Consider the following 576716-nt stretch of genomic DNA (forward strand, 5'->3'; position numbering starts at 1 on the left):
GCTCTGAGCTGCTTCTCTTTCCTTCACTCCCCCTCCTGAGATCTTCCTTCCTTACTCGACAGAGGAGGAACAGCTTTGGGGATGAAATAAACTTAAAATGAAGTCTGACTCTGTCCCTTACATGGGTAACTTCTCCCCACTTGTGTCTCTATGTGCCTCTCTCTGTATTTTCCTACCCTGACTCAGAGGTTTGTCTATTTTCACCAGAAGACAGCCTCCCACATGCCATGACCCTGTTCCTAAGGTCACTTTCTGGTTTGTGTTAGAACCTAGAGTGGTTGTGTTTGGAGGCTGGGTCCCAAGACAAGCTCACCAGAGTCTGAGGTTCAATGTGGTCATAATAGAACCTGACCCCCAAGGCTGAGAGTGTTGGTATGTGAATCAACACTCCAATTCCAACTTGCTAAGGCAGGACCATGGCTGAGGTTTTATAGAGAGATGGTGAATATCCTACCAGGGAGGTGCAGGAAAAGTGTATTTTTGGAGTGGGGTGGGGGGATCTTCAAACAAGAAGGCATAAGTCTCTGCTGCTCAGTTTCAGGCAATGTGGCAACTAAGGGAAGCTTATGAAGTGAGAGCCCTTCCCAGGGCACACTGACTCTCATCATCAAGGTAGCTGCTGGCTGTCTACGTGAAGGCCAACCTGGCTGCCCACAGTAGCCTGAAGTAAGTCAGATACTCTGGAGGACAGGTGCTACACTAGCAAGGTGGAGATGTCATTGGCCAGGAGGGAAACCATAAGGAGGAGCCTTTCTTTTTACAGTGGGAATGCATGTCCCATTTCCCCAGCTGCTTGCTGCCTGGAATGGCATCCCAAGCTTTGGCCCCAGGCACCAGGCATTGGAGCTGAGAATTCAGCTTGGAATGGCTTGGCATCCAGTCAGTATGCACATCTGGGACATGCAGCTGGACTCAGAACTTTGCAGTGGACTCTGGCACTTGGCAGAGTTTTGGGACTGTTAGCAGTGACTGAGCTTGGAGAGGTTACAGCCCATCTTCCCTCAGAAGGAGCATCTTGCTCATCAACACCTGCAGCCCAAGGCAGAGAAGGAGCCTCTGCTCCACTCAGGCAAAGAGAGTGACGTCATGTTTAAGTTTGATGAATGAGCACATTGCAGCAGGTCCAGAAGTCTGTCAGCTATGGGATGGTGTTTTCCATCCAGAGGACAGCAGTGAATGACAGGATGTGATTAGGGATTCACAGAACAAACTGGCAGCCTGTGGCCTCTTCGTGGCACACACAGTTCACCCAGGCTACAAAGCAAGGCAGGCAGAGGAAGCCATGCCCACCCTCTCTCCCACCGTCATACTTCCTTAGTGTGTCTGACTCTTGAACAAGAGCAACAGCCATTTGTTGAATATTTATTATGTGCCAAGAATTCTACATACATAGGCTCACTTAACCTTTGCAAGAACCCAATGATGTATGATTCTTACTCAAGTTTGAAGCAAAGGAAACGAGACTCAGAGATTTTAAATATCTTGGCCTTGGAGAAACAGCTAGGAAGTGGCCAGATGAGATTCTGTGTTGTTTCTATCTGACTTCAAAGTCCATTATGCCTCATGGCTTTGTCATGCCACTTTCCACCTGGCTTCCCAAGAGCTTTGATAAGGCTTACATCTGTAGTCGTAGCATCTAACTGCCCAGATTATCTAGGATACTGTGTGACCGCTGTAATGAAGACCCAAGATGAGAGTAGCTTATACAAATTAGAAATGTAATTTTTCTCAGCCTGAACAAAAGCAATCCAAGACTGTTGTGGTAGCTCCACAATGCCAGGAAGGCACTACAGCCCCCGCTCACCCACATGGTCCAATGTGGTTCTTGATGTCTTCTTCCAACTGGAAGGATGAAGAAAAGTGGGGCAAGACAAGGCACACCCCTAAAACGGCTTGGTCATAGACTCACAAATAGCAATAAGGAAAGCATGAAAATTAGCCTTTTTTCTGAACATTTATATGGATGACTAAAGTCTAGTGCCAAAGAAGCAAAGAAGAGGGCAAGAATGGATATTGGGGCACAACTCTCCATCTTTGCTATATATTTTAATGGCTAATCTAAATTTCAGAAGGAAAAACAACTGTGATATCTCTAATATAAAGGCATCTGGGACTTCCTGGAGGGAACTGATCAAGGATAATAGGAATCTGAGGTACAAGCAGGCCATATTCCTGGAGAGAGAGATAAACGGGAAAGGAAGAGAGATATCTGTAAAGACACCAGTGATTCACAGACAACTGGATAGAACTGGTCACATGACTCTAATTGGACTGCAATGGTGGCTGGAAAGTATAGCAGAGCTCGTGGATTTGGGATGAGCATCAGTTGTCTCTGCTATGGAGATTTCACATAAAAACTAGAATTCCCAACTTTTCTTGGAAAATCAGATGTAGCAAACTCAGCTCAACTCTACTGGGCAAGATCCACAGGAGCTCCTCAACTGCCTCCTTTAGTCAGAGAAATTGGTTTACAGTGTGTCTTATTTACCATTTAACATCCCACCTTTGGGGCCCAATAGTGTCAGAATACAGTTTTGAATGATTTCAGAAGGCTTGTTCTAAGTTGTTCATGACAAGCCAAGGCAATCCATTTAATAACCAGAGCTAGATTCATTTCTCCCTAATGCATTGTCTTACATTTTCCTCAGTGACTCTCTACACTTCCTCACACTTTGCCTGTGAGAACAACCTTTTTGTATTCCTGTGGGTTGATATTTTGTCACTCAAAGATTGTGGGAAACATGTAGTGTGGGCTTTGTCAACAAGTATATATAAGAAATATTATTCTGTACATTTTAATGAAAACTTTATGAATGGCCATGCCTCCTCTTTTAATTCTATTCATGGAAGGTGTATAGAATTAGCAACCTAAAGACCCAGGTTGAAGTATTGATCCTATGACTTGTTAGCTGTCTGACCATGGATGCATCTGTTAGCCTCTTGGAACCCTCACAAAACATTCAGTACAAAGGTGGCCATGGGAATTCCCTGGCGGTCCAGTGGTTAGGACTTGGCGATTTCACTGCCGTGACCCAGGTTCAACCCCTGGTCGGGGAACTGAGATACCGAAAGTTGCACAGTGCAGCCAAAAACAAAAATCAAAACAAAACAATAAAAGGTGGCCATGAGGATTAAGTGAGGTAAAGTTTGTGAAGGCATTGTAAACTGCAACACCAAGAACACCAATTCAGTTTCCAATCCAGTTAACTTTCAAGTTTCGTTGTTTTCCATTTCTTTTAAATTTTCGATGATGCATTCTCCTCTACATTTTACTTTATTTTATTTTACTTAAGAAAAAGAAGGCAAGAGCTGAAGCACAGCTCTAGATATCTAGAAGAGACAAGAAAAATGTTCTCCTTTTACAGTCAAAGAAACTGACCAACAAGTAGGCTTATCAAAGAGCCAAGGCAGAATAAAAGTTGAAAGGTTGTGGCAAAATTGAATGAAAGACCAAATACAGCTGGTTCTCATTATTTGCAGATTCTATATTTGCAAATTTGCCTACTGGTTAACATTTATCTGTAATTCTAGAATCAATACTCCTGGAGCTTTTGTAGTCATTTGCAGACATGAGCAGAACAGTGAAAAACATGAATCACCCAACAACGCACTTTCCTAGCTGAGTTTGAAAAAGGTGACACTGCCTTCTTGTTTCAGGTCTCATACTGTAAACATATGTCTTTTTGCAGTTTTTTTTTCCCATTTTTGTGCTTCTTGTTGATGTTTTCACTCTCTAAAATGGCTCCCAAACAGTGTTGTCTAACACAAGATGTGTGTGATGTGCCTTATGGAGAAAGAACGTGTGTTAGATAACTTCATTCAGGCATGAGTTATGTTGCTGCTGACCATAAGTTCAATGTTAATAAATCACACACACACACACACAGTATATACACACACACACACACATATATATGGTATATATATATACTGTATATACACACACACACACACACACATTGTAAGTTACTTTAAATAGATAGAAAAACATAAAACAAGATCATGTATTGATCAGTTGATCAAAATGTTGTGACCATAGGCTTGCAGGAACTTAACTTTATGTTTCCCTTAGAAGTAATCGTTCAGTATTAGCTAATTTGTATGTTTTAGGTGACTTCATAGAAAGTAATAACTGTGAATAATACAAATCAACTGTACATTGCCAGTGCAAACCCTTCATCATAATTCAAAAGTTTTAACAAGATTTCTTTCATTTCAAGCCCCCTTCAAGTATAGTGATGGAACCAATGAAAAGCTCTGTGTCTTGGTGGGCATTCTTGACATGCCACTGACATTATCAGCTAATTTTGGAAATATGTGGCCTAGCCACGATCACTTCTGTCTCCATGTGAGCTGTGGCATCATTCTAAATTCAAGATTTAGGTCCTAGAGCCAGAACCAAATGTATTTCATTCATTTTGACTTCATAATCAAAGTAAGCTAAAAGCTGAATGATTGGTGGGTTAGGTTAATGGGACAATAAGTTATGGAACATTTAGATTCCTTATTTCCTTTTGAAATAGTTATGTAAGTCATCTTTTTGCCTTTCTTCTCTCCTTGGCTTCATTCTTTCCCTTTCTTTCTTCTTTCTTTTCTCCTCTGGATTTTAATCCCTTTTACTTTCTTACGCCCCCCTCTTTCTCCTTCTCTCCCTCATTTCTCTTTTCCGATGTTGTTACAATTTTCTTGTGTACACAGCACAAAGCAAAACAGAGACTTGATAATTACTCATTTAATTTTATGACTACAGAGAACCAGCCTATCAAATCCACTCTGAGAACTCTCAAAATGCAAAGATCAAAAGGCAACTTGAAAGAAGCTGCGTTTTGAGATAACTTTTAAAAATCCCAATTTGTTTTTCTCATAGCTCAGGGCAAAGGAAAGAAAAATAACAGAAATACATTTTAAAGAAATCCCTTAGAGTTGAACTGTATTTCTAGGTAACTTAGATCACAAAAGTGACTTTTAAAAATCGAATTAGCCGTTGACTGCATTGAGCAAAGCCTGGAAATAAATGGAGAAACCAATTCACTTGGAGATTTAGTTAGGAATTAAGTAAATTTGGAGCTTTGACTGCCCTTCATAAAATATCCACATGGTTTGCATATTTCACATTTTAATAACTAGCCTGGCTTTGTTAAAAATGTGTGAGCATTGGAGATAACAAGCTTGATCTTGTTTAGATCTCTTGGGGTATTCTCTCTTTTCTCCCTTAGATGCATAAGTTTCGGTCCTGATCCATCATCCCAAGATAAGAGCTGGAGAGCTTTTAGTTGCAGAGTAGCCATTTAGTGCATCTGAAGGAAGTCTCAGTGTGGCTTCCCCGTTCGCCTGGAGTCACATTAACGATGCAAGGGAGCACATAATGCACTTTACCCTGATGTTTCATTACTTCAGGCACTAAACCATTGTCAGATCCACCATCAATATCTTATTAAATTCATCATTATGTCCTTGACATTATTTTAATAGCACTGGCAACTGCATGATAGATACAAATAAATCACAGCCTGAATTTTCTTTCATGTGACTTCCTGACTCAATCCACCACTCACTTTCTCTTTAGCTATAAAAATCCTTAGGCAAGACTTCCCTGGTGGCGCAGTGGTTAAGAATCTGCCTGCCAATGCAGGGGACACAGGTTCCAGCCCTGGTCCGGGAAGATCCCACATGTCATGGAACAACTAAGCCTGTGTGCCATAACTACTGAGCCTGCGCTCTAGAGCCCGTGTGCCACAATTACTGTGCCTGCGTGCCACAACTACTGGAGCCCACATGCCTAGAGCCCGTGCTCTGCAACAAGAGAAGCCACCGCAATGAGAAGCCTGTGCACCGCAATGAAGAGTAACCCCCGCTTGCCGCAGCTAGACAAAGCCCATATGCATCAACGAAGACCCAACACAGCCAAAAATAAATAAAGAAAGAAATTTTTTAAAAAATGCTTAGGCAACCAGTCACTTTTTCAGTTGGTAAGAGCACTAAGATGGAGCTTTTTGTAGCTGCTTTCTGAAGCATTTGCTTTAACATTGCAGATTTATCCATGGAGCCAAACCCTTGAACATAAAAGACAAGGGTTTTGTCTTTGATTGTTTGAGTGACTCTGGTCTACTGAGAACTTGGCCACAGCCCTCTCCAATATCAGGTACCTGGGAAACACCTGTTCTCATGATTCATCTACATAGGTAAAACATGGATTGAAATGCTTTCTTCAATCCTTGCTAGATGGGAGCAGCATTACTATTTTGAGCTTAGCCAGCAGTCTGGATTTCTCTATTTCACAAGCTTGAATAAATCGAACATCTCATTTTGAAAGTTCTCTGCCCTTTTCTTTCTTTTTCTTTTTTTTTTTTTCTTAGCAACATATGAGCTTTTACACCATTTACTGATGCAAATTGCAGATATTTTTTTAGAACTATGCTGTGGCTAGCTTCTTTAGGCTATAAATACTCCAGCTTGACTATGTTAGAGACAGATGATTTATGAATTTCGTGGAAAACCAGGGTAAGATCTCTATTAGATAAGATTATGGCCAAGGGAACACAAGTCGCCAAATCATGCTTCTTGAGGACTCGCCCTTCCATGGATTATGCCTGAGAAGCAGATGTAACCACAGGTGATAAACTGCAAACGCAAGATAAAGTAGCATTATTTTTAGCTCACCCTTGTCCTCATGGAGAACTTGAGCGAGGTCTACTGGGTTACAGGAAAGCAAATTTTCCTTCTACAAGTTAAACCCAAGTTGCTCAAATTTGAGCATGCATCAGAATCTCCTAGAAGCCTGGTTAAAATGCAGATCACTGGATCCCATCCCCAGAGTTTCTGATGTAGTAAGTCTGCGGTGGGGCCTGAGAATTTGCATTTCTCATTTTGAGACCCACTGAGTTAGGTTTTCATCACCTCAAGATAAAGCAAAACACAGGTTCTGACTGGCCTATAGCCCCTTCAAGTCCACACCCACATTTTTGATCTTACCCTGTGATGTCAGGAAAAACCCCCGAGTTTCTGGCACTGAGCTGGCCCCAGCCCAGTACCCGGGGCATCGCATTGCATTTTAGTAGCTCCAGGCCTGCCTGATGGATGAGAGAGACTCACTACTGGGCCCCATAGGTAGAAGAGGAGAAAGAAGACCTTGCCACTCCCTCATCCACTGTTCCCCATCAACTTTGAGAAGCTCTGCCCTTCACACATGGCCCACTCATCTGTATGACGGGAGCTGACCAGTAAGCTCAGTCCCCCTCCTTGCACATCCAACATCAAGGAGGGCATGCAGAGAAGGGCCCACACTAGTTTTAGAAAAAGAAATTGTGTCCTCATTTCCTCCTCCACTAGTAAGTTTCCTCTGATAAACCACAGACAGTGATAACTCCTGTGTATCTCTTGCCCACTGGTTTGAGGGATATTCTTTGCATGTGTGCCTCTATCTCAACAGCAGAGCACACAATTATGTTTGAAAACAGACTCCAATTCTAAATGTGTTTGTGGAAAATATCCTTAAGAGTAATCCTATAAGGAGTATTTTTGTAAATTATGTCTTTTCTCCTTAAATCATCCATTTTATATATTTTTACTCTCAAGGGTACAGTCTGCTGTGACATGTAAATTTGCACTTATCTGCCTGTTGCTTATTTTGTTGTTAACGTTTTATTGTGGAAAATTTCAAACGTGCTTTTGTTTTTTAAAAGAATATTCCTTGCTTTAAAAAAATGTTTTTCCCGACTTTTCTGTTGTTTCAACTTTCTCTGGTGTGGAGGGAAAATACAAAACTTTCTTCAAAATTTACTTTAAAGACAGTATACTTCCGGTCACATAGTATTTTCTTATGAGCCTTTGGTGTTAGGAGAAACTATGCTTTACTTGAGGAAATGGTATCCTTTTATTGGGCAAATAATGTGAATCTTGCTCTGATGGTGTTTCCCTTTACTTTAGCTAGAGGTCTTTTAGAGTCGATTTGCAATCAACTTCTAGCATTTGTACAGAACCTTTGGACACTCATTTCTGAATGTTAAAGTGGCCTTTAATTTCTTCCCCATGTCTCTTTTAAAATTCTATTTTACTTATAACATTTTGGTAAACTCTTTTTGATCATCTTTGAAAAAGGAGATAGGGTAAAAACAAACTCATTTTTCATAAAAAGGCATTATCTTCCTGCCCTTAAAATACAGCCTGTAGTGGAATCTGTGTGCTAGACAGGAAAAGCATTTGATCTCATTGAGAGAAATCTGTACCCAGCAGCAAAATGACAAACACCTCACAGGAACATCAGTGGTCATCAGGAGAATGAGTTCTTGTGGCCAGTCTAGATGCCTTTTTGCATCTGTTACCCTCATGTGGAGTTCACTTACTTTACTGAGTTCCAGTGAATGAAATGGCCTTTCAAGTCTGCTTCCTTCCAACCTGCAATAGGCTTTGATTCCATCAAGTTCTACTATTTCAGGTTGTAGAAATGTTATATATTAAGGTAAAAAAAAACCTGGACAAGATGATTTATGATATATAAAGAGGTGATACAAATCCATACAAAAAAGACCAACAACTCAGAAAAATGACATTGGATCAAACGAGCAACTCACAGAACTAAAAAATGAGCACACACATATGAGAAAAGTCTGGGCAATCTCGTTCATAACAGAGAACAAGCAAATTATGTAACCAATAAAAGAGTGGCTTTGGCCAACTAGATTGGCACTATTTTAGGAAAAGTAGGAAAGAGTGTGGGAAATGAATACTCTTAATCACTGTTGATGGGATTATTAATTGTCCTAGACTGAGGGCAAGTTACAAAGAATTATCCAAAATTTAAATGCAGAGACTATACCAGGAATTCTTCTTTAAGGGACTTATCCTACACAAATATTGGCACATGTGTGCAGAGACATGCAAATGCATGTCATCGTCATATTAATGATAATATTGAAAAAGGGATAATTAAACTATCCATCAATAAGGGAATGATTAAATAATCATTATATGGATGTATTCATACAATGGCAGCCTGTGCAGCAGTTTAATGAGCTTGATAGCTCTCTGTGTGCCAGCATGGAAATACTCTTCAAAACATATGGTTCAAAGGATGAAACTAAGATGCAGAACAATATGAAAAGAGTATGAGTCCACATATGTAGCAAACTACTGCAGACAATATGTTTTTGTGTATGTGTCTATAAGAATGCAAATACATAGAGAAAGGACTTTTTAAAAAATAGCCCTCTGGTTAGGGGAGTGGAATGGAGATGGGGATGGCGAGAAGGAGAGTAAAGAAGGGCTTTTATTTTTTTATCCTATATCATTTTACATGGTTTGAACTTTTTCATGTTTGCATCCCTATATTGTGTAATTAATTACCTCAAAAAACCTTTAAAATAATGAGAAAAATAAAGATAAGAGGACTAAATAGATACATATTCAAATATAATCTGGGTAATGGAATTATGGACAGTTTTTAGTTTTTTTGAGCTGTTGTTTCCAAATTTTTACAATGAGTATATACTGTTTTGTAAGCGGACAAAAACAAACAAAAACTTTTTCAGCGTGATACATTTTACTCCTTCCTTTCTAAATACATAGAAAAGGGATATGACAAACCACTGTATTTTAACCACTATGATTTTCTTTCCCATCCTTTCAATCACTCTTATCATTAGAGGGCGGCTTCTGTTTCCTTCCATTCCTGTACTTTAATACTTTCTGACAGAGATTTCTGGTTCAGATTCTCTGTGTCTACTCCCAAACGCTAGGAATAAGTTTCAGCCCTGATGGTGTCTTATTCCCAGAAATGTCCATCAACTTCGCCTTCCTCCAGGGGGTTGTTAAGGGAAGGATGCTGAACATTTTTTCTAATTTGTCCTTTTCATGGGTACAGCATTATGCAACCTAGAGTCTCCATTTCTTGTGGATTTACCTGGATACCTGGACATTTCCTTTTTAAAGGAAACATGTTTTCTTCCAGCTGTGCCCTCATGGGAAACCCCCATCTCCATTTGGTCTGGAGCTTTCACAAGCTGAATTCCTGCCAGTCTCCCTTGGGTCAGCTCAGAGTCACGCTTTCTCCTGAATGTGCCATATGGACTACTTGTGGATGATTTCCCACGGCCTGCTCACCTTTTATCATAAGCGCGTCAAGGCATCCATGTGCGGCACATGTTTTTGAGAAGTAAAAAGAATTTCATGGAAATAGATCCATGAAGGGACTTCCCTTCCCCCAGCCACCTTGCTTTTCCCCTCAATGGTATCTCTTCTGTATACAAATTATCTCCTTAGGGCAGACTTCTCAATCTGTAACACACATGCTAATGGCCTGGGGATCCTGTTAAAATGCAGATTCTCATTCATTAAATCTGGGTTGGGACCCAAGACTTTGCATTCCCACCAAGCTCCCAGGGGATGGTGATTTTGCTGATCCATAGGCTGCACTTAGAGTGGTAAGGTTCTAAGGGACATTAGCAGCAGTTAGTCCCATCAAAGCCATGTAAGGGTGACATGGGACTTGTTTAATTGCAAAAAGGAAACTGTCCACACAATGGTGATAGAGAATCAAAGGTATGATTGAACTTATGGACATAGGTTTCATTTAGATTTATCTTCTTAAGCATAAACCAAAAGGCCCACAGTTTTATAGAGGGACTTGGCTATGAAACCATGAATCCCAGAATCTCAGGAATGGAAAAGCAGCCTAGAAGGTGTGTACTGAGCTCTCAAAGACAAAACATTTATTCCATTTCATTTTTGATACATTTAAAATTTATTTCAGGTTATCAAATGGAATATGGAGTAATTAAAACACAGTGTGGTTATTTGAACATTTCTTTATACTGAAGTATTTGTTTTAAAATTTTCTGTATACCGAACATTATTTATACTGTTTTTGAGTATATTATTTTATACAGTTTTCTTAGTAGTTTATCTATGTGCTATACTATATACATGTACCTTACATGCATTTAACCACTCCAAGTGAAATATAGAAACCTTGTTTCCATTTACTTCTCTTTACTATCTCTCTCTCTCTCTCTCTCTCTCTCTCTCTCTCTCTCTCTCTCTCTCTCGTTACAAAATACAAATAACATAAAATTTGCCATTGGTGATATTTAGTACATTCACAGTATTGTGCAACCATAACCACTGCCTAGTTGTAATATTGCACATTCTAATCACCTTCAAAGGAAACCATGGACCCATAAGTAATTACTCTCCATTCCTTCTCTCCCTAGTCCCAGGCAACCACTAATCTACTTTCCATTTCTATGGATTTGCTTGTTCTATCTAGAACAAGCAAGTTTTATATGAGTGGAATCATAACATGTGGCCTTTATATCTGGTTTCTTTCATGCATCATAATGTTATCAAATTTCATTCATGTAGTAAGATGTGTCAGTACACCATTCATTCTTATGGCTGAGTTATATTCGAGATCAACGGGTATATGAATGGGAAGCTTCTACAGTATTGTCATTATACATTTGTGTTCATTCAGGTCTGTGGCTAGAGTGAAGTAAATGAACCAAGTGAGGTAATTATCTTGAGCCCTAAATTGTAAAAGCTGCTGAAAAACTTAGTAGTCATGATAACTAGTAAGGCAATCTTTTAAAAATCAAAATTAATGCAAAAAGTACATGATAAACAAAATATCAAAATTTTAAATAAAGACAGGATCAGTATTACTGATGTTTCCTTTTGACTTTGGCTGCAATGCGGCTTGGCACCTCACCATTATTGGCACTATATTTAAAAGGTTGATATTTTGTTAGTCCTACATTTTTATACTGATTTTGATAAAATATTATACTAGGACATTATTTGTTTTGATTCCTGAGTTTTTGGTGTCAACTTAAATTGGGCGCTGGAGGAGAGAGTATCCTGCCTCAGTCACTTCACCTTAATCCTCCCTGTTGTCCATTTATTCCTTCAAACTAGCTTGCTCTCATATTTGCTAATAAAATAAGACAGTTTACTAGCAGAATGGAACAAAGAACAAGATGATTTCCAAAGTTAAATAAAATTGAGTTAAAAATTTAGTGAAAGGCTTGAAATATGAAGTCTGGACAATCTTCAGGAAGATAAATCCAAAGACAATGACATAAAAATATGAGAGAAAAAATGTAAATTTAGAGAATCAGACCTGAAAAATATCTAACATCAGACTGTTAGGAATTATAGAAGTTAAAACACACACACACACACACACACACACACACACACACACACACACACACACACACAGGAGGCATTTATTAACTAAGTCATACCAGAAAAATTCTATGACCTCAAAGATACATGTCTCCTTGTTAGAAAGGCCCAATGAATGATAAAAGATTCAAACTCAGGAACATCATTGTGAAAATTCAGAACAACAAGGATAAAGACATATCGAGGAAAAAAAAACAATGGAAAAACAAATTGCCGACAAAGGAATGAGTATCAGAATGACATCAGGCTCTTGACAGAACACTTTAAGCACAGCATGGGCAGATACTCTGCTGCCTGGTCTGCCTCATTGTGAATGATGGCATTATGTCTGAAAATAAAAATACAATAATAGTAAGTGACATTTGTAGATAAATCTGAACCAGGTGGTCCCCAATCACAATGCAATCAAGAGTCTGAAAAACCCAGAGCAGGTCGAAGGTGAGCAGCAGTCCTTAAAATGGTCTGTCCTCTTGTCCCTTTGGCACGTGCAGAATCACACCACAATATACGTTCCACAGGACCTGGGACCTGCTTTATCTGTTCACTGAAGTATCTGTGGCATCTAAAATATGGTGTGGCATAAACAAACCCTCTGTAAAAACTTACTGAACAAATAAAGAAATGGATCTTTGAGGCTCGTCGCTTATCATCTTATGAGGAAGGCAGATACCATGTAAAAAAAAGTACATAGGTAAGCTGGGAACAAGAAACCCCTGATGTGGCATGAATGAGAACTGGCAAGGAGTACAGAGGCCTCCCATCTTTTCAGGTGCATATTGAGAATTTGGATGTTCCCCTTTGGCCTACTTCATGGTACACACTTAGTTTTAATTAATAATGGAGACTTTAATGAAACATTTGAAAGCACAGAGATGTTTAATAATAACACAAAAACACTTGCTATTAGAAGGCTTCATTTCTAATGCATGCCCACTTATTACCTTTAGGTTTGCTTTTATGTTTTCCAACAGTTTAAAATATGTGTTTCCTAGAGAAGTAGGCACATCTATTTTCAGGGTTTGAAGAAAACATATTTTTGGTGTTAATATAGTTTCGGTCTCATTTGGTGGTTTACTTTTTTTCCTGGTATTTATTTTTTCTCGTTATTTCTAATCCCTGTAATGAAGTTAATCTCCTCCTTCACTTGTATATGACCAAGACAATATTATGAACCTTGGAAGATCTCAACTAAATACTTTTTAATTAACTCACTACCACTTCCATCCCTGGTTTCATTTAGACCAAAAAAAAAAAAAAAAAAAAAAATGTCCTCCTGTCTCTAGCAGATGCCTTGAGGCACCTGACAGCGCACTGTTGTGAAAGACTTCAGCAGACTTGCCAAGCAGACTGAAGGCGCCTTCCTTTAACCTTAAAGAAATGTCCCAATTTTAAAACTACTTCCAGAAATATATGTCCACTACCCCAGGGGAAGAGGGAGCACAGCGAAGCCATATCATGTTTCTGCTTAAATTCTTGTTAATCTGATTTTCAGTTATTTTTTAAAGTTTTCCTCTGGTAAATGTACCAAATAAGGGCATGTGATTCACTTCAGGGACCAAGGCAGCTCTGCATTAGAAACAGGCCAATCCTGTGAGTGATTAGAAAGTTTCCTAGAGGACCATTCCATGCAAATTGAACTTAGTACAAGATCTGACTTCAAAGGGCAAAACTGATGGTTAAGTGGAGAAAAATTACTCCCTTATGATTAAAAAGAAAATGGTATATTTTGTGCAGACTGGAAGCATCATTCTGATGCAAAAACTTTCCTCTCCTCTCTCCTGTTCTGTTTGCCTTCTGTGAGGAAGCAGCAGAAGAGAGAGAGAAACTAATCACATGCTTAGAATTTCCTCTCCCTGGGAAAGCTCTGGGCCAGTGCTACTTTGAGGACTGGCTGCCAGTCCTCACACTGTTGGTTGCTGTTAACAAGACAGATAACTTGCAAGGGAATGTAAATCCATTACATCATTAAGCAGACTTTTGGGTCCAGTTGAAATTCACAAGGTGACTTTCTTGATGAAGGAAGCAGTGTCTTGATTCACATTCTGGGGTAAACTTGTCTCTGTTGGACTGACAATTTGGGTAGCACTGGGTTGTCCATGGTGTAAAGAAAACTCCTGAACTGACTCCTGAAGAAGCCACTGAACTAGTTCTGGTTGCAAGTAACAGGAATACACTCAAGCCAGCCCAAGAAAAGAATTTATTTTAGAGATACAAACATGGAACCTCATAGAAATCCAAGAGCTGAGATCATAGAGCTGAAACTCCCAGAAGCTAGTGCCAGAGGCCAGCTCCAGAACAAAAGTTCTCTAACAGGAGCAGCAGCAAAAAGTGTGGACCCACATACTTATGCTGTTCAATTAACAGGTTTTGAAGATATTTCACTCCCATGCTTTTACTTACAGTTTCCACTCCCTCCTGACTGGGTATCTCTTAGTATCTAGCACTTAATGAATCTAATTCAATTTGAGGTCACTCTTCTCTCAGTGAATTCTATTAATGGTAAAGGAAACTGGAGTTATGAAACCTCTGCATGGGGTTTCTAGAAAATACTGGGGCTTAAGCAATGTATTTGAAAAAGCCTTTTCTTTCCATCGGCAGTGATATAAAAAAGTTTTTGATGAAGGTGTAGATCATAATGCCAGTTGCCATAGATAAGGAAAGGGTGAATAAGAAACAGAGCTTAAAATAAAACAGTTTAAAACAGACCAAAATCAGTTGTCTGAGGAACGGATCTACATTGCAGATGTGCTTTATTTGACCTACATATTGCTTTCATACACACACACACACACACACACACACACACACACACACACACATATATATATATATATACACATATATGTATATTTAAAATTTTACCCATGTGTATTAACCCATATTGTATTGCGTTAACTCATTTGTATTAGGTTTTTCTGTAGCTGCTGCAACAAATTGCCACAAACTTGATTCTTACAGTTCTGGAGGCTGGAAGTCCAAAATCAATTTCACTGGGCTGAAATCAAGATGTAGGCAGGACCATGCTCCCTCTAGAGGCGTTAGCTGAAGATATGTTCGTTGAATGTTCCAGCTTCTGGTGGCTGCCAGCATTCCTTGACCTGTGGCTTCATCATCTTAGCACTCACATTGCCTTCTCCTCTTCTGTGTGAAATCACCCTCTCTTCCCTCTCATAAAGACACTCATGATGGCATTTAGGGCCCAACTACATAATCCAGGATAATCTCCCATCCCAAGATCCTTAACTTAATCACATTTGCAAAGACCCCTTTTCCATATAAGGTAGTATTCACAGGTCCCAGGGATATCTTGGGGGTTGTATTCAGACTACCGCACCCTATGAAATTATTATTTGACAGTTTCTGATCTGTAAATGTAACTTTCATATAATAAAAAGTACTGGTTGCCAGAAAATAAATCAGGTTTAATATAAAATACAGATCTCTGTCTTTTCTTGAAAAATGAGAAGATCAGGATAAGCTGGGGCCAAATCCTCAATAACAACACAGCTGGATATCAGCAGCATCTGTCCCTGTGTAAGACTTGCTTGTGATCTCCAGCTCACTGTCGCACCCATTTACGGTACTTACTTGGACCCTGAATTGATTTAAGTTTGTAACCTCTGACATTTGCAACATTCACAAATGCACACCTCTACCACAAAGCACCAGGATACACTCATGGAGAAGGTCTGATTGAGGTGGTTCTAAGGGGTAAGTCAGGCAGAATTTAGGGTAGCATGGAGGTAAGCTCATTCTAAGTAAGTGAGCGGAGCTTGGAAGTTGGAAAAGTATTAAGTCCTAAGCCACCTTATGGCACCCAGATATTTCTTCCTACAACCTTGAAAGCAAGACTGCTCTTACATAATGTGGCTGAACCTGCCTGGAAGGGAAGCTAAGAGAGTCTGAAAAATCCCACTGTGATCTGCACCCCATTGACCCTGTATCAGAATCTTGTGGCAGCTGGCCTTCTACAAGGTCCTGGAAGAGTACATTTGTTCCTATGGCAACTTGCAGACACAAATGATAACGCAGAAACAAAATGAGATCCAGTGATATTCAATGATGATGAAAAAGAAGTATACAGTTTTGATTACTTTTATCACAGTTCCTAAAATTCTTTGTGAGGAGGTGATTTTAGTTTTTTTCTTTTTTTTGGGCACTTATATGATAATGATGTCAAACTGTTATTTTTTCGGAATTATGAATTATACCTATCTTAAAAATCTGTGGAAGACTAAATGTATTTCATCATGAAGAGGTAATATACTTAAAAAATATATATTGGGTCAATCACTAAAAAGTGAGTTTAGCTGAGGTCAGGTTGACGTTTTTGCCATTTTTTATTGAATTAAAGGGAGGAAGTGGGAACAGAGATGTGTGGTTGTTCCCCCAGGTGAACTGGTGTCTTTGAGAAAAGGAGAAATGTGTGACTCCCTTCTTTCTTTCTCATTTTTCCTTCTTTTCCTTCCTGCTATGCTTTTTTTGTTCTCATGCATGAAACAAGTCTATTCCATGATTTGGGTGGAATAGAAGAGGGGCAATTTTGATGTTTTGAATTAAATTATGATTAGGGTGTGGGTTGTCCCTGATGAGACAAGGTAAATATCTCCAGTCAGAATCCTGGGCAAGAAACTGCAAGTAAGGTCCTGGCTGTAATTTAGTTAACTGTTTTTTCCTTGAGAATAATAATATGGGTGTTAAGAGTCAAATTTCTAGGTTCTTCTCTGGGGAAGAGTAAGTGGAGTTCACCAAAGTCTTGAGCATGAAAACATGTAGTTTTGTCTCTACCTTCTACTCCATCCACATCTTTAGTTAGTATATTTTAATTTTTTATTCATTAATTTGACCAATGTTTCATGAGTATCTAGGCATGGTTGGCACTGTAGAAGGTGATGGGCATATTTCAGTGAAAAGAATAGACAAAAATCTCTGAAACTTGCAGGTTACATTCTAGTGGGAAGAGCAGATATAAGAATAAACCCAATAAATAAGGAATGATTTCATGCATTAGAAGATGAAAAGATGCCTTGGGGACTAAAAGGATGATAAGGAGCTAGGATGCTAGGGGATGAGTTGCAGTTTTAAATGGGAAGGCAAGATGGACCTCATAGGTAACATTTATGCAAAGACTTGAAGGAGGGAAGGGAGTGAGCCTTGTGTTTATCAGGAGAAAAAAGAAGAGTGAATCATGCAGAGAGACAAGCCAGTACAAAGGCCCTGAGTTGGGAGCACACCTGGTGTTTTCCAGGAGCAGTGAGGAGGCTGGTGGGTCTGGAGTGAAGGGCTGGATTGAGAAAATAATAGGAAACAAGGTGAAAGAGAGACTTTTGTAGGCTGTAAAGGGATTTTATTTTTACTTCAGTAAGATGGAATAATATGGGAAGATTTTGATCAGGGGAGTATTATGATCTGATTTGTCTTTAACAGGCTCACTCTGGCTGTTGTCTAATCTGGGGATTAGATTATAGCTAGTTCAGAGTGGTAGAGGAAAAATCAGAGAAAGAGTCACACAAGAGAAGAGAGTGTCTGCCCAGTGGTAGGCGTGGAGGGAGACATGTTTTTGAAGGAAGGGTAAAAAAAATGCCACAAACCTCTTACACTAATTAGAACCAAGAACATCAATATGTAATTGTGTCCTAATTTAAGTTAATGTAATAAGGTTTCAGGGGAAGGGCTATGGCATAGAACTACAATAAAACTCTACACCATCCGTAAAATATAGTAAAATGAGCAAAACATTTATTTTAAAGAATGGGAAAATAGAAGCATAGCACTGAAATTGCATAGCTCCCATGCAGTGACCTCATAATTTATAGAGTCTCTACCTTGATGTTCTACATGACACTATTTCTCATCCCCTCCAAAATAAATAAAATATACAGTGCCATATGCATTAGTAAATTTGACTGAAAATTCTGTGTGAAAAAAGAAAGAATATTTATATCACATACAATGATCCTAAGAGAAATTTCTTGACACTTTTGTTCTTTGCTATTGATTATTCTCCAAATCCAAGTCTCTTCGTCATCATTCTCTGTACATCCACCAACTTCTGTAAAACATCCCCTTTACTGTCCAAAGGAGTTAAGCTCTGGCTCTCAACTTAAATCCCCCAATCAAAACAAAAACTAGTTGGCTCTCCCCTCACTCCTCAGATGCAGCAACAATCTATCTTATTGTTATTCAAACATGACTCCAAGTTCTAATCCTATATTCCAAGCAGTCTATGAAAATATTAACCCAACAAATATAGGTCTTTTCTAGGATTGGGGATGCTGCTGCCAAGAAATATAATTTTTCTACACTTTGTTACAAAAGGAAGTTTGCAATTTTTGTATCAAAGCAATAAAATATCAAACTTTGTAAAGTTTCTTCCAGAAATAGAGAAATACAGGAGTACATAAATAGGCACACACCTAGTGGTTTCCTGAAACCAGTTCATAGTGGCTCATGAGAGCCATTCGCGTATGCTCTTCCCAACTTCCAAATTCAGTAACATCATGTTGCAGCTGAAATCAGCCATGATGGTGGTATTTACACCACAGGAATGAAAATACTGAAAATCAGGTTTTTTCCCCTATAGAATCAATTTACCACATACCACTGCATATGGCACTTATTGGAAGAGATGGCAGAAAAAAATTTATAAAAACCTCACTTTTATTCTCCATCTTGAAAGAAAGAAAATTAAGAAGTCTAAATAAAAAGTCTGCATAGAGAGAGAGCTTCAAGATGGCAGAAGAGTAAGACGTGGAGATCACCTTCTTCCCCACAAATACATCAGAAATACATATACATGTGGAACAACTCCTACAGAACACCTACTGAACGTGGACAGAAGACCTCAGACCTCCCAAAAGGCAAGAAACTCCACCATGTACCTGGGTAGGGCAAAAGAAAAAAGAAAAAAACAGAGACAAAAGAATAGGGACCAGACCTGCACCAGTGGGAGGGAGCTGTGAGGAGGAAATTTTCCACACACTAGAAGCCCCTTCATGGGCAGAGACTGTGGGTGGTGGAGAGCGAAGCTTCGGAGCCACGGAGGGGAGCGCAGCCACAAGGGTGTGGAGGGCAAAGAGGAGAGATTCCCGCACAGAGGATCGGTGCCGACCAGCACTCACCAGCCCGAGAGAGTTGTCTGCTCACACGCTGGGGAGGGCGGGGATTGGGAGTTAAGGATCGGGCTTTGGTCGGATCACAGGGAGAGGACTGGGGTTGGCTGCATGAACACAGCCTGAAGGGGTTAGTGCACCACGGTTAGCTGGGAGGGAGTCTATGAAAAAGACTAGTAAGACAGGAACACAAACCCATCCATCAGCAAAGAGGCTGCCTAAAATCATAAGGCCACAGAAACCCCAAAACAAACCACCAGATGTGGACCTGCCCACCAGAAAGACAACATCCTCATTGACCAGAACACAGGCACTACTCCCCTCCACCAGGAAGCATACACAACCCACTGAACCAGCCTTAGCCACTGGGGACAGACACCAAAAACAACAGAAACTAGGAACCTGCAGCCTGCAAAAAGGAGACCCCAAACACAGTAAGTTAAAAAAATAAGAAAACAGAGAAACACACAGCAGATGAAGGAGCAAGGCAAAAACCCACTAGACTTAACAAATGAAGAAGAAATAGGCAGTCTACTTGAGAAAGAATTCAGAATAATGATAATAAAGATGATCCAACATCTTTGAAATAGAATGCAGAAAATATAGGAAACATTTAACAAGGACCTAGAAGAACGAAAGAGCAAACAAACAGTGATGAACAACACAATAAATGAAATTAAAAATTCTCTAGAAGGGATCAGTAGCAGAATAATTGAGGCAGAAGAACGAATAAGTGACCTGGAAGATAAAATAGTGGAAATATCTACTGCAGAGCAGAATAAAGAAAAAAGAATGAAAAGAATTGAGCACAGTCTCAGAGATCTCTGGGACAACATTAAATGCATGAACATTCGAATTATAGGGGTCCCAGAAGAGGAAGAGAAAAAGAAAGGGCCTGAGAAAATATTTGAAGAGTCTTGTTCCTGATCTTGGTGGAAATGGTTTCAGCTTTTCTCCATTGAGGATGATGTTGGCTGTGGGTTTCTCATATATGCCCTTTATTATGTTGAGGTAAGTTCCCTCTATGCCTACTTTCTGGAGGATTTTTATCATAAATGGGTGTTGAACTTTGTCAAAAGCTTTCTCTGCATCTATTGAGATGATCATATGGTTTTTCTCCTTCAATTTGTTAATATGGTATATCACGTTGATTTATTTGCATATATTGAAGAATCCTTGCATTCCTGGAATAAACCCCACTTGATCACAGTGTATGATCCTTCTAATGTGTTGTTGGATTCTGTTTGCTAGTATTTTTTGTTGAGGATTTTTGCATCCATATTCATCAGTGATATTGGTCTGTAATTTTCTTTTTTTGTAGTATCTTTGTCTGGTTTTGGTATCAGGATGATGGTGAATGAGTAGAATGAGTTTGGGAGTGTTCCTCCCTCTGCTATATTTTTAGAAGAGCTTGAGAAGGATAGATGTTGGCTCTTCTCCAATTATTTGATAGAATTCACCTGTGAAGCCATCTGGTCCTCGGACTTTGTTTGTTGGAAGATTTTTAACCACAGTTTCAATTTCATTACTTGTGATTGGTCTGTTCATATTTTCTATTTCTTCCTGGTTCACTCTTGGAAGGTTATACATTTCTAACGGTTTGTCCATTTCTCCTATGTTTTCCATTTTGTTGGCATAGAGTTGCTTGTAGTAGTCTCTTAAGATGCTTTGTATTTCTGCGTTGTCAGTTGTAACTTCTCCTTTTTCTTTCTAATTTTATTGATTTGAATCCTCTCCCTCTTTTTCTTGATGAGTCTGGCTGAAGGTTTATCAATTTTGTTTATCTTCTCAATGAACCAGCTTTTAGTTTTATTGATCTTTGCTATTGTTTTCTTTGTTTCTTTTTCATTTATTTCTGCTGTGATCTTTATGATTTCTTTCCTTCTACTAACTTGGGGTTTTGTTTGTTTTCTTTCTCTAGTTCCTTTAGGTGTAAGGTTAGGTTGTTTATTTGAGATTTTTCTTGTTTCTTGAGGTAGGCTTGTATTGCTATAACTTTCCCTCTTAGAACTGCTTTTGCTGCATCCCATAGGTTTTGGATCATTGTGTTTTTGTTGTCATTTGTTTCTGGGTATTTTTAAATTTCCTCTTTGATTTCTTCAGTGTTCTCTGGGTTATTTAGGAACGTATTGTTTAGCCTCCATGTGTTTGTGTTTTTTCCTTTTTTTCCCTGTAATTTATTTCTGATCTCATAGTTTTGTGGTCAGAAAATATGCTTAATAGAATTTCCTTTTTCTTAAATTTACTGAGGCTTCATTTGTGACCCAAGATGTGATGTATCCTGGAGAATGCTCTGTTTGCACTTGAGAAGAAAATGTAATCTGCTCTTTTCACGTGGAATGTCCTATAAATATGAATTAAATCTCTCAGGTCTATTGTGTCATTTAAAGCTTGTGTTTCCTTATTAATTTTCGGTCTGGATGACCTGTCCATTGGTGTAAGTGAGGTGTTAAAGTCTCCCACTATTATTGTGTTACTGTCGATTTCCTCTTTTATAGCTGTTAGCAGTTGCCTTATGTATTGAGGTGTTCCTATGTTGGGTGCATATATATTTATAATTGTTATATCTTCTTCTTGGATTGATCCCTCGATCATTGTGTAGTGTCCTTCATTGTCTCTTGTAACATTCTTTATTTTAAAGTCTATTTTATCTGATATGAGTATTACTACTCCAGCTTTCTATATATTTCCACTTGCATAGAATATCATTTTTATTCCAGCAAGCCTGTGTCTTTTGGTTGGAGCATTTAATCCATTCACGTTTAAGGTAATTATCGATATGTATGTTCCTATGACCATTTTCTTAATTGTTCTGGGTTTGTTTTTGTAGGTCCTTATCTTCTTTTGTGTTTTCCACTCAGAGAAGTTCCTTTAGCATTAGTTTTAGAGCTTGTTTCGTTGTGCTGAACTCTCTTAGCTTTTGCTTGACTGTAAGGCTTTTGATTTCTCCTTTGAATCTGAATGAGATCCTTGCCAGGTAGAGTATTCTTTGTTGTACTTTGTTCCGTTTCATCACTTTGAATATATCTGGCCTCTCCCTTCTGGCCTGTAGAGTTTCTGCTGAGAAATCAGCTGTTAACCTTATGGGAGTTCCCTTGTATGTTATTTGTCATTTTTCCCTTGTTGCTTTGAACAATTTTGCTTTGTCTTTAATTTTTGTCAATTTGATTACTATGTGTCTCGGTGGGTTTCTACTTGGATTTCTCCTGCCTGGATCTCTATGTGCCTCCTGGACTTGAGTAGCTACTTCCTTTCCCATATTAGGAAAGTTGTCATCTATAATCTCTTCAAATATTTTCTCGGGTGCTTTGTCTCTCTCTTCTCCTTCTGGGACCCCTATCATGCAAATGTTGGTGCATTTACTGTTGTCCCAGAGGTCTCTTAGGCTGTCTTAATTTCTTTTCATTCTTTTTTCTTTATTGTGTTCCATGGCAGTGAATTCCACCATTCTGTCTTCCAGGTCACTTATCCGTTCTTCTGCCTCAGTTATTCTGCTATTGATTCCTTCTAGTGTATTTTTCATTTCAGTTATTGTATTGTTCATCTCTGTTTGTTCTTTAGTTATTTTCGGTGTTTGTTCTTTAATTCTTCTAGGTCTTTGTTAAACATTTCTTGCATCTTCCCAATCTTTGCCTCCATTTTTTTCCCGAGGTCCTGGATCATCTTCACTCTCATTATTCTGAATTCATTTTCTGAAAGGTTGCCTATCTCCACTTCATTTAGTTGTTTTTTGGGGTTTTATCTTGTTCCTTCACCTGGTACATAGTTCTCTGACTTTTCATTTTGTCTATCTTTCTGTGAATGTGGTTTTCATTCCACAGCCTGCAGGATTGTAGTTCTTGTGGCTTCTGCTGTCTGTTCTCTGGTGGATGAGGCTATCTAAGAAGCTTGTGGAAGTTTCCTGATGGGGTGGACTCACGGTGGGTAGAGCTGGGTGTTGCTCTGGTGGGCAGAGCTCAGTAAAACTTTAATCCACTTGTCTGCTCACAGGTGGGGCTGAGCTCCCTCCCTGTTGTTTGTTTGGTCTGAGGCAACCCAGCACTGGAGCCTACAGGCCTTTTGGTGGGGTTAATGGCAGATTCCAGGAGGGCTTACACCAAGGAGTACTTCCCAGTACTTCTGCTGCCAGTGTCCTTGTCCCCGTGGTGAGCCACAGCTTTCCCCCAGCCTCTTCAGGAGACCCTCCAACACTAGAAGGTAGGTCTGGTTCAGTCTCCTATGGGGTCACTGCTCCTTCCCCCTGGGTCCTGATGCACATACTACTTTGTGTGTGCCCTCCAAGAGTGGTGTCCCTGTTTCCCTTTGCCCTGTCAAAGTCTTGCAGTCAAATCCCACTAACCTTTAAAGTCTGCTTCTCTGGGAATTCCTCCTCCCATTGCCAGACCCCCAGGTTGGGAACACTGATGTGGGACTCAGAACCTTCATGCCAGTGGGTGGACTTCTGTGGTATAATTGTTCTCCAGTTTGTGAGTCACCCACCTAGCAGTTATGGGATTTGATTTTATTGTGATTGTGCCCCTCATACCATCTCATTGTGGCTTCTCCTTTTTCTTTGGATGTGGGGTCTCTTTTTTGGTGAGTTCCAGTGTTTTCTTTTCAATGACTGTTCAGCAGTTAGTTGTGATTCTTATGCTCTCGCAAGAGGGAGTCAGGATTTCCTTCTTTTTTAATGTTGAATAATATTGTTCTGTATGGATATACCACATTTGTTTATTCATTCCTCCATGACAACTTGAATTTCTTCCACATTTTGGTTATTGTGAACAAATGCTACCATACACCTGGGTGTACAAATATCTCCTTTGAGTTCTTGCTTTCCATTCCTTTGGGTACCTACCCAGCAGTGGAATTGCTGGGCATATGGTGATTCTATCTTTAATGTTTTGAGGAACCACCTTATTGTTTTCCATAGAGGCTGCACCCATTTTCCATGGGATATTTTATATTAAGCTTTTAAATGAAAATGAAACAAGACAGAAGCTAAGTTCAGTTGTAGGAAAACAAAGAAAATTAAATTTGTTTTCCACACCTGTGTTTGTTAACTGAAGAAATGTATACCTGCTGTGCTCATCTGAATTAAGAATTCTGCTTTCTGCCTCCAAGGTTTGAATTCAGTAACTTCCCCCTTATTTTTTCTCATCTGCAGAGTGCCAAAAAAAGATGATTTGCATGGATTTTTCCTTTGCAACTTGTGTCTCAGCATTATGGAAACACAGCCTTTCCTTGCCTTCTCGTGGGTGAAGTTGGCTGCAGCTCTGACTGCGGACATTGCTTTCTCTTCTAGCTCTCCACCTCTTCCTTGACATCTTTGTTGGGTTGGTTCCTGCTGACCAACCTCCTTTACACTTTGTTGTTCCTTGGTTTCTGTTCCTATTTTCTTTTCTACTTCTGTGATCATGCCTCTTCCTCCTCCTGTTTCTGAGATGTCACATTGTAGCCTGCAGTGCTCAGAGAACCCTAGGAAAGAAGAGTGGAGGCCAGGAGTCAGAAGCCTCTTGACATTGATGCAGCTCTCAGTGGCCAAGTACACGGTGTGGCAGAGAGAGTGGAAAAAGCCAGGGCTGAGATGATTTGGAGGTTCCTCCTTGGGCAACTTGTCAGGGAAGTTGACACCACCTGTGAGGGAATGCATGAGGAAGATAAGGACTTCAGTTTTATACACATTAGGTTGAGCTGCCTGCAAGACATCCAGGTGGCATACACTGCTGTCCTATCTCTCACATCTCCCCCCATTCCAATCCTCTGCCAGTGCCCTGATCACTGCTCACCTGGGCCAGCTGAACAGCCTGAACAGGCCAGCTGAACAGGCCTCTCTGTCTCCTGGTTTCTACTTCCTGTCCCAAACTCTCCTGTGCTGCTGGGTTAATCATCTCAGTGCGAGACCACAATTGTATGCCACACTATCCTACTCACACAAGGCACAGTGTATATTACCATACAATCATATCCCATATGTCATCACATGCTGCCTGTCACACAGTACACACTGCCACACAACATATCACACACTGTCATCATATATTGTGTGTCACATAGTACACACTACTACAAGTCATATCACATGCTATCACATATCATGTCACAAGATACAAACCATCACACAATCAAATTCTGTCCTCTCCTACAACACACTTCACATAGCACACACAAATATACAATTACATCACGTGTTACTGTGTTTGTCACACAGCACACACTATCACATAATCGTACCACATGTAAAAACTGCAACCCATCAACAGCCTTAAAAGTCATTGCCTATCCTTCTATATTAAATGTAAATTTCCTACACATGTTAGAATGTTTTTGGTTTCAAGGCATAAGTCCTGACTTAACATGTTTTAAGCGACGAGGATACTTAATATTTTTTACTCCAGTCAGGCAAATGATATTAACTCTGGGTTAGAGAAGAGGAAATGGAGACACAGAATTGTTAAGTAATTTGCCCAGCACCAAACAGTTAATAAATGTCAGAGTCAAACCTTTTAACTCCATCCTCTGTCTCCAAAGCTCCTGGTCTATTCTCTCTCTATACTACCTGATATGAGTTGGCGTTTGCATTCTCCATTCCTTATTCTAAGATGTTAGGTTGAGGGAGATCTTGCCGAATGTCAACATTTTTTTCAATTTTAAGCCAGTGAATCAAAAAGTCTTAATTTTTAAGAGTATCTGCTCTGTCCCAGCACAGTGGGTAACATTGAAAATTACATGGCCCAGTCCTTCCCCTGAAGGAGCGTCCAACCTGGTAGGAGAAAGATGGCATAAAAGTACAGATAATCTTTAGAGATTAATAAAGTGGGGGCTTCCCTGGTGGCGCTGTGCTTGAGAGTCCGCCTGCAAATGCAGGGGACGCGGGTTCGTGCCCCGGTCCGGGAAGATCCCACATGCCGCGGAGCGGCTGGCCCCGTGAGCCATGGACGCTAAACCTGCGCGTCCGGAGCCTGTGCTCCACAATGGGAGAGGCCACAACAGTGAGAGGCCCGCGTACCGCAAAAAAAAAAAAAAAAAAAAAGTCTTCTATTGCTATTCTAATTTGGGTCTGAACATTACATTGGTCATTCTTAAATCTCCTTTAATCCAGAACCTCTCCTCTCTACAGTCCATCTTTCCTTCTCCATAATACTTTCTTGCTGACGAGACCAGGCCAGTTGTCCTACAAACTGTCCATCTTCTACATTTGCTTATTACCATGTTCAGAAATTAAAGTACCTGCTACAAAATCACCAGTCCTGTTTTGTAAAAATACATTTTAGATGTATGTATTGTATACAGTTGGAGTGAGGGGGCAGAATGGGAGTATGGAATGGGGATAAAAAGGAAGAAATGAGGCTTCCCTGGTGGCTCAGTTGTTGGGAGTCTGCCTGCTGATGCAGGGGACGCGGGTTCGTGCCCCGGTCCGGGAAGATCCCACATGGCGTGGAGCGGCTGGGCCCATTAGCCATGGCCACTGAGCCTGTGTGTCTGGAGCCTGTGCTCTGCAATGGGAGAAGTCACAACAGTGAGAGGCCCACGTACCGAAAAAAAAAAAAAAAAAAAAAAAAAAAAAAAAAAAAAAGGTAACAGATAAAATGGAATAGTCTAATACTTCCTCTGGCACCAGGGGAGTCTACATAGACTCAGTGACACAATGTCCAGCAGGTGGGCAGAGACTGATAATGGAGAACCCAGTGGCTAATCACACATGGGTGGATTTGCTTGGTGTTCTCAATTGCAGGAACTTGGGGAACATCAGTGAAATCTCACAGCAGGGAGCAGACCCCTGCTCTGTTTCAATGCACAGAACTGTTGCCCCAAAAACAAGGTAAAGGTGTGAGAAAATGAGTGGGAAGTGTCGCAGGCTACAGAAACTGAAAATTGGGAAAGACCCAAAGGGAAGTCAACTTGACTGTGAATGTCTGGAAGAGGGGTCAGCACTCTATGGCCTAATGGGCCAATCTCACCCACTACCTATTTTTATAAATAAAGTTATATTGAAACACAGCTACCCCATTCATTTGTCTATTGTCTATGTCTGCTTTCATGCTGTAACAACAGAGCTGAGTTGTTGAAACAGCAATCATATGGCCTGCAGAGTCTAAAATATTTACTACCTGGCTCTTTCACAGGAAAAAAAAAAATTGCCTACCCCTGCTTTAGAATGAGTTCTGAGAGCAGACAGTTTTTTCCATCTTGTCTACATCTCTATTTTCAGCATCTACAAGAGTGCCTGGCACATCTTAGGTGTTCAATCAGATTTGTTAAATGAATGAATGAGCAAATAAAGCCCTGAATGTTAGGAATCTCTTACATCCTAAGCTCCTTTCTTGAAAGAGGAGGACTGGTCATGGGGACTAGGATGGGGTCCTAGTGGGGTCCCTCTCAGCTGTGGAGAGAGCAAGGTTTACAAAGAACATACCAGAACCTGAAGATCATCCTGTAGACAAAAGGAGGTTCTCAGATGCTCCTAACTTCTTTACCAGCAGAAACATCCACTGTGTATCTATTTCTGGAAATTAAGCCTACTTTTAAATCTGCAGAATTAGCTAAGCACCCTGATAGTTTTCACTAATGAATTCTAATGGTTAATTATGTTTAGTTTCTTAATGGTTTTCTCCCTTCATCAGGTCCCTTTGTGCTGGCTCTGCTCAGAGGGTACAAAATGATACCTACTGATTGTATTTCTTCAACAAAGAAAGCTTTGAATTCACTGCAGTTTTCTTTTCCTTTCCTTATTGATCTTCCTTGTTTTCACTGTTAATTATGAGCTGACAGGAAAAAAATAATACAAGAATGGCAACCAGTGGAAACTATACTAATAACCTATATAGGAATATAGGAAAAGAATCTGAAAAAACATATACATATATATATTCAATTCTCTCTCTCTCTCTCTCTCTCTCTCTCTATATATATATATATATATATATATATATATACACACACACACATATGTATATATATATATATATATATACTCTTTTTCAGATATATATATATGTATATATATAGAGAGAGAGAGAGAGAGAGAAAGAACTGAATCACTTTACTGTACACTTGAAAGTAACACAACATTGTAAGTCAACTATACTTCAATTAAAAAAATACAGGAATTGCAATCAGCTAGTCATGTTCAGTTTTCAGTTTTTAAGTGCCTGCAGCTGAATTTTCAGACCTTGGGCTTGCATGAAACTTGGTGTTAAGTGATCATCCCTCCTCCCCAACCACCAAAGTTTCTAAAGAAGTAAAATAAAGGCCTCATTCTTAGGATCAAAACTTGACAATGATATCATATCCTACCTAAGGCACAAAAACTGCTAAGCAAGAGGCACCCTACTCTCAAGCCTCCCAGCTGAGCATGTAGCAAAGGGCTTCATTGGCCATTTCCTTCAAGTTTTCTTTCTTGAGGGAGACTGGAGATTATGCCATGATTGACAAATCTCCAAACCCCATAAGTGTGGTCTCCTCTTGTCTTAGTCTGTTCAGATTGTTATAACAAGAATACCATTTACTAGGTGACTTAAACAACAGAAATTTATTTCTTACAGTTCTGAGGCTGGGAAGTCCAAGATCAAGGTGTCAGCAGATTTGGTGACTAGTGAAGACCCACTTCCTAGTTTGCAGGTGGCCATCTTCTCACTGTGTTCTCACATGACGAAGAGAGAGATCATCTCTCTGGTATCTCTTATAAGGGCACTAATTCTATTCATGAAGGCTCCATCCTCATGACCTAATTGCCTCCCAAAGGCCCCACCTCCAAAAACCATCACACTTCAACATATGAATTTGGGGGGCGAGCACAAACATTCCGTCTATAGCACCTACACCATTAAAACACTAACATTAGGAAATGATACACATGCTTTCCTGGCTTTTCTGTCACTCTCACTGGTTTACATCTTCTGAGGTTTTCCATGAGAAGTTACAGGTTGTTGGTTCCAATCATCATATAGCCACTCTCCTCACTTCTGCACTCAATATGCACTGTTTATACAGTTTGCCGTGTGGATAATGAGGCATCACACCAGAAACTGCACCCAGTATTTGCAACCACTCAAGTCAGAAGTATTTATTGAGTATGTTCTATGCATGTGACATTCATTTGGATATGTGCTGGAGATATAAGGATGAATAAAACAAGATGAGGACGCATCTTGAGAAAAAGTATAAGGGAAGATAAAGCTCAGAGGCACCCATATAGTTACTATTCAACGGGTACTTGATTAAAATCCCAGGATCATCCTTAAGTCCAACCAAGTAGGAATGTGATTGAAACATAAAACTTAGGTTCACTTACAAATACCACTCAAATGTCCCAATCCTCCCAGGTTAGGTTGGTGGGTCCTGTTGATAAGGCAGTTAAAGTTGCCTTTAGCAATCCTCCTCAGAAAATACAGGTGAGAGATCTTTGTTCTCAGCACTTTTTTTTATCTGCATAGGACTCTGGAGACACATCAGTTTCTGGACTGTATGGATATTTTTCAGGATTAATGCTGAATTGGAAAAGACTAGTGATTGATTTGGAGTGAGTATTTAGAATTTTTCAATGTCAAACTTGTAACTTTCCCTGTAATTTTCCTGTAATCTATTTTTGAAGTGAATTTAGAATTGGTTTTGAAAATAATGGATGCATACTAAAACCATGCTAGTGTAGGTTTTTCAGATTTAATAGAACTCTGGAAAAATGATGAATATTATATGCAAATTCCAAACATAAAACGTACTCCCAAGTCATCCCCTAATGGTATTCACTGTGCAGGAGAATGTAGCTTTGGATGGGTATGTTTTGGTCATAATCAGAAATTTTTCATTTTTTTTTTTTTTTTTTTTTTTTTTTTTCCGGTACGCGGGCCTCTCACTGCTCTGGCCTCTCCCGTTGCGGAGCACAGGCTCCGGAAGCACAGGCTCAGTGGTCATGGCTCACGGGCCCAGCCGCTCCGTGGCATGTGGGATCTTCCCGGACCGGGACACGAACCCGTGTCCCCTGCATCGGCAGGCAGACTCTCAACCACTGCGCCACCAGGGAAGCCCAGAAATTTTTCATTTTTAAAATAGTATTATGAGACCATATCTTCTATTAATAAAAATTTCAATCTTTCCCTGCTTCTCCTTACTGAATTTCCCTCCTTAGGTACCTTGTCTAAAAAAGCTATCCTTCAGCTTATCCTGCCTTTTCTCACCTCTTCGACAGCTTTCTCTGATGAATCACCACCTCCAAGCAGGAGAGCACAGCAGTGCTTTTAAACATGAGAAATCTAACTGATGAATCTGCAGTTCACTATGAAAAAAACCTGAATGTGCAAGAATATTTTTTTAATTTGGAGCTTGATGCAAATGACTGGTCTTTGTGGAGTTCAATGTAAAAGCTAGGATGCTGCTGGGGAGAGCAGAGTGGGCTACTTGCACTGGTCTCCTGGGCACAAAGAACAACTGGTCACAGAGACACAGGGATAGGACTGAAGGCAGAAGATGCTCATTGTATGATTTTAAAATTGTATCCTGCCAAGAAAAATTATCCACAACATAGAAATAAGGCAAAAGGATAACTATGCATCCTTTAGTGTCTTGGTGAAGCATTGCCTAACAAACCTGCTAAAAAGACAGCTAACTCTCTAGGGGAATGTAACTTGGTTTGCACAACTGATTAAGCTCCAGACATTTACAATTCTATGAAACTGATAAGGTGTGCTGAATTTCTTTACTGGTTCTGAGACGGGACAGCCAAAGATGATACTTTCATGGCTCTATGGCATACTCACCAGTGAGCATCTACTTTACTAATCTTATGTTGGCATTCCTGGATTTCCCATTGATCATAAACATCCCAAGTTTTCATATTCTCCTTTTTTTAAAATTGGAGTATAGTTGCTTTACAATGGTGTTTTAGTTTCTGCTCTATAACAAAGTGAAACAGCTCTACATATACATACATCCCCATATCTCCTCCCTCTGTCATCTCGCTCCCTCCCACACTCCCTATCCCACCCCTCAAGGTGGTCACAAAACACCAAGTTGATCTCCCTGTGCTATGGGGCTGCTTCCCACTAGCTATCTATTTTACATCTGGTAGTGTATATATGTCCATGCCACTCTCTCACATTGACGCAGCTTACCCTTCCCCCACCCCATGTCCTCAAATTCATTCTCTAGTAGGTCTGTGTCTTTATTCCTGTCCTGCTCCTAGGTTCTTCATGACCTTTTTTTTTTTTTTTCCTTTTTAAGATTCCATATATATGTGTTAACATATGGTATTTGTTTTTCTCTTTCTGACTTCACTCTGTATGACAGACTCTAGGTCCATCAACCTCACTACAAATAATTCAGTTTCATTTATTTTTATGGCTGAGTAATATTCCATTGTATATATGTGCCACATCTTCTTTATCCATCCATCTATCAATAGACACTTAGGTTGCTTCAATGTCCTGGCTATTGTAAATAGAGCTGCAATGAACATTTTGGTACATGACTCTTTTTGAATTATGGTTTCTCAGGGTATATGCCCAGTAGTGGGATTGCTGGGTCATATGGTAGTTCTATTTGTAGTTTTTTAAGGAACCTCCAGTGTTCTCCATAGTGGCTGTATCAATTTACATTCCCACAAACAGTACAATAGTGTTCCCTTTTCTCCACACACTCTCCAGCATTTATTGTTTCTAGATTTTTTGATGATGGACATTCTGACTGGTGGGAGATGATATCTCGTAGTTTTCATTTGCATTTCTCTAATGATTAATGATGTTGAGCAGTCTTTCATGTGTTTGTTGGCAATCTGTACATCTTCTTTGGAGAAATGTCTATTTAGGTTTTCTGTCCATTTTTGGATGGGGTGGTTTGTTTTTTTGTTATTGAGCTTCATGAGTTGCTTATAAATTTTGGAGATTAATCCTTTGTCAGTTGCTTCATTTGCAAATATTTTCTCCCATTCTGAGGGTTGTCTTTTCATCTTGTTTATGGTTTCCTTTGTTGTGCAAAAGCTTTTAAGTTTCATTAGGTCCCATTTGTTTATTTTTGTTTTTATTTCCATTTCTCTAGGAGGTGGGTCAAAAGGATCTTGCTGTGATTTATGTCATAGAGTGTTCTCCCTACGTTTTCCTCTAAGAGTTTGATAGTGTCTGGCCTTACATTTAGGTCTTTAATCCATTTTGAGTTTATTTTTGTGTATGGTGTTAGGGAGTGTTCTAACTTCATTCTTTTACATGTAGCTGTTCAGTTTTCCCAGCATCACTTATTGAAGAAGCTGTCTTTTCTCCATTGTATATTCTTGCCTCCTTTATCAAAAGTTAGGTAACCATATGTGTGTGGGTTTATCTCTGGGCTTTCTATCCTGTTCCATTGATCTATATTTCTGTTTTTTGTGCAAGTACCATACTGTCTTGATTACTGTAGTTTTGTGGTATAGCCTGAAGTCAGGGAGCCTGATTCCCCCACCTCCGTTTTTCTTTCTCAAGATTTCTTTGGCTATACGGGGTCTCTTGTGTTCTCATACAAATTGTGAAACTTTTTGTTCTAGTTCTGTGAAAAATGCCAATGGTATTTTGATAGGGATGCTCTGAATCTGTAGATGGCTTTGGGTAGTATAGTCATTTTCACAATGTTGATTCTTCCAATCCAAACACATGATTTATATCTCCAACTATTTGTATCATCTTTAATTTCTTTCATTGGTGTCTTATACTTTTCTGTATACACGTCTTTTGTCTCCTTAGGTAGGTTTATTCCTAAGTATTTTATTCTTTTTGTTGCAGTGGTAAATGGGAGTATTTCCTTAATTTCACTTTCAGAACAAAAGGGAGAAAAAGAAAGAAAGAAAGAAAAGAGTTATTATGATAAAATAGAAAAAATAATTATTAAAAATTTTTAAAAAATAAATTAAAAAGAAAGAAAGAAGAGAGCAATGAAACTAAAAAAACAAATCCAGCAATGATAACAAGCACTAAAAACTATACTGAAAAAAAAAAAACCCAAAAACAAAAGGACAGACAGAACCCAGGTCAAATGGTAAAAGCAAAGCTATACAGATAAAATCACACACAGAAGCATACACATACACACTCACAAAAAGAGAAAAAGGAAAAAAATATATAAACGTTGTTTCGAAAGTCCACCGCCTCAATTTGGGATGATTCATTGTCTATTCAGGTTTTCCACAGATGCAGGGTACATCAAGTTGATTGTGGAGATTTAATCCACTGCTCCTGAGGCTTCTGGGAGAGATTTCCCTTTCTCTTCTTTGTTCGCACAGCTCCTGTGGTTCAGCTTTAGATTTGGTCCCGTCTCTGCATGTAGGTCGTCTGAGGGCGTGTGTTCTTTGCTCAGATAGGACGGGGTTAAAGGAGCAGCTGGTTCGGGGGCTCTGGTTCACTCAGGCTAGGGGGAGGGAGGGGTATGGATGCGGGGCGAGCCTGCGGCAGCAGAGGCCAGCGTGACGCTGCACCGGCCCGAGGCGCACCGTGCGTTTTTCCGGGGAAGCTGTCCCTGGATCCCGGGACCCTGGCAGTGGCGGGCTGCACAGGCTCCTGGGAGGGGAGGTGTGGATAGTGACCTGTGCTCCCACACAGGATTCTTGGTGGCAGCAGCAGCCTTAGCATCTCATGCCCGTCTCTGGCGTCCACGCCAATAGCCGCGGCTCTCGCCCGTCTCTGGAGCTCCTTTAAGTGGAGCTCTTAATCCCCTCTCCTCGCGCACCAGGAAACAAAGAGGCAAGAAAAAGTCTCTTGCCTCTTTGGCAGGTCCAGACTTTTTCCCAGACTCCCTCCCGGCTAACCATGGTGCACTAGCCCCTTCAGGCTGTGTTCACGCCGCCAACCCCAGGCCTCTCCCTGGGATCCGACCTCCGAAGCCCAAGACTCAGGAAGCCCAAGACTCAGCTCCCAGCCCCCGCCCGTCCCGGCGGGTGAGCAGACAAGCCTCTCGGGCTGGTGAGTGCTGGTTGGCACCGATCCTCTGTGCGGGAATCTCTCCGCTTTGCCTTCCGCACCCTGTTGCTGCGCTCTCCTCCGTGGCTCCGAAGCTTCCCCCCTCCGCCACCCGCAGTCTCCGCCCGCGAAGGGGCTTCCTAGTGTGTGGAAACCTTTCCTCCTTCACAGCTCCCTCTCACTGGTGCAGGTCCAGTCCCTATTCTCTTGTCTCTGTTTTTTCTTTTGCCCTACCCAGGTACGTGGGGAGTTTCTTGCCTTTTGCGAGGTCTGAGTTCTTCTGCCAGCGTTTAGTAGGTTGTTCCACATGTAGATGTATTGGTGGGGAGAAAGGTGATCTCCACATCTTAATCTTCTGCCATCTTGAAGCTCCTCCCATATTCTCCTTTGGAACTGGTGTTGTCATCCTTCTGTTTCTCCATTAATGAGTAAAATAATATATTGTGAAAACTTTGGCACATGTTCCCTATATATTGTGCAGAATTGTTTTTAAGTTTTTTGGAAACTATATTTTCACACCTTTTAACAATCCACAATGCCTATACTGAACTATGACCTAGTACTGTTTATAAATCTGTCAATCCCCTTGAGAATAGCTTGGTCATATGCTATTATGTGTTTGTTAAGAGCATTAAATTCTTTAATGTACGTTTAAATTATGGCAAAATTCTTGTATCTCTGTTTTGGTATTTATTTTTGATATATCAGGAGTTTCAAAAAATGAAAGAGGCCTCACTTGACTTCTGAGAAGTCCTGGTTGATCATCACCTTCTAAAATGTGCTACAAAAATGTGAGAAAGTCTCTCCTTGTTGCTAAACTGTCAATGGAATTTTAAAGACTTATTGAACATCAAGAAACATTAACACATACTCCTCTTTTCTTCCTGAAATAGGAACTTAAAGATGTCCCGAGGGGAAGGAAACCTTTCCCCCTTTCCCTTTGATTTTTTTTTTTTACGTCTCCTTCACAGTCTGGGTACCATTAACACTTGACAACAAAGTCACAGGCCAGAAACATGATCTTCCTCAGAGGAATTCTAGAGAAAATTACTTTTTAAAAATGGCCAGTTACAGCCATGGTATTTTGGGAACCTGAGGAGAACAGAGATTAGAGACTGCCTTCTAGGGCTGCCTGGATAATGCTGATCTGTGTGCTCTTGGAAGGAGCCCCCTGGATCTGTGCAGTGCATCACCTATAGTACAGCAGCTCTGGATGGAGGGCTCAGGAGAATCACAAATTTAGCATGTCAAAAGCTGAACTCACGATGTGCTCTTTCTCGCCTTCCCCATCTTAGTCAAGAGTCAAATTTTCTGATGACAAACCTTGGAGTCAATTTTAAAATATCTTTCTCTTCTGATGGAACCCAACCAAGTCCCACTATTCAACCACCAAAATATCTCTTGAATTCATCCACGTATCCCATGGCCATTGCCTCCAGCTAATGTGAGACAACATTATTTCTCCCCTGAATGACTGCCATAGATTCCTAACTCACATACTCAAATGGATCTTTACCTTCCTCCAGTTTTGGTAAATACAAGTAGATAACAGTTCATCAGCTCACTGCTCCCTTAGATTGAAGCCAACCTGTGTCATGGCCTACAAGGCCCCCGATGACTTGCACCCACATATCTTTCCAAGCTCATCCTATTCTCCCCTTTATGCTCTCTTCTCCATCTGCACTGGCCTTCCTTCAGTTCTCAACTATGTCAGGCCCCCATACTGCCCCAGGATCTTTTTACATGCTGTACCCCTGCTAAGAACACTCTCTTCTCTCCTTATCCCCTTAGAGGTGACTTCCTGACCCTTAGGTAGTTGAGACCTTGTTACAACTTCTCACATTATTCCATCTAGGAATACACTGTGTTAGGTTTCTTTTACAATAAAACTTCATTAAATTTGCCTCAAGTCACTGGGAAACTCCCATAAAGCCCCTGCACTGGGAAAAATGGAGAGATGATTGGTTTTTTTTGCATGTGAAGGGGGACATCTATAAAGAAATAATGTGTTAAGCAAGTAATAGTCCAAACAAGGGACATGTTTGACTGGCTTTAAGGAACAAATATTTGAAGACCCATAGTATTTGCATTATTTATGTTAACAAGTTCTTCTAAAATATCTATCATTCATATAAAATGCTCAAAATATTGCCATACCTTGAATTATATATACTGCTTTCCTTTATATCTACTCTCTCATTTAAAAAAAATTTAACCATTTTTATCCATTTTCTATTGAAGTATAATTAATTTTTTTAAACATCTTTATTGGAGTGTAATTGCTTTACAATTGTGTGTTAGTTTCTGCTTTATAACAAAGTGAATCAGTTATACATATACATATGTTCCTATATCTCTTCCCTCTTGTGTCTCCCTCCCTCCCACCCTCGCTATCCCACCCCTCTAGGTGGTCATAAAGCACGAGCGAATCTCCTTGTGCTATGAGGCTGCTTCCCACTAGCTATCTATTTTACATTTGGTAGTATACATATGTCCATGCCACCCTCTCACTTTGTCACAGCTTACACTTCCCCTTCCCCATATCCTCAAGTCCACTCTCTACTAGGTCTGTGGCTTTATTCCCGTCTTACCCCTAGGTTCTTCATGACATTTTTTTTTCTTTTTCTTAGATTTCATATATATGTGTTAGCATATGGTATTTGTTTTTCTTTCTGACTTACTTCACTCTGTATGACAGACTCTAGGTCCATCCACCTCACTACAAATAACTCAATTTCGTTTCTTTTTATGGCTGAGTAATATTCCATTGTACATATGTGCCACACCTTTTTTTTAACATCTTTATTGGAGTATAATTGCTTTACAATGGTGTGTTAGTTTCTGCTTTACAACAAAGTGAATCAGTTATACATATACATGTTTCCATATCTCTTCCCTCTTGCATCTCCCTCCATCCCATCCTCCCTCTCCCACCCCTCTAGGTGGTCACAAAGCACTGAGCTGATCTCCCTGTGCCATGCAGCTGCTTCCCACTAGCTATCTACCCTATGTTTGGTAGTGTATATATGTCCATGCCACTCTCTCACTTCATCACAGCTTATGCTTCCCCCTCCCCATATCCTCAAGTCCATGCTCTAGTAAGTCTGTGTTTTATTCCTGTCATACCCCTAGTCTCTTCATGACAATGTTTTTTCTTAGATTCCATATATATGTGTTAGCATATGGTATTTGTTTTTCTCCTTCTGACTTACTTCACTCTGTATGACAGACTCCAGGTCCATCCACCTCACTACAAATAACTCAGTTTCATTTCTTTTTATGGCTGAATAATATTCCATTGTATATATGTGACACATCTTTATCCATTCATCTGTTGATGGACACTTAGGTTGCTTCCATGTCCTGGCTATTGTAAATAGAGCTGCAACGAACATTGTGGTACATGACTCTTTTTGAATTAAGGTTTTCTCAGGGTATATGCACAGTATTGGGATTGCTGGGTCGCATGATAGTTCTATTTGTAGTTTTTTAAGGAACCTCCATACTGTTCTCCATAGTGGCTGTATCAATTTACATTCCCACCAACAGTGCAATAGTGTTCCCTTTTCTCCACACTCTCTCCAGCATTTATTGTTTCTAGATTTTTTGATGATGGCCATTCTGACTGGTGGGAGATGATATCTCATTGTAGTTTTGATTTGCATTTCTCTAGTGATTAATGATGTTGAGCAGTCTTTCATGTGTTTGTTGGAAAAATGTATATCTTCTTTGGAGAAATGTCTATTTAGGTCTTCTGCCCATTTTTGGATTGGGTTGCTTGTTTTTTGTTATTGAGCTGCATGAGTTGCTTATAAATTTTGGAGATTAATCCTTTGTCAGTTGCTTCATTTGCAACTATTTTCTCCCATTCTGAGGGTTGTCTTTTGGTATCGTTTATGGTATCCTTTGCTGTGCAAAAGCTTTTAAGTTTCATTAGGTCCCATTTGTTTATTTTTGTTTTTATTTCCATTTCTCTAGGAGGTGGGTCAAAAAGGATCTTGCTGTGATTTATGTTTTCCTCTAAGAGTTTGATAGTGTCTGGCCTTACATTTAGGTCATTAACCCATTTTGAGTTTATTTTTATGTATGGTGTTAGGGAGTCTTCTAATTTCATACTTTTACATGTACCTGTCCAGATTTCCCAGCAGCACTTATTGAAGAGGCTGTCTTTTCCCCACTGTATATTCTTGCCACCTTTATCAAAGATAAGTTGACCTTATGTGTGTGGGTTTATCTCTGGGCTTTCTATCCTGTTCCATTGATCTATATTTCTGTTTTTGTGCCACTACTGTACGGTCTTGATTACTGTAGCTTTGTAGTATAGTCTGAAGTCAAGGAGCCTGATTCCTCCTGTTCCATTTTTCGTTCTCAAGATTGCTTTTGCTATTCGGGGTCTTTTGTGCTTCCATACAAATTGTGAAAATTTTTGTTCTACTTCTGTGAAAAGTACCAGTGGTAGTTTCATGGGGATTGCATTAAATCTGTAGATAGCTTTGGTTAGTAGAGTCATTTTCACAATGCTGATTCTTCCAATCCAAGAACACGGTATATCTCTCCATCTATTTGTATCATCTTTAATTACATTCATCAGTGTCTTATAATTTTCTGCATACAGGTCTTTTGTCTCCTTAGGTAGGTTTATTCCTAGGTATTTTATTCTTTTTCTTGCAATGGTAAATGGGAGTGTTTTCTTAATTTCACTTTCAGATTTTTCATCATTAGGGTATAGGAAGGCCAGAGATTTCTGTGCATTAATTTTGTGTCCTGATACTTTACCAAATTCATTGATTAGCTCTAGTAGTTTTCTGGTAGCATCTTTAGGATTCTCTATGTATAGTATCATGTCATCTGCAAAGAGTGACAGCTTTACTTCTTCTTTTCTGATTTTGATTCCTTTTATTTCTTTTTCTTCTCTGATTGCTGTAGCTGGAACTTCCAAAACTATGTTGAATAAGAGTGGTGAGAGTGGGCAACCTTGTCTTGTTCCTGATCTGTTTTTCTGTCTTCTCATTTTGCTTCTCTTACTGTGTTTGGGATCTCCTTTTTGTAGCCTGCAGGTTCGTAGTTCCCGTTGTTTTGGGTGTCTGTCCCTAGTGGCTAATGTTTGTTCAGTGGGTTGTGCAGGCTTCCTGGTGGAGGGGACTACTGCCTGTGTTCTAGTGGATGAGGCTGGATCTTGTCTTTCTGGTGGGAAGGTCCACATCTGGTGGTGTCTTTTGGGGTGTCTGTTGCCTTATTATGATTTTAGGCAGCCTCTCTGCTAATGGATGGGGCTGTGTTCCTGTCTTGCTAGTTATTTGGCATAGAGTGTCCAGCACTGTAGCTTGCTGGTCATTGAGTGAAACTGGGTCTTGGTGTTGAGATGGAGATCTCTGGGAGGCTTTTGCCATTTGATATTACGTGTAGTTCGGAGGTCACTTGTGGAGCAGTGTCCTGAAGTTGGTTCTCCCACCTCAGAGGTATAGCACTGACGCCTGGCTGGAGCACCAAGAGCCTGTGCTCCACACAGCTCAGAATAAAAGGGAGAAAAAATAGGAAGAAAGAAAGAGGATAAAATCAAATAAAATAGGATAACATAAAATAAAATTATTAAAATAAAAAATTATTATTATGAAAAAAAGTTTTTTAAAGAAAAAAAAAAACAGAATCCTAAGACAAATGGTGAAAGCAAAGCTACACAGACAAAATCTCACACAGAAGCATACACATACACACTCACAAAAAGAGGAAAAGGGGAAAAAATAATATATCTTACTCCCAAAGTCCACCTCCTCAATTTGGGATGATTCATTATCTATTCAGGTATTCCACAGATGCAGGGTACATCAAGTTGATGGTGGAGATTTAATCCGCTGCTTCTGAGGCTGCTGGGAGAAATTTCCGTTTCTCTTCTTTGTTCGCACAGTTCCCAGGGTTCAGCTTTGGATCTGGCTCCGCATCTGCGTGTAGGTCGTCTGAGGGCGTCTGTTCTTTGCTCAGACAGGACAGGATTAAAGGAGCAGCTGATGCAGGGACTGTGGCTCACTCAGGCTGTGGGGGAGGGAGGGGTTCGGCTGCGGGGCGAGCCTGCAGGGGCAGGGGCAGGTGTGATGTTGCACCAGCCTGAGGCACACCGTGCGTTCTCCCGGGGACGTTGTCCCTGGGTCACAGGACCCTGGCAGTGGCGGGCTGCACAGGCTCCCAGGAGGGGCGGTGTGGATAGTGACCTGTGCTTTCACACAGGCTTCTTGGTGGCGGCAGCAGCAGCCTTAGCACCTCATGCCCGTCTCTGGAGCTCCTTTATGCGGCGTGCTTACTCCCTTCTCCTCGCGCACCAGGAAAGAAAGAGGCAGGAAAAAGTCTCTTGTCTCTTCGGCAGGTCCAGACTTTTTCCCAGACTCCCTCCCGGCTAGCCGTGGTGCACTAGCCCCCTTCATGCTATGTTCGCACCGCCAACCCCAGTCCTCTCCCTGCGATCCGACTGAAGCCCGAGCCTCAGCTCCCAGCCCCTGCCCGCCCTGGCGGGTGAGCAGAAAAGCCTCTCGGGTTGGTGAGTGCCGGTCGGCACCCATTCTCTGCGGGGATCTCTCCGCTTTGCCCTCCGCACCCTGTGGCTGCGCTCTCCTCCGTGGCTCCGGAGCTTCCCGCCTCCGCCACCCGCAGTCTCCGCCCACGAAGGGGCTTCTAGTGTGTGGAAACCTTTCCTCCTTCACAGCTCCCTCCCACTGGTGTGGGTCCCGTCCCTATTCTTTCGTCTCTGTTTTTTCTTTTTTCTTTTGCCCTACCCAGGTACATGGGGAGTTTCTTGCCTTTTCGGAGGTCTGAGGTCTTCTGCTAGCGTTCAGTAGGTGTTCTATAGGAGCAGTTCCACGTGTGGATGTATTTCTGATGTATCTGTGGGGAGGAAAGTGATCTCCGCATCTTACTCTTCCACCATCTTCTCCGGATTCTGAAGTATAATTAATTTATAATGCTGTGTTAGTTTCAGGAGTATAGCAAAAAGATTTTTTATATATGTATATATATAATCTTTTTCAGATTCTTTTCCATTATAGGTTATTACAAGATATTGATTGTAATTCCCTGTGCTATACAGTAGGTCATTGTTGTTTATCTATTTTATATATAGTAGTGTGTATCAATTAATCCCAAACTCCTAATTTACCTCTCATTTTTACATAAATAAATGTATCTCTAAAGAAAACTTCATATCCTCAGATAGATGGAAAATAAGACTAAATCCATAAATAAAAACTACCAGTAGGGCTTCCTTGGTGGCGCAGTGGTTGAGAGTCCGCCTGCTGATGCAGGAGACACGGGTTCGTGCCCCGGTCCGGGAAGATCCCACATGCCGTGGAGCGGCTGGGCCCGTGAGCCATGGCCGCTGAGCCTGCGCGTCTGGAGCCTGTGCTCTGCAACAGGAGAGGCCACAACAGTGAGAGGCCCACGTACCACAAAAATTAAAAAAAAAAAAAAAAAAAAAAAAACTACCAGTAAATATTAATTCAAAGGAAATAGCACAAATTATCAACTTCTTTCTAGATATTGCCTGCTGAAGGCTCCCTGCGTGTCACTTATTTTCTCTCTCTCTCTCTCTTTTCAAAAGGAGACTGGCAAGGGTTAAAAAGTGATGACAAATCAGTCCTGCATTGAGCCTTTCTCCTTTGGGGAATCAGAATTGTATGAAGGGATTTGTAAGTGAAATAATTTTTGCTATGCAATTTTATATTAGCTAATACATTATTCCTTTATAACCCCCAATAATATTTTATACCATGAGTGGTATGTGTCCCTCACCCATGAGGGAAATGAGTCTCACTCATTTATTCACTCAAAATCTCTCTATAAGGAGTATCATCGTCTTCTTGTAAATATTTTATATCTAGTGAATTTCCCAACTTGAATGTAACAAAACTTCATTACTTTAAAATACTGCTAAATTCAGATTCTTACTACTTTGCAGTGACCCTCTGAGACTTCTCCTCACCTTCAAATCAGACCATATTCATTCTGTGTTTCCATATAAGCAACGTGAAATCACTGGGATGATTGCAATAATCACCAAAATCTTGAGCGATTTCCTCCTGCTGGAAGCCTCTCTCATTCACCTTAAAGGAACCCAGGGCCCCTCCTACAAGTGACGTCAGATTTCCTTTGCACCACCTGCTGCAAATGATGAAAGTGAGGGGAACTAGTTAAACGCTCCTCCTCCCCATCCTCCTTCTAAGATGGTGTCTGGTGAGGTTATCACAAGGGGTTCTGACTGATGAAAGGACAATGGGCCATAGTGGCCCATCCAGAAGTTTGATGGGATGGAGTAACCGCTTGAGCTAAAGCTGACCCATAGGGTGGCCCATCCAAGTGCTGTCCTTCTCCACTGAGCTCTGGGAGAGGAGCTTTGTCCCACTTATTACTACACACAAGCTTTGTCTCTGCTCAAGTCCTTGCTCAAAGGGAAGCTCCACAAGGACAGGGATTTTGGTCTGTTTGGCTCATTTCTGCCTCCATTGCATCTACTAAGAGCTGTATCAGGCATATAATTGGTGCAAGAGAATCATTTCTTGAATAAATGCATGAATATAATTGGTTCTTCTTGTCCTGCTGACTCTGAGCTATATTGTTACCACTGAGGCCCCGACCTTGGTGGTCTCTCTCTCCACTCCCAGGCATGTGTCAGGACTCAGGCCTCTCAGAATCTCCTGTCACCTTGGGGGACCACACAGAATTTTCCATCTTCCTGCAAACTTGGGCCCAGAACCATGTACAAAACAGGATGCTGGAGAGTGTATCCTCTGAGTCCCTTCTGTAGCTCAGAGAAAAATTCAAAAGAGTAAAGTGATGATGCAGCATCCCTTGCTTGAAAATTTAGGAAAAGTTTTCTCTCTTGCCAAAGACTACTGTCTTTCTGCAGATTCAGAGATCCTATTTCTTTTTTCATTTTTATTGGAGTATAATTGCTTTACAATGTTGTGTTAGTTTCTGCTGTGCAACAAAGTGAATCAGCTATACATATACATATATCCCCATATCCCCTCCCTCTTGAGCCTCCCTCCCACCCACCCTATCCCACTCCTCTAGGTCGTCACAAAGCATCGAGCTGATCTCCCTGTACTATGTGGCTGCTTCCCACTAGCTATCTATTTTGTATTTGGTAGTGTATATATGTCAATGCTACTCTCTCACTTCGTCCAAACTTCCCCTTCCCCCTCGTGTCCTCAAGCCCATTCTTCACATTTGCATCTCTATTCCTGCCCTGCCACTAGGTTCATCAGTACCATTTTCTTAGATTCCATATATATGGGTTAGCATATGATATTTGTTTTTCTCTTTCTGACTTACTTCACTCTGTATGACAGACTATAGGTCCATCAACCTCATTATAAATAACTCAATTTTGATCCTTTTTATGGCTGAGTAATATTCCATTGCATACATGTGCCATATCTTCTTAATCCATTCATCTGTCGATGGACACTTAGGTTGCTTCCATGTCCTGGCTATTGTAAATAGTGCTGCAATGAACATTGTGGTACATGAATCTTTTTGAGTTATGGTTTTCTCAGGGTATATGCCCAGTAGTGGGATTGTTGGGTCGTATGGTAGTTCTATTTGTAGTTTTTTAAGGAACCTCCATACTGTTCTCCATAGTGGCTGTATCAATTTACATTCCCACCAACAGTGCAAGAGTGTTCCCTTTTCTCCACACCCTCTCCAGCATTTATTGTTTCTAGATTTTTTGATGATGGCCATTCTGACCAGTGTGAGATGATATCGCATTGTAGTTTTCATTTGCATTTCTCTAATGATTAATGATGTTGAGTAGTCCTTCATGTGTTTGTTGGCAATCTGTATATCTTCTTTGGAGAAATGTCTATTTAAGACTTCTGCCCATTGTTGTATTGGGTTGTTTGCTTTTTTGATATTGAGCTGCATGAGCTGCTTGTAAATTTTGGAGATTAATCCTTTGCCAGTTGCTTCATTTGCAAATATCTTCTCCCCTTCTGAGGGTTGCTTTTTCTTCTTGTTTATGGTTTCCTTTGCTGTGCAAAAAATTTTAAGTGTAATTAGGTCCCCTTTGTTTATTTTTGTTTTTATTTTCATTTCCCTAGGAGGTGGGTCAAAAAGGATCTTGCTGTGATTTATGTCATAGAGTGTTCTCCCTATGTTTTCCTCTAAGAGTTTTATAGTGTCTGGCCTTACATTTAGGTCTTCAATCCATTTTGAGTTTATTTTTGTGTATGGTGTTAGGGAGTGTTCTAATTTCATACTTTTACATGTAGCTGTCCAGTTTTCCCAGCACCACTTATTGAAGAGGCTGTCTTTTCTCCACTGTATATCCTTCCCTCCTTTATCAAAGATAAGGTGACCATAGGTGCATGGGTTTATCTCTGGGCTTTCTATCCTGTTCCATTGATCTATATTTCTGTTTTTGTGCCAGTATCAAACTCTCTTGATTACTGTAGCTTTGTAGTATAGTCTGAAGTCAGGGAGCCTGATTTCTCCAGCTCCATTTCTTTTTCTTCTCAAGATTGCATTAGGTATTCAGGGTTTTTTGTGTTTCCATGCAAATTGTAAAATTTCTTGTTCTAGTTCTGTAAAAAATGCCATTGGTAATTTGACAGGGATTGAATTGAATCTGTAAATTGCTTTGGGTAGTATAGTCATTTCACAATGTTGATTCTTCCAATCCAAGAACATGGTATATCTCTCCATATGTTTATATCGTCTTTGATTTCTTTCATCAGTGTCTTACAGTTTTCTGCATACAGGTGTTTTGCCTCCTTAGCTAGGTTTATTCCTAGATATTCTATTCTTTTTGTTGTAGTGGTAAATTGGAGTGTTTCCTTAATTTCTCTTTCTGATCTTTCATCATTAGTGTATAGGAATACAAGAGATTTCTGTGCATTAATTTTGTATCCTGCTGCTGTACCAAATTCATTGATTAGCTCTAGTAGTTTTCTGGTGGCGTCTTTAGGTTTTTCTATGTATAATATCATGTCATCTACAAACAGTGACAATTTTACTTTTTCTTTTCCAATATGTATTCCTTTTATTTCTTTTTCTTCTCTGATTGCAGTGGCTAAAACTTCCAAAACTATTTTGAATAATAGTGGTGAGAGGGGGCACCCTTGTCTTGTTCCTCATCTTAGAGGAAATGCTTTGTTTTCACCATTGAGATTGATGTTTGCTGTGGGTTTGTCACATACAGCTTTTATTATGTCAAGGTAGGTTCCCTCTATGCCTACTTTCTGGATAGTTTTTATCATAAACAGGCGTTGAATTTTGTCAAAAGTTTTTTCTGCATCTATTGAGATGATCATGTGGTTTTTGTCCTTCAGTTTGTTAATATGGTGTATCACATTGATTGATTTGCATATATTGAGGAGTCCTTGCATTCCTGGGATAAACCCACTTGATCATGGTGTATGATCATTTTAATGTGCTGTTAGATCCTATTTGCTAGTATTTTGTTGAGAATTTTTGCATCTATGTTCATCAGTGATATTGGTCTGTAATTTTCTTTTCTTGTGACATCTTTGTCTGGTTTTGGTATCAGGGTGATGGTGGCCTCGTAGAATGAGTTTTGGAGTGTTCCTCCCTCTGGTATATTTTGGAAGAGTTTGAGAAAGATAGGTGTCAGCTCTTCTCTAACCGATAGAATTCACCTGTGAATCCATCTCTCCCTGGGCTTTTGTCTATTGGAAGATTTTTAATCACAGTTTTAATTTCAGTGCTTGTGGGGGGTATTCATATTTTCTATTTCTTCCTGATCCAGTCATGGAAGGTTGTACTTTTCTAAGAATTTGTCCATTTCTTACATGTTGTCCATTTTATTGCTAGATAGTTGCTTATAGTAGTCTCTCATGATTCTTTGTATTTCTGCAGTGTCAGTTGTTACTTCTCCTTTTTCACTTCTAATTCTGTTGATTTGAGCCTTTCCCCTTTTTTTCCTGATGAGTCTGGCTAGTGGTTTATCAATTTTGTTTATCTTGTCAAAGAACCAGCTTTGAGTTTTATTGATCTTTGCTATTGTTTCCTTCATTTCTTTTTCATTTATTTCTGATGTGGTCTTTATGATTTCTTTCCTTCTGCTAACTTTGGGGTTTTTTTGTTGTTGTTGCTCTTCTTCTTTCTTTAATTCCTTTAGGTGTAAGATTAGGTTGTTTATTTGAGATTTTTCTTATTTCTTGAGGTAGGATTGTATTGCTATAAAGTTCCCTCCTAGAACTGCTTTTGCTTCATCCCATAGGTTTTGGGTCATCGTGTTTTCATTGTCATTTGTTTCTAGGTATTTTTTGATTTCTTCATTGATTTTTTTCAGTGAAGAGGTCCTATTTTTATATGTCAGAAGGAGAACAGGGACCTGGCTCTTCCTGTTGTAGAACTCTTCCTCTTGTAGGAAACGTAATTCTCCCCAAGGCAAAGATATGTCTCCAGTGGAAAAGGAGATTGGCTGTGTTTAAGGCAATGCAAGAAAGAAAGACATGTTTCCAAGTGAATTAGCCAACAACTTCTGTATCTATGGGTACATAATTTTCACAAATACAGAGAAAGTTTTGACAGAATACTGCTTTATAAACACTGGTTCCTGGAGTGGGGGGAGTGGCATGGGCTTAGCATAGGGAGATGTTATTGGCACCTTATTGTTAAGCACATCTTTATGTTTGAATGGCTGCAATGAAAATTTTTACTTTCAAAATCAAAACCTTGATAAGCTGTAAAGATATTACAAGAGTAAAAGTAAGCTGCTTGCATCTTCTTCAGAGTTTTATATGTCTGTATGTTTATGTGTTTACTCTCAAGCAGTACTGAGGTCCCTTGGGTGCATGAAGATCACTGGGGAACTGAAAAGCTCAGAGTCCTGGGCCCCACCCCAGACTAACAGATTTAGGGTGATCTTCATGCACAGTGGGCACTGAGACCCACCCTCCAGTGTGAATGGCAATGATAGGGATGTTCTGGGGTCAACTTGCAAGAGTCCCCAAGGAGTCTTCTGGGAAGACTTTTGAGGCACACAACTTTGGAACATGGGCTAGAGAGCTGGAGTGATTACAACACATTTCTGTCACTCCGTGTGCTCTGCAGCCCAGCTGGAGGAGTAGGCAATGACAAGTGAGCCATTTTATCAGAATCTCAGTAAGATCTTAATATTTCAAGTCCCCAGCAACACCAGCACCAGAAGCTTCAGTAATGAAAGGAAATAGGGACAGTGACTTTGAAACCGTAAACACACAGGTTTGGGATGGCTTATGACAGCAAAGACTGACAAGAACAGACCCTGTAGGAAATCAGGTCAGAAATGAGTGACTTGGGCATGGGTACCCTTGGTGTGGGCATCAGCATGTGGGCACCACAGCCTCTGGTGCATACCAGGGACAGGAAGCCTGGGAACGCTAACCTGCAGCTAGAAGAACTGGTCCATGGAGAACTGGTCCACTGGTCCATGTGAGGCCCTGCCTGGGAAGTTTCCAGAAGTATCTGTCAGGAATTTGAGGTGGTCACTAAGCTAGAAAAATACTGTTTGTCTCATCTTTAGCCTGATTCAGTCTTGGGTTCCCCTCTGAAAAAAAATTGCACAAAGAGCCAGTCGCCCTTCACAAGGGCAAGCTGAGTGTCAGGAAGGCTTCACTAAGGAGGTGAAAGGAAGTGTGCTACCAGGGGGGCCCACACGATGCAGGGTTTGGGTGGAGATTGTTTTGTCTCTGTCACAACCCACGGTTCCCAGTGTTATCAAGGAATCTTCAACAGGCCTGTTTTCTTGGACTTCACCCATTAGCCTGCAGGTCTGTACGCCTCTTGGTGAGGTAAAGAATCTCTGGTTAGTGTGTTGTCCAAGAATGTATGCTGTGGTTTCTTCTGAGTAGAATTTCCAGTTACCAGCTTGCACTAACAAGAAAAGAATTTGCCACCAGCTCTGCCCCAAACGTGAGGTTCAAAGCCCCAAATACTTGTGAAAGAAATCTGGTGTCTCTTCTATCTTGATTTTTGTTCTCTCTCTCTCTTTTTTCTCCAATGTCACTGTTTGGTCCTTAGTCTTTTTCTTATTTGTGAAGGGCCATTTCCCTCAGGCTCTACATCTTCTGTCAGCAAGGCCCAGGCCAAATTATGGGGTTCATGTGGTAGGTTCTTTTTTGGTGAAAAACAAGTGAAGTAAATGTGATTATGCTCAGAAGACCAAAGAATCATTCCACTGTTTCATTTTTGTGGTCTTATGTTTCAACCCCTCTGAAGGAAAATTCAGAGTTAAAGGGAAAAATTCAAAGATATCAACTTACCTTTACCTCTGCTTCTGCACATTCAGTGACCATTACAGCTAGAAAGAAACCAGAGCACCATTTGCCAAGACATATGTTTAAAATATAGATGTATTTCAATAAAATTTAAGTATATTTAAAACATGTAAACTATGTATTTTTGAGGTGTATGCTAAAGTGAATAGATAATAAGCAGGTTGTGAAAACAAGTCTATTTTACATGTTCTACTAAAGAAATAGTTTTAGTGAGATGATGATGTAATAATGCTCTTCACAAAACTTTTAAGAATTTACAATAAGTATTAATCTATCACACACACACACAAGAAATAAAGTCTGAAAATAGGACCTAAGATCAGAGTTGTATGACAAGCATCTCCTTTCATTCCTTTTTATGCTTCTTTGAGACTCTTTGTATAACCTCAGTTAAGGCTCTTTGTGGACATGAAACACCATCCAAATGGCGCTCTGGTCCACCACCTCAGCCATGCTACCAGGGAGTCTAGCCTTGCTCTGCCACTGGGGGTCAGTTTTGTGCATATGGCAATGTCCAGAAGACAAGACTGCTTTTCACTCAGCTTGCTTTCCCTTCTTGGAGTGGCGTGGGTGTTGCTGGACCATAAGTACTGCCCACGGCACAAGAGGTCCTACCTTCCTCATCCTGGTTTCCTGCCTGTAGAGCCCAGTGGGCCTCACTCAAGCTGCTCGGAGATTCTGCCTCATTTTCCCTTACACCATACATGCTCTTCTCCTCAAGAATCTATACGAAACAGTAAATGGAAGCAAGATACATAAACTTACCCTGACATAGAAACATGGTACAATCGGCATGGGTCTCTGGCCTAAAAAAGGGGTAGGGGGAATAGGGAGATGTGAATTTAACCTAAGGTTGAAAAACAACTTCCAGCACTCCCCACCTACAGCTTCATCGGATCCGGGCCTTGTGGTTCTTGGAGGCAAAGGCATGGTGTTGTTTTACAGCTTGGAGGAATGTTTGTGGGTTGACAAGTAGACCCAATAACTGCATTCTACCCAAGAAATTTTCTTTTTTTTTTTTTTTTTTTTTTTTTTTTGCGGTATGCGGGCCTCTCACTGTTGTGGCCTCTCCCGTTGCGGAGCACAGGCTCCGGACGCACAGGCTCAGCGGCCATGGCTCACGGGCTTAGTTGCTCCGCGGCATGTGGGATCTTCCCGGACCAGGGCACGAACCCGTGTCTCCTGCATCGGCAGGCGGATTCTCAACCACTGCGCCACCAGGGAAGCCCGTACCCAAGAAATTTTCTTGAGGAAAATTCTAATAGAAATGAATCTCTTCCAGAGAAGTTTTCCGAGGAAACTTCAATATGGGCATCAATCTACTTGGGAATAGCTTAAGAGGAAGAAATTGAAAAGAGATGAAGAGAGAGACCAAGTCCCAAAAATAGAGGGATTTTTTAACAAGAGTGTGAAGAGAGATAGGCAAGATGAGGTCAGCTGAGACTTGGCCTTGGGCTGAATGCTCACTGGTTAGGGGAGGGCATAGGAGTGTGAAGCCAGGCGGGAGATGGTGCCTTGTTCTGTGGTACAGTGACAGGTCATAGCCATGACAGAGCAACAGGTACATCATTCATGGATTAGGGGAGTGAGCTGAGAAAGTCCTCAAGGTACAGGAGAAGATTGGTTCAATAGGGAAACCCCTAACTTTTTCCATCAGGGAACAAGTTACTCTGTGTCTCTAGGGTACAACATGGAACAAAATGATGTACATTAAAAACTTTGGGTTAAAAAACTAGAAAGGCGTTAGAACATAGAAAGGAGGAACAGACACTAATACCCCTAAATGAACCCCTAAATTCATCACTGATGCTGATGAATTTATCATCAGTAAAGAAGCAAACTGAACTTTCTGGATCTGCTTTGAATCTTAATGGGAGGGAGAATGTAAAAAGAGTGGAAATTCATTGTACAGTATACATGAATATTGATGCAAGATAAGTAGCATGGCATTGATATGAGGTTCCTTTTGGGGGCCATTTTGTCTTGTTTTTTATATGTGAAGTAATACCCACGGAGGCTTCATTTGTCCATTCATAAACTTGTTGCCACCATGCTGCTATCTCCATGGAACCCTAAATCTTTAACTATGATCTCCTACCTGGAGAGTTCCAAGGATGTAAATCTTTAAAATTCCCTAGGACTCTGGATGTCTCTGTAGTGAAACCCAGATTTGCCATCTTTGGTCCTAGTTTTCTGAAGACAAGAGTGAAAATGTGAGCAAGCTCAGACGACCTTTCCTGTGAATGGCCCGTGATTTTTCTAAGGCAGGAAACAAAAGCCTCAGAGAAACTGCTTCAACAGCTCTTGGAGAACATCCTGTCTGCCTGGACTCAAGAGCGCTTTCTCTGCACCTTCTCTGCGTGACTCACCTGTGGTGTATCTGAAGTTTCTGATGATGGCCTGCTCACACATATGTTCAGTTTCCTGCCTACAGGAAGGAAAAGGGAGCAGGATCCAATGTCATCAGAAAGAGCAGTGTAACTACTATATATAAAGTAGATAACCAACAAGGATAATCCTGTGTACAGCACAGGGAACTATAGCCAATATTTTGTAATAACCTATAAGGGAAAAGAATCTGAAAAAAATATATGTACATATTTGTATAACTGAATCACTTTGCTGTACACCTGAAATTACCACAACATTGTGAATCAACTATACTTCAAATAAATAAATAAATACAAATTAAAAAGAGCAGCATAAAACCTTTGTCCCAGGACCTGGAAATCTAGATTGTCATCCCATCCCTGCCACCACCGTTTGCCGGCTCACCCTTAGGCAAATCACTTCACTTCTCAGGGCCTAAAGTTTCTTATCTTTAGAATGGAGAGATGGGGCTAGTGCCGTAGGATTCCTTCAGCTTTTACATGATAAGATCCTGTTAGACATGCATTTTTATTTTTTAAGATATATGAATAGAACACACATCTAATACCTTTGTGTCCACCTCCTTTCTGAAACACCAAAAATCACCAATACTCCTCTGTGTCAAATTCCCTTAGACTGTCTTCTCTGATTTCAACCCCCTTCCCCCACCTCAGAGGGAATGCTATTCTGAATATAGTGTTTACTATTCCTTGCATTTCTTTATACTTTATATACGTTTATGCTCCTAAGCAATCTATGGTACTATTATGCATCTTTTAAACTCTATGTGTATTAATTTTCTTAGTTGTAAAATATCATCTTTAGAATATACAGAATATTTGTATTGATTCTCCAGCTGCTCAGCATTTAGGTTGTTTTCCATTGTTTGCTATTACAAACATCCATATTTTGATATATGTAGCCTTGTATACACTTCTTAGGGTATATACCTAGGTGTGGGATTGCTGGTCTCAAGGGGCGTGCATGTTCAACTTTAGTAAACTACTTTTCCAAATTGTCCTCTAAAGTAGTTGTGTCAATTTACATCCCCACCAACAGGATATTAGAGTATGCGAATCTAGAAAGTGAGGTCCTGCTAGGGTTTCTCCTGATAAGGCAATGTGATCTTCCCTTCATAGGAGGTGAAGCATTTTGTCTAGTTCATAGGTGACAGTGATGGGAAATGGAAAAGAATTAACATGATTCATTTATTCCACAAATATTCTTGAGCATCTACTACATACCTGAGAAGTGCTGGGGATCAAGAGAGTCTTGTTCTCATGGAGCTAACCACGCATGCATTTATTAAATATCTCTTTTGTGCAGGGAGTTTATGTCCTATTTTTCTCATTTAATTGTTGCCATAGCCATTTGAAGTAAACACTGCCAACTCCATTTTCCAAATGAAGAAACTGAGGCACAGAAAAGCACACAGCTAAGAGATGGAGATGGATCAGAACCCTGATGTGACTGCAAATGTCCCGTCCATTCGCCTATTTGCTCCATCCCGGCTTGTTGTCTGAATGCCTCTGCCCAGGCAGAGAAAGCCCGTCTGTGTGCTTGGCTCATGCTGGGATCCAGGGTGGATGAACTGCAAAGCAGAGTGCCTACCTTTCAGACTCAGATTCCTAGAAATCCCTGAGAAGGAAACTGGTCTCTCGAGTTCTCATATCTGAAAATATTTATAAACTCTTGGGAAGAGTTCTTATGTCTTCTCCCCTGCTTTCTTTCTGTATCTTTTGGGAGAACTCATGGTTGAGTATGGATGTTGGGTTATGGTCTCTGAGAAACAATAGACACTCGTACCCCATAGAGATATGAAACTGTGCAGGTGCTGAATAATATCGAGTTCTAAAGAGCTGCAGTGTTAAGGGCTTTCCTCCCTCCCACAACATCTTGAAAGTATTTTCTCTGTGTCAACTACATATTCTAATCCTAAAAGAGATATCTTGATATTTGGAATATACAATGTACCTTTTTCTCTCAACAAGGTGTACAATTAATTCCTTATGTTCTCGAATAAAATGGTGAAGCAGAGAGGGTCTCCAGGATCCCCAGAGATTCCAGGCACACAATAAGAATGTTTATCTTTGCATTTTCAGAAGCAATCACTGCACACCTCTGCCTGCAGGAGAATGAGTAGCTGGGATTTCTTTCAATTGTTTTCCCAAAGAGAGAGTAAATGAAGTCATCAAGCCATCTGGCTGACCTTCGGTAGTCATTTACTATATTCATTTATCATATCTATGAGTAAACTGTAATAATAAGAAAAGAGCTAGCCACAGGAATAATAATCCTGGGAAAAGTTTAAGCGTTAAAAGGTTAACATTTATGAAAGGAGGAAGTGTGAAAAGGGAATATAGCTTCCTCATACCTCGTGCTTGCCTCAGTCCGCTTGTGTTTACCCATCTCTCCTGCAGTCCTGGCTCTTAGTTTGACTCCTCATGTTGACAGGTGGTTTTCATACCTCCCCACTCTGGGGGAAGGGGTAAAGAGGGAATCAAATTCCTGGGGAGTTCCCCCTCTCTCTAAAATCAGAGGCTGAGTATCTTCCCTGAATCACAGCATTTTAGACAGATAGCCTGGAATTCAAACTACTGCCAGGTTCCTAAATCTCTATCCCTCCCTCTCAACTGCCCATCATGGAGACCTAACTGGTTAATTAAAACCAAATATCTTCCTCAAATTAGAACAGACACACAAAACCAACACAAGAGTTCATGGGAACTGGGGCCAATTTTTGCCGTAGAAGTGAGATAGAGTAAAATCACTCCTTCCCAGTGTCTCCCCATTTCCTCTGAAGATGTACATGCAGTGTCCATATCTTCAAAGGACACCTTATTTGTAGGCTATCGGGTAAGAAATGACCTGTCATCAGCTGGTGCCACAGTAACTTTGGAGATGAATATGCATGCAGGAGGGACACCTCAGAGTCTGCATTCTGTATACCATCATCTGGCTACAACAGGTTCAGGGAACAAATTCCAACTCCCCACCTTCTCTTGGGGAGCCATCTTAATTGTCTGATCCCTTTGGATTGTCTTAGAGGATGCTTTTAAAACAGATTTTAAGAATCCTAATCGAGCTGTTAATTTTGGTCTGACGCTTCCTTTCCCGAATGGCCCTTAGCATATGGAATTTGGGAGGGGACTTTTTACTTTTGATTACTATACATATTAAGTTTTATAGCTGCCCAAATTTCTCCTTTCTTAGAGTGTGGGAAGAAATTAGGACTGTAGTTGGGGTAGACATTTTAAGGCACAAAGCTTCTCTGGGCCATTCAAAACATAGAAGAGACTACCTAATTCACCTCTACACAAAGCTGACCCTAGTTCTGCAGTTTTGCAGGATAATAGGCTGTTTTCCCCAGATGTCCAGAATATTCCAGGATGTCAAGTAAGAGTTGCACGTATTTTTTTCATACTGTATCTGATTTCTACATATAAAGGAAAAAGGAAGAAAATTAATTAATTAATTACTCTGATGGATAGATTCTGTGATATATTCTGTGATAAAGTGCCCCTTTAATGAAAGAATTTTTGCCCCAGCTCTGGGTGTGCTTTCAGCAGATAGCCTTCCATAGTACTTTCAGGTCTCCTTCACCTGGAGAGAGCCCAAATGCCCAAAGTTGCACCTCTTTCTGTGGAACACAGCATGCTCATGGGGCAAAAGAGTTGGGTGGCTAACAAGGGTACTAATCAATTTGTACCATTACCATATCAAGGATGGATGATAAGAAGTGACATACCATTACATTTGCCATAATCTATTGGTTAAAGCACATCACAGGTTCTGCCCACGTTACAGGATAAGAATATAGGAACACCCCAGCATCTTTCTCCCACATTGGGTGATCTAAAAGGTGGCCAGCTTAAAGTACCCCAAATAGGAAAGGGGTATGTGGAAGGTCCACAGTGCAGTGCAAACAGCATGGCTCTCTGGGCCATAGGGCCTGAGATACCCTATGGTATTAGAGGAAAAGTGCTGAGAAGAAAGGCCACGTGGAGTTTATTAATACTTTGGGTGTCATAGTTTCATGTAACACAATAAATTATAATACTTTATTACTGTGATATCTTGATTGATCATGTGATTTTTCTGGCTCACTTTTCTACAAATTCATCAAAACTTAGCAACCTCATTTTCAGTGATATAATTGAAAGCAGTGTCAGTTGCTCTTGGAAAGTGTAAGATCAAAAATAATTTTTAATTTTTAGAAGGATCTTTCTGCTGATGCAATCATTACTGGTGTTGGTAAGAGTATATTACAGTCTGTGATAACATTGGGACAAATTTCTGATAAATTATTTCAAAATAAGATTTCAGTACTTCTAGAGCATGATTCTAAATCCTTTTCTAAAAAGATTTAACTCTTTATACAAATCATTTTTGTTTAAGTCTGAGTTTAATTTTAAACATAAATTTATACAACGACATTTTAATGCTTCCTCTGAAATTTCGTGGAGCTTGTGCAAGAAAGTAAAAGTGGCTTTGTGATTTGTATACAATTCAAAATGTCTGTTATGTCATCTATCGCTGGATCTTCAATGACAAGAAAACATTGCTTTTCAGATTGCCTTTCTTGTTAGCCACTGGTTCATTGGAAAGTTCCTATGAAACTACAGCTCTTTTCCATTGGAAGCAACAATTTGAAATTTGATTTCTATTTCCAGATGTATGGATCTTTGCTTTCTAATCTTGCAACAGATTTCAAAACCAGAGATTCTAAACTCTCTGAAGAATTCTAGCAATTCCCTGATATGCATTATGTCCTTGTTTATGTTTTCTAAAGGGTTCTGGTTCCAATATCGATATGTGTGTATGGAAGTAGAGGGCAGTTCCCCCACATATCCAAGCAATTCTCAGACACCAGCTGGGTGTCCCACAATTCAACTCAATTCTGACACTATCTATCCAGAAATAGTGTCAGATTCCACAGGTTAAGGGTTCAGTCCTACAAGACCGCTCCCCCTCCTCTTGACACACACACACACACACACACACACACACACACACACACACACACACACACACAAACTTCAGATACCAAGTCCAGGTCATCACCTGTGCCTCTGACCCACTGGCTATAGATCAGAGGTACCAATGACCCCCTCCTTGGTTTTGGTTAATTTGCTAGAGCAGCTCATCTAACTCAGAGAAACCTTTTACTTACTGGATCACTGGTTTATTATAAAAGGATATAACTCAGGAACAGTCAGATAGAAGAGATGCATAGGTCTAGGTACGGGGAAAGGGCACTGAGCTTCCATGCCCTCTCCAGGTAAGCCACTCTCCCCAAATCTCCAGGTGTTCACCAACCAAGAAGCTCTCCAAACCCCATCCTTTTGGGGCTTTATGGAGACTTCATTACATAGGCATGATTAATTAAACCATTGGCCATTGACAATTGATTGAACTTCTAGCCCCTCTCTCCTCCAGGGAGGTCAGGAGAGACTGACAGTTTCAACTTTCTAATCATAGGATTGGTTCTCCTGGCAACTAGCTGCTTTCCAAAAGTCACCTCATTAACATAACAAAAGACACCTTTGTAGCTCTCAGCACTTAGGAAATTCCAAGGGTTTTAGGAGCTCTGTGCCAGAAATGAGAATGAAGACCAAATATGTATTTCTTATTATAATTCACAGTACCACGCTTTCCTTTTGTAATAATTCAATGAAGTGTTTGCTGGCTGAGCACGGGTAGTTCCTATCTTGGTCCTCAGGCTGAAGAGTTAATATTGGTGCAGATGCCACAGGGACAGGCTCCAGGGATGGATGGGAAGGCTGGCCTCTCACCACAGGTCCCAGCATTAAACTCGTGAGGTTTCTCCCCTTTCTTCCAGGGCAGTGGCTGCCACCACTGCTGCTTCTGTTGCTGCTGCTACCATCCCAGTCCAGAATACCTCTGGGGTCTTCAGGGCCCTGACCTGGCCCAAGTATGCTTGTGTGCACCAGGTAGCCAGGCCGACTGCTTGGCATGCATGCTGAACACTGCCCACTGTGCCTGTGGATCTGAGCCCAGGTGTGTGTGCGCTGTTCCCTGGTTATCTTCCCTGCACACACTCATGCCCTGCTTTTCCATTGGACTTCACCAACAAGGCATAAGTTCAAAGATAAAATCATTACGAATTTCAAGATGGTATCCACAGAGCATTAAACCAAGCATGCAGCCCCTTAGGAAAGTAGAGTCCTGTGCGACTACACTGGTTACACGACCATGTCCTGCTGGCAGAACTTGCTCAAAAAGTGAGTGTCACTGGATGTCTTCCATGCTGCTGGCTGCAAAACTGTCATAGAAGCAAGCAGGGAAGAAGACACAGAACCAAGAAAAGTAGTGCCTTCTCTTTTCCATATCCCACCAGGGTCCCTCTGGTGCTTTCTGCTAACAAAGCTTAATACCATGCCAGGTGGCAATGAGAAAATAGGGTCCAGCTCCAGCATCACAATGCAAGATAGAGAATGGATTTAGAGGAAAAAAGAATTGACCTAAGTCACTTTGGAAAAGAGTGGAGTTTGGAAGGCTAAAGGCAAAAAGAACTGCACGTAAGCATTGAGTTCTAGTTGATAGTTTGGTTTCATGAGGGTTTGGGTTAACAATTCTGAAACCATTATGCATGTATACTTGGGTTGAGCATTTAAGTAGACGGTGGGAGCCAGGTTTTCACCTGGCTGAAGTGGGAGGTTATGAATAAGCAAAGGAATGAGGCTAGAATGTTCCATGTGGTAATAGATTAGAGATGGGGACATCAGTATCAACCCATGTTTGGCTCAGTATAGATTTACCTGGTTACATATAGAAGTATTTATACATACGAATGTATACACTGGTAGTATGCAACAAGTATACCTAGAACCCAGATCTGGGTTTCTGATACTGTTCTCCAATAAAAGGAACCAGGGCTAATTGAAGAAATGGCTTATACTAGGACTGAGGCAGGAAATATACAAAATGAGCCTGGAGTATCCATGGTGCCAAAAAATAAGAAAATACTAAAAAACAAAAACAAAACAGAAAAATACACAGTAACGGGGAATCCCACAGTAAAGCAAAGGAATCCAGATGCCAACTAAAAGAGTTCCAAATGGCCAGAGCTGAAATGATTTGACCAATAAAATAAATAATGGAGGGCTTCCCTGGTGGCGCAGTGGTTGGGCGTCCGCCTGCCGATGCAGGAGACACGGGTTCGTGCCCTGGTCCGGGAGGATCCCACGTGCCGTGGAGCGGCTGGGCCTGTGAGCCATGGCCGCTGAGCCTGCGCGTCCGCAGCCTGTGCTCCGCAATGGGAGGGGCCACAATAGTGAGAGGCCCACATACCGCAAAAAAATAAATAAATAAATAAATAATGGAGTATTGAATTATTGCTCGAAGTACAAAATAAATTTCTATGAGTCCATAGTGATATAAATAAATGATTAAATAAATTAATAAGTGGGAGAAAATAGACAAATCTTCCATGCCAAAGAATTCTGAATAATTAATGTAGCTTCTCCTCCACCCTCAAAGTGGTACAACATGGAAAAAGAAAAAAAAAAAACACGGTAACTTTACAATGGAGACACAGACAAACATCATCACAATCCAGATGACCAGAGTTAGCATTAACACTGACAGGTCCTACTAATAGCAGGTACTCTCAAATGATGTGATCTGAATGGCCCATGTTCTGTGACCTTCTTGCCCAAAGCATATTACTCCATGATAAAAACCTCAGACAAATCCCAACTGAGGAATATTCTATATGATAACTGACCTCAAAACTGTCAAAATCAACAAACACAAAGAACATCCAAGAAACTGTCATAACCAAGAGAAGCCTGAGGAGATTTGACTACTAAATGTAATATGGATTCCTAGATGGGATCCTGGGACAGAAAAGAACACTAGGGAAAAACTGGGGAAATCTGAATGAAGAATGGACTTTAGTTAATAATAATGTATCAATATTGTTTCCTTAATTGTGACAAATGTACTATACAAATGTAGGATGTTAGTAATAGGGAGAACTGGGTGAGGGGTATATAGGAATTCTCCGTATTATCTTCACAATTATTCTGTAAAACTAAAACTGCTCTAAAATAACAGTTTATTTTAAAAAGAATAGATTTGAAGCCGAGAGACTGACACTTGATAAGCGCACAACATGTTAAGTCCTTCAGAGAGTGTTCACCCCTGAAAGAGGCGCTAAACCACCAAATAGACTAAATGCTTTGGTCCACTAACTTCAGCCAGCCTCTGCCATCAGCCATCACAGTAAAGGCACAAAGGCGCATGGATGAAATGGATGCAAGGGCCAGGGATGAAAGCCCCGCATGGGTCATCAGCATGTACTCCAACATACCAAGGCTGATCTAGCTATGCTATGTCTGTTGCTGAATGTCCAACCTACCCGTCACAGGGGCCAATGATGAACCTTGATATTGGCACCGTCTCTCAACAAGGCAAAATGGCTGCTTGGTGTCAAGTTGTCAAGTCAACTACATTGGACCTCTTTCACATTCTCAATGCTTCCTTTTCTTCTTGTCCACAAGTATTCGTCCCAAGAGCACTCATTAATAAACATCTTACATGCTGATCTCCAGCCAGGCAGCTGCATCCCAAGGAACCTAACCTGTGACAAGTGTCCACTCAGTGTCAAGATCTATGCTGGGTGACTTACATTTGTCATCTCCACTATTCTTCACAACACCCTGTGAGATGTTTTGAATGGTGGCTACCTTTAAGAGTTTGGGCAGGGAGCCTCAGAGGTTAATGAACTTGCCCGGGGTTCTATCACTTTTAGGTCAAGAGCCACTCCAAAGGCCATGTCTGGGAAGTCTACCATGGTAGCTACACCTATTGTAAGAAAAAAGAAAAGGACATTAACGATCATTTCCTCTCATAGACCAGACATTTTGCTAGACCCTTGTACCTACACAACATTCAATTTCACAGCAACCCAATTAAAGTAGAGAGTGTTGTCCCCATTTTAAACATCGATAAAGCCAAGGTTAAGGGACTTTCACTAGATAAGAGGCAAAGTTGGTTGTGGAACCCAAGCCTGTTTGGTTCTAAAGGTGGCACATTCTTCTCTAGGTCAAGCTGCTTACTCTAAGATGGAAAGCCACCCAGAGAGAGCACGAGAGACTGGAAACCCTGAAACACTTATTTACCTAGAAACAGCCCAAACTATGCAGTATTCATTGACTTATCAACCATAAAGAAGTGTATCTTCTTTCTCAGACTGAGCTTTAGACATTTTTCCAAAGGGGTCTCCCACCAGCCTTCTAAACCCTGTGGTTACCTATAATAAGGTACTCACATAATTTTTGATCCTAAGCATGATACTTGAGAGTATCAGGGGACAATAGGAGAAAAACATACGGCCATGGGAAAACAGAAAATAATGCCCCCCCTACTACTGGGCAGAAAAAAATGTTCTATGTTTCTTATGTGTCATTCTTAGTTCATACTTAGTGCCTCAAATCAAATCACACGATAAGTTGAGTTTTAGGAGAGAGTGCTTCAGAGTGACTCACTGAATGGCCCTGCCTTTAGTGCATTGTTTTCCCTTGCAAATTCAACCACAATCCTGGCCTCTTAATCACACGGCCACTCGAGTTCCATTCTGATATAAACACTGTACATTTCCGACTTGTGGCATTGTTTTCCTTTAATTAAATGAAGGGGGGGAGGTGTAGTTATTTTCAACTCTCTGCACAGATTACTACCCAGTAGAAACAGAATCATGTATTGTAAGTAGTACTTATTCTATTTATTGTGCCGTCTATTGATGTGTGTTGGACTTGTTCTATTTTGGAGGCACTGCCATGGTAACTGGGCTCCTGACAAAGGCCTGTGTCAGAGCCGAACTTGAACATGCAGAACTTCAGATAAGTGGTGAAATAAAGAATCAACCTCAGCAGGCTCAAAAATAACAATTTGGAGGATTGTGTTTTGCTCCTGGGTGTTTTTAATCCATAAAGTTGGGAAGTTCTGAGAGGCAGATCATGGGATTTACTGGACATCCCACTGGTCCTGAGAGAAAGGGTGGAAGAAAGACTATTTTCATAGTCTCTTAGCCCCCCATCACTATCTGTGGCTCTGCCTTTGGGTCAGGCTCACAGCTTTAGACAGAAAGTACAAGCTGGTGTTCAGCCTTCAGAGAGCCAGGGTGGCTTTAGAAGATTGGCCTTGACTCCACAGCCCTGAGATGTGGCCCTGGCTCTGCCCTTAACTAGCTCAGGGGCTTCCCCAAACTAGGATTTTGTTCCCACCTATGCACTTGGATGCCCTTGGAAGACTCGGGAGCTCTAATGTCAGGTTCCTCCTGAATCTGGTGCAGGGGGAGATGGGGAGGAATCTGCCTGATTCTTCCTTCTCTGTAGAACCAGAAGATTTCAGTGTTCCTGCGGGGAGTGGACACCTAAACCATGCTGACTTTCTACAGCCCAGGTCTGTAGGGACTAAGGACACCCAAAGGAAGTCCACATGAACAAAACTCCTTTCCCTGGAGGATTTTCCTTTGGATTTTGCATAGAAATAGCAGTTTTGTCACTTTCCCGCAATTTCTCACTCGGGAGAGCCACTGAAAAATACAAGCAGTGACCAGGTCCAGATCTTCCTTCCCCATCTCTCCCCCATACTCCTTCCTTTTCTTAGAACCCCTCAGCCTATCAGCTCAGGCTCTGTTTAGCTCCTGAGTCAGGCCCAGGAGTAGAAAGGAGCTCATGTGCCTAGGGTTGGCTATGGGCCACTCCATAGAACTCATCCTGGGGTTCAAAGCTAGTGTGAGAATTGTCTTTCTTCTCCTTTTCCACTAGTTTTAGTCACTGCTCATGGTTTCATGAGCTAAATTATTCAGGCTTGAGTTCAATCTAGAAGCAAGATGATCACCATCTTTCAGGAGCCTGCTCAGAAGGACTGAAAGTAGATGCCTGACAAGTCTCTCTCTGGGAAGCCATGGGTCCCAGAGGGAGGGCTAATGGAAAGGGTACCATCTGTGCAAATTTCCTAACCCCAGGGAGAGCGAATCAGGACACAGACAGGCAAAGGAGGGAAAATGGAAGGGTTTCCCTATTTATTAGAGAAACAGCCTCTTACTTGGCTGACATAAAATTTGTAAGATTATAGGGCTTCCCTGGTGGCGCAGTGGTTGAGAATCCGCCTGCCGATGCAGGAGACGCGGGTTCGTGCCCTGGTCCAGGAAGATCCCACATGCCGGGGAGCAACTAAGCCCGTGAGCCATGGCCGCCGGGCCTGCGCGTCCGGAGCCTGTGCTCCGCAGTGGGGGAGGCCACAACAGTGAGAGGCCCGCATAGCATACCGCAAAAAAAAAAAAAAAAAAAAAATTTGTAAGATTATCTAGGAATCCCAGCTTCTCACGTTAGCCATCATTTCCTACTCCAACATTTGAGAGGTGGTTGTACACTTAGCACTGAAGGGTAGGCTTAGGGCCCCATCCTGTTCTTTCACTCAGTGCTCCTGCAACAAGGCCCTCGGTGTCCCGCCTCCTGATCCTTGGTGACCCCTGCCCCCCAAAGCATCTCAGTCCTTGGCGCTCCCATTGGCCCTCCCTTATCCCCAAGCTTTAACCAGAAGGCTGGATCCTCTCGAGGGTTTCCATGATTGAGAAGCCCTTGGGCCAGAACTAACAGAGGTGCACCTGGATTTAGAGCAGACCCATCTCTCCTCAACACTCTCTCCCTTTGAGTTTTCTTTTATTGATAATGGAAATGCCACATTGATCTCGATCCTACCTCTATTTCTCCTCCCCCAAACATCCCTCTCCCATAAACAACAGAAACAACTGTTTTTCCACTCCATAATCTTCTCTCTTGGGATCCTGGGTATTTCCAGTTAGGGGAGTCGGCTATCATGCTAGCTCCCACCTTCATCCCTCATTTAATCAATCCTTCCTCCAGTTTGTCAAATGTTTCCTTTGCTATTGGGGAGGGTGGAGCAGAGTTGGGGATCCTGGAGGCATTGGGACAAAAAGTGTGGAAATCCTTTTAGATTAAAAAGCAAACTAACTAAGATGTCCAGTGATGGTAATCTTTTGACTTTTCCTACAGGGCAGAGTTCACAATTGGGGGGAAAGAAAAAGAGAAAGGAGTGTTGATTATCCACATCTGGGGTGAATATATGTAAAGGTGAGAGAGGGCAGGGAGGAAGTAGGGGACTGGAGAAGTTCCTAATAAACCATTGGAAGAAGACCAAGCTAGGGCTTTGTATTTGTAGGGGTGACAGAACACTTCCAGCCTGTTAGGGCTTGAGATGTTAATTATAGAAACTGTGGCTATCAGCAGAGATCTAAAAGAATAACTTAAGTGCCTAAAATCCCCCCAAGAATACAGAACCCGTTTTAGAAATGGCCTTCAAAGACAACAAAAGCCAAATGCGCAAATGCCTTCTACGCAGGGTGGTGCTGGGCAACCAGATCGCTTTCCAGCCTCCCCCCAAACACTGTTGCTAGGAAACCGAAGGGCTATACTTCCATCATCTCCATACTTGCTGGGAGATTGAGTAATTGGTCTCTGGATGTGCGTGTGCTGCTTCCCAAAATATCTCTTTAAAAAGACGTGAGAAGGATGCGGAGCCAGTCGGTAGGATGGCGAAGGGCGGACTGTGTTCTCAGAGGGCAGCGGGTTCCCAAAGGCAGGACTGAAGGGGAGTGGGGGGAGGGGAGGACCCACGTTGGGGATAGAAATGGGGAGCTGTTTACAGGTTTCCCAGATTCTTTCCTATCATCAGTTTTCTTATTTAGGACTGATCTCCTAAGCGGAATCTGGAAATCGGTAGAGACAACTAAAATCTGGAGAGTAATGTGGTTTGCTTTTCATTCTTACTATTGACACAGCAAGGCTAGGAGAAATATTTTATTTTGTAGATACTTAAAATATAAATGAACAACCTTTATAGTGCTTGATTATAGTTGTTGAACCTCATTTGTGGGGCGAGGGGTAGGGGGGGAAGTAAGAAATAGGCATGCTGTGGACACACACCCATGCATACATGCACATGGGCCACTGTGATGAAAATGCCTGTTTCACCTGCAGGGAGCCGAAGAAATAGAACATTATGCCCACAGCTGAGGGTCTCTGGAGGTTAGGAAACCCAGTGATGAGACTTAGCACTGCTCCTAACAGCTACATGACCGTTTGTGACCCTTCTGTGCCTCGGTTTCCTTATCTGTAACCCGACAGGGTTGAGCTAGTCCATCCCCAAAGTACACTCCAAATCTCCACCTTTACTGGAGTCTACATCTAGTCCCACCTTCTCCCCAGAGCCAGGGGACAATGTCATATCATTTCTTTGTGGAGGTTTTCAATTCTTTCCTATTTATCAGATTGATTTCTGCATCTTTTATTTTTTCCAATATCTATTCAAATTACTTGCTGTTGGAAGTCCTGAGGAGTAGATTTGCAAGTGAAGTAACTTACTTAAAAGTTACTTTAAGTAACTTTTAAATTTTATTATTTTCCGTTTTGTTACACTTTTCATACAATACATAATGTGTTCAAAAATCCACTCTTAATAGTATCACTTTTTTTTTTTTTTTAACCAAAGGAAAGGGATGGAAGGAGGCAGGGGGTTCAGGATATATTGACACTATATCCTGATCTTATAAATAAGAACTAAGAATCTGGAGAGTTTTCCTTAAACTCACTGGCTGTATGATTAAGTGTTCTAAAATTCTATCCAGAATTAGGAAACTCACTTTCTAGTTCTGACTCTATCTTCAACTTCTGGGGCCATGACCAGACCCTTCTCTGTAAAATGAGGAAAAAGCCCGTGCTCCAATCCTCATAGGAATGTTAGGAAACAAAATGCCATAATATATGTAAATGCACTTTGGAACGTAGAAAGGGTGCACAGAATGTTCTGCATTCTTTTCACTGTGTGCCTGGGAAATTTATTCATTTATTCAGCAGGCATTTTCTGAGATGCTGCTGCCACCAGGCCCTTGTTAGGTATTGATTCACAAGGCACAAACCCATGGTCAGTGTCTTCCATTGTCTGTCCTGGCCCACAGTTCTGGGGAGAGGGACCTTCGATTACTACAGATAACTGAATTCTCAACAACTGCACCGTCTGAGTACTAGACCTTCTCCCAGGCTGAACCTTTGCCCAGTATGAAAAATGCTCTTAAATCACTCCCACGAGTGTCTGTCTTACTGTGTTCTCAAACACTCCCAGTGACACAAACCTCAGACACTTTATTTCCTGTGTTAATGAGGGCCAGTGCCTAATCATTGTACAAGCAGATGTTCCTCAGCAAAAACAAATAAAATTAAGCCTGTCTTTAGGTTAGCAAACACCTCCCACCTTGGGCTGAGCAGGCAATTAAGCAATGCTTTTCACCTTTTTTTTTCTCATCAGAGACGACAAAGCTCTCTGTCCCCTGGAACATCCAAGCCCCCTCATTTTCCTTGTTTTTGAAAGCATCCTGGAGATTTTGGATGGACCTCAGATATAAGGGCTGTGAGGACCATTTGTCTTGACATCACTGATAACTTATTTTATCAGTGGAGAGGAGGAGACAAACCTTACTTTTAATCTTTCTGATCCCGTTAAAAGTTAATTCCTCCTTGTTGTGCAAAAAATGAGCTGAAGCCTGGAGGACAAGGGAGGGAAAATGGGACTTGTGGGCTGGACATTAGCTTTACCAGACAGAGCTGGGTTCCTTCTTTTGTCCTGGGTAGTTGGCAAATGTTCCAGAGTTTTCTGTAGGGGGATGGACACGGGAGGGAGAGCACAAGGAAGTCGTAAAGGGATGCCAAGTAATAATGAATAAGAGTTATTCTGTGTACTCCCAGGAGCTCTGAGCCCATGAGAGGCAGATGTCGTTTCAGCACCAGGAAGCGCTTGCTGAGGAAGCTTTGTAAAATGCAAAATGGCCTGGCAGTGGGGGGAGGCTGGGGGCAGGGGGAGGAGGTCTTCAAATAAACTCCCTTTCACTAGGAATGGACCCCCTGGCAAGGGTGTCCACACGATTGCCCTCTGTGGCCCCTCCAGCCCTGTGAATCTGTGATGGTGTAGGAGCTCCAGGAGAACCATTCTGATCTATAATCAGCTCTCTACCCTAAAGCCAGAAAGGCCACTGATGGTCTCCAGAAAGTTTTGTCCCCAAACTAAGAAAGCATTAAATAACTTTGCAAAGTGCTGTTTAAAGTCCACTCTAGAAAAGTCCCCGGGTCCAGCTGAATTGAACAAAAATAACTGTCATCCTAAAGATGCCACAATTCTTTTTATGCTGTTTCATTTGGCCTCATTGCCTGATTTCCAGCAAGCATGGAAGGAGGTCCTCTCTGAGGGACCCTTAATCTCTTACTTCTGAAGATATGGATTCTATTTGAAAGGGAAATGGCTTAGTTGTCCAACTGAAAATAAAAACCTAGCCATTTTAATTTTCACTCATGGTAGCCTTCCTTGCCTCTTCTGGAGGCTTGTCTGGGATCCCCAAACTAAGTCAAGAAGAAAAATCACTCTCCTTTCATGTGGGAACATTTGAAGTCATTTACACTAATAACTAACTTTATGGTTTCAAAACATGGATTAGCTCACCTGAGGCTGGAGAAAAAGCCCATATTAGATAGTTTGTAAATAAGACAAATTATCATTTATATTTATATTTCAATAGTTCTAAGGCTTAGGAAGGTTAAAATGACTTGCCTAGGGTCACACCACCTATTTCTAAGCATCAGTCTACTGTAACTACCTGCCTAGTTTCCTGACCTCTTATCTCAAGCTCCTTAACATTTGTTCATTCATTCATTCATTCATTCATTCCTCTGTTCACTCATTTGAAAATGATTGAGCACCACCTATGTGTCAAGAGTCATCCTAGACAGTGAACCAAAGATACTGAAATCTCTGCCTGTGTAAAATTTACATTCTAATTGTAGGAAACGGCCAACAAAAATTTTAATAAATAAAAATAATAATATTGTCACACAAACAAGGGTAAATGGCCAGATACCGCATATAGCACACCTGCTGGCATGTCATGATTTGGGGGAAGACTCTTGGGGACAGAAACAGTAGCTCATAGCTGTGTTCCCCGTTGCCCACCACTCTCTGCGATTGCACAAGACAATCCTGTAGGACCGAATTTAGGCTCCTGAAGAGGTATCCTGACCCTGGGGCTGTGGGACTTTTAAGTTGCATGATTAAGAGGTACTGGCCCCTCTCCTGTAGTGATCTCGTGCTAGTATTTAATAGCAATATGGCAGAACTTGAACTCCAATGTATCCGGCCAGCTCAGTTTTCATGGTCACAGGCTGGGTCCAAGACTTGTGGTTGCTCTGCTTGTTATAGCAAGCTAGCTGCAGGATGCTCTCCATCAGACTACATGGTTGGAGAACTACCATGTTCTTCTGCCATAATGGGGAGCTGGAGCCCCAACCTTTCAGTTGATCAGGACTGATTGATTGATTGACTGATTGATTGCTTTCAATACTGGGCCATAATGGGTTTCCATGGAGCTTGGTAGAAAACTTATTTTCTGAGAGAACTTGTAGTTCACTACTTAACTCCTTGGATACTGATGATTTGCTTTTTAAATCTATCTAGTGCTCCATCTAGCATTCTTGAAAGTGCTAGGCCCTTTTCGTTCTGGCCCATTCTCTGCTGAGTCAAGTCCTAGAGGTAGCACCAGGTGTTTCTATTTGGATGGTTGAAGTTCTGGGGCTGAGCCTTATCATCCTCTAGAACAATAATTCTCTACCTTAGCTACACATTAGAAACATCTAGAGGATTTGCACACACACACACACACACACACACACACACACACACACACACACACACACACACACACACACGCCAGCCTATGTCTTGTCCAACGCAGACTAATAGAAACAGGGTGAGGCTTTGGCTTCTACATTTTTCAAAGTTCTCCAAGTGCTTCTGATCCACAGCAAGAACTGCTCTTGCCAGAAAAATAGGACTATGTGAAGAGAATCCTCATCTAAATGCAGGAAGAAAGCATTGAGATTTCCAGGGAAGATGGAAGACGGAACAAGTACACAAGGCTTCCATCTTGTTCACATACACATGCTTGGTGAAATATAACAAAATGGAAAAAGAAACAGAAAAATATCCAGAAGCCAAAGGAAACTAAAAGCCACATTAAGGCTTCATGACTCATGTTGAGAGTAGATAGTCATCATACCTAGTGGATCAAGTGTGAGGGGGTGGTGGCCCTTGGGGGGAGGCTGCAGTGTGTCGGAGGACATCTGTCCTAGAGGTAAGGCTCTCAGCTCTGGCACCAGAGCCACTGGATTGTGATGGATAGTAAATGCGAAGCCCTTCTCGTATTTCCTGGGAATCAATGAACCTTGAGATCCAAAGGATACCCTAGGAAGGGGAGTCACACCCGGTAATGTCTGAGATTGGTTTTGCCCCTGCAGAGTCAAATATGGACTTGAGTCAAATATGGCCTGATTTAAAGGAAATGAAGAAAGCGGCATTTCCCACGCACAGGCTGGTATCTACAAATCCATACATACCTGCTACAGGAGAAGAGGCTGTAGTTGTCCATAGGGAGGTTGTTATAGCATCTGTGTCACTTTAAAATCAGTGTATACAATGTGATGTGTATGTACAAATATGGCCTATACACTAGAAGTGATTAGATATCATGACGTATCTAGTGATACACAGATGTACTATAGATGACATATGCAGTGCCCATGTGAGAAGTGACTTTAGTAGTTAATTGGTATTTAAAATAATGTTATCAATATCACATGGTTTGCTAATTAGGATAAGGGACATAGATTTTTGTATGTATGTGAAGTGACTGATCCTGAAGAGTAAATATTTATTAGAACTATTGTACAAGTGTCATCATTCCTGCATGAAGGAGGCAGAAGAATCTGGCAAAGCCCAGCTCTCTAATGCCAGGAATGCAGCTCTCAGTGACCAGAGCTCCCTGGGTCTTCCGTTGTCCCTCCCTGTCACCTGAACAGAGGCCAGGCTGGTCCTGGCATTAGTACATCTTTGCATCTGTGACTTCCATGCAAGGTCAGGCAAGGGAAGTTTCTTGGCCTACATTGCAGGCTTGTAATAAATCATTGCTTGTTGGATGAATTTGGTCTGAACCTGGCAATCCTTGTAAAGCACCACCTGTAGATGGCAGGTAGGATGGGATGTTTAGCTCTCATATAGCTCTAACCATGGGAGTCTACTGAAGTTCCTGACATTCGGTAAATACAGATTCGCAGAGAGATAGTCGCATATCACTGAAAGCCTCAGAACCCGCTGCTAAGCAGCTGCTTCCACTGTAGGCTCACCCTCCCCGAGGCTTATGAGTGGTAGGAAGAGGGAAAAGCAGCACTGGGTCTAGGAAAGCACCAAAGACCTTGCCAGAAACTCTCTAGTCTCTTGGAACCTTGAATCTTGGCATTAGCTCCCACTGATAAGCCCATTCCTACAGGGCTGGGATGTTGAATTGTTTTTACCAGTCTCCGAGGGGCCTGGAGCCCAGACTCTCAACACCATGCCACGTGGTGAGCCCAAACCCCAGCTGCAGGCTTCTGGGGGCCAGCCAGGTGCCTCCATTTCTGCCTATTGCCTGGAGTGCAACCCCCTGAGTTCCTCCTTTGTTTTCAGGATTAAATGACTACCTTTCTGGCAAGTAGTAAACACTACATTTGCTGGTCAATTTCTTTTGACCTAACTTTTTGGCAAGTTCCTTAACTCTCAGTGCCTCAGTTTTCTCATCTGTAAACTGGGGATAATAATAGTACCTACCTCCCAGTGTTGATGTAAGAGCTGGGTGAGTTAACATACTGTAGAGGTTTAAATGGTGGCCTTCAAAAAGATATGTCCACGTAGTAATCTCTGGAACCCGGGAACGCGACCTGATAAGGCAAAAGAGTGAGGAAGAGCTTTTCCTGGATTATCGCCGGTGGGCCTTCAATGCAACCACACGTATCCTTACAAGACACACACACAGAGGAGAGGACACAGGAAGAAGAGGAGAAGGCAATGTGGCTGCCGAGGCAGAGATCTGAGTGATGCGGCCACAAGCCAAGGAACATCTGGAGACCCCAGAGGCTGGAACAGGTGAAGAACAGATTCTCCCTGAGGGTCTCCAGAGGGAGTGCGGCCCCGCCGACACCTCAGTTTCAGACTTCTGGCCTTCAGAACTGTGAGAGAACACATTTCTGTTGTTTTAAGCCACTCAGTGTGTGGTAATTTGTTACAGCAAAAACACAACATACATAACACCCTGGCATGCAGTAAGCATTTGTTCGATTAATCAATTTGTTCTAAAGGTAAGGATGCCTGTTTGAATGAGGTTGTTAATCACAATACCTCAGAAGTGTTGTGCGTAGCCAAGCAATCAGGCATCCTCGAGGGGGAACTAAAAGAGTGTATCTGAGGGAGAAAGTGAGACAGGGTCTACAAAACAGCAGGCAGGGCTCTGGAAAACTTGACTTCAGGTTTGGAATTTAACTGATTACTGATGATAAACATACAAATAACAAGAATATAAAAGCATTGTCTGGTAAAGGTATGGATCTTTAATAATCCAAACAATCCACTGGCCAAGGCATCAGTGGTTGAACTTTTGTTCTTTAATCCTGTTTCTTTGAGTGGGATACACACTTCAATCCCACAGCAACAACACGTGTCCGTACTTGGATTTTTAGACGAGTTGTTTTTCCCCCTTACACAGCTTTGAATTCCCCAAGTCTCTGCTGAGTTTAACTGGGCTGTATTTTTTTAACTCAAGGAAAATATACCTGAGCCAGTAAGAGGGGTTTTCGTGGGCAAAGTTCCTGTGGAGTTTGATTTGAGGACAGTCTGCTGGCAAACTCTACATTCCTGAAGCCTCCATCAGGTATGCTGCCCAGAAGACTTCTGTGCCTCTCAGAGGAGATGGAGGGGAAACGGTCCAACAGTGGGAAACACCACTGTGACTCTGAGAGATACAAATGTGGGTGGACTGCTCTGATGGCCAGGAAGAGACAGGCTGCCCGATCCCTGTGAAACCACCATTCTTTTGTCTTCCTTCACCTTTTAGGAAACACTGGTTAACAGAGAGACCGAGAGGATGTGGCATTTTCTATTTGGCTACTTCTGCTTCTGGGTCATGATGATTCTCAAAGCTGCCCCAACCCTAGGCCACAATTCACAATATTTCTTTTTTTTTCTTTTTTTTTTTTTTTTGCGGTACGCGGGCCTCTCACTGTTGTGGCCTCTCCCTTTGCGGAGCACAGGCTCCGGACACGCAGGCCCAGCGGCCATGGCTCACGGGCCCAGCCGCTCCGCGGCATGTGGGATCCTCCCGGACCGGGGCACGAACTCTTGTCCCCTGCATAGGCAGGCGGGCCCTCAACCCCTGCGCCACCAGGGAAGCCCCACAACATTTCTTTTATGGTAGGTTTCTTAGGTCTGATCTGTTAGAAATCCTGGTGATTTTGTCTGCTCACCCTGTGCTGTCTCACATGGTAGTCATGAGCCCCGTATGGCTATTTAAATGTAAACTAATTGAAATTAAATCACATTTAAAATTCATCTGTTAGTCCCACTGGCCGCAGGTCAAGTGCCTACTGGCCGTATTGGACAGTGCAGATAAAACATTTCTATCATTGTAGAAAGTTCTACTGGACAGTGATGTTCTAGTTATCCAAGATAGAAGGTGAAAATGTCAGGTTATGGAGGGATCAGCCAGGGAACTTGTACTCTTGTCGCTTCAACTGATGAACACGGCAGTCACCTGCAGTGACCTTATCTAAAGTACATACATACGGACAGACAGACAAAGAGCACACCATGCTTTGTGAAAATTCTAGTAATCATCATGTCACTTTTAGTGTCTCTTTTAGAGGATGTTATTTATTTTAAGACATCATTTTTATTAGTACACTGTAGTACAAGAGACTTTCCATGTCAGGTTGAGAGAAGCTGGTCACATGATTTACAAACAAAACTTTTTTTTTTTTTTTTAAACACTGATATTCTGGTGTCACTTTGAAATCAGCCAAGATGCAGTGGGTCTTAATAAAGCAATGGACCTCCAAACAGATTGCAAAACAAGAACCAGTAAGTATCAGCACAGAGACGTCACATTAAAAGGAAAATAAAGCAAATGAAAAGGGAGTTTCAAATACCAGGTCACAATTAAAGGGGCAATATATCTTCAGAGAGGTATCGAAATGTGTGTGTGGATACGGCCTGGATATATACAAACATCTCTCCATGTACAGAAGCAAATGAAGAGACTGTCCACACCTCTAGGCAGATTTGTTAGTAATGGATAATGATTAATTAATGCAGGGAGCAATATTTCACCATAATTTGGTCATTTATCAAGGGATTATATATTCAAAATCCACATTTAATTCAAAGACCTTGTATTTAAACATTTCCAGTGTTTTTTGTTTTTGTTTTTTTCTTACATTTTTAAAGCAATAGGAAGATATACAACTTGCAAAATGTAGGCCTTTACATTTCATTTTCTCCAAATTTTTTTCCCAGTTCAAACCTGTGGCAATTAGCAGCTTTAGTTATGGTTGCTCCAGCATGTTGGACATTCGGCTGACCTTCACTCAGGATCATTTTCGTTAATGTACAGACCAAAGATATAAAACAAACACAGACCTGGCCTAGAATGCATAGACTAAAAAAAATGACATCCCATGTTTTCCCATTGTGTCTCCTGAGACGTATGTTAAGATGGCAGAAGAGTTGCTTGGTTGCTCTTGTGAAATTCACAGTGTTTTGCCTGCAACACATATACACATATATATATATTTTTTGCTTCGCTTTGTGTCTGTGATGAATGGAGCAAAGAAATATATATATAAATAAATAAATACATAAATAAAGGGAAAAGAAAAAAAAGGAAATAAATACACAAATTAAGGATATTCGAGAACCTTTGACTTATAGCAGCAGTGGTTCATTCCAGCCCTGACAAACAAGAAAATACCCCTTCATATGCTGTCATATTTTGCTACAAATCCCTCCCACCACAAATTCTTTAGAATATCATTTGCCGTCTCAACCTTGGAGTCTCAGCATCCCACCATTACGAATTGTGAAGAAACTGCTTTAACTGCTCACTTAGCCATCTGAGTAGTTGGGTCACTGGCCATCCCCCTCGTGAGATTTTCTGTAGCAGTGTTATGGGGCCAAACCGAAGCTCATCATTGGAAACAAAAGTCCTCAAATGCGAAAAAAAGAAAAGAAAGAGCAAGGGAATTGAGACTATGTGTGTCTGCAGTCATTTATTTAATTAGATACACAATTTAATGTTATTGGCATTATAGAAGGTCCAATTTACAAAAGGGTAAGTTTTAAAAAAAGAAGTCTATTCCTGACCAGGGCATCCTGTTGTCATGGCTCTTTGCAAAGGCCAGCATTTTACACTGCTGCCTCCTGCATTCCGCTAGGATGTGGGAATTCCTAAGAGTCACTCGCCTCGCAGTGGAGTCTTGGATTCTCACCTTTGGCCTTCAAGACACTGGGCTCCCAACACTCCAGTTCTCTTCTGGAATGCTTGGACTCTGAACACAAGTGTAAAGGGGTCACACTGGGACAGGTGAGCATAATACAAATAAATGTGCCAAAGGATTTTTAAAAAATCAGTTTTCCTTTTCTGGACCTTTACATAAGGAGCTATATTTCCGGCTGCAATTTTCCTTTGCAGGGAGCCAGAGGAAGGACTCAATGTAGTGGGATGGTTTTGATTTAGTTGTTTTGGGAAGCACATTATCCTAAATATGTCTTCCACCCATGCAGTATTGCAGAGAGTCGAAAAGTGTGATGGGGTCCTACCCACATGGAGAAAGGAAGCACGAACAGCAACATGACATTTAAAAAGTTTTGGTTATTTAGCAGATTTTAAGCAAATTATTCATACTGCACCCTACTTATAATTATCTCTATTACTGTGTGCCTATACATTTATACATAAGCTCACAAACACACTATGCATGTGTGTTTGTCTATGTATAAATCAAGTATTTATAACACACATATAAATACATGGAAATACCACAGGGAGCGCTGATGTGAACACATAACATGAATTCTGATATAGTCTCTTACAGCATAGTTCAAAATGTCTTCTAAATAAGCCTGATTATGACATTGGTTCATTGTACAAGGATTTCGCTGAAGCTATGAGCATGATTATATGTCATGAGATCTCAGCTGCTTGCATCTCACGTATTTCATTTTGCTCTTCTAACTTCATATCCTGCTTCATGAATCGGTTAGCGTGCTTTCTCTCCTGGACTGCTTGTGTATATATTAGGGTCTCTGGCAGACCAAATCGTGAACTTCAGAGTCAGAGTACTTAGATGAAGTCCCAGAGGTGCCTGGAGAGTACTAGCATGCCATTTAACTTCTCCAACTCTCAATTTCCTCACCTCTAAAAAATGGGAATCATTTGCCAACATATGTGAAAAGTGTTTGGAAAACTATTTAACAATGTATAAATGGAAGCAACTGTCAGGATGAGTTCAGGCTAGAGAATTAGGTTTGTCACCACTCCCGTCGTAGTTTTTCACAAATCTGATAGCAGGCCCTATTCTGTGATCTTTACACTGCAGAACGAGGATGCCCCTTTTCTAAAAATTACAAGAGCATAACAAGAGGGGATTGCGGAGGAACAGCGACGGAGACTTGAAGATAGTCTGTGGTTCATTCGGTTATTTTAAAAGCAATCTGGGATTCTTTCAATGCGAGACGTCTCTGTGATCAGTACATACTCTTGAGACAACAGAGGGAAAAATGAATAATAATCAGCAATATAAATAACTATAAAACTTTGCACTTGCATAGAACCTTTCATTTCAAGACCTTGAGGGACTTGTCAGAAGGTAAAGAGAAATTTTTTTTTTTTCTTTTTTCCTTCAGAGGAAAACACAACACTGCAAGGGGAAGGGAATGCTCCCATCCTCTCATCTGCTTTAAACAAATCCTTGCTCTAAAACTGCACAGGCCTCCTTGCATTTGATCCCTTAGAGTATTACCTCCTTTGCTCTCTGTTAAAATAAAACAAGTAACTTGCAGCTTCTTCCCCCAGAGCAGCTGGCCAGTCGCACAGAATAACAAACCTGTGTAGGTTTTCAGGTCATCACTGATGGAATCTAGAAAAGTTTGGTACAAATCTGCCTCTTCTTACTGCTTCACAGGGTGCCACAGTGTTTTAACAGTACCATGGGCCCTTAATAGGATATATACGTGCAGGTATATATCATGGAGATATGGCTTTCGTTATATTATTATGTGTGTTCTGGAGGGATTTTGGTCACCAACAAAGAGAACAATTCAACTCCCATGTCTCATAGGCAGCGCAGAACCTGAAAGGACTCTGGGAACCCCCTTCACTTGACAGCAGATGCTACTGGATTTCCTTTTGTTCTCTGTTAATGGACACTTTTGATTTTTTGAGAACTGGCTTTCAACGTCTAGAATGGAAAATAAGGTGCTTCAGTAACTAAGGGCACAAGCAAAACTTAAACAGAGCAATTGCACCTTCAGAAACAAATATGAAATAAAATGACCTAAGTTGAATTCAAATCACTCCCTTTCAATCTGGCTCGTGTTATAAAGATGTCGAGTTAGCAAAATTCCCCTCACAGAGGGTAGCAAGTTTTCTTGAGGAACAGAAAAATGTTTCTTCCTTGGTATAACTGATCACCCAGATAACTGTAAATTTCTATTTAAATTTACAACCTCTTTTCGCAAAACCCATGGCTATGCCCAGAAGCACACCTCCAAAGCTTGGCCTGGGCACAGTGTCCCATGGGTATGCTGTGCCTAAGTTTTTATTTTTACTTTCTTTTAAAATGCAGTGAAAAAAACAAAACAGCATATTGACAATGGAGTACATTTAGAATGAGACCACTCTCCCAACCAGAGCCCAGAGCAAGGTCTTGGCCTGTGTACACTGAACATCAATGCCTGTGATACCCCCAGGGTGGGTGAGGTCTCCTGTCCCTTGGGGGTTGATTTTGCCCTTCCCACAGGGCCACAGTGGGTGCAACATGGTTGAGGATAGCCAGGTTTCAGGGTCCATATTTGTTAAAACCCATCGCCACCATACGACCCAGAGACATTTACACTCAGCTGATGAATTCCATTAGCTTCCCCTAATTATATAAGTTATACCTTTTATGGATCTGCTCTACATATCTGGGGCACGACGTCTGGAGTGGTAGTTTCTGCACACAGATATTTTTATCGACAAAGACCATGCACAATTTTGCTTGCACAGTTAAAAGGACGGGTGGGGTGGAGGCTAGGGGTTGGAAGGAAGTGCTATCTGAAAAGTTCAATGTAAGAGAAACTTGCCTCCAAATTTAGAGCTTGTCCTATCTTTTCCAAGTCCTTGGCTTTCCCATCTGACCCTGAAATGATCGCTGGACAAGAATCCACCTACTTTCAACTGAACTTGACACAGGCTCAGTGGATAACACTTGGAAAAACAAACCAGTGCCATCACCGTGGCCTACAAAGACAAGACTGTCGGAACGTGTGATGTGCCATCTTGCCTCCCGGAAGCCATCTTTTCTCTGTACTACACTCTAGTGTTTCCGGTGATGGGAAAAGAATAGTCCATGGCACAGAGTTCAACAGTCTTTTTACTCCTCAGAAATGTCCTCGGGGGAAGGTGCCGAATACATTCTTCCCAGCTCACAGTCGCTGGGTTTTCTTAAGTTGGGACTGACGCCAGCCGGTCGCAATGGTTGTCTTTGTTCTTCCCATTCTGCGGTTTATAATAAATCTTCTTTCTCTCTGGTTTTAATCTCCCATAGATAAAGGCTTCCCAGATTGAACACAAGTTTTCCTTTTTCATACACAGGCTTAAGCCATCCCAAACAATAAGAACAGTAATAATAATAATAAATAAATAGAAGTGAATCCATAGAAACTCTCGATGTCTGTACAGCAGAAGTGACAAAGTTTAAGTCAAATATTTGTTTTCCCTTTTTTTCATCCACATCAAAGGCAGGAATACAACAAGGCATTGTTAGTTGTGGTGGGCAAACCGGAGTGTCTGCTGATATAACAAATTAGGTTTGTTAAGGCCTTTGTCTATGCAGAGTTAATAGTAATGCAGAAGCCAGATTGATTAAAAAAGAAAGGGTGAGGATTGTGAAGCAGGGAAGACAAAAAGTAAAGGAAAGAAAAACCAACAAAAAAAACCTAGGGAATAAACCAAGGGAGATGGAAAGAGAGAAAGAGATAATACCAAAAAGAAGTCCATACTGTGTCTACGGATGGAGAAGTACACATTGCTTCCCTCGGAAAGCTTCTCGGTGTCTTTGTAGTTAATACTGTCAGAGCGAAGAACAGCAGATTGATGGCATCCAGCGGCAGTTAAAAGACGTTCATCCTCTCGGCCCAACTGAGGAGGTGCTTTGGGAAGGATCGGTCTGGGGGAAAGGGCCCTAGCCTAGTATATCCAGGTAGACCGGAGATGCCTTGGCCAAGTTCTGAAGGAGGGTGTGGATGCCCTTGATGTTCTTCCTCATGTGGGGCTCTCGCTGCCAGCACCCCAGCATCAGCTCATAGACTTCCTGGGGGCACGTTCGAGGTCGCTGCAAGACTCGGCCTTGAGTGATGCATTCTATCACCTGGACAGGACAGAGAGCAAAGATAGAGTCAGACCAGAGGAAAAACAATGTGGATACGATAAATGTCAGTACAAAAAGAGGGCTGCTTTAAAGAAGTGTTTACTTTTTTTCAGAGGCAAGAGAGTGACTGTTCTAGGTTGGTATATCATGGTTAATTTGATGGGTTTATATTCATTTTTCAAGCCACACTGATTTCACCAAACTGGCGAAGAAATAATTCATCTATATGGAATGGTCCCAAAGCACACCCTGGAATTCCAATGTTTTACTGGCCTGAGATGGGACCAGGGTCACTTTTGTGTCAGGGCACTGACTGGCCAGGGAACCCCAGGGTACAGAAATGAGCAGTCATTTTGGATAATGGAATTGGATAAAAGACAGACGTGGGCCTGAAGAAGTGAGGTGCTTGACCAAGAAGTGATGCCTCAAATACAGACATATTTGCAAACAGATTAGAAAAGGAAAATAAAATGCTTGAGTTTTTCACTAGAAGTAAATGTTCCAGTGAAATATGCAAAAAGGAGAGAAGCTTGAAACCTGATTGGAATAATACCAGAAAGCTAGCTGGACTCTCAGGGTACTGGAATGCCACATCTGCTATCAATTTACTAGATGAACAGCACGAAATGACTCCTGGGTCCCAATGCCAGAGAATCACAGGCGCATCAGCAAATGCTGTGCTTTTCTCTTTCTAGAACTTTTAAATTTGGAGAGTGACTATACTTTGGCCATGAAATTTAGGTACATGGCAGGCCGTTTGGGAGGTGCTTCTCCCAACAAAGCCACATGAGAGTGTGTCCTGACTTCCAGCCCGGGGATGCCTCTCTGTGTCAGCTCTCTAGGGGTCTTGGTGCCACCCGCCACTCACCTCATTGTTCGACAGCTGGTACCAGGGCTGTTTGCCATACGTGAAGATCTCCCACAACACGACCCCCAGGCTCCAGACGTCGCTTTCGGTGGTGAACTTCCTGTACATGATGCTCTCTGGAGGCATCCAGCGAATGGGCAGCATTGTGTGGCCACCGACCTGGCGGAAAAGGGGTAAACAAGGTGGCATCAGTTCCCACCATCAGGAGAAAAGGTCTGGAAGGGAGATGTGGGGAACATTTTTTCCCTTTCCTTTATTTGTATTTATTAATTTTAATTGTTTATAAAAATAAGGGAAAGACGATTGGTTTATAATCTCAAGCAACAGAGATAGAGGGCAAAGAGTGGTCAAAGGATTTTTCTCACATTTTTGCAATTCTCTCTTTCTCAAAACTAGACAGGAGCAGAGATGGTGATTGGGTGGATATTCATCCGGTATAAAACACAGACACACCTACTTTCTGGTATGAGGGTGACTTGATATTGTAATTAACAAGATAACTTTGGTCAGGATAACAAGTAGAGAGTTTTGCATCCAAAATGACCCACTGAGTGACTCTGCTTCCTTAGCAAGGCCGGAGCTTCCTTCCACTTTAAAGTGTCAGGAGAGTGCACTGAGCTGCCTTGAACATGCTTACCACAACCCAGCAATAGGCAGGGCATAAATGATTATTCACATTTTCCAGAAGGGGCAACTGAGTTTCAGGTTGCTATGGACACAAAGAAGTCCAGTCTTTGGACTTTCATCTACTACAGGAAACTTCAACTGAGCTTATTTACAAAAGTAAATAAGTAGGAGGAGCTTCAAGAAGGCAGAAGAGTAAGACACGGAGATCACCTTCCTCCCCACAAATACATCAGAAATACATCTACATGTGGAACAACTCCTACAGAACACCTACTGAATGCTGGTAGAAGACCTCAGACCTCCCAAAAGGCAAGAAACTCCCCACGTACCTGGGGAGGGCAAAAGATAAAAGAAAAAACAGAGACAAAACAATAGCGACGGGACCTGCACCAGTGGGAGGGAGCTGTGAAGGAGGAAAGGTTTCCACACACTAGAAGCCCCTTCGCGGGCAGAGACTGCGGGTGGCGGAGGGGGGAAGCTTAGGAGCCACGGAAGAGAGTGCAGCAACAGGGGTGCGGAGGGCAAAGTGGAGAGACTCCCGCAGAGGATCGGTGCCGACCAGCACTCACCAGCCCGAGAGGCTTGTCTGCTCACCCGCTGGGACGGGCAGGGGCTGGGAGCTGAGGCTCCGGCTTCGGTCGGAACCCAGGGAGAGGACTGGGGTCGGCTGCGTGAACACAGCCTGAAAGGGCTAGAGCGCCACAGCTAGCCGGGAGGGAGTCCGGGAAAAGTCTGGAGCTGCCGAACAGGCAAGAGACTTTTTCTTGCCTCTTTGGTTCCAGGTGCGCGAGGAGAGGGGATTAAGCGCACCGCATAAAGGAGCTCCAGAGACAGGCGCGAGCCGCGGCTATCACCGTGGACCCCAGACACGGGCATGAGACGCTAAGGCTGCTCCTGCAGCCACCAAGAAGCCTGTGTGCGAGCACAGGTCACTATCCACACCACCCCTCCTGGGAGCCTGTGCAGCCCGCCACTGCCAGGGTCCCATGATCCGGGGACAACATTCCAGGGAGAACGCACGGAGTGCCTCAGGCTGGTGCAAAGTCACGCCGGCCTTTGCCGCCTCAACCTCACCCCGCATGCGTACCCCTCCCTCCCCCCTGCCTGAGTGAGCCAGAGCCCCCGAATCAGCTGCTCCTTTAACCCCGTCCTGTCTGAGTGAAAAGCAGATGCCCTCAGGCGACCTACACGCAGAGGCAGGGCCAAATCCAAAGCTGAACCCTGGGAGCTGTGCGAACAAAGAAGAGAAAGGGAAATCTCTCCCAGCAGCCTTGGGAGCAGCTGATTAACTCTCCACAATCAACCTCATGTACCCTGCATCTGTGGAATACCTGAAGAGAAAACAAATGATCCCAAATTGAGGGGGTGGACTGTGGGAGCAATGATATATATATATATTTTCCCTTTTTCTCTTTTTGTGAGTGTGTATGCGTATGGTTCTCTGTGTGATTTTGTCTGTATAGCTTTGCTTTTCCCATTTGTCCTAGGGTTCTGTGTATCCATTTTATTTGGTTTTTTTTTTTGGTTTTTAGTGAAGTTTTCAGCTCTTGTTATCGTTTTCAGCACTTGTTATCATTGGTGGATTTGTTTTTTGGTTTGGCTGTTCTTTCTTTCTTTTTTTAAAAATTACTTAAAAATTTGCTTTTAATAATTATTATTTGTTTTTTATTTTAATAACTTTTAAATTTTATTTTATTTTATTTTACCTTTTCTTTCTTTCTTTCTTCATTCCTCCCTTTTATTCTAAGCCATGGGGAGGACAGGCTCTTGGTGCTCCAGCCAGGCATCAGGGCTATGCCTCTGAGGTGGGAGAGCCAAGTTCAGGACATTGGTCCACCAGAGACCTCCCAGCTCCATGTAATATCAAAGGGTGAAAATCTCCCAGAGATCTCCATCTCAAAGCCAAGAAGCAGCTCCACTCAACGACCAGCAAGCTACAGTGCTGGACACCCTATGTGAAAAAACTAGCAAGACAGAAACACAACTCCACCCTTTAGCAGAGAGGCTGCCTAAACTCATAATAAGGTCACAGACACCCCAAAACACACCAGCAGACGTGGACCTGCCCAGCAGATAGAAAAGATCCAGCCTCATCCACCAGAACACAGGCACCAGTCCCCTCCACCAGGAAGCCTACACAACCCACTGAACCAACCTTAGCCACTGGGGGCAGACACCAAAAACAACAGGAACTATGAACCTGCAGCCTGCAAAAAGGGCACCCCAAACCCAGTAAGTTAAGCAAAATGAGAAGACAAAAAAAGATGAAGGAGCAAGATAAAAACCCACCAGACGTAAAAAATGAAGAAGAAATAGGCAGTCTACCTGAAAAAGAATTCAGAATAATGATAGTAAAGATGATTGAAAATCTTGGAAATAGAATGAACAAAATACAAGAAAGGTTTAACAAGAACCTAGAAGAACTAAAGAGCAAACAAACAATCATGAACAACACAATAAATGAAATTAAAAATTCTCTAGAAGGGATCAATAGCAGAATAACTGAGGCAGATGAATGGATGAGTGACCTGGAAGATAAAATAGTGGAAATAACTACTGCAGAGCAGAATAAAGAAAAAGAATCAAAAGAATTGAGGACAGTCTCAGAGACTTTGGGGACAATATTAAATGCACCAACATTTCAATTATAGGGGTCTGAGAAGAAGAAGAGAAAAAGCAAGGGACTGAGAAAATATTTGAAGGGATATAGTTGAAAACTTCCCTAGTATGGGAAAGGAAATAGTTAATCAAGTCCAGGAATCACAGAGAGTCCCATACAGGATAAATCCAAGGAGAAACACGCCAAGACACATATTAATCAAAGTATCAAAAATTAAATACAAACAAAAAATATTAAAAGCAGCAAGGGAAAACCAACAAATAACATACAAAGGAATCCCCATAAGGTTGGCAGCTGATCTTTCAGCAGAAACTGTGCAAGCCAGAAGGGAGTGGCAGGACATATTTAGAGTGATGAAGCGAAAAACCTACAACCAAGATTACTCTGCCCAGCAAGGATCTCATTCAGATTTGACGGAGAAATTAAAACTTTTACAGACAAATAAAAGCTAAGAGAATTCAGCACCACCAAACCAGCTTTACAAAAAATGCTAAAGGAACTCCTCTAGGCAGGAAACACAAGAGAAGGATAAGACATACAATAACAAACCGAAAACAATTAAGAAAATGGTAATAGGAACATACATATCCATAATTACCTTAAATGGAAATGGATTAAATGCTCCAAGCAAAAGACAGAGACTGGCTGAATGGATACAAAACAAGACCCGTATATATACTGTCTACAAGAGACCCACTTCAGACCTAGGGACACATACAGCCAGAGTGAGGAGATGGAAAAAGATATTCCATGCAAATGGAAATCAAAAGAAAGTTGGAATATCAATTCTCATATCAGGCAAAATGACTTTAAAATAAAGACTATTACAAGAGACAAAGAAGGACACTACATAGTGATCAAGGGATCAAACCAAGAAGAGGATATAACAATTGTAAATATCTCTGCACCCAACATAGGAGCACCTCAATACATAAGGCAAATACTAACAGCCATAAATGGGGAAATCAACAGTAACACAATCATAGTTGGGGACTTTAACACCCCACTTTCACCAATGGACAGATCATCCAAAATGAAAATAAATAAGGAAACACAAGCTTTAAATGATACATTAAACAAGATGGACTTAATTGATATTTATAGGACATTCCATCCAAAAACAACAGAATACACATTTTCCTCAAGTGCTCATGGAACATTCTCCAGGATAGATCATATCTTGGGTCACAAATAAAGCCTTGGTAAATTTAAGAAAATTGAAATCATATCAAGTATCTTTTCCAACCACAATGCTATGAGACTAGATATCAATTACAGAAAAAGATCTGTAAAAAATACAGACACATGGAGGCTAAACAATACACTACTTAATAACCAAGAGATCACTGAAGAAATCAAAAAGGAAATCAGAAAATACCTACAAACAAATGACAATGAAATCATGATGACCCAAAACCTATGGGATGCAGCAAAAGCACTTTGAAGAGGGAAGTTTATAGCAATACAATCCTACCTTAAGAAACAGGAAACATCTCAAATGAACAACCTAACCTTGCAGCTAAAGCAATTAGAGAAAGAAGAACAAAAGAACCCCAAAGTTAGCAGAAGGAAAGAAATCATAAAGATCAGATCAGAAATACATGAAAAAGAAATGAAGGTAATGATAGCAAAGATCAATAAAACTAAAAGCTGGTTCTTTGAGTAGATAAACAAGTTGATAAACCATTAGCCAGACTCATCAAGAAAAAAAGGGAGAAGACTCAAATCAATAGATTTATAAATGAAAAAGGAGAAGTAATAACTGACACTGCAGAAATACAGGATCATGAGAGATTACTACAAGCAACTCTATGCCAATAAAATGCACAAGCTGGAAGAAATGGACAAATTCTTAGAAATGAACAACCGCTGAGGCTGAACCAGGAAGAAATAGAAAATACGAACAGACCAATCACAAGCACTGAAATTGAAACTGTGATTTAAAATCTTCCAACAGACAAAAGCCCAGGACCAGGTGGCTCCACAGGTGAATTCTATCAAACATTTAGATAGAGCTAACACCTATCCTTCTCAAACTCTTCCAATATATAGCAGAGGGAGGAACACTCCCAAACTCATTCTATGAGGCCACCATCACCCTGATACCAAAACCAGACAAGGATGTCACAAAGAACGAAAACTACAGGCCACTATCACTGATGAACATAGATGCAAAAATCCTCAACATAATACTAGCAAACAGAATCCAACAGCACATTAAAAGGATCATACAACATGATCAAGTGGGGTTTATTCCAGGAATACAAGGATTCTTCAGTATACGCAAATCAATCAATGTGATACTCCATATTAACAAAATTGAAGGAGAAAAACCATATGATCATCTCAATAGATGCAGAGAAAGATTTTGACAAAATTCAACACCCATTTATGATAAAACCCTGCAGAGGGTAGGCATAGAGGGAACTTTCCTCAACATAATAAAGGCCATGTATGACAAACCCACAGCCAACATCGTCCTCAATGGTGAAAAACTGAAACCATTTCCACTAAGATCAGGAACAAGACAAGGTTGTCCACTCTCTCCACTCTTATTCAACATAGTTTTGGAAGTTCCAGCCACAGCAATCAGAGAAGAAAAAGAAATAAAAGGAATCCAAATTGGAAAAGAAGAAGTAAAGCTGTCACTCTTTGCAGATGACATGATACTATACAGAGAATCCTAACGATGCTACCAGAAAACTACTAGAGATAATCAATGAATTTGGTAAAGTAGCAGAACACAAAATTAATGCACAGAAATCTCTGGCATTCCTATACCCTAATGATGAAAAATCTGAAAGTGAAATTAAGAAAACACTCCCATTTACCATTGCAAGAAAAAGAATAAAATACCTAGGAATAAACCTACCTAAGGAGATAAAAGACCTGTATGCAGAAAATTATAAGACACTGATGAAAGAAATTAAAGATGATACAAATAGATGGAGAGATATACCCTGTTCTTGGATTGGAAGAATCAACATTGTGAAAATGACTCTAACTACCCAAAGCAATCTACAGACTTAATGCAATCCCTATCAAACTACCAATGGCATTTTTCACAGAACTAGAACAAAAAATTTCACAATTTGTATGGAAACACAAAAGATCCCGAATAGCCGAAGCAACCTTGAGAACGAAAAGTGGAGCTGGAGGAATCAGGCTCCCTGACTTCAGATTATACTACAAAGCTACAGTAATCAAGACAGTACAGTAGTGGCACAAAAACAGAAATATAGATCAATGGAACAGGATAGAAAGCCCAGAGAGAAACCCACACACATATGGACACGTTATCTTTGATAAAGGAGGCAAGAATATACAGTGGAGAAAAGACAGCCTCTTCAATAAGTGGTGCTTGGAAAACTGGACAGCTACATGTAAAAGTAAGAAATTAGCACACTCACTAACACCATACACAAAAATAAACTCAAAATGGATTAAAGGTCTAAATGTAACACCAGACACTATAAAACTCTTAGAGGAAAACATAGGCAGAACACTCTATGACATAAATCACAGCAAGATCCTTTTTGACCCACCTCCTAGGGGAATGAAAATAAAAACAAAAATAAACAAATGGGGCCTAATTACACTTAAAAGTGTTTGCACAGCAAAGGAAACCATAAACAAGAAGAAAAAACAACCCTCAGAAGGGGAGAAGATATTTGCAAATGAAGCAACTGGCAAAGGATTAATCTCCAAAATTTACAAGCAGCTCATGCAGCTCAATATCAAAAAAAACCAAACAACCCAAACCAACAATGGGCAGAAGTCTTAAATAGACATTTCTCCAAAGAAGATATACAGATTGCCAACAAACACATGAAAGAATGCTCAACATCATTAATCATTAGAGAAATGCAAATCAAAACTACAATGCGATATAATCTCACACCAGTCAGAATGGCCATCGTCAAAAAAATCTACAAACAATAAATGCTGGAGAGGGCATGGAGAAAAGGGAACCCTGTTGCACTGTTGGTGGGAATGTAATTTGATACAATTACTATGGAGAACAATATGGAGGTTCCTTAAAAAACTAAAAATAGAACTACCATACGACCCAGCAATCCAAATACTGGACATATACCCTGAGAAAACCATAACTCAAAAAGAGTCATGTTCCACAATGTTCATTGCGGCAGTATTTACAATAGCCAGGACGTGGAAGCAACCTAAGTGTCCATTGACAGATGAATGGATAAAGAAGATGTGGCACTCATATACAATGGAATATTACTCAGCCATAAAAAGAAACGAAATTGAGTTATTCTTAGTGAGGTGGATGGACCTAGAATCTGTCATACAGAGTGAAGTACGTCAGAAAGAGAAAAACAAATACCATATGTTAACACATATATATGGAATCTAAAAAAAAAACAAAAAAGATCATGAAGAACCTAGGGCAAGACGGGAATAACGACACAGACCTACTAGAGAACGGACTTGAGGACACGGGGAAGGGGAAGTGTAAGCTGGGACAAAGTGAGAGAGTTGTAGTGTATATATGGACATATATACACTACCAAATGTAAAATAGATAGCTAGTGGGAAGCAGTCGCATAGCACAGGGAGATCAGCTCGGTGCTTTGTGACCAGCTAGAAGGGTCGGATAGGGAGGGTGGGAGGGAGGGAGATGCAAGAGGGAAGAGATATGGGAACATATGTATATGAATAACTGATTCACTTTGTTATGAAGCAGAAGCTAACACACCATTTTAAAGCAATTATACTCCAATTAAAATGTTTTTTAAAAAGTTAATAAGTAAGTATGTTTTTTGAAAAGCCCCTTTTAGTAAAAACACCAAGGCTGAGGCATTAGATAGCAACAGCATTAGCACAGGCAAAGAAAACTTTGAGCAAAGAGACTTTTTTATGATTTCCTACTTTCTGTAGAAAAACTAAGTATATTCCATATACAGGTTTGTAGTCCATCAAGGCTGTCTGATTTTTAAACCAAGATAAGATTTCTGCACAGTAGCCCAATGGGTGGCAGGTCCTACTTTTCACACTGGTGAACCCCAGCACTACCTGCCCAAATGCCATGCTGATACCAGGGCAGTGGCTGAGCTCACAGGACAGTAGGAATTAGATTTCCCTAACAACTCCCACCCCCTGAACTCTGAGACCAATGCCACACAGAGTTTCTGCCTGATTATAATTCTCAATATCCATTTCTGACTCACTAAGGGAAGGAAATGGACTAACAGTGCCTGAAAAATGCTGCTCAACTCTGTAGCCCAAGGAGTGGAGAGTGTCAGAGGTGTCTAATTTGCTTGGTGATTTCAAATGATGCTCTTAGCATCAAAGAAAGCATGCATGATTTTTCCCCATTCTTCTCTGTACGAGGAATCCAAGTCTGACAAGTCGAGACATGACTTGCTGGCTCAGGGTTAAGGCGCCCCTGTATTTTTACTGTTCAGCTTTGAATACACCAAAAGTTCATGTGCTAAGTGCAAGCTTGTTGCCTTCTATCAGCTTTCAATTTCCTCACTTTCTCCTCATTCCGCAGGGACAGGTAGTCACTGTTCAAGGAGCACAGATTTCCCTCATGGAGCTGCCTAGACATGACAATACTCACCACCAGGGTCGATATCCAAAACAACCTGTGCCACACAGGCACTCACCAGAAAGGTTGCTGGTGTTCATATCGGCACAGCCAAATGGGCGTGTTTCTGGCTGATGGCTATCTGCCCGGATCTGCAATCCTGAAACCCCATGTACCCAGGACTTTGGGAAAGGAAATCTGCCAACACACAAGAGTTTCCTACGTTTTCAGATACTTACAAACACAAAGGATACCAAGGTGGAATGGTCCCCCGGGTGATGGCAGCCTATACCCCAGCACCAAGGAGAGGCCTTGTGGCAGTGCAGGGAGCTATATGTGCAGAGTTATGGGGAGTGAGAGGTCTCTGCCCAGGTTTTTAGTGAAAAAGACATAATTCTTTCTTGAATGGGAATAGTGAAACAATTGAAGTTGACATACTGAAAGTCGAATTAGAAAAATATTGAAATTAGACCATACATCCAATGTACAGTTGGTCTGTGGTAGTAAAGGGAAGACTGGGATATTATGGACCAATGTGGTGTTCTTTTGGATACCTGACCCTCAAAGTATTAAGAGCTAGCTTGCCACATGTGTTCCTAGTTCAGATGTGTCAAATATACTATAACCTGTAACCCTCTTCATTTCTTGGAGATTCATAATGCACAGAATTCCCTTGAAGTGTCTCAGGAGTGTGGCAGAAAGAACAGATTTAACTTTGTTTAACTTAGTGACTTCAACTGATTTGGCTGTGTGTTTGTGGGGGGGGAGGGAGAGAGATGGAGAGCCACTCACATACATTCCTAGAAACAGACAGTAAATATCCCACTTTGGGACATGTTAACCTATGGAGACGCCAGGCTTTCCATATTCTTTTTGTGTTCCCAGCTGTGGTGCAGAGGACAACACTCAATTCATGACTTTAGAAGGGGGCTAAAAGATACAAATTTCCAGTTGTAAAATAAATAAGTCCTGAGGATATAAGGTACAGCAAAGTGACTATAGTTAATAATACTGTATTGCATATTTGAAAGTAAATCCTAAAAGTTTTCATTACAACAACAAAAAATTGTAACTATGTGAGGAGACAGATGTTAACTAGACTTACGGCTGTGATCATTTTGCAATATATACAGATATCAAATCCTTATGTTGTACACCTGAAACAAATATAATGTTATATATCAAGTATACCTCAATTAAAAAACAAACAAAACTCTGGGCTCCAGAGTTAATTTCACTACTTGCCTAACCTCTCTGTGTCTTAATTTTTCCAACTATAAAATGTGGGTAACAATATATGCCTCCCAGGGTTAACTCAAGCAGACAATATTTGTGAAAGCCCTTTATGAATTGTAATTCACTAAATGCTTTCTAGGTGTTGCTTTCTTTCTCTGTAGCCTTTATTATCTAGCCTTTATTTTCTCAATGGGAAGCAGCCATGGGGACATTAAGAAGAGTCAACACTACAACTCTCCCACACTCCTCACTCTGCAAGGACAAGTACTCTGGGGCCCCTCTGATTACACCTACTCTTCCGGATTCTCTGTCCTGTTCTCTGGCCAAAGAAGAGGCTCCGGTGTCCTTTAAAGGAGGGGAAAAAAAAGATTCAAATTTTGATTTACATGTTTTCCCATCTGATCATTTATTTTATGCTTGCAGTCTCTTTGGGACAGATTTTGCACTCTAATTCTTTCAAGAATCCCCTCTGGGATTTCACACATGCCATGATAAATAATGATTTCCTTGTTCTGATGTCAAATGGGTGAGTGGTGGGAGCATCTAATAAAAGTTCAGACTGGGTTCACAAGTTTTCTAAACCCGTTTAGAACATTTCTGAATATTTCTTTTGCAGCCCTTTCTCAGGATTTTGGAGCATGTCACAAAAGTGGGCCCAAAAAATAAAAATGGAAAAAAGAGCCACCATGGTTACAAATTACTGTCACATTCCAGTCACAGTCACTGGATGGTTTTTAGAACTCACAAAATCACATACTGTGCAGTGACAAACACAATGAGATATTTGTCTTGCATGTGCAACTTGGCCATTGGTCCTCACACTCTTGCTTAAATATTTGTGAGATGGAATGTGATCCCAAGTATGACAATGGGAGTCAGAACTGTTGCTTTGACTGCCAGATACTCAGTGGTGCCAGGAGAGACCTTTCAGTGATTGACTTGGGTCAGGAATGTGCTCTTCACTAAACGCACCAGAATAAGCTGATGCAACATGGGAAATCCACTTAGCTGGGGAGTTGACTTGGACTTGCAGTTTTTATTTTCCTCAACCCACGAGCCTGGGGTTTTAGCTCTGTATTTAACCACTTGCCACCACCTTCCCACAATAATCATCTGTCAACACAGAGCAGTTGATCTTTACAAAGAACTTCTACTAAATGATCTCACTTGAGCCCAATAATTACCCCCTTGAGAAGACATCAGCTTGCCTTCACGTTATAAGTAATGCCCCCCAAATTCAGAGAGTTTAAGTAGCTTATCTAAAGACACACACACATAACCCCTCCCCACAGGATATCTTGTACTCACTCTGATGGGTCGCTCTGTGTTTCTGGCTTCTGCATTCTCCAATTCATGCCCTATATTCAGCCAGCAAACTTAGTTGTGGCTCCTCACCCAGGCCAAACCTACTCATGCCTCTTGGAAAGTTTGATCTCTCTTTTTTCTACCTACTCTGGAAGGTCTCCTAAAGGCAAGTTCAAGTTCCATCACTTCAAGGAACGTACCCTCCCTGCTATAGCTCAGCAATGTTTCTAAGCACCCCTTAGTACGGCTCTGGTAACACTGCAGGCATTCTCTATTTTTGCTAGCGGATCACATGCCTCAAGAGGAAGGATGCTGAGCAGTTATGGCTGGCAAGGCATGGAGGGGGTTTGTTGGTAAGCAGACCATGTCTTCAAGTTTCTTCTGACTATTGAGATTTGGGGAGGAATTCTCAAGGTGTTCCTTCCAAGAGATCAGTGTTCACTACCTTCCCATCCACCACCAATAACTTCTCTAAACTCTTCACAGAACCAACCTTAGATTAAATGGATGGAAACTGGCTCACCTAATTGATGCTACAAATAAGAACCATTCAATGAAATTCAAAACTTCTTAATAAAATGCAATCCAAAATACTGGCATTCCCATGGAGTATAAAAAAATCTCTAAGCTTTGTGTGAAATCCCATTCATTCCTCAGTTTATCATCTGTACAGTAGATGGGAGAGTCTATGGTGCAGACCTGGTACTATTCGACCTGGGAATGAAGTTTAGGAAGACGTCATAATGAATAACATGAGAGAATATTGTTCTATAAGATAGCATCTCATATCCTCTGAGGCTAGAGAGGAAGGACAGAGACTAAAGAAGAAAACGAAACCATGAAAAAGGAAAGACTGAATGGCCATCAGGGCTGCTAATCACCGTGACTTGCTTAAATCAGTGAAATTAATCACAACAATGTCGGGAGCCAGTGGCCAAAAAGAAATTCCATGGTGCCTAAAATAAATCAAGTTATGGAAAATAATGGATTCTGTTTTTAAAACATCTGCAAAAAGAACTGTTTGTTTAGCTCTTACTGTTTATTTCCATGACACTTCATAATTTTGATGGTGACATGTACAGGACGATCTGGTTTAAAAAAAAAAAAACCAACCACCTGTTCTAGGAAAAATACCTAGGCCTGAGCATCCTTTAAATCTACTTGTTTGAAAGGTGTTAAGACAATAAATCCTGGAAAGAATACTAAAAGGCCCTTGGTAAAACTGTCTTGTGTCAGAAATGCTGTATAGCACAGGGCGCTCAGCTCGGTGCTCTGCAATGACCTAAATGGGTGGGGTGGGATGGGAGGGAAGTCCAAGAGGGAGGGGATATATGTATACATCTAGCCGATTCACTTTGTTGTACAGCGGAAACTAACACAACATTGTAAAGCATCTATACTCTAACAACAACAAAAAAAGAAATTGATGATTTTATTATTTTTAAATCAAATTGGGAACATCTAATCAGTTCAACTACAATATTTATTTCTTACCCAAGAAATACTCTTTGGGTACATTCTCTTTGGTCACTAGGTCGTAAATGGTGACTATTTCCCCATGGCTTAACAAACAACATGATTTATTTTTCCACCCTGGAAAACTAGAATTTAGGAAGGTCAAGGAACTGGCTGAGCAAGTGGAGATATGAATTGGTGACCAGCAGTATTGAAGACAGAGCTCTTTCCCACTATTATTCATGCTGGGACCCTATGTTCTTACTTAATTTTTACAAATATACGAAGCATTTTTATCCCTGGTACAAGTTTATGAGGAATGCACAACCCATTTTCCAGGGGCCTTGGTTGATTAGAGAGGAGGTAACAAGCATCCACCCTCCTCCTTGCTCCCTCATCGTCTTCTCTTCTCTTTCAGCATCCATCCCTCTCAGTGTGGGCCCTCCCAGTCCATTCCTGATTCTCTTTCTTTGAATCTCCTCTCAAATCTCACTTGTCCAGTCCCATTTCAAATTCCAACGTTGCCTTTTGTCTTGCCCAATTCTTTTATCTCCCCAGAGGATCATGCTTGTCTTCTCCACAACTCATTCCCCATCCATGGGGATGCCTCATCTTCCTTCTGTGTCTATGAGAGGCCCGGTGGCAGGCTGGAGCCCTTCTACAGACCCAAAGCAAACGCCTAGCTGGCTTTGCAAACACTGGTGATTTAAAGGTGAGTAAAGCTAATCTGGGACCTTCTATACTTAAGTAGCAAAGAGCAGTGATGCCTGGGAGGCACTTTCAGCTTGTGGTCTTTACTCAGTGAGTGAGTGATAACTTGTTTGGAAGCCAAATGTTTTACTTCCTTAGAAACGTGCAGGCCAAAGGGCAAGCCCCAGTAAGAGATGATTAGCTGTCAGAGGCTTTTGGCCACATTAAATACTGAAGAGGCTCATAGACCTTCTTGTCGCACCCTGCACCCGCTTCCTTTGTTTCAACAGTTTCTCCTGATCTCTTCCTTAAAAATTCATGATAGCTGTAAACTTTAAGAAATAACTGCACATTATTTACTTATTTATTATGTGTTGCATCTGTAATATGAAGTTTAAAAAAAGGAGAAACAATTTGTGCAAAATCTTCTCCTTGGAGAACCTGGGACCATTGTGGTCAGACTGTGGGTGTTTTATGACCACATCCAGGAAGATCAGGGTTCTCCTATTACAAAGAGTGATGGGGTGCTTCCATGGCATGTGGCTATGGAACCAGGGGATAATTCATGGGAAGTGATTCAGCTCTTCCTGCCTTGCCTAGAAGTCCTGAATGAATGGAACTCAGTGAAGGCAGTCATGAATGAATGGTGTCAGGAGGAGTGCTGGGGATAGCCTGGTTGCCCCTCTCTCTTACAGCGGGAAATGTTTATCGCTATACCTGAAGTTGCCGTTACTTGCAACCTGGAAAATCTTCCTTTATCTTTTACCATTACCAATCTGGTCACAGATACAAGGGTTGTGACTTACTAGCTACAAGCCAAGGGTTTCTGAATTAGTCACGAGAGGGTATGCTGGACCTTATTGCTAATAATATTTTGTGAATATTTTTTTCATTGAGAATTGATTTTGTCTTTATTCTACCATGAAATAATAATATAAACAGTGAAAAATAATAATAATACCTTATGTTTGTACACGTGTTTTACTTTTCCATAGCATTTCCGCATCCATTCATTCTATAATAATGGTATCTACCTCAGAATATGGTTGTGAAGGTTAAATGAGTTAATATTAGAAAAGCTCTGTGGTGCCATCCTGTGATGCCATTTGTATGACATTCTTGAAAAGGCAAACTATAGGTCTAGAAAACGTATGGTTGTCAGGGCCTGGGAATTGGGGGTGGGGGCTTGTCTTACAGAGGCATGAGGGAATTTGGGGGGAGGTGATGACAATGTTCTAAGTCTTGATCGTGGTGGCAGTTAAATGACTGTGTCTGCCAAAACTCAGAACAGTACACTAAAAAAGGTGAATTTTACTATATGTAATAAAGCTCTTAGAATAACACCTGGTACATAATAAAAGTGTAAAATATATTAGCTGTTGTTGTTATGCTAAGTATTTGATTCTCCAGTAATCCTCTGGGGTAAGTCAGGCATGTTCTTTTATCTCAGTTTAAGAGATGAGGAATCCCCAGGCCCAGAAACAATGTGACCTACCCACGACCACACAGCTTAGACATGGTAGCGTCTACACCGGGACCCATATCTCCAAACCAAATGCATTCTGCCTCAAGTCTGACATGGAGTCAGACTCAGGGCTAGGAAAGTTTCTCTGCATTCGTTTGCTCAGTCTGCCATAACAAAATACCATAGACTGGGCGGCTAAAACAAGAAATTTATTTTCTCACAGTTCTAGAGGCTAGAAATCCAAGATCAAGGTTCCAGACAGTTCAGTGTCTGGTGAGAGCTCTCTTCCTGGCTTATAGATAGATGACTGTGTGTAGCTTGTGTGTGTGCAGAGAGTGCGTGAACTTCTGATGTCTCCTTTTACAAGGACACTAATCCTATTGGATGGGGGCTCCACCCTATGACCTCACTTAACCTTAATTACTTCCTCAGAGACCCCATTTTTAAATGCAGCCACACTGGGGGTTAGGGTTAGATCTGAGTTTTGGGGGAACACAAACATTCAGGCCACAACACTCTCCTTGTCAATGCTTCCCCTTCTGATTCTAGCACACTCCAAGGAGGGGCAAGAACAGCTTCAAATACTAGGAGCTGTGCAATTCTGGTCCATAATGCAGATCTGTAGTTCGCTCTCAGCATTTTTATGGCCCCAAGTTAAGGCTCAACGCCACTGCTCTTTTCCCTTCTTGGGTTACTCTTGACAGTTTCCCTGTTATCAACTGATTCCAGAGCTTGGCAGGTGCTGTTGTTCCACAGCAGCCCCCAGATTCAGCTTATTTCCATGGCAAACCATAGGGCAATCTTAGACCTCACCCTGTACCCCCACTCCACCCCAACTGCCCTGGAGGTAGCTAAGGGAGAGGGAGCAGACCCTGGAACTCCCCGGTCATGTATAGATAAAGGCAGAAGGGCTTCCTGGACTCCATGTCACCTCAAGTGACATCCCTCATGGGCCCTATTGTCCCCTGCTTGTGCACTATATATACTTTCAGGAGCCAAGAGCCCCAGTCTTAGAAGTGATTATAGTTTCACCTTATTTCACATTTGCTCTAATCAGAAGCAAAAAGTCTTCTCTCAGTACAGCTTAAAACTGCAATCACACCCATGTTTAAGAATCACATTGAGACCTAGAAACGAGGATTCTTCATTTTAACAATACAGTGAAATTAAACAGTGACAACATCCCCCTTCCTCTGACTGCATCCCCCCTCCTCGCCCCACTAAGTCTTATCCATTTTAATGGGGAGTTTTCCAAGTGGCTCAATGGGAGGATGAAGTCTTTGGAAAGAACGAAGACAGCGTGCAGGCTGCCATGTGGTCACCGTACTGCTACATCACTCAGCAATGGGAACTTGTACATTCCAACGATCCACATCTCATCAAGCTGTCATTATTTTAATGTTCAGTATTACTGAGCTTTTTATGGCCTCCTGAGCATTATGATTTTTAACGCAGGAGATCATCTGACTCTTTAGTACTTGAGACCAAAGCATCGCATCCTTTTATAGTGAAAAGCCAACAGAGACTGACACGTGATGAGCAAAGACAACCAGGAAAGCAGGAGCTGTATAGATTCATGTCATTGCCTATGTTAAGGTGATCACATTACGTTGGTTTAGTACCAAAATTCCAATGTGAAATTGTTTCTATGGAAATAACTCAGAAAAGCTGGTATTCCAGCTAGCTTTAAGTAAAGGAAGAAATCAGTGATTTGCCAACAGAGTAGGGGAAAAAAGCTTCCCTGTACTAGAAACAGCACTCTCCATACCAGCTGTAATTACCTTGATTCTTGCTGCTCTCAAGGCATCATGTCTAGTATGTGGACAGATCAGGTTTCTGGTTGGACAGCGCATATCTGTGCCACCATTAAGCCCGGCTTGTTAGTTAACACTGAGGACCTGCCAGAATGCAATTCCACAATTAACCTGAGATGAGAACTTAATACGCCAGAGCCAGTTAAAAATGAATAAGTTGTCTTTCTTCCCAGTTCATTCTGATACAGAAACTGATGTCTGTGTCCTTGTGAGTGTAACATTAATGGGAAAGTTGCTTTCTTCAGGGAGTTCTGAATGCCTACCTGGCATCATTATGGTCCTTCTGTTATGTCTGTGATACATGGAATGCATAGAGATTGTGACCTTGGTTATAAAAGACACTGTGATTTCATATGATGATTGTGAGAGCTAAGAAATCACATAATACAAGTAACTCTCAATTACTGAGCTCTTACGCTGTGTGAGATGTTGTGTGCTAAAGACATCACTTACAACTTAAAACTCCTTTTTTCATACCTCTCCTCACATCATTACAGATAAAATATACCCATAGAAAGTGCACATATTATAAGAGGCAGTTATTTTGTGATTGTGAAACTGGAACTCATTTTCTGACCAGCAGGTTTCCTCTGCAGGGCGGACAGAAAAGAGTTAATCACAGTGGCTGCTCAGTGTTACGGGAAACCAGTGTGCCGGCACTGGGGGCCTCTCAAACCATTCCACCAAAGCACCCACAACTGCAGAAAGACGTAAAAGACCGGGGGAGTGGGGAGGAATTGCGACCATGTCTATAAGCCTAGACCACGGTGCTTATGGCAGGCGTGGAATTTCTTTAAAGTCCTGTATTTCATCTTTAACATCTGATATAATTGTGGCATTTGATTCCACAGTGTGATATGAAAAGTCATGATTTTTCCCCAAATCACTTATTAAAAGTGATGCTTGAGAAACTTAGGCCATGTTGATTTTGTGGCTTCATGAGTCTCTGGTCTGGACACACCAACTTGTGTCCAAAGGCTACCCAGATTCCTATTTGAGACGCGCTGGTGGCAGAAAATAAAAGGGGTTTGGAGTCAACAGACCTGGTTTCCTATTCTAGCTCGGCCACTTACTAAGTGAGTGTAAATAAATTACTTCATATCTTAGTGTCTTTCATTGTATATAAATAGGAATAAAACCTTATAAGCCTAAATCAAGCCTATATCCTTCCTCAACAGGCTAAGTTCTAGAAATGGTGGTAAACAGCCCAATGGCCAGAACTAAGCAGAAAGAAATATTCAGGCAATCGCCTTGGGATAAAGCAACAAGCCTGGACCAGGATCCTGCACAGTCCTGAGGGGCCCTTTTCCCACTGTGGTCCATGTAGATGCTCCCTCCTTTTGCCCAACATGGTGTCCTGCATCAGAAGCCCGGGGGTCTACTCTGGTGCTTACCAGACTCTCCGTGTGACTTCGGCAATGTCATTACCTCCCTCTAAGCCATACATTTTTCATGTATAGAATGGACACCATGTCATTATCTGTGAGGCTCAAGTGAGGTAGCTGAGATAAAGTATGGCTTACATGGTAACATCCAATCCATGTGGCTTTATGTTAGTACATTTCAACCCATTTGCATTTAGTGCTACGTGCACTGTGGGGAAACAACGTTGGATGAGGTTAAATCCTTGCCCTCGGGAGCTTGTTCTATAACCATAACGCAAGGTGGGGAATTGATGCCATAGTGGAAATGTGACCAACGGCTGGGACTCATGATACTGGCACAGTTTGGCCCATTCCTTAATCTAGTGATGCTTTCAGCCCCCTTCCACTAAGAAGCTGATGTCAGGATGCCTGAACGTTTGCCACCATGTCCAGAGGGTCACAGGAAGGGAGACTCTTGGGAAAGAGGTGGAGAGAAAGTTGTCAAAGAAGATCAAGGTCCTGATTCCCCACTGAAGTTCCCTGAGAAGGAGTTGGCCACACTGCCCCAAAGAGGCTGCGATGGCTGGGGTGTGCTTAGCTTTCTGGCTCATGTTCAACATCCAGATACCACGTACTGCAGGCACAACCAAGAACTTTACACATGCTATCCCACTGAGCTGCAATGAACCACAAGCTAAGCCAATGCAGGGATGCAGAGGACACAACAGTTAGGGATCCCTGTCAGCTTCATGGGACAGAGACAGTGGCTTAACCACGGAGCAGGGGAAGGGGTCCCTTTTCTCCCTTACTAGAAGTCCTGAAGCATGCAGTCAAGGGCTGGTGGGACTCTAAGAAGTCCTTCTGAGGACATCCTTCAAAAGACAGCTCTGTTTACTTCTTTCCATCCTTATTTTGATTTCCCTGTTGGGTCGTTTCCCTCCCTCGGCCACTGTGACAGCCTCCTAACTGGTCTATCATTTCCCTTCTCACCTTTTTCCAAACCACTGTCCTTACAATAGCAAGAGCAATTGTCTTAAAATAATTAATTGTATCAAATCTTTTGTTTTTCTGCTATAAACTCTCCAATGACTTCCCATTGCCTTTAGGATAAAATTAGAAGTCACTGGAATGGCTGATAGCACCCTGGTTGATCTCAGAGCTTCCTTCCGCAGTCTCCTCTTTCCCCATTTCCTTGCGGTAACCTATCCGTCCAGGTCTTAAATGTCCTTAGCGCTTTCTCACCGCTGGTTCTTCACACATGCAGCTCCTCAATTTTTACCGGGTTAACTTCTACTTGTCTACTAGAAATAAACTTCAATATCATATGCTTAGCCATCAAAAGCAAGTTAGACTCTCAGGTAGCACTATTTACCTTCCCCTCACAGCACCAATCAGTAGCAATGATGTGCTTATTTGTGTGGTTACATGCTGGCTCTCTTCCTCTGCCTCTGACTACAAACTCCATGAAGGAAGCACTAGCCAGTGCTTGGAGGCCCAACAGATATCTGTCAAATAAAACAGTTGCATCTGGCTGCCCAGGAGCATGGTCTTGGTGGATAGACAATACATTATAAAATAAATACATTAGAAGAAGAAGGGGCTAAAGCCCCAAAGGCAGCTTCTCGTCAGCCTTCCTCGGGGCTGTCAGCACACAGCCCTTGGAGCCGGGATGGGTGCCGGGGGGGATAAGGAAAAGATGGACAGTAGCCAATTTGCTTTAGAGAGCAACACCCGTTTCTAATTTAAACTGTAAATAAGGAATGGAAACAGACATGTGCTGTACACAGACTAATGACCATATGGGATCAGTTACCAAGAAAAGCCATGGAAGCTGAAGATTACTGAGCTGAGGTGACACCTTGGAGGAGGAGAGGGTGAGGGCACGGGGAGGGCGGAGTCAGAGACGAAAGGCTGGGCGTCCTGTCCTGGGGGTTCCCGTCCCTTTGCTCGTCCTGTCCTGTGGTGCCTCCAGTTGGCCGTCCCGACGTCCTCTGATGAAGCCATTCCCACTTACAGCGCCCCCGTGTGGTCTCATCGGAACCTCCCCAAGGGAGGGGCTTGAGGGCTGTGGGGAGGGGGTTGGTGCGCAGGCGCGTGGAGGGCGGAGAGGGCGGAGAGGGCGGTCCTGAAGACGCCTTGGAGGGCACCGCTGATGCTTAGTCTCCATGGCTGGAGACGTAAAGGGGGCAGATAGAGATTCACGAGAGGAGGTGTGAAGCCCCCAAACCTCCACTCAGCATCACCCCTGCCTCCTGTATCAGCTACCCTGTGACTCTCACCTCCACTATAGCTCCACAGCCTTAAATCCTGAACAGAGTGCTCGGAGTGGCCAAAGTCTGGAGAAGTTCAGCTAAAAGCCAAACCCCCAACTTCAAAGGACTATCCGTTGCCACCTCAGCAGATGATATTTTTAAAAGCTGTTACAACATGTTTTGAATTCTCAAACCCTCATTGCACAGGGTAAAGATTGATCTTTTTCAGCACAGAGTTGACAATCATTTGTTTGTTTTGGTATCATTCACTCATTCCGCAAAAACTTACTGAGCTACCTGGGCTGGGTGCTGAGCAACGTCGTGGGCACTGGGGTGTGGACGTGCGTCCTCTCCATGTTCTCATGGAGCTCTCATTTTAGTGAGAGGCGCAGACCACACATCAGTAAACAGATATCTGTGCTTGATAATGCCAGGAGGTGAGAAATTCTGTGAGGAAAAGGAGGTAAACAGATGGAAAGGTGAGAGGGGCAGCGATAGTTTAGATGGGTAGGTCAGCACAGGCTTTTCTAAGCAGGTGAAATCTAAGCAGAGATCTGAATAAAGTGGAAGAACAAGACATGCAAACATCAGGAAGAAGGGCATTTCAGGCATTGCAGTCGGCAGGTGCACAGGCCCTGAGGCAGGAATAATCCTGATGTGTTTGGACAGTAAGGGGACCAGTGTGGCTGCAGTGACTGTAGCAAGGTGGTGACAGGTAAGACAGGGCGTGCAATGTTACTGGGGCCATCATTGGTGGGATTTTATGTAATGGTACAGCTGCACTGGGTGTGTGTGTGTCTATCACTGTGTATCTGTATCTATATGTATGTCTTAAGTTCGATATCTAAATAATATGCTGTGTCCGGATAGTATTTGAAGGCAAGCCACTTAATATTGTTTGAAAGCAAACACATCATCTATGACCTAACCATTATTACCATTTTCTAAGTAGAGAAACTATGACATAGAAAACCAAGGCCACAGTCAGAATCAGGGTCTGAGGTGACAATGCAAGACCCCAAATCCACGAGTCTTGCCTCTTTCTCTTTGATATTTGCCCCTTATTTTGTACCACTTCCCCAAATCCACCTGGTGCATGACCAGCCATGCAAGCCAGCTAAAGCAATTATCAGCCACATTCTCTGAGTCCTGTTCAGGAGGAAATCCCTTCTTCCCTGATCCAGACAAGTCAACAATGACATCATTGCATGCAGCAATAACCAGTGCTTAATTTTTGTACGAAGTGATGGATTTAAGAAACAAAGTGAGACTGCATGGGTCCCCCACCCTTTCTTTCAGTGGAACGAGGAATGAGCAGGAAAGGGGCCCTATTACTTCTAGTCCCTTAAGTAGCACAGATGCATTCCTGAGTTTCTCAGAACGATGAGTTATAGCCCCCTGGGTGTTTAGCTTTAGGATTTATGCTAATGTCCCAGCATACGTCTCTCTGTCAGCAGAGAAGTAGGAAGCTCCCTCCACATTACCTTGTTTTTCCTGATTATTCCCCCAGTATTCCAACAGTTATACGATCACATCACTGCTGAGGTCACCCTTTGACTCCTAAAACACTTTGAGTTTCCTTTGAGGAAGAAAGCTGCCCTTGTGTTAGCCCAGGGGAGAAGAGAAAAGATTCCATAGCCTTGGAGTCCTTAATGCTGGTCTGTTAGTGTCCTTTGTGTATCTTCCTTCCTGCCTCTCAACCCCTTAGTCAAACCCTATGGCATTATTTTTTCCCTGCAAATTCCCTCCTAAGGTCACTATCCCTGGCAATAATATTTTGTTTATACCAAATCATCCATTTAGGTACAGATCATCGGCATTTAGGATACTATATTTACTGGTTAATATTTACTCGACTTCATTTATGGAAATAGCTTGCATGAAACACATAAAGGTCTTCAAGCACTACCATCTACTCTGTGAACACAGACTCTGGCATAACAATTCTCTTCAGCCCTGAATTTGTCTTCAGAGATGAAGACAATAACACTCCAGAGAAGGGCAAGGTTTATACAGAACAAACAAGCGACTGCAAATTAACTGAACACTGTAGGAAAAGGCAGAAATGATTCCCAACTTAAGAACAATGAGCTTTAAAACAATCTGTCCCCATTTCCAACGGTGGTGTGTCTTCTGCTTACCTAAAGTTTAAATGTCCTCACATTTCTTCCCCCTTTTGAATCCCTGTCCAACCCTCCATCTTCCCTTTCCCCCTAAATAGCACCACTATACCCACCGACCACCACTATTTTTGTTCAAAGCTACACACCTAGGAGTCACCACTGATTCTCCCTCATCTGCCATATCCAAGTCATCATCAGGTTCTTTCAGCTCAACCTGCAGAGCATGCCCTGAATGTGCCCACTTTCTCATTTCCACTGTTACTGCTTAATCCAAGCCATCATGTGCATGTACCCGGACTGTTGCAGTAGTCTCCTCCAAGCTCTTCTAGCCCTACCCTCCAAGTGCTGTCCCAGCTCGGAGGGCAACTGACCCGAGTTCCTCTTATTCTAGCCTGGCCTGATGTTGAGAGCATCCTTTGAAGACAACCTTACCCTGCTCCCAGAAACTCCTTCCTGGTCTTGGTGCCTGCCACCTCTGCCCCATAGGAATGACTCACTGAATGACCTCTCGCTTCGCCCTGGGGTCATATTTTAACCTTTGCCCATCACCATAACCAGATTTGAATAAAACTGAATCCTGGAGCAGTCAAATGATAAAAAGTATATGCTCAGATGGTTAGTTCTTTAAGGGCTGTACTTAGTAAAACTTTTGAAGGTAGGAATGTTTATTTTTTGAGGAATTTTTGAAAGGCTTTTTAACCATTTGCTAAACACGTTAATGGTCACTTCATCGCCTCTCTAAATTAAATCACTAAAGTTGTACCATTATTTTAAAGTGGGAAAAGTAGTTACCCCTGGAGGGAAAAATTAGGTTCAGCAGAAAAGGAACCCAAAGTGATCTTTATAAAGTAGAACACCTTGGAGACACAACGGCAACTAATAGCATCTGGGAAGCCCCACACACCCACACATCTGAGGCTCACACCAGCCGTGAACCGCAAGCCTCACGGGTCAGGCTCTTAACGATCTCCGCTAATGGAAACTCAGCCAATCAGAACTGGTCTCATTCTGAGAGTTATCCTCTTGGGGACTCCAGAAATTAGGACCAGGCTTTCTTTGCATTTATATCACCCACAGTCCTGGTCAGGAAAACTAGGAGCTGGGCAATGGGGGGATAGGAGTTTATTCAGCTGGAGGGAAGCAGGCTAAGGTGTAACCAAACGTCATCTTCAAGTGAGGAAGCAGGATCATCAGGCGAATAACGCCTGCCTGCTCATCTCCAAGGGCAGGTCAAGTAAAGGTGAGGGTGGACTTAGCATGAGCATCTCATGTTTGACATAGTCAACTTTTTGACATGGATACCAATAGGTCATTAACTGCTTGAATGCTCGGATGAGGGCAGCTGTGAAGTCCCCCTCTGATGTCCTGTATTGAGATACTCAGTGGGGCTTTCCCAGGTGTCCCCTGATTTAAAAATTCCAGCCTTTAGCTGAAGGAGAAGGAGCTCTGGGTACCCCATATTCTAGAGAAAGTCTCTTTTTATCAGTCAGGGTCCAGCATCTGAAAGCTGGACCAGACTCCTGCCCCATAATAGAAAAAGCCCTTCAGTAACCACCCCCGACCCTAGATTCCCCCCCATCTCTCAGTCTGTGTGGGGAGAGAACTGGGGAGGGGAGTGAGCAAGGGTAATGGGGCCACTGGTCTGGGAGCCACTGGTGGAATGTTCCTGAACAGAGGTCATTTCCTTCCCTTCTCCTTCTCTCTGCACCAGCCCATCCTCAACCTGAAATCCAGTAGAAGACTTCAAGAGAATTCCTCATGAAGACTGGGGTGCCTTAAGAAGGGGAGACTGGGACCTGATTTTGCATTTGGACTTCTGTGTAGGTGACAGACAGTGCGCCCTGTGAAGGAAAAGGGAAGAGGATGAAGAAAGATGGGGGAACTGACCATGCGTGGCAGAAGAGCCTGCTCTCCCATCGTTTGGAAGAACAGAAGTGTGTGAGATTCTCATGAATGACTGAACACTGTTTGAGCCTTCTGTACCTGCAGAGAAACAGTAATGAAAAAGAAGATCACAGCTGAGAATAAAGAGATGTTTGCTGTTTATCCTCAGGCCCTCCTCCCAGCTCCTAACCTTATGGGAACTAGAGACAGAAGATGAAAAGGGAGATGTCCAACCAGTGATGCCAGAGGGGAAGATTTGCATCTGATAGAAGAATGAAATTGTAAACAGGATATGACTGGTTTCATAACTGAAAGTGAACAAAAAATCTTAGAATCTATCCAAGATGCTCTTAAGTGGTAGGAAATATTGACTTCAAAGTGCCACAATGCATACCATTCCACACCTACTAGACTGATGAAAATCTAAAACACTGACAACACCAAATGCTGATGAGGATGTGGAGCAATAGGAACTCTCATTCATTGCTAGTGGGAATGGAAACTTCAGCTATTTGGGAAGACAGTTTGGGAGCTTCTGATAAAACTAACATATTCTTGTCACATAATCCAACCATTATGCTTCTTGATATTTACCTCAAATTAGTTGAAAACTTATGTCCACACAAAAATCTGCACATGGATGTTAACAGCAGCTTTATTCATAATTACGCGAACTTGGAAGAAACCAAGATGTCCTTCAGTAGGTGAATGGATAAACGGTAGTATATCCAGAATGGAATACTATGCAGCACTAAAAAGTAATAAGCTATCAAGCCATGAAAAGACAGGAATCTTAAACGCACACTACTAAGTGAAAGAAGCCAATCTGAAAAGGTTACAGGGTGTATGATTTCAACCACGGGACATTCTGGAAAAGGCAAAACTATAGACACAGTAAAGAGATCAGTAGCTGACAGGGGATAGCAGGAGGGAGGGTTGAATAGGTGGAACACAGAGGATATATAGGTCAGTAAAACTATTCTGTATGATACTATAATGGTGGCTACATGTCAGTATAAATTCATCAAAACCCATAGAATGTACAGCACCAAGTGTGAACTGTTATTGAAACTATGGACTTTGGGTGATAATGATGTGTCAGTTAGGTTCATGATTGTAACAAATGTACACTCTGGTGGGAGAGCTGATAGTAGAGGCGGCTGTGCATGTGTGGGGTTAGGGGGTGTATGGGAACTCTACTTTCTGCTCAATTGTCTATAAACCTAAAACTACTCTAAAAAAGAAAGCCTTTTTTTTTTTTTTTTAAAAAAAAAAAGATCAGGTCCAAATTTGTTATAGTGACGAGGCTGTGGCAGTGACTGAGGGAGGCTCTGTTGCTCACTTAGCACCCATGCCATCTACAATTTGTGGAGAAGAGGTTGCCAGCCTGCCTGGTTCTCACTGTGATCTGCTGTCGTTCACTGGGCTGTGAAGGCTGCCCCACAGGAACTGAGAACCCAAGCAGTGAACACAGAAGTGTGGCTGGAGGAAAGCAACAGACAGCACAGCAGGGTGGAGGCTGGCATGGAGCCATCCACCTGCCCAGCCCCGGGGCAGAAGTCGGTGTGGCTGGAAGTCCACCCTCAACAGGAAGCAGGAAGCTGAGATGCTCAGGAATTTCTGAAATGAGCATGCAATGAGGGTTGGGGAAAGAGGCCACGAGAATTTGGGGCAGGACTATTCTTACCAAGATGAAATTAAGTTTCCTGTGGAAGGTACACACTGTTTCCCCCACATATGACTTGGAGCAAAAAACACTTTTTTGTTTAATTTTGAGGACTTGATAGCTAAACTTGCTAAAGACAATTACAAGGATGTTGGCCATAACAGTAGAGCAATGAGGCTGAGCTGGCGTAAAATAAAGATGAGGAAGAACTGAAGGATATTAGTGAGAAGCATCTTTAATTGTAATGATTTGTGCCTTAACGGCCTAATATGTTGTTAGTGCCATAGTGAAAGATACTAGAATATGATTTTCGTCATGATAGTTCTCTTTTAAGGATCTTGGAGTCTTAACAGACAGTAAAAAATGAGCTTTCATAGCTTACTGATCAGGAGGAGTCTCAACTGAGAACAGTGAATGTCTTATGACTGTTCTTAAAAGCTTCGACTGGCTTGGGCAGACATAAAAGGGAAAACTTCCATATCGGGTGACCGAAGGGTGTTCAGTGGGAGAGGGATAAGACAAATGGCTAGGGCTTCCCTGGTGGCGCAGTGGTTAAGAATCCACCTGCCAATGCAGGGGACATGGGTTCCAGTCCTGGTCCGGGAAGATCCCACATGCCGTGGAGCAGCTAAGTCCGTGTGCCACAACTACTGAGCCTGCATGCCTAGAGCCTGTGCTCCGCAACAAGAGAAGCCACCGCAATGAGAAGCCCGCGCAGCGCGATGAAGAGTAGCCCCCGCTCACTGCAACTAGAGAAAGCCAGCACACAGCAACGAAGACACAACGCAGCCAAAAATAATAAATAAATAAAATAAATAAATTTATATTTAAAAAAAGACAAATGGCTAAAATGACCTGGCTGGGTATTCATAGGAATAAGTGACATATGAATAAGTGACCAAGTTCTCTTATGTGAACCAAAGCGGGGAGGGTGTCCCAGGAGGCACTCGAGAAAAATTGTTCAAAAAATGGACCAAGAACCCCCAAGGACAGAGGACGACAGGGAAGAGTTTCCCTGGCTGAGAGAAAGGAAAAGCTGCTCCGGGGGTTCAGAAAAAGAGACTGACAAACCTCAACTATAGATGAGGGTCCATTTGGGGCAAACTTTCACACCCTGGGGCTTCACTAAAATGAAGATCTGAGTCTGGATTGCGGAACTGCATCAGGGGTGACACTGTATCATGTATAAGAGAGGTCCTTCCTGTAGCAAATTCCTTTTCTTTCCTGGATGAATCCACCTTGTATCAAATGCTAAGAAATGAAAATGGTAGCAGGAAGGAGAGTTTCTCCATGAAGCAGAGCCTGAGGCTAAGGCTTATCTGCTCCTACTTTCTCAGGGAGTTCAATGCCAGGGAAGCAAGAGTGAGGGGTAAGGAGAGTGAGGTAAGGAAGGAGGCAGAGGCGGTAGGAAGAGTTAGGGAGCTCGCCCCTATGTGGGTTCCATGTGACTGACTGCTTGCCCACGGGCTTCTGGGAGGCTACAGGGAATACTGGGTCTCAAGAGAGTCTGAGTGAAGGGAAGATCAGGTAATAATTTATCTACAGGCTCCTGTCTCCTATTGCTCAAAAGTTCCAACACTGGGTCTTGACCTTCCTGCACTTCCATGTTGAGCTTGCATTGGCATCAGAGTGAGTCCAACAGAGTTTGATATCTCAGCATCAATAGAGAGACACCCGGCCATGAGGTGAGAGGTACGTAATGTGGGCAAGAGGCAGGGTGCTGTGCAGTCCACTGGGGAACCTGCACAGAGCTTGTCATCGCAACAGGAGCTGGAGCAGAACAAAGTGGTCAATGGTCCCAAAGACAGGCAAAGCCAAGAGGATCTGAAGCAGTGCATGAGGGGTATCTGCTACCGGAAGGGTGCTGGGCAATAAGACCCCACTATCTCTTTCCTCTGCCATTCCACCATGGCTGGACCCAGCCAGGTTTACAGATCCATCATTGCTTAAGCAGCCTCAGCTTACCCCAACCCCTTCCTAAATTTTCTTTGCTGAATACAAAATCTGCCTCCATGTCAGGCTGACTTGGCAACCCTCCCACCTTATGCCTGGATTCATTCTTGTTCTCCTGCCTCAAGGGGTGACAAGTGTCTGTGCTGGTCACCACATACTCCCAGCTCCCAGCTCAAAGCTCGCAGTGCTGGAGTTTTTCCAGGCAGGCTCTTTCCTGGTACAGGGATTCGGCTTGATCTCATTCTAGTTAACACTCTGGTAACCTTACCTGTCCCTCAGGCTCCCAGGGATACCTGGATCTGTGCCTCTAAACACAAGCTCAGTGACTATCCCTGTCCCCCAAGACAGATTCCTTAAAACCAGTTCCGGCTTGACAGATCTTTGAGGTATCTGTGCATAAGACTCCTCATTTCTGGGCCCATCTGTTTCGAGGGACACTCAGCTTCTTCTTGACCCCTAGCCTCGACTGGAAACTGATTTTAATCTCAGACACAAACTTTGCCCCTGGGCTAATTCACTACCACTTGTTGGACCTGCTCATCATCATTGTGTTCAGATCTAAATCCCAGCAGCTGCCTGGCCCTACACCTGCCCTGTCTGGCTGCCACGTCATCTCTGTGAATTCTACACTGTGGTGACAACAGCTAATCTGGAGGTGATGGAGACTTCATCCTTAGTTGCCTTCTGGCACAGTTCTGGGTAAAAAGGTACACATGCTCACCTCCACGGCCGGGTAGAGACAGGGATGCAGACACATGTTACTTATCACGTGGCTTAATGTGGACAAAGCCCCAGGTGATTCTGCATGTGGATGAAACTGTGTTCACCAGCCTGGAAACAGCCATGGAGAGGAAGAAGGTCAACTGGGAGAGCACAAGAAAATCAGCCTCTTCCCAGAGCACGTGCTGTGATGCAGCACATACCGGAGGTAAGGGGCAGGCTGTTATCTATCTCTCCATCTCTTTCTCTCTCCATCTCTCTGTACTTCTTCTTCCTCTGACTTTCTTTTAATTTTATTTTTCATGTAATACCACGATACAGATGGCAGATCTGGTACTTAAAGGCCTGCCCAAGGCTAGCAGCTTCCCGGCTGCAGACCTAGAATAAAGCCCTAGCTCTCTGACTCTGAATCCAGGGCCCACTATCCTCCACTGCATGGTAGAGGGTAATGGGCATGCTGTCCTGGGACACCAATCTGTGTCCTCTCCTGGGAACCACACAGGGAGGGCAGACTCTGAGGCCCCAATGTAGGATCTCTCTCCTCCAGTAAGATGTGATCAGGAGACAGGCAAAGCAAGAAATAGCTCCATTTTTCCACCTGCAAAGCGGAGCTTTAAATGACTTGCCTCTGGGCATCTGTGCTCTGTCCACTAGCTCAGAGTCACCTGGGGCAGAATCACTGTCTTGCTCTAGCTTGTCCCTCTGACAAGACGCCTTAAAGCTTCTTTGGTAAGCTTGGTGGAGTAAGAAACCATGAGGGAGGTCATGGTCTTATCACAGCTATGACTTTCATGCTGAGTACTTAATCACTCACATTACTGGGAAGGGGGTTACATCTTTAGAAATACTTTTTCCCAAGGTTAATATTTCATGCTAAATCTATTCACTCTTTTGACATTTTATGACCTGTGCACAGCAGTCTCATATGTCCACAATAGTGTTTAAATTGAAAGAGTATGATGATCACTTCACAATATAAAAAATACTCTTTGTTAAGTCAATTTTAAGCATCTTGTTATATTTGAGACTTGCATCAAATCAGATATCTTCCTTTTAAAGCTCTGCCTCGTGTATTTTCCTAGGACTGTTGACAATATTGAAAGGCTAAGAAGAGAATGCTGACTTCTCTGGGCATCTCAGGTCTCCGTGTGTTTCTTGTCCCCTCTTAAAGGCTAATGACCTTTAGACAAATGAATGTGATCTACTGAGTTAAAAACTTTATGAGTCTTTAATTGTTAGCTTAAATTTGGACCTGATCTCGAGTTTCTGTTTAGTTGGCTAGATACAGGTGGTATGTTCCAGTGCTGGAAACATCACCAATGCCCATTCCAGGCCATATGCTGGTTCTTTACATACGCTCATTTATTTAATTCTTGCAACAGCCCAGCAAGCTAGGCATTATGATGTCCAATTCTCAGAAGAAGAAACAGGGGCTCAGAGAGGCTAAACGATTTGCCCAAGTGTGTGAAAGAATCACTCCAGCAGTGCCTTGACTTCCAGGCCAAATCTAATTTGCTGGAATTCTCATGGTGCCTTGGATTCAGTTCAGAACCTACAGAAGTCATACCTGTTCTTTGCTTGGGCATCTGGGATGCGTTGGGCCCTGATGGGGCAGAGTGAGACTCAAGAGTCCACCCCAATGCAAAAAAAAAAAAAAAAAAAAAAAAAAAAAAAAAAAAAAACGCCAGGGATAAGGAGTGATCTTTCCTTAAATTCTACCAACTTTGTAATTTTTCAGGGTAGAGGCGGAGAACAGCAACAATATGTAGTCATCCTTGGACACGCAGTCCAGTGCAGTGTGATTCTTTCTGAAGCCCAGCAGGCTTTCTACAGCAGTTCCTGCTGACAGGGGGCCAGGGGCTGCCTGTATCTCAGCAGGAATCTGTGGACTACATTCCCCTTAGGGAAGGCTCTGCAAGGAAAAAAAACATATAAAATTTCCAAGACTTTTCTGTTTCTAAGGACTCACATGGAGTTTATCATTCACTTTGCTATTTTTAAAATGGTCTAAGGCTACGTCTAAGCCCTGAACACAGTGTCGCCTTTTCTCAGAGACAATCCCTCCCCCCACCCCCCACCCCCAGTTGGAGCATGTTGTATGCATTGCAACTGGGCTCTCTGTACATCCGTCCTTCTGCACGTTAGTGATTCATCTGGGTCTAATTTAGGCCCCAACACACACCGGGCAGGAACTCTTCAATCCCATGTTCTCTTCAATGTTCAGCAGATTTTGTTCACTCAACAAATGTTAAATGCCAGTAATAACTAACACTTTTCTCTCTCTAAATAAAGCACTATTTTGAGACAGCATATGCATGACCATTCTGATTTAATCTTTTATTTAGAGAACAGGAAAAAAAAAAAGCCACACACAGATTTGTCAGCAATGCTTGAGTTTCAAAGTCTGAAACTGGGTCATGGTAACAGGATGGAGGATATGGGATGCTGAAGAGTCTGGAAGCACTGAAATTCTCTGGGGATGGGAATAATAAAAAGTGTCTTCTGCAAGACATCTTGAAGGAGACAGGGTGGGAGAATGCAAAGAGCACTGGATGGGGACTTGCTGCTGAGCCAGGGCAGAATTAGCTGGCAGCTTCATCTTTGTGGGACTCGGGGGTCAAATTGGATGATACCTGAGAAAGGTCTGCTCATTCACTTAAATTAGTCGTTCGTTGAGCACATATTTATTCAGTGTCTACTTTGTATTCAATATGGGGAAAATATTGGTGAACATGGTCCTCCCCCTAACAGAACTTAGAGATATTCATCCAATAATCTCAAAATAGGTGTGAAATTCAAGTGTAATACATGTTGTAGAGGAGAGGTACATGATACATAAAAATAGGAGAGAGAGTCAAAATATCTAGTGAGCACGGACTAAAGATAACCTACATAAAGCTTGGTGTCTGAAGGTTCCATGCTGTTTCCGGAGACAAGTCTCCAGTGGCTGAAGGAAGTAGACTTGGGGTGGTGGCTATTTACTCACTTGGGCAGAAATATTTCAGATTTTGCCACCAGCGCTCTGGCTGAACACTGGCATTGTCCAATAGCTTCTAAGAGAAGGATTTGCTTTGGGCTGGAAGACTGGTAAGAGGCTTCATATGGGGGTGACATTTGGGCCAAGACATGAAGAATAGGCAAGAACTAACTAGGGGAAGAGAGGAGGAAAATTATTCTAGGCATAGTGAGTGGAGCATGTTCCAAAGCCCTTTGGCAGAAGGGAACAAAACTTGTTTGAGGAGCTTAAAAAAGTCCAGAAGGGCAAGAGTGCAGAAAGCAATATGGGAGCCGAATAGGGGATGAGGCAGCAGATTTGCATAAGATCCAGGACTTGTAGGATCTTGAAGGTCAGTGAAAGGATTTCATTTTTTTTCTTCAGAGCAATGGGAAGTCATTCAAGATTTTAAGCTGAGAAGGGCGTGGCCAGATTTGCATTTTACACAGAACACTTTAAGCTACTGTGTAGAACAGGGATGGCACCAGGGGCAGCCGAAAGGCTGCTGTGGTCATCCAGGGGAGAGGTTGGTGGCTCAGACTAGGATACTGGTGATAAGGGTGGAAGAAGAATATAGTTTCTTGTTTGCTAACTTGGTAGATGACAGCCGTCCACTGAGCTAGGAAACACTCAAGTAGGCCTGGGACCATGCTGGAGTTGGGTGCCAGAGAGAGGCTGTTGGAAGGGAAGGGGCTGCTCATGTTGCAGTGGGGGGGCCACTACAGTATCCAAGGGGAAACCTGGGTTCAGGGAAGTAGTCTGGACTGGAGGTGTGCATTTGTGAGTCATCTTGGCAGCAGGGGTCACTGATGGCCAGATGGTGCAGGAGAAGCCTAGGGAAGAGCAGTGGGTCAAGGAGGGGACTTGAGAAACTCCAAAAGTTAATGGCTGGCCCTCTAGCTAAGAAAGAGGAACTAGAGTGGACAGGGAAAAATAAAGTGGTCCAGTATCAAGGAAGCCAAGGAGAGAAACAATTCCAAGAGGGCATGGATGACAATTGTCAAATGGGATGAGGATGAAAAGGCTCATTGGCTTGAGCTCCCGAGAGATTTCACTGAAGATTTAGTGCGAGCTACTATCATTTCTTTTCACTTTTCACTTTGAACTAATTAAAGACTCACAAATAATTGCCAGTATAGTGCAGAGAGGTCCCCTGAACCATCATCCAGCTCCACAGATGTAACATCTCACACAGCTACAACATCAAAACTAGGAAACTGACATTGGCACAATACAATGAATTCAACCACAGACCTTAATCGTATTACAGTAAGAGCTGCTCTGATGGAACAATGAGGCCAGTAGTGAGGCAGGGAGTAAAAGGAGGGAAGACAGACATGGTACAGAGTATGTATCAATTGTATTCCACTCTGTTCTAAGCATGAGGCCAGACCCTGGGCACGGTGTGGAGCCCTGCGGAAACCTTGACATCCTTCACACTCACAGGATCTGGACAAGGAGTCAGGGGAAGAGGAAGCTGAGGGTAAAAATCTACCTGTGGCAGTGGGTGCCAGCGTCAGAGGCCACAGCAGGTCAGGGATCAGGGGCACTAGTGGTGAGCCATTGAGAACAGGCTCTGAACCCCGGCAGTGGTTGGAGAAAGTACATATACAGAGACAGAAGTATCAAGGCTCTTCCTTTAGGACGGATTTTCTGGGGATTTTGTCAACCCGATGCCTCTCAGATTTTAGAGACTTTTAAGAGCAGGGGACCTTTCTGCAGTGGAGCCCCAAACATTTTACATCTCTTACGTTTTCTACTTGAATTTTAGAGGGTAATTTAGCTAGTGGGTAGGAGTAACACATTTCTAACAAGCCCACCTTATAGATGAATGCACTGAACCCCAAGACACAGGGGAACTCATGTAGCCCAACCACATAGCAAGGGCCTTCCTAGATCTTGGAATTCAGACTTGATGACATTTCCATTCCATTGCCATAGAGGTCCCTTCTTCTCTGCTTTGCCCTGGATCTCAAGAAACAGATTCTACTGAGCTGTATAAGTAGTCATTGCCTCCTACGAAAGTTTGACGATTTTTCTTTTCTCTAATACCACCCAAGTTGGCTACCCCCAGGTATCAAATAGCCAACAGTATCATAGGACATGTTTTATATTTGTCTATTGTTATGGCTGATGGATGACCAACAACCAGAAAAATAATTAAGCATATGAAACCGTGAGGATAGATATTACTGTTGTACCTCATTCCAACTCCTACCCCACTGGGCTCATTCCGTGAAGCTGTGTTCTCAAAATGGAAGGAGGCAAAGAAGAGGAAGTCAAAGGAAGAGACACAGGTGGAATGTGGCAGCAAGACCTGGATCCCCATGGGACTGGGGCTGCAGTCAGCCTCATTTAGACAGGTGTGTTGGGAGGTTCCCCTCGCCTGCCTCATTCCATCTCAGCTGCTGGGACTTAAAGAGTGCTGGCTGCTGTGTGAGAGAAGCTGTAACAGGAGGTTCTGGTCCTGCATATTAATTGGCCCATTTAAATGACTTTTCATCCCCTCCCTGCAACTGCAACAATCCCCTCTTCCGAAATCGCCTGCTCCTAGCGGAGGAGGCTGCTACCATGGCAACCAAGCCTTCCGATGCTGAGAAAACTCACCATAGAGATGTGGGGAGAAAAATTCCACTGTTGGATTTCCAAAGAAGAAGGGCTCAAAGGGGAGGGAGGAGAACAAAGATTTGGGAGAGGATGTGACTGGAGTCAGGGAGCTTTCCCGGCTGAGGGCTGTGGGTGCACTATACAAACGTGCGTCCAGACACATAAACCCACAGAGATAAGAGCAGAGGGGGCCTGGCTCTCTGAGACACCATCTACATATGTTTATGTTCACATCACCTCACCCACAGGGTGCCCAGTACAGAAGAGTGAAGACAGGAACACGTCTGCAGTGGCCTGTCTCCTTAATAAAATGCTCCCTCCATCCTCTGTAAAATACAGAGAACTTCGAATGTGCTCTGATTAAAATGTGGACTTTGTCACTGAGAGCTTTTGTTATTGTTTTTGCTCTACTAGAAAATCAAATTTGAAACATATTTGAAATTATATCTTCTTTGAAAAGAGAGGAAATATATTCTACATGACGTGTGTATTGTTTGCTTGGTGCATTTGTTTGGAGGCAGCCTGGTGCCACCCACCGTGACCCAAGACTTTGTGATGTTGCAGTGGGGAAAGACGTCAGGCCAACAGCATCTGGAGCCTCTTAAATTGGATAAAAAAGCAACAGACAGGGGTGTTTGGTGATCCCCTCTAATTCTGGGGTCCCCCTTAGCATTGTCTGAAGCTCTATCCTTCCTGAAATACTTTAACTCATTCCCCTCTGTTCCTTCAAGCTCCCCTTCAGATCCCTTTTCTTCCTGTTTCTAAAGCAAGGCAGTGCCTTTTGCGTCATGAGCCCATGGCATCATTTCTGAAACACCCCAGTGTTCAGAAGTTGGTGCACATAATGTCAAAAGGGGTGTTTAGTTCTCAAAACCAAAGCAAACACACACACAAATGTTCTCTCCAGGACCAACGTGGGAGAGAGTTTCTAAAGGCCGACCACAAGCTGATTGTGTTTCTGACAGTCCCCTTCTCTCAAAGGAACGGGCAAATTCCCCCACGCCTTTCTATGTGCCTGACAACTCCCAGAACCGAGCCAGGGCTGGGAGCTCACTTCAGATCCAAGCCAGAAAAGCCTGAGAGCAGGAGATGGCCTGCGCTTGGAGAATGCAGCACTGGAAACCACACAAAAACAGGAAGCACTTGTTTTTCAGATGGAACAGAGAAAAGCTTTCTTTGGTTGTGTAAGATACACAACAATGTCACATTTACCTTTGTTCCTCTGATGTCATTTTTGACACAAAGACTTTGTGACATGCTTGACTCCCAAGCCCTGGCTTTCAATGTGACATTTGATAAATCTTTCATTCATTTCTTTTCAACAGATACTTATTGAACAAACTCTGCTATATGCCAGAAACACAAAGACAAATATCCGCCTGGCCTCCCTTTAGAGAGTAGTGGAGATGATAGTAATCTCTTACATTTGCAGACTACTTCTAGTTTCCAAAGCACTTCACACACATCATCTAATTTAATTCTGGGGACCAGCCTGCCTGGCAGAGCGTAGATAAAGCCTGGGCTGCCTGAGCAAGGAATGAGAGGCAGAAAACCCTTGACAAAAGATGCCACCAGGGTTGGCGGGTGTTATCCTTGATATTAGCAACTCACTTTGCACCTAGGAAATTTAGGTGCTAAAAGTACATGTTCTCTGGGTACCGAAGTGCAAGACTGAGTATGCAGAGCCTCTCGGGAGATTAAGTATGTTAGCCTTCAAAGAAATCTTTGAAAGTGAGGACACTTTATTCAGAAAGAAAATTGGCTTTACTCCCAAAGAAGACTGCAAAGAAGATATTTTCAAAGAGCTGGTTTAATGAGGTAGAAAGAATACTGAACAAGGAGTTGGGAGGTTGATGGCCTGGTCCTACTCTGTGGCTTTTGGCAAATGAGGAAATTGGGCCAGATTATTTCTAAACTGTAGGTCAAAAATTCTGCATGATTGTCTAGACAGGTTTGCCATTTTAAATGTTGTTTAGCAGTTTCTGAAAAAGGTTTGAACAAATGCAGTTTTAGAAATTATGCAATTATTGTTACTTATATGTGTATTTATATAATTGCCAAGACTGGTCCAATGTCAAGGGCTAAATAGCATTTTCTAGGTCTTATTTTGAGGTCTCCTGTCACACGTACTATAGGAAGGATAAGGATGGGAAGCATAATGTCTGGAACAAAATAGACAGTCCATCAATATTTGCTTCATAAACACATGAAGACACAGATGAATGAATGAATAAATGAGGGACACATGACCCTAGGGAGCAAAGAACAGAATTTTGTCCTGACAACAACCTGGAGAATGCAAAAGGATATGGTTCTGAGAAGTGTATCAAAGTATCTTGCGCCAAAAACAAAAGCCATGTAACCAGGAAACAAAATAGTGCCTTGCAGGGAAGTGGGGTGGGTGGGTACATGTGTACAAGAAGTTTTAGTTTTGCTCCTCTAGTCCTACTATTGTTTCCTCAAGGTTAGTTTGGTGATTTATTGTTAAATAGCTGAGTTGCTTGTGTTCTCTGATGCTAGATATTTGCATTTGGAAAATGCAACCAGCCCCAAGCCAACACAATTCTGTGCAGATCCAAGCATCAGATTTAAGTCCAGAGTCCCAGCTTAGAACAAAGATATTTGTCATTTGATGTCACCTCCTGCCATCAGATAAGTCACTCATGGTCCCTTCTGCTCCTTGGCATTTTGGCTTGTGGGTTGTCACATTGACAGTGCCCCCAAGCTTATGTCCACCCTGTCTGCTGTGTAAGTGCACCCTGAAGGACTTGACACCTCTAGACTGTGTCTCCCGGGGAAATGTGCTCATTCTTCTGGATCTTGTCAACTCCCTTCAAAATATAGCACAGGCTTCTTAGTATCGCTCTATGAACCCCACCCAACACATGAGAGTATCTAGCATTTACTTTTTCTGATAAAACTATTTACGGGATTATCATTTTATGCATAAACTTTGTCCTTCCAATAACATTAAAACGTGTAGAGTGGAAAATGTATTTGGTGCATATCTGTGTCCCCAGAGTGCCCAGTAGGTGTTAAATAAGCATTTGTTGATTGATGGTGATGACAAACTGAAATTTTCATGGCGTAATCACAGTTTGGGCATACAAAAATGGACCTGGGCGGTCATTGAGCATCTGGTCTCAGACACGTCTCTGCATCCCTGAAAACTTGGACTTTCTTTGAGCTGTACCAGGTCCAAGGACATCACCAGCCATATTCAGAACAACACCTGCAAGCTGCAACCTTACAGTCTCAAGGTCTCCCTTTATAATAATGCAATCATTTTGGGCCCCAACCAATCCTTACTTAACAAGCACCATAACTTCTTGCCAGCTCCAATTATAATTCTTAATAAACAGCTCATATAACTAACTATAACTTTGATGTGTTTGCCATTTTGTTTTTTTGATGTGTTTTTTCTTTGATGTGTTTCCCATTTGGTAGTCTAGTGGAACATAATTCAAGTGCTTCTTAAATCTTGTGTCTCCTGGGCTGTAGTCCTAACAAACCCAAATGAACACCTTTTTATTTCAACCAGGTCTCTGCCTCTAAAATTTGGTTCACAATGGATACTAAATACATCATGGTATGTATAATAAATACATTAAGGAAGTAACTGCAGCATTTTAAAAGTGTCAAATTAGAAATTTACAACTTTTAAGCATAGGCAAATATAGAGCATTAATTATATGTGGACCAGAATTGTAAAAAAAAAAATTTTTAAGTATAATAAAAGTTCAGAAGTTCCATCATTAAAATTCTTATTGTAAAAATAAATTAAAATTTGTATTTTCTGCATCATAAGTATACTTTAGTAGTGGTAAGTTTAACAATGAAGAAGAAATTATATACTGGGCATATACCCTGAGAAAACCATAATTCAAACAGAGTCATGTACCACAATGTTCATTGCAGCTCCATTTACAATAGCCAGGACATGGAAGCAACCTAAGTGTCCATCAACGGATGAATGGATAAAGAAGATGTGGCACATATATACAATGGAATACTACTCAGCCATAAAAAGAATTGAAATTGAGTTATTTGTAGTGAGGTGGAGGGACCTAGAGTCTGTCATACAGAGTGAAGTAAGTCAGAAAGAGAAAAACAAACACCAAATGCTAACAGATATATATGGAATCTAAGAAAAAACTGGTTATGAAAAACCTAGGGGGGCTTCCCTGGTGGTGCAGTGGTTGAGAGTCTGCCTGCCCAGGGGTTCGTGCGGCGGAGCGGCTGGGCCCGTGTGCCACGGCCTCTGAGCCTGAGCATCCGGAGCCTGTGCTCCACAACGGGAGAGGCCACGGCAGTGAGAGGCCCGCGTACCGCAAAAAAAAAAAAAAAAAAAAAAAAAAAAAATCACCTTTCTGGACTGAAACACAGTGAGTACAAAAGTGGGTGCCCAATTATGGGCACAAGTCTCTCTCTCCCCCCTCACTCTATCTCTTTTGCTCCTTCTCTTCAATAATTTATTAAATCGTTTCAGCAGATCTAAAGGAATGAAGTCTACCAACAAATGAGATGCATAAATGACCATGAAACTTGTTACTATTGTAAGCGGAAGAAGTTTTGAGGGTGGCAAAACTTTCACCACCCTTTCAGTGGTGACTGGAGCATTTCTTTTAAGGAATTACTGTCAGTCAGTCTGAATCGGGGAGGGCTTGAGAACTTTATCATTTGGCTTAAGGGCTGTTTGTCCAAGGATAGTCATCTCTGGCCTTCAAATAGCAGCCAGATAAGAACTGTAATTTAACCTATTCATGCCTTACTGTCCAGCAGCCACCTTTTCAACTCGGGGGGTGGTTCTACAAAGAACACAGAGCGCATCTCTGTGTAATTAAAGTTCCAGCTGCATGGATCTGCTCACTAGAAATTCAGAGTCCCGGAGACCTGTGTCTCAGAGGCTTCCCCTGTCCCCTCCCACATTCTCTCTTGTTTCCTCCATTTTCCCTCCCTTTCTGGCTTTATAATTCATCTCTGAAACTGTGGCAGAAAAACTGCAAAGAAACTAATAGTCTCACTTCCTAACTAAACTGGGTGCTCCTTGAAGGCATGTCTTATTTATCTTAACACAGAGCCTTAATACATGTTGGGAGAATTACTGGAAGTTGCCTTTGCCCATGATGATGCTGGCAAAAACAATACTAGCATTCAAATGAATCATGCATCTTAAAATTTTCAACCCTATCTCAAATTGTGCTTAACCCATTCAAGGAGGGTACATTTTATTCTTCAAGAAGATACCACAATAATATTTATCCATATTTGTACCAAACAATGAACATAAATATTAATTCGCTGGTAGGTATCTCTCTTAACAAGTCAATCACATACTGAAGGGGCAGGCTACTAGCACTTAGCTTTTTGGCAGAGGGATAGTTCATTAAGATCTCTGGCTGTGGAGGGAACACTCTGCAGGTTCAAATCCTGGCTTTCAACCTTTGTTGACGGTGTGGATGTAGGCCGAGTTTCTTTACCTTTACAGCAGGGCCCAGGATACTCATGGAGTTGTTGGCTGAATTTATGAGTAGCACCTATAAAGTGCTCAGAGAGGTTTGTCCTTAGTAAGGCTCAATAAACTTTAGTCATCAGCCAGCTGATCATAGTACTAATCTTTCAAGCAGAGATACAAATGATGGGGTTTCAGAAAGGGCAACCTCACTTTGTTTCCATCATGGGAAAGGGACATGAAAATAACATCAAGAGATTGATTCATACCTGATAACTAGTTCCTATGTGCCTGATTTGTCTAAGTAAAAATAAATTGTAAAAATATATTGACAAAGGGCATGGCTGTTTCTACAAACAACCTTGCAAGGACAGATAAGAGATTTTTTTATCTCTTTTTCCTAAAAAGACACAGTCTTATACTGGTAGCTTAGTCAAAGGCATTTCTATGATAGGAGAACAAAGTCATGCTCACAGCCCATAATAATAGCAGCAACTCTACTGTCCTACTGGTTAACATACTGATACTGTTTCAAGGGTTCATAACGTATGTTCCTTCATGTGATCACCATCTGCCAAAGATACAGGAGGGAGAGATTCAAAGCGAAACAGAGAAGGTTAAGAAGCTTTACTTTGGCAATACAATGAATTGGTGGCAACAGTGAGACTGGAACCTAGGTACCTTGACTCTCAACACCAAGCTCTTTTTAGTTTACCACGAAATACTCCCTTCTGAACTACAGTTAATTTCTAAAAATTCGAGTACATGCAGTAAACATTTTGTCATACCATGTAGTGGTGGGTCTCAGCAAAAAAGCCTAGACAAGCAGCATCTGCTTTACCTGAGAACTTGATAGCTGTGTAAATTCTTGAGGCCATCCTAGATCTCCCGAATCAGAAACTCTGGGGGTGGGGCCCACAGTCTATTTTACCAAGGCCTCTGTGTGATTCCCATGCGCACAAAAGTTTGAGAGCCACTCTCCTAGAATAAGGAGGCTAGTAACAACTAAATTATCTCATTTAATCTTTACAATAGCTCCAAGATATGTAATATCATCATCACAATCTTAGATAGAGGAAACCAAGGCTCTAAAAGAATAGTCAATCTTTCTAACATCATGTGATCAATGAGAGAAAACTGAAGCTCACACCTATGTCTGCCTGACTCCAGAAGTCCAGCTCCTACACCCACTGCCTCATTGCCTCTCAACAAGTATAATTGTCAGAAAGAATTTTACTAGAAAGTATTCAAATCTGTTTATCTATAATTTCTATCCAAACAAGGCTCTTCTTTCTCTTCACAAAAGACCTTCCCATTTAAAATGATGGCTATCATGTCCCCCTACTCCCATCATATAACTTAGGGGATGAAGTATTAAAATAATCAGTTTGACAGTGGAGATCTGAGCTTTTCTACAAAATGATCATACAAATACCCAATTCCAGTGGGATCCAGGCTCATATAGCCTAGGTCACATTTTATACTACTCCAAATTTGGAATTGAAGAACACTTTTGATTGCTGAGTTCCTCAAACGATTGGCACTTATTTTCTAAGGGAATAAAAATGTAATTGACTTCCATTTCCATAACTAGAACTAGCTCAAGGATGCAAAGAGAGTTGTTTATAGTCAGGCAAAGACTTAAAATAATAGTGAAGGCCTGAGTTAGCAGAGGAAGCCCCCGGTGGAAGTCTTGAAATACTTTTCAGAGAACAGCAGGTGCTCTGTGGCTATGTCCTGGAATCTGTTGTTGCTGATCTCAGGACAGGGCCTGTGCTTAAGTGGTTGCATATTTCATTTAATGTTGCTTCTCTCCATCAGTCTTACCTTGGGGTCATTAAGTTTTCAGGGAGCCATGGGAACAGAACTGATTATAAACTTAAAGGACAGCAATTTGGTATTAAGGTGCTGTCAAAGGGCAAAAGGGTAGTAATTTTTAAGACTAGAATTGGGAACACTTAAGGGGTCTTTTTTCTCCTTAGCTCATGCATCTGCAAAATGACCTCACTACCAAGAACTGATTCAGAAGGGTCAGAATAATAGTAAATGCCCTTTCCCACCTCCCTATCCTTGCTTTACCCAACAAAAGTTGGATGGGGAAAGAATGAGACAGAAGAAAGAATCCACCACAGCTCTGAGAAAGAAAATCTATACAATCTCCTTAACTGCATGTTGCCCATCCCCTTTGATAAATAATCATACATCATTATATTTTGTTTACAAATCTTTGTGAAATGGAGATTAACTGAGCATATGTGCTATCTTTGAAATTATTTTTAAGTCAAAGCATATAAATTGCTTCCTTTAAACCTAATGGTCATATGAATATCAAACCGTAGCTATGCCACGTACTGGAGATGTGTTACCCTACATTTTTATATTCCGTGGCATGTGCACGAAAGTGTAATTTTATCATTAGCACATTGGTTTGTAGGTAAGAGGTAAAATAGGTAGAGAGCTTGGGACAAAGAGAATAGGTGGATCTGCGAAAAGCACAGGATTTTTGTGAGGACAGTGTTAGCATGTAAAGGGAGAGGCACTTGGCTACCACATGGATTTAGAGTAGATGCCTCCTTTAATATAATTTAAGGTTAAGGTCCTGCTGAGAAAGAATCCTGATCAGTTGCGCTTTCCTAGTCCTCAGTCAGTAAGAGCCACCCAGGGAAACTGTGTCCCTCCTCGCAGTGTGGCCGTGGGTGGGTTTTCCTAAAAGCCACCTTGGCTAAAGGCCACCAAACTCTGCTCCTTTTCCTAAACCTCTAATACTGACATCTAATATTAAAATTTTGTACCATGGAGGTGTATAATTCATAATTCAATCCAATCAAAAGGAAAAGTGTTATTGCATGGAAGCACTAAGAAAGTGCAAAACATTCTCAAGTACATTAAGAATGTATATTAAGAAGGTACATTTACATTTGCATTAATACAAATGTTTACCCAATAACAAAGGGACTGGATAGGAACTCAGAAATTAAATCTCTTGGTTAGTTATGCCACATGATGCCAATCCATCAACTGGGTTGTTACTCCCCTTGTCCACTGAGTTAGCTGATTCCTTGACTAAGCCAATTTAATTCTGGCTGCATAGATTCCTCTTCAGGCTAATCAATAAAAATCCAGAAACTATCATTTTAAAGGTTAAACTGCTAAATGATTCGAAACACAGGCATTTCAAAACGATTTCTCTCATCAAAACTCTTTCCTTTTTATCCTGAGGACATAATGACTGAAGTGAAATGCTATTTTTTAAAAAATACAATTCTTCCACTTATGGAGAAAAATGATATTGGAGTATCATGCTTCCTCAACTGACTTAAGAAAACAATGAAAAAATCAACAAGTTCCAATGATTATACAACTTGAACTATAGGTTAGATAAACTATGTTTTGTTTCCAAAATAAAATGGAAAACAATGGATTAGGAAAAATATTTGCTTAATTACATATAGATGAGTAATTACATACACACACATGCACACACACACTCACATCCCACATATTTTAAGGAATTACTCAGTTAAAAAAAATTAAGACCTCAATGTGTAAAAAGCACATAGGCAGAAAATCTTCATAAGAAAAAACAAGAATGGGTTACAAAAATTGGGGAGTGATTGATTTAGTCATTTGTCCTTTCCAGCTCCTTTGGAAAGATCTTCTCTGCCTGTGAAGGCATCATCTAAATTCATGTAAAAACCTGGCATGGGTATCTGAAGAATTTATTTCAGACTACTTGCTCTCTCACAGTTTGACCCACTAACTCTTGCTTCTATCGTCCCAGTTTCTTCATTACATCTACTCTAAGGTACATGTTCAGCATTACATGCTTTGATGTCTCATCTTGGACACAGTACCCAAGCGAGACCTGGCATGCCCTCCTTCAGATTCACATTCAGCCTCTGCCCTTGTATTGGGATGGTGTGGGAGGGACCTCCTTGGCTGTTGACCTCCTGCCTTGCCCCAGAGGAACTCATCAACAGTCAGAGGGACAGAAATCATGCATCCATAATCAAAGGAATCCAGATTCACACCCAGGGAACAGTGTTTTATTTAAGAATTTGCCAAACTTTTCATTTAATCACCAATCATCTCAGGCTTGGATGCAATTGAAACACCCAGGGATTGATGGTCAGCAACATTTATATCGTGGTGAATCCTGTGCAGATGTTTTTAAAACGGGATGACAATACAGATCAAGAGTCATAATGATGTTCATATTCTGTGAGCCTATGAGTCCACTACTGGAGCTTATCCTATGTAAATCATTCAAAAGAAGAAAAATGTCCTACATGCAATCATGCACTTTGCACAGTTATTTAAAATAGTAAGAAAAGGAAAAATCTGGAAATCCAACAACAGGGAACAATTAGGCTAATTATGGTAACTCAACTTGATGGAATATTACTTAGTCATCAAAAATGATCATTATACAGTGATCATTCACTGTAACAAGAAAAATGTCTATCATAAAAGACTATGCACATGGGGGTTTCCCTGGTGGCACAGTGGTTGAGAGTCCGCCTGCTGATGCAGGAGACGTGGGTTCGTGCCCCAGTCCGGGAAGATCCCACATGCCACGGAGCAGCTAGGCCCATGAGCCATGGCCGCTGAGCCTGTGCATCCGGAGCCTCCACAACGGGAGAGGCCACAACAGTGAGATGCCCACATACAGAAAAAAAAAAAAAAAAAAAGACTATGCACAAAAACTAAATAAGAATTCTAAGTTCAACATGATTACAACTACATAATGTGTGTATACATACACAGTGTATATGCTACAGATACCCATTAATCATAAATTCTGTATTTGCAGATTCGCCTACTCCCTAATATGTATTTGTAATCAATAGTCACAGTGCTTTCCTAGTTATTCACAGCCATGTTCAGGTCAGTGAAAATTTGAGGTCATCTGCACATTCCCAGTTAAGTTGGAACAAGGTAACACTATGCCTTCTTGTTTTGGCTCTGACACTGTAAATAAGCACCTTTTTCATGGTCTATTTTCATGGCCATTTTTTTTGCATTTTTATGTATTTTGCTGGTGAATTCACTGTTTAAAATGGCCTACGAGGGTAATGCTGAAGGGCTGTCTAGTATTCCTAAGGGCAAGAAGGACGTGATGTACCTTACAGAAAAAAATATGTGTGCAGGATAAGCTGCATTCAAGCATGAGTTATACAGTTGGCCATGAGTTCAGTATTAATAGATCAAAAATATATATTAAAGAAAGTGTCTTAAAACAGAAACACACATAAAACAAGGCTATGTATTGATCAGTTGACAAAAATATCACTACCAGAGATTCACAAGAACCTAACCGTGTATTTCCCCTAGGAGCAATGGTTCAGTATTTACTAACTCAGTGTTTGTAGAACACAACTACCGCTAATAAGAACTGACTGTATATACATACCTAGACATATATACATATATACCTAGGTGTAGATACATATATACACACACAATATAAGAGATTAGTGTGTACAAATACACATATATGTAATTATGTGAGTTTAGAAATGGTTTAGCTTTCCTCTTAAAATTTTAAAAATGTTTTTATAACATGGCTTTTACCATGAAAACCTTTAAAATGGACAAAAGCCAAAGAACCCCTGCTAATAACAGAGCTCTCTAGTCATATGTATAGGTCTCTTAGAATCAGTGCCTTACAACCTCCATCAAACGGAGCAGGTTGGCCAGCATGTGTCCTTCATGCTGGTTTCCTGGACACATCACCTGATCTTGCAATGTTTAAGTTGGCTCTACTAAGAGGTAAGAATAATATCGGGCCTTGTGTGAATGTATACATTAAAATCTTGCAGTAAGTTTCCCAGGGAGATATTCTGATTATCTTAGGCCTCTATCATTGTGGTCTTCAGAGTATCTATTCTAAATTGTTCCTTGGTAACAATTGACAGAGTTTTCTCTTCCAAAATTTATAAGTTGAAACCCTAACCAGAAATGAGATGGTATTAAGAGGTGGGACCTTTGGGAGGTAGTTAGAATTAGATGCAGCCATTAGGCCCTCATGATGGGATTAATGCCCTTATAATAAGAGGAGGTGACAAGGAACCTCTCTTTCTCTCTCTTTTTCTTTTGCTTCCTCTCTGTGTTCACATGTCAAGGAAGGCCATGTGAGGACATAACCCGGAAGAAGGCCCACACCAACAAGCTGACCATGCTGGCACCCTGACCTTCAGACTGTGAGATATAAATTTCTGTTGTTTAAGCCATCTGGTCTATGGCATTTTGTTATGGCATGCCGAGCTGACTCATGCACTTGGGTTCAGAGGACAGAGCGTTGGGTGTGGAATCATCACAGGCTGGCTACATCCTTCTACCAAAAGTCACAGCTCCTGTCAGATGGCCCTCTTCAGGTGCTCCCCTTCTTGGATTCACTCCTTCCCCTTGTTACTTCAGACCAACAGGTGATGGGGTCCAACACTATCCCTGTGGTTTCCCTAAATTGCTAAAAAGATTATTTTTATAAAAATATAATTCCAAACATTATCTCTCTGACAAAGAGACTGAGACCCAAGAACTAATTAACTGGTAACAATGTCACATCCTCAAATGGGGTCACCATGGGACAGCGGCTGTTGCATGGCCTATACCGCTTGGCTTGTGATGACAATGCCAATGTGATGGTAAGAAACGAAACCTTCTCTGATCTGCCTAGAGCAAAATTATTCATATTACATTTTTCTTCCCATAGTCTATGAGCCAGACTGTCCATACTCTCTGGTTCCATTTTTATTTTTGCCATGTCTTTTCCCCCATCTTGGTTCCATTCACTGAAAAGTCTCCATTGTTCTAGGGGTCAGGAAACACAGGCAGGGTGGGTGCTTGTTGAGAACTGATTGCCTAGCAACCCATCTTTCTTATTCCAAGGACAGAGGCTATTTGCATTTTGGGAAAGAAGGAAAAATGCTCCCCTTCTCATGAGTCCTGGGGTACGACTGTCTTGCTGACCACTCCTCACAGGAACCTTCCTTCCTCTGAGAACTCCCCCTGGGTGGCCTGTCTCTGCCTGCTGCCACTGTGTGTACTCCCCAGGGTTGCCGAGGGCAATGAGTGCCTTCTGGCAGCGCCAAGCTGCAGCCCCAGGCAGGCAGCACCAGGACAGGGCTCAGAACATCCTGAACTCATTCAAGTGGACATTGCTTTCCCACACTACTCTTTCCTTTTGTAGCTTTCTTTCCTGGAAACCTGCCACACCAAGGGGATGTCTAGGCCTGCTGTTCTTAACCTCCAAACTGCTGGTGACGTCCTTGAACTTGCTTAGGGAAAGCTGCAGCCATCAGGGACAGGGAAAGCGGAGGAGCTATAACCCTCACTCAGAAGCACTTAGCCGACCTACAGGAGGTGGGAACCAAGAGAAGAAAAAAGACTGTTCTTCCCATCATTTGAGAAACTGAACTGGGTTTATGTATGGAAAAATCACTATTCCAAACCAGAGACCTCCTGCCAAAAACATCTCATTATCTGTCCTGCTCAGTCTCCATGCTGAAGGAATAAAGAACGGTCCTCTTATAAGTGATGTGTGAAGAATGATGAGATTGGAGCCCTCCTTCTTTTATGCCTTAAAGAGAGAAAGAAAACTCTTGGGCTATCTGGCTTCAAGTTGGGCAAGACCTTTAATCTTCTGAAGCTCTGAATTGCCATCTATAAAACTGAGATCTGTAAGAATTACACTGACAACTGTTGACAATGTTTAATTTATTTGAACAGAGCCAAGTAGCACAAGGCCTGTACCCTGGGGTGTACTATTTAATGAAAACCATCTCATGACTGTGTTTAGGTTGGTTCCTCTGCCTCTCTAAGATATTCGTCTTGAGGAGAGGCCCTGGTTTTCCACAGATAATGTTGATCTACAACATGACAGCAGATACAGCTGCCGATAAGATGTTATCAGGTTTTATAGACCTTTCCATTCCTCTGCCATTTTATGTATTTCCTTGTATACATACAATCCAAGACAAAGAAACCTGCATAAAGCTAATAAATAAACACTTCTTTAACTACTATAGGGATACTCCTCCAAGGGAGAAAAGACAGAAGACGATAATACCACCTAATCCTCTTATCTGTTAGGCCAGGAGATAAATGCATCCCCAAGAAAATTCTGAAAGATTCATGGAAGTTGGTCTATGAGAAGAGAACAAAGAAACACATTTTAAAAAATATCACTAACCAAAATTTTACCTCTTGTGGAAGGACATAAGTGTGGCTTTGTTTTTGTTATTTTTGCCAGATTTGTAAATTCTCTAAAAACTGATCTTAAGTATTCTCTGTGCAGAAAATATTTAATTCAGTGGAATTGGGAATTGAGCTTAGAATTTTAAGGCTAGAAGGACTATAGATGTCATCTGACCTAAGCACTGCCCTCATTTCACAATTGAGGCCCATACACTGAAGCCCAAGGAGGTTTGGGTTTGCCCAGATGACAGGCAAATCATATGGGTGGTACTTAATGCACAGAAATCATTACTTATGACACTTTGGGTTCATGTAACCACAGGCAGGTGACTTTATTAATAATGGGAGTACTATGCTTGCTAGCAGGTCAACTTTGTTTCTCACTTGAAAGGGTTTTGAGGTATAGGCGTTTGGAAATGAGGAACCTAGAATGTTATGCAAGGGGCTGAAATAGGCTGCCATATTTCTATTCATTTCTCATTCATTTCAGTGGGAGTATTTAAGGACACACTGGGTGTTCTACCACTGAATGGGCAAGTAGAGAATATGGTTATAGCCAAGTGTGTCCTTGGGTGAATGTTCTCTCTACTGCAAAGTTGGTGAGTTTTGCTGAGAGTCTAGAGAATAGTGAAGCAGTCATCTGGTAAAAAGTTTAATCAAACATTCTCTGGGTTTCTCTGATCTGCTTGCTATTTTCTCTCTTTTCTCTTTAACTACTGCCACTTCATTATTCACAGCTTCAAAGCTGTGAACATTCTCCTCTCTGTGACATGGAGAAACTGTTGGGCATGGTCCCTAAACCATTTAAATAATTATGTCATAAGTATAATGAGATACTAAGCCTCAGACTTTTTAGAATAGTCCATGCACATATAATCAATGCCTTGAAAGCTCAGATGAAGTTTGGCAAGTTTGAAAGAAGTAAGGAGAGGGCTTACTGGAGAGTGTTGGGTGAATTGGAACCACAGTTGATTCTGGAAGCAGAGTGTTTCATTAATTTCTCCCTGTACATAGAAGACCTATATCTGGTTGTATCCTTTTTGTTTGGGCTAAAATAATTTACATAAAATAAATTACGTAAATATGGTAGCTGATTTTGATTGTCAGGATGAAAACCTTGAAATCTCTGAGTGATAAATGGCTTTAAAAGTTATCTACCTCACATACAATCTTAAAACAGAATCCACCAAACTAAGTCAAATAAAAATGCATCATATCAGTCTGAATTTATTTATAAAATTTCACCTTGGTAACATTTATGTATTATAAATCAAACCACAGAAACACATTAAAAGTTTGTTGTTGCCCAGTGTACTAAAACTGTATATGCAACCCATCTGAGAATGTTGGTTTCCATTAGTTTTTATTAATGGTTATAATGCACTTAGTAATAATAGTTATATTAATGGTTATAGTGCACATAAGCAGATGACATTTAAATAAACTGTTTATAGAACTAATCACTGAAACCCCTCCACAAAAATCCCTGTGTTCCACAGAACACAATTTACAAAACACTGAGCCCTTCCTACAGCATCATGGAAGATGGAAAGCCTATGCTTGGACACTTCCCTCCAGTGACAAGAAACTAATCTCTTGTCAAGGCAAACCCGGTCACAGTTCTCACTCACAGCCTCTTTACATGGTGCCAAATCTTCTTCCTGAAACTTTTACCCAGCAGTCCAAGTTCTGGCCTCTAGAACTACTGTCCTCATCTGTGGGGCAGAAGACAGATACTCCATCTACATCTAGGTCTTCCTTTCTCTCATTCCAACGTTCCCCATTTCCTCAACTATCCCTCCTATGGCATGGTCCTAGACCTCTTGATCACCCTCCTCTGAGTGTCCTCTTGCTTGTTAGAGCAAGAAATATACACCCTAGAAATATAGATGGCTTAAAATTACATCAAACTCAGCATGTACCAACTGAGTTCTTGCTGTCTGCCAGCCTATTCGAAAACCAGGACAGAGAATAGCACCACTGTCTGTCCAGCTATGCAGGTCAGAAATTTATTTCACATCCTTGACTTCCTGTGCTTTGTACTTTCCACACCCAATCCACCACTAAGTCCTGCTATTTTGCCTTCTAAATAGTTTATAAGCCTCTTCACTTGGCTTTGCCTCCACTGTCATCACCTGTGACTGCCATACACCATCGTGTCTTTCCTGAACTTCTGTAAGAACCTCTTAGCCCATTTGCCTACAGCTGCTCTGGCTCTCCAGAGTTGCACCATCCCACACCTTACTTAAAATTCTTAGAAGCATCTCACTGTTTGATGACAATGAAAAATCCTTAGCATGGCTGACAACGTCCTATGTGATGTAATTCCTTTCTGCTTCTCCAACTGAATTTTGTACCTCATGCTCTGTCCTTAGCACACTGGCCATCTTTTGTTTCCTTCACTCTGCTCTGCTTCTTCTGCCACACGGCCTTCCTCCCTGTTGTTTTCTCTAAGTGGAGGGTACTTTTCTCCTCTTTCAGCCTAGTAACCCAACCTGCAGGATGAAGCTCAAAGATTCCTACCTCAGTCTTCCCAAAGTTCCTATACCAGGTCAGATCCCTTGTTACAGATTCTTACAGCCCTCAGGACATCTGCTTCCTGACACTTATCACAGCTCTTATTTACATATGTTTATCTGACTAATGCCTGGCTCCTCAGCTGGATCATTAGCTCCACTAGGCTGAGATTTGCTGATTTTTGCTCACGTTTTTCCTCTTGGTGCACATAAGGTGCTCCAAAGTATTTGTTGAGTGAATTAACTGTGCAATTCCTATTTTAATATTCTCTGGTTCCATCAAGGAAATTGACCTTACATCTAGAAAAAATGGCACAAATATTATCAAGAGCAATTTGAAACCCCAAGGAGATGAATAAATGGAGAGCTCAAAGTTGTTGTTGTTTTTTGTTTTTTTAAAAATAAATTTAACTATTCTTTTTTTTTTTTTGGCTGTGTTGGGTCTTCATTGCTGTGCATGGGCTTTCTCTAGTTGAGGCAAGCAGTGGCTACTCTTCATGCGGTGCATGGGTTTCTCATTGTCATGGCTTCTCTTGTTTCAGAACACAGGCTCTAGAGCTCAGGCTCAGTGGTTGTGGTGCACAGGCTTAGTTGCTCCGCGGCATGTGGGATCTTCCTGGGCCAGGAATTGAACCCGTGTCCCCTGCATTGGCAGGTGGATTCTTTTTTTTTTTTTTTTTTGCGGTACGCAGGCCTCTCATTGTTGGGGCCTCTCCCATTGCGGAGCACAGGCGCCGGATGCACAGGCTCAGCGGCCATGGCTCACGGGACTAACCGCTCCGTGGCATGTGGGATCTTCCCGGAATGGGGCACGAACCCGTGTCCCCTACATCTCAAAACATCATTTATGCTCATCGCTTTGAAATTACAGTGGTTATTAGACCTGCCACCAGATCTCATTATTGAATGTTTTAACAAAAACACTTGCATTATTATATCACATTTTAAACACGTAAATGTACTGCAATGTAACTGTGTTCCTTTTTAGCCCCGTGTACTTTATTTTATGCATTTACAGACTTATTTGGGGAAGGAGTCCCTAGGCTTCATCAGATTGCTAAAGGGCAGAGGCCATCCTACGTTGTCTAAGTCAAGTTTGTGTTGCAGTGTGTGTAGTTTAGGCCATGACGATTTCCCTTTTATGACATGTGTTTCATGCTGAAGCAAATAGTTATGACTCATCATGGCTGCCAAAGGTAAGCAAGTGATAGTTCTGGACCAACCACAAAGAGACAAAGGAAGCATGTCACACAGAATATTAAAACATGCTTCCTGTGGTAGCAGCTAAAGTTGTCTTTAAGGATATAGTAGAAGAAATACAGAGTAAAAATCAACAGGCAGAAAGGATCAGGGAAGTCCTCTGACATTCTCAAAGACCTCATACACATCACTCTAGCCTGGGAGGGTTGCCCAACAGTGTATAAAGAGTGGCTGTAAAACACTCGTGGGATGTATGTCATAAATCCAGGAGGCAAGAATTGAAGGAAAGAGTGATGGCCAGTGTATGTGCCCCAAAGACAACACCCTGAGACTATTCCATAAAGATGTGAGACTATGCCCACATTCTTAGGAACCCATCCCAGTTTCAGGGATGTTTATCTAAGAGAGCACTCCTCCAAACAAGGGAGGCGGAGCCCAACATATGCCACAGGATTCCACGTTGTCCCTGTTCACTGACAACAACAAGAACTTACATACGTATTCTCTACACCTTCTATGGTGGCTTCATGACAGTGCTAAGTAGCAGGCAGAACAGACTTCTTCACCATTTCACTAAGGTGGAAAGTAAGGTCAGAGAAGTGAAGTGAGTTGCTCAAAGCTGCACACTGCATACATACTGCAGGTGAGAATGGAGCCAGGTCTGTTGGTTCCATGTTCCTTGGCTTAGTAACCAGATTTGGCATCTGGAAATAATCCAGATTCCCTCCTTGAGAAGTCAGACTGGCTATAACTGAAGCCCTGTAGGTTGTGTGTGGAGCCCTATGTCAAGGACACAGGGCAAAAACTCCAGAATTAACTGAGCCCCCATAGCAACTGTTGTCAGGGGCTCTCCTAATCTAAACCAGACAGCCCCCTGACTCCATATTAGGTAAGCTAATCACCATGTAGTAACCTTGTAGCATCCTGACCAATCACCTAATGCCATCCTGCCGGCAGGAATTTTCTTTGTCTTGAGGCTATAAAAGTTGGCTACTAGCCCACAGAGCATGTCGGCTCTCCCTGGTCTATCAGGAAGTTGGCCCGCTGTATTTGCAGCGCCCCTCACTAACTCTGCTCTTCGTTCTCAATAACCTCACTCTTTTCTAAAATACTTTGTGTTTGGAAATTCTTCTTCCAAACCGCGCTTGGACCACGACATTGTGGTTCTGAAATTTAAAGTATCCCTTTTTCTCCTGCAGCCAATAAAGCTTTAGGACATGGTCCTACACAGTGAGCCAGTGTCCTAGGTGGACCTGTTATGACCACTAAGGGCAGAACTCTGAGAATTCACCAGGCAACCTGTCCCTCCCTCCCAGAGAGAAGACTGGGGCAGCTGTGGTTGTGCTGAAGGCACCAGGGAGGTTCAGGGTGGGAAGAACACGGTTTTTTCCTTCCAGAACAGGGGTTCAAATGTCAGATCTGCCACCTGGATGAGCTATGGCATCTCAGGAAACTGACTTCACCTCTCTGAATATTACTCTCTTCATCTGTATGTTAAAGATGGTTGAGAAGGTTATATGTCAAGCTGAGGTATTAAAGAAGGCCAGTAAATGTTAGTCTTCCTTACAAGACCCAACATCAACCCTCTAACACATTAACAGGAGTCTTTTAAGGTCACAGTTGTTTCCTACAATGAAGCCTAATGAGTTTTCCAGAAGAAATTCACTACTTGCCTTAAAAGAGCTGGGAAGCATGCAAATACCTGAGGTAGCTACACACATACACACACACACACACACACACACACACACACACACACACACACACGCACACAAATGCTGATATTGTATTTAACTCCCTGTGCAGCTTCACCTTGGAGTAAATTTTCCCTCTGTGCCCTGAAAATTGGGGCATCAATCCCTCTATACCCTCGCAAAAGGTTTCTGTGTTCAAACGAGTTCTGAGGCATGAGCCTCAAACCCTCCTCACCCTCCACGGCCGTATCCCCGTCATCAGCAACATGTGAATGAACCAAATTATCTCCAGGGCTGAGGGTGTGGGCCACATCGCCGGGCTCTGCCGTCAAAGAAGCTCAGCGTCATGTTCCACCCCCTTAGGAGATGGCTGATGCTGTCATAGGGCTGTGAGGGAGGAAGCCAGCCTGGAAATGCCATGTAGGGAAGAAACTGTTCCATTTCAGTGTGAGAATTCTAAAATAGCTGCTAATAAAAAGCCTTCATACTGTGACACTTCAATACAGACACCCACAAGGATACCTTGACAAGCTGTTTGACTCCTCACAAGTCTTTTCTTGCTTCTCCTGCACAGGGCCCAAACCATCGCCCACACGGCTATACAACCATGCAGTGACGGAGAAGGCCAGCAGGGGTCTGCCTAGTCTGCAGGGCCAGCCGGGAAGCCCGGCTTCCTTCCTGGAGGGAGCCATCGCTGATCTGATGTTGGCTTGTCCAGGCACCTGTCACAGCAGTTTGAACCTGCTGCTTATTCTGTCTCTCTCTCTCTATCCTACTGTTGTCTTTGACAATACTTACCCAGACAATGAGTCAAGTTTACCTCCTAGGATGAGAGGGGAGAGTATCAAATAATATTTCATTTACCAAGTCAGAAATGCCATGGTTCAATGAATCTAGGCTCTGAAGATAAGGAGAGTAGGATATGACTGTATGATAGTGATTAAAATCCAAAGACTTTTTCCCCACTGGAAGTCCTAAAAATCCATTAATTACTATAGCACTATCTCCATCAGGAAAACAATGGGTCACGTTTGAAAGAATTTTTAACAGCACCTATTCTATTTTTGAAGCTTGATAATTAAGATCTTTTATAAAGTTACTATATGAATCTTAGCATAGATGAGAAAATATAGCTATTTTCTATAAATGCTGCTGAGCAGGACCCATACGATTCTTGTACCTGGCTGTCCATCAGACTCACCTAAGAAGCTTGTTAAAAATATAAATCCCTGATTCTCATCTTCTGTGATGCTGGATCAGTATATCTAAGATGAGGTCTAGTAATCAATATTTTGAAGAAAGCACTTTGAGCTATTCAGAGGTATGGTCAAGCTTGGGAGCCTATATAGTGGAGAGCATGATAGTACCAGGCAAGGTAACTCTGCTATGCTTCCATTAGCATGAAGAGAATTTGAGAAGTTGTCTCACAGTTGGCTATCATAAAGCAACTTTATGTTTGAAAATTCTCTTAGTGGAGTCCAATTTGGAATTCGTTTTTATCTGGTCAGTAGAATTTTTCAGGTTTTATGCTTGTACTAAGTTCTCATGACCACAAATGGAATGACCACCAAGAGAAGCTGCTGCAACTTTGCAGAGGGATCAATCCTGAAGATATTTTGTTTGTTTGTTTGTTTTAAATTTTATTTATTTTTTGGCTGCATTGGATCTTTGTTGCTGTGCACGGGCTTTCTCTAGTTGTGGTGAGCAGGGGCTACTCTTTGTTGCAGTGTGCGGGCTTCTCATTGGGGTGGCTTCTCTTGTTTCAGAGCATGGGCTCTAGGCACACGGGCTTCAGTAGTTATGGCACATGGGCTCAGTAATTGTGGCTTGCGGGCTTAGTTGCTCCACGGCATATGGGATCTTCCTGGGCCAGGGATCTAACCCATGTCCCCTGCATTGGCAGGCGGATTCTTAACCACTGTGCCACCAGGGATGTCCAATCCTGAATTTTTTAATCTCTTTGTATGTACACAGCATTAGGTGAGGTTGTCGTAACAATCTTTTGTAGTTTTATAATATTTTTCAAATCTGGACAAATAGACCAAACAGGAATGTGAACTAACTGCTTGAGGGCAGAATTCTAAGAAAGTTTTATGGAGAGTTGAGAGATGGAGTCATATCATACTTGCACTTGGAGCTATTTCCATCCTGAAGACCCACTATAGTGGATAACATCTTTACTTTCAAAGACTTCCAGGGGGAATGGTATATAATCTTTCTCAGACCTTCCTTTTAGGCAATTATCATTATCACTAAGAACCTAGAAAGTGCTCAGCACTGTGTGAGGCATTGTGGAGGTCAAGGTTAGAAGATGCACATTTTGCCCAAGAAGCACTTGTAATCAGGTCACCTAGTCTTGATTACAACTTCAGTTATCTGCAATAGTCTTTAAGTTCAATAACACCTTCATCTGCTATTCTTCCTTTAAGACCCAGGTCAAATCTTATTTCTTCCAGAGAATTTTCCAGATTTCATCCCACATGCCAATAAAAATCAATTGATCTCTACGCTTCACAACTTGTATCATACTGCCTAGCATCAGAGTGATTCACTATGTTTCTTCTCCCCAAGAGATTTGTGGTTTTCTTTAGGGAACAGAACATGTCTCATTCAGAATCTACATATTGAAGAAGTATGGCTAAAAATTATATATGCAGTACCATCTTGGACTAATTCAGTCATTTATCCATCCAAGTTGCTCTGTCTCTGACCACAGGACAATGACTGTGGGAAAATGTAAAAAGTGTGGAGCATTATTAATATTCTGCCCACACATACGTTTCCAAAACCTTCTTGAACCAGTTCACATTTTGAGCCTGGGGAATCTCTCAGAGGTAACAGGGAAGCTTAGATAATTTCCTTTTGCTCAATACTCACTGAAGATGGAGACAATCTACTGTCTTACTAAAGTAATAATCTTGTGTAGGCAGGAAAACTTTGATCGTAGAAGAAGTATTATGTAAATGTAAGTTATTTAATTAAAAAGAAAAAAAATCCTTCACAGGAAGTAGATGTTCTAAAGACGTGGGAGAACTTGTTTTCTTTACTGCAGTTTGTAAGTGGTTCACTGATAGATTTTTTTAATGACATATTAATCATGAGAACTGGCGACTGTCTTCTACCTTTAGGCAAGGTGGAGTAACAGGGAAAAAATATACCTTCTTATCTGAAACAACCAAAAACTGGCTTAAATATATGTATATGAAACAATTATTTTCAAGACACTAGTTAACAGTTAATGAGGGATAACGATTCTTGAGAGATGAGAAACAAACATAGTGAGTTCTATGGTTACCAAGCTTAATTCATTGAAAGAGACAGAGGGCTCCAAGTGGAGCCCAGCATGCTCCCTGGATTAAGGAGACGGAGCAGAGAGCCTGGAAAGATCAAGGTGACTAGAATGGAAAAGACAGAATATCAAAGACGAGAGAGCTCCACACAGAGAAAACTCTGAAGATTTATAGAGTGTGCCCCTCACGTATTCAGCTGAGTATTGATCACTGCACATATGTGAGGACACTGTCAATGGCTGGGGAAAACTGCCCAAAAGGATCAGTGCCCAGTGCTCACACAGGACCAGTAATACTGTCAGTTCCCGATAAAGCAGAGTGAAAACCTCATGATTCATGGAGAATTAGGTAGAGTACCTAGTAGATCTTGCCTCAGTAGTGGGGAATTATTAGCTCTAAAGTAGGCACTGGTCTGATACTGCCTAATAAATCTTAACAGCAACACACAAAGGGATCAAATAGCTTCAAGGCAATATAACCACATTCCAGAACAAAGCTCAAAAATATTTTTAGGAAGGCAAAATATCTAGCATCCAACAAGATAAAATTCACAATGTCTGGCATCCAATCTAAAGTTACCAGGCATACAAAGTAGCAGGAAAATACGATCCATGATGAGGAGAAAAATCAATCAATGGAAATTGATCCAGGACTGATACACATGATGGAACTATAGACAAATATACTGAAAACATTTATTATAAATGCATTCCACATGTTTAAAAAGTTAACTAGAAGACTGGAAAGTATAAGAAAAGCCCATATTGAACTTGTAGGAATGAAAACTTGAATATGTGAGATGAAAAATATATCGGATAGGAATAATGGAAAATTAGACAATGCAGAAGAGAAAAAGTTATGGAAGATGAAGACAAAGTAATAGAAACTATCCAAAATGAAACACAAAGAAAAGAGAATCAGAAAATATGAAAAGAGCTCCGAGGGCAATGAGACAATTTAAAGTAGTTTAATAAAAGTGAAATTGGAGTCCCTAGCAGGTAAGTAGGGAGAACAGAAGAAATATTTGAACAAATAATGGTCAGAAAATTTCAAATTGATGAAAACTAATAGCCCACAAATCCAAGAAAGCCAATGAACCCAAGAGAAAATCTTAAAAGCGGCTTGAGACAAAAGAAGCATTACATACAGAGGAGTAAAAAATCTCCTACTGAAAAATGCCAGTACTTTTGGTTTTTTTTTAGCACTGATTATGTGCCACTTCAATTTATTGTCCTCAACAAGCTTTAAAGGCAGGAGCTCATTGAGAATAAAGAAACAGAGACCATGATGGCACATCACGTGAGTATGGCATGGTTTTCTTTGCTCTTCCCAAACCCATTCACTTTCAGTTCCTTTTTACCTATAGTAGAACAATAGTTTGTCTAAGTCTTCAGAAAGCCACTGATCTCTGCAAGTGTATTCAGTCCTTAGTCTTGGCCCATGTGTGGTCAGTGAAGTATAAGAAGGAGTCTTTGCAGAGGAGATGTTCTGGCAAAGATTTACTTCCTGATGAAAGGAAGGCATGCAGGTAGAAACTATCTTTTCTCTGCAGCCATCTTGCCCCCTTCCTCCTCCAATTGCATTTTTAACATGTTTGGAGTTGCTGCACCCACCTTACAGCCATGAGGAAAAGACCAAGAAAATGTCAAGTGCCAAAAAATTGCTCTGACATTGAAAAGCTTCTGAACCAATCAGAAACTGCCCACCTGTGAACTTCTTGTCATGCAAACAAAGGCAACTCCCTATCTGCTTAGGCCATTGCTAGTAGCTAAATGCTAAATTCATTCCTAATGGATAGAATCATAAAGTTAGAAGAGAGAAATTGGAGATTCAAACCTTTGCCTTTAGGACCCCAGTCTGATGCTCGTCCCTCTATACACCAGCAAACTCTTTGTTGCCAGCTTCCTTTTTTAAGGAGCTCCGGTCTCAGTGATGCAAAGATATGGAATGTCACAGACATGAGACAGCTGAGGCCTGACTGCTTCAAAAATAGGTAAAAATGGGAGAAAGTACCTGCTGAGGATACCTCTCAATGCTCTGAGGAATTAGAATCCTTCTGGCCCATCCAAGTCAATGGGCTATGGCCTACCTTCCTTCCCAGCATACCTGAAAGCACACTTAATTTCTGTATGTAGTACTTCCATGTACAAAGTGGATGGGCTTTTGATTTCAAGAAGAAGAGACTCCGAAGACTGAAAAAACAAGAGGATTTATGCCATCTCCCGCTAATAGACTTTACTAGTTAGGAAATGGATGGAACTAGGCCGCTGGACAAAGGATCTCCAGGCCAGCTCTTTTGTGCAGGCTTTGGCCACTTTCCATAGGCCACAAGTCCCAGTAATAGATTAAAGGCTCTGAGGTGTTCTGTAGAAAGGAAATTATTCTTACCTTAGTGACCATGGATCTCTTACTGGTGAACAGCCTCTGATAGCTCATGGCTCCAGTTTGAGAGAGGCTGCTCTAGGCCAATCAAATATGTACAGCAGTGGAGATGTGGGGATCTGTTGGGCGGATCTATTTTCATAAGCTGCCAGAATGCAATCTGACACGTCACTTTCTGGCATAAAAACTCTCAGTGGCTTCCCACTGACAAAAGAACCAAGTCCAAAGTCTTTGGCATGGCAAACAGGCCCCCATGAAATCTGATAATAGCCTAAATAGCCTACTTTTTTAGCCTCAGAGGCATGCAAAGGAGTCCCATTCCCTGGTCACACATCACAATGTTTACATTGCCATCTCTTTTCCTATGCTACCTCCTATGCCAAGAATGCCACCCCTCCCCTCCTGGCCCATAGCCTTCTTGCTTCTAGAACAATTTTGGGTTCATATCTTAAATACCAGCTCAGATGTCATGTCTCTGTGGACTCTACTCTGGTTTCCCAGTGTAGGCTAGTGGCTTTCTCTTTAGGGTTCCTGGTACATATTTCTATTACAGCATTCATCACATTATCACATGTCTAAAAACTCCTCCTTTATTATTTAGTACAGTATCTAACACATAGCAGCTGCTTCATTAATGTGTGTTGAATGAATGAATGAATATTCACCCACCCTGTTGCAACTCCAAAGCATATGTGAAAGGTTCATAGGGAGGCTTGAATACAAATTAAGCCAATTTAGAATCTTGAAACAATTTATGCCAATCAACCTTTATATAGAATTAGTCTGAACTCAGTGTTCTGATTTCTCTCCAACAGACAGGTTCCTCTGAACTGTGCTCTAACTGTTGTACAAGGCATAAATTGAAGATGATTTCAAAGAATAAACAAACTCTTACATTTCTGGGGCCACTTTAATCAAAAGAACCCAACCAGAAAGGTCTATAATTGTTCATGTGAAAGTTAAGAGTCATTGTGTGAGTATCTATTAAGGAGGAAAATAAGGAAATGGTATCTGCAAAAGAGAGTTAATGACATAGAGGCATTCTTCTTTCAGGAAGGGATTGTGTTGCCTCTTAAAATGAATGTCATGCCTGGCTTTATGGGTTCTAGGCAAAGTATATCAGAGGAAGTTTTTCTACTGTGGTATTAATGTAAATAAGTTTAAGCTCTGAGCTTTCTACTGAAAATAAATTGACTGAGATAAGGATGTCCCTATATCTCTGGTTTTACTTCCTGAAGATAGCACTCCTAGACTCAGAGACAGGCTATCTGCAAATCTGAGTATCTTCTGTATTCATCAACAGGGCTAAAAAGATATGCTCATCAAGGCTTTTCCTTACGTGTGTCCTGTTCAGCATACATAGTATGTGCCCTGCACTCTTACAGTTTGCACAGATACAAAGATATATTAGACTTGTCCTCTCCCTGCTCTCCTATCAATGAGAAGACATGCACATGAACAGGTTTCCATGATGCAGCATGCTCTATGCTGTAATGCTTATTTATATGAAGTATTGAGGGATCACAGATTTGTGAGCCATTACTCTGCATGGAGAAAGTCAGGGAGGAGGTGGAACTGGAATTGGTAGATGCCTTGCTGCTCCTTATAGTGGGAACAACCTGGGCATTTTACGCAACACACTAAAAACATCTGTGGAATGAGCTGAGATCTATCTATCTATCTATCTATCTATCTATCTATCTATCTATCCATCCATCCATCTGTCCATCTACCTACCTATATAGAAATGTTCACATTACATACAAATATTTCTTTTAAAATAAACACATTTTTTCAAAGGCCAAGGTATGAAAGTTAATCCTTGATTATTTCCTATGTGCTTGTCCAGTTCTTAAATTACCTAAGCCTTCTTCTCTCCTCTATGGTTCAGGACTTTATTTTCCAGTTTATTATCCTCCAGGGTGGGCAGATTAAGGGACAAGGTACTGAAGTTCAAAACAGTTCTTTTCCTACTCGTTATATCAGCTTATTTTAAGAAAAACCATCGTCTTTTCTCTCTGCTGTTCATAAACTGTATTGAGCACTTGAAGATGATTTCTAGACTCGTTGTTTATATCATTTTAACACTTTAGGATTCTGACCATGGCCTTGCTTAGCCAAGCTATATTCATTTGCTTCTTTTAATCTCCACCATTAATCAATTTGACAATTCTGCATCCTTCTCTTTTCTTCTTAAGTGAAAGATGGATTAAAGGATAGGATTTCTTACCCCCTGCCACCGTAAAACTAAAGCCCAAAGGGGTATAAGACTTAAAAGTGAGGATTTCAGATGTTTGGAGCTCTCTACTCACCAACAGTCACATTCATTTTAAATGCATGTTGAAGCCAAATTGTGGAAAATACCAAAGTGCACATTATAAAAAATTCAGTGGATACACTGTGGCATAGTAATGACCAAGTAGAGTGAGATACTAGGTCTCTGACAGAAATCTGGTTCAGATGCTTCCTAAATGCCAGGCTTTGCCAGTGGAGGGAAGGAATAAAAATGAAATGAAAGACTGGTACTGCAGAGCTGCTAATTAAAATAATTCAGAGAACATAAATGCTAGAGTAATTTTGGACCTGCCATATCAGGCTGGTTTCAATGCAAATGTAGTGTTCCGATTTCTTCCTTCTTTGGGAAGATATAATTAGTTCAGCTGCAACAGGGTGGAAGCCTCAAGGCAGCCGTTTCCTGGTGCTGCCAGCTCCCCCATGATGAGAAACAGCTGCCATCTGCCCCTCCTGCCATGGATCACACAGAGCTGGGGCCACCCTGCAAGGCTGCTCACAAGCCACCATGAGCAGAGGCTCAGGCTGCCAGTGGGACTGGTTCTTGCTTAAAGATAAGGGACATGTTACTCCTTAATAATCCAGTTGACTCTAGGCCCAATCACCATCCTTCCATATAAGATAGCCTTGGTGAACTCAAAAATCCTCCTCCATTACTGTGGCAGGAAGGATACTTAACACTGGTGATGACAGCCCATATTGGCCACAGCAGCTCCCCACCTTGGAGTGTGCAGGCTTTTGGAGACGCTAGGAACAAAACAATGAAGAAAATGTGCCCACAAATGAGAAACAGGAGATGTAAGGAGAACACATTCTCCAGCTGCCGTGGCAGAGAAGATGAAGAGACACTATGACGGGGACAGGCTCAATGCTAAGCTTATGGATGATCCAACAGGTGGGTAACTCAAGTGAAAGCAAGAGTATACTGGGGAATAGCCACTGCATGATGTACTCAACTCACCTGCAGAAACAGAGCACCAGCTTCTACTTGTCGATTTGACAGACTCAAGAGAATGGACTCTACTGACCGACTTTTGATATTTAAATAAGCAATAATATTCTACAAATGAGTTCTATGACAATAAATGCTTTCATGGACCCAAAACGTGTTACCACCATTTTGAAATTTTAGAGAAGGCAAAATAGAATGCATAATTTCTTAGTTTTCCTAAGCTACCATCAAATTGTCAGGTTCTTACACCCATCATCCACTTTCCTACTGGCTCCCACCCAGGCCCACCTATCATAGAGGCCAACAAAAGGCTGTTTTTTTCTCCTCCTCCTCAATGGGAACAACAAACAACCAAGCAAACATACAAACTCTGCAGCTGCCACTGAGTAATGACCATGGTGGGGGAATTACATCAATGTGGCAACTGAAGAACATTTCTTAATGACTGGGATAGTTCCATGAAGAACATTTAATAAATAAAGGAACTGGGAATCATTATTTCCTCCAATCAATTCAGAAGGAAATACTTCAGGAAAATGTCACTTAAGTGGAGGATTTTCTTTTCAACAAATCAGAATATATGGTGGATGACAAATGACAGTGTTTTTATAGTGCATAAATGACCAAGGCTAATTTCTCATGTCTATAACGATGGTCACTGTTTTGTTAGTAATTTTTAGGCTTTTTTATTGAGATACAATTCATGTACCATAATATTTACCCTTTAAAGTATACGTGCAATGGTTTTAAGTATATTTACACATATACTAAACAGTCATCACACTATACAATTCTAGAACATTTTCATCACCCCAAAAAGAAACTCCATATCCAGTCACTCCTCATTCCCCATTGCCCCTCAGCTCCTGGCAACCACTAATATATTTTCTGTCTGTATGGATTTGCCTATTCTGGACATTCCATATAAATGGAAGCATGTAGTATGTGATCTTTTGTGCTTGGCTTTCTGCACTCACCATAGTGTTTTCAAGCTTCATCCACATTGTAGCATGAATAAGTACTTCATTCCTTTTAATTAATGAACAATAGCCCATCATATGGATGACCACATTTTATCTGTTCAACAGTTAATGGACACTGAAATTGTTTCCACCTTTGAACTATAATGAATAATGCTGCTATTTCGTTTGTGTACAAGTTTGTGTGCGTGTGAACATATGATTTCAATTCTCTTGGGTATATACCTAGGGGTAGAATTACTGGGTTATATGGTGACTCTGTGTTGAACATTTTGAAGAACTGCCAAACAATTTCCAAAACAGCTGCATCATTTTACATTCCCGCCAGCACTTTATGAGGGTTCCAATTTCTCCACATCCCCGTTAACACTTCTTATTGTCTGTTTTGCCAAGTGGATGTGAAGTGGTACCTCACTGTGGTTTTGATTTACATTCCCCTAATGACTAATGATGTTGAGCATCATTTTATGTACTTATTGGCCATTTGTACATTTTCTTTGGGGACACCAAAAGAAACTTAAATCCTTTGCCTATTTTTTAATTGGGTAATTTATCTTCATTTAATTGAGCTTTTCAGTCTTTTTCCTCTGAATTATTTTTCTAGAGATTGTAGAAAAGGACACTGAGTTCTACCTAGTTCAGTCCCGGTTTTGAGAATGAAGCATAACTTTATCGATTTGGATAACGATAAGGTTGAAAAGATTTATCAAGCACTTATTTTGTGCCAGGCACTCTGAAACCTTTATTAACTTACTGAGAAAGGGAGAGCTATTGTTTGGGCCACGTGTTTCTTCCTTGGATGCTCATCAAGATCAGCAAAGATTTCTTAAGGAAGAACTCATGTGTTCCTTCGTCTCCTGAGACCGGGAAACACCCCTATCCCCCCTTCCTGCCAAGGAAGCAGAGCTAACAGAGAAGATGCCTCCATTGGCAGGTAACCTCCCGCCATGTTTTAGCTATCTGGAATAAACTAGTCAGTCATTGCTAGACTCAGGACAGGTGCTCTGCAGCTCTGTTTCGAACACCTGAAGTTAAGACTGCCCATGTTTCCTGCAAATACACCCAAGAAAATCCTTTACAATTTGGTCTCCATCCTTTCTTGCTATATAAAACGTGGACAATGCTCATCAAGGTGACAAAGGAAGAAACCCCACAAATCAACCTATAGAAGAATACGCAGCAAGGTAATGGATTTATTGTCTTAGACTAATTGTAGGAAAATCAGCTCAATTAAAGGGCAGAGGCACTGGAGGTGAGGGAGGCTGCAGGAAGGAGTATAGGAGACAAACTGAGAAGGCTCCTCCTCAAACATAAATCATAAAGGGCAGAGCAAAGGCGAGAACAGGCATTTTGTTCACCAGCCCTAACCTAGTATGAAAGTTAGTGGAGTTCTAAGTTTTATCCTCTTAGGTAATATATTTCTAGAACATGTATTTCTTTTTCTTCCTACATCCCTCTCCCTTTAAAAATCAAGAAGAACAACAAGAACACAAAATTGGTGGTTTGAGGTGGTAGAACACAACCCAAATCTTCAATATCATGACTTCCCAGTTTCCAGAAATAACCCTTTTCTTTCATACCCAAGTTCTGAGATGTCAGTTAACAAATCTAACATGCCAAGGATGCCAACTCCAGGTAATCAGTGGATTTGAATTATTGTCTATAACTCTAGATGTTAGTGTTTCAAATGGTGGAACCCCAGGCAGACTCGGTAGGACAGAACCTCTTACCAAGATGGCCACCAGCCAATCCACTTTCAGCCAAGATGGTTCTGAGTGGGAACTTCCAGGGTCTTAGCGTACTTTCATTTAGGTGAACAAGTTCACCTTAGATCAAGCCTCAAACAAAGACTCCTGGCATAGTTTCACAGAATCAAATCCAAACCTCAAAATCCTTTAACCTCATGACGTCCTGGAATTTTTCCAAGGTTTCCCCTGGCAGAACTCTCATGTTGAGAACTTTCCTCTTGGAGATCTCACACACAGCTCTGGAGAGCCATGGAAAGAGCAGGATGGTGTTGTGGACTCAGCTGTGTTTCCCCCAAATTTATATGTAGAAGGCTTAGCCCCTAGAATCCCAGAACACAGCTGCATTTGGAGATAGGGCCTTTAAGGAGGTGATTAAGCTAAAATGAGGCCGTTAGGGTGGGCTCTAATCCAGTCTGACTGGCGTCCTTATAAGCAGAGGAAATTTAGACACAGAGAGAGACCCCAGGGATGCCCGTGCATAGAGAAAAGACCAAGTGAGGGTGTACATAGTGAGAAGGCACCGTCTGTAAGCCGAGGAGAGAAGCCTTAGAAGAAACCAATGCTGCCATCACCTTGATCTTGGACTTCTAGCCTCTAGAACTGTGAGAAAATCAATTTCTGTTGTGTAAGCCACTTAGTCTGTGGTATTTTGTTGTGGCAGCCCTAGCAAACTAATACAACGAGGGGCCCCCAGGGAAGGATGGCCCTGGGGTCTCTTCTTCGGTACAGGCACTCACCCTGTAGTAGTCAGTGCTGTACACGTCCCGGGACATGCCGAAGTCCCCAATCTTCACCAAGAGGTTCTCGCCCACCAGGCAGTTCCGGGTGGCCAGGTCTCGGTGCACGAAGTGCTGGGACGCCAGGTAGACCATGCCCGCAGCGATCTGCTGGGCGATGTGAAGCATCTGCGACTGCGTCAGCTCCGTCGGCGGGTTGCCCTCGGCCATCAGCACGGCGTCAGGTCCGTGCGCCCTGGGGAGAAGAGAGAAGGCCTTGCTGGAGCCTCAGCTCTTTGCCTTGAGGGGTACTTGCCCCACATCAGCTGCTGGTGCGGAAAGATCCTGCGTGACTTAGCAAAAGAGGAGGGAAGGATGCTCCACCCACAGTTTTATCTCTAAAGCCTCCAGAGCCCCTATGCTTTATTTCCCAGAAAGTCTAGCATTTCCAAGGCTATGTGGGTCTGAACAGTGCCCCCCTCGACACACAGACAAGTTCACATTTTAGGGTTCTGGAACTATGCTGGGGTCAGGCACTGGCTAGATCCCAAGACCCTGAAAAGCAGTGGGTAGACGAAGCAAAAAACAAGCAAACAAAAATACCCAAATCAAAATAAAACACTGGGGGAAGAGTTTGGCTCTCCTGGAATGAGGGGTCACTGCACCCCAGCAGGAGCCCCAACTCTGTCCTCCCAGCCACATGCTGCAGCAGAGGGCCCTCACCCCCTCCAGAGTGCAGATCTGCTCTCCCCTACTCCACCTTCTCTGTGGCCCAACATGGCTTCAAACTGCCCATGTTATCCCCAAGCCCAACTCAGCAGAATCCCAGGGCATCCTCATCCCGGACATTCATTCCCAGTGAAAAATACCATCTCCTTTGGCCCACCCCTACCCCTGACCTCCAGCTCAACACATGTCCTGGGCACCACATAGGAGAGCCTTTTGAATCACAATACATTTATTCTTTTACTGGGGCAATTCTTATTCCCCACACTACGGCAGGGGACAGGGGGGAGCGGTGAAGCATGGTGTCTTATACCTTCTTTATCTTCTGTCTTACACACCCAGCCTTTTCCCAGCTATGTGACAACTTAAGGCATCTTACCACTGGCATGTGCTTCAGGGAGGGGAGGGTCCCAGTCTTAGGAAGCTATCATGAACCGCTCCCACCCCCCTTTCCGAATTCCCCACCCCGGAACCCTGCTGAGCCGACTGGAGTCACTGCCCCTGATGGCCTGAGGGGTGCTGCAGGGCAAGGAGTAAAGGTGTCTTTTGCTGCTGGACCTGCCAGGGCAGGAGTCAAAGGGCTTCTGTCTCCCAAAGGGAAACAAGGGAGAAGATCTCCTTCAGGACAGTTGGAAGCACTTAAAACAAACATAGAGGATTCTAAATTTTAGAATTTAAAGTGGGTGACCCCACCTGTGGAGGTCCAGAGCTATATGAGTATTTGAAAATAAGAGAGCCAGAATGACCCAAGAACATCCAGCTCGTTTTGCCCCTCCTCCAACCCACCAGCCCCATAGCCCCTCCCATCATGGCTCCACCCACAGTGGTTTCCAAAACACGCTGTCACCAGATCATTCATTCTTGCATTTTCAGAGAACAAGCACTGGACAAGGAGGTGAGGAGTTTCCCAGTCCTCGCGGTGTCCAGCCCCATGATCTGGAGAATACTTTTAACTTGTCCAGTCTGTAATTTCCCTATTAGGCAAAAATCCATAGGGTTATTATGTTGGGTGATCATTTAGGTTCCTTTTATCTCTGAATATCTGGATTTAGCCATTGCTGTTTTTGTACAAGGCAAGTCTTGACACATTTATTTCACCTCCATTCAAACTACAGCCCCGACTGCCAATGGTCACATGGAGGAGAATACGGGAAAAACTTCGGGCTCTCTCCAGCTCAGAATCTCCCTCTGGAGTAAGAAGTCTTACAGTGCAGCGGCCAAGGCGCTGGGTTATCAGAACTGAATGTGATCTCCTTCTAACATGCTAGCTGTGAGCTCAGGTAGGCTACAGAACATCTCTGGGCCTGTTTCCTCATTCTGTAAAGTGGGAATACTGACTACACCTTCCTAATAATATTACACTGACAGGGGATACTTGAGACTCTGCTTGTATGGTGCTTTGTAGACTTTCATTGGAAAGCTGGAGAGAAAGGCTTTGCAAACAAAGTTTTCTTTAAAAAAAGAAATGGATGGTGATACGAAAACACAGGTTATCATCTGTGCATTTCTTTTTGTGGTTGGCCTGTGATGGGGCTCTCAGGGTTGGCCCCGCCCACCTCACTAAAGGTCACTCAAGCCCAACCCTTCCTAGCACTGAAGGGGCAGGGGAAAGTGACAGTGTTATCACTCATCGTAGGAGAAACCAGGAAAAGGACCTAGGGATGCACATAAATTATGGGAAATCCTGAAACACCCAGAGAATATAGGCCAGGATGAAATCTTTATAGAGTTAGTTCAAAGAGTAAAATAAGTTGTTGATTTTTCACAGCCTTATTTCAGCTCCAGAAATCTAGACTCCTCTAAGAATCTGTCTGTTGCAAAGACTCCAGGAAAGAGGAAAAGTTAGAGGCCAAGCACAAAAGGCCACCTCTGTGCAAAGCCCCCATCTGCCAGCTTTCCACTCTGCAGCACCAGAAAGCTGGCGCCCTTCAGGGCCCTCTGCACTCCACCTCCTTTCCTGTGGGTTGGGGCAGGCTCCTGCATTTTTAACCAGCCATTTCTCCTGCTTGGTTCTGGGTATTTGAACAAGGCTCATTTTAATAGAAGAAGCCTTTGAGTGCTTTGCTTGAGCAGAAAATCCTGCTGTAAAAACAGGCCAGGCAAATCTTCTAAACAGGTTCTTAAGAGGAGGATAAACAATGCTGCTTTGCTTCACTTTGCTTCACTCCACAGGTTACCCCTCAGCTCTTGGAAATAAAAACATATTTCACCTCTTCCAGGAGAACAAGCCTTAAGAGGGGAAAGCATCACCGGTGCCCTGGCTTGGAGAGCAGGTAGTAGCTTCAGCGGGATTCCAACGAGGGAGGCTGCCCCCCTTGCCTTGTTCGGCCTGTTGCCTCCCAATGGGGGTGACGGCAGCACTTAGCCACATTCCTCTGGCTCCAGAATTCTACAGAACACTGCTTTCCTTCTGTTTTTTTAATGGCCACTTCAAGAGGAAGTACTGACACGGTTAAGACTATGGGTTTTGCAGCCCTGGCTATGAGGTGAATCTCAACTCTGTCACTCACTAGCTGCTTGACTCACTTTCTTCAACTGTAATATGGAAATGATGGTAATAATAGTTTACTATGTTGATACACGTAAAACATTTACAATGCTTAGAAAGGTCAATAAATAAATAGCTTTTTTTTTTTTTTTTTTTGGCCTTGCCACGCAGCTTGAGGGATCTTCTTAGTTCCCCGACCAGGGATCAAACCTGGCCCCAGCAGTGAAAGCGCTGAGTCCTAACTATTGGACCACCAGGGAATTCCCAATAAATAGCTGTTATTGCTTGAAGAAAAAAAAAAAGCTGTCTCTATCTTCCCCTCATTGGAAGGGAATTCAGGAGAATTCTAAGGGGAAAAATTGTCATCTCCTTAAAAGCAAGGACAATGTTTGACTGCTCATCTCCCAGCCAACCTAGCATAGGGCCTGGAGATGTTGGTCCTCAATGCATGGCTTTGGGATGAATAAAAATGGTGGGAGGATAAATGTAGACATCTGTCTTTATAGGGCAGTTCCAATGACACTTGGGGACACATTCATGGCAGTGTAAGGACTGGGTTCCCTTCCAGAAAGAGAGGACAGACTGTAGTTCACAGCATATCCTTGGACCTGAGAACCTGATTCTTGCTATGGAAAACCTCTTGTTCCCGGAGTTCAGCAGATTCTGAAATGGAGCAGAGGAGGTTTTCAACAGCTGCATGCCCTGTGCAAGCTGCCAAGGGAGAATTAGGTGCCTGCTCCTTCTGGAAGGCGGGAAGGAGAGCAAGGGATGGAACTGACAGGGAAAGAATCAACACACACACACACACACACACACACACACACACACACACACACACACACACAGAGTCTGAGCTCACAGAGGCATTTAATTGCATCCAGGTGAGCACATCTGAATTTATTATGCTACAGTTTTTGGAAAGTACCATTTTAAATTAGGGACATATCCTAAAACATGGGAACAAAGGAAATTAGCTCTATAAGCAGCAGACCTCGACCAAATTCAGCTTCTTTTCTTCCTTTCACATTAGATATGTCAAGATAATGTGCAAAAGCTCTCATCATCCTCTCTCCTATCACCTGTGCACGTGTATTCACAAGGCTAGGGATGGTCAAAATGATCCAGACTGTACAAACCATGGGATGACACTTCTAAACACAGCAGTACTCTCTCACCCTTCCACTGTTCTCTCGGCAATTGACTTATTCCTTAAACTGTACAGTTCCTGAACCTTCCAGGGGCTGCATGAAGCTACTGGTGCCGATTTCTGTGGGAAGCTCTCTTCAATGCCCGTAGAAACTAGAGGAGGACAGAGCAGTCTAGGTGCTGCTGTAACGCAAAAGGCGTCACTTCCCCGGGATTATGGACGTCTCAGCCAAAATAAGGAGGAAAATGTATCAAAGAACGGTTGTGGGGACAACATCTATTGATTACCTGCCATCACAAGAGTCCTGACACTAGGCCTTGAAATGGGTGTTATCACACCCCTTTCACAGGTGAGGAAACTGAGGCCAGTGAGGAACATCTTTCTTATTTCTCCTAAATTATACTAATCTTTCAAAGATTAGTTATATTTTAAAGAAAACAGTATGCTAGAGACAGATGTGCTTTTAGAGGATCTAACTCAGACCCACCTGAGAGTTCAGGTGGCCGAGGTGGTGTGGCTGGGGACCCACCCAAGGGACCCAAGCAGCTGATGCTGAATAGGAGGGAGAACGCGGGTCTCCCAGCCCTCAGTACTGGGACCTCTTACTCTTTCCATTGTTTGAGATCGTAAATGTTCAGCTTCCATTGTGCCTCAGCTTAATACAAATGAAAGCATCGCTTGTTTTTCTTCACCAAGGAGGGTCTGGATCAGCACATTTCTTCTCTCGCCTGGTAGATACAGGATGAGAACACTAACTATGGGATCCAGAATATTGACCACCAGCTTCCTCTGTCTCTCTCATCAAACTCAGCTCTCCTTTTGATTTCTCTCAGCTGGTGTATGAGTAGAAATCATTACTAGCAGAATTCAATCTTCTGCTTGTTGAAAACTTCCTACTTGCTCCTATGCTACGAGCTTTCTATTTATTCTAATTCAGCCCTCACGCCTACCCTGCTGGCTCAATATTATCATCAGAACAGCTAAGAGACTTGCCCAAGGTCATTCAGCTAATAAATGCCAGAGCTGAGATTCAACTCCAGCTGAACATGCTGCCCGGATCATTACTATCTCCTCGAGAGACACTGCCCTGCAACCCTTTTACTTTGCACGTTGTCCTCACTGTTTCAAAGCAGCGTCGCCCATCCGCGCACCCCACCCCCGGTTATGCACATTCTAAACTGTCTCTCACTTGCTCTATCCTGCGGCCCCTCGCTGGCCCCCGCACCCATCACCCCAAGGAAGGGACTTCCTGAGAACCCACTGCTGAACCAAAACCCAATTAGGCCAATGCTAGAAATCCAAGTTACAACGCTATTTAACAACCCAACGACTCCCTTTTATTCTCAACATTTTCCCTTTCCTCGCTTTGCTGCCTTCCAGTTTTCCCCTCTGGTCACAAAACCCCTCATGTTGAAGCTGACCATCTTTTTCTGACCTCCGGAACTCAATAAGGGCCCCAATCCTCAGTCTTCAATGGTCCTGTCCAATGTCGTTTTACCTCCTTCCTCCTAGATGTTTTGCTCTTTCGATTCTGTTCTTTTCACTCGATGCTCTGACCGACTGACTTCCTGGTTCTTCTTTCTGTCCTCAGAGTAAAGTCCAAATGCTCACCTTTCCAGCTGTGACTCCTCCTACCCCCTTTTCTACCTCCCCTTGCCCTGGTTTCTTGTGTTGTCTGGCATCTCCAGACTCTTCACTCTCACCAGACCAGACCTTTCCCTGTGACACCTGGGTGCCTGAACTCTTGCTGTTTCCAAATAACATTCCTCCCTTATCCACCTGGCAAACTCCTACAGAGCCTAAGGACCATCTCAAATGCACATGGCATGTACCATTTAATGAACCAATGCTCAATAAACACAGGAGAAAGGGAGTGGAATCATTAGTATAACATTATGTAGAGTTTGTTGATTCAGGAAAAGGAGCAATGCAGTGGCCTCAGGTTCTTTCTCTGTAGTAGATGTCACCAGGACAGGCTGTTCCAGAGAAGGGTCCAAGGGCCCCTTGGTCCTTCCCAGGAAGCCCCATTTCCTCACCCCCAGGCTGTCCGGAGCCCATGGCCCCTGGTGCCCCCCATACCTGAGGAACTTGTTGAGGTCCCCGTGCTTCATGTACTCAAAGACCATGATGAGCGGGTCACCCTCCACGCAGACGCCATAGAACTTGACGATGTGTTCGTGCTGGAGGTTGGTCAGCAGCTCGGCCTCGCGGTGGAAGTCCTTGCGTGCATTGTCACTGGCATCCTTCAGCGTCTGGGGACCAGGGGCAGAGAGGACAAAACCAACACAGCTTAGACTGAGGGCATGAGAGGGAAGCTGCATTGAGAGGAATTCCTTTAGGGGGCTTTGAGGTTCCTGGATGGGAAGGACATTCATCTCATGTATCACCCAAAAGATTGAAAAACTAGCCTAATTCCTGAGGAAATAATGTTTGTATGAATAACTGAGGAAAAGTTCCTTCTGGGTACGCAAAGGTTTAATTTATGAAGGATTTACATAGATGTTCTTTCATTAAGTGACAGACATGAACTTTTTACAAGATATTGAATATAGTTCCCTGTGCTTTACAGTAGGTCCTTGTTTATCTGTTTTATATATAGTAGTGTGTATCTGTATCTGTTAAACCCAAGTTCCCAATTTATCCATTCCCCCCCACTCCTTTCCCGTTTGGTAACCATAAGTTTGTTTTCTATGTCTGTGAGTCTATTTCTGTTTTGCAAATAAGTTCATTTGTATCATTTTTTAGATTCCACGAATATTTTTCTTTCTCTGTCTGACTTCACTTAGTATGATAATCTCTAGATCCATCCATAGTGCTGCAAATGGCATTATTTCATCCTTTTAAAGGGCTAAGTAATATTCCATTGTACATATGTACCACATCTTCTTTACTCATTCATCTGCCAATGGACATTTAGGTTGCTTCCATGCCTTGGTTATTGTAAATAGTGCTGCTGTGAACACTGGGGTGCATGTATCTTTTAGAATTAGAGTTTTCTGCTTTTCCAGATATATGCCTAGGAGTGGGATTGCAGGATCATATGGTAAATCTGTTTTTAGTTTTTTAAGGAACCTCCATACTGTTCTCCATAGTGGCTGTACCAGTTTACATTCCCACCAACAATGTGACGGGTTCCCTTTTCTCCACATCCTCTCCAGCATTTATTATTTGTAGACTTTTTGATGATGGGCATTCTGACTGGTACAAGGTGCAGACATTAACTTTTTATCACCTTCATCCTTTTTAACCCTGGTCCCAATTACTACCTCGGACATCTCTCCCATTTGGGGGCTGGTTGTACTTTCTAGGCTGCTCTGCACACCACACCTCTGCTCATATAACCTTTGTAAAGCTTTATATTATGGAAATATTCAGTACAGAGATCATAATGACCCCTCATGTACCCATCTTCCAGCTTCAACAATGATAACTTTGCCAGTCTTTATTATGTAAGTTCTCCGAAAAGCCTTCCCCACCTTGTACCCACACACACTGCTGGCTCAGGAAATAGCCTTGCAGTGAGCTCAAGAAGGTCAGTCATGCTGCCACAAAGACAATGTCCAGGAGCATGCCAGCTGGCCTCTGGTGCCTCTAGTTCTCTGCTCACCCACCACGGTGTCACAGCAGGGCACAGCTGGCATTTGTTGGTGCCACGCACACATGCTGAGTTCCTGTCCTGTGTCAGTCACTGACCAGAGCTGCGGTGGCATCAAGAAGACAATGACCCAAACAGGGGCCTCAGACATTGATGAGCAAATAGAGTGATAAATCACAATGATAATTCAAGCTCCAAACACAATGCCTGAATGAACTGGCTCCCCTGCATCTCTGTACAACTTGATCTCTTGACATGCCTGTCTTGAAACTTATGCTTCCACCTTATGAAATGTCTGCAGCTGCCCAAGTGACACGGGCCATGCCCCCCTGCCCCTGCCCGTGTTCATCCCTCTACCTGGGATGCTGACTTGGTCAGGGTCACTGGTGTTGGAGGTTGAATAATGTCCCGCCCCAAAGGTATCCGCATCCTAATCCCTGTAACTTATGAATATGTTACCTTACATGGCAAAAGGGACTTTTTTATAAATTTATTTATTTTTTGGCTGCGTTGGGTCTTTGTTGCTGCACACGGGCTTTCTCCAGTTGTGGAGAGCATGGGCTACTCTTCTTTGCAGTGTGCGGGCTTCTCACTGCAGTGGCTTCTGTTGTGGAGCGTGGGCTATAGGCACGCAGGCTTCAGTAGTTGTGGAGCGTGGGCTTCAGTAGTTGTGGCTCACAGGTTCTAGAGCTCAGGATCAGTAGTTGTGGTGCACGGGCTTAATTGCTCCTCGGCATGTGGGATCTTCCCGGACCAGGGCTCGAACCCGCGTCCCCTGCATTGGCAGGAGGATTCTTAACCACTGCTCCACCAGGGAGCAAAAGGGGCTTTGCAGATATAAGGATCTTGATGTGGGGAAATGAGACTGGATTATTCGAGTGGGCCCCAGTGTCATCGTAAACAAGGGTCCTTATAAGAGACTGGCAGGAGAGGCAAGAGAGAGAAGCTATTAGGATAGAAGCAGAGGCCAGAGAGGAGAGAAGATGCTGTGCTGCTGGTTTTGAAGAAGGAAGAAGAGGCCATGAGCCAAGGAATGTGGGCAATTCTAAACGCTGGAAAAGGCAAGAAAACAAATTCTACCCTAGACCCTCCAGAAGGAGCCAGGATATCTTGACTTTAACTAAGTAAACTGATTTCAGACTTCTGCCTCCAGAACTGTGAGAGAAATAATTTGTGTTGTTTAGGCCACTGAGTTTGTAGTAGTTTGTTACAGTAGCCATAAGAACTAATACACCTGGCTAATACCTAACAGTCCTCCAAGACTGGGCTTGGCCATCACCTTTCTGAGAAACATTCGCTGACCCCCTCATCATTGTCACATCCCCGCAGCCTGGCCTCCCAGGCTAGGTTGGATGACCCTTCTAGGTACACCTCGTACCCACCTCTATCATATTGCCAGTCAGAGTACATTCTCACTGCATGTTTATTTGCTTATCTCTGGTGTATATGGTGAGCTTCTTGACCCAGGGACTGTGCCTTCCACCTCTGCGCTGCCGGCATTGGGCATGGCGCCAGGCACATGGCAGATATTCAAGATTTATTTGTGCAATGAGCCAGGGTTTAAACCTGGACCTTTTGAAGAGAAGCTAGAACTCCTCCCCTTTGGGTACCATAGTGTGAGGATCTGCCTTTGGCTGAAAGGAGAACACAGACTTTGGCTCTGCTCTGGACCTCTCTGAACTCTGGTTTTCTCTCCTGTAGGGTGGGGGTAACAATATCATCTACTTCACAGGGTCCCTGGAAGGATTGGATGAGATAGACTAAGTTGAGATGCCTCCCAGGCTCCCTGGTACAGATAGATATTTGGGAGATTTGAATTTGAAACTCCAACCAAGTTGCATTTAATTTGCTCACGCTAGGATCCAAGAAGGCCAAAAGGTGCATGGATAAGGCGGTCCAAGGCATGAAAGTGCCCCCTGAGTCTGCCACTGGTTCCCTCCTGAAATCCCTTGAAGCCTGCAGAGTTTTCTCAGAGATCCAGTCTTTTTATGCAGGGGCTTCTCTGAGTCACTGAGATAGCTTATTTCTATGGCCTTGGTCCATCTTTAACAGTGTGTTGGAGAAGGCAAATGAAACTTTCAGGTCATTATTACAAAACATGAACAAATTCTGCATGTAAATTTTCTTCTCAAGTTTCAGCTAGGTAGTGTTGATTCAAGAATGCTAAGTTGTGTGCGTGTGTGTGTGTGTGTGTGTGTGTGTGTGTGTGTGAGAGTGTGTGTTAGAGAAAGAAGTGGGGGGATGTCAGACAGTGGGGTAGAGTGGGAAAGAAGATAGGATTTTCACTGGGGAGGCACCAAACTGAAAGACTTAACAAGCATTTCATATTTCCATTTCCTCAAAGCAAAATCCTATGGGAAGAGACTCCACTCTTAGTGCAATGTTAAAAACTGTGCTTCAGTAACATTTTTGAATTTAAGAGAGGAGATTTCACTATTCATGGGACAAATGCATTTCACAAACCTGGCCTCATCCTATGTGCCCATCCATTTTTACATGTCAAGTTCTTTTTCTAAATTATAATCCAATTCTATTTTAAGAGATTCAGAAAATATGGCGGTAACGAGTTGGGCAAAATCATCTTCTGAATTTGGCACTCGAAGGACAGAATTTTTCTAAGTGTGGAACCATAGCCAGACAGCAATCAGAAGCTGGAAAAATCCTGCTATCAACCCTATTTATAGAATTCATCTCTGTTTTAGCACCATGGCTGATTGTGTCCCTTGGCAATGGACATGAGGCGGCAGCTTCCCTCACTGACAACTCCCTCCACTGAAGTTTCATTTTGACAGGCATATTTGCCCCATCACTGAGCATTGCTATTTTCTTATTCCTAGTGTCTGCTTTGTAGCTTCATTTCTTCTTATTCCTGGTGAATCGCCTGACACTCTAAAGATGCCATCCTTTCTGAAGACATTCTCAAGGGAGAGGTCTTATCCTGAGCTGCAGCGAGTTGCTGCCTGGAGTACACACTGAGTCAGAGTTGGAAGAGTGGATTAGCATGACATAAAGTCGGGCACAGAACTGAGAAACTAGTGAAAGTAAAATAGAAGTAAGAAAATAAAAACAAAAGGAAGCTTAACATTCGTATGAAATGCTTCTGCAGAATAGTAAGGCTAATGCGAAGCTGGTACGGGAGGCAAGAACACTTATTTGAAATCATTGGTGTGATTGGATATTGTGAGCCATGACAAATGATTGTGCATTTCAAAGTATAGGTGGTTTAGGAGGCACAAGGTAACACGAAGATTGTGTCCTTTTTTTTTTTTTTTTTTTTTTTTTTTTTTTTTGCGGTATGCGGGCCTCTCACTGCTGTGGCCTCTCCCGTTGCGGAGCACAGGCTCCGGACGCACAGGCTCAGCGGCCATGGCTCACGGGCCTAGTCGCTCCGCGGCATGTGGGATCCTCCCGGACCAGGGCACGAACCCGTGTCCCCTGCATCGGCAGGCGGACTCCCAACCACTGCGCCACCAGGGAAGCCCATGTGTCCTTTTTAATATACTGATGTCATATTATTCTCCTATACTTTTTAGAGAGCATAGAAACAGAGTTAAGGTGAAAGAGGAAAAAAAAGAAGAGATTATTATGCCAAAACCTCACAATGCCCAATGCACACCACTGTGCTTAAAGCAGAGAGGGAAATGAGTAAGCCCTCCTACGAGGCAACCAAGATGCATAAGAATGTTTGTCAACATGCCTAAGCTCTTCTGGGTCAAGATCTGTTGCTAATGGAGACTGTTTACTCTTCTGATATCTTCTAGACCTGCACTGTCCAATATGGTAGCCAATAGCCACATGTGGTTGGTGATCATCTGAAATACGGTCCAAACTGAGATGTGTGTAAAATACAGATTTCAGATTCTGAAAACGTGGTATGCATGAAATACCTCATTAATATTTTTAGATTAATAGTATATTGAAATGATATTTTAGAGAGGTTGAATTAAATAAAACACATCAATACAATGAGTTTCACCTGTTTCTTTTTACTTTTTAACGTGTAGACTAGGAAATTTTAAGACAGAAATGTGGCTTGCTTTTGTGGTCCACGTCATACTTCTATTGGACAGACCTGTTCTATAAAAGTCACCTTAGTAAGCTATTAATGGGTCAACCTACTTCTTGGGAATGTTGGAAAACAATGCTAAACTGAAATAGAGTTAAGGCAGACACCGTCCTTATAAGGTCCTTACAGGCAATGATTATTCAAGTATTTAGGGTAAGCCATAGTCACAAGGCTATGTGATTCTTCTAACTTACAGGGTCTTCTCTAAAGAAAAGTAGAGGAAGCTTCTAACCAATACTTACAAAAGTGAACTTTTGAGGAGTATATTGTAATAAATTCAGAGATAGAAAGAGCTTGATAGAAGTAAAATCTTAGAAACTAGGAAGAGTGTAGTAGCTGTCTCCCTAACATTCCTACAAATGTAAAAGCTAATTAGATGACTGTATAAAAACAGTAATGATCACACACACACTCAGATAGTGCTCGCTGTACTTAGAAACCAACACTCTGTGTAACTTTGCAGTTACATATGATTGACTGCAAAGGCCAGCCAATCATATATAACTGGCCTTTGCAAGGACTTTAATTATATACCAAGTGCCAGCATCAAATACAAGACTCATAGCCAGGATGTTGACTGCTGCCATGTTTATTTTCATAATGGTGCTCTCATGGTTCCAAATCTAACAGGCCAACCATCCAATGGGAAACATGAGGTTAATTTCTAATTCATACACTTTAAAATACTTGCAATAATTTGGGGGATAAAATTGATGGTTTGTGCATGTATATTACATCAAGTTGCATATTACAAATGCTAAATCTTTGAAAGATGGGAAACTAATTCATAGCAACTGTCATATTAGAGAAATATTGACTCAAAAGAGTGAATCAGAAGTTGGCCTCCGACATGGACAACTGCAAGATATTTACAGACTTTAGCTATGCTAGCATACAATTGACTGAGACAATTCCACTAGATAGAAAGGAGCTGGTAGATCACGGTAGACCATGACTCGATTATGAGTTCTGCCGTCATGTTAAAGTCAATTAAAAGGCAGCCCATCTATCACAATGCACATGTTCTAGAGATACAGAGGAGTGAAATGAATACCCCAGCTATGTTTGGTATCAGATGAGACCTCATTAGAGTGAAATGCACTGCTTGTTTTCAGCATTTCTGAAAAGATGTGGATAAATTGGAGAAAAGCCAGAAAAAAAGGGTTAACAGGACAAATTAACAAGACAAAAAACAGATGTCCCATCAAAGGTTAAAAGTTGAAGTTACCGGGAAAGGAACATTGATGGAGAAACTTAATGATGGGGGCCCGCTGTGACAAGTACAAGAGGGATTCTGACATGGAAAATGTTACTGTCCATCCTACAACACATGTGGGTGTGCACGTACACACACACACACACAAGCACATGCACTCACACATGCGCCAGGGAAGAATGCACTTCCACTAAAGGACATAGAAATCTATTAAGCAATGCCCGGACCATAAAGATGATTAAGCCTTTTAACAAGCCACTGTTAAAAGTTCTACCATTTCTGTTCCCAGAAACTTGTAAAGATGGAATTGATAGTACTTTCTGCAACATTATATTCTGTTAAGGAATACAATCAATTTTTTTAGGGCAACACTGACAAATGTTCTCTGAAATACACTAGCCTTGTCATCACCAATTTCTATTTTGTGGGAACAGGGATTTCACAAACCAATTTAAGTGGAGGAATGGAGGGGGCCATGGGGGGAGGGAGGAATGGCTGAAAGACTTCACAGTTAGTCAAGATATGAGGACTGATGTGACAACTATCAGTAGAAAATAAAAAGAAGGAAGGAAGGAAGGAAGGGAGGGAGGGAGGGAGGGAGGGAGGGGGGAGGGGGAAGGAAAGAAGGAGGGAGGGACAGAGGAAGGAAGGAAGTAAGGAGGGAGGGAGGGAAGGGGGAAGGGAGGAACAAAGGAAGGAAGGGAGGGAGGGATGGAGGGAGGGGGGAAGGGAGGAAGGAAGAAAGGAAGGGAGGGAGGAAGGAAGGAAGGAAGGAAGGGAGGGAGGGAGGGGGGAAGGGAGGAAGGAAGGAAGGAAGGAAGGGAGGAAGGGAGGCAGGGAGGGAGGGAGGGGGGAATGAAGGAGGGAAGGAAGGAGAGGAGAAAGAAAATAGCCATCTGTCTTGAAAATAAACTTGCCTGGGGAAAGCACTTGAACCAATGAACTCTGGACTCTCTTTCTCGTTTACACATCGTTTCCCTGCCCCAGAACTGAAGGATAAGCCGTCTTTTTCGAGCTCTTCTACTGCCCTTACACATATTCTGAGACAACTGGCTCTAGTTGCTTCTGGCCCATAAGTGGCCTCGCCTGTGTCACATGACCACCTTGGATGCTTGGACCTCTGGCAGGTGCCTGGCAGGAACACTGAGTGGAGTAACTGGTTGCATGGTATTTCCTTCTTAAGGAATCTGAAGGTGAGTAACAGAGACCGTGGGAGCAGCAGTGGGCAGGAGGCAGCAGCCCGCTGCTAGGGAAGAGCAGAGGGGAGAGACAGCTGCGCCATCTCAGCAGGGAAGCCTGGAGGAGAGTCCTAGTGCCTCCTGCCAGGATAACAAAGGGACCGTCCTAAGGGCCAGCTCAGATCCTGGTGAGCTTCTGGATCCCAGCTGTTTCATTCACAGTGAGGCCCAGTGGTCCTGCAGGTCCTATCTGAGTCATTCATCTTTCAGTTTTTCCTGTCAGATCTCTTTCCCCTGTCTTTTTGTTTAGCATCTCTAATATTCTTTCAGAGAACCAATGCCTCCTTACATTTGGTCCATGTGTGTGGTTAGAGCTGACCTCATCTTCCATTTGCAAGGATATGCATGTGACCCAGGCCTAGATAATCAGAACACTCTATTCCCTTGGCTGGAGGGACTGTTGAAACAACTCAAGACAAGCCAATACGAGTTGGCCCTTCGACTTTTGCATAATTGTTGTGAAAGAAGAGCTCTCTTGGGTTGCAAGGATGGTGGCATCTAAGCCCAGAGCCACTGCTGATGACTCTTTAGCATAGTGTGGGGGAGAAACTGCCAGAGAATACAGTCAGCAGAGAAGAAAACAGAGCCAGGAGATGGAGAGAGAGAGAGAGAGAGAGAGAGAATTGCTGATGCCCTGGATCTTTCAGTGCCTGAAGCTAGAGCACCAGCAGCAAGGTCTTCCAGTAGCTTGGGCAAATACATTCCCTTTTCTACTTAAACCAGCTTGAGTTGGGTTTTCAATGAATATTATACTGCTCTTATTATCAAAGCTGATTCAGGTATTTTGCTTGTATCCTCCTGAGGCCAAAGGACTCATCCGGAATCATTTTCCTTACTTCCACCTATTCCCTTGAATTACATTTCTACCCAGGAAAACATGAAAATCTCTCTCGTCATTACACACAAATAAGCACAACTACACACTCTTTTGTATTACTTGATAAGTGGTATTATGTTGAATTTCCTCAGTTTGGTTTATTAGGGCATGTGTAGAATTCAGTACGTGAAAACGTGGTGCACAGTGGGCATGGGGCTGGTGAGGAGGTCGGAGTTTTAGTCCTAGGTCTGACATTAAGTGATCTCGTTCAAGCCATGTAATTTTGGATAGGTCATTTATCTTCTCTGGACCTCGTTGGCAAAATGTATGAGTTAAGCTAAAGAATTTCAATAATAGCTCTATATATCTGCACAGTGATTCAATCATTTCTAAACTGATTTCTCATTAGATTATATCATATATATATATATCATGAAATTATTTCTTACCTAGAAATGCCAACTGCCAATTATTTACTTTTTCAAAAGGTTATTATTTCAACAGCCCATCCATCCATCCATCCATCCATTCAACAAGCATTTATTGCCTGTTACTACATGTTAGGCAATGTGCTAAAAGGCATGGTTCCTACCCCCAAGAATATGCCACTCTAATGGAGAAGATAGACACTCATGTCATTGATTAAACATACCCACGAATACATGTATAATTAACAACCTTGACATATGCTGTAAAGGACAAGTACAGATGCCTTAATACATGGAACTGGGAGTTCTGACCTAGACGGGGGAGCAGCAAGGGGAAGTCTCCTTGAAGGAGTAACTCTAGCTGAGAGCTGATGGGTGAGTGGGAGCTGTGTGGCCCCGAGGCTGCGTTGGGGCCCTCCAGGCACGGGCATGGCCACAGCGTGTTGGATGCTACTTTGGGCTGGCTCACGGTAACGTGCCACTGGGTGTATCAGTCAACTCTGCCAAAACTCTTGCATCATTTCCTCTGTTGTTGACAAGCAAATATTCAGAAACATGAAAAACAAAAAGCCTTCATTAGATGCTAAAGAAAGTGCCTGCTGAACTCAGATGTCACCATTTCGCATCTCGCCAAGTCTTCCTGTGCAGAATCTCTGACTCGCTTTAACTTACACCTTGAGGAAGCCACTCAACTTCTCTGGGTCTTGGATTTGCCATTTATAAAACATGGGACTTGGATTATAGATTATAGATATGATTCCTAAGGCCTCTCTTGTGTTCCACATTTTCTGTTTCTAGAAGTACACCTGAGTTAGTGGAGAGGGGGAAGAGAGGCCATGAATTCTACAAAGCCCACTTGTGGCTGTATTTAAAAAATGAAAATTAGCGCACATCCACAGCACAAGGCAACGTTGTAGGAATTGTAGCTATTGAAATGCAGGTTGGATGGAGCCAAAGTTAGTTAAGGCATCCACAGATGATGCAGGGAAATGGTGATGCAGTGTTTCCTTGGCAACTGAGTTACTTAAAGGTAAAGGAACTCATTTTGATCCAAGACCAGTTTCTCTGCTTCTCATATCCTCTCTGTGCGTTCTTCAGTTGTCATTCAGTGGAAAGGGACAAATCCATTTCACTACAAAGCAAAGGTCATCCAAAACATCAAGAAAAGGGCAATCCGGCTGGATCCAAACAAGCAGATACTCTAATGGGAGAGGCCTGCTCAGCCTCCCATACACCCTTGAGGGGCTCGCGCATGCCTTAGGATCGCTCCCACTTTAAACTGGCTTCTGTGGATCCCTCAAACCTTAAGTCATTTGGGGCAAGCAATGCCAGAATTTACAGGAACCTGACATCTGTTAGTCTGAATGCAAAACCTTGGATTTTGAACCAGTCGTTTCCTTCTAGAGAAGGAAAAAGGACAATAGCTGCTATTTCTTAGCATGTATAATCAATGCTGCAGGGGTTGCTAGGCAACAGGCAGGAAGACCGTCAAACATCCCTGGGTGCCTCCAATGGAGGAGAAGCAGCCCTGGCAGCCATTCCTCAGAGGTGAAGGGCTATGCAGACCCTGGAGGCCACATTCAGTTTGTCTCATTCCTTTAAAAACATCCCTTTATTGTGGTCAGGACGGAACCATAGACATTTTCCTCCCAGGCTTATTTGATAGTCTTTGAATACACTTTCAATTGGCCCACACGCCTAAAAATGAGAAGATCAGGCTGGTGAGAGGCAGCTCTATGAAAGGTTCATGTGTTTTTCTGACCCAGTTCATCCCGGAGCCCATGAAAAATCAGACTTGTTTCTTCCGTGGCCGTAGCCTCTGGATCCCAGAAAGTTAAAATGGGCCTCCTCTCTGAAGCTTGAAATCATTCTGGCCAATGTAAGCAAAGCCTCTGATTTCAACAAAACTTCACATTCAAGGTCATCAAGATGAGATTTCTTAGCTGTGTGACCTTGAAGTTGAAATGAAATTTTAAGCTGTACATATTTTGTTCTCTCTACTTGAGATAAAGGGACAAATCTGCTTGGTTTTGTTTTTGTTTTGTTTTTCAGCAGTGTTGATTAAAGAGCAAACGCTCATCACGGGTCGTTAATTTATAAACATTTATTTGGCAAAGCCAGGAGGTTTATGGGGACTAGGGCCTGGGTCAGAGTCAGGGGTGGGATTAGGCCTATGACTGGGATTTAAACCAGAAAGAAGCCTCACCAGCAGTAGTGATGGGAAGCATGCTGTGGACAAAACAACTGGCTACACATTGCTGATGCTGGCTGATCCTTCATCATTACGAGTCCAAGCCCTGAAATCCTGTTTTAGCACTAGTTCGGAAGGCAATGTAACGTGTGAGCTGAGGGCGCCGTGGAGTTAGTCTCCTTAAGGACGCTGCAAGAAGTACAGCGGGGCAGGAGCAAGATATTAGGAGTGATACGGAAATGAAAGGCAATAGCCACTGAGAAATTCTGTGAGTCTATCTCTTTATCAGGCTGAGGTCTTTCAGCTATTCCTACACTGTCCTCTAGGTTTCCCTAATCTCCCAGGATTTTTTCACACTCAGAGATTTCACTTTGTGACCCCATTAAGTGAATTTCTGAAGGCCTGACTTAGCTCCCTGGATGGCCTCCAAATATCAGTGGGAAACATGGCCCCAGGGCCTTCAGTCTCCTTGCCTATGACACATGCTAGACTTGGCTTATATGTTCCCGAAGTGTCTTCCAGTTCTAACCTTCCATCAGGCTATGAATCTACATAAACAGAGGCACCTTTCAGTCCCATTTTTCCAAAGGGGGGAAAAAGATAGCAGCAGAAGAAAGCAAAGACTGCAGATATAACACTGCCAAATGTTCTGAACATTTTGTGCTTTAAAAAATAACAAGCTTTTTGAGTAAATGAAAGAAAAGAGGAAGCAATTACAGCAGCAAGAATTAAACATCCTCAGCAACCCCTCAGGATTCTCACTTTACACCAGTAACCCCACTTAACCTCGCATCTCTCTAGCATCTCCCTTCCCCTCTTCTCTCCTCTGTCTCACTCCCCTCCTCCATTTACCTATCTTAGAGATGATGTTTATTTGATAGATATTACATTGCTCATCCCTAGAAAGGTCTGTCCTTTATTCACGCCAGAGTGTAGCATTTTAGGAGCCTTTGCTGAGAGTCTAAGAGTATCCGTGCCACTCCGCTTGGTTACTTTTGATGACAAGGAAAGCAAATACACAGTGTTTCATCCGGATGAACTTTAACAGAAACCGTGTTTAGTCCGCAGGTTGGGGAAGTTCAAGAATCATTTTATTTGTCTCCTCTGTTACCCATTACACATATATTATTTTAAGGCTACGTACAACAGTAATGGAATACATGTCTCATTTTTTAAAAGTTGTCCTGGTTATAATGAGTAAATAAATGTCATTTATACAAATATTCTGTGTTTGGCCAAACAAACAAACAAATAAAAACCCAAACTCAATCATGTTAGGCCAAGAAGTTACATTTTGTTACATTAGCCACGTCCGTATTCATTCGGCATTTAATTCATTTTATAAACATATGCCTCTTTTAAGTGTTTTACATATATTATACCTTGGTGAGTTGGTTTTTTTGTAATGTTGACAATGCATGTGTAAAAGATATGCTGAAGTCTTTTGTGCTATTTATGTTGATTCTTGTGATTTAGAGAGCTCAGTGGAAACTTTAGCCCTTTCAATAATGTTTATCTTATTGAAGAACAGGTCTCCTTTTTTGAGTTTATGAAGAAATGGCTATGATAAAGGACTTTCGGACTTCTGTATTTCAGTAAAATCTTGTGTCTCCTAGAGAGGTGGGATCTACCAGAGATGTCACCCACCCCAGATGGAATCATGCCTAGGGCCTTGGAGACATTTGGGAGGGACAAAGTAAGTATAACAGCAGTTCTCAGCAGAACTGAGGCTGAGATGGGAAGTGAAGGCCACAGTCTCCCTTCCAGAACCTTCGAACAGGAGACAAACTCCCGCTGAGCTTGGACAAGCACCGAGCAACCTGAGGAGACAGCAGAGTCTCCAAGACTCAGCCGGTTGGATTCTCTTTGACCTCACTGACCTCTATCCAGAATTTAGTTACCATGGACTGGGAAGAGTAGCTCAGAGCTGTTCACAGCCTGTAGACTGGAAGGTTGTCCCTGAGCAGAACCTCTGACAGTTGGATGTGCCCCAAATATCCTTCCCACTGTCCATACCTTTAAAGGAATTTGAACACATCCACCATAGCAGATGTAATTTGCTCCTGAATTGGCCACTACAATAACATAAAATAAAGCAACACCTCCACACCTGGGTGTGACCACGGATAATGAGACGTTCTGGAGTGTTCGCTTACCTTCACTGCCACCAAGATCTTGTCCTGCTCAGGACAGAGGTTATAGCATTCAGCTAGGAAAACTTTTCCAAAGGCTCCTTCGCCTAGCTCCCTTTTCAGAACAATGTTATGTCGCTTGATGTGCTGAACAACTGTAAAACAAAGACAGAATGGACATTGGAACAGAGGCATGTGGAGCTGCAGGCAGAGGATGGGGAGTCAGTGGCTGCATCCTGAGCTTGCAGGCCCCCGGTTCTCTCCTCTGCACGAGGATAACCAGACGGGAAGCTCAGTGTCCATCCGCAAGGTCCACCCCAAAGGGTTGGAAGGTGGTGGCATTGGCTTGCTCTCCAGAGTGGAATTATTGTTGCTGATAGAACGAAAGGAACCACCGAGCCGTTGGCTGCAGAATGTCATTAATGAGCTTTAGAGACTAGGAAAGGGGAGAAATGAGAGGGAATGGATATTAATGGCAGGCCTCTCACAAGCCAGATGTTTTCCATGTATTTGCCAGTTATGTGTCTAGTGGGAAAGGCAGAGAGCTAGCCAGGAAGCCTTAAGTCTTCGTTAAGCCCCCTCAGACTCCTGAGGGAGAGAGGCTCAGAGGAAACAAAGGGAAAATGCAAGATCTGTGCATTGCTGATTAACACTGCGTCCTCACCTCACTTTTCGCCTCCTGCTGAGGTAGGCTCCATGGTTAAGCCGTAGTGACTCCTTTTGTTTAGAACAGAAATGTCTAGAAAAGGCTGACTTCCTTAGCTCCTTTCTAAGATTGTGTCCAATCTTGGCTCTCCAAAGCTAAGAGGAGACAAGAATAGAAGCATCTGGGGAAGGGAGAATATTCTTCCCTCTCATCCAGAGCAGAGCTGGCCCATATCACTCATCCATGCGCCTTACTGGGGAAAGAGGCAGGAGGTGGTCCAGGGTCCGTTAGAGCCCAATAGTGCAAGGTAGGAGGGGAGTGAGTGATTCTCAGGACAGAGCCAGTGGAGAAGCCCAAAAAGAGACTGTGCAGAGGACAGAGCTGCAGTGTGAGCTTGGGCCTCTTCACCCAGCACATCAAGTGTTGGATCCCTTAGACCAGGGTTTCCACCAGGTCAATGGCACCATGCTTTTCTGGACAACTCACCCCTGAATGGCAGAATTTAAAAGGACTGTGATTCCCTCTAGAGTTTGGAATGTGCAGCCGACAATATTCTCTCATTTGACTCTCACCACACTGGGAATCATTCCTTCCTACATTTTATACTTGGAGAAACTAAGTCTGCGAGAAATTCAATGATGCGTAGCATGGGAATGGAGGCGTTGGCATTTGAACTTAGGTTTGTCTGAATCCAGAGTCCATGATTTTTCTCTGACACCACAAAATTCCTTTCCAATTGTAAATTGTGTTAAGCATAACACGAGAAATAGAAATATATAATAGGCTAAAAAGTAAAAATAGTCTTCCAGCTTCCTCTCTGCTTAGTTCACTCTTCAAAGGCCAGTTCAAACTCTCAAAAGTTCAAAAGTTCAAAAGGAAATACAAGGCATATCTCGGTGGTTTTAATGATAATAAAGTGCATAGCCATGAACCAACCATTCCATTGTAAGAAACAGAATATCACTAGTACTTTTAAAGCACCACTGTGTTCTTTCTTGATTGTACCCACTTCCTACTCACCTCCCAGGGGTAACCACTATCCTGTATCTTGTGTTAATCGTTTGCCTTATTGGTTTGCTACAAATGACGTATCCCAAACCAGAGATTGTTGGGCTTTGCCTGTTTTGAACTTATATAAATGGAATCATTCTATAAGCATCCTTCCATGTCTTACATCTGTCACTCAACAATGTCCTTGAGATTGAATTACATTGTGTGTGTAGTAGCAATTCTTTTGCCTTTACTACTTTATAATATTCTGTGGAAGGACTGTAACACCATTTATTTATCCATTCTATGTTGAATGATATACAGTTTCTTTTTAAATACAGCTTGATATAAAATGCAACTGGTGATTAAGGTTCTGTTTTAATAGGATTTTTCCCCTTATAATTCATGTGGTTTGGAGCTACGGCTGCTTCCATGGGTCTCTGGGAACTCAGGGTGATAAAAATCAAAAGGTCTTTTGTAAGCAACATTATTAATGAATCTAAGAATGTATATTAATTTCTCATGCTCCAATAGCAATGACTAAATTTAAGAGGGGAGAAATGTGGTCATTAGGAAGAGTGTCCATATGAAGAGATGAATGTAATTCTTGCAGAGAATTAGCTCCCCTATTTAAATCTAATATTTAACTCCATGGTTGTCACATGTTCATTGGGAATTAAATTGCCACATGATTTACTTTACACTCCAACCAGATCAAGGCAAGTATTTAACTTTTTTATTTTTGCATTTGATTTATACTTTTCCTCCCTCCCTCCCTCCCTCCCTCCTTTCTTTCCTTCCTCCCTCCCTCCTTTCTTTCTCTCTCTCTTTCTTTCTTTTCTTTGTTTCTTTCTCCCTTTCCTTTCCTTCCTCCCTCCCTCCCTCCCTCTCTCTCTTTCTCTCTTTCTTTCTTTCTTTCATTCCAAGCAGTAAAATAAAGTTGGTAGCAAATAAGTTCATAAAGCTATGGATAAAGCCACAACTTGACCATCTTCTGAGCTAAAATTGATGAGACCAGTTTTCCCATGTTGACCTTTAGGCAGTAAATGCATCTTTTCTTTAAGAAATGGGCTATTTTGCATTAATTTGTTTTGCTACGTTTGAGATATAATAGATTACAAGAATGCTGGCCTTTTGCCAATGTACTCCCTCTAAATAGAATGAATTTCTCTTTTCTAATACTGGAAGCCACCAAAGGGCATAGGTAACAATTTTGTGTTTGTATTTGCATTCCTGCCAGGGTCTCACAGCTGGTGCTATCCAATCATTTGTTGAAAAATGTGCCGAATGATAATAAAAACAACAGACAAATACTGTTTAGTTATATTATTTCAGTATGTAGGCAATAAAGCAGCCCAATTCTCCAAGATATCAGGAGTAGGGAGAGCAACTAGTCTGAAGCTATTACATCCTTGAGCTAAGAATTTCTTCCCATTCTCTTCCAGGAGAGCGTAGGGACTTATCCCAACCTGCCTCAATCAAGCGAAGTCCCTGGTACCCTCTCGGGGCATCCCTCTTTATCCAGCCTCAAACCCCCAAATTGCTCATAAGTGCCCAAGACTGAGCCAAGGCTAACGTCTTCACCTTCCTCATAACCCCTTCCATCGGTCCCTCTGGGCTCGCTCCCCTGTCATCCACAAGCTCCCTGTATCCTCAATCTATCCTTAAACTTCCCTTTACCTCCTTAACTCAAATAAAACCTTGGCTATGTCTGAGGAAACTCATGCCTTCCCCCTGCAGCCCTCTCAAATGAAAGCCATCCCCACTCCTCACCCTCGTACTTCAAGGCCTGTGTGCCTGATGTCTGACCGTTACCCACCCCACTCCTGCTAGAGTCCCAGCCAGCTGAAAGCATCTATCTTAGGGAACCATCAGCCTGACCATGTCAGCCCCCTCACTCTGACATCTTGGCTACTCCTCTCACCCACTGAGCTCCTGGCTCAAGCTTTTCCTCTCCATCCTCCAGATGCCATCATTCTCAGGGCCCGAGGCACAGAGGGCTGAAGTAGCTTGCCCAAGCTGTACAAACACTCGGCTGCCATTTGTCTTGTGTCTTTCAATAGTGTGGCTGAGAGGCAAGGCATTGGGAAGTTTGGTTTGGCTGTTTGCATGGCATTTAGCTGACTTTTTCTGGAAGCAAGACTTCCTTTTTTTAAATTTTATTTTATTATTATTTTGGGAGGGTGGGTAGGGCTCACCATGTGGCCTGCAGGATCTCAGTTCCTTGACCAGGGATCAAACCTGTGCCCCAGTGCAGTGGAAGTGTGGAGTCCTAACCACTGGACCACTAGGGAAGTTCCAAGACTTTCTTAATGAAGGAAGCAATGCACTGGTTCTTATTCTAGACAGTCTCACTGTGGACAAGCACTTTGAATAACACTGTCTTAAAGGGTCCTAGGAACCCTGGGTTCATTTTATGCAAAATATCCTCAGTGAAGTGAGTCTAAAGGTTCCATGATAAAGAACCTATCAGGTAAGCAAGTTAAAATTTTTACACGCTTCATTTCTCTGATGTCAGTCAATTCTCTGCTTTTAACTTTGGAGACCACAGTAAAAAAACCTCAAACCCAACATGAATAACTAATAAAAAAATAAATGAAAGCCCAGACTCTACTATAAATGGCTCCTTAGTTTTGGAGGAAAACTCAAAACAATAATTGATTTTTTTAAAAGAAGTTTTATAAAAAATGTGTCTCTTTGAAATTCACCTTGCCAAAAAAAAAAAAAAAGGAGTATCTTGAAGAGGTGTAGGTGTTGTAGGAGCTATACCAACAAACTCACATGGTCTACAGACTGATCTCTGAACGTTCATATAGTCAAAACAAAGGGTGTGATTAGATTATTGTGCAAATAAATCTACTCTGTGGAATTGGGGAGAAATTGATGACCAGCAATAATAATCATGATGAGGGGCTAAAAACTGTCTGATGTCTTTATCACTAACGGAATTTTCCAGAGTGGAAATTTGGTGCCCTTAGTCATTTGCTTCCTAAGTACCAGAACTGACTAGATTTCTGGTTTTGTATTAGTATCACATTACAGCCACTGAAAAATGCATTTTGTCACAAAGTAGCTTCAGTAGTTTATGGAGATGCTTGCAGTTTCATATGGTTTAAATCAAATTCCTGCTATCAATATCTCCCAGAAGTAAATATTCTATATTTACACACAGGCTATAGTATCAACCCATCTCTATATTCATTATTAATAAATCTAAAACTAACAAAACAAATAAATAAATACAACTCTACCCACTTAAGGTTGAAATCAGAAATATATCCTCCCATTTCCTCAGTAATGGGGTTTCATAGAGATCCTTGGCCTCCTGGATGCCTCCTGCTCAGCACCTGGACATTTGAGACATTTATTGAGTCTCTAATATATGTCAAGTACTAAGTGACCTGCAGTTAAAAGGAAAGATATTTTAAAGTTGTGAGTAGGATGGTAAAAAGTAATATACCCCAGAAGATAATGTTCTGTATTAGGAGCAATCTTTCTGTTGCCCTACAGACCTAAATGTAGGGCCTGCCTCAATAGTTCCAGTGCAAAGGACCAGAGGCTATGATGGGAACAGAAGCTAAAGATCATTGAGGCTGACTCCCTCATGTTTGACAGTCAGCCAGTGAGTCTCAGAGAGGTGAAGCAACTTCCCCAGGACCACACAGCTAGAAGGAGACCAAGCTAGAACTCAGATTCCCTGACTCTCAGAAGAATGACCTTGCACTCTGTAATACAAATCCCTATTTGAGAGTGCAAGCAGTGAGCATTCCCTGACAGTAAAGTGATAACAGGTATTTCATTTAGTTAATTATCTCTTCAACTAGAAATACTTGAAACATTGACGTTTATCATCTGAAATGGATCAAGTATCTCATAATGAAGAATTTCATTAGAAAATGGCCAATAAACATAAAATATGAGTGCGAAAAGCAGGATGTCAAAACTATGAAAAATGCTTGAGCTTGATTTTAAATGCAATTAACAAAAATTATTTACTAAATATCTTAATGTCTATTTCATAGGGAGCATATTGAAATAGGTTAAATCATCCACCTTGTAAAAATAAATTTGTATGAAAGATGGGAACTATGTTTTTTTATTTCATCTATATTTTTGTTAAGATATAAATTGGGACTAAAGTGAAAATAAATGCAATTAAGACCAGAGAGATAACCACACCAGGACAAGAGAAAGCCAAATATTCATAAACAATATTAATGATGAAATAAAACATAATAATACTGAGCCATTCTTAAGCACTTTTCAGCAAAAAATCTCAATGTGCATTACCATCGATTAATTTTTATATCCCTCTGAATGAGGTCAATAGTCACATTTATTTTACATATTACACCTCAGTTAATTGACTACCTTGTGAGCAAGCCACTTATCCTTTTCCAAGTGCAATTTCCAATGAAATGAGGAAATATGGAGGGAAGAGAGGAGCCCTAACATGTGCTGATTGCTCTTATGGGCCTGAAAATGTGCTGAGAGGTTTACAAGCAATATCAATCTTCACAGCTATCCAGTAGGGTATCCTTATTTCCATTTGCAGATTAAAGTAAAAAGAAGAGGATCATATGAGCTAAATAAGTCACCCAAGTTTGTACAATTGGTAACAGGCAAAGTTTAAATGATTTCCACTACAACACTCTACCTTTCCTTGGCCTTCTTACAACAGACAAAGTGTAAGAGAAAGTGAGCTTGACTTTGCCCACCTAGGGAGTCATGGGTCTACTTTTATCAACTTAGTTCAACAAACCTTTATTAAATAGCTACTATAGCCTGGGCATTTTTCTGTGGCCTAGTAAAAAGGATGCACAAAATAATCCCTGTTCTCAAGGAACTCACAACATAAAAGGGCAGAAAAACACATGCTTATACCTATCATAACTTTTACTTGTATCTCTGCTTCATTCACAAAAGATTTCAGGTACTTTATGTGATCATGCAAGAGAAAGCAAAACTTAAACAAGAACTGAAGTCAGAGAAAATGGAAAAGAAGGGTAAAACAAGATGTTAAGTAGAAATGCAAACACGTAGATTCTAAGATTCCTCATGCTTATTAAAATTAAGTCATAAATTGATTCTGAGTTTCCTGGCAGAAGAAGGCAGGAGGAAATGAAATAATTTATAAAATTTTGACTACCCAAAAGTAAGAACACAGATATGTCTTAGGGTAAGTAAGATTCTTCACAGCATTTAGTTTTGAAAGGAATTTATGGAATGGATTTTACACAGGAGATCAATGTCCTTAACAATGTCTGTAAAGTAAATAGTGAGTTTCCTAAGAATATTTCTCATGGCAGAGCTCAATGAGAAATAAACGTATGACACAAAAGCCACCCTCAGTCAAATGTGCACAGTGCTTATCATCGTAATGGCATAAAAAGCAATGCCTATGGACTTACTCAAGAATGCTTTGGGCACTCTCTCCTGCAAGAGCACTGGAATCATAACTAACTGCTGAACAATCATGGACAGAAAGACACTGGAATTCACCAAAAAAGATACCCCACATCCAAAGACAAAGAAGCCACAATGAGGCAGTAGGAGGGGCACAATCACAATAAAATCAAATCCCATAACTACTGGGTGGGTGACTCACAAAGTGGAGAACACTTATACCACAGAAGTCCACCCACTGGAGTGAAGGTTATGAGCACCACATCAAGCTTCCCAAACTGGGGGTCTGGCAACGGGAGGAGGAATTCCTAGAGAATCAGACTTTGAGGTCTAGTGGGATTTGATTGCAGGACTTCGACAGGACTGGGGGAAACAGAGACTCCACTCTTGGAGGGCACACACAAAGTAGTGTGTGCTTCGGGACCCAGGGGAAGGAGCAGTGACCCCATAGGAGACTGAACCAGACCTACCTGCTAGGGTTGGAGGGTCTCCTGCAGAGGTGTGGGGTGGCTGTGTCTCACCATGAGGACAACGACACTGGCAGCAGAAGTTCTGGGAAGTACTGCTTGGCGTGAGCCCTCCCAGAGTCCACCGTTAGCCACACCAAAGAGCACAGGTACACTCCAGTGTTGGGTTGCCTCAGGCCAAAAAACCAACAGGGAAGAAGCCCAGCCCCACACATCAGCAGACAAGCGGATTAAAGTTTTACTCAGCTCTGCCCAACAGAGCAACAACCAGCTCTACCCACCACCAGTCCTTCCCATCACGAAACTTGCACAAGCCTCTTAGATAGGCTCATCCATCAGAGGTCAGACAGCAGAAGCAAGAAGAACTACAATCCTGCAGTCTGTGGAACAAAAACCACATTCACAGAAAGATAGACAAGATGAAAGGCAGAGGGCTATGTACCAGATGAAGGAACAAGATAAAACCCCAGAAAAACAACTAAATGAAGTGGAGATAGGCAACCTTCCAGAAAAAGAATTCAGAATAATTATAGTGAGGATGATCCAGGACCTCAGAGAAGGAATGGAGGTAAAGATCGAGAAGATGCAAGAAATGTTTAACAAGACCTAAAAGAGTTAAAGAATAAACACCTAGAAGAATTAAAGTACAAACAAACAGAGATGAACAATACAATAACTGAAATGAAAAATACACTAGAAGGAATCAATAGTATAATAACTGAGGCAGAAGAACGGATAAGTGACCTGGAAGACAGAAGAGTGGAATTCACTGCCACGGAAAAGAATAGAGGAAAAAAGAATGAAAAGAAATGAAGACAGCCTAAGAGACCTCTGGGACAACATTAAATGCAACAACATTTGCATTATAGGAGTCCCAGAGGAGAAGAGAGAAAGGACACAAGAAAATATTTGAAGAGATTATAGTCTAAAACTTCCCTAACATGGGAAAGGAAATAGCAACCCATGTCCAGGGAGCACAGAGTCCCAGACAGGATAAACCCAAGGAGAAACATGCTGAGACACACAGTAATCAAATTGACAAAAATTAAAGACAAAGAAAAGTTATTGAAAGTAGCAAGGGAAAAGCAACAAATAACATAGAAGGGAACTCCCGTAAGGTTAATAGCTGATTTCTCAGCAGAAACTCTACAAGCCAGAAGGGAGTAGCATGACATATTTAAACTGATGAAAGGGAAGAAGGTACAACCAAGATTACTCTATCTGGCAAGGATCTCATTCAGATTTGATGGAGAAATCAAAAGCTTTACAGACAAGCAAAAGCTAAGAGAATTCAGCACCACCAAACCAGCTCTACAACAAATGCTAAAGGAACTTCTCTAAGTGGGAAACACAAAAGAAGAAAAGGACTTACAAAACCAAACCCATAACAATTAAGAGAATGGTAATAGGTATATTGATAATTACCTTAAATGTGAATGGATTAAATGCTCCAACAAAAAGACACAGGCTCACTGAAGGGATACAAAAACAAGACCCATATATATGCTGTCTACAAGAGACCCACTTCAGACCTAGGGGCACATACAGACTGAAAGTGAGGGGATGGAGAAAGATATTCCATGCAAATGGAAATTTTTAAAAAGCTGGAGTAGCAATACTCATATCAGATAACCTAGAATTTAAAATAAAGAATGTTACAGGAGACAAGGAAGGACACTACATAATGATCAAGGGATCAATCCAAGAAGAAGATATAAAAATTATAAATATATATGCACCAAAGATAGGAACAACTCAATACATAAGGCAACTGCTAATAGCTATAAAAGAGGAAATTGACAGTAACACAATAATACTGGGAGACTTTAACACCTCACTTAAACCAATGGACAGATCATCCAAAATAATAGTGGGGGACTTTAACACCTCACACCAAAGGAAAGATCATCCAAACAGAAAATTAATTAGGAAACACAAGCTTTAAATGACACAATAGACAAGATAGATTTAATTGATATTTATAGGACATTCCATCCAAAAACAGCAGATTACACTTTCTTCTCAAGTGCACATGGAACATTCTCTAGGATAGATCACATCTTGGATCATAAATCAAGACTCAGTAATTTAAGAAAATTGAAATCACATCAAGCATCTTTTCTGACCACAACGCTATGAGATTAGAAATAAATTACAGGGAAAAAACCGTAAAAAACACAAACACATGGAGGCTAAACAATACATTACTAAATAACCAAGAGATCACTGGAGAAATTAAAGAGGAAATCAAAAATTACTTAGAGACAAATGACAACGAAAACACAATGATCTAAAACGTATGGGATGCAGCAAAAGCAGTTCTATGCAGGAAGTTTAGAGCAATACAAGCCTATCTCAAGAAACAAGAAGCATCTCAAATAAACAATCTAAACTTACATCCAAAAGAACGAGAGAAAGAAGAACAAGCAAAACCCAAAGTTAGTAGAAGGAAAGAAATCATAAAGATCACAGCAGAAATAAATGAAAAAGAAACAAAGAAAACAATAGCAAAGATCAATAAAACTAAAAGATGGTTCTTTGAGAAGATAAACAAAATTGATAAACCTTTAGCCAGACTCAACAAGAAAAAGCAGGAAAGGACTCAAGTCAATAAAATTAGAAATGAAAAAGGAGAAGTTACAAAAGACACTGCAGAAATACAAACCATCCTAACAGACTACTACAAGTAACTCTATGCCAATAAAATGGACAACCTGGTAGAAATGGACAAATTCTTAGAAAGCTATAACATTCCAAGACTGAACTGGGAGGAAATAGAAAATATGAACAGACCAATCACAAGTAATGAAATTGAAACTGTGATTAAAAATCCTCCAACAAACAAAAGTCCAGGACCAGATGGCTTCAAGGGGAATTCTATCAAACATTTAGAGAAGAGCCAACACCCATCCTTCTCAAACTCTTCCAAGAAATTGCAGAGGAAGGAACACTCCTAAACTCATTCTACGAGGCCACCATCACTCTGATACCAAAACCAGACAAAAATACTACAAAAAAAGAAAATTACAGACCAATATCACTGATGAATATAGATGCAAAAATCCTCAACAAAATACTAGCAAACAGAATCCAACAACACATTAAAAGGATCATACACCATGATCAAGTGGGATTTATTCCAGAGATGCAAGGATTCTTCAATATGTGCAAATCAATCAATGTGATACACCATATTAACAAACTGAAGAATAAAAACCATATGAGCATCTCAATAGATGCAGAAAAAGCTTTTGATGAAATTCAACACCCATTTATGATAAAAACTCTCCAGAAAGTGGGCATAGAGGGAACCTACCTCAATATAATAAAGGCCATATATGAAAAAGCCATAGCAAACATCATTCTCAATGGTGAAAAACTGAAAGCATTTCCTCTAACATCAGGAACAAAACAAAGATGTCCACTCTTGACACTATCATTCAACATAGTTTTGGAAGTCCTAGCCACAGCAATAAGAGCAGAAAAAGAAATAAAAGGAATTCATATTGGAGAAAAAGAAGTAAAGCTGTCACTGTTTGCAGATGACATGATACTATACATAGAGAATCCTAAAGATACCACCAGAAAACTACAAAAGCTAATCAATGAATTTTGTAAAGTTGCAGGATACAAAATTAATGCACAGAAATCTCTTGCATTCCCATACACTAATGATGAAAATCAGAAAGAGAAATTAAGGAAACACTCCCATTTACCCTTGCAACAAAAAGAATAAAATACCTAGGAATAAACCTACCTAGGGAGACAAAAGACTTGTATGCAGAAAACTATAAGACACTGATGAAAGAAATTAAGGATGGTACAAACAGATGGAGAGATATACCATGTTCTTGGATTGGAAGAATCAACATTGTGAAAATGACTCTACTACCCAAAGCAATCTATAGATTCAATGCAATGACTATCAAATTACCATTGGCATTTTTTAACAAAAGATCTTAAAATTTGTATGGAGACACAAAAGACCCCGAAGAGCCAAAGCGGTCTTGAGGGAAGAAAATGGAGCTGGAGGAATCAGACTCCCTGACTTCAGACTATACTACAAAGCTACAGTAATCAAGACAATACAGTACTGGCACCAAAACAGAAATATAAACCAATGGAACAGGATAGAAAGCCCAGAGATAAACCCACACACCTATGGTCAACTAATCTATGACAAAGGAGGCAAGGATATACAATGGAGAAAAGAGTCTCTCTTCAATAAGTGGTGCTGGGAAAACTGGACAGCTATATATAAAAGAATGAAATTAGAACACTCCTTAACACCATACACAAAAATAAACTCAAAATGGATTAGAGACCTAAATGTAAGATTGGACACTGTAAAACTCTTAGAGGAAAACATAGGAAGAACCCTCTTTGACATAAATCACAGCAAGATCTTTTTTGATCCAGCTCCTAGAGTAATGGAAATTTTTAAAAAATCAAGAAATGGGACCTAATGAAAACTTCAAAGCTTTTGCACAGCAAAGGAAATCATAAACAAGATGAAAAGACAACCCTCATAATTAGAGAATATATTTGCAAATGAATCAGCAGACAAAGGATTAATCTCCAAAATACATAAACAGCTCATGCAGCTCAATATTAAAAAAAACAAACAACCCAATCCAAAAATGGGCAGAAGACCTAAATAGACATTTCTCCAAAGAAGACATATGGATGGCCAAGAAGCACATGAAAAGCTGCTCAACATCACTAATTATTAGAGAAATGCAAATGAAAACTACCATGAGGTATCACCTCACACCAGTTAGAATGGGCATCATCAGAAAATCTACAAACAACAAATGCTGGAGAGGGTGTGGAGAAAAGGGTACCCTCTTGCACTGTTGGTGGGAATGTAAATTGATACAGCCACTATGGAGAACAGTATGGAGGTTCCTTAAAAAACTAAAAACAGAACTACCATATGACCCAGCAATCCCACTACTGGGCATATACCCAGAGAAAACCATAATTCAAAAAGTCACATGCACCCCGGTGTTCATTGCAGCACTATTTACAACAGCCAGGTCATGGAAGCAACCTAAATGCCCATCGACAGATGAATGGATAAAGATGTGGTACATATATACAATGGAATATTACTCAGCCATAAAAGGAACGCAATTGGGTCACCTGTAGAGACATGGATGGATCTAGAGACTGTCATACAGAGTGAAGTAAGTCAGAAAGAGAAAAACAAATATCGTGTATTAATGCATATATGTGAAACCTAGAAAAATGGTACAGAGGAACTGGTTTGCAAGGCAGAAATAGAGACACAGATGTAGAGAACAAACATATGGACATCAAGGGGGGAAAGTGGCAGGGGTGTGTGTGTGTGATGAATTGGGAGATTGGGATTGACATATATGCACTAATATATATAAAATGGATAACTAATAAGAACGAGCTGTATAAAAAAGTAAATAAAATAAAATGCAAAAATTAAAAAGAAAAAAAAGAATGCTTTGGGGATGAGGTTAAAGAATAGATGTAATTTCCCATACCCACTACTGGGTCTAGAACATGTTAGGCAATCAATAGTATTTTATGAATAAATAATAACATAAACATGAAAAAATAGATGAGTGGTTGAACAAGAGAAGAGAATGGTGGGAAGGAGGGCATTTAAAGTGGGGGAAGAGAAAAAGCAAGGATGAAGAGGAGGAAAAGTCCAGATTATCATACCAAATGTAGTTAGTCAGACAGAGAAAGACAAATATCATATGATATCACTTATATGTGGAATCCAAAAAATATTATACAAATGAACTTATTTACAAAACAGAAACGGACTCACAGGCACAGAAAACAAAGGAGAATAGGGGGATGGGGGGAGGGAGAAATTAGGAGTTTGGGGTTAACATATACACATTACTATATATAAAATAGATAAACAACAAGGACCTACTGTACAGCACAGGGAACCATATTCAATACCCTGTAATAACCTATAATGGAAAAGAATCTGAAAAAGAATATATATATGTATATAACTGAATCACTTTGCTGTACACCTGAAACTCACACAACATTGTAAATCAACTATACTTCAATAAAAATTTTTTAAAAAGAAACTGTGATTTATACTGTTTTTTCCTAAAGAGAAAAAACAGGCAATATGCAGTAAAAGGAGGACAAGGTTGGATCATAGAGGGCCCTGAACACCTCACTAAGTACTTTAAACAATCTCAGGCACTAGTAAGTATGGACTGAGACAAATGCTTCACTGCTATTTGCCTTCATTTCATTATCTTTAAATGAAGGAGTTTGGACTAAACACCATTTCAGATATGCTCTAGCACACACACAGTTCCATAACAGGTGAGCCCGTAGCTTTGTTCTGTATGTAAGTCTTATGTAGAAGACTTCTGAGCATGGAAGAAAAGTGACGAGGACAAATTAGATTATTCTGGCAGTGATCAAACCGGAGGCAGAGAAGCCAGTTCTGATATAACTTAGACCTTGCTCTCACAGAGGCCTGTGCTGAGCAGAGAGTGGCCTCCAGCAGTCACTCATCCATCTTTCCTCTCCAGCCCCTTGCCCATAGAATGCACACAGCTCAAGGTGACAGACTCCAGGGAAGCTGAGGTCAAGCCCGTGACCCTGAAGGGAATAGAGGATGTCACCAAGGACTCATCCTGATGTTTTCAGGGAAAGGCAGAGAACAAGGAGCAATAGAACAAGACCAAAATGGACAAATAAGAGAGGCAGGAGAAAGGGCCAGGGATGAGCATCAGGAGAGCAGAAAGCAGACTTCTGGGGGCAGAGGACATGGCACCGGGCCACTGAAAGAGGAAGTGGACTTTCAGGGATTCCCAAGGGGCCCAGTAGGAACCTTTGGACTAAACCTTGCATTGGGTCCAGTGAGGGACAAGATAAGACTCTTGCAAGGTGACTTTGCATTGCTGGAGGGCCACCAGGTACTTACTTGGATGCCCCATACAACAATCCAACAGCAGCAAAGGACCTCTTCCTCTTAAACCAAATGTTAATACCCTATGTTGAATGAGAACAGAGCAGCTATGGAGGGAAAGGCAGGATTGGGCTTAATCTAACCTGAACATCACATTAGATAAAAGACGAGTTATTTGAAGTTAAAATTCCCAAAACTTCTTGTAGAAAACAGTCAGGGAGGGGGAAAGCCCCAGAAATCTTTCAAGCTGTTAGACTGAAGGGAACACCACACTTCAAAATACACATACGGCACATCCTTCGCTTTGACAGCCCCTAACAGACAAAATTATATCTGTTCTACACACTGGCATGTGGTAGAATTGGATTGATTTGCCCTGACAGCCCTCCCTGCTGGAACAATACTTGTCAGTCAGCCCTGGCAATGTTTGTATTTTCAAGAATAATTATGCAGAGTGATTGTACAAGATCCTGGCAGGTGGGCCAGACAGGCTTAGCTGTCTACCTCTCCGACCCTGTGTCTCTGAGCCCGAGGATGGAAAACACCCCTTTAATGTCCTGCTTCCCCCCTCCCAAGCTGTGTACATCAACCTCCATTTGAGAGTTCTATGCTGATGTCTGTTTTATCATTTGGGATCCTCCACTCCCATGCCCTCCAAACAGAAACCTTCCTTCCTTCAATAATTTCAATTGGTAGCCACTATGTTTTCCTAATTGACTTCTTCAAGTCAGCTGGCCTTAACCAACGTACATCTGAATGAATGCTCCATTGTGAAAGAAATGTTTTGTCTTTGGTGGAGATAATTCACATCACACACACACACACACACACACACACACACACACACACACACACGCACACACACCAGTGTGCATTCAGCAGCTTTCCTAGCCTGTGTCTTAATTGTGAATAGTTTATCCAAGCATAAATATATTGAGTCTCTTTTCCGTGTCCACACTCTAGTGAGGGTAAGAGAAATGCAGATATAATGAAAATGGGATCAGAATGCAATAAACAATAATGAGAGGGGCCAGCCAAGTGCTCTGTAAGTGGGGCCATTCAGGAAAGGCTCTGTGGAGTCATTGAGCCAATTCTAGAAAAGCAAGTTAGAGTCTTTATGAAGAAAGCTCTGAACATAAGAGAATGGGGAAGTGCTTAGCCTAAGAAGCAGTAGGGAGCCAGTGGGCACTTCATGAGGTCCGGAGTTCTGTGCCAGCTTCCCAGGCTGCCTCACGTGGCTGTAGACTCTGCCCCAATTCCACAGAAAGGCAATGCTCAGTAGAGCTCACAACCAATGATATGTGGTGAATGAAAGAGACAGGATCACAGACAAGATTTTTGGTTGCATCCCAAGGGTTTTCCATCTCTGGATGGCTTTCTGTCCAATTGATATGTTAAGCAAAGTACTATGCTATTTCCTCTTCAACATGATTATTTGAGAACTCATATTTTCAAAGGTACGACTAATGTTTGTTTTCCTTAAAGGATTTTGCAATACTTTCATCATCTTTCAATCCAACATACCATTTTTTTCCTTTTCATTTCACCATTTAAGCACCTATGTGTAAAGAATTGTGTTTGATGCTGTGGAAGGTTCAAGGGTGAATAAGGGCAACAGGAAGCCAGTGTTCATTAATTACACATCTGCTGCGTAAGAGGTATCATGTCAAGCACTGTACATACAATCTTTTATTCAGACATCCTTCTGCACCTAAGAAGAGACATCACTGACTCCATTTGGGAAATGGAATAAGTAAGTCTTGGAGATGTTAAGTAATTTGCCCAAAACCACACAGCTGGAAAGTGGCCACGGCAAGCTAGAACTGGCTTCAAAACCAAGCAGTCTCTCACAGTAGAACACAAATCTTTCCCCTAAAGGAACTGTAGTCTAACAGGGGGATGAGACACAAAGTACACAAATAACAGTTGTAAAAAACAGAATGTAAAACCCACATGACAGATGTTAGAAATACAGGGTTGAGTGTGTTCAGAAGAAAAAAATTCTTTGAATATAGGGTTTGGAGTTGGAGGGTGTGCCATTTGAATTTTCCCTTGTAAGTTGAGCAGGGCTTCAAATGTTGGTTGGAAAAGAAGGGTATTGTTGAATGTAATGAATTATGACATTTTCAAATTGTCAAAATGTCACTGACTTGATCACGTACTGGACCTTCATGTTAAGACATACCTGCATTAAAGCCCAAAATCTGAAACCTATTTAGGTTGAACCAAATGAAATTTCCATTTGTGCAGGCCCAAATGAGACATATACCAGCTATTTCATGTGGCTTAACATTAAGTTGTATCTTTACAAACAGAAACTCTGAATGTTAGAAAATGCATATCTTTTAATGTTCAAAAAAACATAAAGGAAAGCAATACATGAACATGGTAACAAACCAAGAGCCTTAAGATAGAAAGAAGTTGTACCCTTCCATACTCCTCCCTGTCCTTGGTCCTACTCTCCTGGGCAACCAACACAATACAATTTAGATTTTGGTTTTCAAGTGGTGAGCTCCATAACTGTAATTAATATGGTATACCTCTTGTTCCTGTTTTCCCAATTTAAGACACTTATTGATTCTCCACTATATAAGAGGAGGATTTTGCTTGCACTGTCTCCCACCTGCACCCAATAATTGGGTGCCGTACTAGTTTTTAGTTCTTCCATTGATTATCTATTATACTATACCTCTATTTCAGCCAGTATCCTGACACTCTTCTGTATATGATGAGCATATTAGCACCCCTATCTTCCCTCTACCCCACTCACATATTGGGGTATATTCTTTGAACTTGACCTTTACTACAACTGTGTCAATATTATTGTTATATACATTCCATTCCCAATATGATACAATTAAGTGTTTTATACTTCTAAAAATTGAACAGCAATAAACAGAATTTATGTTAATATGACTAGCTTAATACTGTATACTACAAGGCTAAGTGGGTGCCCGGACTGCATTTGCTTTTCATGCCTAATGTCATGCAGAGAACTTCTGAGCCACTTGAAAGGAGGATGTTCACAGCATCAAGATCAAAAGACTTCTCTCTCTTAAGCATCAAGATTGTTACAGCATCAAATTCAGGCAGACAGATTTTTCATTTCTCCTGCTGGCACCCAGTGGACCTCTCAATTTGAGGTCCACAGTGCTTCTTCAACACTGAGAAGTCATCTTTGTTTTTTTCTTTGATACTTTTCTCCCTGCCATTTTTCTCAGTTTTCATCATTATCTGGAAATCTTAATAATCCTATGTCGCCTCTCATGATACAATTGAATTGTATGAATTCTCTCTCATGAATTGGTTATCTATTTCTCTTCTTCTCCAGCACTATTTCTGCCTTTTTTGTTTGTTTGATTGTTTTTTGTGGACCTCTCACTGCTGTGGCCTCTCCCATTGCGGAGCACAGGCTCCGGACGCGCAGGCTCAGCGGCCATGGCTCACGGGCCCAGCCGCTCTGCGGCGTGTGGTATCTTCCAGGACCGGGGCACAAACCCGTATAACATGCATCAGCCGGCGGACTCTCAACCACTGCGCCACAAGGGAAGCCCCTATTTCTACCTTTTTGCTCTTTATTTTGGAAAACTTTCTTGCCTATCTTTCAGACCTGTGATTGAAACTTTTACTTCCACCACCATATATTTAATTTTTATGAGTTCCTTATCTTAAAATTCCTTTTTCCTAGCTACTTAACTCTGATTTATGTGCATAAAATCTCAAATCAGAGAACACTTTTTTCTTTTAACTTTCTTACACTCCTAAAAAATTTCTTTTCCCTCCAAGTCACTTTTTCTCTTTGGATCTTCTCTTTCAGAGGCTTATTGTTCTCACATGTAGAGTGGATCTTGAATTCTATTTATATTGAAGAAAGAAAGACTGGATAGCTAATAAGGGTTTTCTGGGCTCTTATGTCAGTATTTCTGATTTCAGATGGGAAGTTTCGTTAGGAATTGGGTCATTGGTAGAACACATAGATAGGAAGGGCTTGCTTTAGGATGAATAGGCAGAGAATGGACCATTCAACTGGAGTATAAACACGCCAGATTAAAGAGAACAGTACTCTGTTCTCCCATACGCATACTAATATTAGCCCTCATCCTCTAGGACAATATGGCAATTTCTGCACAGAAGTGTTTTAGATTTTCTTTTTGGTATGAGGATAAATAATGGGCTATCTGCTTCTCTGCCCAGTTGGAGGTGGGAGTGCATACCACTCATGCAGTGCCTCCCTTGTTTTAAGCCCTTTCCCCACTGCTTCCTTCTGTTGAAACTGCTGCATGCACATGATGGCTCCAAGCTTGCAACCATTGCAGGTTCCACCAAACAGGGCACTCCTGCCTCCACTGCAGACCCCCATAGCATATTCTGAGCTGAAGATTCTTCCACTATGTTTCATGCATCAACATGGCAACCAGGCACCATCTCTTTTCCAGAAATCTACTGAAAAATCTTAGCCATTAAAGCCTCAGCCTCTGCTTCACTTCACTGTTATGAATAAGAGGCAACAGATATGTTCCGCTCAGCAATCTGGATGGAATGTCTTCAATACCTTACTAGGGAAGTGTTCCTTGGAGTCTCCACACAGATGGAATGTTCTCCAAGAGCTCAAAAAGGGTGCCTGAGGACTTTGAACAACCTATTCATTTCACAAATGAGAACAACAAGGCACAGTAAAAGTGCTAATTTCCCAGAGCTGAGCCAGGACCCACCATTTGCTTGCCCTCAAATCCAGTGCCATTTTCATTATACCCTGATATTTCTCATTATAGACATTTATCAACCAAACACAACACATAGTTCAAACGTGTAAGAGGGGAAGGCAGGGAAGATAAAGGCTGTATGAAGTCAGCAGAATGTTGCTATAGCCTGTCCTCAGAAGTCACATCACCCTTCCTCTGCAGCTACCAGATTTATCTCTTTTGTCCTCTGCCTATTCACACGCTCCATCTTCGATGAGCTGCAAAACCTTGGGTGTGAACTCACGTCAAGAAGCATGGTGTTGAAGGCAGTTTATGAGCTGGGGGCAGATTTATAACGTGAGACTCGTGGTGCTTGGGTTTTTCCTTCCTTTCTGTCTTGGGATAAGGATGTGTTTTTTGTGATTCTGTCACTGGAACACTTCCAAACTTTACAGTCGATGCTACAAACTCGGTTTTTGGAGAACAGTTATAAAAACTGCACAGTTATGCTACGTTACCTAATCACACTGCTCTAGAGAGGAAAGGGCCATTCCTGTCCATCGGGCTTGGGGTCCCGTTGGGGATCCTGTAGAGGGTCAGACAAATCTGGCTCCTGCTATGGTTCCCCAAGTTTTATAATGAAGTCCCTTCTAGAAATTGCCTTCTCCTGAGAGAGTTTCAATGCAACTATTACAAAGGGAACTACTTATGCTGGGTGATTAAAAATTATGTTGTTATATGTTAATATGAACCATTTACAGCTGGGATTAGTTTAGTCTAAAGTATTAAAATGGCATCAAATATTCAGAGTAGATTATATCAACTTCATTCAAGAAAACAATGGGACCAACAAGGGATTAATTTCTAAAATATGTAAACAGCTCATACAGCTCAATGTCAAAAAAAACCCCACAAAACCTAATCAAAAACAGGCAGAAGAGACCTAAAATGACATTTCTCCAAAGGAAACATACAGATGGCCAACAGGCACATGAAAAGATGCTCAACACCGTTAATTATTAGAAAATGCAAATCAAAACCACAATGAGGTATCACCTCACACCGGTGAGAATGGCCATCATCAAAAAATCTACAAATAATAAATTCTGGTGAGGGTGTGGAGAAAAGGAAATCCTCCCACACTGTTGATGGGAATGTAAATTGGTGGAGCCACTATGGAAAACAGCATGAAGTTTCCTTAAAAAACTAAAAACAGAGTTACCACATGATCCAGCAATCCCACTCCTGGGCATATTTCTGGAAAAGAGGAAAACTCTAACTCAAAAAGGTACACACACCCCAATGTTCATAGCAGCACTACTTACAATAGCCAAGACATGGAAGATGAATGGGTAAAGATGTGGTATATAGATACAATGGAATAGTACTCAGCCATAAAAAAGAATGAAATAATGCCATTTGAAGCAATCTGGATGGACCTAGAGATTATCATGTTAAGTGAAGTCAGTCAGACTGAGAAAGAAAAGTATCATATGATACCACTTACATGTAGAATCTAAAAGAAAATGATACAAATGAACATATTTACAAAACAGAAATAGACTCACAGAGAACAAACTTATGGTTACCAAGGGGGAAAGGGGTGGGAGATAAATTGGGAGTTTGGGATTAAGAGATACATGCTACAATATATAAAATAGATAAACAATAAGGGCCTACTGTACAGCAGAGGCAACTATATTCAATACCTTACAATAATACCTATAATGGAAAAGAATCTGAAAAGGAATATATATATGTATATAACTGAATCACTTTGCTGTGTACCTGAAACTAACACAACATTGTAAATCAGCTATATTTCAATTTAAAAAATAAATAAGAAAAATATTGGATTGGCCAAAAAGTTCATTCGGGGTTTTCCATTCCATCTTAGGGAAAAACCCAAATGAGCTTTCGGGCCAACCCAATACAATAAAAAGAATAAGCCAGTGTTAAATCATATGGTATGCTGAAGTTGAGGCAATAATCAGCTGATGAAAATTTGTCTCTATGGGTGTGGCTAAACAATGTCCAGCCCTGCCTTGTAACCCCACCTGGGTCCTGAGTGGACAAACCTCCAGGGAGAACCTGATTCCTCAGGAGGGTTGATATCTGCATGGGGTTGAACTGATAGTTAGGACCTAACATGGGACTCAGGTCACTTATCTGATGCAGGCTCCTCCACCTTAAAATACCTGAGTGAACCAAAAGTATTTGGAAGGAACAATAAATTGTTCTTAAATTTTGTCCACCACCCCTTATGAATTTGCACATGATTATAATGAACTGAACAGGAGTGAGATCAGTACAAGCCCAGATGAAAACACTATAGCCATGCAAGAATCAATGAAGGCCCAGGAGGAAAATGTCCATTGAGGAAGAAAAGTGAAAAACGAGGAGGAAAGTGTCCCATGATCAGGGCCCAGGGTGATGATGGGTGAAGCAGTGAGTGAAAATGACCACAATTTGCAGGCAGGGATTAAGAGGCAGAAAGGAAGTCTCAGTCCAATTGTTGCTAATAACTAACTACATAAGTCACAGCAATTCACTTAATGTATCTGTCGATTCCTCTCCTATCACTGTAAAATGGGAATAGAAATACCTGACCCCTGCATCCTACAGAGAACAAAATGGTATTCTAAATAAAAAGCACTCTGAAAAGTAAAATGTACTATAAATGTTACATGGTGTGACCACTGCTATAGAGCAATTTGGTGCTCAAGATTATACAGTGCCTTACAGATACATTTTATTGGTTCAATTTAACATTAAATATTATAGACAAACTACAATACTAATGGGGCCTTCTACTCTCAGAACACTTTAAAGCTTATAAAGTACTCCCACATATTATTTTATTTGAGCATGAAAATAGCTCTGTGAAATGGGCTATGAACATTTCCCAAGTTCCATTTCACAGTTGAGGAAGCAGAGGTTCAGAGAGGCTGAGGGGCTCATCCAAGTTTGCACAGCTGGACAGTTATAGAACTAGACACCAAGCTTGGCCTTCTGATTCCAAGTTCAATATTCTTTACACCAAAGTGGCATAGTAGGGATTCTGGAGACTAAGAATGACAAAAGTAAAAAAATTCATTCTGGAGATAAGACTTGTAGATAGGATGCTAAGATCAATGCAAGATACTAGTGCAAAAATAGTTCCAGGCATTTGTCTACTAGACAGATATGAACTCAAGAAAGGAGAAATTAATGTGGATGGGTAACCACAAGAAAGGCTTCACATATTAAAAAAGGTCTGGGTTTTCATGTGAAAAATGGATTTTTTTTGAATAGTTGGAGATAAAGGAGAAGAAGCGAAAGCATGAAGTCAGGATGGTGGGAATAAGATTGCTCTGTTTAACCAGGGGTATAGTAAGAGGTGGTGGGATAGAAGTTTTAATAGAAGTTTTGATAGGTTAAATGGGACAAGATCATAGAGAGCCTGAAGGTTAGATGAGGGGGGTCTAGCTTTGATCCTATAAGCAGAATGGAGTTGTTGTAGCTTCCTGAACAAGGGAGTGGCATTATATATGTAGTATACTGTCTGGTAGGAATATGCACTGTGTATTAAATGCACTCAGAAGCACAGAGAGTAACTAGAAGATTGTTGCATTAATAACAGCATAGTCGTGAAGTCCCTGTGTTACAGTGGTGGCAATGAAAGTAAAAGGAAAGCTACAAATCCTAAGAGCCAAGTCATTGGATAATCAGAGCAAGAGAATTACTCACTCAGCTACCATACTCCAAATGACTCTCAGAAACATAAATAGTTTTCTTAATCATATTTTCCCTTAACTATGCTGCCAAATTAAGTGATCCAGAGTTGCCAAAGCAAAGAGTTCATTAAAAAATCTCTGGAATTTGTCTAAAATGTTCTTTAATTCATCCCTTGGTCTTCTTTCCAAGAAGCCTTCTCAGAAGTCAAACGATTATATACTTGCATAAACACCACTAGAGTCACCTTCAGACCTTCCCAATGCTCTTAACTATGTATTCGTGCCATATGAATCCCTGCATCTAATGTCAGAAGATGTTGTCATGTCACCTTTCATTGGATCCATATCATCTCCAAAGAGGTGACGTGAAGATGGGGAGAAGAAGCAGAGGCAAAGAAGCCCCAAGTGCCAAGTGTGGAGCAGAGAAGGAGGAGGAGAAGGGCAGGAAGATGTGGACCAGTATGGTATTGTGGATGGAGAGCCTGGATCCTAATAACTTGGCTGCTTGGTCCAGCCTGAACTCAGTGCCTGAGTCTGCCTTTTCAACACTTACCTGAACCCTGCCCCAAAGCAAAGAGGTTAAGGATTGAAATTGGTCCCCTTTCTTTGGTTGCCAGGTGGGTTCATAGACATGGTCTGATTTGAATAGCCTCCATTTTCCTAAGTGAATTTTAATAAAGACATACTTTCCCTTTAAATTTCAACAGCTCTGCTGTGTTTTCCATTCCCTCTTCATTTCAGCGTGTGGGCATCACACACACACACACACACGCGCGCACGCGCGCGCACACACACACACACAGACACCTCGCACGCTGCACTGACAGCTGCTTGCCAGTCAATGAAGTCACGTTACACTGTCATGAGGACCTGTGAAATCAGCCGCCTCCCAGCAGGTGGGCAGAGGCATGCAGGATGCAATCAATGTAAACAGGATTTTTCTGTCTCCTGCGCCTGTTTTGTTGGCTCATTGAGCAGAGAAGTGAACAAGCTTCACTGGGTGCATAACTGTATTTAGGAAAAACCTTTTCTTTTTATTGCCATTATATGTGATAATGACTTCAGGAGACTGTCACCTTCAGAGTCACACTGGTTGGATGAAACAGGCTCCCTGCTTTCAGAAAAATCCAACAGAATTGACCTCTTTTTCCCATGAAAATCTCAACAGCAATATACAACCCTCACTCCCTAGGCAGGCATACCAGAGCCCCTCCAAGGGCCCCAAGGCTGTGGACAAGCTCCATCACTGTCATGGTAGCTTCAGCACCTCAAAGCATCTCCCTTAGTGCTGATGATCACAATGCTCCATGCCAGGCAGTGGTCACTGCTGCGAAGGATCTGTCAGCCCAGGCGCTCCCCTGGCTGCACACATATTCACGGGTCATTCCAGCAGAATAACCTCCATCCCAGACTCCAGCAACCCAGAAATGGATGACTTAAACCAAGTACCTGAGAGCTTAATTGTATTATTCCATAGGGATTTTATACTCCATGGCAAGAACTTATGAAAGACAGATGTTTATTTTGGGTCAAACACACTTACATAATGCCTGATGGTGTGCAAATAATGGTTTGTCTCATCCGACATCGTTAGACTACTTACAAGGACTTCCCTGCCCCCAGAGTTAAACCTCTATCCAAAACCAACCAAAGTCAACAAGCAGGCTTCATTGTTCAAATAAGAAGTGTACAGTGGGAGAAAGCTCCAGGACACTGGGATAGGATGAGACCCTGGATGGCTAATTAACAGGACCAGGGAAGGGAGTGTGACAGAGTCTGACACACAAGTGAGCTGGCAACCCTAACTAATTAGCAACAATTAATTTTACAGTAGGAGCAAGAACACATGTATTATGTTCTATAAAAGCTTAATACATGTCACCATAAATCACTCTCATCTCTCCCCTGAAACTGAACTTGCAAGTAGGCTGCCTTGAAATCTTCAGGAATGAACAATATAGAGAGGTCTGCTGTCTCTTGGATCTTAATATGAAAGCAAGACAGCTTTTGCTCTGCCATTTGGCCCTTGACAAATCTCAGCTGTTGTAACTGAGGTTGGCATCAATAGGCTCCACTGTACCCCAGCCCTGAACGAATTCTGATTAAGGAAGGCAAGAAATGATCAGCCCGAGTTCCTGGTAGGATCTGGGATCCATGTTGCTACCCTAGTTGGATGTCCAGTGTTCCCAAAAGGAGCTTCCTGCCTGAGATGGAGAACAGATTTTTTCATTTATGCCTCCTCCTATCGATTGGAAGTACCTGCGTGGAACATTATGTTGAAAGGATTGGGGCTTAGTGGGAAAGAGTGCCAGGAGCAACTAGTAATGTCTGCTAGGCACTAGGATTAGAAGCACTGTTGGTTTTGTTTGTTCTGTTTTGTTTTAATTTTCCACCATTTTAAAAAATTGTGGTAAATACATATAACATAAAATTTATCATTTTAAAGTGTACAATTTAGTGGCATTAACTGCGTTCATAATTCTGTGAAACCATCACTACTATCTTTTAAAAAAATTTTTATTGGAGTATAGTTGCTTTACAATGTTGTGCTAGTTTCTTGCTGTACAGCAAAGTGAATCAGTCGTACATATACATACATCCACTCTTTTATAGATTTCCTTCCCATTTAGGTCACCACAGAGCATTGAGTAGAGTTCCCTGTGCTATACAGTAGGTTCTCATCGGTTATCTATTTTATACATAGTAGCATCACTACAATCTAGCTCCAGAATTTTCCCATCACCCCAAGTGGAAACCCTGAACCTATTAAGCACTCACTTCCCATTTCCCCCTCCCCTCAGCCCCTGGAAACTACTAATCTGTTTTCTGTCTCTATAGATTTGCTTATTCTGGAAATTTCATATGGATAGAGTCATACAATATGTGTCTTTTGTGTCTGGCATCTTTTCACTTAATGTTTTCAAGGTTCTTGTTATAGTAGGTATCAGCACTCTTGTTTTGATCACCTTGACCTTGGATCACCAAAGTCCTGTCTTTGATGAGTACTATTCTTCAGTTTCCTAAACAGCATCTCAGTTCTCATTTGAGCCATGAACCCATGCTGAAGCCCAGCCAAGTCTTTCTAGGCCTCTTTGTCAAATACTTGCACTTTATTTTTTATCCTCCCAGGCCCCTGGTGGAACTCTATTCTGAGAGGGCAGAGTAACTGAAACCGGGACTCTGCTGTTTGTTACACGGCTATTGATGCCATGACCCAGCAACCAGACTGAACTCCCTTGGAATGGAGGCAGACCTGACCCATTCTTCAGAGCACTGTACATTGCTTTCTCAAGACTGATAGATTTCAAATGCCAGACTTTAGCCAGGTGAATTACCCCAGTCCTGAATCTACATTGGAGCAGTTTTATTAATTTTTCAGAAAGCTCAGCAGAAAACGTGGGGTATAGAGTGGTAAATTAAAATGTGAGAGATGTGACCTCTGCTTCTAGGAAGACAAAGTAGGTATACTTTTCTCAATGTTTCCCACTAAGTACCATTAAAGACCCTTAACAATGTATATTAAGCAAACATAAGAATACTCTAAAAGGTTGAGAAAAGAAGGAATGATGATTGAAATTTCCCAAATCTAGCAAAAGACATAAACCTAAAGATTCAAAAAGTTAACCCCAAACAGGATAAACCCAATGAAATATACACTATGAAGATTTTAGTCAAACTTCTGAAAACTAAAGACAAAGAAAAAATTCTTAAGTGTAGTGACAGGGAAATGACACCTTATCTGTAAGGGAAAAACTATTTGAATGACAGTGGATTTCTCATATGAAACCATGGAGACCAGAAGAAAAGTAGCCTGACCTTATTCAAGTGATCAAAAAAAGTTAAGTACTGTCCACTCAGAATCCTATGTCCAGTGAAAATATCCATCAAGAACAAGGAAAGAGTACTAGGGCACCTACCAGATGCTGGTGGGGGACCTCGACACCCAAGGGGTCAGGAGGAACCCCAGAGGGACTGGGTAGGACATTGGGGGGAGCGAGAGGGGAGGAGAAGTGGAAGACAGATGGGACTGGTGACCCTGAGGGGTGGTTGGGAGATAGGAGGGGTTCCCACATCTGGAGGATCCAGGGGGATGTGGCTAGCATTTCCCACAATCACTCAGGCCTCAGGAAGCCTGCTGGGGTCCTGGGCCTGGTCCTGGGCCTGGTCCTCTGCCCTCCAGGGCTCCCTCCAGCTACATGGGTCCTAGAGGCATGGGAGGGAGGGTGGGGGCAAAGAAGAGTAGAGGCCAATGGGGAGCAACCCTCTGGGACTGGAGGATGGGGGGAATGTGGCTAGAGTTTCCCCCTCCCACTCAGACCCCAGTGAGCCTACTGAGGCCCCAAACCTGATCATCCCCACTCTGAGGCTGGAGGCACTCCAGGGGCCTTCTGGCCACTCTAAGTTTAAGCCCCACAGCCCCACCCCTATCCCCCAAGACCTTTTCTGGCTGTGTGGGTCCTAAGCCTAGACCCGCCCCCACCTAAACCCCACCACCACCTAAGCCTGTGCCCACCTAAGCTCTGCCCCCACAGCTAAGGCTTTTCTGGCCTTTTTTTTTTTTCTCTTTTTTGCTATTGTGGTTCTGTTTTACCTTCTGGTTGTTCTTTCATTTATATTTTTATTTTTTCTAACATATCAGTTAGTTCTGTAATCTTATTTTATTTTTTACTCCTTGTTATTGTTCTCCTCCCTTTTTTTTGGACACCCTGAGTGGCTTGCAGGATATTGGTTCGTGGGCCAGGGGTCAGGCCTCAGCTCCTGTGGTGGGAGCACTGAGTCTGAACCACTGGACTAACAGAGAACCTCAGACCCCAGGGAATATTAATCGGAGTTAGGTCTCCTGGAGGTCCTCATCTCGACACCAAGACCCAGCTCTACCCAACAGCCTACAAACTACACTGCTGGAAGTCTCAGGCCAAATAACTGGTAACACAGGAACACAGTCCCACCCATCAAAAGAAATTAGATGACAAAAAAATATGTTACAGATGAAGGAGCAAGGTAAAAACTTACAAGACCAAATAAATGAAGAGGAAATAGGCAACCTACCTGAAAAGGAATTCAGAATAATAATAGTAAAGATGATCCAAAATCTCAGAAATAGAATGGAGGCACAGATAGAGAAAATACAAGAAATGCTTAACAAAGACCTAGAAGAACTAAAGAACAAACAGAGATGAACAACACAATAACTGAAATGAAAAATACACTAGAAGGAATCAATAGCAGAATAGCTGAGGCAGAGGAACGAATAAGTGAGCTGGAAGATAGAACTTTGGAAATAACTGCCAAGGAGCAGAATAAAGAAAAAAGAATGAAAAGAATTGAAGACAGAATGAAAAGAATTGACCTCTGGGACAACACTAAATGCACCAACATTTGAATTATAGGGGTCCCAGAAGAAGAAGAGAAAGAGGAAGGGTCTGAGAAAATATTTAAAGAGATTACAGTTGAAAACTTCCTTAACATGGGAAAGGAAATAGCCACCAAAGTCCAGGAAGTTCAGAGAGTCCCATACAGGATAAATCCTAGGAGCACACCAAGACACATAATAATCAAACTAACAAAAATTAAATTCAAAGAAAAAATATTACAAGCAGCAAGGGAAACGCAAAATATAACACACAAGGGAATCCCCATAAGGTTATCAGCTGATTTTTCAACAGAAACTCTGCAGGCCAGAAGGGAGTGGCAGGATACATTTAAAGTGATGAAAGAGAAAAAACTACAACCAAGATTACTCTACCCAGCAAGGATCTCATTCAGATTTGAGGGAAAAATTAAAACCTTTACAGACAAGCAAAAGCTAAAAGAACTCAGCGACACCAAACCAGCTCTATAACAAATGCTAAAGGAACTTCTCTAGGCAGGAAACACAAGACAAGAAAAGACCCACAAAAACAAAGCCAAAATGATTAAGAAACTGGTAATAGGAACATGCATACTGATAATTACCTTAAATGTAAATGGATTAAATGCTCCAACCAAAGGACACAGGCTGGCTGAGTGGATACAAAAACAAGACCCATGCTGTCTACAAGAAACCCACTTCAGACCTAGGGACACATACAGACGGAAAGTGAGGGGATGGAAAAAGTATTCCATGCAAATGGAAATCAAAAGAAAGCTGGAATAGCAATATTCATATCAGATAAAATAGACTTTAAAATAAAGACAGTTACAAGAGATAAGGAAGGATTCTACATAATGATCAAGGGATCGATCCAAGAAGAAGATATAACAATTATAAATATTTATGCATCCAACATAGCAGCACCTCAATACATAAGGAAAATGCCAACAATCAAAAAAGGGGAAATCAATAGTAACACAATAATAGTGGGGGACTTTAACACCCCACTTACACTCATGAACAGATCATCCAAACAGAAGATAAATAAGGAAACACAAGCTTTAAATGACACAATAGACCAGATAGATTTAATTGATATATATAGGACATTCCACCTGAAAGTGGCAGAATACACTCTCTTCTCAAGTGCACATGGAACATTCTCCAGGATAGATTACATCTTGGGTCACAAATCAAGCCTCAGAAAATTTCAGAAAATTGAAATTACATCAAGCATCTTTTCTGACCACAATGCTATGAGATTAGAAGTCAATTACAGGAAAAAAAAAAACTGTAAAAAGCACAAACACATGGAGGCTAAACAGTGTGCTACTAAGTAACCAAGAGATCACTGAAGAAATTAAAGAGGAAATAAAAAAATACATAGAAACAAATGACAATGAAAACACGATGACCTAAAGCCCATGGGATGCAGCAAAAGCAGTTCTAAGAGGGAATTTTATAGCAATTTAATCTCACTTCAAGAAACAAGAAAAATCTCAGATAAACAATCTAAGTTACACCTAAATCAACTAGAGGAAGAAGAACAAAGAAAACCCAAAGTCAGTAGAAGGAAAGATATCATAAAGGTCAGAACAGAAATAAATGAAATAGAAAGGAAGAAAACAATAGCAAAGATCAATAAATCTAAAAGTTTGTTCCTTGGGAAGGTAACCAAAATTGATAAACCTTTAGCCAGACACATCAGGAAAAAAAGGGAGAGGACACAAATCAACAAAATTAGAAATAAAAAAGGAGGAATTACAACTGACACCACAGAAATGCAAAGGACTACAAGCAACTATATTCCAATAAAATGGACAACCTCTAAGAAATAGACAAATCCCTGGAAAGGTACAATTTTCCAAGACTAAATCAGGAAGAATTAGAAAATATAAACAGTCCTCTCACTAGTAATGAAATTGAAACTGTAATTAAAAATCTTCCAACAAACAAATGTCCAGGACAAGACGGTTTCACAGGTGAATTCTATCAAACATTTAGAGAAGGGATAACACCTATCCTGCTCAAACTCTTCCAAAAAATTGCAGAGGGAGGAACATTCCCAAATTCATTCTACAAGGCCACCATCAAGCTGATACCAAAACCAAACATATCACAAAACAAAGAAAATTACAGCCCAATATCACGGATGAACACAAACAAAAAATCCTCAACAAAATACTAGCAAACAGACTCCAACAACATATTAAAAGGATCATCCACCACGATCAAGTGGGATTTGTCCCAGGAATGCAAGGATTCTTCGATATATGCAAATCAATGTGATACACCATAATAACAAATTAAGGAATAAAAACCATATGATCATCTCAAAAGATGCAGAAAAATCTGTTGATGAAATTCAACACCCATTTATGATAAAAACTCTCCAGAAAATGGGCATAGAGGGAAACTACCTCAACATAATAAAGGCCATATATATGAAACACTCACAGCAAACCTCATTCTCAATGGTGAAAAACTGAAAGCATTTCCTCTAAGATCAGGAACAAGACAAGGATACCCACTCTTGCCACTCTTATTCAACATAGTTTTGGAAGACCTAGCCACAGCAATCAGAGAAGAAAAAGAAATAGAAGGAATCCAAATTGGAAAAGAAGAAGTAAAACTCTCACTGTTTGCAGATGACATGATACTATACATAGAAAATCCTAAAGATGACACCAGAAAACTACTAGAGCTAATTAATGAATTTGGTAAAGTAGCAGGATACAAAATTAATGCACAGAAACACCTTTCATTCCTATACACTAATGATGAAAGATCAGAAAGAGAAATTAAGGAAACAATCCCATTTACCATTGCAAGAAAAGACTAAAATACCTAGGAATGAACCTACCTAAGGAGGCAAAAGACCTGTATGCAGAAAACTGTAAAACACTGATGAAAGAAATCAAAGATGACACAAACAGATGGAGAAATATATCATGTTCTTGGATTGGGAAGAATCAATACTGTGAAAATGACTCTACTACCCAAAGCAATCTACAGATTCAATGCAATCCCTATTAAATTACCAATGGCATTCTTCAGAGAATTAGAACAAAAAATTTACAATTGTATGGAAACACAAAAGACCCCAAATAGCCAAAGCAATCTTAAGAAAGAAAAACAGAGCTGGAGGAATCAGGTTTCCTTGACTTCAATCTATACTACAAAGCCACAGTAATCAAGACAGTATGGTACTGGCGCAAAAACAGAAACATAGATCAGTGGAACAGGATAGAAAGCCCAGAGATAAACCCATGCACATATGGTTACCTAATTTATGACAAAGGAGGCAAGAACATACAATGGAGAAAAGACAGCCTCTTCAATAAGTGGTGCTGTGAAAACTGGACAACTACATGTGAAAGAATCAGATTAGAACACTACCTAACATCATACAGAAAAATAAACTCCAAATGGAGTAAAGACCTAAATGTAAGACGGGACAGTATAAAACTCTTAGAGGAAAACATAGGAAAAACATTCTTTGACATATATCACAGCAAGATCTTTTTTGACACACCTCCTAGAGTAATGAAAATAAAAACAAAAATAAACAAATGGGACCTAATGAAAGTTAAAAGCTTTTGCACAGCAAAGGAAACCACAAACAAGACAAAAAGACAACCCTCAGAATGGGAGAAAATATTGTCAAATGAAGCAACAGACAAAGGATTAATCTCCAAAATATATAAACAGCTTATGGAGCTCAATATCAAGAAAACAAACAACCCAAACAAAATATGGATGGAAGACCTTAATATACTTCTCTCCAAGGAAGACATACAGATGGCCAAGGGGCCCATGAAAGGATGCTCAACATCACCAATTATTAGAGAAATGCAAATCAAAACTACAATGAGGTATCACCTCACACTGGTCAGAATGGCCATCATCAAAAAATCTACAAACAATAAATTCTGGAGAGGGTGTGGAGAAAAGGGAACCCTCTTGTACTGTTGGTGGGAATGTAAATTGATACAGCCACTGTGGAGAACAGTATGGAGGTTACTTAAGAAACTAAGAATAGAAGTACCGTATGATCCAGCAATCCCACTACTGAACATATACACTGACAAAACCATAATTCAAAAGGACACATGTACCCCAATGTTCATTGCAGCACTATTTACAATAGCCAGGACATGGAAACAACCTAAATATCCAATGACAGATGAATGGATAAAGAAGATGTGGCACATATATACAATGGAATATTACTCAGCTATAAAAAGGAACGAAATTGGGTTGTTTGTAGAGACGTGGATGGACCTAGAGTGTGTCATTCAGAATGAAGTAAGTCAGAAAGAGAAAAACAAATATCGTATATTAATGCATGTAGGTGGAATCTGGAAAAATGGTACAGATGAACCTATTTCCAGGGCTGGAATAGAGATGCAGGCATAGAGTATGGATATGTGGACATGAGGAGGAAGGGGTGGTGGGACAAATTGGGAGATTAGGATTGACACATATATACTACCATGTGTAAAATAGATAACTAGTGTGAACATGCTATAAAGCACAGGGAGCTCAGCTCGGTGCTCTGTGATGACCTAGATGGGTGGGATGGGGGGTGGTGGGAGGGAGGTCCAAGAGGGAAGGGATATATGTATACATATAGCTGATTCACTTCAGTTAGTTTCTGTACAGCAGAAACTAACACAATATTGTAAAGCAATTATACTCCAATTAAAAAATGAAAAAAAAAAGAACAAGGAAAGAAGAACAATCATTGGCAAATAGAATATTTTTTCCTTCTCTTTTTGAGTTTTCTAACTTGTGTTTGGGGGATTAAGCAAAAATTATAACATTGTTTCATTGTAGATATATGTAGAAAAAATATTGAAGATTGTAATTATATATAATTATAATTAGAAAGGGAAAGTAAGAAGGGGATAACATTTCTGCATTTCATTTGAACTGGTAAAATGGCAAAACCAGTAGACTATGATAAGATATATTATTATAATACCAAGAGCAAGCACTAAAAAAGGTATACAAAGGGACACACTCAAAAATACTATAGATACATCAAAATGCAATTATAAAAAATGTTCAAGTAACCCAGAGGAAAACAGGAAGAAGAAAAAAGAGAAACAAAAGCAGCAACAAAAGAGAGCAAACAGAAAACAAAAAATGAAAGACTTAAGCCCTAAGATGTCAATAATTACATTAAATGGAAGGATCTAAATAGGCCAATTAAAAGATAGAAATTGATATATGATGATATATGCATGACTCAACTGCATGACATCTACAAGAAAGTCACTTCAAATATAACAATATAGGTAAGTTGAAAATAAAAGGATGAATGGAAGATGATCATGAAAACATTAGTCAAAAGAAAGCAGAAATGTTTATATTAATATCAGATAAAGTAAACTTCAGAACAATGAGAATTACCAGGGACAGAAGGAGACATTACATAATTAATAAAACAGTCAATCCACCAAAAAGGCATAGCAGTCCTAAATGTGAATGCACCAAGAGAGATGAAAAATATGTAAGAAAAAAGTGAGATAACTGAAAGGAGAAATAGACAAATCCACAATTGTAATTGGAGACTTCAATATCTTTCTTTCAATAATGGATAAAACTACTAGACAGAACAATTAGCTAGGATGAACAAGACCTGAAAACACCATTAACCAACAGAATCTGAATGACATTGATAAAACATTCAACTCGGGCTTCCCTGGTGGTGCAGTGGTTGCGGGTCCGCCTACCGATGCAGGGTATACGGGTTCGTGCCCCAGTCCGGGAGGATCCCACATGCCGCGGAGCGGCTGCGCCCATGAGCCATGGCTACTGAGCCTGCGCGTCTGGAGCCTGTGCTCCACGACGGGAGAGGCCACAACAGTGAGAGGCCCGCGTACAGCAAAAAAAAGACATTCAACTCAACAACTGTCCAAGTACCTACAGAACACGTACCAAGGTAGACCATATCGAGCAAACAACAACAAGCGTAAATGAATTGAAATCATGTAGTGTGTGTTCCCTGACCACCATAGAGTCAAAATAGAAATCATAAGAGAATGATAACAGGAAAATTCTAAACACTTGCAAATTAAACAAAACATGTCTAAATAATCCATGGATCAAAAAGGAAGTTTCAAAGGAAATTTTTAAAGATACTTTGAACTGAATGAAAATGAAAACAACATATTAAAATTTGTAGAGCACAGATAAAGCAATGCTGAGAGGAAAATTTGTAGCACGAAATTCTTACATTAGGAAGAAAAAGAACCTCAAACCAATAATGTAAGCTCCTGCCACAAGAAACCAGAAGCACAAAATAAACACAAAGCAAGTAAAGAAATTTAAAAAGATAAGAACAGAAATCAATGAAGAAAACATAAACAATAGAGAAAAACACTGCACCAAAAAGTTGGTTCTTCGAAAAGATCAATAAAATTGGCAAGTAACTAGCAAGACTGACAAAGAAAATAAAAGAGAAGACTCACATTAACAAAATCAGGAATGAAACCTTATTGATGTTACAGACATTGAAAGGATAAAAAGGGACTACTATGAGCAACTCTACACACATAAGATCAACAAATTGGATGAAATGAAACAATTCTTTGAAAAGTAGAAACTACCACAACTCACCTAAAATGAGATAATTTGAATAGTCCTATAACTTTTAAGGAAATTTGAAAACTCCCCAAAAGGAAATTTCTAATTCCCAATGGTTTCACTGGAGAATTCTACCAAACATTTAAAGATTTAGTGCCAATTCCATACAATTTCTTCCAAAAAATAAATGAGGAGGGAGTATTTCTAAATTCATTCTAAAGCTAGTGTTACCTTGATATCAATACCAGATGAGGATAGCACAAAAAACAAACTACAAATATCCCTCATAAATATAGATATTAAAATTCTTAAATATCCCTCATAAATATAGATATTAAAATTCTTAACAATGTATTAGCAAATAGAATTCTGCAATATATAAAAATAATTATACACCATGACCAAGTGGGATTTATTTCTGAGATGGAAAGTTGGTTCAATACTCAAAAGCCAATCAATGCAATCCACCATATTAACAGGCTCAAGAAGAAAAATCACATGATCTTATCAACTGATGAAGAAAATGCATCTGACAATCTTCAATACCTGTTTTTGACAAATACTCTCAAAACTTTGAGGGAAACTTCCTCAACTTGATACAAGTCTACACGAAAGAACTACAGATAACATTATGCTTAATGGTAAAAGACAATGCATTCCCTTCAAGATTAGAACAGGGCAAGGATGTCAGCTCTCACCCTTCTTATTCAACATAGTAGTGGAAGTTCTAGTCAGTGCAATAAAGCAGTAAAGGAAATATCAAGCATACAGATGGAAAAGGAAGAAATGAAAGGCCATGACAGTCTATACAGACCATTCCAAAAAATCTATTTTAAAAATCCTTTCTAAAATAAATGAGTTCAGCAAGGTTGCAGGATACAAAATCAACATGAAATCAATTTTGTTTCTATAAGCTAACAATGAACATGCAGACACCAAAATTTAAAATGCAATACCATTTAAAATTGCTCCAAAAATATGAAATACTTAGATGAAATCTAACAATGTGTTCAGGACTTACATGTTGAAAACTACAATGCTGATGAAAGAAATCAAATGTCTAAATAAATATAGAAGCATACCATGCTCAAGGGCCTCTGGAGGCAGCAAGGCCCTATTGACACTGATTTCAGATTTCTGGCCTCCAGAAATGTGAAAGAATATATTTCTGTTGTTTTAAACCACCACATTTGTGGTAATTATTCATGGCAGCTGTAGGAAACTAATACAATAGCCTTTCAACAAATGGTGCTCCCACAATTACACATCCTTGGGCAAAAAACTGACCTGTGACCTAAGTCTCACACCTTATACACAAACTAACTAAAAAATAAATTAAGCTTAAATGTAAAACATAAAATTATAGAACATTTTAGAAAAACAAACAGAAGACAATCTTCAGTATTTAGGGCTAGGCAAAGCACTCCTAGATTTGATTCCAAAAGCATGATACATAAAGGAAAAATTAATAAACTGGACTTAATCAAAAGCAAAAATTTTTACTAAATATTCTGTTAAGGGGATGAAAAGACATGCAAAACACTGGAAGAAAATATTTGCAACCACATATGTGACAAAGTATCTAGAATACATAAATAATTCTCAAAACTCAATTGTTAAAAAACAACAAAAAGTCCAATTACTAGACGGACATGAAGAGACATTTCATTGAAAAGTATATACAGAAGGCATGGCAGAAAAGGACATGAAAAGACGTTCAAAATAATTAGTCATTAGGGAAATGCAAAGAAAAACCACAGTGAGATATCACTACACACCTATCGGAATAGCTAAAATTAAAACCGTGACCCAGTGCTAAATGCTGATGAGGGTGAAAAACTGGGTCACTCATAAATTGCTAATGGTCATGTAAAATGGTACAGCTATTCTGGAAAACATTTTGTCAGTTTCTTAAAAGAAAAACTAAGTGTGCAACTACCATACCACCCAGCGATTGCCCTTCTGGGCATTCATCTTAGAGGAATGAAAACTTATGTGCACACAGTATACACAAATATTTATAACAGCTTTATCCATCATAGCCCCAAATGGAAACAATCCAGATGTCTTTCAATAGGTGAATGGCTAAACAAACTGTGATATATCTATACCATGGAATAGAACTCAGCAATTTATAGATACATACAAAAACCTGGATGAATTTCTGGAGAATTAGGCTGATTGAGAAAAAAAAAACTCTCGAAAGGTTATATCCTTTATGACTCTATATGCATAGCATTCTTGAAATGAAAAATTTATAGAAATAGAAGATTAGTGGTTGCAAAGGTGTTATGGATAGGAGAGAGGAGCCTAGGGAGGGAAGAGAGTGTAGCTATAAAAGGGCAACATGAGGGATCCCAGTAGTGATGGAAATGCTCTGCATTTTGACTGTACCCATGTCCACATCCCTGTTGTAATACTGTCCTATAGTTTTACAAGATATTACCATTGGGGGAAACTGAGTAAAAAATACATGGGCTCACTCTGTATTATTTCTTACAACTGCATGTGAATCTACAATTATCTAAAAGTAAAAAGTTTGAAAATGTCAGAGACATGCCTTGTGCCATCGGATAAGTTTTTAATATGGACAAAGCACATTACTTGCTTGTAAGGAACAGTTTGCCACTAAAAGCTACCATTCATTATGAACAATTCTGGCTTTGGGCCCACCTGCATCATAAGTGAGCTCCTTGAGGGCCTGACTCATGTATTATTTATCCATAAATATCCCATAGTGCATAGAAAGCACCCTGCTATGTAATAAGTGCTCAAGAAATGTTTGACTTAGGGCTTCCCTGGTGGCGCAGTGGTTGGGAGTCCGCCTGCCAATGCAGGGGACGCGGGCTCGTGCCCGGTCCGGGAAGATCCCACATGCCGCGGAGCAGCTGGGCCCGTGACCCATGGCCGCTGAGCCTGCGCGTCCGGAGTCTGTGCTCCGCAACGGGAGAGGCCACAACAGTGAGAGGCCCGCGTATCGAAAAAAAAAAAAAGTTTAACTTAATGTTTTTATCAGTAATGCCTTAAGTATGTGAGTACATGTATGCTGCACAGTTAAAACATTGCTTGCAGTAAATGAAGAAGACATTAAAGAAATGTGTCATGGAGTAAATGAATGCCATCCTTAAGAAAGCAGTTAGATCTCTTTCTTTGCTTTCTCACTAGTGTTCTATTTATTTACTTTTCTTTGGTTTTGTCGGATTGCAGATGTAATCAATGTTCATTGTAGGAAAGTTTTAAAGTCTAGAAAGGTGAAAAAGGCTTTCGTTGTACTATTTTAATGACCAGATGAGTCACTTCTAATTTGACATGGTATGTTTCCAAAGTGCTTGACCTCCATTTTCTTGTTCATTGAGTCATCCATTCATCAGACTTACTCTGAGGACCTACCAAAGGCAGTCATGCAGACCCAGAAGTAAACGTGGCCCCCTGCATTCTCCTACAAATAAAATGAACTCACTTGTTTGAAGGGTTCAGCCAGAGGAAGCCTGTTTCTCTTTTCTGTTGTCTGGTATCAGAATAACCTGTTTTCTGTATTTTGATATCTTAGAAGGATAGTCCTCCCTGGTTAGTGATAAACACAGCTGAGTATTTCCCCAGCAGTAAAGGTTTCCAGAGGACATCTCCAGGGCACATCTCCCAGCCAGGCACCACAATCAATAGAGAAGGCAAGAATTAGCAAAAGGTTATGGACTAGTCTTAAATAAGAGGTTGGGAGTTCAGAAACTGTAAACTTGGGCAAGATTCTGAATGTATTCAAATGCATCAGAAACAGAAGATAGCAAAAAGCAACACAGGACAAGATGCTAGGGTCCATAACCACATTACATTTACATCAAATCCATATTCTTGGAAAAACTAGGAAAAGCAAAACAAGCATTAACCTTTAAAGGGAAAAAAGTAATACCTCCAAAGACAACCAGGCAAAATCTGTTACTTTATTAAGAGAAATGCATTATTTTCCTCCCCTGATATTTGTTGCTAGTATAAATTTTATCTACCAGCCTGAGAAGAATTAAGCAAAGCTTTGGGAGTTTTTGCCAGGCAAGTACAAAAATTATGTGTGCTATTGTTTGTTCCACATTTTGAAAGAGAAGTAAACTAATTCAGAGTGTGTTTCTGCTTGTTTATTGCCCCTGTTAAAGATAATGGGGAACCAAAGAACCCAGACTTTTACCAAAATACTAAGTGGGATGCCAAAAGCAACATGCTTTTCAGTTCATTTCCTGAAAATGTTCTGTTGCTATGGAAATGGCTTTCAACTTATCCAAATGAAAACCATTCTTCCTAGGTGAGGACCTTCTAACTGAGTTCACCATATTTCCTCACCTTTCATATGTAATGATCTAGTCAAAACCTGCATTAGAAGCAGTCCTGCCAGCTATGAACAGAGTGGTAGGTGTCGAGTTCACATACACCACCACTTATTATTAGTGGTAGGTGATGCTAAATATATTTTTTGTGTGGTTTGAAGGAGATTCGCATGTTTCACTTCAACAAAGATTGATTCCACACTTGCTCCAGAATTGTTGCAAGTGCCCCAACACCCACTGTGTTTATAGAAATGCTTTGAATTTCCCCAAAAGCCTACTGGAAATTTCTGAGCCACATAATTGATTAAAGTTTTCCTTTTTTTAAAAAAAGAGCACCCATTTAAACGTTACTTTTACAAAAGGGAAAAAGTAAGGAAAAATTCCAGGCAGCGGGTCAGAAACGGTGGGGTGCTGTTGTATACTGATAAGTACAATTTACAAAGGAATAAACAGAAGCAGTGAAAACAAAGCAGTCTGTCCACAGGCACAGTGGGCAACTGCCCACATGTGATCAAGAACACCAAGGACCCTTCTGCCTGAAAACCTCCCTAACTAGCCCTCAGCAGCTCGGTCAGTCCCAGAGTGAGCTACAGTCTCACTGTATATCAGTATACAGTGAGCTACATAACATCCAGCTAAGGACTGGATGTTATGTGACTGGAGAGGGCTCATTACCGTCCACCAATCCTAGGGCTCTGATGGGTCCATTTTGATGGAAAATACACTAAGTTCAGCAAAGGTCATTGATGTAGGGGTGGCAGAAGTGTGAAAAACCAGTCAACTGGAAGCGCCAAATCAAATCTCATTCACTCTCCCTGTCTCTGCCACACTCACTGCCTTGGGGCCTCACCACCAGATCACAGAGCCACTATCCCCACTCATGAAACTGCCCTTCAAGGCCACTGATTGACTCCATCTCCTGGACCCAGTTTTTCTCTCTGCCTTTATCTTCTTTGTCCCCTCTTGTGTTTTCTTTTCCATGACACTAGTTCTCTTGTTTTCTCTTTTCCCTCTTTTTTTATTCTTTTTTTCTGCTCCTGAATTCTAGGCATTCCCACACCTTGAATTCTGGAATTGGTATCCTCTTTTTCTTCCTCTTTACACATTCTCTCCAACTACCACTACCCATTTTTTTCCAAGTCTCAAATCTTCTTTCTATACAGATCTCTCTTCATCAACATCTCTAGTCCCATAGTCTTCTGAGCTCGTTTTCCATTTCTAGCTTCCTTTAGGACACTTTCCCCTGGATGTCTTTCCTGCTCTTTGAATGCAAGCATTAAAAATTGAATGCATTTTTGGCTTCCCCAATCCGATCCTCCCTGTATGTCCCTGATATCTTTTCTCGCACACACCCAGATGGAAACAAAATCACCTTTAAGTTTCTCCCCGTCTTCACAATATACATCCAATCAGTAGCCAAATCTCATCTATCCTGCCTCTATCATTTCTCCCACATCTGCCTGTCTTCATTCCATTCACTGCCATCACAAGAAAGGCCCTTCCTCCTTTAATCTGTGTTAATATAATAATCACCCATGTAGAACTCACCTACCTGACACTCCCAGTTAACTCTCATAAGACAGACAGGATCCTTCCCTCATTTTGACTGCAATTCAAATGAAGAAATATTTTTTACACTGTAACCTAGTACCCATAAGCCACGGTTTACTTAAAATTTCATAAAGCACATATATCTACTTTCAATAAGGTCACTTTTTAAAAGTCAATTTAATTCAATTTGATGTTATTTTAATTTATTTAAAAGAATGACTGGTATTGAAACAGAGCAGGACCCTGTGATCCTTCCCCCCATGTCCTCAGCCTGCCTTTTGTCTGTGGAAAAACTTCAGCCAAAGAATAACTTTAATCAGAGAAGTGAGAAAATGCAGAAACAAAGGAAAACAGTCAAAGGAGACCAAATAATAATAGTTTAGTCATGAAGCAAAGTCAAGGACCTTTAGGTTCCTCCTCAAGGGCTATAGATAATATTCGGAGCCATATCCTGTGAGCTGTCTTATAGATGCTGAAACCGCCACCAGGTGGAAGAAGGTAGCTACATGATGACCAGACTGTAGCCATGACATAAGCTGCCACAATGCCAAGGACTGGACTCAAGGAAATGGGAACAAACTGACCCTGGAACTGAAGATTAACTGTACTTAAAACAATAAAGATGATGCTGGTCAGACCACCGCATGACCAATTTCAAGATGACTATCAGAGCTGACTGTGCTGTTTCTACATGTAACCCCCTTTCTCCATCTCTAAATGCTCTTCTCCACTGATAGTCAGTGGAGGGCAGTCGGCCTTTGGACAGGAGTCCTACCTCCCCAACCCCCCAACCCCGGTTTCCAGCATCCAAACTAAAGCAAGCTTTCCTTTCCACCAGCCTTGCCTCTTTAATGGCTTTTGAGTGGTGAGCAGCCAGACCCCACTTATGGTTACAGTATGACTTACTAATGAGCTGAAACACGCAGTTTAAAAAGCATAGGTTTATAAGACAACTTAGTAGAAACATTGCCCTCTTATCCCCTCTCATATTCTATCTTCTACCATTCAGGGGAAGCAGAAAGTTTCATCATTCTCTAATTATGCCCAGCACATTTTTTACTGTGATAGATTTCACATAACATAAAATTTAGCATCTTAACCATTTCTAAGTGTACAGTTCAGTGGCCTTAAGTACATTCACACTGTTGTGCAACCGTCACCACCATCCATCTCCAATCTCATTTCTTGAAAAACTGAAACTGTATAGCCATTAAACAAAAACTTCCCATTCCCCTCACCCTTGGCCCTTGACAACAACTATTCTACATCTTATCTCTATGAATTTGACTACTGTACCTCATATAAGTGGAATCATACAGCATTTGTCCTTTTGTGGCTGGCTTATTCCACTCAGCATAATGTCTTTAAAATTTATCCATTTTGTAGCATATGTCAGATTTCCCTTCTTTTTTAAGGCTGACTACTGTGTACATTGTATGTACGCACCACATTTTGTTTGTCCATTCATCCATCGATGGACACTTTACCTTGTACTTTTAAAGCCCTGCTTCTGTGTCCGTATCATTTCCCTGCACATTCCTAGTTTCTATTACACACACACACACACACACACACACACATGCACGCATGCACAAACACACACACCTTCCAAAACCCCACCATGGAGTACATATGGGGACAATAGTACCACCTGGTGTCTCACTTGAGGAAACTTCCCTTCCCTCCACATCTCCAACATCTTCCCTCCTTCCCCTTCAGAGGGACTGTCTGACATGCTATCCTCCTCTATTCTCCACTTGGATGGTACCTTCCACAATAAAGATAACTACACTAGCAAATCCTTTCTCATGAACGTGTACACCTTGAGGGCACACCTCAAGCCCTGTGTGCCTCCTTTCACCTAAGGCTACACAGTCACAACAGCACCATCTCTCTATCCACCTTTCTTTTCTTTTTATTAAAGGAAAAAAAATTAATCTCTAATGCTCTTTAAGGTTGACAAGCCTAAGTAAGGCTAGGAAAATACTGGTATAAAGGAGAAGAAAAGACAGCGATTTATAAACTAAAATGGAGATGTTTCCTATTTTACTTAAATACTTGGATTCAAACAGCATTACTTTCCACTGTTTTTCATGGCAAAGCTAGAGATCTGACTGTGAGTGAAACAGACTTGTGTGAGCTAGCCTCATAGTCTAACCACCGTGTATGAAACTGTTCCTGTGAGAGTACTACATTCAAAAAACTGGCTTTATATTCAGTAAGCATATGTAATATGAGAAAAATCTCTCCTCTCTCTTCACAGAATATCTTGTTATTTAAAGTGATATCCCTAAATTTTCATCTCTGATATCAAAAGGGAAACAGAGTTTGAATGCAAACATTCACAGAAAATTCAGATGCCCTTTTTAGCAATTAGCTTGCACTTTCTTAACTACATTTTCTTAAACTAGAGTTGTTATGAGAAGATAAAATATGAGGGCAGTGGATGATAGCAGAAAATGCCATTCATAGTGGAGGTATGAAGAGGAGATAAAGCAACGCATGTGAACAAACCATAAGGTAGAAACCATGCTTAAAGAATAAATGGCTGCCTTGCTGAGAACTTATTAAAATTCAAAGGTATTTATAAAGATTAAAAATTAAGGTTGGCTGGAGTTACACAGCTAGGCAAGTTCTCTGCAAATTCCATTAATAATTAAAACTTTTATAGCATTCCATGTGATTCCTAGAGGAATGCATTAAAGATACAGTGTGTCCTCTGCCCAAGGTTAGGCAAGAAGCCAATTCAATGATGAGGATTAGAATTCATGAATTCTCAGTTCAAAACACCATGTGCCTAGCATACACGGTAGAAGAAAATAACCTATAATAACTTCTGATTAAGAAAGGGAGGCCAGAGAAGAAGGTATTTCGAAGTAAGGGCATTTCCATAGGTAAGCTGTTTTGCAGCGCCTATCAGATTTTGGTCTCACTTCTTCTCTTTGAAATTGTAGGCACCGTTTGCTTAGATTCACTAATTTTTGAACAGCCTGAAGCAGCTTCTTAGTAATAGTCGAAGCATCTGCTTAGTAATAATCTAGGCAGGGAGCGCTGCAGATTCATTGATGAAGCATCCACCTGATTCAGTAAAAAGATCACAGCTCCCAGGTCAGGTCATGCCTATACTCTATTCTGGAAGGAGGTAAAGCCAGAAGGAAGGAAGGAAGAAAGCTTTACCCAGGGGCTTTTGCTTATGTTTATTGGCCAGAACTGCATCACACCTATTGCTGCAATACAGTCAAGAGAGCTGAACACTAAACCTTTTAGCAATAATGGAAACATTCTATCTGTGCTGTTCTTTGTCATAGCCATTTGAACTAAGGAACTGAAATTCTAATTTTATTTCCTTTTAATTAACTCAACTTTAAATAACTATATGTGTAGATTTTCAGCTAGGAAGTCCAATAGAATCAGAAAATTCCCTAGTCTCCAAGTTACATGGTGACTGCGATGACATGAGCTGGGGTGAGGAAAGGGATGAAGAATCATTGAGATAGCTTGTTTGTAAACATGTGAAACCATGCTAGGGACTTGATAATTATTGTTGCACTTAGAGCTACAAAAGCTAATGCAGGCTTTGCTGTACCCATTTTACAGAAGAAAGAACTAAGGCTAAGTTTGACTAACTTGGCTGAAACTGTAGAGTTAATAGCAGTGGTGTTGAGTTTTGAACATGGGGCTCTCTGACAGCAGAGCCCATGTTGTTTTCACCATCACAGAGAAGTCACAGGGACCAGCAAGGAGGAAGCAGGATTCTTAAACAAGGCACCCAAAGGTGGAGGCGGGAGACGTAGCAGATGCTTTTTAACTGGAGTGCCCTTCTGCCATCCTTACCTTTCTACAACTAGCCCTGTGGATTAGTCTGCCTACTTCCCTTCTCCCTACAATAATCTGAAATTTTAAAATGTTTAAAAAATGTAAACCAATGTACACTCACTGTTTGCAAAAATTCAGATTTCTTCTCAAAGTACTAAAAACAGAAAACAAAAAAGAACCCCAAATCCTACCCCAGTCCTAAAGCTTTTCTCCTCACCTCTCTTTGTCTTAAACTGTTGTGAAATAGAATACAGATTCACAGATTCACCCTAATCCCCACGTCTCTAAAGGATGCACATGGATCCTTCTAGCTGTTTAAAGAACACAAAAGAATTTTTTTAAGTTTCTTGTCTTCTCACTGGTAGGAAAAAGACAACGCTCCTTGAAGTCTAAAGCACTGATAATATTGATGGTACTCTTTAGATTAAACTCTTACTAGGCAATGGTATGAAGTAACATGCATATATACTTCAAAGGAAAGGTGAATTTCTGGGCATTATGAGCAGTGGAGTTACGGGTTAGATATGGGTGGAGCTGGGGCTTTTGAGAAGAAAACACCCAAAGGCGGAGGCGGGAGAGGTAGCCGAGGGAAAGCGGAGCCAAGACCCAGGGGTGAGTCACCTTCTCTGGAACCACCATCATTATTGCATTTGGGGCACAACCATAATATTTTGGATAAAGCAGGGTTATAAATAAAGAGACAGATGAAAACACATATGCTCTTCATAATAATTTGGGGTTTCTTATATAATTATTAATATGGTACATTCATGCTTATTTTACAGGACGCAGAATTGTTCAAATTTTTAAAATTATAAAAGAGTTTAGAGTAATTTATATTTATCTCTTCATTTTGGGGATCCTATCTGCAAGTTAATTGCTTAAGCGAATACGTAACCTGTAATTGCACATTTTCTTTTAGAAAATATCATTCTATTTACAATGTTTCCCTTAGTGATTTTATTTCTAAGTTAAAGTGTGAACCAACTGTATGCAGTTCACTGGCACAAGTGGCTCCTCCCTCCTGTTACCTACTCACTCATCTTTTGATCAATGTGCTGCTTCCTTATACTTGAAAAAAAATTTTTTGTACTTAAATTGATAGACGTTTTTGGCTGTTAAAAAAACTTTTTAACTGATGATTTGGGGAAACACTTTTTAAATGAATCAATAAAATGAGGCCTTTTCATTATGGTTTTATCCAGGCTGCCCTCTGTCATCTCAGAAGAGCTGGGGAGGCTTCCTTTCCAATTCAATGATTGGAGAAGACAATATTAATGATACAACCATTGGAAAAGTTGACAATTTACATTTAGATTCACAAGTGCAATTTTTTTTTTTTTTTTTAAATAGCACTGTTGGATCGTCCCAAAGCATGCCTCTGAAATGCAGCTGCTGTGGCTGACTTTCGAATTGCTCCATCTAGAATTGTCGATGCTCAGAGACACAGATGATGCACAAAGTAAAAAGGAAACCATGGAAGCCAAGCCCTCACTGTGCCCATGGTATTCTTAGGACTGTGTGGAGGTTCCAGATTTAAGGGTGAAAACTTCAAGAATATCCTTTCTTCACAATCCTCAACCCGATGAACACACCCAGAAACACACAGAAGCTTTCACACACCCTGAACCTCAGGAGGGCAGGGGAGAGGAGGGCAGTAACAGAGCCCCAGACAGAAACAGTTTAATAGACTTCTCATCCCATCTCTGCTACTCAGTAGCTATGAGACGTTGGATCAGTCCCTTACCCTTCGGATAGTTTTCTTATCTTTTACCTAAAGAGGTAGAACTAGATGACCTTCTAAAGCCCCAGCCAACACTAACATTCTGAATGTGATTATGGCTATAGAGATGCCATCACTTCCTTTCCTTGATATGAATGAAACATCTGATTTCCAACAAGAGAAGCATTTGGCGATGTGTCTCATGGGAAAACATGGAGTTATGAAATATTTGTTTTGCTTGAGATGTCCCAAAAGTAAGTTGTTTCCTTAACATGGCCTCCTTCCTTTATGTCCACACTGATGGGTATTGTTAAATCTACTCTCTCCTTAGATTTTCTGCCTGGCCCTAAAATATAGGCAGTGCAGGAATGCTTTTTTCCATAGACCAAGGAACTAAGAACTTGAGGAGCTGATTGTCCACACGATAGGGGACTAGACTCCTGTTCTGGGTGTTCCTAGCTTGCACACGCTATTATCTTGCTCTGTTCTTTGTCCACACACATTCTCAGTCTTCATAGTCCTCTCTGTCCCTGATTCTCTCTCTCTCTTTCTCTATGATTCAAATATAAGCAGTAGAAATAGAAATAGAAATACCTACATAAATGGCATAGGGTAGTTTGGCACGTTACCTTAAGAGCTGGTTCAAATTTCTGACCCACATTCACATATGTTACTCAAGCAATGCCCTTTCGGAAGACCTAAATAGACATCTCTCCAGAGAAGACCTATAGATGGCTAACAAGAACATGAAAAGATGCTCAACACTGCTAATCATTAGAGAAATGCAGATCAAAACCAAAATGAGGTAAGACCTCACACTGTTCATTAAAAAGTCTACAGACAATAAATGCTGGAGAGGGTGTGGAGATAGGGAACCCTCCTACACTGTTGGTGGGAATGTAAATTGATACAGCTACTATGGAGAACAGTGTGGAGGCTCCTTAAAAAACTAAAAATAGAACTACCATATGACCCAGCAATCCCACTCCTGGGCGTATATTCTTTTTTTTTTTTTTTTTTTTTTGTGGTACGTGGGCCTCTCACTGTTGTGGCCTCTCCCATTGCAGAGCACAGGCTCCGGACGTGCGGGCTCAGCGGCCATAGCTCACGGGCCCAGCTGCTCCGCGGAATGTGGGATCTTCCCAGACCAGGGCACGAACCCGTGTCCCCTGCATCGGCAGGCGGACTCTCAACCACTGCACCACCAGGGAAGCCCCTGGGCATATATTCTGGAAAGATGAGAGCTCTAATTCGAAAAGATACATACACCCCAATGTTCAAGGAAAGGCTATTTACAATAGCCAAGACATGAAAACAACTCAAGTGCCCATCAACAGACATGGTTGGTTTAAGAAGATGTGGTACATATATACAATGGAATATTATTCAGCCCTAAGAAAGAATGAAATAATGTCATTTACAACAACATAGATGGACCTAGAGAATATCATACTAAGTGGAGTAAGTCACATAGAGAAAGACAAATATTATATGATATCACTGATATGTGGAATTAAAAAATAATACAAATGAATCTATATACAAAACAGAAACAGGCTGACAAACATAGAAAACAAACTTACAGTTACCAAAGGGGAAAGAGAGGAGGGGAGGGATAATAATTTGGGAATATAGTATTAACAGATACAAACTACTATTATATAAAATAGATAAGCAACAAGTTCCTACTGTATAGCACAGGGAACTATATTCACTATTGTGTAATAACCTATAATAGAAAATAATCTGAAAAATATATACGTATATAACTGAATCACTTTGCTGTACACCTAAAACTAACACAGTATGGTAAATCAACTATACTCAATAGAAAGAAAACAATGCCCTTTTCGTTCTCAAAGATATAGTCCCAGGGATGGGAACACCAGACACAGGAGTGAGGTCTGACAGCTGGAAGGGCATGTGACCTCCCAACTTTCCAGAGACAGAAAAAATAATCAGATAATAATGATTGACAGAACTGTTAAACATTCTTTTTGGATTGAAGGTACATATTTAAAACCCATATAGAAAACAAACTTATGGTTACCAAAGGGGAAGGTGGCGGGGGAAGGGATAAATTAGGAGGACGGGGTTAACATATACACGCTGCTGTATATATAAAAGAGACAACCATCAAGGACCTACTATAAAAAAAACAAAAAAAAAAACACATTGCTACCATGCCTACAGTCTTCTGCACATCCCTTTGGATATTTTAGGCACACTTTCCTGTTATATCCTGAAATACATGTTCAGCTTTTGATGGAGAGTTACTGTAGAATTAGATAAGGGAAAGAATAAAATCTCTAGATCATTAGAATTTTCTGAAAAATCAATACTCTTGATTGTCTTTAATAGAAACATATTTAGTGTTTCTCAATGCAGTGAGCTAAACATCCATGATGGCATCCTTCCAAAGGAAGGAGATATGCATCAGTTTTGAGAACCATCATCCTCCTGCCCCCAAATCTCAGATCACTCAAAAAAGGGCACATTTGTGCTACAGTAGACTTTGCTGGCACTGAAGACAAGTATCTCAGTAAAGCGAGCCTTCGTTCAGAAATAAACTGAAAACACTAAAAAAGCTCTTTCCTCAGTAACTTTAAAACCACTGTGTAATTCTTCAAGTCTGAGTGTGTCTATAGTAAGAACCAGGTCCATTTGTCCAATCAGAAAAATCTACTTCACCTAAATAGATTGTTCCCGGCCACAGGCAAACCCAATTTTTTATATCACAGCATTACTTGGAAAACCACAAACAACTACAGGCGCACCTCAGTGATATTGTGGGTTCAGGTCCAGACCATCGTAACAAAGCAAATATCACAATAAAGTGAGTCACACAAAATTTCTTCGTTTCCCAGTGCAAATCAAAATGATGCTTATACTCTACTGAAGTCTATTAAGTGTGCAATAGCATCATGTCTAAAAAACAATGTACATGCTTTCATTAAAAATACTTTATTGCTGAAAAATGATAATCATCCTCTGAACCTTCAGCGACTCATAGTAGTAACATCAAAGATGACTGATCACAGATCACCATAACACATATAATATGCAGGGTTGCCCCAGACCTTCAATTTGTAAAAAGAAACACAGTATCTTCGAAGCACAATAAAGTGAAGTGCCAACAAAATGAGGTGTGCCTCTTGTGAAATATAGATATTCTTCTGAGAAAACGATGGCACCGTGGATGCCAGCTGTGAGAGAAGCAGGCTCTTCAAGCCCAGGACTGATTTCCAAGCCACTCTTATGGGACTTTAGCAAATCTCATCAGCTAAAGTCATTTCCCACTAAGGCCCCAGAGGTTGTAGCATTTCCATCAGAGTTGAATCTGTCTTATAAAAGGGGTTTTCAAAACCAGTTATAGATGTCATGGAAAGAACAAAGGGTAGCAGATAGAACCCCTCACCTTTGTTTGATCTGTAGGCTTTTCTGCCTCTGGGTTTCTTTGCAAGTCAAAGGGAGCACCTCACACAAGACAGTGGGTCTCCACCTTCTACCCACCCCAGGGCTAGGCTGTGGTCGCCATGGCTACAAAGACAAGAACATCCCTTGGGCTTCCCCTCAGGAGCCTGTTCAGTGGGCATTTCGTATATCTTCTTCAGATCCCCGTGTGGCAGGAATCAGATGGAATTCACGACTGCCCCCACCTAACGTGGATGACCAACCCATGAGCGATGGAACAGAAGCGCCCCAAGGAAGTGGTTTGGGAGGGTGTGGACAGAGGGCTTGCTTCTGTGCCCCATCCTTCTGGGTCCTAAGGCACTCATCACACATGGGTGCAGGCGTCATTCTCAGCCTCCCACTGTTTTTGTCCAAGGACAGGACAAGAGGTGCCAGCACCCAAGGGACTCTTGTGCCAGAACAGGTAAGTGACCATGGTGACTGGTGTTAGAGGTCCTGGAGCAGAAGTCAGAACCACAGTATAAACAATGTCACAGCAATACCCATAGCACGGGGTCCCGAGGGATGTAGGGCACAGTGGTTAAGAGATTGGGCTCAGAAGGGGACCTCCAGAGGGCTAGTCTAGCTCTTCCATTGGCCAGGTACCTAGCTGTGAGAAGGAATTCACAACACCCCACTGGGGCTTGCTTACCTCATGTGTGGAATGCAGATAATGGCATTAATAATACAAGCATCTCTCTCTCAGATCTGTGACTACGATTCCTGGAAGAGTCAGACGAGCAACTCCGGGAAGGAAGGTGGCCCACTCACCCCCCACATGACACCCATCTCTCCTGCTCTTAATTTCCAGCTACTGTCATGGAATTCCCAACGGCTATCTGACTCTTCACCCACCCATTTCCTCTCACCTTTCCTAGTCGGCATTCTCCCCATCCTTCTTATCAGGAGCCACTCCTAGAGGAAGGCAGAATAAGAATTTTGCTACCTGAGACATCCTGAAGTTGGGGCTTTGAAATATCTCATTATTAAATTTTAAAATGTATGGTATGAGGTCATTTGTGTAAAAGTCAAAAGTAACGGGATTTAAAAAAGGGTGTTTTTAAAAAATCAGTTTCTTTTAAACAAGCAGACCCTTCAAATGCACTTATACTTTGCCAGTTTCCCTTCAGAGATGTGTTAAAAGAGCGAGATGGCCCAGAATCCTACAGGATGCTAAATCAAAGACACACCACAGAGGCCTAACATGAAATTACTTCTGTCTTTCCAATTTTGGGGGATTACACAAGTCATTAGAACTAGGTTAGTTTGGGGGAGGGAAATATGTGCTTTCAATTCCCATCACTGCAGGCTCCATCCATCCAACGTGTTACTGAGCACTTCCATGGTGCCAGGCAGTGTTTCAGACACTGAGGATACAGCAGTGTGTAAAGGAGACAAAATCCCTACCCTCATGGGGCTTACATTCTTGTACAGTGCCTGCTGCATGGACACGTGCATGCACTTTCACCCTGATGACCAGACCATGCTGCTAGATCTAAAGTAGCTCTGTAAGTTCTTCAACAAGCATAGCCATGTGCCTAACCAAAGTTGCCATGTTCAGAAAAAATATTTTAAACAAACCAACAAACTTTGATTCATTTCTCAGAGACCCTATTTCAACAGAACAACAAAAGACAGATAGAGAGGCTTACTCAAATGGGGGCAGCCTAAGAATCTTAGGAAAATGCTATTTAGAAATTAACATAGACATAGAAAGCAAATTTATGATTACGAAAGGGGGAGGAGGGAGGGATAAATTAGGAGGTTGGGACTAACAGATGCACGTTACTATATATAAAATAAGTAACCAATAAGGACATACTGCATAGCACAGGTATCTAGCTGTGAGAAGGAAGTATTGAGTATATTGAGTATAGCACTCAATATTTTGAGTATAGCACTCAATATTTCATAATAACCTATAAAGGAAAAGAATCTGAAAAAAATAGATACACATGTATGTATAACTAAATCAGTTTGCTGTACGCCTGAAACTAACACAACATTGTAAATCAACTATACTTCATTTTTAAAAAAAATTTTTAAAAAGAAATTAACATAGGCTCTGAAAGAACAATGTATCACATCTGTCAAATGAGTTAAAGATCTTCAGGCACCATTCATCCTTTATTGTTAGATAATAATTCCCCAAATGCCCTCCAGCTAGTAAACAAGCCACTTATAAACAAGCAGCGAAATAGAAGGGAGCAAAAGGAAACCTGGCAAAGACCAGCCTCTGCAGCTCTATGCTCCTTCTCTGCAATACTCAGTTGATTGGCTCACACTCCCTAAAGATCTGAGACATTTTATAACCAAGACCATAATTGAATGCCAGCAGGGGTTCATGGGGACTTCCCTCTTTAACATTTAAAGAGGCAATAAGCATCAGTTTAAAAGCCATAAACCTTACCAAGAAGCCAAGGCAGCGCCACAGGCGGCCCCTACCTTCCTGACCTCTGCTTTCTTAACTATGGCCATGGATGCCTGGCCACCGGCTCCAGAGACACATGGAGAAAATTCCCCGTCCCTCCTCTAGGATTTGATGATCTGGCTGCCAAGACAGGATGACAGGCAGGAAAAGGGAAGGAGAACTGCTTGGGGAGAATCATTTCCAGGGAAAAGCAATTTAAAAAGCCTTTCATCAAAAACTGCTGCAGTGAACGAGACAGGTAATGGACCAGACGGTGCCAGGAACTTCCCAACCTATCCACTTCTAAACTCGCATCCAGGCAGCATCCCTGGATTCAGAGAAAGTGGAAGTCTCTGCGTCAAAATAACTGCTTAAATATTAAGAGCTGGAAAGTTACAAAACATGTCTTTAAAATTTAAAAGACATTAACAAAAAGAGTATAAAGTCCACTGAGCCTCTTGTCTGTTTGTCTTATAGCCAATATCCTGCTGTCTCCCCACCCTTCACTTCCTCCTCTGTTCCGAGTTTCGTTAAGTTGTGCATGTTATTGTCTCAGGTTGCCTTATTATCTAAGCATTATATTTTCCCCATTATTCTTGTTTTGTTTTGCTTTTTGGCGCTACGCAGGCCTCTCACTGCTGGGGCCTCTCACTGCTGTGGCCTCTCCCATTACGGAGCGCAGGCTCCGGATGCGCAGGCTCAGAGGCCATGGCTCACGGACCCAATCGCTCCGCGGCACGTGGGATCTTCCCGGACCGGGGCACGAACCCGTGTCCCCTGCATCAGCAGGCGGACTCTCAACCACTGCGCCACCAGGGAAGCCCAACCCCATTATTCTTGGATAAGCTTGAATCATAGATCTCTATATCTTCCTGCAGTTTTATCCCAGCCGAGCCAAGGAGCAAATGCCTTATCTTCTCTGATGCCTGTCCAATTTCCCTCTATCTATTAAGCTTTGTCTGCAGCTAATTAGAGGAAAGGTTTATGAATTGTGTACCCAATCCTGTATTGTTTTTTGAAGTCATCATAGATAATATTAGAGATGATTGATAATATCTGTTGTTTTGAGATGCATATGGCACTTTATTAATTTGATGTCTGTCATCACTCGGTTCCATGTATTTGTAAATTACGCTTCACGGGAAGATTTTTGTAGAGGAACTATTGCTTGGATGATAATATTACATGAACACAATATTTCCAAACTGGGAAACTCAAGGAAGCTTCTTGCTCTTGGCCAGCCTTAAGCAAGGTATGCTGAAGTTCAGATAGGATATTTTTGTGGAGGTGGGGGAAGACAGGGAATCTTCCTGTTATTTGCTGACTGATCCATGTAATGAGATAGAACAGAAAGTCGGGATGACTAAACTGCAATAATCCCCCCAAAACTGCTCACCTTTGCCTTAGCTCAGCAGCCAATGACCCATTAAAGCACAAAACTAAATAAAATCATCTGTTAGTGGAGATAAGCGTGATTGCTGCTGGTCTGGTTATACAAACTGTGTCCCATTAAATTAAGCACGTGAGATGCAAAACAAAGAGAACGAGCTTACAGTTGGCATGTGTTCAAGACACTGGAGCAGCGACTTTCTTAGAGTAATGTGGGTGTACGATGCAGACTATTAAAACCCCTCCGAGCGTGCGTGCGATCACCGGGTACCTGTAAGACTTTTCATTTATCCAAATAACACTGAATATACTCATTTGGGAACACACTTGCTGCACAGCCTGGCCCTCTGGATTTCATAGCCTAATGATAGCTCCTTGCAGCACTTGGTTGGAGAGGCCTCCTGGGGTGCATCTCATCTGGGTTGCCCTCTCTTTGTTACTGAATGTACATCTATCTCGGAAAGTAGGGTGACCTGTTTCTTGTCATCGAAAGAGCACTGTGGGTTTGGAAAAGCCTCAAATATAACGTCAGCTCCCCATATGCAGCTCCTTTTTCTACACTGGAGGCAGAGCGGGCAGCATCTGCCTGGTTAGCCGAGGATCTTCACCCTGCTCAGGAGATACACACCGTCCGGCCCCTGGATTGCGCTGCATGCTTTGAGGCAAACTATTTCCTCCTTTGTCTCATGCAACAACCAGAATCAAACCAACAATACAGAGTCCAGTTCACAGACACAAAGGCAGACCCACTAATAAACACAGCCACGCCAGGGGATGTGTGGGGTCTGCGTGGGTGTCCCTGGCCCTCTGATCGCTGCCACATGCCCACGTGCACCTTCTCATCCTCCTTGTCATTGAGAAGCTGTTGCTGCTGCAGGCTTGCAGGGACCGAAATCAAGACACAGGGTCAACTGCCCCCAAATTGCTAAGTCGTCAAGGATGACTCCCTGCAGAAAAATTCTTGCTTCTCCATGAGGCAGCAAAAGGAGACATGGCTCTGAGAGCACAAAGACGTACACTATCAAGGTTTAAGATTCTTTTCAGTATTGGATAAGGAAGCCCAGTTCTCACCCAGAATACATACTGTATAATTAATATAAAGCTCTAGAACAGGCAAAATGAATCTAAGTCTTAAAAAATCACAACAGTGATTATTGTTGATGGAGGGTGGGTGGAAGGGATTGACTGGCAAGGCACAGGAGGAAACTTTATGGGGTGACAGAAATGCTCTGGGTCTTGATGGGGGTTTGGTTACACGAGAGTATGTATTTGTCAAAGCTCGTGGAATAAGACATTTAGGACTAGTGTATCTCATTGCATGTAAGTTTCATCTCAAAGAAATAAAGAAAGAAAAAAAGGAGAGAGAGAGAAAGGGAAGGAAGGAAGGGAAGGAAAGAATGGAGGGAGGAAGGGAGGGAGGGAGAGAGAGACCATAAACAAATATTGAACTCTAGCTTGTGCTTGTTGAAGTGTTTAGGGTTGAAGTGTCCTATTGTCTGCAGCTTAGCTTCTAAAAATGAAGGGATGGATGATGATAAAGAGGTTTTCACTGGAGAATCCAGATGGGTGTATGGATGCTCACTGAACCGTTCTTTCAACTTTTCTGTATGTTCGAAACTTTTTGTTAATAAAATACAGGGAATAGAAGGAAGAAATTCAATTCTATGTTTTAGAAGTCAGGTTTCAGAGTTGGTGATTTGGGGGATGTGCCAGATGGAATCTCTCACCCAGAAAGAAGTCTAAGATGTTAGAATCAGGGCTGTCACAAACAACGGCAGTATACGCAGTTCTTCCTGTGCTTTGCATGGATTCTACTGCTTGGGGCCTCTCTCTCTCTCTCTCTCTCTCAGCTCTGCTGGACTGTAATATACAATTCTGCTTGGCAGTAGAGCTCAGATAACTTAAGCAAGAAAAATGTCCTTTGGATAATTTGCAGACTTTGACCTGAAATAAGGGCAGATACATTTAGATATATGATTTGTTTTCTGGCTGCTGTGCTATTTCAAAGTATCTTTGTTACTGCTTGTGATGGAAAACTCCTCCACCATCAGGGAAATGAATCAGACTGGGTTACTAAAACCTTACCCTACAGCTCTCCTGCCTATATCCATCTTACTATCATATTGACCTAAGTTCACTTCTTTAAAAAAATTCTTTTAGTGTGATACATGCTGGTAAAGAATTCTTTTTTAAAAAAAAAAAAAAAAAAAAGCAGAATATACTGGCTGAACCAAACAAGTTAAGTTACATCCCTGGACACCTTAATAACACAGGGCCCTTTCTAAATATCTTTAGGTTCTAATTTATAACTCTCAAGTCTAAGGGCTAAAGGGTGAGAACAAAGACATGAATATCAATAAAAATTACTGGTATTTGCTTTGGGATTCAGTCCTAGATGCTTACTAAGTGAGGTAAATACATGAACTATCTAGGGTGTATTCCACTTTCCTCCCAGATCACCCCTCCTACTAAGTCCCAAGACCCAACCAGACAGCTGAGAAAAGAAGAAAAACTTGGAACTTGCTTTCCCAAGTGGCATGTCCATGGTAGTATGCCAAGGTTAAGTAAAACCATGGAACTTCCATAAGAGTTCATTTTCCTTGACTATCTGGGGAAATATATTTTCATACTAAAATATAACACATATATTCTGGGACAGTGTGCAAAATTCCCATGTTGTAGTAGACTGTTACTTTCGTGGCCTCAATAAACTATGACTCCCTGTTTTCATGTTCCTGTGTGAGCTTCTGGCTTTGAATCCAGGCTGGCCCTACAATCTGCTTTAACAGATAACTGTGAAAGTGAGACTGTGCTGGTTCTAGATCTTAAGACTTAAGAAGGCCTTTCAGCTTTCACTGTTATGCTTTTTAAAATGTTTGACTACCTTGAGTCTTTCATGCTGTGAGAAAGCACAAGCGTCCATGTGCAGAAGTCCATGTAGAGGAGAACTGAGTGCCTTGACCAATAATCCCCGCTGAATTCCCAGCCAGCAATCACCAACTTCCTGCCATGTGCAAGAGACACTTTTGGACCTTCCAAAAGTCTAAGCCAACACCGTATGAAGTAGAAAACCTTCTGGTCAACCCACAGAACTCTGAGAAATAATCAACTGTTCTTGTTTTAAGCTGCTAAATTTGGGGGCAGTTTGTTACACAGAATTAGATAACCAATACTTATGTTTAAAATAAAATTTGTGATTTCAAAGAAATTTTATTTTATATTTTAACTTAAAAAATTTTTTTTAAATTTATTTTTGGCTTCATTGGGTCTTCGTTGCTGTGAGGGCTTTCTCTAGTTGCGGTGAGCAGGGGCTACTCTTCGTTGCAGTGCGACGGGCGTCTCATTGCGGTGGCTTCTCTTGTTGTGGAGCACGGGCTCTAGGCACGCGGGCTCAGTAGCTGTGTCTCACAGGCTCTAGAGCACAGGCTCAGTAGTTGTGCTGCACGAGCTTAGTTTCTCTGTGGCATGTGGAATCTTACTGGACCAGGGCTCAAACCTGTGTCCCCTGCATTGGCAGGCAGATTCTTAACCGCTGTGCTACCAGGGAAGCCCCTCAAAGAAATTTTATAATCGAAAAAGGCATCTTACTTAGAGTTATCCCCTGAGACCTCTATCTACCAGTCAAGGTACTTCAGTGAAGATGATCAAGAGGCATTTCCTTAGAATATAATTCACGAGAAGATAATCCCCCAGATTCTGGTGTATTTTTTAGTTGTTACATGATCAAGAGGAGCCTCATATCCTAAGCCTTTGGTAGATGGTCAGAGATAAGCATTTTTTAATCGTGTCTGTTCGTACCAAGGGATCATTTCAAGACATTATGGAAGTAGGAACCTCATTTATATCAAGTGTATTTTCTTCTCTCAAATTACTGCTCTTGTTACTAAGAGCCTCTAGCCATATGGCCAGTTGCAACTAATCCTAGACGGTGAGAAAACATCAGGAAAGTCTGGTCTACATCTGTTCTACCCAGCACGAAGAACCTAAAACTAAGACTAAGAATTGGACCCTCACTCCAGCAGTTCATCAAATGGCCCCTGCATATCAAGACCCTTAGCTCTTCCCAGCAGGGTTAAATCTATGAATTAACATAATGAAGGAGCCCCGGCCTGGGTCAGGACCTGTCACATGAGGACAATAAGGGTCGCAGTCATTAGTACGAATCAGTCACATCCATGGACCCATTATTTCCAAGCACCAGAGCCTGAGCAATGGGGACCTAATGTGACCCAAGCTGAGGTAGAGAAGGAAAGGGAGACACAGGAGAACGTCTACTGACCACGACTGACATCTATTGACCACAATGAGCTGTGCATAATATACTAGATGTGTTATATGCATTCCAAATCAGTGAAGATGTGCAAGAACCAGAGCTGCTGGGCATTATTATCCTCATTTTGTGCATATTGCGATGATGTTGGCAAAGTACTTAGCACAGCAGCTGGCTCTTAATGAGTACCCCAAGAGAGTAGCGATGAGTATTTTTTATCATGTTAATATCATTTTACAGAGTGGAAACTGAGGCTGATTGAGGTTACGTGACTTGCCCGAGGTCACACAAGAGCAACAGTGGGAGGCCAGGATTAAAGTCCAAATCTTCCTGGTGCCACTGTCTCCATACTAGCAATAATGATGGTGTTATAAGGACAGCTTTTCCTCCTGGCAATGGGCTGAAAAAGTTATACCCTTAGACTATGCCCCAATGATATGTTAAAGTTATATACAAATTCAAAATACAAAAATATTTTGGGTCCTGCTTAAAGCGTCAAGGGTGTTTTGGAATTAAAGGAAGGGAAAAATGTTTTAAAAGAGCCATTTAAAAAGTAATTGCTATCAGTGGTAACAAACGGAGAAAGTTCATCCATGAGGCAATCAGCCTGCAGATAAAGGCTGAGCTTCTCAAGGATTTCAACCAAAGCAAATTCTGTAACCCATGATTTGTCCTGATAATGGACTTAACCTTCCACTACTATGGTTGGAGTGTCTGAGGTCAGGTCAGTTTCATAGTGTGTGGCTCTCTAAGGATGGGGCCCCATCCCTTAGGGATTTCCGTAGGGTTGGCAGCCAGGTGCTTGGTGATGAGTGGTGGAGACAGAAGTGTTCAGGTAGCTTTGAGGTGGGAGAAGCTGGGTTTTTTTCTTTTCTCTGCCACTTTCTACCTAGACCATGAGTCTTACTTAGACTCTCCAAGTCTCACTCTCCTCATCCATAAGAAATTGCCTGAACTTTAGCTGAGATAATGTACGTGGAAACAGCTCATGGTAAGTCTCAAAACAGTTTCCTTTCCTCATCCCTTTCTAGAACTGGTTAAGTTCCTCTCTAACATCTGAACCCAAGAATAACATTTTCTTCTGCTTTCTTTGTCCTGGCTGACTTTTGTTTGCCTTATTAACTACTTGGAAAGTAATGAGGCAGAATTTATTTTGTTTTCTGTTCTACTCTGTGGTTTGTCAAGAAGCCATGTACCTTAAAAAATGGGTTTTGTCACTTCTTGTAAAATTAATTTGAATCTTAAGTAAATAGGACACGAAACAAGATCATCTATCCCCCTTTTCCCCCACTTTATCAAGAAAATAATTTGTGACCTCAAGTAACACTAATAAATAATCTTTCCCCTAAGGAAAAAAAAAAAGTATAGATTCAGCCCTTCTGTCCAATCCCAATTTAAGAGAATTTTCTACTGGGATCCAAGTCAGAAAGCAGAAATTTATATAACAAAGCGAATCTCAGAACGGATACTGCCATCTTGCTGGAGATGGTTACCTAACATCTCAAGAGGCAGTGACTGTTGATGGCCAGAAAGAGAAACAGCATCTGGGACCACACTCTGGACTCAAGCTTACACATCACTGATATATTTGGTCTGGCCTTGTGAAGGATGCTCAGTACAGCTTACAGTCAAGATTCAGAGAGGCTGCCATTTTTGTTTTTGGATATCAAACAATTTTCTTCTTGAATGTCACATCGTTTGGCTCCACGGCTTTACCAGCTGTCATTAACGATGCTAGAGGAACATTTTTTAATTCCTTTGACAGCAGTAAAACATCCCCTCCATGGGGCACTTAATTTCTTGCTAGTCTCTTGATGATGAATAGGTCTCAAGGCCTTTGGCAGCTGTCGGCCAGATTCACACCATCCGGGGAGGATGCACGGTGATGGGAGATAACCCTAAGTCAATCCTTAAAAATTCCTTTGCCTTTAAAACTAACTTAGGGAAAACGCTTGGCTTAAGGGGATAAGAAGAAAATGAGCAACACACACACTGGGCTACAAAATACCAGTTTGGGCCTTTGCAAGAACCTCTTCCATTTCCTGAAATATGATCCATTATCTTAAAATAAAATGTGTGAAGGGACACAAGTCATTGATTTTTTTTTTTTTTTGGATGAACCACATACCTTCCACCCAAGCAAAACTTATTCTCAGGAACAGAGTCCAAACCCACGTGGAATCTTTATCTTTTGTTCAAACCCCACACTTGTTTTACCCGCAGCGAGTTTAGGCAGAAACTGATAGCTAATGCTTTTCATTAAGCCAGTCAAACAAAATTGCTTACCAGGTTTTACTCCTTCATCAGCCTGGCTAATTACACCCATTCACTGTTTCTTTCAGACAGAGATTTCAAATTCCAACTCTCAAAGACTCACACCACCCAAGAGACATCTGCTTCCTGGCTCGCTCTGTCTCCTTTTTATATTACCCAGTGAAAAATACTCAGTGGCCCAGAAAATGCCTGTTAAGCAAAACCTGGAAGCTAGAACTGGTTTCAAGCTGGTGAAGCATCAGGTCAAGGAGAAGGTGTTGAGATAAAGGTCATGGGAGATGGTGAGATGAAAAGACAGGATGGAATCTTCTCAATCAACACATTCAGGGAAAGGCATTTGGCCTCCAGACTCCAGTGACCAGCCTCAGATACCTCTGCATGGCAACAGAATAAACAGAAATGTGTGCATGTTACTGAGGCAAAGTTGGTCTGAAACATTCTGAGGCACCAAGTTGGAGTGGGTGCTCCATGGGTGGCACTAGCACAAGGTTTGGGTGATAACAACTAAGGCTGAACTTGAACGCCAAGCCTAGATAGTGTTCAGGTAGCAATTACCTTTCTCCAAACCATCAAATGTGGGACAGTTTGGAGATTAGGGGCCCAACAGCTCCACAAGCTTGGGAAGCAACTTCCCATGGATCCATGGTCCAAACTAAAGTTTTACCCTTAAAAGAAAATATGGGGATACAATCTTCAACCTCATAAAGTATAGTAACCTTGACTTTCTCTCTGTGGAAAATTCTTTGCCCGTGAACTGCATTAGCTGAGTCCACATCAAATTATTCACAGTAGTCACGAACATCTACAAAATCATATAGTGCTGCCCTAACGAGTATAAATCCCATTTTCCACCCGTGTGTTATGAGTTATTTGAAGATCTCCTCTTTCTGGCTAAGTAATCTGTTGGTAGAAACAATGTAAAAAAGCACAGCATCTTCAAAATTGCTGTTGGAAAACCATTTTGAATACTGGGTTTAAAAAACCTCATAGGAAATATGTCCTCCTGACACCATTTTCTTCTGAAGTTGCCCAAGCTAACTCTTGTTTATGCTTTCAGCTTAGGGCTTTCATAAGTGCATGACATAATGCTTCTCTAGATTATTCAAAGCAAAAAAAATAAAGGATAACTTCTACTACAAGTTCATTTCACACACTCGGTTTATTACAGCACAAAGAACACCAGATGTGGTTCAAATTTAAATTGCATCTTTAATATAAAGATCTAGGGCCACTGAAATCATGCACATATGATAGCCATACTTCAAAAAACTGTTTAATAGCTGAAGATCACGTTCTGAGGGCTCGACCTCACTATTTAGAGCTCAGTTCCTTTTCAGTGATTTGTCACTTGAACCTCATTTTTAAGGGATCATCATAAAACAGGCTTATGGCCCTTTAGTTTTCCAATTAGTGAGGTCATATTTTAAATGCTTAATAATTTTTGATCAGTGAGGCTTACTTGGATCACAGATTTCCAAACTGAGTAGCTTAAAGTGGCCACAGTGATCATCTCTACCCCAGAGAGTTAACAAGTACTAGTTAGTCCAGGCGACACATTTCAGGACAGTCGATGCCCTATTTCTTTCCACTGTCTGTGGCTAAACTAGGAAGCAAGAGAAGAGGCTTTTCCCATCAGTTTCCTTGCCTCTTAACCACATCCAGCACATATTTTATACATTGTATGTTTAGCTTTGTGACCATATCTTTTATGTTTAACATTTTGAGAAGACACTTCAACTCTGAGAAATACAAATAACAGTTCAGTTGCAAAATACCCTGTTTGCACTGAAATATAGTAAATAAATATTTAAAATCACACTTACTGGCACTATCCACCATATAATTAGTGTTACGCATCTGTGATCAATTGTGACTAACAAATTGCTCAAGCATCATAAGCCTTGTGAAAAGATCACAGTTTTATTAAACACTGGAAATTGCATTTTTCCCAGTGGCTGTACTGTACGATAATGAACTCCCTGTGAGTGGCAGGAGAGATGCAAATTCAATTTTGCACGAGATTCACAAATACTGTGATATATTATGCTGATGGAGACACGGCCCCCATCTAGACAAAATGAAAAAATTTCCTCGTGTTCAGTGAATGTGTGTAATTAAGAAAATAAGGACAGCTAATCATCAATATTGCATGCATGTCTGTATCTCCAATCTTGCTTTTAAAAAAAATTCTAGTTGAAAGTTGAACCTTGTTCTTCTGGGTTTCCGGTTTCAGTTTTCAAAGGGACTATTGATATTGATGAAACCAAAAGGCACCTTAATCATGCCCAAAAAATGCACTAACTTTTACTTAAATTTTTGCTTTCAACCAAGTGACGTGCCTAGGTTTTAATTTATGAGAGCAGGTTTTATTATACAAATAAGCAGACACTGTCTGGGGGACAAATTTGAAGCAGCTCTGATAGTTTTTATTAATTTATTTGATTTACTTCTGGTTTCCCTTACCCAATCTTATTTATGTCAAAGTAAGTTGAAGCAGAATTCATTATGTAGTGAAATCCAATTTGAACACTTTTTATTGGGACACGGTGATTCAATCATTTCTCTCCTTAAATCCCATTATCTCTTCTCACATTATTTTGTACAGATCAAATCACATAAGATGAAATTCCAAAAGAAACTTAAGAACTTGAGGGCAGGAATGAAATAATATCCGAATAATTTCTTATACTATGAATACTAAGTTATACCACAGTTAGCATTCTTATCACTTTGCATTCTAGTAGCATATTTTCTCTGAAGAAAATTAACTGAGTTAGCGAACTTGACTTTCTAAAGTAAACTTTTGAAGCAATCGTAGTTTCTAATTGTTTTGATACAGAATCATCAGAAGCGCTGAGTCTAATCTGACCCCATTTGGGCACCTTGACATTTTGTTTATTATATGGATTGCAAAATTTGCCAATTTCCTACTGACTTTCCTCTTCAAATTGCGGAGTTTAGAAATTCTCGAATTTTGGTAACTTTATAAAAAGTGTTTGTAAAAAAATATTTATTTACCTATTTCATTGTGTCAGGTATATTGTTAATACGTAGGGACTCCTCAAGTCATAAATGAATCTAGTTACCAAAGTCCATTTCCACGTTGATTATTTAGAAATGGGAGGCATTTTCTCATGGAGACATTGCAGTTATACTAAGAATGACATTATCCCCTAAATGCCTTTTAAACCCCTGTGCTACCATACCTTTCAAATCACAATTCATATGCCTTAACCCATCATGAGTTAGATATTTTCATGTTTAGAGACCTCTAAGAGCTCTTTGCAGACCAGGGAGGGTAACCAAATTCAGCAATTCAAATGGAAAGGTTGCCTAACTTCTGCTCCTAACAGAATCAGAGGAGAATTTAACTTATTAGCCATGTTAGATGCCTGGTGAAGTAGAGACGTATTTTTCTCCCAAAGCTACAGTACAGTTACAAACACAGCAAATACACTTATCCATTCATGTGTTCCTTCAGTTATTCACCACATGTTTATTATGCAATGTTCTGGGTACAGTTCTAAGAGCTGGAGATGCCAAAGCACTTGTTTGTCCATTGAACAGTCCGTGGTTAGAAACTTACACAATTGTCAATAAGTCTTTCCATCTGCGATTTTCAATATCATTCGATGACTACTGCCACTCAATTCCTGGGTAAGACGTGACTTCCTGATTATACACATTCATCATCCGACAAAGACATACGATTATACACACTGAACCAAATCTGAACTTCAATCCTCATCCCCTCTATACCGCCCCATCTGGGAGTTTCTTTGTTAAAGATTTCACACAGTATTATTAGTCAGAGATTTGTTTGATTTCATTTCATCAGGAAACTTTTCCATATTGGCAAATGGTAGGTACCAGCAAAACACACACAATACTTATTCCAGGGTAAGCAAAAGACTCATCAAATTCTCTTTGGAAATATTTCAGCTCTGCTTGTGTGAAGTCTGATCCTCTGTAGTCTCTCCAAGCCGCTCTCGGGCTGCACCTTCACAAACACTAAAGGGCTGCCCAAGCTTTACAGCCTTGTACTGTTACAGCCATAGGTGTCTAGGGGGCCTAGAAATCTCCAACAAACAATAGTTTGATTGTAACCTTATTTGTTATGATGGCCTTTGAACGGCAACTGAATAATTCATACCCCAAACTCCGGTCTTTTCTAAGTTATTAAGATAATTAAGAGAGTAAAACATTGGGTCAGAAAAGAATTTATTCATTTTGGCTAACCTCCCCATTTCTAATTCATCTGCACTCGTCATGTGCAGTGAGGCATTGCTATGTGATGTTTGGGGGGAGCACGTGTTACTCTACTTATTACAAGATTACCATGAAGTCACACTTCCAAATCTGTGGGTTTACATGCCCCTGTGACAAAGTAGATACCTTAGACTATCAGCTCCCTGACCTTATGAAGCTCCTGATGCATGCTCTTCTCACTGAAGAAATGCCACTTACCAAAGGTGATTCCTGTTTTTTAAAAAGACTCCTTAAAAGCTAAATATCTGTAAGAACCTTGACCCCTTTCGAGTAGGCAATTTAGAAACACGGACCTTTGCATGGAAAATGAAAATAATGAGTCACAGAGGGTAAGCCAGAAAAGTGACTTGTCTGTCCTATAAGATGTTCACACATGGCTGGCATTGAAATTGGTTGTCTGTAGAATGGTTATAGAGAAGGCAGTATTAGCCTGTGTCCTCTTGGTCTCCCTGGAACAGGGTGACCCAGGCAGATGCTGTGGGTGCTTTAACCCTTGCAACACTGGTTTACAAACCTCAGTAAATGTGTGCACTTCAACTGGCTCCTAAAACTCTTGGTACTCTTTGAACTCTGTCTTTGGAGAGATAGACATCAAGTTCACCTAGGAAAAGTGATGTGCGTATCTCAGAGGAGTGAAGGTGTCCAAGAAAGAGTCAGAGATCTATGATATAGGATTCTTTTCCTAGGGTTTTCTGAAATAAAGCAAAAAAGGCCAACATTTTAGAGCGGGTTGGGGTGGGGGAAGAGGGGTTTTACATGATTTTAACCAGCAAAAAATAAAAATAAGAGTTTATTATTCATGATTATTTAGTATTTCTGGTAACGACTCCATTGAGAAGACCTCCCTACAGCCCCAGTGACCCCTGTGTCAACCCTTACCTTAGAGACTGGGCCCGGGATCAGCCTACTACTGGCTCCTTTCTCCCCAGCAATAAACCCACTCCCCACGATCTGGCACGACCCTGGCTGCATGTTGGAAGGTTAATACCCTCAGCCTGCCTTGATAAGCCCACGTGAAAAGGTACAACACCAAGACTACAATTCCTCTTGCAGAGTTTCAAAATTGCTCCATGCTATTTTTGGAAATTGTCAGCAGCAGTACTCAGCTGGAAAAAGCCCCAGACTTCAGGGAGGCCGACTGGGGACTGAACAGAAACTCCCCCACATGGGGGCTGTAATTTGGGTTCATTATTTTTCTTCTCAAGCTCTCCGAGCCTTAGTTTTCTCATCTATAAAACAGAGTAATAATATCTATCCTGCAGTGCTGACAGGGCTTCTTTTCTTTTTTTTTTTTTTTTTTTTTGCGGTACGCGGGCCTCACTGTTGTGGCCTCTCCCGTTGCGGAGCACAGGCTCCGGACGCGCAGGCTCAGCGGCCATGGCTCACGGGCCCAGCCGTTCTGCGGCATGTGGGATCCTCCTGGACTGGGGCACGAGCCCATGTCCCCTGCATGGGCAGGCGGACTCTCAACCACTGCGCCACCAGGAAAGCCCTTTTTTTTTTTTTTTTTAAATGTGAAAATGCAACTCATAAGGCCTGGCACATAAAAGGCATTTGATATTGGTTGTTTAAAATAATCAAAAATGCACACATTACAAAAGGGGCTCATGACATTAAGGAATAGGCTAAGTGAAAATGGAGTATTTTAAATCTCAAAGAGTATATACCTCTAACTTAGCAAATCTAACACTATAACTCCAAATGTGGAGAAATGAAGCAATATCTAATATATTTTTAAGTTTCACTTATATTTAAATATTTTATCCAATTTTTCCCTAGATTAATTCTCAAATTTTCTAAGAAGATCCCCAGACCCTCCTATCCTTTCTGCCTTTTTAAAAGAATCTCTCTTGCTCTCTCTTTTCTCGTCTTTCTTTCTTTCTTTCTTTTCTTTTTTTTTTTTTTTGTGGCAGTCTTGTTCATTTCCTCACTCTGGAGAGTTACATACAAAAAAAAAGGCCATTAGAAGATGAGAGTGCCCATCTATGCAGATATTTCAGCAGATAGTACAGGATGGTTAGTGCCGGGGATGCTGAGGCTGGCTGAGCAAAAGGGAGTCAGAGAAATGTATCTCCAGGGGCAGATGGGTTGGAGGGAGGAAGGACAATTAGGCCAGGAAAGGACAGAAGACCAAAAACTAATCAACCCAGCAGCTAATATATACAAAACAGAGCTTTGCAAAAGTCAGAGGTTTACACAAGATCCTGGCCAAAAGGAACCTGAGTCCAGGGCCAAGCTAGGGTGAGGGGAGTAAGATTCTTGCCTTGTGCACAAAATTTAAGGGAGCACCACAAATTCAGTAATCGACGTGAATAATGTTTTATTTTTTCCCTTTATTTTTTTTTTTTTTCCGGTATGCGGGCCTCTCACTGTTGTGGCCTCTCCCGTTGCGGAGCACAGGCTCCGGACGCACAGGCTCAGCAGCCATGGCTCACGGGCTTAGTTGCTCCGCGGCATGTGGGATCTTCCCGGACCAGGGCACGAACCCGTGTCTCCTGCATCGGCAGGCGGATTCTCAACCACTGCGCCACCAGGGAAGCCCTTCCCTTTATTTTTTTAAATTATTTTTTTATTGAGGTATAGTTGATGTAAAATATCATATTAAGTTTCAGGTGTACAATATAGTGACACAATTTTTTAAGATTATATTCCATTTATAGTTAATATAAAATATCAAAACATTATGAATAATGTTTTAATGTAATATTAAAAAAATAAAATTTAACAAAAACATCTATGAAGAAAAAAACTTGAAATTTCAAATAACGACAGTATTTGACCTTGAATTCGTAGCACTCACCTAACCCTAATCCCTGCACTCTCAATCCTGTCTTAATTTAAAAATTTAAAATTTTCTTCATAGATTTTCATTAATTTTTGGCTTTTAAAATATTGCATTGAAATACGATTTATCTTGATGGCTGAGTTTGTTTGTGCCCCTTTAAATTCTGCACTTTAATTGAGGGCCTCCCCACATTACCCTAATCCTGGCCCTGCTGGGTGCAGAGGGTCCTGCTTGAGAGCTAAATGGGAATCAGCAGGACAACTTCTAGGAGGCTGTCTGTAGTGCTTTTAGGAATCCCAACACTGAATTATATTCTCAAGTTTATGTAAAAATAATTATTAGTAGGTGATAAAAAGTAGGCAACAGAGACCATTAATCTGACACTCTTGTCTTTATTGGTGTATGAGTTTGGTTCTGACTGATCAACTACATCACAAATTCCAATACAACAGATCTCATTTCCATCAGCATGTCTGTATAATAAAGATTTCCAAGCTCCATTATAATTTATACATATGTGTGGACAAGCCCTGGAGGTTCTGAACATAGTAAAAGAATGCAGGTCATGTTTCAGGTCCACTCTCTTCAAACATAAGAGAGGGAAATAAAGTTAAGCAACACGTAGCAGTCAACAGAGACCCCTCCGTCTCCCACCTCTGCAGATCGTGGTGCAGCATCAGAAAGCAGAGCTGCTGAGACCAGCACGGCAAAGCAGCAGGCAGGTGCCCAGCAAGCGGTAAGGGGTTCATTGCTTGTCATAGGGAAGCAGGGAGACCTCCGAGAGAGGACCATGCTAACACCCACACTGGGTGCCCGTTAGCAGAAGGATGTCCTTGGGGAACGTCATCCATACCAATCTACACAAGCCCCCTCTTTCCGAAAGTGGGCAGAAGGTGTGAAGACCATATGGATTCACCCCCAACCTCACAACCCCCTCCCATAGCTTGGCCCCCATGCAGAAGCTTGGCCCTCAAAAACACAGATCTCTTCTACAAGAACAAAAGAAGACCCTGGGTTGTTAACACCAATGACTGTACCCATGCATCAGTCATTAGACCCCATTCTGGCTAAGATCCACTTTAACTTAAAACTTGGGATGCAATGTGCAGGAAACAGCAGAGAGTATACACAAGCCCAGAGGAGACGCATGACTCAGGAAGTGAGTGATAAGGTCAATCCCTTTGCTACTTGGCCGTTGTCTTCCTCCTGAAAGCTCAGGAGTTCAGGAATCTAAGGCAGAGCTCCCCATCCCCAAAATGATACTAAGAAAATGAGAGTTTTCCTCTTCCAAAACCAATGTTGATAAAGGTCTAGGTAAGGCTCAAGGAAAACTAAAACCTTATATGTACACAAAGGTATGTTAGTCAAAACAAAAGCTCTTAAGAGGGAGAGAAATATCCTAAAAGTGACAGCACTTGGGAAAGAAGAAAATGGTCCTCTCAAAATAAGGCTTAAGCAGTGATACAGAATCATAACTGCTTCTCTGGATATCAGGAAATGGCATTAATGGAACTAGGAACTAGGATGAAATGTCATCATTAGCATCATGGTTCCTGAACCCTAATATATAGAGAAAAGGAGGGAGGATGACAGAATGAGATGGGCAAAAAAGGAATAGATGTTTATGGGTCAGAGGAAGTAAAGCCAGGATAGAGACAAGGTGAGGCCAATTAGTCCAGCTAGCGGGAGTACTCTATTAATAGAAAGTAAGACTATGTCCCTGGGTAACCAGTTAGCTTCTCTCTATTCATTAGCAACTCACTCATAAAAGCAAACTCACTTGTAAAAGCAAACTCCTTTCAGGAGCAAGGGTGGGGATTGGTAGTAGGTATGAGAGTATAAACGGATCAGAAAATCCATTATTCTTTCAGGAAAACATGTGAGGTGTCTACTCAGTGGTGTCATCTCTGCTTATTTTATAAGCAGATATATCATGTAATCTCCTCTAATGAAAGCATTCCATAACATGGAGACTAGCTCTTTTGATATAATTAGATAGTGTGGGATGGTATCCTGTCCCCTCTATATCAACCACTTATTGGAACATTAGGAATATGGCACTTAGTCTAAATGCCATCATTATCTCATAATGACCTGGGTTCTACTTTAATGCACCCAGAAGGTCAATGGCATGGTTAAATAAATGTGTTAAATAATAGCAACAGGGTAAAAAGAATGTTGATGTCTACCCATACTCATAACGTATATAGTAACTGATAAGTATAATAGAGAAACTAGGCATTAGATTATTGTTTCCTTTCTAGAATTCTTCCTACCCCCTTTGGTTCAAAGTCGCACAAATCTAATCTCTTACAATTCATAGGAAAATATGTGTTCTGAACTCATTTTTAGAACCTATCAACTTTAATATTACTGTGCAAAATGCCAACTCTGAAATACTCCTGTATGTCATACTATTGATAGAAGTCCCCTGGACAGAACCCCAGCTTAGGTCTTGATGCCTGAGACATGAGAAGAGGAAGCATTTCATGAGGGAAGACTGGAGAATATTAGGCTACTGACTCCATCAAGTTTAGGTGAGGCTGAATGATTAAGGGGAGATTCCAATTCATCAGAGGTCCTTGCACAGCCGAGGAATCCTGGGCGGTAAAAAAGGCATCTCTAAATAGTGAGAACCATGTCAGATGTAACCAGACTGGCCCTTTCAGATCCAGCACACTTGGCTCTCCGAAAGGAGCTACCCAGCTGGGGTGAAGAACTGGGGGCAAAAACTGATCATCTCCTCCAGCTGAGCAGACAACTAAATTTGGAGTCATCCAGAGAGCTAACCCTAAACTGGAGCACACAGCCTGCCTTGGCAGATCCGGGACCCTTTTGCTCTCTGAGTCCTCCGGGCCCATAACACAAGGCTCGTCTCCTCTATGACACTCACCCTGGAAAAGCTAAGCTCCTCTGGATTCACGGTCCCTTGAAACCTGACCTGCCAAGGCCAGTCCAGCCCAGCTCTGTCTTAATCCCTATGCATCACCAAGCAAATAGAAAATCTGACACTGACAATAATATACCCAGCGAACCTCCTATGGACCTTCCAACACAATTCACCCAAGACAAACCTTTACTATAGAAATATGAACAAAGCCCAGTACAAATAAAGGCGAGGGTACAAGTGGTTAGACTTTATATCACAGGAAGTTAAAGGGACACTCACAAGACAAGGGAGTTGGATATCCAAAGGATATTATCAGCAATTATCTCTGTTGGAATTACAGATGAGTTTTTATTTCATCTTTGTTTCTTATGTTTTCCAAATTTCCAACTACAGCCTATATTATTTATTTTAAAGAAATGCATTTTAGGGTACCTGCAGGCATTTTGGGTAAGGAGGACTTAATTCTGTCTTACTAGCAGAAATCATCAGAGCTATACCAACTAGGGTGACCAATCCATTATCATTTGCCTAGGACTGTCCCAGTTTTAAAACTGAAAGTTTTGCAACCTAAGAACCTCCTCAGCCCTGCGGGTGGAGGGGAGGTCACTGTGATACTGACATGTCCTTCTCCTTTGAGCCACAAATGCCGCCTTCTAATCTTTCCCTCCCTGAGGGAGCCCAGGCATTCAGAAACACAGCATCTTCTCAGCCAAAGGGAGCCGGCTCAGACAGAGGGCAGCGTGGACTCAGGAACCCTTTGGGCTGCTGCTGTCTCCATCTCAGGAAGCAGCTTTCCTTCTAGAGGCTGAGCTCAAGGAGTGAGACTGCCTTTGTGCTTGGTTATCAGGTTGAACTAAGTAGATCTCTCTCCAATTCTTTCCTGTCCATGGTGTGGAGCAAATTCATCTTACATGCCTTTCAAGAGAAGTAACAACTACCAAGAAAAACAGCAAACAAATAAACAAGTACAACATCGTGAATGAAAGGCAGCGTGGCTGCACTTCATAAGGAGAGGTGGCATAATAACTAATCTGAGAAGATCCCAACCATGGTGGCTTACCCTCTCTGGCTGGAAGAATTAGCAAAGGCAGAGAAAACTTCACAAGGAGAAAACCTGCACTCTGTTACGTTAGCTGCCATGAAGAATTGAACTGTGAGCGAGCATCGCATCCAAGAAAAACTCCCATTCATTCATTTCTCCTTAACCACAGGGAGCACTCAGTGTTCAAAGCATCTGGGTAGCAGGAACTGCCTAGCAACATAAGAGGTTCCTCTGCATATGTGTTTGCTGAGCTGGTCCTGGTCCCCAGTCTGCTGGCACGTGCAAGAGTGACCAACCAGATACCAAAATAGGGGTGCATTTGATAAATTCATCATGCTGGTATCCACTCTCCAGTTGGGCTGGACATTGGGAAATACCTAGAAGGAATGCGGTAGCATCCTGCATCTGCCTGCATGCTTCCAGCACATCACTGATGATTTGGTGAAACTGGACTGAAATGTCTGATGTGTGAGGGGTGCATAATTCCCTCTTGGTTGGCCGATAATGTGGAAGTAAAATCAGAATATCATTGTGAGTGTCTCCCTGACCTAAATCCATAATTGTTTTTCCCTTTTAGTGATTAAATGTAAGATGGACTGTTTTCTCTAAGAGGTCTAGGTACCCTGTAACTGGGTGGTATTTTTGTTTTGATAACAAGTAATATCACCCAGTGGTCAAATGATAATAGAATGATGTCTCTTATTTTACTTAGTTGTAAATGTGCTTGAAACTGGTTTCCTAACAAATCTCCTTCTCAATAGAGTTTGTAACATGGCTTACGTTTTACATGTAATTGTGCAGCATGTATTCGTTTCCTTTCTTCGAGGGAACTCAAGTTGCTTTTTTTAAGCATTATTTGATAGCTTCTTACCATCTCCTCTGGAGTTGAAGGGAGAATATAGTATCAAGCTGTTATAGCTGGCAATGGGGGACTATGGCACCAAGAGACAGAATTGGATTGGGACCTACAGAGGCTGAGCAATGTGCCATGAAGACCCCCATGAAACGAGTTGTCAGCCCACTGTGCCATAAATGAAGAAATTTCTAAGGATCCTAAAATAACTGCGTTCTCTCGCCCCTAACACTCATGCTAGGCAAAATAGACTTAGGTTATTTTTAAAGTGCAGGCCATGGCCGTCAAAGGGATATAAACAGTTCCCAAAGCAGTTATTGTTTGGCCAATTAAATACTTAGAAGAAAACATACTTTTGAAAGACAAAATTAGTAGGCAAAGGACCTAGGAAAGTGCTATAGCAATTGTTTCTGCCTGTTTTTACTTCCATCAAATGGACCATCAAAATGGACCATGGGCACAGATTGCACTGAAGTTCAAAGATAACCTCTGATAACTCTCATCCCTTGATCTAACGAGCTCCTGAGGTCTTGGATATGATTCAGAATTTTTGCTCATGTGTACTCAAAGTGATGTTACAAACATTTTCAAAACCTCTGCAGTTCTGTGAAAAATACCACTTCCATTCCCTCCCCTGGTTGGTAACACAATGACAGGGTGTGTGTGGCAGTTAAGGGGAGCAAGAGGGGTGTCCTGTGTGATCTTTTCAACTACTGTTAAAACACTCCCTCCCTTTATTATATTTAATCTCCTTAGTCTTAGCTGGTCTATGAATCTGTGCTTATCTATGTAGTTGCCTAATAAGCATGTAATCATTGGGAAAACACACACACAAACATATATACACACGTGAACTATAATACTTGAAGTATGGCACACGCCGCAGGAAATCAATAAACATCCATTTCATTGGAAATGGAATTAAAGTGGAAAAAAGTCAGAATTCCTTATCTGCATCTGCCACAGAGAGTTACTAGCCCTAGATATACATAGAGGGCATGCTCTGTAAGAACAAACACATACAGTATGTATTTCAGGACAATTCTCATTTAATTTAGGCCCTCCACCTAGGACCCTAGCTAATTTACAAGGCTGCTCTAGGACAGACACAATTCTAGGGATGACAATAAGTCTATGGCATTTGCTTTTCCTGCAGGGGAAGCTATAACGCATTCCCACCCTTCAAGAGAACCCAAGATTGATGATTCGGGGGTTTTGCTGGTTAGAGTGGGTTTTTTTTCTTTTTCTTTCTTTCTTTCTTTTTTTTCCAGCTCAGAAGGTGTGTTTCCATTGTACCCTGTCAAAAATGTTCTTAGCAGTCAAGGAGAGGATAGCAGCACAGCTGCCCTTGAGCCGGGTTGGTCAGTCCTACTGGGAAAACACCCCGTGCGGACAGATGATGTGGTTTTCAGACACGTCTACACAGACTAGTTGAATTAAAGACCAACTCCAGCCTTGATGTTGCTGAGCTCCTCAGCTCCATCTTGCCATCCTGATTGATCGAGGAGATGGGTCTATAGTTAGAGTGGCATAGCACTTTGAGGGTTTAGTCATTAGAGCACACTGCTTTCTCTTGGGAAGGCAACTTCTTGCTTGGCTAGGTTTTGGAAGCTAAGGAGTGACGTCAAGATGTTGTCTGGCCAGAATTTGCAGATAACCATAGAACTCTTCTCCTCCATCAGGCATGGATTTAGCCTCCTTTAGTTCCTGCAGTGACACAGGAGCCTCCAAATACCAAATTATTATCAGGCGGTCTTGGGGGAACCTCTGGGCCCTGCAATAAAGTAGACAGACTTGCTATTGGAAAGTGCTCAGGAGCAATTCAGCCCTGTTCAGATTGTTCTAAAATCCTGCAAACAACCTCTGGACTTTGTAAATGAAAACCTCACATAGCTCCTGAGAGTGAAAAATTACTTAGGGGGATAAAATTTATCATCATCCTTCACTCAAATGATCTTACACATCATTGAAAGAAATATGGTTTAATCATGATTTTTTGTTTGTTTGTTGTTCTGTTTTTAGAGCAAAGCTACACAAGCAGGGAGGCTGTATTACTTTTGGACAAGCCATTTCTGAGCATTGTCTGTAAAATATGGTGTATGTATTCATTGATCTTTAAGGTCACAAACAGCTGGTGGATTGTGGACCAAATTTGACTCTGCTGATGTATTTTGTTGGTTCCACCCAGTGTTTTAAATCTTGGAGAATTCACATAAAATATAAAATGCCTACTCTCTCTGGAAAAAATTGGAGTATCTGGTAATACCAAGCCCACATGCCATTATGATCTTCACTATACCATACCATCTTTCTGATCTAGCCTGCTTCTCATATTGACCTGCCTGATCCTTGTCAGGGTTTAGGATCCTTGCTCTAAGCTATCCTATCATAGTGCATTGTTATTATACGATGAAGTCTTTCACCACTGACCTCCCCAAGGAGACTCCCTGAGGGCAAGGAACATGCCATCATTATGACCGAATTTCCAATTCTTAGTATTGTAGGAATATTGTGGATAGTCAATAAATACGTAATGAATTGAACTTCACCTTCTACATTAGATTCTTACAATTCAGTGAAATAAGCTGGGATCACTGTTTGTAAGAGCACACATATAAAGCCAACATCTTTGAATAGCAGGCAGCTTTAGGAAAGAGATGTAAAAGTGCTGGTTTGTGACCCAAGCCTCTGATGGATCCAGAGCTTGGTGGTACACTGTCTATGTGCTATTTTGCTTTAAGCACATGGGAAAAATTCCATACTTTTTCTGAGAGCTTCTTAAATTTGTTTTTCAGATGTAACCTATCCAACTTCTTGGAAGAGCCCTTCTTTAGAGATTGGTTGTAAAAATACTTTATAGGAATAACTTAACTGAAAGCTAAGCTCCCAAAATATCATGGGTCTATAGCAACAGACCCCTCTGTACATCAGATCTATGCATTTTGAAATATTTAAATTTCTGAATGACTACAATTAGGATCTTCAAAGAAAGGATTTTTTGTTAAAGGCTTATTTCTGCTAAATTTGCTATCTAAATCTATTTAAACTGGCTAACATGTTGTTAAAAATACATCTAACAAAGTCTATGTAGGCAAATTTAATAGGAAAGGACCCAATGTAAAAGGCTTAATGTAAAAGGTCCTCTATACTTGTTACAAGACTGTTAGCAATTAATATTTCAGCAATATATAGCCATATGTGGTCAACATCTGGCCAACATCAAAGGCACATCATGTCCCATGCTATGAAGAAGTAGTTCAACAAGTATAGTTTCTGCTCTCTAGGAGCTTACAATCTAACCTAATCAAGACTAGAGAAACATACACCAGAGTGGTCATACTCAGGACTTCACAAAAGGCAACAGATACATTGAAAATAAAGGTAAAAAGTATGGGGTAAAGGATGACATTTAAGAAAGGGTAGAGGGAATGAGAGAAGTAAATTGCTTCTTCATTCCCATTTCTTTGAAAAAGGATTTATGGAAGATGTGTTATTTTAAGTGTTCTTAAAATCATGAAAGAGCATATGGCTTGATGCTTGGAAGAAAGAAAATTTCTTCTGATATAAGATACTAAGTGATTGAGAACACTGAGCCAGTAAGGACTGCTGAGTGAAGGATCCAACAAGACTTTATAAGGAACAACCAAACAATCAGTGGTCTGGCACCCTCTGGTAGAGGGCAGAAACTGAGGGGAAGCTGCAGGTCTCCTCAACTCTCTTCCAACTCTTTCTAAGTGGGAGTGGCTGAGCCACAAAACCAAGACTCCTCCAAAATTACCAAAATGTCTAATCCAAAACCTTTGTAAAAACTTCTATGAACTCTAGATTAAGGAAATGACCTTTGGAAATTTTCTTGTGGAATTTCTAACGGAAGAAAGCACTTCTAGAAAGAACCACAGACTCAGAAGCCATCTAGCTCACTTGATTCTATAAGCTCTCATTTGTTTCCTTTCTTGCTCATTGGTTCATTTTCTCTTATTGGACTTGGTAAGCTAATGCTATCTACTTGATTATTCAGCTTTATCTTTCCTCCATTGACAAAGAAAAGCAAATTTTTGAGTACAGGTTGATTTTAGTCAACTTCAATATTAATGCAATCTCAGGTTAACTAAAGTACATCATACAGCCAGGTGCTGGTGGTGGTGACAGGGGTGTCAAAGTACTCTGTTCCTAGGGAGGACAATCCAAATGATGACAGAGTCTCTCATTACACTATCTTGCTTTGCTTTATTCAGTATTTGACTGTTACACATGCAGGGCATTTCAGGAACCATTGGAGGATGCTTATCTCAACAAAGAATGCACATTTTAAGCATTAAAATGCTTAATGAACATGATGCTCCACACATCATGTTCACACCATAATAATAATATTAGAATTAATAATACTTTGATTTCAAAGAATACCTTTTATTTCAAGGAGCTCAATATTCTTCACATATGCTATTCTATTTATCTTGTCATATTAAATATTCAACTGAAAGCTATGTTGAGGTTCAGTCTCACACATTACAAGACTGTAATACTGTTCACCCTAATGATTAAATTCAAATCCATTGTTAAACATACCTCAGGATCAATCTGAATAAATAGGAAATTACAGATGTTTCTTTATATTTGAAAAGATACTCACTGCTAAGTCCCCTTATCCATGAGCATTCTCAATGGAAAGTCAGTCCCCAACATCTAACCTTGAAATAGTCCTACCTTACCTGAGATAGGGCAGGAGAACAGTATTTAAGATGGGGCAAGAACATGCAGATAGACAAAAGGTACCCACTTGTCAGTGCCAGAGAACCCCCGGGACCTCAGCCACCTGATATTATAGCCCTCATGGCCCCTTATTCAAATGTAAGGGAAGGCCTGGAGTTCCAGTGGCATAAGCCTGTTTTTCTACTGTGACTTTATTTCTTGTCCTTCAGGCTGTGTTCCAGTCTCTATATTTGAGCACTGGCTCAGAAGATAGGATAAGAGAAAGATTCCAAGTTTCCTAACAGAGGCTAGTGGGTTAATTTGGTTCTAAGAAATATAACTCAGTGTACTTAACAGTCAGACCATCTGTTGTGATGTCCCTTTGCTATTGTGACATCACAACAAGCCTACTGGGAACTAGGACTGAACAAAGAAAACAGAACTACCTAAACTGATACCACCTGTGTGCAACACAGAGCATTCCTGACTACCATTAGTGTATATTTTAAGGACTTTCAATAAACCAAATTTAAATGCCACCAATTGCTTGTCTTCTGTAACTGATGTATGTGCATTCTAATGACACTTCTGGTTTCTGTCTATCTTTTTCAAGATAAGCATGCCTTGATTCCAACTTCATGTTGGCAAATCGTTTTGGAAAATTGATCTCAAAAGAAGTCAGTATCTGCCCACACAGTTCCAATCCCAGCAGGAGACACACCCTGAGAACTCCATAATCAACAAACTAAATGATCTATTCCTTGGGCTCAAAGCCCCAAGAATCCTCAGACATTTCACACTGTACCCTCCCCTCAGTCATCCTCATCAGGGACTCTGATAAACATGCTGTTTGATATAGCTATGCAGCAAATGGGCCAATAAGTATAAACAGCTGTACTTACATGTGTCTGGCTTGAGCTGACTATTGGTGATGCCAAAGTACTGGGGATTTTCAATGACAGGAATCTTGGTCATTCCAATAATGACAGCATCAGGGCCACCCTCTGAAGACGATGGAGTGTTACTCCCATTGGAGATGTGATGGAGTGGGCTGGCAGAGTCATCATCATTGCTGATAACTGAGGCTGGGCCTGGAGTTGGAAAAATACATATTCTTCTGTAATTTTTCATGGTTTTGTTGAGCTATAATTCACATACCTAAAATTCACCCATTTAAAGTGTACAATTCAGTGGGTTTTAGCATATTCAAAGAGTTGTGAAACCATCACTACAATCTAATTTTAGGAGATTTTTATCATCTCAATTAGCAGTGGCTTCCCATTCTCCCCACTTCCAGCCCTGGGCATCCACAAATTTACTTTTTATCTCTATGGAGTTACCTATTTTGGACATTTCATATCAATGAGATCATATAATATGTGATCTTTGGGGCTTCTTTCACTTAGCCTAACGTTTTTAAGGTTGATTCACATTGTAGCATGCGTCATTACTTTATTCCTTTTTATTGCCAAATGATATTCCATTGCATGCATACACCCCATTTTGTTGATCCATTCATCAATTGATAGAAATTTGGGTTGTTTAAAATTTTGGGCTATTACGAATAATGTAGCTATGTGCATTCGTGTACTAGTTTTTGTGTGGATATACGTTTTCATTTCTCTTGGGTGGAAGTGCTGGGTCATACAGTAGCTTTACGGTTAACATTTTCAGGAACTGCCAAACTGTTTTCCAAAGTGGCTGCACTACATATTTTATATCCGCAACAGCAATGTGTGAGGGTTCCAATATCTTTACTTCCTTCTCCTGTAATTCAATATTCAGCTTTCCTCTCTGTTCTCTGAACATCTTTAGAACACTCTCTCATTGAAACTCCCAGTATGAATCTAGGCTTCCTGTTGTAGAGTGTACTGAAAGACGTCCTAGAAGTTCAAAGATCTGATCCTTTCACCATTCTTTGGACAAGTCACTTACCTTTTTTGTACCTCTACATCTGCTTACATGTGTAAAATATGCAAAATAGTATCTGCTTACTTTCTGAGACTGGAATGAAACTACTGATGTGAAAATGTGCTTCATGAGTATGAATTACTACTAAGTATTACTAAATAAACTTACAAATAACTGGTCGACTAGAATTGCATTGGCCTGTCCTATTACTACGCTCCACTTTCTGTATATTCTCTCAGCAGCGGCACCACTTTTGCACGCAAAATACTTTCACAGCAATAATGGATCAATCCCATGGAAAAGTTCCCTGTTTTGCCTTTAGCCATAACATTATCTGTAGTGTCATTACATGGATATCTTTATACTAAAGCAATAATCATAACATTTTTCATACCAGACTTAAACTTTCCAGTCCAGAGTCTCAGAACATATATACCCATAAATACAGTCTACTGCATCTAATCTAAACAATTCAACCATTGACCTATAATGTTTGCAACCAAAAATACATTCACAAAGATAAAGGTCTACATTCATTGAAAACTTGCAAACAATTAAGATCTCAGTGGCTTTTGACAGACACACCCTACAGGAAAAGTAGACAAAGTCCCCTAGTATAGTACACAGGATTCTACAGTATCCTGAATAGGTGCAGGGTCTTCCAGAAGGCTCCCACTGGCCAGGGCTACTATAATAAGCTAAGAGGAAGACAGGAAGAAAAGGATATGGAGGAAAGACAAAGGGAAGGCCATGAGAAGGCAAAATCCAATGTGCAGAGAAGAGAAATGTGTACTGGGGAAATGAAAGCCTTAATCGCTATTTCCTGAACAAGACCATGTGTGTTCGCCCAGCCCCCCAGGATGTTTCAGCACCTCCAGCAGATCTCTACCTCTTCCTCACATTTTACTTTTTCTGTAAGAACCACAGCAATAGAAACAAAAGTTGTTGTATCATACTTTTTTGAATTCCCTATGAAATACCACGGTAATCCATCCCCCAACCTCCAAGATCCATTTTCCCTCTTATATGGGGATTATCACAGTTTGTAGGGATAACGACATTCCCCAGCTAGCTGAATCTTAAACTATGCAGGAGGCAGCCAACTGCTATTATAGGTAATTTTTAAAAGCACTCTCTCAAGGGGATGTGTATTTAAATTGCTTTTAATGATACACTCTGGCTTAATTCTGCAAGCAAGTCCTCACACAGCCAATTTAGAAGCCACAGAACACTCAAAGCAAAGGCAAGCTTACCAGTTGTATTCATCTTGAGCCTAGCTCACCAGTGTTAGTAAACAGTGGAAATTCTGCCAAGAATAGCTACACAGGCAAGTCCTTTCTAATATCCTTAACCATCCCTGTTTTATGATTTGCTTCTTGACAGGCCCCGATCACCCAGAGGTGGAAAATGGAAATGTGTTATGCTAAGCTTTCTGCATCTTGTCAATAAAACCTTCCCCTCATGGGCTCCCTTGCTCCAGTCCCGGTGCAGCTGTCCCCTCCTTTGAGGTTACCAAAGCACGCTACCGTCCGAGCTCCCCAGGGAGGGTGCAGTAGAGGCCACACATTTCTCAACAGATTCCAGGCTGCATATTTACCCCCAGAAATGAAAGAGTTGTCATGTTCAAACACTCCACGTGCTGTCAGAAGGCCAGCAATATTTGCTTCTGGATTCCCTGCAACAATTAGAAACACACTGATCCCAGTTGCTTTTCCTCTGATTCCCTTTTGGCCCAGGACAGGCTATCCACATTCCCGTAGCATTCAATCATTTTGGAGGAGGATGATACTTAGAAGACAATGTTGAAATTCCTCCAGGAATTCGGGCTCTGAAGCATCTGCCATGTACACAGTGGAGCCTTACTTAAAGAGTTCAACCAAGGGACTTGCTCTTTGCTTCTCCATCACCAGAGGACACCTTTTCCTTCCTGTGGCCTCGCTGAGTAAAACCCCCAACTCTGAGGTAATAGGTTCCAAGGGGAGAGGTTCTCTGTTTGGGGGGAAATTTTTTTAAAGCACAGAAGTGGTATAAATCACCAGAGGTAATCTTTCAAAAGCTTTTTCACTTTGCCAGAAGGTCACTGTTGACAAATCTGAGCAACATATAAACCTCAACAATTTATCAAGTGGAATGTTAGTTCAAGTGCTGGTTTCTTCATTATTGATGTTCCAAATCCTGGAAGATTGATACGGCTGGCAAGGTTGCAGAGATTCGGCCATTTTTCTATGAACATTTTGACTGAATGGAGTACAGTAAAGCTGCAAAGGGGGAAACGCTCTCAGGGGAGAAGATGAATGTCTATATAATTTGACAGCAGCCTGTCTGTGCATATCATGGATGTCTCGTTATGTGTCTGTGCACGTGGGGAAAACACCCCAAAAAGACAGACAGAAGAAGAGTCAGGGGCACATCACAGTGGGTAAGAAATTGATAGGAGGACTTGAAAAAATGTCTCATAATATTAACAAAAAGTTTTAAATTGCTGGGTATGTGCAGCTTGCTGAGTTTGGGGTAGATAGTTCTAATTACTGAGCTGACAAATAGGAGCTATGCCTGGAAACATTTTTAGCCCATTTTTATTTTAATATGTCTCACATGCAAAGAGGCATTTTTCTTTTACCAGAGCTGCTCAGTAATGTATCCTGCATAAATGACTTTACATTTTTAAGCCTGACTGAGACATTTTCCCTGATAAGAATTGATGTAGGTCATCTGGAGAAGGAGTTTCCTTCTCTCAAGACCAACATGCCTTCAAGGAGAGAGACAGATTATTGTTCTTAAATAGCTGTATTAACCATGTCTTTTATTTTCTGTATTCTGATGCTTCAACATCTGAGGCTTTGGTGACAGAGGAGGGACTGCCAATTCCTAGAGATAATAAAGTACTTGCCTACGAGAGTACGTTTCATATACAAACTGACCAATCCACAGTCTACACCCCCAACCACATTACTTACCAGGCTGTCACACTCCAGGCCACTATCCACCTGCCCCATCACCCCAGAGCCAGGTATAAGACAACTGGGGACTATCCCTACATCCCAGAGCCCACTGACCTTACTCAACCCAGCCAGTCCTAAACCTGCTTACCCTGCCTCGCCCATTGCTTTCTGCAGAAACCACAAAAGAGGCTCTTGTCTATGTTTTCCCCTTACTCTCCCTCTGTCTCCTGATGGACCCTGTGCCCCCTTCAGCACCATGGTCCCCACTGTGGTATGGCCGGCCCTCTTCTCTTGGGATCTGTGAGTAACAAGCGATATTTTCAGTGGTAGTCATCTCCAGACCTGTGGCCTCCCCACAGCTGAAAAATCATAAAACCTACATTTTAAAGCAGTGGCACTTCTGATGAACTGTAGCTGAAAGAACAATTCTGGAGAAGAATTCCCTCTGCTGTAGCCTAAAAGGGTGAAGCCCAGTTTTTGAAGCTTTCCAGGAACAAGTGCCTCTCTGCAGAGCAAACTGGCCTGGAAAATATGTACATGGTTGCACCATGTAAAATGTCAATAAGTATAGTTAACTATTAATTTTATTTTTAAAGGGGAGATAAAGAGTAAGAGTATGGTGTATACATTGTCAAAGGATCTATATATGCCATAAAATTTATTTTCTTTGTAAGGACATAAGAAATATGTGATAGGTACATCTCTTGGGAGAGAGATGGTGGGGGGAAACCATGGAGGTGGGTAAGAGAGACATTGTTTAATATTTACGTTTCTGTACTGTTAATTTTTGAAAAATCTTATGGATGTATAATTTTTCTCTATGTTAACAAACACTCTCTGGGTACAGGGATAAATGGTGTTTTTGTTTGTTTGCTTTATTTTCTATTCTTTTCTGTTTAAAAAAATAAAGATTACTTCAAAAAAATTTAAACAAAAACAAAGCAAAACATTTACATGGTTGCACCGATTTGCTGTTTAGTGGAAGGAAGACCCCATCCCATGGTGCTGTTGTGAGAGAGTTTGTCACTCAACTCCCCTCTTCACCGCCACACACAGAGTGAACACAGAGCCTTGGAACAGGGTGCCTTCAAGACTGTATGGACAATCTCTGCTATCTTGGCAAAGTGCCTATGATCAGCTGGATCTGAAATTTGTTCCTGGGGAGTCACAGACAAGTCCTGAGCTGGTGGAGCTTAATGTTCCAATTTTGCCACACTCCACTTTCTCTTTGCTGGTTAAGAGCTTTAGTCTTGGAATTCCTGGGGCTAGCTAAGGGTCAGGGTGACTTTTCCCCTTCAGGCCCTCTCTGGTTCAGTGTCTGCCACCTCTGGGTTCAGTGATTTTGGATCACTGGACCGACACTGAGAAAGGCTGTCCAATAGGAAAGGTCTGTTATTGGGCTCAAAAAGAGAAAGGAAACAGGTTTCCTTGTATGGATGAGATGAACACGTTTGGGGCGGATGGCTCAGAACTGGAAGGCTCCATGACCCTGGTACACTTCCCCTGTTTTACAATTTTCCCTATAGCCAACCTTGCTACCGAAATAAATACTAACCAACAGATACTAAAGATGGGGCCAGATCTTGGAAATACACAGGCAAGATGTAAAGACAGTTTGTGTTTTCATGCCTTCTAAGCAATTCCTGTTCATTGTCTCTGTACCCATAGAAAATACTGAACAAATTGGAGGTCCCGGGAGATCACACCTGATTCCAGTCCTAGTGATGAGTTACATTATCTGCACTCATTTCATAGCTACAAACTCTGCTTTTCAATTGCCAGCACATAGTCTGAATGCAAGGAACAGAATGCAATCAAGCACAAATCATAGTGTCTGGATGTTAGAGTCTTGCTTTGAAAGAGAAGTGGTCATAAATGAACAGCTGATTTCCCAATTCAGAAATTTATTACATGTTGGCCAATGGAAGAAAGTTAAGATCCGAACTTGCCCAGACTTGAATATTCAGCCAAATGTTTGCTGTACATGGAGTTGGAGTGTAGTTGCATTTTATTTCCTTAACCTTCTTAAAAATGCAGCAACAAGCTAGATCTGGATGACAGTTAACACTCCCCCATAGGATAAAAACAAGGTGATGTCAAAAATACAAAACCATTTACTGAAGTCAATATTCCTTTTCTGGAAAATTCTAGGCCTCTTTCTTCAGCAAATCAGAAACCAGGAACACAGAAAAAGAATCAAGGACCAACAAGTATAAAGAGAGTCAAAGCAGTTTCATCCTAATTAAACAACACAAACTCATTACTTATCCAAAGAAGGAGGAACTACTTACCAACACCTTGTCTTGATTTTACTTTCCCAAATCCAAACCATGAGAAATCTGAAAACCACAACAAAACATAAAATAAACTTCGAAACAGAAGCGTAAACCAGAAGCATTCAGCACTGTCCCTAGTGAAATAACAAACTCCCCCAAAAAGCTCCACTGGGGACGGAAGCTTCCCTTCAAACACCTGGAAACTAACTCTTGGATTTTTGTGTAAAGATTTATTTCTCATCCTGAGAACATGGAGGTTGGAATAAGATAAGAGACAGCAAGAGCTTGTCTTTGAGAAAAATGGCTCAAACCTAGGGTTAAAGGCACCGAGCAGATTTTCCTTCTCACTGTCTCTCTTCTCCCTAAGTATCGAATCATCAAACAGGGAACTGCAGGGATGAAAACAACACAGTGCATTCAACAAATGCACCATGGCTCTCAACCACAGACATATGGGAAAATAATCAAAGAAAACAGATCTTTTCTGGAGCTAAGACAGACAGTACAAAAAAGGAACATGAAATCCTGTGGGAGAACTGACACTTGGGCTACATGGGAATTCAAGAGGAAAAAAGGGGATCACAATTCTACAACTGACTTGCTGTGTGACAGTGGGCAGCTCCCAGCAGCTCTGCGCCTCTTTATAACACAAGGTTCCATGAGGCACGTGTGGGAAAAAGTGTGCCAAATGTTTGGAGGTCCTCCAGTGAATAATGCCACAATGAAATGCCTATTTATTTCCTGGGCCCAACTGTTCCCTTCTAGGTAATTTCCGCTGGGTTCAAAGTAAACTCTGCACAGCGGGGAAATCCCTGGATAAGAGGCCAATAAAGGGAATGGAGCCCAAATAAGTAGTAACTGTGTTTCTCAGCTCCTTACATCTGTAGTGATTTTTACAGGCAGGATAAAAAGCTACATAAGAGAAGAGCCCATCGAAATGAAAAATACATACAAAAACAGTTTGCACACTCAAAAATGCCTTACAAAGTTGTCATGATTACTATCTTTTTCAAGTACATTTAGCCTTTCCTTTCTTAGTATTCTACAACTTCAGCTCTAAGCGAATTTTTACTTCTGATTGGTATTCCTCTGAATGCTTTCTTCCAGATTTTAAAAGGCAGGAGGAAGGTCTGGCCTCTATCCAATGCCAAAGAAAGATTCGTTTGCACAGAAGAAAGTGACCTCATTCACTGGGCCCTCAGTGTAGCGAGGCCAGGCTGTGCCTGTGGATTTCTTAGTTACGACTGATCTCTTTCAAAATGGAGTGTATTTTCCTACTGATCACTTTTTGTTTTTCTATACTTGTTTGATTTACATTGTTTTAATTAAATCATGGATTGAATATTTGGACTCCTTTTTTCACTTGAGTATTTTTTCAAAATCATGTTTCTGTCTTACAGAGAGCCCACTGAAGGGCAAGGCCATAGCACTCCTTACTGGTTACCTGATTCAGATTATTGTTCATCATCCACTCTCATAACCACAACTGCAATGAACATCTTTGCATGTCTTAGGTGCTCCCATCCCATTTTCAAAAATCATTCCCTCAAGATAAATCCCAGAAATGGAATTACTGTGTCAAAAGGGGGAAATATTGTTAAAGTTCTCAATGCACGTTATCTAATTGTTTTCCCACTACATGAGGTCTAACTTTCACCAACAGAGTATAAGAGGGTGGAGTGTATTTCCAATGGGAAAGCTAAGGGTGAACCATTTCCAATGTCCACCCTGCCATTAGTAGGTCTCCACCTAACTGAACAGAGATCTGGTAAATATTCCCCTCCCATCTGTGCCGCATGACACCACTCACCCCCCACATGTCCTAGGCTGGTGTTTGACACAGGTGCAGTAGGGAGAACTACAGGTATGAAAAGCATAAGAATAAAGCAGCTAACACTTGTGCAGTCATCATAATTCACAAAATGCCTCCCCACCTCAGACACTTCTCCCTTAGTCCTCAGCCAAACCCTGTAATATATCCCAGTTCCTTAACAAGGGATTGAGACTCAGAGAGGCCAACAGACTTAGCAAAGGCCACAGAATTTTGATGTCAAATCCAGTTTTTCCATTCTTTCTTAGTTGCCTTTCCAATCCTCCAAAATACTTAGCCAAAATTAGCCAAAGTTTACAATGCTACAATTAGGATTCAATCTTATATACAGAAAAGCATTAGAAGTTGTCATTCATTCCTCATTTATTTATTCAGCAGGCATAGCAGAAGATTCAAATACAAAGAGCTGTATGGCCTGCCCTCAAGGAGTTTACAATCAAGGGTCAACTCTCGTGGAAGTACAGCCGGGGTGTATGGGAATTCAAACAAGGAGTATCTAGCTGAATCTGGGAAGCGGGTTGGGTGGGGAGTGGGTAAGGGGGTAGAGTTCTCTGGCTTCTGGACAATAGATTAAAATTTGCCAAGAATGGGAAAAAGCAGAGGAGGACATTCTCACTGTAAATAGTCCAGTTCTGGTTAGAGAGGGAAGCATTCATTTGTCAAGGAGCTGATGAAGCTGGAAAGCAGAAAGAAGTTGAAACACATAAGCAAGGGCCAGGTTAAGAGTTTGGAATCTATGGTGAAAATTGCAAGCAGGCCCTAGAAAGAAACCAACCAACCAACTTCAGGCCAGGAAGGAATATAATCACAGTTAATTTTAGAAAGTGGTTGCAGGATGGAAACAGGATGATGTAACGGAAAGACTGAGGGCAAGAGACTGGTTGAAGAGGCTGCTGGAGAAATCAGGGTCTGAGAGAATTGTGATCTGAGCCAGGTAGTGGGGAGGTACGGCAGGGACCAGGAGCGGATGGCTGTCCGGCCTCTTTAGGAGAATCAAGAGGACTTGGCGATCGATTGCAAATTGAGGGGAATATCGGAAATGAACAGGGACATTCTTGGGTTTAGACTACAAGACACATGGTGATGCTGCCCAATGTCTCCAGGTAACCTGGCAGGAAAATAGGCAAGGGGTTCAACTCACAGCATGGGTGTGGGCCATAATTCCAAAATAAGGTGACTATGTGCAGGAAGCCTCAGAGGGAGACATCCAGTGTCTGGGGATCAGGTCTGGAGCTCAGAACCCAGGTCTAGTGTCCCAAGTGGATCTGCTCAAGTTTAAGCAGAGCCCGGAGTCCAACTGCGAACAGAAGCTGGATGCTGCAGCTGGGACACATTTCTTCTTGGACACATAAAAAAATACCCTTTTTTGTAGGTACAAATAAAAGGATATCTAACGAGGCTAACTTTTGACAAACTTATTCCTAAATTGCTAAAATACTTCTAATTTCTTTTTAACAGTAACACAATTATTACGTAAGAGAGACTATAATCTTCTTGACCATATGCCAGAGTTCTTGGAAATTTTAACAGATTAGGCAGAGCATCATCACATTGATACGTCTCCCTTCCAAAAACTGTCCCTTGTTCGACTTTTTCTTGATGAATTTAAGCAGTAGTCTTAAAACCGTGGTACTAAATTTCACCCACAAAAATTTCCCATAAGGCCAAAGAGAAACAATTTCTCAATTTCCTGTGATGTTTCACCCATTGGGAGCAGAGTCCTGCCAAAGATTCATTTATTTTCTACTTAATAAGAGACACTTTATTCACTGCAACATAAAGGGCTCCTTCAAAAGCAAATGTAGTTGCAGCGAGCTTAAAGGAACTCCTTCTTTTGGAATCTAGACCAACAAAGAGTCTAAATTATTAAATTAACCAATTAAATCCATCTCTTCTTGAAGAAAGTTCAATCTTCCCCATCCAGAGAAGAGGAATGTAGAAAAGAAAATAGCATATTAACACATTAACAGCTCTAAAATGGGACTCTAAATAAAATAAATAGCAATAAAGATTCCTTTTCAAATGTCTCTCAGAGGAAGTCGCTAAAATTTAGGGGGTTGAAAAGGAATATTTATGATGCAAAGGAGAGAATCAGAGGAAAGAGCGAGAAACAGGCAACGTGGAAGAAATTTAATCTTCCCTGTGGTGCTGAATGGTACAAACACTAAATGTGATTTTTAGAAGGGCTCTGATCTCAAGAGAATGCCGTTTCTGGATTTTTTTTGTAAGTTTCAGAAAAAATTGTTTTTGTATATTAGAAGGAAAAGCAGCTCTTCTAACTCTGGAGGAATTAAAATTTGCTGTGCTCTCAATTGAAGTTTCTTTATATATATATATATTTTTTTAATTAATGAAATTTCTTTATATTTTAAGGCAAAACTCATCACCCTCTGCCCCCAAGAAAAGCATCTCTAATGATGGAAGCTAATGCGAGAATATGATTCACTGACAGAAATGCACTTCACCTCCAACTTCTTCTTCCTCTCCTTCGGAGAGAGGGTGTGGCCCACTCCCCGAAGGACACGTAAGAGAGGAGCTGTGGGCTCCTTGCTGCAGAAAAAGTGTTGATCCCAGAGTAGACTCCATAAGTGCTTGGGTGAGCAGCCGACTGTTACCTCACACAAAGAAGTAGGATGACTGGTCATTGCAGTGGAAAGGAAATGAATGTGAAGCACCGCTTTGTGGAGAACATAATCATCTCTCTTTCCAACTGACACATAATCGGAGTGAGTAATAGTTTGCTTCAAATTAATTCCAGTTCCTCAGGGCACAGAATAGTGTAGTTTGGGGCCAAGTTTCCACTTCAATTTAAACTTAATCTTTTACTTAAGGACACAACCTTTATATTTAAGTCCCATCTCCACAGACCAGGAAGAGGGCTCACTTTGAGTTAAACTAGTTCCCGAAATCACAGTTCAAAAGGGTCCTGGATTTCTCCTGACCAGCCTTCATTGGCTCCATCCTTTCCCTTCCCTCAAACTTCCAGTGTGAGTTATGTCCACTGTTCTTAGGAAAAGGTACACTGAAGACCTCCAATGTGACAAATTTAAAGAAAAATATGTGTTTTGTGGCTGAAACTGCTAGCTGCTCTCTGAAGTCTGTATTTCCCTCTTTTTCCCTGGGCTCACAGCTAGACTACATTTTCCAGCCCTTCCTGCAGTTAGTCGTGGCCATACTATTAAATTCCAGCCAATGGAAGGTGTGCAGAGCACTGAGTACCACTTCTGGGCTGGATGACTTATAAATGTATGCTACCCCACGCTCTTTCCCTTCTACTTGTTCAGAAGGAAGACTGAAGACAATGATTATGATAAACTTGGAAGTTATGACTTGAAGATAGGCAAGAAATTCTCTGCTCATTCTCCCAGTATTGTTTGGTACATGCAGACAGTGTAGAAACTGAGTTCTTCTACCTGAGGGCCAATGAAGCTGAGCTATTTATCCTCCAATTTTCATCCATATGCAAGAAATAAACTCTTGTGTTTGAACCATTTTCCACTTCAGGACTTTTTTTACTATGGTAGAGAGCCTATTCTAACGGATACAAAGGGAAAGATATACACACATGTACACATAGAAATTAACTGACTCCATAACCTCTAAATCCCCCATCACAAATTCCTAATTGTGTTCCATGTATATCTGCATTTTTAAATCCACAGTGTGAAAATCCACAGATTTCATTAGATTTTCCAAAGCTACTTCATTGCAAAATGCTAAGAACCCCTGAAATACACACAAATGGTTTCAGAGACAAAGATATCAATGCATAGGTACTCTGCATTTCAATTCTATTTGATTATATTCCCTATCAACACTTGAACCTGGGTGCTGATAACCATCTATCATCTCTCACCTAAACTTCTATAGCAACCTTCTCATTCATCTCCTGCTCTGTTCTTGCCTCCCCGGAATCTCTTCTCTGCAGAGCTGCTGGGGTAATTCTTTTCAGGTATCAGTCAGATTATTGCATTCCCCTGCTTAACATCATTTAAAGGTTTCTCCTTGCATCTAGTATAAACTCCTGATGATGACTAGAGTCCCGTACGACGTGGCCTCCCCCAGCCTACCCCACCCCCGCCCCCACCATCTCCTGTGAAATGACCACAGCGGTCTCTTTCCTGTTCCTGCTCACTCTGAACTTTTCCTTGCCTCCTTCCAGAATCCTCTGTTTGGGCTCTTCTCATGCCTAACCACCACCTCTCATCCTTCAGGTTTCAGGGCAGCTATCACACCCCAGAGGAGCCCCGACCTCACCACTAACCCGCGCCTCTCTCAGCCCCTCTCACTATCATCTCCTCCTTCTCAGTATGTACCAAGGAAGGACCTGACTCACTTCAGGTATTATTTCTTGTCTGTATCCTTTACTAGAACTTGAGCTCCAGTCAGTGACTATCTTAGAAGAGGCTCAGCCCCCACACCCCCACTGGAAACAGACTCTGACACAAGGATTCAAGTGAAGGCAGTTTAGTAGGAAGGGATCCAGGAAAACTAGAGGGGGAGTGAGCCAGTGACACAGGGAGTGAGGGAAGCCTGCAGTGGATGCGTTATCCAGCGGGTTACACTGTGGACAACTAGAGTTCAAATCCCTGGGGTGCTTGGGGAGAGGGTGTAGAATGCATCTCAGAGTTTTCCCATGCAAAACATGAGGAAGTTGGGTCATTTACCTTCCAACTACCATCTGTCATTCTGCTAAGAGAGAGCACTGGGGTAGATTCCCGGGTGTTTGCAGCAGGACACTGGGGGCCAGCACGGAGGCCAGCAAGGGGATGATGGGATTTGGGAGGACCTGGTGGGGCACCAACAGGATTTGCTACAGGGATCTTGTCTATGTAGTTCACCGCCTCCTTCAGTGCCTAGTACAGACCCTCAATAAATGCTTGTTGAATGAATGCATGAGAACAACCATTTTTAAAAGCATAACAATATGAAGTACAGCAAGTGTAATGAAAATACCAACATGCAAATTATACACTCGACGTAAAAGCCACAATATTTTGCAAGCATATTTGCTGCCCTCTTGAATCATTTATGGCCCTCCCATGGAATCTCATGGTAGACAGTATTTAAAAGTGAGCAATACCCAGAACCCAGCATTCTGGGCAGGAGTGTGGAATAAAGATGCTGGATCAGATGTCAGGAGCGGGATCTCTCTAGATGCTGTAAGAAATGAACTGCATGACCTTGGGTGAGTCATTTCCCTCCCTCATAAGCTCTGCTTCCTACTCCATGAAGACAGAGGTTGAGAAGTGGCATCAAAGGCCCGTTTGATCCCTAGCAGTCTATAGTACTAACCATCAGGAACATATGACTGGGAATAAATTGCCACATGGCCTTATATAGCTTTCCTGAGCATGGGTATTTTGGGAATGTGAGATCATGTGCAATTTAAAGAAAAGCACTCAGTCAACTGGCCTAGATTTCCTCCTACTCAGATGCTTTGGGGTCACTGTTTCCTCATCTTGCAAGAAGGGCCTGTGCTCTGCAAAACCAATTTTTGAAAAACAGTACTTATTGATTACTTGCTAGATGCTAGGACACTTACTAGAGATTAGATATTACTTTAATTAGGGAAAATTGGTCAGCTTCTATTGCAGCATTAAAAACATAAAATCAGACTCAAATGATTTTTAAATCCTACAGACAAAGTTCAGAAGCCTCAAGTGGGAGTAGATGAAACAGACTTGCTCAGAATGTGGAAAACTGTCCCCTTCCCATATTACAAACACTTAATTTTGAGGACAAAATGTTGCCAACTACTTCCCTCTTTCATTTGAATGTGTGGAATATTTCAAAGAAAATTCATTTGGTCTACATCTTAGTCACTCACAGTTAAACAGTACAAAGCATTGGATTTTTTTTAATCTATTGTAAATTCTGAAGGCTTTTTCTTTAACAAAGGAGGTCACACGATCTTCTCTGAGTGGGTAAAAAATGGAACCTGGGACTCCTAATGGTTAGTTTTAAACTTGGGACTTTGAGAAAGGCAGAGGCAGCCTCTGTTTACTAATAATAGTTGAAAGAGATGAAAGAGGCATATCAAAGCTTTGCCTCTGTGGTACCACCCCAGTGAGAGCTCAAAACACTCTATAAACAAATTTTTCAGCTGTCACAAGCTCCCTGCAGGGAAGACAGGTGATGTCTGGTTGTACACACACAAAATTTCCCTAATACTGTCTTCACATTGAGGGAATGACTGCCTGAGACTCATCCCCAAGCCCCCATCCCTCTGCAAAGCAACACTGGTAAGCACTCAGAGCAAGTCTTTTGGGAGGGAAATTGGCTGATACTCATCATCTGAGAAGTGATATTAGTGGCCCTCAAAGAGCGTAACAAACCAAGAGAGGCTAGCAAACACTTTATGTCAAATTCCCCTGAGCTTTCATTTCCATGGAAAACCTAAACAATGACTCAGAAACCTGAACTGACTTGCTCAGACCTGTCTCTTATGCCCAGTCACTGAGTGAGGTCAAAATGTGCTCTCTGCTCTTCCTTGCACAAGGACTGTCACCACATGACATGCATTTGAAAATGCTTTTGTAATTGCTGCTATAAAGTCATAGTTATATTCATATTTATGCATATATATATATATATATATATATATATATATATATAGCATGCAAATTCTTTTTTCAGTTCCTCTAAACCAACATTTGCTGCAGCTAATGCAAAGCACCATGTAGGAATTTTTTTGTGTGGTTCTATTATGGAATATTGGAAGGAGTAGGAGGATGGCAGCATTTCTAGCCATCTCACTTTAAAATATTTTCAGTTGTATCCAAATTCTTCTCTCCAATCTTGGAATGTGGTGACCTGCTTCATGCACCTTTGTCTTTCTTTCCAGTGACCCATTGTCAACCTTCACCCCGCCCCCCGACCAACACTTAAATCCAGCTAAGGTCAGGAAATGTGTGAGGCTGACACAATAGCTAAGATGTTCATTTAATTTTATTACTTTGTGCTCTTCTATTAGGAAGCTCCCATAATGGAATAGAACATAATAGGATTATATACACTTATAAAGCTGGGTGCTAAATACAAATAGTTGAATAAAATGACCATAAACAGAACAAAATGAAAACTCATTGTCGAAAATGCAGCACCAGTCATATTAATTAACTATCGGCCATCCACTTCCTACTTAATATCACTGGAGGTGGTTTACACACTGTCAATGGAGGAAACCCAATTCCATAAGGTGAAACCGCATTTCTTTCCTTCATGTTTTCCCACTACATGCCCAATATGTTCTTTAAGATCCACTGCTTTTCTGGAAACAAATCAAAATTGACTGGCTAGGTCAGTGTTCTTGAATGGGGATGACTTTTGCCTCCCAGGGGAAGTTTGGCAATGTCTGGAGATATCTGGGGTTGTCACCATGGGAGGGGTGAGGCAGAGGCTGTGCTCCTAGCGTGTGATGGGTAGAGGCCAGGGATGCTGATAAACAGCCACCAATACACAGGCCAGTCCCCACACAACAAAGAACTTAAGTCCCAAAACATTAACCGTGCCGACACTAAGAAACGCTGGCCTAAGCCATAGCCCAGCAGAGGTGGAATTTATCACCAAATCTTGTAGCTCTGTTACAAAGAAATCCTAGCCTGTCTAAGCTCACTGCTACTACAGGAGTTTAGTCTTCTCTCATGTTATTCCCATGTTCTTATCACTGGTCCCTCTCCCTCAGTTTCCCATATTTTGCAAGAAACACCAATGATGTTGTCATTTCTGCTGCTCCCAAACACCAAAAAGTGCTGTTCTGATCCAGAACAGATAGGCAATGCAGTATGAAGGGATGGGAATTGCATGTGGACTCCAAGTCTTGGGTTCGAGTCTTGGATCCTCCACTTCCTGACAGACACCCCACAGTGACTTGGTCTCTCTAAGAGTCCTTCCTCAGAGCAGTAATTACCACCCTGCCCACCTGAAGGGGCTGTTTTAGGATCAATAGACCAATGTGTCTGTGACACCTCCATAAACTCTGGTATTATATAAACATAAGGGTAAGGAAAATTTTCAATGGCATTCAAAACCTTGACCCGGCCCCAGCTTTATCACTTATGACTTGCCTTAAAATAGCCCAGCTTTCAGTTAAACTGTGAGTTTGCATTCCTTAAATGAGCATGCCTTATTTTTCTATTTCTTCATTAATTCATTGAAAAACTATAAACTATTCTTTGACCACCTGACAGATACGAGACACAAGACAGTGCTGGGGATGTAATAAAGAATAAAGTAATCATAGTCCCTGCACACGCGGAGCTTCCAAATGTTGTGTCTTTGCAGCAGCTGATTTTTCCTACTGAAATGTAACCCTCAACCTCAATTTTTTATCATTAAATCCCTTTATTCAACAAAATCCACCTTAAAATTCACTTCATTATGAGCATTTCTCCATTCCCCAAATCAGAAATACCTCCATTGACATTTAGATGGTTCATCTCACAATAAATACCACATTCTTTGCTGTATTAATATTTATATAGTCTTATTGCTCCTATTAGGTTTTAAGCACTCTGAGTTAAATATAAATCTTCTTATTCACCCTCTTCCATAAGCTTCCTAACAGTTACAACAGTGTCAAGCAGGATACTTTACACGTGGTAGCTACTTAGCAAATACTTCAATTGCTGATTGGGTCCAAGTAGAATGATTTGAAAACAGGGCATGAGATGCCCACAAAAATAGTAGGGACTGAGTTGGAAAGCAAGAGATAGACAACAGTAGGAGCCCTCATTATGCCTACTATTGTTTTCTGTATTTCCAAAGCACACTGTTCTTTGCCTGCCATAGCTCATCTCACTCTGAATTTTAACTATCTACTTACTTGTTGTAACCTCTCCCCACTGGAAGTTCTCCATGAGTAACAAAAATATTTCTATAAATATTTCTATCTTGTCTCCCCACTGTACTTCTAGCATTGAGCACAGTGCCTGGTACATTTTAGGTGCTCAGTAAAGATGTATTGAATGAATAGGTGAACAAATTCCAATTTTTCACCTTTGTATTCTTCAATCACGAGCCCAATTTGGTGTGACATCCCAATTGTGTTAGACACCACACTGCCCCCTCTCCTTCCTGGCCCAGCAGAGGATTGGAAACCACCCTCCACCACTACCATCACCAATCCACATTGCTAGCATTTGCCAGTGAAAAAGGAACAGAAATGACATGTGTTACTCCTGGTCAGAAGACTTAATAGTTAGCGGTAGGTTTTCCACTTCCTCTTCATCCTATCATCATGAACCATGAAGCCTCATGTTTGGACAAACTGTGTTGTACATGGAGCATGAGGAGAAATAATCTTCTCTGTCTTAAGGGTTATTGGTTTCTGCAATGTAACCTAGCCTATTTTGACTGATACAACAGTGAAGTTCCAAGTGAACCTTACTAGAAGGTAATCTTATCTATAAAAATATCAGGCTTTAATTTTATAAAAAGACTGACATGTACGGTTAAGAGAATATATGCTCACACATGTACTCTCTAAAGCATATGCAGGTGTGTGCATAAATACATAATGTATAAATATTCATGATAAAGTAATACAAGAAGTTTTTAAAAGCTCTTTGTAACTCACATTAAGAAATCAGAGTTGTAACCTTGCAAGCAATTCCCTTACAAGGCCATGCCTTCTTTGCAAAGATACTGTTCCTGTTTATCACATTTTCAGAGCTCATCTTGGGGAATTATCTTTAATTAATGTAGCAAAGTCTTCAAACTATGGAAATCTTCATTATTTGAGAGGAAATTTTAACATCCAAATATCATTTGCAGCCAGATCTGATAGAACGTGTGGGCGATTAAGCTGTACCACATCACTATTATTCAAAATGTCAGGGGGTCTGATTCTGTAGTCTCAAGTCTCCACCTTTATTGTGGAGCTCATAACTTTTCACTAAAGGCACTTCTGAAAGATGAGTTCCAAAAAGGCACAAGGTCTCTTTTCTGGTGATTCTCAAACTTTTTCATAGTCCTAGAATCATAACTAAATGTCAGTCTCCAGGAACTTCCTTGGTCCCTTAATTCATGGCTGTTAAGTAGATGCAACCTGATTGAACGCATGGCTGGGTGTTTCTCATAGCATCCATTAGAAGCTACCTAAGCACATTTACTCTCAGACTATAAAATCATAAAAACAATTGACTCATGGTGGATAAAAGCCCACCTAAAACAGGATTAATTCGAGATGCACGGTTGGGGGTTATCATTGTTGCTTGTGTTCCACACTGAATTGTATATCCCCAAAATTCATATGCTGAAGACCTAGTTCTGTATTTGGGCCTTTAAGGAGGTAATTAAGGTTAAATGAGGCCATAAGGATGGGGGTTTAATCTCATAGGATTGGTGTCCTCTCTTTCTTTCTCCACGAGCCACAGAAAAAAAGGCCATGTGAGGACACAGTGAGAAGGTGGCTGTCTGCAAGCCAGGAAGAGGGCCCTCACCAGGAACCTTACTGGCTGCACCTGATCTTAGACCTCTAAGCTCCAGAACTGTGAGAAAGTAAATATTTGTTGTTAAGCCACCCAATCAGTGATATTGTGTTACGGTATCCTAAGCAGAATATTCTAGTTTGTTTATTTGTTTATTTTATTTGTTGTTGTCATCACTGTTTGGATTGCCACCCTGTATCCACTTCCTCCTGCTCACTGACCATGATTTTCATTTGGTTATCCACCTACCCCCAGAACAGCCAATGTGATTTAAGGTGGAACCAATGGCTTAGGCATAAAAATTCAGCATAATTCCGTTCCCTGCCCACAGCGTGGCTTAAGAATTGGCATGTGACTAAAGTTAGTCTGATCAAAACCAAGCCTGGGATGTGTGCACAAAGGTGACATAAGTGATGTTTTCTTTCCTGCTAGATGGACATCTGGGAGGATTAGCATCAGGACCATATGGAACTCATCTTTGCTGCAACCATGAGAGAAAAGTTTGTCTCCAAGTCACACCAATCCAAGAGAAGAGAGCCACAGTGTTTGAGCCTTGGATCAAGCCATATCCAGAGCTTGGTATTTACTCCTGGATGGTATATTTATTGTTCGAGACATTTGCAACTGTAAGATGCCAAACTAATACAGGGATGGGGCAAAAGAGTAGTCTAATTGTCAATAAGTCACTCCTGTGTCCCCAGAGGCTGGAGTAAATGGGTACCATATTCTAGAGTCCTTCCACGCCCCCAAGTTTTATTACCACTAATGTTGAATTGGCCTGTTATGGAGATGTAAATGTTCTGCTCTTCAAAGGCATGTTTGACAGGATGAAAAGCTTTGGGATTTCAATGACTTTGACTCCTCAGGAGATGGGGGGATAGCCTATTTTAGCAATTTCCATGGGAATGAACAGACATATACTTCAGCTATTCAAATATTTAACTAGCTCTTTTGTTGTTGTTTTGAATTCCAGCAAGCTGCAGCTGCCTATTTGTGTCTGTTGTGCCTTTAAGGGGCTTGCTGATTCAGTGGGATCCCTTGAATGCATTAATTAGCCTTCTCTCATTTTCCCAGCCCATGCCTATGAAGAAATGAGCAATTGCAGCTCCAATTGTGGAACCATGTGAGTCTTGAGGGTACCAGATAAATAGAGACTCAGAATTGCCTGCTTTTTGATGGGTATTTTTATGCTGGCAGCAGCCTGCATGATGAATTTATTGTTGATCACTATTGGCAGGTGAATGAAACACAGGCCCTGGATTAAAGTGTAACAGGGGAGATGGGGCATTAATCAGCCCAGGTACATGAGTCAGAAAGAGGTAAAGATGCAGAGAAAATAAAATGTTATGGAAGGCTGGAAAATGATTTATCATTTTTAATATATATGATCTAAACCTACTCTTTATAACTGCTTGTAGGCCTCCATGTTGGTGAAGACTTGCGCAATAAAATATTCCTTCTCTAAAGCACTAAAGTGAAAGATGCTGGTGAGGAAAATAAAGAAGCATGAAGAGTGAACTGCCTATAAAACAAAAAACTGTTTGGCTTAAAATTAAATTTACACTCTTTTCTTTTAAAATGATTTATAGATACAGCCTTTGCCTGGAAAAACTGCATTCTATTGATCAGATGGAGAGGAAGATGAGAGGTCTGTCTGTGAGGGTCCATTTCTCAGATCGTTTTTTAAATTATTAAAATATGAGACAATGTACTTTCCAAAAGTAAGTGTCCACGGCAGGCTTAACTGTTAAGCCAGCTGATTAAATTGCCATTAATATTGAATCCTTGCGCTTCGAAGCTTGGTTCTACACAATTAAGCATTCTCAAATATGGAAGTTAGCAAGAAGAAAGTCTAGCAGCTAGGTTGAGAATTATATAGAATGAGACATCCCTTCCCCCATTACTGGTTGGTTACTAGTCTTCCTTGGGTTTTTTCAACCCAGGAAATTGTAAAAACCTTTTTCAGGAACGTTTCCCTTTCTGTCATGGGCAGAAACAAATAACAGCACATCCCTCAGCATTCTGTAACACTTTATAGCTTCTAACAGTAACGGCTTGTCTTAGTTCCCCTTCAGAAATGTCAGGTGTTTCTAGCAAACAGGCAAAGACCAAAGACAGGACATGTACATGTTACCCAGAACTAACAGGAAATGTAATAAGAGAAGAATATCAGGGGGTCCATTGTCTGCTTCTTCATTTTACCTCCTTTATGAAAGTTCTCTGACATTCTATGACAGGCTACACTTATAAACATAGAGCCTATTGCTTTTCTTCGAAATAGTGGACCATCTATGGCCGGACTAATGTTAGCTGAAAAGCCAATGGCTGATGTTCTGGTCCAGGCCTCTCCAGCTTTCATGAGAGCTGCTACCTTGGCCTACTGCAGCCTCCTGCCTTTCTTTTGCCCTCCTTAGGTCCATCCTCCATGCTACAGCTGGACAGAACTTGCTAAAATGTGCAGATCCTCTTCTTTTCGTCCATATAACTGAGGGTTCCACGTCACTGCCTTACAACCCAAAGTCCTAATCTGGGTCTTGGCTTCAAGTTCCTTTCCAGACTTCTCTCTTCCAGTCCCTTTCTCTCATCTTAAGGCCTAGCAACTGAGGTAGCGATTGGTAGCTCTGTGCTTAAATTGTGCTGTGTCTTGTCTGTGTCTTGACTCTATGTCTTTGCTAACTCCAGTCCTTTCCCTAGTTTTTTCCTATGCATCCTTTACTACTCAAGGTTCACGTCCTTCAGGATGCCTTCCTGACCACTTCAGACTGAGCTAAACGTGTCTCTTCTCTGCTCACATGATACCCTTTGCAGATCTTGATTAAAACTATGCATTATAACAATCTTTTCACATATCTAACAAAGTCTTCAACTAGATTATACACCTTTGAGAAGCCTCTAGTCTTTCAAGGGTTTTATTGATACACAGTGCATGGCGTACAGCTCCCCCTGCCCTGCAACAGGCACACACAGGGCTGATGCATTGCACACTCCCTCGCTGGTGCCCCTGGAGTTGTGCAGCTCAGGGCAGGGCCAGGCTGCATGTAATCCTCAGTAGAGGTTCACACCTTTGAGCTCTAGCTCTCAGCCTTCAAAAACCACCATGGAAAATGCAACCATCCCTGGCAATGAGAACACATCAAACCAGCATAGCCATGAAGACCAAGCACTGTTTGACTGAGGTGCTGGCCAACCTGTCAGTAGGGCCCTGAGGAATGAAGGACAGTGGGCAGCCACCTTATGTGAAGGAAAGTGAAAAACAACTATCTACAATAGCCAAGACAAGGAAACAACCCAAATGCCCATCAACAGATGACTGGTTTAAGAAGATGTATATATACAATAGAATATTACTCAGCCATAAAAAAGAATGAAATAATACCATTTGCAGTAACATGGATAGACCTAGAGATTATCGTACTAAGTGAAGTAAGTCAGACAGACAAAGACAAATATTATATGATATCACTTATATGTGAAATCTAAAAAATAATACAAATGAATCTATATACAAAACAGAAACAGACTTGCAGACATAGAAAACAAACTTATGTTTACCGAAGGGGAAAGGGGAGAGGGATAACAGATACAAACTACTATACATAAAATAGAGAAGCAACAAGGATTTACTGTATAACACAGGGAACAATATTCAATATCTTGTAATAACCTATAATGGAAAATAATTTGAAAAAAATATATGTATAACTGAATCACTTTGCTGTACACCTGAAACTAGCACAATATTTAAATCAACTATACTTCAATATAAATAAGAAAATCCTGAAGCTTTGGAGACTTCCTGGGGGCTGGTAGAATCCTGTACTGGGAGAGGAGGCTTTGAGAGGGGGGTGAGGGCTACAAGAATCAAGGTTTATCTGCTTTACAAGCCTTTCTGAACACCTTCAGGTATAAGAACTGCTCAGCTATTGTAGACCCAGAGAACCCATCAACTAAAAGTGTGCATTATTATGGGAAGGACTAGCATTTACTGAGTTCTTCCTATGTACTAGGCATCTTATTATTGGATCCTCACCATTACACCATCAAGTAGGTTTTATTATCCCCATTCCTAAGATGCAGAGGAATTCAGTAATCTTTGGATCATACAGATGGGAAATGGAGCAGAGGAAATGTATAGTCAAGAATTAGCCAGGGACTTCCCTGGTGGCACAGTGGTTAAGAATTCTCCTGTCAATGCAGGGGACACGGGTTCGAGCCCTGGTCCAGGAAGATCTCACATGCCGTGGAACAACTAAGCCCATGTGCCACAACTACTGAGCCTGCACTTTAGAGCCCTCAAGCCACAACTACTGAAGCCCATGCACCTAGATCCCATGCTGTGCAACAAGAGAAGATACTGTGATGAGAAGCCCGCGCACCGTAAGGAAGAGTAGCCCCCTCTCACTGCAACTAGAGAAAGCCTGCGCACAGCAAGAAAGACCAAATGCAGCCAAAAATAAATAAATAAATAAATAAACATTAAAAAAATAATTAGTCAGAAAGGCTGGGTCACAGTGATAATTTGGGGAGTCATCTAAGTATGTACCCTCTCTCATACTTCTCCGCACACACTCATGGTCTTTCGTAAACTTCTGGAAAACTGGGTGTTCACAGTCTAAGGTCTCCTAAGGCCTTTAAGTTTGCTCTAGTAGTGGCTCTAGAACTTGTCTGTCCAGCTGTTTTCCCAGATGTTCAACAAAGTCTAGCTCTCCCCAAATTTAACCTAAAGAATGGAGGATTCTCATCAGTGATGCCAGACTGTGGACAAAGTGAGGTTCCAATTCTCATACAGAAGAAAACCCTAATCCTTCACAGAAATCAGGGGCCCAGGGAGAGGTTAGGTTCCCACAGGCATGCAGGTCACTTCCTGACACACAGTGTGACAAGTGAGGCAGCACTGAGTGGATGACAAGGAGAGGACGAGTTGGAGTCCCAGCCCCGAGAGCTCAGTCAGATACCAGCAGTCCTGGAGTGGAGGGAAAGTCCAGACGCTAATCGATAACTTTGGACAAGGGTCTTCCTTTGAGCTCAGAGCTGATTTTATTAATTCATCCAGGATGAGGATGGCATTCACACACAGTGCCTGAAAAACAGTGCTTACCCTCAGATAATGTAAACATATGTTTATGAAGATAACCCTGGCAGTCATGGGAAAAATGATTTATAAGAGGGCAAGACTTGAATCAGGAGGGTGATGGGCTACGAGGTCACTGCTGTTGATCAAAGAAGCCCAGGACCTCTTCACATGGAACAGAACTCCATCCCCAAGTATGTCAACACCCAGACTAAGATTACTTAGTCCCTTACTGTGCTTAAGAGCTGCAGTGGCATGCAAGGGTGGATGGAAATGGAAACAGGAGGAGAGGTGGGATTCCAAAGTCACCCCATTGGCTGGGTCATCAAATTTGGGGGAAAAGGATGAATAATTCTGCCTGTTGCTTTAATGTTTTGTCTATAAGATGCAACGTATCTGAATGTGTAGCATGTCTGCTAGTGATTAGTGCTCCAGAGACAAGTAAGGGAGGGAAAAGGGACAGCGACCATCAAGCAGAAATAAGTACCGCAATTTGATAAATGGTTAGGGAAGGTCTCCCAGGGGCGATATCTGAGCAAGGATCTGAAGGAGATAAGGAGAGCATTCCAGAAAGAGGAAACGACATATACAAGGTCATGGGGAAAGAGTGTGCCCAGGGTGGACTCTGAAGAGCAAGATGATTTGGGAGGCCAGGTAGAATAGGAGGGAGATCAGGGAAGAGAGAGACGGAGACAGAGACAGAGTGGGCGCCAGTGTTTGTGGTCTGGGGAGGTTGAAGGACTGTTGGCCCGTGGCAGAGTGAGCTGGAAATGGGATCGGGGAGAGGGGCTCTTGAGATTACGGAGAGGTTGGTAATGACAAGGTCAAGGAAATGTCCCCAGGAGAGCAGGACAGATGGCACGTTTTGCACAAAGGACCAAACAGGCTGTGTATTTTTCCTAATCAGTGAGAATAATCAATAAAGAGATCTTATTTTATTTCTAAAGTCTTCAGGAAGGGAGAGGAGAAAGGAGGGAGAGAAGGAGGGACGTTGGTGGCAAAACACAGCACTCAAAACATGGAATTTATGAAAGTTGAGCTTGAGAAAAAGGAACCAAGAAACCCAACAAACACCCTGTAGTTCAGAGCTTCCCCGAATCCTTCGTCCGGACCTCTAATAAAGAGCAGCAATTTAGACAAGTTGCGGACAATTGTCCGCATTTTGCGGACCCGCTTGACGTGCTGGCAGCGTCCTCACACACTGCTGGTTTGTAGGGATTAGGCGGAAGGTGGCAGCAGGACTCCCGGGCAGCAAAGCTGAGAAAAGCCACAGGCACGCTGGGGCCTGGCCTGGAGAGGGAACAGCCTGTTCTGTGCTGGCTCTGGGCTCTGAAATCAGCTCCACAACAGAAAAGCTCACACTTGGCCAAGTTCAGCAGAGCCAGGCATGGAGCAAGCACTCCGAAAATGTTTGGTGTTGTCCAGATGAAGGAGACCACCTCTGCTCTGGATCTTTCTTTTTGGCCCTTCAGATGAGGGCCAAACTCTGCCGAGACCCTGTTGGGGGAGGGACGTGTCCCAGTGAAAGGAGATTGTGGGGACAGGAGTTTGAAGTCCCAGGTTTTATTCTCTTTTCCATCCAACCCACAAACCTATAGTGAACAACTATTACATGCTAACCTCTGTGCAAAGAACTGGGGGTCTCATGTAATCTGTCCATATTACATATTTACTAAAGTGGATAAGATAAAATAGAGGCCAAAGGAAGTTAAATTAAAATTTGCGCTCACCTGTGGTCTATATTGTTTCAAGTTTTTTTTTTTAAGTATATTTTGACTCTTCTGGTGAGAAGTTGTCAGAAGAGAAGATGAGAACTACCTCAATGTTTCATACACAAAAATAAAAAATACCCATTAGGTTGACCACCAAACCACAAATGGAGAGTAATAAATAATACATAGCATTCGTCAGAATCAGTACAAATGTGGGTTAATTACTACAGTAATAAAGGAAATGAGGTAATTTATTTTTTCTAAGAGTTAATGAAATAGACGTTTCACCTTCCAGGGCCATCTTGTACATCTTGGTGTTTTCTTTGTTCCAGAAATTGAATCCAAGTCTTGTAGGAAGACATTATGAAAAAAAAAATCATTAAAGCTTCTGTGCAGAATTTCAATTATTTTTAATCAATGGAGCACAAGGTAACTAGTATTGTTCTATATTTTAAACACAAAATCTGGCTATTTTCAGTAAATATGCCATTATTTATTTTACTTTAAATTATATATCAGCAATAAAAGTTCACAAAATAGTATATGTTATGGGAAGAAAAGTAACACTAGGTAGGTGAACTCACTCCTGTGGGATTAATTTTTTCCTTAAAAGCTTTTGAATAACTTATGGCATTATTAAACATGTGCTTGCCTTTTGTAGAAACGTTGAAAAGTGCAGAAAGTATAAAAAAGAGAATAGAAATCACCTATAATCCCACATCTCATAATGATTAACGTTCTGATGCTTTTATCTCATTTTTTCCGTGTTAAAAATAAGTTTGAAATCAGGATCCATATAGAATACAGTTGAATATTCTAAACTTTTGACTTTACATTGGGAGCACATAATTTATCTTGCTATCTTTGGAATTTCACCATCATTTAATTAATCATTTGCATATTATGGAACATTTAGAGTTTTTCTTTTCTTTTCCTTTTTCTTTTCTATTATAAATTCTATGGAGAGTATCAACTTTATACACACAGCTTCCTCCCTATCTCTGTCTCTGTTTTGTTCGGGATGTTCTGGTGTGATTGCTGTTGTTGTTTTCCTACTCTAAGGGACATTTTTTTTTTTACCATTCTATTGTCTCACATTATTGCTAACTTATGGATGAGCTACTAAATAATCTGTCTGGTATCCTGCCAGATTATAGAAACTTTAGATTCAGTACTAGGTTTATAAATTGGTTCTCCACCATTTTCTAAGCACTCACAACATCTATAAATATCATATCTTTCCCTTTTCCTTAAAGAAATCTCTTATATTTGCTGTCTCCCTCCATTAGCTAGCACTTCCCAAACATGATAAAATCATAGAGATGATGTACAGATTCTTGTGTTGCTTCAGATTTTAATGGGAAAAGCTACTGAAATTCCACCATTCAGTCTGATGGTAATCGTATCAGATGTAGCCCCTTTATCACACAAAGGGGGTATTCCTTCTCAGTCTAGTAATTTTTACAAGTTATTTAATTTTGTCAACACCTAAACCAAATGGGGATCACCAGATTTTCTTTTGTGACTTAGTCACTGGATTCTTAGCTTATTATAGTAGCATTGGGGTTATTCTTTTATTATTAGCCTGTATGAAAAGCTATCTGAAGTTTTATCTTTTTATAGCTAAAAGCCCTCTTTGTTCCATTGGACAAAATGCCAGGTGACAAAATCTCCCTCCAATGTCTCAGATTTCACTAACATTCATTGAGAATCTGTTAGTTCCAGGCAGTTTCTGAGCACTTTACATACATCTCTAAATGATCCTATAAGGTAGGTATTATTGTTATTCCCATTTTACGATTGAGGAAATGTAGGCACAGAGACTTCAAATCTTTCATTTGAGTTCACACAGACAGTGAGTGGTAGGATGAGGACTTGGACCCCAGACAGCCTGACACCAGTGTGTGCTCACAGCTGCCATGGCCATACCCCCTAGTTGGGATCACAGCTGTATCACCTGCCACCCAGGTTGCCTTCAGTGGGTCACTTGACTTCTCCTAGAAACAGTTTCCTCATCTCTAAAGTAAGGATAATAGTAGGAACAATACCTACCTAGCAGCATTGGTGTAAAGCTCTCTAGGTCTGACATGGAATAGACATTCAATGAAATAATAGTTAACATTTCTTATTATTGCTTTTATGTTCTTAACAAATATTGACTGAATGCTTACTCAGTGCCAGACATTATTCAGGGTATTGGGGAAATAACACTGCCCTCATGGAACTTCTGTCATTGTATATTCCAAAATTATTTGAGATTACATTATTCCATAGGACACTCTACCACAGCTCCCAATTTATTATCTGCACTTCTGAAACCTGAAATGTTCCCCAAACTCAAAGTTAAACTCATTTGGTGCTAAAACTGGACCTGAACTGCTATGAGGCTATTTGTAGACTTGTCTTATTCCTGTGGGTGTGACTAGTCCTCAGTTTCACTGAAGAAATATCACAGATTGTGACTACAAAGAGCTCTCCCAGGTCGCACTGGAGGTGGTAGTGATATTCACTGGAGGAACCATACTGTGTTTCTAAAATTTAAGAAATCCCCGAATCCAAAGCATCTGGTTCCAAGGGTAAAAAATGTGTGGTCCTGTAAAACCTGCGATAGTATTACATTATGCCAGAAAAGAATCACATTACATTCGAGTAGAATCCAACAGTGTGTTCAATTTCTTCTCTCAATTATAATGCAAATCCTGGGAAGTGGGGGAAGGGATAAATTAGGAGTGTGTTGGGATTAACATATACACACTACTACACATAAAATATATAACCAACAAGGGCCTACTGTAGAGTACAGGGAACTAGTCTCGATATCTTGTAATAACCTATAATGGAAAAGAATCTGAAAAAGAATATACATATTTATATATATATATGCATATAACTGAATCACTTTGCTGTACACCGGAAACTAACACAACATTGTAAATCAACTATATTTCAATAAAAATTTAAAAAATAAAATAATGACTTTCTCAGAAAAAAGAAAAAAAAGAATGCAAGTCCCTTGAAGGCACTGACTTGTCTTGCCCATCACACCATTTCCCACAGTAATTCACATGCTTCCAAGTCCCTGGTGGGCTCTTGATAATCATTCTGCTCAAATTAATTCAATCCAAGAGCATGTTCCTTGATCCAAGATATTTCAGTTCCCTGAAGGGCTACTTCCCTTGGATAAAAATATCAGCAGAGACACTGTTTTCTAACCAACTGTGGGAAGAATGGGTAGGACAGAACATAGCAAGGGCTATCCTTGACTTGCGTTTCTGTATACCTAGAGATGCTTTTCTGCCTCATATCAACATATTTGGCCTTACATATCTGCAAAGTAGCTGTTTTATTAATAAAATGCTCAAAAGCTGTCGGCACATTTTAATGAATTTACTTCCACCATAAGGCTAACTCAAAAAGTTTTGGCAAAGAGCAGAACTGTGGTGTTTGCTCAGATGGTAAGGAGCTCTGTTTCTCTGAGGTTTCTGCTCAAGGATGGCCCCAAGATGTGATGAGATCCAGCTTTCTGCCTTGGCACACGGCATGAGACATTAAATCTTTATTTTTTAAATTTTATTTATTTATTTATGGCTCTGTTGGGTCTTCGTTTCTGTGCGAGGGCTCTCTCTACTTGCGGCAAGTGGGGGCCACTCTTCATCGCGGTGCGCGGGCCTCTCACCATCGCGGCCTCTCTTGTTGCGGAGCACAGGCTCCAGATGCGCAGGCTCAGCAATTGTGGCTCACAGGCCCAGTTGCTCCACGGCACGTGGGATCCTCCCGGATCAGGGCTCGAACCCGTGCCCCCTGCATTGGCAGGCAGATTCTCAACCACTGTGCCACCAGGGAAGCCCGAGACATTAAATCTTGTCTTACACTTCAACCACAAGGGCCTCTTATGTTTCTGGAACTGTTTCACCTTGTCAATTGTTTTGAGTTGTATATTAGATTAGGATTTGCTAGCATTGCAGGGGAGATACTGAAACTGCCCCAAACAGGTTCTATAAGCCATGAATAGGAAGAACAATGGCTTACATTGCTTTCACACATTACATTTTTCAAAGTACTTTCACATACATGATTTCAGAATCGCTTTCCCCCAGCTGGCTTCCCCAGGTTAACCTATGTGCCATTACCCACACGGCTATCTTCAGCACCGATGGAAAGAGGAATGATTTTGTAGGATTTTACAACAGGATGATCACAACGGATATAGGGGGAGGACAGCTTTGATGTGTAGCCAACCTAATGCATCATCTTTGGATTTTTGTAGGTTAATTGTTATCTCTATCTGAATCTCACAGTGGCAAACGCCAGAAAAGTTATCCCATGGTTCTGGCACCTGACAGACACACTCTTCTTTGATGTGGAGAAACTCACTGTTCCAAAGGCAACAATGGCTGTCTTTCAAAGCCAGGATAGTTTCACTGACAGAAAATAGCTTAGCACACTCCATCTGGCAGTGCCAGGTCATGCACAGATGAACACTGAATACGTGTACTGTGATGATTGATAATGATGATGGGGCAAGCGAGGAAAGGTGCCTTGCACAGGGCAAGGTACTCAATAATCGCTGATTGATGAATGGTGACAGCTACTAAATGCCATCCTGAAAGATATCTACTCTTGAAAAGATATGTAGGTTAATTCAAGCTCCCAGATAAAATGTCTGGGATTGAATCGTGCAAGTCTTTCTTAACACAGACGTGCCTGGAGCAGTGGGAAGAAATGCGTAAGTAGTTGTTATAGGTTTCCGCTGCCAAAGGAACAGTGCTTACCCGAGAGAGAAGACTAAGTCCATATCTGCTACAAGGAATATAAATTAGTGCCTGGGCAAGAAGGCCACTAACCTTAGTCTATTTTGCCTATGTTTTGTAGTATGCGCTGGACCCGTGACATAATTTGCAGTGACCAATAGTAAATGAAATGGGGACCCTTTGTTCATAAGTTATTAAGAATTTCAAAAATGTTGGCAGTAGAGTATTAAACCAAGAATGCAGTGCTTCTGCAGGGGGCCTTGTGTGAAGGCACAGACTGACACCCGTGAAGCTGGTGCTGAGCGTGAGTAATGGTTTGTACGCAATGTTACAGTTATCCTTCTTATTACCTGTAATCGGTGGGCTTTTGGAGTCCCAGACGGCTTGACAAGTGGACAGACCCAGTAACCTGAGTCAGGAATGATTAGGTCAAGTGTTATCTTGGCTCCACATGAAACACTTCCCTCAAATAAGAAACGGAAAATGAATAGGCCACTCGAGGGTTCCTAGAAGCTCCAGGCTAAGGGCTGACCTTGATAATCAAGGGAAAATGTGATTTGGAGTTAACTTCATGAGGTGGGATATAAAGTCATTCCCACCCTGTGAAAAGATGCTCAGTGAACAGAGGCTCAGAAGTTAGCACTCAGTGAAGAAGTGCTAACCCTTTGGGACTCAAGTCTAATTATCCTGGAGGCAAGCTCTAGGGTACCATAGGGCCTGCTAGCCTGGAGTTCTGTTATCAACTGGAAAGTCAGAAGCTTGCCATTTAAAATTTTATTTTGACTTGATTTCATTTCCTCTATAGGTTGGATAAATACAGGATGCCCAGCTAAATTTGCATTTCAGACAATCAGGAAATAAAATCTTGTGTAAGCATTTCCCAAATATTGCATGGGACATAATTATAATTAACAAGTCATCTGTCATTTACCTGAAATTCAAATTTAACTGGACATCTTGTGTTTCCTTACTAAATCTGGCAACCTTATTTATAGGTTCTTGATGGGTTCTGCCTCCATATTTTGTAAGGTTCTATAAGAAAATGTCAACTTCTCTCAGCTAAGCTAGAATTTGAGGGAGATGACAGTATAATACAGGCAGAAGTGGCCCTGGGGACTGTAGCCAAGCTGCCTGAGTGGAAGGGAAACTCAAATGAACTAACCAGTGGAGACACCTCTGTGCCCATCTTCACCTGTGTGTGGTTCTCAACACTCCCTGCACCCTGGGATCACCTAGGGAGTTTTAAAGATATTGACACCAAGGTTCTGTACTCCAGAAATCCTTATTTAATTGGTCTGGGAGGTAGCCAGGGCAGATGGAGTTTTAAAAGTTCCTCAGGTGAGAATTATCGCACTAAAACCCCAGTGGGTTACCGGATTTGGTTTATCAATGGAAGCCACTATTAAAACCACAAGCATATATATCCCCCAAATCCAAGGGTAAGAAATGGATTGGACATTCACTTTAATATCTACAGAAGTGATAATTTCTCTCTTTCATTTTTTCATGTAAAGCACTAAACACGCAAGCTTCACGTTAGAACCAGCCAGTAACTGGACCACATCCCCAGATAGTTGCGTTTACCTAATCTGGTGTGGGTCAGAAGTATTTTTAGAAGTCCTTCAGGGATCCTAATCTCAGCAGAGGAACCCCTCACAGAACAAGGGGTCTCGAGCTTCAGTGTGCATCAGAATCCCTTGGGGAACATTTTAAACATGCAGATTCCCCCTTGCCCCAAACCAACATCCCACCATGCGTAGGCACTTTAACAAGCTGATTTGGTTGCAGCTCGGGCGGGTGGTGGGCTCCTCAGCTGCAGGAATCCTCGTCCACCCAGCCTCGCCTTCACAGGACCCAAGAGAGCTGAGGGGTCTGCATGTACTCTATTGGGGGCTGGGACAGTCACTCATATCACTTTATGGTCCCAACAAGAAAAGCAAGGATTGGGGCCAATTCGCCTGCATCCTTCCATGAAGCTGGAGCCGTGGACAACAATGTGATATTTTTAACACATTGAAGAACAGTGTCTCATCACATGACACAGCTGGGCCTTTTGCCGCTTCCACATCTCACCCATCCTGATATGTGCCCTAAGGTCCCCCTCACCTCCATCTCTTACACATCTTACCCATCTTTCCAGAGCCGGCAGAAATGCCAGCTTCCCTGTGAATCCTTCTCTTGATCTCCATGAAGCAAAAAATTGTGTCTGTCTGTTCACTGTATCCCCATCATTCTTTAAACCTCTTGAATGGTATCTATCTTATTCTACCTTGCTCTATGTGTTTTGAAAACTTAAAATTCCCTGTGAGATTATAAACCTCTTGAAGCTATGCCTCATATCTCTGTGTCCCTTTAAAATGCCCAGCATCATCACATGAACTGTGTACTGAATTAAATTGTGATTGTTGATATAGCATCTCAAGCCTATAACTAAGAATCCAGGAAACCCACTGCATTTCAAGTTAAAGGGAGAGCACCAGAGGTGACAAGAGAATACAGGAGGATCAGGTTCATTGAATTCATGCTCTCAAGATCAGCATGAAAGGAAAATGCTTACTCCTTTTTCTATTTTTAAAACAATTATGTTTTCTGGATACAACCACATATGTAACTTCTAAATATTTTGGAGTTGATTTGGATCTTACCATGAAGAATAATTTACAAATTTTGTTTTCTGAGACTATAAAACATCTTCCTGTTTGAACTCAAATATTTTGCTTTCTTACAGATTTATCCTCCTTTAAGCCTGGAACCTACACCTACTCTCCCATTCACAGAGACCTGTGAGAATCTAAGTTTACTTCCACCTTGAGAGTGCCTGTGCTTACCACACATTCTGTCACCTGGCCTAAGCCCCAAAGTCTCCTTTTTCCCCTTACAGTTGTTGAAAGCTCTCCAGGAATGTTTGCATGGAGACTGGAGACAGGAGAGCCTGACTGAATTCTGGCTGTGACACTTAATAGCTCTATGACCTCAGGTAACTCAATGCAGCCACCTTGGGCCTCAGTTTCCACCTCTGAAAAATGGGGATAATAGTAGCATCTACTATGAGTAGTATCAAGCACTAGCATCCTATCTAATAGGAGTATTATGAGGATTACAGGCATTGGCATACACAGAACACTTAAATTACTGCCGAGTACTCGGTAGTTTACCTCTCTTGGCTCTGGGAGACTAGACACATTGTTCTTTCTTATTGGCAGTGAGTACACACACACACACACACACACACACACACACACACACACTCAACCACAGGTAGACATGTATACAAAACAGCATATAAACATTAAAGCAAAGATTAGAGGAAAAAAACTACCAAAACTCAATGCAGAAGAAGTACTTCCCAGAACTACTGCTGCCAGTGTCCTTGTGTTGTGGTGAGCCATAGCCATCCCCTGCCTCTTCAGGACACCCTCCAACACTAGCAGAGCAGTGAGCTTCCTGGTCAGACAGTGTCCTCATTTCTGGGGTCAAGAAGCAAGGCCTTGATGACCTAAATCCCTGTGCCTGTGCAGCCATGTGGCTGACAGGGTCTTGGTACTCCGGCCAGTTATCAAGTCTGAGCCTCTGAGGTGGGAGAGCTGAGTTCAGGACATTGGTCCACCAGAGACCTCCCGGTCCCACATAATATCAAATGGCAAAAGCTCTTCCAGAGATCTCCATCTCAATGCTAAGACACAGCTCCACTCAAAAACCAGTAAGCTACAGTGCTGGATGCTCTATGCCAAACAACTAGCAAGATAGGAACACTACACCACCCATTAGCAGAGAGGCTGCCTAAAATCATAATAACTTCACAGACACCCCAAAACACACCACCAGACATGGTCCTGCCCACCAGAAAGAAAAGATCCAGCCTCATCCACCAGAACACAGGCACCAGTCCCCTCCACCAGGAAGTCTACACAACCCACTGAACCAACCTTACCTACTGGAGGCAGACACCAAAAACAATGGGAACTACAAACCTGCAGCCTGTGAAAAGGAGATCTCAAACACAGTAAGTTAAGCAAAATGAGAAGACAGAGAAATACACAGCAGCTGAAGAAGCAAGGTAAAAACCCACCAAACCAAACAAATGAAGAGGAAATAGGCAGTCTACCTGAAAAAGAATTCAGAGTAATGAGAGTAAAGATGATCCAAAATCTTAGAAATAGAATGGAGAAAATACAAGAAATATTTAACAAGGACCTAGAAGAACAAAATATCAAACAAACTATGATAAACAACACAATAAATGAAATTAAAAATTCTCTAGAAGGAATCAATAGCAGAATAATTGAGGCAGAAGAACAGATAAGTGACCTGGAAGATAAGATAGTGGAAATAACTACTGCAGAGCATAATAAAGAAAAAAGAATGTAAAGAATTGAGGACAGTCTCAGAGACCTCTGGGAAAACACTGAATGCACCAACATTTGAATTATAGCGGTCCCAGAAGAAGAAGAGAGAAAGAAAGGGACTGAGAAAATATTTGAAGAATTATAGTTGAAAACTGCCCTAATATGGGAAAGGAAATAGTCAATCAAGTCCAGGAAGCACAGAGAGTCCCATGCAGGATAAATCCAAGGAGAAACATGCCAAGACACATGTTAATAAACTATCAAAAGTTACATACAAAGAAAAATATTAAAAGCGGCAAGGGAAAAGCAACAAAAAATATACAAGGGAATCCCCATAAGGTTAACAGCTGATCTTTCAGCAGAAACTCTGCAAGGCAGAAGGCAGTGGCAGGACATATTTAAAGTGATGAAAGGGAAAAACCTACAACCAAGATTACTCTTCCCAGCGAGGATCTCATTCAGATTCGATGGAGAAATCAAAAGCTTTTCAGACAAGCAAAAGCTAAAAGAATTCAGTACCACCAAACCAGCTTTAAAACAAATGCTAAAGGAACTTCTCTAGGCAGGAAACACAAGAGAAAGAAAAGACCTACAATAACAAACCCCAAATGATTAAGAAAATGGTAATAGAAACATACATATCGATAACTACCTTAAATGTAAATGGATTAAATGCTCCCACCAAAGGACACAGACTGGCTGAATGGATACAAAAACAAAACCCATCTACATGCTGTCTACAAGAGACCCACTTTAGAACTAGGGACACATACAGACTGAAAGTGAGGGCGTGCAAAAAGATATTCCAATCAAAAGAAAGCTGGAGTAGCAATTCTCATATCGGACAAAATAGACTTTAAAATAAAGACTATTACAAGAGACAAAGAAGGACACTACAAAATGACCAAGGGATTGATCCATGAAGAAGATATAATGACTGTAAATATTTATGCACCCAACATAGGAGCACCTCAATACATAAGGCAAATGCTAACCGCCATAAAAGGGGAATTCAATAGTAATACAATAATAGTGGGGAACCTTAACACTCCACTTACACCAGTGACTAGATCATCCAGACAGAAAACTAATAAGGAAACACAAGCTTTAAATGACACAATAGACCAGACAGATTTAATTGATATTTATAGGACATTCCATGAAATAGTGGCAGAATACACTCTCTTCTCAAGTGCACATGGAAAATTCTCCAGGATAGATCACTTCTAGGGTCACAAATAAAGCCTCAGTAAATTTAAGAAAATTAAAATCCTATCAAGCATCTTTTCTGACCACAGTGCTATGAGATTAGAAATGAATTACCAGAAAAAAAAAAAAAAAACTGTAAAAAGCACAAACACATGGAGGCTAAACAATACACTACTAAATAACCAAGAGATCAATGAAGAAACCAAAGAGGAAATCAAAAAATGTCTAGAAACAAATGCTATGAAAACACGATGACCCAAAACATATGGGATGCAGCAAAAGCAGTTCTGAGAGGGAAGTTCATAGCAATACAATCCTACCTCAAGAAACAAGAAACATCTCAAATAAACAACCTAACCTTACAGCTAAAGCAATTAGAGAAAGAAGGACAAAAAGACTCCAAATTACCAGAAGGAAAAAAATCATAAAGACCAGATCAGAAATACATGAAAAAGAAATGAAAGAAACAGTAGCAAAGATCAATAAAACTAAAAGCTGGTTCTTTGAGAAGATAAACAAAATTGATAAACCATTAGCCAACTCATCAAGAAAAAAAAGGGAGAGGACTCAAATCAACAGAATTAGAAATGAAAAAGGAGAAGTAACAACTGACTGCAGAAATATAAAAGATCATGAGAGATTACTACAAGCAACTCTATGCCAATAAAATGGACAACCTGGAAGAAACAGATAAATTCTTAGAAAAGTACAACCTTCCTAGACTGAACCAGGAAGAAATAGAAAATATAAACAGCCCAATCGCAAGCAGTGAAATTAAACTGTGATTAAAAATTTTTCAACAAACAAAAGCCCAGGACCACATGGCTTCACAGGCGAATTCTATCAAACATCTAGAGAAGGCTAACACCTATACCTCTCAAAGTCTTCCAAAATACAGCAGAAGGAGGAACACTCCCAAACTCATTCTATGAGGCCACCATCAGCCTGATACCAAAACCAGACAAAGATGTCACAAAAAAAGGAAACTACATGCCAATATCACTGATAAACATACACGCAAAAATCCTCAACAAAACACTAGCAAACAGAATCCAACAGCACATTAAAAGGATCATACACCATGATCAAGCAGGGTTTATCCCAGGAATGCAAGCCTTCTTCAATATATGCAAATCAATCAATGTGATAAACCCTATTAACAAATTGAAGGAGAAAAACCATATGATCCTCTCAACAGATGCAGAACAAGCTTTTGACAAAATTCAACACCCATTTATGATAAAAACCCTCCAGAAAGTAGGCATAGAGTGAACTTACCTCAACATAATAAAGGCCATATATGACAAACCCACAGCCAACATCATCCTCAATGGGGAAAAACTGAAACCATTTCCACTAAGATCAGGAACAAGACAAGGTTGCCTACTCTCACTACTATTACTCAACATAGTTTTGGAAGTTTTAGACACGGCAATCAGAGAAGAAAAAGAAAGAAAAGGAATCCAAAGTGGGAAAGAAGAAGAAAAACTCAATGCTTGCAGATGACATAATACTATACATACAGAATCCTAAAGATGCTACCAGAAAACTACTACAGCTAATCAATGAATTTGGTAAGCCGTAGCAGGATACAAAATTAATGCACAGAAATCTCTTCCATTACTACACACTAGTGATGAAAAATCTGAATGATAAATTAAGGAAACACTCCCATTTACCACTGCAACAAAAAGAATAAAATACCTATGAATAAACCTACCTTAAGAGACAAAAGACCTGTATGCAGAAAACGATAAGACACTGATGAAAGAAATGAAAGATGATACAAACAGATGGAGAGATATACCATGTTCTTGGATTGGAAGAATCAACATTGTGAAAATGACTATACTACCCAAAGCAATCTACAGATCCAGTGCAATCCCTATCAAACCACCAATGGAATTTTTCACAGAACTAGAACAAAAAAATTCACAATTTGTATGGAAACACAGAAGACCGTGAATAGTCAAAGCAATCTTGAGAAAGAAAACAAGCTGGAGGAATTAAGCTCCCTGACTTCAGACTATACTACAAAGCTATAGTAATCAAGGCAGTATGGTACTGGCATAAAAACAGAAATATAGATCAATTGAACAGGATAGAAAGCCCAGAGATAAACCCACGCACATATGGTCACCTTATCTTTGATAAAGGAAGCAAGAATATACAATGGAGAAAAGACAGCCTCTTTAGTAAGCAGTGCTGGGAAAACTGGACAGCTACACGTAAAAGAATGAAATTAGAACACTCCCTAACACCATACAAAAAAATAAACTCAAAATGGATTAAAGACATAAATGTAAGGCCAGACACAATAAAACTCTTAGAGGAAAACGTAGGGAGAACACTCTATGACATAAATCACAGCAAGATCCTCTTGACCCACCTCCTAGAGAAATGGAAATAAAAACAAAAATAAACAAATGGGACCTAATGAAACTTAAAAGATTTTGCACAGCAAATGAAACCATAAACAAGATGAAAAGACAACCCTCAGAATGGGAGAAAATATTTGCAAACAAAGCAACTGACAAAGGATTAATCTCCAAAATATATAAACAGCTCATGGAGCTCAATATCAAAAAAACAAACAATTCAATTAAAAAATGGGTGGAAGACCTAAATAGACATTTCACCAAAGAAGACATACAGATGGCCAAGAGGCACATGAAAAGATGCTCAACATCACTAATTATTAGAGAGATGCAAATCAAAGCTTCAATGAGGTATCACCTCACACCAGTCAGAATGGCCATTGTCAAAAAAATCAAGAAACAATAAATGCTGGAGAGGGTGTGGAGAAAAGGGAACCCTCCTGCACTGTTGGTGGGAATGTAAATTGATACAACCACTATGGAGGACAGTATGGAGCTTCCTTAAAAAACTAAAAATAGAACTACCATATGACCCAGCAATCTCACTACTGGGCATATACCCTGAGAAACCATAATTCAAAAAGAGTCATGTACCACGTTTATTGCAGCACTATTTACAATAACCAGGCCATGGAAGCAACCAAAGTGTCTATCGACAGATGAATGGATAAAGAAGATGTGGCACATATATACAATGGAATATTACTCAGCCATAAAAAGAAATGAAATTGAGTTATTTGTAGTGAGGTGTATCGACCTAGAGACTGTCATACAGAGTGAAGTAAGTCAGAAAGAGAAATATAAATACTGTATGCTAACTCATATATATGGAATCTTAAAAAAAAAAAAGATTCTGAAGAACCTAGGAGCAGAACAGGAATAAAGACACAGAGGTAGAGAATGGACTTGAGGACACAGGGAGAGGGAAGGGTAAGCTGGGACAAAGTGAGAGAGTGGCATGGATATATACACACTACCAAATGTAAAATAGATAGCTAGTGGGAAGCAGGCACATAGCACAGGGAGATCTTCTTGGTGCTTTGTGTCCCCCTAGAGGCGTGGGATAGGGAGGGTGGGATGGAGACGCAAGAGGGAGGAGATATGGGTATATATGTATATGTATAGCTGATTCACTTTGTTATAAAGCAGAAACTAACACACCATTGTAAAGCAATTATACTCCAATAAAGATGTTAAAAAAAAAAGATTAAAACAAGAAACTCAATGCTAACAATAGTGTAAGAGGTGAACATCCTATACACCTTTGGTGTGACTACAAATTAGCCAATATTTCCAGAAAGTAAATATTATGAGGAGCTTAAAATTTTTTAAATGTCGCAACTTAGAAACATTATGTCTGGAAATCAATCTGAAAGGGGAAAAAACCCCAAAGACATGGTTTAGGCACAATGAAGTCCATGAAAGTATTATTTTTAATAAAGAAATTGGAAATTATTTAAATGCCCAATACTAGGAAATGATTAATACATTTTGGTTTACCCACAGGATGAAATATTATGAAGCCATGAAAAGTATTATTTATGAGAAATGTTAATTCCAAGAAGAAATCTTTATAATACACTGTTCAGTATATATAATAGGAAATAAAAATATATTTACATACGCCTGACCTTTGAACAACACGCAGTTGAGCTGCGTGAGTCCACTTATACTCGAAGTTTTTACAATAGTAAATACTACAGTACTACACATTTGTGGTTGGCTGAATCTGGGGATGTGGAATCATGAATATGGAAGGCTGACTATATGGAGGGTAATTTTCATTGGCACAGAGGGTCAGTGCCCCTGATCCCCACATTGTTCAAAGGTCAGCTGTACAGCATTATTTCAATACTGTAACCATTATATATAGAAAAAAGTATTGAGGAAAAAAGTAAAATATTTCTGGATGGCAGGGTTCTACTTTAACTTCTTTCTTTGTAATTTATAAATTTTTAAAAAACACAGTACCATGGGCTTCCCTGGTGGCACAGTGGTTAATAATCCACCTGCCAATGCAGGGGACATGGGTTCGAAGCCTGGTCTGGGAAGATCCCACATGCCCCAAAGCAGCTAAGCCCGTGTGCCACAACCAGTGAGCCCATGTGCCACAACTACTGAAGCCTGCACACCTAGAGCCCATGCTCTGCAACAAGAGAAACCACTGCAATGGGAAGCCTGTGCACCACAACGAAGAGTAGCCCCCGCTCACTGCAACTAGAGAAAGCCCACGTGCAGCAACGAAGACCCAACACAGCCAATAAATAAATAAATAAATAAAATTTCCAAAAAAATAAATAAAAACACAGTACCAGTATAATTTTAAAAATCACTTGGGAAAGGACATAACATAGAATATGGACACCAGAATTAGTTCATTCATTGTATAGAAATTTCAAAACATTTTATGTGATGTTGAGAAAAGTTTGGGGTTTTTTTTTTTGCGGTATGCGGGCCTCTCACTGCCGTGGCCTCTCCCGTTGAGGAGCACAGGCTCCAGATGTGCAGGCCCAGCGGCCATGCATGGCTCACGGGCCCAGCCGCTCTGCGGCATGTGGGATCCTCCCAGACCGGGGCACGAACCCGTGTCTGCTGCATCCCAACCACTGTGCCACCAGGGAAGCCCAAGAAAAGCTTTAGAGATTAAACTGCTCCTGCCTGAAATGGGGTAAAGCACATTTGCACAATAACCTACCTTATTTATCACATGGTCTTTCTCTCTCATAGGCTAAGAACAGTTCAAAGAAAGATGAAAACAAAACAACACACACACACACACCCCAACACACACACACACACACACACACCCCAACACACACACACACACACCCTCAGGCTGCTCAGTAAAGCATGAGAGGGAGAAAAGGGAGTAATAAGGAGCGGAGCTTGTTCCAGCTTCTAAGAGCTACTTATTTGTGGATCGTCTCCATCACCTTTCTAACCAACATTGCCAAAGTGGAAACATTCATGAAGACTCATAAACCCTGCTGGTTTAGATGAGATGAGGTGGTGGAGAGCCTTCCAGGTGTAGGACACTACACAGATGCGAAGGTCACCAGAACTGGCAGGGGCTCTCTCTCAGGAAGACTTGATCCAAGAGAGTGTGACCCCAGGAGGGGGTTGGGAAAGGTGGGAAAAACAGACAACCGTGGGGTCTGAATGAACAAATATCTCCTAACCCACTCCTACTGCCAGAGCCACTGAGTGTTTCCATATTCAGCATAACTTACATGGATCCCATAATGCCTTAAATCCAACTACAAGCAGGTCTACAGTTGGGGTGGTGGAGGGATCTAAACCACTCCTATTCTGGAGTAGCCCAGAGTAGCTCTGCCCTGAGATGTTTTTGATGGCATATTCCCAAGAATTAGTAGTGTTCTCACGCACTGATAGATGAGAAACAATACGCCTTCAAATTCAGTGAGGGGAAAAAAAACTCCCTGCTATCTCTTGTGGAAAGGTAATGGCCATCCAGGAGTTCCCAGTACAAAAGAAAAACATGGAGCTTAGTGAAGAGGATTAAACTGCGTCATCCATCAAAGGCAAAAAGAGAGAGTCATAAATCCGTGAACAGTCCCAGAAGGCGTCGGATGGACCCCACCATCCATCTTGGAACGTCAGAGAGGAGCGAGTGTGGGTCTTTGAGACGCACCCCCATCACAGCCTCCTCTCACACTTGATCTGGAGCCTGACAGTTACCTAATCCAGTGAGGCCAACAAGAAGATGATTTAACAAATCAGATCCCAAGAAGAATAAGAGAGCAAAATTGGTTTAATTGTTCAATTTGGAAGAAGCAAAGCCATTCTAAACTATTGAGGAGCATGGTGTACGGTAGAAAGGGCATCCAGGAGTCCATGGAGTAAACTTGCCCTCAGATGTGCTTTGTCTGACTATTACATTGTTCAAAAAAATCTATACATGGTCTGCCAATGTTTTAAAATCAGGAAATTTCATGTAAAAATACTGATTCCTGGCTTCTCTTTTAAAAAAAACCGAAATGGACAACGCTGCAGAATGATCTATATTCTGTCAGCAGAAATGAAGAAGTGACACCCTGTAGACAGGGCATGCAATGTGGCCAGGAGCCCACTACACTGATTTATGTATTTCCCGGGACCCTATAATGCACAATGAGTCTACAATCCCTAAATCGCAGGTGATACAAGTAAATGTAACAACATCTCACTCTACTGCAGCTTGTAGAAGAGATTGACATTTTCTTCCTTCCCTTTCTTTGAACTTTACTAGGCAAAAAAAAAAAAAAAATTCAACAATAAAAAAATTTCATTTCTTTAAAGAAACAAAAACATTGAGTGAGAGATACAAGAGGGATAATTCTCCTTTTATTGTTGGGGTTACCAATGAGTCCATTTGAGTCCTCTTTGGAATGGATAAGAGAATTCATCTGTTTGGAGGGGAGGATGGAAGGTGGGAAATTTGTCTTATTCTCTAAAAAATTTTCTGCAGCCTGAATGTCTCTAACGACAAGCAGAATTAGGGAGAAGAAGCAGATCTATGGAAATGCAAAATTTCCCTGTCATAAGAATAAATCCTAAAAGATAAATTTTTAGCTTCAACATAGACCGAATTTATAGCTTTTTGACAAATGATGTTCTGGGTTGCCATGACAACCGGGCCTGTTAGAGGTGTACATAGAGAGGCCTGCTCATAAATCAGAACACTTTAGGAAGGGGTTAAAACAAACATTTCTAGGCTATTCCCAAGATGTAGTGCCAAAAATGTAATTACAGACATTTGTATCAGTCTGCCATAAAGCATGACAGCTCCAATTTTACAAAATGTTAATTTAAAAAATCTATTAAACCCATGTCCCTCTGAGAGAAATTAATATCACACCTAAGGTTGGGAGTCAGTGCAACTCAGAGGCTGTGAAAATTGGGATGACAGAGTCAGAAAGGGAGGCTTAGAAGCAGACTAATCCATAAGCAGTTTAGTGAAGAGTTTGGGCTAGATTCTGACCCTCCAGAGAAGAAATGCTCAGGGCAGATGACTGTGCTCAGAGCTTTCGAGAAGCTTGAGAGAACTCAAAAAAGTAAAGATTTGGAGATGGGATTAGAAAGGAAAAGCTGATAGACAGAGGTTAGCTCACCTGGAAATACAGGGATGAAGCCCCGAAGAATCATTCAATCCAGGAGGACACAGACAACAAGTAATAAAGCATTAGCAACTTCCAATGAGGTCAGGAAAAATGAGAGTTAGCTTAAAATCAGACACTAGAAAAATGCTTCTTAACTTAAAGGTCAGCAGATTCCACTCCAAGGGTCACAAATTGGCAGCCTGAGGTCAAATTGAGTGCAGAGAGAAGTTCTTTCTGGCCTGCACAGTGTTCTTTTAAAAATGTACAGTGTTTGCCAACTTTTAAAAATCAGGAGATTTGACATAACATTCTGGCTTCTTCTCTTTAAAAAGCAGATGATTTGGCAGCAACAGGCCTGGATTCCTGTGTGGCTGGTGAGAGGAGATGGGTTCAGAGAGCATAAACTCCATGAGGACAGGGCTTCTCCTTGTCCAGTCCTGTGGCCTGAGCACCAAGAACAGTGCAGGGCACGTAGAAGAGGTAGAAGGTATGCAACCATGTTTGAATGGATGAGAGCAGCAGCTGCCCTCTTTATATAGACATGTACTCTACGAGTGATCCCCCACCCAGACTGTTACCTGCCTGGCCCCTAAAGGCATTTGAGTTTTCCACTTTGCACTGTAAGATTTTGTTTAGTTGGGACACTCCATGTTGCCTCATGACATGAATTCCCCATGGAACCCATTCTCATGGCCTCATGTGCAGCCCACTGAAGCAAAATGACAATGCAAATAATATTCTTTAAGGACTTAAATCATCCAAAAACAAGCTTCCCTTAGAGGGTTGGCATCAACGTTCACCCTGCAGGCAGAAAGCAGGCCTGAGAGACTTGTCAGAACCTCTTCTAGTGCTTGGAACAGAGCAAGCATCACTGATAGGCTTCAGATCTGAGCATTCACTTATTCATTCAACAAACACTGAACCATTTCTAAGTGCTAGTGGCCATGCGATATGTCTCTTTCACTTGATAGGCAGAGATTTAAATTTTTATTAAATGAATGAATGAGTAGTGGGAATCACTATAGACAAGAAATACATTGCGCAGGGAGAAGACGGCAACATGAAGACAGAGGCAGAGACTGGAGTGATGCGTCTACAAGCCAAGGAACTCCCAGAAGTATCAGCAGCCACCAGAAGCTGGGAAAGAGGCATGGGACCAACTTTCTGTCAGATCTGCCAGGAGGAACCAACCCTGCCAACACCTCAAATTCAGACTTCTGGCCTCCACAATGATGACAGAATACATTTCTGTTGTTGGAAGCCACTGAGTGTGTGGTAATTTGTTACAGCAGCCCTAGGAAACTAATACATTAAAATATTCCTGGTCCACGGAATGGAGAAGCTCCCCAGAAAACTGTGTTTGTACCGTTCATGGTGAGGATTAGGCTGTATTCCAGATCCTAAAAATTTACTGATCTTCAGAATCTCCCTATTTCTGATCAAGGCTTTCAGCCTGATGTCTTACACAGCTGTATCCAAAATCTAGCTCAAATCTCAACAAAAGTGAACTCAACTGAGAATTACATATACTTCCTTTGCTTCTTTGGAAGCACAGTGAGTGCCTCTGTCAAGAATCTCATGTGGTCCATGGCTTTGGAGAAATTCAATATAAAGCAGCAAGAGAGGACCCAGGCTCTCCTCACCAGAGGATCAAATATGGAGCAATGCTACTACAGGAGGATAGAAAAGAAGGTGTGAATTCTGTGTGAGCCATTCCGGAGAAGCTTCTGGGAGAAAGGTGAGGATTGAGCTGGGTCTTGAAAAAGGACAAAAGTAAGGATAATCATCATGACAATGCTATTATCTACTGAGCACCTACAACATGTCACATGCTGCCTTACTGACCTGCCATAAGTTTCCCATGTAATTATCCAAGTTACCCCACAAGCTCAACCTTTGCCCCCATCATTTTCTTGAGGGGAAATCTGAGACTGAGAAGTGAGTGCCAAGTTCAAGGTCACCCAGTCAGTAAGTGGCAGGACTCTTGACAGCTGAATTTACAGGTGGTGAGAGGAGGAGGGTCAAACCAGGTGGTGTGAGCGTCTTGGGAAAGAGGAATAGAGGTGATAGATGGGGATGATGTGGCTACAAAGACAGGCTGGACGGAAAATGCCCTGTTGAGGAGCTTGGACGTGATCTGCTTAGCTGTGTAAGTTGCCAGAGGTATATGAGTACAGGCCCAACCAAGGCATCTGTATTTTGGGAGGAAAATTTTGGACTCGGGGATAGAAGCAAGGGGACAAGAACACCCATTTGCTCATCTCAAATATGAAGGGCCTGAGGGAAGGCAGGGGTGATGGGAGTGGAAAACACAGGGCAGGTGTGAAAGATTGGGGAGCAAGACCTGACTTGACTTCAGGAACGGCCTTCAAGAGGTGAGGGCAAGGAAGCCGTCCTGGCTCACCTGGAGGTTTGGAAGGAGGAATGAGCCGTTAACCACAGCAGAGGACACAGGGCAAGGGCTGCATGGGCCAACATGGTGAATTCAGTTAAAAAAAAAAAATCTGATCTTTTTTGCCTCTGGGTCCCTCACACTCCAGAGATGTCTGGTTAGCAGATGGTGCTGTAGCTTCTACCTTTTTGCCTGCCTCTGATGGATGCCCTGCAAGGCGAACTGGTTGGAGTTTAGAGGGTATATCTTTAAACACATGAAGAATTTTCAGCTCTCCAAAGGAAATAGGACACTCTAGGTTTGAATCAGGCAAGATGTGTCTTGTAAGCCCAGAGCTCAGCACTGGGGTACAGAGCACCCCAAACACTGTACGCATCTCAGATATGAACCACCAAACTCAGTGAGGAAAACTTGGAGCTGGGAGCTCCAAGCTCCCAGCTCACAGGAGCCCTCTCAATTCTGACTAGGAAGTTGCTGGTTTACAGCACCTTCCTAGTTTCTATCGACCCGCCCCCCGCCTTCTCCAAAGAGCCACGCTGTCCTCCCTCCGGGCAACCCAAGAGGATGAGACCAGCTAGAAATCTGGATTCAGCACACCAAGTAGTCAGGATCTAAGATAATCCAAACTCTGCACCCTGATCTCTTTCTGGAAAAAGTGTCAATAAGCAGGGGACTGGACTGGTGTCAGAAGATCAAGGTTCAAATTCTGACTTGACCTGTGATTCTTATTACCCATATATGGGCTTCGCAAGGTCACAGCTCTCGGTGGTGGGATGTGCTGGAGCCCCTGGGGCCCCTCCTCTTGTGTGCCCAGCCCAGGCAGCAGCCAGCGCCTGCATCTTTTTGCTGGAGGACTGCCCTTGAGCTACTGGAGCCCACTTTGGCCAGTTGGGACCCTCAGCCAATGATCTGTGGGTACACAAATACAAAAACCCAACTACCAAATCTCTGGGGGGCAATTTACACTCAGGGGTTCCCCCTCCACCAGCCTTTGTCTGAAACCATTCTCCTGTGAGGCCCCTGCCCCCGTCCTGCCTTCCCCACTCCTCCCCCAGGCAGCCCTGGGACACGCCTTTCATCCGTCACTCCCAAGGGCATCCTCAGGGCAGAGTCAGCCTCCAGGAAGCTCCACCAAAAGACCAGTGTCTGCTCTAGGCCATTATGGAGGAACGTACCCTAAAGGCAGCACGCTGAATATCCAGTACAAGGGTCACAAGAGGCAAAATCTGGCAAAAAGACGTGTTTTGTTTGGCTCGCGGAGACTGTAAAAAATGTGAAGGGCCTTGCCAACATTTAAAAACTGGGAGGTTTCACACAAAACCCCAGATCTCCCCTTGCCTTGAAAAATCAGAAGATCTGGCTACCCTGAGCCTGCATTGCTGCACAGCAACACGGGCTGGGGCAGAGGGCAGCTGTGCCCATGCACGGGGCCAATCCCCGCTGGCCCACCTACTCATTCCCATGACCCTTCTGGTCTCCAGAGTCATTGGAATTGGCAACCTATGGTGTAGCCCCATAGAAAGCACTCAGTAAAGTCTGCTGAATCCGAATAAGGATTTTTCTTGAAAACAATTCAACTCCAGGCTGCCGGAGGGCAGGGGTGAAGAATTGTGTAAGAGGACGCCTCTCTGTTTTCCTCTCCAGCTCTTTCCTCATGCCTGGCAAGGTACTGATGTACACTTCCATAAACACTCTTCCAAAAGAAGCTGAATCGATGAGGAGAGCTGCCACAATAGGACATTTGTTTGACAGGGAACACAAAATGAAATGAAATCGAATCACTGGTGGTTTGGGGAGATAGGCGAGAAAAACAAAAGCAGGTCTTAGTTTCAGATGTTGCTTCATGTTGCCATAAATAAAAGGATGGCTGCATTTTAAACATTTCAAAAATTTCAAAATGTTGACTTGCCCAGTCTGTGTACTTCTTTAAAAAAAAAAAAAAAAAAAAAAAACTGATTATAGCTGAAGCCCTTTAAACCAGTGTAACTGGTAGTAGGTCATTTAAGGAAGTAATGGTTCCCTTGAATGCTGGGACCCAATGGTCCAGCCAGCAGTGTTCAGGGCACTGTCATATGGGCAGTATGATTTACAGAGAGGGGGGTAGCAGAAATTATCCAGTACATTGCTTAAATGGAGGTCAGATAAGACTGCTCCTATTGTATGAGAGCACTCTGTGGACCCTCAACCTCAGGGAGCATGACTGATCAAGCCACACCCTGAAATCCATCTGTGCTCTGAAGTCCACACCCTCACTTGCACAGAGTCCATGCCCCCATGGGCTGCTCCAGCACCAACAACTGAGTGTGGTCAGGAATTCTAAGGCAGACGCATCCCAGGAGACCAGGGACACCTCTGATGGCTCAGTCTGGCTCCCAGACTCCCAGCAGCCCCAAATCACCCACATCTACCCCTAATAGCTCTGCCCACACTTCCTCAGATTGAATGGCAGTCTGGGATGCTTGACCCAGCCTTTCTTCTCTCCCCCTGTCCCCCTGCGGCCATGCTTGCACTGTACTCTGATGTTCCGCTGTCTTCTCCAGCTCCTTCTCCATTTTCTCATGCAAGAGTTTCTCCTGATTAAAAATCCTTGCAGCTTTAATCCCCTCTTGGCACCTGCTTCTCTAAGGACACATTCTGCATTTGAAAATTCCTCCTGCCTGTATTCCGAAAAATCTATCAGCTCTACCTAATAATCAGAGGCTCCCGACTTCTGTGAGGTAACAGGAATCCAAAGAAGGAAGTACTTACAAAATGAGCTTAAGATGAGTGGGCTTCAAGGAACCGGGTATGGAGTCAAGAGAAAAAGAAAAAGAAGGAGGAGTGGGAGATGAAAGAAGGAGGAGGAGACAGCTTCTCAGTAGTTCCTCCGTTTTGACACTTTTCTACTGAGAAACTGGGCAGGGAGACCCCCAAAAGATGAGTTCACACCTCTGGGAAAAACTTCGTGAGACTTTCCAGATTACCTGTCTTGCTCTAGAGTCCCAGCTGTTAAGTTGCCATTTGGGGACAAGATGTACAGTCCTTTAGAAAATTGCTGGCCAAGAAGTCCTTGGTGGTCACAATAAAGACCACAGGTCACAATAAAGACCATCGTTCTCCACACCCCAGACCTCAACCTTTCCGACTGTCATTTTATGTAAAGGCAGAAAAAGGGAAGTTCACTGCCTGTGTGAAAATGCAAAATGTGCCTTACAACCAAGAAAAGAAAGAACACAGTAAGACACACACACACACACAAACACACACACACGCACATGCACACGCACACACACTTATGATGCTAAGAGGGTTAATGTTAAAGGAAGCCTTCAGGCTGGTTACTTCATAATTCACAGCAAAATAGAAAAGGGAGACGAAATCAGCAGCATCGTTTATAAGCCCTGGAAAATGGAAGTCTCCAAGCTGTCATAAATAAGGATGGAAGCATTTGCCAAGTCAGAAATTTTGCCAAGTTTGAAATCCACTCAATCCTTCTATCTTGGAGCTCAGAATGGAACACCAACCTTTTGGGATTTGTAATAACTTTTTCTCAGCAAAACTTTTTGCTATTTATAAGGAAGTAAAAACAAAAAGCAAAAAATACAATATGGAAAGTCTTTCTTTAAAGGAGCATTAACGCCAAGTGAGCGTTAATGGGGAAGGGATAATGGTATAAATGGTATATGTACCGGGCTTAACTTCCCATTTATTCAAAGAAGGCTTCACATATGCAATATTCCTATCCCACAAGTGTATGTGTGTATATGTGTATGTGTGTGTATATGTGTGTGAGTGTGAATTGAGTCTTTTCTTGCTGGTGACTCTCTCTTGCTCTCTCTCTCTCTCTCTCTCTCTCATTCAGACACACACACCATCCCACTTCAATTAACATATTCCACCCAACGAACTGTAAATTTAAAATTTAATTGTGAAAATTAAAGAAAGGATAAAGCATATTTGTGTTTGTGTTGGGTGGAAAGGGAACCAGAGGAAAAGTAGAGGGGAAAAATAATAAAAGGAAAAGAAAGAAAAAGAGAAAATAGGTACCAAGGCCTGGGATAGCTTTCACCAGTTTACACTGGGTCAAAAAGAATTAGAGCCACCAAGGTGAAGAGCAGAGCTCTGATGACTATCTCGGGCCGAGGCTCCCACAAGAGACAAAAAAAGCACTGTCCTTACAGAGTCAGGGCCAAAAGCATGGATTTCCTAGGCAGAGAGATCTTATTTGTGTGACCTTGCACAAGTTATTTAACTTTCCAAGCCTTTTTTTCCTCATGTGTAAAGTATGCATGATAACAGTGTCAACATTACAGACACTGTAACTGTATAACCATAGCCCAGGAGGTCAAAGATGGTGTCTGTTTTGATAACTGTGGTAATCCCCCCAATGCCTGGCTCATGTCTGACCTATAATTGACAATTAATACTTATTGAATTTTGAATAGACTTGATCTAAGATAAAACAAGATAATGTATTAAAGAATTTAGTATACTTATGTCTCAGTTGGAGTCATGTCAAGGAAAATAATTCACGGGATGATGTAGAGACATACGGGCAGGTTAAAGGGACACACAAGAGGTGGTGAGGCATGGAGACTGACCATAGTGGGAAGCTTTTCCCACCTCTAGGGTTGAAGGGACAGAGGAGCCCATCGGCATTCAACTCAACAGTATTTAGAGCAGGAGGGCCATGGAGAGGTAGCTGGCCTCCCCTAAATCCAGGTGCCTGGGTAAATGCAGAGAGAAAACTTTGTCCAGGGAGTAATCTCTGAAAAGCCTGAAGCACCCTAATAGACTGTTTCAAAACCTAGAACTCCCCCAAAAGGCCAAACGGTGCTGGCGCCTCTGTACTTCCCACCCGGCTCAAGGGTCTTTAGTGAAATTGCATGAACTTATCTGGAGCTGAATGCCAATTCTTAAAGCAATCTAATCTACAGTTTCATTTAGCGATTCAGCAAGACTAATTACTGTATGATGAGAATTAGTAGAAAGTGATGGAAGGGTGGCAAATCAACACAAAAGAGGCTTTGCCTTTCCTCCTTGAGAACACAATACAATTTTTAAAAGAAGAGAGAGAGAGAACTGTCTGTTCATTAGTTTATGGCTGAGCAGAAATTTTAATTCAGTAAACACAGGCGCCGGGGTCTTGCGGTATGTGAGATGTGACTTGACCAAATGACTGGAAAATTAGCATGTGCCCTTGGCAGTGTTTCTCAGTCACTGGCTGCAGACGAGACATTAGGGGACAGGAGCGACGACGTGACCGCACCGCTCAGATGCTTCTCTGTCTAGTTGTGTTTCCGAGGCAAGGAGCCGCTCAGGCATCTCCCAACACCTTGTTCCAAAGTGCAGATCCTCTCCAAGGAGGTGGCGGGATGTGTCCTCAAGCGAAGCTTCCCAGCACGTCCCAGACCCACACCCTCCCCAAGGGTTTCCCTGCCATCACATACCCTCACTGGAGAGCAGTGATTACTCCATTTGAATGAGAAGTACTCCAACTCAAGAGAGAAGAGAAAATTTGCTTTACAACCATGAAAACCAACAAATCCTTCTTCAGGTACAATGGACAAAGCAAACATGCTCTGGGTTTTCATTAGCTAATTAGCAACAAATACATACTGGATGCAACTTCTCTGTTTCATAAGGTAAAATTTAGAAAGCACGTGCCAAGTTCACTATGGTTTCACATACTGGCAACTCAAGATTGGCAAGGGCTTTATGAGAGGCACGAATTACTGGGGGTAATGGGGAGGTGTTTACTGGGATAGAAGAGCTTCTCCAGGGACCTCAGTTAGCCTTACAATCCTGCATCTTTTTTTTAAATATAAATTTATGTATTAATTAATTTATTTTTGTCTGCATTGGGTCTTCTTTGCTGCGTGCAGGCTTTCTCTAGTTGTGGCGAGCAGGGGCTACTCTTCATGGCAGTGTGCGGGCTTCTCATTGCGGTGGCTTCTCTTGTTGCAGAGTGTGGGCTCTAGGCACGCAGGCTTCAGTAGTTGTGGTGGGCGGGCTCAGTAGTTGTGGCTCGTGGGCTCTAGAGCGCAGGCTCAGTAGTTGTGGCGCACGGGCTTAGTTGCTCCACGGCCTGTGGGATCCTCCCAGACCAGGGCTCAAACCCGTGTCCCCTGCATTGGCAGTCGGATTCTTAACCACTGCACCACCAGGGAAGCCCCAATCCTGCATCTTGACAACAATAATCTCTGCTCAACTGCTAGTGCTGGTAGGAGTGACCACTGGGCATTTTCATGGTCCTGAGGGTGCCCTACCCACCTCACTGGCCTCACCCCAGTCCTGGCCCTGCTCAAGGGTCCAGCCCATGCCCACTAGCTGTTTCAAGCACCGGCTCTCAGAGCCAGCCTACCTGAATTCAAATCCTGGTGTTACCACTTGTTAGCTAGGTAACCTGGGGCAAGCCCCTCAGTCATTTTGTTCCTCAGTTTCCTAACCTTTCAAATAGGAGCAATATTAGCTTCCGCCTGATAGGGTTGTTGGGAGAACGGTGAAGCACTTAAAACAGGGCTTGGCACACAGATGGAAATCAACACCTATTAACTATGGCTACCTTTTAGATACTATGTTAAATATTGCTTTAAAATGTGTTAGAAAAGGTGGTAACAACAGTAAAAGTACCATAAATTAAGTACTGGTAAAAACTTCACTGCCACTTACTTAAAATGATTTAGCAAGAAAAAAGCCCAAATTACCAAATGTTTCCTAAATAAATGAAATTTTATTATTTCAAACATGACCAATCATGTGTTGCCTGCTTGAGCTATCACGAAAAACTACGTCAAGAAGCAGAAAAGTTATTTGTAACCCACTGCCTGTAAATACTTGTTTCTAAGGGAACTTGAAGCAAGTCTTTCGAAAAAAGCCCAAATTACCAAATGTTTCCTAAATAAATGAAATTGTATTATTTCAAACGTGACCAATCATGTGTTGCCTGCTAGAGCTACCACGAAAAACGACGTCAAGAAGCAGAAAAGTTATTTGTAACCCACTGCCTGTAAATACTTGTTTCTAAGGGAACTTGAAGCAAGTCTTTCCTTTCAAACAATCTCTCAGCCAATTTGTTTGTTATTTTTATTCTTAGGCAAAGATTTTCAAATGGATAACTCAAAAGTCAGTTAATGGAGACCCCCATCCAAATGATTAAAAATTCTAAATTAATGAAGTGAGAACAGAAGAGGAAGACCATATTTGGGATATGACCTTCAATGCTTTTCTTCCAGAATCCTCAAACTACAGAGCAGCATTCGAACTCACTGAATAATCATATTATAGGCCCGAACAGACCATGTCCTCTTATTTTATTAAAACCAAATCTGATTATGATCAATGTGCAAGAATCATCGGGAGGGAATCTAGGAACAGAATTAGGACATCTCCTGAGAAAGTTCCAAAGTGGTCTTCACTGCTTGGATCACATCCAGAATGACCCAGGGAGGGAAGTTCCCCTTCATTTAGACTCTGTTATTTGTACCCACGCAATCACCGTATGACCAATACACGCAAATGAGTCTGTGATTCCAGGGCATTTACGGAGGCACACCCAAGCACAGTGCAAACCCACGTCCTTCCAAGTATTTTTATTAGTGATACCGAGTGCCCCCCCACATGCACCATCTCATTCAACTCTCATAGGAGCCCAGTGCGGAGGCCCTATTACTATCGTCATCATCTGAGGAATGGAGTCATGAAATAGCTTTCCCAGGGTCATTCAGTTTGTGAGGAAAGCTAGGATTCAAACCTGCATAGTGTGTGTCCAATGCCTACCACCTCAAATTACCATACAACTTTCCAATGGCCAAAAAAAACCTGTTCTCAGCTCAGCAAATTTAAAAGGGCCTTTAGAGAAAGCACAAGTCACCAGCACTAACCAGGCTCTTTGAAGAGAGTCAGCATACTTGGCTCAGTAAAACATCAGGTCAAGTTTTTCTAATCCCTAAGTCTTCGATTTGGAGCAAAAACCTTTGCAAGGTTACGAGAAGGTGAAAGCAGTCTCAGATGAATCAGAGCTGGGAACCTTGCTTTTAGCTCCTATCCGAAAAGGGGAAAATGAGGAAGAGACAGTGTGGCCAGGCAGGAAATGGAGACCAAAGGGGTGTGAAGTACGGTCACCAGGTTAACAGTCAAGGTTCAAGATGGTACCTTATCTCCACGCCCACTTGTCTTCCTCTCTCTCCCCCTTCCATGAAGCACAGGTCATCATGTTCATTTGACCACAAAGTTACTTAGAACGGAGGGGCAGAGCACCAAGTATACCTCCTTCAGGCACCCGAGCCATTCCAAGTTTTGAAAATACCAAAGAATGTCTCACTGGATATAAGTTTTTTTTTTTTAATTCCCTTAAACTTTTCTGTTGTTTTTTAGGATTGCCTTTTAGCCAATGAAAATAGAGCTGATGCAGGAATCAGTAAACCATAAATGTATAACTCACATTGATGAAAATATTAAAAGTCGTATTTTTAGAAGAGATTTATTCCAGAATCTACAGTGGGTTTGGGACTCCCCCCAAACTCCCAGTGACATTTCTCACACTTTCTTCTAACACCTTTAGTCTTGGACACCACCAAGGACACACGGGGTGATGGTATGTATTTGAAGAAGGGGGGAAACATATAAGTCCCTACAGAGAATGCAAGACACATGGAGATAAATTATAAAATTTTATTGGTTTGTTAAAAAAATGAATGAATTCAGCAAGTACATTTATGGTCTATCCACATTGTTAAAACAGCACTTAAAAATAAAATAAAAATGATTATCCATTATTTACAGGAAACATGAAAAAAATGACTTTAAGACCTGGAACATTATGGGGAAAAAAAAACAGGGCATGAGAATGATTCACAAGCTGCCTATATGGATTACAGCAAATGGATCTGAACACGAAATGAGGATTTGTCTTTCTCGGGAGTCTCTTGCTATTTTTTTCCTTTTTGTCTTTTCAGCTTCACTGAGGTATAATCAACAAAGAAAATTGTAAGATATTGAAAGTGTACAGTGTGATGATTTGACATATGTATACATTGTGAATAGAATCTCTTGCTATTTTATATTTGTTTATAGAAGCTCCATTCATAAATAGACTGTCTTAAAATAAAGGTGGTGAAAATCTCTGTTCTTTTCTTTGCCTTTCACACACTTATTTTTCTGTGAAAACTAAGACTCCTGACACAGCCAATGTCAACCCATCTTGGGTGCTCACTAATGACCAGCCCAAGGCTCCAAGCCACATTAGCCTGAATTAAACTCAGGGTGATTTCTCTGTCAAAATCAGATGGCTGGGAGGTCCCTTTGTACGTGAAGTCCAAAACAAGGAAATGGGCTAACTTGAGATGAAAACTGCCTTCTGTAACAACCGTTTTCATGTCACTTTCTGGATTGGGAACTCTATTAACTTAATTCAGCCTGGCAGCACCCTGCAGAAAATTACATCCTTGCCCTGTCCAGCAGGGTCCTTAACATTCCCAGGTGCCCTTGAATAAACCTGACATGGTTTGCAGGTGCTGTAGGTGTGTGAACACAACAGAACACACTTAATAGAATGGCTACTTCTGTCCTAGTTTCCTGGGAGTCCAGTCTGCTGAGTGGCAGAAGGCCAAGGGGTCCGCTGACCTTGACCACACAGGAATCGCACAGCACACGTGGCTGCATGCAGTAACCCTGTGAAGACCCTGGATTTTATGGAATCTGTCTGTTACCTAGATTCTGGACAAAAGAAGATGAAATGAGCTTCTATTGTAGTGGGAGGAAATTAGATGAAAACAAAGGGAGGAGTTCTAGACAGAAAACAATAGAGCAGGTGAAAGCAGAAATCATCCACTCTCCGTGGAGGGAGAGAAGAGTTAGTATCCATCCCGGTTACTGCTTTGATTCCATTTTGCAATGGAAAAAAAAAAATGGTGTGTGCAAAGCAACCAATAAAGTAAATAAAAATAAACTCTCAGTTTGTCATGGAGTCAATTTAGAGTGTTAGAGAGAGAGAAAAGAGCCAAGGTTTTTAAGACAATCAAGAAAACAAAAAAGAGGAGAGGAAAAGCAGGAGCGCCTCCATCATGCTGGCCCTCACTCCTGGCAGTGACCTGAATTCCTGCCTGTACTCCTTGAGCTGTTTACTCCTCCAACTGCTGAATCCTGATGGCCTCTGCTCTGTCGGAGGGGGAGCTGCAAGCCTCAACCACTCTGGGTGTGATTCAGGATTACTTGAAGGACTTGGAGCTAAAAGCAAAGCTCTGGGTTCTGCATTGCGGGCTTGGAGCTGGGATTGTTCACGTCTCATCTCTGCTCCCTACTTTTGGAAAGAAGATTCTGTGGGTCAAAATGAAACCAGTCCCTGCTGGAGACCAGGAGGGAAAATCCTTGAATCTGATTGTCTCTAAAGTATGTGGGGATTCACTTCGCCTGTTGAGAGATGGACCTCCTTTGGCCTCAGACTGATGCATCACATGATGACAGTGGGATTTTCTTCATCTTTCTCAGCTGCCTCGGAGGGTCTCAGCGGGACCTGATTCAAGATACAGGACCTGAACCACGCCTCTTGAAAATAACACACCTGTTTTTCTTTTACCAATGGCCGTATCGGTATGTTAAGGACACCCATGAAATGGGGCCATGTGCTTTCCCATCTGAACCTGGCTGCCCCTGAGAGGGCCAAGCGACATGAACACTGGTGAAGAGAAAGTCGTGTCAGATAAAACAGGAAGTAGGAGTCACTAGGTGCCTCTGGCCACGTGGAAGTGGGGCCCACTGGGGGATTGGGGGAAAGCATTGCTACAAGAGAGTTCCAGGCAGGGTAAGAGAGCCAAGGTTCCAGCTAGCAAAGCTATAAGACAGCCCCAGATTAAGTGGCAGGCTGCAGATCCCTGGGTCGCTAAACTCAAGGGTACTAAAGCGCTTGATGGCGGTGCCAGGAAGTGTGTTAGCAAAGGCAAGATAGCGGGATACGGTAAGAGAACAACGATCTTGCTTTAAGACCAAAGTAACAAACTGGCAGCCCACAGACATGTTTTGTTGGCCTACATAATGTTTTAAAAATAACTGAGGCAACTTTTTAAAAATAGGGACATTTCAGATAAAATGTCCAGGTTTCAAGTTTCTCTTAAAGAATCAGAAGGTTTGGAAATTTGGGCCTATCCTTGGGTGGCACAAGTTGGCTGGGTCTAGGTGACAGCTGCCCTACTGGAGCGGAGGGTGTTCACTTATCCGGCCCACATTGTTCATTTAGGGTACCTGCCTGGAACTGAAATGCCACAGCCTTGTTGGAGGGTGACAGACTTGATTTCAGCAAAACTGCCGCCTTTCCTTCTCTAATGCTGAAAAAATGCACGATACGTGCCTTTAGGAAGCTCGAAAATTCTTCCTTATGGGGACATCAAAAGCAAAAGATGACAGAGGTGGTCTGATAGAAATGAGAAGCTGGGTTACTGATTGAGGTCTTCAGGGATTAAAAAAAATGAAAAGAGCACAAGGCCATACGAAACCATTTTCTAATAGCCTGATAGTTTCATCGTTCCCTAGGAGATGTCAACTGCTCTTTGATAGATTCAATTGCCTTATCTGTCCACTTTTCTCCATTTTAAAACAAAAATCTAGCCTGCAATTCTTTTAGCTGTTGAGGGCAAATATTCTTTTTTTTTTTTTAGTGTCTGGGATACTTCTAAAATAGTCCTTAAACAGTTCATTGCCTTTTTATAGATCCATGGAATAACATAAAAGCTTTAAAAAAAAATGGTACCAAATGGCCGATATTTAAGAACCCTCGCTGTCCTGACAGCCTCTGCTTGGCTCTCAGTTTAAATTTCATTTTTCTTTCAGGGGGCAGGATTTCTACAATTAGCTGGCCTTTCTGTAAATCAACACTTTGGGGAAAGATCAAAATCTAAGTAGTGACAGGAACAGTCATTCAACAGTGAGCAAGAAAATGGGAATTCAGAAAATATTCAGACCTCCCCATACGCAGGGTCAGCTGCCCTCACACTCAAATATCTTTTTGGAAAGACAACTTCTGAGAACAGCAGCCTGTTTATGCTTTGGAGAAACTGCCCTTCTTTCAGGAGTGGGTATAGAATAGCCAAGTCAAATGCTGTAATCCATAGGACTCCGTGAAATGTCTGCATCAAGTAATAACATACTCAGTGGCTAATGTAAAAGATACAGTATAAAATATTCATCACGCATAACCTTTTTATATCAAGCGGTGCCTAAATGGATCCTGGTTTATTGAGATTAATGCCTTGGTTACACAGGATTCAAAACAATGTTTCCAAACATGTTGGACTAGTTAAAAAACTATAAAACCTCAAAGCTGAACTGCAAAACTTGAGTAACCATCTCCCCTCCAAAACAGGCTTTTTAAAAACGTCAGTTAAGTTTCCAGTTCAGCCGTGGCATCTATATGCAGACGTTAACAGTCAGAGCCAATTGTGTTTTCAAACAAAATGCTCCAGGCCTGGCTCTGAAGTTCCCCTAACAAGAAAGGTGTGAAGCGGGGCAGGGGCAGCCAAACCTCACTTCAGGACAGGGATCCTGCCTGCTGCACACTAAGCAAAGTGTACAAAGGCCACCGTGAAGGCCAAGTGCGTGAGACAGGTGTCCACATAAGACTAAGTCAGAGATGCAGGATTCTGTAGCTCTAAGGCTGCCCTGGCAGCATTGAAGCTGGACATTATAAAGCACATATTCATTAGCGACTGGCCACCTCTGTGCTGCTGGGGTCAGGAAGAGCCGTCCAGCCCAGGAAAACCCAGCAGAGTGTAGTACGTTGTAGGGGGACTAGTCTTCTTAGAATATAGTCTCCTGCTCACAGCGGGCCAGCCATTCTACTCGCAGGCCTTTTCAGAGTAGAAAAGCTGCACTTCTGTCATGGGAACAGCATGAGATGCTGCGGCCTTCTTACTCGGCAAACTTCTGAAAAGCAGGTGGATCACAGAGGTCAAATAAAAGGACATATGCACCATATGCATATATTTCACTCTTTTTCTGGAACTGACTATGACTAACTGAAATCCACAGCCCCTGACCAAATAGCTTTTTCTTTTCTTTTTTTTTTTTGCCTGGTGATAAACTTTAAGGAAATCATTACTGTTGACTGCATGGCTCTGCACCTTCATGGCCAGTGAAGGTAAGAACCTCTCAGGGACACATCCCCAAGTCCCCACAGCGATGGTGGATATGCCCTTAACTCTTTTAGTCACTGCATTCTAGGTGGAAAAGTGAAACTTTTTGAATTCAGTACTGATTAAACGACAGCAGAAAACAATGCTAAAATTCATGTTAGATGGAGATTAGACTGTTTAGTGTGTACTTACACCTGTCCCTAAATTTAGATTTTTTTTTAAACTTTGCAGTTCACCTTTAATAAACAGAAACATTGAAAATCAATACATTTCCAGTATGGTCAAACAGCACACCTTTCCAAAGAGAAGCACGATCCAATGGCATTTCATTTCCATTTTGTATTTGAACGATTGTGAGAACAAAAGAGAAGCATTAATGTAAGGTGTTTTCTTGACTTTCTTAGCTGCCTGTGAGCTGTCTCTGCATTGGTGTCCCCCATTCACAGCTCACAGCACCTGCAGGCTTCGTGCAGTATCTCCTGCAAACACCACCCACATCTACCAGAAAACCCAAGATCAGTGGCACTCCCCGGGAGAAGCCAATGCCAGCCCCAAGAGTCCAGCTTACAAGGCAGCATCAACCAACAAGCACCACAGCCCCCTTCTCTGTCTTTTCCTTTATTTCAGCTACCCATCCAGTGGGATCTTATGAAACAAAACAAAACCTAAAAGAAACACAAAATAAAACATAAGTCATGCTCAAAAGAAAAATCAATGGAAATTAACATGCAAGTACAGTCACTATTAAAAGAACATAATAAATAAAAATCAAAATTAAGACACAACATGGAATATGCTTGAAAACGTAAATACAATACAATTACAAAACAGAAATCAGAAGAAAATGGGAGTCTCATTACCAAGCAACTTAGTTTTAAACTTAAAACCGACTTTACGTGGCACATGAAACACAGGAAAGAAATGCAAAGGATTTCTGCACACGGTTCCACCACAACTGTATCAGATATTAACATCTTAATTTAAGGAGGAGAAATCTGTGCACAACATAAGATGGCTCCTGAATAAGTTTTATATATAGGGAAAAAAATAAAATTCAACAACAAATATCTACCCCAATTCTCATTTTCTCTTCTCGCCTATAAAAACCAAGTTATTTCTAAAATAACTGATTAATTACTCAGCCATATCAGAGAACTGGCTGGCTTTAACCAGTACAATATTGAGCCCACACGAAGATTTAGATTCTTTTTCAGAAATCCTACTATTAAATAATTAACTGCCTATATTTAAGTACCATACCATACCTATGGCACATATATATAATCTATTACATAGCATATGGTATACAACATGAAGTATATTGTATGTATACATGTTACTTACACAATATAAGACATATAGTGTCTAGTACATATAATATATAAAACTTATATCATACTTAACATCAATTCATTCTACAAACATTTACTGAGAACTGACCAAATAGTAGGTAGACACTGTAATGCATGATGCAAAAATAAAGAAAATGGATTCCTTGACTTCAGATACTTCATTGGCCACAGATGGAGAAAGATGAGGGAATAACTTACACAATAGATAACAGCTAATCTACTTTCTGTGGGGCTGTCTTCTAAGTTCTTTGCTAAATCAGCCCTTTTAATGTCACTATAACCCTAGGAGATAGGTTCTATTATTGCACTCTCTTTACTGGTGAGAAAACTGAGGCCCAGAGAGTGAAGCAGCTTGCTCACGGTTAGACAGCTAGTGTGTGATGGAGCTCAGGTTCTGACCCAGGAGCTCTGATGCTATAGCTATCCTGCCGTGACCTTATGTGGAGGGACAAGCTCTCTGTGAGCTTGCCTATGAAAACCCAGCAGGAACAGGGAAGGGCCTATCACATAGAATTCTGTGGGTAATGTGCAAGAACCTTCATCAGATTCCTAAGTGACAAAATAGATGACATCAGAGTAGAAACCCCCAAGACGTTTCCAAGACGTTTTAAAGTTCAGCTTTGGAAGATGCTTCTAAACCCTACCCTCCAGACTCGATCTTCCTCAACCTGGTGTCTGGTCTGTCAAGTGCTGGTGTCATCTACCTCCAGAGCTGTCATTACCATCAATAATCTGTATCATCATTTACTACAACACTAAAAGAGTCCACAGAGCTTAATTTCCATGGCATTTCTCTCTCCCGCCCCTCCAAGTCTCAGGAAAATAACTGGGGACAGAGGCCAAACATCGTTTATGGATTTAATCTCCCACAAAGCACTGAGAATTTAGGAAGTACACAGCGGCACTGATTAAGTCTCCTTCATATCTGTCTCCAGTCTCTTTCTAAAAGTTCAGCCTCCAGGCAAACACAAGCAGCACTAGTTTAAGAATGCATTATGGCACATAGCTCGAGCACACCAAATGAACTAACCAAACACCTTAGCTACCCTTTCAGGTTTTAAGAGGGTGGATCTCAAATTCCTTCCCACTGAAACAAGTGGATTAATACGAGGATGCCAAGTTTGCCAATAAAGACCGGAAACACTTGGTGATACAAATAGAAGACATCACCCCCAAACGAAATGATGTGTTGATTCAATATACCAGTTTCTCTGCACATGCAATTCTGAAGGGTTTATTTGATGAAAATAAAAGAACAGTTTAAACTGCTAATGCAAATCTTATTTCCACTGGGGTTATGGTACAAGAACTTGAAAAGTGTACTGATGTCAGAGTGTTTAATCGGAGCCAGGCCGCTCTTCCTTTGCTTCTATTTGCCACTTTCTTCTGCCATGAACTTCCCAAACCTCCACTACAGGCTCTTTAATTATTCCAATTGGGAGACACAATTTGCTTGGCTAGATGCAAGCTCTCTCGGACTGCCATTCACTCAGGCTGCAACAGCATTTTCCCCATCTAAGTTGATGTCGTGTCCCTCTTTAACCTTCTTCTGCTTTGCCTTTGCACCCTTCTCAGAGACACACATCTCAGCTCCACACATCCATGCAAGAAAAGCAAGTGAAGCCACCCTAAAAAACACACTCGATGACTTTCTTGAGGAAAAGCCAACTTGTTACAATGATAAGCAATATGCAGTGTCTGTGTTCAAAGCATCACTTATACCACCCCTCACCTCAAGGAAGGCACGTCAGCCTCCTCTCCATACCCTTGATTTTCACATACTGTTGATAACTTAAGATATGCCACCATCTCATGAAAAATTAGTTTGATTTAAAGACTTGACTATTTATAAGGAAATGCATCCAATGCTTCGTTTCCAAGGGGTTGACAGTAAAATTCAATTAAGGCCCCAATTTACCTACCGGGATCTTATGACTTATGCCCTCTCATGTTATAAGAAACTCACAAAAGGGGCCACAAAATGATATAAAACAATAGATAATTATTTTCTCCTAGTGAGGGGGAAAGTTTTTAGACCACAACAAATGGCTGAACATCTTGTGGGTTTAGCAGCCAAATGAGCTGTCTAGCTTCTGAGCCTGAAATATAGATATTTTGACAATGTGACATTATGAAGCGTTTGCAGAATTCCGATGGTGTACGGTAGTTATCGTGACAACAGCTCCTTTATCAAAAACAACTCTAGAGAAACTCTGCCACCACTGCTTACACTTAGTTGAGCGAAATAAGAACAAAGATAAAGCAGGTGCTGAATGAGAAATGTGATGTAAAGTTGAAAACAGAGAAGAAAAACCCGGATGTGTCTCTGATATTTGCTGATTCCGGATCTGCTCATTGACCTCTCCAAAGGGAAGGACTGGGGGCTGAAGGTCGGTGAAGCACTGTGCTTTCTTTGCCATTGGCTTCCGACTCATTTAGATTTCTTTACATTCAAACATGCACACATTTTCCTCCTATTACTCAGAAGCAATCAGCCATAAAATGGCAAGGATCTGCAGTACATTTAAATTAACAGCAATTTATCTGGAGCAAAAAGGAAAACTGCTGAGTCAAAAGGATGCAAAGGGAGCGGAAGAAAGATGCAGCTGTAATCTAAAAACGCAAATCTTATCACATTTGTCTTTGGAGAAGTAGAAAACGGCCAGCTTGGTGTCTGCAGGGCATGGTGCCACTTTGGAGACAGGATGGTGGCTAGGGTGCCAGGATAGCAGCTCACCTTCATTGGAAAGCAAAGCAAAACAAATGTCCCCAGAGCCTTCTGGAAAATGTTCACCAGGTAAAATTCAGAGAATATACTCCTGTGTTCTCATAGTATTAGGTACCTAGGAAATGGTGGGGGCAAAAGGTTTCCTTCACAATGTTAGACTTGAGCCAGGTGCAATTCTGTTTTATTTCAGCACCTGGGCTTAAACCCCGATTGTCCTAACTTGACATCTGTGGAACATTTAATATCTGTTGGTTGTTGCATCAACTAGCCCTTGCTGTCGTGCTTTTTCAATTTTATTTTATAGGTGACTCAGCCCGAATGGCTATTGTGATATGTCCAAGGTCACCCAGGAACAGAGTGAGAGCTGAAATCTAAACCTGTGGATGGTCAGTCCATCTTTTAAAATGGTATCACCTGCACCTGTAGTGGAAATTTCCCAATAGGTAAGTTTAGGTCCTGGTACTTTCTTCTCTGCACTCATTCCAAAAGTTGCTTGACAATTCTTCAAACACCCCTTTTGTTTCCTAAGGATGTTCCTTTTGTCTACACATCATCACGTCTCCTAAGATCTCCTTCCACCAAGCAAGCCTTCACCATTCTTGAGCATCCAGTGTAAAAGCCACCTCCTACGAGAATTTAGTTCACTCCCTCTTAACTTCTCTGGCATTCTCTTCCATTCATTCACATGTTCTTCTTTTGTACTTGTGCTAAACTCGTATTTCTTTTCTGTTTACTTTCCTGCATCCCAGACTTTAAGCACAGGAGGGCAGAGAGAGCACGTCTCCACATCTATGCCCTACGCTGCCTCACATGCTACCAAGGACAGAATGCATTTTAAGTTTTAGCATAGTAATATCTAAACTCTGAGTTTTATTGGAGAACTTTGATGGACTTGATAACAGAACCAAAATGGAAGAGAGGAGAGGAGACAATACAACATAGGGTCCACTGCTTCTCATTGGTAACTGGGTTAATCAAATCACTTCAAAGCTTCCTGTACAAAATCACACATTTAGTCAGAAGTGTACTGAACCTTGCAGAGTTAGACACAAGAACACCCAGTGAGTGCCTCCTGAAGCATTTTAAGTTCCTGGGAAAAAAGTGCTAGACTTAGTTCATTCTAATTCTCATGATGATCAAAATTATGGGGTGTGGGAATGGGAAAAAGGAAGCTGTTGTCCATTTGTTAGCTGGAGACAAACAGCTAAAGTAAATGGCTGAGGATGGTCAGCATAGCTCTTAAAGCTCTGGTTTGACTTTTCAAAATGAAGTTTAGTTATGAGCTGAAAATTAAAGCAGAAAACACAAAGTTCTTGGCAAAGCTCGAATATGTAAGGAAAGCAAAAGCCACTGCACAATTAAAATTCAATGATTCTAAGGAGGATGTGATCTGATCAGCAGGACCTTATGAAAAGTGGCCTGATGAAAAGTGTCCAAGGCCACAAGCACTGCCATGTCAGGGATTTCAGTAGGATGGGGAATTCATCCAAAGACCCAGGCCATTGCCGTTATCAGGGGAATCGCCTAAAAGTGCTGTAGGCGGAGTAGGAAAAAAAAAGATAGAGCTTGTGGTTTCAGGGCCATTAAAATACTCAGAATGCTTTCACGACAACCACAGTGAGAAACCCAAATCAATCTATTGTTCTCCTGTGGGGTGTGCCTTGCTTTCTGGCTTATGACAATAAACATATATTGCAAAATCTATAGGGTAGCTCTTTGTAAGGTGAAATGATATCTCCTTAAAGACACTGTTTCATGATTCTCAGACCAGACGCTTACCAATGACTCAAACATTCAGTGCATAAGCATGGCATTATCAATTTCATTATAGAAGACCATGTACTTGCTGCTGTCACAAATATAAATTTGTGTCTAGATTTGTTTTGCCAAAATACTCCACTCCAGTGATTCTTCTTAGTACCTGAAGCCAGAGTACTACAATCTAGTGTCCAAATAGGAAACAAATGACATAAAACCTATTGCTTAATTAACCTATAACTACAGAAACCAGCAAGAACCTCAAACACACCACAAAGGAAGTTGTTCAGCTCTGCTCAGTTGTGGGTGAAACCATTGCCCACAGACCAAAATGGATCTGGAAATAAATTTCTAGAAAAGTAAATAATGCATAAAAGAAGGAAGAGAAAAGAAGTGTACATGGGTCAGCCAGAGCCTGTCTGATGGTGATGATGGTGGTGGTGGTGATGATGATGATGGTGGTGGTAATGATGATGGAGGTGGTGATAATGATGGTGGTGATGATGGAGGTGATGATAATGATGGTGATGATGGAGGTGGTGATAAAGATGGTGGTAATGATGATGGAGGTGGTGGTGGTGATGGTGATGATGATGGTGATGATGATGGTAGTAATGATGATGATGATGGTGGTAATGATGATGCAGGTGGTGGTGATGATGGTGAAGATGATGATGGTGGTGATGACAGTGGTGGTGATGAAGATAGTGATGATAATGAAGATGAAAGTAGGAGATGGAAGAAGGAAGAGCAGGAGGAGGAGGAGGACTTAAAGGAAAAGCATTGCTATTGATACACTTGGGAGCATGTAAAGAGGGTAACCCCAGTTATTGGAAAGTGAACATGGAGATAATAAGGCCTCAGAGCAGTACCACAAATTCATGTTCAAGTTTAAGCTGATCCTTCAAAGAAGAGAGTAGGTAAAAATAAAATTTGTCCTGGTGCACCGCTTTTTCATTAGGCACTCCAAGCCACACTTCGGAAACAGAGTTTGAAGATTATTAATACTTAGGATGCTTGCTAAGGAAGCAACTATTGGGGTGTCTTTGGAGTGCCCAGTGTCTCTGCTTATTATTGCAAAGCTGAAAAGTCAGACCCACTAACGGTTCCAGTGAAGCAGAGAGGAAGGTCTAACAAATTACCTTCACCTGAATAGAGGTACCTCATAAATCTCATCTCCATTTAAATTAGCAAAATGCACAAGATAATGAAACCTCAGCTAAGCACCAAGTATTCCAGAAGGCAAAACCAAGTATAGTTGATAATCCTCATGAACTGACAACAAGAAGCATCAATTATCCAAATTTGCCTGAGAACAGGCTCAAAAACAAAGGCCTTTGTGCTGTCTGGCAATGAACATCTTGGGAGGTGGGCTGCCATCCGATGATCTGGTGCAGACAAGGTGAAACTGCCAGAGGCCACGTCCTGAGGACTTAACCTGTGGCTCTTCAAGGAGTCTAGTTTGTGCGGGCCGCTCCCCCATGCTGCAACGGTTCCCTCTCTCATGTGTTGCTGCTGCATCACTCCCTCCTCACTGGCCAGCCCCACAGGCCATGACATTACCGCCAGCTGCCCTGGTTCCTGCCCCCAGACCACAGCTCTGCCTCCATGGCTGCTGCAGGCACACGCAGCAAGCTGCCTGGCTTCAAAGATTCTTCTCTGGCCTCCGCCTTTTATCCAGAGAAGTGGATGTGCCCAAATTCAGAAACAGGAGATGATCACGGGGCAGGAAGGAGGTCCTCCACCCAAACGTGCCCTTTTTCTCTGGTACCTTTTCTCCAGGACACCATTAGCAGAAGAACTTCCCTGATCTCAGATGTTATCTCACTAGAATGAGAAATAAAACGTGCCTCTGCTCCACAGCATCTGAGATGTGATGGGGAACTTTGGGTCTGGAAGGTGGTTCACCTGCCCTTGGTGAGCCTATGTGGGACATTACCTGACACTTCTCTTGTAGGTAAAAGTTAAAAGTCCCAGATCAGACCCTTCAGAAGTGAATCCAACTCAAATTCCAATGGTCATCTCTTACCCTAGCAAGGTTTATAAGGTAATATCCCAGAACTGCTCATCAGTCTAAAAGAGTACCAGCCCATTCCCGCCACCAAGAACATGATCTATGCTCCAAAAGTGTTTCTCCATCAGGCAGAACCCACAGGATTCTGGTGCTACAGCCAATGGTCTGCACGCTCCTTATGAGTAGTAGGTGACCCATTTCAAAAAGCCTCAATAAAATGAAGGTCACACTCTATTCTCGATAGGAAACTTGAAAAGTGCAAAGTCAATCCCAGAGTCACAACCTTATATGCATTCAAACTTAGGCAGCCAGCAGAACCCCTGACATGACTTAAATTAACCCCAAAGTTCTGGAAGTCTCCACTGTTGTGACATTTTTATTTGCTCAAAGAGTTCATTTTGGAAAAAGTCCATCCCACCTCACTACCCTGACTAACCCTGCAGCAATGCCTTATGGCAGCTGGACATATGCCAGCCTCAGAGTTGGCATGGCAACACCCCTATCTGAGAGATGGAAAGATCCTCTCGATGCCTTGATTCTTTCATGTGGTAACACAGAAGGTCCCTTCATATTTCTTTGGTTCAGGTGCAACTCATACATGGAGAAAACTCTGAATTTTCAAGAGAGTGCATTTTTACATGCACCAGATTTCACAGTTTATTTTCCTTTTTAAATAAAGTATGCATGGCACACATGGCATACCAAATACAATAGCTTGGTTAAGAATTATAGCAACCATGCCAAGAAGCAACTAGAACCAAGACACTGGAAAAACAATGTATTTTCGTTTTTATTCTTTTAATGAAAATTTAGTATAGCCAAACATCTGACATTATTTTAAGGAATGTTTTCCATACCTTACAGGAAGTTCTTTGCTGAGTCAAAAGTGATTAAAAGGGAAAGGTTATTTACCTTGTAACTCTACACACATTCTTAGGTCAAAACAGAAATCAGCATCTATGTAAGCACAGAGGCATTCAAAGAAAGACATGTGAGGGACAAACGCATTGCCTTATGTGAAAGCTGTAACAATTTTTAAATGTCACATAGATGAAAGGACAGAGTATAATTACACGGGCATAGCAGGAATGATTGGAGTATAAATTTTTTCTTTCATTCTTCATAATTATGGCCATTTACCATTCATCGTTTAACTATTCAAGACCCTAAAACTTTACTCAGAGCTACCATTGGAATTAGAATTTTAATAAGTACAGTGGTCCTACATGTTTATCTTCTCTGTTAATTGCATGAGGGCTGAAAGAAAACCACCTGGATGGCTGCTTAGATAGCAAGAAGCAGCCTGAAGCCAGCAGAACTGCGTTTGGATCCTGCCCCTGTCCCGCCTGAGCTGTGTAACCTTGGCCAAGTTGAGGGGCTTCTCTGAGCCTCAGTTGCCCATTCTAGAACAGAGATGAAATAAATCTAATATATTGTGATGACTAGAGTTGATATGAGTACCTAATACTCTCCATGCCATTTACAGTTTCCTCAGCTCAAGACAGTTGCTAGAATTATGACATTTAGACAAAGTGCCAAGCCTTAGAAATTCCAAACTATCCCACTGATTAACAAAACACAGTTGCAATCATCTCTCTCCTCACCTTGGTCCACCTTCATTGAGCCCATTTAAGGCTTTGTAGTAAATGCTCACTATGACTTTGAACCAATTAATGACTATATCCTTAAAGCTCTCAAGATTGGAAGATACCTTCACAAACGCTTGCCTGGTTCCAGGCTGTGTAACCAAGTGTCTTCCACTTTCTTCTCCCAATTTTCCATCTTCCTGATTTGTTTTTCTGGGCTGTCAAAATGACTTTGGGGGGATATATATTCTCTGTCTCTTTTTCTCTATCCCTCTCTCATGTCTTACTGCCTCTACATCTCTGGGTACTTCTCTCATTTTCTCCTGTGGACTGGGAAGAACTGCTGCATATGTTGACATCACTATATTTGCTTCTCGAGTGGAACTTATGTTCTAAATTTCAATATGATATGGTTTCCTTGTAAAAAATCTAATATAGATTCTACTTTATTGGAAGTTATCTTGCCATTGTGCTGCTGTGGTTGTTTTGTTTTGTTTTGTTTTACTCTGCTGAAACACTGGGGGCAAAGAACATTAAAGCTAAATACCAAACAGAAATGAAGATACACCATTTCTGAAAATATTACTAAATAACATAAGCAAGAGAAATATGGCAATTTATAAAAAATCTGGTTTCCCTACACCTTTTCAAGTATATATGAGTCACATTTAACACACCTCTTTTGGGAAGGAGTCTATCATTTGCTTATTGTGAAATGAAAAGGAAGGTTAGCACTTCCATTTTACAGATGAAAACATAAAGGCAGAAGGGGGCTAAGTGATCATATTTCATTTAAGTATATGATTTTTAATGAATTACAGTTGATTTACAACATTGTGTGAGTTTCAGGTGTATAGCAAAGTGATTCATATGTGTGTATGTACACAAAGTGATTCATATGTGTGTATGTACACATATATATATTATTTTAAAATTATTTTCCATTATGGGTTATTATAAGGTATTAAATATGGTTCCCTGTGCTATACAGTAAATCCTTATTGTAAGTATATGTTTAATTCACTAGTCACATAGTAATAAGCCACCTTCCATTGTGATAACAGGATACCAAAATGTCTTTTTAAATTATCTTGTGTAATTCAGCCTAGCACTTTAGGACAAAAAATTCTCCAGCTTCCTTTCCAAAGTAAGGACCTCTGTCATCCACCAAGAAATAAATACCTCAAGAACCAAGGGGACTTTAAAGTAGATGAACCCTTGCTCCACCCACCACTGGGGTGTTGCTGGGATGCTCTTGTGCTACTCAATAGCATTATCATGCCTCAGTGCTTTCCAGTAACAGTCATGAGCAGGACACTCTAACCCTGCATACAGTCAATTCAGCAGCCACTGCAAACGACTGCTTTCAACTGCATTTTCAATCACAGGTCCAAATAAATTCTTTGTTATGAGCTATAAAGTAAAAACTCCCAGAAGGGAACTCTGCCTAAAACTTTCATCTGCACACTCCTGCAAAAGTGTGGTCCTCTCAGTTAGAAGCCCTGGGATTGCTGGAGGAGGGCTGTGCTGAACCATAGCTACCAGAGCCATGGGCTGGCCAAGGGTCCTCTCCCACCACTCTCAGGAGGTAAGATGCTTTCTGATGCCAAAATGGTAGCCACCGGTTGGTGATATCACTGAGTCTGAAGATTGGCCAGTGCCAGGGATTCAGGGATTTCACACCCATGGTGGAAGACATCTGAGAACCATTCCATGGCTTCAGTTCAATTCCAGAACCACAAAAAAAATTTGCAAAAGGATTTTGCCTTCATCCACAGTTCTAGGAGTCTACAGTTTCACAACTGAGGAATACACATAGCTAACAAATATGAAACCTCACCTTGATAGATTTTCAGCTTGCCCTTGTCCTAGACACCTGCACCAGCTGCTCCAAGGCCAGGGGAGAGCCTCCAGACACACATCCTCTAGATCCAGAGTTGCCTCTGAGACGTTGTTCGTTTCCTCCCATCTAACATCTTCCAGCAGTAGCTAAATGAACCAAACCCTAACTAAATTTAACTGGCTAATTGCACCTAAATTACAGTCACAAAGCCCCTTCAGAAGATTCAGTCAATTTCTTGAGGGAGAGAGTAAATGTTTTACTATATAATTATAAACTTAATTAACATAAAATAAATTAATTAGGGACTTGTGCTCGTAATGAACACCACAGTTTAGCTGTTTATTTTTTTATTTTTTTGTTTTGTTTTTTCTTCTTTTTTAAACATCTTTATTGGAGTATAATTGCTTTACAATGTTGTGTTAGTTTCTGCTATATAACAAAGTGAATTAGCTATACGAATACATATATTTCCATATCCCCTCCCTCTTGCATCTTCCTCCCACCCTCCCTATCCTACCCCTCTAGGTGGTCACAAAGCACTGAGGTTTAGCTGCTTATTGCTGTATTTTCCAGGGGAACTTAAACCTGGAAAAGAGGGCTAACTTGTGCTTTAACTAATTCCATCTCATCTCTCCCACCCCCAACTGAACTGTTTAGATTTCTGGTTTATACTCAGTAGCACAGCATCTAAAATCCTACAGATTTCAAATTGAGAGAGTTTCTGTGCTAATCTCTAGGAAAAATAAAAATTCCCATCCTAAACCATCATAGCTCCAATAATTCCTAGCTGGCAGTTTGCTGAAATAACAGATGATTATACAAAGCAAGAGTTCTCTGTCCCAAAGTATAATGACAAAAACTCACCTAGAGCCAAAATAACCATCTGCCACAGATTGTTCCACATGGTTTGTTTGCTTGTTTGTTTTTTAATTCCGAGAAAGAATTCAAAAATCGTTTTGGCAAAGAAAGATGATTTCACAAAAATGACCCAGTTTCCAAGCTGTATTGCCTGAACTATTGTCCCCAATTTTTTTTTATCTGACTTAGGAGAGGAAGAAGCTGAGAAGAGGACCCTTGAGGATGATCTTGATGGTGCAGAGTAAGTTTCTGGTAAGTGAAAGAAGTCTTGTTCTAATTTTCAAAAGTGTCCATAATTTCTAGGAACTCCAACCTGCATCTCTCATACTTGTTTTCTCCCTTGATTGCAGTGAAGATGGAGAATAGATGCTATGCAAAATCTGACCCACAGGGAGGTAGGAAAAAGAGTGGTTGAGAGTAAGGGTCTGAAGCTAGAACACAAAATGATGGTGTGACCTTGGGAAGGCTGTCTCAGTGTCCTCATCTGTGAAATGGAGCTAATGACAGTATTTAATTTGGGGCTCCTGCAGATTAAATAAGCTAATACATACACAGCAAGTGCTTAAAAAAGGGTCTGGCACCTAATACACATTCAATAAGTATTAGCTATTTCTGCACTGTAGCTCTTAGCTTTTGTCCCTTTGAAACAGCCAATGTTGTATGTTCAAAAAGAGTGGCGAATGTTTACTAATACAGATCTAATTTGTTGGACATTCTGGTCAATACATGCACCAAACGGAGAAGACAATTCAGGGTTGATATTGTGAATAAAAAGAATCCTCGTGTTTTAGATAAGAAATGATCTATATTGTCACAGAAGCAGAGAACTTAGTGAAGAAAGGAAACTCAGAGACCCTGCAGCCCATGCACCCCAGACAGTCTTCCCCTTTCTTCTCAAGGACACAGAGCTGGCAAAGGGCAAACTCAGTGCCCTTGTGGTGCTGGCTACAGACTCAGAGCTGGAACAAAATGTCAACATGGTGAGAGCCTCTCTCTTTTGGTGGAAGCCAAAGACAGAAATGGAACCAGTTGTTTTTTATTTGAAAATAAATGTCCCAGTGGATCTGGTCTGGGAGTTCTGAATGCATTTCTGCTAAATTACCTTTTTATTTTATTTTATTTTTACTGAAACATTAAATTGATTTCCATGTGGAGGGGAAGTGGAACCCAGTCAGTGTGTTCAGCTATCACAGAATCACCCATGACTGGTTATACAGGGGTTATCAATTGTTTTCCGGGAAGAGCCAAATAGTAAATATTTTCAACTCTGTGGTACATATAGTCTCTGTCACAGCTAGCGTGTCATTCTACCACTGTAGCATAAAGGCAGCCACACAATATGTGAGGGAATGAGTTGGCTGTGTTCCGATAAAACTTTATTTATAAAAACAGACGGCAGGTTGCATTTAGCCCATGCGCCATAGTTTGCCAATCTTTGATTAATGCAACCACCTGCCTGATAGTGTTTTTACCTTATTTCCTCTACTTTTTGCTACCTTAAGCCTCCTCCTTAAATGAACATTCATACTCTTTCAATATTCTTACCATGATATGATCGATATGCAGTAGAATCTAATTTATGGCATACTAGCAAGAAAAGCCAGCATGCATTTATGAAAGCTCTAAATTATGAAATATGTTTAAAGAAATGCAGCTTTATTACTTTGGTATACATATAGGAATTGAAATTAAGCCAATAAAGCATTTCCAGCATGTTTTGGCAAGTAGGGGGTAATTCAGCCTTACCCAAAAGTAATGAAGAACTTAAAATTATGTAATTCATCAACTGTTTTCATGAGATTTCTTCTAAAGGGCTTTAAAGGTTTGTTCCCTAAGACAGTGGAATTTGATTCCTACCACCCCATCTTATTTCCACTATTAAACTATTAATTGATTTGGTGATTCCTTTGTTCACAGGAGATGCCCCAATATTCCACCAAGCCAATTTCTCACTAAATTCATGATCTGAGTCAGCCAGAGTTTTTGAACTATCAGAAAAACTACACATGTTGTAATCCTACGACATCATAGACTCAAACTGTCTTTTGAGACAGCTTTACTGCTCTTTCTCTGAGTGCCTCTATCTGACCTTTGGCAGATATTGTGGATTGGCTATTCAAAATCCATCCACAAACCCCTTTTCCCTTGTCTCCCTCTACCTTTGGAGGGAGAAAAGCCAATATAATTGATTTCCCAGTCTCCCTTGAAGCTAAGGGTGGGTGTGGGCCATGATCCTGGTCATTGAGGTACAGCTCGAAGTCCAGGGGCGGGGGTCCTCTCTTCTGGAATTAAAAGGCCAAATCTCACTGCCTCCTTCCTTCTTTCTACTTGGGGTGTAGATTTGAAAACTGGAGGCAACACAGCCATCTTGAGACCACAAGGTCATGAACATGAGGAAAGGGTCTACCTGCTAAGGATAGGAGAAGAGAAAGGCAGAAAGAGCCAGGGTCCCTGAAGGCACCATTAAGCCACCGTACAAGCTTTGGATCCAGGAATTCTGGCTGTGTGAAACAAATGAACTTCTGTCTAAGTGGTTGCTTGTTTTTGCTCGCAATTCTAAATGACACAATTCAAGGAAGCTTTGGGCTTTTTTCGTTATTCTCAGGGGTAGAGAGAGGGAAAGGGGGAAAGGTGGTGGGAAAGAATGGCTCTAAACTAAAGAGCCCTACCTACAACCAGAGAGAAGTAATCAGCTTCCAAGTGACACTGTGGCATGTGTGTGACACCTGGAACTCTCCTCAATGACCCATGTTACAATAATGTGGGGCTGAGTGGGGAGCCAGGACAGAAATGCCCTAGGGACAGCCACCCTAGGGCCCCAGAGAGCCAGGGAGTGGGGGAGCTAAACCTCCCCCATGCCTCTGAAAGGGTCCCAGGAGAAACCCCGAGAGAAGAATGCTGCCCTCAGTTACATGATCAAGGAGACAAAGAAATTTGGGGCAGGGGAGGGGGGGGATCCAGGAGAGGAGAACTGAGCAGAGAAAAGATGCAGTGTAATTGTATAACTCAGTGAGCCAGGCACTGTGGAGGAGGCATGGCGACCAGCCAGCCCTCAGCCAAGTCCTGGGATTAGGGAGAACCACCAGATCCCCTTGGCGTCTGAGGATGTGGAAGCTGAGGAGCCTGGGGTTGCTTCTACCTGGGGTTGCTCAAGGAAGCAGCTGCCCCACATGTATCCCCTCCTCCCAGGGCCCCTGAGAGCTGTATGATGGTGCCGTGCTTGACCTGCGCCCATGCGCATGATGGCCGTGGGCCCTCCAGGTTTCCCAAGAGCCCAGAGCTCTGAGCGAGAACTTTGATAGGTGCCTGTTGCCCAAGAGGGGCAGAGAAGGTGCAAGACTGTCAGTGGGCATGAAGCCAGGCAAGGGAGCTGCAGAAGGACCTGGGTGGGCCTGATGCTGGAGGCCACGGCCAGCCTGAGTACATCGGCAGTAGAGAAGCCCAGGGTAGAGGCCAATACCAAGGACCAAAGGCCAAGCAGATTCCGGGGCAAGTCCTCCCCACCCCGTCCTGCAGATCCCTGAACTTTCAGAGTTTACCCGAAATGACAACATTAAGAGGAAAATAAAGACCACAGATGTTTTCAAGTCCTCGACTAGGGAGGAGTTTTCATATTCTCCCCAAATACAGATTTCACGAGGTTGTGCTTTTGTCTCCCCTTGTTATCTCACTGAGATTTTGTCTTCTCACCAAACACAGTGAGATGGACGCATGTCCATGAGGGTGAGATGCTCGTGTTTCAGATCAAGACATGAAGAAAAGGAATCCACCTACTTAACATTAGATTCAGCCTTTGTCCCAGACCTACCAAGTCCCTCTACAACCAAGAATTTCCCTCCTTGGACGATACTCACATCTACCAGAATGACAAACGTGTGAAAGATTGGCAGACAGCGAAAAGGAGGAGAACAATGACCATTTTCTCACATGCCTGATTGTGTGAGGCACTTTGCATACTTTCACTCATTTAAGGTGTGCTTTATCCTCATATCAGAGATGAGAAAACAGAAGATAAGCAATTTGCCCAATCTCCAACAAACAATAAAACACAGCTATATCCAACCTCAAAGCATACTGCATTGTACGGTTTCGGTTTGGTTTCCGTTTTCACTGTGCCATTTTGTTAGCCCATCTGAATTGCCTTTTTAACCTGTTAACTCTCTTCTCCCAAACAGGGAAGTAAAGAGTCCTCAAGAGCCTTTGCCCTTGTCCCATAAATAAATGTACCAATGGCAACGGACACGGAAGCACCCATTTTGAGCTGATGCCTCATTCTCATTACTAGTCAATTTCCCCCAAACCTCCTTTCTTGTAGTTGGGCCTTTTCATAGATACAATGTCCCCTGGTAATACTGTCAAACGCTGAAGGTGAGGGTTAAAATATTCCTGAATGTAGCCCCAGACAGATGCAAACATCAACACCTGAGACCACCAAGCCTCCCTCCTTGCCAAACTTGCATCTCTGGACCTGAAAAGAAGGCAGCTTGAGCTTGTGTGGAGTCGAACGGGTTATCTGAAACCACCCCCTCTTGTGTTCCACATCAGGGACTGGCATGGATTTTCTGAAAAGGGCCAGGTAGCAAAGATTCCCAGCTGCACTGTCTACATGGTCCCTCTCTGAGGCAACCACTCCACTCTGCTGTTTTAGCACAAAAGTAGCCATTGACCATGACACACGGACGTGGCCATATTCCCGTAAAATTTTATTCACAGAAACAGATTTGGCCCACAAGCGTTCTGTAGTTGTTTCTGTAATCCACACAGTAGGAGGGCTAGTTGTCCTCCCTCCGTCTGAAATAGAAAAGCATGGAAATTCTTTCACGTTAAAATATCTCAACCTGGGCTTCCCTGGTGGCGCAGTGGTTGAGAATCCGCCTGCCGATGCAGGGAACACGGGTTCGTGCCCGGGTCCGGGAAGATCCCACGTGCCGCGGAGCGGCTGGGCCCGTGAGCCATGGCCACTGGGCCTGCGCGTCCGGAGCCTGTGCTCTGCAACGGGAGAGGCCACGACAGTGAGAGGCCCGCGTACCAAAAAAAAAAAAACAAACTCAACCTGTGTAATATAAGCTCACCTATACGCTGTACCCTAAGTGTCTTCTGGAAAAATTCAAACTCTCACTTCATAAAATTATCATCTGTTTGTGACTGGAGCAGTGAATGCCTCAGGGCAGGCAAATGGTCCTGAAGCAGTGCGGCGCCAGTGGGACACAGCTGGGAGAAGATTCCTGACCGTACTCAGCATCCCCAACTTAACCATATGAAAAATGCTGCCTCTCAATTAGTAGCGCAGAAATAGTAGTACTTTCATTATGACTCACACTCTGCAATTTAGGTCATGCCTACAGCAATCAATAAAACCCTCCACTTAGATTCTCCATGGCTAATTTGATCCCCCCCACCCGCCCTAAACCAGGAGATTTTTTTTTTTTTTTTAGCTGTTTTCAATTAAGCCAATTTGTCACAGACACCTCTGTTCTCCATAGGGCATTTTCAAACCAAATTTCTCTTTTGTTTTGAAAATAGCAAAGTAGGCGAAATGCATGTGCCAGTGTTAGGCTCAAACCACTACAATGTGTGCAAGGAGTTACTGAAAATAGAGAAGAGACCTCAGTAATCTCACATACACACACACACACACACACACACACACACACACAGAGTTGCCTTCCTTTACTGTCTCATTGTGTGTGTTCTGTACACACCCTTGAGTGAGTGGCATGTTAGACCCTCATGGTGGCGCTGATAGTGATGACAGCTGCACTTTTTTAAGCACTGCTACATAATGGACACCGTGGGAACCACTTCCCACGTGTCATCTCAAATCCTCATGACAGCTCTGCTCTCCCTGTTTACAGAAGAGGAAATCAAGGCTTAGGGGACTTATATAATGTCTATTCTACAGGGAGGCTATGAAACACTGAGGTCAAAAGATAGCTCAGAGTTTACATCTCCACCTTACTAATGTGTGACGTTGAGCAACTTTCTTAACCTTGGGCAAGGCTGGGTGTTCTCATTTGTAAATGGTGATAATTACATCTTCCTTAAGACTGTGTTGAAAGAACCAGATGATATCTATAAGCTCCTAGATGGATGTCTTAGCACAAGCATTAGTCTGAACCAGATGAAAAGGCCTCTATTTAACCACTGTCTTAGCCTAGGAAAGTGATAATTTCATATGGCTCAAACTGATGATGGCTCAGCAAAGGGTAGTATTGCTATTATTGTTCCAGAACGATAGCAGGTAGCCAAGAAGGGATTTTAATCTGAATGTGACTGATGGTAAAGGCCAGTCCTTTTTTGCTAACTTAGTGACCTTTACAGAAGTACAATGATATTTCCTATGGAGGATTCTCTTGATAAACAGAAACTGACATCAGGGAGCCGGTAAATGACAAAAACAACATTAGTATTTTTTTATTTTACTAACAGCTTTTTATGAACAGGACAAAGTCCATTTCATAATCAGCTTGGTATATCCAAAACTTGTTTGAAGTATATTAACCAAATGTCAGTTGAATAAAAATGTGAACTATCTCTCTCTTTTAATGTATGAAGGGTCATGATGTACTGAAAATTGGGATCTGCCTCATTAAACAGTTATAATTAACCCTGCTCATAATATTCCACAGTGGAATTGCTGCTGTGGTTGATTAAAACTAGGAGGATAATTCAGTAGCATTCGATGAGAGAACAATCAGGTTTTCTCTTTCATATTCCATGATGGAAACTGGGATTAAAAATAACTTTCTCGGGCTTCCCTGGTGGCGCAGCGGTTGAGAGTCCACCTGCCGATGCAGGGGACACGGGTTCGTGCCCCGGTCCAGGAGGATCCCACATGGCATGGAGCGGCTGGGCCCGTCGGCTGGGCCCGTGAGCCATGGCCGCTGAGCCTGCGCGTCTGGAGCCTGTGCTCCACAACGGGAGAGGCCACAACAGTGAGAGGCCCGTGTACCGCAAAAATAAAATAAAATAAAATAGAAAAAAATAACTTTCTCTTCCCAGGATACAGAATCTTAGGGTAAAGAGACTTCCCCTCAAATGCCTGTCTGCTCATTGACAGGCTTAAAAGAAATAACTTCCCATCTGAAACTAAACCATTTCTTGTTGTTTTACCATGTTCCCAGTGGCTACCTATGTTGAAAGAGTCCAGACATTTTTCAAGCTCGAGTTGCTTTTTTAGACAACATCTTTCAAACCCAGAGATAACTATAAAAACCTTTTTCCCTAAAATATGAGATTCTAATCTCCGGGATGTTGCCTCATAAGACCGTAAAATCCAATCAGAAAGAGAAATTTCTCCACTTGCTTTTTTTCTAAATAAATGACAAAACATCATTCTTTGGGTAATGAATAGAGAGGAAATACCACAGTCAAGAAAACATTTGAAAATATTTGCATAGTATTTTGATTGGAAATTACATGTGTTCTCCAGAAGTTTTCAGGGTGTCTACCCCTGAGGTGTCCACAGTCAGAAAAACTCTCTGGAGAGAAACTTTTAAAAATAACTGTTATCACTGTTGGTTCTGCCCACCTTTGAGTCTGCATGGAACCAAGGATTGTTCTGGAATGTTGCAGAGAGAATGGTCAGTTATTTGGCTCTTTTTGTTTGTTTGGTTTTTGGCTGATGGAGACATAAGCAACTATATGTAAATATTAGGGCAAAAGCAGTTCACTCTAAGTATTAATCTAGATATTCTGGTCAGAGTCCTCAAATAATGAGATGATCAAAGGGAACACATCTGCTGGAGGGAGAGGGGTCATAGGCCAGGCCCCCTTTCATCTCCTGGTCACCATTTTGATGTTGGGTTGTGCAATCATCAGCGTCCCCTTCGTAAGTACCAAGAGAGCTTCACACTTGCTCCATGCAGCAGAAGAGGTAAGGTGCTCACATTTCTCTAACAGTAGTCAGTCACAGAGTCTTTGTTCTAAAAAGCTCAACTAAGCCAATAAATACTAAAGTAAAGAAATAGAATATATGACTCCACTAGGCAAATCCCTAGGGGGCAATGTTACATTTGAAAGGAAAGAGCCAATGAAAATATGACACAGAAATAACTGAAGAGGAGACACATCGATTAATAAAACCACATTACAGCCAGGGTTCATTTTAGTAATAGTAATTGCCTCATTGGTGCAGATTGGCAATCATAAGAGGGGTTTCTCTCTCAATTCCCTAGTTTCTATCTTGAACTAAATTAGTCTTTCAACCCCCAGAAACTGTACAGTAGATTCCCCTTCATATATCCACCACACATATCCACACTGCCTCCAACACCCCCATTGGCTCCACACTCAAAACCCCATCTCTCTGTACCATATCCACCCCAACCTTTCAGGATGGATGCATGGGATGGTTTTCAAAACTCTAAAAAAGACTAGCTGACATAGCAAATACCAACCTTGAGTGACCTTGAGAATATTGATCAAGCCCTGTTTCTCTGTTACAAGGTAGGGAAATGAAACAGTCTTCTAAATCATTAATGGATTCCTTTTCTGTTCTTCTATTCAACTCCCCTGTCCCTCACCCAAGCCAGGAATCTTTATCCTTACATCTTGCTGGGAAACAGTAAAATTTCTCTTGTCAACATGTTTGAGAAGAAAGTTCAATTTTCTTTCACCACTACTTAAAATAGCCAAGGAAAAATTGATCCACAATCAACTGCCTTGGAAAGATGTATTATTTTTTGCTCTTTTCGTGGGACTGATGGTTAAGCCTCCCTTAGAAATTTATTAAGAAGGTAACAGCAAAGAAGAGAATAATTTTTAAGTAAAAGTTTGCTTGACTTCATTTTTCTAGCTAAAAGTTTTCTCTGATAGAATATTGAGATTGGCATATAGACCATTTAGATTATGGACTGAGAGTATGTCTATGCACTGGGGAGAAACCCATATTTAAAATTCAATGCAACTGTACTACGTGGAAGAAAAGGAATGTCACATCCACTACATCCATTGCCATCCTAGTACACAAGCTATTTATTATGTATCCCTAATATACAAGCGATTTTGTTAACTAACCACCTATCAAGACCCTGGGAAGAGAATAGCAAGAGCTGTTATGGGTAGGAAGATAGAAAAGGGGTAAGAAAGTTTAGGGTTAAGATGAGCTTGAGTGATCATCTCTGTAGCCAGAGGGAAAGAAAGTGCACAAAGCAGGGGGTGAAGTAAGAAGACAGAGGCTTTGGGGGGGTGTGTGGTGGAGTGTCTGCAGGTGCAAGAAAGCCCTCCTGGATTTAAGACTGCCACTAACTCCAGGCTGACCTTGGCAAGTCCAAGGGTCACTGAGGGCCTCAGTTTCCCCAAGGAAGCTGAACTAGCGGCCTCGGACCTGCATTTCCAGGTCAAACACCCAGAGGTTCTATGATGCAAACTTGTCTTTCTTTGCCATCCCTAGACCAAACCCTGAGTGTCAGCTCTGGGCTATCAAGATCTGGCATGGATACAATTAATTCAGTTCACCTCACCGGGACCTCTGGCTATTCCCCAACAGCTCAGAAATTTCACAATCTGCTCGGTTGAAGCTCATTCGCCTAGTGGTCACTTCTTCAGGCCACACCTGAGGACAGGCAGCAGCTTCTTTTGGGCAGGTCCCCGAGAGCCTCCCTGCTTCTTCTCTCCCCTTGACGTTGCAAAGGAGAGGCAGACACCTCAGCTCCGGCCATGTCAGAACCGAAACATTCTTCAACTCGCTTGGAGCTGGGCCTCTGGGCCCTGCCGCTCCTGGCCTTCCCCTCACAGCCACCACAAAGGCCTTGGCAACAATTTCTCAATGGCCTTTTCTCCAGCCTCTTCCAGTTGACCAAGCTGAGGCCTTTGGTGTTGGTGAGCACAGCCTACTTCTAAATGTCTCTACTCCCTTGATTCCTCTAACACCATTTTCAGGCCTCTCTAGCCTCCATCTGGCCATTTCTTCCCCTCCCCCTCCACAGTTTTATGGTCCCCAAGGCTCCCTGTTCCTCATTCTCTGGCAGCTCTCCTACAGCTATGCCTTCCCAATCCAGGTCTCTGGTCTGTGTTCTCTGGTCTGTTTCTCCCTGCTGAGAAAAAGACACCTGCTCTGGAAGGACCTGAGCCCTACCCTCAACTCATGGTAGCTCCCAAGGCTAATGAAGCCCCTCTCCTACCTAAGTCATCTCCAGGCTCCCTATAGGTACAAGTCCATCCCAGGCCACCCAAGCACCTTCTCCCACTCTGTCAGCTGCCCTTGGTCAGTCTACCTGGATAGTACTTGACACTTTTCTGTCCTCATGCATCTGTCTCAGGCACACATGACACCATTCCCCCAGAGCAGCCCACCCTGCCCTCATCCCTCAAATTCAAACCTCTGCACAGATTTCCCTTTGCTAATTCCCTGCCTGGGGGGACTCTTACCTTCAACAGTCAAGCTTAAGTACTCTCTTCTACAGAAAACTAGCCCTGGGTCTCTGAGGCTGGGGCAGAAGAGCCCCCATCCAAGCCACAGACACAGATGACAGAGTGTATCACATTGCTCTCTCTGACTGGCTCTTCAGCAAATTCATTCAGCAAATACTTCTCCAGGGTGAACTTCTCCTCTCTATAACCCAGCATATAGAACAGACAGACACTCAGCCAAATGCCTGAAAAATGGCAGATGGACTCAATAAATCTGATCAGTACCAGCTAAATGTACATTCTTGTTAATTTTTATTTTCCTCCCATTTTCCCATTTAAAAAAAAATTTCTTTCATTTTCTTATCAGGTATATTACTCCTGGTCTCTATAAAATATTTTAATTCCCAAAGGTAATATTATATTAGGAAATTATATATGTTATAATAAAATATTGCAATTGTCATTCTAATAATTAAAATTAATAATAATAATAAACTTACTGAATGTTATTTTTACACTTACTATGTACAATCATATAGCTAATAAGTGACATTAACCATATGCCAAACTTTCTTCTGAGTGCTTCACATGTATCAATTCATTCAATCTTCATAATAGCCCTATATGTAGTATTATCATTATTGCCTTTTAGAGGTGAGAAAATTGAGGCACAGAAAGGTTGAGTAACATGGTCAAACTCACAAAGTTAGTCAGTGCTGGAGCCCAAGTTCAAACCCAAGAAACTGACTAGTGAGCTAGACCAACTACCTCTCTGCACACTATGCCACCCACCATAAAAGGCTTTTATAGCAATTCTCCTGTTCAGTCCTGACAGCAACTCTGTAAAGTAGAGTAATAATCATCACCATGTTTTGCAATGAAGAAAACAGAGGTTTTTGAGAGGTTAAGAAATTCCCCAAAGGTCACACGGCTAAGAAGGGGTGGACATTGGAATTGAAAACCCAGTGTTTTGCCTAACTTTTCACATTTGGAAAGATGAGGGGGGGAAAGAACATACAGAGTTCATTAAGCCCCATCCATACAGTCATTACTGTTTAGGCAGTCGTATTTCACCATGCCCCAGCACCCCAAATACCTGAGAGATCTGTTCACATCACCCTAATTTCACAGATGGGTAAGGAGCCAGTGCCTAGCTCAGTCTAGGAACCATGTCCCCGGGGTCCTGAGACTCCTGAGTTGGCCCCTTTCAGTTGTCTCTGTCATTATACATGAGATTATTTTGCACCTGGTCATTTTGAATATGCATTGTTTTCAGTAGCATCATTTCAAGATTCCAGAAATCTGACTAGTGTGGAAATAGAATTGCTTCTCCCTTGGTTCAGGAACAATGACGTTTCAAAAACAGGGTTTAAAATTGAGAGTGGATTTTAAACATGTTTTTCAAGAAGCCCATGATTCCTTGTTAGAGAATCCCTACCCCCACCCCCAGCAAATCCACAGCTCCTTAGAGCAGACAAGGCATTTGCAATCACAGATGTGTGATGATCTCTGGGACCTGGAAGCCTGTAATTCAAACATATGCAACATAAAATCTTTCTTAAAAATAACCTTCTCTCCCATTGTCCCTTTTTTAGTTTTAAGGTAGCACTTTTCTTTTCATAAAGTTTACATTTTTCTGCTTAGATATTACTCGGCTAAAAAGATTAAGAGGTTAGCCTATAAAGATAAAGAAAACAACACATCCTATTTTGGAGAAAAACAGAAAAAGGAACCAGAAGTAGAGACAGATGGATCAAAAAACCAAAAGGGGAGAAAAAACAGAAAAGAATAACTAAAAAAATTAATACTAATACTGAACATAACAGACAATTTGTAACTGATATCTGCCCAGATCTGGATCCCACTCATCAGGCAAGTTACTTCGTCTCCTGTATCTTAGTTTCCTTACCTGTACCTTCTGCATCTAACTCATGAGGTTGTTGACGGTATCAAATGAGATAACACATGTAAAGTATGGAGTCGTGTCTGGAAAAAGCAAATGCTCAAAAATTGATAACTATTTGTGGTAGTGATTATTTTAAGGAAGACATAAATTTCACCATCTTGATCATTCCCAGGGCACTATGGGAATGTGAGACCCTTAAAAGATTGGGGTTGGCAGCAAACAATGTAAAGACTAAGGGTTCACACTGGGACTCAACACGCTCCGGTTTCCCTGGTTTTGTACAGAAGCATGCATGACTTTTGGAATTCTCAGGTCATGTTTCTAAGAGATTTCTCAGTTCCTTTCAGACCAAAGTTGCACTAAATTCTGGTGCACACTGCCAGGGGAGAGGCTCCAATAGCATGGTGCCTGTGGTGTAAGTCGCCGACTTGGCTGGGAATGAAAGTAACTTCAGTTCATCCTTTTGTCTGCAATGATGAGCTTTCCCTGACTCTCCAAATTGATGTTCTAAGAACAGTTAGTCCAACAATGGATGCCTTCCAAGGACATTTTTCTCATGTAATTTAAGTTACTAAAGAACAAACAAAAATCTCATAGGAAAAAATAAGGCACAGTACACAATTAAAAAGCATATGCCATTAATACTGTGTAATTAGGGATTTCTCAAACTCAAAGGTTCTTTAGGCCAGTATTTTGGAGGCCCAATTAGAAGTCAGTTTTTCTATGAAAGCATTTTGTTAGCATGAGCAAGAAGTAATTTTTCTCTCTGAAGGTCCAAGGCAATACCTCTGTCCCTCTTCTTAAAAATTAGTTAGCTTGGCCTTGAGTCATACAGAAGCCACTTGACTGCAAGGGCTACTGCTTATTTAGCCTCATAATCACACTCCGTTCTCCATGTATACACATAGCAGGCCCTTCACAAACATTCAATGAGTCAGTGTATACACTCTTTAGATTCAGAACAGTTCCTATTTTTTAACCAGTGTGGATGATAAAGACAGCTGGACTAGGGCAGCCAACCTATTCCAGGAAATGACTGGTTTTGACCTGTGGAGCATGGTTTTGGTTGGGGCTTACCATTCCTGTTGTTTAAATGGGGGAAAAGAAGTGGGGATATTCCTTTCTAAAACTTCTGTGATGCTATTTGTATTTTTAAATCGCTGCTAACACCATCTTGTTTATAGATCTCAGGAGAAATACAATGAGAGGATAAAGAAGGGGCCTTCTCTCATGAAATGCATGAACTCGCATTAAATAGGATTTATGACTCTCTGGTTCCTCTCTCCATTTATCCAACCTACTAGAGAAAATGGATTCTTACTGGTTTCACCTAAAACATTTTATAAGTGTTCAGTCCCTAAGGTAACTAAAATGTGAGAAGGAAAAAAATTAATAAGATATGAATAAAAGTCCCAAAGGGTTATTTTTCCCAACTGATCTGAATTAAAATGGTAATAACTCAGATGAGTGGTGTTCTAGTATTTTGATTCATACCGGACATTGGACACTTGTTGACAAACAATTAGTTGACAAACATTAATTATCAAACACTCTCTGCCCCCACCCCTCAGGAGATGTCACTGAGAGGAACAGAGTCCTGGCCTGGGACCTTGCACATGGCAACCACTAAAGGAGGACTAGTTGAGTGTGTGACACTGTTTGGAAATAAACAGTGTTGAATCAGCGCCCAGAAAATACATATCTGGATGAAGGCCCTCTCCTTCTCTCTTCCTGCGCATGCCCCAACAGACACTCACACACCTTCAAGAGCAGCTACCAAACTCTGTACATTGGTTTGTATCAGACAGATACAAACTCATTTCATCTCACAACACACTCTGATGAAGAAGCACCACCCCGATTGTCCGGAAGAGGAAGAAGCCAGCTAAGATGGATGAGAAGACCATCCAAAGCCACACAGCTAGTAACGGCCGCACGGGAATTTGAACCCAGATCTGCCATACTCTGCCCATGCCTTTCCATCAGCCCACGCTGCTTCCTTCAACCATGCTGCCTTTGCCGCAACATTTTCGGAGCTCGTTTTTAAAATCTTACCCTGAAAACCTGCTAATATTAGTTTGAATCACTTAAACTCGGTAAACCCTGCTGACAGCCCCACCTCCAGTCCCGATCCCCAGCCCACCCACCCACTCTTCTCACTGCCCCCAAGATCTTCCTACCACATGTACATCATTAAGATGCTTCCCTCACACAAAATCCTCTGGGACAAATCCTATCCATGGGGTACCCAAAGGCCTCCAAGGTAGTCTCCCCAACTCTCCTCCAGTCTCTCCACCCAATTCTCTACACCCACTCTGCTCAGCCAAACCAAAGTCCTTGCAAATGTATGAATGCCGCAAGCTTTCTGATACGTTCATGTCTTAAGACAGGAAACTCCTACCCAGAATCCTCCCATACTCCTTCTCTCTGCCCCTCTCCCAATGCTCACACTGCCAGCTCCAAAGGCCCCTCCAGTGTCCATCTCTAGGACTAATTTCTAGGCCAGTCTAGGCCAGTTCATCTCTAGGACTAATTTCTAGGCCAGTTTAGCCTCTTCAGGGCTCCCACAGCAACCTGCACTTACCTTCTCTCAAAGCACCTTTCAAATTATTGATATATTTAAAGTGTCCACTGACTCTCTACTTTCCCAGTAAAGTGTATGCTCCTTGGAGATGGGACCATCTGACCCAATGCTTAATACAGACACATGTTTGTAAGTGAATAAAGGTAAGTAAGAAGAGATGACAGTAAACACTCAACCTTTGGGGGTGAATCTGACTCATAGAAATAGCTGAGAATTATTCGGACCAAATTGTATAAATAATGGGATTGATCAAGTTGGGTAACACTGCTTAGGGTCCAAAACCATTTCAACAAAATACATTAAGGTAAAGACTATTATTGTCAAGAAAAGAAAGTCAATCCCTGTTCAGACAAAATGTCCCTTCACAGGTTGCTCAACATTTCCTAAATATATACCTGCGAGTGGAAATGTCATCAGGAGTGATTACATTACACTTTGTTGGTCTCTAATATTGGGGTGTAGAGGGCAGTGAGAGGGTGTCCATAGGATGACAACAGCCATGCATTTCTTATCTGAGAAATTCTTGCAGGTCCCCCAGAAGAAGCTTCAGCAAGCCTCTCGTGGACTCTCATATATGATCTGCCTTTTCACACTAAGGAAGTCAAATCCCATATTCCCACCCACTGCAGGATACAAGCCAGTGGATAACATAAGATTAATAAGCATCAAAGCTGGATCAAAGGCACTGGTTTAAGAAACATAATTTCTACAGAAGTCAATTCTCACCAAGCCATTAACATATGTGTAAGTACTTGCAAGTTAACAGACACCGTCAGGCTAGGCTGTTAGACCCCAGAGTGCAGTCCCTTACAAATGCTGAGGCAAAGAGACGCCACTGCCTCAGAAAATGTGGCACTTGGTGATATGAAAAGTACAATAGTATTTATCATCCGCGTCCACAGCTTAATGGGCATGAGCCATATCTGAAAAGGGAAAGGGTGATTCAGCTTATTAAGTATGCAGAACATCATCTTTCAACAGAAGATGGTCCTTGATGATTTTTTTTTTTCATATCCAAAGGTTCCATCCAATCCTAATGGGAAAAATGGAGAAGCGGAACAAGCTACAGCTTTTCTGCTGGAGCTACGGTCACATTAAAACTAGGTATTATCGGGCAGAGGGGTACTCAACAGAATAAGTAAACAACCTCTTCTTTCTTCACAATTCTGTCGCCTAAAGAGAGGCCACAACCTCATACTTAACTCTTGCTTTCTCTTTTCCCTACTTTCTTATAAATGATTTTACAAAGTCTTCTGAGAGCTAGATTTCAAGTGTGTTCAGATTAGAAATTTCCAAAATAAAGCTTTCTATAAAAACTTGAGTCTTGGCAGGCCTGCATCCCTGGCTTGGTAAGCATTCCCTGTTGAACTGAAGATGAATTGTCTAGCAGTTAATGAAACAAATGACATAAAGTTGCCATTTGGTGAAACTTCAGTGTCAAACCCTTCTCCTCCCTCCCACTGGCTTTTTTCCTAGCAAGTTATCTTACCTCCTTTAAGCAATTCTCTCTTATACAACTGTTTAGTTTTAAAATACCCTCCAAGGTATTATCTAAAAGTCCTCCACTAAAAAATCATTACAAATGACCCTGCTGTAAATGACTTTACCAGCTAAGAGATTCCCAAGTTAAAGTAAATGGCATTAAAGGAATTATCATAATAAGGGATTAGTTTAGCTCCTTGTTGAATCTTTTGATTTCAGTCAATATAAAAAGGACCCCTACAACTTGATGTTATATCTTCTATTTACTGCACTTAAATGGGGCATACACTTAAAAAAATAAATAACTCTAAGCTATGTCAATTATATCCCTAGACTGTCCCATGACTATACTTGATATATTTGTACCAGTCCTACATGGGCCCCCCAAATATAGCCAAGTGCAAATATTTGGTAATGTTGCCACCAGAGGGCATTCATCTCATTGAAAATAAATATTTTTAAACTGTTGGGCTAAATTCAGGGTACAAGAGAAAGAGTGCTAGTTATACTGGAATGACTAAAGCACATAATTTGTATATGAATATGGACATTGACACTTTCAACAGGAAGCATAAAGGCTAATTCTTTAAGTGGGTTGTTCTTGAATCAGATGCTCTGTATATACGGAAAGATGTTATATGACTATGGGAAATTTACTCTTATGTTCTAAGAGGTAAGATATGCTGGAGAATGTTATGAACTCAACAAAGAAGTGTCAAGTGTCAACAAAACATATATGTCAAGAGCACCCAGCTCTTAATTTTAGGGGATATCATTAATTTTAGATTAATCTGAGGAGCTATAACTGGTACTCTCTTAAAATTCTTCCACATCCTAAAAATATTAAAAGACTCTGCAAAAGCAAGGATTATCCTTTTTTAAAAAAATAATGCCTGCTTCTCAAACATTGTATCATCTTTCTTCTGACTGGACTACACAGTTACTTTGCACATGTAGGTCTGGACACTGGAAGACAGAAGAAACAGGGCTGGCCTTCTTTGGAAAAGCTATGAAAAGAGGAAGAAAAAAAACAATGGCATATACAAAGATCACACATCTACCATTTTATACTGTGAATCCAATAGTCTTTTATAAAAAAATAAAATCAGCATAAAGCTATAACAAACTGTCCAAAAGGAGTCAAATACTGAATTCCTAAGAGAATCCATATCAACATCATTCCTTTTTTTTTGTTTACCTCCCAAGAACATAGCACACAACATCAGCCATAACCCTGAAATTACCACAACCCATCCAAGGCAGAAAACTTCTCATTTTTTTCTTTACAAAACAGATAGAAAAAAAAAACCCAAGTATAATAGTTTATATTTCTACCTATAATCATCTGATATGTTACCTCTTTACTATAAATCAATTGATCAATAAAGACTATTAATCAGTGAGGTCTAGCACCAGTCCTGACCCTGATGGTAGCTATGAACAAATCTCATTCTCTTTCTAAACTGTCTCCAATTTTGTATATAAAGCAAAAGCATCAGCAGTGGGGATCACAGACACTTAAGGTAAAGTTGCAACAGAGAGTTGGGCCTTGGTATTCATTTCAACTAGAACTGCTTTCTGCCCCTATCTCACTGCTTATGCACCTGCCTAAAAGAAGTCAAAGCAGCAACCTGTTACAAGATTTGTAGAGTGCTGAATGGTGGGCTGTTATTTTATTAGCTATTCTGTTTGCTCTTGTAAGGCAGGGGGCAGCAAACTTTTTCTGTAAAGGACCAGATGGCAAATATTTTAGGCTTTTTGGGCTACACAGTCTTAGTCACAACTACTCAGCCCTGACTCTGTAGCATGAACAATTGACATTGACAATTTCTACAGGAATGGGTGGGGCTGTGTGCCAATGAAACTTTATTTACAAAACAAACAATGGGCCAGAATTGACCTGTGGGCCTTAGTTCAACAACTTCTGTCTTAAGGGGGTAGCTCAAGTATTTTCCCTTCTCCTGTGGTGGAACTCTGACATGTACCACAGCCCAAAGGGTCCTTAAGGGCAAATATATTAACCATAACTAGATTTTTAAGGAAAAAAAAATAATGTACAGTCCCAACTATAGTGACTTATTTTCTATTTGCAAAATCTAGCTGCTAAGGATGCTTCTCTGACCCATTAGTGGTGTAGGCTGTTAATGCTGGTGGTCGTGATCAGAAGTGTCCTGATTTCTTCTTGGTACCTCTGCTGTTTGCTTTTCTCAAGCAGTGGATAGAAATAGAGTGGGAGGCTTCTCCAAAGAAAAAGTCCACTGTGGCGTTGGAATTTCAGATCCAACACACTGAGAAAAGCTCCTCAAACTTACACACTCTTCTCCTATCTAACTAAATGCCTCACCTTCCTATTCCTGAAAATTTGAGGAGCAAGTAAGTCATGGGCATCTAGCTTAAAACAACCCATCACTACAGTGCCGTTCGCCAGACAGGGGCAAAAGAATGTGCAGCAGATATATGGGCTGGCATAGCACACACCCTTCTCAGAGAATCTTCCCCTCTTGCAGAGCAAGAAAACTCCTGAAGATAATTTGTCTCAGTGTGTCTAGACAAAAATCTGAGACAGATAAGGCAAAACCCTCTTTTTAAAAATGTACTTCTATTTTTGCCTTCCCCAAAAAAGGGAAGATGGGGGGGGGGTAGAAATTGACATCTCGAACATGGCAGATAAGTTGTCATTTCAATTTGGCCTTAGCCTAAACAGCAAATCTATGTGTTCCACCTCTTTGCTTGTTAACGTATTTGCTTTATGCTAGAAAGCAAGCCCCCTTGGAAATGGGTGCAACGTATTATTAGAAAAAAATCAAGTTGTAATGGAAGCTCTGAATCAATGTTACCAGGTTTCCAATGGAGTTGATGTAGACCCTTCAGAAAGTGTATCTATGTTTGGTGGGCCTTTTTATTTTTATTACTCATTAATATTTTTACTCTTGTCCATGTGCCCAGAGACCTTGGCAAGATGAACATTTTATAAATCTGATAAATAATTGAAGCCTCTCAATCAATACCACCCAAGAGAGAGGGAAGGAGGCACTCAAGTCTGCATTAAAGTCAAGGTCCTCCCTTCTGGTAAATGCTGGGGGAAGAAGAGACAGGCCTCGGTAAAGCCAGAGGCCAGGAAAAGCTCATCTCACTGGGGTGAGCTGAGTGCAAAGAGCTGGCTACTTCTACTTGTCCCTCCATGGCTTGGGGGAGAGCGTGCAGTGGAGAGCAGTCAATCCACTATGTCAGGCTCCACACGATGGGCACAGATAGGCCAGAAGATGGAAACATCACAAGGGTGCCCATGAAACCCAGTTCACCAGCGTGAGCTGGGCAGTTCACTCAGGAGGGCGACTTGCACATCATGAGTTTCATTGGAACTGCAGTGTCTGGGCTCACAATTAAACTCTCTGGGAAAATGTTTCTGTCAACACAACAGTAAAGCACTCCAGAGAGGGACTTCACGAAACTCTGCGGCCAAACTGAGCCGAAGGGGAATTCCAGGGTAAGTCTCTTAAAGAGGCACAAAGCCTCCTTAGTGCAAAGAGGATTCACCATGCTCCCGGTCCAACCACAGATGCAGGTGCCTGGTTCCCAAATTTATGAGTCATTATGATTCTACAGACCACCCAGTTATAAGGAATCATCACTGGTTGGCGCCTGAATAGCCTCCTGATCTTCCAGAAATATCAGTGACAATCAAACTACACCTACAGGCCTCTCCATAGAAGAGAAATATGCTGAGCTGGCAGTTGGTTTATTTAAAGGAAGTGAATAGCCAGGCTGATGAAACCCACCACGTAAAGGAAGACTTTTTACAAAAAATGAAATCATACTGTTGAAATGAACTTCAAAAAATCATTTAGGCTGTCATCCTGCCTTAAGGTAAGTCCATCTATGAATCTCCAGGGTCAAACAGAACATACATTATTGTGAAAGATCTTGAGAAGCTTCTAAAAGCAAACTTGCATAGTCAGACTACCTTCACTGTCCAAAAATTACTAATTATGATTGTTTTGCAATGGATTGTTGGAACCAGCTCACACTGGTTTGTTAACTTTTTAGGAATTTTGTGAGCCACTGACTTCATGCTGACAGCTTGAAATCAGCCACAGTGGGAATATTCACACCATGGAAAACAGCAAACACTACAAAGTGGCCCCAATCCCACACCACCCCTTTCATCTGTTAAACATTTATCAATATATCATTGTCATATGCTTTGTAACACTTCTCCAGTTTTCTCTTCTCCAGCTCTTAAGTTCTTTGAGAGCAGTGAAAAACTCCAGAAGTCAAAGAAGAAATCTCTTCTACAATTTTCTGGAAAGTTTAGCCTCCACTTAGACATTCAAAGCAAAAGGAAATCTACTTTGCAAGACAATACACTTATAGGCAAGAAAACTGCTGTATCAGAAAGTTACCATCAGCCCAAATTTACGTCTGCTGTTCTCCCTACTACTATTTGCCAATCTTGTAAACATCCCTCAGAGTCTCTTCAGAGCTCTCTGAATTATGTCATATCTCTTAAACTTGAAGATAAGAACAGGTTCAGCGTTTGAATGGTGTAAGTGACACTGTAAAGAGACACAGGCGACCCCACTGTTTATAATGCACAAACCCTCTGTTTTCTTAATAGAACTTCTTCCCTCCTGTAAGGCACTTAGCTGAATGCCCAGACTGGAAGTTATTTACCTCCTAGAGTCTTTCTGCAACCCTCAGTACAATCCAGGGATTTGGAAACGTTTCTTCCATGGCTTCTAAAAAACTATTTATTGGCCCTAAAACCTAATAAAAAAAGATGTTCTACTGTCTATTGTTGGGAGATGGTACTCCATGGGTTCCTTTTGCATTTCCATACATCTTACAAAGAGAGGCACTCACTGCCATTTGCTCTGGATTATAGTTTTAAGGATGTTTGTATGGTGAACAGTCTTAGGAGATAGAGATAATAATCTCTGGAGCAAAGGAAAATTGTGTTTACTGCCCACTTAAAGAGATTCAGATTCCCTAAATTCAAGGGTCCTTTTCTCTAAGGCCATCAGAATATGTGCAGGCTTCCATCAGGGCCCATCTGTATCACCACCATGAGACGTGGGGCAGAGAGAACTGATGTAAATACGCTGTTCATGCTGCTTCCTGTGGAAAGAGTAATACAGCCCCCGGACTATGACCCATGAGTCTCATGTCTTCTGCTGTCATCTGTAAAACTGTGGCACACCAGCTTGTTGGCTTGCAAGCAGAATAAAAACTCAGACCCTTCACAGTTTTCAATACCTGCTACCTATAAAGCTTCTAAGAAGCAATTTACATCTATATTTATATCTCTATCTATCTGTCTACCCACCTACCTATCTAATGAGGATGAATTGTGTGCCTCAGAGATTCTTTATAGCTCTCTTGGGAAATCATGTATAAGACAGCCCACAATGAAGTTACTGGGATGGAACTTGCAGAGCCACTGCACTCTATTAAAGGTAGCCATGTGAAACTAGGTAAAGTGGGCATAAACAAAACGATGATTGACCTTAATGCCCTGTGTGTATTCTAAGGCAGGGCTTCTCAAACTTTAATGAACATATAAAACACCTGGGAATCTCATTAAAATGCAGATTTGAATTCAGTAGGTCTGGGAAGAAGCCCAAGATTCTATATTTTTAACCATTTCCCAAGTAATGCTGATGATGCTGGTCCAAGGACCACACTTTGATAGCAAGGCTCAAACAGCAACTAATATAAATTCTATGCATATTAACACTGATATTTGCATAAACTCTAACATTTTTCATACAAATATCTCCACCAACCCAGGAAGTCCATATGAATCATAGAACTATTACATTTGGTTTAGGAAAGAATATTGAAAACATTCCTGAGTACACAATTATGGGTGCTTGTATACTTATATGTGGGAAATATCAATATTGGTTATGAATTATCCTTCATTGTAAATTATAAACACATTCTATTCAAAGAACCAGGAGCAAAGGGAATGTGCAGGAAAAGACCTTCCTAGGCAATACAGTCTTTTATCTGTAGCAAGAATAAAAGAAACAGGGTAAATTACGATCTTACGGTTTATATGGCTGATAAGGCTATCTGTGGCGAAGTTAATGCTGATGGGTTAAGCATAACAGGGAAAGAGAAAATAATATGTGGACATAAGACTGACTCTGAGAAAGCAAATGTGCTGTGAGAGAAAGCTTAGCGGGCAGCGAGTCAGGGGCCTGGGTTGTGGTCCCCACCCTGTTACTCCCTTGCTATGGGAGCTCAGGGAAGCAGAGTTGGTCCCCAATGGGCCAATTCCTAACTCTTGCATCTTGGCCATAGGTTTCACCTGCACAGGCCGCCTCAGCCTCATGGACCATTTTTTAATACTGTCATCAGCCCGAAGAAATCAATCTTTCTGCCTCATCTCATTCACTTGGGGAAAAGTTAGTGAGCCAATTTGAAAAGCATGGGAGAGGGCCTAGAAATAAAAGAAAGGTGGAAATTTATTTTAGAATTTTATTGGGAAATTCTTGGTCACACTTTTACTTCATTCCTTTTCCTTCTTCCACTGTCTCCTTCTTTCCTTTCTTTGGTTTTCTCCTTTCTACCCTCTCCCTCTTCATTGTCTCTCTACAAAAAGACAGCTGGGGAGGCAGCAAGGTGGATTTCAGTATTCCACACACTAATTTCTCATGAGCTTACTGACTTACTTTTGAAGAGAGTTTTGTGGTTGAATATGCTTAGGAAATCCTGGGTTCAACAGAGTTCAAAGGTTTCTTTACTGAGAACAGTCTCAATAGAGATGGTCTTTAATAGGCAATGTATAACCTGACTCTCCAAAAAGGGGCTGGGGGGGTGCTGGATCTTCTATCTTTGACCACAGAAACTAGCCCTCCCCCTGCTAGTGTCTTAAATAATTCACACTGAGGGCTTCCCTGGTGGTGCAGTGGTTGAGAATCCGCCTGCCGATGCAGGGGACACGGGTTCGTGCCCTGATCCAGGAAGACCCCACATGCCGCGGAGCGGCTAGGCCCATGAGCCATGGCCGCTGAGCCGGCACGTCCAGAGCCTGTGCTCCGCAACGGGAGAGGCCACAACAGTGAGAGTCCCGCAAACCACACACACACACAAAAAAAAGACAAAAAAAGAATTCATACTGAGAGAGTTCTGGCATGAAGATTTTGGATAACAGAGTCAAGCTATCATGTTTTAATTAGTTTTACCTTGAATAAACCTTGTGGCCTTGGGCAAGTCACATAACTTCTCTAAGCCTCTGGTTTCTTCACGTGTAGAAGGGGGTCAGTGACGTCTAACAGATGGTGCCATTGATGAGACAAAGTACAAAAAGTGCCAGACATAGAGCCCCCTCACCAGCCAAGGCTTTCAGATTCACAGGTAAGGTTAACCCATGTCCCCTGAGGGCTTGGTGGGAAAAGCATCCATCCTACTCAAAATTACTCTTGGAGATGAGGCCACTGGCCTCTTTCCTGACTTGGCATTGTCTAGTCCCATCTACTCAAACCTGAATATTCCCTTCTAAGGGCTGCCCACCTGGCTGTGTTTGTTTGTGGTCAGTCCCAACAGATGACATTTACCAAATGAATGAGGGAGAGAAAGAAAATATTGAGACAGAAAAGGTCACAGAAAATAAAGAGAGGCAGAAATGAGGCCAGGTCAGAGAGCACCAGGCATGACTGTCCTTAGGCAGCCTCAACTTTACCTCTTAGGTAGAACGTGGCCTCAGGCAAGTGAAACAACCTCCCTTGATCTCAGGGCCTCCATTTAAAAAATAAAGATAATGATGCCTTATCTCACAGCGCTGTGCTGAACAATTAAGAGAGATCAGATCTGTTAAGCACTTAGCACAGAGTAGGAACTCAATAAGAAAAATAAAAACAAAGCTAAATGTTCTTTGGGGGGCTAAGGGGAAAAAAATAGATGTTGTTATTCTCAAATCCGATTCTCTGATTTCTAGATTGGAAACTGAATATCATAATCCTTCTGAGGAAATGCCAGAAAAAGGAATACACACAAGGCATCATTCCCTACAACTGACTTCAGATACACCCAATGAGTGGTGGTAGATGTAGTTTTAATGCTGCCATTTTGAGTGAGTGATTGATTGAGAGACAGTCTCTATTATCTACTGGATTCCAAAAAAATTAAGGTCAGCAATGGAAAAACAACATTTCAAATTTGCTGAATAAGGACCCCCTGACTCCCCCATCCCACAGCAGTCAGGTAGAGAGATCACTTCCTTAAGACAGGACTCTACTCACCTCCTCCACTCACAACTATGTTTATCCCACGCCCTATACATTTATCAATCTAATGTCATCTCCCTCTGTCTGTGTCAAGGTCTATCACAGGCTGGCCCAGAGCAGGCTCTCCTTAAGTACTTGTTGAAGAAATGAACAAATCCCACATTATTTATTTAATAAGTATGACGACTTTAGTCCATCAAAACAATATGAAGACCATGAAAACAGAAATTTTTTAAAATTAGTAATGCTATTATAACTCAAATGAACAGCTTTATTAATCACTTCCAAATTTAATAGCAAATGAAAGAAAAAAGTAAAAAGTCATGGCAGGAGCCAAAGAAATCAACATAAACAAGATCACTCTTCACATTGAGATTTTCTAACCCTGCCTCTCAACGACTTCCTCATCAATCCCTAAATTCAGTGGCTCCACTGTGACCTCAGGACTAAATCTAAACTCCATGGCATGCAGGGAGGCCTTTTGCATTTTGGTCCTTGTCCATCTTTCCATCATCATCTCCTGCCATTGCCCTCTTCTATCTTCCACTCCAGCAACAGCCGAACGACCCCAATACAAACCTCCATGCCCTGACAGATGCCTGCTCCAATTCATCCATGTGTGACCTCCTACTCATCCTTTTGGACTCCACTTGAGAGCTGACAACCTTGTGAAGTGCTCTCTGATTTCTCTGAACAGAATAAATCAGTCCCCTCCTGTGTGGGGCTATTTAGATTACCTACTGCCATGTGACCTTCTTAGATGTCACTCTTTCTCTAGACTACAAACTTCTTGAAGACAAACAGTGATGTACACGTATTTATTCCCTGTGCCTGGTACATTGTACACCCTCAGTAAGATGTTTAATGGAAGAACAAATAAATGGGTGCATGTCCACTGTTACACACTTTCTATTCTCCCATCACTATCCCTCCCAGCTAATCACCTTTCAACTGTTGACAAGAAACCACTGGGAAGGATCTGAGGTGAACCTTATGGAACTTTAGGGAACACTTAATATCTGCTGAGCACTAAAGATTAATAAATCTTTAGATTAAATCAAGATTCCTCTATGAAATTGGTGCTGGTATGTTCATTTTACAGATTAAACAAATAAAATAAAAAGAAATTCAGAGAGGTTAAGCCACCAGAAAAGAACCCAGCAGGACTTAGCGTCAAACCTGAGTCCATGCTCCTTTTGCTACACCCTATCTGGACTCAAATGCAAATTTCATTTCATCCTTTACCATTTCAAAAGATGCTCTCTTCCTCATTGTCCTCTATCATAATTCTCACCTCTTAAATCAAGACCTCAAGTAGCCCTCAGATGGCATCTGCCTACCAAACTTCTCCCAGCCTATGGGACACAATCCACATTCCTCTCTCTTCCAGATCCTCTTGCCCTAAAAGCCTGACCTAGTGTTTCTGCTGTCTTCTAATTCTTCAATATCTCTCTGCCCAAGTCACTCGGATGGCTTTAAAACAATTTGCGAGAACATATCATGTATACCAAAAAGACATGGAGCTTTCTTCATTCCTTATAGTTCAATTCAAAACACATTTACTGACTGTTAACTCTGACTTGCACCATATCAAGTACTAGGGACAGAGGGATAATAAAACAAAACTGGTGACCTTGAGGAGCTTTTAGGTTAATGGGAGGACTAACAAGTAAGCATATTCTTTCAATATGATGGGGTAAGCCTTCTTCTGGATGATTGCTCATGGTACAAATACAAATACAAATCCACAAAAAAAGGATTTTGTCCATTGTGAGGTATCAGAGAAAGCTTCCTGGAGGAGGTGATGCCTGAGCTTCATCTTTAAAAGATAAGTAAGAAATAATCAGGCAAAGGGGTAGAGGAGGGTCCTTGAGAAAGAGAGAGCAGCTACAGTTTGTAATAAGTGCTGACATCACCTTACAGAAAATTTAAAAGTTTCTGATATGGTTTTTATGTATTGTTGCTGAAATTTTTACATGTGTAGGGTTTGTGTCAGCAGTGAATAATTCAAACAGAACCCAACACAGATGCTTGATGTATGTCCATCTCGATGACCATGCCATCATTGCCATTATCTCTTCATTTTTTTCTTTAAGGATCTTTCTGTGGAACAGACTGATAACTCCTGTGAGATGAGTTAGGGCTTTCAGAACACTATGCTCTATTTAGAGGCCTGGGAAAGTCATTTTCTAAACAGCATACTGGTACAATACAGTCACAGGACTGAGTGTGGCCACCCCAGAAGGAGAGCCAAAAGAGAAACCTCCATCCTCTGCTCCCGAAGTGCATTCCTGGTGCCCTGTCCTGCTTTCCACCTTCTCTGTAATTTTGTTTTTCTATGAACCACCCCAGATTCTGTCATAAACTGGACAAAGAACTTTCTGTACACAACAAATTGATGTGACTTGATTCAAGCACTTATTAGATATTTTCAATCACTCTCATTCTGGGAAATTAAGTTTGGTGTTTGGTAATGCATTTTGTTATCACTTAATAAAGAGACGGTCTCCTCCAAATTTAGTATGAACTTTGATGTTGAAATGCCTCTTTGATAGCATACAGAAGTAGACATTTTAATACTCCAACAAGGCAAGAGAGTCAGCAGGGCAGCAGTTGAAAAGGCTAAATCATTAAAAGCAGAAAGATTTGGGTTTGAATTGTGGTTCTGCCAATTATTAGCTCTGTGGCTTGGGCACGTTAATAAACGTCTCTGGACTTCAATTAACTCATCCTTAAAATGCAAGATTACTATGAAAACCAAAGAAAATGTGTCAGTAAAGTGGCACACAGTGGTTCTCCTCAATAAATGGTAACTATAATCTATACCTCACTTAAAATTTTAATTAAATTTTAAGATCACCCACTTGCAGATTGTAACCCAAATGAGCAGACAAGAGATTTTAAATAGATCTAAATATGTTGATAAAAAGCATCACATAACATATTCAATTTCTTAGAGCTCCTGCAGAAAATGCTGTCTTAGGTCAGTTGCTCAGAAGTATGCCCAGAGAGCAGTGTTCATGGCAAGTGATTTATTAAAGGAGGGTTCCCAAGAGAGGGGGAAGCAGGAGAGGGATGAAGGGAATCCAAGCAAGGCTGCAATTTCAGGTGAAGTCTCAGCCTCCAGCTTGATCCTGCTGGGAGCTCTGGAGTGTAAATTACATCACAGATCCTACAGAGAACTTGTAAATTACCCAGTGGAGTTGGCTCAGCCTAAAGGCAAGGGAGTGAGCTTTCTGCTTTTAAACCGACAGTCAGTCATCAGCAGAGGAGGGGTTGAAGGAAGAGAGAGGAGGGTACTGAACTCCCAGCCACTTCCAGCTGTGCATGTATGCGTGTGTGTGTGTGTGTGTGTGTGTGCGTGCATGTGTGTGTCCTGGGCTGGGGTAGGAGGCCCACTAGTTCAAGGCTAGACCTTTGAAGAAGGTCTCAGGTGCTAGCCCTAAGGAGCAATTGTACACAGAAACCAGGGAAAGTGCACAGGACAAGTAAGAGGAGTTTGAGGGCAGCTGCACAGAGCACAGACAACATGTGCAACATTAATCAAGAGAATTTCATGGACCCACATCTGTGCTGACTCTGCCTTCTGCTTATTGGAGTTGGGTGATCACCAAATAATGTACAGTTCACTGCAAATACATTCATTTTTCTTTGGTAATTTACAAAGCTAAGTTTGCAGTAAATGTTTCCTAGGAGTATGAAATTCAGTTTTGAAGATTTGCCCTGGCATCAAAAAATGAGCTCCTCAACCTAATACGGTTATGGTTTTCTATTGAAGAAAGTTGTGCCACTAAGAGAGGGCACAGACGCTGTTCAGAGAGAAACGATTGAGAAAGGGCAGTGGGCAACTCCTCAACTACCAAGAAAAAACCTGCAGCAGCAACTCCTGGGCTCTTTCACACATGCATATTCATTTAACCATTCATGTAGCTAGAGATCCTGGGATGCTATTTAAACTGAGCTGTGTAATCTACACATCTGGTTAAGAAAGATCTGTATTACACAAATTCAAGACTGCTTTATTCAAATAAATTCTTATAATGTAAAAATATAATTTCTTATACCTTCACATCCTTATCTGTAGAAAGGGTAAGGGGACTTTAAGACTTCAGGTAATAAGGACTCAATGGAGACAGCCAATTGGATAGGTAGACTGGATCACAAGGTCACCTGAGGATTAACTAATATCTTATTATAAATGACTACAAAAACTTGAAATATTACAATATTTTTAAAATAACACATGTAATTAATTGTTTAGGGTCATAAATGGTTCCATACACCCCCTTTTCAAAAATTTCCGGGCTTCCCTGGTGGCGCAGTGGTTGCGAGACCGCCTGATGATGCAGGGGATGCGGGTTTGTGCCCCGGTCCGGGAAGATTCCACATGCCACGGAGCGGCTGGACGCGTGAGCCATGGCTGCTGGGCCTGCGCGTCCGGAGCCTGTGCTCCGCGAAGGGAGAGGCCACAACAGTGAGAGGCCCGCGTACCGCAAAAAAAAAAAAAAAAAAAAAAAAAATTTCCAATAGGCTTTATAATTTAGCAATTCATAATTTAAGGCAATTATGTCAACAGATACATTAAAATAAAATTCATGAAGAATTTCTGAGGAGCCCAACAGACAGATAACACTGATAATTAATGAGCACTTCAAGTTTTTGCACCTAATAAGTTCCAATTATAAATAAATAGCCAGTAACCACAATGGCTTCCACCAAAGAGCAGGGGCTGTGTTCTACTTCTAGACTCTCAGAACACCTCAGAAGCTCAGCAGACACACCTATGGGTGTGGGGAGGGTGGGAGGAGGGGAGAGGATAGAGCCTAAGAATGTCTTCTTCAAACAAAATTGTCAACCTTTACTATTGTTACAAAATATCTGCAATGAGCTATTCTTTCAAGGTGAAACATTTGCTAAAGTTGTGCTAAAACAATAAGATGAAGCTACTAAGACTTGGTGTCCCCCACTCTCGGCATATTTGAATTCTGAGAATTCAGAGTCTGATTATAGTTCTCTGCTTTCCCATGTATTGCTTTGTAATGGAAAAGGTTTGGAATTGATAAGAATATGATGTGTAGTATAAGATGCTGAACAGAGGGAAAACATAGAAGTCCAACCAAAATTAATGCTGTCCAAGAATCTGTACCAAATAATGGGATTATCCAAAACCGTGGCCATTGTTTTCCATTTTAGGTTCTCATTATGCAAGTCTGTACATGGCAGATGTGTCTTTTCAAATATGCTCTTTTGCTGGTAATATCTGAGTTTGTTTCTTTGAATTTGCTAATCCATTAGCATATTAGGTGATGGGTGAGAAAATAGACTAGAATAAATACATATCACTAGGCACTTGATAAGGAGGAAGATCTACATGACAATTATGAAGACTTGGGAAGAACCCAATGCACAGATCTTATGGGGGAAGGATGCAGAGGATTCTGCTCTAGACCACCCCAGCCAGAGGAGAGGGACAGTGGTTTGGGGAAAAGCAGAGGAAAGAATGTCTCCAAAGGTGATGGTCAGATACTTCCCAAAGAGAGAGAATAAGAAGAGGGTGAAGCATAGAGATAGAAAAATACATTTAAGGAGATCTGGAGAACTGGCCATAAAATAATTACATTGTACCAAGCCAACCCCCCTTGGTGATTCAAGAAAGAAGACTTATTGACACCACAAGATGGCAAAGCGTTATCAGTAATTTGTTGGGAGGATATAGAAGCAGGAAAATCAAGTGCTTCCTCCTCTCTGGAAATGCACAGCTTCAAAAAATGCAGCCCGACCTTAAGTTCTAGCCCTGGGTTTCAAACCCAAAATAAGAAACACACCATGCAGAGAACATGGGTTCTACTTAACGTTTAATCATCTTGATAAGGAAAAACAGAAGAATCCCCACAATGTCTTTGCTCACTGTGAAAATGCATCATTTGAGTTTTCAAACAGTTGGTGCTTTTCTCCCAATGGCAATTGAGATCTCAAAAACAGAGAATTTACTCAAATTATATCAGCCTTGAAATTAACTAGAGTATAATGACCTAGCCCTTGGAGTGAACTGGGCTGCATAAAAGGAATCAGAGTAAAGATAAGAAAAATTATAAGATAACTCAAAGCCTGGGTCCTACACCTTTCTGCTCTCAAGTGGCCATGGTCTTGTGAAAACGAACAATCACAGTATCCTATGTGTATATAACACTGGGTAATGCTGATGACAAAAAACTCTACAAACCATCATTTCAGAGTGTGTGTTGAATGTGTGTTATGTGTGAGTATACATGTATGAATGTTGGGGATTGGGAAGAGGTGGGAATCATGGTCCTGATCTTGAGCCTGACAAGGAATTTTCTCCACACCCTTGTATCGTGAACTTCTCACTCCCACCTCCAAGAAATACCCTTTCCTCCAGTCATCTTTTGTTATTAGACTCTAACTCAGTACATTAATACCTCAGTGTCATCCACGTTTAAATTCTTCACAAACACTTTCACAACTTATGCCTCATCCAAGTACCTTCTGTACATTAGTCCTCTCTCAGGGAAAAGCCTTCTGAAGGCCTGCAAGTCCCTGTGCATTTCTGTCTCCTCTCTGGTCCCAATTACTGCTCCCCCCACCCCAACCCCACTCTGCTCCAGCCACACTGGCCTGTGTGGTTCTTTCAACACAGAGCTCCCCCCAGACTCCACCCCTTGCTTGTGCTGTTCCCTCTGCCTAGAATGCTGTTCCCTCAGGTATCAGCGTGCTCACTCCCTCGCTGCCTTGGACTCTTGGCTCAAATGTCATCTGATCAGACAGGCCTTTTTTTTTTTTTAATATCATTATTGGAGTATAATTGCTTTATACAGGTGTGTTAGTTTCTGCTATATAACAAAGTGAATCAGCTATACGTATACATATATCCCCATATCTCGTCTCTCTTGCATCTCCCTCCCACCCTCCCTATCCCACTCCTCTAGGTGGTCACAAAGCACTGAGCTGATCTCCCTGTGCTATGCGGCTGCTTCCCACTAGCTATCTATTTTACACAGCCAACATTATTCTCAATGGTGAAAAACTGAAACCATTTCCACTAAGATCAGGAACAAGACAAGGTTGCCCACTCTCACCACTATTATTCAATATAGTTTTGGAAGTTTTAGCCACAGCAATCAGAGAAAAAAAAGAAATAAAAGGAATCCAAATTGGAAAAGAAGAAGTAAAACTGTCACTGTTTGCAGATGACATGATACTATACACAGAGAATCCTAAAGATGCTACCAGAAAACTACTAGAGCTACTCAATGAATTTGGTAAAGTAGCAGGATACAAAATTAATGCACAGAAATCTCTGGCATTCCTATGCATTAATGATGAAAAATCTGAAAGAGAAATTAAGGAAACACTCCCATTTACCAGTGCAACAAAAAGAATAAAATACCGAGGAATAAACCTACCTAAGGAGACAAAAGACCTGTATGCAGAAAACTATAAGACACTGATGAAAGAAATTAAAGATGATACAAACAGATGGAGAGATATATCATGTTCTTGGATTGTAAGAATCAACATTGTGGAAATGACTATACTACCCAAAGCAATCTACAGATTCAATGCAATCCCTATCAAACTACCAAAGGCCATTTTTAACTATTTAAAAATAACAAAACTCTCACTATCCTCCTCTTACCTTGTTCACTTTATTCATAGCCTTTGAGATTACCTATAGATTACCTCTAGATATCTTTCTCTGTTTTTCTGTCTCTCCCCTCAACTAGAGTTTAAGCTCCATGAGGCAGAAACTTTGTTCTGTTCAGTATTAAATTTCCAGTGCCTTAGAACAGTGCTACTCAAATAATCACTTTAAAATTGAAATCAGAATTATTTATTTAATATTTTTCTTTATTTCATCTTTTTTAAGCTTAAGCTTTAGCCTAAACAATAATATCATGAAACCAAGGGTATGATGTGCCAGGTATATTTTTTCTAATAAATACTAAATATAGAACTACCAATATTAAAGGTGTTAGCCCCAAATATCCCTTCAAACCATCTTGTTACCACTGAGGATATACATCCCCAGCTTTGAGAAATACAGTATCATCCAACAGCAACACATACCAGTGGCAACACATACTAGTGACATCCAATGGCAGTACATAAAAAGCAGTGAATTTGACATGGAAATAAAATTTGTTTATTCTTATAATGTTTCTTAGTCTCACAGAATAAAACAGTAAAACTGGAGTCATGAGGCCTGGCTCCCAGCCCTATATCTGCCACAAACCAGCTGTGTAACCTTAGGCAAGTCACTTAAGCTCTCTGGGTCCCAATGTCCTCATCTCTGTAATAAGGACTTGGGATGATTCCTAAACTCACTGGCAGCTCTCACTGTCTTTGATTCTACCAACAACCACAAAGTTGCAGGAAAGAATCCTAAAGCAATTAGGTTTATTATACCTACTTAATGTTTAATCATCATGAAAAGGAAAAATAGAAGAATTCCCACAAAGCTTGATGACTTTGAGAAGCACAAAGTAAATGTTTTATAAAATAAAATAATATTTTGGATACAGTAATACTGTGGCCATAAATCTTTTCTGTAACCCCATGACCCTCCCTAGTGTAGGCAGCTTGATACCAAACCTCCATGGCCTCAAGAGAGGGTTATCCAGGATACAGGTAGAACTAAAATTAAGAAGTGGAAATTCTTGGTCAAGACCAGGATGCTCTTTTTTTGTTTCTTCCTTTTTTCGTAAGCAAAAGCTAGTATGTAGAAGGAATGATTGAATTAGAAAAACATCCCTCTGCAACCCTCAGAAATAAAATAATTTTTTCAGGAAAGGATCAGAACTGGGTACTAAGCCCATTATGTTCAAGTTTTGGGGAACGAAGATATCTGCTAGATGTCAAATTATCATTCTACAAATTACCTACCAACTGCAAAGGGAAACTTGTACTTACAAAGAAAGGTCACTATTGACATTTTTGGTGGCCACCATTTTTAAAAAGTGGTCAAACTTACAGTAACAGTGTATCAAGGTGACATGTGTTTCTAACTGTGGTACACTGTGAAGCGCTCAGCACCTCTGTTATAATCTTCTTCCCCAAAACATTTCACTGGCATCTAATCAAGCCTTTAGAAGTAAGTTCCAGTTCACAGGAAATATGGGGATAAACGACAAGTTCAAGAATCCCACAAGGAAACTATCGAACACCACCAGAATGAAGGACATTCTACAGAACAACTGACGGGTCTCTTCAAAAAGTCAATCTCCAGAGGGGGAGAAAACGGAGGTAGCAATCCAGACTGAAAAAGGCCAAGGGAAGACAATGAGCAAATGCAGTGTGGTGAACTTTGAGTAGATCTTGGTTTGAAATATAAATAGCTATTAAAGGCTAGTTGAACAACTAGGGAAATTTGAAGCTGGACTAAGTATTATCTGTTATTACAGAGTTGTTTTAACTTTCTCGGGTACAGTGATAATGGTGTTGGCATTGTGCTTTTAGGAGAAATGTGCCAGAGAGTTTAGGAGTGAAGTGACATGATATGGGCAACTCATAATCAGACAGCAAAATGTTAAACAGAGGTTGGATGCAGGTATTGAGTATACAGATGGAATAGTCTTTCAACTTTCCTCCATGTTGAAAATCTCATAATAAAAAGTTGGAGAAAAAACACAAGATTCACATGTATGAAAAAATTATTTGGAAAAAGAAATCAAGAAAAACTGCTTGTCATATTCCTCTGTCCCCATGGGAAGCAGGAAGAGGCAGACAGGAGATAAATAAGTTAGAGACAGGAAGGAGGAAGTGTGTAACCTGCCCCCTAGTGAAATATGGGGGCTGGGGAACCAGAGAACCTCTAGTCAAGTTTGGAGATTCAAGAAAAGAGGAACCCCTTCTGGTGGGGGTGGACCTGAAAAGGCGGCCAAGAAGACAATCTCAAGCTTATAATGGCAGAAATGGGTGATCATTTCTGGTCTCTCTCTCTAGAGAGAGCCCGGGCCAGTCTTCCAGCATTTCCTGTGTCCCCAAACTTCATTGACACCCTTACAGAGAGGTGTGTGAAAGTGGCGGACCCTGGCTAGGAACACAGGATGTACAGCTGAGAACTACACCAACTGGTAGCCAAGGAAAAGTGGGACAACACAGAGGCCACCAACATGGAGAAATGACCACCAGTGGCCACAGAATGTCCCCTCCCGTGCAGTGGCACTTCAGCATCCCTAAGCCCACACTCTACCTGAGGAAATGAAGATGAGAGTGAGAGAACCAGACCTGATGGGACAAACATGAAACGTCCTGTGATTGCCCATAATTTTTAAGATTACACAGAATGGTAGGAGGTTAGATTTCCACTACATCGTGCAAAAAGGGCAAAAAATAGACATTTAATTCATATATAGAAAAATAAAGTCACATATCTTACAGTCTGTGTCTGAGATAAGTGCCTGCCCCATTCTCCATCCTATCCTAGACATTTTAATATTCCTGCACCCACTGTCACAGCATCACAGGAGAACCAAGATATAGTGTGAGGGATACATTATGCATATAAATATACATCTGAAATGACCTTGCAGTTGTCCACACTTATAGCTACAGGGAATATAACACAGAAATTATTTATGGCCTATGGAATGTGTGTGGCTTTTAAATATGAATAAATAAAAATTTATTCAAATAAAATAAAAACGCCATGCTGTGAAGTCTGACTCAAAAGAGTTGGGAAGCAGATCACCTGTTGATCTGCTTCTTGAAAAACCCACACCATTCCAGGAAAAGAGAGCTAGGCAAGGCTGCCTCTCTTTTCTGGAGCTGGGATGTCAAAGGTACCCCTGCCAGGGTATATGCTACATGCAAATTAATAGTAAACAGAATTATTGGGAATGTAACTAAATAAGAAATATCTTCTGTTTATAACTGAGAGGCAATATTTTCTTAAGATGACCATAAATTTGAAAACATATCCAGGATTATTAAGCATTGACCATATAGACACAATATTTCATATGTTAATAATAGATTGTGGTTTCACAGTGAAAAAAAAAAGACTGTATCATTACACACCATAATAATAAAGGACATCATCAGAAATGCATGAGAGACTCTTTTAGTGAGTGTGTCATTGTTTTGAATGGCTATGTAACAGGATGGTAGATATTAAAGCTGGAGGAGACCCTCAGATGCCTTTTGGTCCCATACTGCTAATTCTGGTCTTTACACAATTTTCTTTTACAGATGATCCAGGAAGTAAGTGCGAGAAAATCTCGGTTGACACTACTCAAGTCTTGCCGGAACTACTAAAGGTGACAACCATGATTGTAAATAGGAATACCACCTCATTCCCAACATTCTCCCCTCCCACTCCTCTCCCACCCTGAACTTGAGTCCCCTTCCTTCCTTCCACTGACACAGTTAGGGCTGAGATGACATCTCTGCCTTCAACTCAGGATATTAATCTCTTACTGAAGACTTGGTGAGTCAGAATGGACCACACACTCTCTCTCTCATTCTCTCTCTCTCATTCTGTCTGTCCTCAGACCACTAAAGCTGCTAGGTGATCACAGAACAAGCCAATGTAATTCTATTTGTGTTGTTGTCTTGATAAAAACAAAGATCTTCCGCCACCACTTGCCTGCCAAAAGCCTTGGCTTCTCTGGAAATGCAGCATCTTGGTCTGTGATTATAATAACACAAGTGACAATCAATTGCATAAGGAAGAATTTATTTTCTCCAGAACCCTCTTTTCATCTTTTTCTTTTTGGAAGTCTTTAACTTTTTATTTTTTATACAAAGAGCTAACATTGTTTCCATGTAAGGTGGATGACCCATTCAAGGAAGCTGTAAATACAGTAAGTCCCCTACACACAAACATTCAATTTGAGAACTTTCAAAGATGTGAACATGCATTCCATCAACATCATGTGTGAGTGAAACTGCAGTTTGCCCTCCGTCTCCTAAAGCTGACGATCCTTCAGCTCTACCATCTCCTACCTCCTCTCTCTCCTCCAATCAGTAACTCTTCTTGCCTGTTCACTCGATGCCAGCCCCGTATGCCAGCTGTTGTACTGTACGTTTCGGTTACTGTACAATTAAAAATGTTTTCTTGGGCTTCCCTGGTGGCGCAGTGGTTGGGAGTCCACCTGCCGATGCAGGGGACACGGGTTCGTGCCCCAGTCCGGGAAGATCCCACATGCCGCGGAGTGGCTGGGCCCGTGAGCCATGGCCGCTGAGCCTGCGCGTCCGGAGCCTGTGCTCCGCAACGGGAGAGGCCACAACAGTAAGAGGCCCACGTACAGCAAAAAAAAAAAAAAGTTTTATTTATTTTTTGTTTGTTTGTTTGGTATGTATTATTTGTGTGAAAAGTATTATAAACCTATTACAGTACAGTACTATATAGCTAATTGTGTTTGTTGGGTACCTAGGTTAACTTTGCTGGACTTAATAACGTGCTCTTGGAACAGAACTCATTCATATGCAGGGGACTTATTGTATATCAAAAATTGAAGCCTATTTTTGTTAAATTATCTTAGCATTTGCAATCCCCCCTTGCAAAAAGGAAGCACATCAGAACAGAAGGCTCCACGAGCTCATGTTTCTAGGCTTAAGCTGATGTTATTGAGGGAAGAGGGGCTCTCTTCCCCATCCCACCCCTGCCTGCTCTTTCTGCCCCTTCCCTACAAAAGTCGACGTACCAAATCAATCAACAGATAAAACAGAGTTTTCATAAACCCCAAAACAATTCCAACAGATGAATTGTTCAAAGGACAATAAGGTTAAGAATTTGCAATTATTTGCACACAGTATCTTTAAGGACTCAAAGGCTTAAAATAAGCATATGATTCAGCAACCTTATATTCATAATACATACCCATAAAATATAACACATTAAAATTACAATTTTTTTTCTATAAGTTCAACTAATAAACCTTAAATATACACTGTATGCATTTGGCACATTTTTCTGCAATTCTGAATCAGTATAAATTCAGACAGGACTCTCCCCATACTCTTTTCCTTAGTGATATATTACTAAAACATAAATCTGAACAATAACTGCCTCAGAGAATTAGTTCAACAATCCAGGCATGAAACTAAGCACTGATTTAATTCTTATAATCACTTAAGAGATGGGTATTATTCCATCTACCAGAGAGGAACCTACGATTTACAGAGTTTAAAATTTTGCCTAAAATTATAGTTAGCAGGTGGGAGACATGAGATTTGAACCCAAACTTGTCTGATTCATAAGTCTCCAATATTACATTTCTATACACTCCTAGGTTTGAAGACTTAAGAGTTAACAACTTACAAACATGAAGGATGTGCAGTATTCCAACAGGCTGTCTTCTGAATTACCACGTGACAGTTCCACTGATTTAGAGCTAAATTTATTCCCCAAGTCATTCAGTATTCTTGCCCAAAATAAAGTAGGATAAAGTCAGAGCATATGTTACAATTTAAGCCAAGTTATTATGTCTTCTTCACAAATTCTGAAAAGCTGGTCCACCAAAATCAGATGCTAGGAATGAGGAGGAAGAAAACCAAAACAGGGAGGGAAGCATGTAAAATTAGGATGCACAGAGATGTGGAAAGACAAAATGGCAGGGAAAAAAATGAAAGGTAAAAAAAGAGAAATGAAGGGTGAAAAGAAGAAGAAAAGTAGCAGACTTTACAGTTTGGGAAGTCTTTTTTAAAGTACATGATGATCTGTGTAAGGAGGTCAAAGTGAGTTCACCACAGGATTTATGGAGGACCAAAGAGGGGGTAGCAAGTTCTGACTTTTAAGTACAAAATCTAATTTCTTAAGGGACCCTTTACCTTTTTGTGAAACTAGTAGCGTGGGAAGTCCCTAAACAATACAGCTGCACTTTCTACATTACAGGCAAACCTGGGTTCTCCCATGAATCACACTGGGCTTATGGGATACCCATGTAAGAGAGGGAATTTTAAAAGTTCGAGTTCAGCGTACTCCGAAGGCTAATGGGGAAAACGCTGCTGCTTCTGCTTCCTGTTTTGCCTGATCGAGCCAGTTCCTGAAAGTTCTGGGCCCATTTTCAATATGCTGCAAAGAATATGCATGTTCTGCCCTCATATAGGCATAACCCAAATGGTGACCCTACAAGAAGAGACTTCAGAAAGTAGACCTTCACCTCACGAATGTAAGGGTAAAGGTTTATATAATATCTCCAAAGGACAAGAAAAGCACACTTGTGTTAACTTTTCTTTTGATTAATTTCGACTTTGTCAAATTACTCAATAATTCTTTCAACTGAATGTCTTTTAGGAAATTTCCAAGGATTTGATTGTTATTGATAAATTTTGTTCTCTATTAAGAGAATGCTAAAATATACTGAAGCCGGGGAGGGCAGTTTAAAAAAAAACAAAAAAAACCCCTTATATTCTCTGATACTCTTTTGTGAGAATAAAATAAGAGAACCAACAAAGCCTATTACTTACTTTAAAAAAAAAGTTAAATCACTAAACTCTTCAAAATTTCTTTTTATTAATGACTTTCTGATTCCAGAAAGTTAAAATAGTACTGTTGGTCTCTCTGAAAATGTCATGCAAATATCTTTATTACATATATCTCTGAAAGAGACAGAGTATTTCACATCAAGTTAAAAATAAAAAAGAATCAAAGAGATTAAAAAGCACGTTAAAAAAAACACATACAAAGTAAAACTAGTGAAAAAAATATTAAAATGTATGTTTACAACCTCAGGGAGGGGAAGATTTCCACAGCAAAATGCAAAACTTAGACAGAAAAGATGGACAGATTTCCTTCTATAAAAAAAGTAAATCTTCCTGTATGCCAAAAGACACTATTTTAAAAAGTCAAAAGATTAGAAGAAAATATGAGCATTGTATATAACCAATAAAAGATTAGTACATATAATTTATAAGGTAAGTCAACAAATAAAAATAAACATTTCTTTCTATTCTTCACATGATAAAAATGCTTAACCGTATTAGTAATCAGAATAACACTGTAAGTGAATTGGCAAAAATAAAAAAGTTTGATAATATCTGATATGGGTGAAAGCATAAACAAAACGATGCCCTCATCTACTGTTGGTGGGAGTGTAAATTGATAAAGCATTCCTGCAAGGTAATCTATCAACATTTAAATTCAACATTTAAAATATACAAACCTTTTCTCTCAGCAATCCATTTCCAAATGTCTGTCTTTATAAGTAAGGTATTATTTATAATACTTTTCTAAAAACTTGGTAAAAGTATAAATTTTTTTACATTTCCCAATTCGTTAATAATAAAATTACAGTAAATATTTGTATAGTAATTACTAAATGCCAGTAACTTTCCAAAGTGCTTCACATACATGAACTCCGTTTATCTTATAACAAGCTTCTGAGGTGGGTACAGTTATTGCCCCATTACAGACGGAAATACTGGGGCAAGAGAGCATGAGAAATTTGCTCAAAGTCACATAGTTGTAATGGGCGGAGCCAGGATTCAGACCGAGGTAACCTGACACCAGAGTACTCAGAAATACTATGGAATAGAATTCAGAAAAGAATTGATTCAGAAAGATCTACAAGGCAAACAGTTACCTTTAAAAAGATGCAGAACAACATTAGTTTTATAATATCTTTATGCAAACAAAAATGAATATATTTGATTATCTACATAATGAATGAAGCTATATATCTTATTATTGACATAATATATGCACTGGGGATGGTTAAAGAAGGTTATCCCTAGGAGTGGAAATGGTAGTGGGAAAGGAAGATGAAGAGGAACTTTCCCCTTTTAGCTCTATGTATTTCTAAAGTGCTTGAAATTTTGAAAAATGAGAACGCATTCATGTGTTACTGTTATAATACTTAAATGTTATTTGTCTTTTAAAAAAAATGGTGGGGGGGGGAGGATCATATGGAAAACAGTCTGTCCTTACAGAAGTTTCTATAACTGTGTTTCTGGCTTTCAGTCACATTTTTCCCTCTTTTAAAAGTTGATCCAAATATCTGCTAAAGTCAACCTCCTAAATTTTCCAGAATTGTTTTCAGCTCATATAAAAGGCTTTAACCTTCAACCTCTTTAGCTTTGGTCCCACTATGTTTATGACTATTTTTAAAGAACCAAATTTTTGGTTGCTGTTGAAAGACATTTAGAAGATCATTTATATAAGAGGAGAAACTTAAACTGGGGACATTGGGTCTGGAGTTAAAACCTGGCTCTGTGTTCTCAGGCAGTGTAGCTTTTTGGTCAATTATGAGTTGGAAATGCTTACTGCTCAATTAGCAGGAATGAAGACATATGAGCGGTTTATGTCAAGGACAGGAGGCTGCAGAGGAAATCTGCAGGCCATCAAACCTGAATAAGAGAAAAGGCTTCCTATTCCAGTTCCTCCTGCGGGACCTCTTCAGGTCACTTTTATATTTACTCCAGAAGGACAAAGGATGCATCGGTACTTAGAGAATAAATATCATATGTGGACTTCCATCAGGAAATGCAAGTAACAGAACGCTGATGGTCACAGCTATTCTTCACCAGTGTGATGACTGCCAATCCCCCTCCACCCTTTTGATTCCCTTATTTTTTTTTCCAACCCTGTTCACTATCAATGCCATCAGGCAGCCCTCCCAATGTGGAGCACTCCCAGAAGACTTGGCAGCCCTTGTGCCCCTAGATGCTTCCATTTCCTCTTTATGTGCACTTCTACATTTTCAACGAAGAAAGGGAGCCAGGAAGCAATGTGAGAACTAAACATAAGACTCGGTTACAACAAAAATGAGAGCATTCAAAGGCCTGGTTGCCTGTTCCTTTGGCAATAGAGCTGCTCTGAAAAGGTCCTTGAGCCCTACTTCAGTGAAAATTAAAATAAATCACAGGCATTCTTCAAAGAAAAGGGATAAAATTATACATTTACCTACAGGGTATCGATACAGGCATAGATTTAGATAAATGTGTCATATAGTTCATGCACCCATACTGAACACGCATATGAATAATCCTTACACAGATGGCCAAGCACTAACAGAGGAGCTTTATTCAGGACTCTGCAATTATGATAACTAGATATTCAACCAAAAGCCAAAAGGATGGTGTTAAGGCACAGAAATGAGCATGGAGAAATGGAATAGGATAAATTCTACCTCTTGACATCTTTATTGAAACAGGGCCGGTAGTCTATTGGACACTCGCAACAAGAGGCTTAAAACATATCAAACAATAATGAAACATAATGTCTAGGTTAACACCAAGATGAAAGCCACCATCTGGCACTTCTGCCAGCCTCAAAGCTGGACAAAGACACATATTACGAGGCCACACATTTGGAGGGAGAGAGGCAGAAATTCAAGAGGCTCATGTGCAAAATGGAAAGTCAAAATGAATCCTCCAGACTTCAACAACAATAACAGTTTAAAATAGTGTGTGAAGACCCACATATCCTAAGACAAAACCTGGACAAAATGACTTCCTGTCTATGACCATTACTTATCTGGAATAATTTCTTTTAAGTTTAGAAGTTTAGAAAAGCTCCAATATCTCTCTTTAACTATTCATATACAAGCTGCCCTCCAAATATTAACTGTTTTCCAATTAACAAACTAACGTGGATGGAGTTGAAAACTCTCTGTGATCATTCATTCCATCAATTAATATTTATCAACTGCCAACTTTGGCCTTGGAACTGGGTAAGTGATGATGAATAAGACCAATATGAACTCTGGAGCTCACAGTCTGGCCTCTATGTTCTAGATTGCACCATCAGGATTTGGTTATAGTGAACTGACAGAATAGATGAAAAAAAAAATCCTATGAAGCTTACAGTCACATAGACCCATCTCCAAAGAACACAGCACAGATCACTGCTGTATTCTAAGATCTAGGTTTAACTCCCTGATTTGGAATTTAGGGATCACCTTCCCATGGAAAGCAATGCTATCAATGATGTTTGGGTTCTAGGGTTGATCCATAAATCTTTGAGTTGCGCTGCATGCAGCTGCAGTGTGACTTTAAGAGATTTCTGGTTTGTGTTACCCTGGGAATCAGTTGAATCAATAATATTAAACTGTAATTTATAATCCCAACGCTGCTACCATGGATTGAAACAGTGGAGGCTGAAGTGTGCAATGCTGGGGATGCAAAAAGCTGGAAACACCTATGAGTGGGCTGGCTGCTGTCCTTCAGTCTCAATCTGTCCCCAGGACAAGGGAATATGCACGGCAGTAGAATCTCCCCAAAGGTGCTTAGCAGGGCAAGAATTACATTTGGAATAGCTCATTTGCACGTCAGCCATTGGCCTCTTACACAGAAACAAGGCACTGGTTCTGGCCAAGGCTATGCACATTTCATACCATTGTTACTCAGAAATCACAAGTGACATGTTTTCTGGTTATTTCAGGAAGTATAATAGTGTTTTTACACATTCTTCCCTTTTAAAGATGTATGTTTTTTCAACAGCTCTAATAGCAGTTAAAGTACATTAAGTTACATTAATTTGCTGACTGAAGTATAGTTGATGTTTCAAGTGTACAGCAAAGTGATTCAGTTTTACATCTATATATGTGTATATGTGTGTGTGTATATATATAGACACACACAAGAATATATATATATGTATATATCTTTTTCAGATTCTTTTCCATTATAGGTTATTACAAGATACTGAATATAGTCCCCTATGCTATACAAGAGGTCCTTTTAACTTACATAACTTACATTAGTTGTTAAACACCACTTTCTAGGCAGTTTCATTGCATGAGCTTCGTCTTCTCTTCTAGATACCCCAAATTACAGCTCAGCATTTGACCAGTAAAACAAGAACCTCAGCTCAGACCCATTTTGTCCAAACCATGGCACAGTTAGACATGTAGCTAAAAATAGAGAAGAAAGCTATTCTATACAAGAACCTGAGTCTCTGAGACAAAATTTTAAAAACAATTTTATTTATGTCTAAAAAGAAGGGAGTAAAACATATGCTCTAGTAGTTACTGCCTGAAGAAAGTCATTTACTGGATCTGTGACAAGGTTAAGTAAAATCTTTCTTACCAATCATTAACGATACCCTTAGGTTATACCCAGAAAATGTAGGTGCTTCAGCAGTGGTCACCCCAAATTATCTAAATAAAATACTTTGTCAGCCTTAGTGACAGAGTCACTATATGAAATGTAATCTTCTCTGAAACAAAATATCTTCCTTTTATTCTTCTCCATCACTGCACTATAGAGAGTGAGTTCACATTTACAGATCATTCTTCTGTTGTTTTCTTAACACGAAGTGGGGGTGGGGAGTGACTCCCAAATATTGCTCCTAGGGTTCCCAAAGCCTTTCTGAGCTCCCAGTAGGACCTGAACATACCCTTTCTCTGAAAAGCCCACAAGATGAAAGTTTCCCAGTCAACCCTCAAGACAGGAAAGTGACAGAGCTAGAATCTGGCTCTGTCCAGTAAACACTCTGCTTGGGGACATCCACCCCAAGTGCCTCTAAGGAAAGAAAGTATCTGATCAGGATGAGGAGAACAAAATCCCATGGGAGGTGGCTAACACATAAAAAGGAGCAGCGTAGGCCAGACCTGGGCACCAGCTGAACACGGGTATCCAGAAAGGTCTTCGAAGCCATGGGTGGGTTTGGTTTGCAATGCCTCTCCCGCATCTTGTCAAGCTTGGAAAGAGATCTGGGAACCCATGTTTATCCCACAGAAAGGTGATTCTCTGAGAATGCTTGGGAAGAAGCAGCATCCCTTGGAAACCATCAGAAATGCCCATTTCCAGGCCCACCACAGACCTATTAAATCAGAAACTCTCAGGGTAGCCCAGAAATCTGTTTTCACAAGCTCTCCAGGAGTTTCTGAGGCAAAGTCAAGTTTGCAAACCACCACCATAGGATTAATTAAAATCACTGTAGTACAGTCCCTCTCCCAAGCCTTACTCATAATTGGAGAATGAGAGGACGTTCCTCCTTCAAAAGAAATGTCAAGGATCAACAGGCCAAAGGGGGAGTCAGGAGAAGGTTTAGGTGTTTTTTTAAGGATTAATTTACCACTGCTCTTCCTCATTCATTTCAGGTTTGGGAATCTTGGTCATGGGCACCAACAAAGGCAGAGGAAAAAGTATCAGAAATGGATCTGATGCATCCCAGAGCCCAGCGTACGTTGGACAAATTACTGCTACTTAAACATCACTTCCAAGTAAGCAAGTGATATTAATAGTAATTGTAATGAACCGTATAGATCAAGAAAGCCCACCTGACTGTCTCCCCAACACAATTAAGAAAGACACCACTAAACCTTCCTCACAGATTTCCCAAGCAAGTGGCTATTTATAAGAGACCACGCAGAATTCAACAATAACATATGAGTCAATACATATTCTTAAATTTCAGAGCATATGCTTTTTAATCATTGAAACTCTTGGCTACTTATATCACAAGAACATTTAAATACATTTCCCCTGTCCCCCCAAATGAATTTTCAATCCTCTAAAAGAAACCAATGGTCTACTGAGGGGCAACAGAGACCCTAATTTTTAATCGAGCACTAGGAACTTTTCCATTAAAATAAAAAGCCACTCATTCACAAAGCATCAATGTACTTCCAATGGCTGTTCTTATTTTGCTTCCCAACACTTTAAATTTCAACAGATAAGAATCTGAAAAAGCAGCAGCAACACAAAAAGCACACCATGGAAATTCTAGAAGTCAAATGTACAACAGAAAGGACCTTTCTACACAAAATACATGTGTCCATAACTAACCTATTACCACCCAGCCTGGCCTGCCTTTCTGAAACAAAAGTAAAACTCGGGTACTTTTTTTTTTATATCATTATTAGGCACTTGAAACTCAAGAAACCAGTTCTGTGTCTTCTGGGATAACTGTCCTCATTGGAAAGTGAGTAGTGCTGAATAATCAACATGATTTTGCTCTGTCTTGATTTGTAGTATCATAGCCTTGTTGCTATTTTTTCAGCCTTCACCCCTAGTCATCGTAAATCTAGCTGCTTCCTTCTTTAGTGGTAATTAGCATTAGTCACAAGCCAAAAATGATTCCACATAAGAAGTAAAATAAACACAACCCTTCTTACCTTTCATGCCAAACTTGGAGTGTCTTGCCAACTTCAGCAGAAACAGCATTACCAGCAGACAAAATCCTACTACAGATGCAATTACCACCACAGCATAGACCTAGAGAAAGGAAGGGAGGGCAGTTATGATCTTGATAATTAGGTTTTTATATCCAGGTGATGCTGATTTTGATGGAGATGGTTAATATTTATTGAATACTTACTACCTGCTTTTCTAAGAGCTTTATGGATATCAATTAATCTTTAACAACCCTAGGAAGATTTATGCAGGTCCTATTATTATCCCTATCTCTACAAATGAGAAAAGAAAAGTTAAAGTTTATAAAAATAGGGATCCAATTGATATTATACAGATTAACATATACTAATACATCCTATATTATTAAATAATATATAGATAATAGATATTTTATCTCTCCCCATCCATCTATCTACCTATGTACCTACCTACCTGTCTATCTGGAGAGAGAAGTGAGAGAGTATATGAAACATGAATGACAAAATACTAATAATTTTTGAAGCTGCTGAAAGATACAATGGGGTTCATCTCATGATTTTCTCTACCACCGTACATGTTTGAAAACTGTCCATGATAAAAAAAAAATCTTTAAGTTGACTATTGTTGCTCTTAGAAGTCAGGGTGCCCTAGAGCAGTGAGTAGGTCTGGAAGGGAGCAGGAAGGCACTTGTGGGTGAGCACAGCCTGTGAAAGCTCATGAGGTTGTAGACTTATGACATGTGAACTTTTCTGTATGTATGAGAAAGATCAATACAAAGTTGTTTTTTTAACTTAAAGGTGTAGCTGCAAGTTGTGAATCATACAAGTAGAGAGAGTAGATGCAGATCTTTGTGAATCCTGTCACAGCCCCAAGTTGGGGATCACAGAGGCACAAGTGCATAATGCTAAGTACACACTAACAATTTAGAAACAAAGATCGACACAGGACTATGTATCATGTTCCATTTTTGCTGTTTACCCCAAAGTCCCACTTCCAAAATAAATTTGTTTCTATAAACCAGGAGTTGGCAAACTTTTCCTGTAAAGGGTCATATAGTAAATATTTTAGGCTCTAGGGGCCTACAGTCTGTGTTGCAAGTAGCCCCTGCTGTAGTGTGAAAACAGCCACAGATAATATGCAAACAAATGGGCGTGTCTGTGTTCCAATAAAACTTTATTTACCACAACAGATGGATAGCTGGATTTGGATATAGTTTGCCTAAACTGTGCCAGATGTCCATACTGACTTAAATGTCTAAGTTTCATTTAATCCACATAACAGTCCATGCGACATATTATTATTGTCCCCATCTGTGGTAATCATTAGTGTTGTTTCCCAAACATTTCTGTTTTCCCCTATGTTTCTCTTTGTAGGATTCACTTCCTGGCTTCCTTGTGGTGAGATGGGTTCATGTGACTAGTTCTGGCCAATGAGTTGAGACTTGTATCACTGCCAGGAGGAGGATTTCACTGCTTACTGCAAGACCTTAGACTAAAGCAGTGGTTCTCAACCAAGGACAATGTTGCACCCATGGGACATTTGGCAATTTGGAGTTGTCACAACTGGGAGAAAGGTGCTATTAGCATCTAGTGGGTTGAGGCCAGGGATGCTGCTAAAGATCCTGCAGTGCCCAGGAGAGCCCCCCACAAAAAAATTATTCATCAATAATAATAGTGTTAATAGTGCCAAGGGTAGTGCTCTTTCTCTGTGCCATAATAAATGCTAAATTTTCAAAAGGCGCCTGCTTTGTCAGCCTCATCTTGGAATGAGGATGTTGATAGAGCTCCCAGCCAATACGTGTAATGAAGCAAGAAATAAACGTTTGTTGTTTTAAGCCACTGAAATGTGGGGGTTTTTGTTACTGCAGCATAGCTTATCCTGACTGATATACCCAGCTCATAGTGAGAGGCAGTGTCAAGTGGAGATTAAGAATATGGATTGTTCCTGTGCTTGAAATTTAGATTTACCACTTACTAACTACATGGTTTCCAAATTACTGAACCTCTCACCATCTCATAATCCTCATGTATAAAATAGAAAATATAATAACACTACCTTGCAGGTTGTTATAAATCCTCAATTAGTCAATGCAGATAATGGGCTTGACACAGTGCTTACTACAATAAGTAATTAATTATGTTGGCTATGATGATGATGATAAAACTGAGGTTTATAAAATTAATAAATAAATAAGCAGCCCAAGATCATACCTCTCAAACTTGGGATTGGAATCAAAGTCTGCCCAAGTATAAAATCTGTGATTTATGTGTGATTTACCCACTACATTGCCTCTCCAAAGCATGTGGCTGAGAGTGAAGGCAGGATAATAAAAACATATGGCTAATCCCTCCACAGCACCTTCAGATGGGGTCAGATGGGGACAGCATTAAATAAGCTACAAAGCACAGAAAAGAGCACATGCCAAACAGTTGGCTAGGATGGAGCAAAGGTGTAATCATTCTCTCCTCTGATGCTTCAGCTGTGAGTGGCTGTCCCACAGAACACTTCTGCAGATGTCTGAGTACAAACTTAACTCTGTCTCTGTGGCCTATATATAAATAGAATGGTAGTGATTCCTAAAAGGCTAGTTATAAATCAACTCGTTCTAACCAAGATCATTTCCCTCAAACTTACCTAATGATTTCGGATGTTTGTTTCTCAATCTTTATTTCTAACTAACATTTGCCTGGGAAAGAGATCATAACATTTTAGCTATAAGTTTTTCTACCCTATTATTAAATTCCAAAATTCTACAGATGAAAGAAGAATTCACTAATAAACAAGTTCAAACACAACTTTATAGATAAGGAACCTGAGACACAGAGACATTTGGAGGACTTGTCCTGAGTCCCAGGATCACTCTGCAGAACCACAGTCTTACCCACTTTACTCAACTGGCATTCAAGAGACCTATGTCCTAATGAACCCAGGATATCTTGCCTTTACCAGCTGTGAGACCTCACAGGTACTTCATTTCTCCCAGCCTCTGTTTCCTCATTTGTATGTGGGGATAATAATACCTGCCCTGCATTATCTACTTCATTAAAGAATATTTAAGTCATCTTAGAAAATGGAAAGGTGTTCTTCTCCAGAAAAGCAGCTAATGATCTGCTAACAAATATCTAAACCTATTGAAGCAGTTCTAAATGTAAAGAATCCTTTAATAAACATTAAAGGATTCTTTACATTTAGAACTGCTTCAATAGGTTTAGATATTTGTTAGCAGATCATTAGCTGCACAAAGACTCCTGTGACAATGAGAAGAATCATTTCCTCAAAAACAAATTATTTGATAAATACAGAATTTCATGTACTCTGTGCATGTGTGTTGGGGTGGGGGTGGTCTTCACATGGGAGAAAAGCAGGAGTGAGTTTGTTTGTTTGGTTGGTTGGTTGGTTAGTTGGTTTTTATCTGAGGCTACCTCTCATCAAAGAACAAAGAGATGCTCTCCTCTGAAAATCCAGCAGGGTTCATGAGGAGCATCTGTTATACCAGAAAGGTGAATGCTTAAGGCTGTCTTGCAAATGCTCTGAAAACACCTTAGAATTTTGTATCAGCTCCCTGACTCTAAAACTCTTTTTCTAATCTAATGATCTTCCCTGTGATCAGGGACTGTTATGTATCATATATTTGATCCACACATAATTTTAAAATTTTCTTTAAATTATACAAAACATTGCCTTGCATCTCTCATGCAGATTTCTAAGGGCCACAGGTGGAGTCAAAACATACAGACTTTCAATGAAGATTATTTTCACTGATCTTGCCTTCCAATAACGCTACTATAGATAGTTCAAACATCGAGATATGCCAATTGGGGGCTTAAATTTATCATTTGGATTCAAAAGAGAAAACTGTAGTTGGTATATAATTTTTAGTAATTGGAATACACACACATCTGTGAGCTTAACACATGTTCCTTGGATTCCTTACATATGCAAACAACGTTCTCAAACCAAGAAACATTAAGTGGTTTGGTATGAGAGTAAAAACTGAAATGAATGCATAAGGGAGGAATTAGAAAACATTCTGCAGTTGATTTAACACAGCAGTTTTCCTTGTTATTTCAATGCAATGCACATAGTCAAATGTGGAAATGTGTGTGTGTGTGTGTGTGTGTGTGTGTGTGTGTGTGTGTGTGTGTGTGTGGTGTGTGTCTCCAAATACTGGAAGGGCATATTTTGAGTTGCAGTTAAGTTGTATCTATTTATGAGCCTCCTAGTCCTACTGCATGGCCCTGGTTTAAATATCCATCACATCTCTTTATCATTGCACCAGACACCTAAATCATCATCACCCCACTTCTAATCCCTCTCTTCTGCAACCCATTCTATAGTGTTCATCATAAGTCTAATCACCTCCTAGGTGCCAGGCACTCTTCTAAGGACTCAGGATACAGCCATGAAAAACACTGACCAGTTTGCCTATACTAAGAATCTTACTAAAGAATCAGGGAAGGGAAAAATACATTAAACATGTAAACAAATAAATAATCAAGGTAATTACACACAATAATAACTGCTCAGAAGAAAATGAAATGGTAATGGCTGCTGCTGGCCACTCTAGCTAAAGCTATGTGATGACCATTGGGAAGTGCATACCTTCTAGAGGGAACAGCAAGTGTGAAGGCTGTGAGACAAGAGTAAGCCTGGAGCATGCAAGAGAGTATTTTTAAAAGATAGTTGGTAAACAGTGAAGAGAGTATAGAGATGAAGTCAGAGAGACAGACAAGGTCAAGATATGTAGGGTCCTGTTAACCACCATGAGGAGTTGGTTTCTATAACAAAAGTTTTATTACAATGCATTGGGAAGACTCTGAGAATGATAATAAAAGAGTGGTCACTCAAGGGAGAAGGCTCAAGGTGGTGTAAGAAGATCCTAAACTCATCTCCTACCATGGACACAGCAAATCTTTCAACTAAATATGAAATAATTCCCTCAGAAAGGGACATGAAAGCTAGATGAACAAAGCCTCCACTTGTGCCATCACAAGTATAAAACATGGGAATGGGCTTCCCTGGTGGTGCAGTGGTTGAGAGTCCGCCTGCCGATGCAGGGGACACGGGTTCGTGCCCCGGTCCAGGAAGATCCCACATGCCGTGGAGCGGCTGGGCCCGTGAGCCATGGCCGCTGAGCTTGCATGTCCAGAGCCTGTGCTCCGCAATGGGAGAGGCTACAACAGTGAAAGGCCCAAGTACCGCAAAAAAAAAAAAAAACAAAAACATGGAATGGGGAATAAAAAAGATAAAGCTTTGGAATGTGTTCAAATTTAAGTTGCTACCAACTTAAAATAGGCTACTACTTACATAAGATGTTATATGTGAACCTTATAGTAACCACAAGGGAAAAACTTATAGCAAATCCAGGAAAAAAATGATAAGGGAATCTAAACATAACACTAAAGAAAACCACCAAAACAAAAGGTAAGAGAGAAAGAGAATAAGAAAGGAACAGAAAGGAACTACAAAGACAGCCATAAAACAACTACCAAAATGACAGCAATACATACTAGTCAATAATTACTTTAAATGTAAATGGACTAAATTCACCAATTAAAAGAGCAACTGAACGGATAAAAAAGCATGGTCTATCTATATGTTGCCTACAAGATGCTCACTTCAGAAGAAAGAATACACAAAGACTGAAAATGAAGAGATTGAAAAAGATATTCCAGGCAAATGGAAATAAAAAGAAAGCTGGAAAAATAGACAAAACAAACTTTAAAACAAACACAGTAATAAAAGACAAAGGGCATTACATAATGATAAGGGGGTCAATCCAGCAAGAAGATATAACATTTATAAATGTATATGCACCCAACACAGGAGCACCAAGATACATAGAGCAAATATTAATGTACTTAAAGGAAGAAATTGAGAGTAATGCAATAATAGTAGGGGACTTTAACACCCCACTTACACCAATGGATAGATTATCCAAACAGAAAATTAATAAGGAAACATCAGACTTTGACACATACCAGATGACCTTACTGGACATACAAAGAACATTCCACCCAAAAGAAGTAGATATACATTCTTCTCAAGTGCACATGGAAGATTCTCCAAGATAGATCACATGTTAGGTCACTAAACAAGTCTTAATAAATACAAGAGGATTAAAATCATATCAAGCATCTTCTCTACTGACAATTTGTATGAAACTGGAAATCAATCACAAGAAAAAAATGGGAAAAACTACAAAAACGTGAAGATTAAGCAACATGCTACTAAACAACCAATGGGTCTTTGAAGAAATAAAAGGAGAAATTTTAAAAAATACATAGCAACGCATAAAAACAGAAATAAAACATATCAAAATCTTTGGAATGCAGCAAAAGTGGTTACAAGAGGGAAGTTCATAGCAATACAGGCCAACTTCAAGACACTAGAAAAATCCCAAATAAGCAGTCTAACTTTACACCTAAAGGAAATAGAAAAAGAATAACAAATGAAGCCCATTGTTAGTACAAGGAAGGAAATAATAAAAATCAGAGCAGAAATAAAGACAAAAGTAGAAAAGATCAATAAACTAAGAGCTGGTTCTTTAAAAAAAATAAACAAAATCAATAGAAGTTTAGCTAGACTAATAAAAAAGAGAGAGGACTCATATATAAAATCAGAAATGAAAGAGGAGAAATAACAATGACACCATAGAAACACAAAGGATCATAAGAGATTATTATAAACAACGATTTGCCAAAAAATTGGACAACCTAGAACAAATGGATAGAAACACAATTTTCCAAGATTGAATTATGAAGAAAAAGAAAATATGAATAGACAAATTACTAGTAAGGGAATTGAAGCAGCAATCAAAATTCTCTCAACAAACAAAAGCTCAGGACAAAAGGGCTTCAACAGCAAATTCTACAAAACATTCCAAGAAATTTAAGACCTATCCTTCTCAAATTCTTCCAGAAAATTGAAGAGGAAGGAAGTCTTCCAAACACATTCTACAAAGCTAGCAGTTTCCGGATACCAAAACCAGACAAGGACACCACAAAAAAAGAGAGAATTACCGGCCAATATTCTTGATGAACACAGATGCAAAAATCCTCAACGAATATTAGCAAAACATATCCAATAATGCATTAAAAGGATCATACACCACAATGAAATATAATTTATTCCAGGGATTCAAGGATGGTTCAATATCTGCACATCAATCAATGTGATACATAACATTAACAAAATGAAGGGTAAATAAGCACATGGTCCTCTTAATAAATGAAGAAAAAAGCACCTGACAAAATTCCACATCCACTTATGATAACAATTCAACAAAGTGGGTACAGAGGGAACATACTTTAACATAATAAAGGCCATATATGACAAACCCACAGCTAACATCATACTCAGTGGTGTAAAGGAGAAAGCTTTTCCTCTAAGATCAGGAACAAGACAAGGATGCCCACTCTTGCCACTTTCATTCAACATAGGGTTGGAAGTACTAGTCATAGAAATTAGGCAAGAAAAAGAAATAAAAGGCATCCAAATCAGAAAGGAGGAATTAAAACTGTCATGATTTTCAGATGACATGATAAAATGTACGGCATTTCTATACACTAATAATGATCTATCAGAATGAGAAATTAAGAAAACAATCCCATTTACAATTGCACCAAAAGAATAAAATACCTAGGAATAAATTTAACCAAAAATGAAAGACCAACACACTGAAAACTATAAAACCCTGATGAAAGAAATTGAAAAAGACACAAATAAGTGGAAAGATATTCCATATTCATGAACTGGAAGAATTAATATTGTTAAAATGTCCATAGTATCCAAAGTAATCTACAGATTCAGTATAATCCCTATCAAAATTCCAGTGGCATATCTGATAGACCTAGGACAAATAATCCTAAAATTTGAATAGTACCACTAAAGAACCCGAATAGCCAAAACTATCATGAGAAAGAAGAACAAAGCTGGAGGTATCTCACTCCCTGATTTCAAACTGTACTACAAAACTATAGTAATCAAAACAATATAGTACTGGCACAAAAACAGACACACAGATCAAGAGAACAGCACTGAGAACCCAGAAATAAACCCATACATATATGGACAATTAACTTACAACAAAGGAGCAAAGAACATACAATGGAAAAAGGATAGTCTCTTCAATAAACGGTGCAGGGAAAACTGGACAGCCACATGCAAAAGAATGAAACTAGACCACTATCTCATGCCACACACAAAAATTAACTCAAAATGGATTAAAGATTTGAATGTAAGACCTGAAACCATAAAATTCTTAGAGGAAAACATAGGCAGTAACCTCATTGACATTAGTTTTAACAATGTTTTTGTGGCTCTGAATCCAAAGGCAAGGGAAACAAAAGCAAAAATAAACAAACGGTATTACATCAAACTAAAAAGCTTCTGTACAGTGAAGGAAACCATTATCAAAATAAAAATTCAACCTCCTGAGTGGAAGAAGATATTTGCAAATCACATATCTGATAAGGGGTTAAGATCCAAAATATATAAAGAACTCATACAACTCAACAATAGAAAAACAAACAACCAGATTAAAAATGTGCAGGAGATCTGAATAGACATTTTTTCCAAAGACATGCAGATGGACAATAAGCACATGAAAAGATGTTCAACATCACTAATTATTAGGGAAATGCAAATCAGAACCACAATGAGATATCAACTCACACCTGTTAGTATGGCTATTATTGAAAAGCAAGAAATAACAAATGTTGTCAAGGATGCTGAGAAAAGGGAATCCTCATACACTGTTGGTGCGGCTGTAAATTAGTGCAGCCACTATGTAAAACAGTATGGAGAGTCCTGAAAAACTTAAAAATAAAACTACCATATGACCCAGCTATTCCACTTCTGCCTATTTATCCAAGAACACGAAAACACTAATTCAAAAGGATATATGCACCTGTATGCTCAATGCAGCACTATTTACAATAGCCAAGATGTGGTAACAACCTAAGTGTCCATCAATAGACAAACGGATAAAGAAGATGTGGTATATATACACAATGGAATATTATTCAGCCATTAAAAGCAATGAAATCCTGCCATTTGTGACAACATGGATGGACCTTGAAGGTATTATGTTAACTGAAATAAGTCATACAGGGAAAGACAAATACGATATGATTTCACTCATTTGTAGAATCAAACAAAAAAGAAAAACAAGCAAACAAAGAAAACAAAACAGAAACAGACTCATAGATACAGAGATCAGATTAGTAGTTACCAGAAAGGAAGGGAGCTGGGGATGGGCAAAATGGGTAAATGAGGTCAACTGTATGGTGACGGATACAACTAGACTTGTGGGATGATCACTTTGTAGTGTATTCAGATGTTGGATCACAAGGTAGTACAGATGAAACTTATAAAATAAAAAACTTATTTTAAAAAGTCACTCAGGCTGCTATATGGAGAAAGGCCAGAAGATAATAGGAGTGGGAGGGGGGACAGGGTAGGAGGCTGTGGCAGTCATCCAGGAACAAGTAATTGTGGCAAACTTTCTCGGCAAAGGGCCAGGTGGTAAATATTTCCAGCATTGCAGGCCATACAGACTTTGCTGCAACTACTCCACATGCCCCTGGAGCGCAAAAGTAGCCACAGATGATATGTAAATAGGCATGACTGTGTTCCAATAAAACTTTATTTATGGACACTGACATGTGAATTTCAATAAATTTTCATTTGTCACACAATGTCACCCCTCTTTTGATTTTTTTTTTCAAACCACTTTAAAATGTAAAAACTATTCTTAGCCTGCAGACTGCCCCCAAACAGGCATAAGCCAGACTTGGCCTGAAGGCCATAGTTTGCCAGCCTCTGGGTTAGCCTGTGGCTGAGGCTGGGGAGGTGGGGAGATATGGATGGGTTGGCGGTTTACAAGGAGGCAGAACTCACGGGATGTTAGGCTGGGAGCATAAGACAGGGAGGAAAAGGAAAGAATGGAGGAATCTGCTGGGTTTTGACCTGAGCAGCTGACAGACCAGCCCTGCCACACAGTCCTGGGGAGATGCAGCCCTGCTGCTCACTCACGCCCCCTTCAATGCTCCTCCCTGCACCATAAAGCTAACTACCTGGCACTGTGGTTCAAGACCTCATGGCCCTGCCTCGGACCGCCCTCCCTCATATGTCTTACCTTCCAAGCAAGAATGCTTCCAGACTGCAGGCTCAGGCTCACACACCCAAAACACCCTGCCCTTCGTTTCCGCTATGTCCAAATCCCAGGCATTCTGCACAGGCCATGGAAAATGCCACCTGTCCCACAAAGACTCCTCTGGCTCTCCCAGCAGGAAGGAACAGGGCGCCTGCCCCTCTCCTTCACTCTCTTGCATTGCCTTGCTCAGCCTCTGTTTGTAATTTAGGTACTAATGTTCACATCTCAGGTCTCTGACTTAAGTGTAAGCTCCAAAGGGACAGATATGTGTTTCATTCGTATGTTTATATCCCCCCCGCGGCCAGTCCCTTCCAGAACCTACTGGATTCCTTACATCTGGTGGACACTGAAATTTTTATTAAAATATTTAAGGAGACAGGTGGGGAGACAGGAAGAACTCTACATGTCCCTGAATGAGAAAGCTGGTTTCTTGCTCTTCTAGTAATAATATTTTAAAGGACAGATATTTAAAACAGGAATCACCAGCAGTAGGTCAGAGGATATATGGTATCTTTATCACTCTCTTAAACCTTTCCATTATTTCCTCCACACTTCAACACTCTATTTATAGCTGAACGATAAATATGTTTTGTTGAAAAACTCACGCTGAAGCAGCTCCATTCCACCAACATTCAAGCATCCAAAATGCTCAGAACCATTCTACGAAACACTTAAGTATCCCACTCACCGAGAGATGTTCCCGACCGGTTTTGTCAGCAACATCTGTGGAAGGGATTTCATTACTTCTGTTCGTGGTGTCCCCAATGTCATTTGCTGCAGTCCCATAATCTTAAATTGGAGAAAGGGGAAAAAGAAGGAAGCATGAAGTTGTCATTAGGCAGCCAACAAACATGAGGCCATAGTACAACCCAGAATGAAGCAAGACAAATTACACGATTCCAAACCACTGACAGCGTGGGTGGGGAGAAGCGTGACCCGCCGTTGGGTTAAATCCATTGCAGCGTTAGGACTGTGCGATGCCAAAATTATATTCAGCCCAGATCTTTACATCATTGTTTTGTTTGGTCAAATTCCAAGCCAGGTCTAGGGTTTTTCTTTGCACATAAGAATATATTCCTTTTTTGATAAAGTATTTAATGAAAATACAAAAGAGAATCGATCATGTAAGAGTCAGATTTATAGACCTGGAAGGGTCTTTGGAAATTGAGTCTAAACACAAGTTTTACAGCTGCAGAATGAGAGCTAAGGGATGTTAAATGACTAGTCTAAAGTCAACTGGCAAGAAGGCAACAGAGCCTAGACGTGAACCAGGCTTGAAATCAGCAGCTCTGATTTCCGAGGCAGAAGCACTCAAGGTAGAATGTGGAATCATCACCAATAGGGAACTTGGGTCCACATCTGAACTTTTTTGAAGAGTTCTGAATTGCCAATATATCAGTTTCAGAATTAATGTATAGGGAACTTCACCAGTACAACATTTAGAATTGTGAGGGTATGTTCTCAGTTCTCAAATGTAGCTGCTCTTCTGAATCAGTTTTAGTCTACAGGGATCAGGATATAAGTAAATGATTTTTTTGTAGGCAAAGTTTTTATTAACAATATTACATATAAAAGTCATAAAAAGGTTTTGGTAAACTTATTGCATACCACGTTGTTTATAAATTTTTGTATTTTTATTCTAAATAAGTATGGTGCCTTCAATTTCCATTCTGAACAAACAACCTCATTAAGTCAGCCCTAGCTAATCTTCCCTTGGTAGACTTATCAAGCTGGCCTCAGGGCAACCAATTTAAATTATAATTTTATTAGCAGAGTGTTCCTTTGAATGCGAATGAAAATTAACAGAAAAAGCATATATTTTCTATCTGTAGCTGTTTTATTTTTAACTGCAAAACTACATGCTCACCATTTTCATTTTGAATATATTAGAACTTATTAATATTTCAATCAAACAGGAGATATCATTTATTTGCTTATTTTCCCTCTTCATATTATTCCCTCTTCAGCTACTCATGCAAAATTAAACCACTGAAGTATCTACAGTTTAATATCATGACATTGTAGCCCAAAGATCCAAAGTGTGATCTGGGACCAATAGAAAGATGACATTTTTAGAGTCTTAAAAGTTATTGGAAAGGAGTCCAAAACATAATTTTAAAACTGAAAATCACAATTCAAACATATTTCTCTGTGACACAATTTGACATACTCTTTCTTTAAGCCATATCAGAACAAATAAAAATAAAAATACACAAATCACACGCACAAAATTATCCAAACCACAGCTTGAAGGAAAGATGGCTTAACATGCATAAAGCAAGTAAAGACAATGTAATTCCCTAGTTAAAATTAGCTCCAGTTAAATATACACACATATAATAAGCATACAGAGAATTGTTTTATATTAAAATTATAAACTATATTTATATCAAAAATATAAATATACACATTTGTCAAGGTGTGTATATAAAATTAAAGAATAGGGCTTCCCTGGTGGCGCAGTGGTTGAGAGTCCGCCTGCCGATGCAGGGGACATGGGTTCGTGCCCTGGTCCGGGAAGATCCCACATGCCGCCAGAGCGGCTGGGCCCGTGAACCTGCGCGTCTGGAGCCTGTGCTCCGCAACGGGAGAGGCCACAACAGTGAGAGGCCCGCGTACCGCAAAAAAAAAAAAAAAAAAAAAAAAAAAAAAAAAAAAAAAAAAAAAAAAAAGTAAAGAATAGATTTTATAGAATAAATATATAAGTGTATCTTTTTAATCAATGTAAGTTTTAATCAATCTTAAATTTCAAGCCAAGTCTTGAAATTTAACCTGCCACTTCCCCAAACGGAAGCCTCCTGGTCATGAAGGCGGTTTGAAAACTATTAAGGATGGATTTTCATACCTAGTAAAACAGCCCTGAGATTCAATTAAAATAGCAAAGTAAAGATATTTGGTAAGCTAATATAGGGAATCTTTTGGTTTCTTCCTTTCCACATTCCTAAGAGAACCCCATTTTATTTAAGGGGATCAAGTACATCCTCTGGGGAAGCTGATCGAAACTCCAGGGGTGGGTCTAGTTAGTCAAGGGTAATCCAGCCCTCTTATCAGTAGTGGAGGCAAAAATGGACCATGACCCAACTGAGTCTTGAATCAGATACAAGGAGGGCTTGGTGGAGGTTTCTGGGAAAGTTCTCTTTCTTCTGGAACACTTTCAAAAGCTCTTCCCTTTCTCTCATCAATGTGAGTGACTCATCTTAAAACCATAAGAGAAACCAGCCTTCAGTGAAGCCAGCACAATGTGCAGGAGAGTGCAGAGATAAAAAAAAAACTTGGATCCCTGATGACATGGTTGTGCTGGTGGTTTCACCAACCTTAAAACGTGCCCTGGGGCTTCCCTAGTGGCGCAGTGGTTGAGAATCTGCCTGCCAATGCAGGGGACACAGGTTCGAGCCCTGGTCCGGGAAGATCCCACATGCCGCGTAACAACTGGGCCGGTGAGCCACAACTACTGAGCCTGTACGTCTGGAGCCTGTGCTCTGCAACAAGAGAGGCCGCAATAGTGAGAGGCCTGCGCACTGTGATGAAGAGTGGCCCCCATTCGCCGCAACTAGAGAAAGCCCTCGCACAGAAACGAAGACCCAAGGCAGCCAAAAATAAATAAATAAATTTAATTTAAAAAAAAAAAAAAAAAAACATGCCCTGCCTGTGAGGCTCCTGTGTATGAGCCAGCCTTCCTCATTTTGTAAGAAACATAATTTTGAATTGGGTTTTCTGTCACAGCCAGAAACTGATACACCTCCCTTTTCTTGGTAGTCATGGCTTTTAAACAGGTAATTAGTTCCCAATTATGGAAATAAAATGTCTGTTACAGCGCAATGGATTTACTACTTCCAAGAACAAGCAGGAGAGAGAAAATGTTATTTACAGGCATTGCAAATATCAAGGGAAAACAGCCATCACTACTGAATGATTTTTGAAATATTATTTTGGCCTATGTCATGCTTGAAGTGTATATTTAACTGAGCTTAAAGTTAGTTCTTCTTTTAATTGTTTTATTTCATTTTAGACAAACATTTTGAAAAAAATACAAAATACAGACCACAGGATAGCTACCTTCATAAATTACATCAGGATAATTTGGGTTTGCACCTAAAAAGAGAACAAAACAAAGATATATTGTTAAGTATGCATTTGAAGTTAAAAAATCAGTAACTTATACCCACTAAAATTGGCTAAATATACATTGAAGGTTTTCTAATTGAATAGACTATTTTATAGGACAGGGAAATAAAATCTGAAATTTTAAGTTTGCTTCATGTTAACCTTGTTGTTCTCTCCAAGCCCACAACCTCCATCCCTCCTCCAAAAAAGGAAAGAAAAGGATAAACAGAATTTATAAATCACTTTAGCAAGAAAATATTCAACAGTCAATGAATTATGAACCTGTCCTTTTTTAAAAAACTGTTTCTATTAAACACTTGGTCATTTTAATTGTAATTTTGGTATTTTTATTACAGAAACAGATCATTTCTATGCCACTTTTGTTATTCTCTGATGGTTTGGGGGTTACTTTCAAACTATGTTTTGGCAGGTCCATTTGTATTCACAAACACGTTATTAACCAGCCTGGATAATAATACCTAAAGCACAATTTTGCTCTCCACTTGGTCTTCAAGGACATTTCCATGACAGAATAAACCCTTTTTTTTTTTTTTACCCTAATACAACATAGAAAAATAAATGTACTTTCTCTACTGAGATTATAAATAAATGTTATATCACAGAGAAATTCAAGAGTATACCATTTAATTTTTTTGGATGTGTCTTTAGTCTCCAAGATGGTCAAAATATTCATTTAAAAATATTCCTAAGAGAATTTGCAAAAAAGAAAAATTTTTTAACTTTTTAAAATCACTGTCAACAAGAACCGGTGACAAAAAACATTTGCTACTTACTCTTCACTCAGAACTAACTGTGTGTCTATATGAAAGCCTGTTTGCAATTAAAATTAAATTTTGATGTAATATTTAAGTGATTACAAAATGAATTTCCAAATTCATTTCTATGCTTTTAGTCTTTCCTTACCATGTGAAAAAGTAAAACTTGTAAACCATAAAGTTTACTTGGTTCTCATTTCATTTCTGAATTCTTAGCAGAAAAATACTTAAAATAAGTGAAACTTGAGCCAAGTTTCGTTCATGTATTCCCCAGTGAAGAATCAAGGTTAGTCTAAATGAAGAACCAAATAAAAGTAGTCCTAATGCTAAATTAGAATTTCAACACAGTTCAACTAGAAGAATATCTATTTTAGCAGGGGAAAAATTAAGTAGATTGTTGGGCACTTCGATTCAGGGATGCTACATACTGCCATGCAGTCCATGCTTTGTACAACTCTAGGAGGCACCATTAAGGTTATCATCTATGTTAATGGAACCATCTGGAATTGTGCAGTGCACAACCTGTGCAGCCACTTCTGATGAATTCATGCTAAGTTATCGATTCCAGTCAATTGTATTTTGAATTTTATAATCTAAAACACCACTTCAAAGTAGCTTTGAGTTACAAAATGCCAATATGCATTGTCAGAATTATTTGTAGCTGATATAACATTCCTGAGAAGGATCTTGAAAGCTGCCCTGCAGGTTGAGGGGTAATTCGGTGAATAAAGCAGGAGAATATCCCAGTAGCAGCCCTGGGAATATCACTTGCAGGACACCCACTCATCCCCTGAAGTGTCCCCACAAGGTGAGGATTTTCCACCACTGCGGAAGGAAAGGTTCTATAATCCCAAGAGAGCAAGTCATTCTTTGAACTGCTCAGTAATCTGTTACTTTAGAAGATCCCACTCAGATCTCCTTCTCACTGTGCCCTCAACCTACCATCTGAATCTGCAAGGCATCCGTCCACTACAGTCTACTCTTCACTTCTAGACCTGACTCCAGGTCCCCGGGACCCAGAGTTCCCTCAACACAGGCCCCACACACACTTGCTGGGACTAGGCAGCCTCCCCCCTACATTGGTCAGCTCCAGGCAGCCTCATCATCAGTGTGAGTGCCCTCCCTCTGACTCAAGACCCCAAGGGTGGGGTGAGGACTGAGCGAGGACGGGTGGGCTAAGGTGTCCACATGCACACCCATCCCCTCTCATTATACCTCTCGCCATGTAGCCGGAGGCACAGGGCAGGGGCCACGGCCGGGACCAGCTCTACCAAAACCACTATGTTCTGGCTTGGAACTCCAAGAGTCTGAGAATTTGATCTTCAGACCCAGACTTCCAAGTCATTATAAACATACATTTGCCAAGGCAGGAGGATAGAAACTATTTAACAATTCCTTAACTGGATTTATATTTTTTAAGTATTTGGATATAAGTATGTGGACCCTCATTTGTACTAGATTAACCAACCAACCAACCAAGATGGCCTGAGGCCAAGGAGTTTCAGTTTTTAAACTGGGATAGTTCCAAACAAATCCTTGCAATTTGTCCAGGATGAGGGTTTTCCCTGGGCATAGGATTTGTAGTGCTAAAATCGGGACCAGTCAGTCACCCTGATTTATTCTCAGGCTCTCAGCAACCCCACATGTAGTCACCACCCGATTGCATAAGAAAGTAAAAAGACTCAGGATGCAGAGCCAGATGTATCTACACCACACACGTGAAAGGGCTTCAGTGAATATGACTGATATACAGGCGTATTCAGGCTCACCGCAGAAAGGGAACACCCAAACACATTACTCACACAAAGCCCCAGGAAGATCCAAAATGTCGAATCAATTCAATTTAGCAAATGTCAGGTACAGAAAACTGGGGTTTGGGGTGGGATCAAAAGGAAATAGGTTAGCTTAGAATCTGGAAAACAGGTCCTTTTCCCGACTTCCAATTCATATCAGTGCATGCCTTTTCTACCAAATTCACCATCAAAACCATTAGGTCATGTCTACACTTTCTGAAAAGCACTATATTTTCCTAGTTTCATTGTCCCAGATGCATGAGAAGTATTGTCATCTCACTTTGATTGTCAGGATTAGCCAAATTTAGTGCAAGATTATGAAACTCACAGAAAGACAACGTAGGAGGAACAATAATGGGTTTTTTTTCCTTCCCTACCATACTGTACTATGTCTGACGAGGATCTACTCATCGAAAGAAAGAAATGCCTCTTTCTGTACGAAGGTTTAGGAGGCCTGCCATGTGGACGGATACACAGACCTGGACTTTATGAAAAGCCAGGGTCACATTACTCCAGCTGACCCCAGCTTATCAAGCAGATTATTTTGCTTCTAGCAACTTCTCTGTCAAGCTAACCTCCAGTGAGGTTTACACGCCAATAGCACAGTAGTTATTAACATCATTTTAAATGCAGACACAGGAAAAAAAATCACCATTTCCTTTTCAGACTTTTGGCAATGGTCAAATTTTGAAGATACCCTGCCATTTTAAAGTCTAATTTACTTAGTTTAAATTCATTCATTATGTACCGTTATATGCTAAAGGTAGGAACCACTGTTGGAGATAATCAGGATTAAAAGGTGAGTGAGAAAAGACAAACACGAGCTAGGAGGGAAAAAGCCAGTGAAAAGAGAATGAATGAAAGATAAATGCACTTGAGTAATGCACTTGTCGTGGAGATTTGAGAAGGGTTATGTTTCCTTGAAGACTATCCAAGTAGCTCTGTTTAAGAAATTTCAGACAGAGGTAGCAGAGGTGGCCTCAAGACCTAACGTTTCATGTTGGGAATCTCCAGAATAAAATATGGACATCTTGGAACTCCCTTAACCCACTGGCGTTCTGAACAAGCAGCAGACCATCTCTACCTCCACAGCTCACTCAAGAGCAGAAGCTACACCAACCAAAACCAGACAAGTGCCAATGTCTGCTTGTCTGATGTTCAAGTACTATCTTCCCAAGAGTCTGCTGAGCATCTCCAGGTGCTACACTCACTAGTATCTCGTGCTTTTCTTTTTTTTTTTATTAAAACAATAAGAATAACAACCATTTATTTGTCCCACTTCTTCAATTTGGGCAGCGCTTAATGGGCTCCATGTGTTGTTGACTGGGGCAGTCCAGCTGGGACTGCAAGATCCAAGTTGGCTTCCCTTCCCTCCATGCCCCTCGGCTGGTATGACTGGGACAGTTTAGGGCTGGCTGGGCTTCTCTCCATATCTTCGTAATCCTCCACAACCTCTTTCCCAAGGTTGGTGTTTATCTCCAGCCAACCTAAAGTCTAGACTCAGAACTGACACAGCGTTATTTCTCCCATTTGCTATTGGTCAAAAGAAGTCAAAAGGTCAACCAAAACTCAAGGGGAGGGAAAAAGGACTGCATCTCTTTATGGTCTGAGAAGATGGGTGCAACAAATTCTTCCATTTCTGTCAGTACCTCGTTCTTGACCCAAGGCATGTTGTCAGGAATTAGGAAGAGGACTAAGGTCCAGAGTGCAGCCTGAAATCTGAAATGCCCCAAGTGAAGAGAGCAATGGAAACTGTATTACAACCACACACACACTCCTGACAAAGCTTGGTATTCAACGTACCATGTCTGCACCTCCAAGAGATAGACCCTTTGGGCATTTAGGCTTCTAAACATGGATAATAAAATCATTTTTCTCCCCTCAACAATATCAAACCAAAGCACTCCACCATCCTCTTAATTCCATGCTAAATGACTTCATGCAAACCTGTTTACTTCCATTTTCTAATCTCATTTATAGCTGGTGAGTAAATCTTATGACTTTATATAAATCTTCATGAGAAAATCTTCATGACTTTTTAACTGTAAAACTCTACAGTAAAAGGAAAAGCACATTTGTAGGATTAAAAAGAAAATTGTGGGAAGATAGGTAGCCTGACCAGAGGGTTCACTTTCCATTCTGCTCTCAAGATAAAAATAATAGTGGAGGCCAGGAGACACATCTGTTTCTTTCTTTTAAGCTTTTAGTCTCTCTCTAATGCTCTAAAAAAAATTTTTTTTAAGACTTCTTGCAATTCTTTTTGCAGACTCTTTTTAGTGTGATCTTAAAAAATATTTCAAAGAATTCCATATGATAAAGGCATAGCAAAAGATTTGTCCCTTTCAAATAAACTGCCCTTGCTTTGTCAACAGTGTTTTCTAACTCAAGGCAGTCTGCCTTTTGATATCCAGATCCTTCTCCTCTTCCCTGTCTAAATGGCAGACTGAACTCGGGGCCTGAAAACGTCAGGGGTTCGGACATCTGGGTTTTCTTTCTGGATGAACCACTACTGTGCCATGAAGCACTGGGAGCCTCTTCCCATTTTCTGTAACAAAGGAGTCTTCATCTGACAGAAGAGGATAATAGCATTGGCTTGGCAACTCCTCAGGAGCTTCAGGAGGCATAATTAATTAACGTTAGTACTCTGGAGACAAAAAGAGCTATTTAAGTATAAATCTTAATTATCATGATTATTATGAGTCTATAGCTGAACCATACCCTTCTCCGTTTTCAAGGCAGAAAAGCAGGTAAAACGTTCTGTCCTTTCACTCCCAGGACAAGACATGGGTCCTGACAAAAGGCCTTACGAACAAGTAGTGGGGGGCGGGGGGGGCTTTATATTTTCTTAATGTGTAACATTTGGAGAAATTTCCCCACTATACATTCTTTGGCCTAAGTACACCAAACCTAAACCGGCTAGTTTGAGGGCAATTCAGTTCATCCAGACGTCAAGAATCTTTGGATAAAACGGCACAAATGAAAAGCTGTGGGGAAAACTCTTCCAATATTTATAGTTTGCTCCTGACGCACATTTTGCATAGGAGGCAACTGCTCCCGAATTAGGCAGCATAAGTCATTGATTCCCACTGCTGTGTGAATGAGCATTCTTGAGCTGTGACATTCTTCCTGAATGAGTGGGCCTTAAAGGCACTCTTTATATACAGCCTAAAGAATGGAAAGCTTTAAAACCCGGGTGTTTTATCATCTAGTGCTCTGGCTAGGCTTATTCCAAGCCTAACGTATTAATCATTTGAGTAATGATTTCAACAAGAGAATCTACTCTTAAGCAATCAACGTGTTCACGTTTACAGTAATATCTGACTTTGAAAATTCTTAGAACTTGTGCTATCTAATCAAAAGATGCTAGCAAAGGCTCCAGGTTTCTTCCTCATGGCACTCACAAGCAATCTCTCTGCCATGAATTTCTGCTTAGAATTGTGCTTAAAAGGTACCCTCACCACTCCTAATCTCCCCTCACACATTCGTGTTCATGAAGGGACTTCTCTATAGGTGGGATTGAATTCCAGTGACATCCACATAATGGATCAATTTCATCTTAGACAAGTCTTATTTTTGACCTGTAAGCTAAATAGGATACAGCAGAATCTTTGGAGAATCCTCAGATAACCCCATGCTTTCTATGTGTGTGCCTGCACTGCTGTCTCTACTTATTCACTCTCCCAAGCCTCCTTAAGCCATCCAATCTTTTGCCAAGCCCAATTAGAGTGCATCTCTGTGCACCAACTATTCCACATTTTTATCATTATTGCTGGTTAATACCCTTGGAGAGTCAGTGAGGTAACCTTGATAGATGCCTGACCAGTTCTTTCAGTGCTCACACACCCCCACAATTGACCCTGGCTAGGTTCTGCAGGGCAGAAGCGAACTACCCTTACCACTCAAAGTGTGGTCCATGGATTTTGAGCACCATCTGGGAGCTTGTTAGAAATGCAGACTCTAAGCCCTTCTCCAGACTCATGGCATCAGAATCTGCATTTAACAGGATTCCCAGAAGATCTAATTGCTCATCAAAGTTTGAGAAACCCTGGTTCCATGGCAAGTTTGACCGAAGTCAAAAGGCCCCAGTGGACGTAAATGATAGCAATTTTTTCAGTGAAGCGTAGAGCAAACCTGAAAATAGCATACCTAAATATTGAGGGGGGAGGGCAGCGACTGCAGAAAATATTAGGGGTAAGGGCAAGAGGTGTGTTTTGTCCCCAGTGGCACATGTCTGGACCCCACTCCAAATGGAGACGGGGAGGAGACAGCTTAGACACCTGAGAGAGCTCACATTCACCCACCCTCTCTAGGAGCCCAACGCTGACTTAGTTTTCTCCTGAAAGGGCCAAGTCTAGAAAGCTCATGTAGTCAGGGGGCAGAGTCTGGAGGTCCTCTTCTCTGGGCAAGCCCAAGCCTCTAGATGAGGGAGGACAAAGCCAAAGCTGAGAGAAAAGCGGTTCTGGTCGGCAAGTTTCTTCCTAAAGGCATAAGCACAAAGGGATGTGAGGATGGGTGCCATGTCATTATGCTCTCACACCTCTCTCAGGAGAGGACCACACTGAGCTCCTCCCTATGCCGGGTCAGGTACCCTGAGGGCACTCCCCAGACACGCTCACCTTCACAACCACCTTCTAAGGAGGCGCTAGAGCCCTACATTTTACAGAGAAGCAAAGCTAGGTTCAGAGGTGGTAAGAAAATCACTCAAAGCCACACAGGTCATGAAAGACAGAACTCTTAATGTGAATCAGCTCTGAGCTCCAAACCCAAACCCTTGTCCCTGTGCCAAGCTTCCTTTGGAATAATGAGGAGGGGGGATAACTGTTTAAATTCCAAGCTGAGACACCAGATATGAACGAGTCATTTGGATCAACAGCAAAAGACAGGAGGTATCTCATTAAAAGTAAAATTTTTGAGGTTCTACCTATTCCACTTAGTTTTTCTATTCAAGGGCTTCCACAAAAAGAGAACATTCGAAGGAGTGCTTAATTCTTTATTGCCTACAATTTCTGTCCCTTACTGCCTACAATTTCAGCTGAATAGCTTTCCTTCCTGCCTTTCATGAGTAGATCCTGCCTAATAGGGGGACAGGGACATCCCTGGGAATTAGAAGCCAGGGTGAGGACCACCACAAACAGAAGCAGGCAACAGAAATGAAAGCCCAAGTGTTTCTTCATCTTTTGTCATTTTATGGGTGGTTGCAGTGTTTTCCATTATTGGGAGAAAGGGCTTTGTTTTATTGCCTGTTGGTGGGTAGCCCAGCACCCTCTGTTTGTTAAACCTCCAGAGAGATCTGACAAGTTGTTCAAACTCCGAGGATTCTAGTACAACAGGATGTTAAGCAAGACTCTCCTGCCTTAGTAACCGACACCAAAGTGAACATGAGACACTCACAGGCGGAATTCACAAAGGAAATGGCTGAGAACTGAATCCATTGTCCTTTGAAACATCTGATTCACACTGAGACTTCAAAAGGTCCCAGAGAGGAGAGAAAAAGGAAGGACTTATAAAGAAGTTTCTTTGGGGAGAAGTGTTGCCAACGTCACCACCCCACCACGGGGCTTCCACCGGCTGAGCTTGAGGACATGTCCTGTGTTCTCTGCAGGCGAAAGGCTCAGAGGACAAGCGTCTGGCTCTGCCAGAGAAGGCTCCGGCCACCTGTGGAGGTACGTTTGGGTTCCACCTGTACACCCAGAAATGTCAGGACAAGGGATCACTAGGGTTCCCCGTGGACCAGACGGAGGCAGCCTGGGAGGAAGTCTGCACGGGGAGTCCAGAGGGCCAGAGGGACCCCCAAAGCACAAAGCTGCATTCCTGGATGCTGAGGAAGGAGGTGCTTCCAGCAGCCAGAAAAGAAATGCATTTATATCGTGGGAACTGCAGGAGAGGGGGCTGCAGAGAGAGGAATCTCCACAAAGGTCTCCAGGAAACAAGATCGGTGAATCGGCATTGAACACCGCCAGGTCCCAAGAGCACAGAGCCACCAGCCAGCACACTTCCCCGCCCTCTGTCCCCCAAGCCCAACCCCTCCACCTCATTAGCGAGCTCCAGCCCCCGCCCCGTGCTGCCAGCCCAAACTGGGAGGGGAGAGGAGACTGACCCTCAAAGCAAGTCTAGAGTTGGTTTCTAACTCAGAAGAGACATCCTGTTTCTCAGTTGAGATTTTGTCTACAACCTCAAGTGACCAAAGGATTGTCTGTTACTCAACAATGAGCAGAAAAATCTTACTTGGGTCAGAGCTCCCATCCAGACCAGTGACTCTCACACTTGGCTGTACATTGGAGTCACTGGGAATCTCAAAAATGAAAAATGCCAAAGCTGGAGCCACTGAATCAGAATTGCCAGAGATGGGCCCCAGGAATGTGTCTTTAAAAATGAATTAAGATAGGATATACACACTACCAAATGTAAATTAGATAGCTAGTGGGAAGCTACAGCATAGCACAGGGAGTTCACCTCTGTACTTAGTGACCACCTAGAGGGGTGGGATAGGGAGGGTGGGAGGGAGGGTGACAAAAGAGGGAAGAGTTATGGGAACATATGTATATGTATAACTGATTCACTTTGTTGTAAAGGAGAAACCAACCCACTATTGTAAAACAGTTATACTCAAATAAAGATGTTAAAAAAAAAAAAATGAATTAAGATAAAACAACAATTAGAACTCACCGTTTGATTCTAACATGCAATATAGGGTGCAATGCGACTATTCTAGGAACCCGAGAAGATTACTCTTACTGACTAAATTGTAAAGGGCCGATGGAAAACCAAAACAAAATGATATTAATTTGATTGTCACCAGTTGTGCTCTTCTATGTGTTAGAAAGATAAACACCACCGTTCTCTAGATTACACTGCATGTTGTGCTTTAGACATAACTCAAAACTGATCAGAGCAGAGTTCAGTTCTAAGCATGGGATCCGAAACAATCGATCTAGTGTTTGAAGTTTGGGAAAGTCTTTCCTCCCTTTCTCAGTTGCTAGCCAGGCCGCCAGTGATGATCCGATAGAAAACGCACTGGCCTGGTACCCGGGTCCTGCTGACATCCGAAGACCTGATAACACCTGTCCCTCCTCACAGCACCCTGGCTAGGGCTGGTGTCTGGTGTCAGACTCTGCCAGGTCCCAGCACCGTGGAGAGACATTATATGGGGATCTTTACTGCCTTCCTCCCAACCTCACACGCCATCGATGGCACCCTCTTGGCCTGGCTGATGCTGGCTTGGGGTGTCTCTGCACCATCCTTGCTCCAAGTGGAAAGCAGAGTGTCTGCCACCACATCCCACGTTTCTACACCATGCTGTGTGAGAAGCAATCGGGACTGTCACTAGGTTCAGTCAGCCGTCCTCTTCCATGCTCACCCATTTTTCTTTTATCAGGAACTTTTTGTTTATTTGTTTTTATTTCTGTTTTAATTTCTTTCAACACGCTTCATTCTCTATCTCCAAAGAGGGGGTGAATTCCTAAGCAAAGAGACCATTTCACAGAAATCTCAGTTCTGAGCTGAATGAGGAACACACATGCCCAAGGATGAAAGAGCTGCCATTTTAATTCTTCTGGCTTCATACGTTAATGCAACCAGCTTCACAGGGATCCCAGGCTGCCTGCTTCCTGGTAAGTGCAGAAACTCCCAGTGTGAAAAAAGGGGATCTCATCAAAACAACTAGGGAAAAAAGTAGCTGAAACTTCTTAACATAAAGATTTGTGGGAGCTAAACTTCTTGAGCAATTACTATAAGATGACAGCAGAAATATTGAAGGGCTATAAATCCAAATGTGACCTGATGTCCTTAACTTGGAATGTACGTTTAGACCAGCAGGGAAATTACATACAGATATATGCTATTTGTCTATTTTTCTTTAGTTTTAAAGAGGGTTAAGAGGGAAAGAAAGCAATTCTAAGAAAAGCCATTATCTGTGGGCCACGACTACAAATCTCATAAATACCCACAAAGATTCTATCACACAAAGCCAAGTAAGGTCACATTCTAATTGGTCAAACTGGTTTATGGCCCATATGGGCCATTTATATCCACTATCACCCAGGGCCAAGTCTCTTTCATTTACATTTCATTTATGACTCCTTGATAGCTGGTCCTTGAGTAAATACTTAAAAAGAAAAAAAAAATCAGACTTTTTTAAAAGCAGTATTTACATTGAAGATCTGATAAAAAGGAATAAATGAACAAGAAAATGGAAAAAAAAGGAGAGAAGAGAACATCTTTATAAAATGTGGCTTAATTTTTGTTTTAGATAAATAAGTATTTCCTTTTAAGGGGACATTTGAGAGACTCCAAAATATTCTTATGCCAGAAAACCATTCTTTCCTATCACTAGCTAAGTTAAAACTAACAAAAGTGATCGATAAAAATGAGGCCACAGAGATAAGAGGAGTTAAGCTCTACCAAATATTGGTACCATACAGAAATGTTCAAAAGAAAATACATCAAAATCCTATCTAAAATAGAAGCTACTGGCTTTACACTGACAGAAGAGTGCTCATATCAAAGCACACAGACCACTTCTAAAACTTTTAAACACCAGACCTTCACCCTGGAATCAAGTTCACCTCCAACTGTTTCAAAAGTCAGTTGTTGGCGAAATTCACATAAAGTCTGAAGTTTAGTTAAGAGTAAGGTACCAATGTCAGTTTCTTAGTTTTGACAAATGTAAGTAATGCAAGATGTTAGCATCAGGGAAACAAGGTGAGGCATATCTGGGAACTCTGGATACCACCTTTGCAACTTTTCTGTATATTTAAAATTATTCACAAATCAAAAGTTGATTTAAGAACAGACAAAAAGCACTTGTCCCAAAAGCAGAGTCTCTGGATTTAACTATAAAGCTGTTATCCCTCCAAACATGCAGGGAAAGGAACATAGCAATCTAGCGATTTACTACAGCAAATGTAGCCAAGCAACTAAACTCTCAATTAATAGGAAGATTTAATGAAACAGACAACAACTGCCAGGGTGTCTGGGTAACTCATACAAACATAGCTTGTTTTATGTGCTCCTGAAAGGCTGTTTGTAAATCAAACTTATATAATTCAAATCACATTTTGAGCAGACTAAGGAAGCCTGTGCATTTAAAAAGCTGTTGAATAAGTACCAGGATAACAGGAAGATGTATTGTGTAATGAGAATTATTGCATTCCCATTGGGTAAAGGTGGCTTGCAGCCATCACCCTTGTCCATGTGGCTGCCCTGCGAGCCACACTAGTACATGCTGCCCAAGCAGCCCCTACGCCATGGGCCTCCAAGTTTCTATTTTCCCTTCCCCTCTGCAAGGCTGTTTTTGTGTGGCTTTGATTAACTCGGGGCTATTATGGTGAGGAATTCTAATCATGTACAGGTCCCAGTATCCAAACACAGGGCTCAGTCTCTACAATAGTACCAGGTATTTGGGCAACACAATCAAGCAAGTAAGAATACTTCACTGAGCAAGAGTATCTAAAGCAGGTAAATGCATGACATCATTCCTGCTCTTACTGAGGCTCCCACCGAAATTATTCTGCTGACCATGTACTGGACTGCTGGAGATGCCAGCCATCCTTTTCCCAACCCAAACCATTGGTCAGATTGGAACTTTTACCACTCCTAGAAAAACAATTCAGGATCCCATCAAAGGATGCCACAACTCAGTCAGCCCAGGTAAGCAAAACATTCCACCACACTAGTTTCTCATCCATGGATGAGAGAGCAGGACTCTGAGTCCCAAATGGATAAGGGACTAGAAAATATATCTTAAATAGTTCATGAGCCAACCAAATACAGTTCACCCACTCACAGATTTGTTTGGGTTTTGCCGTTGTGGATACAAAATCGCATGTAACGCTTGAGAGAAAAATAATGTGTGTTGGGCTTCCCTGGTGGAGCAGTGGTTGAGAGTCCGCCTGCCGATGCAGGGGACACGGGTTCGTGCCCTGGTCCGGGAAGATCCCACATGCCGCGGAGCGGCTGGGCCCATGTGCCATGGCTGCTGAGTCTGCGCGTCCGGAGCAAAAGGTGTGTTTATCAGAATGTTGTTCAAAGTTATCCATCCCCATCACCTCCACGGAAAGAGTATGAATCCTTGCCCCTGGACTTGGCTTTGGCATGATGTTGTCAGTAATTGAGTGATATACCCTATCTTCTCCCCAGATGCGAAAACATCAGGTACTCACCATCATCGATTCCAGGCCAGCCCATGAAGTGAGCAGAAATCTGTTTCTCATCCTTCCCATACTCATTCTTGGCTACTAACTTGTAGTCCCCATTATTCATGTGAGTGGGATTATCCAGCTGGAGGCAGCCGTGGTACTCCGTGTGATTGGTAACATGGATTTTAGTACAGATGTATTTGGATTCATTCAAAATTGCCCCATTATAGAACCACTGAAGCGCTGGTTTGGGGTTGCCTTTCACAGTGAATGGAATGCACCAGTGGTGGTCTGAGGTTGGAGATTCGAGAAATGTGATAGTTGGAGCAACTAAATTGAAAAACAGAGAGTTAATAGCATCAGAAAGCTCAGAATTCTCCCCATCTCCAGATCTCTGTGTCATCAATAGGGGATTTTTATTCAACCATTGTTTGGTTTAAGAAAACACATGACCCACAACTCTGGAATCCATCAATATTTTGTATCATCATCAAGGTTGATTTAACTTCTACAGAGAGCTTCAGAGAGACTCCTTTCCCTGCTCTGCTTAAAGCCCATGCATTGTAGTCATTTTCACATCTATTCAGTGTGAGAACCAACTCCAAACTGATCTCTGAGATTTCTGACAGTGGAAAGCGTTCATTTGAAGTTGACTTTGGTTTCTAATATATATGCCTTTGATACTATGGAGATTAACCACCAAAACATTGAGGACTACTATTTTTACAGGACTTCACTAAATAATACAAATAACGACAAAAATGACTTTGGTATCTTGCCTGAAGCCCTGATCTTGCATAACTTTTCTAAAACAAATAAAACTGGTCAATGCAATGAATGTTGCTATCGATGTTGATTGACTATTATAAAGTCTGACAAACTGATATTTTTCGCCAATGGTCAATAGGAAACTCTCTTTAAAAGCACTACTTTTCATTACACTACAGCCCATTTTTGCTGGAATTGGAGATATCAAAGTTTTGATCCTTTAAATGTCTGAGGTCCTATCTAAACCTGAACAAACGAGATTATTTTAACCTGAAGTATAAAGCACTTTATTCTTAGAGGAAACAAACATTATCAAGTAGCATCTTTAAACTGAGTACTTATCCTGAGTGAAGCTATTTTAAATCCCTCATAATTGTTTATTATTATGTGGTCTGACTTTGATAATTATAAAATCAAGGACTGGAAGAGACCTTTGAGACCTAATAGCATCATTTTTCGGATGAAGAAACCCAAGTGCAATAAGGTTAAGTGACTTGGTCAAGGTTACGGAGTGAGGAAAATCTGGAACAGGAATCCAGATCTCCTAATACCTAATCCAGTAGCCACTCCCCTCATGCACTGCTTCCTGGTTGTATACGTTCATCACACAAAGGGGGGGAAGTCATAGCCTGCTAACAAATACACTCTGAGTGGGATCACTGCAAAGGATGTCTCAGTTGCTAATATTCTTTATCACTTCTTCCTTCTACTTGTTATCTAAACTTTGATAGACAAGGCCAATTCTCCAGACCATGGAGACTACACAGATACTAACCTAAACTGAGAAAAATTTGAATTGGAGTGCCCTTACTTATAGGTCTGTGTTACAAACACAAGGACCACGATGGGGCAGGGACAATACTTACCTTCCTCCTACCAGCCCAGGTGCCCATGCCTAGGCCTCTCTTTTTCCTGTCACCATGCTCAAATGAGCTTTATGTGAGGTGTTGACTTAAGGACATAAAGTTGGAAACTGGTTGCATGTGTTTGGGGATGACATTGACTTCAAGCTTCCATGTGGGTCAAAATGATGAGAAATTATGAGTCCAGGACCTTCTGGGCATCAGGGTAGTATTGACAGTGACAAAAGGTTGGTGATTTCAATCATTCACTCCAACAATCACATATGAATGTGTGTTATAAGTGAATGTTAACCAGTGTATCAAACCTTGTGCCTACATGTGTGTAATGCATATTCATACTTACACACATGCACACTCGTGTTTTTCTCATCCAAATCCTAATCCAAACAGAGTAAAACCTCGTTACTTTATACCATGGCAGCTCAGAATTTCCACTCATGTGAAGATTATGTATTTTTTACTGAATACGTACACCAATCACACTGAATGCAACAATCCGGAATGTTAAGTTATACGTTGTATTGCTTATAATACTGGAAAATAATGCACATATGTTTAAGAAACGTTAATATCGTATGTCTTCAGTAGAGAGAAATTTAAAACAGTTATAAAAGTTTTTTTGCAGGTGATAATAATTTTCAGTCATTTAAGTAGGACTCTTCCAATTCCCCACAGAAGCTTGATGTCAAACAAATGGGGTATTTTTTTTTTTGTATCAACAGTATAATTAGGTGTTTGTGAACAGCCAGCTCAGTACTTTAGGTATCACAACTTTAAAGGTTCATATTGCTTTTACAGAGAAAGAAAATTTAGAAACTGGTTTATCAGAATTTAAACTACAACTTATTAACAAAAAGAGGATAACCAGCTCAAAATATGTTCTATAAAGACAAGACAGGGGAAGGCACAAGAGGACACGCCTAAAATAGAAAAAGAAGCTTAAAGATAACGCATGAACAAGAGAGATTAGAAGAAATAGGACAAGTGAAAGGGGCTGATAATATTTCTTAATTAACGATACACAAAACACTGCATATACTTTTTAATGCACTAAAGCAGCACCCAGAGTGCCCCAACCACAAATGTAGGTGTATCCACAATCATCTGCTATTAAAAACACATGCCGATCTGATTACGTACAATGTACAGTGAGGTTGACAGAATCTTGATCTTCTCCTACAAGATTTTCTGCCACACAAGAGATCTGCTTTCCACTGTCATCAGATGAAATGTTAGTTATCCTTAAGGAGCCCTGTGTGTGGCTTGTTTCATTCTACAAATGAATTAACAGACAAAAATAATCTTGGTTAGGACTGAACCCAAAGTAACAAGATTTGAGGTTTCTTCCCCTAACTGCAGAAAATCATCTATAACATTAGAAAAAAGTTTCTAGCCTAATCGGGCTTAGGCAAAGGAGTAAATCAGAAGCTATTCTATTTCTCTAGATTTCAGTTATTTAATGTGTGAAGTTGATTTAATCCTTGAATTCCTACCTACTTTCCTCCGAGAGAAAAGACCACAAGGAGAGTCACTCACCTTGCTCACAGTGACATAAAAAGCTTACTAGAGACCTACAGACTTTCCAATCTATGGGCTATAAATAACTAAAATGCAACCTCCATTAGTCTTTGTTAAGTAAGAATAGATAGAAAGTAAATGCACAGCAAAATCTCACTGTAAATCTGTGTGGCCCTATAAAATATTAAATGATTTTCTCTAGGTTAATACAATCTGAAGTTTTGAGACACTCTCATCTCTATGAACGCACAGTCAAACACAAGCCTTACCATATGCTTGGAAACCAGATTACCAACATCCCAGTATAAATTCGGAACTGGATCGCCTGCAACACTACAAGTTAATGTGATAGACTTTCCCTCCTCCACAGTGAGGTTAGGTGCAGCCAAATTTGCTGATGGCAAACCTATGCAGCAAGGAAAGTAAAGGAAGACATATACAGATAGTTAGATGCATTATCAAAATCAGCAACAAGTTGAAAACTCTTTCTGCTTTAAACTCAATAATTATTTACTTTCTGAGACTGATTTATGTTGATCTGAAAAAGTGCCAGATTGATGAGCTTTACAGAGTTGATGTGAACTAAAAGATATGTGATGAGATCTGAAAATAAATTTTACACATTTCTTAAAAATATCATTGCAGAGTAACCTTTTATTTTTAAAACCCTAGTAGTTTATAGAGCTCTGTCTTCTAGCTCTTGTTCCGTTTTACAGTTATCAATCCAGTTGTTTGCACATAAACAGTCATTTTATCTGTAGATCATCTTATTTTTCCCTCAGTTTCCTCTCTTCCATTTTTTATAGTCAAGGACAAAAGGGTGGGAGGCATCTACAATTTTTGCATAAATCCACTTTTTTCATAAAATAACTCATAAATCTAACTCACTACCAGAACTAGATTTTGAAAGAGACAAACTATGATTTTGAAATATAGGTTTAAAAATCAGACCTACATTTTGAAAGAGTCCAACTGTGGAAGTGGGTTTCAAAGCATTTTTCAAAGACATAAAGCTTGAACCATAAAAGCATTAGAATGTTTCAAAGCTATATAAATCATAGTTAAATATTTTAGGTAAAATTGGTCACCCTATCTATGATATGATGAAAAAAGTTATATGTATCGTTATTCCAATGAAAAGTTCTTTTTTGGAAAAACCCTGAGAAAGTATCTGTTATTGGATGAAATTCTGATGCTTATAAACATTTCTTAATATTTCAGGACAGCATCATTTTTATACTTTGATATTTCAAAAGCCGGCTCTTCTTTATTAATGTTATCACTTCATTAAACTAGTACACCATTTGGAGGTTTATACTGCTTTTAATCATAGTATTTTTAACATGAAGGTGGGTCTCAGAATACATCACATCCTGCCAGTCAAGCAAGCCCCTCCCTTGGTATCAGAAACTCTGCTTAGGACTGTATTCACCCCAACAGCTGTGTTCCATGGAACTATGACCCTCAGGAGGAACCCAGAGGTCAGAAAAGGCAATTCACCTTCAACGGCCATTAAACTGCAATTAATCTGCCCACCTAGTGGTATCTGACCCGTCATCTTCACCATACTATGCATAAATCCTTCTCTTACAATGCAAGTCCTTACTGACAAAGCCATTATTATTTATTACTGAAACTATACTATAGCAAAACTTATACAGTATATGTCTCATGGTACTCCCACCATTGATAGAGGACTTCCCAATAAGATCTAGCTTTCAGTGGCTGGTGTGACTTCTTCAGAACCCTTCCTTCCTGCCAGTGTCCAATAGAGAGCAATGTTATATATTTCACAGGGTTGCAAACAGCCCCCTAATACTCTGAGTTAGACAGGGCAATGAAGTGTATACAAATGATCAAGAGGCAGTGCAGTTAACCAAAATGAACACTGGGTCAGGAGTCAGGAACCCTAGACCCTAAATCTGGAATGTACTGTGTGACCTTGGGTGAGTCATTTCTCCTCTCTCAATGTGTTTTCTTCTCTGTAAAATTACACTGTTCAATTAGAAGATCTAGCTCTAAAATTTTCTAGCTCTAATATCTGATGACAACTTCCATGACAATCAAGCTTTCCAATGTAAGAAGCATGCCATGGCAATATATAAGAAATGGGTTTATTTTTTTAAAAATCTCCTTGAGGCCAGTGCTATGATCTAGGTGACTTTTTCAAAATATGCATTTTTTAAATCAAAATACATAGTCGCATAGTTTAAAAAGTCTATAATTCTACAAAACTTGTTATATAGAACACTCAAACTACCTCTAAGATCAGGAACAAGAGAATGATGCCCACTCTCACCACTTTTATTCAACATAGTATTGGAAGTCCTAGCCACAGCAATAAGACAAGGAAAATAAATAAAATATATCCAAATTGAAAAAGAAGAAGTAGAACTGTCACTGTTTGAAGATGCATGATACTATATGTAGAAAATCCTAAAGATACCACCAAAAAACTACTAGAGCTCATCAATGAATCTGATAAAGTTGCAGGATACAAAATTAATATACAGAAATCTGTTGCATTTCTATACATTAACAATGAACTATCAGAAAAAGAAATTAAGAAAAAATTCCATTTACAATTGCATCAAAATAATAAAATACCTAAAAATAAATCTAACTAAGGAGGTAAAAAACCTGTACTTGGAAAACCATAAGACACTGGTGAAAGAAATTGAAGGCACCACCAACAGATGGAAAGATATATGGTGCTCATGAATTTGAAGAATTAATATTGCTAAAATGACCATACTACCCAAGGTAATCTACAGATTCAGTGCAATCCCTATCAAAATACAAATGTTTTTTTTCACAGAACTAGAACATATAATTCTAAAATCTGTATGGAAATATAAAGGACCCCAAATAACCAAAACAATCTTGAGAAAGAAGAACAAAGCTGGAGGTATCATGCCCCCTGATTTCAAACTATACTACAAAGTTACAGTAATCAAAAGAGTATGGTACTGGCACCAAAACAGACACATAGATCAATGGAACTGAATAGAGAGCCCAGGAATGAATCCACACTTATATGAGCAGTTAATCTACTACAAAGGAGGCAAGAATATATAATGCAGTAAAGACAGCCACTTCAAAAAATGGTATTCAGAGAACTGGACAGCTACATGCAAAAGAATCAAAGCTGGACTACTTTCTCATACCATGAACAAAAATAAGTTCAAAATGGATTAAATACTTAAATATAGGACCTGAAACCATAAAACTTCCAGAAGGAAGCATAGGCAGTATACTCTCTGACATTGGTCTTAGTAATGGTTTTTTGGATATGTCTCCTCAGAAAAGTGGGGCAAAAGCAAAAATAAACAAATGTAACTACAACCAACTTAAAAAACTTTTGCAGAGCTAAGGAAACTATCAACAAAATGAAAAGGCTGCCTACTGAATGGGATAAATATTTGCAAACTGTATATCTGATAAGGAGTTAATAAGCAAAATATACAAAGAACTCATTCAACTCCACATTTTTTTAAAAAATCAATTAAAAAATGGGCAGAGGAGGGGTTTCCCTGGTGGCGCAGTTGTTGAGAGTCCGCCTGCCAATGCAGGGGACATGGGTTCATGCCCCGGTCTGGGAAGATACCACATGCTGTGGAGCGGCTGGGCCTATGAGCCGTGGCCGCTGAGCCTGTGTGTCCGGAGCCTGTGCTCCGCAACAGGAGAGGCCACAACAGTGAGAGGCCTATGTACCGCTAAAAAAAAAAAAAAAAAAAAAAAAAAAAAAAAAATGGACAGAGGATCTAAATAAACATTTTTCCAAAGAAGACATAGAGATAGCCAGCAGGCACATGAAAAGTGGCTCAACATCACTAATCATCAGGGTGCAAACCAAAACACCCTGAGTTATCACCTCACACCTTTCAAAATGGCTATTATCTAAAAGACAACAAATGAGAAGTGTTGGCAAGGATGTGGAGAAAAGGGAAGCCTCATGCACTGGTGGTGGGAATGTAAATTGCTGCAGTCATTACGGAAAACAGTATGGATATTCCTCAAAAAAATTAAAAATAGAACTACATATGATCCAGCAACTCCACTCCTGGGTATTTATCCAAAGAAAACAAAAACACTAATCAGAAAAAATACCTGCACTCCCATGTTCATTTCTGCCTTATTTACAATAGCCAAGATATGGAAGCAATCTAAGTTCCCATCAGTGGAGGAATGGATAAAGAAGATGTGGTGTATATATTCAGAGAAATATTAGCCATAAAAAAAGAATGAAATCTTGCCATTTGCAACAACATGGATGGACCTAGAGAGTATTATGCTAAATGAAATAAGCAGACAGAGAAAGACAAATACCATATAATTTCACTTATAGGTGGAATCTAAAAACCAAAACAAATTAACAAACATAACAAAACAGAAACAGACTTACAGGTACAGAGATCAATCAGATAGTTGCCAGAGGGGAGAGGGGTGGGGGGAGGAAATAAATGAATGGGGGAGATTAAGAGATACAAACTTCCAGTTGCAAAATACACACAGGTATGAAATATACAATGGGGAATACAGTCAATAACTATGTAATATCTTTGTACGGTGACATATCATAACTAGGCTTAGCATGGTGATCATTTTGAAATGTACAGAATACTGAATCACTAAGTTGTGTACCTGAAACTTAGTGTTGTAGGTCAGTTATACTTCAAAAACAAACAAACAAACAAACAAGCAAACTCAGAGAAAAAGAGATCAGATTTGTTGTTACCAGAGGTAGGGGGGGTGGAAGGAGAGGAAGTTGGATGAAGGTAGTCAAAAGGTGCAGACTTCCAGTTACAAGTAAATATTAGAGATATAATGTACAACACAGGGAAAACTTTTTTTCCATTTCTTTAATTTTGTATCGATATGAGATGATGGATATTCACTAAACCTATTGTGATAATTTCATGATGTATGTAAGTCAAATCATTATGCTATACACCTTAAACTTATACAGTACTGTATGTCAGTTATATATCACTATAACTGAGAAAATATAAAAACAACTACAAACCCAGGGGAAAAAAAGAAATAAAAATATTCAAACTACTATGTGAAAAATAGTACCCATGTGGCACTATTTCCTATTCCTAGAAGCACTCATTTCACCTCTTTTAACTTTTTTGGGTATTGATCTCTATATCACTAAATATCATGTTTATATTGCTACTTTTTGTTTTTTCTGTTTTAACATTATCGACTGACCTGTCACCCTAGAAGATGAGAACTAGGCTCATGTTCACACAGAAAGCCAGCTCTCCCTACATGCCCATACCACACTCACACTATTCTGTCTTCATATCTTACCATCTGCTATGAAGTTTTGTGGTCTACATGTACAATAAAGTTTACTATAAATACATAAACTCTACAGACAGCTGAACTATTGTGTGTAATAGTTATCATATTTTATCAAACTTAAGACAGCTTTAATTATAGGACACAACACTGATATGTACCACTACGAAAGGGAAAAAAAAAATGATGCCAATTCAACTATGATGTAATGCGTTCTCTCACCACTTAGCTCTCCTATTATTTGGAGGCTGGACCTTCTGGGTGGCCTATCTTTTTCAATCTTTTCTCTCCTATTTTCCATCTTTTTGTCTATTTGCTCTATTTCTGTCATACTTTAGTTTTTCCAAGGCCTTTTGTTGTTGTTCCTGAATGGTCTTCTATTTTTTTAATGCCATGTGTTTGTTTCATGGATGCAATATCTCTGCTGATCTATAATATCTGTGAAATATTAATTATAATTTCTTGTGAATTTTTCTTCTGTCTATATCAACTTTTTTTCTGCAATTTTTTTTCTTTCTCTCTGTTTTGTGTTTGTCTTTCATATTATAAGCTTTCCTGAAACAGTTGGTGATCCTTGGCTGTTCTTTAATTTTTTTTTTAATGTAGATTTTATTTTATTTATTTATGTGGTTGCACTGGGTCTTAGTTGCAGCAGGTGGGCTCCTTAGTTGGGGATCGCTGGCTCCTTAGTTGTGGCATGTGAACTCTTAGTTGTGGCATGCCTGTGGGATCTAGTTCCCTGACCAGGGATCGAACCCAGGCTCCCTGCATTGGGAGTGCAGAGTGTTAACCACTCCGCCACCAGGGGAGTCCCTGTTCTTCCATCTTTAAGAATGGGATAATAGAAGCATTGCACATTTATTAACTGTCAGCATCACTAGGGCAGTATTACTGGCCTCTGTAATGGGTACCACCTGGTGTCAGTATCATTAAATCCTTTGCGGGATGGGATTGATCAAATTATTCAGATAATTCTCTTCCAGTGTACTGTTTGGAAGAGGAAGAAGGCTGGAAACACAGGTTTTCCTGGCTAACAGAACGCAGAACGTTCCTATGAAACTTTTTGACGAAATGACATAAAGTAAAGAAGTAATTACCTCAGGACACTTCCTTCTAACAGATGTACAGAATAAATCAACAAAAAGCACAGATTCTCACAGACACAGTCAAAGCTATGGCGGTGTGATGATGAGATGCTGAGTGTAGTTCCCAGGAAGGAGCTTAGTGGTGCCCCCTCACTGCTTGGGATGTGCGCTGCCTCTAAACAGCTCCATGTAAAACAAACGCTGAACACTATTTTTGCTTTTCACCTTTTTTAGGAGAAGCAAAAATCCTCTTCCGGGGCTTCCCTAGTGGCACAGTAGTTGAGAATCCGCCTGCCGATGCAGGGGACACAGGTTCGTGCCCCGGTCCAGGAAGATCCCACATGCCGCAGAGCGGCTAGGCCCATGAGCCATGGCCACTGAGCCTGTGCGTCCAGAGCTGTGCTCCGCAACGGGAGAGGCCACAACAGTGAGAGGCCCACGTACCACAAAAAAAAAAAAAAAAAAAAAAAAAAAAAAAAAAATCCTCTTCCGATTGCTTTCAGAAAAGCGAAAGGGTGTAAAGAAAACTTCCAAAAATTGGAGGATACCTGTGTCAAAACTCAGTTGTATGTAAATCCATCATTCTCTCTATGGCTCTCACAGCCTCAACTCTACCTGGAATTCCTCTTGGCCTTTGTTTTATCCTCTTTAGAGAACAAACTTCCAGTTCTTACACCTGAGATGTATGGAACAAAAATCTTTCAACCACTCTCCTGTGTTCGGTGTTACCTGTTCTCTTACTTCCTGAGCCTTGCTATAGTTCTGCAATATACACCAAGCTTTCCTCTTGGCTTTCCCCATTGCCAACTTGGTAACCAGCATTCTCAGCCTTTAAGTCAGTCACTACTCATCCATCTACTTTCCAATTGCAACTGCAGAAACACAAAGCTTTGTTGACTCCTCTCCCATTCTCTTGTATTTATAGATTTATCTGGCTGAATCTGGAGAAACTATGGAGCCAGGGCTTGCCATGGTGCTTGCTCTTGAGGTATGACTCCCCCACCAGCAGACTCCACCAATGGAGCTTGGTGACACCCTTCCTGGCACCTCGAATATAAACCGATGGTGTAAACTTCCACCTTTTATAAATGTATCTAAAAGTGTGGAAATTCTAAGCAGAAAAGAAGTTAAAATAGAGTCTCAGCAGAGAATGCTATGCTATAATCTTAATCTCCCCTGTAAAATCTAATGTAGTTTATTTATTCCTTCAAGCCTAAGTTTACATGATTAACATTTCTAAAAATGTCTGCTTAATTATAGTACTAGCAATAACATTTATGGGGCATTCACTGAACCAGAAACTCTTGTCTAGTACTTTACATTTTTGTTTTATTTAATTTAATCCTTACAACCAAGCTTGAAGTTAAGTATTTATCCTAATTTAATTAATAAAGAATGTGAGTTTTGGAAAAGTCAAATACATCTTCCAAAGTTGCCCAACTACCTAGGAACTGAACTCAAAGATCAAGATGTTCACCACCACAATATACTACCTTCCCAGACTGTAATATCCATTTTAGCACAGACTATAAATACCAATACATATCCATAATCTAGGAATTTGGTTCATTAAAAAAATAATTACATGTCTATCTGTGAGAGAAGAGTGAGTCTCCTTTATTTATAGAGAAATTGTATCACCCTGTCATAGCAGTTTCCAAAGGAATCTGTGCAAAATTGGCCAAGTCTAGATCTTTTAAATGTAAAGTCTTCCACAAATGAGTAAGCATCTGACTCACGTTAATTCTACAGCATTAATAGGCTGGCCAAAGATTCAATAATGGAAAAAACAATCTGTACTTGAAATGCCACTTGAGGTTTGATTAGCACAATAAAAATGAATTGGGAAGCATGAATAGCCAAGGCAGGATAAACCATTTGCCAGGCACTACTTCCTGGCTTAATAAGATTTGAAATCAGCACAAGTACAGAGCAAAGCTCAGCAATGTCTCCAAGAGCTTCTAGCACTATGGTAATGGGATCTTGACTTAAGTATCAGGGCTGTCCTCCTATACACGCTGGGAAACCTTGATGGAGATCAGCAAAGACAAGCTGCCCGGACAGACAGACACCTCTGAGGCATGGAAGAGCCCAGTAAAGGATGCAGCTGATCAGTGTATTAGTTAAGGCCCTAGACAGACAGATGTGGGTTAAAGCCAACCCCTACTCATTAGTTGTTTACTCATGATGCTTGGTAAGCTTTCATTTCTTCAACTGGAAATAAGGATACTAATGACATCTACTTTCTAGAGCTTTTAGGATGCCTAATAAGATAATATGGAAAATATTTCAGATGAGGTCTAGTGCATATTAAGTCCTTAATAAACGTTAGCTATTAATGTTATTACCAATATCATATGGATATTTAGCTTTAAATATATTTTACATCTGAATTTATACATGTGTATATCTGATATTCTGTCAAATTACTTCAAGTAAAAATAACAAAGCCATAACATGATATCACAAAGAAATGGTATGTACTCAAACAACCTTGAGGACCATAATATCAATGGAAGTTAAATGGTTCTTTTCGAGCAGGAATTCTTAGAGCTTTTAACATAGTAATGTGCACAGTGAATGTCCAGAGTTACAGAATTTTCTATATTTTTTTCTTTAACCTTGGTTTTTTTTTCCTACACAGAGCATCTCAAGGAATTAGAGTTGCACAGAACATAGAGTGGGGAAAGTTTGGTGGACTAGATGATTGCTCAGGCTCCTGTCAGGTGTAAGAATAATAGCTGTACAAGCAAAAACCCAACGAAGAGTCCAACACCCATTGTCTCAACCCTTGCTACTCAAAGTGTGGTCTATGGAACAAGGGGTTTGTTAGAATGTGGACTCTCAGGCCCCAACCCAGACCTGCTGGAAAAGAAGCAATATTTTTAACAAGATCTGCTGGTGATTCATATGCACATTAAAGTTTGGGAAGCCCTGGTCTAAAGAAAGTCAGCCTTTTCACTGAATGGTTGATGATTTTCTGCTGAGGTCTACTGGCTGGTATGTCCTTTCCAACCATACCCAGGTCAACAGCCACTGACACTGCTCCATCCACTGGTGCACACTTCTTGAAAGTTGACCATATTGACTAGGCCCTTTGATCACTAATTCAAAGCATGCATGTTCTCACTTCCTAATATTTGAGGAAAACTAACCTCTAAACTTTTTGAAATATTAACTACGCTTTGCAATAAATGAGATGGGTCAAGTTTGGGTTTTATTTTTCAATATCCATCTGTAGGCCTGAGTTGTGTTCTTTTTCACCTCATTTTAGTAAGCCTGAGCTCTGTTCATTTCTTATTGGATCATCACTCCATGGGTATAAAAATATTCAAGTAAATTATGATTTTTGTCGGCTCTCTGTCTTCTCTCCACTCACTTTCTATCTTCTTGGCATATCTTCCCATTTTTGTGTCCCCTAAACATATACATTTCACAACCAGGAATGAAGCCAGAATGAGCCTGACCTATTTAGAAGTGGCTGCTTTACACCTGGTTGCAAAAATGACAGAAAATTAGCAAAGTGACTTTCCCAGCTCAAATGGGAAACTGTGCTTCTAGGCTTGTGTGAGCCGTGTCATGACAGTGACAGCAACCACAAAACTTCTAAACACAAAAATCTGAATAGCAGCTGACAGGTTAGAAAAACGGCTTTATTTCCCTTTTTAAAAAGATAAAGAAAAGCACTGGTCCACTGTGTAGCTTGCTGTGTTTTAGTGGGTAAAACCTGATCTCTAATAAAAGGAAGCAAAGCAGTAAACTAGACTTTGTATATGCTTTTCAGAAAAAAAAAAAAAATCAATCCAGCTAAGATGCTAGGAAAACAATGTTTTTTACCAATCTAATTTATACATGGAGTATTAATACAGCATTTCATTTTAATCTTCTGTGAATGCTAACAAAATAGAATTACTATCCTATTTTCCTGGTTTAAAATAAATGGAGTATGTAAAAATATGCTAAACAGACATGCATACTACAAATTATAGTGGAAACCAAAAGTAAATTTTAAAAATAAATCATTAAAATCAGTTTACCTCAAGGAAACAGGCCTCTCCTCCTGGGCACCTGTGAACCGACCTTTCCCAACATAAATAATATTTTGTCGATCTGTTGTAAGGAGGCTCTACACTAAAAGTTTGAAGGTTGGAAAAGTGGAAAATCGAAATATTAACTTTAATAAATATTTCTTTAATAAATAAAGAAATATAAATAAATAAACCAAAGGCAAAGCTGATTTCAACCCATGGGACCATTAAGGGTGTTTTATATAGTAACTACATTCAACCCTCAACTGAATTACCATCTTATCTTCACTGTGGGGCTAGCATGTTCTACGGTAGCTAGTTACCAGTAAAATGGGTTGAGGGATTGTTTTGATTTGACCCAAAAGAATACTGCCTTTTAAATATATTTGTTGTCTGCTTAGAACAGAGCATATCATCCACTATTAACACTTCCTGAAGAAACTCTCTTCCAGAGATTTAAATCATAATTATAGTACAAAAAAATTAAAGTATAACGTACACTGTTCTTTAAGATGCCATCCAGCCAGGGGAAAAGATTGAAAGGTTTGTAGTGCAAACCTAACTACTGAAGATCAACCAAATGTACAGGAATTGAGGACAAGAATTTAGAATATACAATGTTATAAATAATGTCATTGAAAAACACTAAAAGAAGTAGCAGGAACACTTTTATCTGGAGTGATAAATCAGCACAGTCTGGAAAAATAACCATTCTTCACTAACACTTGTGTAATTCAGTTTCTGTCTTCAGAACCACTGCTCATAGCACCCCTTTTTTTTCTGATTAATGTGGAAGTTTTACATGAATATGTTTTGTTGCCTGGTAATTAATAAAGTTTTTCTAAGGTTAAAAAGGACCTGGTGGAGAAACACACCACAACATGTTTCACAGCATGAATAAATTTACAGTAATTCACAGCAGGAGGGGCTGTTAGAAAAATATTGTGAGACATTTTGACTGTGCTGTTAATGGGATTGGGAATGGCACAGTTAAACCTCCCAGCCCTGCCTACCATGCTCGCTCAATCGCTAAGGGCAGAGGAAAAAGAAGAAAGGAGATTCTTTCAAAATGCAATGATGACAGACATTTCAAAGGGAACTACAAAGTGCTAAAATACGGAATAATTTGGCTAGAATAATATAAATGTTTCAGTTATTTTTACTTAACTGAAATATCTGCACCATTATATCAAAAATCTGTTTCAATCTGATCATTAATATAATGTGGATCATGTATTTATTAATTGATCAAATCAGCAAACATTAATCAAGTGACTGTTATGTTCAAGGGATACATCAGGCACCATGGAGGAGATATTTTTGCTTATAAAATGTAGAGAATTTGTTCATCATATAATGCTTACATGATGAAATACTAAAAGGGGAATTTTTTAAAGAAAGCCCACCTTATAAAGGAATGAAATCCCAATAGCTCTTTTTTATGGAAATTAAAATATTACTAGTTGCAAACCAAATGCAATGGCCGTAGTTACTGGCAAATTGTTAGGTTTACAGTGATGAAATACACAAGACCATACTCTTGGGCTTCCCTGGTGGCGCAGTGGTTGAGAATCCGCCTGCCGATGCAGGGGATACGGGTTCGTGCCCCGGTCCGGGAAGATCCCACATGCCGCGGAGCAGCTGGGCCCGTGAGCCATGGCCGCTGAGCCTGTGCATCCGGAGCCTGTGCCCCGCAACGGGAGAGGCCACAACAGTGAGAGGCCCGCATACCACAAAAAAAAAAAAAAAAAAAAAAAAAAGACCATACTCTTATGAGTTACTTTTAGAGTTAGCTAACAAGCTTCACCAAAAAAAAAAAACGGTGGAAATACGATGAACTCCGTGAATCTGTGACTTAAACACAACAAGTATATTTTAAAAGTTTGCTGAGGGTGAGGCCTAGAAGAAAAGCCAACTGACCATGAATCCATGTTTTAAACAAGACATCTAACTTGAAGACTTGGGGATATTATCCAACTTTTCCAACACGGAATTTCAGAGACAGAATTTAAATTCAACAATGTAGCATAATTTACTGCTCAATCTGCCTAAGTTGGGAAACCATCAAGAGGAAAATTAATACATGACTAAGCCCCAAACTGAAGTCTCCCCCTCTCATCTCAAATCTCTAGAAATTAGGTTCATTTTTTTAGAAATCCAGAACCACATTGGAAAATCAGAAGGTATAACTGTTGGTGGATAAGAGCAACGAGAAACTCCCGAACAAGAGAAAAATGGGGAAATTAAATGAAAGAAAAACAGCACTGTTCCCAACAGACACATGACTATGTGCCACACAAAACAGGGAAGCTGCTGGGCTGACCTGAGACTAGGGGTGGACGGCAGGGCAGGGTGGGGCCTCCCCTCCACTAAGCCACAGGGTCACTGGTTAAGAAAACAAGTAGAAGCACAGAGGAATAAACTTTCCACATCCTACCTTTGCCCTCCCACCTCAGGCACAGCATCCAACAACTGCTGCAGCTGCCCCCAAGTAGAAGCAATGAGTGCAGGAAGTTTACAGGAGAAAGTCAGTCATGCTAGGTACCCTAGAGATATGGTGAACCCCAGTATGGAAAAGCGTGTTTCAGTCATTAAAAAAAAAAAGTCACTAGAGATTTCAGAAATTAAAAATCAATTGGCAGAAGGGAAAATTCAGTAGCTGGGGAAATAGCTGAAGGGCAAAGTAGTGAGTAAACAATTCTCCCATTATGCAGCACAAAAGGACAAGCAGATAGAAAGTATTACAGAAAGGGTGAGAGGTATGGAGAGAGGAACCAGAAGTGTAAATAACCATCTAAATAAATTAGAAAATTCTTCCAGAACTGGAGATGTGAACACTCATATTGAAAAGGTTCACTGCATGTCAAACAAAATAAAATGTTAAGCATGCACACATGCCTAGTTACAGTGTAGTAAAATTTAAGAATAACATGGATAAGAAGAAATCCTAAAAGCTTCTAGAGAAAAAGAAAAGCATAGGTTACCTATCAAGAAATAAGCATCAGACTGGCCTCGGGCTTCTCATCAGCAACAATGAACACACGGAGAACGTGGTATAACATCTGCAAAATTCTAAGAGGAAGTTATCTGGAGTCTAGAATTTTACACTCAGCCAATTCCAATGAGAAGAAAAAATACAAGCTGATTTTCCGCTGGGCAAGAACATGAATTTTAATTTTTTAATTTCTCTGAAAGAAATATTAGAAGATATACTCCAGCAAAAAGAAAAACCACTCCAAGAGGAAGTAGTGGAATACAAAAGTCAACGATATACAAAGAAACAGTATATCCTCAAAAAACATCAAGTAACAGTCTAAAAATAAAATCTCATTACTTGAATTAGCTCTATGTGTATTAAATAAATTTAATTAATTAATTTTAAAAAGTAAATTAAAAATAAAAATCTCAGATGATAACAATCAGAGAAGGGAGGAGAAAGTAAAGGGAAGTAAAAGTATCTTTTCTCATCTTGTTGGGGGTTCTTTCTAGATACTTACAGAAAATATGTTTAAATATGTGTGGTAAATATTTTGGCACTGTATATTTATAAACAGAGAAACATAATTTATAACTTTCGAACAATTAAGAAAAAATAAAACAAAGAACACTGTCAGTGGAAGAAAAGGAAGGAAAAGGAATAACCTTGTAGAAAAATAGACAAAAGGTATAAATAGGCAATTCAATGAAGAATAATCACAATGTCTAATAAACAAAGAAGACACTCAATAGCAACCAGGAAAATGCAAACTAAAAAGCAATGACATACCATTTTTTAGAGATACAAAAAATAAGAAATTTGCTAATATCAAGGTATACTTTGCTGGGGTGGCTATAAATTGGTACAACCAAGTTTTAATGTGCAAACCATATTAACCAAAAATTCTGCTTCCCGCTATGTACTCTAGAAAAAATTTTGCATCTGTATGTATGTACAAAGATCATGTATAAGGAGGCTGGTTGAAACACTTTTGTAGTAAAATGGGAAATACCCATCAATATGGAAGATTTAACATCATCAAGATATATTCTACCATGAATAACACACAATGATTAAAAAGATATGATAGATGGATGGCTTCTGACCTGAAATGGTCACAAACAAGTAAAGATAAGCTTTATATGTAAATGTAGGAAATTATTTTTGCATCAAAATGTATCACTAGTATATGTGCAATTATAAATAAGTAAAAAACACTGGGAAAGAAAATAAAAATTAGCAGAGAAAGAACAAGACAGTTTAAGAACACAAAAAAATAAGTCTATCAGTTCACCTTTTCTAATGTTGCTTTCTGAAAAGCATTGTTGACCCTGAAATTGTGAATGTTACCATAAATGTAATCATTCAATCCTAATCAATCAAACACATGCCCTCTGACAGTGGATTCAAAGCCTCACTCTCATACACACAATTCATTGACAAATTCGTAGGAAACAAATTTTAAAACACTGAAAATTGACAAACTAGTCGGGAAAAATTAGAACCAGTTCACTCCTACCCCTCCCCTGCTCCAGTCACAGCGGTCTATCAACAGCACATTAGGTGGGTACATTACAGGAATGCTGTCAAGACAATATGGCCAAAAATTAAAATTAAAAAAAAAAGAATTGGTTTCAGGCAAGGGCAAAGCAGACGTCTATTAAGAGGCCTTTTGTGAAATCAGAGCAGGAGTCAGATGCTTGCTCTTTTTTCCTCTCAGTGGTTGCTGAAACAATGTGGCCACACAGCCATGGGGATCTGGGAGCTGGCCAAGCAGCCAGGTGACTCAACATTGAATTTCTTGTCCCTCTGGGCAATTTCTCTCAGAGGTACAAATTTATACCAGAACAGAGAACAGTTATCCTCTTATCAATCAGGTAAAGACAGATATTAAAAAAATTTTTTTAATATTGGCTAATAATGAAAGTCGAGGGAAGCTGACAAGGGAACAAAGCTTGATTCCCCCATTATGAAACCAAAGGGCTCTCGTTACAACAAAAATCTGTGGGAAGAGTAACTGCTGTCTTCTAAGACCCTGCAGGGAAGAAACAAACACTTATCATTCCTTTATTACACTCTCATTAAAAATGAGCAGCAGCTATATTTTCCTTAAATAAAAATTGACTCCAAACAACAGGATCCTCTGAAAACAAAGACCTGGAAGTTTATGGTTAATATACAGATTCCTCTCAGACAAGAACCAGGTGCTATGTGGCTTTCTGCTATGTCACCAGCCACTAGGCCAGAAGATCACATTTAATTGTTAACTGATTAACTGGTTGACTGATTAAAATTTCAACTCAGGAATAATATGCATATGTGGGTACTGCAGAGGCATGTCCCAAGAGCCATTAGCAGTAAAATCCTAACCAGAACGCTTGGATTTTCCCTTCTTGTAAACACACTGGCATTCACAGAGCTGTAATTTTATCGTATGATGCCCTGTTAAATTCTGGAGATTGTAAACCCAGACATGAGGGAAAGCAAGTCAAAGGGCAGATCTGTGGTGCCCCATCAAGATACACTGACATCCGGCAACAAAACAAGTGTAAGGGAATGTTCTGGATTGAACTGCATGTTCTTGTGCTGCCAGGACACTTTATCCCCCTGAGATCCTTCCTCTGCATGGCCTAGGTGCCAACCAAGCATATATGTGGCCAGTGAAGTACCACACTCTCAGCCAATACTTTTTGGATGGATAGATGGATGGATGAACAAAGAAACAAAGGAATAAACAGTGTATTTTTTTCTCTGTGCACTTTAAAGTCAACCATTCAGAATTAATATTCTACTGGCAAAGAACACTCAGCAAAGTTGCTCCCAGCTGATTTCTCTACACTGCACACGAAAGTGGCCCAAATCAGTGGAGACACCAACAGCATACATATAAAATCCAGGTAGTGGTAACCTTCCCAGACTCTCTACCACACCAAGGCAATTAGAATAATTAATAACAAGTAGAACTTATTGATTTAAAAGTAAATTACCACAATGGGGTATCTGCAGGTTTGCCAGGGAAATATTCTTGCTGTTTTCATCGAGGCAGTACAAGTCCTGAGTTTCTGGACTGGGTTTAGTCTCCTGAAGAGTCTTGATCCACATAATGTCACAGGAGCATGTAAATGGGTTGCCCACCAGGATCCTACATGGAACGAAAATGAAATCCAATCAGCCTTCTTTTTTTCAGTTTTAGCTACAGAAGTGTTTATGAAGCACTAACAGCATTATGAATTTCTTCTAGCCAGCAATCTTTGGAAGTCATACCCATCTTTATAGCATAACAGTACTTATTAGTCATTCATTTACCTGACACTTACTGATCTTCTGCTATGTGCAAACACCCCTGTAGAGGCTAAAGGATGCAAAGTGATGTGAGACCTTTCAGATCCATAGGGAAACAAGGTAGGAACAGAAATAATTATAATATAGGATAGAAAAAGATGTCTCATAAGATGGGGGAAAATAAGCTACCGTAACAAATTTATCACAGATATTATACAGTTATGAAGAAGATCTTAAGTGAAGAAGCCAGCGTTAAGTTTTCGGGAACACTAACATACTTATTTCTAACCAGGTTAGAGATTCAAGTGTTATCACTTAATAAGTTCAAACTTCAGTGGAGGGCAGAGCAATTTCATCTGAATTGAAAACAAGACTGTGAATACAAAGCTAAGACTAAAGTGTGAGAGCCAGAAAGGTGCACTCCCAGCTTTCCGAATGATGCAACCACAGTTCAGTTTGACTGATGCAAGAAAGCTGGAGTGAATGTGAGAGACAGAACCTGGAAGGGAGCTCTTAGACCTCCTTCTCACACACACACACACACACACACGCACGCACACACACACATGCACACACACATGCCAAGCTCTGGGTTTCTGAGAGCAAGTGCAACCGAGCTCCAGACTGAGCTACTTAGCCCATTGTGGGAGGGTCTGCAAAGAGAAAGTCACTATTCAGCCATGCTGCCTGGACTCCTGTGGCCTGTGATTGGTCAAGGAGGAAGTAGTCAAGAGGGAAAAAAAAAAACCACAAGAAAAAAAAAAATCTTTAAATGCTTATTTATAACACTCAGTGGCCTATTTAAGATGACTTCCATTTATGGCAATGAGCCTTTAAATGAGGCTATTTTAAATCATTACATAGGCTCTGCCTGGCATTAACCACAATACTTAAGATTTCCGTGAGGACAGGACCTGGGCTTTGCAACATCATTTACTCCTGTGGTTTTCTGGTTGGGTTCTAAGAATCTCAGGGAATCCCTGGAGACTTTTCCAGGAGTTTCCTTGGAGAAAATGTGGTCCTGGCAGACTCAATTTAATTTGTGTCTGCTTGATCACCTCCAAATATCCCTCCAACACCAAAATAAGAGTCAAGACTACTAGGTATGGAATATAATGCAGATGATATCCACAATGTTTAAACCCCAACTAATCCAAGAGGTTTCCTGGTGTTCTCAGTCCATGAAAAACTAAGAAATCTTTTTTAAAAGCAGGTATGACTGAATCCACAGAAGGGATAAAGAAGTGAAGGGATCTTGAGCTACAAAGACAGCAACATTCATCTGACCACACGGCACGGGCAGACAGCTGGCTTCTTCCTCTCATACACTGTACTAACTCCTTTTGCAGCGATTGTTAGAGCATGTTATACTTAATTTGTTCAGGCTTCTACCGCTCCCCCTGGATAGCAGAGTCCTGGAATACAGATAGCGTTCTCCTTATATCCCTATGGCCTAGTGCCATGTTAGTTTGATTTGCAACAGGTACACAATTAACATTTGTTGAATGAATTAATTAAATATGCTACAGGGGCAGTATTGAGACATGTGAATTTGAAATCAGAACTCTAATTTTTAATCCATCAAGAAAATTCTCTCCAGTGATGCTCAAAATTTTTACACTGAGCAGCCTACTTTATTGCACATAACTTCCTTAAGTTTTTTATGCCTATCCCTGTGTTAGAAAGCCAGTGCTTCAACTCCCTGAATTAAGTCTCTCCCAAAAGAATTGCCACCATGTAACTCTCATGACTACCTATTAACTTGTTATTGCTCTACTAGTGGCATCTCCTAATCTGCACGATTTCCTTGTGAATAGGGGTGGACCCTACAACTCAGGCAACAGATAGTTTAAGCAAAAGTTATTGCCTGGTATTCAAAGGCCTTGTCCATCTGGGCCCACCTCTGACACACAGAGCCTGTGCTTTAAGGTTCTTTGGGTACCTGACCCATAGGAATGTCAGCAGTTTATATTTGCTTCACGGTGATAACACAAGAATTAAGCACACTTGGAAATGCTGGCTATTAGTAATCGATACATTTCAATATCTTCCCTATCATTTTTCAGCAAAGGGGATTTGGGGATAAAGATAAATCCTGAATGCAGTGGCAGACCTAGAAGGAAATCTCACAAGGATGGTTGGGTAGGGAGAGACTGCCTGTCCGCGAATGTTCACTAAGGGAATGCAGGCACTGTTGCTGGGGTATAAACTGAGGAGTTTTGCCCATTGCTGTTTGCTCCTTGAATGGCTTTGCTTTCCATTAGGGCCTGGACAGAACAAGGACCAAACAGATGCTACGAGACATGTTGCCGCCTTTTTCACACAAAACCTTCATCTTTTTCTCATTTTCCCTCCTTTAGAAAACAAGTCTTTTGTGTAAAAACAACATTTAAACTCATTATAAATGATATATTACTACTGAGATTTCTTTTTTTTTTTTTTACTGCTGAATCATGTTTTCATGGAGGAATAAAAGAACAAATGACCAAAAATTAAGAAATCATTTTTCATGAATTTTGACATAAAAATAGACCTGCAGCATCACTTATTTTAAAAAATACTTAATTACACTTTCCTTTGAAATTGTTTTCCCCAAGTGCCATACAAAATCATTACTTACAGCTCAGACAAGTCAAGGTGATGAAAATGTTTCCTAGACAATACCGTCAGTTTATTTCTGGTAAAATTGCTGAAAGGAATCAAAAGCATTAAATGTGAATTACAAGTGTACATTTCAGGAATAAAGTATTCAAATAAAGTTTTTTTCAAAATATAATTTTATGTGATCATGGTTCATGCCATACTTTAGATCCAGTAACCTCTTTCTTTCACCTAGAGTAATAACTTAGTTTTCCCTGTCTCTCCTATAATTCTTGCTTGAGAGTGGGGTTGAGGGGGCATAATTTTTGTAATGGTTATTTTGAATCTCTTTTTTACCAAATTTTCATTTTCGTATTCAGAGCCAAGTTATATACCTCCTAGAGATAGCTGATCTTCTGAACAATTAATAGGGAGATTAAATTAAACTAAATTAAATTTAAACCATAAACTCACTGGGGGAAAAGATACTTTAAAACTAAAAAGCATCATGAATATTTTGAAATTACACAACACACAAAACTCTGAATATTAACTGAATTTAACACATCCTAATAGGAAAGATAACACCTATTGATTGATAAACTCTGCTGAGATCGCTTATATATGACTTCCAAATAACTAGATAAATTCATGATGAGAATAACAACAAAAGATCAGATAAAAATATGTCAAATTTTATCTGGAACTATTCTAGCAACATATCATTTTAAGATGTGGACCAACCAGACAATGAAAAGATGCCCTATTTGTGACTGAAAAATAATAATGAATTTATTGATGTGTTCCAAATACGTAGTTTTAGTCAAGGGAATGGGAGTTTCGATTTCCAATGATCAGTGCCATGAGACCTTGAGCTGGGAAATTCAGACCCTTAATCCTAGCAGCTGACTCGCTCTGTGAATTTGTTTACTGGTCGAATTTATTTAAAGAGTGTGCAATGCTTGGTCCCCTAGACATGTGTTTCATGAGTCACATGAATGTAAAACAAACATCAAATTTAACAAAACAGCTGAGCCCTCAACAGTCTGCCATGAGACTTTCAGTATCTGATTCCCGTTCAGGAAGGTGAGCACCGGTCTGAGAGTCAGGTAAATGCGGGAAATCTACAGCGACAGCAATCCTGGCCTCACTGAGGTTAGTCTATTGTGTCTGTCTCACAAAATCATGGGCTGAAGTCTGCTGGTCTGTCTGGCCAGTCTCTTTCACAGAGGGGTTAAAGACCAGGGGGAGCTAATACATGAACTAAGACTAGTCAGCTGATGGATAAAGAAAATGCCACTTTAGCATCTCATAACTCAAGAAGGCACACGGCCACTCCCAGCTTAATTCTATACTGAGATTTCCTCTCATCCAAACCCCGGGGCATCTACAAGAGGGTGCCCTCTTCCTTCTACGCTGGCATCTTCTCTCCTCACACTGAGTGTAAAGTGCTCACCCACATGAAAAAATAATCCAGCGAGAAGTTGTAAAATGTGCCCACATAAATCTTTTCTTTTGGAACGTGAATTAAGAATGGGTTTCACTGCAGTATAATACACTGACAAGTCACTCTGCCTGTCTTCACCAGAGCCTGTGAGGCACAAATGTTTTCATCTCCATCAGAAATCCCCATCCTTCTGAAGGAAAAAAAACCACAAAAACCCTATTCTTCCTCCCAAGAAGAAAGAGGAGAGAGGAGGCAAAGAAAGAGGACACACTCATTGTCAAGGTTCCGGGTCGGCTAGCAAGGCCGGCACCGGGGCAGCTGCCCTGTCAGGCTGCTAGCAGCACAGCCCAGAGCAGGGTTACACGCCAAAGAACAAGATGAGTTTTATGAACCATACTTCTTATTGGGTCCAAACGCCAAAAAGGAGGAGGAGGGAAGGAAAAAAAATCAACAATCCTCTTACTGTTTGATTATAGAACTTTTGCAAAGGAGCTAATTAGCACCTCTGCAAAGTCCCTGGAAAACACAAATACTGGCTTTTCTCACAGTTTCTGGGTTCTCAGGGGCCGGGCAGGAATTAAAGGCACCAAGAAATAAACTCAGGGACCAGTCCTAGGGGCTCTGGACAGTCAGCATGGGATGTACAGGTTAGGGGAGGAATGATGAAAGTAACAGACAGGATCCAGTCTGAATTCCCCTAAAACCCAAAGTGAAATAGATGCTCTTGTGCACATTTTTATTTTATTGGAGGAACTCAGAGAGATAATCATTAAATCCCAAGGGTAGAGAGAAACAGCCTCTCATACACGTTTCTTTATCAGTTCCCTTGCAGCCACGGTGCTGATGTTCAACTAAGGATGCCGTTTACTACGTGTGGAAATCAGGGAGAACACGCCAGCGCCTTCAGTCATAAGCAGAAGTTGAGACCCAGGTCTGGAAAGGCAGACAACTGACTTAATTTCCTCCTCCTTGCCATTCCCTAGAACCAACTGCTTAATTTAATTTCTATTTTGGCGATTAGGAGACTCTTTCATCACGTGAATATCTGAAGCTTACTGACATTGTAACTTCTTTCTAACTGTCTGAATACTAGCCTGACTTCCTACTGCCTTACCATTTGACAATGGCTACAAATATCAGTAATTTTTGCAGTTTGATCAGTAACTGGGCTTCCCAACTGTTAGCTTTTAAAGAAGCTGTATAAGATATGTCCATCTCCTTGGTTTCCTATTTTCAAATGACACCTCTTTGGGAGACTGGGACTAATATTTGGCTTTATGTAAGTATGTACAGCACACAGAATACCATTAAAATTATTCTACCGTAAATCAGCCTGAAAAAAATACAAAAGGTGGCTTTGGTTTTCATATAAATAACTTGGAACAAGGGAAAATATAAGAGGCATAGCAAAGTCACAAAAAGGTCTATTTCTAAAACAATTAACCATAGCCCACTATAGAGATCACTACGTTAGGGGAAGTGATGTAGTAAAATAACCAGTAAAACGTGGTCATTGAGTAATTTAGGTCTGCAGTCAGAAGTAATGAAAATACTGGAATGTAACCACTGAGGTCATTAGTTACACATAAGTGATTGCATTAGAGCATTTTGCCTTTTTCTTGTGTCCAATTTCTCTCTTGTTTATGCTAGCAAGGCCTACGCAAGACATCAGAATTTGTGCGGGCAAACCAACTACGGAGATGTTGCCAAAAAGCCTCTACATGAAATGTGTTAATAAAGTTCCTTGGAATTTTGTCACCTTTTTGCCAAAAGTTTTATATCTTAACTATAATAATGACTTTATTTTTAAATTGATTCCCTCATTAATGCCACCTATGAAATATGAAGTCATTGTACTGGCTTGATGAAATTAAGGTTTTTCATAAGATCAACAAATTTCCATAGAGTGTCCAGGCAATCTGCTCGAAGAGAACGATTTCTTTTACAAACTGGCCTGGAAATCAGTCAGGGAACAGTTCTCCCCAAGAAAAAGAAAGAGGACAAATGTTACAAGAAGGGCTGATTCTCTTATATGGAAAACACACTTTATTTTCTGTCCTCTTACTAAAAGAACATAGCCAGGAGTGAGCCCTGAGTCTGCCACTTTCCATCTGTGGACCTGAGTCTGATTTTGCGCTTATGAAATGGGAATCAAGAAGATCCTCCCTACCAACTGTCAGAAAAATCAAGTGAGATCAACCAGGTGAGAGTTCTGTATGTAGATCGTAGTCTATGAAACACATAAGGTATTGTTGCAGAGAATCTGCAAAGCACAAAAGGGTCAATGAATGCAGGCAACCTTCCTCCTGCAGAAGTTCCTACTGAAAACTCGGGGTGGGGGGCGCCCATCAGAGCTTAAGGGTGATCCTCTGTTTCATGAAGAAACGTCTGAGGAAGGCCACACCTTATTGACCAAGTGCCATCATCTAAGAAGATTTAGCAGCAAACAACCTAAGAGCTCTACTGTCCATATTTCCATTTGACTTCAGCTGATATCACCCTGACTTCAGTGGAAGCATTTGCTATTGTTACAATTGTCTGAACCTCTGGCATGTTCCATGATTGAGTTTTCTCCACTTCTATCAATCATGACACATAGCTTTTGGAAAAAGAAGGTTCAAAAGAGGATCTATTGGGGGAGGAGGAAGATCATTAGCAATTTTTAGTTCCCTAAAAAGGCCAAGGCCAAGTCAGTTTCTTTCAATTCCACTAGTTTGATGTCTTCCAGGGAACATGTCATGATTCCAAGGAAAAGAATCGAGGACGCTGTACCAGGACATAGTTTTCACATCAGACTCCTTGCTGTTGGCCTATTGCTCTGTCCAAGATGGAAATGGCCCAGAAATTCATGAAAGGGAATAAGCAGGCTGTTCTAAGTACCCCTCTAAAGCTATTCAGAAATCAAAGCTAATGCTTCTAAGCTATTGTCAAAGCTATACTAACTTTTTAAAAGGAGGTTTAGAGCTGGAAAAGAAGGAAAAATAAACAGAGGGGGAAAATATTGAATAAGTTGGGTCCTGGGAAGCAAAAAAATCAACCTTTACTTACATGTGCTGTAAGTTGCTGTTTTTCAGAAATGCTTTATGAGCTACAAATTTTAATCCGGAATCCACAATGGTCCTAAGAAAACACATAATTGCATGTATGTTAGAGCTAACAGATGACTGTCCCTCTGATGATAACAGAGCATAAGAAAAAGTTCTGCGATAAGGTATGCAAGCCCTGAGTACTCACAGGTTTTTCAGTCCCACATAAGCTTCAATATCATCTTCGTTGATGATTTCTAATCTTTTCTGATTTGCAATGTAACTGCAAAAAAAGCAGAGAGTGCAAAACTAGTAACTCAGAATGCAGGCAGTCCATTAAAAAATGGGTAACTTCCATCCAACCTCACCAGGCTGCTCAAGGCAGTCCCTCCCCACCCACCTAGCCCCACCATTTATTTTAAATACAGCAAGGAGAGCAAAACCAAATGAGACTGAGGAGAAACCATGGTTGAGCAGGTTTCATTGTCAATGAAATATCATTTTTTTCTTAAACTTTTATTACTCTTGCAACTAACAAGTTCAGTTTGCGTCTCCACTCAAGGTATCCCCTGTGTATAGAGATGAAAATAACTTGGAAATGCATCCACTACCTCTCAAAAGCATTTCACCCTTATGGTAACAGCCACAGGGAAGCTGGCATCACCACACAGAGGACAAATCACATCTTTCCTCACATTCCAAGAGAAGCAGTCACTCCCTCCTTTTACCTCCTGAAACACTGTTCCCCTCCCCCTTTCTCTTTCTCTCCCTCCCTCCCTTCCTTCCAACTCTCTCTTTTCCCAGCCCAGGATCCCCTCGTTCTGCTTTTGTCAGTAATAAAACCAATTTTTCCTTTCAGGAACCACATTTCTAAAACCCCACACTGCCCTAGTGCGCTCTCTATAGAAATCTCCTCTTCCCCATCCACCAAACCCTCACATACAGGAATAAACTGGTAACTCTGGCTGCATGGAGAGTTCCATCCCCTGGACCATGAGGACTGGCTTAGAAATGTGCCTGTGACCTCAACTAGACTAATGAGAAGCTTCCCTAAAATTAAAAGATGAATGCCATGATATTCTCTGGGATTATAGCTGAAAGATTACATAGGCCTGGGGACACAAGGAAAGAGACTGTCCAAGTATGAAGTCAGCACACAGGAGGAAAGAGAGCTAAGAGATATAAAGAGAGAGAACCCTGAAAATGTCACTTGAGCTTTTGGATCCAAACATCTCTGAGGTTAGCTGTCACTAACAGAAGTTTGATCTGAATTTCTGTCATTTGCAACCAATAAAATCCCTGGTAACACAAACACAAAGCTATCAAACCTACTACCATGGAATTACCCTGTGCTACAGTTATCTGAGTATCTGTCTATTCACTTTTCTTGATCACGACCTCTTTTTGAAGACAGCTGGATCCTGCCTTATAATTCTTAACATACACCACAGCATCTAGCAAAGAACCTTGCACAATGTAGGTCTTCAAGGAGGATGGATGGATGGATGGGCAACACTTGGAGTTCCAAAGGCACCCCAGGAAGTTGTATTAGGATGGATTTTCCCCTTTCTTTTTCAAAAAATTTAAGATACATAACATTCCAATTAAGACACTGAAAACAAATATGTAGCTCTACTGTTAACAACATGAATTAAAATGAAAAAAATAGTAACCAATGAGGGAGGAGATACAGCATCTACAGATTCCTTCTACCCAATCCAAAAGAAGAAAAAAAAAATAGATGTCAAAAGTATTGGGGCTCCCATGTTTAGAAAAGAAATTTTAGAAATAAAGCAAAATAAGTAAATGCTCTGAGGGAAAAAAAATTACACCAAAGATAAATAATTTTAAAAGGACCCACATAAACATTGCTCCTGTTACATTAAAAAAACAACGTCCAAGATAGAAGGGTATCTTCTGCTCAGAGATCTTGGTTCTCTCTGATATCCAGGGCCTGGAACTTAATAGATGTGCAGGAAGGATTCCTTCCCTTCTTTCCTTCTACCCCACACAGAAGGAAACATTTTAAGACTCCAACCTAATGAGCAAACAACAATTTTCAACATTAAGAGTTTTTATGAAATGTTTCAAAATTATCACACATTTTTCCAAGATTTTCAATCCACTAACATTTTCAGTAGAAACCACAGTGACCTCCCTCTTCTAAATTATCTCGCAATAAGAACTGCATTCAAGAGGGCCCTATATTTTAATGCTTTTTTTCATGCAACTGGCAGAAAAAAGGACAAATAACATGGGCAAGGTTTCCTTTGGGGTCACAACCAGAATTCCCAAGAAGCTTGTTCACTCCTTACAGCTGAGCTAGCATGGTGGCTGTCACTGTTCTGAAATTGTCTGAGAGATTCTCCAGCTCTCTTTGCTGGCTCATCACTGCATCCTCCATGCTTATGACAGGGGCCTGACACTTAGGAGGTATTTAGTCAATGTCTGTGGCACAAGGCATTTATTTTTAACTTTTTATTTAGTTATTTATGCCCTTTATTTTATTGTTATTTCATTTTTGTCATATTTTTAATTTATAAACTCTCCAATTGTATTCAATAAAATACAGCGAGCGAACATAAATAAAAATGAAAGGCATAGGGGCTTCCCTGGTGGCACAGTGGTTGAGAATCTGCCTGCCAATGCAGGGTACACGGGTTTGAGCCCTGGTCTGGGAAGATCCCACATGCCGCGGAACAACTGGGCCCGTGAGCCACAATCACTGAGCCTGCGCGTCTGGAGCCTGTGCTCGGCTACAAGAGAGGCCGCGATAGCGAGAGGCCCGTGCACCGCGATGAAGAGTGGCCCCCGCTTGCCACAACTAGAGAAAGCCCTCGCACAGAAACAAAGACCCAACACAGCCATAAATAAATAAATTTTTTTTTTTTTTTTAACGAAAGGCATATAGAAAGAAGAGCCAGGGCAGAGACATCAGTGGAGGTAGGAATTGGGTTTAAAATGCTGGGAAAGGGCCACAAGCATAATTCTAAGCTTTCCAGTGACCACTGCCCCTGAAAAGAAGGAAAGGGGGATACATTTAGCCAGTGGTAACTTCACAGTGTTCATGAGGTGAAAATAAGTCAGATATTAAGCAAAGTGTACCTGTTCTTGAATCTAAGACCAGACAGGAGATTTTGTTGAAAACCATCAAAAGAACCATGTGAAAGTATTAAAAATGGTCATTAAAGAATGTTCTTCCACTGTGAAGGCAGGGATGCCCTGGATAAAGAATGAATTTTTCTCCTGGTCAAAATGGATAAAAGCAACAGAAGAGCTGGATTAAAAGGTCAGCAATTGCCCCTCTAGATGCCAAGAATTCCCTTTTATAAGTTACCATCTGCAGAAAGGCCCACAACATAGCCGTGGGTTATACATTGCTCATGAAATCTACCCCTTAAGAAACGCTGCTTAGACACCATTAAGTGAGGAATCATAGGGTTAGAATGGGAGCCAGTAAAGTTTATAACAAACAATTCACAAAGGAGAAACCTCAATGGCCCAGGAACATATGAAAATCTGCTCACCCCTCAAGGAATATGAAATGCAAACCAAAGCCACATGGACTTACCATTCCTCTGCCACTAGCTGGACAAAATGTTTAAAATCTGACAATATAAAGCATTGCTAAGGATGTGGGGTATTTCTCTTATATTGTTGGAGCGAGTCTAAATTGGCACAACCACTTTGAAGAGTAATTTGCCAGCATCTTGGAAAATTATACATCACACGCTTTACAGAGTCCAACAATTCCATTTCTAGGTTTTCACCTGAGAGACATGCTCACTCCTACACATGAGGAGACATATACAAGAACATTCATGGTAACACAGTCAGAATAAAAACCTGGAAACAACCCAAGTGTCCATCAGTTAAGAAAGAGAATAAAATGAGGCGTGTTAAATAACTACGGTAGATTGAACCAGATCTTTATATGTGAGCAGAAAGAAATACTCATGCTAAGTGAGAAAGAACAATAAGCAAAATTTCAAACTGATATGTACATATCATATAAAACAATTGATGTGAACTTTTAAAAAGACACAGAAAACAATACCACATAGTGTTCATAGTCAAGGATAGTTGTAAAGTACAAAAGGAAGATTGCAAGGAAAGTCACCTTGGGAAAGGAGACAGATCTGCATCAGGGATAAAGAAACTGAAACTGTTAAACTGCTTTATTAAACCAGTAAACTATTTCTTTTCTTAAAAGAGAAAAGTCTTTGTAACAAAAAAGACAAAAATGTTAAAGTGTCAGTTCTGAATATATGCACCTGAAGTTATTGTTATGTCATTACATTTTTATGAATTTTTTAAATGTATGAAGAAAAAAGAAAGAAGGAAGGAAGGAAAGGTAGGAAGGAGGGAGGGGAGGGAGGAAGGGGGGAAAGAAAGAGGGAGAGCCAAAAAAGCTGCAAAGGAAAAGACCACAGGGAAGCTGGACCCCAGGGCTTCTCAGTTACTAGGTCACCAAATACACCAGGGCTCAAGTCCTTGGTTCCTTGGACCACCCAAAAGCAAACAGTCTAAAAGCCTTCTGATCCCTGCCCCAGAGCCCCTGGAGAGGTCCAAGACTAAGGAGCATGCTGGGCTGCCCCCTACTGGTGACTTCCACGTGCCTCCAGAAGGACCTTGGCAACACCAGGTCTTTTGAGCTCTGCCATCTCATAGCTACCACTGATCAGAAAAGCAGCAGCTGCAGAGACCAACACAGGGCTAGGAAGGAGAGAGGAAAGGCCAGGCCAGGGCAAACAGCTGAAAGATGTGTGGACAGGCAATGTAGTAGGCTCTCCCCCAGAAAACTGTTCTCCCAGAAAGCTGTTCCAAAGTGCTGGCCAACTCTGAGGGCTCCTTACTAAGTCAAGCTTTGCTTAATAGAATCCCTGAGAAGGGTCCCACTCCCACAGAAGCAGTGGAAAGGTCCAGCGTTTTGGTACAGACCTCTCTCTCCATGACAGCCCCTAACTCCTCTGACCCAAGCCCACCGATCTGGAAAGCTTAGGCCCCAGGGGCTTTAAGACACAAGCCCTCCCCCTAGAGTCCATGCACCAGTGCTCACATGAGTTCAGCCAAGCTTTCGAGCTTCTGCCCTTCCAACCTGCACACACTGCTGCCTTAGTTCTCTTTGGGGACGGTTGGCAGCCTTTGAATAGTGACAAAGAGACTTGGTGGATTTGGATTTTTAAAATCTGATACCCCTTAAGAGTTTCTCTCCCTTACCTCCTTGGCCTCCAGGTCCCTCAGGCCCACCCCTCCATCCGCAATCTGTGTGGAATCACTCTCGGCCTTCGACCATCCTGTTTTGCCCAAATATGCCTTCCTCCTTTCTAAAAGCCATCTATAGTACTCTTTCTTGGGCCTCACATTATGAGGCTTGTTTTTTATTGTTGTTTTTAACTTTTACTACATCCCAAGATTACTGTCTTCTGTCCTGAAAGTTGGAACTTCTCAATGAATTCACCTAAAACTCTTCTGGGCCCCTACAATATCTGAGATGCTGCTTGATTTACAGGCAACATCAAAAAGCCTTTTTCCAATCAAAACATTTGTATTCCATCAGTTGGCAAGCATTTCTTTTTTTCTTTTTTTTTTTTTTTTTTTTGTGGTACGCGGGCCTCTCACTGCCGTGGCCTCTCCCGTTGCGGAGCACAGGCTCCGGACGCGCAGGCTCAGCGGCCATGGCTCACGGGCCCATCCGCTCCACGGTATGTGTAATCTTCCCGGACCGCGGCACGAACCCGTGTCCCCCGCATCGGCAGGCGGACTCTCAACCACTGCGCCACCAGGGAAGCCCGGCAAGCATTTCTTTAGCATTTATTCTCCTTCTTAACTTTATAATTAAGAATTAGAGGGGATGGAGGTACTCTTTGTACCCACCATTGTATTTTTGTACTAATATACCTAACTCTCCTGCTGAACTGTTAACTCCTCACATGGAAGAGTGTTATTCATCAAACTGCACGTCCATTTCGGAACACAGAGCTGATGCTCATGGAACACTGGCTGACTTAAAGCAATCAATCTGACCCACAGATCCTCCACTGGAGTTCTTATTATCTCACTGGAAAGACCAGACATATACACACTATAGACCCTAAGTGAAGATTGTGGTAATAGAACATAACTTCATTTGTCATATAGAAAACAAGGGAAAAAAAGTAACAACCATAACAGAGGAAGATAGCCAATTCTGAAAGCAAAATTTGTCCAATCTAGAAGCAAATTTAGATCACAAGCATACAACACAGTCAAACCAAACACTCATTTATTTTTCGTAAATGATGAAAACTAATTGCCCTCGGAAGACGAGCGTTCATTCGCCATCTCAGTTTCAGAAATGTTAAGGCTACAGCAAGAATCTTCAGATCCAGCTCTTCTGGACTTTGAGGGGGTGATGCTCCAGAAGGTCAGTGCTCACTGCCACAGTATCTGATGAGCAAAAGAGAGAAACTTCCAAGCAGAGGTCAAGTACATGCACTGAGAGGCTGCAGTGGAAGGAGCTACAAGCTATCGCTGGGCAGTGAAGGCTTCCATGAGGTCAGGCTTCGAAGGGGGCCCAGAAAGTCAACAGATAAAAAATGTGAACATAAGCAAAGTCCACACTATTTGCCATTTTATTTTGTGTTGTCACCAAAGCTTCTGCATTCTCAACATGACATCCAGGGCCTTCATTATGACTTTTTCTTGAGGGTAAAGAATTTCCTTTCCTTAGGCTTACCAAAAAGCCCGTAGGTGGCTTTTTGGGGGAAAAAAAAAAAAAAAAACAGATAATTTTAGGAAAAATTCACGGAAACATTTTTGCATTACAGGTTCCTAGAAAGGATACTCATCTCATTTGAAAAGATTTCACATTGACTTGAACAACCTATCAAATAATTCCTCCGGGCAATCTTTCCAAGTAACAAAGAGTGGTTTCTAATGCATCTTTTCTTCCTGTGTATTAGCTTAAGAGCAGGATTGCTCCAAAGTAAAATTTCCCTTTACCTTAGACTTTATTACCTGACCTGTAGGCTGACGATATATCAAAAAGAAATGGAAAGAGCAGTGAGTATTTCTAATGGTCGCTCTTCAAAATGGAATTGCTTCCCACTACCCTGGCTACCCTCACCTCTCCCCCACCACATAAATAAAGAATTAAGCTAATAAAAGCAGATAGAACTCAAATGTCACAAGAGATTGTGATATGTGCTCAGGCTTACAGCCATGGGGTGAGGCATTTCGGCTCTGACAGGATCCTCTCTGCCATAAGATTTCCATCACGGGGAAGAGAATAATCCGTTTTTTAAAATGTGCCCTTGTTCCTTGAGTCCATAACCAGGTAGCTTCAGTTGCTCAGCAAAATGCTAAGAAAGAGTTTTGAAAATCAGTCCCTGATGGACCAAAGCAGGATTCAAAAGAAGAATCTCTCAATCACTCCATTCCTAAGAGAGGGTCCACCACCCCACCTGTGACAACGTGAATGCAGAGAACACCAAATAAGTGGGCTCAGAACCTGAATTCCAGCACCAGCCTACTAGCACAGGCTGATTAGCTGCAGCACTTCCATCTTCTTTTTGGCCACGGGCATAGAAGTAGCCCCAGTAATTCCCTTTTAGAGAGTGCTGTGTGCCAGGCACTGAGGTACCCAGGGGGTGTCTCCCTTAACCTGACAAAGCTACCAGGAGAGCACTATGATTGTTTCCACTTTCTGGAAGAGGTAACTGAGGCCCAACCTTGCTAGGTCACGTCCCCAGGATTACATAACTGCCAAAACAGGATTTGAACCCAAATCTACCTGCCTCTGGATTCTGAGCTCATACCCACTCTACCGCCCCCACCAGGACCATGGACTTATGAGTCCTGCACCTACAGTGAAGAATACTTTCTAAAATTTCTGCAAAATGCATCTTGACAAATAATCACAGCCTGAAAACAACAGTCAATGAAGCAATGAGGACATTTTACAGGTTGCTCTCATGTGTTATACCTACAGAGGTAATAGGAGATAAATAAAGTATCTTCTCAGATCCTTACACAATGCCAAGCTCTGAGAACTGCAGCTTCCTAGAATAGCCTAAATTCCTCGGGAACTTAAGAATTCAAGTGCCTGTGGAGAGGGTGTGGACAAAACGGAACCCTCCTACACTGCTGGGGGAAATGTAAATTGGTGCAGCCACTGTGGAAAAGAGTACGGAGGTTCCTTAAAAAACTAAAAATAGGGCTCCCATATGATCCTGCAATCCCACTTCTGGGCATACATCCGGAAAAGACAAAAGATCTAATTCCAAAAGATACATGAACCCCAATGTTCATAGTGGCACTATTTACAATAGCCAAGACATGGAAACAACCTAAGTGTCCATTGACAGATGAATGGATAAAGAACATGTTTTATATATATATGTATATATATATATATATATATATATATATATATATATATATATACACACACACACACACACACACATAATGGACTATTACCAGCATTTGCTGCAAAATGGATGGACCTAGAGATTATCATACTAAGTGAAGTCAGTCAGACAAAGACAAATATTATGTGATATGTGATATCACTTATATGTGGAACCTTAAAAAATAATACAAATGATGTATTGTACATACAAAACAGAAACAGACTCACAGACATAGAAGACAAACTTATGGTTACCAAAAGGGAATGCGGAGAGGATAAATTGGGGGTAGGGGATTAACAGATGCACACTACCATATATAAAATAGATAAACAACAGGAATTTGCTGTATAGCACAGGCAACTATATTCAATATCTTATAATAAACTATAATGGAAAAGAATTGGAAAAAAAGAATACACGTATATACATATATACGTATATATAAAACCAAATCACTTTGCTGTACATCTGAAACTAACAAAATATTGTAAATCAACTATATTTCAATTTTTAAAAAAAGAATTCAAGTGCCTGGAAAACAATAAGTGGTGTAATGTGAAGGATAAACACACTCCACTAGCTTCACCTCTCCCCAGTTATGTGACCTTGGGCAAAAGTCCCTACACCTCGGTTTCCTCGTAAATGGGGTAGTAACAGTACCTGCCTCAGGGAGTTGCTGGAACAATTAGAGAACTGCCCTAGCCCATATGAGGACCACAGTCACTGTTGATTATTAACAGCAAGCAGCAGACTGGGGTTCAGGGACTGGCTTGGTCACTAACTAGCTGGTGAACTGAATCTCAGCCTGCCCCCAGGGCCCACAGGCATGGAACAGGAAATTTGGCCTGGAGAATGTCTCAGTTCCCATCAGCACTAATTATAAGAAAACTTCTGCAACATATTATGAAGAGAAAATTACATACTGGGTTTCTCTCTGAGTATTTATATAGCATCTTTCTCATCCACCTCTCTCAATGAGGTGGTGCCCAAAAAGAAACACTGCAATTTGTGACCAGAAAAATTAATTATGAAAAAACCTTTAGAGTTGGCTTTCTACCTAAAACATATCAGTCTCCAGCAGAAAAAATGTAAGTTTAATTTGACTTAACTAAATAATAGCCTCCATGAAAATTTAGGATTTGATCCCAGCCTACAAACAATGTGACATGTAAACCTTATACCGGAGGGTGAGCAGGGTGTCAATATATTTAAAATAAATAAATTTTCTTTTTAGCTGCTAACTTTTCAAAATGGGAAGATTTTTTGTTTTAAAAATCTGAATTTCCACATTGTCTTAAGAAGCCAGAAGGTCCTCCAAACTGGACTAGCATTTCTTCCTGGCAACAGTCAGGGCGAGCTGAGTAACGTTGCTCCCGGGTGTCTGGAGCACATTTCCAGTTGGTCACATTCTGACCTCAGCTATTTCACTGGCTCATAGAAAGATTTTTATGACACCTGATTTAATTCTTGCTTGTAATTTCCTCTTAGATTTCAATGCTCCGACTCCTCTCCTACATTGGTATGTCATCTCCATGCACAGAGATCCCTAACAGAGATCCCTAAATGAGTTTGCTCGGATAAAATGACACAAAGACCACAATAAAAATACCTCCTTTTCTTAAAGAAGTTACTTCTACCTGTTCCAGAACCTTTAGAAGCTTCCTCTGTTTAGAAACAAACTAAAACTGACACAGACATAGCCAAGTATAATTTTATACTTGGTACAATGGTACAGAATCCCCAAAAGGAGCAAGGGATATGTTTTTCCTGACAAAAAATTGTTTTCCTTCCCACTAATTTATTTAATATTTTACATTAGGTTTCAGATCTTTCGATAGATCATAATAACTTGCCATAGCAAATGGAAAGACAATTAACTAAACGTGTACCATGGCATGGTTTCGCCATATCAGATGAAGAATCCAGGACAGAAATGGTCCTGATACTACACTGCCATCAAGAAAGAGGCTTAAGTGATGTGTGAGCCAAAATTTTATTTTGGACAGGTGTACTCTAACATCAGTCGATATGAAACCACCAGAAATATGAGTCAGCTCACTGGGTCACTCAGGGTACACTCTGCAGCTAATTTATCCTGGCAGGCCCACAAGGGGCCATCCCTCTCAAGGCTGGGGGCACCCCGGGAGCCTGAGAGGGCTTTTCCTCTGGCTGGGAAGCCGTCTGGTCACACCTGCTCCTAACAGCTTCTAGGCTAAAACCATCTCTGCTGTGCTCTGTGGGTGGATCTCTGCCATCTCAATCAAGCATCTGTCCACATTCCGAGGCAGTCATAGCGCTACTTCCCCAGGCAAGCCTGGATCTGCAGCCTGCTGGTACCCCCACAACTCATCTCGTCCGCGGACGGGGTGGCTTCCACCTGGATGGGCACACAAGCCAGGCTGCTTGATCTTTGTAAAAGGATGTCAGCCCCACCATCTGCTTGTCTGGCTTCCAAAGAGAATGGATCTGGCTTTAACCAGGAACAGAAATTAACATATTCCAGCTCTGGTCAGAGGGGACAACTTCATATCATCTGCAGTCCAGCTTCTAGCAAAGCCTGGCTCAGCAAAGGGTATGAGGGGATGGGCAACTAAGATCCTGCATTGTATGAGTTTTATAATTAAAGCATCGGGAGATTAAATTCTTGGAACACGTTAGCGTCCTTGCAGAATTGTCGTCCTTGTCACTTCCCCCAACTTTCACTGACTTTCTCAGTAAGAAAAAAAATGAAATCTACTTTCTGCATTTTTCATAAAAGCTGTGAATTACATCACTCATATTCTCTGCAAAAGAAACTCTTTTCAGAACAGAGTGCCAAACAAAGCTATGTTCCTGTGGAATTAGTAGGCATTCTCCTCCTTAATAATGAGCTTCTCTTTTCACTGCCAGGAAGTTGAGGACAAATGGTGTGCTCAATTACAGCAACTATGTCAACCGTTAGAGTTAGCTGGAGTTCTTGTCTCTTTTTTTTCTCACTCCTCCCTCTCATTTTTACCTTATTAACCTTATTGTGTAAAATAATTATCAGCAGTTATTAAAATACTAATGATAAACTGATTAACTGCGACATTTCTATACTTGTCCAATACAAATTATATGGCCATTACGATCAATATACTGGTAAAATAGCATCGTCTTACAGTTGTTTTCAAGAAGTGAATTGGAGGGCTTCCCTGGTGGCTCAGTGGTTGAGAATCCGCCTGCCGATGCAGGAGACACGGGTTCGTGCCCCGGTCCAGGAAGATCCCACATGCCGCAGAGCGGCTGGGCCCGTGAGCCATGGCCACTGAGCCTGCACGTCCAGAGCCTGTGCTCCGCAAAGGGAGAGGCCACAACAGTGAGAGGCCCACGTACCGCAAAAAAAAAAAAAAAAAAGAAATGAATTGGAAAACCATATTATCCACAATTTCTCTGTGTTTCAAAGTGAGTGTTTATAAAAAGTGAAATCTTGCAACTCCAATCTAACACAAAATTATCTTTTTTCCAAAAAGTTTTTTCCTCTTTTCCCATTATTTCAGGTCAGTCAATGTTTCATTGATGAAAAGCGAAGAAAAACTTCCAATGATTAACCCAGGACTTAAGAATTCTAAGAAGCATTCAAGTCAGCACAAATCACAGCAGAACACACTTTTGAAAGCTCTTGGCCTCCAATTGGGCCAAATCATTCCATAGGAAGAGAATTTTTGGAACTAATATTTCTGCTCCAACTTCAGGATAGATCAAGCATGGCACAGGGAAAAATTAGCATCTGGCATAATGTCAAGAAAAGAGAATGATTCAAGCAGTAAAATTTTAGGATCTCTTCGAAGGTCTGTTTTGATTTTGACACAATTTCTCGGCCCACATTTATTGGCTGTGGGACTAAGGAGAGTGATAGAATGTGAGGAACACTTTCAAGTTCATCTTCACTGGTTTCCCTTCACGTGTTAACCTTTAGTCACTTTATAGAAGGTTAGAGATTATTAGAGTTAAACTACAAAGATATTGGTGGAAAGGGATCCCAGTCATAAGTGGTCATGTAAGGCCACAATAAAGAGAAGCTATTTTACAGAAAGGAAGTGTGAGTGCATCATAAAGTCCTAAATAAATCTCTTATAAAAACTTTTAATTCAAGGGATATATCATTGCTAGAAAAGACGTATATTTTGGAGGTACCTAGAGGAGTCAAATTCATGGAGATGGAAAGTAGAATGGTGGTTGCTAGCAGCTAGGGGGAGGGGAATGGGAAGTTGTCATTTAATGGGTACAGAGTTTCAGTTTTGCAGATGAAAAGAGTTGTGGATTATTTGGATAGCTGTGTTAGTTGCACAATAATGTGAACGTACTTAATGACACAAACTGTACATTTTTAATGGTTAAGATGGTAAATTCTGTTATGTACATTTTACCAGAGTTTTAAAATAACAAAAAAAGGAAGATATATATTTTGTAAAGGCCTTGCAGTTAAAAAGTGAGAAAGACAATGAAAAGAGAAAACGGAGTACAAATTGATAACCTCTAGAGTGCAGGGGAATTGTTGTAAACAACCTAATAAATAAAATGGACCAGGACTGTTGAAGAAAACAGTTGCAGAACAAAGATCATGACCTGAGTCCGAGTGGCTAATTCTGACCCATCACTGCTCCGGTCAATATCTCAATCAGCTGAGCATGCCAAGATGAAAGTAACATGTAAACCAGGGAAAGGGAGCCAAAGGTGCCCTTTAAGGAGAACCAACACCCTCTTACATCTATCCTCTTTAACCCCAGTGCCTGTCCAGTGCCACACTCAAGACAGATTCTTTTGCTTTTCTGTACTCCCCAAGACCTACAGAGTCTACTCTCCTTCAAAACATAGTTGAGGATAACCGGACAATAAAAATAAAAATGAACAGTCGAACTCTAACTATGCGTCATGCACTGGTACAATTATTTTACATGCATCAGCTCATTTTAACCTCACAGAAGCCCCATCAGAAAGGTTCTATTATTGTCCACTTTTACAGATGACGACACAGAGGGCTTTATAAACTAGTCCAAAGTAGCAGGGGCAGACCAGCTTCAGAGTAGGGCTTTTAACCCTCCAAGCTACCCGGCCTCATAACCTGTGTGATTCCCGGACACGAACTCCCAAAGAAAATGAAAAATTATTTTGTTGACCCACCTATGCATGGCAATGGACATATTCAGTGATTTTTCAATTTGGAAAAATATATATAATGAGCAAAGGAACTTTTTAGGCACAGTTTCCACAATCCTAGGATCCTCCTAGGGTGCCAATAAAAAAAATATTCAGCCATAATGAGCTGAATAATTCAGATAATAATTCAGATCTAGAGCTTTCAGGGTCAATGCTATCATTGGTAGAAACAGGTAGCTACTGATGTTTAACAAGCCCCATTAACTTCTGGGGACGGATCTATGCTTTGCTGGTCTGTCTGTGTCTGCGATATCACAAAGCTTGTTGTAACACAAGTCAGGGAAGGAATCCTGCACAGCTGTTCTTGGAAACATGGACCCCCATGCTTGAGAATTCCCCTGAAGAAGGTGAGGGCGCTGCAATGGGAGCAGTCTGGGGAGCCTGGCCAACCCCCTGCATGCTCCTCTATTCCAGAGCATCGTCATGGCTCAAAACCACCATGATGCAGAGGTCAGATCCACAAGGCAGAGGCCCAAACAGCCTTGCCCCTGGTGCCCTTAGCTCTGGACAATGGACCCAGGCATGTCAGAGGCCCTCACTCCGGTATTCTTCCAGCCAAGTTCCTCCACATGAGGCAATGGGATGCTCCCACCTGGAAATCACTCTTTCCCTTCTTGACCTAGTAGGATCTCAGAATTTCCTAAGCCTAAGACCCTAAGCCCATTCCCAGGGCCCACGCAGGCCTTTTCTGTGGGTATGTCCTCCTGTTATAGATATGCATGCTCCTAAGCACAACTTTGCGTGTGTGTGTGTGTGTGTGTGTGTGTGTGTGTGTGTGTGTGTGTTTGGGGTTGGGGGGTCCAAGTTCAAATGTGTAGGACAATGAGCTGACTGGAGACCCTACAACAGGTCATATAAATGAGAGAAGCTGGCCTAAGTCTTATTACCCAGGACCCAGAAAACCACCTGGTGGGAGGACATATTCACAATATATTTGTTGGTTAACTAATTGACTAGATGAATGAATGAATGGATCAATCAAGCAATCAATCCATGCATGTATAAACAGTCAATTCCTGTCCTCCATTTCAGCTATCTGAGGGAAAAGATGACTTTGTCAAGAGAATGTCTATGGCACTCTGAACTGTGCATGTATAGATATAAGCTACAATGAAAGGAGAGTCATGACAGAATGGACTCTAGGGTAGGCCGGGGTAAATAAAAGTCTCAGTAGTGCCTTCAAGGCTCCAGGCAGTTAAGCTCCAGAAAACACTTTTTTATTTTGGTGAGAGAGCAATTCCCTGAAAAAATAAATGAGATGGCAAAGAAGTTAAGCCCCAGAGGGCCACCTAGGCTTACCATGAGAGCCAACAACTCAACCAAAAATAAGACTTTTCTCATAAGAATTAAACATTATATGCTGATTCCATAATACCCGTTCCTTTTTAAGTTTAAATTTCAAAATACTCATGGAGTCTAAACTATTTTCATTTGTATGCATATTATGAACATACTGCATTGTATAAACATAAATAAATGGATGTTATTTATCTCAAAGGAAAATTATCTTTTTGGATTATTCAACACAATCTGTTCACCTATATACTTCCCCACTCTATTTTTAAAAGCCTTCCTATCTCGTACGTCCATCAGTTTTTTTATGATCAGTTTTGCAAACAACTATTGAAATTTCTAAGATGCCTGATAATGTCAATTATTATAAATATAAAGGAAGTCCCATGAAACATTATAGGATCAGTCCAATGCAGCTTGATTATAAAGGTTCAACAGTATATGCATCAAGATGCTTCATTAAACTGGACTTGACACTTTATACTCCTGATGTCTGCAGTTCTTTAAGAAAAATGAACAGCCTCTACCATCCATACTACAAGAAGGATAAATCACATCTGAAACTCACACCAGAATCGCTTTTTTTTTCCCCTGTCCTGCTTGCCTGCACTTTATTTTTTTATTTTTTTTAACATCTTTATCAGAGTGTTATTGTTTTACAATGATGCGTTAGTTTCTGCTGTATAACAAAATGAATCAGCTATACATAAACATATATCCCCATATCTCCTCCCTCCAGAATCGCTTTTTAAGTGAAGCACCATAAATGCAGTCGCAGGGAAAACTGGAATTGATCCATAGGGATATGCGTTATTAGCTATTACACAACAGAAAAGGCACAAATCTTCCCCATTAGACCCATTTGTTTGTTGGAGATCAGATGTCCCTGGAATGATTCTTCCCTGGATTTACCTTGTTTTTGAGCTGGCCTGTTCTGCATCTCTCTTCGTCTGCTTACATTCACCCTCCATCTCTTCCCTGTCTCTCCTTCCTGTTGGATACATAATCAGCCTGCCTCATCAAAGCTTTGCCTTTCTTCCTTTCCAGCTATACTGTCTCTACGATGAATTGATTTCTTATTGTGCATGAACCAACATAGTGCTACCTAATTCCATAAAGGTTATTTATTTAAACAAACACCTTAACCTGACGACTTTATAAAAGTCATGTCTAGAAATGTACACTTTGACAGCCCAAAGAACAACCTATAAATACTCTAATTTGGAATTCTAAATTTTAGATTTGTAGGGGAGGGGAATACACATGCATATATCCTTGTGTCTGTGTATAATATGGAGATCCAGGACATTGTGCTGGGGAACAGCAATAAACAAGATCCACATGGCCGCTGCCTAAATTCACGCAGTTTATATTCTAAGGGAGTGTAGAGACAGGTACTCAGGTGCACATTTACAATATTAAGTGACCTATGGTGGGATTGGGAAACACTGGGTAAGGGGCTATAAGAACACACAGAAGAGACACGTAGCCCAGAGGTGGAGAGGCAGAGGAAGTTAGCCAGAGGCAGAAGCCATGAAAATGGTGTTCCTGGAAGAGAGGACAGCCAGTGTGAAGCCTGGGAGACTAGAGCTCCATAGGGGAATTTAAAACTCAAGGAGGCTGCATCATCGTATTAAAGAAAGGGAGAGGAAAAAAAATGAGGCTAGAGAAATGGGTTTGAATCTGAGAATGCAGGGCTTTTAAGACTCGTTAAGAAATTGTGAGTTTTTAATATATAAATATAACTTTACCCTAATTTAGAATATCAATATCATGAGGGGGAGCTAGGCAAGCAGTTCCTAAAATTCATATGGAAAAAATTATCATGCAAGAATACTCTTGAAAATTCGGAAAGTAATTGATGAGTAAGACTAATACTTCAAGTAGAAAATATTTATATATATGTATCTGAAACTTTAGGAGATAAAAAGTTTAGTGCTAGCATGTAAACAGACAAACTGATTAACAGAAGAGGACAGATGTCAAAATAGGCCAAAATACAAAGATGATCTTCATATTTAATCAAATTGTTATTTTAAATTAGTGAGGGAAAGTTCTAGTTATATAAACATTGGTGTCAAGAGACCTGATGGGCTGATTAGCTCTCTTAAAAAATATAAAACAATTTTTTTTGCTACTTCATTCCTTACATTTTAAAAATCCAGATAGAGCAAAGCTTTAAATACAGAAGCATGAAATAGTAAAGGTAACAGAAGAAAATATAGGAGACTTATTTTAATCTCTTATAGAAGGTAAGACTCTTTTTAGCCACATTTACAATATAGAAGCCATAAGGAAATAATAAATTTTACTACAAAAACATTTAATTCTGTGTTACCAGAAAAAGAACTATAATCAACATTCGAAGACAAGCAAAACATTAGACAAAGCATAAATATTCTTATTGTTAAACAGATTTTAGGAATCAATTTTTTGAAAAGGTCACCAAACCAACAGAAAAAGAAAATGGTTAACGGATACACAGTTCACAGGAAAAGAAATACAAATGGCTTACATGTAAATAAAAAGATTTTTAACCTAGATCATAATTACAGAACTGTGAAATAAAACAATGATGAGATGCTATTTCCCAAGAATATGATTGACAAAGGTCAAGAGGTTTGATAACAAACAGTATTGACTTGGCTGTAGAAAAAGAGGTGCTTCCAGTTTGGGTGGGAGAATAAAATGGTGTGATCTTTTTGCCAGACAACTTGGCAATATCTATCAAATCACATATGTCTTGCAAATGTCCCTGCAATTCAAATTCTAGGAAAATCATGCACGTGTGCAAGAACTTGAGCACAAGGTTGTTCAACTGGAGGTTAGTTAAATAAAAACTATTCATTCAATAGGTACTGTGAGGATGTGAAAAAAAAAAAAAAGGTTTGAGTACCTATAGGGATACAGAAACATTTTTAAGATACGCTGTTAAGTAAAAAAAAAAAAAAAAAAACACCAAGAGGTAGAACACTATAGCATGCCCCTCATTTGCATACAAATTATATATATATATATATATATATATATATATACATATACATATATATATATATATACTCATGTTATGAGTAGACTATTTCTAGAAGCAGACACACAAACTAAAATCAAAGTTTCTACTGGAGAGAGAGACTGAGGGATTAGCAGGTTGGAGACTAACTTCTCATGATACACTTCTTTATACTGATCATATCTCTTATCACATTCAAATATTACTTTTAAAAAAAACTAATTACTAATAAAATTCCATACAATAAAGTTAATGCATTTCAAAGAAAAAATGTGCAAAATCACTTTAAAGACTCAGAAAGGCGCCCAGCCTTGAGCAAGTCTTGGCTAAAGGCACTAACCTTTCTAAAGAAAGAATGTGTCAATCAGAATTGGTGCCTGGCAGTGAATGAAGGAGAGAGAAAGGAGTGTCCATCCAGGGGACACAGGTCTGGGCCAAAGTACTTCAAGTTCTGCATTCCCTTTTGTGAAGGCTCTCCCATTATGGAGATGGATGCCTCAGGCAAGCTTAGCTTAATGCCATTTAACATTTTAAATGCAGAATTAAGTGCCCTTGCTCTAATTCCAAGATCATCAAGCAAGCTTCCAGTTATAATTTGTTCTCCATTATAGATCTGCTAGTGTAGAAAGCAACTGTTATGTTGATCTGTTTATTCGGGTCTATGTGATAGTTACATGCTTTGCTATATAGTGATATACTGACAATCTGATTTGGTTTGGTTTGGTTTTAACCTGAAAAAAAAAAAACAAAACTTTGGACTTTATTTTAAGAGACATGGGGAGCCATGGGGCAATTAGAAGCAGTGACATAAGATCAGCATTTTAGAAAGACCACTCTAGCACAGTGTGTATATGGGTAGAAAGGGGGCAAGACTGGAGACCAGGATGCCATGTAGGAAGCCGTTGCAGCATTATAGGCAAAAATGACGGTGGAATGAATTAACTTTTTGGTTATGTAAGTACTTGTTTGATGTTCATTTCCCCTCCCAGACTGCAAGCTTGGTAAGAAGAAGAAACCAGGTCAACCTTTCTTTCAACCAGATCCCAAATACTTAGCATGACACAGAGCAGATGCCAGTTAATATCTGCTGGAAGAAAGAATAAACGAGCGAATGAATGTGGGCAGTAGAGATAAAAAGAGTTGGACAAATTTAAGAAATATTTAGAGAAGTGAATTGGCAAGACTTGATAATTGAGTGAATACAGGGGTTAAAGAGAGGAAGGAGCCAAGGTTCTGGACATGCAAAACCTTTTGACCAAGTGGGCAGTGGTGCCATCAATTAACATAGGAAACACTGGAGACGGTTTGGGGTGACCATGATGATTTAACTTGGAAATGTCGAACGTGATGCACTATGACATATCCAAGAGGGATGTTCAGTAGGCAGATGACCCAAAGGTCATCCCTGATAGTTGATGGGGACGATTATTAGGACATAAGCAGCATGCAGAAGGCAACGTAAGTCATAGGTGAAGATGACATATCCCAGGAAAAGAAGCAGTTCTAGGAAAGAAGCCAAAGAGACATCAACTTTTAGGAGAGAAGCAGAGAAAAGGAAGCCCTTAAGTAACAAGACTCTCCCTAGCCAGAGGGATAGGGAGAAAACAAGGAAACTTCATTGACAACAAGGCCAAAGAAAAAAGATGCTTCAGGGAGAGTGAGAAATGAGGCCAAGTTCTGTTAAGAAGCAAATAAGAGAAGGACAGAGAAATACACCTTGGATTTAGTCCTGTGAAGGTCTTTGGGGATGGCAGAGCAAGTTTGATGAAGCAGTAGGCTGAGACTGGATTGGGAGGGGAGGAAATAGACACAATGAATACGGCCCAGTCTTCTAAGATCCGGATTGGAAGGGAGAGAGGAAAGGGCCGAGACTAAAGGGAAATGGAAGGAGAGGGGACAGAGCTAAAGGAAAACTTTTCTAAGATGGAAGGGACCTGGTCCTGCTTAAATTCTGATGTTGAGAAGAGAAAGAGACTGAAAATACTGATGAGAGGAGGAAAGTCATCAACAGAGAAAAATTTAAGGGGATGGGATCTTTAATAGAGGTGGAGTGATTAGTTTCAGCCAAAGGGGCTCCAGCCCTTCCCTTCTACTGGAAGGAAAAGGTTAGTTTCAGATACAGACAGTTTGTTCAAATGGAATATAAGTGGATGAGGCCACAAGAACATCACAAATATTGACAGAGAAAAAATAACCAAACTCAGCTGGGTTACTGCCATCATAGGAAGTAGAAATGGGGATTGCTCACATCCAGTCTACATGTCTACGGCTCCCACTATTAACAGTGTAAAGTATGCACATTTGAAAGGGAGCACCCTTTGTGACTGGCCCCATGTCTGGCTGAAGCTGAAACTATCACCATATAAATGTGGGTTTTAGCCTCATGTGCACTGACTGTCCTTATCACATTTTATTAAAATTAGATCTGTCTCTCCCACTAGATATAAACTACTCAGGGGTTTCTTGCTTCTGTAAAGTACTTTATTTGTCTGTAGCATCACCAATGTCCTCAATAAACACTAGTTGAACTGAACTAATGTTTGCATGAAGTTTGAATTAAATGGCAGGCAGCCCAAATGACAATCGGGAAACATATTCCAGCCAGAAGGAAAGGAAAAGTTGATGGGGGCAGAAAGATGAGATTTGATTTCAGCGCACACTCCTGCTTTGAGGGTCATAGAAGATGGAGACTGGCAAAGAGGCAAGCCAGTAAGAGATCCCTCCGGAGCACCACCCACAGGAATGGTCCAAGAGTGGACTGAAAAGGTCAGGACACACCAGAGTGGCGGGTGTTCTGATCAGATGTGAACATATGGATTAGCTGATGCAATTACCTAAAAGGGCAGGTAGAGAGTAGACGTTAAGAAAACTATCAAAAAAATGTTTGTTTCAGTGAGTGGGAAAACTGACACCCAGGTTGGCAGGGAGCAAGTAACCTGCAAAGCCATCTGACCTGAGCTGCAGAGGTGGGCTTACAGAAACTCACTGAGAGGACTCTGTTGTTTAAGCCACCAAGAGGACTGGAGCAAGCTCTGGGCTGGCCGGGGGGAGGAGGCAAGGGCGAATTCCAGGACAGAAAAGGAAACACTGGTGCCCACGGCTTACTGATTCAGAACCACAGAACCTTTCAGAAATTAGCGTCCATCTGAATCCCAACCTTCAGTTTCAGGATTAGGGGACTGGTTGGTGAGATTAAACAGCTCACCCAGGATCCCAGGTTCTGATGCTGTCAGAGTGTGGATATGAACCCCCACTCCCATCTCCCCATCCAGGTCCCCTTCAGTTACACCAGGTTCCTTTACGCTGCTGCCTCTCTGACTACATGAACCTTAGCAGACCAGGTTCAGGTGGAACCATGGTGATGACCCACAGGTCCTGTAACCCAAGATTTCTTCACAATCCACGAAAGGGGCTTTGCAGCCAAGCACCTGCCTGAGCATGTGTGTGTCTGTGTCTGTGTCTGTGCGTGCGCGTTGGGGGCAGCGGGGAGGGGGATAAGAAACATCACCAGAAACAGAGGAAGGAGACTGAAGGGTCACAGAGGGAAAAGGCCAAACCTAGAGTGCAAGGACAACACGCCAGAAGCAAAATCCCCCGTGACACTCTGAGTTCAGGGTGACAGCAGAGGGGCTGTGAAGTAAAGCTGAAAGCAGACCAAAAAGGGTATGTGGTTGGTTGGTTGGGTTGTTTGCAGAGAGGTGCTTGTTTTTCTATCATGCCTTGCCAGAGAACTTAGCGGCCATCGTGTCAAGCTCTCTGGCCCACCACTCCCCGGCCCCGGGGGGTGAATGGTAAGTAAGCCCGGGCTCAAGAAGAGAAGCAAGCTGTCCCCACTGCGAGCCACAGTCAGAGAATTTGGGCCCAGACCCCTCTACCACCTCACAGCAGGGAATTCCAGGGCACATGAAGCAGAAACAACTTTTATGACAAAGATTAGAGTTTAGAAGAGCCCACCTTTTAAATTGCACCATATTTCAGAGGTCGAAAACCAAAATTTTAATGTCTTTTGGTTTAAATGACACTATCGTAGAACTGTTCAGAAATACTTCACTGAAATAAAATTTGTGTTTCTGTTGAGGACTGATCAAAGAGCACAGACACATGGGTTTCTGAGTAGCCAGGTCGGCTAACGGACTCGCTGCTCTAAAGCTCACATATTTCACCCAGAGAAGACCTCCTGTCAGGTCCTCATTGAGAGAAATGCAGAATGATTAAAACAAATTTTTTAAAAGTCTGGGTGGGGATGTCATGTACAGCATGGTGACTATAATCAACAAGACTGTATTATATATTTGAAACTTGCTAAGAGAGTAGATCTTCAAAATTCTCATCACACGAAAAAAAATGTGCTAACTATGTGTGCTGATGGATGTTAACTAGATTTACTGTGGCGACCATTTTGCAAAATATGCAAATATTGAATCATTATGTTGCATGCCTGAAACTAATGTAGTATTGCAAGTCTATTATATCTCAATTTTTTTTAAAGTCTGGATGGTTTAAGGAAGTAAATCCTAAATTGTTAGAAAAATTGTACAATTCAAGATAATTAAGTCTGAAAGGACCACATCTAGTAGAGTTTTACACGTATACATATATATTCATAGACACATGGTACACACATAAATAGAATTCTGGGGGGGATGTCTGTCTGTCCAAGAAATTATTGGGATATGAAGATTACAGGAAAGGGTGGGGTACTAGATAGCAATAGGTCATTCTTTGCAGTAAAAAAGGGAACTGTAAATGATGTGTGATTATTAAAATTTTTACCCTATACTAGAAGATGCCATATTCCCAAGGACGTACAAATCATTTATCTTTTAATAGTATAACGGGTTACAAAGGAGGATATGATGGTAGAAGGGAAAAGACATGGATGAAGCCTCAGTCCACCTCCTTCCCACTGCCATGCTGTTTAACTTGTGAACGTTTATTTGAATATCTACTCCTCCTAAAATTGCTTGTACTCTCAAGGCGAAATTTGGGCAGGTGGGGCTGAGCAGACAAAGCCCTAAGCGAGACACTGGATAAAATTCTCTCCTGAATTATTCTCTGCTTGACCAGAGAGCCCAGGGCAAGCCAATCAACCTGACAGTCCCTCCGAGGCTGTCAGGACCTTCCCACCTACTTCAGAGCGAGGTTTTAAACCTAAATAAGCAGATGTCTGTAAAGTGCTTTCCAGGCCCCTTTGGGAGAAGCCCTGCGTGAAACCAGAGGTATTGTGTATGTCTCAGAAGTGTGCTCATAACTGGAAGAGCCTTAGTGCAGGCTGCGTAAAACACACACCCCTTAAGCTTGCTCACTGGCTCAGCCATCAATCTTGGGGCGGTGAGAAGTCAGGAGAAAAGAGAAGGCTGGAAAGAATAGCACTCTCTGGCCACAGGGCTTTCATGGGAGCTAAGACAGACTTTGTACACAGGGCTGTGGGTTCCTCCATGTACATAACCACCTCTGATTGTGGCAAGGACTCCAGGGCAGCAGCCTCCATTCTGCTCTGTCTGCTCTGCCCTCCCTCCTATCCCAACCTACCAAGATGGTCCAGCAGGTGCAAGGTCAGCATCCCTCACTGCAGCCAACTCATCAAGACTTTTCTCTGTAGCCTGACTTTTGTGTATGCATTACTTACAGAAGAGGCAGACTTAAAATTAAAACAAACAAACACACTCACAGTAAAGTAAACAAAAAAAATGTATTTCTTCCCATGTAAAGATCAAGTCATTGCTTTGAGATCAGTAGCTCATGAACTTTTTAACTGCTTTGTCTCCAGTGGAGACAGGTTCACGTGGACTTAGCCAGACCAAGCTTGTCTTCACATCTCTGATGTTTCTCAGACGGTGAGCTGGAGTCAGGACCAGTCCAAGGACACAGAACAGAGGGGAAGCATCCTAAAGTGAGGGCCTTGGCACTTAGGGATGCCAGGAGGAAGCTTCTGGGCCCCACGATGTCTTTAATGCACCGTGGCCCTAAAAGCGACTCTCTTTACTGCCCCTTGTTTATGCAGAGGAGGTTGGAGCAGAGCATTTCTAAGGCCCCTTTTTTTCCATGATCCTGATTTTAAGTCACCCTGTGACCTTGGTCTCATCAGCCTAGCACGAACATGCCACGAGTCTTCTGAGCAGCTCACATTTAAAAAGACATAGATGTACTCTGAAATAACCTATATGGGAAAAGAATCTTTTAAAAAAAGTGGATATATGTATATGTATAACAGATTCACTTTTCTGTACACCTGAAACTAACACAACATTGTAAATCAACTATATTCTAATAAAAATAATAAAAAATAAATTTTTTAACATCGTTATTGGAGTATAATTGCTCTACCATGTTGTCAGTTTCTGCTGTATAACAAACTGAATCAGTTATATGTATACATATATGCCCATATCACTTCCCTCTTGCATCTCCCTCCCACCCTCCCTATCCCACCCCTCTAGGTGGTCACAAAACACCGAGCTGATTTCCCTGTGCTATGCAGTTGCTTCCCACTAGCTATCTATTTTACATTTGGTAGTATATATATGTCAGTGCTACTCTCTCACTTCACCCCAGCTTACCCTTCCCCCTCCCCGTGTCCTCAAGTCCATTCTCTACGCCTGCGTCTTTAAAAATAAAAATTTTTTTAAAGACATGGATGGCTTGGAGAATTCAGAGCAGACACTGAAAACATGCACATACTACATGACGACACTAAAAGTCCTCAGATTCTCTCACTGCTGGGCTCTGAGAACACAGCACCATTATTACTTGATAGCTGATGTATAAACTGCATTTTTTCCTGAACCAAAGCTTTGCGGAGCTTCAGAACCAGAGCATGGAATCCAAAGCCCTAGGTTTACATCTGACAAGCTCAGACCCAGAGACATTAAGGAGCTGTTTCAAGATCAGGTAACTCCTGACTCCAGCTTTCTATAACATATGGGGTTCTTTGGAAATATGTAAGCTTAGTACCTATGCATTATTTTTCTTCCCAGCTTTAGAACAAACACATGCATTCATTCACTCCTTCATCTCTGAGATGAATATTTACGACGTTCCAGTCCTTTGGACAGCCCAGAGAGCAAAGTGAGTGGTGAGAAGGCATCCTGATTATGTGGGATCTGGACACGGGGAGGGGGAAGGGTAAGCTGGGACGAAGTGAGAGAGTGGCGTGGACATATATACTCTACCAAACGTAAAATAGATAGCTATGGGGAAGCAGCCGCATAGCACAGGGAGATCAGCTAGGTGCTTTGTGACCACCTAGAGAGGTGGGAAAGGAAGGGTGGGAGGGAGGGGAGACGCAAGAGGGAGGAGATATGGGGGTATATGTATATGTATAACTGATTCACTTTGTTGTACAGCAGAAACTAAAACACCATTGTAAAGCAATTATACTCCGATAAAGATGTTTAAAAAATAAAAATAAAGAAATCAAATATAGAACTAAAATTATCAGGCCACTGCAGAGCTCAGATCTCTGCCACCTGGATAGTGAGATTTGTGTTTTAAAGACTTAGACCAAATAGATTATGACAATGATCAATCAACTATTAATAACCCAAGGCTCAGGTATTTTCTATCCTCTTCTTTCTCTCACACACATCAAATGAGAAAAAAATCGCCCTGTCTAAATACCCACTCCCCCAAATCATCCAACTGATTTGTAAACACTAAGAAGAACCAAAAATTGGTATTGCTCTAAGGAGCAGCAGGTTCAATACCACATTCTACCCTACAGTTTTTGAACCTATAAGAAGGTCTCTAGAGAAGTGGTAAAGTTAGTTGGAGGGATAATGTCAGGGTATAATATTCAGTAATGGCTTGATAATGTTTCTCTTCCTAACAGGCAAGATGAGCAATGAGTTAAAACAGGAGGCACTTGCTTGGTACCAAAGGTTAAAAAAAAAAAGGAAAGGAAGGAAGGAAGCAAGGGAGAAGAAAGAAAGAAAGAAAGAAAGAAAGGAAGGAAGGAAGGAAGGAAGGAAGGAAGGAAGGAAGGAAAGAAGAAAAGGAAACCTAAAACAGAAAAAGAAAAGAAATTCAATTCCCTTTCCCCAGCTAAATAAAAACTCTAGGTTTTATATGACCTAGAGATAGTGAAAGAAATCATACAGATTGTTCCTGAGGAGAAAGAGACCTCAACTCTCAGCTGCTCAGCCAACTTTTCAGCTTAGAAAATGTCTTTACAAGGGAATATTGAAACAACACAAACAGAGGTTTATGGGATAGAAACAGTGAAAGATCTTTAACAGGACTAAACACAGTGCTGGAGAGCTATGACCACATCATCTCAACTTCCCATTACTTGCTTTTGCTTCTAATAGCATATAACCCAGGCTCTTCTCTTAACTCTAGTGCTCCGAATTCCCATAAGGAAATATCACTTTTCAAAGAAGAAAAAAAAAAATCAAACACATTTTCCTGTATAGTCAATGAGAGGTGATGGAAAGGGGGAGGTGGAAGAAAGTAGGGTCAGAAGGTCAAGGGATCTTTCAGTTGTTTTACCCAATGTAATAAAAACCTCCTCGATGTAGAGATAGAAGGTATGAAACTAATGGTTGTGCTGAGCTGAATTCTGTAAATACCTTCACCAGGAAGACAACATGCTTTCAACTCCAGCTTTCAAGTTGTATTGAATAATAAATGATGTAAATAAGACCACCTTATTTATTAATAAGTCCAGTGTGGCTTATGCAACCACACTCAAAACTTAGTCTGTGGTTCTTAAATGCATGTAAAGCACAATTCAAGGTTCTAGAGGCCCCAATGGAAGGGCTGAGAAGTAATATCAGAGTAATAAAATCTGATGCCTTTCACTGAATCCTTATAATGGATCCAGAATTTTTTTTTAGTACAATTAATTGCCATGGAAAAGCTTACTAAGGTGAGAGAGCCAAAATCAATGGGTTAATGATATAACATTACAGCTGCTTAACCAAGCCAACAATAAATTGCATACAGAGGCTCTGGCAGCAGAAGCTACAAATTCTATTTATGTGTACTAAGAGGAAAAATATTAGACTGGTCTCCAAATATTAATCCAAAATCAGCAAATGTCACTGAAGAAAATTAGAAATAAAAGGTCATTGCTGGTCTTCATAAAATATGGGCAATATAAAAATGCCCTTTCACAACCATGTGAATATACGTAACACTTCTGATATGGCAGACTTTATGTCATGTGTTTCTGACCACAATTTTTAAAAATCCATGACCTATTTTATACTTCAACCATACCTTTTACCACTAGGTGAGACAGAACTTGTCCTTTGCAAAGCATTTTGCCACATTCTGAGACTTAAAGGTCTGGTTACATAACTCCAACCACAGACTTTACTCTTGACTCCCATTTATATGTGACAATAGTATTGTTTGTAAATTTAACTTAGCACTGTTTTGGTGTAACCATCTCCAAATAACAGAAGCTGTCACATACTGGCAGTGTGATGTTAGGCAGCTGTGATGTGTATCTATAGACAGATATAGATCTAGACAGGGGTCACATTAGTGGGTAAAGAGTATGAGACAGATACTGTGGAGGGGAGATTTTTAATAAAATAGGTTCAAACAGTGACTGAAAACGAAATGTCAGCGTGGCTTAAAATATGCATATAGAATCAAAAAATAAAATCCTCTCCCTTAATTAGTCTATACATATATTTTTTAAATGTTCTACCACGGGCTCTCTCTGCACCTTAAAAGGCACAATGGTTGTGCTTTCCCCCCAAGATATAGATATTAAAAGATTTACTATTTTTAAATGATAGGGTAAACTGTTGTTTCAGCAAGTTCTAATCACGGTTTATTTAGTTACATTGGTCCTATTTTTAAAAGATAGAAACATATAATTTCAGCTACACTCCATTAAACTAGAACTTTAAAACAGGTTATTTTAGTAATACCATTGGGTCTAATAACAAAGTTTAAAAAAAAGTGTAATTTGGTTTCAACTGCAGCTGGTATCCACTGGCCGAGAATTTAAAAGCTGTTTAAGCAAATATTAATATGTAAGAAAGACAGCACAGATGGTGTCATATAAGGATGAGAGTGAAACAAGCCCTACCACTGATGTCACTTTGATATCAAAGCAGCAAAATTCAAAATAATTATACAAAGTGCTTTCCAAACAAGGATTTCAATACATTTTACAGATAAAGACACTGGGACACAAACTGCCCAGGCTCAAATAAAGCTGAGGGAATGAGCAGAAAAAAGTACTTTTCTCAGAGCTCACCCCCATCAGCCTGACTCATGTTTCTAACCTAATTCTCCATCATGAACACTTAGCCTACACACCTCTCCGTTCTATCAATCTCAGTAGATTTTCAAATCAAAAGAAGAAAATGAGTAGAAATTAGGAGTTATGATTAGCCATTATTAAATGAATAACTGTGACAAATGCTTTGGTAAATGTAAAAAAAAAAAAAAATTAAGCCTGAAAATAGGAACCTGCCATCAGATAAAAAAGCAACAACAATTGTGAGAACTACTACATGAAAGCTCTACTCAAGTCTGTTAATTTCATATATATCAGGCAGCTAAGACCACTAAGGCATAAAATAATATTTTTTTAATTTAAAGAGAGTTTTATTTTTCCTCCAATTATGGCCTTAAAAAGTACTAAAATGAAAAAAAAATAAGTCCTAGTTTTCCTCCTTCATTATGTATCTATCACCTGATACAGAATTTATAAACAATCACAAAAGAAAACAACATCTAACTGTATACAGACACTCCCCATGGCCTCAAAATAGTCTAAAGGGCTCTGAATTCCATATGGCTTCCTCCATCTGACTACTGACACCCCACCTCATGAAAAAGACACAGATCCTGACAAAGGGCCACGGACACTTTGACCAGCCTGGCGCGCCTCCACCAGCCCAAGCCAGGGCCAGCGCAGTCGGGGCCCTACCCACCCTTCCTCTCCAGCCCTGCCTCTGCTCTCCTTGCCAAAACGATTGCCATCCGAGCATCCCAGAGCCAGCCTGACAGTTGGCTGCTCCCGGCACCTCTGAGCACTGCTGCGCCGGCACGTTTCTGCTCTGTTCTGTTGTCATTGCCTTCTGCCTGAGCCTTCCAACAGGAGCATCACCAGCAGAACAAACAACAGAGACTGGGAAGGTCTCTTACTTACATTAAAAAACAGGTTGTGGGCTTCCCTGGTGGCGCAGTGGTTGAGAGTCCGCCTGCCGATGCAGGGGACACGGGTTCGTACCCCGGTCTGGTAAGATCCCACATGCCGCGGAGAGGCTGGGCCAGTGAGCCATGGCCGCTGAGCCTGCGCGTCCGGAGCCTGTGCTCCGCAACGGGAGAGGCCACAGCAGTGACAGGCCCGCGTACCACACAAAAAAAAAACAAAAAACAAAAACAGGTTGTCTCGGTCAACTACGTTGGCACAACCAGGGTGGGCGTTATCCGTGAGGGAAAATATGCATGCGTACTCGCCAACCGGAAGGCCACAGCCCAAGCCCTACTTTCAGGGCTGCCTATCGTGGTGTCAAACAGCCTCAAGAAAACCAGGAGAAACTTGGCCTTTTAAGTCTCCATACGGATGAATAAAATCTCATGTCAATGAAACACATAAAATGGCAAAGTCCCTGGGGGGGTAGGGGCAGGGAATCTCTAATAGAGGGGACAGGGGCACGCTGGAGAAAGGACTGGTGAATTCCTACTTGGTAATGGATTTGTCACAAGGCATCAGAAGAGGAGGACAGAAATAAATAATTCTGCTTCTCCATTCAACCAGGACAAGCTCAAGCATTTCCAGGGACCTAGGGATCCCAGGCTAAAGGCAGCATTCATCAGAGTATTACACACTGCTTTATCATCCAACTTCGTCCTGGGGAACTATTCAATGGGCGATTAAGATTTATAATCCAAATGGTCTCAAAATTATATCTCTGGGAAGTCAAGTCCAAATTAAATCAGACCAGGCTTTTAGGCTTCCAACGATCACATTTTCTCTTTTGAGCCAGTGCATTTCAACTCTCAGAACTTCTCCTCTTACAGATCATTTTCAAGGCCATCTCTGGATGCAATCTCCTAAGCAAAATCTGATATATAAAATGAAAAGGGAAATTGGTGAACTCCAAACCTCAGAGAACGAAGCTAAGGGGGGGGGGGGACTCTAATTCCTTCAACAGATTTTTCAAAAGTTAATTATTTTAATCTCCTTTCTCATAAATATTACTGGAACTTCTCCTAACACAATATACACAGAGCACCTTATGAAACAAAAATATCCAAAACTAAGTTATTGCATATGGAAAGCCTAAAGCACATCCAGCAGGGCTTTGAAATATAAAGTGCATAGGAATATAATATAATAGACATATATTACTTGGAACATTTTAAATTGTCACACTTCTCATGTCAGCAGCCCCAACGCAGTGAAACAGGTAACTGACAGATGGTCCAGCCCTGCACCTCTCATCTCTGACTTTTCCCCATACTTGAAACAACATTCATGCCCAGGACGGACCGGCCTGGCCAGCCCCGGCCGTAGAGGCCAGGAGAGGAGAAAGGAGGAAAAGCACCAGTAACTCACATTTCGGTGATGTTCTCGAGGTCTGCACTGGTAGACTTCAGCCTCGGAAATGCCACGATGCCAGGAAAAGGGTCGCTGCACCAGATCCGAGAGGCGCTGCATTTGCAGGACGTGGGACAGGCAAGAGCGGCCCTCCAGAAGCCCACGATCAGCCAGCAGAAGCCCCAGAGCCGCGCCATGGCGGGCCCATGCCACCTCGTCCAGGACGACATTCCTAGCCACCAGTGCCAGCCCGAGTCAGACTGAGTACGTGTCCCTGCGCGGCACCGGTCGGCCTCCCCTGCCGGTGCTGGGCGGCCTTTGCCCCGCTCGCCGCTGTCTCCTCTCGGTGCTCGTCTCAGGCGTGCAGAGCCGAGCGTGTCCGGGGCTGAGCGTGCCCTGGAGGACGGCACCGTTCACAGTGGCAGGGGCATCCCGGGCCTCCTCACAGGGGGCGCTACCGCCGCTCGGGGCTCCGCCGCGGCCGCCGCTGCATGGCCCGGCGAGCCGAGCACCAGCCCGCGGCGCTCCCGGGACACTCTGGGGCGCAGGCTCCTGGCTAGACTCGCGCTGGGATCCGGGACGCACCTCGGGGCTGAGGACAAACAGACACGCGTAAGACTGAGCTGAAGACCCCATACACCACGAATTGGGGTACTCTCCCTCCGCGATCGCGTCACCCCCCCTCCCCCCGAGCCCAGCCGGGGACTGTGGATGGATGAGTGCCCAGCTCCGGCCCCAGGAATAAACTGGCTCCTCGATGGCACTGACGCCGCGGGGCCTCCAGTGTGCTCACTCTTTCCCTGAGCCTGAGGTTGAGGGAGGGGAAATAGGGCAAGGGTCCCCGCGACAGGATTCCATGACACGGGCCAGGGGTAGGACCGTATAAAGGGAGACGCGGAGACTGCCAGGGACGATGGTTCCGCGACGGGTCTCCCGAATGATGCTGCAGAATCCGCCACGGCCCCTGGGCGCAGGGGGCGCGGGCAGGTGGCGCGGCGCGTCCCACCTGGGGAGCCGCCGCGGCCGCCCCGATTGGGGGGGCAGTGAGGGCCGAGACGACGGAGGGCACTGTCCGCGCTGCTCACCCGGGCTCTGGCACCTACCGCCCGCCGGCGGCGCCTGTGTCCAGGCTCCTCCTGCCGCTGGGCACGGAGCTCGGAGAGCGCGAGCGAAGGAGCGAGCGAGGCTCCTGCTCCAACCCAATTCCGGGAGCCGCCGCCGCCGCCGCCGCCGCCTCTGCTACTGCTGGTGAAGTGACGTGAGGGCTGACGCAGAGCAGGGGCAGAAACTCCAGAAAATTAGTCTGAAATCCAAAAACACACACGCTCATACACACACAAACCCATAACACCCTCCAGACAAAAGCAACAGGGAGAGGAGGGGAATCTGGGGGCGAGCAGAGAGGAGGGAGGCATCGGTGCCACTGGCCAGAAGCAGACAGCAGCAGCATGTGGGAGTTCACACACGCGCACACCCGCACACAGCCCGGCCGTTTAGACGCGCGCGCCTGTGTGTGCATGTGTGTGCGTGCATTTAGATCCAGGTACCTCTGAGATGAACCGTTGCTCCGCTCTGACGCCTCCCAGTCCCTAATTCACACCACGGTCTCTTCTAATAATGCAGTAGAGGCCGTCTCCTTTTTTGAAATGGAAACCGGTCTCGGTTCAGCTCTGAAAAATGCGCTGATTCTTATTATAGGAATCCTCCCTCCCTTCTCCCTCCCGGCTGCATTCTCCTTTCCCATCCTGCCTAAAAGGGAGGACGAGCTATCCTAAAAATAAATAAATATTGTAAACACCAAAACGTGTCCAGCATTGGTAACCAAGGATAACCGCCCCCTTCCGGGCCATCTATTTGGGGATCGGTGTTTTTGGAGGGTCTTCCTGTTGGTGCTTTGGCAGAGGAAGGGGAGTCTCCAAACGCAACTCTAGCTCTCTAAGTGGGTCTTTTTCCTGCTGTTTTCTGGCATCACACGCCCGGGAAACAGAGACATGTGAGGGGAAGGGAGCGCGCCTGACGCGTATTGGGTTCCCTAAATGCGCGGCAGCAACCCTGGCCTGTCCGATGTGTGGCGCCGCGTCATTTTCTCTCATCCTTCAACCTGGCAGGATGAAGCCATTCCCAGATCTTAGCTTCATTCCCCGCGATGCCCACCCCCACGCGGGGCACCCAGAGCCCTTGCTCCCCTGCCGTACCTTGCGCCTTTTCGTGTGTGCGCGGGTGTGCGCGAACGCGTGCCCTGCGCCCGCGCTGCCCGGAGCACGTCATACATCCAGCTACTGAGAAGCCCGGCGCGGGCAGAGACTCGGGATCTCACTAGGGACAAATGAGGCGATCCGGGAGGGTCGGGTGACAAACCGTAACTGCTCTGCGGGCGCAGTTAAATGATAGCTGCGGGGCATTCGCAAGCCTTGTCTGAGAATCCGTCTTCCCTTTTGCGGCTCGGAGAGTGTTTTTCCGCAGTCATTTAAAAGGGAACTGGGAAAATGCACCGCAGTGCCTCACACTTCCGAGGGCTCTGGTGCCCCCGCGCGGGAAGAGAGCGCCCGGCACGCTTGGGAGCACCAACCCACTGCCGCGGCCGCGCCGGGCACTGCGCGGGGGGCGCGCTCTGGCTCCAGATGCGCAACCGGCGGCGCCCGACGCGTGCGCGCCCCTGCCCGACTTGAGCTCGGCTCTCCAGTCCTCGCCTAGCTTCCGCCCCGGGAAAAGGCGGGCTGCCCTCCGCGCGAAAAAGGGCGACGGGATGGGATCTCACCCAAAAGATAAGCATGGTCACCAATCTGTCCGAAGATGCTTGGGGTGGGAAGGATCGAGAACCCCGAACGTCAAAGTGAATGCTCAGATCTCGGCAACGCCTTCAATATTACAAGGGAACTGAAAGCATTTAGTGGGGCTTTCGTACAGACCTTGGGCGCTGAGTGTGTAAGCGGGAATCCTTACGCAGCATCCGAATATCTCGTTGCAGGGGCGAGAAGACAAGGCCAGTAGGCCGTCCTCTCTCCACCATCACTCGTCTGTGACACGCATTGGATGCTGAATGGCCAAGCTGAAGTTCATTTCTATGCTCGGCCCCTGCTGGGTGAGGATGTGCCAAAGTAGGGAAGCCAAGGTTTAAAATGTCTTGGTCCAGGTCATACAATAACACTCCTCTTCCTTGCCAGTGTCCTTAATGGAGCTGCCCCTGCGGAATACCTGGGGGAAGAGTGTGTACGGAAATACCCACATCTCTCTCACACCTCCACTCTCATCCCATTTTCCCCAGAAATGGCCCATTTGCACCCTAGTGGCTGCAAACTGTCAGTGCAACATCCAAAGGACAGTTTTAGAGTGGTGTGCAGACCAGAAGATTCTAATTATGTTGGGATATTTTTAGAATTTGCATTATAATAGATATATAATACTATTATATTTAGATTCTAAATATGCCCCCACTGAATTTCTCTCACTTAAAATGAAAACTGGTGGCCCCACTTCTAATCACCCTTCCCTTCCTGCCCTGTTTCTTCTATACTACTTACCATCTTTTAACAGATCATTTACTTATTATATTTACTATTTATTGTATCTCTCCCCGTAGAATGTAAACTGCATGAAAGCAAGGATCTTTATTTTTTCATTAACACATCTCAAGGATGTAGTAGGTATTAAAATATATGTGTGTGTGTTTAATGAAATAAACTGAAGTTGAGATTCCTCAAACAGGCCATCCACATTCTCACTTTCTATTTTTTTTCTTTTCTTTTCTTTTTTAAAAAATATTTATTTGTTTATCTGTCTGCGTCGGGTCTTAGCTGGCACCTGCCAGATCTTCATTGCTGCATGCAATGAAGCAAGCTCTTCCTTGCAGCTCATTGGGCTTCTCTCTAGTTGTGGCACGTGGGCTAGTTGCCCAAGGACATGTGGGATCTTATTTCCCTGACCAGGGATGGAGACCGCGTCGGGGAACTAAGAAGGCAGATTCTTAACCACTGGACCACTAGGGAAGTCCCCACATTCTCACTTTCTTAACCTCTAACCCTGCAAGTCTATCTGAATGATCATCCCTGGACACCTTCCTTCCTGTCTCCACAATCTTCCCTGTGCTGTGAAAACTCACAGCATTTCTTGAAGCCTGACTTTCTGCCTTCTCTAGTGGCCAGGTATGTTCTGGCACTAGGTCAGGGAAGGCTTCCCTCTGGTTCAGGCTGGTACCTCACCATTTGCATGCACAGTGCCTGAAACATACTGGGCAATCAGTAACTGTTTCTCAACCCATAGAATTATGAATCTATCTCAGTTTAAGACCTACAAGGTATTTCACAGAGATATCACGGATTCTCAGACCATGGTTTTGTAGGTGACAGTGAATATTTTTCAGGTGGACAAAATAAAACAGAGATAATTTTCCCTAGATCATTTGAACTCCTCAAGGCATAGATGGAAACTAAGTATTGCAGACTCTTGCCTGTACTGGACCATGATATACCTAGAACAATGCTTCTCAAACTATTTTCACCATGGCCTACAGAAAGAAATGCCTTTTATATCACAATCCAAGGCACACATACACTTATGTATATAACTAAAAAAAGTTTCACTAAACAAAACTTATTTTCTCTTAATGCATGGAATACAATGATATTTTGTTTTCTATTTTATACCATTTCATTTTATAGTGTTTGTAATAACACAATAAATTGATTTTAACATTCAACACTGGGTTATTAAAACAAAAACAGAAATACTGCCAGTTTCTGCTTCTGACTAAGATGGAGTAATAGGGAACATTTAACCTCCCAACCAAACCAACAACACACTGAACAAAACACCTGAAACAACAATTTTCAGGACAGTGGACACAAGACAATGAAGGCTGTGGCTCAGGGTGAAGGAACCTAGGCAGAGTCCAACTCCCTGAGTTAACAAGATATAGCTGAGAGTCCAGGGAAATCAAGGAAGGCAGAGTTCACAAGAACAGAGTAGCAGAGAAGAGAGTGATGTAGAGAGAGAGCACCCCAGAGGTCTGCAGAGGTTCCCTCTTAAATATTCAGTGAAATACTGATTAGCACATGCAGGTAATGAAACTACCTGAGGGCAGGGAAAGAAAACTAAAAGGGAACAGGGTCAAAGAAACATTCAGAAGGGAAACTGAAAATACCACATATCAGAATTTGTGCTCAATAAAGCTGGAAAAAAAGGCAGAAGTTAAACAAATTTTTTAGAAAAAGAATTTGTGGGATGCCACTAAAGCATCTTCAGGTATTTAGGAAGAATTCTATAGCACTACATACCCGAAAAGAAGAAAAGTCTCTAACCAATTACCTCAATTTCCACCTTAAGAAACCAGAAAAAGGAGAACAAATTAAACACAAAGTAAACAGGAGAGAGGAGTGGAAAACAATGCAATAAAACAAAAAACAGAAAAACAAGAGAGAAAATCTACGAAACCAAAAGATGATTCTTTGAGAAGATGAGTAAAATTGATAAACCTCTAGCCAGGCTGACCAGGAATGAAAGAGAGAAGACACAAATTATCAATAACAGGAATGAAAGAAATGACAACACTGGAGAGTCTATAGATATTAAAGGAATAATAAGAAAATATTATGAACAACACTATGCAGATATAACTGACAATTTAAATGAAATGAGAGATAAAAGCTAACAAAGCTCACTATAGAAGCAATAGGTTACCTGAATAGTCCTATATCTATTTCAGCACTTAAATTTATAGTTTAAAATCTTCCTATAAGAAAACTCCAGGCCCAAATGGCTTCACTGGTGAATTCCACAAAATAATTAATGAAAAATAAGACCAGAAAATGAATAGTACCAAAATATATCAGGAAAATGAAGAGGAAGGAACACTTTCCAACTCATTCCGTGAGCCCAGCATTGCCTTGATACCAAAATCAGACAAAGACATTACAAGAAAAGAAAACAACAAAGCAATATCCCTCATGAATATAAGTGCTAAAATTCTAAACAAAATTTCATCAAATTGAATCCAACAAAACACCATACATCCAAAAACATCATGATCAAGCAAATGAATTTTAGTTTAATATTTAAAAATCAATGAAATTTACCATATTTGCAGACTAAAAAGCTAAAATTATATCACCATTTCAAAAGACACAGAAAAAGTATTCAACCAAATCCAACATCTATTCCTGAAAACTCTTGGCAAACTAGAAATAAAAGGTAATATCCTCAACTGATAAATAGAATCTACAAAAGAACCCTACAGCTAACATAATGCTTAAAGTGTAAGACAGAATGCTCTTTCCCAAATATCAAGAAGGAGATGAGGATATCCACTTTCACCATTTCTATTCAACATTCTGCTAGAGATTCTAGTGGGTCCAATAAGTCAAGAAATATAAATTAAAACCATCCATATTGGAAAAGAAGAATAAAACTACCTTCATAAACAAACGACATGATCTCCTACATAGAAAATCCAATAGAATCTACAAAAAAAGCTATTCATATTAATAAGTGAATTATCAAGTTTGCAGGATACAAGTTAAATGTTTACAAATTAATTGTATCATATACTAGCAACAAAAAATTAGGAATTAATTTTTTAAATAATACTAATTACAATACCAAGAAATATAAAACACTTAGAAATAAAGCACAATATATAAAAGGAAAAATGGATAAACTGGATTTTATAAAAATTAGTAATTTCTGCTCTTCAAAATACGCTTTTAAGAGAATGAAAATAAAAGCCCCAAACTGGGAGACATATTTGCAAATCATATGTCTAATAAAGGGCTTGTGGAGAGTTTATGAAGAACTCTCAAAACTTAATAATAATAAACAATTTTAAAAGTGTGCAAATGATTTCAACATACATTTTACCAAAGAAGGTATACAGGTGGCAAATAAGCACATGAGAAGATGCTCAACATCATTAGTCATTGGGGAAATGCAAATTAAAACTACAATGAGATACCTACATCTCATTGTAATTTTAGAATGGCTAAAATTAAAAAGACTCACCACATCAAGTGTTGGAAAGAATATGGAGCAACTGGAACTCTCATAAACTGCTGGTAGGAGAGTAAAATGACACAACCACTTTGGAAAAGTAGAACAGTTTCTTAAAAATTGAAGCATACACCTACCATGTAATCCAGCCATTCCACATCTATGAATTTACCCAAGAGATACGTCCACACAGCAACTTAACATGAGTATTCATGCAGCTTTTTTTGTATAGCCCAAAACTGAAACAATTCAAATATTCCTCAATAGGTAAATGGATAAACAAATTGTGGCATATCCATACAATTAAATGCCACTCAACAATGAAAAGCAATCAACTATTGATACCTGCAACCATATGGATGAATCTCAGAATAATTATGCTAAGTGAAAGAAACCAGACAAAAAGCGTATACCCAGTATGATCACATTTTTATAAATCTATAGAAAATGTAAACTATCATGACATAAAGCAAATCAGAGATTGTTAGTGAGGTGCAAGGAGTGAGTAGGGAAGAGCCCGAAGGAGAAATGAAATAGGGACACAAGGAAGTTTAGAGGATGATGAATGTATTCATTATCTTTATTGTGGTGATGGTTTCAATATTATCAAATTGTATGTTTAAATATGTTTAGTTTATTATACTTCAATTATACCTCTGTAAAGCTATAACATGTTAAAGTACTTTAACTGTGATGTTAAAATTGAATAAAAAATATTTAATAAAAATTTGAAAAAAAAAAAAAAAAGCAAGAAAGAAACACTGTCCTAGATCCTCCTATCATCAGCTTCTTGTTCCTATTGCAATGCTATTAGCACCTCCAATTTAAGGAAGCAAATACAAAGTCTGGAAACTTTTTAATAAACTCAGATTCAGTGATGTTCTAATTTTAGAGGGACTTACAATGTAATAGATTTTACATTTAGAAAAATGTTTGTGGAAACCAGCATTCAAAAGATAGTGGCTCACACCTAGAAGAGCCCAAATGGCCATTAATAGTAGAGAAACTCAGTAAATTACAGTGCTTCCATGTTTTTAACATTACACACCTAATTAAAATGAGTTAAAACTATATGCATTGACCTGGAGGCTTGTCCATAGTATATTAAGTGAATAAGGCAAGTCGCATGGTAATATATAGTCTGATCCTACAAAGAAAGCCGATAATGTGTTTTGTGGGTGTGTGCATATGGAGAAAGGCAGAGAATTATTGACACCAAATGTAACATTGGTAACCTAGAAAGATCAGAGAGGTTGTTTGAAGGAAGAGGAGGACAGATCAGAAAACCCGTGAAATATTTCTTTGGCATTAGTAGCCTCCTTACCCATCACATGCCTTTTTTTTTTTTCACCTTTTCCTCTTTTTACTGCCTCTTTTCCCCTCAGATCCAGTGTTATCCTGTTTCTAGAGTCCCTCCCTTTGGGGGAAAGAACTGAATCTAAAGCATGTTTACAATCTAAATAATGTTCACCACTGGATGTTTCACTTTCCCAAGAATATCTGTATGTTAGTAGAGGACACTGGGGAGAAGACATAATCCAAAGGAATCTCAGGTACCACAGCATCCATAAATGGGAAGTGTCTGGGTATGTAGCACCTTCAACACTGAAGCCAGAGGCTGATATTCATGATTAGTCCCACACTCCCTCTCACCCCAATCCCCTCTTTTGCTATTCAGAAAGGTTCCAAACTGTTTTCAACCTCACACCATTCAACTCTGAGTTAGGGTCTCACATTTTCCCATCTCTCCCCACATAGTCTGTGAACTCCACGCTGCCCTGTCACCCTGAACCATAGCCACACCCATGATCTCATCCCACTCTTCCTTCTTTCCCTGTGTCCAAACCTTCCACTTTTAACTCTTAGTCATACACTTAACACACGCTAAGTCAACAGAGTTATGGAGATTTTACGAACACCTAAAGGTAAGAGCATATGGAGAATATTTGACAGAGCTCCAGGAAATTGAAGTCATGTATAACTGGGTGACCCTGAAATATAAGTTTGAACCATCAGTCTGACTAAGTCTCGTGGTAAACTCAGTTGTTTTCCTAGTCTATGGCAATAGTCTTATATCAATACCCATACCTGCCCCTGTGTTGTCCTATTTAATCAAGAGATATCTTATCACACCATCAAAGAACACTATTTTTTACAAAGAAGTTTACTTATTCCTCAATAAACAGTTATTGTATGTCTTTTCTGTGCCACCCAGCCTAGATTTATTAGGGCAGTCAAGCTCCTGGCTCAAATTCAATTGGCAATTACAGTCCATGCAAAGAACAGTGTTTAGAGCCATAAAACCCTTAAAGGTAAAAAGGTACCAGCGGCTTTCTCAAATCTGGCTGACTGGTATCAACCCGTTCTCTCCAGAGAACGGAGAGGTGGCGTCTTCTGAGAAAAAACGACCAGAGGACCTGAGGGGGAAGATGGCGTTAGAGTAAGACGCGGAGATCACCTTCCTCCCCACAAATACATCAGAAATACATCTACACGTGGAACAACTCCTACAGAGCACCTACTAAACGCTGGCAGAAGACCTCAGACCTCCCAAAAGGCAAGAAACTCCCTACGTACCTGGGTAGGGCAAAAGTAAAAAGAATAAACAGGGCTTCTCTGGTGGCGCAGTGGTTGAGAGTCCGCCTGCCGATGCGGGGGACACGGGTTCGTGCCCTGGTCCGGGAGGGTCCCGCATGCCGCGGAGCGGCTGGGCCCGTGAGCCATGGCCGCTGGGCCTGCGCGTCCGGAGCCTGTGCTCCGCGGCGGGGGAGGCCGCGGCAGTGAGAGGCCCGCATACCGCAAAAAAAAAAAAAAAAAAAAAAAAAAAAAAAAAAAGTAAAAAGAATAAACAGAGACAAAAGAATAGGGACTGTACCTGCACCAGTGGGAGGGAGCCGTGAAGGAGGAAAGGTTTCCACACACTAGAAGCCCCTTCGCGGGCGGAGACTGCGGGTGGCGGAGGGGGGAAGCTTCGGAGCTGCGGAGGAGAGCGAAGTAACAGGGGTGCGGAGAGCAAAGCAGAGAAATTCCCGCAGAGGATTGGTACCGACCAGCACTCACCAGCCCGAGAGGCTTGTCTGCTCACCCGCCGGGATGGGTGGGGCCTGGGAGCTGAGGCTCGGGCTTCCAAGGGATCCCAGGGAGAGGCCTGGGGTTGGCGGCGTGAACACAGCCTGAAGGGGGTTAGTGCGCCACAGCTAGCCGGGAGGGAGTCCAGGAAAAGTCTGGAGCTGCCGAAGAGGCAAGAGACTTTTTTTTCCCTCTTTGTTTCCTGGTGTGCGAGGAGACGGGATTAAGAGCGCCGCGTAAAGGAGCTCCAGAGACGGGCGCGAGCCGCGGCTATCAGCGCAGACCCCAGAGACGGGATGAGAGGCTAAGGCCGCTGCTGCCGCCACCAAGAAGCCTGTGTGCGAGCACAGGTCACTATCCACACCTCCCCTCCCGGGAGCCTGTGCAGCCCGCCACTGCCAGGGTCCCGTGATCCAGGGACAACTTCCTCAGGAGAACGCACGGCGCGCCTCAGGCTGGTGCAACGTCACGCCGGCCTCTGCCGCCGCAGGCTCGCCCCGCACTCCATGCCCCTCCCTCCCCCCGGCCTGAGTGAGCCAGAGCCCCCCAATCAGCTGCTCCTTTAACCCCGTCCTGTCTGAGCGAAGAGCAGACGCCCTCCGGCGACCTACACTCAGAGGCGGGGCCAGATCCAAAGCTGAACCGCAGGAGCTGTGCAAACAAAGAAGAGAAAGGGAAATTTCTCCCAGCAGCCTCAGGAGCAGCGGATCAAATCTCCACAATCAACTTGATGTACCCTGCATCTGTGGAATATCTGGATAGACAGCAATCATCCCAAATTGAGGAGGTGGACTTTGAGAGCAAGATATATTATTTTTTCCCCTTTTCCTCTTTTTGTGAGTGTGTATGTGGATGCTTCTGTGTGAGATTTTGTCTGTATACCTTTGCTTTCACCATTTGTCCTAGTGTTCTGTCCATCTGTTTTGGGGGGTTTTTTTTACTTAAAAAAACTTTTTTTCTTAATAATTACTTTTTTATTTTAATAACTTTATTTTATTTTATCCTCTTTCTTTCTTTCTTTCTTTCTTTCTTTCTACTTTTTCTCCCTTTTATTCTGAGCCATGTGGATGAAAGGCTTTTGGTGCTGCAGCCAGGAGTCAGTGCTGTGCCTCTGAGGTGGGAGAGCCAACTTCAGTACACTGGTCCACAAGAGACCTCCCAGGTCCAAGTAATATCAAATGGCAAAAACCTCCTTGAGATATCCATGTCAACACCAACATCCAGCTTCACTCAACGACCAGCAAGCTACAGTGCTGCACACCCTATGCCAAAAAAGTAGCAAGACAGGAACACAGCCCCACCCATTAGCAGAGAGGCTGCCTAAAATCATAAGAAGGCCACAGACACCCCAAAACACACCACCAGACGTGGACCTGCCCACCAGAAAGACAAGATCCAGCCTCATCCACCAGAACACAGGCACGAGTCCCCTCCACCAGGAAGCCTACACAACCCACTGAACCAACTTTAGCCATTGGGGACAGACACCAAAAACAACGGGAACTACGAACCTGCAGCCTACAAAAAAGGAGACCCCAAACACAGTAAGATAAGCAAAATGAGAAGACAGAAAAACACACAGCAGATGAAGGAGCAAGATAAAAACCCACCAGACCTAATAAATGAAGAGGAAATAGGCAGTCTACCTGAAAAAGAATTCAGAATGATAGTAAAGATGATCCAAAATCTTGGAAACAGAAGAGAAAAAATGCAATAAACATTTAACAAGGACCTAGAAGAACTAAAGAGGAAACAAGCAACAATGAACAACACAATAAATGAAATTTAAAATACTCTAGAAGGGACCAATAGCAGAATAACTGAGGCAGAAGAACGGATAAGTGACCTGGAAGATAAAATAGTGGAAATAACAACTGCAGAGCAGAATAAAGAAAAAAGAATGAAAAGAACTGAGGACAGTCTCAGAGACCTCTGGGACAACATTAAACACACCAACATTCGAATTATAAGGGTCCCAGAAGAAGAAGAGAAAAAGAAAGGGACTGAGAAAATATTTGAAGAGATTATAGTTGAAAACTTCCCTAACATGGGAAAGGAAATAGTTAATCAAGTCCAGGAAGCACAGAGAGTCCCATACAGGATAACCCCAAGGAGAAACATGCCAAGACACATAATAATCAAACTGTCAAAAATTAAATACAAAGAAAACATATTAAAAGCAGCAAGGGAAAAACAACAAATAACACAAAAGGGAATCCCCATAAGATTAAGCTGATCTTTCAGCAGAAACTCAGCAAGCCAGAAGGGAGTGGCAGGACATATTTAAAGTGATGAAGGAGGAAAACCTACAACCAAGATTGCTCTACCCAGCAAGGATCTCATTCAGATTTGATGGAGAAATTAAAACCTTTACAGACAAGCAAAAGCTGAGAGAGTTCAGCACCACCAAACCAGCTTTACAACAAATGCTAAAGGAACTTCTCTAGGCAAGAAACACAAGAGAAGGAAAAGACCTACAAGAACAAACTCAAAACAATTAAGTAAATGTTAATAGGAACATACATATCGATAATTACCTTAAATGTAAATGGATTAAATGCTCCCACCAAAAGACAGACTGGCTGAATGGATACAAAAACAAGACCCATATATAAGCTGTCTACAAGAGACCCACTTCAGACCTAGAGACACATACAGACTGAAAGTGAGGGGATGGAAAAAGATATTCCATGCAAATAGAAATCAAAAGAAAGCTGGAATAGCAATTCTCATATTAGACAAAATAGACATTAAAATAAAGACTATTACAAGAGACAAAGAATGACACTACATAATGATCAAGCGATCGATCCAAGAAGAAGATATAACAATTGTAAATATTCATGCACTGAACATAGGAGCAACTCAATACGTAAGGCAAATACTAACAGCCATAAAAGGGGAAATCAACAGTAACACATTCAGAGTAGGGGACTTTAACACCCCACTTTCACCAATGGACAGATCATCCAAAATGAAAATAAATAAGGAAACACAAGCTTTAAATGATACATTACACAAGATGGACTTAATTGATATTTATAGGACATTCCATCCAAAAACAACAGAATACACATTTTTCTCAAGTGCTCATTGAACATTCTCCAGGATAGATCATATCTTGGGTCACAAATCAAGCCTTGGTAAATTTAAGAAAATTGAAATCGTATCAAGTATCTTTTCCAACCACAATGCTATGAGACTAGATATCAATTACAGGAAAAGACGTGTTAAAAATACAAACACATGGAGGCTAAACAATACACTACTTCATAACGAAGTGAACACTGAAGAAATCAAAGAGGAAATCAAAAAATACCTAGAAACAAATGACAATGGAGACACGATGACCCAAAACCTATGGGACACAGGAAAAGCAATTCTAAGAGGGAAGTTTATAGCAATACAATCCTACCTTAAGAAACAGGAAACACCTCGAATAAACAACCTAACTTTGCACTTAAAGCAATTAGAGAAAGAAGAACAAAAAAACCCCAGAGTTAGCAGAAAGAAAGAAATTATAAAGATCAGATCAGAAATAAATGAAAAAGAAATGAAGGAAACGATAGCAAAGATCAATAAAACTAAAAGCTGGTTCTTTGTGAATATAAAAATATTGATAAACCATTAGCCAGACTCATCAAGAAAAAAAGAGAGAAGACTCAAATAATAGAATTAGAAATGAAAAAGGAGAAGTAACAACTGACTGCAGAAATATAAAAGATCATGAGAGATTACTACAAGCAACTCTATGCCAATAAAATGGACAACCTAGAAGAAGTGGACAAATTCTTAGAAATGCACAACCTGCCAAGACTGAACCAGGAAGAAATAGAAAATATGAACAGACCAATCACAAGCACTGAAATTGAAACTGTGATTCAAAATCTTCCAACAAACAAAAGCCCAGGACCAGATGGCTTCACAGGAGAATTCTATCAAACATTTAGAGAAGAGCTAACACCTATCCTTCTCAAACTCTTCCAAAAGATAGCAGAGGGAGCAACACTCCCAAACTCATTCTACGAGGCAACCATCACCCTGATACCAAAACCAGACAAAGATATCACAAAGAAAGAAAACTACAGGCCAATATCACTGATGAACATAGATGCAAAAATCCTCAAACAAAATACTAGCAAACAGAATCCAACAGCACATTAAAAGGATCATACACCATGATCAAGTGGGGTTTATTCCAGGAATGCAAGGATTCTTCAGTATACACAAGTCAATCAACGTGATACACCATATTAACGATTTGCAGGAGAAAAACTATATGATCATCACAATAGATGCAGAGAAAGCTTTCGACAAAATTCAACACCCATTTATGATAAAAACCCTACAGAAAGTAGGTACAGAGGGAACTTTCCTCAAAATAATAAAGGCCATATATGTCAAACCCACAGCCAACATCATCCTCAATGGTGAAAAACTGAAACCATTTCCACTAAGATCAGGAACAAGACAAGGTTGCCCACTCTCACCACTCTTATTTCAACATACTTTTGGAATTTTTAGCCACAGCAATCAGAGAAGAAAGGGAAATAAAAGGAATCCATATCAGAAAAGAAGAAGTAAAACTGTCACTGTTTGAAGATGACATGATACTCTACATAGAGAATACTAAGGATGCTACCAGAAAACTACTAGAACTAATCAATGAATTTGGTAAAGTAGCTGGATACAAAATTAATGCACAGAAATCTCTGGCATTTCTATACACTAATGATGAAAAATCTAAAAATGAAATTAAGAAAACACTCCCATTTACCATTGCAACAAAAAGAATAAAATATCTAGGAATAAACCTACCTAAGGAGACAAAAGACCTGTATGCAGAAAATTATAAGACACTGATGAAAGAAATTAAAGATGATACAAATAGATGGAGAGATATACCATGTTCTTGGATTGGAAGAATCAACATTGTGAAAATGACTATACTACCCAAAGCAATCTACAGATTCAGTGCAATCCCTATCAAACTACCACTGGCATTTTTCACAGAAGTAGAACAAAAAATTTCACAATTTGTATGGAAACACAAAAGACCACGAATAGCCAAAGCAATCTTGAGAACGAAAAATGGAGTTGGAGGAATCAGGCTCCCTGACTTCAGACTATACTACAAAGCTACAGTAATCAAGACAGTATGGTACTGGCACAGAAACAGAAATATAGATCAATGGAACAGGATAGAAAGCCCAGAGATAAACCCACACACATATGGTCACCTTATCTTTGATAAAGGAGGGAAGGATACACAGTGGAGAAAAGACAGCCTCTTCAATAAGTGGTGCTGGGAAAACTGGACAGCTACCTGTAGAAGTATGAAATTAGAACACTCCCTAACACCACACACAAAAATAAACTCAAAATGGGTTAAAGACCTAAATGTAAGGCCAGACACTATCAAATTCTTAGAGGAAAACATAGGCAGAACACTCTATGACATAAATCACAGCAAGATCCTTTTTGACCCATCTCCTAGAGAAATGGAAATAAAAACAAAAATAAACAAATGGGACCTAATGAAACTTAAAAGCTTTTGCACAGTAAAGGATACCATAAACAAGACCAAAAGACAACCCTCAGAATGGGAGAAAATGTTTGCAAATGAAGCAACTAACAAAGGATTAATATCCAAAATTTACAGGCAGCTCATGCAGCTCAATAATAAAAAAACAAACAACCCAATCCATAAATGGGCAGAAGGCCTAAATAGACATTTCTCCAAAGAAGATACACAGATTGCCAACAAACACATGAAAGAATGCTCAACATCATTAATCATTAGAGAAATGCAAATCAAAACTACAATGCGATATCATCTCACACGGGTCAGAATGGCCATCATCAAAAACTCTAGAAACTATAAATGCTGGAGAGGGTGTGGAGAAAGGGAACACTCTTGCACTGCTGGTGGGAATGTAAATTGATACAGCCACTATGGAGAACAGTATGGCGGTTCCTTAAAAAACTGCAAATAAAATTACCATATGACCCAGCAGTCCCAGTACTGGGCATATACCCTGAGAAAACCATAATTCAAAAAGAGTCATGTACCAAAATGTTCATTGCAGCTCAATTTACAATAGCCAGGAGATGGATGCAACCTAAGTGTGCATCATCAGATGAATGGATAAAGAAGTTGTGGCACATATATACAATAGAATATTACTCAGCCATAAAAAGAAATGAAATTGAGTTATTTGTAGTGAGGTGGATGGACCTAAAGTCTGTCATACAGAGTGAAGTGAGACAGAAAGAGAAAAACGGATACCGTATGCTAACACATATATATATGGAATCTAAGGGGGAAAAAATGTCAAGAAGATCCTAGGTACCAAATGTAAATTAGACAGCTAGTGGGAAGCTGCCGCATAGCACAGGGAGATCACCTCTGTGCTTTGTGACCACCTAGAGGGGTGGGATAGGGAGGGTGTGAGAGAGGGTGACACAAGAGGGAAGAGATATGGGAACATATGTATATGTATAACTGATTCACTTTGTTGTAAAGGAAAAACTAACACACTATTGTAAAACAGTTATACTCCAATAAAGATGTTTAAAAAATAATAATAATTATTATTATTATTATAAGCTGATGGTTTAGCAAATCCTGATGATGTGTATGTTGTCATAAGACAAGAATTTATATTATTTATCATTGTATCCACATCATGTAGTACAATGCCCAGCACATTCTAGGTGCTGAATTCACTTGAATGAATAAGTGATCAATAAATAATATAATTCCAGAAAGCAAAAAAAAAAAAGAAGATCCCAGGGGTAAGACGGGAATAAAGACACAGACCTACTAGAGAATGGACTTGAGGATATGGGGAGGGGGAAGGGTAAGCTGTGATAAAGTGAGAGAGTGGCATGGACATGTATACACTACCAAATGTAAAATAGATAGCTAGTGGGAAGCGGCCGCGTGTCACAGGGAGATCAGCTCGGTGCTTTGTGACCACCTAGAGGGATGGGATAAGGAGGGTGGGAGGGAGACGCAAGAGGGAGGAGATATGGGTATATATGTATATGTATAACTGATTCACTTTGTTATAAAGTAGAAACTAACACACCATTGTAAAGCAATTATACCCCAATAAAGATTAAAAAAAAAAAAAGGTACCAGTATTCAATTATAACAGACGTCTATAGATACTTAACTAAAAGTTCCTCTAACTGAATTAGCAACCCGTTAATAAGTCAATTTAGTGGTTTGTGACAAGGACATTTCTAATGAAATAGACTAGGCTATACTAGAATACAAAACATCAAGGTCTATCACACATGTAAAGGTAATATTATTTCATGAAGCTCTCTTTCATTATGGGGTGTGCTGGATTGTGTTATGAAGGTATTTCTTATTGTGATTCACAAACAAGTTTGAGATCCACTGGCTAAGTACAATGTCTCAGTCATTTGCAGAAATCCTCTATACAAGGGGATACAATTCTAAGTCTGCCTGAACACTTCCAGCAACCCTCCCTTATCAGCACGTTAGTAATAAGATCTTTACAGATTATATTAAAGTTAGTCATTAAACTGTCACCAACTCTTTGAGGGAAGTAATTCTCTTATTTGTCATGGTAACCTTGACATCTAACAGAATACCTTGCATGGAGCTCAATATATGTTGGTTGAATTAAAGTTAATCCCATTTTGCGCACCTCTAATTACTAGAAAGTTCCATTTTTATGGAAGTCTGTATCTGCATCCCTAATAATTTTCATCCATTGCTCCTTAGTTTTAACCTCTTAGCTGCAAGAGAAAAAACGATGAAATTCTTTCTCCATGTCACACCCCTTTCCGTATTCAAATGTAGTGTTCATGTCCTTTTTAAACATCTCCAGGCTCTTTATCCATTTCTTATTACCTATTTCCAAGGGTTTCAGCATCATGGTTGTGATCTTCAACGTCCATAGTTTATGACCAATATCCTTATAGATCCATGCTGTCCAATATGGTAGCCAGTAGCCTGAGTGGCTGAGTACTTGAAATGTGGCCAGTCCAAAATGAAATGTGCTGTAAGTGTAAAATACACACATAAGAGTAAAGATTTACAAAAATAAAAAAAGGAAAAAAAAAGACAGAAAGAAAGAAAAGGAAAAATATCTCAAAAATTTTTATATTGATTGATTTTATATTGAAATAATATTTTGAATTTATTAGGTTACATAAAATATATCATTAATATATCTTTTATCTGCTTCTTTTTACTCTTTTGGTGTGGAAAATTTTATTTACTTTTGTTTTTAAGTTATCAACTCAACATTTATCCTTCCTAAAAACCCCATTGCTGTTATCTTTGAATCAATGACCCAGATCATTGAGTTTTTTTGAGTCTTACAAAATCTTGAATCTTCCATCCAACAACCCCATTGTTCTTCCTATATTTTTTCACATGCAGTTTTAATATATATGCTTTTCATGCATACATTTAAATCACTGATAAAATTATTCAACATGACAAGTCCAGACATTCAACTAGAGAACATTATCTAGGCTGACATTCATTCCTTAACTAGTTAATTCATCTTTACATTGAGTGTGTCTATTTAACCAGCTAAGAATTCACCAAACTGAAATCCATGTGGTGTCTCCCTTGGCCCTTGGCCTGAGCCACCTATGTGCCACACACCCAATTGCATAAAGACCAAGCTAGTATTGCCCAATAGTAGTAGTTCTCTGTTTGGGGGGAGGAGGGTGTTGTTGTTTTGTTTGTGGTTTGGGGGTTTTCTTCTTTTTCTTTTTTTTCAATCCCCTTGAACTCATCTCTCATGCCAACTCCAGATCTGTCCTCATTCTAACCTGATGTCAAACAAGTACTCATATGGCTTTTTGACCTATACCTCCATTTCTTCCTTTGGTCCCTTTTCATCCTTATACCCTGTTTCTCCAATATTAAAATATCACCTTCTTCAAATGAATTTGTTTTGACTGCCCTTTCAGTACTGTGGCACTGGGTTGTCTTGGATAGTAATTTCTCCTTCATAGCTTAGGCTTGTGAAACCCAGCTGCGGCACCTGGCCAGTTTTACAATCATTCCCCTTCCCCTGATGTGGAAAGACACATTTCTTCAAGAGAAGAAGAGTAGACTAGACAAGGGAGGATTGGTCTGAGAAAGAGAATGAACAGTAATTTAGGTACATTCTGGAACCCACTTTTGGTCCTTTTTGGATAACGGAGGCATTTTCTATTCTTTTCTTCAATGTACCATCTCTCCCCAAGTATTACCATCTATTGTTCCTTGATGACATAAGCCCAGTAATGACCTTTATCATCTTTGCAGCTGTTTAAAATGTTACATTAAAAATGTTATATCTCTTTCATGTCTTACTTAGCTAAGATGTCAAATTCTTCTTAACCATATTACCTCTACCATTCCCAATGCAGAGATCCTTTTTCTCACCAGAGAACACAGAATAAGAGGTGAATAATACTGTGTTGTTTCTATGATCTGTCTCACCATCTGCCCCTGCTCTGAGCTTGTCTCTTCATTCTTCCTCTTCGTACTCTAAGCCTGGTTCAAATGGTCCTTTTTTGTTGCTCTCCGTATTTTTTTTCAACCTTAATGCATTCTGGGCTTCAAGTCCTTCTGCTACTGTTCTCACAGATTTGTGAAGCTCTATTGTGTTCAAAACTTGCCTATATACCTCACCTTCCAACTCGTTTCACACCACAATCCACAGCCTAGTTACCTAAGGTCTCACTTCTTCCTCATGGGGATCATTCACGCCTATGTGGTCAGAATTTTATATTTTAGAGTTTCCCTACTCTCTAAAATTAATATTCTCTTATGGAGTCAGCTAGTCAAAGAATTTTATCTATTCTTCCTCAAAGAAAGAAAAGAAAAAAGAATTCTCTGAAGTCTAGGATACATAACAGTCTTCTCAACAGCCCATACTTAGCCAGTATGATCTCTAGTGCTGCAACCAGGGCAGTCTTGTGGGTTTCCATGGGCCTGTCATGAGTGCCCTTCCCTCCCCATCCACTGAGTCCTAGGAACCCCTATAATAGCCAAGCAACATTTCCTCAGGACCAGGGCAATGGTATTATCCATGACTGAAGTGGAAGCATCCTAACAGAAAAGAGGAACAAAGGGGCAGAATCAGGCTGAACCAGGGTTGTCTGACACTCCTTTCCAATTAGAGATGCTCTTTGTGAGGCTCAAACTTTGTGCTGTGCTTTGTCTTAATAAGAGAGGCCCCTTATTCCTGTGCCCACGTCTTCTCTTCCAAAGTTGTAATTTCAACTATCAGAGATGGGAAACACTTGTGTTGGAAGCTTATATCCCTAAGGTTTTCCATTTCTGTAATAGGTAGGGTAGAAGTTAACCTGCTTTGATAAAGAGACCCCCGAATACAGTAGCTCAAACAAGTGGGAAATGTATTTCTTTCTCATGTCACAGTTCAGACAGAATGCACATTCCAAGAAGGATTCGTGGATCTGTTCCATGGGCTTATCCACAGACTCAGGCTCCTTCTATCTTGTTCCTTGGTCATTTTCCCAGGGTGTGTCCTCATATACTGACTCACCAGCCTGTAAGAAGGAAAGAGGACAAGAAATGGAGGGCAAATAACTACTTTCTGAGGAAATGATGTGGAAATTGTACATCACTTCCACTTACATTTATCTGGTAAGAACTTAGCCAAGTGGCCATTCTTTTACTGCAAAAGAGGTTGGGAAATAGAGTCATTTAACTGCATCTTACCAAATGTTCTGAGAAATTTGAAGCAGGGGGTTCTATTCCTCAGGAGAAGAAAGAGAGAATGGACACTGGGGGCCAATTAACAGCATTTACCATCATTTCCTAAACAGAACTTCAGTAAGATATTGTCTAGATTTTTCCTGACTACATAATCTTTAACTTAAAACAGAATTAAATGGATAATTTGAACTTAGGTGACAACTTGACACATTCCCTTTCAGTCCCTGAAGAAAAACCATCTTTCTACCACATTGCTCCCTCCAGCTAGCTCTAAAAGTCAGCATTTTACACAGGACTTCATTAATAAATATAAGCATAATACTGTGAGTGGTGAGCACTACTGCCTTAATTTTCATTTCTGAGGACAGCTCTAAATTTTGACCATTATTCTAAAAAAAAATCTATAAGGAAAATAACTTGTTTGTGTCTGTTCTTTCCAGTAGCTTTAACTAAAGCTTTTTCCCCATATCAAGCAAACAAAAAAGAATGAGCTGACATAGAAGAAGTCTATCCACAGCGTCTCACAATATTCTCACCTTTGCTATAGAAATCATTAGGCTTGAGTTTCATTTCACAACTACGCCACTTAGTAGCTTGCTTGGTGCTTTTAGGAAAATAATTTACCTATCCTAAGTCTCAAGTTTACCTATCTGTAAAATGAGTTTGGCAGTTTGGAAGCTGGACTGTGGATTCTTTGATACCACTCCTGCTAAGAAGTAGACTCCATATCCCCTCCCCTTGAATCTGGGCAGGCTTGTGACTGCCTCAACCAATATAAAGTAGGAAAGGAATCACTATGTGATTTCTGAGGCTACCATGATGGAAAGCATCTCTGTCGACAGTCCAAGCTATGCTCAGCCTTCCAGACATACCTAGACCCATTCAGACCCCATTAATAATATCATAAAATGAACCCTCTTGGACCCTCCAGACCAATCTGTCCACCAACTGAATACCACTGAGTGAATTATGTTGATGCCACTAGGAACAGAAGAATTAGCTGACCCTGCCTGAATTCCTGACCCACGGAACTGTGAAGCAGAGTAAAATGTTGTTGTTTTAAACCATTAAGTTTTGGGTAGTTTTGCTACACAGCAATGGATAACCAAAATCATAAGGAAGTAGATACCCTCAATGGTCCCTTTCTGCACTGATATTCTAGGATTTTATGAGAAAGAAATGGAGGTATAGCTACCTTATTTTCACTGGGCACTAAATCTTCTCCATGTCTCTTATACTTCTCTTTGCAGATCCTTACCAGTATTACATAATTAATTAATTAGCTGTCCATCTGTAAAGTAACTGGTCTCCAGCAAACAGATAACTTCTGTAATGATACAAACAATAATATTTGGTTTTTGCTTGTGAAGGTGATATTTCCTATAACCTGGAACTTTTGAAGGCATTCTGAGACTTCCTTACAACCAGCAACATCTACAAGCCAGGGGAGAGCTACCCGCATCAGTTCTCATAGCCTGACTTTGAGGGAAATATTTGGGAATGGTGGTTCCTTAGCCCTCAGAACTTCGATTCTCTTAATTGACAGACACTGCTTAGCACTGGAAATATAAAGAGAAATAAGACATAATCCCTGTCTTCTAAGCACTTTTAGTCCTATAGGAAGTACAAAGTAGATCTTTTCAATTTACATGATGTAAGACTGAAGGCATGTACTGGGGGCTGTAGGAAACAAAAGAGGAACAGAGATCTCCATCAGAGATGCAGCTAAGTTTCAAGGAGGCAATGAAAAAATGACCCTTGAGCTGAGTCTTAAAGGATGCACTTGAATTCTCCAGGAGAAATGACCAGGAGGATGATGTAAGTGCAAGGAGGCCAGAAGCAGCATGGCCTGTGTGTGGAACCACATGCTGCTTGAGTGGTGGTCACTGCCTACACCTTTCCTCTACTCTACTCCCAAAATTAGCACCAACTGTCTATGCTGGCCTCTTGCCCCAAAACTAAACTCTAAGAGAAGTTGGTGACTGCTTTCTTACCACTACCTTTTGCTCTAATCCGAGTCTGCCCTATGACCGGTCTACCCTCAGCAAAGCAGCAGCATCTCTGAAGGGTGTTTGGTGGTTCCTGCCAAGACCTGCATCAGACAGGCCCTGAAACTTTTGTTCTTTCCTTCTACTGAAAGACCCTAGCCCTTGGCTTTATATGACCTTAGAACAATTCTATGCTAAGTCTGATGAATAGAAACCCTTACAGACACAAGGTCCATATCATAATTGCACTTCTGAAGTCATCCCAGGAAAAAAAAAAAAACAGATTTTTCGGTAGAACAAAATCCACCTCTTCTTGAGAGTCTGTTTTTCACCTATGTGGTAAAAGGACTTTCATACTGACTGACCTCATGCCTTATAATTACCTCTTTTCTGTCAGAAGTCTTGGAGATTCTGCAAGGCCCTTTATAGAAACTGCAGCTTTTGCCTTTCCTCTATTGCACTTTGAAAGTTTCAGTATACCTTCTCTACTGTTGGAAGACTTCTCCTGTGCACAGGGTAAGATTTCTTGTGGATTAAGAGAGAGGGTCCTGGAGATGGGAGATGCTGTCCTGCCACCCATCTCTTACCCTCACAAGTGAGCTGAGCAGAAGAGAAGATTCTGTCCCCAAAGGATATTTCAATTTCTCAGGGTAGATGAAGCTACTTCTGGGTTTTCTGTACTCCAGGATATTTCTAATGATCTTCACACAGTGTTATCAGATCCATAAAACACAACCAACAAAAAGCAATATTTTTTAACTTCAACTTGAAACAATTTGTCACTTGGTACTTTTAGATTTAGAGGGGACATCTTGAGAGCCATCCCCAGTAATCTTACGACCCCAAAGATGTTATCGGCCACTGCCTTTTGTTGTTTCTATGGTGTCCTTTGAATTCTTTGTTCTTTAAATAACTGAAAAAGAATATTCAAAGAAAAATCACAAGATTATTTATGAAGCAAAAACAAACATGTGCAGTTTTAAATTCTCAACTTGCCTTTCTGCGCCTGCAACTCCACATTTAACTAACAGCAATAATGTTTTCGCACATCTTCTACCTCACAGGACTCTTGGATGAGTAATTAGATATTGTATTTGAGTGGCTGAAACTTTAACTCTGAAACTTTCTTTATGTGATGGATATCACCTCCAAAAGTGATGATATTGCTTTTATTAATCTCATTTTGTAAGTGAAGAAAGTCATACAATGGAGGCATTACATCACTTCATTGAAAGTTACTGAGGGATTGAAAGTGTCGAGGTAGCCCACCCTTTGCAGGATGGAAGAAACAACAGTCATCAGAGAAGTTACCTCTCTGCCTCTAAGAGGGACTGCCCTGCAGCTGGCCATCATGAGAAATGGAAAGGCACAGAATGATCTCGCCTCATCCCAGCAGCATCAGCCTGTCAGCTTCCTTTGCTTTGGGGGTTTTGACACAGTTCTGGGCTGGCTGTAAGGACTGGGCTACCATACCACCTGGGCTATCTTGGGTGTCTCATTAGAGAATGCCAAAGAGCTTCTTGCTAAGTTAGCTTTTCTTCCTTGTTCATCTTTTCATCCTGGGATATGATTTTCTTTGCAGAAAAGAGGGTGCTCCAGAGTAGTTAGTTTCCTCCTTCATTTTGGATTTCAGTGGCTACAGGAGAAAGAGAGGGTCTTTTACTCTTCTTTTTATTATTTGCCTATGAGTTTGCTAGATGTTTGCTAGCTAGAGTTTGGCATAGCTCTTTGTATAAAGAAGATATTTCTCATTTTCTTATTTTCACAAGAACACTGAAAAGAGGTCATCATAGTCTAGCCCAAGACTCCCTCCATCCCAGAACCAGGGCTCTTTTCCTGTCACCTCCCCAGCACATATGGTCTCTGCTTCCCCTACATCCCTTGACTTTCTTAAGACCTTTGCTCTAGAAGGCCAAAACATGCACGTGGGACCCACACCCACATGTATTTAGCAGAGACTCAAGACAAGGAATGGAGCCAAATTTTAAAACAAAGCAAAACACAGCACAAAAAACCTTGCATTTATTTTCATGTCTTTCCTTCCCTCATCATCCTTCTTGATTACTATTTATTTTTCAATATTTCTCAGCAACACGAGCAATTTTGTTTCTGCTCTGTTTCCCATCACTTTTCTCCAGACAGCCGCAAGGAGTGAAGCAGACCTAAGACTGCCATCTTGTGCTCAAGACAGTTATCATTGTTTCTTTTGAAATCAAAAGTGATTTGTGGGATTTGAGAGAAAGCCTTAGAGTCCAGGTCTGATGTTCTCTGACCTAAATTTTCCCAGAAGCTTTTGAAATTTCCCATCCTTTGGCATTACTCTTTCTTGGCCTTCTCTCTCCAGGATGCCATGAGTCATCCTTTGGTTGAAAGCCTTTTTTTTTTTCCCAAATGACACCAAGTGTGCCTTAGAATAATTATAGTTGATATGCCACTACAAATGCTTTTATGACTGAGCTCAGTGGCTCAAGTTATGGGCCACTAAATGCTCAGGGGGCATTAAATAACTATGGCATGACAAGTAGTTTAAAACCAAAGACCTAGTGGGTATTCTCCATACCCTACCACCATCTCTACTTTGGAAACTGACCACACACAGATGGTGTACTACATGTCTTGACCTTGGCGGGAGGTCCTGTGGGGCCAAGATCCCACAGGATCTAGGAACACCCAGATAGGCCACTCTCAGGTGACATTTTAGTGCCAATCACAGTAGAAAGTGGGCTTAAATCAATAAACTGGGAAAGACAGAGAAAATGAGAGAGGTAGGGGAAATAGAACAAAAGGAAAGAACCACAGGCCAAGAAGAGAAACCTAAAGTGATCACAAATGCAATGGGCTAAAGTGAGCGAAGAGAGCTCTGTACAGGAACAAGCACTGGACAGTTAAAACAATAATGCCAAGAAAAAAATAACTAGGGGAGGTGACACTGACAAGAGCTCACAGTGCCAGGGAGTCCACAGGGATTGTCATAAACTGGAAAGGGCATGTCCCAACAAAAGAACTCAACTCAAGGACACAGTTGTGAGGGAGTAATATGGCTCTACAATACTGAATCTTCTGATGTTTAAGGAGAATCCATAAATCTACACTTGCACATGAAATCTTCACAATTTTTTTAAGTTGGCTCAAATTTTTTTAAAAAACACTGTGTGGGACAAATATGTATGCAGGCCAGAATCGACCTGTGGCTGCTAGTTTAAGACCCTCCTCTATGCCTGACACAAAATTTTTATTGAAACATGGGTGCATAAATAAATACGATAGCTGTACCTCCATCCTGTCCCCCTGTCTCTCATTCAAGAAAGTTTGTGAAAACAGAAGTAAGGTAATATCGTTGATGGTATGACTTACCTCATTTCTTTTCAAAAAACACTCACACAATTAGACATCTATTTTTTAAAAAAAGTACCTTGGCCTTAACGTCATTCCTTATACAAAAGTTTATTCAAAATGGATCATGGACTTAAATGTAAAACAGAAAATTGTAAAACTGTTATTTTTAAAAGCATAGGAGAAAATGGTTGGGATCTAGGCCTAGGTGAAGAGTTCTTAGATTTGACATGAAAAATGTAATCCATAAGAAAAAATTGATAAATTGGACCTCATCAAAATTAAAATTGTCTGTTCTGTCAAAGATCCTGTTAACAGTGTGAAAAGACAAATTACAGAGTGGAATATACATTTGCAAACCACATAGCTAACAAAAGGACTTATATCTAGATTACACAAAGAACTCTCAAAGCTCAGCATGAAAAAAGTACAGAATCCAATCAGAAAATGGGTCAAGACATGAACAGATATTTCACCAAAGAGAAAATACTGATAGTAAATAAATACTCAGAAAAAGTTCAAAATCATTAACTATTAGGAAAATGCAAATTAAATCCACAATGGAAATATCATTACACACCTATCTGAATTGCTAAAATAAAAAATAGTGATAACATTAAATACTGACAAGGTTCACTCATTAATTTTTGGTGGGAATATAAAATGGTACAACCATTCTGTAATATAGTTTGGCAGTTTCCTCTAAAACTAAAAATGTACTTACCATATGACCCAGCAATTGCACTTTTGGACATTTATCCCAGAGAAATTAAAACCGATGTTCACACAAAAACTTTTACATGAACATTAATAGCAGCTTTATTCATAATAGCCGAAAATCCCTTCAGTGGGTTAATTGTTGAACAAACTGTGGTGATGTACACCATGGAATACTACTCAGCAATAAAGAATAAACTATGGATACACATGACAACTTGGATGGACCTCAAGGGAATTTCTCTGAGTGACAAAAAGTCAAATACTATATGATTACATTTGTATAATATTCTCAAAATAACAAAATTGTAGAGGTGGAGAACTGTTTAGTGGTTGCCAAGTGTTAGATTGGCAGAGGAGAGAATGTTAAGGATTAGACGGTGGGTGTAACTATAGGAGTGAGCATGAAGGATCCATGTAGTAATGGTACAGTTCTGCATCTTGATTATGAATAGCAGCTACACAGAGCTATGTGTGTGATATAATGCATGCAACAACACACCCACACACAACTGAGTACAGGTATTACTGGTGAAACCTGGATCAGCTCTGTAGATTGTGCCAATGTCAGTGTCCTGGTTTTGATATAGTTCTATAGTTATACAAGATATAAACACTGGGCCGAGAGGAGGTAAGGAGGCTCATGGAACCTCCTTGTAAATTTCTTTTCTATTTCCTCTGAGTCTGTAATTATTTCAAAATAAAAAGGTTTTAAAATTCACAAATTCTAGCACTTCAACTATAAATAATAATATATCATTTATACTACACTTTGCAACAGAACAAAGCACACCATGCATCACTGCACCTGAACTGAAAACCCAGGCCCTTCTCCTTTCCTCCAAAATGAGTTGCACTTAAATGACCTCATACAGTGGCTTTCACAATTACTGACTAATCCAATGGCCTTAGAAGAAACTAAATCAAACATCCCAGGAACAAAAGTGTCTTTGTCATTCCCCAAAATCCCATCGATTCAGGACTTTCCTTCATGTTAAGTGAACTGTGAATCACCTGCCTTAGAGATTAGCTGATGAATAATGAATGCTCACAAAGACAGTGGAGTGAGTGGCTCAGTGTATTAGCCAGGACAAGCTAAATGCTTTAAGAAACAACCCCCAATTCCAAGTGGTCTAACACAATGGAAGTTTATTTCTCACTATGCCAAGTCCAAAGCAGATATTCCTGATTGGATGAGTCTCCTCCCACAGTGACTCAGGGGATCCAGGCTCCTTCATGCTCATCTACTCCATCTTCAGTGAGTGGGCAGAGCGGACCTCTGAGAACGAAACTGGGATATGAAATGAATTTAACAAGGAACAGTAATAGAAAAAAGACTAATAAGATAGCACTGCAAGCAAAAGACATAAGCTCCTGTCCTTCAGAAACTGAGAAGCTGTTTTAAATATGTGGCGTGGGGTGTAAACCAGACAACATTGATAGCTTCCACTACAGGCAGCCAATATTCTCTGCTTGTAGCACAGTCTCCGGAAATTTGGGAAGTGAGTATACTCCCAAATTTGCCCATGTCCTCCTAAGAAGAGAAATAAGCATCCCTGGTTGTGAGTAAGAAGCAAGGGTCTTACAAGCAGTAGATACTCAGGAACTTTGCTTATTGTTTTCTCTGTGTGTTACATAGTCTTTTCCAGTCACTAAGCATTTGACCATGGTAAGAATATTTTCAATAGGAGTAAGATGCTGTCTCATGAAATTGAAGGAGTTTGTGAAAAATTATATCATGTATGTGCCAAGTCCAAACACATAGTCCTGACTTATTCCAAAAGGGCACAGAAGGAATCTAGCTTGTAATAATTTGGCAGAAGCCAATAGAGGTTAGCACTGTGGCTGAAAATTGTTTAGATCCTTATTGCTCAAGAAAGCCATAAACAATTAGGTGATCACACAAGTCATGTTAAGTCAACAGGAGACAATTTCCTTGTCCTTTGTGAATGCACATATGACATTCACCCAATGCACTTGGTCATTTCTAACATCTTATTGTGAGAGAGGTTGTCAGAATCACTGTTAACTTGCCACATGATTCACAGAACAGAAGTAAGACATCTGCCTGGGAAAGTCATATAGAAATCTGCTGAAAAGGTCTTCCCAATTATCTAAAATCAAATCTGGGGAATTCTTGTATAAAAACAGAAATAGAACTTCTCAAACTTCTCATCTAAATGCTCAATAGTTGTGAGAACGTATGATTTTTTTGTTTTATTTTAGTTGTGGTTGTGTGTCCGTGTGTGTGTGTTCTTGGCATACTGACCTCAGCAGTGCAGTGCACATTAAAAAATAAAAATTCATCAATGTTATTTTGCAAAATCACTAATAAAAGTATCAATTCCAGTGGGTTTTCCAAACTTATATGATGGGGTTAGACCAGGGGGTCTGTAAACTTTTCCTGTAAGGGGCCAAGTAGTAAACACTTGAGGTTTTGAAGGGCATACAGTTTCTGTAACACTATTCTGCCACTGCAGTGTGAAAGCTGCCATAGTCAATACATAAATGAATGAGGGTGGTTGTGTTCCCCACGAAACTTTATTTGCTAAAACAGGTGATGGGCAAGATTGGGTCCACAGGCCCTAGTACACTGCCCACTATGACAGATTAATCTCCTGTAAGAAGATACAGCTCTCTGCTGCTCCTGATGCTCAGGTTTTCCCTTGGATCACCCTCTGACAATTTCCTTGTTTAAGACACACATAAAGTGTGACCTTTAGTTACCTCTATAAAGTATCCATCACATTTCATGCATTGCCAGGAGGGCTGATATTATGGTCAGCTCACTCAATCTCCATCCTGATGCTTTTCAGTATACCTTCCTTTACTGCAGGTGACCACAAGTAAACTCACTGACTAGACTCTCTTGCAGCTAGGGAACTGGAAGTGATTCTGTTGCTTCCTGACTATGGCAAATGTGGTAGGTCCCTTGGAAGCCTATGTCTGTGTGTGATTTGGGGAGTTGTTCCTATAAGTTCAGGCTACAGCCTGTTCTCTCTAACTAATAACTGTGACTAATACTAACACTATTACCAATACTATTCAATATTAGTGTTCATATTAGGAAGTTAATAGTAAGCCTTCTCCAAAAATTTTATTTATAAATATATATACAATGCTACTTATATAGTTATACATAAGATACACACACACACACACACACACACACACACACACACACACACATACACACACAATTTCACTACATGTAACATGTTCGGGACTTTAATGACAATAAATCTCCAAGATCAAAGGAAACGAAACAATGCACTTTGATATGCTGCTAAATTAAAACAATTTATAAATTTCTGAGATTTTTCAAATTGATAATTTGAGAAGTGCTTCCCTGAAAGGGAATTTCTTTAAAAAGAAATGTCAGGGCTTCCCTGGTGGCGCAGTAGTTGAGAGTCCGCCTGCGGATGCAGGGGACGCCGGTTCGTGCCCCAGTCCGGGAAGATCCCACATGCCGCAGAGCAGCCGGGCCCGTGAGCCATGGCCGCTGAGCCTGCACGTCCGGAGCCTGTGCTCCGCAACGGGAGAGGCCACAGCAGTGAGAGGCCCGCGTACCACAAAAAAAAAAAAAAAAAAAAGAAAAGAAATGTCAGAAACAACAAAATATTAGCCATAAAATATCAGAAAGTTACCATCACAGACAATAAAATGATTGGATGAATGAATAAAATGATTTTTAAACTGATTGTGAGTTTTAAAATCTCTAAGCAACTGGATGTTATTGGGAGTGAAGCTGAATTTCTCAGTCTGGTTGGTCCAGGGGATCCAATATTTGTTAACATCTTCCTACTAGGAAGATGTTAAAGACTAAAGGAATAGAGATTGTATCATGAAGAGCAAGGTTTTTACTTTCCAATCTAATCAAAATGGTTCCAGAGACAAAAACAAGGCAATTTTACTCACCCAGACTGTCTTATAACATTTACCAAAAGGAGGAAATTCTACCTACTTATTGATCATGAATTTTAATTTTCCTCTTATTAATATGGTTACATGATGCTATACTGAGCTCCACTCAATGGTGACCTTGTGCAGAATACACTGGAACATGCTGGAACCCTCTATTTGCCTCTACCAACTCTCCTCTTTGCTCCTGGGCACATTCCAGGCAAGGGAACATGATTCTGTGGCATGGGTGGTCTTTGCTTTTCTTTCTTTAATTAATCCTAAGCTTCACAGCCCATAATATCTATTCCCAATGTGCCAGCCTCATCACCTCCTTTAACTCTTCATAACAGCCAGTTTCCTGTTTTCAGTAATTCCTAACAAAATGTCAGGAAAATTATTCCAGTGGATGTTAAAATGCTTACGTTTTAATTTCCTGGCTTATAAAACATTTTAAATTGTAAGGGCACAAACTCCAAGGAAACATGAGAAATAATTAAATGGGGATCCTCTCTGAAGCCAAGCTACATAAAATAACCAACCCTTATTGAGCACTTTCAAGGAGCCATTCATTGTCTCATTTAATCTTGACCCCAACTTAAAATAGAGACTATTATTATTCACATTTTACAAATAAGGAAATGGAGGCTCAGTGATATTAAATATCTTGGCAAAACCACACACTTGGGAAGTGGCAGAGCCGGGACTCAACCTTGAGAACTCAAAATTGAATATATTTTGCTCTGGCACTCAATCTTGAGAACGAAAAATGGAGCTGGAGGAATCAGGCTCCCTGACTTCAGACTACACAACAAAGCTACAGTAATCAAGAGAGTATGGTACTGGCATAAAAACAGAAATATAGATCAATGGAACAGGATAGAAAGCCCAGAGATAAACCCACGCACATATGGTCACCTTATCTTTGGTAAAGGAGGCAAGAATATACAGTGGAGAAAAAGCCTCTTCAATGCGTGGTGCTGGGAAAACTGGACAGGTACATGTAAAAGTATGAAACTAGAAAACTCCCAAACACCATACACAAAAATAAACTCAAAATGGATTAAAGACCTAAATGTAAGGCCAGACACTATAAAACTTTTAGAGGAAAACATAGGCAGAACACTCTATGACATAAATCACAGCAAGATTCTTTTTGACCCACCTCCTAGAGAAATGGAAAGGAAAACAAAAATAAACAAATGGGACCTAATGAAACTTAAAAACTTTTGCACAGCAAAGGAAAACATATACAAGATGAAAAGACAACCCTCAGAATGGGAGAAAATATTTGCAAATGAAGCAACTGACAAAGGATTAATCTCCAAAATATATAAGCAGCTCATGCAGCTCAGTATCAAAAAAACAAACAAACCAATCAAAAAATGGGCAGAGACCTAAATAGACATTTCTCCAAAGAAGATATACAGATTGCCAACAAACACATGAAAGGGTGCTCAACATCACTAATCATTAGAGAAATGCAAATCAAAACCACAATGAGGTATCACCTCACACCAGTCAGAATGGCCATCATCAAAAAATATACAAACAATAAATGCTGGAGAGGGTGTGGAGAAAAGGGAACCCTCTTGCACTGTTGGGAATGTAAATTGATACAGCTACTATGGAGAACAATATGGAGGTTCCTTAAAAAGCTAAAAATAGAGCTACCATATGACCCAGAAATCCCACTACTGGGCATATACCCTGAGAAAACCATAATTGAAGAAGAGTCATGTACCACAATGTTCACTTCAGCTCTATTTACAATAGCCCAGACATGGAAGCAACCGAAGTGTCCATCAACAGATGAATGGATAAAGAAGATGCAGCACATATATACAATGGAATATTACTCAGCCATAAAAAGAAATGAAATTGAGTTATTTGTAGTGAGGTGGATGGACCTAGAGACTGTCATACAGAGTGAAGTAAGTCTGAAGCAGAAAAACAAATACTTTATGCTAGCACATATATATGGAATCTAAAAAAAAAAAGTTCTGAAGAACCTAGGGGCAGGACAGGAATAAAGACGCAGGCATAGAGAATGGACTTGAGGACATGGGGAGGGGGAATGGTAAGCTGGCACGAAGTGAGAGAGTGGCATGGACATATATACACAACCAAATGTAAAATAGATAGCTAGTGGGAAGCAGCTGCATAGCACAGGGAGATCAGCTCGGTGCTTTGTGTCTGCCTAGAGGGGTGGGATAGGGAAGGTGGGAGGGAGATGCAAGAGGGCAGAGATATGGGGATGTATGTATATGTATAGGTGTTTCACTTTGTTATACAGCAGAAACTAACACACCATTGTAAAGCAATTATACTCCAATAAAGATGTTTAAAAAAAGGAACAAATATTAGTAGAAATTGGTACCAATCTGTCCTTTTAATAATATTGTTATACAATTCATTTGTGGGTAAGAAAGAAGTTTTTTTTTTTTTTTTGCTATGCTTCAGTCAAAGCATTTGCCTCCTAATTTGCTAAAGTCTAGTTATTTTAAAAATGATTAATCTGAACTTTTTTTTCTTCCATTGCCATGTAGGTTGGGATACAGTAGAGAGCTTTAGATTTGTATTCCAGTAAAATAAAAGAGTAATAACAATATTTTGGACTTCAACCTAGAATTGCCACCAGTTGACTTTGCTAAGTTAAGACACTGATACAAAACATGTACTGCCTACTATTCCCATCTCTTGGAGCTGCTTCTAGTGTTCTCCAATGTTCAATTCTCCTCTGCTTTCTGGGCACACAGGAGGACTATTTCCCGGTCTCTCCTCTACTTAGGTAGAACTACTTGATTATGATCTGGTCAATGGAATGTAAGCAGAAGTGACTTGGTTCAGTTCCAGAACAAGGCAATTAAGAGCCAGAATGCCTTTTCTACTCTTTCTCCCATTTCTTATGCCCATGGTTAAAGTAAAGAACTCCAAGATGGTGGATCCACACCATAGAAGTACCTGGATTCCTGAGTTGCTGCTTGGAGGAGATCTGACATTAGAACAACCCGAATCAATGGACTGTAATGTGAGAGGGGACAGCTAACATTAATGCTCTAAGGTACCACCATCACATAAAAAACGGTGTATTTTAAAACCAAAAGATGCAGGAAGTAAATAATCTCACGATTTCAAGAAATTGAATATATCTCATTCTCAAGATTCGTTCTCAAGATTGCTTTGGCTATTCGTGGTCTTTTGTGTTTCCATACAAATTGTGAAATTTTTTGTTCTACTTCTGTGAAAAATGCCATTGGTACTTTCATAGGGATTGCATTGAATCTTTAGATTGCTTTGGGGAGTATAGTCATTTTCACAATGTTGATTCTTCCAACCCAAGAACATGGTATATCTCTCCATCTGTTTGTATCATCTTTAATTTCTTTCATCATTCTTTTGGTTGCAGTGGTAAATGGGAGTGTTTCCTTAATTTCTCTTTCATATTTTTCATCATTAGTGTATAAGAATGCAAGAGATTTCTGTGCATTAATTTTGCATTTCTGCTACTTTACCAAATTTACTGATTAGCTCTACTAGTTTTCTGGTGACATCTTTAGGATTCTCTGTGTATAGTATCATGTCATCTGCAAACAGTGACAGCTTTACTTCTTTTCCAATTTGGATTCCTTTTATTTCTTTTTCTTCTCTGATTGCTGTGGCTAAAACTTCCAAAACTACGTTGACAACTTGTCTTGTTACTGTTTCAGTTTTTCACCATCAAGAATGATGTTGGCTGTGGGTTTGTCATATATGGCCTTTACTATGTTGAGGTAACTTCCCTCTATGCCTACTTTCTGGAGGGTTTTTATCATAAATGGGTGTTGAAATTTGTTGAAAGTTTTTTCTGCATCTATTGATGTGATCATATGGTTTTCTCCTTCAATTTGTTAATATGATTTATCACATTGATTAATTTTCATATTAATATTTGCTTCTTATCACACTTTCTGTACAACAGATTTCCAAATGTATCACAGACCCCATGTAAAGAATAGTAGGCAGTAATAAAAATAGTGGTTCAAATTATTAATAGCTTATTACGACTAATAAGTAAATTTCTGGATCTCCTGTTTAAAATAAAATACACCCATTAGGACCTTCAATGCAAGATTCAAAAATCTATATTTTTAAAACCTATATATTTAACTTACAGAATTAAAAGAATGGGTGTAATTATTTTCTTCAAAGAGATAATTCCATCTTCCTTTTTAAAATATCTTAAGTAAATTGCATCATTGGCACACTAATTCAAGGTGATGTGAGGGAAACAAAATGTCCATATCTGAAAGCAAAACAAACAAAAATTTAAATGCCTAATATTGCAATGGCATTTTGAAAGCTTTTTTTTTTTTTGGAGAGCAAGTCTTTGCTTTTGGATTAACCACTAATTACTGAATTTTAATAATGTTTTCTGGAGCAAATTTTAAAATACTTGATGTGACTATTGAGAAAAAAAAAAGGGGGTGGGCGAAGCATCATGGTTCCTTGCTTCCTGGATATAAACACCAGTTGATGTTTCTCAGCTCTGATGGCTGTCGAATTGCCCTCTGATCATCTGCCACTTAAGTTCCGTACAAAAGTAGGCCAAGATGTAAATTACTGAATATTTTAAATAATCTTTCAGATAAAGTGTTTGTTAAACTCAGAAACTCTGAGGGCTGAACACTTTGACAGTAATCTGCAAATCCAATAAACCCATCTGGTTTTGATTCCCTTATTCATTTGAGTCTACACTACAGTTTGAGATGATGTCATTTGTATCCAAAGTGATTTTTAAAACAATTGTCCTTAAGGGTTGATTCATTAAAATTCAGCAAACTTTACACACTGATGAAGTAAAATCACTAGAAAGGTTTGTATAACTTCTAAGGCAATGAATTTTAAACACATCTACTCTTGGGAGAAAATCTCCAATTCCATGCTTACACACACAGATTTTTAAATAGCCCAATAAATAAAGACCCCACCTGAAACTCTTCTTAATTGCTCAGCTCCTTTTAAATCCTGCTTTGACGTTCCATAAGTTAGATACTATAGGACCATTTTGAAAAGGCACTGATAAGAGCCTCTAAGCTCCAGATTTCAACTTCCCAACCAACTATTTGGAATATGGGTCTCTCATCAGCACCTCATATTCAAGACAATCAACCAAAACTGAACTCATCTTCTCCACAAAACCCACTCTGCCCAATTGTAGCACTCAAGCCACCCAAGCTCAAAACTTTTAAGTCATTTTTGACACTTTTTTCTCTTCTCCCACAACATCTCAATAGTTGCCAATTCCTATTGATTGTTTGTTTGAAGTAGCTCTTGAGATCTGCCTCCTTCTTTGGGGTCACTGTCATTACTCCAGTTCAAGTATTTATTACCTCAAACCTAAGATTACCAAAAGAACTACTTTACTATCATCACCTTCTCACCTATCTACTGACTCTATTCTCATCTGTCACTCGCCTATTTAAAAACGTTTCTTGGCTTCTCATTCCCAAACTCAACCTAGCCTCAAGATTCTCCATGATCCTTCTACAGCTGTTTCCACCCTTCCTCTTTGAACACCCTCACGTAACCTCCAGCCAAAGTACCTTTCTTATTTCCCAAAAAGAGCCTCCAAGGTCCTTCCTCCTCAGCTTTGCTCATGCCAATCCTGACCATTTGGAGTACCCTTTCTTCTCCTTCATCTCCTCTCCTCCCTCTGCTATCAGTTATGAAACCTTGCTCCTTAAAGATTCAACTCAGTGATGTTTCTGCATTAGGAACCACTGCAGGTTTTAACCTACTCAGTTTAAAATCTCCAATTCCCATTCATCTTCCTTTCCTCCGCAACCCTTCCCCCAGTATGGAGGAACTCGCTTCCTTCATGAGCAAATGCCCACTTAGCCTTCAAGTCCTACCTCAAATGTCACCTTCTCCTAGATGCCTTTCTTGACTCCCCAAAGAGTTACTTCCTACACAATTTTCATGTCTCTCTTATGACACTGATTTCCTACATTATCATTTTTTGCTTACATAGGTTTTATCCTACAGCAATGTAAGGACAACCATGTCTTATTCATTCTTTTTGGTCTTTATGTGTTTCAGGCTTACCACAGGGCTTGCATGACATGTAATACCCAGAAGGTATAGTAGGTTTAGCTGTATTAGGACAGATTGCTTCAAGCTGGCCCATTAACCTGGTTTGACTGCTAGTAGTCTAATAGTCAGATAGGGTCCACCTGGAATCACAGTAAAAAACTGGCAACAATGGCAAGGTCCAAATCTGAGGATGGGTAAACAGACTATGCCATAAGTACATGATACATCAAATACAGCCTTTTAAAATTATGTTTATGAAAGTCTGAAATAACATAGAAAATTCTAATGTTGTGTTGGTCAGTCAGCAAATCTTTACTGTTAACCCAATGTTTAAAATGTAGAATACAAATACATATATTATGACAAAAAATTATATCAAACAAACATACGAGCTATGCTCAAGGAAAAAAATAAAATATCTCAAAATACAAATAACTGTGTATAAGTAGCACATAGTGTTTTTCCCCTCCTTCTACTCTTCCTTTTTTCCATGTCTTCTATAATGAATACATATTTCTTTCTAATCTAAAAAGACAGTATATTCTTAAAGCCTTTATAAACTATCATGTCTAATACTTCATAGTTTTTAGTTTAAATTTTTGTACTTCAGGTTAAATTTTTATATTTCAGTTTTTTGTATAAAAGTTTTCCCTAAATTATTCCCTCCACCTCTCCCCTCAGGCTCATATCAAAGATGTCTGAACGTAGCGAGCTGAGTCAGCCTTATTCGAAATGATTCATAGCTGCTCTGTCAGAGAAAGGATGTTGATCAGAGGGTGTGGAAGGAACCAGCAACCTCTGCTGTTAGTATCCTTCCGCTTCCATAGGACGAGCCAAGATTTATTACCTCAAACCTAAGATTACCAAAAGAACTACCTTACTATCACCACCTACCTTAAAGCAACATTCTTTGTTGTTTAACATTTTTTGACCAAAAAAATATATATATATCCGATTCTTCCTCTTTCTTTCTCTCTGTTATTCTGTCCCTCCTTTTCTTACTCTCTTTTCAAAAATAAACCTCGAAGCACCTAGAGTTTTTTCGAGTTCAGCACAAGGTTAAAAATGGCCACTTTTCGGTTTTTCCAGACTAAAGATAAAGTCTTCACTGTTTGAGTTCCAATTTTTTCTTTTGGGCACATTTTCCTAGTAGAGATACCTGTTGGAGAGCATATCAAACCAATCCTCAAGGCAATCTCCTCCCTGGAGTTCATACTATAGAACTTGAATTCTGTGATTATAAAACTATTTTTCTTAGGGGAGTGAATATCTTTGTTTCTGCCTTTCCGTGTTTTTATTACTATTATTTTTACCACATGTGTTTATTGTTTGGGTTTAAATCACATGCTGCTATTCAAGCACAAAGATGATACAGACTTACTGCTGAAATTACTTTTCTAACAGAGTCAATCTTTCAGACTTGTGCTTATGACATGCTTTCTTCCCTGTCTTCGCTTTCTTATTAAAAATAACAATCCAAATATGAATTTATAACTCCCTAATGATTTGACCAGCGAACAAACAGATCGTGTTGACAAACAGATTCACTAAGTCAATGAAATCCACAAGAATTAACTTTTAATTGATGGTCTTGGTTGTAAGTTGACAGACTGAACTATGAGAAGGAAAAATATTTTATTGCTAGGGGCATAGTCAGACACTGCCAATCTACTTGTTTCTGAACCAAGTAAGCATTGCTGCAAAGACACCCTCACTCTTTAAATCTTCTAGAAAAGGTAGAGTCAGGAAAATGTTTTCTACTCCGGCAAAGTAGTTGATTGGCTCAGGAAAAGACTGGTTAGCATAGTGTTAGGATTCAGGGGAAAATTCCAATCACTGGTCAAGAATGAGCAACATATTTTCCTGAACATTTTGCTGAAATTATTAAAGAAGAAGGTTGCTGTTCAAAACAGGTATTTATCTGCTAGAAGACAGGGAGCAAGGGATCAGTGAGGATGAAGAGATAGCATCATGGAACCAGCCCTTACCTAACATCTGCCTTTAAGGACTTTGGAGGCTTTCATGTACACTGAATTCTTTTTAATAATTTCCCAGATAAGTGACCCTATTTTAACACTGTTCATAATTGGAGCAACAAAGAGTGCTGTGTGGAGTCTGAATTTCAATACCTGTAATTACTACTCTCAATAATTTTTTTCTTTGAAATAGAAGATTTGCCCCAAGACTACTTAGGGATAGAGACAAAAGGCAAGTCTTTGACAAAGCTTGTTTATCAGCCTAATTCTCATTTTCCCAGGGAAGAACAGCAAAGGGAAATGGGGAGAGGGGTGGAAACTGTATAGGATCTCACAGATTTCATGGTAGGTCCAAGGGACTTCTCAGGACACATAAGCAGACAGAAAGAGGTGTTTCTCACTACATTCCAAGGTGAATGCCATCCATTTATAGTCCAAGGTGAGGCTGCTCCATTTGGAGGTGGCCAATTCAAGTTTCTCTTCATACTAACACACCAAAGGCTAATAGAGGTTAAAGCATTGGTCCCAGTGACAGCCTCACCTACACTGGATCTGACCTGTCCTCATCAGCAGTTGAGACTTCCTTGCATAGCCTCTGGGACCCCTGTCTTGGTGGGTAGTTCTTACCTAATATCACAGATACTTCTTTACCTGTGGACATGCTATATCTCCAACCAGCAGCTCCAACAAACCTAGTTCACTGAAGAGGCAGTTTATTGTTGTATTTACAAATATGGACTCTGAAACCAGACTCCTTGGGTTCAAATTCTGACTCTATTTCTTACTGAGTGACATGGGGAAGGTGGATTAGCCACTCTGTGCCTTAGTTTTCTTATCTATGAAACAAGGATAATAATAATAACATCCTCAGAGGACTGTTGTAAGGTTGCAAAGTGAATGAATGTAAAGTGTTTATGTATTTAAGTGTTTGTGATTGATATTTCCCAATACCTTCTCTGAAGCCATTTGGAGAAGTGCACAAAAGTAAACGTGTATATATTGTTAAAAATAAGTCAGCAGGCCCAAAATGGAGTCGCTTAGGCTAAGCCACACATCACCAAACGGAGACTTAATTACAGTTTCAGTTCCCCCAGAAACAGAATCTTAAACCAGTCAATTGGGAATCACCTGATAAGCATTAGTTTGTTGAAATATGCTTGATAAACCCCTGCCATCCCCTAAAAGGAAAGCAATCTTGGAATAACTGATCCAATTTTTTGCCTAGTACAACTTCCTTGCTCCTGTTTCCCCTGCTTATGAAATTTCTTGCCTTGTACAGCCCTTCAGAGCTCATTCTATCTGCTAGATCAGATGCTGCCTGATTCATGAATCATTGTATAGAGACAATAAGATATTTAAAATTTACTCAGCTAAATTTTGCTTTTTAACAATATCTATATATGCTAATATAAATAACTTTATTCTTTATGACTTTCACATACAATAAGCCACTTCTTAAACTAAATTTTCAAAATGTAGCTGAACCAGAGGTGAGATGGTTAGATGGAAAAGGTAAGTATTGTAGATGGAAAAGTTTTGTAGCCCAGAGAAAGTTGAAGATTTCATCCAAACCACCTTTACCGTAAATGCCTAAGTTTGCACATGACGAAGTGAAGGAGGCTCTGTGTAAGTGCAGGAATGCAGAGCTCAGACCCCCATTCAAGAAAGGACTGGCCCTGAGGCGTCCAGGAGCCCGAGCCTCCAAGTGTTAACTCTCGCAGGGCTCACCTCAGCTTTCCTGCCCAGGTCAGCCTCCTCCTGGGCAACCCCCAGACAATGAACATGCTGAACAGTGGTACAAGGGCTCAGTACAAGGCCCCAGTGCAGGACTTGTCTAAAGGGCATCCAGTTCTTCCCAGGGTGTTTTCATTGGGGTCTGATGACTTCTTCCACCCAACCCTGCTTCCCCTCTTTTCCTTTCACAGATGTTATACCCCACAGAACGGCTGAAGTCCCAACTCTGTCCTGGCATCTGCTTCCCTGAGACCCAAACCCCCACAGTATTTTTTCTAAACTTCACTAGACCAATGGTATAACAACCTCAACCAAGCTAGTGCTATGCAGAAAAATCTCCCCAAAGGAATTTTTTAGCATTTCATTTCTTAGACATTTAAAATGTGCTCTAAGATTGACATATATACCCTAATTTGTATAAAATAGCTAACTAATAAGAACCTGCTATATTAAAAACTAAAATAAAATATAAATAAATAAATAAAATGTTCTCTAAGAAAGTAATTGTGTTCTTTATAAGAAACTTGAATATGACAGAAATTTATAATGTACAAAGCAAATATCTCCTGTAGCCCCAAATCTCTTAACCATCCTGTATTTTTCCCTCCAGGCTTTCTTCATATGCACATACTAATATGTCTGGTTGTTATTATATTGCAAAATAGAATCAGACTCTACTCTTTTGTAGTTTGCTTAAAAAATACATGCTAGATACATCTATGTCTATACATATAGAGATACCTCACTTGATTACCATCTACATGAAATTCCATTGTATGAATATTCTATATTTTTTAAGCATTTCAACACAAATAGGCATTTGTGTTGTGTCCAGTTTTTCATGACTGCAACAGAGCTTTTGCACTGTTTGAGTTTACATATTGAAATGTCTGTGAAAGCATATATATGAGTTTCATCTTCATTTATTTTTATCATCTATTTTGGAATCTTGGGTGGGGTGTAGTATAATATAGGATTTGAGGGACTGAACGCACATTTATAATTTTGGACCTTTACGTAATAAAGGTTTGTGAATCATTTTCCGCTAAGTGGGATTTTGCCCATAGTGGTGAGGGGTTCTCACTCCTAACTGTCATATTTCTCTCACTTGCCTGTGACCTTAAGAGCAGGAAAACGAGAGCTGGTGGGAGGGCGAGGGGTGGTAACTAGTAGGACAGACCCAGCCATGTCCATGGCTCCACCCTTTTAGATCTTGAGGGCTTTGTGCTTACAAAGGGATCCTACAAATACCAGTGTGCAGTAACATTCTAGATTCTAATCTAGGTTCCAGATACTGTAACATTCTATACAGTGTCTACTGTAACATTCTAAAATGTGCAATAGGTCCAAACATAGCCTATACTCTTTTTCTAGAAAAGTACCCTTTTCTTGCCTTTAAGAACTTCTATTGTATAGAAACCTCTTTTTGTCAAACTTTTAAAAAAGAAAACAAAGACAAAAGATAAGGACATTAAAGCTATAAGTCCAATCAGTGTTTGCACCACTGCCATCTGAGTCTGTTTGGCCGGTGGATCAAATGATTTTGCCAAAGTGAATTCACCCCGTCAGACATTCCCCCGTCTTTGAGACAGCTTACGAGCTGCACTACAATTTCTGCCAGTGCTACCCTAGCAAAAATGTCCTTGGCTTACAAATGTCTGTGCATTTGTTTGGTTAAAGGACCCATATAACCTCTTGGAGGCAGCAGAAGAGGTCTCCCAGGTGAGGAAGAAGGGCTAAAAAGGCAAAACACATACAAATGCCAATCAACGGAGATCAGGATGTTGACAGAACATACGCATCAGCGACTCATAGATAGCCGAAATTTCCTTGAAAATAATGAGAAGCATTTAAATATCTGCTTTTAAAAAATAAAATAAACCAGATTTTTTTTCTCTTAGTTTCTTTTTCCTACTTGAACCAGGTAAACAAGGATTGAGTTCCTAAATTTTTCAATTTATATACCCATGAAGCCAAACAGTGAAGGTAAAATGAGGTGAAAAACTACACCTAAAGATTAGCTCTCAGCCTTTAATGTGCTAAGGGCTGTCTAAGGAGCTCACCAAAATGGCAAATTCTTTGATCCACTTGCCAGAATTCTGATTCAGTATATTGAAGGCAAGGCCCAGGAATCTGCATTTTAATAACTCCAGGTGATTCCCATACAGGCGACAGGGACACGACTCTTTGAACTGGCTGAACGCTGGCCCAAAGCCTGCAGGACTTCTTTTTCTATTCATAGTCTGTTAGTGAGTTTCAACGTAGCTTTGGACCAAGTCACATCCATCGTGTCCCAATTTCAGTCTATAAAGTGGGGATGGTCATATTTGCCACCTACCTCATTACTGTCACATGTAAATTCATGAGATGATGTCTGTGAAGTCATTTAAATTCATCAGTAGAAAGGCTCTATATTTCAAGTATTATCAAGTATTTATTTCCAGTATTACAGTGACATTTTGTTTTTTAGGGACTTTGAGTATTCTTTTGAGGCTACTACCTTATCTTTCTAATATTAATATTAATATTTTAACTTTATTGTCATTACATTCTTAAAATATAACCCTATCATCAAGAAACCAGGAGAAGAGTCCAAGATATTTAGACCATAAATCCATGACCCAGACCTAAGCTTTCAGACTCAGATTTACCATAGATAACCTAACTGCTTTGGTTCCCTGTCTCCTTCCTGAATTTGCCAACCTGGAAGGTGATGAGGGGTCCAGCACTTTCTATCCCTCCATATCACTCTTGAATAAAAATATAAGGGTCCCAACTATGTGGTTGGGCCTGGTGGACACTCCAGTGTGAAGTGGCTCTTCAGCAGATGAGTACTGTTTGCAGTGTGGTGCAATGACTAGGAGAACAGGCTTTCTAGCCAGACAGCCTGGACTCCAAGCTCAGCTCTACAATTTATGGGGTGTGTGATCTGGGATAAATTACTGTCTGTCTCAGGTGAGTAGGATTCAACATATGTTTCATATCCCCCACCTCACAGGTGGTTTCTGAGATGATTCCATAGGTGTAAAATGCTTAGCAACAAGTACCAAATGGATAATGATGCTCTTAGTAAATGATTCGTTTACACATTAGAGGCTGCCTCTGTATTAAAAAGTAAGGTAGACAATACTTTTCCCTTTTAAGGATAATTAAAAGAATTCACTCATCAAATATTTATTGATAAAACACTGTAGATTATCTCCGTTAAGCACTTTCACCTATAGTGGTAAAAAGGAGAGAGAAGAATAGAGGAAGGGAAAGAGGAAGAAAGAAGAAGGGAGGGAGTTGGGCAAGCAGAACATCTAACAGGAGTCCTCTGAGCATGTACTTGGGGACCGAGACCATCACTGAGAACAAGGAGACAAGTCTCTTCCCAAATTTTTATGTATTCCCACTCCCTCAGGTAGGCTATTCTCTGGAACTAAAGGCTGTGTGAGTATCCAGGCAGGGAGCAGGTGTTAATTTACACAGACTATTTAATAGCCATTAATAGCACTTTAAAATCCAAACATCCAAGAAGGATGTTCTAACCATTCACACCAGAACCAGAATTCTGCATGAGGCTCTTCTTGTGTGGTAGCACACATCATCATCACCATCACCATCATCACCATCATCACCATCATCACCATCGCCATCACCATCATCAACATCATCATCACCATCATCATCATCACCATCACCATCATCACCATCATCACCATCACCATCATCACCATCATCATCATCACCATCGCCATCACCATCATCAACATCATCATCACCATCATCATCACCATCACCATCATCACCATCATCACCATCATCATCATCACCATCGCCATCACCATCATCATCATCATCATCACCATCACCATCATCACCATCATCATCACCATCATCACCATCATCATCATCATCACCATCATCACCACAACCATCAACATCATCATCATCAAGTTTTCCTGTCTTATTACCAACACAAACATTTCCTGTCCAGCACTGGAGATTAAAAGATGAAAGATCTTTTCTCTGGACCCAGAAGCCTATAGAATGGAAGGCAACGCTGTCTGGAACCGACCACAATGTAACGTGATGACAGCTATGTGAGGAAAATGAACTAAGCCCCATGAGAGAATGTGATTAATGGTCTGTTTTCTGCCTAAAATGGGACCTTTTACCATCAAATATTGTTCAAGAGCAAAGGAAATTCACCAAAAAAACAGCAATGATGATACAAAACAAATGAACACAACTAAACACAAAGGAATGTGCTTCCTAAAAAGTCTTGTAAAACTTCAGGAAAATGGCAGACTGAGGCTCTATAGAGTATATTCCCTTTCCTTGGTCTGGCTCCAAACACTTAGTGGATAAAATATAACCATTAAAAAACTCTATTCTGATTTCAAATCAGGAACCAGGAAACAAAAGGAGAAATCAAAAGCTACAGAGCTAGATCCTACAGTTGATGCCATGGATGCCCAAAGAAGGGAGTTGCAGGTATTAGGGAAGATCCAGGAATTCTGAGGGTATAAGATATATGGCCTTGAGCCCTGGAAGGGCTATTTGCTTTGAGAAGAAGGGTCTAGAAAAAACCACTAAAATTGTAGCAGGGAAGTGTTATCTCCATCCATGGCTTTGGATGAATGGAGCTAAAAATTACATGCCTGTGCCACGTGTGAGTTAGGGATCCCAAGTATATACCCTTTCCTGTATGGGCACCTTCATGGTGCCATGATGCCAGCTGCAGAGAAATGGTCCTAAGCAGGTAAAACCCATTGGACACCTGGTAGAAACAAACAAAAACCACTCTGTAGGGATGCTTCCACATTCCAGAAATCAGAGACCCCTGTAGGAAAGAAAATAGCCCCCACTGAAGCGCTCACAACCAGAAATGAAAAGCTTATAATAGGAAACTATCTCCCATGAGAGAGACCTCATAGATACAACACAAGAATACAATAAAATATCTGAAAGAGATTTTTAAAACCAACAAAACAATACAAACAAAACTGTACACGCTAGGGATTCCCTGGTGGCGCAGTGGTTGAGAGTCCGCCTGCCGATACAGGGAACACGGGTTTGTGCCCCGGTCCGGGAGGATCCCACATGCCGCGGAGCGGCTGGGCCCGTGAGCCATGGCCGCTGAGGCTGCGCGTCCGGAGCCTGTGCTCCGCAACGGGAGAGGCCACAACAGTGAGAGGCCCGCGTACTGCAAAAAAAAAAAAAAAAAAAAAACTGTACACGCTAAGTTTACATGGCTGAATAAGCAAACGTATTTAATATGACCAAATCTAAAAAGCCCTTCACCCAAGGACCACTTCCCTTCTAGAGTTTGAATTTCAACTTTTAGTAATCATTCCTTCATATGAAATATTTTCTTCTTTCAGCCTTCCTTTTAAAAGATGCAAATACTCCTGGGAAAATTAATACAAGTTAGCCTTTCTCAAATTTCAGTGTTTATCGGAATCATCTGTGGAGTTCTTCCAAAATGAGCCCTACCCAGTGAAATTCTGGTTTAAGTGAATTTAGCATGGGACCCAGGAATCTGGATATTTAACTAGTGTCCCAAATGATTGCCAGGGTACAGTGAGGATGGGTTTGAAATCCTGACCAAGTGGTCTACTGTAAAAACTGTTTAGGGGCTGGGAATCAGCTTGGTTGAGAACTTCTAGTTAAGAAATCTATATTTTGAATTAGAATAATTTTATGTATACAGAGCAATATATAGTCCGCAGATATTCTTCTACATACACATCTTTTAAGTCATATTGACTTTATACCTTTCTTTTAAGATTGGATTTTAGCATATGGTCATGGATATTGGTAGTAGAAGTGAAGAAGAAGGAAGAAGAGAGGAAGGGAGAGACTTTACTAAGTCCAAAGCTAAGAATTAAGTAATAATAAGGAGGAATTGTTATCTCTGTTATGTCTGCCTCAAATATAGCCTGGGGTGTCAGAGACATATACTACTTGCCAGATATCCCTATGCTCTTCCACATTTCCAAACCGCCCTGCAGGGGGTGTGGCCATGTGGCTAGCTCTGGCAGAGCAGCAGCGTATGTCACTTGCAGAATAAACCCTTAGGAGCTGTGCGCAGCTCTCCGCCACTCCGTTCCTCTCCCCCAAGCATAGAGGTCGACTGCCCAGGGAGGGTTGCCTGAATCCAATCAAGCTTGTGTGAGCCATAAATAAACCTTGCAGTGTTAAGTTCGCTGAAATTGAAGGGAGGGTGTGCTTGTTACCACAGCAAAGTCTAGCCTAATGAGAAATGCCCAACCTAGTAGTTATAGATACAGTTCTTGTCTTGCACTCTGTTTTTCTATTTACTTTTTATCACTGCTCCCAACATCTTTAAATTGCTAAAGATGAATAGAGATCCGAGTAAACTCCAGGATACTACTTGTTCATTTTCTTTTCCTACTATCTAATCCTTTAGGCAGATTTCCATGAAGCTATGCTGTGTGTGTGTGTCTGTGTGTGTGTGTCTGTGTTAAGGTATTGTTTTTAGGAAACAAAAGATACTGATATTTCTGGTCCATGCCTGGGAAGAGTAATAACTGGCAATGCTCACATTTTACTGACCTCTTTAGAGCTAGTTTCCTTTTAGTGTAAAGAGAATAGCAGAACCAAGCAGATGTTCTGGCCACTCTGCAGCTGCTTGATTTACAATGTGACACCACATTTATGAAATCAGCTGGGGGACCCCATAACATCCTAAGGTTTCAGGAAGGGAAATTCACGGGTGTGAGTCAATCCAGGTTCCAAAGTTGTCAAGTGCTCTGTGATGGAAAGTTGCTGTGAGTTTCCCAAAGGACAGCCAAGGATGCTGGGAGGAGGGCAAGAATGAACATAAAGCAACCTGCTCCCTTCCTTGAGAGGACCAGTGGGAGGGATAGCAGGAGAAGGAAGCGTGGAGAGGGAATCCCAAGAAGAAAGGACAGAAACCCCATTTTTCAAACTGATACCTTCCCCCAAGTTTGCTTCCCAACTCCTACTCCAGCATGAGGAGGATTAAGGAACCATCTCCACCACAGTGAGGGAACACCTGCCAGGGGTTCGTGCAGAAGTTTGCACCATTCTCTCCACTCTCATCCTACTCTTGTTATGCTTAGAATATGAAATGTGGTCTCTGTGGGCTGCAAAGAGGTCTGGTTTGGAGATTAGTGAGCCAAAGAGAACCAAATAAAGTTTGACAACATCAGGGTTGAGAAAGCTATCCTAAGGCAACACACTTAGTAATTGGCAATGATATTTCAGTGCAGGAACTTGCAAAGACACAATCTTAACAATCTATTGTTTTCCACTTCTAAGCAGAGTGCATAATAATTGCATTTTTTAAAATGTCTTTGAACTTCTCTCTTGCTTTTAAAAAAATTACATGACTTTTGCCAGTCACCCTTGTGATAAAAACAAAACAAAATAGAACTCAATTGTCCCCTAGGCATTGCAACATTTGTTGAATAAATGAGTGGATGAATGGTCAAGAGGAGAAGGTAACTGTGGGAACAGTGGGAAATGCAGTTTTAGACATGTTGGGTTTAGGATGCTAATTGAAATATGTATGCTAGAATGACAGATTTGACTACTTAAAAGTTTTAAATTCTGTATGACAAAGGACATGACAAATAAAATTGGAAGACAAGCAACAAATTGGAGGAAAGTATGTACACGTACTAAATGAAAGATTACTATCTTTTAGTACGTGTCCTAAAAAAATCTCTAAAAGGCCCATATCTCAATAGTTAAATGAGTGAAGGCTATGAACAGGCAATCTGCAGAAAAATTACAAATGTCAATAAACAGATGGTGAAATGTCAATAAAAAGACAGTGAACTGCATTAATAATAAAACAAATGCACATGAACAACCAGATTTCAATTTTTGCCAATCAGTTTGGCAAAAAAAAAAAAAGAAAACATTTATGATTTCAAGGATTGAAAATGCTATAAAGAAACAAGCTTCTCATCCAATGTAGAACTACACATTTTAAAGTCTTTTGTGTGTAGGGGGAAGCAATTTGGCAAGGGTTATCACAATTTTAAATATGTCTACACTTTTAGCAATTTCATTGCTATCAACCTATCCTAGAGAAAATGCACATGTGCCAAAGAGCATGAACTAAGATGTTCTTTGCTGCTTTGTTTATAATATTTAAAACTGGAAACAATCCAAACATCCATCAGCAGTGGAGTAATTGCCTATATTATGATATACCCTTTTAAAGAAATTTCATACTGCTGTTTTAAAATGAAGGTAGTAGATTTTTATATGCTGATATGGGAAGATCTCCAAATCAAAAAGCAAGTCAATTGATACAGTATAGAACACACGAGTCCATTAAATTACATGGAAAGAGGACTGGAAATATATCCACCACACTGTTCATGTTAGTTTCCTTTGGGGCGGGTGATGGTTATGGGAAAGGTGGAGGGGTTACTTTTACATTTTACTTCAACCACTTCCATGTATTCTTTATCACAAGGAATTTTAGGAGACAGGAAATTGATGGAGTATAAGGCAAGATAATCCCTTTGATTTTGTTGCTTAGGCAGAACAATACAGTAGTTAAGATCATGAGCTCTAGAATCTTACTGCCCAGTTTCAAATCCTGTCCACCCTGCTCTACTTAATACTGTGTAAACTTTGGGCACAATTCTTAATCCCTTGGACCTCTGCCTCCTCATCTTTAAAGTGAGATTGGTAGATTTCACACAGAAGTGATACCGTACAGTATTTGTCCTTCTCTGTCTGACATCTCACAAATACTGTAGGATATCACCTCTATGTGGAATCTAAAAAGCTGAACTTGTAAAAACAGAGTAAAATGATGGTTACCGGAGGCTAGGTAGGGGTGGGGAATTGAGGAGATGTTGTTTAAAGGTACAAACTTGCAACTCATAGATAAATAAGTCCTGGAGATCTAATGCACAGCATAGTGATTATAGTCAACAATACTGTATTATAAAGTTCACAGTTGCTAAAAGACTAGATCTTAATTGTTCCCACCACAAAAAAGAAACGATAATTGTGTGATGTGATAGAGATGTTAGCTAAAGCTACAATGGAAATCATATTGCAACATATAAATGTATCAAATCAACACATCATACATCTTAAACTTACACAGTGTTATATGTCACTGTCTCAATTAAAATAAATTTTAAAATTTATTTTTAAATTTATTTAAAATAATTTATTTAAAATAATATTTATTTATTAAATTTTAAAAGTGAGATTGGTAGTGCTCCATATGTACTAGTGTTATTAATATTGCTTCTAGTGACAGCAGGTTAGGTTATATTTCATTCTTTCAGTGTCCAATCACAATAATCAGGCAATAAATAACATTTACATAATAAAATCTCATAAATTTTGATTATTTTTAATATTAAGAATTAACATGTGGACAATGCATAGAACAATGAATCACATTTGTGGAGCAGAAAACAAATGTTATTAACATTAACACTATGAAAGTAATAGCTCTTAAAGTTGTATAAATAACAAAAAGAATTGAAAGGTAAGAATAGCTTATTTTAAAAACTGGAAAGGGAGGACTTAACGTTTGTTAAGTACTTAATCCCTGTCACTTAACTACTGAATATTTGGGGTTTTTTTATCATCATCATCATCATTCTCTGAATCACATCTAGGCAAGCGCATAAAATAATCAGGAGCCAGACTTGAGACAGTGCATGTGGTTACCTTGTTCAAAGGGCTTTACGTGCCCCACCAGCAGTAGGTAAGGGCACACTAGCCCACTGGGGGCAGAAACACGCTGCAGTCCCTCTTCCTACCCACTCAGACACATGTGCCAGCAGAGGCGCTGCTCTTGTTGGGCCCGAGGCCCAGGTGGCGTGGCTCCTGCTCACAGGCCCATTCCTAGCACAGGGTGGCTGTTACTGTGCATTTCCAGGAATCAGAGCAAGTGATTTTCACTTTGGAAGGTAGAAATCTCTTGACCTGAAGGTTGGACTAATGCTGCGCTCAAAGTTCTCAGGGCTTCAGCAGGGTAGCCAGGCAGGAGGAGGTGTTGGGCACCACTCACCCTGAGGCCTGACGTTCAAAGCAAAGATGTTGACTACAACAGAAAAACACATCCCAGACTCAGGCAGGGTCCACACCAGGGAAAGGAATCAAGGGAATGAGAGAGGAAATGGTGACAGTCCCAACAGGGTGTGATGATGGAAAGGGAAACGAGGACATTTTCCTGTCAATGTCCTAAAGCTGGCCTAGGACCTAACCAGAACCATCTATTATGTAGTGAGTCTCTCTCTCTCTGTCTCTCAGTCTCTCTCTCTCTCTCCCCAAGAGCACATTCAAAAAATTGCTATATTTTCCTATTACTTGGTGAACTAAAATTAAAAATAGGTTATGGTTTATTATTAACTGAGCCGAAACATCTGTCCCTTAAGCTGAGATCTACAATAAACAGTCTGCTGCTATCTTGTCTTACAGGAGAGCTGTTGCCTAAAAGTACAGACAGACACACACCCAAAATAATAAATAAATAAAATAAACAAAATAAAATTCAGTGAGACAAACTCCAGAACAAATTTGCTCCATGTGCCCTCCCAAAGAGCAATAACAATTGTTGCCATTTTGAAATTGCCTTATTGCTTTTTGTTTATCCAAGCCCACTGGCTGTCCTGAAATTTGTAATCATTTCATGTTTAACAGGTATGGAGAAAATGTCAAAACCCCAAAGTAAAGTAGTTTTTTAAAATTGAAGTATAGTTGATGTACAATATTATGTATGTTATAGGTGTACAATATAGTGATTCACAATTTTTAAAGGTTATATTCCATTTAGAATTATTATAAAATTCTGGCTACATTCCCCATGTTGTTCAATATATCCTGGTACAATCGTTTATTTTATACCTAATAGTTTGTACCTCTTACTCCTCAAGGTGCCTGGCAGGTGACAGAAATACAATGGTGAACATGGCAGTTACAGAACAAGATGCAAAGTGTTTGTCCTGGGCAAGGAAAGGAGTCTGGCTGAATATAAGAAGAAGTTGGCTACAGCAAGATACTACCTGAGGGGGCGTTTTAGGTTCCTCACAAGATAGAGATGAAAAGTTTGTTGAAGAACACAAACCCAGCCAACTCAAGCCAAATCCACTTTTCCAACCTGCCTGAAATTTACCCAAGTTATTATCCTGGCACTCATGTTGCTTCAACTCCTTCACTTATAGCCAAGGTCCAGCAGCATCTTGAAACAGTGTGCAAAACATTGACCAGCTTAACCTGGTTTTGCTTTCCTGAAACAGGTAGTTGATTAATTTAACCTGGAGTTATTTTACAGAGACTGAGCTGTGCATGTGCAAGACGGGAACCCACGTCTCTAGGATGATCCCAGAACCAAGAATCTTCAGTCTATGGAATTCAAAGAACAGAAATGTTGCCACCAGAGCCCTTTATGAGGCGAGATGTCCTTCAATAAGGAGACTCCGGTTTCCAACAGCACAAGTAGCTTCTGTGGACTGATTCAAGACTAGCCAACCATCTTCCAAGTTTGAAATTCCCCTAACCTCTTAAATTTTGCCTGAAACCCTGGATCAGGGAGATAGATTTGAAAGCCTTGCTTCCTCTCTCCTTACCAGTAGACCTTGCAATAAAGCTCTTTCTTTTCTCAAAAGCCAGGGCCATAGTGTTAGCTTCTATGTGCATTGGGCAGTGAGCACTTACTAGGTAACAATCTCTCCCCAAATAACCTCTCCAACCAGTTTTCATCTCTGCACCAACACTGCAGTCAAGCCAGACAGTCGCTCCCATCCTTTCACTCCCGTTTCCTCTGTGTGCCTGGGAATCCCCTCCTTAAATTATAGTCCCATGTACCGCCCACTTATACGTGTTCAAATTCTACCTAGTCTACTAGACTAGATTTAATCACCACATTTGTTTTTTTGGGTTTTTTTTAACATCTTTATTGGAGTATAATTGCTTTACAATGGTGTGTTAGTTTCTGCTTTATAACAAAGTGAATCAGCTATACATATATATATCCCCATATCCCCTCCTTCTTGCGTCTCTTTCCCACCCTCCCTATATCACCACATTTTAAAGGAAGTTTCCCCTGGTTCTTCCAAATGAAATCAATTTTTCCTTGCTCTCTTCTTTTATATCTTACTCCCTTTTCTCTTTGCTTCTCTTAAAGTACACACCACTTTCCCCTTGGTCTTGGAGGTATATGTTACCCCTGCACTACATTAGAAGCTTCTTGTGGACATACTTCATTTCCAACCTCATCTCTTTGCCATCCAAAGCTCCAGGGCAGCATTTCCCCCACAGGCATTTTGTTGAATGTTTTATACTTAGAAAGATCATCCAGGACAGCTGGCACTCATGTAAACTGTAAAATCTGATGTGATCACTCAGTAAACTCCAAATATCTACACTACAGGGAAAGCGATAATAAAGACGAATTTTGTGGCAACTCTTTCGTTCAGCTGTGCAGGTTTCCTGGCAGCAGGGCCTCACTAACAGAAACAAGGCTGAGCCATGGGGAGTCACACAGCTGGAGGACTCAATCGGGGAGTTTCACCTCTCTCTCTGAACCTAGTCTCAGAGCTCCTGGGCTTGGCATGAGCCACAGGCTCAACTGGCCACTGCAGGGCATGAATCAGTCAAGTCTTGGACTGACCCAAACTTCAAGGGTGACTGTGACACATGTCTATTGCCCTGCCTTGGACTACTTGGGGCAAAGAGAATCATTAAAATAATGTTTAGCCCTCAGACTCCCTGTGACATAATAAGAAATATATATACTTGGTCTCTGCCCCCAGTTCCAGAAACAGAGCTCCCAAATCTCTTGTAACTTCCTGAGTGATAAGGGTACTAGGAGCATCTTTTGTTCTAATAGTTAGTCTTCAACTCTGGTTTTTGACACAGAGCCTGTGTAATTTCCTGGGTGATAGGACCATCTTTTGTACTAAAGAAGTGACTCTTGGTGGCTCCTAAATGGGGGCTGATCACCAGAGAGACCAAGCATGATCAGAAGTTGGAACTTTCGGCCACACCCTTCACATCCTCTTGGGAGGGGAGAATGGCTGGAGATTGAGTTAATAATCAATCGCGCTTATGTGATGTTGCCTCCATTTAAAAATCTCTAAACTATAGGGTTCAGAGAGCTTCCGGGTTGGCGAAAACATGGAGGTGCTGAGAGGGTATGGAAGCTCTGTGTCCCTTCCCCATAAATTGCCCTGTGCACTGTTTCATCTGGATGTTCTCCTGTATCCTTCGAAACATCCATTATGACACAGGCAAATAAAGGTTCCCCTGAGTTTTGTGAGCAGTTCTAGCAAATTATTGTACCTGAGGGGAGGGTCGTGGGAACCCCCGCTTTCGAACTGGTTGGTCAAAAGTACAAGTGACAACCTGGGACTTGCCATTGACATCTGGAGTGGGGCCAGTCTTGTAGGGTCTGCACTAACTCTGGGCAGTTAGTGTCAGAATTGAGTTAAACTATAGGACACCCAGTCAGAGTCCACAGAGAACTAGAGAGTTACTTGGTGTAGAAAAACCCACACATTTGGTGTCAGGAGTATTCAGAGAGTAATAGAAAGTGTTTTTTTTTTTTCTTTTACTCCCCAAATCTACTTGCAAGGTTACCAACCCCTCCCATTCTGAGGAAAATGTCTAACATGGAAGGATGAAAGGAAGGGAGGGAGGGAGAGTAGCAGGGAGGGAAAAACGAAAGAGAGAATAGAGAGGAAGGACAGAATTTAGCTAACAGTGTGTACTTATAACTACCACTGCTTGAATTGTAATCTGTTTTGTCCACCATTTGATGGACTACAGCTAACTGCTACAGATTCTCAACCGGACTATAATATGCTTAATGTATGCAGCCAAAAATGGCATTTTAAAATTTTATTTTACTGAAGTATAGTTGATGTACAATGTTGTGTTAATTTCTACTGTGATTCAGTTCTACACATATATACGTTCTTTTTCATATTCTTTTCCATTATGGTTTATCACAGTATATTGAATATAGTTCCCTGTGCTATACAGTAGGACTATGTTTATCCATCCTATATATATAATAGTTTGCATCTGCTAATCCCAAACTCCCACATTCACTCGTCCCCTACCACCCCACCCTCCAGCAACCACAAGTCTGTTCTTTATGTCTACAAAACTGTTTCTGTTTTGTAGAAAGGTTCATTTGTATCATATTTTAGATTCCACAGATAAATGATATCATAAGGTATTTGTCTTTCTCTTTCTGACTTACTTCACTTAGTATGATAATCTCTAGGTCCATCCATGTTGCTGCAAATGGCATTATTTTATTCTTTTTTATGACTGAGTGGTATTCCACTGTGTGTAAGTGTATATGTTGTATAACATATATATGTGTATATATATATATGACATCTTCTTTATCCATTCTTTTGCCAATGGACACTTAGGTTGTTTCCATGTCTTGGATATTATAAATATTGCTGCAATGAACATTAGGGTGCATGTATCTTTTTGAATTATGGTTCTCTCCAGATATATGCCCAGGAGTGGGATTGCAGGATCATATGGCAACTCCATTTTTGGTTTTTTGAGGAACCTCCATACTGTTCTCCATACTGGATGCACCAATTTACATTCCCACCAACGGTGTAAGAGGGTTCCCTTTTCTCCACACCCTCTCCAACATTTATCATTTGTAAACATTTTTTTTTGATGGTGGCCATTCAGAGTCATCTGAGGTGGTATCTCATTGTAGTTTTGATTTTCATTTCTCTGATAATTAGTGATGTTGAGCATCTTTTCATGTGCCTGTTGGCCATCTGTATGACTTCTTTGGAGAAATGTCTATGCAGGTCTTCTTCCCCCAAAATATGGCATTTTTTAAGTAGGGAAACTGACACCGTCTGGTTATCAAGTTAAACACTGAATTCTAATATGTCTAAATGGCCTCATTAGAGTCCTGTAGGACCCTTATTTGAGGCCTGGCTTGGCTTTATAAAAATACATCTCTCCTAGCCCTAGCTCTGGTGGAGACTAGAGAAATGCTCTTAAATGAAAGCCATGGTATGCGCAGGTTGACCAGTGGGAGGAGGGTTTCACAACAGCTTTAGAATTTTTTCTTAAATAGGGTTTTCAGTCTCTCAAACTTTGTCTAGTATGACATAGTATTTTCCCCCTCAATTAAACGTTTATTTTATTTTCAAAGGAAATTTAATTTAAACAATGTGTTATTATAATTAAATAAAGGACTCAACAATTCAGATACCAAAATTCTTGCTTGAAAATAAATCTTTCCTGGCTTCCAGGACGGCCAGGGAATTTTTAAAAGAACTGCAGCAGGTTCGAGCTAAGAGTTTTCACAGAGCCAGGGTAAGAAAATTAACCAGGAATTTATCATCTGAATATGTTGTGTGGAGCCTGAGGTGGATGAAACTCCTCTCCTTATCCTCATACATTCTTACTACTAGCATAAATGAAGCAGTGACATTGCGGAGAAAACTCAGAAGCCTCAGCAATCCTTGATTCATGGTGAGTCCACAGCACAATGTATCACGTTTGTTAAAGAGCAGCCCAGTGTTCTGTAAACACCAACATGCAGTAAATGCCACATGAAAAATTTAGCGGGAACTTCAGCTGTGTTAGTTTATCACCAGCAATGCTTCCCAGTCACTGACAACCAAAATGATGGGTTGAGCTTTATTCTCCTGGAAAAATGTGAAGTTTTAAATGGAAACACAGAACAGAATGAGTATGCTTACAGAACATTGAAAAACAATGAAAACCATCTCAACAGCAAAGGACTGAATAACTTTTGAGGAGAAGACCAGACAAATTCCTTGACAGTGCACCAGGAAATTCCTGATTATTTTCTGGATTATGGCAACATTGCTCCCATGAATATGAGGCCATTTGCGATATGCTCAACCAAGGGCAAATAATCCACACCAGTGTCTGATTCCAATTTGGTGTAGAATCCAATGGGTCACCCTCAAACAAGGCCACCCCCCCCAAAACACTGTCAAAGGTGAGGCAGATGGAGATATGGAGAGAGAGAAGGAAGCTAAGACCATAAGGGGCTATGGCTAGGTGTCCTCTTCTGGATAAGGCCATGTCATTTCCCACCATGACACATAGTACCACTCATTTTATTTCAGCTCAGTACTAAAGATTTAGCAACTGATGTAAAGCTCCCTCGTAGGACAAAGGACCAGGGTCCTACATCATCCTCACTAATCAAGGAAGGTCTCAAGTCCTGGTGGCCCCAGAGGATGAGGGAGTGTGTGGAAGGGCAGTGAGTGTGGAGGGCAGGTAAGCTGTGATATAAAAAGTCGTATCCCAGAAAGACCATTCAAGGTCTTGGGCAAGAAAGCGAGTCAAGCAAAGTTGTCAGTCTATAGCAGGGTGTGGAACCCAAATGAAAGTAGGGTAAACAACCTGTTCAGATGAGAGAGAAGTGGGCAGACCAAGAGGGACAGGTTATAATCTGAATGCTGTTTATAAAAACATGGGTATTGATGGATGAAACAGGCTTAGTTAAAAGAGCTGTGTAGGAACAAAGATGCCCATATACTCAGCCTACAACTATAATCAGTGACATTAATTAAGCATTTACTGTGTGCCAGACACTTTTCTAAGGGATTTATGTATATTATCTCATTTCATCCTCACAGCACATCTCCCTGAAGTAGGTACAATAATCATCATCTTCCTTTTTTAGTGAGGAAATCAAGGCACAGAGGGGTTGAGTAGTTTGCTAAGTCACCCTGCAAGCAAGTAGAAAAGCTGAGATTCAAACCCAGACAGTTTGGCTCCACTGTCTGTGAGCTGTAAAAAACAAGCTGGTGGGGTCTTTAGGGTCTACTCCCCAGCAAGAGTCTGTATCCAGAACTCACTAGATATTCTGAGGCTCAGACAATACTCCCATGCATAGCAGGATTACTTTAGAGGTGGGGTAACATTCAATATTGAGAGTAGAACTCACCCTCTCTCCAGCACAGTAGACCCCAGAGCCCAAGAGACAAGCCGTGCTCAGGAACAGAGTCACCAGGAAGTTTCTATCCTGGAAGAATAGGAAGCTGCAACCATGGGTGGAAGGAACCCTATGTTCCCTCTTGGGCCCTGTGGACCAGGATGTAATCTCCTCATACTCACAATGTTTAGTAAAACCCAATTTTAGAGTCAGTATTAACTAGCAATGCTTTCAGAGGAAAGTTGAATGGAAGAGTTACTTAAGGCATTAAAAGATAAGTGGAAAAGTTGAGCATGAAAGTAAAGACATCTCATAAAATGGTTAATTGGAAAAGTATATTAGGGGCTTCCCTGATGGTGCAGTGGTTAAGAATCTGCCTGCCAATGCAGGGGACATGGTTTCGAGCCCTGGTCCGGGAAGATCCCACATGCTTGCAGAGTAACTAAGCCCATGAGTCGCAACTATTGAGTTCGGTGCTCCAGAACCCGCAAGCTACAACTACTGAGCTCACATGCTGCAACTACTGAAGCCTGCGTGCCTAGGGCCCATGCTCCACAACAAGAGAAGCCACCGGAATGAGACGCCCACACACCGCAAGGAAGAGTAGCCCCCACTCGCCACACCTAGAGAAAGCCCGTGTGCAACAACAAAGACCCAACGCAGCCAAAAATAAATAAATAAATTTATCCAAAAAGAAAAGAAAATTATTTTAAACACTGTGAATATTTACACTTTGAACATCCCAAATATTTGCATAACTTTATTCCAAGAGGAGCCTTAACAAGGGTTTTCAGAGGCTATGAAAAGACTTGGATATTGTTTTCCATGTGTTTTTTTTTTTTTTTTTTTTTTTTTTTTTTTTTTTTTTTTTTTTTTTTTTTGTGCTACGCGGGCCTCTCACTGTTGTGGCCTCTCCCGCCGCGGAGCACAGGCTCCGGACGCGCAGGCTCAGCAGCCATGGCTCACGGGCCCAGCCGCTCCGCGGCATATGGGATCCTCCCGGACCGGGGCACGAACCCGTGTCCCCTGCATCGGCAGGCGGACTCTCAACCACTGCACCACCAGGGAAGCCCCCATGTGCTTGTTTTTGAGCAGAGCTCAGGAATTGCCTGGCAAACCCAAAATCAGCCATATTTTCCCTCAGTAAATGTTATCAGGATCTGCCCTCATTTCTGGACTAAATTCCCTACTCCTGATTTTTTATCATACTCATTACATCCTTTTCATCCCAGTGTGTACTGAGCCTCAAGTGGGCACTGCTTTAAGCATCAAGGATACAAAGGGCATCACACAAAACCCTCCAGTCCTGGAGTTTGCATTCTAGTGGACAAGGTGGATATTAAACAAGTGAACATTTGGAACATTTGCAGGTTGTGATTAACAGTGTGAGGGAAATACACAGGAGCATATGATGAACAATAATAGAAGGAAAGCCTGCTTGAGGATGGATGACAAGGACAACTTCTCTGAGGGTGTGATATTTCAAACAAAAGTAAGACCTGTTTTTTTTTTTTTAAGATAAACAAAATTGACAAAACTTTAGCTAGACTAACCAAGAAAAAAGAGTACTTAAATAAATAAAATCAGAAATGAAAGAGAAAATATTACAACTGATACCACAGAAATACAAAGGATCATAAGAAACTAGTATGAACCAGTTATATGCTAAATTAGATAACATAGAAGAAATATATAAAGCCCTAGAAATATACAACCAACCAAGACTGAATCAGGAAGAAATAGAAAATCTGAACAGATCAATAACAAGTAAGGAAACTGGATCAGTAATCAAAAACCTCTCAACAACAAAAAAGCTCAGGACCAGACGGTTGTTTTACTGGTGAATACTATCAAACATTTAAAGAATAATTAACAGCGATCCTTCTCAAACTCTTCCAAAAAATTGAAAAGGGGAACACTCCCAAATTCATTTTACAAGGCCAGCATGACCCCGATACCAAAACCAGATAAAGACACTACAAGGTTAAAAAAACTACTGACTAATATCGCTGATGAATATAGATACAAAAATTCTCAACAAAAGATATGCAAACTGAATTCAACAGCACAGGTATAGTAATCAAAAGAGTATGGCACTGGCATAATAATAAGACACATAGACCCATGGAACAGAATTGAGAGCCCAGAAATAAGTTCTTGTATATATGGTCAACTAATATTTGACAAGGGAGCCAAGAATACTCAATGGGAAAATCATAGTCTCCTCAATAAATGGTGTTGGAAAAACTGGATTTACATGCAGAAGAATAAAACTGGACCCCTATCTTACATCACTCAAAAAATTACCTGGAAATTGATGAAAAACTTAAACATAAGAACTGAAACCATAAAACTCCTAGAAGAAAACATAGGGAAAAAGCTCCTTGACATAAACTTTGGCAATGATTTTTTTGGATTTGACACCAAAAGCACAACCCACAAAAGCAAAAATCAACAAGTAGGACTACATCAAAGTAAAAATCTTCTGCACAGCAAAAGAAATGATCAACAAAATGGAAAGGCAACCTACAGAATGGGAGAAAATATTTGCAAATCATATACCTGATAAGGGATTAATTTTTAAAACATATAAGGAATCACAACTCAATAGCAAAAAATTAAATAATCTAATTTAAAAGTGGGCAAAGAACCTAAATAGATATTTTTCCAAAGATGATATACAAATGGCCAACAGGTACATGAAAATGTATTCAACATCACTAATTATCAGGTGAGGAAAATCAAAGGGACACCAGGGAAATGAAAATCAAAACCATATTGAGATATCATCTCACACTTGTTAAGCTGGCTAGAATCAAAAAGACAAGAGATAACAAGTGTTGGTGAGGATGTGAAGAAGAGGGAATCCTTGCACAATGTTGGTGGAAATGTAAATTTGTACAGCCATTATGGAAAACGGCATAAAAGTTCCTCAAAAAATTAAAAATAGAACTACCAGAGGATCCAGCAATCCCACTTCTTGGTATGTACACAAAGGAAATGAAAACAAGATCTTGAAGAGATATCTGCATTACCTTTTTCATTGCAGCATTATTCATAATAGCCAAGATACAGAAGAAACCCAAGTGTCTGTCAGCAGATGCATGGATAAAGAAGATGTGGTACATATCAATGAAGTATTATTCAGCCCTGAGAAAGAAAGAAATCCTGCCATTTGTGACATGGATGGGCCTTGAAGGCATAATGCTAAGTGCAATAAGTCAGAGAAAGACAAATGCTGCATGATATCACTTATATGTGGAATCTAAAACAAAACCAAACATATAGAAACAGAGAGTAGAACGGTGGCTGCCAGGGTTGGGAGGTGGGGTGAATGAGGAGACATTGGTCAAAGGGTACAAACTGACAGTTATAAAATGAATAAGTTCTGAGATCTAATGTACAGCATCATGACTATAGTTAATAATACTGTATTATGTATTTGAAAGTTGCTAAGAAAATAGAACTTAAATGTTCTCACCACAAGAAAGAAACAGTATGTGAAGAGATGGGGGTATCGGCTAACACTATGGTGGTAGTCATTTCTCAATAAGTAAGTGCATCAAATCGACACATTTTACACCTTAAACTTATGCAGTGCTATATGTCAATTACCTCTCAATAAAGCTGAGAGAAAAAAGATACCATTGTAGAGAAAGTCAGAGAAGACCTAGAACTTGAGCTTTTCCTATTGCACCAGATTTAGAGCCTACTCATGATGATCCAGGTAAAACAATGTTTGTGAATTTTTTATAGAAATTCTGCAGCCCCATCGCTGTCCCCTACCTACTCTTCAAAACTTATCACTTTTCCTCCAAATCTCCTATTTTGATACAACTGGTCTATTTGGTACTCCCTATGCATGTGACATCTATCCTTACTTCCTCCTCGCCTTCTCCCATGTGTTCTCTCCACCGGGATTGCTCTTCTCCCTTTCTGTGCCCAAGTCCAGCTGGGGTCATATGTTGATGACATTTTCCCTGGCTAGTTCTATCTACAAGTGACCTGTGAACACCTGCAACCCACAGTGCATGCATCACTCACCTGATGCCTGACGTATATGGCCTTGACTGTGAGCTAACTTTTCAGTATTTATATCTATTCAAATAAGCCATGTACAACTTGAGGTCATGAGCTTCTTTGTATATGCCTTTGCTAACACTCAGTGACTAGCCAGGGGCCTCCATAGTCTCTTACAACATTTGGTCCACCATATTGCCTTTGGCAATTTACTTGACTTTCTCCTAAATACCTCTTGCATCCAATTAAGCATGAAGTCCTACTGTGTCAGATTTCTTTATATCTCTTTTATCTATACATCTCTTACCATCATCTCTTCCACCCCTACTTTAGTCCAACCGACCATTATCTCCGGCTTCGATTAGTGGAATAACAGCCCAACTGGTATTTCGGCCTCCATTATTGCCCCTACACACCACTCAACACGTAGGGCCAAAGTGGTCTTTCGAAACTGCGCATTTGTTTGTGGCACTTCCCTGATGAAACCTCCTCTTTGCCTGTCCATTGCACTTAGCATGAAGACCAAAATTATCTCCTGGTCTCCAAGGCCCTGCCCGCTTCTCCCATTTTGGGCCACTCTTCTCCTGATACCAGCAAAAGTCTCTTCTGCTGCAAAACACTAATTTTGACCTGCACATGCCCTATCCATGTCTCCATCACATTTATTCCTGCTCAGAGCACAGCTCACAAGTCCTTCCTCAGAGAATGTGTTCCATCATATCCTCATCGCTTGTGGTCTTATCCTTTGTGCCTCTGACTGCAAGCATGATTCTATAAATAATTATGCAATGTGTGATTTCATGCCAGTCTCCCTGACTACATCTGTTTTCCCAAGAATAGAAACTTTTATTTTCTTGTTCACTCTTATCCTGAGCTCCTAGCTCAGTGCCTGGATTATAGTAAAACTTAAGAAATTCTTCTAAATGAACAAACAAATTCACAGTTTAAGTGTAAGCTCTTACAGGCATGAAATATGTCTTATTTACTATTTTATCCCCTACACCTAGCATAAGGTCTTTCACATCACAGACCCCAAATACATATTTTTTTAATAAGTGGCTCTAACTCATAGTGTTAGCTTTGTATTTTACAAAAGTTGAACGATAACAAAGAAAGTAGTAAGTACAGAGGTTTGAAAAAAGAAACTTAAATGATGGAATTCTTTTTTTAATTGACTTTCAGTGCTGATTTAGGTCAAGCACATAACGCATATTTACATATACTGCCTAGGGAGCTAAGGCCTGGATTTGCATGAGAAGCTATGATCTCCAGTTTACCAATCTTCAAATAAAATATGACTCTGACCTAAAGTTTAGACATCATCTATGAATACAGATAGGAGCAATTTCCTATGCTGAACATGGCTTAAAGGTCATTCATTGTTTGGTTGTTGAATTATGTGTTCTTATATTGTTGCACTTATAAAAACAAGCAGGACATTTGTTCTGAGTTACCAGAGAATTCGAATCTTGGCAGCTTCCACCTCTGCTGTATGCAGGGCCAGGTTCTCTCAGACATAAGCTACTCTCTTAGACATTTTCTAAAGCCGCATTAACTGCTTCAGGCCAGTCAGAAAATGTGCCAAGAACAAATGGAGATGCGTCACTAAGGAACAGCCTGTGGCAGTAATAAACCTCCAAGACTAAACTCAAGTCTGCACCCCTCAAGAGGGGAAGGCTCTGGTGGGTACTGCTAACGTAGTAATGCTACTTTCCTTGTGAAACAAACCAACTGTGAGGCAGAAGTACAGACTGAAAGTTTCCAAAACTGCAGTTCTAATTTGCATGCTTAGCAATACAACATGTGTTGATAAAGAGACTGGTTTGCTAAAGTTAAGTGTGAAAAAAAAAAAAAAGTCTTGTTGCCTGTTGCTTTAAAGTAGTGATTCATGAAATGTATTTCATGGAGCACTCACATAGGATGATAAAGAGGAAGGGTGTCCTATAATCTCTCTTGGAGATTCACCATGCATGCAATCACATTAAAGGCCCTATAGTAAAGAAATCTGTTAAACCTGGCATTTCTCAAAATTAATTGGATATGGAGCCTTTTCCTATGCAACATCCTGTTATCATTTATCATTTTTTTTGGCTGCCAGGCATCTGAAGCACCTTCCTATGTTTCGGGAATTCCCAACTGTGTGAATCTTACTGCGAGGCAAGGCCCGTCTCTCACTACAGAAGGTGAAAAGGCAAACACTCTCACCCTGCCTTACTTCGAGGAAACCAGGGCCAGCTGGCTGCTTCCCCTGGGACTCTGACTCGTAAGCGACAGAGAAGCAGGAGCAGTAATGACTCATTCTGGTGGCTCTGAGAGGCACAAGGTTCAAAGTTCAGAGCCATTGTTGAGGCAAAGAAAGTGTTGCGTCTGCAGGTGGCGGCAGTGTTGTCCTCACCGGGCTGAACTGGTGGCATGATTTTGGTTGTGATTCTGGCCACTTACCCCTCCCTTGGTTCCTGACCGTTTTCTCTACCTGCGCGTCAGTATTCCCACCATGACTGTGAATTCATGTAGTCATTCAGTTCACCCTTCTCTTCTTATTTAAGTCGTCCAGCGTTAGCTTCTGTGACCTGTAAATGAGGATTTTGTTATTACTAGCCCTTTAACATCTGGCAGAGCGAGTATTTAGCAGAACTACTTTAGAACATGCTGCATTCATATGTGAGTTGGATGCTAAGATGAAAGTGTAGTTAATCAGTGGGCCTTTACTGCTTTGGTGACCAGACACACTAATACAGCTTCCAAAAGCAATTTACTACTAGGTATGCAGTTTATGAACAAAAAAAGGTCTCAGAAATGATTTCATGTCTGAGCTCACTCTCAGATAATTTAAGCAGTCTCTAGTAGGCACCACCTAACTTGCTCTGATTTGACCATGACCCCCTCCTCCCTGACCCTCCTCCACAACTCAGTTATCTGGTATTGACATTCCCTTTGTCCTTAAACATAGTCTACCCCCTCTATCTTGGTGTTAAGCAGTGTGAGTTTTGTTCTGATTATGTGGGTTGCAAAGCTAAAAACATGATAATTGTGCAAGCCAGAGATGTTTCAGCCAACATAAGATTTTAAGCTGTTAAATCTTAAAGATGCTGAAATTTGAAAGAAAATATGTCGAAGTTTTCTAGGAGCAAAGAACCAAGTGCAAATGGGCCACCTGAGTAGCAATAGTGGCATCTCCAGTGTCTCTGGCAAAAGGCGCTGAGGGTTATAAGCATGCAGATAGCTACAAGTGTTAGCACTGGAGAGGTGTTTTTTCTCCTTTCCTAGTTGGCAAAAACAATCTCACATGTTTCTACCTAATAGTGTCATATCATGAGGGTGGATATGACATATTTCTTCATCGTGTGGGTGACCTCGGGACCTCTGCTTGAAATACACCATCAACAAATCTGATGTTATGTTATTGTCAATTTTGTCACCTTGGTCTAGCATTTCACCTGTGATAATGGGCTGATAACAGATGAAATGGGATTTTCTGCTTGTAATTAAGGAAAACCTTGATTTCCGAGCGTAGCCTCTCTCTTCGGAACACACTGGGTAACTTCAGCTGATCCTACTTATTCCTCTACCCACGCATCCTACTGGTTCTTATAAGAAAATAAGAAGCTCTATACTATGCCTTTTTAAAAGCTCTGACTAATACAAATGATTTCTAGTAAGTTCTTCATTTTTTTTACCTTGCACTCAAAATATAACCAGTCAAAGAATTTGGCTGATTTGGAGAGATGATACATTGAGACACTAACTAGGATGGTTTTCCCCTTTTCCCATCATCCATCCCTCGGGCTACAAACCTAGACCTATCATTTTCCCAGGGAGCGTGGGAGGAGAGTTTAGAGGGTCAGAAAGAAAATAGATCAGAGGCATCTAATTCTTAAGTATAAAGCTCAAAATCTAGGGGTTCAGGTATAAAAGCATGTGGGATCCTCCCGGACCGGGGCACGAACCTGTGTCCCCTGCATCAGCAGGCAGACTCTCAACCACTGCGCCACCAGGGAAGCCCAATAAAGTTTATTTTTTAAAAGGTGGGGAGGGAATCCCAAAAGTAGCTAATTTTTTTAACCTGAAGTGATTGAGAAATTGCAAAAGTTGACAGTTTACCTTCAAGTAATGAGATCCCATTTTTCTGTATCAGAGAAAATGGAAGCTCAAGAACAGAAATTAAAATTTTACTACCAAGAAAAGACTCCATTATATACTGCTAAACTTGAGAATTGTGAAGTTTGTGTCCACTTCACTTAGATTTGCTTAAAGGACTCAGGTCTGAGTGCAATCCAATCGGAACTGGCCTTTCTGATCAACCTGAATTTCTCCAAGTCTTCAGAGATTGTTGAACTGGGAAGAGAAGGGAGATGGGGAAAGATGTGGAAGGAGGCAGCACCTGGAAAGGTAATGAGAAGTCCACGTCGGAAATGAGGGAAGGAGGGAAAGGGAAAGGACGCAAAGAAGAATACTTCATCGTCTGTCTTCTCTGAAGTCCTGGCGGGGACAGATTCCCTTACTCATCACTTATGCAGGCTCGGGGCAGTGCAAGAGGGAAAGGTCAGGAGTTTGGGGCAAATGGGAAGATGTCTGCAGATGATGTCGAAAAGATGGATCGGATGCAGTCTTGGCAGGAAACATCTAGCTTGGAAATAGTGATTTTTGAGAAATTCAAAAATAAAACACTTTCATGCATAATAGTATAAGAAATATATGCGGTGAAATGGGCAATGAAACCAACCTCCATGCTCCTTTGTATTTGAGCTGACAGAATGATCTTATCACCTCCTTGCATTAGAAGTCTAATAGCTCATTCACTTCTGGTATTGTGGCCCAATTCCAGTACAGGTAATTATACTCTCTTACCTAACTCCTCCTAGAACATCTGTTAAGTATGTTTCCCATCCCTTCTGGCCCCTGGTTACTCCTTACTCCAAATCTCTGGTACCCAAGGGATGGTGAGCCATGGTAAGCAGTATTTGTCATATACCTTGAGATCTCTGAATGAGAAGTGCTGTAAAAGTGCAAACTGATCTTCTTTAGCAAGAGCAAACCAGCATTCCTCAAGCAGTCCAATTCACTTCTCCTTATGTATATCTCTCCTCCTTATTTGCAAGTCCCTCACATTTATCTTGATCCTTTCCCACTTCCTTAACTGTAAGCATCTTGAGAAAAAGGAATAGGTCTTCTGTTTCTTTGGTAGCTTCCAGCAAATTATAAATATACCACGAAGCTTGGTGACAGATTACTTAATCACTCACTCGATCACAAAGCTGCAGCCGAGTCCTCTTAAAGCCTGTCAGAAACTCATACTCCAGAACCCCCCCTCACCAAGTCTGCTTTACAACTTATCTAAACTAAAATAGCTGTTAGAAATCATTTTCCCTGTCTATCTGACATGAAAAAAAACTATACAGTAAAGAAGCAAATATGGAAAGGTGGATAAGGGGAGCAAGATATGGACAGGAGAGTCCATAAAATGTGCCACTTAGTAGGTACTTATAAACATTCCTGAATGGGCATTTACACCCATGAATGAATGAAGCAATCAATCAATCGATTGAAGTTTAAACTTAGGGCCCTTTGTTGTTGCAGTGACAGATACTCAGTTAGATCAAAAGCATAGGAGAAAATGCGTTGGGTCTCAGTTCAGAATCTAGGGAAAGTCATACCCCCAGGCTGAACTCAGGGCAGGTGCTTGCAGCTGGGCATCAGAAGCGAAGGGAACCAAGCACACTCGGGCCATCTTTCAACTCTATTTGCCTCCACAGATCATTTTTTTTTTTCTTTTGTTGACTCTCTAGGCAAGGTCTCTAAGAGCTCCCAGATGTTATACCTACAGTTCACTCACGGCCTGGAGAGAGACAGATCCTAAAATGAGTCCCAAGTCCAAATGACCTAGGAAGGCCCTCCTTGGTCTGGCTAAGGTCAGGTGTCCACCCCAGGATCATAGGATGTCATCATCAGGAGAGTGTGAAGTAGGGAGATAGGCCGGGGGTGCTCTGGGGTGTGCAACCCCAAAGGTCAAGCAAAGAGCTAATAATGGACTAAACAGAGTTTATAAGACTATGTAGAATTGCGTGCATTCTAGCCTAAATATCCAGTCATGTCAGATGGAATAAAGAAATGTCAATGGCCTGACCTTGTCTCTGTCCCCTCTAGAAATCCAGCCCTAATGCTAGATGGGGAGCACTGAGACCACAGCCCACTCCCCAGCCACAGCCACCAGCAGCCTGTGTGGGATGCTGGAGGACCTCCAGTGCTTGCCTAAGGGCCTCCCCAGATGCTTGGGTTTGTGCTCATGCCTGGAAAATCCATCTTCCAGGCCTCATGCTTCTCAGCGTGAGATGAGGAGTGAAGGAGAGAAGAAAAGACAGACGCAGTGACATGGATGGGAGGACAGCGGAGTTGGGGGTGGGGTGTTGGCATGGAAGACAGAGAGGGTCAACTCGCTGTGGGCCCAGGAAAGATACCTTTTTGGGTTCCTTTTAGCCCTGTGGCTCCCAGACCTTCTTGGAACATTGAAGCCCTGGTCCCAAGGCAGGCCACCCCACCAGGAGGGAGGCAGTGAGATAAGCAGGAAGGACCCGGCTTTTCACCCGGCTCTCAGCAAGTCACTTCCATCCTTAGCGTCAGCTCCCCGCTTTGTAAAATCGTGGACTGGTCCGTGTGTTTGCTGTGGTATCTTCTCTCTCTCTGCAGCTAGTGCTTTAATCCCTGTGATGACAGCCAACCTAGGCAGGGGGAAAAAATCAATAAATTAACAGGTAGCATTGCAACAAGAGACAAGCAAGCTGGCAGGCAGTCTTTTCAGCATCTTTTGAAGTCCCATTAAAATCTACTCTGCTCCTGCCTCTGGCTAGCAAATTCTGACCCAATCTCACCATCATCCCATAACTGTGACTTTCTTACCTTGATAAGAGTCAAGAATTTTGAGGCCTTTACACAAACACTGCAATGATTTTGGTTTCATGAGCTGAAGTGTAAAAGGCATTGGTCCCACGGTGATTAACTGGGGTTCTATCAGCAGTGTTTCAAACCAGCGCTGGGCAGCATGCCTACAGTTACTGCAGTTATGATTTCATTAGTTTCTCTGATAAATAATGCAGTGACTTTAATGATGCATTTCCTCTTTAAAAAGAAAAGAACCCACAATGGAAACTCCATTTCATAAAGCAAGGAAGAACAATCACTTGTTTAATTTTTATTACTTTTAAATGAATCTGTAAGGGTTTAATAAGTGAAAACCACCTTCTGAGGAAAAAAAATTTAAAAGGAAAGAAAAAGTTTAACCTGTTTAAAAGGTACAATCATTTCTGGGTGAGCGCAGGATGGATATAGGTCAAGAAGCAGAATGAAAGCCCCACCTTCCTCAACTGAGCACTTTCTAGATCACAAAAGGAAAATGGTCCTGCCAAATTAAAACCTTCCATAACAATAAAACGTGATTTAATGCAGTCATTATTTTTCCATTAAATCTGAATATCATCTAATGCATGGATGTTATTTTAAACCTACCACACTAATGCAAATCCAGCATTACCTGTAAATCAGACCTAAACATTCCATCAGTTGTCATTATTGCTATTGACAGTCTCAATACTTCATCCCCAAGGACCCCATCCCCTCAACCCCTGACTCCAAAGATGGGGTAGGGAAAGAATAAAGGGGATGTATTTTAATTTCGAACAGGAAGCTGCTTACTGAAGTGTAGAGGTTGGGTCAGTAACACCCTGGATGTCTCAGCTGAATTTGGTTCAACATGTAACCCTTGCTTCCCCAGACCACACTAGGCTGGCAAAAAATTCAAGGCTTGGGTTAGGAACAACCAGGAAAAGAGACAACTCTCTTAAGTTTTTAAAGGAGAGTGTATTGGTGACACAGGGGATGGAAGAGAATGGAAGAGCTGAGAAGCCAAAGGGAGATGGTGGTATGACCCAGAGATTGGCAACCACAGGGAGATGTTGCCACACCTTGGTTGGAGGGACCAGCTGAAGTGCTACCAGGACCCATGGGGCAGGGATGCTGAGAGGATTCTGGACCCACAGTAGGCCTAGAACGACACAGTGGAATTCGGAGCCATTCGGACTCAGAGGAGACATCACTGCTGCTGGATGCTGCCTGAGGCACACGGTGGGGGGAGATACGTTGGTTTCTCCCTTTTTTCTACCCTCCCATCTCCTGCCGGCACCTCCCATAGGCAAACCCAGCTAGAAGACAAGTGACCTCGGAGCCTGGGAAAGGCAGCCTCTGGACATCTGTCCTCTTGCGATGCAGAGCAATAGAAGGAAGAGGAAAGAGTGGGAGGACAAACGGGCCCAGGGCTGGCAGGGGTTACAACTATATTAGTTCTTGAGGTCTGCCTCCCCGGGCCGGGCCGTTCCAACCCCTACCTCAAACCCCACCAAGACCCCTGCTGAGAGCTACAGAAGTCTGAGGAGGGCTCTGCTCTGCAGTGTGATAGTTCTTTTAATCAACCTTAAATAACCAGACCTCCATGTGCAACCCAGTCTGTGGGGTGGTGGGCATCCCAGTCCACTCGCCAGCATCTACCCCACCCTCTGTGGAGAAGACGTGAGGTCTGAGAGGGGTTATGTACACCCCCAGCTCCATCACAGCGACTGGTTCAGAGATGGGCCCAGGCAGGTCAGAGCAAGGCATCACCTTCATCACAGGGACTGATTCAGAATGTACTGGTGTCCTAAGTGGACATTTGTTTTGCAAATGGAGGAGAGAAAAGCTATGGATGAGGAAGCATGTGGCCCCAGGAACCAACCGATGTGGGACACTTGGCTACCAGCCTGAGGACGAGGCAGCTACCCCGCCTCAGAACTTTACAGTGACGGGAGACAACAAATTCTCTTACGGTTTAAACCATTTGAGTCTTCTGTTGCTTATAACAAGAGTCCTGACTGAGATAGGGAAACAGTCACTTCTTCAAAGGTTTGGCACATGGTAGACGTGAATAAACAGGTGCTTGCTGTTGTTTTCTTATACAGCTATTGAGGATCATATACCAAGCTCCCTGGGAACTGGGGTGACAGTGGTCTGGCTCTCCCTGCATGACATTGTCTTACATGGGATTCCCAATATTTATGACCTGCACTAAACCTGTCTCCAACACAGGGCGCACATACCACCAGTCCTCTCCACTGCAGGTGCATTTCCTAACTTCCAACGGCCCCTGATTGCTGCACCATGCCCCCTCCCTGCCACCTGAAGGCTCTGAAGCCTCCACTCACCTTCTTTGTTCAAAGGGTTCTGAGCATCTAAACTGTTTCTCCTGGTGATAAGGGAGAAGTCGTAAATCACAGCCTTTCTGGGTTAAAAAGATTAGGCTCACCCATGAATCTCCTCCTGTGGCATCCTTCCTATGAGTCAGGCACGCTGAAGGGTGCCAGAATAAATTAGCCACAGCCGGAAGTTGTAGGCAGAAGCTTTCCCATAACAGAAACTCATTTGCCTCGGCTATCACAGTCATAGGTAGAGGGCTCAGTGGCAGCCTTCAAGAGCATAAACTTGAGAAATAAACAGAACATAGCTACAAGAAAATTTTATTTGCATAGATGGCTTAAACGACGCTGTGTTTCATTGAGTGTGAGAGATATAGGCAGGTGATAACCGATGACATCTCGTGGATAAAATGTCTAGAGACAGGGTCTACTTGGATGTCATAGTGGATGTTTCTCTACGGAAGTGGTTCCCAATTGGGGGGCAATTTGTTGGGGACATTTGGCAATGTCTAGATACATTTATGGTTTTCACGCTGGGGCTGGGGGTATTAAAGACATCTAGTGGGTAAAAGCCAGGAATGCCACTAAACATCCTACAATGCACAAGACAGAGAATTATGCACAACAAAGAATTATCCAGCTTACAATGTCCATAGTGTCAAGGTTAAGAAACCCTGCTCTACGGTTTAAAGCCATAAGTAAACACAGAAGAAAAACCAATCAGATTACATTGTTCATTCCAATAGATTTTGGAGTACGCTTAATTTTGGCTTATTTTTAGTCACAAGGTATAGGCAATCCTACAATTTTTTCCTTCCTATTTATTATACATTAATTTCTTTATATTGCCATAATACTCTGGCTAGGTTATAGAGCACATTAGAGAAAAAAGTAACAATTGCTTACATCCTATCTTCTTCCCTTCTTCACCATTGAGTGTGAGATTTGTTGAAAGTTTTTTGTAGTTACCTATTATGAGGTAGAAAAGTTTCATTCTTTAGCTTGCTAAAGGTTTCTATCATGAATAGATGTTGAATTTTATCAAGTGTTTTTTTCTACATCCACAGAGATGATCAAATAGTTTTGCCCTTTCTGCTATTAATGTAGTGAATTACATTAATAAAATTTTTTTTTTTTTTTTTGCGGTATGCGGGCCTCTCACTGTTGTGGCCTCTCCCATTGCGGAGCACAGGCTCCGGACGCGCAGGCCTAGCGGCCATGGCTCACGGGCTTAGTTGCTCCGCGGCATGTGGGATCTTCCCGGACCAGGGCACGAACCCGTGTCTCCTGCATCGGCAGGCGGATTCTCAACCACTGCGCCACCAGGGAAGCCCTACATTAATAAATTTTTAACATTAAACCAAACTTTCATGCCTATCATAGACTAAACTTGGTCATGAGATATTGTGTTTTTATGTATGTTGAATTCAGTTTGCTAGTATTTTGCAAAAGAATTTCAGCATCTGTATTCAGGAGTGAGAATAGCCTGTGCTTTTCCTTTCTTTTAATTCCTTTTCTGATGTGGGATCAAAATTATGCTAGACTCTTTAAATGAGTTGAAGAGTGCTCTCATTTCTACATTCTTTGGAAAAGTTCACGTAAGATTGAAATTTTCCATTCCTCGAGTGTTAGGGAGAACTTCCCTGTATAATCATCTAGGCATGCTGCTTTCTTTAAAGTGAAGATTTTTAAACTCTCAGTTAATAGTTATAGGACTATGCCCGTTTTCCATTCCTTCTTGAATCTTTTGCAATAAGTTACATATATATTTTTAAGAATTTGTTCACTTCACCTAACTTTTTAACTTCTTTTGTCATAAAATTGGCTCATAATAGTTTCTCATTATTTTTTAAATCTCTGACACATCTGTAATATCTTTATTTTTCATATTTTGTTTATTTAGCTTATTCCTTTCTTTCTTGTTCCTCTTGCTGAAGTTTTGTCAATCTTATTAGTATTTACAAAAAATCCTGTTTGGGCCTTCTTGATTCTGCCTGTCTGTGTTTTCAATTTATATTTCTACTGTCTTTGGGTTTATTCTATTATTCTTGTCCTAATTTCTTAAGCTGAATGCTTACCTCATTAATTTTTAGCCGTTTTTTGTTAAATGCAAATATATGGCTTTAAATTTACCTCCAAATCCGAGTTTAGTTGCATCTTATAAGCTTCAGTATTTTTACTAATGTTTTGTTCCATATACATTCTTATATTATGATTCCTTTTTAACTCATTGGTTAATTAGTAATTTTTTTAAAATTCCACACTTATGAGTTTTCTTACCCATCTCTTTTGTGTATAAACAGATAACAAAAACATTTATTTTGTGGTCAGACAGCATGCTCTATATGTTGTCAGTCTTTTGAAATTTGTTAAGATGTGTTTTGTGGTCTATTAGGTGATTGTTTTTCAGAGATTATTCACATGTGCATTTTAAAATGTGTGTTTGGGAGTTAATTATAAAATCTGATCAAGTTTAATTGTACTATCAGACATTCTATATGTTTATTGACTTTTAAAAGATCCATTTTATTACTAACATTGGTGAGTGAAAATCACCCACCATGATGATGAATTTGTGTTTTACTCCTTGTACTTTTACCAGCTTTTGCTTTAGATGTGTTGTGGCTATTTTACTAAAAGTATACAAGTTTTGAATTTTAAATCTCCTGTGAATTGAATCTTTTATATTTATGTAGTGACTCATTTTATTCTGCTAAATGTTGTTTTATTAATATAATTATGCCAGCTTTTTTCATAGCTACTTACTTGGTACATGTTTCTTCCATCTTTTTATTTTCAACATTCTTTGTCCCTAATTTTATGTTTTTATTTATAGCATAAAGATATTTAATTCAATCTGATAATCTTTGTCTTTTATCAGATTGATTTTCCATTGACATTAACCGGATTACTAGCATTTGGATTTATTTCTATCATTTGGTTTTGTGCTGCCTATTCTAATTTTTCTTTTTTTCTCTGTTTTCTGTCTTGACCCTTTTTATATTGACTCCATTTTTTTATCTCATTTCAATTTTTCACTCTAGTAATTTGAAAATTATAAAAGATTTTTTTTCTTTCTTTTTTGAGGGGAGGTGATTTCCCTAAAATTTTAACATGAAAATTTAACCTAAAAAATCTAAAATTGATCACTATGTTCACCTTTGTCACAAAGAATCCAAGAACTCCAGAATATCTTAACTTTAATCACCTTTAAAATTGACTTATATGCCACTCTTAATCAGTGTTTATGTTCTATTATTTTAATCCACAAATCATCATGAGTGTTAACCAATCAATATATGTTTATATTGACTTTTATATTTACCAGTTTATATGTTTTTCCTCCCTTCCTGCATCTCAGATCTTCTCCCTGGGATCATTTTCATTTTCCCTAAAATAGACATTTCCAAATTTTCTTTACAGACGACATCTGTGGGTAGAAACACAATTTTTTTTTATCTGAAACTATCTTTCCTTAACTTTGAAAGACAGTTTCATTAGATATAGAATATAGAGAATAGAATATCACTAGATATAGATTCAGCACTCACAAATATTATTTTATAGTCTATGACTTCTGTTTATGGAAGTCAGCTGTAAGTTGAATTGTCATTCTTTTGTAGCTTATTTTTCTTTTCTTTTCTTTGTCTTCTTTTGACTTTTTTACTTGTTTCTGGTGTCCTTTCTGTTGTTTCTAGATATGGATTTTTCTTAATTTATCTGAATTTGGATTTATTGGGCTTCCTGAAACTGAGAATTGGTGCTTTCAATTCTCAAAGTTCTGAGTATGGCTTTTTGGTTTTGAATGTTGAATCTACCTTATTCTCTCTCTTCTCTCCTTCTTGAATTCTCTTTAAACATAGCTTAGACCTGTTTCATGTTTTCCATTCCTTTGCCTTTTTTTTTTTTGCTGCATTCTATAGAATTCCCTCAGCTATATTTCTGTTCACTTATTTTCTCTTCAGCTGTGTCTTATCTGATGTTTAAACAAGCCAATGCCTCTTACATATTAACTGTGATTTTTTTTTCAGTCTTTTTTTTTTTTTTTTTTTTTTTTTGTGGTACGCGGGCCTCTCACTGTTGTGGCCTCTCCCGTTGCAGAGCACAGGCTCCGGACGCGCAGGCTCAGCGGCCATGGCTCACGGGCCCAGCTGCTCGGCAGCATGTGGGATCTTCCCGGACCGGGGCACGAACCCGCGTCCCCTGCATCGGCAGGCGGATTCTCAACCACTGCGCCACCAGGGAAGCCCTTTTTTCAGCCTTAGAAGTTTCAATTGGCTCATTTTATATCGGTTTACTGATCTTAGTAGTCTCTTTTTCCATAACATTTCTTTCTCTTTTTAAAATTTCTTTTCATTCACTCTGACCTTATATTTTACTTCTCCCACTTGACTCTACCTCAGCCATCCCGACTCCCTTCTATTCCAAGTATACTCCCATCTCCAAATTTTTGCTCTGACTGATCTCTCTGTAGAATGTTTTCACTTGACTACAAGAAATATGCATGCCTTACCTCCTCACTTCCTTCAAGTTTTTATTTAAATGTCATCTTCCTTATACCCACTCCCTGCTTTATCTTCTTCTACAGAACCTCTTACCTTCAAAGACTATATAGTTGAGACATTTAACTTGAATGTATATGATTAAAAGCAGAGATATATTTTGGTTTTTTCATTATTGTATCTCCAGTACCTAAAATAGTACCTGACACTTAGTGGACACAATAAATATTTGTGAATAAATATTAAATATACTTACTTTTTCTGTTGTGTCTAATAATCTTGGTTCCTGCTTTTATTTATGATGTTTTGTTTCCTTGAACTCAAGTTCCTTGAATTTATATATGTGAATTCTTTGAGACCTGCTTTGAAGCTATGGTAGCCCAGAGATTTACATTTGCTTCTGCCAGGCATCTTGGATTACAATAAATTCATGGCCTTGCTTATATAATTTATTTGTTTGAAGTTTCTCAGACTGCATACAACATTGTTGCTAATTATATGTCAAAAACTATCAGAAATGCAAATAGTAGGGTACTTTAATGTACCTTTTCAGGGCACACCTTGAAAGCAAAAAATAAGTGAGTATATAGAGTAATTAGCACATATATAAGAACTCACATCCCTGAATAGAAAATATATGCTTATTTGTATGCCCAAAATAAATCAAATACTTGGCCATAAAGAAAATCTTCATAAATTTTAAAAAGTAAGAGTTGTTGAGGTCACATGCACAACTGTAAGCTTGATAATAATAATTTCAACTATTGTAAATTGAGAAACACTTGTATCCAATCCTTGTATCAAAGATGAATTAAAACTGATATTTAGGCTTCCCTGGTGGCGCAGTGGTTGAGAATCCGCCTGCCGATGTAGGGGACACGGGTTCGTGCCCCGGTCTGGGAAGATCCCACATGTCGCCTAGCGGCTGGGCCCGTGAGCCATGGCCGCTGAGCCTGCGTGTCCGGAGCCTGTGCTCCGCAATGGGAGAGGCCACAACGGTGAGAGGCCCGCGTACCACAAAAAAAAAAAAAAAAAAAAAAAAAAAAAAAAAACTGATATTTAAAGCTATCTAGGAAGCCATTAAAATGAGACTACCTTAGAACAAAAATTTTGAGGACGCAGCAAAAGCTGTTCTTAGAAAAAGATTATAGCCTTAAATAGTTTCAGAGACTAAAATTAAAGATACTTAGGGTTCATCTTAATAAATCTTTTTAAAAAATAATACAATTAACTGGATGCAGAAAGAAAAAGAGATAGAAAATATGAAAGTAAAGAGAAAAGAGAAATAAAAGCAAAATCTCATTTTTCGAAAAGACCAATAAAAATGGTAAACCTTTCTCAGCCCGATTAGGGAAAGAAAGAAAAATTATTTAAAATTAGGGTTGAGAAATGAGACATAACCACAGATACAGAAAAGACCAAAATAATCATGAGAATATTCTGTGAAAATTGATGGCAATGAGTTTGAAAAGTTAGATAAAATGGATAATTTCTTAGCAAGATTCCAATAAAAAACTTGCTTAGAGCAATTACAATAGAGGAGCTGGAGCATGTGATTAAAGGTCTTCTTTCAGAATGCAAATTTCAACACAGGAAAGCACAGCAACTTCTAGGGCTGAAGAATGCACAGAGTCTTCTGGGCAATTCCAAAGTACACAGCTCCAGAAGAGTCATGACCCCAACACTCTCCTCCTAAACACTGTGTAAATCCAATATTAGGATAATCGGGCCTAATATTACAACATCACATTGAATCTTATTGGGAGGGCTGGATTCCAGAGCTAGCTTGGGGACAGGTTCAATGAAAGATGCTGAGAAGATAACAACCTATGAGGATGTTGAGTCCCTTTGGAATCAGTATGTTGGACAGGCTATAAATAAATTTCAGGTAAATCCATGAAGCTGTGCCCTCTTGGTTCCAATGCCTCAGTTGGAAATTCCAACAATTTCTCAAGACATGCAAATTGTCAAATTCAGCTGTGTCAAAATCTGCATTCCTAAGCTATTGTTTGTATCGACCATTTCTTGGGAAAGTGTCAACATCATGTTCATATGATTACTTCTCAGATGCAAACATTTTAAAACTTATGAAAAGGAGAAATTAATGAGAATGCAGTCTCCAAGGTCAGAGTCATGCACTTCAGTTAAAGTTTTACCTCCTTCCAAAACACAAAAAGTGATATTGAACCACAGTTTCTGGTGGGGGGCAGAGGCCATGAAAGGAGTAAATTAACCAGTATTTTATCAAAATGGGATGCAGAGATTATATATTACAAGTTTGTTGGGGTTTTTTTTACCTATAGTCTCACCATTGAACCATGAAAGTTGCATGATTGTTTTTTGCAGCAGGGTGACAACCTGAAGCAGAGAATACAGCTAAGTGGTGCCTGAAGTCCTGACCCACAGAAACTGTGAGATAATAAATATATGGGTCAGTTTAAGCTACTAAACTTGTGGCAATTTGTTATGCAGCAATAGAAAACTAATACACACCCCTCTGACTCTCTCCTCACGCTCTTCTCACTGCCTATACAGCCTCCCACCTATCCCATCCATCCTCCAGATAGATAATTCCTACTCATCTTTTCAGGCTCAATCTGAACATCCTCTCTTTTAAGAACCTTTCTCTTCACTCACCCCTCCACCCCTGTTCTTAGGCTCCATAATGCCCATAGATACCTATTATTATACATTTATATTACATGTATATTTGAAGCTTCCTTATCTTATACGTCTGCCCCTTTGACTGGATGTGTGCACCTTTGAAGCAAAGGGGCATGTCTTCGTCATTTTTATGTTCTCAATGTCAAGCATGATGCCTGCCACATAGTAAACACTCGATAAATGTTTGTGTAGTGGGTATGCACCTAAGTCCAAAAACTCCTTGTTTTACATGTCAGTGAAATTGTCAGCCTCAAGCCCCTCTTCACCAGGCTGGCAGGAAACTTACCCTTAGTCCTTCTTTAGTTTTCCTTCCCCCTTCCTGAAAGTCATCTAAAAATCCAAGTTCTTACCCTGTGCCAAAGTATTATGGGTAGGGGTCTCCGTCATCTGTCCACCCTGGTTGCTGCTAAGATATTCATTGTCTCTGTCTACAGCTTCTTTTTTTTTCTTTTTCCTTTTCTAAAGCTAATGCTGACTGGTTTAACTTCCACCCTCTGTGGGACACCTTTTATAAGCCCTCTCGATTTTAGAACACCTAAGATGGACAGATCTATGCGTGCTGCCAGCTTTGCATCTCGAGTCTCATCTCAAGGGCCTCCCTGCTTTTCTGCCTCCAGCCTTTCTCCTAAGCCCTGGAGGACCACGAAACCTAGGCTCAGGTTCATCTCAGAAGTAGGGAGGAGTTAACACCCCCCTCGGAAACCCTCTGCCAGTGGGTCACTGGAGTTGGTGGATAAGTGTCCCAGGCTCCTGACATTCAGAAGAACAATTCCAAGGTGCCTTGTACACAGTTCCCCAAAGGCCCACAGGGGACTGAGCCTCTTTGCCCACAGTGGTGACCAACTTGATTTCACATTCTCTGTTGGCTTTTCCTCCTTCTCCACCTCACTCCTTACTCCCACACTTTGGCTTCTAGGAATCACTCCCAAATTAACTACCATTCTCAGGCTCAGCTTTCAGGGGAAACTCAGACAACCCACGGCACCTTTTCTGGACAAGGTTCTGATGAGGAGAGATAAACCCAAGAGGTAAGTTCTAGACTGAGCAGAACGGGGAGGTGACATAGGAATAGATGAACAAAATAAGAAAATTGGATGATCACCTACAGAGCTGCCCCAATGAAGGAGCTGAAACTGGCCTGTAAAGTTTTATGTGTGCAATGTTTGGACCGAGTTCAAGAGGAGGAGCATGCTGTTTCCAGGATCAGGGTACTGATAGATCACTGCTCATGGGTGGATGGAAAGAATGCTAGCTCAGGCTCTGACTGCTTAAGCAATGCAAATGCTGATGCACCAGCCACACAGTGACCTCATCCTCAGCCTCTCAAAGTGGGACAGCAAGGGGAGAGGAGTGCTTAGACAGCTCTCTGGGAAGAGGAACGAAGCCAGCATAACCCGAAAGATATAAGGAATCAGCCTGCTGGGAAAGATTAGAGCATCTAGAGCGAGTCAATGAAGTCACAGTCAAGGAAAGGGAGAGAAAGGAGCAAGGAGGTCAGGCATTTCCAGAGCTCCTCTAAGGTGCTTGGCACTGGGCTAAGAGCTAGACTTATATAACTGGGGTTTCCTTGGCCACACCAATCCAGAACTAAATATGGGCATATATTGTTTCAAAATGTAGGTTTTATCATTATTCGGGTATGAGGAGGCCAAAGTATTAGGAGACAACTGCCATTGAAAAGAGAGCTTGCTACTCACAGTTCCCAAGAGGAGGGGGCAGGCCATGCCATGCAGGGCCACATGCAGAAGCACCAGGATCAGTCAGGAGGGAAAAGGAGGAAGAGGAGATGGTGGGCAAGAGACTTTATTGTGCTTTCCATGGAAAGGAAAGGGAGAGGCAGAGTAAGCAGATTTAGATTAGCTAATCTGAAAAATTTCAGTGAGCTCTGGTATGGAGAGTCCATCCCAAATTGTCTGGTATGATTAGGAGTGATTAGGGCAAGGGAGCTAGTTGCCTGAGTGTGACAGCCCTGTGAGAACCTGATGAAGGAGGTGCTTGGGGGATGGGCTTCAAATTGTCTAGTTTGCATATGAAATGCACTCTTCCAGTGAGTTGTTTGCTCTCTCTGGGAATTAGATAATCCCAGGAGGGACAGTCTCTTCCAGTGTCAGCAAGCCCCAAGATGTCAAAGCATCAAAATAAAATGATATGCTCAATACACATATTAAGGGTAAGAATCTGCATTTCTAATCTGCTCGTGCCCCTACCTGCTACTGTAGGAGTTCCAGCCTCTACAAAGCCTTTCCCATTATTTTTGGCATGACCAGTGGGGATAAACCTGTGCTTGGCAAGAAGTCTGGGCATTCACTACCTAGCAATTATTTCCTTCTTCTCTTATTCTGAGACAATAAAAGTCTGTAAAGTTATGGGAAAGCAAGGGCACCACACTTGGCCATTGCTTCTGGAATCTGTCGTGAAGCTGCCTCCCACCAGACACCGTGGCTGGTCCTGCTGGAAATCAGTGCTTCTGTCTAGCGTTGCCATCTCTGGCATGCCTGCTAGGTATCACAGTTTCTACCAGGAACTACTTCTGCCTCCTCTGTGGGTAGTAACACAACCCTTGGGAACACCAGGGACACCTCTGCTAGAGACAAGCCCCTACAGCACTGCTGCCGTTTCCACTGCCTCTGTGGTGTGTTGTCATCCTCAAGGCACAGCGGTGTTCAGATCAAAGGAGAAAGCACTCCTACCTCCATTTATTATTTTTACATTCAGTTGAGGTATAAGAAAAACAGGAGTGGCCAATGTATATTAAGCTATCAACTTAAGCCAATGTGCTGGCCACACAATAATGGTCCCTCAAAAGTCATAATCTCCAGAACCTGTGAACATATTACCTTACATAGCAAAAGAGACTGCAGATTTGATTAAATTAGGATACTGAGATGGAGAGATTCTCCAGGATTCTGTGGGTGGGCCCAATGTAATCAAAAGAGTGAAAGATGGAGGCAGGAGCATCAGAATCATAGATAGATCTGAAGATACTGCATTACTAGCTCTGAGGAGAGAGGGAGGGACCACAAACCAAGGAATGAAGCCTGTTTTAGAAACTGGAAAAGGCAGGGGAATGGATTCTCCCTCTGTCTCCAGAAGGAATGCAGCCCTGCTGATACCTTAATTTTAGATCAGTGAGACCCAGTTCAGACTTCTGACCTCCAGAATTGTAAGACACTAACTCTGTGTTGTTTTAAGCCATTAAGTTTGCAGGTGTTTGTTACAGCAGCCATAGGAATCTAATACCACCAAGTTCTGGGCCAAGTACTTTTCATGCATTGTCTCAATCCTCCCAAGAACTCGATGAGGAAATAACACAATTAGTACCACTCAATAAGTATGGTAACTGAGTCATGGGTAGTTGGGTTAATTGCCCACAGTCTCACAGCTACTGAGTAGCAGAACCAGACTCCACACCAAGGCCATCTTAATTCAGAGTCAGTGCACTTAACCAATTTGCAGCATGGCCTCCTGGCCATGCATGGCATTGTGCTCAGTGTTTTACAGCATTTTCAGTGAAATGGTAGTAGCTAGAGAATGACAGGGCCACACCTTTGCAGTCTCAAAGGATATGTCTTACCAAGACAGGGTAATAATCGGGGAATTCTTTCTCTGCTCCTCCTGGCCTGAGAATGTTCCATTTCTAATCCTGTCCAGCCAGAAAACTCTAAAGAAAACCAGGCTGCCACTGCTGTCCCTGGCCTTAGCCTCACCTGTCTGATCTTGACCAATCATGTGCAAGTATGTGGGGTTCTTTACTAAGGAGTCTAATGGATCTCAGTGTAGGTAAACGAACACTGAAGCTTTATTGAACTTGCCATTATTTTGGATCCCTCAGGGGAAGGTCTGGTAGCCTGAGACCTTCTAAAGGAACATGCCCAATGCTGGCACCTTCTTTCCTGACTTGTGCCAACCCCACATTCTTCTGTGAAGTGCCCTTTTCCAAGTACACCCAAGTCTGGGGTCCCACTTCCTTGGGATTCTCTGCCCCTTCTCATTTCTTCTTGCTATCATCTTGCAAACTGTGTGTTGATGGGGTCTTTCTCTGCTCTGTCACTCAATCTGGAGAGGACATCTGTGACCTCAGGCCATGGGGTGAGGGCAAAAGGAGTGGATGCTGACTTTCAGTGCAGTCTCCCCACCAGTAAAGGCTGTATCTGATATCCTCACTCAGCTCAACAAGGGGAGCATAATTGTTCTCAGATTCAACACCACCTAGCCCAGTATGAGGAGAGCTCATTGTCCTAACAACAGTGCTGTGACTACTTGTGAATGAATGACCCTTTTCTCCTTGGCTGAGGATCATCTCGCTATCTCAGGTCAGACTTAGAACCACCAGCCCAGCTGTCCTGGATCTCCCTTGGACAGCCTGGTGAAGCAACACTGGCTTTGATTCTATATGAAACGGGCAGGTGGGCTGCAGGAAGGAGGTTTTACCATTCATCCTAACTCTTCCATCCTCCAGCTTCCACTCCAGGCTGGGCCAGGAGACAATTGGGCTGCAGATGCCATGCTGCTCTTAGGCCCAAAGTCCTGGGCCTAACTTGTCTGCCTGATTCTCCCTGACTTCAGGCTACATTCTCTCTAGGGATGTTCCTTATCTCCTCATGCAAAGAGATGACCAGAAGCCTTTAGCATATGAGTAAGTATCTAAAGTTTCTTGCAAAGGTCTTTGACACTTCTTGGAAGATAGAAAAATGGACCTTTTGTTATGATTATTGCTGCTTTCGGCTGATGTTTTTAACTGTGCTGATGGTTCTTTGGGGCTCTGTTCCCAGGGAGACTGAAGTTCATACACTAAGCAGCCCTGAGGGGTGTGAGTGTATGTATGTGTGTGACCTTCCTCCAAAGCCCCAAGAACTCTGTGAATCAGTCTTAACATTGACCATTTGTCTAGACTGCCCAAATGGGGATCTGAAGCCCCATCAGGCCTCTCACCTGCCAAGACAGAGAAGCTGTTGTCCTAGCCAAGCCTCCCTCAAGTTCTGTGGAAACAACTTCAGAGCTCTTAGGGTGAGGAGAAGGAGGGCAGTAGACCTCTTTAGCTTACAGGCAATAGCCTGAGCTTGAGGCCACATGGGTTGACTACATAGCCTTTTCCTCCACCATAGCTTCTTCCTCTCCCTGGGTCCTCAGGCTCTCCTGAAGGGCTTCCTCCCTGAAAATTACTCAACCATCTCCCACTCACTCTGATCTGTACTCCCCAGCAGGGAAGGGGCAAACTGGGTCAGGAACATGGGATCCAGAAGGTGTGCCCCTCACCACCATCCCAGAACCTGAGTTCCAGTTGACTTGAGTACCATGGCTGTGAATCAGGTGGGCAGGATGGAGACCAGGATGGTGGTAGAATAACAGGGGATGGTAGGCAGAAGCTATGCCAGACACTAAATGCCAATACCAGGAACAACTGCTTACACTCCAGCCTAAGCTTGGGAGAGTGAGTGGGTTTATTCTCACAATTACTGGACTTGGTCCCCAGTGTCACCTCAGATCCTGCCCCCTAGCTTTGGACATGATTTTCTGGCTTTATTTGGCATCTGTTCTTGGCACAATTCTTATACACCACTGCCACAGTGGAAGACTATATTGGTTTCCTGTGGCTGCTATAACAAATACCACGAACTTGGTGGCTTAAAACAGCACATGTTTATTCTCTTATAGCTCTGGAGGACAAAAGTCCAAAGCCAGTTTCACTGGGCAAGAGTCAAGGTGCCAGCAGGGTCATGCTCCCCCAAGAGGCTCTAGGGCAGAACCCATTTTTCTGCCTTTTCTAACTTCTGGTGGCTGCCAGCAATCCTTGTGTTCCTTGGCTTGTGGTCCCTTCCTCCACCTTCAAAGCCAGTATGTAACATCCTCACATCTTCCCCGGCTTTTGTCCTTATCACATTGCCCTCTTCCTCTTCTGTGTCAGATAGCCCTCTGCCTCCCTCTTATATGAAGCCCACCCAGATAATCCAGGATAAACTCCCCACCTCAGGATCCTTAACTTAATCATATCTGCACAGACCCTTTTTCCACATAAGGTAACATTCCCAGGATTCCAAGGCTTAGGATCTGGATATCTTTGGGGGCTTTACTCAGCCTACCACAGGGACATCCCAACCTCCTCCTCAGGCCTGGAAAGAATCAGACTCATGAGAGGATGGGCTAGTAAAGAAAAGGATTTAAATTGGGATCTTTTAGCCTCTGAAGCCCGACTTTCCCCATGCCATCATATTGCTCTCATGGAATACTTGTGAACTCCTGGATCTAGGAGTTTACAAATTTACCCTGGATCCCCCAGACAGAAGTAGATCCCTGAGCTCCTGAGCCACTTAGAAGCAAGTGCCTGCGGCCTGAACTAAGGGTGACAGTGCCACTGCAATCCCTCCTGTGGCCACAGCCCTCTGCCAGCTCTTGTGAAGCAAGCTAAGTCCTTCCAAACCTCAGACGGTCAGAGAAGGGAGTGAAGTAGGGCGGAAGGAGGGTTTGCGTGGTCAGCAGAGTTTACTCATGGTTTTAAAAAACACCACTGGTGTCAGTTATCCTACGAGGAGTTGGTCAGGAGTATAGTTTTTATGAAGGCAAGAGAGCATACTCGTTATATTATAAAAATACCTGTGTTGGCTAAATGCTAAGTCAAATAATACCAAATAACACCGTAGCCATGGCTCTGCCCCTTGTATATGTCATCACATGTAAATCCTAATTTCATTAATCTCACATGCATTCCATTTACCCCTTTAAATTCTTCCCAGAGATGCAATCTCTCACCATCTGTGTGAACAAAGCCAATGCAAGTGACATCTCCCTCACAAACAGCTCTCAGCAAAGATAAATTTACACGTATTTCAGCAGCTTCTCCCTGCTGTAGTGGTTGTGCACAAAAGCAACACAGCTTGACTCATAAATGGCATCACCTAAGATGACTCTCCCAGCCAAGCAGAGAAATGTTGGCAATAAGATTCCACTCTGGGGTTTTTTTTTTCATCAGACAGGTGTACTTTAGCATTCCTAAAGAACTGGCTACACTGTAAATTTTGTAAAGCAAATCTCATTTTAACATTGATTTCCATTATGTCACAGACGTTCTCCCAAATCTTTTGCTCTTACTGCTTAGTTGTGATGACTGTGCAGACAAGGAGAGAGGCGGGGAGTGAGCTTCTTAAGGGCCAGCTGTCTACCTGGAAAGGACGGTCTAACAAACAGGGAGCCTCAAGCTGCAGAATATTCCTGAACCTCTCCGGTGAAATGACCCAAGGCCTGTTCCAACTCCCGCAACCTCCAGTTCCTCAGCTACCATGAATTTGATGGAGAGCCAAACGGGGGCAGAGACATATCACAGAGAGATGCCAAATCAAGGCATATTTTTGCTTCAGCAGAAGTGCAGGAGCTGGGGGTGGCTCAGTGGGGCAGGAAGGGCACCCGTGGAGGTGACCTGCTTAGGTTAGGAAGGCAGAGGGGGTACAATGAAAGCTCTTGGACTCTGGTAACAGACTGGATAGAGGTCAAGCGTAGGTTTCGTTCAGGCCTGGCATGCTCATCCTCAGGCAAGTCAGGTACAATTTCTGAACCTGTTTCCCCATTTGTAAAAGAAGGATAGTAATACTTACCTGGCAGTCGGTTGTGAAAGTTAGACATAATCTGAAAAGGCCACATAATGAATGTTTTAAGCTTTGCAGGCCATATGGTCTCTGTCCCAGCAAATCAACGGTGTCCATGTAGCGTGAAAGCAAGCCTCGAGAATACATAATGGAGGTTGTGACTGTGTCCCAGTAAAACTTTATTTATAAAAATGGGAAGTGGGCTGGATTTGACCTGTGGACCATAGTGTGCCAGCCTCTCATCTAGAATGTGCCTGGTACACAGCCTGGTTGGGGTGCTGCTCCTGGGCCTCTTTGCTCTCAAATCCATTCGCCATCCTTGTGTGCACCTCTTTGGACCACTCTGGGGAGTGACCTCTGCGAACTGTAATTCTTATCCTCCTTTGCCAGCTAGCTCCTGGATGGATTTGGCCAATGGGAGGAGTGGGTGGGAGTTTGGAGACGGGTTACGCTCTGTTTGGCCTGTGAGGCCGGCAGCATCTGTCCCACTAGACAGCTCGTCCCTCCACAGCCCTGGCTTCCAGCTCCTCGGCATCTGGGCAGCAGTGCCATCTCCTTGATTTTAATTCCACCCACCTTGGCGTGGCCATGGCTAATCTCTGGGCTGCCTCACCATCCCCTGCTGGCTTTCTAGCTCTCCTGATCTTCTTGTAATTAGTTCAGTGACCTCTCCTGAACTATCTGGCTTGAACTCATTCATTTTCCTGACTGGACTCTGACTAAAAGAGTTAGTTCTCCATAAATAGCTGATGTTCTTAATTTATTCATCTTAATACTTGGATATTTTTAATTTCACGAGGCAACATTTCTGCAGAATAAATTTCTGTAAATAGATTCTTACATAGTTCCTATAAGGAGAAATACAGAATTTTTGTCATTCAATCAACAAGCAACTTTGTGGCAGGCATGGTTTTAGGTCCTGGAAATATAAAAGTGAACCCAAGGGCGTACAGCCTAATAAACTAGTTGATGACTTTATCTGTCACTCAATCCATCTATTTTGTATTGCACACAAGGAAAAAAAGACCCCCCAAATAATCACAGCTAATGTGTATTGGGAATGTAATTTGTGGAAGGCTTTCATCTAAGCACTTTGCCCGAATTAACTTACTTAACACTCATGACAGCCCAGTGACATAGGCAGTATTGTTATTCCCCTTTTAGCGATGCACAGAGAGGTAAAATAATTTATCCAAAAGCGTTTAGCTAGCAAAGTGATGGAGCTGGGATTTGAACCCAGGCAGTCTGGCTGTACATCTCAAGCTCCTAATCATATAGTAGACTGCCTCCCTCCCAAGAGAGTGAAGGATGGGTTCAAGGCCATGTTTAGTGGCGTAGTCAGGACTAGAACCAGGTACTGAATTTCTAAATATATGTTCCAACCATTAATGAATTGGCAGCCACGGCTGTAATCATTAAGGCAACAGCCATCCCTCTAGAAGAAATAACAAAAAATCACTGTATGTCTCTTTATAGTCTTTAACATACTCCGTAAAAGAACACAGAAGCCCATAAGGAATCTGCTGCACCGGCCATCAATAAGCACTTTACAAAATGTCCAAAATCTAACACACATTGGAAAAATCATAAAATCAGAATTTTGTATGTAAGAGATCATCTAGTTAAGTGGTTTTGAAATTGTTTAAACCTTGTAAGCCTTTCTTTAAATCAAAGCTTCTAGGGGATTCCAGTACGTAAAACAATTAACCCGTAAAAGTGGACCTGCCCCAGTTGGGATGGGTGGAAGATGCTAGAAGTTTCCTCTTCTTGCCTCTATCTCCATTTTTCACAGCCCCTGAGCAGACTCCTCGGAGCCCAGTTCTAAACCAATCAGGGCCAGTTCACTCCAGTCTCTCTAAACCCCTGAGTAGTGAGGGGACTTCCCCAAAATTATTCGGGGCAGTCATGACACAGTCAAGATCGGAGCCCATGCTGCATAGCACAGGGAGATCACCTCTGTGCTTTGTGACCACCTAGAGGGGTGGGATAGGGAGGGTGGGAGAGAGGGTGATGCAAGAGGGAAGAGATATGGGAACATATGTATATGTATAACATTCAGTTTGTTGTAAAGGAAAAACTAACACACTATTGTAAAACAATTATACTCCAATAAAGATGTTTAAAAAAAAATAAAAAATAAAAATAAAATAAAATAAGGTACTTTTAAATCTCAAAAAAAAAAAAAAAAAAGATCGGAGCCCAGGCTCTGAGTCTCTCACCAATGCTCTTTTCAACTTCACCACTATATGCTCTTTTGTCTTGGTTTCTGGGAACCATGAGTATCTTTGCAGCAGGCAAATGTGTCTGTGTCTTTTGAGCTCATCCACGTGGGCAGCAATGATAGAAGCCGGAATGGCCAGAGAGGGAGGATAAACGAGCAAAGCCTCAGAGCAGAGGTCTAATTTCTGAGGCTCTAACCATCCCCAGCTACACGGTCAACGCTGTGCTGAGCCAAATGGAGAAGAAAACAGCTCTTTGATCTAGTTGGGGGGAGCACTCGAAACCGCTCAGAAAGAAGCGTTTCCCAAGATATCAAAAGCCCGAACTGCTGGGCCTGCTGTGAGCTGGAGATGCGCATCTGCAGCCCCAGGCTTGCTGTTCTGCAGTTGTTTTTATGGCATAACAGCGGGTCTGCTGCAGCGCTGGAGCCCAGAATCAGAGAGGACCCGCGGGTTTCCATGCTGCAGTGGCTTTTACACATGATCTGTTTCTCTGAGTCTTTCCCTGATATAGCCAACAACCTCCAGCTGCCATTTAGACTTCATGGGGGTTCCCAGTTCTCAGCAGGGAGAAAGGAAAGCCCTGGAAACCCCCAGCTTTGAGACAGCTCGCTTAGCTTTGGAGACCAATGACCCAGAGACAAATCCTTGATGACTGAGCAGGGCAGGCTGGATAGAGGAATCAGGGTGGCAGATCGGGTCCCTACTGCCCCGGAGTTTTTGTTATGTGCCATACACGTTCCTGCCCAATGGCCAGAGCAAGGTCACTGAAGATCATTGTCATTGACAATGACAATTGTCAATGACAATGACAAACCACAAGGTGGTTTCACCTCCAAAATCACTGGCCAGGTTTCACATCTGCAGCTACATATCAACTCTTTGTTCAGATTTCCTTTCCTTCTAAATAGACTACATTATCCAAATGTACTCTCTGCAGAACCAAACCATTTCTCTGAATGGTTTATTTTCTTTACCATTAAAGTCTGGTTGAAAACTCAGAAGTTTTGCTTGGTTTACCATCAAACCAAGTCTTATAAAGACATAAGGGACTGACGGTTTTCCATTTATGGATTACATACTCATTCTTTCTGCCTTTTAACAGCTTTTCAATCTAACTTGTCATTCCAATGTTCTTCCCATTCCAAAATGACAATGCAAATTGGACACAGAGCGTGCACTTAGAGCTGCCCTTCCAGAAAGCCTGAGTACCTAATGGTTTGTGAGGTTATTGGTTTGTTTGGTTTTTTTTCAAGTAAATTCTTTAAAAATTTTCCAGTAAATTGGTTAAGTTCATGTCTTAAAGAAGAAAAAAAGGTCAATGTCCTTAATTGCTCTCTCTTCTCTTAGGGTGTCTTCCCATGGGAATGGGCTTCTTCAGACTTCGCTGAGGGTCCAACATGGTCTGCCTTCCTCTAATGTTCCAAGCTTTCCGTCTTCCTTTCTGTAGTCTCCAGCCTGACCTTGAAAATTTCATTCAGGAACAATGACCAAGGCCCACAGTGCAGCAGGCTCTACCCTGCTCTGCTCTGGATGCATCAAGGTTCATCATTCAATCCCAGATTCTTCCCTTCTTAAAAAGGTGCAAAAATATTAGCAGTGGTCATCTCTAATTGGTAGGATTTGGGGAGATTTGAATTTTCTTCTCCTTTACCTATTTTTTCCTGTATCTCCCATGGAATAAAGGAATATTATCTTTACTTGTGTGATAATCATCCCCCTGCATACATCTCTAAGCAATAAATTTTTTAGTTTCAATTGTTCTGAAATTTCATATAAAAAGAATCATACATATTTTACATTTGTAAGAGTTTATCAAATAAAGGACAAAAATGTGATGATGCAGAAGGAAGCTGTCTAGAACTATACTATCCAATATAATAGCTACCAACCACATGAGACTGTTGAGCACTTGAAATGTGACCAGTCCAAACTGATATGAACAGTAAGTGACAAATGCACACCAGATTTTGAAGACATACTTCAGTATGAGACAAGGAATGTGAAACATCTCATGAATACTTTTATATTGATTACTTATTGAAATGTTAGTATTTTAAACATCTTGTTTGAAATAAAATATATTATCAAAATTAAGTTTACTTGTTTCTTTTTATTTTTTAAATGTGGCTACCAGAAAACTTTAAATTACACACGTGGCTTGCATTATATTTCTATTGGATGGCGCTGGTCTACAAGCTCTCTGAATTCCTGACATTCAAAACTCCCACAAAACAACAGTTCTAAACAGTTTTTGGTGCCTATTGGACATCTATCCCAAGCCACTGATTTTGTTGTTGTTGTTTTCTTTTTGACTTCTTCTTAGTCTAACTCCTTACAGTACAAAGCTCCTCCTGCACCCCCTGCCTTTCTCTCCTACAGCTCCTACACCCACCAACCAAAATGAACATTGTGCCAATTTCTCCATGCCCCAACAAGTGGTTAGTCAGTTGCCGTCATCCTCCAATTCCTTTGACCCCCCCCTTCTTTCTCCTACCCACACCGGCCCTTCATTCCTACACTTGGGTCCTGCTCCCCACCCTCACCCCATTCTCTCATCCAAGACATCCCTTCGCTTTGGCTTACATGTGACTGATCATCATGGCCTAATTCACAGCCACATCACCGTTGCAAGAAGACCTTCCTATCTCCTAAAAGTAAAAGGCTTTACATCTCTTTATATATATATAATTGACATATAACATTATATTCGTTTCAGGTGTATAACGCAACAATTCGATATTTATATATGTTGTGAAATGATCACTACTATAAGTCGAGTTAACATCCACCACCACATTTTTTTCTTGTGATGGAAGCTTTGAAGATATACTCTCTTAGCCACTTGCAAATGTACAATATAGTATTATCAACTGTAGATTCATCCCCAGGGCTTTTACAGCTGAAGTGTGTACTTTTAACCCACTTCACCCGTTTTACCCACCCCCACCTTTCTTAAGGCTTTATATTTTAAAACAGGACACCTCATCATTATTTCTGCTCTACAGCAGGTTCTTTGAAGAGACAGGGCATCCATCGTAGTGATCCTGATGCCATAATGTCATGATGTGATATACTGGAGAAGCACTGGATTTAGAACCCAAAGCCCTCTCTCTGGTTATGCTTGTGCCTCTGAGTAACCTGCTTCTCCTTCTGGCAGCACAGATTCCTCCTCTGTGAAGGGAGACTTGTACACAGTGGTTTCCAGAGTCCCCTCGGTGATGACATTCTACAGAGGAAGTTCATCTTGGGGTTCCTCTTATCTAAGTCTCACTTTCCTTCTCTGCAAAAGCAGAACAATAGTGGTACTTACCTTGTCAATAATGCTAAGCACAGCGCTGGATACTTCTTATTTCAGACAAGCGTGCTGGTTTGTGCAGACCAGTAACAGCCCGTTGGGGAGCGTATTATGCTCATTTTAGTATATACTTACACTCGGTAGTCATTACTTCAGAAAAGTGTGCTGAATTTATTTTTACTTCCTTGGATCAGGCCTCCTCTCAATTTCCTCTCTTCCTGGCTGGTTCAGATCAGTTTCCAACAGCAACGTGGATAGTGGAATCATAGCCCATGCACGACTCTTTTCAGCTCTCCTCCATCTCTCATTAATTCTCTGTCCAATATCCGTCCAGATGTTTTCTCATCAGACCCAACATGAGTGGAAACAGAATTTTAAATCGTCCTCTTGCTCCCTTTGGAGACACTACCTCAACTTCTTCCTCCCTCTAGCTTGGAGTCCTATCATTATTTGAGATCGTTTTTCACCTCATCAGAGACCCTAGAACTGCACACGTGACTACTGAGCATTTTAAGTGTGGCTACTCCAAATTAAGATGTGCTGAAAGTTTAAAACATCCCCAGATTTTGAAGAGTGAGTGCAAAAATTAAAAAAGGAATTAAAAATTTTTTTATATTGATTACACATTGAACTGGTAACATTTTAGATATATTAGGTTAGGTAAAAATATATTATGAAAATTAATTTCACCTGTTTATTTGACTTCTTTAATACAGCTACCAGAAAATTTTAAGTCACATGTACGATTTACATTATATTTCTATTGGCTAGTTAGTGCTGCATTTACAATGATCAGCTTCTACTGCTTACTACTCTGGAGTAATAGCACAGAGCCTTCCTTGTAAACTACTGGACTGCAATCAGTAAATGGAACAAATGGACATTTTGGGTGTAAGAATAAAGTGGCTTATTTTCTTCTTCCATTGTCTTTTAACTCTCTCAGGAGGGCTAGGCTGGTTTTCCCCTGCCCCTCCATGAAAATCTGACTTCTGATCACTCTTAAGTATTAGAAAATCTCAGAGTCATCTGAGTCACGAAACACATTCAATTCATACTTAGAATTCCAAACTCACATACTAGCATCTAGCTTCATTTAAAGTTTGGAGGACTCACCCTTCCTTAGCTAGATCTGTTGTGGGGGGAAAAAAAGCTGCAGTCAGTGAAAGAGGCAGAGCTGTCATAGTCCTTTTTCTCTCCCAGTCACTCTTCCCCAGCTTGCTAACCCAGGCTTCCGATTTCTCCAGCGGTGGAGAGCAGGCAGGCAGGGAGGTGTGGTCCTGCTGAGAGCAGGCTGTGGGCTTTCCAGGCCCTGCTGGTGTTCCAAACTGGCTCTTTCTCTCACAGAGATTCCATGAGGTCTTTTGAAACCTCCCTCGTTGCTGAGGACCACTCACTCGAAATTCCCTTGGTGTGGTAGCTGTGTTCTCCAACATTTTGCTTACTGTTTTCACAGCCTGGAGGACTCCAGCAATGCTTTGAAATTCTCTCTGATGAGGCTTCTTTACTCTTTTCTTTTAGTTTTTATTGAGTACAATGTATGTATAAGTGGACCATGTGAAATGTCTCTTGGTGAGCAAACATGTGTGACCATCACCCGAATCAACAGTCTTCACTTTTCTAATGTCTCCTCTAGACAAGGTCAACCCTTTCTGTGGTGTGGCTGCATCAGGTCCTGGGGATGCTCATGCACCCTTTGCCTCCACAAATTCCGGGAGGACGTGCCCACGGCCAGAGCAGCCCCTCCTTCACTCCCACCACCAGAGCAGAAAGCAAGCTTTATGTTTCTTCAGGTGTGGATCATCCCCTTGTCCACCCAGCTGCTGGGACTGACGTCAAGCTCACTGAGTGGACTCAAAGCCCCTCCACTTGCTTTAGGGTGAAGAAGAACCATCTTTACCCCTTGTCTTGGGGGGTGGGACTGGGACTTGCAGCACTCCCAAAAAATTTTCCTCCTTCATCACCACTCCAGGTGGGAGAGGGGGCGTTTGAACCAGTTCTCAGCTCCCTGTTTTGAACGTGTTCATCTTGATCGGGTGCCTCACTTGGTCTAAAAATCATATTCATTTTTGCTTAGATCAGAGAGCTGTGAAGACCTTGAGATAACATGTCTCTGGTCTCGACCCAGAGCATGATACATGTCCAGATCAATCTTCTTGACTTTCCATGTCCTATGTGAATGAATATCACTGCTCCTAAAACTCAGATTATCTTTTTCCTCACCAAATATGCATTTTTCCAATCAGATTCAATTAAAACTCTACTGCCCCTAAAAGAACAGATACATGGATATAGTTTATACAGTATTTTGAACTTGCAAGAAGTTTAGGTTTCCTTTTTACTGCTTAATCCCAATCATTGCAGTTTGATGTTTCTTTGCTTTTTACGCAAAATAAAAGGTCTCACAGTCATCTGCCTCTACCACTGACTTACATGTTTATCTGAAGATGTCACCACTCTCAGCTTCTCAGGGCTGCTTCTCAGACAAGGCAATCCACAGATACAGCTGGATAGTGGAGAAAACAGTGAAAAGGCTGTTATGGGAGCAGACAGGATGTAGTGTTTGGCATCTTGTACAGGACAGAGAACGTGTTATGAGGCTGCTCAGCCTACTCAAGAATCCCACACATGTTTTCTGAAGTTCATCCCTGGATAATCCCACTGTAATAGGAAAAATGGTGGCCATGCTTGGTCCATGTCTACAGCTGAGTGCAAATGTCGACTGTGGAAAAGTCTACACAGGAAAACTCTGTCCTCAGTCATGGACCCTGGCCAGAGAGCATGAAATGTGTGTGGTTAGTTCAAAAGGGACCAAAAAGTACTTTAAAAAAGTACTAAAAGGGTCATATGACCCATTCTCTTGGTTGGGAAAACAATTCAGTAACAGTCCCACTGACAGTGGGGCATCTCGGGAGGGAACCATCCCATGCTGTGGGGAGGTGTCGCTGGTCCTACGTGGGACTTTTCAACCATGTTCACACACCTGGCTACTGGGTTTCATCAGATGCACCATCAGGAATATGAAAGGCCAGAAATATAATAGAAACCAAAGAGTTCCTGTAGTTGAGAGAGAGATGATGTCTGAAAAGCAGGGCAGAGTTGCTTCTTGTCTGGGTCAGTGGCTTACTATGTCAGACAGAAAAGGAAAATGTCTGTTACTATTTGTAGGACATAAAACAGGAGTAATAAAAGCTGTGTTCAGCACCAAAGGACCCATTGTTATAAAATACTACAAAATACCCCTGTTGGTTCTTAGAGTTTATAGAAGCTCCCCAGTGGAAGCTGTAGTTTTGCCCTTTGTGCTTTTTTGACTCCAGATGGCAGCTCCTAAACTCCTGCATGTTCATCAGAGGGACAAGGAGAGGTCATTTTGCAGCATCTTTCCCTTTGAACCCAGATGGATAGCCTGTGTTTACCTTTGCATGCAGAAAACATCTTTGGAAGTTTCTTCTTCCCACTCTGACTCTACTTGCCTAAACCAGTTTGTGTTCCATGAAGAGAAACAGGCAATGAATTCTTTAACAAAATAGGAGACCCTTCCGAAACACACACACACACAAACACACACACACACACACTAGCCTTGCCCTACAACCACCAGGGCAATAGAGAACATTTCCGAGCCCAACCAACATCTGAGTAAGAGTCATTTTTTAATTAAACAAACCCATTTTCATATTTCACACAATGATGTAATGGCAGATCCTTGTGGAAACTGTGTGACACACAGCAACACATGTGAAATGGAGGTAAAAGGAAAGATTAAATGAAAATACATATTTGAGCTGATTATTAGGAACAAAAACATATCCAGGAATGGGTCACTCGGGGAAGCAGTTAATTTGGCTGGGAATAAACAGTGCCTCCTAGGTGTGCCCCGAGAAGAAAAGATCAGAACTTAATTTTAAATCTGAAGATTGTAATAAGCACTTGATTATTTAAAGTCACTGCCAAAGAGAAGGGAGCAAGCATAAGCCAACCCCCTGAGGATGAATCGTGGAATGCTCATGTTGCCCTTGAGGTCAGAAGGAGGGGCAGAGATTGGTTCAATATGCTAAAGCTAATTTCTTCTGGTCTTTTCCAATGCTGTAGCAATAGGAACCCTCTGGTTACACAGTTCTCTGCCGCAACAATGAGTTTCTGAGATCGGCATTAATGTATGGGGCAGAAAGGAGAGAAAAGATTCACTCCGTAGAGAGCTCTCTGCCAGCTAAGGGTTTTGGTGAAATGTTTGTAATCCGATGCTTTTGGTCTTAATCTTCTCATTTATAGACTGATTTTACATTGCTGGACACTCACTATGTTCCTCCCAGACCAATGTTATTTTTGCAGAAGAATAAATACACGGAAGACATGACATGACAATTCTTTTTTTGCCCGGGCTGGAATCTAAAATTTGAAACAGCTGATATTCTCTTCCTTAAATAACTAAAACACAGATTTGGTAGTTTACCTTGGTGTTCTACCAAGAGTGTGCTCAAATGGGCATACTTGAACTGTGCAAAGGGGTAGGAATTTAATGATGGGCGGGGGGAACAGCAGGATTGGGTGCAAGATGAGCCATTTCCTGAGGCTGTACAGGGGAGGACAACTCAGGGCAGTGCTTGGAAATGAAGAATTTGCAGTTAACAGTCCCTTAGGTATAACCCTGAGATCAAGAGAAAGCTAATGAAAGAATGATTTTACTCTCTAGGTCAGAATCAACCAAAATTAACTAGGCTCTTAATTTTACATATTATCATAAAGTCTATAAATAGATATGTCAGGTTTAAGCTTCCCAGAGATTAAAATTGACTGTATTAATCTTTCTTTAAAGCATCATTATATTTCTCAGGAACACAAAAGCAAATGCTATGAGTCACAAAAGTATGCAATTTCAAGGTCAGTTGATACTGTGTCACTCAAGGCTTCGCAGATACCAAATAAAAATTCCATTGTTTTGCATGTGTGTCTTACTGTCTTGCTCCCCTTGCCTGACTACAACTCAATGACCTTCAAATACAATATCTATTGTTGCAGTAACCTTCATCTTTACCTGAGTGAAGCAGAATCAATGCACTTGACCAGCAATTCCAATTAAGCCACTATAGACAATCCTGCTGAATCTGCAAGCTTTGGATTTATATTGAATTAATGAAAGCTGAAAGGGGTTCCCATATTACAGCCACATTTAATGCATCCTTGTCAAAAAGAAATGTAATTACAATATTACACGTACATAGTAGGTTGATCAACTTATGCAAGGTGACAACTATGAATTGATCATGTTAGAGTGTCAATAAAAATCCCTGTAGTTATTACATAATGTGCCGCTTTTCGATTATTTAATTCCCTAGAGCCTGGATGGTTCAGATGATTGGTAAAGAGATACACATTTAGAGTCACTTATTTTCATGTCAATGGTTTAAATAGACTGGTAGGTAGTATCAAAGGCAACTGCTCCATATCAATTAGTTTTTATTGTTTAAACAAAACTCAGGTCTTAGTCTAACAATTTATTTCTATATGGGTAAATCCAAGAAAAAAATATTTTTAAATATTTACAGTTAATTTTTGGAGTAAAAAAAAAAATCCTAAAAAAAAAAGAAAGCAAGGGAATGGATAAGATGGCAAAGAAACATTTACATCTACTATCTGGGGGCTTTGATTTAGGCATTAGACATGCCTTAAAGCATTAGCTTTGCCAATCACCTTTAATATTAGTTTTTGGCTTGCTAGATTAATTAGAAGAGAAAAAGAATCTAAGCTCTAAAATGTTCTTTAAAAAAGAGAAAGAAAGTTGCATCTAGTTACCTAATACAATCAGTTAACCTCTGTAGTAATGTTGACATGATGGTTGGCAAACTTGACTATCTTTTTTCAACAATAGTATCAATAGTATTATGTTAATTTCTTATTTGAGATATTACAGAAAAGAAGTCCCTATTCCCCTTTGACCCCTACTAACACAAAAAACAAAAAACAAAAACAAAAAACAAGGAAAAATAGGAAACACCACAACCCTGAACCAAAATTTATGACAAAGGGTTACTGAATGTACTGGAAACTGTGCCCAAGGAAAGGAAGACTCCAAAAGAAAAAGTCTGAGGTCTGCAGTCCTTGAGATAACATGTTCTCCAGACCAGATGGCCCACCAGAGGGGTCAACCCAGCTGCTTTGACTGGAGCAGCAAGCTCAGGGTGTGTGGGCTAGCCAGGCAAGCTTCCCACAGAGAGGCAGAGGCCTTACTTTTGCAAGAGATAGTGTGTCAGTGAGACTGGAGCTCGAATAAACCTGGGCACAGCTTTGGTTACATGAAGATAAGTAAAATTTAAATTGCCAAAGAAGAACCTCTTTCCAAGGAGCCAGAGTGATTTCCCCCATCTGCAAGCAGAATCATACCAACCAGGCATGATTGGTAATGTGATATGACTTCAGAGGGAGAAAAAAACAGAAAGAAAAAAAATCAGGGCTCATAAGAGAAAAACATGAGAGAAAATAATTTGCTTTTTAAAGGACATGAAATGAAAGAACATATAAACATAGCAAAAGTGAAAGTCCTATTAGAAATAGAAATTACTGGAAAAAAGTTAGAAACATATAGAAATGCTTTAGAAAATTTGAGCATATTGAAAAGGAAAATAAATCATTTTTTTTTAAAAATGACTTAAGGGTAAATGTTAATTATGTAAGACAGTTAATAGAGAGCAGCCTCTGTATCTTGAAGAAGATAACCAAAAAGTAGCAGAAAAAAATTCAAACATAAAATAGAAGACTCCTATAATTTAAATTAATTAATTAAACAGAATGAAGGACCATACTAAGTCCCAGGAAAATGATTTGATACAAATCAGTTCTGATAAACCTTCTAGAAAAAAGTATATAACTTCAACCTTCTAAAAAAAGAACAAAGAATATCATTAGGAGTGATGGGGACTACTGAATCAATTTAAATATAAAAGTAAGTCTAAATATACTTGAAAATTATTGTTACATTTCACAATATTTAACATAATAAATTAACAAGAATGACAATGTAGAAATAATAATCTAATTAACAAAACAGGGAGAAAACTTAGAAAAATGGTAAAAGGAAATATTCAAAGAAATAATGGTAGAAAATTTTCCAGGATTAAAGAAAAACATTCTCCCAAAATTGAAAGGCCCTCTGAACCTCAAAGAGGATAAATAAACATAAAGTAGTCCTTACAGCAAAAGGGTAAGAATAGCCAAGACACTATTAAAGAAAAATTAAGGTGGGGAGTTGGCCTTGCTAGATATAGTAATTTTTTAAAGTATGTTACTGACACTGAGATATAAAAATAGATAATGAAGCAGAAAAAAGAAACCATAAACAACTCAAGTATATATAGAAACTCGATATATGACAAACTGGTAAGCCATATCAATGGGAAAGTAGAGACTATTCAATAAATAGTTTGGGGACAACTTTTTATTCATATGAAAAAAATTAAAAATGGAGGCCTACCTGACATAATTTCCAACTATCAATCCCAGATGAGTAAATGTAAAACACAAAATTTTCAAACTTTTAAAAGTTAGTAAAGGACTTTGGTTTCAGCTCTGATGTGTCAAGAGCTTAAAAGCTACCACTCTTATCCTTACAACAAGAAAAAAGCTGAACAAAGTGAAAATCAACAACTTTTCTTGGAGCCATTAAAGAATTGAGATCACAGGTAAAACCACCACCTGAAATCAGGAGCAGCTGATGAACATAGAAAATCACAACTGAGATTTGTTTACCCGAAAAAGAAGCAGCTAGAGCCCTAAATTGATGGGAACACTGAAACAGTAACTTCGACAAATTGCTGGAGGCACAGTATAGAATAGCATGAGAATGAGAAACTCCTAGAGGCTGCATCCAGAGAGGGCACCACGCTTGCATGGGTTTAACCTCCAGAAACCCTACCAGGGTTTCATAGTGAACCGACGAGAAAAACCCTCCTTTCTGGCAGAGGGAGAGGACAGTAAGCATTTTGAAATATGCTCAAAGCATTCTCCATTACAAAGCCTTATTCAAGAAATAAAAAGAGCCTTATCAGATGTGATAGAAGGGAAATTATTCAACTCTATCTCTTCTAGTCTTCCTGTCTCTCCTAAAAATGAAAAAAATACAATGTTGAGAAACACTTGTGAAGGTCTTAACACAGGGACACAGGCCCACTAAAACACTGAGATATAGTTATAAGACTGTAGAACACTGCCCTTCATCCCACACCTGACCACCACATCAACAGGGCTCCAGTATAATAACAGTGGGTTACAGCTGAAAGAGCAGCAAGACACAAGCTCTATTTAAGAAGGAACTTTTAGGGAAACCCAAAGCCAACAGAGGAGATAAAAACAAAGACACCAAGGGAAATTGAAGCCTCCTAAAACCTACAGCTACAGCAAAGATTAAATCCAGGACAACTTCTAGCCAGATTTACGTAAAACCTCACACTAAAGGCCTATTTACCTCTGTTTCTATTATTCAGTCCATTATATCCAGCTTTCAACCAAAATTTACAAGGCATGCTAAAAGTCAAGAAAAAACACAGCCTGAAGAAGCAAATAAAACAACAGAATGAGATTTAGATAAGGCAGAGATTCTGGAATTATCAAACTAGGAATTTTTTAAAACTATGTTTAATATGTTAAGGGCTCTAATGGAAAAAGTTGACAATATGCGAAAACAGGTAATGTAAGCAGAGAGATGAAAACTCTAAGAAATAATTTTAAAGAATGGTAGAAATCAAAGCCCTGAAACAGAAATGAAGGAAGTCTTTGATGGGCTTTTGTAGACAAGACACAGCCCAAGGACAGAATCAGTGAGTCTGAAGATATGTCAATAGAAAATTCCCAAACTGAAATGCAAAGAAAAAGGAGAGCAAAAAATAGAACAGACTATCCAAGAACTGTGGGACAATTTCAAAAGGAGAAACATATGTGATGGTGAAATATCAGAAGGAGAAAAAAGAGGTGACAGAACAGAAAAAATATTTGAAGTAATAATGGCTGAGAATTTTCCAAAATTAATGAGACACAATACCATAGATAAGAGAAACTCAAACACACCAAGCAGGATAAATACCAAAAAAAAAATCTACTTCTGGGTATATTATATTCGAGCTTCAGAAAATCAAAGACAAAGAGAAAATCTTGAAAGCAAACCAGAGAAAAAACACACTGTACTTATAGAGGAACAAGAATAAAAATTATATCAGACTTCTCTTCAAAAACAATGCAAGCAAGAAAATAATGGAATAAAATATTTAGTGTTGATAAAAACCCCACCAACATGAATTCTATATACAGTGAAAGTATCCTTCAAAAGTAAAGGAAAATGAAGAGTTTTTTAGTCAAACAAAAACAGGGACTCCATCACCAGCAAACCTGGTCTACAAGAAATGTTCAAAGTTCTTAAGGGAAAAGGAAAATCATATAGGTCAGAAACTCAGTTCTACAAAAAGAAAGGAGAAGTGTCAAAAAAGAAATAAATGAAAGTAATAAAACATTATATTTTTCATACTCTTAAGTGATCTAATAGATGACTATTTGTTCAAAATAATAATAGCAATAGTATATTGGTTGATTATAGCTTATAGGTAAGTGAAATGAATGACAGAAATGTTATAAGGGATGAAAGAGGATAATTGGAAATACTCTGTTATAAGATATCTGTACCACCCATAAAGTGATATAGTGCTCTTTGAAAATAGACTGATTAGTTGAAAATGCATATTAAAATTCTTGAAAAACCAATTAAAATAATTTTAAGTATAATTCATATGCTAGAGAGGAGAGAAACTGGAATCATAAAATATTCAATTAAAATCAGGGAAGGCAGAAAAAGAGTAAAATATTTAGAAAGAAAGAACATATACAATAAATAAAAAGTTATAAAACTTGAAGATATCAATCCATATATATATCAATAATCACTTTAAACATCAATGGTCTAGTGCCCTTCACGTCTTGGAAGGTTTTTTTTCATTTTTTTTTTTTTCAAATGAGGGACTCTGAACTTAAAGCTTTATTACCTTCATGGTAAACATACCTCTGTATTCTGTTTAAAAACCAAACAAAAAGAAACTAATGCATAGGAAAAGACTGAAAGGAAATACCCTGAAAATATTGACAATGTGTTTAGGTGTCATAACTACAGGTAGATTTTATTTTTTTCTGTCTACTTTTCTGTACTATCAAATTTTTCTTTAAATAGCCATCTTTTGCTTTAGCATTATATTAGTTTAAGTGATATTTCTTCTGGCTTTAACTGTTCTGCAGGCTGTAATCTTTTGATTTACTTTCTATCCAGCCCTTTGATAAGATGTTTCTAGGCTTGTGAATTGTTTATTCACAAGTTATAACTGCTCAACCAAATCTTCTTTAAAACACTATGTAGATGCATATATAAAGTTGCAATGCTAACAACTTCATTGATAACAAATAACAAAGGAAAGACTTAGCTGGCAGATAGCCATAATTCTTACAGATTATGAAACAAACATGTAAGCAAAACTTTCTCCTCTGGCATGCAAGCAAAACATTTTATAAGAGGCAAAAGTGCTCTCAATTTTTATTTAGTGAAACATAGTCATATTCATGTTAAACTACATTTGCCAAAGTGTTCATGAATAAATCCAAGAATAATTTTATTCAATCTTAGAATGAATTTCCTTGTGTGTTTTTCATTTAAGGAAGGCCTGTTGCTTAAACAGTGTAAAAATGCTGCACATTCCCATCATGACTACAACAAAAAACCTAGAAGGGTCTGTATATGATCACAATTTGTTGATGAATTTAGGGCAAATTTTCCAAACTAGAATTCCACAGAATATCCTTTCAAAGGGTATTTAAAGATATGGGATGAAAAATGACTCTTCTAAAAATATTTGGTAACATTGGGTTAAGCAAATGCGGTGTGTGTGTGTGTGCGTGTGTGTGTGTGCGTGTGTGTGTCTGTGTGTGTGTGTGTGTGTGAGAGACTTTGTTAGTTGTTGCTTTTAACTACCATCCTACTGACTTTAATGGGTAATAAGTATTATAAATTGTCAAGAGAAAATAGAGTATGCTGCGTTTTCCAAAACTTTTTTGATCATGGAGCACATTTTTCTTTCGTGAGCTATTAAAGTCACTAGATAAACATTTTGAGACTGATCATTTGGGAAAATGTTGACTTGGGTTCTGATGTTTGTTCCAATATGTGTGTCCTATGAAGTGTGATATATGGAATCAATGAAAATGGGAGTCATCTGTCAACGTTGAAAACTAAACAAAAACATTGCTATTGAGGAAGTGGTTTACCTTTGCTTGAAGGCAAATTCCATATTTATATTTTTAGCATAATTCAATCTGGAACGTTGCAATCACCCAACCACAGTATAGTCACTATGGAAACCTGGTTTTTTTTAAAGTAGGAGGAGGGAGAAGGAGAGAGATTGTGCAAAAGAATTATTAAAATATTCAAGATTAAATTGTAAAACGTGAGTTCACAAATGTATTCAGTTAAATGCGTGTCTACCAGTTACCCACCTCTTTCAAGTAAAAGTGAAACAGTCTAAAGGAAAGCAGGGGTGGGAAAAAGGATTTCACATTTACCTTTCTCCAAGTTTTTGTTAGAAATGTAAAATTCAGTGAAGTAAATGATGTATTCCAAGTCTGCCACTTTAAGTAACACAAAATACTGTTGACAACAAAGCATTACACCAAATTACAAGACTGACTGTGACACCAAATACATGAACCATAAGAATGGCACATACGTGGTTGACAGAGCAGTTCTGGAAAGGCAGATGAATACCAGGTGAAGCTAAGATAATCAAAATTCCCATGGAAAAAGGGTGCTGCACGTAGGAAAGATGGAAAACACGCAAATACCCACAATAAGATCTTTGAAAACCACTTACAACTTTCTAAACTCAAGTTAGATATCCTCTTCAAGATAATATCCCTAGAGTAGGAACCACTCATGGTTTTAGGCTGCAGATAAAAGAATTTGCAGTCAGGCTTTGTCATCTGCCCCTCACATCTGCCCTCTGCTGCAGCTGTTGGCTGTCTGGGACAAGGCAATGCTCAGCACAGGACTTCCAAGTTTGTGGCCGTTGCCTGCTGGTGCCTTTTTTGGACTGATTATTCTTTGAACTTTGAAAATCCAGTTTCAAGATTGGCACTAATAATTGGAATATGAATATTGATGTCCTATTTTATGTGCTGTGCATACAATGTGACCCAGTGGTGTGCTGGAGACAATTTTATATGTCTTTCTTCCCAACTTCATGTTCAGTGATATCAGTATAGTGATAGCTTGAAACCTGCTGTAGTGGAAGTATCGACACTATAGGCATTTGCAAATACTATATATCATGGCTTTTTCTTTTCAGAAAGTCAATTGTTTGACACTTGCCAGTACACCTCTGTTAATGTCTATTAGTGTTCTGCAATTCTCTTGATTATTGATTGTTACTATTAGCCTTCATTAAAAGATGAGGTTGTTCTGATGCTTTTACCTAGATTCACATTTAGGTTATAAAAAGAGGGGAAAAAGTTATGATAAAAGATCTGGGCTCCCCCCAACCGGTTTGCAAGGCAGAAATAGACACTGATGTAGAGAATAAACATATGGACACCAAGGAGGGAAAGCGTGGGGAGGTGGTATGAACTGGGAGATTGGGATTGGCATATATACATTAATATGTATAAAATAGATAACTAATAAGAATCTGCTGTATAAAAAAAATAAGTAAAATAAAATTCAAAAAATAAAAAGATCTGGGCTCCCTCCAGTCTTGCCTAAAACACACAGTATAATCTACTGCAAGAAATATCAAACTAATCTGACCAGAGCCCAAATGCCAGGGGAATTCTGACAATCAGTACTCACACAGGAACAGGAAAAACTCTGCATTAATGTATAGCAACCAGGCTTTTTGGTAAGCATTCTGAAAGTACCATCAGTAAGTTCTATCAACGTGCTAATTGTAGTTTATAAGCACCAGCTATTTGTAACCCTTAATAATTCACTTAGCAAGTTTACTGTAAACAGAGCCATTGTATGGGGAATTTTGGGTTCTACACTGCACAAAGGAATCTTTGCAGGGTTGAGCAGGGTCTGAAGTGCAGTCTGCCCTCCACCCTCAGGCTGCTGTGGGGCTGCAGCCACCTGGGCACCTTGTAATTTTTACAAAGGTGTAGTATGTGCTAAGGACTGCACTGATAGTAAATAACCCTTGGTCATAGGTAAAAATAAAGAACTGGAGAAGTGGGAGTCTTTCAAAGACAAGAAAAACAAACAACGAGATTTGCACTTTTCAATCAGAAGGCTCCTCCTAAGACCAGGGCCTATTTAGGATACTTTAAGAATTATGCTAGAGAATTCCAGCCAGGACAACTCTGCAACTTCAAGTTCTGACCCACCACTGCTACTCCAAATATATAACAGTGATAGATTTGTTTTTTAAGTAAGACAAAGAAGTCACAGCCAGACTCCAACACAAGACAAACATGTCTGTGGACAAGAAACAGAAGACAAGTACAAACTGATGAGCAGAGATGGAGCCTTGGCAAAACAATAGGCAAGATGGGGAGAGAGAAGTCAAAAGATTAATGGAGGGCTTCCCTGGTGGCGCAGTGGTTGAGAGTCTGCCTGCCGATGCAGGGGGCTCGGGTTCCTGCCCGGGTCCGGGAAGATCCCACATGCCGCGGAGCGGCAGGGCCCGTGAACCATGGCCGCTGAGCCTGCGCGTCCGGAGCCCGTGCTCCGCAACGGAAGAGGCCACAACAGTGAGAGGCCCGTGTACCGCAAAAAAAAAAAAAAAATTAATGGAGAGAGGTGAACCGAGGGTTGGACATCTGCATGGATGCATGGATGTGGGGATGGAGACGGTGCAAAAGGTAAAACCAAACTTCTAGAGAAAATAACAAGATGGGCCAACAGTCACTGAGTTGGTCCAGCACATGTAGGTTCTGTGATCTCTGGCAGAGGGTAGAAACATGACAAGACTTGCCACAATGTGAGAAAGCTATATTGTTAAATATGTATGTTAAAATGTTAAGGGTAACCACTGAAAGGAGGGAAGTACAATCTTTAGCTTCCAAACCAGCAGATGAATGAAAAGGGAATACAGGAAAGTTTATCAGTCTGTCAGACACAGGGAAGGAACAAAGTAAAAGAATGTAAAAGGACGTGAAATAAGGCAGCAAAAAGTAACTCCAGTTCAGCAGTGCTCACAATGCAACTAACTATTAAAAGACAGCATTTGCCTGAATGCATTAAAAACAAAACTTCTGTGCTGGTTACGAAAAGCATACCTGAAATAAAATTACACAGAAAGGCATAAAATGAGGTGATAGACAGAAAAAAATATATATCGTACAATATAAATGTAACACCTAAACATATATTTTATAATATAGGTATATGTTTTTTCTTTCTATCACCTCTTTTTATATCTATCTATAATGATAGGTAAATGATAGATAGATAGATAATCAGGCAAATATCTAGCCAAAACAACTCTGGTATATCAGTATTTGGATTAGATAAATAGAAGCTAAAGGAAAAATCATTAAGAGAGATCATTTGGAATGCCATATAATAGTGACTAGAACAATCTATCAGGAAAATACAAAAGTCATGAGTTTCTATACAACTAACAGCAGAGCCAAAACTAAGAATGGCAAAAAGAATTTGGTAAATATATCATCACTGTGGGTGATTTGAACATCTTCTAACAGAAACTGATAGACGAAGCGGACCAAAGGTTAGTAAAGATATAGAAGTTTTAAACAGCCAAGTTAACAGGCTTGATCTAATGGATATATGTAACCCAGCACCAGCAGAGAATATATAATCTCTTCAAGTAAACACAGAATATTTATAGAAACAGACCATGTGTTAGGCCACAGAGGAGGCCTCAACAAATCCAAAGAATAAGTATCATGTAGACCATGTTCTCCAACAGTAAAGCAATTAAATTAGAGAGAAATAAAAAGATCTTTTCAAAAGGAGAAGAAACACTGCTAGAATAGGAAGAACAAATTGACCAAGAACCCAGAGAGATATGCATTTAAATCCCAGGTTCAACATGTGCCTGTTGACTGTCTTTGAAATAAGGCACAACCTCTCTGGGCTTTGGTTTCTGCACATGTCATATGGGTATAATAATACCTCTCTCACAAAATTCTTGTGCAGATTAAATGAGGAAGTATCTTAAAATCACCTAGCACAAATCACAAATCTGCCAGTACCTACCAGAAACTCAAATACTAGTTTTAGTCCTTTCACATAGTATGTGTTCAATAAAAATGGATTGAATTAATAGCTGCATAAATGAATACCATGTAGAGATAAATACACATTCTTTTGCAAGTGGAATTTAGAATAAAATTTAATTAATCAACAAGGTCCTCTTTTAAACAGAGACAAGAAAAAATATCGCACATTCTATGTTTTTAATTATCCTCCGATTTGAAAAGAAAGAAAAGATTTTGTCAGGACCTCTGGAAAATCTGATGCTGTATCCTGTTTTTCCCTCTCATGTTCATTTTTCTAATTGGTTCAGATCATAAGGTCACTTTATCCAAATAAAAAACGGCTTTGCTCGTGAAAGAAGAGAAGCTTGGAGGACAACGTCTGGTAGCTTACAGCCCACAGTGCAGAGAAAAGCAAGCCGCGGGCACCAGTTTTCAGAGGGAACCCAACTAAATTCAAAGAGCCTAAGTCAGCTAGACATAAGAGAGAGTTTCCTGACAAAAAGGGCTACCACTCCATCACATCAGGCAGGGGTTTGTGTGATCTCCTTCCACATTTGATGTTTCCAGATGTCCTGAACTTGGTACAGGCTGTGAGGCAAGCTGAGATCCACCCACCTTGCGGCCACGACAGTTAATGAGGTGGGTGCAGTGATGTGACACAGAGACACTCCCATCACTCTAATCCTCACATTGGCTGTCTCTCCTAGAAGGCTTTTCAACTTGTGTTGGGCCAGTTATTTGTTTGGTTGCTGCTTTTCTATGGGACTCAGAAGAAAGCTTTTCTGCTCCCTTCATTGTTTCACTGGTGCCAAGAACTTGTCGATATCCTTGTCAGATGGAGCATGATATTCCCAAGGCTTTGATCAAAGAAGAAAACTTTTCCAGATCTTAGATAAAGGTGGCATTGATGACAAAGCTGATAAGGCCACGATGGACAGTCCAAGAATTAAGCACTGCTACCAGGAAGACAGCTTGTGGTTCTTATGGAGCTTGACCTCAGTTTCACCCGAAAAGTATAATGTCTTGGTTTTTCTCCCCCCACTAAAAATACTAAACATTTCCAAAGCAAATATGGATTAATTAGTGAACATATAATTGGACTAGCTAGGTCAGTTCTTTATGTCATATACCAAAATAAGTTCCAGGTAGATTCAAAAATTTAAGGTAAAATTAATATAGGTGAATGCTTTTATAATCCTAATGTGGAAAAGATCTTGAGATCAACTGTAGAAACTAAAGAGAAAAATTGACATATTCTAAATGTTTGTATGGTTAGAAACATCATAAATAAATTCAAAGACAACACACAGGAAAAACAGCTTTAACATCTGTGACAAAGTTCATGTTCTTAATATATAAAAAACAGTTATAGCCAAAAAGAAAAGAAAAAGGGAAAATGGGCATGATCAGTCACTTCCCAAAGGAGGAAATACAAGTGACTAGTAAACAGACCTAAGAAAAGTGCAACTTTAGTAGTAAACAAGGAAATGCACATTAAAACAATGAAATACCATTATACCATTTTATTATTTTAACTTATTTTTTAGTTATTGCATTGGTAAAAATTAGAGTGAATACCCAATATTATTGAACCCATTGTTGACAAGTATGTGGAGAAATAAACACTCTCTTACCAAAGCCGAGAATTAAAAATAAAAAAAAAAAGGACCATTTTCGAGGGGTTGGGGGAGGGAGGGAAATGGAAATAGACATAATACATTAAAATCCTTAAAAATGGACACACTCTTTGATCAGAGAATTTTATTTCTAGGAATTTATTCTCAGGAAGTAATCAAAAAGAAGAAATAGATGTGCTTTTAATCATCCAGGCTTGTTTATTTTAGCAATAAAGCAAATAATCAGTGTCATTCAATAGAGGAACATTTAATTATGAAACATACACACAGTGAAGCAGTTTGTAATGATTAAAAATGAAGATGTGGAACTAGATCTATTGACATGCCAAAACGTCCACATTACATGAAGTGAAAAATGCAGGTAAACAAAATTGTATAGCCTGATCCATTTTCCCCCAACCTTTCATCTAGATAAGTATATATGTATATAAAGACACAGGGAAAACTCCAAGAGGCTAGAGAGTGAAATTTTCATAGATGTTTCCTCTCAGTGGTAGGATTTCAGGGAATTTTCACTTTCTTCTTTGGTTTTCTGTTATCTTGTTTTTGTTTTTGTTTTTTTTGTTTTTGTGGTACACGGGCCTCTCACTGTTGTGGCCTCTCCCGTGGTGGAGCACAGGCTCTGGACGCGCAGGCTCAGCGGCCATGGCTCACGGGCCCAGCCGCTCCGCGGCATGTGGGATCTTCCCAGACCGGGGCACAAACTCGTATCCCCTGCATCGGCAGGTGGACTCTCAACCGCTGGGCCACCAGGGAAGCCCTGTTATCTTTTTTTTTTTTTTTTACAAAACCCTTTTTTTTTACTTTAGGGTTCAGAAAACTCATAAGGTAATTCATACTGAGGAGAATAAAAAGAAGAAAGCCATAGTTTAATGAGGCAAAGAAATTCTCGTTTTGAAAACTTCCAGTTTTGCTACAGAATTTAAACAGATCATGAATTTTGTTTAACATCTCTTTGGGTGTCTCACTGTAGATCAAGAACATTTTTCTCTTTTTCTTTTTCACTGAGCAGCAACTCTGCAAAAATCCAATAGACATCCTTTCATTCAGTCCCACTAACAGCCATTAAAGCCACTGTCAGCACTCTTGGTTCAACTCTAAGGAAGCACTCTGGGACCTGTACCCCAGCAGGTGGTGGAGGAAGTCCAGAGAAGCATCATGATTTGGCTACCTTCTCTGGGAGAGATACATGGTAGGAGGTTTATCAGATTTCTGTGTTCAAATCCAGCTCTGTCACCATGGCTGCATCACCTGAGGCAAGTTATTTTGCCTCGGGTGGTTCCATTTTCTGACTTGTAAAATAAAGATGATGATTTGGGAGATTGGGATTGACACATATACACTAACATGTATAAAACAGATAACTAATAAGAACCTGCTGTATTAAAAAAATAAACAATAAAATTCAAGAAAAAAATAGAAAAAAAAATTTTTTTTAATAAAAAAATAAAGATGATGAAAACGGTCCCTACCTTAAGAGCTTGTTGTCTAGGATGAGTATACATAAGGCATTTAAAATAATGCCTGGCTCTTGGAACTGTTCTGCGTTTGTTATTATTCAGCGCACGGCTCACAGGCTCCCTGCTTCCAAAAGCAAGGATTGCATGAGGGCTTAGCAATGACCGTCTCCACCTACTAGTGTAGAATTATTGAAAAGACCTACTCTAAGGGAAAGTCCATGAGGGTGTGACTCGCAGGTCCCCACCTCTCCTCCTCTCAGCTAGTTGTGGGTTGTTGAGTCACATGCAGGGGACAAGGCTGATGCTCTGGTAGAGTAAAAACTCAGACCCACCTCCACCCAACTCCCCTATACCCACCTTTCGCTTTCTACTCTGGCTAATATCTAAAGGGGTAAACGTGTATTTATACTACTAGGCTTACCAGGTCAACGGAGGTGAAAATGTACGTGCCCAGTGGCCTATAGCATGCATCTGGTCCTGTGTGCGTTTTTGTTCCTTGTGGCACCTTAATTTTTTATCTTGCAGAAGGCATCCTTGTGGAATTGCCAGACAAAAATATTTGCCTTCCGAAACGATGATAAAAGTGATAACGAGTGAATCTGCAAAAAGGGCCAAATTTTCTTTTACAAATAAAAGCAACCCAGTATGTGCTGCCTGAACTTGCAAGAAACTATAGGAACATGAAGCATGTAACTTCCTTTAGAAACACTAACCTGAAATATTTTGCATATTCTGGCTTAGGCTTCAAAAGAGATTTTGATTCATGTTTCACATTTTAAAAAAATTAGTACAACTTACTGATTGCCTGGCTGGAGGGGAGGGGTGGAATTCTAGTTTGCCTCAATTACACTGACACCCAACAGTGTTTATGGACCTTGTTCTATCATCTAGTGATGGCAGCTTCTGAAACAACAATCAGGACATGTGGTTTGACAATCAGCGGTCTGTTTATGTGGGCAGAATAGTTAGCAAACCAGAAAATTCAGGACATATGCATGACATTAACTACATGTAATGAATAATACGTGTGAATAATGTATGCATATATGGGATGGCTAGTGTCTTTCAACTGGTTAATGTACATGAACAGTTTTTGAGAGGGTTAACTAATTCATGTCTTTCTAACTGCTTATTTAATTTATGTCAACTGTCTTCATTAGACCAGTTAACCTGACAAAATGAGAGATTATCCTTACATCTGCTCTTCTCTAAGACAAATATAAAATTATTTTTTAAAACTTTTAAACCTGCTAAGAGACTTATGAGAACTATTATTAGAGGAAAATTGTATTAATTTGCTGTTGTTGATGGGAAAAATCACGATGACCCACAGATGTAGTTTGAAATCATACACACATTCTAACGCAAAATAAACATCATGCCACATTTCTGTAAGCAGGGGCGTATATTTGCAAAAGAGCAGGGAAACCCTGTCTAGATGTGAACTAGGATATAATACCTAAAAGTGCCTACATCATAGGGCTGTGGGTTCAATGAGTTTATGTTTGTGGTACAGTGCCTGGCACATGGTAAATGCTGTATAAATGCCATTTACAGTGCTGGCTTTTAAGATGGAATTAACTTTTCAAAAGTGTTTTGAAAACTCCCATCAGAGGTTTCAGCTAAAGTTTATTTTTTGATATGAGGTATATTTTACTTTTCAAATGTAAACTTTGTGGATTAATCATCATGAATTAAAACTCACAACCCATTTGTACTTATTTATGGTTTGTTTGGTTTTGTCCTGCAACCGTGTGGGTGATGGCCTGGAACCAAATCTTTGCCTAAACACGATCTGCTGTTCCCTCTTACTCTGGCCAATATGACCAGTCAGAACATGACAAATATGCATATACAGCTATACTGTGTTCCTAAATATGGACTCAGAGCAAACATGACAAACTATCTGAAACCTTGAATATGTAAAACATGTTAAATAAATTTGGTTAATTACAATGTAAACAGGCTCTCCATTGTACTGAATGAGTCATTGATTCTCCCAGAGGATCTGAATAAAGTTCAATGGAAATGAAGGGAAAACAAGGTATGTCTTTAGCTATTCAGGAAGCTGAGGTAGATAGGGCAACAGGGCAGGTAGAGTCAGCATGTTTCATGCTGGGAGAGAACTGTCTGAACCGCCTGATAAACACGCCTTCCAGAAAAGTCTATTCCATGAAGGCTTACAGAGTTTTATGGGAAAGGAATCCCATAAGACAACCTTGAGCTAGCAGAAAAGCCTAGCATTGTGTTACAAAGATGTGTCTCCAAACCTTAATCTGTGTCTGAATTTTATATGGGTGTGTGAGTGTGTGGGTTGGAGCGAAAGTCAAAAAAAGTAAACTTCACAATCGCCATTCCACCAAGTGTGCCAAGACATTGAGACGTGAGGTACATCACTTTGATACTCCCCAAACAAATTTAACCTAAGGAAGTCAGATCCTCTTTCCGTCCTCTCCACAGAATACCATTCAATTGAGTGTCTGTACCAGGAGGAGAGGTAGCTTCTGGAAGAAGCAGGGGAGGAACCAGGTGGCAGCCTGGGATGTGCAGGGGCAGCACACTTAGCAGGCCCAGACAAAGGGATCCAGAAGAAGTGGCTATATCCAGCAAAGGGGCTCAGAAGACTGTGACCTGTGAAGACACAGGGGACATGGCCAGAAGCATTGTCAGGGGATGAAGATCCCATGTCACCCAGAATAGCAATAGCCAGTTGAGGGATTCAGATGGCAGATCTGAGCAGGCAAAAGAATGAAGCAGCCAACTTTAAGGTAGGACAGTTGAAATTATTCAGTCTGAGGAGCAGAAGGAAAAAAGGATGAAGAAAAGTGAACACTCATGTAATATACCAAATGCACAATATAACCTGCTCCTACATTTAAATATGTGCATGTAATTATTTTATGCAATATATATGGCTTTGAAAATAAATAGAATTTTCAAAAATAAAATCATCAAAGTCTTTTTTTTTTTTTTACAGAACATGTTGATAATGAATAACATTCTACAAATATATTTGTCCAGTGCCTACTATGTGTCAGATATTCTGTGTGCTTAGGATGCAAAGGTGAACAGGTCAGGGAGATCAAATTCCAGTGAGTGGAGCCAGGGCAGCATCATGGGTGTATGAACTGGGCAGTCACACCCTGCACTAAGTTTATTGCCCTAGTGCTGCTGTACAGAAACTCTTATAATTTTTGAACAAGGACCCTGCTTTCTTAATTTGCACTGACCCCTGTTATGTAGCCAGTTCTGAGGGGCACACAGATAACAGATGAAGAGTGATGGTGTTGGGCTTCCCTGGTGGCGCAGTAGTTAAGAATCCACCTGCCAATGCAGGGGACATGGGTTCGAGCACTGGTCCGGGAAGATCCCACATGCCGCGGAGCAACTGAGTCCGTGTGCCACAGCTACTGAGACTGCTCTAGAGCCCGCGAGCCACAACTACTGAGCCTGCACTCTAGAGCCTGTGAGCCACAACTACCAAGCCTGCGTGCCACAACTACTGAAGCTTGTGCGCCTAGAGTCCATGCTCTGCAACAAGAGAAGCCACTGCAATGAGAAGCCCACGCACCGCAACGAAGAGTAGCCCCCGCTCGCCGCAACTAAAGAAAGCCTACGTGCAGCAATGAAGACCCAAATGCAGCCAAATATAAATAAGTAAAAAATTTTTTTTTAAATTAAAAGAGTGATGGTGCTAAGACAGACACTGGGAGCCCACCAGAGCACAAGCAAGAGCCTGATCCAGCCTTAGGGACAGGGCTGGGCAGGAGGATAGGGTGAGACTCAGGATCAGAGATGATCTCCTGGAGCAAGTCACTGCTGAAGAGCAATAGGAATTAGCCCAAACTCTGTGTTCAGTTCTATTTATTGTGAAAATTAATACGTTTGGTAGTTTAGCGTTTTTAAGGTAAAACATACAACTATGCACATATGCATGATGCTGTTGAGAAAAATCCACACCTTTAAATTAAGGCTTCCGGGTCATTCTAGAGCATTTCCTATCAGACCTATGCAAGGGTCATTGGCCTCAGCCTCTAGACCAGGGGCTGGAAGCTTTCACTAAAGGGTCAAATAGTAAATGTTTTCAGCTTTGAAGACCATATAGTTTCTGTCACAACTATTCAATCTGCCACAGTAGTGTGAAAACAGCCATAGGCTATGCCAAATGAAAGGCATGGCTGTGACCCTAGGCTACAGAGAACAGCCTGCAGGTAGGGTGTTTGCTGCCCTGACCTCTGCTCTAGGACAGGTAACTTTGACTCTCATTTTCTATGATAAAGCCCCAGATGGGATAAAGTTCGATGTTAACTTGTAGATCAGTCAATGATAATTGCTGTATGGCAGAGACCATAGTCTCACAATGTGCTGCATATTGCCCTGCGGGACATCCTATCCCAGTGATCCTGTCCCACTCAGACATATGTAAGATATGGAGATGAAAGAAAGAGAGAAGGGGGGGGGAGAAAGATCATGATAGATATCAGTTTCTCATAGCTGTCTTTGTAGCTGCTTTATCACCCTGCTGGTACCCTCATTGATTAGTTAAATCTTTTATATATGCTTACTATATATTTTTATAGCCACTGTGTTTTTAACTTTTTAATATTGTACTTTGTCAGCATATATGAAGAGAAACATAGCCAGATACAGAATGAATGAAGAGTTTTTAACAGGCAACTTTGCAAATATGATTCCCGTAAAGTAACTGCAACTTGCCTCAGTAAGCCCGAATGAACCTATTCCAGTACAAAGATATGAGAATCTGCCTTATACTTCCATGCAAACCAGCTACAGGAAAGGGATCTGAAGAAGAATGTCTTTTTGACCAATATTAAGTGATCACCATTAAAATACCAACCAGGAGAGGAACCTTCAGGTGAGGAAGGATCAGGACACTGGGTTCTCTCCATTACTGCCCCCTCCCTGCAAAGCTCTGCTCCTTTGTCTATCCCAACCCCCCCTCCTCTAAGCCAGGAACATGGAAGGTCAAGGTCTCCCAGCCCGTGTACCAAATTCCTCCACATTCTCCTGACTTAGTAACCACAGAACCCTCCCTCCTTAATTCCATGAAGATGTAGTTAGAATTTTTCAAAATAATATTTACTTTGAAACCAAAGGAAAACAAAACATAAAAGGAGATCACCCACAGGGGATGCTGTCAGCCCAAACTCCTTAGACTATGGTCCACATCTTGTGGGTGACATAGCTCACATATAGCTACAAAGTGCTGGAAGCAAAAGAAGATCTCGCAGTGTGAATGGCTACACTGGCTCAGTCTACTGGCTCATGTTTCTAATGACTCTTTACTATAAGAATAGAGAGAAGTGTGTGGATTTTAAAATCAGTATTCAGTTAAGCTAGGGGTATAAACTACTTTGGAAATGGAAGAAGAGCCAGGACTATAAAGGAGTTGAGAAGGGAACCCCTACTGACAACTTCCCAAATTCCTTTCCATTACTCTCCAACTATTAGCCAACAAAAATATACGTACTAGTTCACATTTGAACTCTATCAAAAAAGAGGAGTCTAACAGTAATTGAATTGGAAGGAAAGAATCTACACAGTTGTTTGCAACATACTCACTAATTAACTTCATTTTATATTGTTTCCATAGCTTTCTGACATGATTGTTTTTAACCAATAAGCAAACAAAAATAAATGAAAACAGAAGAGATTTTGTAAAAGGGACAGAAGCACATTTGCATTTACTGTCACACATGGTACTTCCTGTGCGGATCTGTCTAAATCAGAAAAGGCATAACCATTGCTCTTTCCCTTTAAATCTCCCTTCTTCAAAGTCATCTCAACCATAAAGTGAGGCTGTCCATTCTTTCTTATTTTGCTCCAGATTTGTTACAACCCAGCTCACTTGCCCTACTTAAAATGCTTCTTGTCTGGGTGTTTTTACAAGCTTATCTTCTAGTTTTCCTCTTGAGCTGACAGCACGGTAATCAAGAATTTAGGATTAGTGACAAGACAGTTGAAAATGCAAAATTGCAGTATCCTAAGGGGAGAAAAGCTATACACACCTACACTGATTGTTTGTTAAAATGCTATTTATCTTTGAAATAATTTCTTTTTTGAAAAAGTTTGTACTGTATTAGAAAGGTGAACATCTTAAAATGTGTTTACATAGACATATGTTTACATTACATATGTGTGTATATATATATATATATACACATATATTTTTGTGTGTATAATATAAAATTAAGTCCAGTACAGCACTCCGTTTGTTTTTCAATCTGAATGCTAAGCATTGCTCTCAGCCAATGAAGCTACATGACACAGATCCTACTGAAGCACTTGGCCAATGGTTGTTAGTGTCCCATACTGTGAGATCTCTCAGCCAGTGAGCACATGCTCTTGATATCCAGTGTTGTATGTGTTTTGTCCTATGTGTTGTTTACTTTCTTATCTCCCTTTCTTCCATTGATAAGTATTCTCCTGAGCAATTTGTATCCACTCTGGCTGATAGAAGTTATGCAAGTCATTCAAGATGTGAAAACTCAAATCTTATAGCAACTCAAAGAGTCTTCAAGAAAATGGTCAAGAAAACATTAGAAAACAGGGTTTCAAGACCCATCAAGGTCTTTTCAAGACTTACCTAGCCAAAACAAGGTTTAACTTTTCTTGTAAAAGCAAAGCCACAAAAGCCTGTAACAGATATGCTTTCCCAAGTCAGATATTCACGGTCCTGCATCAAAATAGGAACAAGTTTTTCCAGCTGGGGACTGCAAAAAAAGTAGCTGTGTAATTGCCTACTACAATTCTAATTTAAGAGACTGTGAGCGTGAAATCACAGAATTTTCCCTTGATCAGCTCAATCTGATTACCAAATCCACAGAGCATGTTGTGCTCTGTGATTGCAACCACACCACTTATGCAGATGGCCCTGGGTAATATCTTTTTGACACGATGTGTGCACTGGGCTTGCTCACTGAGTTAATCAACAATTGTGTTTTCCTAATTTTTTGAATTTAATTAGACTTGGATTTCAGAGCACTGTTTCACTTTAGATATTTGCACATGCTAGCAGACCACCAAAACTAGAGAAGTAAATGTTACTTTTCCTCTTTCTGACATCTTGTTTAGTGCCTTTTCCTTCTTGCCCTAAGTATAGTTAACACAGAAAAACATATATGTGTTAAAAATGCACCCAAAAAATATTTAATAAAGAGCCAGTGTTTGCCAAAGTTTTTCCTGTCTCCTTTTGATGAAGAAAACAAAACAATAAACACTTCTCATCGGCTTCTGGTTGGGAGCAGGTCAGCCCACTCATCCTGGCTATTAAAAGATTAATTAAGTGGCCTGTTTGTTTAGACAGTCTCTCAAGGCCATTAACAACCTCACCTTTGAAAAATCCTTTTCTCTGAGTTTGCTGTGTGGGTCCCCTCTGAAGCACTGGACAGTGTTGATTCTCCTTTCTCATAGCCTTGCCTGACCCTGCAGTTTTCTGGTTCCCTTCCAACATCTCCATCTATTACTTCTGAGGTCTTCTTCATGAGATCCTCTTCTTCCACCACTAACTTAAATCTAGATACTCTCTGAAAGAGGATGTGTTAATGGCCTGATCATTCACCCTACTGACCCTGTGTTCATAGTCTTTGCCATGTGTCTTTGAAATTCTTCTCAGTGAAGAGGGAGGAGTACATTTCCCTTATCCTCAACATTGGATCCAGGCATGTGACTTGTTTGGATAAATTGAAGGTTAATGGACATGACATGGGACCCTTGGGTGATGGGCTTGCCTTCTGGTGCCTTGGCCTTTGCCATGAGAAGAACATGTCCAGGCCAACCCTGGTCCCAGAAGAGTCAACCTGCTGGTGCCAAGAGGAGGAGAGACACTAGAAACAGAGCTCAGCCAGGGTCAGCTGCCTGCAGATCCATGGAAAACAAATGACTGCTGCCTTCACCACTGGGTAGTGAGATGGTTTGTTATGCAGCACTGTTGTGGGGATAGTTAACTGATAGACTCCGTAAGATTCTTTTGTCCTCCATTACCAAACTTGGCTTATTCCTGTTGGTCTAGGGGCTAAACTGACCTATTAACTGATAATAGTAAATGATAATAATTAAATAATAAATCCAATGATAAATAATATAATTATTAAGCAAAAATAAATAACAATAAATGATTAGAGCTACCATTTGTAAAGCTCCTACTATGTTCAAAGGTCATGCTAAGAGCTTTCTAAGTGTTATGTGTGAAATTCACGAGTTTCCAGACATAGAAGATAGGATTATGCTTAATTATAAAAGCACAAACTGAGGCTCGGGGAGGTAAAGTGACCTGCCCAAGCCCTCAAAATGAGGACTGCTTCTCCCCTAGAGCTGTCAGAGAGAGTATGGCCCTGCCAACACCTTAATTTTGTACTTGAGCCTCCAGAACAGAGACAATAAATTTCTGTTGCTTTAATTCACCTAGTTTATGATATTTTGTTACAGATTCTGCCAGGACCTCCTGATTCACCTACAAAACACCCCCAAACTTGTCTACCTGAGCAATAGGCAGCTGAGGTATTTATTCCCTGGCCTCCTCCCCCGTTTAACTGACACCTGTGTATGGGAGCTCTGGTTTCTGAACACTTCAGGGCTGTGTTTTCATGTTGATTGGGCAAGCTGCCAAGACACCAGAGAAAGTCTGGGTTTGTGGTGGGACATTTCAAGCTTATCCAGAGCTATCCACTGAAACTATGGATGAAATCAGAGATGGGCCAAGGGTATGTGATACAGGATGCAACATGTGAGTGCTTAATGCTGCTTCCACTATACCTAAAATAGATAAACAACAAGGACCTACTGTATAGCACAGAAAACTCTAGCTAATATGTTGTAATAACCTATAATGGAAAGAATCTGAAAAAGAATTTACATATATATATGTATAACTGAACCACTTTGCTGTACACTTGAAACTAATACAACATTGTAGATCAACCATACTTCAATAAAAAGTTGTTTAAAAAAATAACTCTTGCCCTCTGTAAACATGATTATCATCATCACAAATAATTCTTTTTTGAGAATGTGTAGCAAGAACTGCTCTAAAGCACCCTATACCTAACTATTTTCTTAGTACTCACAACCCTGTGAAGTATGTATTATTATTATTTCCATTTTACAGATGAGAAATTAAGGCTCAAAAGTCATACAGCAAAAGTCAGGTAGAAAGGTAAACTGACTTTGGAGTCTCCATTTCCAATGACCATGATAAACCCAGTGTACCCACAACATTCTGGGGACCAGGGAAGATATCTCCTTAGTAAGTCACAGAAGACTTAAAAGCCAGATTGAGTTAGTAGCCTGGGGCTGCTATGTCTGGCTTCTCCAGACAACTGGCCCTGCCAACTGGCCATGAACAAAGCAATGGGTGAAAGACCCACAAATAACATAGAGGTTAAAGTCAAATCAAGGGGGAAGAGTTTTCAGCATTCATGTGTCTTTTCCATTCATCCAGAGAACCTAATAAAGTTGCACTTAAGTACATTTCCTGAAAATCAGAAAAACAAGTTAGAAGAGAAAGAAAAGACCAAGTTGGAGCTTGAAGGCTGGAACCCAGCCTTCTGGGGCTAGACTAGTTATCCTGTGCTTTTGAACTTGGGTTCTGTTACATAAATCACATTTTCCAAGATGATTTCTTCTTGTTTTACATCTTTTTTTTCTTTTTTAATTTTTTGGCTGTGTTGGGTCTTCATTGCTGGGCCAGGGCTTTCTCTAGTTGCAGTAAGCAGGGTCTACTCTTCATTGTGGTGGCTTCTCTTGTTGCAGAGCACAGGTGGGCTCTAGAGCGCAGGATCAGTAGTTGTGGTACACAGGCTTAGTTGCTCCATGACATGTGGGATCTTCCTGGACCAGGGCTCAAATCTGTGTCCCTTGTGGTGGTGAGTGGATTCTCAACCACTGCACCACCAGGGAAGCCCACCTTATATTCTTTAATAAAGTTATTTTAGATGATGTTTACTTGTCTCGGCTGACCTGAAGAATACAGAAGGAAAAGACGGGACCTATAAAGAGGGAATATGATTCATTGGAGGCTGAGTGTGGTGGTAGCAATAGGAATGGGAATGAGAGAAGTAAAGCTGGGGAGCAAATGCCAGCTTCCTGAAGCCACCACTTTCTGGGAGGTACCTTTCAGAAGCTCTTCTCAACAGAAACCATGGCCCAACTGGTGATGGTGGAAGATGGCTTGTTTGAACAAAGGCATGTCCCCTTATAATCTATTGTAAGCTACAGTTAATGGACACTCTCCTCTTGGTGGGTCTATTCAGTAATAGTCTCCATAAGCCCATGTGGTTTCTGGCTAATGCTAGTGCCAGCAGCCTCTTAAATTTGTTGGTAACATAGGCATGGAAATAGTCACTGTCCAACTGCTCTAGCCAAGTAACACTTAACACTGACAAGTAAAACAACAGCTGGTTTCATTTTGTGAGTTCCCAAAATGCTTACCAAGGATAATAGGCGATGAGTGTGGAAAATTGTAAATGCTCTATAATTATTTCAGTGAAATCCATTTGGGAGTGGCTCCACCACGAATTACAAACCTTTCAAAGACTAAGGACTGTGCCCAGAAGCATAAAGACTCATAGATGCACTCTAACACACAGCCTGAGGAGCAAGGACCTTTCCAAAACTCCTTTGTTGGCATCTTACTTGGATCACTCCTTGACTCCACATTCTCTCAGCAAATTATGACCCTAAGCTGCCCTGTGGGCTCTTTCAAGTGTTTGCAGAAGTCATGCAAATGCTTTCTTGCTAATTGTTTCCAGTGATAAAGATGGACACCCATTCTTTACTCTTCCTACCTTTGAGAGGTATCGTCCAATTCTCCTTCCCTTGAATCTTGGCTGACTTGCTTGACTAACAGGATGTGGTGGAAGGGATACACTGGGAACTCTGAGACTAGATCACAAGAAGTTTTACAGTGTCCACCTGCATTTCTTGGAATACACTCTTGGGAGCCCCACCCCACCATGCCAATTGTCAACTACCCTGATGCTGCCTTGCTGGAAAGACCACATGTAGGCACTCTGGTAGACAGTCCCAGTTGAATTCTACCTTCTAGATATGTCTGCCAGTGTGCCTGACTAATGAGTGAAGCCTTCTTGGAGGCTCCAGACCAACACATCACAAGCTGAATACCACCAAGTAACCTCACTGAATCACACATGGAGGTGGAAAATTACTCAGCTGTCCCCTGCCTTAATTCCTGACCCACAAAATCATGTGATGTAATAAAATGGTTGCCCCTTAAATTATTGAGTGTTAGGGTGGTTCACTACACAGCAATAAATAACCAGAACAACCATCTAATCAACTATAAATTCCTGGAAATTAATGGATTTTACTTTCTCTTAGTTTCATTTTAACTGTTCTTTCCCCACACTTAACTTCACTGTTATCCACCAAATACCTTGCTATGCATGAAAGATAAACCTAATCAAGTTTTCTGAACTAAGTGTATTTTAGTCTATCTCTTTAGAGATAGACTAGTCTATCTTCTAGATGTTTTAATAAACATCTAGAAAGATCCCTCATTTTTACAGTGAACAGATTCATTTTTGTTATCAAAAAACTCTGATTTAATTTGCCAATTCCCTGTGTATTTTGGAGATGATCAGTTTATGGGTTTAATATTTCCATTATCATCTTCATGATGACTTCCTGCAAAAAGGAAATGTGACTTTTATATATGCTCTACTTTATTTGGGACCATTTGAAAGCCCAATCTGATAGCTGACCACAATACAATAATTGTAGAAATTAACAACAAAAAGGTTGTGAATGTGGCCAAAGTAATGTCTGCTTTGGGGAATTTAATAAGATTTTCTTTGGGTCTAATATTTAGACCACTACTCAGCATGTTGTAACCACTCAATAAATGTTAGCAACTATTGATATTAAAGACATATATAATTTTCAAACCCAGTTTTAGCCCAGCAGGAGATAAGCTACTCTGCTGAGTTCAAAAGCTCAGAGCCAAAATTCCAAGAAATGTGATGCTTTGCTAAGCCTGTGCGCCCTCATCAGAAAATAAGTAATGTTTCTGCTAGACTCTTTGAAATATTATAAATGATAGGAGTATCCACTTGTATGCCCCAACTGGGAATCACTAATATACTCTGTCCTTTACTTACAAATGAGGAAACCAAATTCCAAAGATAATATTGGAAATGCTTCCATGACTCTATATATTCATGCTGCCTCTCTTGAAACAAACCATAATGAACCGTTGTTTAGAACAAAGAAAGGGAAGGGGGTAAAAGTTCTCCTGAACTCGGCTGAACTCATCTGTCTTAGAGATGATGGCAGAATATTGGAATAGACTTTGTACTTGACTTTTACAATGTATCAGATTAAGAACTCGGAGTATATATTTTATTTTTTAAAGAGTTATTTATTATTTATTTATTTTTGGCTGCATCAGGTCTTAGTTGTGACACGCAGGATCTTCGTTGAGGCACGTGAGATCTTTCCTTGCAGCCCGTGGTCTTCTCTCTAGCTGTGACGTGTGGGTTTTCTTTTCTCTAGTTTTGGCATGCAGGGTCCAGGGCGCTTGCGCTCCGTAGTTGTGGTGTGTGGGTTCCAGAGCGTGTGGGCTCTGTAGTTTGCGGCACACGGGCTCTGGTTGAGGCACATGAGCTCAGTAGTTGTGGCACTCGGGCTTAGCTGTCCTGAGGCATGTGGAATCCCAGTTCCCCCACCAGGGATCGAACCTGTGTCCCCTGCATTGTAAGATGGATCCTTTACCATTGGACCACTAGGGAAGTCCCAGAGCATATTTTAGAAGATATAGGAATCTTCTGTAAGATTTTTTTCCAGCTGTGCCCATAGACATCCAAAAACTACTTGAGACCTGGGTCTCCTATGAAAATCTTCTATTATAGGGAATGTAATTTATGAAAAGGAAATATTAACTGTCATCTGTACACGTCATATCTCGGGCCCTAGATTTAGTCACCACACCAATCTATTTTTATCCTCTAGCTACAGTATAGTATCCTAAAGCATTAAGATTTACAATCTTATTATTGTACACTCAAATGATATATTCCCAAATATGCAGGAGGCTTTTTCCCCAAATCATCCTAAGAGATGATTATAGTCCTTTTATTTTAGTCCTTATAAATTCTTTCATAGTATGAGGGTACTCCTTTAGTTACCTTATTTTTTAGAGCCACATTAGCCTGAACAATTTCAATAAATGGTAGTTTAACTGCTCAGAGAGATTATGTCATGAAACTTATTTTTTTAAAAAAAGGAGGGAAGGAAATATATTAATCGGTATAGGGTAGGCCATGCTGCTGTAACAAATTAATCCTGAAATCTCAGAGGCTTAAAACATAAAAATTTACTTGTCACTCATACAAAAGCCAGTATGGGCCAGAGTTGACACTTCAAGAAGTTGTCTTTCAAGGGGTGGCTTACCTTTAATCTCATAGTTCACACTCCCAACACAAGACTTTCTTAGTTGCCAATACAGAGGAGAGAAAGAGTAGGAATGTCATGTAGGGGTTTCTCACTGCCTCAGATAAAAGTAATCCATGTGTTTCCACTCACATTTAATTGTCCAGACCTGCTCGACTACAAAGGGGTCAGTGACGATGGTCTTGGTCTTCTATGTGCTCAGGAGAGAGAGATATGAAAAGAAGATCTAGTGAATGCAATACATTTTCTCTTTCACAGGAAGCAAAATCTTAATACATATTTAGTAATTGTATGACCTCACAATCACAAGAGTTGAAGGGCATTATAAACAAGCTTTTTAAAAAATCACCTTTAAAAGCAATACTGGAGCAATACCCCAACTGGAACAACTGGATATTCATTTGAGAAAAAGAAATAATCTCAACCCTTTCCTTAAGACATACTTGGAAATTAATTTGATATGAGCCATAGATCTAAACTAAAAGCTAAAACTATAATTGTTCTAGAAAAATAACATAGGAGAAAATCTTCAAACTTAGGGTAGACAAAGATTTCTTGAATAATAAAAAGTATAAAGCTTTTTTTAAACTGGGCCACTTTTAATTTATTTTTTTCTTTCTTTTTTTTTTTGGCCACGTCATGCAGCTTGTGGCATCTTAGTACCCCGACCAGAGAGTGAATCCAGGTCCACAGCAGTAAAAGCACAGAGTCCTAACCACTGGACAGCCAGGGAATGCCCCTCAAAGAGTAAAACTTTTGCTCTATGAAAGAAAATAAAAAGTCAAATCAGAGTCAAAGAAAATATTTACTATATCCATATTCAGTATATATATATATACAAATATTACAATTCATTAATAATCAGACACACAGTCTGATTTATTTTGACGGCAAAAGATTTGAACAAAAACTTTTAAAGAAGACATGACAATAGCCAATATAGGATGAAAAGATGTTCAACATCATTAGTCATGAGGGAAATGCAAATCAAAGCCCTCATGAAAACCTGAAACCATAAAACTCCTAAAAGAAAACAGGGGGAAATGCTCCTTGACATTGGTCTTGGCAATAATATTTTTTAGATAGGACACCAAAAGCACAAGCAATAAAAGCAAAAATAAACAAGTGAGACCACATCAAACTAAAAAACTCTACTTTGCAAAGGAAACAATCAATAAAATGAAAAGGCAACCTATAGAATAGGAGAAAATATTTGCAAATCATATATCTGATAAGCGGTTAATATCCAGAATATACCAATAACTCCTAAAACTCAAAGAGCCAAAAAACAAATAACCTGATTTTTTAAATGAGCAAAAGTTCTGAATAAACATTTTTCCAAAGAAGACATACAAATGGCCAACAGGCCAATGAAAAGGTGCTCAACATCACTAGTCATCAGGGAAATGCAAATCAAAACCAGAATGAAATATCACCTCACACCTGTTAGAATGACTATTATTAAAAAGACAACTGGTAACAAACGTTGAGAAGGATGTGGAAAAAAAAGAACATTTGTACACTGTTGGTGGGAATGTAAATTGGTGCAGTTATTATGGAAAACAGCATGGAGTTTTCTCAAAACATTAAAAATAGAATTACTGTATGACCCAGCAACCACACTTCTGGGCATATATACAAAAGAGATGAAAACAGGATCTTGAAGAGATATCTGAACTCCCATGTTCATTGCAGCATTATTCACAATATTGAAGATATGGAAACAACCAAAGTGTTGATTGACAGATGAATGGATAAAGAAAATGTGATACACACACACACACACACACACACACACACACACACAAATAGAATATTATCCAGCCATAGAAACAAAAAGAAATCCTGCCATTTGTGACAACATAGATGAAACTGAAGGACATTATGCTAACTGAAATAAGCCAGACACAAAAAGACAAATATTGTTTGATCTCACTTGCATGTGGAATCTAATTGTGTCCAATTCACAGAAGCAGAAAGTAAAATGGTAGTTGCCAGGGGCTCAGTGGTGGGGAAGGAAATGGAAAGATTTGGGTCAAAGGATACAAACTTTCAGTTATAAATGTACAGCATGGTGACTATAGTTAATAATACAGTATTATATACTTGATATAGTTAATAATACAGTATTGCATACTTGAAATATGCTAAGACAGAGATCTTAAGTGTTTTCACCATAAAGGAAACAAAAGGTAACCATGTGAGGTGGGATGTGTTAATTAGCTTAATTATGATAATTATTTAATAATATACAGGTATATCAAATCATCACATTATACATCTTAAATATATACAATTTTGCCAGTTACACCAAGAAAATTGGGAAAAATAAAAATTCATTTAAAAAAAGTCTAATGAGATACCACTGCACTCAGAAGGCTAAAATAAAAAGCAATGATAATCCTAATTGCTGGTGAGGCTATGAAGCAACCAGATCTCTCATACATCGTTGATGGGAATGTAAAATTGTATAACTACTTTTAAAGGACAATTTGGCATGTTCTCATAAAGTTAAACATGTACTCCATATGACTCAACAACGAAACTCCTAGATATTTACTCAAGAAAAAGATTTTTTTCACACAAAGACCTGTATATGGATTGTTATAACAGCTTTATTCATAACCCCCCAAACTGTAAACAACCCAAATTTCCATCTAAAGTAAATAGATAAATTTCACTTAATCCATACCAAGAGAAAAGCAAGGTACTGATACAGAGCATGACTAGATTTAAGAATCATTGTGTTAAGAGAAAGAATCCAGACACAAAGAAAACATACGATATGATTCCATGTATATGTTATTCTAGAAAAGGAAACACTAATTTGTAGTAACAGAAAGCAAACAGTGCCCTGGGATGGATGGATTGACCATAAAAGAGATTGAGGGAACTTCTGGGGATGATGAAAATTTTCTACTTCTTGATTGAGTCAGTGGTTACACAAGTGCTTGCATTTGTCAAAGCTCACCAAATTGTTTGTACACTTAAAGTGTCTGCATTCTATTTTGTATAAATTATACCTCAATACCGGTGATTTTTTAAAATACTATAAGTGATCGTATTTAGTGATCACAAATATATACTAGAAGGATGAATGGGAAAAAGTTTTAATATCATGAAAACCGTGCTTTGGCTTTAAGATAAAATTACCTGCAGCAACATTATAGATGATTTTCAAAAGTTCTTTTTCTAAACATCTTTAATAGAAATTAATATATCGTATTGCAAAAGCCACGTTAGTGGACCAAAATAAAATGGCTATTTTAAGGACAAAATCATTAATGTAATGACCTTGAATTAACGTAAATGGGGGAAATATTTCTAAATTAATATATAATTCTTAACACATGATGTGAAAATTTTATCAAATCGCTCAGAATCTCATCAGAAGGCAGAAACTACCTGAATATTTAAAACTGAGAATCTTTAATACTGGGATTGATTGCACAGTGAAGGAAGCCCAGGACAAAAGGAGATGATGAGGCAAAAAGCAGATGAGAGGACGACAGGGAGTTGAGTTGTTTGCTTTTTCCCTGTCTTTGAATAACATTACAGAGCCTACAAAGAGGGCTCAGCCCTCGCTGACTTGGGGACAGAACAATTACTCAACTCGCCATGCTCACAGTACACACAACAGAAATCCAAAGGCGGAAACCAAAGAAAAAGCTTGCGGACCACGAGGTGGTCCAGGTGGGAGTGAACAACAGGTGTCAGCACCAGCAGGTCAGGCAGAATTCAAGTGAACGTGCCTCTGTGACAGCTGTCCTCCATCCTCAGGCTCTCCTGCGGGACACTCCGGCCCCCACTCTCCTGATTTTCAAAAACTGGACAGAGTTGAACTCCAGAAACTAATTGTGCAAGGGTGTACTTGACTGGCCTTCGCCAGATCTGGAGCCCCGGACTGTGTGTTTGGTCAATAACAATTTACAAAGAAGAGAGTTTATATAGACATCCAGATTTCCAACTTCCTCAGGAAATTCAGAAGATCTGGAAAGACACTGCAAAGTCTGGAACAGAGGCTCATCTACCCCTTTTCACAGGGACTGCCTTCTCCGTTTGCCTCCGTCCTCATCACCCCCAACTTTACATCCTGCCTACTTCATTCATTTATATGGACTTTGCCCCCTCTCCTGGCCCCTGAATTTTCCCTGATGTATGGCTTTGGACCTCCTCTATCTTATGAAATTCTTTAGTAAAACAAGTCAGGAATGTATCGATTGCTCTGTTACTGGCCAAACTTTCTAGCACACAATGGTTGATACCAGCCTCTCTGTCCTTCCACCCATCCCTTCCTACCAATGTGTACTACTGACTCTCTCCTCTCACTGTCAGAGTTCTTGGAACTTAGTTCCAAAGTCAGAGGAACATGAGTGGGTCCCACACAGGAAAGCCCCTGCTTGGCCCCAGGCACATATTTGCCGGAGCACAGGATAGTCCTTGTGCCTCTGCAGGAATATCTGTGCCTTCAGAAGGTAAGTCTCAGCTCAGCCTTCTTAAATCATTGTGCAGGCCAGACATTAATAAGTTCTAAGGACATGTACGTTTTTTTTTAACATCTTTATTGGAGTATAATTGCTTTACAATGGTGTGTTAGTTTCTGCTGTATAACAAAGTGAATCAGCTATACATATACATATATCCCCATATCTCCTCCCTCTTGTGTCTCCCTCCCACCCTCCCTATCTGACCTCTCTAGGTGGTCACAAAGCACCAAGCTGATCTCCCTGTGCTATGTGGCTGCTTCCAACTAGCTATCTGTTTTACATTTGGTAGTGTATATATGATCATGCCACTCTCTCACTTCATCCCAGCTTACCCTTCCCCCTCCCCGTGTCCTTGAGTCCATTGTCTACATCTGCATCTTTATTCCTGTCCTTCCCCTAGGTTCTTCAGAACCCTGTTTTTTTTTGTTTTTTTTTTTTTAGATTCTATATATATATGTGTGTTAGCATATGGTATTTGTTTTTCTCTTTCTGACTTATTTCACTCTGTATGACAGACTCTAGGTCCATCCACCTCTCTACAAATAACTCAATTTCATTGCTTTTTATGGCTGAGTAATATTCCATTGTATATATGTGCCACATCTTCTTTATCCATTCAGGACATGTACCTTAATATAAAATTTCTAAGTAAGACCAAATTCAAATGATTAGAAAAGCAAAAGACCTTTGGATGACACCCACTAAATCCCAAAAACCAAGATGGAAGAGGAGATGTTGTGTTTCAAAGTTTGTCAGTATGAAGCTTGTGTTTCAGAGTTTGTCAGTATGAAGCAAAGAACAAGACTCTCTAATCAGAGAGGAGTTTTATTATCTCTTAGAGTTTCCCCTGCAAGGATTTTTGGTAAATACACTTTATGAGTTTCACTCTACGATTTGGGGGCCTAGTCCAGTTGCCAAAAGCCTTGAAGCAAATGAACTTTGGGGAGATGCCATGCAGAAAGTCAGGAAATAACCTTGGGAAAATGCAGGGCCTGAGTTTCTTTCTGGAGGACTCTGCCTCTTGTGTCCTGAAGTTGACTTGGTGCAGAGGCTGCCAGCACTGGTCCAGTCCACAAACCTGGAATCAGAGCTGCCCAGACTTGGAGGGAACACACCTGGAGGGACATGCAATTCCTAGTTCTGCACCAGAGTTTCCAGACTCAACTGAGCCCTCTCCTAACTATCTTCATTCTGAAAGTTCTTAGCAATCTGGTCTACACACAGCCCAAAGGGTTTCTATCTGTACTAAATAAGTACACAGTATATATTACTGATATTTCCAAATACTGGGGGTCATTCTCAGCCAGAGTGAGAATAATTGTTTTATCTAGTATATGAACAGTAAAAAGTTCTTTAAATATTTTTTATTGTGAATATATATATTTTTTATTGGGGTATAGTTGCTTTACAACGTTGTGTTAGTTTCTAAGTTAAGTAAGTCAGAAAGAGAAAAACAAATAACCTATTAACTCATGTATGTGGAATCTAGAAAAATGGTACAGATGAGCCTATTTTCAGGGCAGGAATAGAGATGCAGACATAGGGAATGGACATGTGGATGCGGGGAGTTGGGGGAGGGAAGAGGGGTGCGATGAAATGGGAGATTGGGATTGATGTATGTGCACTGCCATGTGTAAAACAGATAGCTAGTAAGAAACTGCTGTATAGCACAGGGCGCTCAGTTTGGTGCTCTGCGGTGACCTAGATGGATGGGATGGAAGGGGGTGGGAGGGAGGTCCAAAAGGCAGGGGATACATGTGTACATATAGCTGATCCATTTCATTGTGCAGTAGAAAAGTTCTTTAAATATTAATCCATTTTATGAATGTGCAATAACATCTTGAAGAAAGCCTATTGCCATGTCTACGACAAGTTGCACAATGGAGGTGTCTGTACAGGGACAAATTTCCCTTTTGTAGGAAAAATCTCCTTCTGATTATCTGACCTTTTGCCCGTCTGTCTGTCCATCTAGCCATGCCTTTCTAAACTATCTATAGGGTTTCTTGACTCCCTCTAGATAATTTGTCCCAGTTAACAAGCGGAAGGACAAAAGAATGGACCCACAATCCTCATTATCAGCATAATCCTCTTAGAATGTTTCCCCTAGACCTTCAAGAAATAGTGCAGTCAGAATTATGTCACTGCTGTACCCAAAGATCTATGACAAAGTGAGCATTTCATTATTACAAGTCAAACACTTAGCATAGATGCAAAAGCAGCCATAATTTTTTTTCAATTTTGCTGTTTATGCTAGCATAGTTCATTATTCTATTTTTATTGTTCCAAACTGGCATTAAACAATGCAGATTACTCTTCACTGAGCCCCAGACCCACCTATAAAATAATGAGATCTTCTTAGGCATCTTGGTAAAGTGGAAAGAGACTAGACCTACCAGAAGACTGGGGTTCTAGTTCTAATTCTGCCCCTAACAACCTTAGGCAAATCACTTAACCATCAGGGGTGAATTTTCTTATCTGCAAATGAGCTAGGTGGACTATTGCATCTTTCAGGGCCATTCCAGCTCTAACTGTCTGAAGTTTCTTCATCAGTGACCTTTTGTTTCTTTCACCACCACCCTCCACTCTATGGGCATGTACTAGGTACTCAGGATGTGAGTGACCCAGACAATTGGATGTGCTCTAGGAACCCCAGGTTGATGAGGGAGATAGAAATCCAGTGTGTGTGAGCCATATACATGTATCGTTGATAATAGAGGTGGATCCAGAGGGCCCCTAGGAGAAATTGACAGTTGGACATGATTTAGAAGAAAGTCAAGTGTTTATGGAAGATTCAGGAATACATGTTGTCTTTTTATTGATAACCTTCAGAAGACTGCAGTTTTTAAATGTAATTTTAGTGGAAGACACTTGAGGTGCTCAACATTATATACTTAATTAAATGTAGCTTCTATTGTAATTACTGATTTTCAAGACTGCTAACTGGAAATCCACATCAGTAGTGGGTAAGTTAGGTTCTAACAGCCTAGAAACTCAAAATGTGTTAACAAGGGGTAGTGATTTACAACCTTGACTGAAACTTACAATTACCTGGGGAATTCTTTGACCATACCAAGGACTGGTCTCCACTCCCTGAGAGATTCTGATTTAAAAGATCTTGGGACCCATGCATTGGTACTTTTTTAAAGCTCTCCATGTGATTCTAATGTATAGTCAAGATTGACAATCAAATTGTGAAATTTTTTTTTCTACTTCTGTGAAAAATGCCAGTGGTAGTTTGATAGGGATTGCACTGAATCTGTAGATTGCTTTGGGTAGTAGGGTCATTTTCACAGTGTTGATTCTTCCAATCCAAGAACATGGTATATCTCTCCATCTATTTGTATCATCTTTAATTTCTTTCATCAGTGTCTTATAATTTTCTGCATACAGGTCTTTTGTCTCCTTAGGTAGGTTTATTCCTAGATATTTTATTCTTTTTGTTGCAATGGTAAATGGGAGTGTTTTCTTAATTTCACATTCAGATTTTTCATCATTAGTGTATAAGAATGCAAGAGATTTCTATGCACTAATTTTGTATCCAGCTACTTTACCAAATTCATTGATTAGCTCTAGTAATTTTCTGGTAGCATCTTTAGGATTCTCTATGTATACTATCATGTCAGCTGCAAACAGTGACAGCTTTACTTCTTCTTTTCCAATTTGGATTCCTTTTATTTCTTTTTCTTCTCTGACTGCTGTGGCTAAAACTTCCAAAAGTATGTTGAATAAGAGTGTTGAGAGTGGGCAACCCTGTCTTGTTCCTGATCTTAGTGGAAAAGGTTTCATTTTTCACCATTGAGGATGATGTTGGCTGTGGGTTTGTCATATATGTATGTCATTTATTATGTTGAGGAAAGTTCCCTCTGTGCCTAATTTCTGTAGGGTTTTTATCATAAATGGGTGTTGAATTTTCTCGAAAGCTTTCTCTGCATCTATTGAGATGATCATGTGGTCTTTCTCCTTCAATTTGTTAATATGGTGTATCACGTTGATTGATTTGTGTATATTGAAGAATCCTTGCATTCCTGGAATAAACCCTACTTGATCATGGTGTATGATCCTTTTAATGTGCTGTTGGATTCTGTTTGCTAGTATTTTGTTGAGGATTTTGCAGTTATGTTCATCAGTGATATTGGCCTGTAGCTTGAGAATGAAAAATGGATCTGGAGGAATCAGGCTCCCTGACTTCAGACTATACTACAAAGCTACAGTAATCAAGACAGTATGGTACTGGCACAAAAACAGAAATATAGATCAATGGAACAGGACAGAAAGCCCAGAGATAAACCCATGCACATATGGTCACCTTATCTTTGATAAAGGAGGCAAGAATATACAGTGAAGAAAAGACAGCCTCTTCAATAAGTGGTGCTGGGAAAACTGGACAGGTACATGTAAAAGTATGAAATTAGAACACTCCCTAACACCATACACAAAAATAATCTCAAAATGGATTAAAGACCTAAATGTAAGGCTAGACACTATCAAACCCTTAGAAGAAAACATAGGCAGAACACTCTATGACATAAATCACAGCAAGATCCTTTTTGGCCCATCTCCTAGAGAAATGGAAATAAAAACAAAAATAAACAAATGGGACCTAATGAAACTTAAAAGCTTTTGCACAGCAAAGGATACCATAAACGAGACCAAAAGACAACCCTCAGAATGGGAGAAAATATTTGCAAATGAAGCAACTGACAAAGGATTAATCTCCAAACCTTATAAGCAACTCATGAAGCTCAATAACAAAAAAACAAACAACCCAATCCAAAAATGGGCAGAAGACCTAAATAGACATTTCTCCAAAGAAGATATACAGATTGCCAACAAACACATGAAAGAATGCTCAACATCATTAATCATTAGAGAAATGCAAATCAAAACTACAATGAGATATCATCTCACACCGGTCAGAATGGCCATCATCAAAAACTCTAGAAACAATAAATGCTGGAGAGGGTGTGGAGAAAAGGGAACACTTTTGCACTATTCGTGGGAATGTAAATTGATACAGCCACTATGGAGAACAGTATGGAGGTTCCTTAATAAACTACAAATAAAACTACCATACGACCCAGCAATCCCAGTACTGGGCATATACCCTGAGAAAACCATAATTCAAAAAGAGTCATGTACCAAAATGTTCATTGCAGCTCTATTTACAATAGCAAGGACATGGAAGCAACCTAACTGTCCATCAACAGAGGAATGGATAAAGAAGATGTGGCACATATATACAATGGAATATTACTCAGCCATAAAAAGAAATGAAATTGAGTTATTTGTAGTGAGGTGGATGGACCTAGAGTCTGTCCTACAGAGTCAAGTAAGTCAGAAAGAGAAAAAAAAATACCGTATGCTAACACATATATATGGAATCTAAGGGGGAAAAAAATAGGTCATGAAGTACCTAGGGGTAAGATGGGAATAAAGACACAGACTTACTAGAGCATGGACTTGAGGATATGGGGAGGGGGAAGGGTAAGTTGTGACGAAGTGAGAGAGTGGCATGGACATATATACACTACCAAATGTAAAATAGATAGCTAGTGGGAAGCAGCCGTGTAGCACAGGGAGATCAGCTAGGTGGTTTGTGACCACCTAGAGGGGTGGGATAAGATGGTGGAGGGAGGGAGACGCAAGAGGGAAGAGATATAGGAGCATATGTATATGTATAACTGATTCACTTTGTTATAAAGCAGAAACTACCACACCATTGTAAAGCAATTATACTCCAATAAAGATGTTAAAAAAAAAAAAAACATTGACAATCATTGAACTAGGAAAAGAACTGTTTTTTATCAAAATTGTAGGTCAGTCATAGTCCAGGGTGAAGCAGGCTGTATTTGACCCATATTAGAAGCCCGAGTTGTTTGATTTCAAAGCTCTGATTCTCATAACACACATCTTTTAAACGAAATTAAGGCAGTAGATGGGAACCCAGCTGATTTCATGCAAGAGGTTGTTTTGCTGCCCAAACAAAAAACCCTGTGGGGTTTCTTCAAGTAGGCAGCTCAAAGCTTTGCATTGAAATCACAATTCCATTTAGCCTAAACATTTATAATACATGCAGTCTCAGCAAACTATTATGTGAAGCTATTGGTATGCCTTTCATTTGTGCAGCACATTAAAAGAAAAATGGCTTGCTTTTGCAAATCACTCCCATATCTGAGTTGAGGACAATTTCACCACCCGAGGGATGGATTAAATTCATCCTGTCCAGCTGGCAAGGCTAGAAGGCCAGCTGGGTAAGTAACTCAGCATCCTTAACACCAAGCACTAAACCAGCTAAAAGCGAGTGTGGTTAACACTTGCTAATGACCAAATCCAATTCATTTATCATGTGGACCATTGAAGTGCTGGGACGCCTCCAAACAACTCCCTTAAACCTTTCCGAGTTGTTAGGGGAAATTCTGCTTGTTAGAAATACAGAATCTCAACCCTTACTCCCAACCTACTAAATTATGTGAGATGAACTAAAATTGTCAGTGGATGAAAAACAGAAATGGATACAAGACAAATTAAGGAGGTAGAATTCGCAAGATTTGATTTTGATGGGATGTAGAAAAAGGTGACGTCAAAGATGATGCCTGGGTTTCTGGCTTGGATGACCAGGTAATGGTCACTAAGACTGAGGACACTAGAGGGGGAACAGAGCTTCTCAAGAGTTCCTCTTCTGTCTCCACCTACTTTTTCCATCCCTTAAATGTGTTGATCCCTGGAATTCCTTTTTGACCTGTGTTGCTTCTCTTTTGACACACCTGCTCTCAAAGGCTTCATCCCTCCCCCCACACAGATCAACAGCCTGCTCAAGGTCCCAAAGGCACATCAAACTCCATTTATGATCTTTCTCTCAAAACCTACTCTACCTCAATTTTCCAGTTAATAGAATCCAACTTATCTACCTGTTGACTGAGAGGAAAGACCCGGAGGTCACCAAAAAGTTTAGCCTCTCTCTTGAGACTCCACATGAAATCAGTCACCAAGTCCTACTTTTCCACTGTCTAATATCTGCCCCCTTCTCCCACACCTCTCTGCTCCTATGTTAGTTCATTATTGCTCGCCTGAGCTGTCGACCTATGTCCTTATGTTTTCCCCTATCACCACTCATGTTAATCTACCTCTGACTGCCCCCACCATGCCCTACTACTACTACATTTAAAGAGCTATTTCTAAAACACAAATCTGGTCATGTCTTTCCCTGGTTTAATGTTCTTCAGTGGCTCCTTGGCATGCCAGGCAAGGCCTTCCTTGGTGCCATCCCTGCCCACCTTTCCAACCTCATCTCCTGAGGTTTGCTCAACATATTTTGCATTCTTGTCACATGCCAACTTTGCCACTCTGAATAAGAATATGGACTAAACAGTAATGTCAGGCATCCTATAATGCTTTTAATTCATTAGGGAGTGAATTTGTCTACAAATTCAAAGTCTCTTTTTGGGTCCTCAATGTATTCACTATTGAAGGAATGAAATTCTTCATCAGCAAAGGTTTGTGGAGTGCCTTTTCTTTGCACAGTGTTCTCTAGATGTTCTGGG

At 40.8% G+C, this 576716-nt stretch overlaps 1 protein-coding gene and 1 long non-coding RNA gene across 35 annotated transcripts; both read right to left on the reverse strand.

Moving 5' to 3' along the window:
* Positions 1-73026: 73026 nt before the first annotated feature.
* Positions 73027-444544, reverse strand: NTRK2 (neurotrophic receptor tyrosine kinase 2). Of its 34 annotated transcripts, XM_067041225.1 has the most exons (21): positions 444204-444544; positions 443556-443678; positions 443112-443311; positions 442027-442600; positions 411826-411900; positions 411640-411711; positions 407185-407253; positions 404270-404424; positions 388152-388288; positions 387505-387637; positions 384758-385063; positions 371981-372016; positions 368613-368713; positions 357768-357867; positions 247734-247781; positions 241492-241680; positions 164102-164232; positions 150474-150646; positions 144055-144289; positions 78283-78441; positions 73027-77414 (listed from the first exon to the last, which is right to left on the reverse strand). In XM_067041225.1, the coding sequence occupies exons 4-21, from the start codon at positions 442236-442238 to the stop codon at positions 77229-77231; spliced, it is 2517 nt and encodes an 838-aa protein (XP_066897326.1). In that variant the 5' UTR covers positions 442239-442600; positions 443112-443311; positions 443556-443678; positions 444204-444544; the 3' UTR covers positions 73027-77228. The 34 variants fall into 34 exon arrangements, with proteins under 34 accessions (XP_066897326.1, XP_066897332.1, XP_066897328.1 ...); XM_067041231.1 differs by lacking the exon at positions 247734-247781; XM_067041227.1 differs by lacking the exon at positions 443556-443678 and having other exon boundaries at positions 444204-444366.
* Positions 444545-459955: 15411 nt separating this feature from the next.
* Positions 459956-509997, reverse strand: LOC136794661 (uncharacterized). Its single transcript, XR_010841731.1, has 3 exons — positions 509910-509997; positions 505897-506024; positions 459956-460098 (listed from the first exon to the last, which is right to left on the reverse strand). It is a non-coding gene; the product is annotated as an uncharacterized lncRNA (long non-coding RNA).
* Between the last annotated feature and the right edge of the window lie 66719 nt (positions 509998-576716).

Source organism: Kogia breviceps, chromosome 8 (assembly GCF_026419965.1).
Source record: "Kogia breviceps isolate mKogBre1 chromosome 8, mKogBre1 haplotype 1, whole genome shotgun sequence".
Classification (NCBI taxonomy): domain Eukaryota; kingdom Metazoa; phylum Chordata; class Mammalia; order Artiodactyla; family Physeteridae; genus Kogia; species Kogia breviceps.

Coding starts and splice junctions, on each gene's coding strand:
- NTRK2 (XM_067041225.1), bottom strand. CDS start 442,238: ATGTCGTCCTGGACGAGGTGGCATGGGCCCGCCATGGCGCGGCTCTGG. Junction 404,425..407,184: donor CACCTTGACTTGTCTGAGCT/GTAAGTAATGAT, acceptor CGTTCCATGTAG/GATCCTGGTGGGCAACCCAT. Junction 247,782..357,767: donor CTCCAAGTTTGGCATGAAAG/GTAAGAAGGGTT, acceptor TGTGGTTTTCAG/ATTTCTCATGGTTTGGATTT.